Source organism: Amphiura filiformis, chromosome 12, assembly GCF_039555335.1.
Source record: "Amphiura filiformis chromosome 12, Afil_fr2py, whole genome shotgun sequence".
NCBI classification, from domain to species: domain Eukaryota; kingdom Metazoa; phylum Echinodermata; class Ophiuroidea; order Amphilepidida; family Amphiuridae; genus Amphiura; species Amphiura filiformis.
In genome coordinates, this window is record NC_092639.1 from 61401521 (window position 1) to 61978236 (window position 576716).

Sequence of the window (576716 nt, forward strand, 5' to 3'; positions counted from 1 at the left end):
TGCAGGTGAAAGTTCGTCGTTACAAAATGCAGGTGAAAGTTCGTCGTTACAAAATGTAGGTGAAAGTTCGCGGCGCGTTCATCCAGAAAGTTAAATGCGGTTTAGGGGCTATTCAATAATAATGCCAGTGTACTTTACCGGGGTACTTTATCCTAGGCTGAATCCACGTGCAATCGGATAAGGGACGCACCATTTGATACTGATACTCGGGGGGGTAGGAAGTTGGGGTCGGATCATGGCCTATATATGGATGGACGGCTTTTCATCACAGTTACATACACTTTAAGTAAATATCTTTAAGAACAAATGAAAATAATGAGTCCAAAATAAAGACACCGACTACGTTATCTTATAATAAGTCTATTCTATACAAATAATTATATAAGCTTTATCATGTTTATAGGTATTCAAATGACTATCCGCTGATTAAATTCAAAACTATTTTAAGAAAATAAAGATAGTGCCTCTATCACTATCTATTTGTAAATTTGTGTTAGTTTATCTCCACTATTTGAACATTTTAATCATTATAACCATGCAAATTATATAACATTAAACACACGGCTTCCATGCCCTTTATAAAGAGAGGAAATGTCTGCTGCACGTTTATATTTTTCATATATAATGTTTGACACTTCCGTATTATATATTAATTATGCCAGGACCCCAGACAGAAGGAAGCAGGAAGTTTCAATTGAACAATATCATTTTGGTATCACTTTAGAAATAAATTCCATGATATTGTTGCAATTGAACTTCTTATCATAAATACGGCATCATGCCCATTATCACACATTCTTCTCTTCCGAAAAGGGTCCAATTTCAAAATTTAATACTGTTAATACACTGCTATTTGAAAGCATAAAAGACAAAAAAAGAGGGTGTATGTCCGATGAAGTTATACTGTAGGCCTATATAGCTACTTTTTAATAGTTTATGTTGACAAATCTGAATATTTTCAACGGGAAATCACCTGTATTTTATGTACTGACAGCGCAATTTACATCAGTTTGCATCATTTTAGAGCCTGGTAGCCGATTAGTCTGTCTTCTTTGGTATTTACCTAAAATACAACTTTGGTTCAGTTTATTTTTCAAACATCTCCCATACACCACATTACACAATTTTATGGTCACTGAACACTTTAGTTTGGATAGCTTTTGGCGTCAACATTGTTGCAAGTTCATTGAAAACGGAAAATATTCCACCTTGTTTGCTCCACTATATTAGCAAATTTTGGCAAAATTATGTTTATAACATGAGATTTTTCTATATTTTAAGTCTTGCAAGGTCTTGCGGCAATTATATTATAAGGTAAACATATGAGTTTAAAATAATAAAATAGATTTTTGATAATTATGAGAAATGTAAGAATATATTTAATTAACAATTTGGCTTGCAACAATAATAATATACTTTTATTTAAAGAGAGACAGGAAAGCAAAACGGAATGTTTTCTAGTATAGGTTATATAAGGAGATATAAAAATGTCAACTGAATAAATGGCATACTTTGGTTTCTCTCTCATTTTTACTTACTCGAGAAGTCTAGTCACGAATTTGCTCACCGATATTGACTATAGTGTGCAAATTCGAAGCTAGAGTTCTCGAGTAAATTTTACTATAGAAGAGTTTCACAATATTGTCTTTCATGCATTTTAGAATGCCAGTATGAAAACATCGTTGAAATTTATAATATGTCTCTGCTGGTCGATGCATGTTCCCATAGCAACATAATAAATCCATGGTTTATTACTGCCATCATTAGTCCATGAGTACAACAAACATGTATGCTAATTAAAACAAGTCATTTGTCCTCATCGCACTTGCCATGATCATGATAATAATATAAAATTGTGACATATGGACGAAATTGTTAAGCTTCTTTTATTATATGTTTTCAATACCGATAATGTATTTAAATTTTGATGGTTTCAACACATTGTGACCTTTGATTGATGGCACGATGTTTAAAATACATGATAATTGGTTTTGTGCAAATGACTCATTCTGCTTGCCATACATGCATGAATAAAATATAGGGTGCTCCAAATCCAATAGTTTCTTCGACTGGAACTTGTTCAAATGCATTCCAAATGTTGATACTTTAACTTCACAATACTGTTTACTATACCAACTGCAACTGATCTAATGGCATGCACAAATAAAAGTTCTGGTGCATTAAGCCTATCATGGCGGGTTCAGCCTACAGTTTACCAAATGTACGTTTTGTAGACACAGGTCCCTTGGCTGTGTTCTTGGTCATAGTCATGACGAGTTTACCCCCTTCAAGCTCCCTGGTAACGTCCATACCTTCCGCATCATCCAAATTCTTAATCACCTGCTTACTACCGTCCCAAGAAGGCATCATTTTCACTTTCTTCCCGACCATAGGATCCTCGGCGGTGAACTCTTCCCCATTTTGAATTTGACTTCTTGAGAGCGAAGAGCTGACTTGGTGAGGATGGTGAAATTATCACCATCTTGCGTGATCTCCAGTTGTGGTGATGCTTTACCTGCTGCTGTGCGCATTAACATGCCGATTCCCATTGCTTTAAGGAATTCATCAAAATGTTCATCATTTTTCTCTAGTTTCCACTTTCCATTGAAATCTGCAGCGGCCATTGTGGTCGTTGTTTAGTACAACTGATGAGATGTATTATACAAACTGGCTTTACTGCTTGAGAAGTGGGTGTGTCACTGGTTCCACGACCACCTTGCAGATACCCTGGATAAAATTGGTTCTCGTCTGATGTGTAAAAATATGTTACGTTGCACAAAATGCTTCACGTAAGATACAAATTCAGAATTCAGTCAATCAGTGTTTTCCACATGCAATACTCTACACAATCACAATAATGCACTATGCATACTCCAGTGCGCAGCCTATTCTGTAATATACAGTGTCCTTCACGACAAAGTGTGTGCAGCAGAATAGTCACTCAGATTGTGTTGACCTAAGCTGGTATTGCGTGGGCGTTATATATATTTAGGAACTGGTCACTTTTAAAACACATTTCGAATGCGACGAGGGAGGGGTCTAGGGACCGGTATATTTAATCCCCTATGATTTTATAGGCAGCCTATTTAAATACTTTGATGTGTTTCAAGAGTTTTTATTGTTTACATTTTACTCTCCCCGGATAATATAGTGCCTCTTGTGGAAAATGTTTTTCCTCCATGCAGACCCCCCGGAAAATAATGGCCTTGCTACTGTGTGCAACTGTGCATGGTAAATAATTATGTGTTTTTCACATCCCTCGCATTATGGCCATCACCCTGTGTACACGAATGGAACTACCTGTAAACTTATATAGCACCTTTCTGTGTGAAAGCTCAAACTTGATTTTCGTTGGCAAATCTATTGTGAACTTTCACCTACATTTTGAAATGACAGGACAAATGCCTTAATATGCCATGTATACTGGGGTGTCCCCAAAATAAGGTTACATGTAGATTTTTTAAAATAATCTTTTTCATGACTTAAAGGAGTATTTCGTGATCCTAGCATCCTCTATTTATGTCATTTTTCATTAGATATCCACGAAAAAAATCTATTCCCAAAATGTCAGTTGATTCCGATTTTGCGTTCGCGAGTTATGCATGATTATGTGTAGGCCTATTACACTGCTCCATAGACAATGCGTTGTAATTTCGTTCTGGTGCACCAGAACGAAATTCAAATTTCACGATATCTCTGCTAAACGAATTAATCTGCAAGAAATATTTTGTACATAAACATTATGTAGCCAGAGGTTTCTAGTGATATAAAAATCTCAACTTTTTTTGAGAAAAGTGGGGGGATCACGAAATGCCCTTTTAATGTAATAGGCCTACTATAGTTCATTACCACAGCCATCATGCTTTTGGAGGGGCATTTGAATAGGCTCGGAGAATAAAACTAGTTTAATTTTATTTCAAGAAGTTTAGTCAGAAATGCATATACTATTCTGCAGTATAACACAACAGCGATTTCAACTCTACAAAATCTAAACAAGGCCTATTAATGCAAAAGATTTTTGGGGATTATAAAAATATTATCCTGTTTTCCCAAATGAAACACAATTAAATCCTAATCCTTCAATTAGTTCTAATATGACAGTAAAAGTCCAATTTTAATATTTGCCATTTTTTGGAAATAAGGGCCAAAAAGATGTGTTTTAGTATGCTGTGACAACAAGCCCAAAGATTTATTCTAATTAGACTAATGTCAGGTATTGCATTCTTATTTTTGGAAAACTCATTTATTAATATCTTTTATAACCAATTATCAAAATTAACATAGAATATTAAATTTATGAGCAAACTCATACTCATAGCCTTTTACAAATTTTGAATGCTTAGATATGTGACTGAAATGGTCAAAAATTATGCAAAATTGCGTGTTTTTTGGCCCATTGCACCTGAAATTTCAGAACTATTCTAATTTGATTTTTTTCTAGAACTATTACTAAAGGCCTATATGTACAAATAAAATCTAAACTGAAACTGAAACTGATTAAGATTTAGCTATTTAGCTATGTGGGTAATATTTTTTTATCCAAAAAAATAGTGCTGTATTTGTCTGAAATGGGGATTACGATGGCGTGGTTAGTGGTATAACATTATTTTTAATACGAATGGTGTCTTGAGTGTCTTTATTTAAAGGGGAGCACATGTCACTGCTCACCTTCTCTTCCTACCTCATACACAATGTCTCCCTCTACGTCCGTATCACCCTGCAATTATGATCATTTTACAGTGAGGATAATCTTTTTGATTGGCCGTCCGGAGCAAGGAAAGTCTGCATTTCACTATAGGCCGCGAGTACATGTACAACATACGCAATAGGGCCTATGCTTAACCGATGTAGACTATGTAGAAGGGATACTAACGAAAATGGGCACCAGAAACATGGCGGATGGGGGTAATATGAGTTTTGGAGTGGGGGGGGGTGTGAAGATTTCCTACAATGTCATGTTTTGTCCCAAAATATACTGTGGATTTGTTTTGGGACAACACTGGTAAAAATGGTTTTTTTTACGGACGTTTGTTTAAAAATAGAAACTTTCTGTAAAAACGAAAAAACCGGGCAATTGCATATGGTAGCATGATATCTCCGTTCCATTTTTGCAAAAATTTCAAATACTAACAGTGCATGTCTGAGAAATTTCCTCATGCCCATCAAGTTACCACTTCCCGTCCCCTCTCTCACATTTTTCAAATATTGAATGAAACACAATATATAGTCTATAGTTAATTGAATACACAATTATATAGCTGTTTTGATCATAATTGTTTGTATAACAATTGCCAAAGCCAGTGAACGTTCCACAGTCATATGCACAGTTTATCCCTTACATACCATGCGTCTTGAATAGCTGTTACACCAACCCTGTGGTTAAGAGGCTAGGAAATAATTCCTAATATCTCATACCCTCGTTTGTATGCCTTTATCTAATCCTGCCCCGGGAATCCTGCTACCCACAACAAGGACTATTTAGCACAGTTAATCTTGAGTGAGACTTTTTAGCCTTTTTAAAGCATATTTGCAATTGGCTTACAGCCATCACATGCTGATAATAGTATACACATAACTGATTGGTTGATAAAAGCTATAGCAGGTAACTATATGGTCAGTATAATGAGCTATAATTTGTTTACTTAGTGATTTATGGCATATCATCTGTAGAAACCTATTCAGCAAGCTGCACTATGGGCGATTTAATTGAATATAACTACAGTGCACAAAATTAAGTCCATTCTCTATAGTTAATTGAATGTTTATTGACTCTTGTAATAACCCAGCAATGTGTACATATCCAATGTATAATATATTTTCTGTTACAAAATAATAATTGGTGTTCATGGGATATGAGACAAATATCCCTGACAAGACTATGTACATTATAGTGTAATGCGTTTGCTTTACGTGAAAAGGCATCTAGCATCTGTATAGAAAACTATACAACAAAATAATTTGACATGCTCCATAATGTTCCTGAAACACATTAATAGGCGATTTGCTTCCAGATAAAAAAACTTCTTTTAAAAAGGAACGGGGAGTCCAACGGGAAATAGCATCTGATTGGCTGATACAGTAGATAGTTTGATGTCATTTTCTTCGTATAAATATAGCCAAGTTTATTTCCTGTAGGTGGCGTAAAAACCTAAATGCAAAATGAGGTTTTTTGAAAATTGTTTTCCAGAGTCAAGATGCAAGTATCATTTATGCCTCAAATCACTTTTATTGTCAAATCAGTGCAGAATAGGTTAGTATATGAATATTGGAACTTAGACCAAAGTAGCTCAAAGAACTATACACCTGATCCGTGAACTTTGTCTTTTTAAAGACAAATTCTTGTTTAACATTTATTTTGGTGTTTAAGGGCTCGGTCACCCATCTTTGCACAGTATTTTTTTGTGGGACCTGAGAACACGGGATTTATTTTAGTGATACAGTGCACTACATGTATATGTAGACTTTATAAATCTAATGCTACGCATACTTAAAGTTTATGTAGATGGGATGAAAAGCCGACCATGATGTATCATTAATTCATTATAGATTTATATAAAGTTTACTTCGAGGACTGGTAAATGTCAAAAAATGTCACATTTTAATACTTTGCCATACTTGTATTGGGCCTATCGCGAATATCCAAAAATTCAAAATTATTTGATATCAGAAGGACATATTATATCTCGTATTCAGAATGCAATTTGGTGTCTCTGCTGCTGTGCTCTCAGGTCTCACAAAAAAATAATGTGCAAAGGTGGGTTACAGACAGTGGCGGCGCCACGGGGGGGCATGGGGGCAAATGCCCCCCAGTCAGAACCCTTGCCCCCCCCCCTATTCCCCCCCGGAAATACCCAATTTTGCGCAAAATTGTTGATTTTGCCCCCCCCCCCCTGAAATTCACTTTGCCCCCTAATGCCCCCCGAAAAAAAATTCCTGGTGCCGCCACTGGTTACAGAGCCCTTAAAAATCATCAACATTGTACCATTATCGTCTCATTTTAGTTAACTATGCTTATTTTGGATGTGACAAGATCCATGTTATCATGGTTATTGTGCTAAAGCAGCATCAATACCGAGATGCGAACCTGTAAACATCATTATCTTATTGTCTATATCAGGTGGTATCATTATCAGAATTCAATGATGTTTGAAATAATAATCGAGAACACATCATTGTGATCACGGCATATTGATGGTCCAGTAATATTGAAGACAGCATTGAAAAGACTAGATTGCGTATGACGTCCTGTCAACCAGACCAAAAATGCCGAACTGCGCAGGTCAGAAACCAATCACACCGCGCCTTTGCCCTGACGTCAGACGCAAGCTAGTCTTTTTAATTAGGTCTTCAATTATATATTCCTGCTAAAAACCCATTAACGTCACCTTTGTTGACAGATTATATAAAAGCTTGGTCGCCAGTCGCGCTCGGCGAATCGCCTGAAACGCTTCGTGTGTTAGATGGGGTCGACGGTTTATAGTTAACTGTAATTCGTCACTATATAGTGTTCATAATGATATTTACTCTGTTGACAGATTATATAAAAGCTTGGTCGCCACTTGGTCGCGCTCGGCGAATCACCTGGAACTCTTCACGTGTTAGGTAGGGTCGACGGTTTATAGTCAACTGTAATTCGTCACTCTATTGTGTTCATAACGATATTTATTACTCTGTTTTCATCTCTTCATCTGTATCATCATCACGGTAATCTTTTTGAGATGCACCATCATCGTCATCATCATCATCAACATCATCAAGTGTTCCTGTATCCGATCGCATACTCATTTGATCAAAGGCTGCAGTACACACAGCTTCTGTGTCCAACGTAGATGTTGCACTCCTTCCAGACATGGCCGAATGAATGCGATGCTTTGTCGCCCATATGTCTTCATCACCGTCTCTCGCTTCTTTATAAGATGCCAGTTCATTCTGGATCTTTTTCACCGCGTCAGCATTTCTACCAGCAAGTGTGTCAACGTCTGGGGCTACCGGTAATATATATGAGTTGCTTTTCTCCCCAGCATAAAATCTCGGTTGATTTAATTGGCGCTGTATCTCCGCTCGTGATAGAAGAGGTGGACTGAAGTAGTTTGCGGGGTTTTCCCAGTCTACTTGGTCTTTAGGTACTAAGAGCACTTCTTCAACTGCAGGTAGATGTGCTTGATCTTTAAACAGTTCATCGAAAAGATTCTTACGACCGGCGCGACCACCTTGCTTTTGAAGCAATTGTGTCCTTAAATCGGCAATATTGGCAAAAAATCCGATTCCATCAGGAATATTAAAGGCGCTAATACTACTTTTACGTAGTAATGCTGGTGGACCGTTATCACTAATTGCAGTTCTTACCCGATCATGAACCCGAGTGTCCCGTCTTAGTGATGGTACAGAGATATCACCTTGTTCAATTCGATGAAAGACTTCCAATGGAGATAGTTCTGGGTACATTCTACCGACCACATTCATTATGGCTAACTGTTCAGGACCCATACTCATTGGAAACGATTCAAGATTTCGAGAGCTAGCATCAACACGCCTGTACAGCTTCTCGCAATCGTAACAGTGCCTTGGACCAAGCACATCGCAGCATTCACGAGAAAGATCATTGATGCAATCACAAAGATCCTCATTGAAAAAACTTTCACTTCTAATACATGGTCTCTCGTTAAATTTCATAGCAGGGTGTGATCTTCGTCCACTATCCATGGGATGGCTATGTTCTGCCAAGTATTCACCCGGTATCGACCTAGGACCACGTGAGTGTTGTCTGTAAAGCATTGCACTTGAGATATGTTGTTGACGTAGTAATCTATGGGATTCTTCAGTGTCGACAATAGACACTACATCCACAGGTTTAACATGAAGATATTCCTCTGACACTGTCTCTTGATTGTCCATGTCATAATCAGTGTATCTAGAACTGCTCGCAACGCTTCGAGGTCGACTGGCAGTGGCAGAACTTCGCGGTGTATAAGATCTTCGTTGCCGCGACACCTGAGATCCATCTGGAGAAGGCAAAGTGGTTCTGGAGTATGGTCTTCGTCTCCTGTCATCACTCGCAGTCACAGGTGTTGGTGGTCGCGATGGCGGTAATGTTATACTCTCAGAGGAGGAAGAAGATCGAAGTCGCGAATCTGTTTTTGAGATCACCTTGTTAACTGGAGATCCTAATCTTGATATAGGTTTCGTTTCAGTACGTGAGTTTACATGTAGAATTGGAGATGTTTTGGGTCTGAAGGATCTGTCATTTGCAGAAGTATTCCGAAAGGGAATACTTGCTGACCGGTCAGCAGTATCCTTTACAATTGCAGTTTCGGTTAGCTTTGGAAAGTATCCGTGAAAAGGGCTATCGCGTCCTCTTGAACTTACAGTTCCATTGACTCTCCTGTTGCCCTCAAGTTCCTCGTGAGCCGACCTTGCTTTGCTGATAAAAAACAAACCGTTCTGGTCAACAGTGTTTCCAGTTATACTAGCTAGACTACTGGTTGCTTTTGCAATACCTTCCGGTGCGGATTGTTGAGTTGCTGGTTGTCTACATGGCCGGTGGTGCTGTTTCCGCAAAGTGGGGTCCAGACGAGACTGGGTACGAGGACTCACACTACCAGCAACTAACATTGTATATCGAAGTCAGCGCATTCTGCACGATATCTGGAAAGACTGGAATCTGAAATCATAAAATGATAAAAATTAATTGAAATTAATATAAATATATGAACACAGTGTTATGCCCTAATCTAAACCGTCTCCTAGAACTATCGACTATAAATCCGTAGTGTCCAGGCAAATTTTGAGGGGGGCACTTCAATAGTAAAGTGGCATGCACATGTGCGTCCGTAGCTTGTATATAGGTCATTCAGGGGAAAAATTAGGAGTGTTTCGGGTGCCAAGGGGGGGGGGGAGGGGGTTCTTTCGCGGCAGATGCTGAAACTGTTAGGTCTTTCGAGGTAAGATCCTAACTAAAATGGGGTCTTTTGAGGGCAAATGCTTACAAACGAAGAAAAGATCCAAATATGTTCTTTTGGAGCAGATTCTAACAATAGTCTTTTGGGTGCAGATTCAGTGTAACAGCATGATAAAAATGTTTTCCACAAATAAGGTATTGGGAGCATGGCCTTTGGGGGGGAAAACAAGAAAAATATGGGGTATTTGGGGAAGATCTTTGGGGAAAATATGGGGTCTTTGGGCAGTGGCGTGCGCAGCACCGGCATTGAAAGTGGGGGGGGGGGGGGGTGTTCAGTTCCCCCGCATGGAGTCTGATTTAGGTGTGTAAGGTGCGGTTTTAGCGTTTCCCCCGAATGACCAACAAAAGTGGGGGGCCATGCCCCCCCCCCCCCTTTGCGCACGCCACTGCATGTCTTTGGGGACAAACTGGCAATGGGGTCTATGGTAGTCTTGCCAGCAAGACTTCAGTCTTTATCATAAACATAATGACATCTACGGACCTGAGTATGCTGAGTTATAGTTATAGTTACTAGAACTAGGTCTATGGGAGAACACATAATAATCTATGTGATGCGATCAAGCAAAATCAGTCGGAACTCGGAAATATTAAATTTTCAGTTTCTTATAGGATAGTAAAAAGGATTTACAAGGCTGAATTTGGCAGAAAAACCCATCAAATTTGAACAACCAGTTCCAAAGATATACGCAATTAGAGAGTTTCCAAAACAGGAGGAAACAAAAGAAAAGTTATCCTGTGTTTGGCTATATCTCAAAATCAATATTTCCGAGTTCCGACTGATTTTGCTTGATCGCATCACATATAATAATGCACATCTATCGTATCTGTAACTTGTCCACGGCAGATTCCCATGGATTGTACTGTGAAGTCCATGAGTAATGTGCCCTTAATTTTGTTTTGTTTGAACTTGCTGTGACACTAGACCCATCCTTGAACATGACCTGTGACAGTAATGGTTTAATGTATTTAGTCGCTTGGTTGAACAAGAATATATGTACACCTGTCAAAACAATACAACAAAACAATACATATATTAGTATATAACATGAGATTCTTCTCTGACATTCACTTTATGAACAGACAATTATTTAGGCATACAAAAAGTAAATTTGTCACAAAATACACCTGATTTTTTAAAATCTAAAAATACAGTAAATACTGCATACTGTACAAAATACAATAATAAATAAATTTGATAATTATTATAGGCCTATTGTGTAAACCTTCCCGTAAATACCATGTTTAAAAATATACAAATCAGTACATAGCTCAACCATTAAGCGCACATCATTTTCCGGTTCGCCCTAGGGGTGTTGAACTGTACCAAGAAGAAGAAGAAGAAGAAGAAGATACCTCATTTTGTTACATGTCCCATCTCTTATGTCCATAAATGATATGAGCGTGTATTTTCTCTGTTCCATCTGTGCTTCCATCTACAGTTCTGTCATCACTATTAATTATTATTAATTGAATTCTAATTGGTATTTACAAGTAAACAAATAACTTTGTTTAGTAAACGTCCATTACAAGGCTTTATTTAAACAAGTGTGTCAATTTCTCGTTTACAGATCTTATTACTCCTACTAATTCTTTTGTATATGCTGACCCTTCACCCACGATAATCAAATATATCGACTAACGGATCGATTCACCAGGACAACGGCAGACATGTACTTTTAGCATTGTTCAGTTCCACACCACTCCACGCCATACATAAATTCTGCCAGTCACATTTCCCCAATATGAAAAGTAAAATTTTAATTTTAATTTTACTTCATTAAAGTTTGGCGGAGGCGGGATTCGAACTCACGGCGGCGGACCACTGAAAACATAATGTCGTAAGTTCTACTAAGTAAAAGTTAGTAAAAACGATGTCTCGTTCTACTAATCAATGATTTGTACGGCATGACAAGCGATGCTATATATTGGTTAGGCATGCTTAACTAACGTGCCTTACCAACGAAATGATTAGTACGGCATGGGTTTTACGAATTTCAAACCTGCCGTAGGCCTACTAAGCTAAAGGATCGTAAAAACGATGTCTCATCCTACTAATATTGGTTAGTTGGACAGGCTCAACTGACTAATATTGGTTAGTTGGACAGGCTCAACAAAGATTAGAACTCGTTTGACTGGCGGAACGAATCAGTTGTACAAATGTGATGTACGATGGTTGTGAAGGTGGAAAAGTATGCATACAGGTAATATTTCAAGTTATTTCTCTCAAAATGAGCACTAGATATTGTATTGATGGTGTAAGCTTCTTTTCTGTATGATCAGAAATGCTGTGCACATGTACATTGTGGTCGTAGAGACTAAAAGTCATAACTGCGTCACATCGCATGTAAGCTTATACATGTAGCTTTAAGCTTACATGCGATGTGACACAGCATCGTGACTTTTAGTCTTTACGACCACAATGTACATGTGGCACAGCATTTCTGATCATACAGAAAAGAAGCTTACCATCAATACAATATCTAGTGCTCATTTTGAAAGAAATACCTGAAATATTACCTGTTAGCATAGTTTTCACCTTCAAGTTTGTCGCTGCACAACCGCTACTCGGTCAGTCGTCTGCAAGCGTGGTCGAGTGCAGAACACATGATCGAAACAGCGGGAATGTTTAAAACATCGTAAAACCACCAGAGCTTTGTAAAACCAAATGGTACAACGAGTTCGTAAATGCTGCGATGACAGGGTTTACGAATTATCGATGCTGTACTAAATGTTGCATTGTCGTAGAACTTCCAAATCCAATTGGTAGGACCCACTCAACAACTATTATTCCTTCATTTACGAGTCTTGCATACGTCCGCTTAGTTACATATATCGTAAGACATCGTAAAAATTGGTAGAATGCGCTCAAGCAGTTTATTTTACTAATTTAAATTAGTAGAACACAACGAAAAACAAGCTTTTGTTTTCAGTGACTGCTTTGGACACACTATGAACCCAGCGCCTTAGACCACTCGGCCACTTGTCTTGTTGGAATTCATTTGAAACTTATTTGAATATATAATCGCAACTTCAACATAGGCCAACCACGTGACAAGCACATTGAAGGCAGAACGTACCTTATTTTGGAATTTTATTTGCCTAAAAAAACATTTATATGTATTATTAGCGCTCAATTGTAGTTAATTGCGTGTTTTATACAAAAAAATCCAACAATAAACATGATAACTGGGCGTCTATGGACAATACATTATATCGATTTGACACGTGCTTGTGTCTCAGTACATACTATAGAGGAAAACCTACCATTTTCTTGTATATACACGTTCGATGTTTTGATCAAGTATGTGAATATTCGACATTAGACCCAAAATGTTTTTTTCAGGAAATAAAAGATTAGATTACCATAAAAGCGAAACAGTAATCTTTGGTTGGGTCTAATGTAATATTCACATAGCAGCAGTGGCGTACCGTGGCCACCCCAACCCCGGGGTTTTGCCGCCCCTACTTTGACCCCGGGGGCTGGCGCCCCCAAAGCCCCCCCCCCCCCCAAAAAATACGCGCCTGCATAGGATTTCAACGTTTTTTCTATCCTCATTCTTGCTCAATTAAAAAAATAGTTTGGCGCATATAAAATTGAAATAAAATTCTCTGCCTCTTACATCAAATGTGCCACAATTGGGTATCACGAATCGTTATATATGATGTGCAGTTAATATTCATATTTTCTTTTATACAGAGGATGCTTCAGTTTTGACAAGAAAAATATTTTCTTGAAAACCCTCTCACTCGGTTGAGGTAACCACGCTTCCCTAGAATGTGCAATAAATTAGCATTAAAATTTTTCTTATTCTAACAGCAAGCGTTTCTAGAATGTATTATGGCGAAATGTGGTGTAGTTCAGTTCAGACTCAATTATGGTGATGCACATGCGTGTTTACTCAGAGGTGAAAATATCAACACTATAATGGCCTATAATTAAGGGCTCGGATAGCGATGTTTGCACAGGACGTATTTTTGTGGGGACCTGAGAGCACATCAGACACACCAAATTAGATTCTGAATACGACATGTACGAGGAATGTCTTTCTGATATTTAGCATAATCATTTTTGATTTTTTGAAATTCGCGATAATAATACAAATTTGATTGCAACTTAGGGGCTGGCCCCGGGGATCTGGCATTTTCTTGGGGGGGGGGTCCTAAAGTCAGCATCAATAAAATCGCGACCCCTATTTCGGCAACAACAATTGGAGCAGCCCCCCCCAAATTGCTATGATAGCTTAGGTTCATTTAGAGTTAGACAGAGTCAGGGGTAGGGTTAGGGTGTTCGGAATAGCGGTTTTTTGTCTCACCTGTGATGCGTTGTTCATTTTCGGTCGGTGTTGGGGGCCGGGGGTGTGTGTGTAGGGGGTGTTGGGGAGGGGGTATGCGGCGCGGTGGAGGAGTGTGAGATGGATTTGTAGTTATGAGAGCTAAATAAACTACTCCATGGAGAGTGAGTCCGATTATCTTGACAAATGTATTTGCACGAGTCGAGTACTACATTATACGCCATATAGGCCTACTTCGAGTAGGCCTACATTTTAATAATATCAACATTTATATCATAGGAATTTATAGTTCTGTAGGGGAAAGTGGGGTAATCCCGGGCACCTTTCGTTAAGGCTACACAGGTACAAGATTAAATAAAGCTCATCAGTGAAAATCATATCAATGCAAAGTAGGAGTAATGTTCTAACTAGTAACCAGTTTTTAATAACTCAACATCTATAGTTAATAAGTTATAATTAAAAAACAAAATGGAAAAAAATGATGGGGTAATGCCGGACACGGGGTAATCCCGGACACATGATTGTTGCTAAGAGGGAAAGTGGAGTAGGATGATAATCCCCTGAATGTACTATTAGGTACTTCTGCTACCTGTAGCATACAACTATGGGGGCTATTGTTGTTGTCTATATTTTCGAAATAACAAGTGTCCGGCATTACCCCATCTGTATAGAGACGCATGTGTGTCCGGGATTACCCCTTACGGTCTCGATTTATTTTTTCAGTGCTTGTTCTACTAATCCATTTTAAGATACCAGAATTCATACATCCAGCTAACAATCAGGTATCAAACATAATTTTCATCCATACTTAATCTGTGTCCCTTGTCGCATTAACTGTCACCCAGCTAATAAATCACTTTTCAGATAAAAAGTCAAAAATGACAATTTCTGTTTTTTCGTAATTTTCACAAAGAAAGACGAGACCCAAAGCGCTGGTAGTAGTACACGTGAGGTACACCTTGAGGTAGCTAATACCCTAAGGTAATAGTGCCACCCTTCTCCGTTTAGCTGCAATCGACGTGTCCGGGATTCCCCACAGTCCGGCATTACCCCACTTTCCCCTAACTTAAATGAAATTCTGAAGGAGGTCGATCGGTGACGCGTTAATTTCTAACCAGATTGAGATTGATGTTTCATTGTAGGCCCAAGGCTCAGTAACCGAAACCTTCCCCCCTTTTTGGAGACAACTATTTTTGTCTGCAAAAAATATCGATCCTGGGGTAACGGTGAGGACTCTTTTTTTTTCAAAATGGGGATTTCTTTTAGAATACCCTACCACTGTAGATTTTCAATGGGGGTCTTTTATGAACGACCCATACACATATACTGTGAATGTAAAAAATGGTAGGGTATTCTAAATAGCCCAAAATGGCTGCCAAAATCCCAATGCATGGCATTTTAGCAATTTGAAGTCATTGTTAGATTTTTTCTTTGCAAATGAAAATCAATGCTAGAGGGAGTTTTTTTAATGGCCGCCAAAATGCCATTAATGTACTTAACATAGCCATTTTCAAGTTTTTACCATAGTGTGTGATTTCGCTTGTCGCTTTCAGCAACAGGTTCCATAGTAAGTCACCGTTGCGTTTCGCACAACAATTGAAAGTTGCCCTTTGATGCGAGTATTGAAAGCTTTCCCCCATGGTAATTGTTGCTTTATTAAACCATGCATAAAACAAGATTTTTCTATAGTTTTACCCATATCTATCTTAGTGTTAATGCCGAAGAGGTATCCCGTATCTTCGGATTTATACCAATTTTCAGCCTCTAGAAACCAGGTCTTCTTCAAAGCTACGTCTTCGACCAAAACCAGTCGCTGGAATTAATAGTTACAGGATAATATGGCGTAATTTCACTTATTTTTCATGTGGAATTGGAAAAATCACTCAAATTGAGAGTGCTGTTGACGAACCTACACTGTTAGGACAGTTGGGTAAAGTTTTGCCCAGGTAAAGTTGGCGCTGGGTGCTATATGAACAGCCCTCTTTCTGGCCAATGTTGTGCAAAATTTACCCAACTATATCCCCATAACAGCTTACGAGGTTTTTCTGCAACATGAAGAACTCGATTATAGGTTTATACACATTTGGCTGTTTAGTGATTCTGATATTACAGGTAAGACGTAGAATGCAAATGCAGGTATAACCAGGCCCGTACGCGGGATTTTTTTTTTGGGGGTGGGTGCTGATTTTGAAAAAGTAGACTTTTTGCCAAAGGGGGGATTTCCCCCTAATTTGGACCTTTTTTGACCAAAAAACCGTAAAAAACCTGATTTTTTGGCTCGTTACGCTCGCAACGAGGACTTTTTGTATACTTTTTCAAATTTGGGGAGGTGCGGTCGCACCCCCGCACCCCCCTGCGTACGGGCCTGGGTATAACATAACTATTAACATGCATTTCGCTTTGCCTTTATCCTTGTTTTCAAAATGGTTAACGACTTTTGTGAAGCGATTCTTGCTTGGCTAAGTTGACTTAAAGGCATATTCAGTGATTAAAGTGTAAAAAAATATGTATAAACAGAAAATTGCCTAAAAGTGAAGGATAAGTCATTAAAATTGTCATTTTAAAATGAAATATCTGGCAAAAAACGAGAAAAACAGCAATACTGTCCAAGAAGCCGCGTTCAAATACATGAACAAGGCCTATATAATAATTTCTTTACTTCTCATATTCAGTGATTTGCTCATTGAGAAACTCACAAAAATTCAGTTTTTGCATCTTTGTTAGTAGTAGCATAGATGTGCGTGTGTGTTGCTTATCTTCGAGTTTGAGTCTCGAGTCAAATTTTCGAGTCTCGAGTTTCGAGTCTCATATTTCGAGTTTCGAGTTTTATATTTCGAGTTTCGAGTCTCATATTTCGAGTTTCGAGTCTCATATTTCGAGTTTCGAGTTAAATTTTCGAGTTTCGAGTCTTATATTTCGAGTTACATTTTTCGAGTTTAGAGTCTTATATTTCGAGTTTCGAGTCTCATATTTCGAGTTTCGAGTTAACCTTTCTGAGTTTCGAGTCCTTGGAGTTTTGAGTCTCATATTTTGAGTTTTGAGCCTCATATTTTGAGTTTCGAGTCTTATATTTCGAGTTTCGAGTGTCAAATTTCGAGTTTCAAGTTTATATATCGAGTTTCGAGTCTCAAATTTCGAGTATCGAGTGTCAAATTTTCAAGTTTTGACTTTATAATATCGAGTTTCCAGTAATACAAAAAAGTATTTAAACAAACAAAACAAGCAATCACAAAACATATACACAGACATACATATTAACACACATATTCACAAAAACGTGCATTTACACGATAATGAAATTCAAATTCAAACGGACTCAAATGAAACGGTTTAAATGATGATAATAATAATAATAAAATTGTATAGGCCTCGTCTCTCTTAGATTTCAAATGCCAACCAAATTACTTCATGCTCTGCCCAGAACTAGAACAAAATAGGGTATAAATTGTCAAGATTGGGCGATATTGTAGCAACAATTATTGATCTTAGAATTAAGAATAACAATATTCGTGGAGTTATAATCGAGACTCGAAATTTAGACCCAATTTCGAGTCTCGTCATTTTAAAGAAAACTGACCTTTTCTAACGGACAAATGACATTCAAAACCCACTCATATTATTTCTTGGTCAAAATACTATAAAATGGGTGAGAAATAGCTAATTAAATTCTGCCTCCTAGAGAGTTATAATCAAGACTCGAAATTTAGACCCAATTTCCAGTCTCGTCATTTTACAGAAACCTGCGCCTGCAAGAGGTTGAGCCGAAAGCCGTGTATTAAAGACAAAATAGGACATTTCACATGAAAATGTAATTTCTCTACTTAGTGAGTGAGTGTGTGAGTGTGTGAGTGAGTGAGTGAGTGAGTGAGTGAGCGAGTGAGCGAGTGAGTGAGTGAGTGAGTGAGTGAGTGAGTGAGTGAGTGAGTGAGTGAGTGAGTGAGTGAGTGAGTAAGTAAGTAAGTAAGTAAGTAAGTAAGTAAGCAAGCAAGCAAGCATGCAAGCAAGCAAGTAAAAGCAATCAATCAAGCAAGCAAGCAAGCAAGCAGGCATATAAGTTTAAAGGAGGATTTCGTGATCCTAGCATCCTCTTTTTATGACATTTCTCAGTAGATATCCACGAAAAAAGCTTATTTCCAAAATTTCAGTTGATTCCGATTTTGCGTTTGCGAGTTATGCATGATTATGTGTATTACACTGCTCCTTAGACAATGTGTTGTAATTTCGTTCTGGTGCACCAGAACGAAATTCAAATTTAACGATATTTTTGCTAAACGAATTAATCTGCAAGAAATATTTGGTACATAAACATTATGTAGCCAGAGGTATCCAGTGGTGTAGAAATCTCAACATTTTTTGGGAAAAGTGGGGGGATGAGGCTGTGGATCACGAAATGCCCCTTTAATATAGGCTGAGACCATTTCATGGTTCAGCACCGACCAGATACACCGACCAGATGGTTTATTCAACTCAAATTCAGTCGCACCGCGGCACAGTGGCCCAAGCTATTTTAGGACTAGGCCTACTTTACACAATTGCCAATATGCAATATCTTCACTTGCAGACCTTAGTTTTTATTGAAATAAAGAATTAAAAACAAATAAAACTCAATACAATCAATAGGTGACATGTTTGCTTAATACTATTTTCTAAATTGTTTAATTTTTTTCACAACCTGTATGCATAAAACGCCATACAGTACTTTTACATTTGACCAGGCACGGACAATATATTTGCGATAGTACTATTGTACACCATACATTTGAACCCGGAGTTTGAAAAACGGTCACAGCTAGCAGTCACGTCCAGGGTTGTGTGAATGCACTCTAAATAAAAAAAAAATAGTACAAATTACTCAATGTTAAGTAAATAAGGAACAGAGCAACAAACTATAGTCAAAAGGAACTCAATATTGAGAACAATTTATATCGACATTAGTATTAATCGACACTGGTTTAAGGGATCTAAAATGAGCGTTTATTGCGTTTCGACAGTATTTTTTGTGGGACATGAGAGCACCTCAGACCTATCGAATTGCATTCTGAATACGAAGCATGGGTTTCTGATATCAAATAATTTTCATTTTTTGAAAATTACAATATAATACAAATTTTATGACAAATTATAAAAATTTGATATTTTTCAAATTTTGATATATAACAGTCCTCGAAGTAAATTATATAAATCTAATGATATATTCTTAAAGTGTATGTAGCAGGAAGGAAAAGCCGACGGTCAATTGAAAATTTTGACCTTTCATATTGAAGATATGGATTTTTTCCCAAAAATACCTAATTTTTTTTGTGTGTTTTGGGAAAAAAATCCATATCTTCAATACGAAAGGTCAAAATTTTCAATTGATCGTCGGCTTTTCATCCCACCTACATACACTTTAAGTATAAATCATCAGATTTACACAGTTTACTTCAAGTACTGTTAAATATTAAAAATATCAATTTTTAATTATTTGCCATAAAATGTGTATTAAATTGCGAATTTCAAAAAATAAAAATTATTTGATATCAGAACGACATTCTTCGTATTCAGAATGCAATTCGATATGTCTGATGTGCTCTAATGTCCCAAAATAAATACTGTCCAAACGTTCATACCCCAGCCCTTAATTCACTCATTTTGTTGCTCTATGTCCCCTTTTTACCTGACAGTTGAGTAGGCCCATATGCAGTGAGTGAAGGGACAAAACAGCGTAGCTTATGTAGCACAATAGATTACCCTATACGTTGTGTTCAAAATGGGCTCTATTCAAATGGCTCTACCTACCTTACGAAGTGACTCAATTTTTAAAAGTAATATTTTCCTGAAAGACAAACAAACAAGCAAGTAAACGAACGAAAAGAAATATATTGGTGAGTGGTGACCAGTGAATTTTCGAAATACTGGACCGCGAAACTATCAATTTTGTTCTTCCCATTTTCAGAAGTAGTGCCACTTGTGAACTTGCTTGCACAAGCCTACATACCTGGTACAAATTTTTACATTATTATGTTTTAATGGATCCAAGTGTGTGAAAATATTGGATCCAACACATAATAATGATAAAATTGGATGCTTTACGCCCAATATTCATTGGTCTCGCTATGAGTTGTAAAATATTGGACGAGACGTAGCTCGACCAATAAATATGGGCTCAACCGATCCAATTGTATATCAAAATCTTCTTTTTTTTTTCTTTTTTCGATATTTTGATTTCCGAAATGTAAAAACACTGCAGATCGGGACGGAAAGCCTTTAGCGACATTATTTGGTGATGTGAAATCTTGTCGATTTTTTTTTATGACTAGCACTACATTTGGTACCTAGTTTATTTAATGTAATATTATTAATTACATGTAGGTCTATTATTACTTTTACCAAGTCTAAGCCCAATTGACCAACAGCATGATAGCGACACTGTTTGATCCCGAGTGGCACTATAATATGAACTTTGACCATAACCTCGGTTTGATGACCTTTGACCTCGGATGACAATGACCTTATTTTTTTGACATGTTCCATTGATTTTGTGCATGCTCTCCTTATATGGAATTCTTTCACCGAGTGTAAGCCGAATTGGGCGGCGAAGTAGTAGCCCCGATCATGCCCGATGACTGTTGATCAATTGACTTCTTTGAAGCACCAATTTTTGAAAATTTGACCATTCCTGAAAACTTGCTGATCATATTCCGTGTTTGCCTATCCCAAACAAAAGTACAGACATGACATTGCCTGTGTATATGCCTACACATGCCACACTCGTGTGCACGTGAAATACATTTTATAACACCAATTATCATGGACCTGCAACAATCTATTATCTATGGCGATTTGACCCTGAATGTGGCCGATTCCACCAAATTTCATGAACCTGTGACAATCTAGCCTGAATCCTTCCAGGCCCAGAATTGCGGCGCCTTTTATTACCCACAATCCTTTACGTTGCCTTCAGCACAACCCGATGACCGTGCGTAGATGTTGAAGGACTGGAGGATTTAGTCTAGTGACAATCTGTGGTGCTGTGACCTCGGATGACCCAGAATGACCCCAAAATGACCTTGACATTTTTTGGTCTCGCATCAGTGGTCAATTCCACTCAATTTCATGAACCTGCGACAATCTTGACCCCAGATTACCCCAAATGACCCCAAAATGACCTTGACAATGCTGGTACCACATGACCCCAAAGTGACCTTGAAATTTTTTTTGTCTTGCATCAGTGGTCGTTTCCACAAAATTTCATGTACCAGCGAGTCTTTGGCGATTCAACTCCGGCCCCGGATGACCCCAAAATGACCTTGACATTTTTTGTCTCGCTTCGTTAGCTATATCCACCCACCAATCGTATAATTATGTTAGTTACCTGGTAAATGGTGTTAATAAGAGAGACTGGCCATGGCAAGGGAGTAAGAGAGAAGCATATCAATTTGTAAGCGCTCTCTTAGCAAAGTCACAGTTCATTGAATTTACAACCGTATGACAAAACAGACGAAAATAGTAACTTTTTGCACAAGATTTGCAATTTTAAGAGAAATGGCCATTGCTCATTCTTTTTCATTTAATGAAATAAAATTTGACGCGAAGTGTTCGAAAATTTGGACTTTCATCGCTGGGGGGGGGGGGGCAGAATCGATGCTGAATTGGTGCCCTTCCCTGTTAATTGACTGCATGACGCGTATCTCTGCTGCATAGATTACCAGAAGGCCTTTGACACCGTGTGGCAAGATGGACTATGGGCAGCAATGAAGCACCTAGGTTACCCGGACAAGATAGTTCGACTCTTACAGGCTTTGTATGGCACATCGAAAAGTGCAGTGAGGGTGGACAAAGATATCACAGAGTGGTTCAGGACTGCCACAGGATCAGGAGTAAGGCAAGGTTGCATCCTATCGCCACAGTTATTCAGCATACTACTGGAATTAGTCATCAGTTTAGCAATCCAGGACCTGGACACTGGCATCAAAATCCAAGGCAAAACCCTCAACAATCTGCGGTTTGCCGATGACATTGTTTTAATGGCAGATTCAGAGGATGACCCCAAAATGACCTTGACATTTTTTGTCTCGCTTCGTTAGCTATATCCACCCACCAATCGTATAATTATGTTAGTTACCTGGTAAATGGTGTTAATAAGAGAGACTGGCCATGGCAAGGGAGTAAGAGAGAAGCATATCAATTTGTAAGCGCTCTCTTAGCAAAGTCACAGTTCATTGAATTTACAACCGTATGACAAAACAGACGAAAATAGTAACTATCGCCACAGTTATTCAACATACTACTGGAATTAGCCCGGGGGGCCTCTTAGAAAATATTTGTACGGGGGTGCTAAAAGTAGACTTCAGATTGTTGACCATCTCTATACCTGCGTAGTGCAAAAAAGCACCCGATTACTATACCTCGCTTGTATCACTAACCAACCCATCTCTATACCATTTTTACTGCAATGGTGACCCATCATTATATCATCAATATACCAAAAAACTTACAACAGCCCATCTCAATACCATCACAGAAATAAGGGGTCATTAATATACCCGAAACAATTTCAAAACCACCCCATTGGTATACCAAAACCGATGAAAATGCACCTCAAAACCTTTGAGCATCCCCGTACACCATTTCTTAGGGAGAGGCCCCCCCGGGGGAATTAGTCATCAGTTTAGCAATCCAGGACCTGGACACTGGCATCAAAATCCAAGGCAAAACCCTCAACAATCTGCGGTTTGCCGATGACATTGTTTTAATGGCAGATTCAGAGGAAGATCTTCAATCACTTGTAACTCTAGTCCACACTCAAAGCAAGAAATTTGGCCTCACTCTAAATAAGGGGAAAACTGAAGTTCAGATCATCAACAAAGTCAGCCACCCATTAACCATCTTCATAGAAAGCGACCAACTGAAGCAAGTCCAAACCTTCACCTACCTGGGAGGAGTTATCACAGAGAATTCAACCAGTACGGAAGACATCAAACGGAGGATTGGACTGGCAATGGAAAGCATGCGGAAGTTAACCACAATATGGAAGTCAAAAGAAATTAGTATCAACACAAAAATGGAACTCTACCAGGTGCTAATCTGGTCAATAGCAACATATGGGGCAGAAGCTTGGACGCTCAAGAAAGAGAAGAGATTGCTGGTGTTCGAGATGTCTTGTTTAAGGTGGATAATGGGAGTCTCCAGAAGAGATAGGCTACGGAACACATCAATAAGAGAGGCAACAAGCAGCCAGGTCACAATACTAGACAAAATCAAAGCCAAACAACTGTTCTACTTTGGACACATCGTACGGATGCCAAAGGACAGATACCCTAAATATGCCCTTGAAGGTAGAATACCTGGACACAGGCCTAGAGGTAGACCCCAAAGCGCTGGCTTGACAACATAAAAAGCAGCTGCCAAGAACTTGGGATTACATCAATCTACAATGCAAGGAGTATGGTCACAAACAGAGGCATATGGACTTCCATGGTGAAACGGCTGCTAGCTCCAAGGTTCCCAGGATCCGAGGGAGGAAAGCAATAAGTCCACGTAAGTCCAAGTCCTGCCCCCGTATGACAAAACAGGCTAAAATAGTAACTTTTTGCACAAGAAGAGAATTGGCCATTGCTCATTCTAGTGACGCAAGTGTATGGACATTTCAACAATATAAGGTTTTGACTTTTAAAACCTACATTTTGGTCAAAAAATGTGCTTGGATAGGTAGTTTTCAACAGATTTACCACATTCACCTTGCTATAACGTTGAATTGCGTTATCTGTTGACCTTGTGACGAAAAGTGTTTTTGGGGGAAGTGTTAGCTTTCGTTTGATATAAAATAAAATCTGAGTGGATGAAGGGAACACTTGAGGTTTCGACAAAAACCAATGAAAGAGGTCCGTTTTTCAGCTAGAAGCTCCACAGCTCTCACACTGCTATGCACTCAACCGTGTAGTGTAATCAAACACTGTGGTGGAAACATTCACTGCTTGTTGTTCTCTGCTTGGAAGATCTTGGAAGAAAATGTGTGCTCAGGTGTATCGAGGTGGAAACTGTGCGCATGATGGTTTATAAGAGAATCGTTTTTGTATAGAAACCTTTCCATATGACCCCAGGATTGGGTCCCCGCAGTGGCGTAGCTATAGGGCTTGTGGCGCCCCACAGTGACATCGCCCCGATATCTTCATGGTAGAAATCGCCATGGTAGGTTGAATCCACAGCCACGTACCCATGGCCATTTTATTCGGACCTTATGAGATGCATAATTAGCGAAGTGACCTGACTAAGGCTACTGACAATAGACGGTGTAATTGATTTCTCGCTGTGTGAGTAAGCTTGTATACGACATTGCGGTCAATGGTTATACTGTCTCCACTTGAGTGAGTGCCGCTATAGCCTGCTGCGCTCTGGAGTCCATACAGGACCAACGCAATATAAAATTAGAGTTTTGGTCAAATTTTGAGTTCAAAGCGCACGGCCAATTTTCAAAGCGCACGCTAACGACTATCATATCTGTTCAACACGTATTTTCAAGTGTATGAGACCACATCTGGTTTCTTGAGAAAAAATCATTTACGGAGATATTCATCATTTTCTAACCCAGTATCCGAAGATTTTCGTCTGATATCAAAATCGTGCATAGCAATTCACGTGTATCGATCCCGTGTATTCATTTTAATGTCTCTGCTGCACCAAATAATTATTAGCCAGGCGATGTCGGTGTGCGCCCAGGGCTAAGAAAACATAATGACGCCCACCCATTTTAAAAACAATTACACGCGTGGAGCGCGCGAAAATCTGCATAAATTGGGCCTACCACTAATTAATTTTGGTTACGATGAAGTTGAACATTGGTCTTAAATTGATCTTTCAAATGATTTTATGCTGAAATGCACGCGAAGTGCGCGAAAATTTGGACTTTTATCGCTTGGGGGGGGGGGGGAAGAATCGATGCTGAATTGGTGCCCTTCCCTGACCCCGTATGACAAAACAGGCGAAAATAGTAACTTTTTGCACAATATTTACAATTTAAAGAGAATTGGCCATTGCTCATTCTACAATGTTCTAGTGACGCTAGTGTATGAACATTTCGACAATATAAGTTTACTTTTTCATTTATTGACATGAAATTTGACAAATATTGTAAGGAGCACTTGAGGTTTTGACTTTTAAAACCTACAGTTTGGTCAAAAAATGTGCTTGGATAGGTAGTTTTCAACAGATTTACCACATTCGCCTTGGTATAACGTTGAATTGCGTTATCTGTTGACCTTGTGACGAAAAGTGTTTTTGGGCGGGTGCGGCGTGCCGCACCCGCCCTGTATTCTCTGACTATTGACCTACTTTCTCACATGCCGCAGTGTTGAGAAAATATTCGTGCCGGTTATATCCCAAACACCCACAGAGGTGATAGTTTACGGCGAGTTTTGTAATTATTACTTGATTTTGATATGTAAGTAATACGATAAAGTCATCATAGGCAGTAATGTGTTTGTATTAAAAGAAATAACAAAAATAATTATTTTAGTAATAGAAATACTATTTGGAAATTGCAGCAAGATTTGCAGATGTTTTTATTTGAACAGTACCAGTTCACCAGTTTTGCTAGTTTTCCTAATCTTTGGGCTAAATTAATAGCATCGTGAAGGTCATATATATCATTTTATACTGATAGCTTCGGCATGTACTTAAATACAGCTTGTATGTGCATTGTGTTCAGTGTGTACATAGGCTATTTACTTTTCAAATCTTGTGACAAATAGTGCTTGCTAATGCTTGTATAAGGTATTATAGACAAATTATTAAAATGCATGTGCACCAGTAGAAATGGCCCAGGTTGAATAAAATAAATAAACATATGAATGAATATTTTATTCCCTGGATTATTTTTGTTGGGACAAAATAATGATATAGTTTGACGCTTTGAAATACAGTTATGTTAATCATAATAAAGTTACAAAGTTAAAAAATAATATCGAAATATTGTAAAATCAAACTTTTCCCCTCATAAGTTGTATCAAAACAACATATTGAGGAAATTGATATGACTCACCAGAGAAGATGAGCAGAAGTCTTTCTATCTGATGATAAAAAAACACCTCTAGGTATGATTACGAAAATGTTTTAAATAAAGTTAAATGACAAATGAAATTTTTGCATTTAATCACAGATTAAGATTGGCAAGGCGATAAAACTTTCTTGGTCATATAGTCTATTGGCTGGTTTCAAGTGGTTGTTATTTTCCACTGGCATTATTGATTTATGGATTGAATTGGTTTCAACATATGTTCAATGGGTTTTCAAATCATTCTTATGTTTGCTGTTGAGAAGTGAAGTCATACATGTATCTACCTAGTGTTCCAAATTTTTTAAACTATTGTAGGCCTACACTGCCTGATTAATTTTCTTTGTTGGAAGTTGATGGAAACTAACTTATTATTGGAGTGACCATATTCTACCATGGAATAGAAATTTAAAGGAGATCAAATAGTAGAAGTACAGGTAAATAATCTGTTGGGTAAATCATGAACTTATATAAATCATTTGTTTCATATTTGGATTTATTAGTCGCTTTGAAGATTCTCAGAGAATTATGAAAGATGCTGGGCCTATTTAGCATCTACAAATCTATAATTTGGCATTAGAGAAGATTGAGATCCTGCAAGTATAAATAGACCGGTCTAGAAACATAGATTATTGTGAACATTCATTAAGTTTGTTGTTTTAATATTTATTATAAGAATTTATCTTTTTAGTATGATATTGGAAAGAGCTAAGTGTGAAGCAATAAGCATCAGTATTCGAGACTACATGTAATAGCCACAGCAGTTGAGATTTATTAACGCTACATGTAACAGGTCCAGAGTAGGTAATAAAGAAACACCAAAACATTGGTAAGTTTGAAATGACAATATGTTATATGTTGTCATAATTTATTTGTCCTAGTATTTAGTTTAACATCAGGCAGTGTACGGCAGGTTTTCGAGTAAAGGTGATATATTATTACAGCACATTTGATTTTAATTTTCATTCTCTAAAAACACAATTTTAATAAGAATAGATGATGGCTTAAGGACCCATTGGTTATAAAAAAATGGGAGCTAGTGTTAATTTCATTTTGTCAGGAAGTCAGAGATTTAAAAGGAAGAAGGGCAACACGAGATGGTACAGGAGCATCGATTGATTGCAGACTATCACATGAAAGTATTGCATTAAATGAAACTAAGTATATGCCTATTTATAGTATTAAGATGAAAATTTTGCCTGTATGAGGGGATGTGATGGTAAGAGGGGGTTTAATGATTTAATTACCTGGTTGATGATGCTGGTCATAGTAGATACCAATATAGCAGCATCACAGATAGAAATGATACAATAATCGCATCAGGTTAGCTTCTGGCAGCGAAGCACAGATTTGTGCATTGCATTAGACAAATTTTTCTTAATTCATATTAACACGTAATCATGGTGTATTATTGAAGTTATGTGAAACCCCTCCATTAAATATATTAATATTACAATTAGACATGATCATCTGTCCTATAGGTCATGACAAGTGTCAGTATAAGAGAGATGTAGAGAATATGTATCAATAATTTTTTTTATTTATTATGGATTTCATTTTGATAATCGCAGTTGATGTGTTCAGACCAGTGACTATTTGGTGCAACACCAAACAAGCCAATATAGGAAAAGTGTGGTAAAAACAAAGTTGTATATAACTTGAAATTATATAGGTAAATGGTTCAATTATATAAAAAAAAAACCATGATTAATATAGTAAGGCCCTAAAATCAGTCAAACGGAGGTACACAGGTTGAAAGCAAAAAACAAGTTGATTATTGGGGATAGGTAGATAGATTGCTATTAGGGAATTGGTATCAGTCTATATAAGCCTACAGCTTGAATAACAAAGGAAGTTTCTTTCAGCTTGTAATTTATTGCAAGAATATACAGTTACACAATAGACTACTCCATAGGATTTGCAATTATATAGGTAAATGGTTCAATTATATAAAAAACATGATTAATATAGTAAGGTACACATGTTGAAATCTAAAAACAAGTCGATTATTGGGGATTGGTGGATAGATAGCTATTAATTGGTATCAGTCTATATATATAGCTTGAATAACAAAGGAAGTTTCTTGCAGCTTGTAATTTATTGCAAGAAGGTACAGTTAACTTTTTATAACTGTTAAACTACGAGCTTTGAGTGGAATGGTATGTAGAAAACTGTGAAAACTTGACATGAACAGCGCAGATTATGGTCATCACAAATAATCAATTTTGCTGTTGGTATAGAATAATCAATATATTGGTTTAAGTTAAGTGTTATCATCAGATGGAAAGGACATAAACTTGTCAGAAAGCATTATTCTATGGCATGGATATCATGTGTTCAATAAAAGCTAAAAAGAATTACTAATAAGATTTTAAGACATCAATTTATAGTACTATTTTAAGTGAGCTACATAATTGTTGTTATCAAGGGGCAAGATAGTTGTTATTTAGTAGTCACTGCCTCCCTGCTACACATTCCAAAGGTTTAAAAACAATAATTATCAATGTGTAATTAAATAGGATATACACTACTAGGTGAAGAAGTACTTGGCACACAATATTATTAAAATAATTAAGCGGACATCATCAATAGTTAATACATCGATCTTCATCATGTTCATTGAACTAAGCAAGCTGTCAGATAGGCCTATCTCAAATGGGTATATATTAATGCTTGAAACCTTGATGGAGACCAAGCTTTAGAGTTGTTGCTAATTAATGCTGATCAATAACTCAATATGATTTAAGAAGATGATGATTGGGCATTTATCAAGGAAAATTATAAAGCTTAGGCCTTTATTTAATTATAACAGGCTTACATTAAGGTTACAAATTATCAAATAACTTTGCTTGGGAAAACATACATAGAGTTTCAGTTTCAGTTTTATTTACCAATTGAGTCAAATAAATCACAACAAACGGTATTACAATGGAGGGATGGCCAAAAAAGAGCACAAGGCTCGTACAAGTTTAGTCACCCTGAAAGAAATTTAATACTTAAATACTATATACGTGCAAAGACGAGAGACATTATGAAACGACAAAGCTACAACGTGCAAAGCGAGACAGGACAACACAGATGAGACAGAAAAAAATGTTGGCAATGACGATATAATCATGATAATAAAAAGATGATTACGAGACTCAAAGTCACAACATGATCTATAAGTAAACCCCAAGCAATCTAATTACAACTCATATTATGATACAAGATAATCTTTATACAGGTTTCATTCTAAAACATTTAACAGTGTTACAGTTACGAATATTGAGATCAATAACATTCCAACTTAATGGTCCCTGTCTTTTAATAGTGTTATTTGCAAGGTCTATACAATTCAGCTGACCTGGTTCCATAAGAATGGAAGGTATTACTCTTCTTAAAATAATCAGTGAAAATATTTGGGAGTAAACCACTTTTGAACTTATCATAAAGAGGGAAATTTGATGTTTGTGAATATCATAAACTGTATGTGTATTTTAATCTCTTAAACAAAGGTTGTGTGTGTGCAAGGTAATGTGAGTTGGTGCATAAACGGACAATTTTCTTTTGTTTGAGATGAATAGATGATGCTAGAGGAGAGTGTATAACATAGTATTATCCAATGCAGTTAGATCAACATAAAAGTTAAAACATTAGCATATTTTATTGGTGTGAGATACGCGTGTGGAGCTTCAGATTTCGGAGCTTCAGAGTTGCTTTTTGAGGGATCACTATATAGGAAAGAGTTAATATAGACCTTCCATCTTTGGATTGCAAGGATTAGCACACATGTTGGTATGGGCATACCTCCACATTGTGAAATTAACTGTAGGGAACATAGTTAATCATAAATGGTCATTATTTTCAAAGCATGTACCATTTTCCTTCATGAAATATATCAGCCTCAGGAAATGAATTTTAGGATACCAGTAAACTATAAAGAAGAGTTAAATTTAGCCCAAAATGATGGGATTTGATTTTGAAATAATCAGCATGTAGCTGTGATCATGAACTTAGGCTATCAGAATATGTAATTTATAGCTTTACAAGTAGATTTGGCTAAAGAAATTTATCAGCCTTGTGAAGGTTTATGGCTGTTGGGAAGGTACAAATTATACATGGTATATGAAGTAGGAAGGTTTAGTAATTCCCTTAACTTAGCACCACTATTCGTCTGTATACACAAATCAAACTGGAAAGTTATTAAGATCATCTTAAATATGGAGAGCTCATATAAAAAATGGATATAAAGCTACTGGTGAGCTATAACTTCTCACTCTTTAAGGGTAGACGAGGTATTGTTGGTAGAAAAAAAAAAAAAAAAAAAATCGAATTTTATTGTCTGGATCAATGTATTGTTGAAAATTGACACCTTGATGTTTTGCAAAGGTTCAGTCTACAAATCGTATACTTTGCAAACTTGCTTAATTTATTGTTGTTAATGAGTTATGTACGTTTTACAAAAGTGTTGTTGTTTCAGCCCTCTTCACAACGTAACTCAAGAACCGCACCATCTATAAAAGTATATCAGTGATATTTTATTTCTCCTACACACTCACTATGAATTGAGCAATGCAGTTTTTGCCAAAGCTCACTACCATTCGTAAGATGCTGTGAACTACCAAATCAGAAAGTTTAATGATTAAGAACCTTAACTCGCTCTTCCTTTCTCTATGTGGTATTGTAATTTGAAATGGTAACATCGATTGCATTTTAATAATGTTATTTTCTTCCATGTACAGGTTAAGACTGAAATATGTTATTGTTCAGCAAACAGGATGGAAAGAATGTTATCAGAGTGAAAGATTTCCAAGGCAACACCAGTAACAAAATAGAGTATACGCATAAGTTGGCAATGATGATAATTCAACAACATTACAGGTCGGTCTGGTGCATAGGCCTTTCTGAGGTGGAATATATGAAAGATTTAATAATAAGAAGGATCAAATATAAAAGGATATATTCAGAACATGTGATTTATAGTGATATAGTAATGGGAATTATCACAGTAAATTGCTTTAAAAAATGTTGAAGGATAACAGAAAAGACGTAAAATTAATGAAAAGTATCAACCTTATGCGGATATTTGGATGTTATGAATAGTTATGAAAAGAACATCTATGATGTTGGAAATATTGGTTATCAATTTATTATTGGAATTAACAATTATCAGATAGCCGTAAAAAATGTTGAACATAATAAAAGGTAAATATTGATATTGTTTAATTTATAGCATATATTATATAGCTATAAATGAAAGATTCACCCTCATGAAGGGATTGGGCAGAATATATACTGCATTTCATGTTAAAATGTCCATATTATGCTGATTTACGTGCTAAACTATTCTCAAATGTTTCAGAGATTTATGATATTAATAACATGTCTGATAATGATATATTTTTGCTGCTAATGGGATTTCAGGATTATGATGCTATTTCTTTAGTTATAAAGTTTGTTAAAAATGCATTTGAATCCCGAGTTACAGTAGACATCTGATGTACATGTTTCTCAATGTTATACAGTATGTAAAGTGAATGTTGTAATGTTTTATACTACCATTATTATATCCTTGTATTGATGTATATGTGTTTTGACTATACCTATATGTGTGGTGCATGTCAATAAAGAACTGATCTGAACTGAACTGTAGGCCTAATTCATATAGGCTTTTTGATGAAACAAAATAACAGTTAGAAGTCCTATTAGTTTATCCCTTAGAAATTATAAGATTATGTGATACAGTTGGAGCATGGAATATCTACTTTATCAATGGTTGGAAGCAGTAATAGCTCGAAACAGGTTCTGGGATGTTGAAAGTCTAGTCTAGTTTAGTATTTAACTGGAATACAGTATCGATGAATAAGAGGGAACTTGCAGTTATTATGTCTCGGGTAGGCTATCAGGATTAAAACATGTTTGAGGTATGTCAAATGGTGCGTCAGTAGGAATAGGAAGAATTGAGGATATTATTGTTTGGTTTTAGGCGCTGTATAAATTGAAGTTGTTGTTGTTAATTTATTATACTGTATGTGTATGTATTCGGTAGTGAAGATCATTGGGATTGTCTTGTTTGGTGTTGTTGGGCCAAAACTATTGCATAGTCTTGGTTGGGTGTGAAAGTTGAAAGTGGGGAAGTTAAAGTCAAATTTTGGCTGGATCAATACTCCCTAAAAAATTGGCTTATAATTTTGAGCCAAAAGTTGATAAATAAAATAACATTGTAATTCAATTCACTCAGCAATTGAAATTCTACTTATGATGAGATGATTAGAAATTAAACAGCATACATAAGTGGCAAACTATATAGTTTGAGTTTTATTTGTTTTCTGTGTCCGAGTACAATCTTAAATAAAGTTAAATGACAAATGAAATTTTTGCATTTAATCACAGATTAAGATTGGCAAGGCGATAAAACTTTCTTGGTCATATAGTCTATTGGCTGGTTTCAAGTGGTTGTTATTTTCCACTGGCATTATTGATTTATGGATTGAATTGGTTTCAACATATGTTCAATGGGTTTTCAAATCATTCTTATGTTTGCTGTTGAGAAGTGAAGTCATACATGTATCTACCTAGTGTTCCAAATTTTTAACCCACCCTTCCCTCCCATAGCATATGTATAAGCAGAGAAGATATAATTAATCCATTACATCTTCTTTGGTATAAGTTTATTAGTAGGAGATTATATAGTAGATTTTGTTATAAAAAGGCAATCAACAGTAATGATAGTGAAGTTATAGGTATAACAAGTCATGGTATTTCGCTTAAGAAATTAAAGTCCGTTTAATGAGATTGCCTCTTTTAATTTACTTTCACTTCATAAAGATTTGAATATAGAATATATATAGAATATGGCTGTTGTAAATACATCTTATACTTGATAGCCATTAAGTATATTGGCCCAAGAAATATGCTTGCCTTATTTGGTATTTGGCTGTAAAATTATTATTATTATTATTATTATTATTATTATTATTATTATTATTATTATTATTATTATTATTATTATTATTATTATTATTATTATTATTATTATTATTATTATTATTATTATTATTATTATTATTATCATTATTATTATTATTCAGTTAAAACATTTTGAGAGTATTGGGCTAAAGAAAGATATCAGTCATACAAATGTTATTGATTGTTATACAAATGTTATTGATCGTTGCGAATATATAAGGGATAAGCATATAATGGAGAAATTTAACTAAAGAATATTATCAGCATTAAGAAACTAAGTGGTAGCTGAGAGTGAGAAATGTTATAAACATACTTTTGATTTCTCAATATACCTACCATTATATTTTGAAGGTATTTAACTGATGAGGAGCTATTCAATTGTAGCCGGACAATTGAATATTTAAAATCATACTTACCTTATGAAGGTATTTGAAGACTTGGCTATTTAGAAATATACGAAAGTATGATGGTATTTATGGTTTGTATTGATTGATAGCCGCCTTAGGCAGGTATTTGGCGGCTAAAGTATAATAGCCTTATGCAGGTATTTGACTATTTAAAGATATACCAAAGTATGATGGTATTATTGTTTGTATTGTTTAATAGCAGCCTTAAGCAGGTATTTGGCTGCTCAAGTATTATAGCCTTAGGCAGGTATTTGGCTATTTAGAGATATACCAAATTATGATGGTATTAATTGTTTGTATTGTTTGATAGCAGCCTTAAGCAGATATTTGGCTGCTAAAGGATAATAGCATTATGAAGATATTTGGCTATGCAGAAATATACCAAAGTATGATGGTATTTTTTGATATGGTTGTTTGTGTAATTGTTTGCTTGTTTTATAGCAGCCTTATTTGGCTGCTTAAGTATAATAGTCTTATGAAGGGATTTAGCTATTTAGAAATGTAACAAAGTATGTTGGTATTTTTTAGTTGTGCTTGTTTGTTTGCTTTATAGCAGCCTTATGTAGGAATTTGGCTGCTAAAAATATCATAGCCTTATGTAGGTATTTGGCTGATTAGAAATATCCCAGAGTATGAGAGTATTTTGTTTGCTCGTTTTATAGCAGCTTTTGTAGATATTTGGTTGTTGAAAGTAGTTGGCTGTTGAGATATATAATAGAGTATGATGGAAAATTATTAGCTTATCTTATCGGTTTGTTTAATTGTTTAGGATTTGGCTGTTAAATTATATATATATAAATTATATATCTGCTTATGGTGGTATTTAGCTTTCAAGTGGATTTAGCTAAGGAAAATCATCAGCCTTATGTACGTATTTGCCTGATGAGAAAATATCACTAAGTAGATTTGAAACGAGGAAAATATTTTCCCTGGTTGGGTGTGGAATAAATACATCAGCCTTATGATCGTATTTGGTTGAGAGGGTGTGAAAGTTGAAAGTGGGGAAGTTAAAGTCAAATTTTGGCTGGATCAATACTCCCTAAAAAATTGGCTTATAATTTTGAGCCAAAAGTTGATAAATAAAATAACATTGTAATTCAATTCACTCAGCAATTGAAATTCTACTTATGATGAGATGATTAGAAATTAAACAGCATACATAAGTGGCAAACTATATAGTTTGAGTTTTATTTGTTTTCTGTGTCCGAGTACAATCTTAAATAACTATTATCTACAAAAGTTTTATAACAATGTTTTATATAAAATATTAACATAAAACGTCTTCTGTTATGATGTGAAGGGTTAATATAAAAACAGGGAAAATATGTTCCAACTGACCAGCAGAGAACAAAGGATAAGCAATAGATAAGATTAAAATCAAGGAAAATATGACACAACCTCCAATGGGGCAATAACAAACGTATAAACGTATAAAGTTAAAAATTCTTTTAACTTTGTTTATACGTTTTGTGTTATTCCCCCATTAGAAATCGATGTTGTGTCATATTTTCCCTGTTTTTAATTGTGAACTTGACTTACTCATTCTTTCATTTCTCTTGACAATTTTTCATTTGCCCGCCCTATTCCTTTTAAAGGAATTTTTATTGGGGGAAGTGTTAGCTTTTGTTTGATGTAAAATAAAATCTGATTGGATGAAGGGAACACTTGAGGTTTCGACAAAACCATTGAAAGAGGCCCATTTTTTCAGCTAGAAGCTCCACAGCTCTCACATTGCTATACACTCAACCGTGTAGTGTAATCAAAGACTATGTGGTGGAAACATTCACTGCTTGTTCTCTGCTTGGAAGATCTTGGAAGAAAATGTGTGCTTAGGTGTATCGAGGTGGAAACTGTGCGCATGATGGTTTATAAGAGAATCGTTAGTGTATAGAAACCTTTCCATATGACCCCAGAATTGGGTCCCCTTGTGGCGCCCAGGGTTAAGGATATATTATGACGCCCCACCCCCATTTTTAAAACAATTACGCGCGTGGAGCGCGAGAAAATTTGCACAAATTGGGCCTACCACTAATTATTTTGGTTACGATGACGTTGAATATTGGTCTTAAATTAATCTTTCAAATGATTTTGTGCTGAAATGCGCGCGAAGTGCAAGAAAATTTGGACTTTCATCGCTGGGGGTGAGGGGTGGGGGCGCAGAATCGATGCTGAATTGGTGCCCTTCCCTGCCCCCCCCCACCCGTCGCTACGCCACTGGGTCCCCGGGGTAGTAATACACTATTCACTTACAAATGAAATGCAACCTTGGTCTGGCTCGGACCAAGTCGCATCTACCAACCAAATTATTTTGAGGCCATACGACCTGTCAGTTCCGAGAATAAGGGCTTGAAATGGTGTGTGTGTGTGTGGGTGGGGGGGGGCGATCCTTCGGCCTGAATTGTCAAAAAAACAAAAACAAAACAAACATCGGTAGTATATTGCCGAAAGGGCGCACACCACTAAATAATCGCCCATTGAAATACGTGTAGAAACACCAGTTTTATTTGATCGTTTTGAGGCCTTTTCGGCGCTTTTTGAGAAATTTAATGATAACCAGTTGATTGCAAATCGATGAAAGTTTAACATATGTTTCAATGTATGGGTAGTCTGCCACCTCGTTTTCCCGGTAGGAGCCACTAAACAGCGCCCTCACTGTCTTTGACATGCTCTCAAGACTGCAAACCTGTTTTTGCCCATTTTTTAATACGCGGACCTATTTTCTCGATAATTGTAAAAATGCGACTTTTTTGGTGATTTCAAATTCATGCACAGGCTTTACACTTTCATTTAAGCTACAATTCGCTTCTTTTTCTGATTATGGGGTTGACCCATAATTTTCATGTCAAAAAAGGGGGGGGGGGCTGAATTTTTGTGTGTGCATCAGCCCCCCCTACACTCATAGAAATTGTTCGTTGGCATTACTCAGTAAGTTGATGTAAGTCGTTGCGTCAACTTTCCGAGTAATGCCAACGCGTACAATTTGAGTAACGCTGACTCGATATCATTATGTTGGTCGCACTCATTTGCACTTACTTTATTGAGCTGTTACAACTCAGAAAATGAAACTAGCCTAGGTTAGCATACAAAATTTTGCACTGATTACAAAAATAAATATTTGTATACTGCTAATTGTGCAGAAAATGATCCAATTTGAATTAAGTAACAAAGTACCAAATTGGAATAACTTAAAACAATAAGTACCAGTAACTTAATATGAACGAGTTACATCAACTTACATGTTGAGTTACAATAACTCAACTAATTGGTTCTTTGAACCTTGTTTATTTTTCTAAGTTCCCTGAACTTGAATTCAGAAGTTGGCATTACTTAAAAAGTTGACGCAACGACTTACATCAACTTTTAAGTAATGCCAACAAAGTTGATTAGTTGACGGAACTTTTGAGCTTTTTCAGCATTTTTAAGTTCGAATAACTAAAATGAATTTTGTTTTGGCAACTTTTACACTATTTTTGAGTTGTCCAAACTTACTCCTTTTGAGTCATTTCTATGAGTGTAACACGTGTTTGTGAACGGTCCCTAGTCATATAAATATTATTGTTTTATGATCATTAAAGCCTTAATGTACGATTTCCGTCAAATTTTGTTATTCTTTATTCAAAATGTTTAAATAATATTAGTAATAACTGCCGGGAAGGGTCGATGCTGCCCATTTTAATTTGAAATAACAAGGTATAGTGAAAGAAACCCCACTGGTTATTTTGGCCAATTTTATGGGAGGACATAATATCATAATTTTTAAGATTATGATAATAATTATGTCGAACTTTGCTCTGTTGACCTATAAAGACAACAAATTTGGCCGATTCCATTTAGGTTCAAGTTGGGACATGTGTAAACATTACAAATATGCAAAAAAAAATCAAGTTTGAAAAAATTAACCAATTTCATATTATAAGATCGTACATTATGGCTTTAATTAAATGCTTTCCGTGATAATTTCGCCTTCATCATTTCTTATTTATCACTGAAAAATGAGCTAACTATGGCATAGTTATTTGTCAATAAAAGTTTGATTGATTGATTATTGCCCCCCCCCCCAACTCAATACAAAAATTGACAACCATGAGAGTTACCAAATAGCGCGGAAAAGGGGCAATTTTTTTACCAGTAGCGAGGACCGCGAAATTGGGAAAATAGGGGTATTTAATTCGGACAGGACGCAAAATTTGACCGTGAAATCAGCAAAATAGGGGGTATTTAATTTGCACTGTCCGCGAAATTTGGATAAAAGGGGTATTTGGGAAAATCCGGTAATTTTATGTCAATATTTAGTGTCATTGAAAAGGGGTGTTGGAAATTCTGGTCATTGAAACCACAAAAAAGGGGTTGTTTTTGGCCAAATTTCGTCCTCGAAGGGGGGGGGGGGGTAAAAAATGAAAAATCATTGCAAAGGGGGTCCTTAAAAGATTTGGTAACTCTCATGGTTGCCAACTTTTGTCTTGAGTTGGGGGCCGGGTTATTGCCCGGATTATTGGACGAAATCTCAACTTTTTACTGTCATATAAATATTATTGTTTTATGATCTTTAATTGAATGCTTTATTTGTGATAAACATCCGTGATAATTTCGCGTTATTTATCACTGAAAATCGACTATGAGCTAACTATGGCATAGTCATTTGTCAATAAAAGTTTGATTGATTGATTATTGGAGGAACTCTCACAACTTTTAAACAAACTAATGTTGTACGGGCTACGGGCTTAAAAACAACCACGGGCTATTTATAGGTATTTGCCGGAGTTTGTGAAATCTGGTGAAATTTATAAAATTTTCCAATAATATTCCTAATAATAGGTCGCTAAGGACGTGGTAAGTATACATTTGTGAACTCGTATTTAGGTTGTAACAACGTTGTTACCATATATAATGTTATAATGACATTGTTTCGCATCATTCGACGTCATCATATAATTTTAAATTAAATTTATTTTTCAACATGTTCAAGTTTTGAATTGATCGAAAAATCTATCTTATATGGCAGCACACCACTAAATCCTTCCGCATTTGGTGTAACCTTTGATAGTCCCGGTAAACATAGGTCGGTAGTGCAAACAAGTGGGTGTCCCTTGGGAGCAAGATGAGTAGCCATGATTGTTTATTATAATTAAATTAAAAGATATGCAATTGGTAAATGTTCAGAATATCACAAAATGGTGCATCTTGATCTGGTTAAAAAGTTTGGCTCCCAAAACTAATCCGCGTACGGACATGGTAAGGAGGCATTCGTGCAAGCTGAAAATAAGGGTGGCGCTGTTCAAGTCCCCGTAGCTTAAAAGTTAGTCTCAACTTGTGTCAAACAACCCATTTTAAATTAAATTTTAATCTTTATTTAAGACATTGGTGCTACCAAAATATGAAAAATGGTTTTACATGGGGTAGAAAAACAAACTTACTTTCATGTATATTTACACGTATTTCAATGGGAGTTTATTTAGTGGTGTGCGCCCCTCGAAGACTCATTTTTTTAGGCTATGGGCATGATTGATACCTGATTTTAAGTGCCAAAAAGTTGAGATTTTTGCCTGAAACTTTTCTATTTGCAAAGAAAAAATGTCTGTTTTCTGTTGCCGTCTACAAATACGCGATTTCGTTCTTAAACGCACACGACATTGTCTTCAAAACAAAGGTTCCCATCGAATTGACAATTTAAGACCGTGCTATAGAAATGAGCTATTTTGGCCTTAACATCATAGGAGTGGTCACTTTTGATTATCCCGGCGCAGAAAAAGTGAAACATCTTTGAAATTATTTTGATGCAAAATGTAATTATAAGAATAAAACTCGTATGTTAACGCTTTTAAAATAATCACTGACAATTTAATTGGGTCGCAATAGACTTTGAAAGTCAATGCATGCTTTTTTTCGTAATACACGCCCAAAATGCCGGTATTTTAAAGATTTTGTCAAATATTCAATTCCCAAGAGAGAAATATATCAAACAATTTGAATGATGGGTTTTCTTAATTTTAGATCTTGCCACAATAATACACACAACTTGGAAAATGAACATTTTAAAGTGCCAAAATGACGCTCCATCTACCCATACCCCCAAACTTTAGAACATAGGCCTTTGGCATATCCGTATATACTGCATGATAAAGAGCGGGGGCGGAATGCTCACATACTGTTTGTCCACCATGTCATATTTATGATTGTGAATATTTTTGAAAGAAATCAATCACTTTTCTGATATCAATGGGAATATAAATACAGTTTAACATGGCCTACTATGTTGCTCTGGCCCTAGAATTCTAAAAAGGGCAAAAAGTAGTACATTTTTCACTAGGTGCGAACTTGTTTGAAGCGCTGTTTTATAACTTTGGAGCGACTAGCAATAAAAAGAAATGACACTTTTTTAAGATGTTTAACACTGATTCCAAAAATAAAGAAAAACAAAAATATTTTGTTCTTAGAAGGCAGCACACCACTAAATCCTTCCGCATTTGGTGTAACCTTTGATAGTCCCGGTAAACATAGGTCGGTAGTGCAAACAAGTGGGTGTCCCTTGGGAGCAAGATGAGTAGCCATGATTGTTTATTATAATTAAATTAAAAGATATGCAATTGGTAAATGTTCAGAATATCACAAAATGGTGCATCTTGATCTGGTTAAAAGTTTGGCTCCCAAAACTAATCCAGCGTGACGGACATGGTAAGGAGGCATTCGTGCAAGCTGAAAATAAGGGTGGCGCTGTTCAAGTCCCCGTAGCTTAAAAGTTAGTCTCAACTTGTGTCAAAAACCCATTTTAAATTAAATTTGAATCTTTATTTAAGACATTAGTGCTAACAAAATATGAAAAATGGTTTTACCTGGGGTAGGAAAACAAACTTACTTTCATGTATATTTACACGTATTTCAATGGGAGTTTATTTAGTGGTGTGCGCCCTTCGAAGACTCATTTTTTTAGGCTATGGGCATGATTGATACCTGATTTTAAGTGCCAAAAAGTTGAGATTTTTGCCTGAAACTTTTCTATTTGCAAAGAAAAAATGTCTGTTTTCTGTTGCCGTCTACAAATCGCTGATTTCATTCTTAAACGCATTACGACATTGTCTTCAAAACAAAGGTTCCCATCGAATTGACAATTTAAGACCGTGCTATAGAAATGAGCTATTTTGGCCTTAACATCATAGGAGTGGTCACTTTTGATTATCCCGGCAGAAAAAAGTGAAACATCTTTGAAATTATTTTGATGCAAAATGTAATTATAAGAATAAAACTCGTATGTTAACGCTTTTTAAAATAATCACTGACAATTTAATTGGGTCGCAATAGACTTTGAAAGTCAATGCATGCTTTTTTTTTTTTTTTTTTCTCCCAAAATGCCGGTATTTTAAAGATTTTGTCAAATATTCAATTCCCAAGAGAGAAATATATCAAACAATTTGAATGATGGGTTTTCTTAATTTTAGATCTTGCCACAATAATACACACAACTTGGAAAATGAACATTTTAAAGTGCCAAAATGACTTGCCAGCTACACATACCACCAAACTTTAGAACATAGGCCTTTGGCATATCCGTATATACTGCATGATAAAGAGCGGGGCGGAATGCTCACATACTGTTTGTCCACCATGTCATATTTATGATTGTGAATATTTTTGAAAGAAATCAATCACTTTTCTGATATCAATGGGAATATAAATACAGTTTAACATGGCCTACTATGTTGCTCTGGCCCTAGAATTCTAAAAAGGGCAAAAAGTAGTACATTTTTCACTAGGTGCGAACTTGTTTGAAGCGCTGTTTTATAACTTTGGAGCGACTAGCAATAAAAAGAAATGACACTTTTTTAAGATGTTTAACACTGATTCCAAAAATAAAGAAAAACAAAAATATTTTGTTCTTAGAAGGCAGCACACCACTAAATCCTTCCGCATTTGGTGTAACCTTTGATAGTCCCGGTAAACATAGGTCGGTAGTGCAAACAAGTGGGTGTCCCTTGGGAGCAAGATGAGTAGCCATGATTGTTTATTATAATTAAATTAAAAGATATGCAATTGGTAAATGTTCAGAATATCACAAAATGGTGCATCTTGATCTGGTTAAAAAGTTTGGCTCCCAAAACTAATCCGTCTGCACGGACATGGTAAGGAGGCATTCGTGCAAGCTGAAAATAAGGGTGGCGCTGTTCAAGTCCCCGTAGCTTAAAAGTTAGTCTCAACTTGTGTCAAAAAACCCATTTTAAATTAAATTTGAATCTTTATTTAAGACATTGGTGCTACCAAAATATGAAAAATGGTTTTACATGGGGTAGAAAAACAAACTTACTTTCATGTATATTTACACGTATTTCAATGGGAGTTTATTTAGTGGTGTGCGCCCATATGCACGAGGTGGGCGCACACCACTAAATAATCTTCCCATTGAAACGCGTGTAAAAACACCGGGTTTCTTTGCTCATTTTGAGGCCTTTTGGGCTCGTCTTAAAATTTTATGATGACCAGTCGATTGCAAATCGATGAAAGTTTAACATATGTTTCAATGTATGGGGTTCTTCCATCTCGTTTTCCGCTAGGAGGCCGCTAACAGCGCCTCACTGTTTTTTTGACATGCTCTCAAGACTGCAAACCCAATTCTGCCATTTTTAATTCATGGACCTATTTTCTGAATGATTTTAAAATGCGACTTTTTTATGCGACTCAAATTTATGTATAGGCTTTACACTTTTATTTAAGCTATAATTCGCCACTCTTTCTGATTAATAAGTCTAAAGACCAGCCCAAAATACCTCAAAAAGTTTCTGTTTTTTACCGAACTCATTAGGGTTACACAAATGGCGCATTGATTTAGTGGTGTGCCCCTTCAAGGAATAATGATGTTCATAAAATCGAATTTTCAGTGTTATATTTTTCTTAAAATATAAAATATTTTGAGTAAAACGCTCAAGGTTTGAGTGCTCTGTGACATCCACATCAAGAGAAATGTCCTATCAAAGATACATGGTGCATTCCAAAAATGTGCACATTTTCAACATTTTGACCATTTGTGCTTATTTCCATAGATTTGCATTAAATACCAATTCTCAACATATAGTTTTTGACCGTTTATCTGCTAAAAACCGCTTTAAAATGAAAAGAAATTAGGTTTCATAATGGCAAAGGTCTATATATTAATGATTTTACAACAATCACCCCCCTATAAAATAATTCAGATTTGAGAGGTTTAAAGACTTGTGCCGATTTGTCACCTTATGACAATTTTGCTTCAAATCTGTGAAATCTTAGTTTTCTCACAATTTTGACAGTTTCTTGAACTTTGAAGGCCTCTGAGAGAATAAACTTAGCGCGACTTGCATCTAAAACGCATTAAATATATTCACTAACATAAAAAATAACTATTTAAATCAAGAAACTGCAATTTAATCGAAAGCCAACTTCAATTTTGGCTGAATCTCTCAGGAGCACGATTTTACGCCTAGGCCCTTCGAAGGGCGCACACCACTAAATAATCTTCCCATTGAAACGCGTGTAAAAACACCGGGTTTCTTTGCTCATTTTGAGGCCTTTTGGGCTCGTCTTAAAAATTTTATGATGACCAGTCGATTGCAAATCGATGAAAGTTTAACATATGTTTCAATGTATGGGGTTCTTCCATCTCGTTTTCCGCTTAGGAGGCCGCGAACAGCGCCTCACTGTTTTTGACATGCTCTCAAGACTGCAAACCCGATTCTGCCATTTTTTAATTTGCGGACCTATTTTCTCAATAATTATAAAATTGCGGCTTTTTTTGCGACTCAAATTTATGTATAGGCTTTACACTTTTATTTAAGCTATAATTCGCCACTCTTTCTGATTAATAAGTCTAAAGACCAGCCCAAAATACCTCAAAAAGTTTCTGTTTTTTACCGAACTCATTAGGGTTACACAAATGGCGCATTGATTTAGTGGTGTGCCCCTTCAAGGAATAATGATGTTCATAAAATCGAATTTTCAGTGTTATATTTTTCTTAAAATATAAAATATTTTGAGTAAAACGCTCAAGGTTTGAGTGCTCTGTGACATCCACATCAAGAGAAATGTCCTATCAAAGATACATGGTGCATTCCAAAAATGTGCACATTTTCAACATTTTGACCATTTGTGCTTATTTCCATAGATTTGCATTAAATACCAATTCTCAACATATAGTTTTTGACCGTTTATCTGCTAAAAACCGCTTTAAAATGAAAAGAAACTAGGTTTCATAATGGCAAAGGTCTATATATTAATGATTTTACAACAATCACCCCCCCCCCTATAAAATAATTCAGATTTGAGAGGTTTAAAGACTAGTGCCGATTTGTCACCTTACGACAATTTTGCTTCAAATCTGTGAAATCTTAGTTTTCTCACAATTTTTGACAGTTTCTTTAACTTTGAAGGCCTCTGAGAGAATAAACTTAGCGCGACTTGCATCTAAAACGCATTAAATATATTCACTAACATAAAAAATAACTATTTAAATCAAAAAACTGCAATTTAATCGAAAGCCAACTTCAATTTTGGCTGAATCTCTCAGGAGCACGATTTTACGCCTAGGCCCTTCAAGGCGCGCACCACTAAATAATCTTCCCATTGAAACGCAGTGTAAAAACACCGGGTTTCTTTGCTCATTTTGAGGCCTTTTGGGCTCGTCTTAAAATTTTATGATGACCAGTCGATTGCAAATCGATGAAAGTTTAACATATGTTTCAATGTATGGGGTTCTTCCATCTCGTTTTTCCGCTAGGAGGCCGCGAACAGCGCCCTCACTGTTTTTGACATGCTCTCAAGACTGCAAACCCGATTCTGCCATTTTTTAATTCGCGGACCTATTTTCTGAATGATTTTAAAAATGCGACTTTTTTGGCGACTCAAATTTATGTATAGGCTTTACACTTTTATTTAAGCTATAATTCGCCACTCTTTCTGATTAATAAGTCTAAAGACCAGCCCAAAATACCTCAAAAAGTTTCTGTTTTTTACCGGAACTCATTAGGGTTACACAAATGGCGCATTGATTTAGTGGTGTGCCCCTTCAAGGAATAATGATGTTCATAAAATCGAATTTTCAGTGTTATATTTTTCTTAAAATATAAAATATTTTGAGTAAAACGCTCAAGGTTTGAGTGCTCTGTGACATCCACATCAAGAGAAATGTCCTATCAAAGATACATGGTGCATTCCAAAAATGTGCACATTTTCAACATTTTGACCATTTGTGCTTATTTCCATAGATTTGCATTAAATACCAATTCTCAACATATAGTTTTTGACCGTTTATCTGCTAAAAACCGCTTTAAAATGAAAAGAAACTAGGTTTCATAATGGCAAAGGTCTATATATTAATGATTTTACAACAATCACCCCCCTATAAAATAATTCAGATTTGAGAGGTTTAAAGACTTGTGCCGATTTGTCACCTTATGACAATTTTGCTTCAAATCTGTGAAATCTTAGTTTTCTCACAATTTTTGACAGTTTCTTTAACTTTGAAGGCCTCTGAGAGAATAAACTTAGCGCGACTTGCATCTAAAACGCATTAAATATATTCACTAACATAAAAAATAACTATTTAAATCAAAAACTGCAATTTAATCGAAAGCCAACTTCAATTTTGGCTGAATCTCTCAGAGCACGATTTTACGCCTAGGCCCTTCGAGGGCGCACACCACTAAATAATCTTCCCATTGAAACGCGTGTAAAAACACCGGTTTCTTTGCTCATTTTGAGGCCTTTTGGGCTCGTTTAAAAATTTTTATGATGACCAGTCGATTGCAAATCGATGAAAGTTTAACATATGTTTCAATGTATGGGGGTTCTTCCATCTCGTTTTCCCGCTAGGAGGCCGCGAACAGCGCCCTCACTGTTTTTGACATGCTCTCAAGACTGCAAACCCGATTCTGCCATTTTTTAATTCGCGGACCTATTTTCTGAATGATTTTCAAAATGCGACTTTTTTGGCGACTCAAATTTATGTATAGGCTTTACACTTTTATTTAAGCTATAATTCGCCACTCTTTCTGATTAATAAGTCTAAAGACCAGCCCAAAATACCTCAAAAAGTTTCTGTTTTTTACCGGAACTCATTAGGGTTACACAAATGGCGCATTGATTTAGTGGTGTGCCCCCAGGTCACCGCTGTTCATTTCGCGCTGTAGCGACAATTCAGTTACAGCGGCGAGACTTATCTATAAACGCGCAGTCGCTTTTACTATCACGAGGCGCGTGTAACATGGCGATGTCCATGTAACCAAGAGTCGAAGAGAGCAGACAAAAAGCTGCAAAGCTGGGGTTTCCGTCATATTGATAGCATTCATTCAGTATGCTGAAAAGAAGACATTTCGAGCAACTATTGGTGTATTTAATTTCGTTGTAGGGATAAAAATTTCATAAATATGCTCGCTCTAATTTGCGCCAAGTCCGTGCATCCGTCATTGCGCGATGTACAGGATCGCTACACGTTAGTCGGTAGTCTCCGTACGGAGTGATTTTGATTTTTGTGGCCAAGTTTTTACTACCTTGCGGGGTTTACATTTCATATTTATTTGAATTAAATAAAAATTTAACATATAAACAAGCTTATCTATAAGCTGAAATCACGGTAGCAGATTATTTAAGTTCTCAAATGAGCGTGTACAATTGTGCGTTATTTAGGGAGTGTTTATAAAATACTTTGGTGGGGATGGGTGAAAAAACTGGCGCTTGGGACACATAAAAAATATTGTTTGATCCCTTTTATATGGTCTAAATACTTTTGATTGCCCTTTTTAGGGTCTACATTTTTTGACCCCCCCTCATGTTTATATAAAGACAAAAAATAACAAACGTTTATATAAAAAAAATCTAGGCCCACTAAACTTACTTTTATTCCATATATTATTCATATGACAGGTTGGCCTATCTAGATACAAATGTGTAAATACTTAGCCTAGGCCTACTTGATTGACTAAAATTAGCTTTGTTAGTAGTTTCGTTTTTTTTTCAAACTGTGCTAGAGGAAAGGAGGCCCCTTTTTTAAATGTGAAAGGATAAAATGTGAAAGGATAAACCCCCTAGAGTATGCCTACCATGAAAAGTCTTGGAAATGATTCCATGTTTCCTAATAAACTTTTTCCTAATAAGTATTTCAAAGTCTAAAAAAATTAGAACATTCTGACAAATCCCAGAAATTGAGGAGGTAGGGAACGAGAACCATGACATTAATTTTATATGGCATTAGGGGGCTGGAGGGGGTCCCAAATTAAAAAGTCGGCAGCAATAAAATAGCGACCCCCTATTTCGCAACAAAAAAATTTTATGACCCCAATGTAGGCCCTACCCGCGCCCCCACCACCGATAGACCTACACTTTAGGCTAAAATTGTATTGAAATCAGTCTTTTTGAATAATAAACATCGCAGTTGTGACTTTATTGGTCATTAACAATTTACCCCCCTCGCAGTGGCGGCGCTTACGGGAGGGGCATTTCCAATATTTTTCTTGTCCCCCCAGTTTGCCGCCTCTCCCCCACTTTTATATTAGGCCTACCCCAAAATTACGTAAATTTCCACTTTTGTGTCACTTTTGCGCTAGATTTGTCGATTTTCCCCCTGACATTCACTTTGTCCGGAAATAATTCCTTGTGCCGCCACTTCCCCCCTATTTTTCTTTCCAAAAATTTATGACCCCAGTATATTTGGGACCCCCCCCTCTTCTGAAGAAAAAAACCAGCCCCTGAAATTGTTGTAGTGTAATGAAAAGACATGTTTAGAAGTTCTTGGTTTATCATAAACACATTGCAAAAACTTTGAGAAAGCCTGGACGATAGGCCTAGGCCTACATGTTATTGTTATAGTGCCCTAATGTATACGTAGGCCTATACGTGCATATTCGTGCAGGCCTATGTCTTTATATTTTAAAATGATAGTGAAATGTAATAATATCAATGTGTGTATGCACTTTGCAGCCCGATATGCAGTGTAAAGATGCATTCAGTTTTGTTTATACGGTATACTATTTAATTGACATTTTGCATGTAGGCCTACATGATGTATCCCTAGACGCAGACTAAAGACCCATTCAGTGATCACTGCATGAAAAAATTAAAATTGTTTGTAAATTGCTTTAAAAAAAAGTGAAGGACAAGTCATTCAAATTGTGATTTAGTACTTTTGAAATGAAGCGGTTGGCAAAAACCGAATAAAACAGCAAAAAGGTACACCAGTGGCGTAGCCAACACTTTTCAGAGGGTGTGCAGGAGGTGGGGAGGCAACTTTCAAGGGGGGGCAAACTTTGACAAAAATAAAAAAAAATGGGTAATGCTTTACTTTTTTTAAATATCAGGACAGCTAGTATCCCAGAGGGACAGGAGGAAGCTCCACCCCCACCCCCGCCTGGCTGGGCCACTTAAACGTGCTCAGAAATTTTACATTAAAGACACCATACCTGAAAACCTCTCTCCCTCAGTCATTAATTTGTGAAAATCTTCTGGACGAGAGCCTCTTTTTTTTTACCTTTTAAGTTGCGTTTTATGTTGCGTTTTGGAAAAAAAAAAAACTGTCAGGAAAGTTTTCTGGTCATTTAAAGCCAATAAATGAGATCAAACGAATGAAAACCGACTTTCTATCTTGGCTGCTTAGACCCTATAAAATTATGAAATTAATGTTTTAAAATTGGTTCTCGTCCCCTCCCTCCTCAATTTCAGGGATTTGTCAGATTTTGTTTTTTAGATTTTTCACCAATTTTTAGACTGGGATACTTTAAGAAAACTATACATAAAAAATAAGTTTAGGCCTATTTATAGAGAACACGGATCACTTACAATTATACTTTTTGTGGTAGGTCTACTCTATAGGGGGTTAGCCCTTCCATTAAAAAAAAAATATATATTCATGAACTTCCTCTGGACGAGAACCAAAACATTATTTTTTACGGCCTTAAACTATCATGTATGGTCACGCATGATTTAAGCATTGCTTTCTCGGATTGCTTTGTTTTAAAATTATGGATTGTTCTGAATCCAATTTAGCTGTTTAGGCCTACTTTCAGCGCTTTCGAAATAAGGCGCGTCCTTAAATCAAATACCCGTGAAAGCAAATTTCCTACGGTACGGGTCCGCGTGACTCGTAAAAATTGAACCACGCAAAAAGCAGAAAATCTAGTTTTTTCTAGTTTTGTTGTTTCACATAATACGTACAGCTCACTGAGTACACTTTCATTTATTTAGTTTCCCATCAAGTTTTAACCCGGATCACCGTAGCCAATTCTCTCTCTTGAAATTTCAAAGGCAAGGGTCCAAGTCGGACCCTTGAAAATTGGTGAGGACCCTTGAAATTTCAAAGGCAAGGGTCCGGAGAACCCTTGGAATTTTGTTCTTATTTCGAGGCCTGCCTACTTTGGACATGTGTAAACGTTCTTAGGCCTATCATGATTAGGCCTATGAAAAAAAAAATCAGTTTTGTTAAATGACCAAACTCCTTTTCAAATACCGGTATCGTACATTTTTATCACAGGCTTCGGAAGATGTTAAATAACTTTTTTATTTAATTCCGCCAGGCATCATCATGCCGAAAATTATGACATCCGCATGCATGGCATGATGACTTTAGGCCTAGTAGGCGAAAATAGAAATTAAAAAAAAAAGATGCTACCAGTTGAAAATTCTTTAGGCCTAGATCCTAACTAGTAATTCAGGAGGTCAAGCCAAGATACAAGAAAGAAAACAACAATGACAGCTCCAAAAAGTATACCATTGTCACAATCAAACAAACCATCATGCATTGTCATCCATGACCATGACCCGATTGAGTCAAAACAAAGTCATGAGCAAAGATAAGAAAACAAGTCGAGGTTTACTTCCGCAGAGGCTTGCATATCCTCATTCCAGAGGTAGGCCTACTAGAATGATCAAATGTGACCATGGTATTTCCCCGGGCATTTCAAATAATATTACTTCACTTGATTGGAAAACTGCTTATTAATAATATTCCACAGCTTTTTATATCCCGATCATGCAATGAATTTAGGCCTATAGGCCTACTTCTTGACTTTCCGCGATCTTTCCAAGAAAGCAGTTGGCAAACAAACTTTTCATTTAAGAGTTCCACTTGATAAAGAGCATGTTTACTGCAATGAAATGTGTTTTATGGTTCAGCTTTTCTGTCATAGCAAACTCCCAAGCAAAAACGTGAACGTGTTATTATGCCAGTGATCACTCCGTATTTACCGTGACGGTCACGCTGCATTTTGCAAAAATACACATGTGCGCGTCTAGTCTGAGGTTTGCAACATCGGGCCAGACAGCTAGAGAATCTTCTGTGATTGGCTGCAGGGCCGGGTATTCGGCTGCACCCACACCCCCAGATGTGGTACATAACATAACTCGTCAAGTATGTACATGGCTAGCATGTAGCATCAACAATAATAAAAACAATCAATAATAAATACTGGGATCAGTGATGACGGTAGGTTTAGCTTTTTAGGCATGAACGCAGGGGTTAACAGTGTAGGCCTACATTGCGTGCATTGTGACTTATGAGGCCTAAGGATCTACGACTCGTGCAAGAAAATAAAATCTGCTACCGGGGTTTCGTAAACTGTATAGTGAAGTTAAAAGGGTGTTTTTAATAAAAACGTCAAAATTTCTTTCGGCTAAACCACGCCAATGGTAAATATAAAGCGATAAATATTGTGGTTTTGTGTAAAAATATCAAAAAAATCAACAAAATACGTCTTTTAAAAAAGAATATTAGATATCAGAAAGTTTATTAAGTAAAAGTAAAAAAGCCTCCAAACTTCAATAATTAAATCAACATTGTTATTGATAAAAATATATATAGACGGTAAAACGCAATCTCGAGGCGAATTCCTGTTATGAGGTATGATCCGATCGCCTGAGTGACTGTCAGCGGCACTTTTCGCAAAAAATAACAATCAGTTTAAGCGCGGGAAAATAATAAGCGGATGTGACGTAACGCGTGAACTCAGTTACGGGTCAAGAACAGCGGTGGAGGTATTAAGTGTTCTATAAAATAACTCATATGGTCGCATGTCATAAGTTGGGTATGCAAAAAGGGTGGAGGGATTACACTTTTTTGAAAATTGCGATACAAATTTGATTGGCTTTCCATAACCCCATATCCTACAGCAGTGGTTGATACCTCATTTTAAGCCGAATTTTATACTCTTTCAGTCTACTGAAGCATATAATTATACATTATTCAGTAAAAAAATCACATCAATTGAAATGAAAAATGCCAGGGGTGGAGGAGCAGGCGGATGTGGAGCAGGCGGATGCGGGAGTGTGCAATAGGGCCTATGTGACAATTCACACGTCAGCATGTCAAAACTACTGGTTACTTTTTCAAATCAAGTGAGGGTTTGATGTACTGACAGCTTTGAATGTTGAATTTGTACAACTAAAACAATTACTGACTACTTAAGGTGGCACTACACCCCCTGATAAATTTTGGGACTAATTTTGCATTTTTCTCAAAAAGTAACTACACACTGGTAACAAAAGTTATATGTATATTATAAAGGCAAGGAATCCAATTACTTCACTGAAATTTCAGTGATTCAAGACAAGGGGTTCATTATATATGTTAAGAAATGAGGTACATTCTAGCGGTACCTCTTTTCTTATCATAAAAAACGTACCGCTTGTCTTGAGTCACTGAAATTCTAGTGTAGTAACTGGATTCCTTATCCCTATAATATACATAACTTTTGTTACCAGTGAGATATTATTTTTGAGAAAATGTAAAATAATCACAAATTTATCAAGGGTGTAGTACCACCTTAAAGGGTTATATGTTTTTTTTTCATTTTTAATGAAATCCTAGTTGAATTTCAGTATTTGTAGCAATATGCTAATGTACATTTCTCTTCTTGCTATTCATTTCCTCAATAATAGAATAACCATCTCGCTAATTACTCGTAAAAAGGACATTGACCTTCACAATGTAATTACCATGCGTACAATTATTTCAAATAGTTCATTTGAAGTATTGATGTATTGAGAACATATCCTCCAAATCTGATGACATTCTTGCATAAAATAAAAATGTTACAGTCATTTTTGTAATTGAGGTCCGATTTGAGAAAAACGCATTTGAAAATTGAGATTTACATAGATGCCTGTGTATTAATTAATTAGTAATTAAGCATTATCTCAAAAATTAAGCATGTGCTAAGGTTAAAAATGGTGTTAATTATTAGAGGTTGTCCATATATACAACATATCCAAAAATACATTTTTTGTCATTTTTGACCATGTAATGGAAATTGTACCCAACTTATGACATGCGACCATATATTAATATTCATATATATTCATGTAATATTTAAATAAGCAATACATATTCATTAGGAGCAACTAAATACACTTAATAACATGGTTCTGCAATAAAACTACAGAATAAAGCGGCAATGTTTAGCTGCTACCTCCAGAAAATACGGAATTCAACTTGTTAGTTTGTATGCAGACACAAGTTCCAGGTATGACGAATTTACTAGCTCACACAGGGCTCGAAATAAGGGGAGTCCAAGGGCCCTCGGCCCTCGAAAATCAGTGAGGGCCCACAAAAGACACATCCGGCGGGCCCAAATGATGGCCCGCAAAATTTATGCCAATTTGCTCACTTTTTTGTGGGGTTCATAGGTTAAAACCAATGGCCCAAATTCATTCAAGTATAGTAAATTCAGCACCTTTTGGCAACAAAATAAGTTTATGGTACAAATGCCATTTTGAAGCAAAAATGTTGAAATATGGTGCAAAAAGGGAATAAATTTGTACGAAGCGCGAAAAATTTTGCACTTTGGGGGCTAACATGGACACATATGAGGCTAATTTGGTCAGGAACCCACATACAGGCGTCAACATTGGGGGGGATGATTGTATGGACCATGCCCCCGACAAAATATTGGGGGGATAAATCCCCCCACCCCCCCCGGGATCTACGCCTATGAAGAAATCCAAAGTTAAAGCATCAAGAAGTATACCTGGTATTTATCAGTTTCACCACAGAGATGAATATAGACCAGGTACTAAGACTACTAACTGAAATAATCCAATGAGGTTTGCCAACCCAGGGAATGTTGAACCCACCCAAATGATGAGACCAATTAAATCTCAACTTTCACTACTCCCTATACCATTCATGTTCTTCGGCTAGCCCAATTTCCCTAGTCCATGTAGAAAAGACCCACTAGATAGCATAATGCCTTTTTGGATTGACTAGATTCCCATAAATGAAAATTTATCAATATATCACCCCGGTATATCACTAGACGAACATGATATTCATAACCTCATGAATATACGCAAAGCCAGTGATCCATTCAAATGAAATTGATTGCCTGATCGCGCACTTATTGTGCGGTCATAAATAACTCACAGTGACTCCTGGAACACACCAAGATGCACTACAATGACTTCTGCGCCCGCTTGCGTGTATACGCTAAGCGTAATGGCAACGCACACGCCCGTGCGTTGCAGTCGCGCTTCTGTGATTGGTAGCTGTGATTGGCGTTAATGTCAAGTTCGCCTTTTTTTGTAGGGTAGGTTTAACAATAATTAAAATTTATTCATAACCTCATTAATAAACGCGATGCGTGCGATCCAATCATATTTTATTATTTGCGAAAAAACGCGAACGCAAATCGAGGTCATTAATATCTCACAATTGACCGCAAAATGCGTAATTGTTCCAATGTTGCACACAATTGACTTCTGCGTGCGCGGTATTGTGCGTCCAACAAACTGCGCGCGCGCTGGCTGCCGTATTTGGATTGCGCGCTACCATATTTGCACAGATTGTGATCGCACTTTTGTTATTGGTCGTTCTGTTTTAGCCTGATCGATTTTTGGCAAGGGAAGATGTAAAAATCATCTATTTTATAAACTTTTGAGCAAAATTTTGTGTTATTTTGTAAGGTGAAGAGATTAAAGTGACGGTTATGAATGAGGTTAATAACTTTGCATCGGTAATATATCGGGCATTGTGAAAAATCTAAACATTTTGCTTTGGACCTCGGAATATCCCTCGGGGCTACGCCCTCGGGATATTCCTCGGTTCCAAAGGCAAAATGTTTAGATTTTCACAATGCCTCCAAATAACCGATCGCAGTTATTAACCTCTAAACAGCGTTTTCTGGCATAAAATAACATAAAATGCCATTTTGATTTATTCAAAATATCAGATACGACGGTAATGAATGACAATTATAACTTTGCACCATCTATTTTGAGTTCTTTGTGTGAAATTGTTGGGTATTGTTTTGGGCCTCAGTATATTTCATCGGGCGCTAGCGCCCTCGGAAAAATACCTCGGCCCAAAATAAAACCCTCCAATTTTCCACAATGACCTCAAAATAGATGGTGCGCAGTTATTATTGTCTATTCATAACCTCATTAATAAACGCGATGCGTGCGATCCAATCATATTTTATTATTTGCGAAAACGCGAACGCAAATCGAGGTCATTAATATCTCACAATTGACCGCAAAATGCGTAATTGTTCCAATGTCGCACACAATTGACTTCTGCGTGCGCCGTATTGTGCAGGTCCAACGAACTGCGCGGGCTGCCGTATATGGATTGCGCGCTACCATATTTGCACAGATTCTGATACGCACTTTTGTTATTGGTCGTTTTGTTTTAGCCTGATCGATTTTGGGAAAGGGAAGATGTAAAAATTGTTTATTTTTACAAACTTTTGAGGAAACTTTTGTGTTATTTTGTAAAGTTAAAAGATCAAAGTGAGCGGTTATGAATGAGGTTAATAACTTTGCATCGGTTATATAGTCGGGCATTGTGAAAATCTAAACATTTTGCTTTGGACCTCGGAATATTCCTCGGTTCCAAAGGCAAAATGTTTAGATTTTTCACAATGCCCTCCAAATAACCGATGCGCAGTTATTAACCTCTAAATACAAACTTGTATCCCGTCTGAGCCGTCTCCTGTCTCTAGTGTCTATTTTTACTTTGTTTACAATGTACAGTTACGTACAACTTATCAAAATGACGCACTTGTCAGTTGCTACATGTGTCTCTTATTACATAAAGCTAGGAATAAATCATCTGAAGTGACGGAGACTCCAAAACATCTCCAAGTCACATGTTTTTTTGGGAATGTTCTCTCATTGTAACTGGGTGGTATAAATACCATGCTTTCAAAAGCCAACATGAGGGACGTGCAATATACACAAGATTATATTGTCTCCTTCAACGATAGGATTTTTGATTGGATCAAAACAAATGGGTTGAGTTGAGATGAACTAGTTCACAGCTGGTTTCTATTGGTCCTGACATTCATCGTTCCAAACAAACCATAACCATATGCAGTCTGGGCCCAAGACTACGAATTGCATTGCCACGGAAAAGTCTTAACTCTCATTTTGTCAACAAGTCTTGTGCCTTGTGTCTTGAGAAGAGGTGATGGATTTTGACACTTAATTACTCATAGCACCCCCACAGTTTATTTCAGAAAATAGAAGATCAGATTACCATAAAAATGAACCAGTAATCTTTAGTGGGGTTCTATGGAATTTTTATTGAAGTAAAACCATCTTTTCAGTCTTCATTTTCACTAAATTGAAAAAAAAAATTGCCATATTTAAAATAATAATAAATGTGCCTGCTAAACCAAATCAAAATGTGTAACATGATTGAGTATCACAAATCGTTACACTGCTGTCAGTACTGTATTTATAAAGCTGATTATTTTATTTCCTGTCATTTTACAGCCATCGGAATGTGTAGAACCTGTAGAAAGCTTAGGTACAGTCGATGTACACACATGGGGGTTCACATTGACATGGCAACCTCCTACAACGGGTGTCACTCCAACTTGTTACGAGGTAAGTCATTCCTTCGATATATATGTAGTTCAGTCTCCACTTTGGTCAATGTCGTTAAAAATTAATTCTTACATCTGAAACGATTCCAATCGGAAGTTGTTGGCATTCATCTCGCAACTCCCGTAGTTTCCATAGACACCAATGATTACAATAAAAATTGGTAAGTTTTTGGTGATTCTGGCTGAACATTTTTGGCAACCCTGGTTAGGGGCTGTGCAAAAATGTTCTGTCCCCTGGAGGTAGACAAATTTTAAAATAACCTGCCAGAAAATGGTTGACCCCCCTTCTTAGTATGCCAAAAAACCTTGCCCTACCCTCACCCAGTCCCCCATCTCAGCCTGCCAAAAAATCCTTTTTCCCATGTCAAAATGGAGGAAGAGCACATGAATAAAAATCAACCTACTGACCCTCCAAATGTTTGTTTCTTGAGGGCAAACAAACAATTTTTTTTGTCTAATTTATTGCCCCTCTCCTCTGTTATTGTCATAAAATTCATTTCACATTTATTGTAAGAAAATAACATTTATAAACATAAATCCTTATTTCAGGTAACTGTTGAAGAAAATGGAGTCAAAGTAGATGGAGTCAGCCCTATCAAACTAGGCAACACCCTCCAAACAGTCATAAGGGATTTATCCTGTGGAGGAATATACACAGTCTGTGTGATATCACTAGTTGAGGCTAATGGTGAACGCAGCACAGAAATATGTCTAAGCTCTGTGGCTACATTAGGTATGTATTTAGATATGAAAAAATAAAAGTTCAGATTGACCAAACTTCTAGAGTGACCGATATTAAAAATATTATAAACATATGCAAAATTATGTGTTGTGACTGTGCAGATACACCCTGAAATGTAGGCGGGGCATGCACATCAACCAGCACATCAATTCAAAATGGTGCTAATATATCTATAGTATTCAGCAAATAACGAAATTCCATCAGCGGTATCCGTCTGCTGTTTCTGATTATTGTGTAAAAAGAACTAGGTCACGCAATGCTACGCAGCTTGACCAGTGAATGAGGTGCCAATGTGATCGTGATGTGATCAGCCCTCGAATTAACCCACGGCACCCATGGCATTTTGCCGTGGGTGCCCATCCCCACTGCCGTAATGCCCTCAAAATATGTCCTTTACCCAAGGCAGTCACTTGCCATGCCCTCTAATGAAGTTGCCGTCGGTGCCCCAGTCCTGCCCCTTCATTATAAAAATCATCTATCTATGTTTGTGTGTGTTTTCTTCACTTTTGAGAAATTGCCTTGGTGCCCTTCTGAAATTTTCAACAGTTGCCATGATGCCCTCTTGAAATATTACAAACTGCTGTGCTGCCTTGCCTTTTCAGTGAAAATCCAAGGCAATTATCAACTTGCCCTAAAAAAAGTTGCTGTGCCCCTTCAGATCCTTAATTCGAGGGCTGGATGTGATTCAATTTGCCAATCAGAATCCCACTTCTGTGTTTACGCCATAAACAACACCAAATCGGTAGACCGCTGAAGAACCTTGCTGAAAACTATAGTTAATTTTATCCATGCATATGTGATGCGATCAAGCAAAATCAGTCAGAACTCGGACATATTAAATTTTCAGTTTCTTATAGGATAGTAAAAAGCATTTACAAAGCTGCATTTTGCAGAAAACCCCCATTGAAATTGAACAACCTGTTCCAAAGATATGAGTTATTAAAGAGTTTCCAAAACAACAGGAAACAAAAGGAAATAGTTCCTTTGTTTGGCTATATCTCAAAATCAATATTTCGGAGTTCCGACTGATTTTGCTTGATTGCATCACATTATTGGTTTTCCTGTCATACTCTTTTCTTCTCATTACCAGCTTCATGACTCCCAATGTTTTTTATATTGCGATTTTGTTCATTTTCAGATTGCATGGGTTTTGCTATTAATATGCGGAATGAAAATGAATTAGATCTGATGAATGGCAACAACATCCCACTGGAAACTGTAACATATCAGCAGATCGATGAAATCACTGGCAATCCAACTGGAATTATAGGCAGTGTATCACTATCTACACAAAACCTTACTATTACGGGCTTGACCCCAGGGACACTCTACCAAATCAGATTTGTCTATGATGCTGGCAGTAATGAAGTAGAAATTCGGGCACGAACAGGTAAGCTTGAAGCACGGTGGCCCAATGGTTAGGGCGCGAGCTTCATGATCGGAAGGTTGCGGGTTCGAGCCCCACCACGGCCAGTGTGTTGCGTCTTTGAGCAAGATAGCTTAATTCCCCATTGCTTCACTCCACCCAGGTGTAAAATGGGGAGCTGCTGGGGGTAATCACAATCTAAGTCGCTGAGAGTACATGCGCATCAGTTGCGGACTTGGTGAAGCGGAAATGATTCTGATATATCCTAATGGCAGCGGAATAATTGTTGAAGTGTGCTGATAATTAGGCCATGCCTAGCTGAAGCGCACGTTAAATCAAACAACATTTATTTATTTTATTTATTTAATATGTATGATGTATAGATTTCAGTTGGAATAGCCCCTGGGAATAGCCATGAGTTTCTAAACATGTAGGCAGTCCATATTCAAATACAAGGCCCTCTAGTCTTACTGTACATCATTATCATCATATGTAAATCCTCTTTGTATCTTTTTCCTCTCTGTACTAGACCCAAGAAAACCTGACAATGTGGTATTTGTTACCAGAGAGCCTTTTGAACCCTGTGCCATTACAGCTACATTCAGTATTGGTCATCCACAACCAAATCCTGATACCCCGGGAATTGAAGCTGGAGTCTATGACTACTTTATTTTAACATACACGGGAACCACAAGTGAGATATCAAACTCTTACAAAGTTGATCCCGGTTTGAGTCCAGCAACATCTGAGCTGTCATTTCCATCTGGTTATGAAAGTTACCATATAGAGGTCTACTCAGTGGCTGGTATAGGGGCTCACTTAACTTATAGTGTTATAACAAGTTTAGAAACAGCATTTATGCCGGGTAAGTTTAATACTGATGATGATAATAGTGATGATGGTATAAACATAGATGGTAGTGATGATGATGATTTTTTGAAAATGATGATATTGATGATGATGAGATGATGATGATGAGATGATGATGATGATATGTCCATACAAATAATGCAGTGTGACCTTAGTGTGTTTGCTCCCAACATTCAGCTAGCTATATATTTTACCTACAGGTAAATTAAGTAATTCTTGGCCAAACTCGAACATTAGGAACGCCAGTGGCTCCGCGATAAACACACGCGCAGATAGCGCGGTACAAAAGAAAGCATACACGCACCTTACATTGTGTACAAGAAATACTTAATTTACCTGTAATGGGTGTTGGGAAGTGTAAAAATCATCATCTGACTCTCAATAGGCTATTTCAGTTGAAACCCATACAACGTCTATATGAGACATAACCTTACACAAGGTGTGTAGATGTCAAATTCAGGCAACCTCATTAGAATTTGCACTCCTGACATGGAAGATTAAGGTCATGTCTTCAATAGAGGATGTATGTATTTCAACTGGAATATTCCAATCAAGCTGTTATCCTGTTAGTCAGTGAATACCACTGCCTATTACAGAAAAATACAGCACTTATTTTTAGAGATTAAAAAAATATTATGAAGTCCTTTCAAATGAAACATAGCTCATTATTTTACTTGGAAAAAGAGCCAAACACATGCATTTTCGGCATGTTTTCTGACAATCGAGTCACAAAAATCAAAGACTTGGGAAAAGTCTAAGCTTTCAAAATCTTAAGTATATGCTGATAAATATTAAAATTGGATTTTTTTTGCTAGTTAGGATTTAGCTATGTTTCATTTGGCAAAACAGGATAATATTTTTTAATCCCATAAAATTAGTTCTGTATTTTTCTGGAATATGGAGTAAGTTGGGCCAGACTTATCAAATTTGCATCACATTATTGCTGGTGTCCATATGTACTTTTATGTAGGCTGCCATTTTTGAATACGGAATTGTGGTCAGAGTTAATTTCTCATAATACTGCCTGTGCTGTCTTACAGTGGCAGCACCGCATATGGTGCTGCTGGGGGTGTTTTTCGGGGGATGGCAAAAATGTGAAAATATAACTAGAAATGTCTAATTTAATTGGAATTTTCCATGATTTTGTATTGACTGTGGGGGAAAGTTCACAACTTTGTGTGTGTGGTGATGTCACTTGTTCCCCTATGCAGAGATGCCACTTTTCGGGTTTTAGCCTGAATTCAGGTTTTTGTGAGTCCAAATTCCTGTGTTTTTATTTATTTTCAGCCTGTGTGGAGGCTTTTTGGCCTGCACAATATGCTTTTTCAGGTTTTTCTCACCAGTTTCTGTTTTTTAAGTGAAACTGAGTGGCATCTCTGCCTTTGTAATGCATCAAAACTGTAAAATATACATTCATTGCAGACATGTAGCATCATGCTGTAGTATACATATACATCCCATACTATAACAGTAGATTTTTCTTATTTCTAGTCCAAGAAACAGTACTCACTGTGGACGTTTTGGAGTCTACCAGACGCCTTTTTCTACACTATTGTAAATGTTGTGACGATCTTCTGTTTACCACTGATGCTGGTGGTTGCTTAGCAACATTGTTGCCAGTTCTATTTCCAAGAAGATCGTCAAACACGTGACTGAGATTGTATTGCCGCTCATCTTTGTTCATGATGGTCTTTTGCTAATTTCTATAGTGTAGAAAAAGGCATCTGGTAGACTCCGAAACATCTACAGTGAGTACTGTTTCTTGGACTAGAAATCAGAATAATCTACGATTATGTTTCATAACAGTCCTGATGAACATGCGCATAATTGGGGGGGGGGGCTTTTGGGGCGCGAGCCCCCCAGGTAACACTAGCTTAACTTGTGAATATCTTACACCAAGGATACACCAAAAACTGAAAGTATTTGCATGTATTTCTTCAATTAAAAATGTATACTTACAGTGCAAATAAAGCTAATACCAGAATTGACAACACCAAGCAGTATAGCATTGATTGTGGTGGCGCCATCGCACTATGCATTGCCTGGGAGTCAACTGATGATCACATGGGAGTCTATAACCACAGGAGCTGGTAGCAGTCAAATATTCCCCAGAGGAGCAATTTCTACCTACCAAATATCTAACATGGGTCCAAGGGACCTTCATACTGTCACTCTGCTAGAATTTGTAAATGAGACCGAGAATGAAACTATTGACATCGTTACTGCTAGACCAAGTAAGTTCTAATGATAATAATAATAAATGGTTCTTTTAAGCAAGTTCTGTGCTTTAACATGTTAAAGTCAATATACAGTGAAGGGCAGGGCCCCAATGATTTTTATGGCCCGGGGGCTTGAAAAAAAAGTTTATTTCCCGAGAAGCAAGCTAAATTTCCCACAATTTATAGCATGTTTTTATACAATAAAGATACAATTCCCCCCCCCCCCCCAATACCAGAATTTCCCTCCTAACACCAACATTTCCTTGGAAGGAGCTTCCCAAATTGCCCACTAGCCATGTTCATGATAGAAAATTCTTGTGACCCACTGCAAAATTTGCCTTTTTCCACACAATTTGATTTGATTTTTTGGGCAATTAACTTATTTCATGTCAAATTTTAGCAACATGTGTGGTTTACTATCTTATATTCTGCCATGTCGCTCATGACAATGAAATGAGAATCTTTATTACACTACTCAAAAATATAATTACAGGATCACACTTTTTTTTATCCACTCGGCTTTCTCAAGAAGGTAGTGTCCATGTGTGATACACACATGATCACAGACGGTGTATCTTGTAGTAGGCATGTCCACTAAAAATTGAAGTACTTTTAAATTGATTCAGATTTTACTTATTGGCTGGGAATTGATGAAAGAAACATTTTGGCGTTTAAATAATTTTAATCGGACGTTTCATTCCAGAGATACAATGTATGGCCTTTCGAGTGTCACGCTTTTATATATGGCTGCTAGAACATGTTAAAAAGTTTAAGTCCAAAATGGAATACTAACAGAAAGTACAATTTTAAGGTGCTTTTTCTTAATGTATTTATTAACTAGCGTTATCTGGAACATTATATTTGCTTATAACCACATGAAATAAGATCATCCTGAAAATTGAAACGATTTTGTTGACATACAACAAAAAATATAAGACCTCAAAACCCATGGTTTGTTTGGTGGAACCTCAAGTATGATCATAATTTATATGGCTGCCATGGAAAATATCTCCATAGAGGAGCTGAACAATAAGTGCCTTTTTTCAAATGAATAGCGGCAGTCTTAAACATTGTTCATCTTTTAATGTCAGCACATTTTATCTTCAAAAATGATTATATTTCATCATGATATAAGTTTGGTAACATTAATATAAGTTTGGTAACATTAATCACTACCAATTTTAAGAAATTTGCTCCAACTCAAAGGTTATCTTTACTACATTGAGCAATATACTGTGTGTGCATGGAAGCCATGATGTAGCCTATCTAAAATGGACATGGTGGTCAGGAGTGCATAATTTGAGATGGGTTTCGGCAGGCTTAAACATTCTTTAATTTCTTAACATCCTGTACATTTTGTCTTCAAAAATAGTTACATTTTATGACTATATAAGTTTGCTTGTCTGATTCACTCCAAATTCTGAGATAATTGCGTTTGAACACCTGATGCACGGACTGGTGTCACTTCAACTTGTTGTAGTTCTCATCTCATTAAATTTTTCATTAAAAAAGTTGATCTCTTCATGAAGGAAGGTCCTCTCTATTTACTGACCAATCAGGAAAAAGTTTGGTTAATGTTTTCTGATGGAATCAGGAATTTCTTGAAACACCCTGATATAGGCCTACATTTGGATCAAAACAAGTATGTACGCCATTTAACAGGCCTGGGGTTTCTTGTATTGATCAGTTTCTCCATAGACAATACGTGTGTGAGTGCACGTACACAGTAAATGAAAAATCGTTCTAGTGGAAACTGTATTGACAGTGGGCATCTCTACTTGTAGGGGGCAGTCACTTTGTGCCGCATCATGCATGCTAGATGTACTGCCTTTGATCGCAAATGTATCACACATGAAGGAAGCCAAATGGACTAAAGCATAGTTCAAAATCAGCATTAAGATTCTAAGATCAGAGCGTCATTTTAATCAGCAATATTCAGGCAACTTCACCGAAAATGTTTGAAATTTGGGCGAAAATCAGGCTTTTTTATTAATTTTTGAAAATTGAGCATTTTTTTGACCATTTTTGGTGCAAATTTCTCATAGCTGGTCAAAATAAAAAAAACAAATGGTTCCTAGATATTTTCATGTAGTTTTTAAAAATTAATACAAAAATTTTGCCTAAGAATTTTTTTGTTACGTTGACCAAAAAAATTTGGGCTAAAACAAATTCCAGTTTTTTTGGATTATCTCCAAAAGGAGCATTTTGACCCAAATTTGACCTCACAGATGAATTCATCAAGTCTTTGCCATTCTAAAAATGTTACTTTTATATTCTTTAGACCAACAATTTAGCAGTTATGAGGCCCAAAAGTTTCCATAATTCCAGGGTTAAGACCACCCTTAACATGTGCCGGAGTCTAGCACAGGTCATCCAAAGTTCCGGATTCTAAGGCAAAGTTCAATTTAATAGTTACTCATCGTATATAAATTCACATGGTTTATCCTGTTATGATGTTGCCAGGATGGGTTGGTCAGCTGTCATACTGTGAAAAAGAAGCCAACCGGGCAGTGTTCGAAATATGCCTCAAAAAGTTCCAGGTCAGCCGGGCTTGACCTTAAAAAGTTACCGGCCAGCCGGGCTGGCAACTAGATGCCAGCCAGAAAAGTTACCGGCCAGGCCAAAGAGTTACAGGCCAATGGCCGGCTGACCGGCCCTATTTCGAACGCTGCAACCGGGAACATGCACACATTCATTTAAAAAATAGCATTAAATTAGTATTTAATCACCCCGGCGGCCCTTGTGCACTGGAAAACCTTAATTCTTTTATGTAAAAGAAATGAAAATACAAAAAGCACAGATCCATCTGTGCACATGTAAAATGGGTACAGACATTTGTCTCAAATAATAATGAATTTTAAGAAACATACGGGATGTAATGAGCCATTGACCTGGTTATGTGACGCCATGATAGCAGGCTTTATTAGTAATTTTATATACCTTATATACCGTATTGTCATAATACCAATATTGGTGATAATATATAATAAGTAATATTTAGCACATCTTTAAAAAAAGCGCAGTGATTTATAGTGCGCTATGCGCAGGCACAATGCCTAGACATTGATCCACAAGCCTCAGCACACTTTACAGGTTGTCGCTGATCACTACGGCCCCACATCATTCCATAAACCATTTTTAAATGTTAAAACAACCACACAAGGACTTCGCAGCTTCAAGAGCGCACACACTGGATTATTCCAAATGGCGGCTACTCTCTTGTGGAAGTCACATACACTCCGTCTCCGTTTAGCCCCATGCTCATGCATACACCCAAGATGAGAACCAGAGATGTTTTACCCTTGTGGATTTGGATCCCGCCCAGACTTACTGTATTTTCTTGACCCCCCTGCGGTGCCTTAGTAGAGAGGATTGTGAAGGGGGACTAGGGACAGGGGAATTACAAGCTAACTCAATTTTTCACGTGAGCATACTATACCACTGCCAGGGTTCGAACCAGCAACCTCTCGCACCATAGTCGAACGCCTTATCGATTGAGCTAACTTGACTGCTGCAAGTTAGCTCAATCCATATGCACAAACGAATACTGATATTTATGTTATTCAGGATTGCCCTCTCAAGAATAGGTACTCTGTGCTCACATCCTAATTATTATTCAATTATGCAGGCTTATTTTTAGGAGACTGATTAAGGGGAGGCAGTGCCTAGCACTGCCGAGGAGCTGAATGTTACCTTACCAGCACCTTTTGGTGCTGGGTTTCCCATGGGTGTTTTTTTTCCCAATGGGTGCTCCGTCTGTCAGCTCAGGTCTGGAAACCTGCTACTGGAAACCTGTATCCAGTACAATCTGCTCAGTACAACCTGCTTAGGGTCGAGCTGTCGGCGACTGAACCGGCTCCCCCCACCAGTTTCCTTGGATACTGGTGAGGAGAGTGGCTGAACACCCGGTTGAAACGAAATACAAGATTCATCTTAAGGGCGTCGGCTCTGGAGAGCCAACGGTGGCCATTCAGCAAGTCCATAATGCAGAAGGACCCGGTCACCCACTGCATTTACTTTTGGCCAAGATAGTTTATATGAAAGGTCAAAATCAATGTAGAAACCCGGCATCCAATGGTGGGACCCGCAGGCCAGACAATGCATCAATGGCTACTGGAGAAGAGGAGCATGTTGTTCCGACTAGGCACAGCTGTAATGACGCAGAGTGTACTGCCGACAATCCTGAGCATGAAAGGAGCAGCATGAACCTGAGAAAACATCAAGTCATAGGAACATGGAATGTTCAAGGTATGACTGCTGGGAAGCTAGAGATCGTTACAAAAAGAATGGAAGAGCAACACATTTGTGTACTGGGCATCTCAGAAACATGGTGGCTCAACCTGACCAAGGTTATCTTGACCTGACCAAGATTATCTTGACCTGACCAAGATGATCTTGACCTAACCACGATTATCTTAACCTGACCAAGATGATCTTGACCTGACCACGATTATCTTGACCTGTCCACATTATTACATGGTGATATAATTAACAGTTGACCAGACTTTGAACAAAAGAAATACAATCGATAATAGAACAAAAGAAGAGGGCTAGATGTATCGCATGATAAATAAAAAAGTTTCTACTCTGCAGGTTATTCTACAGTATAGTTTTCAGCATTTATAATAACTTTTGACAATAATTATTTCTTTGTCTGTTTTAGCACCAAATGGAATTTCAACAAGTGACATCACCACAGAAATTACAGAAACAACAATTGAACTGTGCTGGATTATTCCAAATGGCGGCTACTCTCTTGTGGAAGTCACATACACTCCGTCTCCGTTTAGCCCCCATGCTCATGCATACACCCAAGATGAGAACCAGAGATGTTTTACCCTTGTGGGTTTGGATCCCGCCCAGACTTACTGTATTTTCTTGACCCCCCTGCGGTGCCTTAGTAGAGGGGATTGTGAAGGGGGACTAGGGACAGATTGCACTGATGACAATGGAGTACGAGGAGCATTTGCATCGGTTTCGGCTACTACATGTAAGTATTCTACTGCAGCGATTAATCTTGCAGTTTTCTTTGAAATTGGCATGGCTTCAATGGTATGGCTTCAAAATGCCTTCAGTCAGGTCCAGTCAAAAGTTTTAATGTGAACCAATTTGAAAAAAATTATGTTAAGCCCCCCAAAAATGTTTGTCTCAAAGCTTGCGCGGGCATTTGTAAAATCGTGCGATTTGAAAAATAAAAATGAGGGGGGAATATGAAGGTGGATTTCAAGATATTTTCCGATTTTTCACCTCAAAATACCATAAAAATACCAAATCGGGAATAAAAAAATTAAAATCTCATTTCGCATTTGTTTTCAAACCACTTGTGAGCTTTGAGACAAACCTTTTTTTGCCTAATGTTAATAACAGCATTGCTTGACATTCAACTCTTTTTTTTTTGCAATTGGATTTTGTGGCTAGGGACCAAGTTAACAACTCATTGGTGCATTTAACTTTTCAAGCAAACTTTTTACACAGACTAGGCCACTGCAACATATTAAATAATGACTTTTGGGTATAACCAGCATATTCAGACCTGGGTACCTAGCTTAGGGATGGACAGGTGTATAGTTAAGCCAAGAAAAAAATGGTGTGCTTGCCCTCCAGTGATTTTGGGGTGGGTGGGTCGGTCGGAAAAATATGCTTTTTTAATTATTTTATTAATGACTCACTACTGTATAGGCAATGAACATTGGTCATTTGGAAAGATAAATACTTCACTTCAGACCTTCAATACATAAGATACACCATAGACTTCTCTGTAGTCGCGGCTTACCCAACATAAATACTATTATAGTCTTCAAATACTCTTCGAATAATATTTGAAGGGTATTATACTGGTTTTATACCATTCAACACCATTCAAGCTGAAATACTATTCGATTCATTTATCTCGAATAGTGTTGAATAGTATTATGTACTAGTTGAATGGTATTATAGTATTCAATATACCCTTGCCCAACATGAACATGATGAATGCTATTACAGTCTTCAAATACTCTTCAAATACCATTCAGGAAGTAGAAATGATTATAGGTCATGGCCAGGTCAAACTATTTCAAATCTAAAATGGCAGTTATGAGTGGAAGTGCACTGGCTGCATGCTTATAGAGGAAATATTGGGATTTTCCATCATTTTGGGTATTGTACATTGTATGTACATGTTTAAATGGTTTGTGTGAACTTGTAATGTGCTGTGATCATCAGGTAAGTCATTTGGACCTTCAGCTGTGCACAAAAAAGGGGTAAAAATGTAAGCTTATAGTATATACATATATGTATTCCACATACATTTCCAATTTTGCAGTTTGCACATGTATACAAAACCATGGTCCTTGTTGTTGTTTTCATACAGTCAAGCATGCAAATGTAAGGTCTTGCAGTCATTCATTTGATTGATAATTGAAGTATAGTGTTATTGCTAGAAAATTAAATGTGAGAATAATAATAAGAATGTGATCTGATCATGGAGGTAGTAGAGAAGGAGAAAGCTCGCACACATTCTATTGTACAATCATAATTGCCGCCCTTTGAGGTTTCCAGATCAACGTTTTGATTATGTAACACGATTATCACTTATAATCTTTTGTGTTGTATACATGCATGGTCGCACACTTGTGTGCGCTATAAATATGATGAAACAGCATAAGTCATTCTAACTTGATGAAAATGATGCACATTATGCTTTACATCTCTTTTATTGGCTAGTTTAAAAGAGGGCTAAAGACGCGGTTTATTTTGAAACCTCGGGGGAGGAACAATTGTTAAAAGTTTTGGGTAAACAAATAAAATCGGACCAACCCGGGCAGTACCGGGCAACACTGAGATACATCTCGTTTGATGGGAGTATAATTCAACTCATCAATGCGCAATTTATTTTAATAAGATCTTCGTATTTTTAAAACAGTGGTTAAAACAATTTTACCCGTCCTTAAAATGTGTGCGAACTGCACTATTCCATAATAAACTGTTTAGAAACATTCTGGAACAACATGTTTCAACATATTAATCGTAAAAAAACATCATGTATTAAATGAAATATGAATATTCAAGTTCAACAGCTAAGTAAATGTATGCGCATCCATAATACATGTTTTTGCTTACGTGATTTACTTGTTACTAAATATGAACCCCCATGAGACGGAGTCATTCCAGAAATTATCGGCGATGATCATTAGATCAAAGGTATATCTGTCTCTATTGTGTATACAATAGGATTCACGTAATGAGCTTAACGCGAGCTCACTCCTTCTCTACTACCTTCATGATCTGATGCAACATAAATATCCATGTTATTCAAGGGATGACATTTACATGCATGTATTCGCACCTGTCAATTGCAATCCCCATCCCCCGGGACCCGGCAATAGCAGGGACTTAGCAGCCGGGGACCACTTATTTGGTCGCCACACTACCGGGACATAGCCGGGACTTACGGGGATCAATGTAATACGCATAGAAAGGGCCGGGGATCTACCCAGGATGTTATTGAAAAGAACTCGACTGTGCAGGGTCGTAAGTGGGGGAAACGCTGATCTGTACCCATTTACCTGGGCATTTCACCTGGGGGAATCTATAGGTTCTTTGATATTATTATTTGAGTCTCATGTAATTCATGCATGTTTTGTGATCTATTCCGGTGGTTGCTCCGGGATCATGGGGCAGGGACTAGTTGCCTGGGGATGTACAAGAAAATATTGGCTGCCCCCCCCTCCCCCTAGTTGCCTGGGGATGTACAAGAAAATATTGGCTGCCCCGCCATGACTTAGCTGGGCAGTTTCCAAAATTGCGTCCCCACTAGCCCTGGGAGGCAGGGATCCGCAAATAACAGCTGCATTAACCCTAACTGAATTATAAGCAGGGGCTTTTTGGTGAGGGGAAAGGAAATTTAGTAAGAAAGGAGAGAAAATTTTTTTATCAGGTGCGGTTTTGAATCACGGACCTCTTGGGTGCTGCAGACAAGCGCGCGACAGGGATCACTAATTGCCACAGGAGTTTACCTTGGCCGGCCAAGCTTTTCGTGCCCCGGGCCCAGGCCGTGTATGTGTGCTCGCGTGATGATGGGATTGCATCACATGACATGTGCTTTTATTTTTGCTGTAGGTATAAGCATGAAAATTTCCATTGTAAAGATAGAGATCCTGATCAGTAGAGCACATGCAAAACCTGTATGTTGATTCTTATCACGTTATATGCTTGGAAAGAGTCAAGATATTTAAATTGTGCACTTTACTGATCAGGTTTAATTGTTTTGTTGACAGCTACACATGATGCATACAGAAAGTAGGACTATTCAAGTACACTTAAGAGTGAAAAGGATGAGGTAGAGAAGAATTAAATTGGCCATCTAGCTCAATTAATTCAATTTGTGCTGTTGTATTCATTGATTGTATAGTTGTGACCCCTAAAAGATCCATGTTGGGAATGCCCTGGCTGATGTGGTAGCCTTCATTAATCTTCAGATCTACACATTCAACTGCCTGCAACAATCTTCAATCAAAATCCTTATGAATACTATTCATATAGTCTTCGGATACTATTCATCGTATAGTCTTCGAATACTATTCAGTATAGCCTTCAAATAGTCTTCAACTCATTTACATATTTCGGCTCTATAGAAGACTATGCGAGGACTATGCGAAGACTAAATAGTATTCGAAGACTATTCTATAATATTCTAATACTATTTGCTGTATTCAACTGCATTGTAATGATTTGAAGGCTATTATATGTATAGCATTCAAACAGCATTCAAAGGCTATAATATGAAAGACTATGTGAAGGTTATTTGAAGGGTATGTATTTAGGTAAGCATAAAACACTGATTTGTATTAATATGTGTGCAATTGATAGATTTTCACATCTGATATTTTCAGTCACCATACTCCCTCTGTTTGTTAGCTTCCCAAGTTTCAGTTTCAGTTTCAGTTTTATTTACCAATTGAATCATATTTCAAAACAAACGGTATTACAATGGAGGGATCACCAAAAAAGAGCACAAGGCTCGTACAAGTTTGGCCACCCTGAGAGAAATTTTTAAGAGAACTACTAATACTTAAATACTACGTGTAAAGACGAGAGACATTATGAAGCGACAAAACTACAATGTGCAAAGCGAGACAGGACAGCACAGGTGAGACAGACAAATATGTTGGCAATACGATATAATCAAGATAATAAAAGATGGTTACAAGACTCAAAGTCACGAGAATCATTGATTGGAAATCAACATGATCTATAAATAAAACCCCGAACAATCTAATTACAACTCATATTGGGATACAAGATAATCTTTATACAGGTTACTAAAACATTTAATGGTGTTACAGTTACGAATATTGAGATCAATATTAATGGGCCCTGTCTTTTAATTGTGTTATTTGCAAGATCTGTTCTGAAGTTGCGAGGTCTATACAATTCAGCTGACCTGGTTCCATAAGAATGGAAGGTATTACTCTTCTTAAAATAATCAGTGAAAATATAAAATATAAACTACTTTTGAACTTATACATAAAGAGGGAAATTTGATGTTTGTGAATATCATAAACGGTTAGTGTATTTAATCTCTTAAACAAAGGTTGTGTGTGTGCAAGGTAATGTGAGTTGGTGCATAAACGGACAATTTTCTTTTGTTTGAGATGAATAGATTGTAAATTACAATTATTCTTGTCGGCCCAAATAATATTACAATATTGAATATGTGGTAAAACCAAACTAGAATAAAGAGAAAATAATGTTGAGCCAGAAAGTATGTGTTTAAGACGATAAAGAATACCTGAATATTTCGAAACAATATTTGTAATATAAGTGTTATGTTGATGCCATGTTAGAGAATCATCAAGAATTATCCCGAGAAATTTTGTGTGAGAGACCCTTGAGATAGGTTTGTTTTCAATATTGATTGAAATAGTGTCAGGATCACGTAATGCGTAAAGTTGTGTTTGTTTTAAATAACATATATGTGGTCTTTTTAATATTAAGGAAAGTTTGTTTACTTTAAGCCATGTGGAAATTTTTGCAAGTTCAATATTAGCTGAATGTATAAGGTGATGGAGATTTTTATGTGAAGCCAATAAATTAGTGTCATCAGCATAAATGACAAATGAGAAAAATTTACTTGAGAACACAATGTCATTTATATATAAAATGAATAATAAGGGTCCTAAGATCGAGCCCTGTGGAACTCCACAACTTGTATTCAAATGAATTGAGTTACGATGATTAAAGTTAACAAACTGGGATCTATCAGTAAGGTAACTCCTGAACCAATCGAAGGCATTCCCACGAATACCGTAGTGAGCGAGTTTTGAGAACAGAATATCATGGTTAACCGTGTCGAATGCCTTCGAGAGGTCCAGGAAGATACCAAGGGAGTTATGAAGTTAAATTGTGAGTTATGAAGTAGATTAAATCGGGAAATAAAATTGTACAACCTCTTGTGGACCAGACGCTCAAGAATTTTTGAAAAAGCAGGAAGAACTGAAATTGGTCTATAATTGGAAGAATCGTGGCGATCACCATCTTTAAAAATGGGAACAACTTTAGCGATCTTGAGTTGGTGGGGAACAAAACCAGAAGACAGGGATAAATTAAAAATATGGACAAGTGGGGTTGCGATTGAGGTGCTGACTGCTTTAATAACCTCGGGTTTGATTTCATCATGACCACAGCTTGCTCCAGGCTTCAGTGCCATACAGAGATTGACTACTTCATCGAAGTTGGTGGGTGAAAGAAAGAGTGAGTTAACAGGAGAATGAGCATTAATTAAAAATTCACGAAAATCAGTATTTGGTAGTTGAATTTTGCCAGCTAATTTAGACCCAATATTAACAAAATATGAATTGAAATGATCTGCAATATGCTGAGAATCCGAAGTTGAAACGTTATTGATGTTAAACATAGTTGGAAGATCAGACCTATGTTGGCGACCGAGAATAGAATTTAAAATATTCCATGTTCGTTTCGAGTTATTTTTACAATTCTCTAGTTTCTCAGCATAGTAGTCTTTTTTGGAAGACCTAATGATAGAAGTTAGTCGATTGCGAGATTCCAAGTGGACTACTTACTTTGACTTGCGGTTAACATTTTTAACACATGACTCTATGGAGAGTTAGGCCAATTTCTGGCCTAACTAAAATTGGCCATGATATAATGCATCTTTAAATGGATCTGGCATGTGATTGGTTGCCCAGATCACGCTATTGTTTAAATCCTCCAAGCATGTGCCCTTACCATTAACTACATCGTACCCAACAATCTATGGAAGTTGCGGCACCGTTTGTGGTGGCGCAAAAGTTAAACTCTCAGTAATGCATGGATGTACATTTTAGCGCGTCGTATACTACCATGCTTAGTACTTGCGGTTGATAAACAAGTATGATTGACAGTTTCTTTTAGAGACCAAAGTCCCGGGGTAAAGTTCTACTTAGAAGTCAAAGTACATAGTCGGATTTTATTACTCTGGCTTTCGCGATCAATATACTGGCAGAATTGTTTAGTTTGAAGTGAGCCATTATAATTATGCAAGATATTTTGCATTCAATAACTTTTATTGTCACTAATCATCTAATTATATAAACTCTTTATGACCCATTTTACTATTGAACACTTTAATTTTAACATGTTTAAGGGATCTGAAATGAGTGTTTTGAACGTTTGGACAGTATTTATTGTGGGACATTAGAGCACATCAGACATATCGAATTGCATTCTGAAAACGAAGCATGTCCTTCTGATATCAAATAATTTTGATTTTTTGAAATTCGCAATGTAATACACATTTTATGACATATTATTAAAATTTGATATTTTTGATATTTAACAGTACTCGAAGTAAATTTTGTAAATCTAATGACGTATTCTTAAGCTGTATGTAGCTGGGAGGAAAAGCCGACGATCAATTGAAAATTTTGACCTTTCAAATTGAAGTTATGGATTTTTTTCCCAAAAAGACCTATTTTCTTTTTGTGTTTTGGGGAAAAAATCCATATCTTCAATACGAAAGCTCAAAATTTTCAATTGATCGTCGGCTTTTCATCCCACCTACATACACTTTAAGTATAAATCATCAGATTTATAAAGTTTACTCAGTACTGTTAAATATCAAAAATATCAATTTTTAATCATTTGCCATAAAATGTGTATTACATTGTGAATTTGATATCAGAAGGACATTCTTCGTATTCAGAATGCAATTCGATATATGTTTGATGTGCTCTAATGTCCCACAATAAATACTGTCCAAACATTCATACCACACCCCTTAATAAGCATCAGTATCATTTTGTGTTCAACGGAATGCGTTCATCTTGATTAATTAATAATAATATATTTTTTATCAAAATTCGACTATGGCATAGTCTAGATACACCACAGAAATTGATTTAATTAGAACGATTGCATACTTACAGGCATAAGTTTATTGGAAACATTGATGCATGAATGGATAGTTATAAATGTTATAATGAGTTTACAGTAATGATTTTTTTCTCAAAAATTTGTTTAAAATTAAACTTTTATTGTTAGTTAGGACTAACTAAAGGATCAGGATTTAGCTATGTTTCATTTACAAAACAAACTAATATTTTATTAATTCCAAAAAATTAGTAGGCCTACTGTATTTTTCCAGAATCAGAAGTCAATATTTGCAGTGACAATGTGTACATCGATGATGCCATATTCTGGGTTAACTTTGGGAACGCATTCGTATTATCCCGTAAAGGTGGAATTACATGTACATTAGGCACGACCAGTCGACCATGGATCTTAGAAATCTTATTCGCACTGCCCTCTATAACAAGTTATTGAATATTGTACCGTTAGTTATTGATTTTTCCCCAATTCTGACCCATCTATTGTTAACCCGGCCATGACCTTTATTAAAAATTGATACAGCATCTCCTCACTATATATCCACAGTGCATAGGCGTGCACGCATCGTGCCATATTAATAACGAAACATCAGCGTGCACCGCTGAGCAAAGTTTAATCCATTACTTCTTGTACTGTATGAAACTCATTAACCCATGTGTCATATACTGCCTCTAGCTATAATGACAGCCTGGTGATCTGGTCAACTCATTGACAGATACTAACCTCAGGAAGGAATTCAATTTTTGATCAAATCACTTCAGGTAGTGAAACGTAATGTAAATTTGTCACTGTTCTTTAACATGATTTTTCTCTCCCCTGCAGTGGCTGGTGTTGCGGGACATTGCAACATAAAAGAGGTTACTCGCACAACTGTCAGCATCTCTTACAATGAAGCTCCTGATGCATCCTTGTACACACTAGAGATATTCAGCAATAATATCCAAGTTGGACCGGATGAGAATAGAGCATCCGATTATGAACGATTGTACACATTTACTGGTCTGTCGCCAGCTACACAGTATGAAATTCGAGTGACACTGACTGGTGGAAACTACCCTCAACAAACTTGCTCCGTTTTCACAAGTAAGATACTAAATTACCATATTTTCTCTAATTTACGCCTCGATCCAATCTAGTAAACACTCCCCCATTTTTGTTTCAACCAAACTGTTCCATAAATGCTGTTAAAATACCATACAACCTACATACTGCATTTTTGAATATTGATTGCTGATTGCACAGTTGCATACCACAGTTCCAGGATCTGTGTGCATACTAACCATGGCGACCTGTTTATTTCTTAACCCTATGGGCACTATACTGGCCAAATTATCAGTCTCTAAGAGCTACTTTGATTGGTTACAAAGAGGACTATAATTATGTTTTTAGCCAACAGAGATATGGTAAGAAGAGTAAGTAGGTCTGACAGGGGACAAAGCTTAAAGTATCAAGAGATCTAAAAACTCTATTTTGATTGGTTACTCAGATGATTATATCATGTAATTAACCAATCAGGGGCTCAGTAAGAAAGGCATTACATTAGTGCCCATGGGGTTAAATCACTATGTGTAAGAATTAAGACAAATCGCTCCGCCGGAGAGGCTTGTGGAAGTTGTTGTTCATTCATATGTAAATGAGTGTTTTGCGAGAATCCAAATGTTTTAGCTTTCACTACCACAGATTTCTAGTCCTGTAAAACAACAAAGTATTTGCTGATGAATTGATAAAGCACATACTGGAAAGCAGGACATTTTTGTGAGGTTTTTTATTTTTACCTTTAAGGGATCGGATAGCAACATTTTCACATATTTTTTGTGGGACCTAAGAGCGCATCAGATATCGATTTGCATTCGGAATATGAGGAATGTCCTTCTGATATCAAATAATTTGGATTTTTTTTTTTTTTTGATATAATACAAATTTTATGGCAATTTATTATAATTTGATATTTGATATTTTATATATTTAACAGTCCTCAAAACAAAATTTATAAATCTAATTCTTTGAATTTTTATAATTATGCCCTCCCTTTTTGGGATTGAGCACTTTGTTCAAAAGTTGTTAATTCTAATGATATGTATTTAAATTGTATGTAGCTGGGATGAAAAGCCAACCATTATTTTAATATTTTGACCTTTTGTATTGAAGATATTTTCCCCCCAAAAGACCTGCATTCTTTTGGAGTTTTGGGGAAAAATTCTGGATCTTCAATACGAAAGGTCAAAATTTTCTTATGATGGATGGCTTTTCATCCCAGCTACATACACTCTAAGTACATATCATCAGATTTATACAATATACTATGAGGACTGTTTAAATTTCATAAATATCAATTTTGAATTATTTGCCATAAAATGTGTATAATATCACAAATTTCAAAAAATCAATTTGAAGTGGAATAGCCCATTGTCTTTTGAAATTGGAATTAACAAAATAACTTTTTTTATAGTCTCAAATTGCTAGTAATAAGTATTGCAGTATGAAATTTGCTTTCTTTTCTTGTGAAGGATTATAAGAGTTAATGCTAAACCCAAACAATATCTTATTCTTATTTTTGAGTGTGTATATGTGTTTCCTCAGCTCCCAACGCCCCCGGAACACCAGTTTTGGTGTACGCATTCCAGGATGGATTTCGTGTCAATTGGATCGGCTCAGCTGGGGCTACACATTATGAAGTCACTGCAACAGGTAGGTATCAACTGCATTACAAATTTATTGTAGGATGCTTTTGGGACACATTGAACTCTTGACCTATCAGGCTTGCAAGTAACTACTTGCGAGCTTACAGTTGACGGCTATACATGTAAGATATCTTAATGCGCTACTTTTGAATGCAAAGCCTGTGTGAACAAGACTTAAAAGTAACTCGCAAGTACATATGATCTTATTTTGACCATAATAGGACTGGATTGGCCTATCCTATTGTGATTGTGCATAATTTACCTTTGAAGGACACTGAGCTTACTTGGGCCAAAAAAAAAAAAAATTGTTTGTTTGTCCATAGAGGCTTATGAAACAGTTGGGTCGGTAGGTCGGATTTTTTATTTTTTATTTTTTACAGATATTGCACTTGAAACTGACAATTTGAAGACTGGTAAATGAGTCAAAACACACAGCACTTTACTGGTTAACTCTTGAGATGGTTCTGCATGTTATACTGTTCATTTTCTTTGCATTTTCTTTCTTTAAATTTATACTAACCACTGTTTTATAAGATGTCCCATCGATGCCCAAAAAAAATTATAATAATAAAAAAAAGAAAGAAAAAAAGACACGGTCGGGACCAGGGTACACGGTCGGTCGGACGTGGCCTTATGAGTGAACTTATAAGTTAGGCATGTGTGGACACCTACTCGCATGTACATGTAGTAATTTAATGGCTAGGTCAAAAATAAGTTACTTTCAAGAGTAGGTTACTATCTAAGCACACCTGATGTTAAAAGGCCGAAATATCTAAAGTTTATATACAGCCTGTCTCAAAAAAAATTGTGCAAGTGAAAAGCGCCCTCTCTGGCAATTAGGAAATACCGTTGCGAAATAATGCTTACACCAACGTCAAGGGTGTAGTCTTAGCTCTCAAATGCCGTTTGTTCTGTTCAATTTTCTTGTTTTAATCTCGAGATATGTTTAGTTAAAGACGAAAGGGTAAAATCACAATTGTGCCACTTTTACTATGGAAGAGAGCTTTACATATAACAGTGATAGCATCAAGCTTATCAAGAGTTCCTTCATAAAATCAAAAGAATACACAATACAAAAAGTTTTTGACTGTTTTTACTGTTTTATCATGATGCAGGAATGATGATTCCCTTTTTCCACTTAAAAGAAATTACAAGATAAATAAATATTTCACATTCTGTTGTAAAAATGGATTTCACATTCTGCATGTGCATGTCAATGATTTTATCATGGTAAATACTGTTCTCTAAGTCACTTAAGACATGTTAAAAGACAAGCAAATATTGCGCACTTATACATGTTATAGGTTAATGAACGCATATTACTTGTTGGGAGAGATATTAGACAAACTAATGCATGCGTGCTGATGTTGATGCGTCTAATGCGTGCTTCCCGAAAGGGGGAGTGCATTAGACGCATCAACATCAGCTATCATTGATTTACATGTACAGCTCTCTTCCCTAGTAAAAGTGGCACAATTGTGATTTTACCCTTTCATTATTAAATAGGCATATCTTGAAATTGGAACAAGCAAATTGAACAGAACAAACGGCATTTGAGAGCTAAGATTGCGCCCGTGACATTGATGTAAGCATTATGTCACAACAGTATTTTCTAATTGCCAAAGAGGGCGTTTTTCACTTGCACAATTTTTTTTGAGACAGGCTGTATCTACCTCGAGTCACTGGCACTAGCTTTGAAGTTCAGCGTGTGCTGCGTCGGCTTAGCCTGGTTTCTTGCGTGTACATATGTGGCACGTTGATCGCGTGCGTAAATGTATGTATAACATAAATAGTCACTCGATAGTCGTTTCACAGTGCTCAATACCAATTTTTAACAAGGTAGAGCTAATTTAATAAAACAATTTTGGCTAAATAATATTCAGCATTTAGTAACTAGTAGTTTCACGCCTCACGGCGATCGTCAGACTATTGCTCTGTTGTTGTTATGATCCTTGATTACGGAACCGAAAAAATATACGCAAAGTAGGCCTACGCGGATAGGCCGACGCATAAAGACGCGTGGATATGAAACATACGCAAAGTCGACCCACGCGGGATAGGCCTCACGCTAAATAGATGTAAATTTCGCGAAAATTTAATGGCACCGCAAATCAAAAATCAAAACAACAACTTAATTGCGCCTACTTCTTTTTTTTCTTGCGTGGCGACATTTTGAGATAAGTTCGGATTTTTTGTTTAGGAGGGTTTCTTCTGACATTTTTAGAATATAAAGTTTTTCTTCTAGACAAAGATTGCATTGACCGGATTCTCGTATCATAGTGTTTGATTGCTTAACTATTTCCCAGATGATTTCATAATTGGAATTAGGCCTACTTCTTTTAAGGTTCCAAACATGTTTTGAAAGTTCAGTTTCCTTTTCATATTTCTCGTGTCTGAAGGACTTCGTATGGTTACGGAATCGATCTTTGAACGGTCCTCCTGAAAGTCCTATGTACATGTATACTTTAGATTCCACATCAGATGTTACAGTAGCCTTGTACACTATTGCTTCAATCAAGCATTCTCCACGGAGGGGACAATTTGCTTTGATTCTACAGTTGCATTTCCTTGCGGTTTCGGTTTGTTTATGAGTCCTTATTTTGATGACCTTATTATTGTGTGACTTGATTATTGACCTCATATTTTTTTTGTATCTGTAGCTAACCTTGGTATTATGGCGATTAAATATCTTGTGCAACTTGTGCCCTCGGGTAATGTGCTTGTTTATCAGTTTGATGAATGTTCCGCCGACATTTGTTTTTACGTTCTTGCTGTAAGGCGGTTAAACCATATTATCTTCCTTGAGCGGTTCTTCTTCTTTCTCGTTTTCCTGTTGTCTTCTTTGTTGCTGCTGAATTTGATGGATCCGTCGTATCCGCTGGATTTCAGTGCTTCGTTGTAGCATGGTGCAGCTTTTTCAAATGTTCTTTGGTTCGATGATAGCCTGTTGATTCTCTTTTCTATGGCGGCAGGGATGTGCTTGATGATTTGTGGAGGATGGTTGGACTGTTTGTTAATGTACATTAGCTCATTATTTGGTTTCTTGTACGGTTGGTGCACGCCGGTTGCCAAGTTCATGTTTATGTCGAGGTAGTTCACTGATTTCAGGTTTGTCTCCACAGTTATTTTGAGGTTCAGAGACTGAAATATACGTATGATTTTTTTACGTTTACGTTCTGCTTGAGGGCCTGAGTGGTTCTTTAACACTGCAAGCCCATCGTCTCTGTATAATCCTACCTGATGTGCATCGAGCTCTTTCTCGATTTTGGTGAGAATATAAAGGCCTACTAGTTTGCATACTTCGGCCCCGTCATATGCCCCCATGGGCACGTCGAATGCGTTATCAGTGTCACGTTTTACCCATGGGTTGCCCAGCTAAACATGCTACTTTCGCTCCGCTGCAACATATGTTCAAGGATTTTACACCAACCTCCCTCCCCCATGTTACAAAGAAATTTATGCCACCGCCACACACACCCACACACTTATGAAGTCCTGCACCGTCATCACTGATCAAAGGGGCCCGTGCGTTCACATTGCCCCCGGGCCCGTAATGGCTCTCGGCGGCACTGTGCAAAAGCATGATAATGCTAATAAATGGTACAAGTGGGCGACAGTCTGAACAAAGACAAAATCTGACAGTTGATATGAATGCAAGTTAAAAATAGATGTTATAATATTTTGCAGTAAACCTTTGACGAGACTGTATTTTAAGCGTACATCACATATTAACTGCGTTGAACTTAAGACGTGCACTTGTCTCTTGATTAGTTGCTGAGGCTGAATTCATGAATGAACATTGCGCCGTACATGTTGTTAGCTCTGGGTTTGCAGTAGTATGTGCTCGTCAAAGGTTTACTGCAAAATATTTTTATACCTTTATTGTCTCACAAGCAATTTTATCAAATTTGGCAAGCATGCTCACAATAAGAATCAACACTTGGGATTGCCATCAACACTTACAGACCAAGTTATTTTCAATATTTCCATGAATAATTATAATTATTTATACTTCATGATTATTGGGCTATTGCAGTTGATATCCATACACCCCCTGGAAAACATGACCTTAATCTTCCACACAGGGAGTGTAATTTCAAATTGGGCTACCTTGAAATTTACACCCCTTTGTAGGAGATTCAGTTCATGTCTTCCATAGGGGGTGCAGGGATTTCACCTGGAATTGCCCCTTTGGTGGAGCATGTAAACTATTTTGTACCAAAAATATCCCCCTTTGATTTTAACTACTCTTTGCAGATCCTAATAGTCTCCTTCGTTTAGTGTCAAAGAGGGTTGCACACCCAATAACAGAAGTTGACATTACTGGCTTGGCAGAGTTAACAGAGTACGATGTCACTGTGACAGCTGGGGTTGAAGAAGCTGACTCAAGATTGGTCACATTCAGTGATCCAAGTGCTGTTGTAGCCATGACAACAGGTAAGGGATGTCACTGTGACAACTCTGGCTGAAGTAGCTGACTCAGGTTTGGTCACATTTAGTGATCCAAGTGCCGCTGTAGCCATGACAACAGGTAAGAGATGTCACTGTGACAGCTCTAGCTGAGATACAGGCAAAATAGGAAGCAGAAAATAGTATCTTTTCCCAATACTCTAATGTATGATAAACTGGACCATTCTCCTTTAAAGCAATTACTTGATATTTTTGTGTATATAGGTGCTCAAATTATTAGAATTACCGGATATACCTCAACTTCAATCTCGTTATCGGGGCTTGGGTCCAGCAATATTTTGGATTATTCTCCATCTAGCACCGCTTCAAATGGTAAAGCCTCACCTATCACCTTAGCTGGCTCAACTGAGATATTGCCAGGTTTATTCCCAGGCAGATTGTACAAAATCATACTGACAAGAGATATCGGTGCACAACATCTAATCATCGATAAAGTTTTCCAGAATACATGTAAGTATTATATATGTAGCAGGTATTTGAAAACAATTTTAATGATATCATGAAATGGTAATACCTATAATTCATAGAATTAAAGATTTTTGACATTTTTGGAACAAACATATTTATGGAACAAACCAAAACATTCAATCATTTCTATCATAATGAGCCTGATGCATCATAATTTGTTCCAGATTATGTGGAATGGTAATACCCTAAATTCCCTTGATGTTTCAGCCCTCTTTACAACATAACTCAAGAACCACTGGATCTATTAAAGTATATCTGTGATATTTGAATTCTTCTACACACTCGCTATGAAATGATCAATGCAATTTTTGCCAATGTTCACTACCATTCACAAGATGCTATGAACTACCAAATCGCAACAGTTTAAAATAGTTGCTAACCTTATGTCTTTTTTTGCAGTGCCACAGAAGCCAACTATTATCAAGGCCTATCAAGGTGTCATAGGTTACCATGACCAGACCACTTTTGCCGTCGTTGTAAACGGACCCGACCCAACGTTGTCAGAATTTGATGCTATTACCATTGAGTACTTGCTGGCAGATGGTTTCAAGCCACAGATACAAAGATTTGATAACCTGCAAGCAAGTGATCTGCCTCTCACTGTCATATTTGATGGCTTAACTGCTGGTGAATTTTATACATTTTCTGTAAGAGCATACAGCGGTGAGGAGTCAAGTGAACAAGCCTCAGGAAATATTACACTAGGTATGTACAAAGCAGGAAAAAATAAAGATAATGCAGGAAAAAATCAGAGCTGATGCAGGTATTGGAGCTAAAGCAGGAAAAAATCAAACACAAATTTAACATTTTTGTTTGTATGTGTCAATTTTCGATACAGATTTTCCAAATTTAGTAAGAATCAGAGAATCAATTATTGATTGCTGATTGTCATAAATTCATAACCTTATAGCCTCTGTATTTGGACATTGCATGATTGCACAAAAGTGAAATGTGATGATTATGAATTAATGACTTTGCATCAGTAATTTTTCGGGTATTGTGAAATATCTAAACATTGTGCTTTGGACCTTGGAATACCTCACTTCCAGAGCACAATATTTTGATATTTCACAATACCCTCAAAACAACTGATGCACTGCCATTAAACTCTAATTCATACATACGCCCTATAAAACAGCATACGTGATTGGTTGATAGCAGGACATAAACAATGTTAATACCTGGTTTTCTGGTTGTAAACAAACCACGCTGGAACTCATGGATGCTCATGAGTATGGTATACGTACATACTTGTGTGCTATTTACGAGCGATGTATGCAATTTTCGCACACATCCAAATACAATGAGCAAGTAATAAAGTTGTGCTCAATTGGTGATGGAAAAATTTGTAGATTTGTAGACCCTAAGGCCCAAACTGGTCTTGAAAATTTTGGCTTATTTCTAATACTAAAAATTAAATGAACATTAGATACTATATACAATACGATACTTGAAGTTGTGTGAATTGGGCTATTCCAGTTGAAATCCATACACCCCTATGAATGACATGACCTTAATTTCTCAAATAGGGGGTGTATATTTAAAATGGGAGTCGCCCATTTAGGTATAACCCCATTTGAAATTTAATACACTCTGTGTTTGGAGGTTTTGAAATTTACACTCTTTGTGTGAAAGATTATGTCTTCCATAGGGGCTGTATGAATTTCTTCTGGAATAGCCCATTGATAAGGGTCCAATTATTTGTGCAGGCAGTAAAAAATAACACGTTCTGGAAGATGAAAACATTGTTGGATGGGAAATGGGAAATGGGAATTGGAACATGCATTGTGGGTGTTTAAAGGAGCACATGCTGTACTTGGATCTAGAGCAGCAGTTCTCAAACTTTTTCACAAGGGACCAAATTTTTGTTGTGTGGGACCCACAAACTATTATATTATGGTATATACCCGCAGATAACCTGGGTGGAGGATGAGTGAGAGAAACGTTTGAGTCGTCCAGCTTATTAACTAACACTAACTTTCACTTCAGCTTAGCTTGACCTGAAATTACTTCAACTTGTTCAAAAGTTGCTTACTGCTAAATCCCCAGGGCTAAATTGCCTGTAGCATGAGTTGATTCAGGTACAAAATGCAACTTTAGAAAATGCAATTTATAGTTGAGTTAAATTTTCCTTTACATTTATACTGCCACCTTCATGATTTTCTATGGTAAGGGTTTTGCTTGTGACTCTTTTTCAAATAGCCTACAACCCCAAAGATGTCATGACTCTTTGGCAACCACTGGTGTAGAGAATAAAAAAGTCACTCACAGGGAAATTTCCAAGTGTGATTGTACACTTGTTCACTCCCTATGAGATATTATGAATCGTTTGAGTATGCATGTTGTCAAAAATTGTAACCGCTTCTCCTGGGCTCTTATGAGAGATACGGGAGTGAATGTGACTAGTATCATCTTTTTCAATATGTAGAATGGGAGTAACATGCAGGAGTGGAGACAATTGTGATTTGATTGGTAGCTAAAGCATTTCCCACCCTGATGTGGCAGTGACATTGGTGTGCATTTCATTGGGTGCAGCTACAAATCGCTTGTGTTCGCTCAAAGCACTGGCATACACACAGACGTGCTTAAAGACGCCGCATAGATGCGTGTGTGCAGAACGACTGCCTGAACACTTTGACGTCACTGCCAAATCAGGGTGGAAAATGGTATACTTGAGTGAGTGTGAAGGATCACTTTTTCTTAATTTTTACGGGAGTTAAAAGGATTAGAACTAACTTTTTTGACATTTTTATGTTCAGTTTGATTTTCAAATTAAGCCTATACTTAAGGTGTACTCTTTGTTATTATACTTCTTGTGTTTTTGTCCTCAGCTTGTGCCAGTGGTGGCTACATCAGTCTCCTTCGTCATACCTCCACAAGCATTGAAATCACGTTTTGCAGTACTAATAATGCGGCTACTGGATATACCGTATCACTTCGTGATCAGGACAACAACATAGTGGCTGGCAGTTTCCAATCGTTGTCAATCAATGATGCCCGTAGGGTCACCTTTGTGAATTTGAATCCTGGTAGTCTTTACAAAGTTGAGGTGATCACACTAGGCTTGAGCCCAGAAACGAAATTACAGAGAAATACTCGCACATGTAAGTATTTTCCGGTCACAGGGACATTATATTTTTGAAAGGACCATGCTATACATATGATAAATAAATTAATAAATGAGCTACAAATGTTGCTATAACCTAATTTGAGGCCATTTTAGGACTAAAATGGTCATTAAAAAGGTAACGTAATTGAGCACCCTAGATCTAAAAGGGAGTTAAGTGGAATCTTTCAACACATTGTGTTTATCTCAAAAGGAGGTAAGTGGGCTTGACCTCCTTAGATTAGCAGGACTTGAAAATAGCAAACACAACCAAATTACACAAATTTTAACTAATTAAACCTTTTTTTTAAAGATAATCAGTAATACAAGAAATTAATCATGCATCCATGTCATTTCATCACAAAAATTGTGAAAATTGTGAAATTCACTCAATATAAGGCCAAAAAACATGTTTGTTTCCTGTAGCAGGTCCAAAAGTCAAATGCAAAATGCATTTTTTTAAATCCATGTCTTGAAATGGAAAAAAATACCCTTTCCGCTGCAAATTGGAATGGGAATTTACAGTGGGTTTCTCCGACACAAAAAAAATCCTATTTATGACCTCCTTTCAACCTGCAGTAGTTTTTCACTATGCTCGTTTGTTGTGTAATGTGTAAATGTTTACTCCAGTAGTGTTTTATATTATTTTTTTGTGATTGTTCCGTTTTATTTCTTTTTTTTCTTTGAAAGTGAAAAAAATTCAAATGCGCACAATAAGCCGTCGAAAACAAAATGCGTGCGCGCTACAGGAAACAAACTTGTTTTTTTTTGTTGGCCTAAATGCCACTTTTTTGTGTGCTAAAAAGTCTGAAATGAGGCAGAAAACATGTTGAAGATTTCATAATCTTATGTTTCCTATTATAGTGCCTGGAGAGCCAACTGGACTGATGAGGCCAATGAGTCCACCAGTTGGAACATCAGCTGATGGTGTGTATTTAGCATGGATGGCTGGAGCCGGAGCAATTTGTTACCGCATCACCTACCTAGAGTGCGGACAACTCTATGAATATGGCTCGGTGTGTGATACCTCTGTAATGATTGGCGACTTGAAATTAAACTCAGATTATTTGTTTCTTGTGTATTCATTTGCAAGTAGTGCTGAAGCATATGCTGAAAGTTCGCCTGCAACTATCGATGTACATACTGGTAAGGAAAAAGAGTCAAACTATGGTTCTTTGTGATAGAGGGAGGGAATAGAACTTGTTATAGTTTGGGATGTAAGAGGGCTTAGTTTGCATCCCTCTGGGATTTAAAGACACTTATTTTTTTAGGGTGTCTAAGGTTGTCTTTTACCAGATCTGACAGGTTCCCAAAATTAAAAAAAGTGGTTTGAAGCCATGTAAGGGTCAAGTAGAGGTCAACACAGGGGTCAAAATTTCAAACTTGGTCAAATTTGGTTAAACACAACGAAAGTGTTCCTCTCGTCTCAATGATTCAGAAAAAGTACCGTTTAAGGTTGGTCTGAACCCTGGAATTATGGAAACTTTCGGGCCTCATAACTGCCCAATTGTTGGTGTAAAGTATATAAAAGTATACATATTTAGAATGGCAAAGACTTGATAAGTTCATCTGTGAGGGCAAATTTGGCCCAAAATAACAGTTTTTGGCCCACTTCTTTTTTTTTAAATTAATTTTTAAAAACTAGATACAAATATCTAGGAGCTGTTTTTTTATTTTTTTGAATTTTGACCAACTTCACCAAAAATATTTGAAATTTGGGCTTTTTTATGATTTTTTTGAAAATCCAGCATTTTTTGACAATTTTTATGCCTCCAACGAAGGTATTATGTTTCCTGGTTGTCCGTCCTTCCGTCCGTCTGTCTGTCTGTCCGTCCGTCCGTCTGTCCGTCTGAGCTTGCAAGTGCAATTTCTCGGAACTGGTAAGGCGTATAGTGATGCAATTTGGTGGAGGGGTGGCAATTGGTGGCCTCCAAATTTTAGCAGGTTTACGTCGCAAAATATGGTAATTAAGAACCTAATTGCACAGATTATCTGGAGATCTGTACGAGGCACAGTGATGAAACTTGGTGGAGAATTGCACAGTCAGAGGTTCTTGGCCTGATTTGCTTTTCAGCGCAAAATGTGCGTAATCGCAAAGTCATTGTGAGGTCATTTGGGGTCATCCAGGGTCAAATTGCCATATATTGTTGCAGGTTCATGAAATTTGGTGGGAACGACTACTGTAGGAAGAAAAAAAATGTCAAGGTCATTTTGGGGTCATCCAAGGTCATCCAAGGTCAAATCGCCATAGATCGTAGCAGGTTCATGAAATTTTGTGGGGACGACCACTGAAATGAGGCAAAAATGTCAAGGTCATTTTGGGGTCATTCGGGGTCATCTGGGGTCAAATCACCATAGACTGCTGCAGGTTCCTTAGTGAGGCAAATAATGTGAAGGTCATTTTGGGGTCAAGTGAAATTGCACCGGTTAAAATGATGGGCGTCAAGGTTGAGGCATTGCGGGCGACGCTTTGCGTCGAGAACTGTGCCGGTCGAGAACCGCGCAATTCTAGTTCTCGCAGTTGGTCGAAATTAAAAAAAAATGAAAAAACGTCTCCTAGATATTTTTATCTAGTTTTTATCTAGTTTTTTAAAATTAATTTAAAAAAATTTTGGCCCAAGAATTTTTTTGTTACGTTTTACGATGCCAAAAAAACGTTTTTTGGGATTTTGGGCCAAAAATGAGCATTTTGGCCCAAATTTGACCTCACAGATGAACTTATCAAGTCTTTGCCATTCTAAATATGTATACTTTTATATACTTTACACCAACAATTGGGCAGTTATGAGGCCCGAAAGTTTCCATAATTCCAGGGTTCAGACCAACCTTAAACGGTACTTTTTCTGAATCATTGAGACGAGAGGAACACTTTGGTTGTGTTTAACCAAATTTGACCAAGTTTGAAATTTTGACCCCTGTGTTGACCTCTACTTGACCCTTACATGGCTTCAAACCACTTTTTCCATAATTCCAGGGTTCAGACCAACCTTAACCTACCTATTCATGAGTTATAAGCAAAATGGTCAAAGTTGGGGGTGGTCAGTTTTTAGGGCCACAAAGGGGTCAAAAATGAAAAAAATGCTTCAATTCAACCAAAATGGTCTCAAATTTGCTTCTCATGTAAAAACAAGTCAAATAAGGAATATAGTTTGCACTGTCTATAATGCTTCTTTCCTGACCAAATTCAGTAATGAAGGTGCAGCCTATTGATCATGACCATGACCTATTTCGCTATGTTTTCTAGGTAACAAATTATCCTAGATGGTGATAATTATTCCTTATCATATTTGTTTTTACATGACGAGCGATTTTAAACAAATTTCATTGAAATCAGAGTGTTTTTCATTATTGACCCTGGTGTGACCAAAAAAAAAAAAGACCTAACTTTTGACCTATTTGCTTAAAACTGATTGCTATAATTATGTCGCAGATAGGTCAAACTATACTTTTTCTAACTCATTGATACAAGAGAAATACTTGGTTTATTATATTCAAGTTTGACATTTTTTTTTTATTGTCATGATCATTGTGTAATAAAGACAAATTTATTTAAAGATGGCAAAGTAAACTGCATTTCGCGAATTCTCAATTGATCTTTGTCGAACTAATCCTTCATAACCTTTATACCGACTCCCGACAGACAAAGCGTGTCATGTTGCGTCGCGTCTATGCACTGACGCGATGCCTACATGTTTTTTTAACATTTGCAGTTCAGAGTATTATTGCCGCTACTGTGGCATGTATCAGCCAACGACAAGCATTGATTGTATCCGTTTGTATACAATTGGCATGCGCCACACCGCTCAGCGACTGCTCAGCATGAAAGTATGAAGCAACGCTTGTTAGAAACGAACAAACAAACTAAAGACAGGGTTAATGCATGAGGTGCTGTTCGCACCTAAAAACATTCTGGAATTTGAAAGTTGATATAAAAATGTTATTCATAACAAGATATTACAATAAAAAAAGTTGGTAACATAAATAATTAAATAATTGCAGTATTAGATTTCTTCCTCACATTATATATATTCTCATCAATGTTTCATTTCTTCTTGATTAATTTTATTGTTGTATTTGTAGCTGTATCAGGTTTGCCACTTGGACAGGTTACCAGCAATTCAATTCAGGTGTTGTGGCATCCAAGGTCTTTTGCAGTCAGCTATCTAGTATATTATTCCCCTGAACTGGGAACATCACAGAGTCCAGAATCTACCACGCAAACACAACATACAGTGACAGGTCTTCCTCAAGGACGTTTCTTCTGCATACATGTTACAACCACTGTATCTGGAGACACCAATCAAATTGGAAGAATTTGTGCATATACTTGTAAGTAGTATTCCTGCATTACATGTAATTACCAATGAACTTCTAACTTGGTAGGGTGATAGAGTGTGTTGTATAGTTTGCTTCATGTTATTTGCAAAGTGGGAAATTTTAAACATTGTTTTGTATTGTATCTTTAAAAATAATGATAAGTACATAAAAGTATACATTTTCAGAAAGGAAATGATACAAGGAATCCAAGCATTGAAGATTTCTGCAAAAAATTATCAGTTTCTGAGAAAAGTGCCATTTTGTTTTTGTTTTCCATGCAAATTTTTTTCGGTTCACCATAACAACTTAATATCAAAATTGAGGAAAATTGCATATTTGTGTTCTGAAGACACAGATCTAGAAAGTGTTTTCTCAAATTTTTTCTTCGTTTTAAAAATATACCTTAAAATATCCCAAATTTTTGACCCATATTTTTAAAACGGTATAGTATAGTAATTTTTTTTAGTATTGTCCCACCCCAAATTTTGAACATTTTTCACCTAAAAAAGGGATGAGTCAGTACGGTATTTTTTTTGTCACTCTCTCTTTATCCAAATACTAGTACTTTAAAATTTTGCAATTTAAAAAGAACCATTATTATTATTATTTTTGCTGCTTGTAATTTTCGCAACATTTTTTGAACGATCTATAGGAAAAGTGAAAATTTGGGAGCATGAAAATTTTCACTCACAAAATTCTCAAAATTTTCATGCATGTGAAGTTCAATTCATGCTTTACATAACTATTTCATAATTTTGTAGAAGACTCAACTGCTTATATTGTTAAATATGTGTACAAAGCATGATTTCTCAACAAAAGTGACCCCAAAGTAGCTAAAAATCTTATTTGAGCTCTTTGTACTGCACTCAATTTGAATGAAATAAAGGAATTAAGGAGTTGCCAGCTTGTAAACAAAATTGCTGAAGGAAATGTTTCTAGACTTTTTCCATTCAATGACCACCCATCTACTGGTATTACATTCACTTTGAATTATTTCTCTGATGTTTATTATTAGTACCTGTACAACCTGGTAACATCAATGAGCTGTGCACTACAGAACCAGAAAAATGCAGTGATGATTGTGTGACAGTAGAGTGGGATTCTCCTGTTGGGGGCAACTACCATGGATATCACATTGAGTGGAAACGGACCATCGATGCCAACCCTTGCCCAACATGTTGGGACACAGTAGGGCGGTATACGATGATGAGGGAGTACAAAATCTGTAATCTGGAACCAAACACTGCATACGAAGTGTCTGTATTTACTTACATTGGCCACGGTTTGCACAATGCATTTAGTGCACCAGAAGTTGGTGGAGGAAGCACTGTTACTGCAACCACAGGTATAAAAACAAATCCCACTTCATCCCATTTACATGGGCATTACCTAGAGAAGATTTATAGGCGATCCCATGATACTAGCTAGTGAAACATCCGGGTACTTGAGAACCAGTTTACTAGAAATTTCAATTGAATGAACAACAGCATGGTGATTCTTTGCGTACACTGTGTGATGAACGCCCGCATGTGAGTAACATGGAAGTGAATCAAACCTTGCCAACTCACTCATGATTGGTTAGTATTTTCATTATTGTATCCATGGTCGTGCGTTCGCATTGTACTTTGAAATACGCGACATATGAAATCGCGTACATGCGCTGGCAGCTGTGTCCATTAAATTGGAATTTTTACTTTTAGTATTCCGTTTTCTTGTCCTTTCAGACTTTTATTCCTCATTCAAATGTGGGTTGATAGTAACAAAAAAGAGCTCATTTGAACAGGGTACTGATGTTCTTTTCAGGGATCATCTTAAAATGCCTATCGACCTAAGTTTTGGACATATTTTGAGTGTTTGAAAATTGCGTCTTTGGAACGGGAATCAACAGTGAAGAATTGCTGTGATTACTAGACTGGTTCTCAAGTACCGGATGTTTCAGTAGCATCATGGGACTGCTTATAAATCTTCTCTGGGCATTACCTGCCAATGTATTGGCCTATACCAATTATTTTTTATTGTGTGATGTGCCCTGAGTAATTTAATTTGAATAATTTATCTTTGTTTATTTCATGAGTGATGACATGGCATCATACGATGCTACACAGCGTGACAGGGGGAGTGTGGACAACAAGTTTATTTTCTCTCTTTTTTTTTTTACAAAAAAGTCTTGTCAAAGTACCTTACTATATTTAGCACTCAACTGGCTAATTTACTGAATTTATATTGTCACTCACAGATCCAGCACCAACTGCACCCTATCTGGTCTTGGATGAATACTCCGATGTCATCATCTGCTTCAGCTGGTCTGTGGCTACAACTAATGACAATTCAGTACCTACTTACGCGATTGAGATCAAAGAAGCGATCACTGACCAAAATGTCCAGACCATCATGGGAGCACACTTCAACCAATACTGTGTTGGCAACCTGGATTCTGCCTCACTTTATGAGGTTACAGTTCAGCCGTCCTCAGCATCTGGTGTTACTTATACACCAATAACTGTGGCAACAAGTAAGTGTGGGATTTTGAAATATAGTAGGAAACAAACACAAGATCAATTGTTTAAAGCTCAACCATAGCATGGCAATGGACTAGATTTTTCAATAGCAGGTAATTTACAGATTTTGGGATCCAATCCACACAGTGTCGACAGTGTCTAAATAAATACTTTTTCCCTGAAATGAATCATGTCCTAACACTCCGTTGGTGAGCGATTGTTATTTCACTAATAAGAGACCTCGCCTTTCTGAACGCAAGAAAAGGAGTCCTATCTGATTGGCTAGAAACCGATCGCTCAGTGACGATTGTACAAACTCATGTATTCAATTCCATTTAAATCAATATTCTATTATTGACGCAGATAAAGAAAGTTTTATAGCTATTCACTGTGCTGTATTGTATTGTGATTTAATATTCTATAGCCAGAGCACAGCGTGGTCTTAGCTGAATGGGCTTTCATTACGTTCTTTTCATAAATAATATTCTCAAACAGTTTAATATATCACAATTTTTACACACAATTTAAAATCTTTACGCTGAAAATGCAGTAAAATATGTCTACACCAAACAGCTATCCCCGCTTATTAGTGTATTGCATTTCCAGTTAGTGTATTGGAAACAAATCCTGCGTTTTACCTGACAGTAACAAATCAAATTTTCTTGTAATAGCAACACCATAATGGGGTACAGAGGAAGCACATATTGCATAAACGTGTATGAATGGAAACGCTGCGGTATCTCATATCGTGTAATTGATATGCTTAACCTGAGTCGCTCGGCCTATCTCGAACAAAATCGCCATGTCTAGCTTTTGAAGAAAGAGTGGACTCCCCGTACTATCACAGCAATTTTTGACACGAAGATATAGGATGATGACGCTGTGATCCATGACTAAACCATTTTGCAACCACCTAAATTCAAACCTTTTGTGTTTTGGCCATGTGTTTGGCCAAGACTGTGCCTTCATTAGCAGGGGAAACAAGCCAGAATTCAAAGATTCCTTAAAGGCGTTATCAGGAGACCATGCCCGGGGTCCACACAAAGCAGTAAAAATACATATATTTTTGAGAACATCCTATAGGTGAAGGATATTATCATTGGGTGTTTTTCATATGAAAAGAATTGGCAAAAAGGAAGAAAATGGCAGTGTTGATAAATATTAAGCTTAATTCACCTACACGTAGCTGCAAATATCCGCAGATGAAAAGATAAAGTAAAGATGAAAATTATGTATATTTAATTTGCCCTACAAACCTAATGACCTCTTCAAGAATACAGAGGGTTACACATACGGGTGCAAGGTTTGTAGCACACTGTTCTTAGTGTCAAGTTCGGAAGTGATATAGGTGAATATTTTGCTGGTCACAATATCGAATTGCTAGCATAAAGTTAATCGCGTAGAGTGTTACACGCACCCATACAAGGGCGGTTTGTTGGCAGGGTTGTAGCACAACCACAAAAAAGCATTGACATCAATTGAGGTGACCCAAATAATATTATGAAGTGTACAACAAACAATGCCAATGTGTGATAACCACAGAGGTCGGTATACACAAGAGTCGCATAAGTTTACATGTTCACGTAACCTCCTTCAACTCATTTGCATAGAACTGGATACCAGAATCGTATTCTGATTTGTCGTGCCTTCTAACCTGTTCTAATTAGCATACTTTTGGATACCTCCATATTTGGTATTACCTAATTAATTATTTATACCTCTATGTTGTTTACATAGTGACGTCATTAGAGCTGGTCACTTCAGTCAAACATCCGACGAACTAACGTTTGCAGTTTTCTTTTAATTACTGTTATATCGTGAAATACCATATAGCTGAGGTGTTAGTCCAATATGCATAGGAAAATATTTCTGGCGATGACCCATGTTCCCATTGGCTAAATAAGCTGTATTTTCGCTGGAAAGGGGCCGGACGAGTCGGCCATTTTGTTTACAAAAGGCATGTTCTTCTCCAGCGTTACCGGAAGTGGCAGCACCAGAACAAATGACGTCATTTCTGGATTTCAGCCGGAATGGTTACGTTCACTGCCGTGCATCAGTATAGGCATCAGCGTATCTAGGTTTTACTAAAGTAAAACATCTTTGGTGATAACCCACTGACTACCTTATCTACGCCAGATTCCTTCAATATATGGCCGTTTCCCTGCAATCATAATCATTTTGTAGTCAGTTCTAACCAACAACAAAAATTACCACTTACTTTTCAGAACCAAGTGTACCATTTACACTGCATGTTTCAGTGTTTAGTACCGCTAAGAAACGACGCAAACGAGCATCCACCGCTAACCCTGATATCACCATTACCATCAGCTGGACACCCCCGGAACAAATTGACTTTGACTTTTATGTTGTGTCATGGCAACCATCTACCCAAGCACCAGTGATGCTGCCAAATGACGCCACATCGTATACGTTAACAGGACTACAGCCTGACACTCTGTACACAATTTCGATGTACACAACTAAACACCTTAATAATGGCCAGGTGGTACAGAGTGAGACGATACATGTAACTTCTAGAACACGTAAGTTGAATGGGTTATCCCATTTGAAATCTATACACCCCCGACGTCCCCGTATGAAAGACATGACCTTAATCTCAGAACACAGGGCGTGTGAATTTCAAATTGGGTTATCTGAATGGGTGACTACATTTGAAATCTACACCTCCTGTGTGGGAGATTAAGGTCATGTCTTCCATAGGATTTCAACTGGAATAGCCTGATGACTATTGAGGGTTTAACATTTTAATACCCTTCAGGGGAGCATGGGGGCTCCGACTTATAATCGGAAGGTTGCAGGTTCTAGCCCGGTGACACCATCGTGTTGTGCCCTTGAGTAAGGCACTTTATTTCGATTACTCTTCTCCACCCAGGTGAGTTATGTACGTCATCCACCAGTGGAGCTCCTGCGCCCCTCCGCAGAACTTCCGGTAGTGGATGTTCTGCGCTCGGGGGCGCAGAACATCCACTATCGGAGTTGATGCGCCCGGCGCAGTCCCTTATATGTAACGGTGGATCATTGCTGCGCTCGGGCGCAGAACATCCACTGTCGGAGTTACTGCGCTCGGTAGTAAAATAATAGATTTTCGTATTATAATAACGGTGGATCATTTCTGCGCTCGGGCGCAGAACATCCACTGTCGGAGTTCATGCGCCCGGGCGCAGTCCCTTATATGTAACGGTGGATCATTGCTGCGCTCGGGCGCAGAGAATCCACTGTCGGAGTTGCTGCGCTCGGAAGTAAAATAATAGATTTTCGTATTATAATAACGGTGGATCATTTCTGCCCTCGGGCGCAGAACATCCACTGTCGGAGTTCATGTGCCCGGGCGCAGTCCCTTATATGTAACGGTGGATCATTGCTGCGCTCGGGCGCAGAACATCCACTGTTGGAGTAACTGCGCCGGAAGCAATATAATACATTTTCTTATTATAATACTGGTGGATCATTTCTGCGCTCGGGGGGGGCGCAGAACATCCACTGTCGGAGTTGATGCGCTCGGAAGCAAAATAATACATTTTCTTATTAGGCCTATATTAATAAATATACATGCGTGTAATAACTAGTATTAGGCCTATTATAACTCCAAATTGAAAGCAAAATAATACATTTTCTTATTGAAATTACGGCGGATCATTGCTGCGCTCGGGCATGAAAATCCACTGTCGGAGCTTCTGCGCCGGAAGTCAAATAAATTATTTTCTTATTTTATTAATAAAATATAATTATGCATGCGTATAATAACTAAACTCCGAGAAGTTTATTGCTATTAGTATAACCGAATTGACAGCAAAATAATAGATTTTCTTATTATAATAACGGTGGATCATTGCTGCGCTCGGCGCAGAGAATCCACTAATCGGAGTTGATGCTGAGCGGAAGCAAAATAATACATTTTCTTATCAGGCCTATATTAATAAATATGCATGCGTATAATAACTAGTATTAGGCCTTTTATAATAGGCATGTGTATAATAACTATAACTCCAAATTGACAGCAAAATAATGCATTTTCTTATTGAAATTACGGCGGATCATAATATTGCTGCGCTCGGGCGCAGAAAATCCACTGTCGGAGCTTCTGCGCCGGAAGTCAAATAAATTATTTTCTTATTTTATTAATAAAATACAATATGCATGCGTATAATAACTAATATTTTCTTATTATATTAATAAAAATAATCAAAATAATAGATTTTCTTATTATAATAACGGTGGATCATTGCTGCGCTCGGGCAGAACATCCACTGTCGGAGTTGATGCGCCCGGCGCAGTCCCTTATATGTAACGGTGGATCATTGCTGCGCTCGGGCGCAGAACATCCACTGTTGGAGTAACTGCGCCGGAAGCAAAATAATGGATTTTCTTATTAAAATAACGGTGGATCATTTCTGCGTTCGAGCGCAGAGAATCCACTGTCGGAGTTGATGCGCTCGGAAGCACAATAAATTATTTTCTTATTATATTAATAATATATTTTTTATCATTTGTAATAGCTCTACGGAGAAGTTTATTTCTATTAGGCCTATGCATGCGTATAATAATAACTATAACTCCGAGAAGTTTATTGATATTTACTATATATTAGGTCTGCGCCGGAAGCAAAATAATGGATTTTCTTATTAAAATAACGGTGGATCATTGCTGCGTTCGAGCGCAAAGAATCCACTGTCGGAGTTGATGCGCTCGGAAGCTAAATAAATTATTTTCTTATTATATTAATAATATATTTTTTATTGTAATAGCTCTACGGAGAAGTTTATTACTTTTAGGCCTATGCATGCGTATAATAATAACTATAACTCCGAGAAGTTTATTGATATTTACTATTATTTTAGGTCTATATAATGCGCTCCCAAGCTCAGATTATAATAAAACTTATTATATTAGCGCTACGGAGAAGTTTATTACTATTAGGTCTATTTTTTTAATAGGTCTTACAAGTTTCATTTCTTTACTGTTGTCTTTCTTCTTCATTCTTTTTCTTCATCTTTTTTTTTTTTCGTTCACGCTTTCCTTGTCGGTTCTTCTCATGTAACCGCAAATAATTCCTATTCAAATATAATTCTGATTGACACATGACCACTTGCAATTCGGCCTTTGATATCAACATGATCAAACGAGAGATCCTATTTTACTCTTTATTGAAATTATGCGTTCAAAATCAATGTATTTCCACATATATCACCATAAACATTTTCCAAATATATCGGGCCACATTCCTTTAAATTACTTATATGAAAATTGATAGTAATACCGTGTATAACATTTCATTTGTATCATTTTTTTTTATAGGAACAAATATTAATATATTAGTAAACGCTAATAACGCCGATAAATTGTTTGAATTGCATATCACCAGGTTCTAAGTTTATTGCAATACGGAAGTCTTATTCTGGCCGTATCCATGTTATTTAAACTAAATGGCAAAAGAAACAAGCGGACAAACGTCATGTAAACATTAATTAATTAATTAATTAATTAATTAATTAATATTAATTAATTAATCAAAAATGTATTTATTTATTTTATTATTTATTTATTTAACGAGCGATGCGTTCAAAACAACAACATACATAATTATATACAAAAAAAGGAATAAAACACAATTAAATGTAGAATGCACAATTATGTCACAAAAACAATTAAAGGAGGATTTCGTGATCCTAGCATCCTCTTTTATGAAATTTTTCAATAGATATCCACGAAAGTAGGTTATTCCCAAAATTTAAGTTGATTCCGAGTTTGCGTTTGTGATTTCCTTATTCGTGTATATATCGTAGGCCTTGGTGTAGCCTAGATACCGGCGACATGAAACCACGTTTATCGGTTCCTTTAATCTATAACCACAAAATGACGGTAGCATAATTATCCTCATTGATATTGTTCTGTATTGTTCTGAATGTTTTGTGTGCCGTGGATTTAAATTTGACATTGATCTTCGGTTATTGCTCATTTTGGACCCCTCCGCTTGTTTGGGAATCCAATGGATTACACCTACTTATCTGTTGACTAACAAAGGCGAATTGCAAGTGGTCATGTGTCAATCAGAATTATATTTGAATAGGAATTATCTGAGATAGCAATTACGGTTACATGAAAAGTACCGACAAGGAAACGTGAACGGGAAAAAAAGGGAAAGAAAAAAAAGACAAAAGAAAAAAAGAATGAAGATGAAAGACAGAAAATAAATGTAAAATGAGAAAAAAAAACATATTATATTATATTATATTAGACTATAGACTCTTTTTTTTTTACTTCCGAGCGCAGTTACTCCAACAGTGGATGTTCTGCGCCCGAGCGCAGCAATGATCCACCGTTACATATAAGGGACTGCGCCCGGGCGCATGGCAACTCCGACAGTGGATGTTCTGCGCCCGAGCGCATGAATGATCCACCGTTATGATAATAAGAAAATCTATTATTTTGCTTCCGAGCGCATCAACTCCGACAGTGGCTGTTCTGCCCCCGAGCGCAGCAATGATCCACCGTTATTATAAAAAGAAAATCTATTATTTTGCTGTCAATTCGGTTATACTAATAGCAATACACTTCTCGGAGTTTAGTTATTATACGCATGCATATTATATTTTATTAACATAATAAGAAAATAGCGTTTATGATTTCCTTATTCGCCTATATATCGTAGGCCTTGGTGTAGCCTAGATACCGCGACATGAAACCACGTTTATCGGTTCCTTTAATCTCTAACCACAAAATGACGGCGCATAATTATCCTCTGCCGAGGATTTAAAATTGACATTGATCTTCGCTTATGCTAATTTTTGTACTATACTCCGCTTGTTTGGGAATCCAATGGATTACATCTGTTGACTAACAAAGGCCGAATTGCAAGTGGTCATATGTCAATCAGAATTATATTTGAATAGGAATTATCTGAGAAAGCATTTGCGGTTACATGAAAAGTACCGACAAGGAAACGTGAACGGAAAGGAAAGAAAAAAAAAAAAAAAAAAAAAGACAAAAGAAGAAAAGAATGAAGATGAAAGAAAACAGAAAATAAATGTAAAATGAGAAAAAAACCCAAAACAAAACAAAAAAACATATTATATTATATTAGACTCTAGACTTTTTTTTTTTTTTTTTTTCGAGCGCAGTTACTCCAAAAAAAACCAAACAGTGGATGTTCTGCGCCCGAGCGCAGCAATGATCCACCGTTATTATAATAAGAAAATCTATTATTTTGCTGTCAGTTATTATACGCATGCATAATTATATTTTATTAATAAAATAAGAAAATAATTTATTTGACTTCCGGCGCAGAAGCTCCGACAGTGGATTTTCTGCGCCGGAGCGCAGCAATGATCCACCAGTTTCTTCCTGCTAAGGACCCATTTCAAGTCAACTTGGGTTCAGACAGGCAATTTCTTTTCCTTTAAGGGGGTACTACACCCCTGTGGTAAATTTTTGACTATTTTTGCATTTTTCTCAAAAAATAATAACACACTGGTAAAAAAAAGTTATGTATATTATTGGGGCAAGGAATCCAATTATTACACTGAAATTTCAATGACTCAATTAAGACAAGCGGTGTAGTAATTGGATTCCTTGCCCCTGTAATATACATTAATTTTGTTACCAGTGTGTTATTAGTTTTTGAGAAAAATGCAAAAATAGACACAAATTTATCGAGGGGTGTAGTACCCCCTTAATTTTTGTACTAAGGCCATAATTTTGTATGTAGGACTATATTCATTGTGTTATAATTTTGTTTATATAATAATGTATATTTGTTGTTTTTGAACGCACCGCTGGTTAGGCGTGTGCCACTGATACAAAAGTGTATGTTCCAATGAATAAATAAAATAAATATACTAATAGCAATAAACTTCTCGGAGTTAAGTTATTATACGCATGCATATTATATTTTATTAACATGATAAGAAAATAGCGTTTGTGATTTCCTTGATTCGCCTATATATCGTAGGCCTTGGTGTAGCCTAGATGCGGCGACATGAAACCACGTTTATCGGTTCCTTTAATCTCTAACCACAAAATGACGGCGCATAATTATCCTCTGCCGTGGATTTAAAATTGACATTGATCTTCGCTTATGCTAATTTTTGGACCCCTCCGCTTGTTTGGGAATCCAATGGATTACACCTACTTATCTGTTGACTAACAAAGGCCGAATTGCAAATGGTCATGTGTCAATCAGAATTATATTTGAATAGGAATTATCTGAAATAGCATTTGCGGTTACATGAAAAGTACAGACAAGGAAACGTGAACGGCAAAAAAAGGAAAGAAAAAAAAAGACAAAAGAATCTTACTATAAATAGGGAATGTTGTGGGTTTGTGAACGGAAAAGCTCAGTCAGTTTCGATCCAAATGTCGCCAAATTCATACGGGAGATCGAGAAATATACGGGAACGTGCTTAAAATTTATTTGGTTGAAAACGGTCAAGAATTGGCCTCAAAATTAGTAAAAATATGGGTAAAAACGGGTTTTTGTTATGAAAATCGGTTGGCAGCCTACGGCGTCACTGCAGCTGGCCGGCAGCGCTGTCGGGTGCCACGCGCGTAATCGCGACTACGCCAATCTTGCTAGCGTTCACGGCGCAGAGCCACACGACTTGCGAGCCAGAGACCAGTGGACATGATAATACGCAAAGGAAAGAAACTAATCAGGAAATGTAAGAAAAACAGAAGCTAAAATAATGAGAACATAATTTTTTTTTAAACATGGAAATGGGAAATCAGAAGCAGCAAATAAAAAAGAAGCTAAAAGGGAAATGTAAGAAAGAACAGATTTAGAAAATAATGGGAATGGGGTTTAAATAAATAAATAACATGGAAACGGAAAATCACAAGCTAAGCAGCAAATTTTTTTTTAATGGGAACAAAATAGCCCCATGTAGAAGAAACTGAAAAGAAAGGAAAAAAAGGAAATGTAAGAAGAGACAGATTTATATAAATAAAATGTACCTGTTCGATGATTCTACCTGTTCAGTAATTTTTCCTGTTATAGTGAACGCTCCCATTTACTCATCTAGCGGGGACCCGCGCGAAGCGCGGGTATCCCACTAGTATATATAGATGAAAGAAAACAGAAAATAAATGTAAAATGAGAAAAAAAAACCAAAGCAAAACTAAAAAACATATTATATTATATTAGACTCTAGACTCTTTTTTTTTTACTTCCGAGCGCAGTTACTCCAACAGTGGATGTTCTGCGCCCGGCGCAGCAATGATCCACCGTTACATATAAGGGACTGCGCCCGGGCGCATCAACTCCGACAGTGGATGTTCTGCGCCCGAGCGCAGCAATGATCCACCGTTATTATAATAAGAAAATCTATTATTTTGATTATTTTTTATTAATATAATAAGAAAATATTAGTTATTATACGCATGCATATTGTATTTTATTAATAAAATAAGAAAATAATTTATTTGACTTCCGAGCGCAGAAGCTCCGACAGTGGATTTTCTGCGCCCGAGCGCAGCAATGATCCGCCGTAATTTCAATAAGAAAATGCATTATTTTGCTGTCAATTTGGAGTTATATAGTTATTATAATAGGCCTAATACTAGTTATTATACGCATGGATATTTATTAATATAGGCCTAATAAGAAAATCTATTATTTTACTTCGGCGCAGTTACTCCGACAGTGGATGTTCTGCCCCGAGCGCAGAAATGATCCACCGTTACATATAAGGGACTGCGCCGGGCGCATCAACTCCGATAGTGGATGTTCTGCGCCCGAGCGCAGAAATGATCCACCATTATTATAATAAGAAAATATATTATTTGCTGTCAATTCGGTTATACTAATAGCAATAAACTTCTCGGAGTTTAGTTATTATACGCATGCATATTATTTTTTATTAATATAATAAGAAAATATTAGTTATTATACGCATGCATATTGTATAGGCCTAATAAGAAAATGTATTATTTTGCTTCCGAGCGCATCAACTCCGACAGTGGATGTTCTGCGCCCGAGCGCAGAAATGATCCACCGTTATTATCATACGAAAATCTATTATTTTGCGTCCGGGCGCAGTAACTCCGACAGTGGATTCTCTGCGCCCGAGCGCAGCAATGATCCACCGTTACATATAAGGGACTGCGCCCGGGCGCATCAACTCCGACAGTGGATGTTCTGCGCCCGGCGCAGAAAATGATCCACCGTTATTATAATACGAAAATCTATTATTTTACTTCCGGCGCAGTAACTCCGACAGTGGATGTTCTGCGCCCGAGCGCAGCAATGATCCACCGTTACATATAAGGGACTGCGCCCGGGCGCATCAACTCCGATAGTGGATGTTCTGCGCCCGAGCGCAGAAATGATCCACCGTTATTATAAGAAGATCTATTATTTTGCTTCCGAGCGCAGTAACTCCGACAGTGGATTCTCTGCGCCCCCGAGCGCAGAACATCCACTACCGGAAGTTCTGCGGAGGGGCGCAGGAGCTCCACTGGTGGATGACGTACATACATGCCCAGGTGTATAAATGGGTACCGGCATTCTTAAATGCTGGGAAGGTAACATACTCGATGTAGAGGAGGTGTGGCGACCCCCCCCCACCACAGCAACATTTCATGGTGGAGTCCGGCCTAATCGCTAACAAAAGAAAGATAGCCACTCCATCCTGTAAAATACAGGTTCGACTCCTTTACCTTCCAGACATATATTGCTTGAGTGCCAAATGTATATTTCCAGTTTTGTAAGTTTTTCTTTACATATTAGAGTTGGTCAAAGGCCAAATGTCAGTAGTTGATAGATTTGGCCCATGTGCCACCTGTTGAGCTTGAAGAAAGTTAAAACAAATATAATAAGCTCCAAATTAATAGCAGGAAATCAAAGGTTGCATCCAAAGGATATGTATAACAGTTTCACACAAATGCAGATGTATTTCCAAGAGGGACAAGTCACACATCATACAATTGGGGGGGGGTTGGAAGCAAACTGGGATAAAAAAATACGAGAAAAGCTTTCTTTCTATCTTCTATCCACATGAATTCGGAGGGGGGGGGTTAGTAAATGGCTGCTTCCAAGAACATTATTGACCAGAATGTACTTCACATTACAGTGACACCCAGCAACCAGGGATGTCCTTGTTTCTTTCCCCCACCAGTATATTGCAAAAAATATAAAAGTGCATAAATAAGGCCTTGTTTTGTTTTAGAAGTTGATGAGGGCGCATCAATTGTGAAAAATCTGAACATTGTGCTAGGTCGGTAGGACCTCATAATATCCTTCATGGGAAAACAACTGATTCAAAGTCATTAACCTCATTCATATCATCACTTTTAAATTTGTTTTTAGTTCTATTATCATATTTTTTTTAAAACAAAATGTAATTTTAACTTTCATTTTCCCATAAAACAATTGAATAGCTGATCCCTGAGTGTCCAATTACAAAGCGCTTAATCTGGTGATGTTCAAATATGGTAGTTCTGTGCACATAAATTGCTCTTTCTGGTAGGATGCGCTCGTGTGAAAGTCATTTTAGTGCATATTACCATACCATTCACATGTGGTTGTTTATTAGTGAGCTTTTGCATTTTGTTAAATAAATTAGTTTATTAGGTCTGATGCATTATGTATGTTCATGAGGTTATAAATTGCTGTTGTAGGGTCAGGTCTGGGTTTGATCATAACACTTCAAGAGGGTCCATGATTTAACACAGAGTTTCAGATTGTTGGAATAGCTTCAAGTTGAAAGTCCTTGGAAATGTCTAAGTCCTCTTTTACAAGTATGGGTGTGTGTGTTGGGGGTATGCATCAGGGGTGTGAGAGGTTCAGCTGATTTCCTCCATTTTTGTTGCCAAAATTTATGAGTTTTCAGCCCATATTTGGCGTTTTTACCCTGATTTTACGCTGTTTTTCAGTGTTTTTAGTAATTTTCCTCGTTTTTGGTCTGTGGCCTCTCACACCCCTGATGCATGCCTCACAGAAATACTTTTTTTATGCCCAGAACAATCTCTCCATTGGAATCAATTTAGGAACAACATTTCCTTTTTGTAACATTTAGGTCTCTTTGTGCATGTCTTGCAAATGATCATTCCAATACCTATGTCATCTCTTTACAGAACCTCTTGGTGAACTTGTACTTTACACTGATACTACTAGCACCGATCTCTATGTGGAGTGGGGTGGAGTGACATCACAAACCCTGTCTGGATACCATCTGGTGCTTATCTGCCCGCTACCTCCTGCTACATCTACTGTGACAGAAAGCCAAACTGTTGGATTTACAGATTTGCTGGTATTTGAGTTCACCAATCTGGAGCCAGGTAGTGAGTGCCGTCTGTCAATTGATGCAGTTGGGACAGTCTTGACTAGCACATGTGATATTGTTATTGGTGAGTTTGTGCAAGTGGTTCAATGATAGAGATGTAACTTTTCTGGATATTGGCGGATAAGGGGCTGTAATAAAAATATGGATATGTAAAAAATATTTTTTTAATTAAATTTCCAGAATTTATACTACTACAGCATAAAAAGAGCAAAGTCAATTGTTTAGGGAGGGTGATACCATGTAGCGTATTCAGATTGTAATTCATGGCTTTAAATACTTCAAAATCAGTCAGATTGATTTCCTCTTTTGTGCTGTTGACCTGTGCCTAAAACACTAGAAATTGAAACCACTTCTACTCTTCTTAAGACTTACACGAGGCAATTTTCCAAGCAATTGCCTGTTGCACACACCTTGCAAAAAGATTGCTCCGTGTATTTTGGATTTGCAAGGAATTAATCCCCCAAGCATCAGGTAAATTAATCCCCCGAGCAACAGGCAAACAAGTAGAGACATGCTCTACTTTCAAGGTTGTTGCATGCAATCTAATCTCCTTCAGCCAATCAGCTGAATGAACACCGGCTGGCCACTGCATTCATTTGGGAATGTGTAGGGACCAGCTTGATTCACCATCCACAACATGATAAATGTGTGCACATGCAACATTATAATACACTTGTAGGCCTATGTTGTTGTTGGTGGTGGTGTTTCCCCCTTTTGATCTTAGTTTTCCTTAGCCTTTTCATTATGGAAAATTATATAGATATACAGGAGAGGATGGCAATCTTTTGCTCTCAGGACAACACATGAGCCATTTTGATATTATTACGAAAATCATTAACCACTACTTATTAAGTTTTGTGTATATCCCAAACCTATGGCCACGCTCAAGTAATTGCAAGGCCGAACATTGCTTCGTCTATTTTGATCAATTGCACAGCTTCATGGTCAGTGAGCACATAATCTCACCCACTAAGTAATGGGCCTTGCAATGGAAATTGCCTCGTGTACACCCACCTTTACATGTATATTGAGTTTGATCTGATTAGACTTTCTTTAGTGGTGATCTTGAAGGGGGAAGCAGAGATAAAACAAATTTGATATGACAGCTCATTATAAAAGTAATAAAGTTTGGAAGCCGCCATTACCCTGCCATCGCGTAGGCCTGGAACACTACCGCGATTTCTACCGGCTATATCGCATCCGTGCTCCGCATTCAAGTCGTGAAAATAACCTTGTAAAATTGCGGCTTGCTGCATCCACGGATAGACTTTTTCAAGCCTGCTACATGTACAGTGCATTTTTTGTCAAATGTTGAACAGCTTTATTAATACTTTTAATTATATTTTTAGGGCATCCATGAACTTGTAATCCCGCTATCCGGGCTAATATTTATACAAGAAAACTACTGTTTCAATCACGAAAATTAACCTAAATTTCGCGCCTTCACGTAAGACTTGGTGATAGTCTATTCAGATATCATTGTAAAGATCGAGGTGATTGAACCCTGATGATTGACAGTTAGGAACATGTACTGTACGCGATGCTGAACGCGTAGCCATGGTAGCCGGGTGCTAAAGGGGGTGCTAAAAGCCCCAATGGCGGCCTCCATGCGTGTACCGGGGGTGCTAAACTGGAACCAAAACAACAGCGGAAATTGTTTCTTAAATTGACATAGGAAAAGAACAGGGGGGATCAGCAAAATTTACTGTCAACCCTCTGGGGGAAGGTGCACACAATTATGTGGTATATAAGGAGATGCGCTGCTCCAGTGGGGTAGCTTGTTCATGAGAAATCCTTAGATTGGGTTCTAATTTTGTGCTTGCTGAAAATCCATGGATATATGGATTTGAAAAAAAGAGCCAAAAACTTTCCCAAATGCAACATTTTCAGGGGCTCATGTTTTGAAAAATTAGTCTACAATTGGAGCAAAGTCCTTAGAAATAGGTACTTTTAGGGGATATACATGTAGTAGACTACCCCGTAGTCCACTTGCCCATTGTGCATACTCTGGATATTGTATTTAAGCTTAAAACTCTGATTTAATTAATGTGTGCACAATTGATAGATTTTCACATCTGATCTTTTCAGTCACCTTACTCCCTCTCTTTGTTAGCTTCCCAAGTAGACTCTATGGAGAGTTAGGCCAATTTCTGGCCTAACTAAAATTGGCCATGATGTAATGCATCTTTAAATGGATCTGCCTTGTGATTGGTCACCCATATCTCGCTATGGTTTAAATCTTCTGGGCCCGCGCCATTACCATTAACTACACCGTACACAACTGTCTGTGGTATTTGCGGCGCTTTTGTGTTGACGCTGAAGTTAATCTCTCATCAAACATCTGGTGCGTACTTGTGGTTAATGGACTGATGAACAAGTATGCTTGACAGTATGTTTTTAGAGAGCAAAGTCCAGGGGGTAAAGTTCTGCTTACAATTCAAAGTCCATAGTCGAATTTTCGGAGTTCGCTATCAATAAACTGGTAGATTCCAAAATCAGAATTGTTCAGTATTAAAGTGAGCCATTATAATTATGCAAGATAATGTTGCATTCAATTACTTTTATTGTCACTAATCATCTGATATTTTTAACTCTTTATGACCATTTTACTATTGAATACTTTAATTTTAATAAACATCAGTATAATTTTGAGTTCAACGAAATGGGTTCATCATGACTAATAATAACATATTTCTATGGCATAGTCTAGGGATATAGAGGTATGGGGGTTGAGGCTTGATGAGCTGCACTCCCCTATTCAAAACAAATGTTAATATCTCCAGGCTGGTAAGTCAATGTCTAAGGGCACAATTCTTAAACTCCAATTTTGATATACATAATGACCTGTATTGGGTACAAAATATCATACACTACAGAACAAGGTTACATTTTGAGTTAATACAGGTGAATGGAGGTTAATGAATTATGTCTTAAGGATGCTGCTGTTTTTGTCATATGACATAATACTTGTTCCCTTCCTCAGAGCCACTACCGCCACAGGAGGTAACTTGCACTGATGTCACACGTTCTTCATTCATCATCGAATGGACAGAACCTGCAAGTGGTTTATATGATGGGTACATCATTGAATACACACCGCCTGAAGGACAGCCGATGATCATTCCACCACAGAGCGCAGCGGCGACAAGACGAGTTGAAGTCGCCAGTCTTAATCCAGGGATGGAGTACATTGTATGCGTTGCAACATATTCAGTTAGAACAACTGAGAGGAGTGAATGTGCTTTTAAATCTGTAACTACAGGTGAGCAAAATTCACATTTACATTTTTATCAAAGAGGCCTGTCCAGACTCCAGACTCTGTATAGCTCTTTGCTTATAATTATAATACTGTAGGAAATTTAAAATACTGGATTGTCATTTATGGGGACTGAAAATAGTATCTAATAATTGGCTTCCAAAGCATAGTTGTACACATGTAGGACTTACCATATGTAATTGTCAGGTGTAAGTGAAATAATAATGTTATGAGTCTCAATAAAATACAGTCTATTACCTCCACGACCCATTATTCAAAATCGCGCACTTTGATTTGTTGAAACACGTCACATGAAAGGCCATTAATTAGCAATAAAGTGGCCAGGGCAACAAACTTTATGTTCTTCTAGCATCACAGCGCACAGCAAAGCACGATGCATTCTACGCAAAGCATTACGCTTGGTTACGCGTTCTGCAATACTCGCTATCACTTACGCTTTGGCTACGTGCAGGCGCTCCGCCTTGAGGTAAACAACTTGAAATATTTGGGCAAAAAATGTGATATGTTCACTTTAAATCGCACTATTTTGTGGTAATAGAATAGAAATAAAGGGTGCAGCATTATCCTTTACCGCATAAATAATGTGTCCTTGGCAGTAAAACATTAAAATAATGGGTTCGGCTGCGCCTCACCCATTATTTACATTTTTACTGCCTCAGACACATTATTTGTGCGTAAAGGATAATGCATTACCCTTTATTTCTTAAGTATTTTCTTGAATAGTCGCCCCCTTCAATTAAACACCCCATTTACCACTTTTTTAACCAAGATGTTTCAAAATGCTGATATTTCTATGCTATATTGTGTAGTAAGCTTACCAAGGTGCACACATGGTCGCTAATGGCGTCGGTAATTGGCAAAAGTCTAGTTGTAAACCCGGAAGTGAATCAAAAGTCCATTATTCCTAAGTTCATAGTTCATCATTTCAGCGTGAGTTTGAAGCTTACCTAATGATTCTAATGGGAATTATCATTCTAAAAATGACCTCTAATATACACCCCCCCCTTTTAGAAAATGCAATGCCCTCGGGGGCAACTATTTGAGGAAATACGGCAAACTTTTAGACAAGTCATGTGAAATTAAAAGCCTCAAAGCGAAACAAAAATTCTATAGCAGTGCTGTTTTTCATCTTGATTTCTGTGTCTCACCTATAGTTGCACTTACTCCAAACACGCCGCAGATAGTAGTACGTCGCTGCGAAACAACTTCCCTCCAGTTCACATGGGGTGATGCTTCCGACGTTGCTGGCTTTATCGGTTATATCGTAAGTATAGCGCCAGATCATGGAATGCTGAGTGGCAGTATCACATCACGTCAATTGACTTATGAGGAACTTCAGCCTGGGACAACGTATGTAATATGTGTGCAAGTGGATGCAACTACGGATCTGGTGGAGAAAGAAACAACACAGACCAGTAAGTATGATCATGGAATTAAGTTTTGATACAATAAGCTATTCCAGTTGAAATACATTCACCTCTGATGGAAGATATGACCTTAATGTACACACATTGAGTGTAGATTTCAAATGGAGTCACCCCAGAGAAGATTTTCAGGTGGTCCCATAATACTAGTGAAACATCCGGTTACTTGAGAACCAGTCCATAGAAATTTCAATTGAATGAATACAAGCGTGTCGTACACTGTGTGAATGAACGCCTGTGTGTGCGTAACGCGAAAGTGAATCCAACCTTGCGAACTCACTTATAATAGTATTTTCATTATTGTATCCATGGTCGTGCGTTTGCGTTGTACTTTGAAATACGCGTTAAGCTATCCCAGTCGGATTGCGTACAGCTGTTGGCAGATGTCAATTGGAATTTTTACTTCTATTTCTTGTACTTTTCGACCGTTATTTCTCATTCAAAAGTGGGTCGATAGTAACCAAAATAAGCTCATTTGAACAGGGTACCAATTAATGTAATGTTCAGAGATCATCTAAAACACTTATCGACTCAAGTTTTGGACATATTTTGAGTATTTGACATTTCAACTTTGGAACGGGAATCAAGAGTAAAGAATGGTGTGATTACTAAACTGGTTCTCAAGTACCCGGATGTTTCAGTAGTACCATGGGACTGCTTATAAATCTTCTCTGGAGTCACCCATTCAGGTAATCCTATTTGGAATACACACTCCCTGTTTGTTAGATTAAGGTTTTAACCTTAAAACTTAAAAAACTTAAAAGTCTTCCAAAGAGGGTGTATGGTTTTCAACTGGAATAGCCCAATTAACGAAAAATGGGAGAAAATGGGTGAATGACACAGCATTTTTTGCTCTTTCATGCACTTTTTATCCCATTCAAATCGTACATTTGATATAAAGGTACCATTGATTTCACTTTGACATTTAACGTGTAACAAAAATGTAAAATTGTTTAAATAATAACATGTACATATTTTAAGGGCTCGGATAGCAACATTCACACAGTATTTTTTTTCTGGAACATGAGAGCACATCAGACATATTGAATTGCATTCTGAATACTAGGGATGTCCTGATATCAAATAATTTTGATTTAAAAAAAAAAAATTTGCAATATACAGGGTGATTTAAAATGAACTGTACCCAACTTCAAAATTTAAAATAAAATACTTACCGACATTTATATAATTTGTGTTTGTAAGCTGTAACAGGATAGTATGTTTTCTATTATTGGTGAAAAAATCATGTCTTTACCTCTAATGGTTTTGAAGAAAAGTACAATCTTAGGAAACACACCAATAACGATGTTGCACATAGAGGAGTATTTTATTCAAACTATCTGTTCTACAGCATTTTGCTCACTCAACTGCCTTCAGACACTTTCAGCTCAACATAAATTGCGCATGTTTATTTAAAAATGAAAATAAGATGAATTGATAAATCAATACAATTATAATGAAATACTTACCGACATTTATATAATTTTATATTGCAAGCTGTAATATGGTAGTAGGCTATGTTTCCTATTATTGGTGAAAATATCAGGTCTCAATTACAAGTGCATGGATATTGCACCAGCCCCATTTCTATTTGAATTCAAATTTCCCTCTACAATTTCAAGTCAACGGTTCCTTTGTTCTACATGTATTATTTAACATTGTAATCTTTGCAAACCTGACATTGTAATTGAATATCAATATTATTGATTTAATAATGTGAAATAAAATTTGCCTTGGTTTTGCTGTAAATGTACGTAGTCATGGTAGTTGCATTTTGTTACTGCGGTAGAGAACACGAATAAACTTAGTTCCGTGTGTTGGTCTAAAAATGGGATAATAACTTGAAAATGCGATATCTTCTGACTAAAACAACTTATTATCTAAATTCAAAATTTCTACTACAGCACACTTATCACTAATTTCTGTGATAGTTTTTTGATATGTAAAATCTCCGAAAATATATTTAATAAAATTGGGTGAAGTTGGGTACAGTTCATTTTAAATCACCCTGTAATACAAATTTTATGACAAATTATTAAAAATTGATATTTTGATATTTAACAGTCTTCAAAGTAAATTTTTTTAAATTTAATGATATGTACTTAAAGTGTATGTAGCTGGGAGGAAAGGCCGATGATCATTTAAAAATTTTGACCTTTTGTATTGAAGGTACATATTTGTTTGTGTATCTTCAATATGATAGGTCAAAAGTTTTAAATGATCGTTGGCTTTTCCTCTCAGCTACATACACCTCAAGTCAATTTTACTTCGAGGACTGTTAAATATCCAAAATTTTAAAAATATCAAATTTTAATAATTTGCCATAAAATTTGTATTATATTGCGAATTTTTAAAAAATATCAAAATTATTTGATATGAGAAGGCCATTCCTCATATTCAGATTGCAATTCAATATGTCTGATGTGCTCTCATGTTCCAGAAAAATACTGTGCAAACATTGCTATCTGATCCCTTAAGCCTATGAATGCTGTAGATAATATTTTTTAATTCAGGTGAATGAGGTGATTTAATTTTTTTATAAATCCATGGACAAAATTCATTTTGCATATGCAAATTAGCATTTAGAATTAGACTCTACATGAGATTTTGACCATGGAGCATATCTTGGTAACAAAATATGATAGAAAGATCATATTTGCAGAATTTATGCTCATCAGAACCATTTTACAGAATCCTTTTTTGCTGTCAATTTTTTAAATATAGATTTTCAAAATTGAATTTTTCAAGCATATTTATCAAAAATATGCAAAGTATACATACCTCTTTTTGGTATTTCAAGTTGCTTCATTCTATATTATTTAATTTGTACATTTTGTGTAAATTTTTAATATTTATGTTAGTGCATATATGAGGGCTTTCTTGAAAAGCAGTGCTTATCACTGAAATTGTTTTACCTTCAATAAAGAAAGTTTCTATCTGGTGACTTTCAAACATTAACCTTTTCTCAATATATTAAGTTGATTTTTATTTTGTCTTTCCTTGTTCAGGGCCGCTACCCCCAACCAATGTCCAGGTAGCAAGTACATCAGCTGTGTCGCTTACCACTACCTGGAGTCTATCAACTCAAGCATCCTGTGATTCTTACAAGATAACAGTAAACAATGATGACACAGGGGCACCGTTTGCTATTGAAGTAGTCGGCAATAACATCGGAACATACTTGACTACGGGGCTTGTCCCATCAACCTTTTATGATGTTTGTGTGACTTGCAGTACAGGCCCAAAGTCTAGTGACCCAGCGTGTGTACTCCAGCAAACAAGTAACTTTGATTTTTTTAATATGATTATTTGATTGATTGCATTATATTCTGTAAATTGATATTAAATCTGTTAAACAGTGTTGAAACCTATGGCTATGCACTCGTTGTTTTACTTAAAATAATGATGTCGCCCGTGTTATATGAGACGATAGATGCACTCCAGCGGCTAAAAACAATACCTTTATTCTCTAAATACTAAGTATTGGTATTTTTTATTCTAAACAAAATTAGTTTGGTGATTGAAAATAAAAGTAGAGGAGTAGCAAAATATGGTAATAAAAGATAGAATAAAATACATTCTTTCATCTCTTATGTATGTTATAAGGCCCATGCAGCAACTTTCTGCACACAATATTTGTCTAAGTGCACCAACAATCGTATATAGGCCGAATTGATTACAAGATATTATGTCTATTGTTTTAAAACATGTAAATAACATGCTCAGAAAGTGTAAATTGCTATCCCTGGTGGCTACAGCTAGCGCTGTACCTTGCCAAATTTGAAAACCATGCGATAATTCATTCAATCTATCTTTATTCTGGTAAGCTCTTTCAATACATAAGTACTGATCTCCCAAGAGGTCCAGAATAGAAAATATCAATATATAATTAGACAATAATTAAACAATCAAAATGCAAAGAATACTATAATACAAATGAGGATATGAAAATAATACAGTAATGTATATACACAGGCATGAAAATAAGATGAAAATAATAGGAACTACATCATTACCATTATTACTAAATATATACACAGTATTGTTAAACAGCAATAGCATTTTTGAACTCATACATACTCATGGCCATAAAGTTTGAATGAATGTTCAGTGGAAGATTATTCCAGAGTACAGCAGCTCTGTAATTGAAAGTTCTTTTACCAGCAAAAATATTCCACATAGGAACAATCAGAGCATTATGAGTTTGACTTCGAGTACTAGTATTTCAGGAATCACAGAACTGGACATGTTTGTACTCATTTTAATGCATTTTTCATGCTGATTCCAAATATGGTCATGAAAATGTTAAATTTTTGAATTTATAAAGAAAATTTTGAACTTGTCATCTGCAGTCGACATCTGCATAAGACAAAAACATATAAAAGTACAGACATATTTTTATTGTATCTCCATTTTGATATCTGATTTTGGTTTGATCAGATTGATTTCATGTTTTCCTTTTGTCCATTTCAGTAGCACATAATTATATGCTTGTTCCAGAAATGCAAAAATCTTAATTTTGATAAATGTTATGGTGTTCTAATTCAGCAAATTGCTGAATAGGTCTTTACATTATATTACTAAAGCCATATTGTAACATTTGCAGAGGAGAATGCCCTCAATATTTTTCAAAATTCTGTTTTTTGACACGATTGTAATGTACTTTTTACTTAAAAGTAAACTGCACGTTGGCGCAGCAGTATGGGCTCTGCCTTGTAATCAGTGGATTGCGAGTTCGAACCCCGGCAATGCCATCGTGTTGTGCTCTTGGGCAAGGCACTTTACCTTACTTGCCTCTCTCTACCCAGGGGTGAAATGGGGAGCTGTTATGAATATTGTCCAATGAGCACCGCCCATAGGTATGAGCATGCTTTGGGCATTGTATGGCAGCTGACATATTCTACAGCGGAATAAATGTAAAGCACTTTGGTACATGTACACATGTACATGCGCTGTATAAATACCAACATTTTTTATTTTATTTAACATTTACCCTACAAAAATCAAGACTTTAGGTGCTGTAGTTTTGAATATTGCAATGGAAATATTAGTTGAACTCGTAAGTGATGTTCATAACACAGTATGTATACATGTACATGGCATGCGGGACAGTGGTGTACTGTAGCACAACCAATGGAGTGTCACACATTGGTGTCATTGGCACTGGTATGAAATTCCAATTTTCTTTGCTTGACCTCAGTTGTTCAGCTCAAAATAAAAGTGGACATATCTGACAGTAAAAGCTAACATTTTCTGGAAAAGAAATTAATCTATTTTATTATGGAAATGTTATAATAGGGCTTTAATTTAATGCTTTGTGTGCTGGCCATATACTTCAACATAAAAAGTTTTGAAAGATTTCTTCAAATATCAAGAGCTAGTATTTCAAGAATCACAGAACTGGACATGTTTGTACTCATTTTAATGCATTTTTCATGCTGATTCCAAATATGGTCATGAAAATGTTAAATTCTGAAATTTTTGAATTTTTAAAGAAAATTTTGAACTTGTCATCTGCAGTCGACACCCATGTGGAGAGGGTTAAGAAGGCGGCACCATAGCAGGGCTAAAGACAAAAAGGGGAGACAAGACACAAATACTATATGCGGGGGTTGAATGTATGCCACAGAGAATAATAAAGTTAACAGAAAGGACCACATGCCTGTGGTGATTTATATATAGTCTGTATCTCTACCTCGAGTCACTGGCACTAGCTTTGAAGTTCAGTGTGTGCTGCGTTGACTTAGCATAGTTTCTTGCATGTACATGTGCAGCACGTTAATTGTGCATGTAAAAGTACGTACACGTAGCAAGTAACGCTGAGCCAACGCAGAACACGCCAAACTTCAAAGCTAGTATTTTGGCAATATCTAAACGTTTGACTTAAAAACTTACCTCAGTGATGCTTCATTTAGATGCTATGATGGACCAAAAATGGTTAAAAGGGGTCAAAAATGAACTTGCCAAAAATTGTGATTTAGGAAAATACAGCAGATTTTAGGTCCAATTTTGAAGATTATTCCATAAATATATAACCCGGTGACTTGTGACGTTTGGTCAAGTTAGAAAATGAGAAGGGGCGTCCAACTGCAGCAGATTGACATTTTGTGATTTTTTTTTAGCCAAATGTGGAAAATGAATTAAAATAATTGAAAACAAAGGCTTGGGAAATTTATTGCATACCACATTTGTTGAATTTTAATCACAAGCAAGATAAGTTAAAATTTCGTCCCCATGACATACCAATATGGGGGGGGGGATTATGCACTGGTTTTTTCGGAGTCTAATCTCTTTTGAAGAGTTTCTGAAATCCTTCCAATGAGTTTCAAGTATTTTCTTCTGGTTTTTGTTTTTAGAAATATAAACTTTTTTTGAAACATTTTGCTATTTCTGTATGACAGGTGCTGTGCCGGTGGGAGATATTATTGTGTTAAGTATCTCAGTTACAAGCTTTGAGATCGTATGGGGACGTGCAAACATCGATTCTGATTACATCGTTCAGTTGTTCCAAGGAAATCAAGGAAGCGAAATCCAGATAGCTATAGATTATGGTAGCGAAAGCTACACATTTACAGGATTGGTGGCTGCTACAGTTTACAGGGTGCTTATTTTACAGCAGTCCAATGCAGGCGTTGAGTATGCAAGTGAATATGTGAGAACATGTGAGTGAAAATGGTCTATTACAGTTGAAACCCATACAGGGGCAGGGGGGCATGTGCCCTGGGTGCCACCTTAAGGGGAGGGGGTGCCAAATTGACCAATTCAGCATCGATTCTGTGCCCCTCCAAAGTAATATTTCCTCACAACTACTCATGAATGACAGTCTCATCCTCCACTTTAGCTCTTTTTGGCTCTTTTTCTAAGAAATTCGTAAAATAGTGAACCTTTTCTATTATCTGCAGTTAGTACCAAATGAATGATTAGGACTGAGCTATGCATCATTTGGCAGAAATTGATAATATTTTTTTAATCCAACAAAATTTGTGCTGTATTTTTCTGGAATGGGGAGTAATGAGTATTCAGTACATATACTGATATTTTTGTGTATATTTGCCGGTTTGTTTTCAGATCCAAGTCCTGTTTCATCAGTTTCTGTAACTAATATCATGCCAACAACTGCGACCGTCTCATGGGTTGATGACGAAATTTGTGACTTCTATGTAATCAATATAATATGCTTGTGCCCAAATCAAGAACCAGTTAGTACACATAGAGGCAATGTTTATCCGGGAGAAAATCTGGAATTCCAGGATACAGAACTCATACCTGGTTGCCCCTATCAGTATGTTATATTCAAAGTTTTAAGCCAAACAAGTCAGTTTACACAACAGAGTAGTTCTACTATTAGTGATGAATTTCAGGCTGGTAAGTACATCACATTTGTAATAATAAAAGTTAGAAATAAAGATATTAGTCCACATCTGATATTGCAGCCCATGATTAATTAGTAGCATGCACAGAGGTCTATTAATAAACTAGAGGCAATCCACTGTACATTAGCATAATTTTGGATACCAGGATCGTATTCTGATTCTTTGAACCTTCTAATTAGCATAATTTTGGATACCTCCATATTTGGTATTACCTAATTAATTATTAATACCTCTATGTTGTTTACACGTCATTACAGCTGTCACTTAATCAGTACGAAACATGACGAACGTTATTTGCACGTTTCTTTCCATTACTGTTATATTGTGAAATACCATATAGCTGATGTATTAGTTATGATAGGAAAATATTTCTGCCGATGACCCCATGTTCACATTTTTTCCTGGGATGATGTGACCTTTTGAGGTCATTTTGTAGGCTTGCTTACCAGTCGTTTTTGTTATCCTACAGTTTGCACATTAAAAAGTGAACTTCTAGGTACATGGTGCAAAAATTCTTACCGTACAATTTTTGGTTTATTAATATTCATGTTTTAGCTGGGCTGGTTAAGTTTATGGCCATGCATCAGTATATGCATCACCATATCTAGCTTTACTAAAAGATCTTTGGTAGCACGAAAAAGGGAGGTTGATTCATCTGGTGCCTTCATCGGAGAAAAGGAATCTCGGAAAATAGCTGACATTGTCACTAACTTCATGAGGCAAATAGCAACTTTTTAGAATGTTTCAAAATGCACAAAGAATTAAATTTTGACAGACAAGACCATACCAAAGTCATTAAGAAGAAGGATTTTCTATCAGTGTGTCCTAACATGACCAAAAGCAAATAAAGCTACAGCAGCAAAAAACTGTGAGCGCAAATATTTCACGTTATGCGATTGGGTCATCATGCAAAAGCACATGGTCACGGAAAGCATGTCTGGCCAAGGTAATCCCCCATGGCAAGGTATGGCCCTTCCTGTGTCTAGCACGGGGGTTCAGAACCACACACAAGATAATGAACATTTTCTTCATCTTCTTCCTTCCTTCTTTCCTTGCCCTCTGCCAAAAAGTCTTAGCGGAGTTAGGGTTAACAACCATGGCCTATAATTTGGTTCATCTTAAGTTTGGTAGTGACGTATGTGCGTATTTCGCTCGCCGCAGTACCGAATCGCGCACGTAAAGTTAAACGCGCTGAGTGTACACGCACGCGTACAGTGGCGTTAGTCGGCACGCTTGTGGTGCAAATGCGAAAAAGCATTGACGTCACTACCGAACTTAAGGTGAACCAAATTATATATGGATCAGAGACATGGTCCAGATATGGAACAGAAATTGATAAACAGTCCAGACGGCTATTGAAAGAAAAATGCTACATCATGACAAAGTGAGACACATCAAAATAAGACAAGTAACTCACATCAAAGACATTGTAGAGAAGATTAAAGAAATGAAATGGAGAAGAACATAAGACAACAGACCACCAAGATAGTAACAGAATGGCAACCATGTATTGGAAAAAAGAAGACAGAAAACGAGATGGAGAGAGGATATGACTACCTACATGGAAGCAAGAACAGCAGAAGACAGAAACAGATAGAATATTCTGGATGAGGGCTTCACAAAGCAGTGGATGATATAGCCTGATGAGCTGAGGGGAGGTGATGTGGAGGCAGGAGAGAGAGAAAGAGAGGGAAAGAATGACAGACCAACATAGCAAGCTACTTGAGATAACAGGTGGTTGAAGCAGTTGAAAAAAATGCAATGATTATAGTGCACAATGCCTAGACATTGATCTACAAGCCTCAGCACACTGTACAGGTTGTCGCTGACCATATTTTCGTAAACCATTTAAATAACAACTCGGGGATTTGCTGTTGAGAAGCGCACACCAAGACATTCCACAATTGACCTTTGCAGCCAGTATCAGCTCTCCGAGTTTCGTACGGGTTACTTACAACAAGACAATTAGTATTAAGGGGAATTTCAAGCTAACTCAATTTTTCTGCAAGAGTGTACTAACGGCTGTCCCTTAGATTGACGCGAGCGTCCTGTTAATGAGTGACATACGTGGAGCTTTGTGTGTCCTTCAAGGGTGCCAATCTGCGTGTACCAATGTTTGGACCTATAATCAGCCAATCAGATTATCGGTCTGTAGCTATGATTGTCAGATGATTGATTCAGCCAATCAGAACCCCACTTCTGTATTTATATGCTCTGCACGCCCTCAAATGTAAACAACTGCCGTTCTTCTCCGACAAAAACTGTAAACCACCACCAGGGTTCAAACTTGCAACCTCTCGCACCATAGTCGAAAGCCTTATCAAGTTTTTCAATGATCTAGATCTTAACTTATGACATTTCATTGCATCTGGATGATATTAATATAAAGTTACTGATTTTAAGGTAGTTTTGGTTAACTTAAAAGGGCATTTTGTGATCCACAGCATCATCTGGATATCCCCCCACTTTCTCAAAAAAAGTTGAAATTTTTATACCACTGGAAACCTCTGGCTACATAACATTTATGTACAAAAAATTTCTTGGAGATTAATTTGTTCAGCAAAATTATTGTGAAATTTGAATTATGTTCTGGTACACCAGAACGAAATTAGAACAGATTGTCTATGGAGGAGTGTAATATGCATAATCATGCACAACTCGCAAACGCAAAATCGGAATCAACTGAAATTTTTGGAATAAGCTTTTTTCCTGGATATCTACTGAAAATTGTCATAAAAGAGGATGCTAGGATCACAAAATACTCCTTTAATTAATCAGAAATGTATACATCAGGACAAATTTATGGAGGAAACCTTGAACATGGTGAATAAATACAGTACTTTTCTTTTTTTTTTCTCAACAGCTCTGGTTCCAGCTAATACAGTTCTTGGTCGTGTCTGCACAAAGACTACCCTCATTATTGTGTGGTCTGAGGTAGCCGGCGCAAACAGCTACTCCATCTACGTCGGTGATAACCCACCTATCTCTGTGGCTGCTGATCCTGGACGTGACACAGTAGAAATAGAAATTGATTCACTTGATCCTGGAACTCTGTATGCGATACGGGTACAGCTCATTGGTTTGACAGGGAATGTGGATGAAATAGAACTACGAACAAGTAAGAAGTGTGGGCAATCTTATTTTTAGACCACCCACGCTATGTAAGGACTAATTAACCTTGATGCAAAATTTTATAATGATAAATTAGTAAGTTTACCCTTATAGCTTGGGCAGTCTAAAAGAAATGATTGCTGTATCATGTAAATCAGTGGTTCCCAACCAGGGGGTCATAACTGGATGTGCGACATAAGACTCACAAGTGATCCAACTTTCAAGTAATGGAGTCGCTTTCAAAGAAAGGTTTGGAACCCATTAAAGCATTTAATACAATGACTTTGTAGCCATCTCATTCAGATCATTCATCAGTCATTCATTGGTCGATGAAGGCACAGTTGTTGAAGTTGATGATGTCTCTTTCTCCATCCTTCAACATACTTTTCCTTTCGCTTCTGCTCCACTGTTTTTCCAGCAGTGCCATCTCATTCAGATAAGGCTATAATATAAAGCAATATTGTAACATTTACTGAGAATAATACTCTCAATTCTTGTTCAAAATTCGGATTTTTTACATGATCGTAATGTACTTTAATGAACCGTCCAAAAATTGTGGTATTTGTGACAGAATTTTTTAATACAATTATGGAACACTAGATTTAAGGTGGTACTACACCCTTTGATAAATTTGTGACTATTTTTGCATTTTCCTCACAAAATAATATTAACACACTGGTAACAAAAGTTATGTATATTTATAGGGGCAAGAAATCCAGTTACTACACTGGAATTTCATCGACTCAAGACAAGTGGTACGTTATTTATGATAACAAAAGAGGTACCGATATAGTGTACCTCATTTCTTAACACATATAATGAACCACTTGCCGTGAATCACTGAAATCTCAGTGAAGTAATTGGATTCATTGCCCCTATAATATACATAAAATTTGTTACCAGTGTGTAGTTATTTTTTGGGAGAAATGCAAAATTAGTCACAAAATTTATCAGGGGTGTAGTACCACCTTAATTCATTAGTTGAACTTGTGTATGAATGGATTCGCACACATTGTCATGGATTTCTTGGCCTGCATGTGTTAAGTTATTTACCAATTCAAACATTTGCAGTGCCTTCCAGGGTTTTGCAATAAGCTATTCCAGAAAATAATTGCTCCCTCCCAAGAAAACATGTAATGCCCAAGTAATTTTAGCCTGTGTTCTCCATGGGAATTCCCAAGAAAACAGTCATTTAGCAGTTGGAATTGCCAAAAATGTATCGTGTCCATTTCAAATGACTAAAGAAGATATTTCAATTTCAGTTTTTCAATGGAATTTTCCCCAATCTGGGGAATTCCTATTTTTTTCACTGAAATACTGGTCTAGGAATTCCCGAGTTTTTAAAGTAAAAAAATGATTGGGGGGGTGCAGTTAATTTCTGGAATAACCCAATGTGGTGAGGGCAGAGTTTATATTAATTTTTATATACCTCATATATTGATTCCTGTCATCTGATTGGTTAAAAGTGCAGTCATTGAATTAGCTATGCCCTCCTTTTTAAGAATTACATAAAAACTGAACTATTCCCTGGGCAAGAATCTTTTAAAAAGACTATTCCCCGGGAATGGTAATTTTCACATCATCGGTGTGCGTCCCGATCAAACTCTACGCACGCGATGGCATGTTCGCATTACACACACAATGCTGACACGCTGCCTGCCAGTTGCGGTGAAGCGAATGGTTCATAACAAAAGATTTTTTTTTAAATTTTTCCATGGCCTATAAGCAATAAAATAGACCTTTTAACCAATCAGATGACAGAAATCTACATTAATGAGGTATATAAAACACAAATTGACTGCTTTATTCGGGCCATGGTTAAAATTATAGGCCCGCGGTGATCTGATCACTTGGGGTCTATAATTTTAACCATGTCCCTCGTAGCAGTCAATATTTGTATAGTATGTGTGTTGTGACTGTTGTCTCTGTTTCTTACAGTACCTAATGAAATTCTAAATCTGCAATCCTCTGGAGTGACAGCCAGTAGCATTAATCTCAGCTGGAATAATCCAATTCAAGGCTTGCACGACGGCTTTATTGTTAACTACAGTCCTCCAGATGGACAAACGCAGAATGGTGAAATTGTTCCCCAAGGTGCTACGTCGTTCTCCTTCATCGGTTTGTCGCCAGCAGTCACATATGACCTTTGCGTGTCTACTTTCTCTGGGCCCGATGATGCTACAAGAAAGATCAGTGATCCTGTCTGCCATGAAGAAACAACTGGTATGTTGCTATATTAGGTGTTACAAAGGCACAAATTGTGTGATTTTGGGTGTATTTTCCAATATTTTTTTTCAAAATGCACCAACAAATATGGGTGCTTTGTGCTTTTCATGACCCTAATTTTATTTTTTTCCCTCCCAAAATCAGAATGTTTACATTGGAGCAATTTCAATGCAGTTCAATTCATTTTTTGAGAAAAATCCATGCCTAAAAACATTTTTAACATATTTTTCTCACATCCATGTCAAAAGGATGCACTTTTCAGCTTTTAATATAGCTTCACATGATATAATTATGTGAGTAACCAATCAAAATAGAGCTTTTTGATCTTTCAGTAATTTTAAGCTTAACGCCCTTCAGCCATAGTGACTATTCATATCATATCTCTGATTGGCTTAATACATGGTATAGCCTTCTTTGTAACCAATCAAATTAGTTGTTAGACCAGTCTGCTCCCTATGTACAAGTAAATAACACAGCAGATGCAACCATGAGTCGTAGAAGTAGTAGTATGGTCATAGATTCCTCTTTTCTACAGGAGATCCAAAAGTCACAAATTGACAAATAAAAGTACATAGCTGCTTGCTGGTAAGTCATAGATAGGCAGTTTAGTGTTTAGGTAGTTAATGTCACAGATAGGCTTAATGTAGTTCTATTCAAGAAGACCATACACACCCAAAGCACACAGTGATGATGAAATTCCATTAAAAAGTTTTTGTTTTTTATGAATAAGAAACAAGAGTTGCAAGCAAATTCCAGACTATGTCTGCAAGACATGCTAACACACTTACACTTACACTTAGATTTGATGGCTTAAGGTTAGCAACAACTTTAAACTGTTGCGATTTGGTAGTTCACAGCATCTTGCGAATGGTAGTGAGCTTTGGCAAAAATTGCATTGCTCAATTCATAGCGAGCTTGTGGAAGAATCTAAATATCATAGATATACTTTTGTAGGTCCTGTGGTTCTTGAGTTATGTTGTAAAAAGGACTGAAACAACAACACTTTTGTAAAACGTAGATAACAAATTAGCAGCAATAAATTAAGCAAGTTTTCAAAGTATACGATTTGTAGAATGAACTTTTACAAAAGATCAAAGTGTTATTTTTCAATAATATATTGATTTAGATAATGAAAATCGATTTTTCGGTTGCTTCGACCAACCATACCTCGACTACCCTTAAAATTATAGGTTCAAGCCTTTTAGTTCCCCATATCCATTCTTGTTCCAAAACTTTGCCCTTGAATTGGTTTGTTGTCTTGACATTCACCACATCTTCAGGAAGCTTATTCCAGGTGTCAATCATCCTCTGGGAGAAGAAAAACTTCCTTCTTGAAGAGTTTGTAGTTGTGTCCCCTGGTGCCTGTATTGTGTGACATGGTGAAGAGCTCCTCTGGTTTGATATCTTCAAGTCCATTCACACAGATACTACAATCCAGGATAAAATGTGTTGGATCACCCAAGCTTCAAATGACCTCACAGTCACCATGGAATTCACTTATGAAACATGTTGATATGTAATGTAGAACTTTAACCAATACCTGTCCCCCAGTCCCTCTTGAATGACAAAGCACATGCTCAAAGTGATCCAACAATTTTGTCCCGGATTGTAGGTATCAAAACAGTTGTCAAAATTTTCTCTTTTCAAAATTCCTTTCATATTTTTAATGAATTACTATTTAAAAATAGTAAAAAACATTAAGGGCTGGGGTATGAGCGTTTGGACAGTATTTATTGTGGGACATTAGAGCACATCAGACATATCGATTGCATTCTGAATACGAAGAATGTCATTCTGATATCAAATAATTTTGATTTTTGAAATTCGCAATTTAATGCACATTTTATGGCAAATCATTAAAAATTTTTGATATTTAACAGTACTTGAAGTAAACTTTATAAATCTGATGATTTATACTTAAAGTGTATGTATAGGTGGGATGAAAAGCCGACGATCAATTGAAAATTTTGACCTTTTGTATTGAAGATATGGATTTTTTTCCCAAAACACCAAATAAAATTAGGTCTTTTTGGGAAAAAAATCTTCAATATGAAAGGTCAAAATTTTCAATTGACCATTGGCTTTCCTCCCTGCTACACACACTTTAAGAATATATCATTAGATTTATATAGTTTACTTCGAGGACTGTTATATATCACAAATTTGAAAAATATCAATTTTTTATAATTTGTCCTAAAATTTGTATTATATTGTGATTTTCAAAAAATGAAAATTATTTGATATCAGAAAGACATGCTTCGTATTCAGAATGCAATTCGATAGGTCTGAGGTGCTCTCATGTCCCACAAAAAATACTGTCAAAATGCAATAAACGCTCATTTTAGATCCCTTAAGGAATCTGAAGCAGTACAAATTTGTAATCTTTATTCTTGTGTAATATTATAACTTCTAAATTGATAAATATTCTGTTCATGCTAAGAATATTATTATATTCAACTAGCGGACACCCGTCTTTCGCGATCAGGGTCTTTCGCGGTTGGTAAATTTTGTTATATTTTGTGTACATGTAAATGTTTTATTAAATGTGATTAATGGTATGAGAGGAGATTATCATTTAGAACTTAGAATTATAATATTTAGTATCTTTTCCATATAAATCAATGGCTTGAAATTGCAATTAGATCATGATCGAAGCAAGTCTTCTTGCCACCATATCATATCCACCGTGACTCTGTGAGAAGTCTTGCCCCTGTGGGATGCTGGCCGCTCTGCTATTTAAGATTTTTATGCATTTGTTTCTACAGTACTTTTTAGCCCATTTTGGACAAATTTGTTGTATCTTTTAGCTCATTTTTTTATCATTTTCATCCAAGTTTGTTCCCCACCTTGAAATGTACTTTGCTGCCCCCGCCTCCTGCAAAAGTCCTGGCTACATCACTGAGCAGATGAACACAATTTTATTCACATCCCTCTTGGCCCCTGTGGCCTGCTGGCTGATCTGATATTTTAGATTTCTATGCATTTGTTGTACTTTTTATTTGTTAGCCCATTTTGGATAAATTTGTCGTACTCTTATAGTCCATTTGTGACAATCCCCCCCATGAAATTTGCCTTGCCCCCCCTCTCTCTCTCCTCCTCTCTCTGAAAAAGTCCTGGCTACACCACTGTGCAGCTGAAACAATTTTATTCACATTTCCTTACACTCTATTTCATATAAAGTTATGATTTTTTTTTGGCAACCCTGATTAATTTGTCCTTCATAAGTTTCACTTACAAACTAATTCAATAAACAAACACTCTACTGTTGACTATAGGTTCTCCATAAAAACACATGCTAATGTTGATAAATTAGTTGAATAAACAATAGATGTTAATTGAGTTTCTACTGTGTTTGAGACTACAGGCATACTTCTACTGTGTCATGTAATAGTTGAGACTACAGGCATAATATCCTCACACCGATGACAGGATCTTCTCTGGTCAACATTAGTGTATTGTGTTGGCCTGAAAAGTTTTAGCATGGAGGTGCTCTGGTAGTGGCTTTGAAACTAATTAACATAATTTGACACCCTTAACGTAAACAAAAACAAAATTGGACGTTTTATTGGGGTGCGGGACAACTTTACTCTCATAGCGCAAAAAATCCGTTTTCGAAATAATGTAAAACGTAGAAGTTTTTAGCCTTACAAAGTCGCCAAACTCAGTAATTTATTATAGATGTTTATACACTCCTCCAGATATCGACGATTGCGCAGCTTCACCATGTTTAAATGGGGGTACATGTACAGATGGGATCAATGACTACATGTGTGCATGTGTAATGGGTTATGAAGGAGCTAACTGTGAGACAAGTAAGTATTTACCAATATGAAGTTCATACAATTGTGTTATAATATTTTAATCATCAACTTTCAGTCCCGTTTATTTGCTTCTTTTTCAGGCAATATGTGGTATATTAAACCAAGAACGTTCACAACACAGGTCCAAACCAATCAAATCTGTTGTTAAAAAGATATGAAAGATGTTAATTTAGTAAAAACTTTTAGAAATTCATTAAAACAGTAAGAAATCAAAGGTGTTTTTCTTGTATACTATAATAATTTCTAAATTAAGAAATGTTCTGTCTCTGCTAAGAATGGTATTAGATTAAATACTTACACACTCCTCCAGATATCGACGATTGCGCAGCTTCACCATGTATGAATGGGGGTGCATGTACAGACGAGATCAATGGCTACACGTGTGCATGTGTAACGGGTTATGAAGGAGATAACTGTGAGACAAGTAAGTATTCACAAATATGAAGTTCACACAATTATGTTTAAATATTTTAATCATCAACACCAGTCCCATTTATTTGCTTCTTTCTCATGCAATATGTGGTATATTAAACCAGTTAACAACTCAGGTCCAAACCAGTCCCAGATCTGTTTTTTAAAAAGATATGAAAGATGCTAATTTAGTAAAAACGTTTAGAAATTCTTTAAAAGCAGTAAGAAATTGATGTTGTTTTTCTTGTATAATAAGTCCAATATTGATGGAAGGCTTAGTAGCAAATACATTTTCTAAATTTTGCAAACAATCAGGGGGGCACGTTCCCCCACACTGAAATCCTTTACACGCTTTGTTGAGCACGATCAGCGATCCAGGCAAAAAATTTGTTTTAGTGTAAACAAAATAATAGGTAAATAGATCGAATATTACAAAGATATGCACACACAGACGTATTGTAGTTGACTGCTGCTTGTCAATATGCTGTGCATGATCACAATGATATGAAGTATAATAAATATGCATTGTGTATATCTTTATTATTTTCTCAGTAGTGCTGATGTTCCTCGTATTCATTTCAAATTATGTGACATTTAGTAATGCCTGTTGTGGTAATAAATCTCTATTATTACAGGGCCACCATTAGATGATTCACTAAAAATGTATGTTGGAGATAAGGATGGATTAGACCCACCTATGCCTGTAGGAGTAGAAGTAGGTCCTACTTATGAAGTCACTGTAGGTGACAGCTTGATATTCACTTGCTATAGTCAAGATGCTTTCCCTGATGTTGATATCACTTGGGACCTAGATGGTACAGTTCTGACTGGTGCTGAGACTGATAGCCTAATTGCTACAGATAATCTGTGGGACACCATCAACACACTGGATCCGCCTTTTATGGCTGCTCAAGGGGAATGCGGTAATATTTTGACCTGTACATCAAACCATGCAGAGACAGGGACTACTCAAACAGCTTCAACAGAGCTTAGAGTTGTGGGTAAGTTATGAGCAGGACTCTCTCTCCTCCTTCCCCCCCATTAGTCACTACCTGGCCATGAATGTACTGTAGACAAACCACATTAAAAACATCAGCATATTTGTTTGTTTTACCAGCTGGTCCATGTTGGACACATGTTTGGGTCCTGATTGGATAAGGCTCAAACAAATTGATCAAGCTAAGCTAAAAAGATTATTAAATTGATGGCCGCTCATAGCAAATCAACTGCACACCCATATAATCGGTTGAGAAATAAGACATTGAAAATTCTTATTTCATGCACCAATACAAATGCTGTTGGTTTGTTGACTTTCTACTTCCCATTTTAAGACTGGTATTACATGATCAGTGACTAGAGTTAGAGTTTGTTGGACAATTGATCTTAGAAATGTATAGACAAATCCAACGAGCCAAGTGATGGTTAGAATTCAGTCGGCCATTACTGGGTCCCGTCTGCACCAAACTGGTGTTGTTACTGCCGAATTGGGTGGATTAAATCCGCTTAAAAATCGATGATGAATTGTATTGTGTTGTAAACTTTCATCATTCTTTTGCCTATGTGTAACATGGGTGATGGAATGCAGTTTAATATCCCCCGCCAAGGCCACATCATTTCACATTTTAGGTGGGATAGACCTAAGGGGGACCCAGCTATGGCTGCCATTGAGGTGTAGGAATGCGTGAAAATGGAAATTAGTAAAAAGAAGCCAACAAATCTCATTTATAGTACCATAGGTCTTGTTGTCTTTAAGTTAAAACCAATAATAATTATGTTAAAACAAACTTTTTAGGTATTTTCCCCAGCCCAAGAAAAAACATGCACACAGGTTGGAAATTACACCCCTTGTTAAACAATGGAATCTCCTTTATAGAACCCATACCATTCCTTTAGGACTTTCAGCTTTAACTGTCTCAATATTTGAGTGAATACTCCCAAGTCATGGTCCCCTCCGACCCTCCTTAAAGGTGGCCATGATTAATGTCACACAATTTGTAATTTAACCATACTACCAGTAACACCAATTTCTTTTTGACAAATGTAAAACCTTGAAGGGGAGCGAAAGTAGGGAAGTGTACTACCTGAATAACGTTCCTGGTTGAATTCATGAAATTCTTTATTTTATAAACCTTTTCAGTTCCACCAACTGCAGGAACAGTTAGCCTTGAATTGAATCCATCTCTTAATCCTGACCAAGATGGGGATGATACTGATGCTGCTGCCATCCTGATTGAAGGCTTGCCATACAGATTTGACTGTGAAGTAACTGATGTGGATCCTGATGTGGATGTTGTGTGGAATGTGAAGAATGAAGCCGGCACTACAATCAACACTGAAACAGATGACAATACCCCAAATGCATTATTAGACTGTACTACAAATACATACACAGAGACATATGACTTGCTAGCTGAGAGAGTAACACATGCAGGTCTGCAGTGTGGTTCCATCTGCTGCGTAGCTGGAGGGATAACAAAAACAATTACTTTCCAAATTTGGAGTAAGCTGGCTTTTTTTAATGTTTTTATTTATGTGCTCATTACAAATGCATTAATTGGTAACATTTTTTCAGGTAATTGTTGGAAATATGTTTATAACCGTAAAAAGAATTAGAGAAAATAATGACCTTCAAGTATTTATATACACCCACATTCAGAGAAATTATAATTACAATGAGGCAATTAAGAGGGAAATGTGGAATGTATTTAATATGCTGTATGCATAAAACATTGGAAATAATCTGATATAAAGGGCGTTGGCTCTTATTAAAGTGATTTCTTGTTACGCAAATGAGACAGTTTAGGCTCTGTAGCTTTCACACTGAGGTTTGGAGGCCTGCCTTTTGTTATTTTTCTATTTCATGTGCTCAAGGACATTTTTTTTAGATGAATGAGCATGAATAGAATCTTTTGCACAACTATATGGTGGAAGAAAATATCACATGAGTTGAAATGTAATGGATCAATAAATTTGCCATCACTGAAAGAAAGATCATCTAAACAAATTTTGGTGAAGCAAGAATTACAAAGCCCATTTGAGTAGTGATGAAAAGAATAAATTTAGCCAGTATCAGTACAATCATAGTGAAATTTAAGAGAACATTGTGAACAATTCACTGAGTTGCATACAAATACCTTCTTAAAACATTCTCCACAGGTGGAGGTTTTCTGTGAATTTTTGACACTTATACATTCATTTTCAGAAACATTACTTAAAGTATTGACACTTGTATATAAAGTAATATTATTAGAATTGATATTACTATTAGAAACATAATAATATTAATCCAAGAAAGGTTGAAACCATGGACATGGTAAAGTGCTCAACCAAGAAGGGAGCTTAATACATGATAAAACTTAGATGACCCTGCTACATTAGTTTTACAGAACTGTTTCGTAAGGGCCGTAGCCCTCACTGTACTCCTCAGAAACTTTGTGCAGAAAACTATTAGAAACATCTATCAGAGTCTTTAGACCCATCATTATTTTGAGTCTATCTAGATCTGTGTCATAAGAATGCAAAGCCAATAGATTGTTCGTGAAATTGGGTGAAAACTTACTGAAATCTTCCAACCACCCAAAAAGGAGTTCTTCTGTTTTTACAAACAGCAAAAGCTGGATGACCGCCTAGTAATATTATAAATTCCTAGATCTAACTTTTCAACATTGTACTTTGAACTCACACCCTTCTGAAATATGGCGCCTTATATTGTCTAGAGTTGGGATATTCAACTCTGTATTATTATTATTATTATTATTATTATTGATGGTGTTGTTTTTTCAGAACCTCCTACAGTACCTGGAGGAAATGAAGGAGGAGGAAATGGAATACAACTTAGCTACAGGCTAGATTCCCTACCAACCAACACCCCCTGGACTGACATAGACCACAATGAAAACATAAACCTTGATGTCAATACAGATTACGAATTTCGATGTATAATATATGACATCAGTCCCGATGGTTCAAATGCGGGAGTTTGTCCAGCCACCTCGAATGTTGCACTGGATATCCTTGACATTGACTTTTATATCAACACAAATAGCGTTAGCCCAGGTATCCTTGATGACGGTGATGCAAATGCTAATGAACCAGCGACAGCTAATGCTAATGGTGTCACCTTTGATCTGACTGACACACTTACACACACAGTTCTTGGTACACATGACTGTCCTACATACATCACTTGTCGTGTGGCTGTTAATTCTACTCTTGTTGGGCTTGGAGTGCCAGCTGATCTTCCATTTACTGCTGCTCGTATTGCACTTAAAAGTGAGTATGATGTTCCTTTAACAAGATTCATGAACAACAGTGTTATGGGCGATTTGCATCAAGCAACATGTAATTATTAAAACTTGTTTAATATGTGCAACAACATGCATCCTAGGGTAAAAAACCAAGAGCATAAAAATTACCCCTTTACTAGGAAAAAAACAACAAGTGAATTCAAGCATAACATGTAGAGAGCAGCTCTGCAAATGATATTTGTTATCTAAGAAAATATAATTAGTAAGATAATTATATTTTAAAAATGTATGACTTGCCAGATATAAATTCATCAATGGTTCAGTGGAAGTGCAGAAGTCCTAATATATGTGATTCAGCTTTGAAAGCATTTTACAAGCTATGATATTTTGAATGCAATATTTTTTTCCTTTTTTCAACTTGGTGCATAATTTTAGGTATATTTCAAATTAAAATTTTTAGACCTTTTCCTAAGTGGATCATATCATATTTAGATTCGTAATATTTTTGAGAGTAAAAAATGAAATGAAATAATAGAAAGTAAAACAAGAACTGAGCTAGAGAGGTTGTTATACAGTCCAACTTCTTTTAACCGGGCATGATGGGACCAAGTGTTGGCCGGATAAGTGAAAAATGGACATGTGATGTGATCAAGCAAAATCAGTCGAAAGTTGGAAATATTGATTTTGGGGTATAGCCAAACAAAGAAAATATTTCCTTTTGTTTCCTATTGTTTTGGAAACTCTTAAATGTTCATATCTTTTGAACTGGTTGTCCAATTTGAATGAGATTTTTTGCAAAATGTAGCTTTACAAATGCTTTGTGCAATCCTATTATAGAAAATGAAAATTGAATATGTCTGACACAAAGTTATCTTTGATGGTGCTATAAGTATGTTGCACAGATTATTTCATTGTCAAAAACATCACATATCACTTGTGCAATATTACTCAGATCCATCACTTTCTTGATAATGAAACACATAACCATTTTAAAGAAATAAAATAGATTTATAGCACCTTTTTCCAGATCTTTTGTAAGATCCAAAGCATTGTAATTTCACTGCCATGGTGAATCATCACAATCAGATTGCATCAACTAGGCCGGTTGTAGAAGAACCAGGCGCAAACCTATCTGCACTTAGAAACATCCTCCAATTATCTGTGCAACTCCCAAAATTCAATTGGGTGAAGAAAGTTCTTGATAACCAAACAACTAATCACCAATTTTTGATGTTGTTTGATCTCTTGTGCTGTTACGTTTGGACTATGGGAATTAATGCAACAAACATCACGAAATGTCAGTGCTTGCAAAAACTTGAGTGTAAAAATTAATCTTCTCTGCTTCTAAGTACGACATGCCAGCCAGTATTTGCAAGAACTTCACTGGTGCCCTGTGATATGGACCACATTATCTCATTGAATCAATTTCATTGTACAACCAAACCCGACTTGACTTGCTTTCTGAAACGGACACTACACGTCGCTCGGTACAAAAATGCAACCCTAAAAGGCTGAAATCAGCTTTCGACAAGAGTTTTTCTCTCACTGCACCTGCACTTAGGAACTCACTTCCATCTGAACTCCATTCTGCTGTTTCTCTGCCACGTATTAAGAAAGGTCTCAAAACCTTCCTGTTCCCACAATAATCTGGCTGCTTTGTTTCAGTTTGCCGTTTTATTTTGCCTTTCAAATGTTTTGTTTTCCATCTTGGCCCTGTGGTCTTTATGAAATGGCACTGTATAAATGCCTTGTATGTGTGTATGTTTGTAGGTAGATGGTGGATGTGTGTAGGGGTGCATGTATGGTTGCCTTTATGTTAATATAAGCAGATGACCCACAATCAAGGAAAATAATGTTGGCACACTTTGGCTCACTAACTGTAAATCGCTACCCCTCTCCACCAATTCAAAGTTGATGAAAGCAATTTTGACATCAAGCTTTCCAGTCTCCTCCAACATTGGTTGAGAGGGAAGGGGCAGGAAAGGGAAAGGGACAGGTTTGTGCTTCTCATCAAACATTGTTATACTAATTCCACTGAACATGCAGAGCGGCAATGAAGAGTTCCAACATGTTATTGTCAAAGTGTGCCAACTATTTTTTCCTTGATTGCAGTAGAAGATGCATCTTATGACCCTTTCAAATTTCATTTCAAAATTTTACATTTCTTCTTCTCACTCTAAATATTATCAGCTACTCCTGGTCAGTTCTTAACCCAAGTTCTGACTAGTGATGAAATCTGTATAGTCTTTGGACCAATCAGTGGCGTGACCGATTATGTCATCAGCATCACACCGCCGGACAGTGTAAACAACTTGGCTATGTTTGATGCAAACACTGGATATTGTCACTGCTTCCCAGGCCTTCAGCCGGCAACTGTGTATACCATTGTGGTAACATCTCAAAATGCCGGACAGGGGACTGGTCAACAGACATTTGATATACAAGTTCGAACAGGTGAAAATTTAATCTTTAATTCTGGTTTGGATACGTGTATGGCTAGATATTAGTGCTGTTGTTGATATGATTTTTTCATGTTGATATGTCAGAATAATTGCATCCCCATCCATGTCAACATAAGCTCATGGGCTGGGAGTGTCATTAGCTCACATTATCACAAAATGAAAGGATAACTTTTCCTAAATAAAAGGAATATAGCAGCACATATTACGCTATTCCAGTTGAAATCCATACACCCCCTATGGAAAACATGATCATAATCTACCATACAGTGAGTGTGAGTTTCAAATGGGGATACCTGAAAAGGCAGGGATTTTCCATTTGGTCTAATATCCATTTCGTCTACTTCCATTTCGTCTAAACCCATTAGGTCTATATCCACTACATCCAATAATCATTTAGTCCTTCAACCATTTGGTCTGATAACCATTTGGTCCGATAACCATTTTGTCTAATAACCAAGAAGTCTAAAACCATTTAGTCTAAAAACTATTTAGTCTAATACCCATTTGGTCTATAAACCATTTAGTCTTACAAGCATTTAGTTTATTAATAAATAGACGAAATGGTATTAGACTAACTGGTTATTAGACCATACGTGTATTAGACCTAACAGTTATTAGACCAAACGGTTATTAGACCAAATGGTTATTAAAGAAATATTAGACCAAATGGGTATTAGACTATATGGTTAGTAAACATACCGGTTATGAGACCAAACAATATTAGATTAAATGGACATTAGACTATATGATTATTAGACTAAGAGGCAACTAGCCTTTTTGGTAATAGAGATTAAACGTGAATTAGACGAAATGGTATTAGACCAAATGGCAATAGACCCAATAGGCTGCTGAAACTTGGTAAGTGTTTGTAATTTAGGGATTCAATCATGTTTCACCGTTGTTCATCACCGTTTAACAACGCGATCCATGCGGCGCGTCGTCTGCGTGGTTTACTTGAGGGCAGCTTAAAGAAGCTAAATATCGTATAATTCACGATTATTTTACAAGGAATGTCAGTTAATCATTGCCACTCAGCCTGACAAAAATTTCGATGATTTCTCTTTTGATATCAGCAATAAAACTACAGAATAAAACGGCAATGTTTAGCCGCTACCTGAAAAATACTGAATTCAACTTGTAAGCTGGCATACGCACAAAGGTTCCAGGCATGATGAATTTTACGCGCTCTCGCGTAACGCGTAGTCTCGCTCGCGTTCGCGTATACGCTACAGTAAAAGTGTGGGTTCATCACGGTTTAACAACGGTTCGCTCCTGTACAAAGGTATAGGAAGAGTTGTTGAATATAAGATCACAAGTGAATGATAAACCAACATTTCTAACTAAGACTTTGTGATTCACCTTATTTTTTATTGATATCATTCTTGTGAGTCCATTGATTATTTTTACGAAACAATTTTGAGGTTTGTTACTATCATCATCAACTTGTTAAGTAACCGAGGGTACTATTGCGAAAATGCTTACATCTCCAACACACTTTGAAAAATTATTATACTTGGTTCTCTGGGTTGATAAGATGAACAATTTGTTAAAAACTTTACCCAGAGCAGCCAGCGCACATGAAAATTGAAATAAAAATCCACAAAAAATAAGTGCTTCTGGCAGTTTTTGAACTTTCACTAATGCAACGCTCTAATCAACGGAGCCACAGAGACACACTCTAGAAGAGCTGACAATTGAAATTTATAGACCACTTGACATGTGACGTCATTGCCCGGCAGTATGCGCGCGAATTATGGCAATTTCCATTGTTCTTTGCCCTGCAGTGTGCGTACCCATCGTAGTTTACTCAGGGCATGTGCATTTTAAATTGCCCACCACATTTCATTTAGTACAAGAAAGCCATTGAACAGTGTAGCGGTCCATTCGAGCATATCGATAGACGAGTCCCTCGCCTTTGTTCATAAACAATGATGTCAAATGGTCTATAGGTATTAGGTTTGAATGATGCTTGTCACATTCCTAGCAGAATGCATCAGATCTGTATATTTATAATAAATAATGAAGTCACAAAGGGATGAAAATTATTATACATTCAAACTTAATAGATTTCCATCTTCCACTTTAATTTTCTCCAGCGTGCCTTTGTGGCTCAGTTGGTTAGAGCGTTGTGCTTGTAAACGAAGGTTGATGGTTCAAATCCGTCAATATACACTGTTGTAGTGTTTGTTTGTCAATCTCAATGTGTGCTGGCTGCTCTGGGTAATGGTTAATAAACTTGTTCATCCGAATTAACTTTGTTGCAACGTTGTCATGCCAATTTTATTGTGACAAGCTCGTCACTTTTGCTGTTATCTTTAACTCACAATTACTCCCCTTAGTGGTAGAAACAACTATAACACTCATCATGCAGATAAAAAAATTCGAGCCAGGTATACCAACTTGGTGTGGGGAACAAGACAAAGACAAAGACAAGATAAAAACGGATGCAGTATGTAAACCATGATGGTGAACACTGTTACTGCACTAGTAAAAATCCAAAACCACAGGGATAGTAGACAAAGTTAATCAAAAATACAACCAATGTTTTGAGCAGATAAACTGCCATTACTCAAGGACTAACAACAAAAAGTATATACAGCAAATAATTGAATCTAGTTACAAGGGGATAGCAAGCATAAAAATTAATCAAATCATAATAATTAAACCAAGGTAGCAAGCAAAATATCATGGAACCAAAAATATAGCATCTCTACAGAAAGTGAGCTGGCTTGCTACTGATCATCATGCAGTTGATATTCATATAGATCAAACCAACACATGCCTTGGGTATAACTCCTATAACTTATAACACTGAAAATTGCACCTTCGGTTGCTGTTTTTAAACAGCATATGAAAAAAGATCTCCTTGGAAAATATCTGCCAAGTGATTCGAATTTCCATCATATTTCTATTGGTCTATATCATATTTTGCTATCATGTCAGCATTTGTTGTTTACGGTATTTAACTCATTTCAGATCCAAGTTGCCCCGGTGCTATCACTATAGAAGCTTGTCAGACAGATAGTTTCACACAGATATGCGTAAGCTGGGAGGATGCACCAGACACCAATGCTGGAGACCCGGCATTTGATTACTACATTGTATACTACACTGACTCTGATGGTATGTATGGCTTGAGAAGCATGTTTAAGGAATTTGTTTGTTGGTGACATAGTATGTACATGTAATGTGTGTGATCTAGTTTTATGAAACTAAATGTGTGTAATTTATTGGATATATTATAAAAGAATGTGCCTTGTATATGACTTGTGTATTTATGTACAGTATTTTTTAATCAATCAGGTGTATTTGTCATTAAGCTTATCTGTATTTTCTAAAGGTTGGGTTTCCTTTTTTTTGTGTTCTGAGCCTCAGTCCGTTTAGGGCCAGTTGCGGAGTGCTGCATGATCTGACTTTTGGAATAACTTCGCTTTTGTTTTGATACTTGTTTTTAACATGTTTAAATAATCATGCAATTTCGTTTTAGCCATTACTAGTTTTGTGATATTTAATTTCTCTGTGTTTGACATTCATATATGTTTTGGTTCAAGGTATTATATAGTGCCACTACTTGTACTATACTTGATTGGACTTGCATAGTGACTCAGGGTGGTGGAGTGGTCTGAGTTTTGCCGGTACTTTGTATTAATTTTGCTCTGTCTTCATTTCCTCCCAGCTTGGTTCCCCGGTTGGTTCCTCAATGAGTTGTTAACTATAAAAGAGTAAATTTTCACTACACATTGTTTTTACATTCCAAGCAACTTAAGTAACTTATATTTATTACAGGAAGCCACTTAAGGCTCTGGGGGGGGCACTATAGTGTCAAGAGGGGGTATCAGGCGCATCCGAGGACTCTCAAAAGCACCCTAAACAAGTATTTCCAAGACTGAAATTTTCCCCTAAACAAGTATAAGTTGCACGATTTGCTACCCTAAACAAGTAGTTGTCTTTTCCCCAACCCTAAACAAGTAATTGATGCCATTATTACCCCTAAACAAGTAAACACACAGAACCCAGGCAGCGAGTGGCATGATAGGGCTAGCAATTTGTGGCAAGCCGTCTGAATTTTGAGCCATACAAGTTTACGTGGTGCTAAAGCTTACCTCAAAGTTCATGCAGTATGTCCAATATTTTCAAGATTTTTGGGCCAATAATTTCACCTTTTTGGATCACAGGTCCAACCCTTTTTATTGAAATATTGTAGAATTTATTCTTTGGGATTGGGATGTACCCATTTCTCCACATATCCAAGAGAATTTTGAACTGCAAGTCCAACACAAATTACGACCATGGCGATTGCAAACCACACATTGAAGTTGGAAGAAGATGGCAAACACGGCCAGTTTAGCTTAGTTTATTTCCTAATTTCGTCTCGATTTAAAACATCCTAGAGCATAAATTATCATACTGGATTTAGTGGTAAACCCAACCAAAATCCTGGACCTCATTGATTTATATTTTATAAAAAGCCAAAATAGTTCCAAATTATTCAATCGTTGTGTTTGTAAATACCCCGGTAAAATTTCACACATGTCAAAAGTTCATTGACACAGCTTGTTTACAAACCTAGAAGTTCGTGGTTACTTTGTTGCTCCTTTAGACCATGTTCCGATCAACCAAATTTTCTGGGCTGGAAGCCACCAAGAGTATGAATATTAATGAGCTTAAAGAGGTTCGGCCAATCGAAAATCCTCTTATATTTTTCCTCATAATTTATTGACTCCACAGTTAAGAAAAAACATGCTGATTGGTTGTATATTCTGAACAAGTTGTGACCTCGTCCGGGGACCTCGTTTTTAGTATGCTAGCTGGGCCAGCTATAGGGATCTGTCATCTCTGACAGCTAAAAGATGGCTTTTAACTGCTTTTGGGGTGTAGGAAGAAGACACTTTCCTTTCACTTTTCATGAATGAAGGAGAAAGCACAAAATCCCAACCTTGGCAAAACTACCCTAAGTACGTAAGAGCTCCAAAGACATACCCTTTTACACCAATTTTACATGAATTTGATACCCTATTCACGTTACGCACGTAACGTACCCTAGTCTGAAAAATACCCTTTTTACATGAATTTACGGACGCGCCTGATACCCCCCTTCACCATTACAGTGCCCCCCCCGGCTTAAGGCCATTGCCTGCCCTTTTTAGGTTTTGGCCTTGGTGCCTGCAGATCTTTGTCAACTTCAAGGCATTCTTCATCACTTGTTGGCCTTGGTGCCCTTCTTTGTCTTTACCTAGTGCCCCCCCCCAAATTAAAATTAAATGCCTGCCGAGCATACATGAGCATTAACACATTTAGTGATAAACAATCACGCTGATCGACTGATTCAATGGTCTTGGCAACAAGACGATCGCCAATCACCGACACATACCCGGACCATGGAAGTACTACATACACTGCAAAATTCCTGGCGGCAGAGTGACTACATCGCACTGGATCTCTGCAGTCACCACTGCCGTCACACCATAATAACCTAACTTATGGTGGCCGACGGAGTCACTACAAGAGAGTGACTACATCGGAAACAAGGCAGTAGGGTACTATGCAGCAGTGTCATCACGCAGTGACTACAACTGCTAGCCTCCGATGTGTTATCTCCTCGATGCCGCTTCGGCGACTCATGATGTACACCACTGACTAGATTCCGACAGTGGTCCACATCTTGTAGTCACATCAAAGTGACTTCCGTGGCCAGTGCCCCCATGCGTTGCCTGCTGGGTACCCAGTCGGCGAACGCCAAGGTGACTACGCTGCCAAAGGTCATTGACCGAACCCTGTTATGAGTTCGAACACTCTGGTGACGCTCGCGTATATCTACAAACGACGCGCCGATGATGACAAATACGCGCCGATGATGACAAATACGCCGTATCATGCTTGTTTACTGCTTGTATACGCCATGAATGGAACTTGAGTTGGTTTTATAATTGATTGATTGATGCTGCATGCTGTACAGTGCATGGGTGTGTGGCCGTACTGCCGTCTTTGTTTTTATCGTGCTTTTACATTCTTTATCATTTATATTTCAACTTTTGATTAATTTTGTTTCATTTATTTATTGTTCTCTTTTATATATTTTTAATTATTTTCGTGCTGCCTGTTTAATAATATCGTCAACTGTGTGTGTTTTATTTGCAGTTCTTGTTTTTGGTTTATTTGTTTGTTTCATTTCAAACATTTTTATTTTGTTTATTTGTTTGCTTGTTTTCCTACAAAACTTATATCATTGCTTTAGATGACATGTTTTGCTATTAAAAAAGGCCTATTTTTTCATATTTTGCATGATAACGTTATATAGGCCTATTGAAACTTTTTTTATATTTAAAACGAATTGTGTTTTTAAATGTTTTAAAAGAGATATTAATTTTGAGCCGAAGTTCGCAAAGTATGCCTATTATAGGCCTAGCATTTTCAATTTATACATTTTGATTTGCCAAAACTTTTTCTGTTATATTTAATATTGATTTATAGGCCTAGCATGCATTTGTTTTACTTCTTGTCACTTTCCTGAAAGGTCTACTGCAAATTTATACTTTTACTGCCGTAAGTTTATGCAAAACTTTGGCTTGTGCTATTTTCTTTTTCCGTTTTTCAAAATGGTGTTTTTATAGGCCTATATTAGTTTGATTTGTTTTTCATGTTGATTTTTTTTTTTTACGTTATCAAATTATACCTATAAATCGGTGTCACATCAATATAGGCCTATTGCAATGTTTGTTTGAAATTGTCTTATTTTTTATCACGCAAATATTAATGCTTGTTATGAATTATTATTGTTATAATTATTTATTTATTTTACACATTTAATATTTTAATTCATCAATAGGCCTACATGCTTCTTATATTCCTACTTTTAACTTCTTTATTTGCAATTTTTCTCAAGTTGTTTTCTTTCAAGTGGTTCTTTGTTTCTTCCATTCTTCGTTCATTGGTTTCTTCCTATTTATTTATTTCTTAACTTTTTATTTATTTAGTTATTCAAATAGGCCTAACCACCAATTAACAAAAATGTATTTTATTCATCATAATTTAGTTTATTGAATTATAGCCCTACTTTGTTTACTGATCATGTTTATTTCTTTTACTAACAAATTTATTTTATTCATCTAAAATTTCCCTTATTTTTAAAGTCCAGTTTGCAATTTCCCCTCCCTCATCCCCTAAAAAAAGCAAGAAATAAAGAATATTATTTGAATAAATCAAGAGAATATAAAAAATATGGCAATAAAAGCAAAACTGGCAACCCAAAACGCTGGTACTGAGCACCCAGGCCCAGTCGCGTAGTCACACCGGTGTCACTCTCCTGCGAAGTCACCGCGCCGCGAAGTCACTCTGTCCGAGGTGTAGTTTCCGATGGAGTGACATTGTGGTGACATCGGCGTCACACAGATGAGAATCTTGCAGTGTATCTACTTTACTGTGAAAATAGCAACTTACATACAAATATATTCCTTTTGGGACAATTTAAATCATAATGCATGATTGTAAAATTTCATGTTGATTTAAATTAAAATCTAGTCAACTGGACTTACTATTTATTGACTGGCGACGTTTCACATCCTATCCTGGATGCTTCCTCAAGCCGCCTGATTTTTCGGGCGGCGATTGGTCAGTGACCCGTGATGGGGTCACAGAACTGAGACGCGAGGATCTTTTGGATAGCAGAACTCTAGGCCCCCGCCAAGTTTTGGTGCAGACCTCCTCCTCTGTTCAGAGATGGCTCCTCCCGCTTCACATAAACAGCCTCTTTCACACCTCTTTCAAACCACCGCGATATGACAACGTCCTTGTTATCGAATGTGTGGTTGGTACTGTTGAGATGTGAGTATACAGCCGAGTCTCCACAACCGGATGCGCTTGCTCTTCTATGCTGATACATGCGCTTAGCCAGCGGTTGCTTATTTTCCCCTATATACAAGTCCTTGCACCCATTGTCTGTACATGGGATAGCATAGACAAGGTTATTCTGTTTGTCTTTCGGGACTTTGTCCTTAGGGTGAACAAGTTTTTGCCTCAGTGTGTTGGTGGGTTTAAAGGAGACAGGGATTTGGTATCCTCTAAAAACTCTCCAAGAAAATTCGGGCTCAGATGTGGTGGATGGTCACATATATGAAACCTAGCCAGTCAGTGCACTGTGTAACATGTGTCACGATGACCGATTAATGGCCTTTGACCCCTTATCTGTGTTTTTTTGGAGAGAATGGGCTATTCCAGTTGTAATTTATGTTCCCTTTGGATGATATGACCTTAATATCCCACACCTAGGGTGTGAATTTCAAATGGGGTTACCTGAATGTGTAACTCCATGTTAAATCTACACTCCTTGTGTAGGAGATTAAGGTCATGTCTTCCATAGGGGTATATGGATTTCAACTGGAACAGCCCAATGTGACAAAACCTTCACAGAGCAGAGATCTGAGAGTGATGATGCATCATAGTAGGCTTACTATTGCCAATGTTATTGCACAACAAAAATATACTCCTAAGTCTTTGAAACATTTTGTCCTGAAGATGTGAAAGCTATTTATGATGAACATGTTTTGAGCATAATGAATATAAAATTCATTAAAAGCACATCTATTAGAGGTTATCCGTGTTCTATAAGCTGCATATCCTATCAGCGACTGCTATACCTTAATTGTTTAGGACTTTCAAAAGAAGTACCTGCATGTGTAACCATAACTGTTTCAAAATAGCCCGCCAAAGTCATGCAGGTAACTCCGAGGTCGTGTATTGAATTCCTTTGAATGAGGAATACTACGGGAATCAGCGTCTTTTGTTAGTCACACATGAGTCAAGTGGATAACCTCTATATATTTTACTGTTTCTCGTTGCTTTTTTATACAGGTAACACTGTTGAAGCAGGCAGAGTGTTCTATGGTGAAGAACCATATCAAGTGATTGACGGTCTCTTCCCTGACGAGCAGTATGTTATTGAAGTAGTCACTGTACTAGATCCACTGTCACCCTTCCCTGAGCAGAGATGTGAGGGTGATGCTGAAGTAGGCCAAACAGGTAACAACATCTATGGGTCACTCCATATCATATCAAGGAGGCCCCACCTGACCCCCTCAGATTTGCTTTATATTTTACTCATATGTTGTACCTTAATACCCTGTAAAAATATTAAAAACCTGCAAGTTTGAGATCTGTAGCTCTTACGGATTTTCTGTGGCAGCCATTTAAGTTGGAGTATAGTAGGGGGTCTAAATTTGAACCCAAAAGTTGCCCTTTAAATAAATTTCACAAAAAGAGAGAGAGGTCTGAAACCTTGTATACACACTAACTGCATGCCCAATTTGTCAAAAAGTAAAAAAAAAATCTGTAATTGCGCGTTGTGTCACAGGGTCATTAAATAACGCAAGAAAAATGTAATGTTTTGTAAACTGGCAAGTTTAGCCCCCCTAAATTCACATTTTTTGTCAGATTAATTATTTTATGTTGTCACTGATGCTATATATAGGATGAATATAATGCATATCCAAAAAATTGAGCTCACAATTCATTTACATTTCGAACAGCGCCCTCACGGAGATGAAATTTATTGCAAATTCAACATATTCAGGGGGCACAAAGTCGATGTGGTCCCCCTTCAAAATTTATAAAACATCACTTTTGTATGACTACTAGTCTTAAATTACAACTTTGCTAAGTCCCAGTAATTGTATAGGTTGACTTCATATAAAACGACAAGCCCAAAGTTGACCATTTTCTTATGATTGCATGCACTGCAAATATGCTGAATTTGGAAGGCTTAAAAGTCCAATTGGCCCCAATATTGAAAATAAAATGGAAATAAAAGTAACTAGGGCCAATAACTACGCATCTAGTTATTTATTTTCAATATTGTGGCCATTTTGACTTTTAAGCCTTCCAGTGGCTTAAAATGTATGTACTATAATTGTGAAATAAATAAAATAATATCCTTCATTTTCGCACATCCAAGGTTTTCACTTTTATTTGTGTTATTTTCTAGAAACGCCTGACCCAGGAGAGATTGTTTGTCTTGATGTGACCCTCACCTCATTTTATTTCACTTGGGGTGATGCATCCAGCAGCTACAGCGATTTCCTTAACTACTTTGTTCAAGTGACGGATAGTAAAGGGACAATACAAAGCGGTACCGTCAACATGAACGATAGATTAGCAACATTCAGCAGCCTCACTCCCGGTGAAGAATATTGCATCACAGTGCAGATTCTCCTAGAGTTCTCAACGGATGTAACGAATGTGTTCTGCAAACAAACAAGTAAGACCTGGTTTGATATCAATTCCTATGTGGTGATTTTAAAACTCAAACGCTTTTGTTTGGGGATGCATTTTGGTCAAGATATTTGTTGCCCGACCTGTATTTAGCTATATGACCACTGCCAGGGCCGGATTTACCTTTTTTGGGGTCCTGGACCAGGCCAAAATTCGGAGCTCCAAACTCATGTTCACTCAGACCATTTTAGCCCAAAATTAAGGTGAATTTTGCTATGCAAAGGGCCTGTGTGCACGAAAGCGCACAAAATTGTTCAATTTTAGCATATTTTGGTCCAAAACATTGTGTTTTCAGGCTAAAAAGAAACATGCCACATTGGGGGCTCTGGGCCCAGGCCCATGCCCAATGGTAAATCCGGCCCTGGCCACTGCAGGTTAATAAATTTATCATTTTTCACAAAAGTATCAAAGTGTTTGAAGTGAGAAAATTGAAAGGATCGTTTCTTCTTCTTCTTCTTCCTTATAAGTGCCTCCCTCATATGTATGAGTATTATCGCACTGCGTACAGACAAGCTGTACTTATTTTTTACTCTGGAACCTAGAGTAGATGAGTGTATTTTGAAGTACAGTCAACAGTTTATCTGAAATTTGTCAATGCTTTTTAAGGTTTTTCCCCAAAGATTATAAAAAAGTACATGCTAATTGTCACAAAGTTGCAAATTAAAGCAAAATTAATAAAATAATATAGTACACTCATTTCACGCATCCAAATTTTTCACTTGTGTTATTTTCTAGAAACGCTTGACCCAGGAGAGATCATTTGTCTTGATGTGACCACCACCTCATTTCTATTCACTTGGGGCGATGCATCCAGCAGCTATAATGATTTCCTCAACTACATTGTCCAAGTGAGGGATAGTCAAGGGATAATACAAAGCGGTGCCGTCAACATGAACGATAGATTAGCAACATTCAGCGGCCTCACTCCCGGTGAAGAATATTGCATCACAGTGAGCATTCTCCTGGAGTTCTCAACGAATGCGACGCGTGTGTTCTGCAAACAAACAAGTAAGACCCACTATGATGTCAATTCCTATATGTGGTGATTTGATATGTCAAAGTCAAACACTTTTGTCATTCACACTGAAATCTATCAATATTTTTTGTAAAAAATGTATATATTTATTACAAGTTACAAAGCTGAAAATGAAGACAAAATTGATCAAATAATATAGTACCCCTCATTTTCACACATCAAGTATTTCACTTTCTTTGTGTTATTTTCCAGGAACGCCTGATCCAGGAGAAATTGTTTGTCTTGATGTGACCACCACGTCATTTCAATTCACTTGGGGTGATGCATCCAGCAGCTATAATGATTTCCTCAACTATTTTGTCCAAGTGAGGGATAGTCAAGGGATAATACGAAGTGGCACCGTCAACTTGAACGAGAGATTAGCAACATTCAACAGCCTCACTCCCGGTGAAGAATATTGCATCACGGTGCGTATTCTCCTGCAGTCCTCAAATGATGTGACGCGTGTGGACTGCAAACGAACAAGTAAGACCCAGTTTGATTTCAATTCCTATGTGGTGATTTGATAAGTCAAAGTAAAACACTTCTGTTGTTCACACTGCAAATGATATTTTTGAAGACTATTTGCATTTGAAATGTACCTTGCAGTTGCATTTCACACATTTGTTTTGAACAAGCATTTTGGCATGTTTTATATTTTTGTACAAGAACAATGTGCATTTGTACATGAATTTAGGACAACTCGTTTTGATGGCAAGATGGCAGAGCTGTATTGATTTGAATTCATCAACCACCTAATATACCTTGGCCTGCCCTGATCTATGTTGATACTGTTACAAGTCGATTGACTCAAGGCTAAAATCACCTTTTGGCGAATTCACACAAATAAACAACAAAAATACACTGTTTGATTAAGATAACAGAATCAAAGTCTTTAATTGAAAGTAAAATATGCTTGATACGTGACAACAAATGCACATACAATGTAATCAAATATAATCACTCTTTTAACTAGTTACTACTTAGCTCGCAGTCTTCTTGGTGATCATAGAGATCTTGCAATGTTCTGGATGACTTATATCCTTATTCACTTGTCCATTGTACACATTTTTATATCCTTGCGTATAAAATCCTCACACAAACATTTATCTCCTTGCGCTGCTTTCTCCAAACATTTATCTCCTTGTGCTGCTTTATCCAAAAATGGTGCTTCTTTCACCAATCACTCTTTCTCCAGGAAACAGGCTGCTTTCTGCATTGCTCCACTGTATTTGACAGATGTGTTGTTTTATAAACCAGACTCCAGCAAGTCTCTCAAAATCTCCTTTGTTGCTGTATTAAAATAGCACATTATTGGCTATGTAAACTGGTTCAAATGTACCTCCTTTTGAAGCACAACTATGATCAAAACCTAGAGAGTTAACAACCTCTCATGATATTCTGCCAAGAGCAAACTCAAGCTCTCACATTTTTATTCTCCAGAAAACCCATGATCTATTAATAGACCAATCTGCCACATTACAACACTTCCTGTGGGTATTCCCCGTGATGTCATATCTACTATATTATCAGGGATTCCCCTAATGGTGCAATGCACTGAACATTGAGCAATATGGGAATCCCCTATGATATTAATAACTCTGATTAAATTTGTTTACTGTACCCAAAGGGATTTCCCCTAAAACATGCCATGACACACAAACTCTGGCATGATTACTTCCAAGGGGTTGCCCCAAGACTCATATTTCTCATGACATACTTTCAGCTTGTAACCAAAGTTAAATAATTAAATTAAATTACTCAGGGCACATCACAATACCCTTACGCAAGATGTTGGACTTGAAACTTCCAAGACAGGGATGTAAGACAGAAGTCATAGAGGGCCAAATAGGTTATTCTAGTTGAAATCCATACACCCCCTATGGAAGACATTACCTTAATGCGGGCACAGTGGCTCAGTGGTTACGGCCTTGGACTCATAATCCGAGAGCTTGCTCGACGTGCGTGGGTTCGATTCCCCGTCCCACCACCGTGTTGCGCCCTTGGGCAAGGCGCTTTGCCTCTCTTGCCTCACCCCACCCAGGTGCAATGGGAAGCTGTTAGGGGTAGTCACAGTCGTTGTACTGATGGACCCTGCGCCACTTGTAGGCTGCAAACGTGGTTCCGACATATTCTAATGACGGCGGAATAAATGTAAAGCGCTTTGAGGCTGTTTACGGCATAAAGCGCTATATAAATATCTACATTTATTTTTTGTATTTTTTATTTTAATCTGACAGGGAGAGTGAATTTCAAATGGGGGTATGGTTGACTACATTTGAAATCCATACCCCCTGCGTGGTTGATTAAGGCTATGTCTTCCATAGGGGGTGTGTCAATATCAACTGGAAAGCCCATTGAAACTGGGAGCAATTAACACTTGGGTCTACATTACCAAGGGCAAGCCTGTCATTTCATTTTGCATGAGGGAAACAGTAGAATGTAATCGAGTGTCATAAATAAGTGAATTGTGTGAAATAATGAAATTTCTATGGATCAAATCAACTTGTGCGGAGAAAGGCAAATTTCATGGAGCAACCTGAAAATCACTACCCCCTGATGATGACATCACCCACTAAATAGACATGCATACACATTTGTGTCTATGTATGAATGTATTTATTTTAGGTATGTGTGTATTGTGAACACAGATTTATCAAAACAATCATCTTTCTTTCCAGGACCCAATGCACCATCTAATCTTCAGTGCAGTTCCATTTTGTCAACCTCACTCCGTTTCACATGGAGTGCTCCAAGCGGCTCTTTTGACAACTATCTTATCACCTACGCACCAAGCAATGGTTCACCTGCTTCACCTATTTCTGTGCAACCAAGTGATCCAAGAGACATAGAGCTAACCAACTTACTGCCGAATACAAACTATACTATTTCTATAGTGACCGTTGTGGGCCAAGGTGCAGCCAGTGTCCTAAGTGATCCATTGGAGCGATCTTGTCAGACAAGTAAGAATAATGAAAAAACAACTTAAAGCCTTAATGTACGATCTTTTAAAATTTTTAGATTTTTCTTTTTTTCTTCTAAAATGATAATATGCAATCATTATGAAAGTTCCCAATACATTTGAACGCGAAAAACATTGGGAATTTGCAAAGAAACAACATCATAAACTTCACCTCTATCACTCGAAACATCTCGCACGATTTGGATTAGGACAGCGAGTGCGGCCTCAGAATTAGTCTCCTACGCGGCCAGTTTGGTTACGCTCTCTCCACATGTGGAGGGAGCGTAACCAAGCTAGTTTTGTAGGAGACTACGGTTTGCGACCGTGGCCGACATAAAGTCATAATCTAAAAAATTATGACTTTATGTCGGACCAACAGAAAATCGTCCCGTTTTACTACAAATAGGACGAATTTGACAGTTTGCTCATAGATTTAAATTAGAACATGTGTAAGTATTACAAATATGCCAAAAAATCGGTTTTGAAAAAAATAAAGGTAAATTCTGAAAAAAGATCGTACATTATGACTTTAAAATCACAAGATCCAATTTGGTATCCTGCTGAAGATCATTTCTTCCATACTCTGTAGTCATTTGGAATTCTCAATCCAGCACATAGTTTCAAACCAGGATTTGTAAAGCTTCAAGCAGGACTGTTTTGTGCCAACTCATCAATGTTACTTAACTTGATAACTGTTATGTCTAGATTAGCCTAGACAACAATAACCTAAGTGCCAACTCATCAATGTTACTTAACTTGATAACTGTTATGTCTAGATTAGTCTAGACAACAATAACCAAATTCAAATAAGGTGATGACATTTTGTGTGAATATGTTTTGTAGTAAGCTCACTCTCATGCTAAATACAATCCCAAGTAGAAGTATAATTTCAATTTTGATCCCAGTAGGGGCACTAACAGACAATATGATACATGTGACATGCCAAAAATAAAAAAAGATAGCAACTGCAGCTAAGGAGTAAACATCCACCAAAGATAACCAAATTAAGAAATAATAATTACCAAGCAGTAATCATTTTGTAATTGTTATTCTCCACAGGCGTTGCCCAGCCCGCTGACATCATCATCCAAGATATCACTGAAACCTGTGTGACATTCACTTGGGGTGAAATCAACCTGGCATTTGATAACTATGTACTTTATGTCTTTGATGAGGAACAGAATGGAAACATTGACACTCAAGTCAGTACAAATGTTGATGATATAACGTCATGTGTACTCACTCCTGGCAAGCTGTATACCATTATATTAGAGACAAACCCAATAGTATCAGTGTCAGGAAGAAAATCTTTCATTGCAAGTGAGTAAACAGACTTGGACCCTAAAGTAAAAATAATTAAATATGGGCATAAAAAATAGTGCCTTAATTATTATATGTTCCAGCTACAGTAACACCTAGTGCCGTCACACTGGACAAATTCCATTCACGTCAGAGGAGGTTTGTGTGTATGAATGCAATGAAGCAAATAAACATGTAATCAATACAGCTTTGATTTGCTAGGAATTGAACTGGGCACCCCTGTCATATCAATTTCTTCAAAAGTGATTGAGATGTCATCGAAGCTGGAGCAAATAATAGAACATTTATCAATGTGCTTTAAATTTATTCCGCTTTCACTGGGATAAATCGCATCATTTGGCTCCCATCAATAATTGCACCACTTTGACTATCCGTTGCTGCTCCCAATTTTACACATAGGTGTAGTGGTATAAATAAGAAAAAGTGTCTTGCCCAAGGATATTAAATTCCATTTGCTTTAGTAAAGCCAAAGATAATCTTACTTTCATGTTTGTTATTCAGAACCAAATCCAGCACAAAATATTCAGTGTGCCGGATCAACTGTAACCTCTGTCACAGTTACATGGCAGGCACCTGCTAGCAGTGGAGGATTGCCAGCAGTCTTTGATGTCTACAAAATATACATTAGACAAGGCACAGGACCAAGAAATCTGGTAAGACCAAAGAGATTAAATCCAAAGAGTACCGACTCCAAATTGCCCATTATGTAATGCTATGGTCACTTATGGAGGGCAATAGTGTACCTCCGGTTGTTTTTTGGTAAAAGCCCAAAATCGAACAATAGTTTGTGTCTTTAAGTTTGAGTGTTACAAAGGTTTACATACTCAGCGCTTAGTGCATATTTTTGGCACAATGTGTTATATACCGAGCACAAACAACAGCACACTTTGAATCAAAGTCTGCTGGATGCATAACGAAATTATTTGGCAGTACTTGATCTCTGTCAACTTAAAAGCCTTTTCTATCTCGTCATGCAATATTCCAGGATGTGTATTTGTGGAGGGTGTCTGCCTTTCGTCTTTTTCGTCAAAAAAACATAGAGGTGCACATAGGCTTGTAGATGGAGTTCTACATTATTCAGTTTCAATATTTTTTTTTGAATAGTAATTATTTATGTAAAATTTCTCCTCATTAGGTTGCCACTATACCAAATGATGGTTCAGCACTGGCATATCCAATAGTGGGTCTTCTGTCCTCAAGTGATTATACTGTTTCCATAGAAACATGTTCAACTGAAAATGACCCGAATGGAGCAGGACAGATCACATCTACAAGCAGCTCACCACCGCCATCTGCCATGTGCTCTACAGGTAATGCTCAGTTGCAGCAAGTGATCGGTAACATTGCTAAAGTTTTATATAGGCTTATAATGCGGAAAAATTGTGTATTGATATAGAATGGCATGCACATAGTTGAGCGTGATGCTAACGCTAGTTGTGTGTTGCGTAATGAGTTACTGTCGCACGCTTATGTGAATTTACGCAAGCGTGAGTTTGGATTTTATTAACGCTTGCAGTTACAAGAGCCGAGTAATTTCCGCCGTAAGTAAGCCGAACAAACTTCAGTGATCAAATGCCGGTAGCGGTAATCCCTGTCTAGATTCAGGTTCGATAGGCTCCAAAGTACAAAGCTCCAAAGTGAAAGATGTAATAGATCCTCTTAGCACAACTGACTGTGTCTATGAAATACCAATGCGCTAACTGTAATAACTCCCATGTCGTTGAGTCAAGACGGGTGTCAAAAACCAAAGCTAATTACACCCAGCAATCCCGCATACACTCGGCTAGTGAGCAGTCCAAGTCAACAATAACAAACCTTGCAGTTAAACAAAACCATGTCATCAGTTGGGACAATGCCACAATTGTATACACAAGGAGTGTGATATTAATGCTAGACATACACGTATCAAAGAATCCATTTTGATCAGAAGACAAGGACCAAACATCATGACCAGAGACAAAGCGATTCACTTAGCACTACAGTTGGGATATATCCAACCAGAAGTAAGGATCAACAACCATCATTTTGATGATGCTTATTGTCCATGATTGGTGAAACCGTCAATAGTGAGTGAGTAACAGTTTCACTGTTATATACAATAACATAATACACTAGACTGAAATTCGTCCTTATTTCTATTCAAATTTGCCAGTATCCATTGATCCTTTGGAGATTTTGGTGCAGGAGGTCGGAACTCGCAGCATTCTGGCAGTCTTTGGAGCCTCATCAGGTAATGCTGATCCTAATGGCAAATATAGGTACTACATTGATACGGCAGAAGATACATTTGTAGCAAGAGTAAGTGTTTAGTTTCACTGATTATGTACCAGCATTCATAAAATCTTTCAGCTGTTACAGCTGCATGTCCTGTGTAGCAGGAGCAGCATTGTCATTGTCATTTACCTCTAATTTCTAAATTTGCACATGGTTGTTGTGTAGGCGATCAGGCCATGGTTTTTGTTAGTTCCACCATGTGAGCAGATTGGCCTATTGCTCTATAAAATGGATGTGAACAAGACTGGCATGAGCATATAAAATAGGGGTCAGTATTTTAAATCAATAAAGGCATTAAATGCATGCACATAGAGAGGTAAGAGTTAATACATGCACAGATAAAGAGCTGCATGCATGTGCATGGTAAATCGAACCCTGGCAACAACTTCATCAATATTTATTATCTGAATGCCTGGTTTCAAACCATTCCGCACTAAAAAAAGAATAATTCTGTATCTTTTCACAGGGAGAAACTCTAGATGTTGCAGATGCAGATATTTTCTTTGACTACCAGTTTGACAATTTGATACCAGGAACTGTTTTTACTATCACCTTGTCAGTAGAACTGGTAGATGGTCAGGATGACATATCAATGATACAAGTCCTTACATGTGAGTAGACACTATGGGTCACTATGATGGTCAGGATAATATCAGATCATCAACAAGTCCTTACATGTGAGTAGACACTATGCACCACTATGATGGTCAGGATGACATCAGATCATCAATACAAGTCCTTACATGTGAGTAGACACTATGGGTCACTATGATGGTCAGGATGACATCAGATCATCAATACAAGTCCTTACATGTGAGTAGACACTATGCACCACTATGATGGTCAGGATGACATGAGATCATCAATACAAGTCCTTACATGTGAGTAGACACTATGGGCCACTATGATGGTCAGGATGACATCAGATCATCAATACAAGTCCTTACATGTGAGTAGACACTATGATGGTCGGGATGACATCAGATCATCAATACAAGTCCTTACATGTGAGTAGACACTATGGGCCACTGTGATGGTCAGGATGACATCAGATCATCAATACAAGTCCTTACATGTGAGTAGACACTATGGGTCACTATGATGGTCAGGATGACATCAGATCATCAATACAAGTCCTTACATGTGAGTAGACACTATGGGTCACTATGATGGTCAGGATGACATCAGATCATCAATACAAGTCCTTACATGTGAGTAGACACTATGGGCCACTATGATGGTCAGGATGACATCAGATCATCAATTCAAGTCCTTACATGTGAGTAGACACTATGATGGTCGGGATGACATCAGATCATCAATACAAGTCCTTACATGTGAGTAGACACTATGGGCCACTATGATGGTCAGGGTGACATCAGATCATCAATAGAAGTCCTTACATGTGAGTAGACACTATGGGCCACTATGATGGTCAGGATGACATCAGATCATCAATACAAGTCCTTACATGTGAGTAGACACTATGGGCCACTATGATGGTCAGGATGACATCAGATCATCAATACAAGTCCTTACATGTGAGTAGACACTATGGGCCACTATGATGTTCAGGATGATATCAGATCATCAATACAAGTCCTTACATGTGAGTAGACACTATGGGCCACTATGATGGTCAGGGTGACATCAGATCATCAATACAAGTCCTTACGTGTGAGTAGACACTATGGGCCACTATGATGGTCAGGATGACATCAGATCATCAACAAGTCCTTACATGTGAGTAGACACTATGGGCCACTATGATGGTCAGGATGACATCAGATCATCAATACAAGTCCTTACATGTGAGTAGACACTATGGGCCACTATGATGTTCAGGATGATATCAGATCATCAATACAAGTCCTTACATGTGAGTAGACACTATGGGCCACTATGATGGTCAGGATGACATCAGATCATCAATTCAAGTCCTTACATGTGAGTAGACACTATGATGGTCAGGATGACATCAGATCATCAATACAAGTCCTTACATGTGAGTAGACACTATGGGCCACTATGGTGGTCAGGAGGACATCAGATCATCAATACAAGTCCTTACATGTGAGTAGACACTATGGGCCACTATGATGGTCAGGATGACATCAGATCATCAATACAAGTCCTTACATGTGAGTAGACACTATGGGTCACTATGATGGTCAGGGTGACATCAGATCATCAATAGAAGTCCTTACATGTGAGTAGACACTATGGGTCACTATGATGGTCAGGATGACATCAGATCATCAATACAAGTCCTTACATGTGAGTAGACACTATGGGTCACTATGATGGTCAGGAGGACATCAGATCATCAATACAAGTCCTTACATGTGAGTAGACACTATGGGTCACTATGATGGTCAGGATGACATCAGATCATCAATACAAGTCCTTACATGTGAGTAGACACTATGGGCCACTATGATGGTCAGGATGATATCAGATCATCAATACAAGTCCTTACATGTGAGTAGACACTATGGGCCACTATGATGGTCAGGATGACATCAGATCATCAATACAAGTCCTTACATGTGAGTAGACACTATGGGCCACTATGATGGTCAGGATGACATCAGATCATCAATACAAGTCCTTACATGTGAGTAGACACTATGGGTCACTATGATGGTCAGGGTGACATCAGATCATCAATAGAAGTCCTTACATGTGAGTAGACACTATGGGTCACTATGATGGTCAGGATGACATCAGATCATCAATACAAGTCCTTACATGTGAGTAGACACTATGGGTCACTATGATGGTCAGGAGGACATCAGATCATCAATACAAGTCCTTACATGTGAGTAGACACTATGGGTCACTATGATGGTCAGGATGACATCAGATCATCAATACAAGTCCTTACATGTGAGTAGACACTATGGGCCACTATGATGGTCAGGATGACATCAGATCATCAATTCAAGTCCTTACATGTGAGTAGACACTGGGCCACTATGATGGTCAGGATGACATCAGATCATCAATACAAGTCCTTACATGTGAGTAGACACTATGGGCCACTATGATGGTCAGGATGACATCAGATCATCAATACAAGTCCTTACATGTGAGTAGACACTATGGGTCACTATGATGGTCAGGATGACATCAGATCATCAATACAAGTCCTTACATATGAGTAGACACTATGGGTCACTATGATGGTCAGGATGACATCAGATCATCAATACAAGTCCTTACATGTGAGTAGACACTATGGGCCACTATGATGGTCAGGATGATATCAGATCATCAATACAAGTCCTTACATGTGAGTAGACACTATGGGCCACTATGATGGTCAGGATGACATCAGATCATCAATACAAGTCCTTACATGTGAGTAAACACTATGGGCCACTATGGTGGTCAGGATGACATCAGATCATCAATACAAGTCCTTACATGTGATTAGACACCCCATAGCGAGACAAAAAGTTTTGGTCATTTTTGGGGTCATCTGGGGTCAATTTGCCATAGATTGTCATAGGTTCATTTCATTTTGCACTTTAACAGTACTGTATTTGATCTAAATTGGGCTATTCCATTTGAACCTTAATCTCCCACACAGGGAGTGTGAATTTCAAATGGAGTCACTCATTCGGGTAAATCTATTTGAAATATTTATTTTAATAAAAAAATAATTATCCAACTGATTCTGCATTCCTTGTGTTGTTTATTGTAAAGTTCAAGTGCATTATGAACACATATTTTTACTATCTTTGTTATTTTAATTTATAGGCCCAGAGCCTCCAGCAATCTTAGAGCAGACGAACAATGATGCAGTTACAGCCGCCTTTTCATGGCCTTTACCATTTGGACAGTACACCAATTTTGAAGTGACCTTTGAGCGACCTGGCCAGGATCCCGAGATGGAAACTACCGAGGATCCTGAGATCAACTTTGAGCATTTGTTTCCTGATACCGAGTACACAGTGACTGTAAGGACCGTCCGTGTTTGGGAAAAAGAGGGAGTCACAAAGAAGAGTGATCCTGTTTCACTTACAATAGAAACAAGTATGTCTATATGCATGGTGTATGAAGGTGGAAATTAGGGTGATTCTGAGAAAAGAAAGTTTTGATTTTTAACGGGCCAACCTCTCATTTTTGTCTCGCCTGAAAGGAGAAGACTATATAATCACTTTTTCAGCTGTATGTATGTTGGGAGTTGGGGGTGTTTGTTTGTATGTGACAAAGTGTTTTTTTGATTGAATGGTCTCATGTACTGCAACCAATGTTGGGTTATAGTTTCACTATGGGTACATACATATAGTGGTGGTATCAAAGGTCAACGAGCTCATTTGAGGAAACCAACTTGGCAAATTGGATGAAAGTTATAAATCTGGTCTCATATAAACAATTCAAATCTAACTGCAACCAAAACTTGGGTGATAATTGCACTATAGGAACTTTCCTGTTATGGTGGTCATCACACACTGAGCTCTGATGTTAACATTGGATGATGTGAGGAAACAAAATGTTGTTGGTTTTTTGTGTGTGTATTTTTTAAGTTTCAGATTTAATTAAAAACCAGTTTGCAGGTAAACAGTACATGGTTAAAAATATCAATATTACACATTCAAAATATGAATTATTTGTATTTGTTTCTATTTTCAGTCGATTTGTCTGCTCTGCAGATAGTTATTCAAGATTTTGGCACAGATTTCATCAATATTGTGTTTGGTGAGGGCATTCAGGATGCGGTGTATGAAATTTTCATTGACCCAGGTAAGTGAGTGAATTTGGAATTTGATTTGTCCAAATGCGTCATGTGAAAGGCCTTTAATTTGAAACAATGTGCCCTGAAATGCATCTAGAATGCAGTTAAGCATGCACATACTACTGAGAAGATTACGCAAGGATATGGGGGGGGGGGGAGAACAGAAAATCTTTGTGCTTACATTTGTTGTTTGGTTTATCATGTCTGCTTGTGTGCACAGTGATTTTCATCACTTATTCCAGTGCACTTTTGTATTCCCATTGATCCCTGTTGTTTTTTCAGGTTTAACACATCTGAGTGCCTTGAAATTATAAATTTTTGGCTATCAAACTTTACCTACTTCTGTGCCTACATTTGTTTTTTTGTCCCCACTTGAGTACCGTCTATTTTGTAATTGTTCCCCCATGTCAAATTGGTATAGCTTGCTGTTTTTCTTTCTAAAAGTGGCACATTTGTTTCATATTAAATAACATAAGTTAGGGTATTTTCAATTGATTCATGTCTGAAAATGGTTTATTGGGCTATTCCAGTTAAAATCCATACACCCTATGGAACACATATCCTTAATCTTCCACACAGGTAGTGTGAATTTCAAATGGGTCACCCATTTGTTGAGAATATGGTCATGTCTTCCATAGGGATGTTTGGATTTAAACTGAATACCCCAGTTTACTCTTTTCTGTTACTTGTTAAAATGGTCTAATCCTTTGAAAGTCCACGCTCCCTCTGGGAAGATTTTGGAAATATCTTCCAAAGGGGAGTACAAATTTTAAATGGATCAGCACGTTTCCTAACTATATTTGAAACTCATCCTCCCTCTGTGGAGGATTCGGTTGAATTGTTCTCAGAGGGTTTGTGAAATTCAAATGGAGCTGCCTAGCACATTCATTCCATTTGAAATTCATTCTTCCCCTACAGAAGATATTTCCAAAATCTTCCACAAGGGTAGTGGGGATTTTAAATTTTGAGGATGATTAAAAGTATGCGTACACACCCCAGACACGCACGTTCACAGTGAAACAAACAAAACTTAACCTGTAACATTAACTTCACTTTTTTCTCATTGTGTCAGGCAACTGCCCATGTGGTTGGAGGGAATTTGGTGATTCTTGTTACTACATCGCACACACCAGTAGATTAACATATGCTGATGCACAGGACTATTGTGAAAACAAAGATGGCAATTTAGTGAGCATAATCAGCCAAGCGGAACAGGACTTCCTTGCTGGTGAGTAAATGATCCTTGTAAATGCATTATAAAAGTAGGAATAATGAACTTTAGGATAAGTGAAGGATAAAAATATGATGCCGGTGTTGTTGGCAGGAACATGGTGTGATATATATTCCAATGGCAGTGGAATATATGTGGAGCATCTTGAACAAATTAAAAAGGCACTATATAAATGCCAACTCTTTTTCATGTTGTTCTATTTTCCCCCATGACAGGTTGCACAGATCCTGACACTAGTGACTTTGGTTTCTGGCTTGGACTGAATGACATAGCTAATGAAGGAGTATTTATGTATGGTTGATATGTAGTATATAACTTGCATCATGTTTTTGTATTGTTACTCCATGACAGGTTGCACAGAGAATGATCCTGACACTAGCGACTTTGGTTTCTGGCTTGGACTGAATGATATAGCTAATGAAGGAACATTTGTTTTTGAGGATGGATCTACAGTAAGTAGATATATTAATATTATTTTGCTCATGCGGTACCTGACTTAGCGTCGATTCCCTGAGGCAACATGCCATGTTTCCGCGGTATAGTCTATCCCTGGTAAAGATGTTAACATGATTTCAGATAAATAGCGCCATCATTGTTCAACTTTTCTTTAAAATGACTCAGTTTTACATGCTATCAAACAACCGTGGTGATAGGCTGATATTTTTTTGGGAGATGATCCAGGCTGGGATAGTTAATCTATAGTGTAGACTGATATTCAGTGAGCTGATCCAGGCTGGGATAGTTAATCTATAGTGTAGGCTGATATTCAGTGAGCTGATCCAGGCTGGGATAGTTAATCTATAGTGTAGGCTGATATTCAGTGAGCTGATCCAGGCTGGGATAGTTAATCTATAGTGTAGGCTGATATTCAGTGAGCTGATCCAGGCTGGGATAGTTAATCTATAGTGTAGGCTGATATTCAGTGAGCTGATCCAGGCTGGGATAGTTAATCTATAGTATAGGCTGATATTCAGTGAGCTGATCCAGGCTGGTATAGTTAATCTATAGTATAGGCTGATATTCAGTGAGCTGATCCAGGCTGGGATAGTTAATCTATAGTGTAGGCTGATATTCAGTGAGCTGATCCAGGCTGGGATAGTTAATCTATAGTGTAGGCTGATATTCAGGGAGCTGATCCAGGCTGGTATAGTTAATCTAGTGTAGGCTGATTAGGGTAATGCACCTGTTTGCTGTCTGTTTATAACAGTTCTCTTCTTATTTCAACACCATCAGTTTGATGTTGGGTATATTGGTAACTGGGCTACTGGACAACCTGACAATGGAGGCACTGGTGGTAATGAAGATTGCGCAATCATGTGGCAGATACCAAGTCAAGAAAATAACTGGGGTGATGTGAGCTGCAGCCAAGAACAGGCTTTTATCTGCAAGAAACAGAAAGGTAATTCATTATTTACCTGGGATGGGGTGAGTGAATAGTGTGTGTTAGTGGTCTGGTGGGCAAGAGGGTGTGCAAGCAAGCGAGTGTGTATATCTAATCTCCTTGAATGCAGACATTTTTATGAAACTTGACATCCCACCAAACTGAGACATTTTTGCCACCATTTTCTGTTTTCTGCATTTTAGTATGTGAATAAGCTACAAAAAAAACCCCATCTATAAGAGATAAGTTCGTCCTGGTTGATTTGTTTAAACTCATTGAAAATTGTATATAATTTGCATAAAATGTGTGTAAAGCTTCGATTTCCAATGGCCCCTGTTAAGTGATCAAAATCAGGAAAAACATGTCCGCATTCATTGGTCCAGTACAGACTCCCTGTTTAGTGGTGAATACCTGGTGAAATTATGCATGGCTTATTATGCACAAGTTTGAGCTAGTGGGTCAGTTGACCAGGTAAGGTAGTGAGTAAATGAGCAAGTTAATGGTGTGGAAAAGCCATGGAAAAATTAAATTGCCCAAATTTATGCAAAAAATTATATCTTCTTTACCTTACTATTGGAAATATTTGGCACTGAAACATGTATTTATGAGAGTAAAACAAAATTTACGAATAATTTGTAGCATAAAGAAGTTTTTGATAAAAAACAAATGATAAAATTATACATGATTTAGGCGTGGCAAATTCTATGGGATTGAAAGTCATGGAATATCATGTAAAGTGTTATTTGAAAATATGCAAAAATCCTGCCGATATCATCAATTTTGTTATTGTTTTCTCACCCCTTCTCTTGCAGCGAATCCTGGTGTAAATTACCCAGTCCAGCCATCAGCGACGGCAGCACACGCCTTCACACAGCTGGTACCAGGACAGTGTTATACTATTACTGTGGATGCAGATGAGTATGCCGCTCAAAGTGAACAACAACGTACAGGTAGGAAAGGATGAATCAAATGTTTTTACTGTTTTTATCATTTGTTTTTGTTTTTTTTGTCCCTGCTAGATCCATTGATTATATATTTTTATCTCTCTGTTTGGTATATTGTTGGTTAGTATGGTGTACAGTGGTTATCATCATTTGTCCATTTGTGTACATTTGTATTTATGTTTGTTTTTCTTTGGACCCTTCTGTGGGCTTTGAAATTAACATACTTTGACCTTGTGCAAAAATGCAACGTTTTAATGACTGAAAATTTTAGAAGGTCCTGTTTTTGGCTTTATGATGTGGTACAGCCAGTATTTAACATCATCAGATCCAATAATCAGATCTTGCATACTACTCAAATCTGTAGGTTTTGTGATCTTTGGGACAGCAGGTGAAGTTACTTCAACATTTTAGGCCCAATCAAAAAAAAGTTGTTCTTCCTTGGGACCGTGTATAAACAAACAAAATAATGTCAGTTCAACCAACATTGAATCATTTATTTTGAACCTGGTACATTCCCTAGGTATTATTATACGATTCTTTGTTTCTTGTTTCGCTTGCTTTTACTATTTTGCCGGTTTTGCCAATAAAAAGTGATTAAACAGAGTTGCTGAATTTGATTTTCATGGGTTTTTTTTTCAGACCCTGATCTAGTCAGTGGTATAACTCTAGAGGAGGTATCCCCAGCTTATGCACGCCTATCATGGACGCTACCTAACGGCATACATGATGGCTTTTATGTTAGCTATGGAGTCAAGGATAGTGGTGAATATCCAACTGATTATCCATACAGGCTACTCAAAGGTGTTAAAGGGGTGCAACTGTGGGTATGTATACTGTATTATCACTGATTAACAACCCCTCTCCAACCCCTACCACTTTCTTCAATTGAAATGTAGCTAAAATATCATTTTTTTTGCAGTGATAGATCTATACGCATCATTTTAATATAAATCCAAACTTGATTGGTGGAACTTGTTATCAGTGGTCTTTCAAACTGATCTGTGCTTGTATAGCCACAAGAACTTCCGTAAAACATCACATTACCCCTCTGTAACCTTCATTGGCTTCACTTCACTTGTGTATCAAAATCAAAATTTGTTTAAATACTTAAATTTTAATTAACATATTCTTCATGGAAATGCACCACTTAAACTTTATCTGTATATGGGACACAATCTGATCCATGGGGCCAATGGCAGCAAATTTTAAACTGAACGAAATTGTCAAAAATGCCTCGTTTGGCCCCATTGAGCAGATTGTGTCACATACACGCAATCAATCATGCTTATGAATATCTTCATCTCACAATGTTGTAAATCAGCCTTCAATACAAATAAAATCTATGTGTTGCATCTCAACTCTGTTATCCCTGTTATTTCTGTAAAAGTAATAACTTTTGCATGTTTAATTTGTCAAATTTTTTCAATTTTGGACTACATTGCTTGTTCTGAAATTTTGAGTTTTCCTACATAGACCTATGCATAAAAGATCATATTCACTCATTTTTATTTTTACAGAAGTTATGTTGAGCGTCAAAAGCGCAAACATTATGTTTGGCCAAAATGTTTAGTTTGACAGTACCTTCATGGGATTTTTGTTTTACAGGACCTTGAGCCAGGCACAGAATATGTTGTCATCGTTTATACTGTAGCAAGTTATGGAGATTGTGATGAACTGACTAGCTTAGCTCAAGAATTTGAATTTAGTACAAGTAAGTATTTTGCATTTTTCTGAAGAATGGGTGTAGAAATATACATCTATCCTTCTTTCTTCCCATTGTGACCTGGGGACAAATGATGTTTTTTTATTTTTATTTTACTGCTAAAAGCAGACGGGTACACAAATAGCAATGCTAATCTTAAAGGCCCATTCAGTGATACCAGTGAGAGTGTAAAAATCAAGATTTGGCAAAAAATGATGAAGACAGTAGTATTGACAAAAGTTGAAGTCCCATTCAAATACAAATTTTAAATGTTATTTCTAATAAATTTTTTGTGTGTCAGTAAACAAAGTTTGTTGTACAGGGTGAGTCAAAAAAAGTGCAATAGAGAAAAGAATCCATTTTTATTTAAGAACCGATTTGAAACTTTTAGGTTTTAAAACATTTTATAAATGATAGATCCATTAGTGACCTTGTGTGAAAAAACCAAGGAATTAGCATTTACCGTTTTGTTTTTATGACACATTTTATAGCGATACCCAATTTTAATATCTGTCCAAGAAACATCTAAAATTTGAATGTCAGCCCACTCTGTGTAAGGTAGATTTGGAACAACTGCTATTTTATTAACCTCATTGGTATCAAAATAAAATGGAGCACCCAAATTGTTATTTTCCTTGGTCTTGTTTAAGGAAAAGAAACATTATTTATTGTTATTTTCATTTTACCTTTACTTTAAAGATGTTTATTCTCTATCAAAAACATACACATTTGTAGGCGGATTTTTGCAAATGTCGAAATGAAATGCTGCAAAATTGAAGTGGAGTGAATTATAAAATATCCAGTAAGTTGGACATATTGGGATTAAAAAAACTGGAGTTGAAGTCGAGTGAGGTATGAAGGTATTAAAGTAATGTTAGAAAGTTAGTTTGAACAGAAAACAGGCAAAAATCAACCTTATTTATGTTAAAGTCAGTTTCAGAGCTGGTGCCTTTATCGTGCATTGTGTGCTCTCATTCAAAATACATGTACCTCGTGGACAAATAATGAAATTGGGTATCGTAGCAAAAGGACTCATAAAAATTAAACGGTAGATGTGATTGACTTCATTTTTTCACAACAGATGCGTATTGAGTGTGGCATTTATAGAAACTTTCAATAATTGGAAAGTTCAACGTGGTTCTTACATAAATATCGATTCTTTGCTCTATTGCACTTTTTTTGACTCACCCTGTACATTGTATCTGATCCAGAAAATGCACACACTTGTAGAAATGTACATCTATATTTCTTTTTGCCCATTGTGTCCTGGGGTCAAAAGGTTTTTTTTTTTAAATTTTGATTTTACTGCTAAAAGCAGAAGGGTACCCAAATAGCAAAGGCAACAGCGTTTGCTGAAACGTACACAAGTAAGTGCATTTTCTGGATCAGATACAACAAACTTTGTTTACTGAGTTTACTCCACATATCTTGAGGAATGAATGAAATAAAATATGAATGAATGAATGAAAATTTGTTCAACTGTATATTTTTGTGTGTTTTATACCCAGTGCAATTTTGCATAAATATTTAAATCAATTATTGTACTTGTGTGTATTTTTATATTGTAAGAATTATTGTATGTAATTTTGGCCTATGGGCCACAATGTGGGAATGAAATAATATCCATTGTTTATTATCTCTCATTTCAGTTGATAAGCAACCTGGAACTGTCTACCTGAAAGACAAAGACACTGATAGTATCACTGTTACATGGGGAGAGGCAACAAGTACACAGACTCTGGATGGATACCAATTATTTCTTTGTCCTGATAGTTGTGATGATGTAAGTATAGCACAAAGACTCTGACAGTGTTAAATAAATTGTTAAATAAACTTAAATTAGACTTAAAATGTCGATAAACAATAACGAAATCCTGGTGATACCTATGCTTATTTCCCCTACCCAATAATAATATGCCCCTTGCTCATTTAAGAGCAAAGCAAAGATGCAATTAAGTTTAAAGTTATGGACACACTTTTTTTCTTGGACTTAATTTGAATTATTCACAGAATAATAAATGTTTGTTGCGAAATAATTAAACTTTACTTTCACAAAACTTTTAAAGTAATAAAGACAAGTATGAGAGTATACATCTAAGTTATTGATAGCACATTTTGTTTTAGACACTGGTCCGATTTACAATGCAGCACATCGTTGCATTCAGTTACAAGGGCTCATTGCATCAGAAAAGATGCAGTATTGGAAGTTGCACTTTGGTCCATTCAACTCTCACTAAGCATGCAGAATATAATCTACAGTAGGTCAGGCCTACTATATCTTTTCTTGCATGATGAGCCATCATGACCAAACACACTTTGGATCTGTTGTGTCAAATAAAATGTGCAACCTATAACCTTGAGTTTTGTAAGAATTCATTATATTCATTCTAAAAAGTCTTTGGGAACTTAGGAATTTTGGACCCTTTATCTAAACTTTGCTTTCTCTGAATCCATAGCCTATTGTATTTGGACCAGACATAACTAAATATACTTTTGATGGTCTGGTGCCTGGCAGAGAGTACTCCATGAGATTCCAAGTCTTACGTACAGGTGGCAACAATGATGCTATGCAACTAATTGTTACCAGGACATGTAAGTATCTCCTGTATACACCCCATACCCCACACACACCCCATCCCCACCCCTACATACAGGTGGTAACAATGATGCTATGCAACTAACTGTTACCAGGACATGTAAGTATCTCCTGTATACACCCCATACCCCCCACACACCCCATCCCCACCCCTACATACAGGTGGTAACAATGATGCTATGCAACTAATTGTTACCAGGACATGTAAGTATCTCCTGTATACACCCCATACCCCACACACACCCCATCCCCACCCCTACATACAGGTGGTAACAATGATGCTATGCAACTAATTGTTACCAGGACATGTAAGTATCTCCTGTATACACCCCATACCCCACACACACCCCATCCCCACCCTTACATACAGGTGGTAACAATGATGATATGCAACTAATTGTTACCAGGACATGTAAGTATCTCCCGCACACACACCCACACCCCACACACACCCCATCCCCACCCCTACATACAGGTGGTAACAATGATGATATGCAACTAATTGTTACCAGGACATGTAAGTATCTCCTGTATACACCCCATACCCCACACACACCCCATCCCCACCCCTACATACAGGTGGTAACAATGATGCTATGCAACTAATTGTTACCAGGACATGTAAGTATCTCCTGTATACACCCCATACCCCACACACACCCCATCCCCACCCCTACATACAGGTGGTAACAATGATGCTATGCAACTAATTGTTACCAGGACATGTAAGTATCTCCTGTATACACCCCATACCCCACACACACCCCATCCCCACCCCTACATACAGGTGGTAACAATGATGATATGCAACTAATTGTTACCAGGACATGTAAGTATCTCCCTTTACACACACCCACACCCCACACACACCCCATCCCCACCCCTACATACAGGTGGTAACAATGATGATATGCAACTAATTGTTACCAGGACATGTAAGTATCTCCTGTATACACCCCATACCCCACACACACCCCATCCCCACCCCTGCATACAGGTGGTAACAATGATGCTATGCAACTAATTGTTGCCAGGACATGTAAGTATCTCCTGTATACACCCCATACCCCACACACACCCCATCCCCACCCCCACATACAGGTGGTAACAATGATGCTATGCAACTAATTGTTACCAGGACATGTAAGTATCTCCTGTATACACCTCACACCCCACACACACACCCCATCCCCACCCCTACATACAGGTGGTAACAATGATGCTATGCAACTAATTGTTACCAGGACATGTAAGTATCTCCTGTATACACCTCACACCCCACACACACACCCCATCCCCACCCCTACATACAGGTGGCAACAATGATGATATGCAACTAATTGTTACCAGGACATGTAAGTATCTCCTGTATACACCCCATACCCCACACACACCCCATCCCCACCCCTACATACAGGTGGTAACAATGATGCTATGCAACTAATTGTTACCAGGATATCTCCTGTACACACACATTGGTCCCACAATTAAGGTGTAGACAAAGACACACACCAACACACACCCTACCCCCACACACCCCGCCCTACCCCTACATACAGGTGGTAACACCCCCGTACACACACACCCTTCCCCTACACACAGGTGGTAACAATGATGCTATGCAACTGATTGTTACCAGTATTTCCCCTACAAAATAAATGATAGGAATTCTTGTTTTTACTATCCTCTATATAGTCTATAGTAAAAACACAACTTTTATTCTAATTCCTAGTCTGTTTAACCTGAGACCATAAGTGCCTGTCAAAACTCGCTTTATTCTAAAATGAATGACACATGTTTGCAATTTCACTTGTCTGTACTGCGGTCGCGTTTACGCTAGGCTTGTGCCTGCAATGCACTATGTGTGTGTATCTAGACAAGTGTATTAGATGACAACTAAGAATGTCTTTAGAAGGCAGATGCTAGTGTCAATTTATTCCCTGTTTTTGATTAGATTCACTTATTAGTAGAACAAAAATGATCTCCTCTGAACATTCATTTATAATTACTTTATTTTATCTCAACTCTTTTACATTTAGCGCCACTGAGTGTCCAAAACTTTGAAGCAGAGAGTTTCCCTAACCTAATCATGTTCACCTGGGAAGCGCCCCCTGGTGGCGACTATGACCAATATGTGCTATGGTATTCCACCTGTAACTGTCTGCAACCAGGCGAGAATGACTTGCAGTATGAGGTGATTGATAGCTACGCATTGACATACTATCTGTGGGTGGATGTACCAAATACCATTGTGTTTGCTTCCTTATCGACGAGATCACAAGTAGAATGTCCAAGTGAGCCAAGTGATAGTATCCCTGCCTTCATTTATGGCACAGAAACAGGTTAGTTGAGTCTAATATATTGCCTAATGCTGTTAAAAGTATTAAACAGTCATGTGTACTGATAATATACCATTAATATGCAAAAGAAAAAATGCTGTAGATTTACAATTACAGTCATTATGTCATTTTATTTGGGTAAAAATACATCAAATTTAGTCTCGATAATATACTAAATTTAGTGAAGTCTTAGCAATAGGTTAATTAATTCAATGAAATCTAGACAATGTGCTAAATTCAATGAAGTATAAACAATAGGCTAAATTTTAAGTCTTGAAAATCCTATGGGATTGTTGTGATTGATTTAAAACTTATGATGGGCTTAGGATGTATGATTAGTTTAGGACCTAGGAACTCTTTGGGAAATCAAACCCAGTTCTAATAAGGGGAGATTGGCCAGATGTAAAGATGTAATGATGGATTTAAAAAAAAAATTAATTAAATGTGTCACGATCAAGGAAAATGAGTCAGATGTCGCTAATATTGATTTTGAGATATTGGCAAAGAAAGTGTTAAAATTCTTTTGTTTTATATTGTTTTCAGCGATTGATAAATTGACGTAACTTCACAAAGAAAAGTTGTATCAACGTGCAGTTTCTGAAAGCTCTAAATGTCTTCTTTAGAAACATATGTAAAACTTATTTTCGACCAGGGTCAATATGTGACTCATGCCCCTTGATCATGTCACAAATGAGAATATATTGCATACTGCATTAAAAAGTAACCCTTTTTTTTCTTGCAGCGGATTTAAATTTGGCACCTTTGGAAATCTTCATCATCAGAAAAGGTACCAACTCAATACTGCTATCCTGGGGACAAGTTGCAGGCGAGAATGTTTTATACACATTATCTTGGTACCCGGAATCAGATGATTCAAATCTTAAGGAACGAATCACCAAGAACACAAGATGGCTGATCCAAGGACTTGCTGCAAGCACTTCCTATTACATTAATGTGGAGTATGCCAACTTACAATCACCCAATGATGGATTGTTCACAACCAGTAAGTACAAATGTATAATCAATATGGCTTCCAAAAGAAAAAAGTAGATCAACCCAATCTTTATCTGAACCAAGATTATCGTCTTACTGCAGATTTCAGAAAATTGCTGAACTGATTTTTAAAAATAATATTTTTTATTGAAGGCTATTCAATGGGAAACATTGGACTATTCCATTTTAAATTTGCTATTCCCTGTGGAAGATTTAAGACATGTCCTTCACACAGGGAGTAGGTTTTCACATAGAATTGGTTGGGGTTAATTATTTTGAAACTGATACTCCCTCTGTATGACTTCACCTATATTTTCCACAAATGGAAGTTACCCAATGTGCTATTCCGGTTTAAATCCATACACCCCCTATGGAAGATATGACCTTATTCTGCCATACAGGGAATGTAGATTTCAAATATAGACATATGGCAGTCCCTGCCATTTGGGTAACCCCATTTGAAATTTATACCCCAGTATGGAAGATTAAGGTCACATCTTTCATAGGGGATGTGTGGATTTCAACTAGAACAGCCCACTGAGTCACTCACCTTAATGTATTCATTTTGTTTGTTTAATTTTGCCAGCAATTTCGCCCCCAACGGGCCTTCCTGCAAATCCAGATTACATCACACCAACCAGTGCATTATTGGAGTGGAATGTAGATGGTACCGGCTTGACTGACAGCTATCTGGTGTACTATGAACCATGGAATGAGCTTCAATATAAATGTGCTGCACATATAGTAGTATGTATTTATATTGCTTCACTATTTAAGCTGTGTATTTCTAACAAATAAAAAAGGCTACGCCCTGTGCGGCATTGGCATTTGTTACCCCTTTTTCCTTTTGTTCTTAATATGGGAAACCTCAAAACTTTTTCCCTAGGATAAACTTGACTTTTAATACCTATGTTTGTGGGATGTTGCCCTTAGCAGTGTGATTTGTTTTTAAAGTTGAAAATGGTTTTATGCCCTATTCAGAATATCTTTTTGTCTGTTTTTCTTCACTTTCGTCCCATTTTTCTTTCTGCGAAAGGAAAACATCAAAGGCATCAGATTAATAGCAACTTGCGGGCTGCTCAGACAAGTCTACATGTCAATACACAGGTTTTTGTGGATATATGGATGTGCATATGTCTGCTGTTATTCTCACAATTCCTGGCTTTGCACACCTTTCAAACTTTCTCTTTCTCCCTCCCTCTCTCCCTTCCTCCTTCCCTCCTCTCTTCCTCCCTCCCTCCCTCACTCCCTTCCTTCCTCCCTCCCCTCCGCCAGTCCTCTCCCTCCCTCCCTCCCTCCCTCCCTCCTCCCTCCCTCCGTCCCTCCCATCTTCCATCCTCCCCATCTTGCTCTCTTCTGCTCACTTGCTCAATGAAATTGCTCAATTGAACTATTTTGATTTGCTACTTTCTAAAGATCACTGAAAATGTAAAACTGAATATGTATATTATTTGTATTTAGTACTTTGAGGATGGCCTTTTTACAGAAGAGACAGAGGCTAAATTGACCTACCTGGTCCCCGGCGTACAATACAGAGCAAGGGTGTTTGGTCAGAATAAAGTTCCTGCAGTGGAGACATTTGTTACAGGTAAGGCTAAAACAATGTTAGGCTTATATTGTAGGGTTAGGGCTTAGGATTAGAACTAAATGGCTTCACCATAAGTTTGGTAGTGACATAGTTGCACACTTCCCTAGTTACAGTATCATATCTAGTCTGCAGAGCGTATAAAACTGCATACAAAAGTGGTATACTTGCAGTGCAACCATATAAAAGCACCAAGGTCACCGGGCAAGGTCACTACCAAACTTGAAGGGAAACAAAGTATAGTACTAGGATTAAGAGATTATAATTAGTGTTATGGTTCAGCTGACAATCACTATTCTTAATGCTTTGCATGCTGGCCATAGGTTTCAACAGGAAAAGTCCCAAGTTTGCAGATATTTTCTCAAAATTTTGAGAGCTTTGACTGTTTTATTAATTATAAATATATTGTGATTTCTTCAACAGATTCCATTCCATATGGTGAATGCCAAACTGTTGGCGTATACTCCACATGCATTGTGGCAGTCTGGGATTCAGTCATAGCCCCTACCGATGTGTACGGGTACCGTCGCACTGTCAGAGTCGATGCAACCGATGAAGTCCATGGCGTGCAAGATTTTACACCATCAGATCATCCATACGTGACATTTGGGAACTTATGGCCTGGGACACAATACGAGGTGTGCTGTGAAGTGCTCCAAATCAATATTCCAGTCCCAGCGGAGAATTGCATCCCACAAGTAACAGGTATTAACTACCTAATTCTTCTTCCTTCTTAGTAAAGCGGGGGCTCAATTTTAATTTTGGTAGGGGTGTGCAGTGCTCTAAGTGCTGAACTATGGGAACAAAAAACGGATTTTCAGACAATATAGAGGCTTCTGAACTGAAATTTTTCCATATTTGTTGGTCTAGTGAACACAAAGTGGGATAAATTATAGGCTGTGGAGCTAAGAAATACATATATTTTCCAGATTTGATCTGTACAGCCAAATTTTTGTAGTTTTACTCATAGTGAAGCTAAATAATGGACTGCAATTGCACATACCTGCATGTATCACCTTAACATAAGAGTGTCCCCCTCCCCCAGGAGTTAACCCTATAAGCTCTGTACTGCCATTCTTACATGCCCCTAATTGGTTAATTACATGATATATAATCATCTGAATAACCAATCAAAATAGAGCTTTAGATTTTCAGCACTTTTAATCTGATACATTTCTTACCATATCTGTGATTGGCTCATTACATGCTATATCTCTCTTTGTAACCAATCAAAATAGTTCTTAGAAGCTGATAATTTGCCAGGTAGTGCCCATGGTGATGAAGGGATCATCAAAGATTTTCTGTAAAAAATAGTTTGTGTAACTGCTCCACTAGACAATCAACAATCATAAATACAACAATTTGGTCACAATATCTCATGTATACCTCCCCATTCCAGAAAAAATACAGCACTAATTTTTGGGGATTAAAAAAAATATTATCTAGTTCTGCCAAGAGAAACATAGCTCAATTTTAATCATTCATTTAGTACTTACTGAAGATAAAAAAGTTCATTATTTTACTTATTTCTTGAAAAAAAACCCCAAAACATGCATTTTTGGCATGTTTTCTAACAGTAGAGTCATAAAAATCAAAGTCTAAGCATTCTTCACTTTTTTGTTGTTAATTAATTAAATGATTGGTTATAAGAATGAAAATGTCTTTTCCAAAAATTAGAATACATAAATTTAAAATTAGATTTCATACAAGTCTTTAGACATGATTGACCCTAAAAATGCATGTTTTCAGTCCTTAATTCTTAAATTTGGCCAAATAGTGAAATTTAACTTGCATTGCCAGTTAGTACTAAACAAGTAATCAGGATTGAGCTGTGTTTCATTTAGCAGAAATTAGTCCCCAGCGCTGACTGCTAGTGTGCATACATTAATAGGTCAATTTGGTCACAATGTCTCATGTCTAGTTCATAAAACATTACAAGCCCAAGAAGAATATGACAGCTCATTTGTGTCATATGAATTCATTATTTATTTATTCATGTATTAATTCATTTATTCATTCATTTACCTTTTTATGTTTATTTAATTTTTTTTTTAGCTTGCTGATCAATTTTTTTTTGTATGTTCAATTTTATTAGCACCACAAGGTCCATTCATCGTGTTCATCCAGGACGAAGATCTCCAGGGGTTCTGTGTTTACTGGGACGGACCTCTCACAAACTTCGACAACTATGTGATCAAAATCATAAACGAAGACGGCATTACTGTCTATCCACCTGTAGGAGTTGCCACGTTACCCGCAGGAGATCCTCAATACGAAGCGTTACCACCGGAACATACATACCAGTGTATCGACTCCTTATTGCCGGGTAATACGTACACGGTTACAGTTGGCACGTGGGTAGATGGAATTCCCGAACCGCAGTTTAGTGATAGATTTGAAATAGAAGCAACCACAGGTAAGTTTGTCAAAATCAAATCAAAACTTTATTTCCAAATTCATAACATACAGGTGAGTTTCAAATCATTGTAATTTCAGCAAAGTGATGAATACCATATTGCTATAAACCATCCCTATAGTTAATCTCATCTCAAGGTAAGAGTATCATTATATTGGATTTTGCAGTGACAGACTCCAATCAGTGCATTTTGTACGGTTACTTGGCCAGCGTATGGACAAATCTGCCACTGCAAAATTCAACATGGTGTTACTCCTAACTTGAGACGAGATGGACTATATATGAGGTGCCTTACAAGATTTGCCTGAGCATGGGTGGCAACCACGGCTTTGCACTACCAAAAGTGTGATCAAATCCCCTTCCAGAGTCACTCAGAATAGTACTAATAGATGATTTATAGTTATCTGGGATTGTTAAGGCCTAAAAAAAATAATGTTTGGTTTCCGGTATCCCGACCGACCGTGTAAAAGCCTGCCGACTCAAGTAATTTTATCCAATTTTAATATGAAAAAGTGGAACAAAAGTATTGTCCATATGTGACATGATCCAGGTCGTAGGAAATAATTTTAGAAATTGAGGCCAAAAAAAACATGTTACTTGACTTACTTGATTTTAGCAAAACCATTTATCGTCGTTTCGTTCATTTAAAAAAATTGATACAAAAATGACTATTGCTTGGCTATAATATCTGATCAAATATTTAATCAAATTTGTTGCTGAAACCTTGTGTGTTTTTTTGCCCTAGGTGTGTCGGTTTTCCAGTTCCATGGACTAATTTTGCTCAAATTGTCATATGTCAAAAATGCAAATTGATAATTACGCAATTTTTTGCATCAACACTTTCCAAAGACGATACACTTTGTGAATGTATAAGCATTATGACCATTAAGTGTTAATACTGTTGAGAAAAAATGGGTCAAAGTTGGGTGGATTTTACTGTGTCACCCTGTACATGTAGTTTTTAGCACATTGGAGTCTGTTATATTGAAAACTTTTATTTACAGATCAGTAAATCTGTTTTTATAAGTCATCTGACCGACCCTCATATTTTTGTCTCATACAAACAAAGAAAGCGATGATTTATAGTGCACTCTGCACAGGCATAAACCCACAAGCCTCAGCACACTATGCAGGAATTTGCTGACCACTGACCCAATATACGCACCATACAAAAGATTTAACAACAAAACAATGGACTTGCAGTTAAGAAGCGCACACCAAAATTGAATAGATACAGAACTGACCTGCATGAATAAATCATTGCATTCTGGGTCAGGAATTTTTTTTCGAGGGGGGGGTATTGGGGGGCAAAGTGAATTTCAGGGGGGCAAAATTGCCGCAAAAAATGGAAATTTACGTGATTTTGGGGGTTTTGCCTCAAAAGTGGGAGGGCAAACTGGGGGGCAAGAAAATATTTTCCCCCTTGCCCCCTCAGAAGGCCGCCACTGGTCAGGAGCCTGAGTTTCTCATATGGGAAAATGAGACAATAAGCAGGTCCTTGCTCCCAGGGGAATTTCAAGTTAGTTCAATTATTAGAACAAATAGGAATTGTGCCGTGGATCAAACTCGCATTGACACATACACACCAATGCACCGGAGTGACAGTTGAATGCTTTACCACTTGTGCTGTCAGTTTATATCTTACCAATTGAGCTAACTTGATTCCTTGACTGACAATTGTTTTTAATACATAATTGTAACAACAATAAAAAATTATTTTCTTTTTATCAATACTCACAGAGATCCTGAATCCGTTAAAAATACTTATAGAAACTCAAGAGAAAAATGAGCTGACTATTCAATGGGGGTCTATTGATGAAGCTGGTGTTGAGAATCCTCAATATACAGTAGAATGGTACGAAAAAGGCTACACTGGTCTACCAGACACTTTTGGAACTACGGATACGCGTTACACTATTACTGGGCTTGAGGCAGGTAAAGGGCACAATATCAGAGTACTATATCTGGACGAGGAGTCGGAAAACAGCGGGTTTTTCTATACCAGTGAGTATTATGATAATTTATATTTATAGGTTAATAACTGCATATTACTTGTTCAGAGAGAAATTTGACAAAATAATGCACACACGCCGATATTTTGATGCATCTAATGTGTAAGTCCCACTAGAATCTATGAATGAAATGTATAAAGCAAATATATACTGCCTCCATTCGAGTGTCTGGTTTAAAACGATGGTCCCACAGTGACTATGGTCTATGACTATAATCCTGCAGTAATAGTACTATTTGGCTCATTTTAGGCCTATAGTTTTAACCAGAACCTCTCATGGCAATATGTATATTATGCACAGCCAAGTGATTAATATCATCAGCTAAAATCACAACAAATTTGAGGAATGGATTATGTGCTTCAGGTTTATGACAAAATGTAAATCACAACAAATTGAGGAGTGGATTATGTGCTTCTGATTTATGACAAAAAGTAAAGGACCTATAACTGAACCTTGAGGAATGCCCAAAGACAATTTCACTTTATTTAACATGAAATTAAAGGAATCGAAAAATTCAGGACTAAGAGGGATTGGACCCATAACACTTGATTACAGTTGAGATCTTATACCACTGCACTACCTGAGTTCACAGGTGGCATACAGGTAATCAGTCCTGTACATAATTCAGAACTAAGACTGGATTAAACCCCGGTCACTTGATTACAGGCGAGATCTTATGCCAATGCACTACCTGAGTTCACAGGTGGCATACAGGTAATCAGTCCTGTACATAATTCAGAACTAAGACTGGATTAAACCCCGGTCACTTGATTACAGTTGAGATCTTATGCCAATGCACTACCTGAGTTCACAGGTGGCATACAGGTAATCAGTCCTGTACATAATTCAGAACTAAGACTGGATTAAACCCCGGTCACTTGATTACAGGCGAGATCTTATACCACTGCTGTTCACAGTTGGTACTCTTGTAATTTCACCTAGTCATGATTGACTAGTCTCTCACTGTGCCTTATTTTAGCAGCCAGTTATAAATTAAATAATGAAGAAAGGATATGCGAGCATCAGAAAATAAAATGCATTATAGTGTGTGGCAAAAAACACTTTTTTACTCAGATTGACTTTGAACTCTTGGAGAATTTACTGGGGTACATACTACTACTGTGCTGAAATATCAGTAAGATTGAGTTCCAAGTCGATCTGAGAAAAAAAGTATTTTTCGCAAGCCCAATAAGAAATTTTGAATTGAAATCTATGATGGTGTATGCAATTGATATTATATTGTAATAACATTCATAAAAAACCTTAAAATTGTTTCACAACCTTTTGTGTTTTCTAAATCAAATAGTTCCATGTCCACCTGAAAATCTTGTAGCAATCAACAACGCCAACTTCCCCAGATCTGGAACGCAATTCTCCCTCTCCTGGGATCCACCTACTGATGGCGTATATGAGGGTTTCCGTATTTCGGTCACTGATCCAGACAGCAGCACCAACGAGAAACTGGAAGTTGTCGTTGTAGCAGCAGATACGCTTAGCTATACAGTGGTTGGGTTAAATGTGAATCAAGTGTATATATTCTGTGTTGAAACCATTGTTGGATTTGATGTGTTACCAAATGATACATCGAGTGAGGCGGTATCAATTGAAGGTTCAACAGGTGAGTATGTATGTATAGGTATAGTCATAATCCTTCAGAGATTGCCACTGAGTCAGTATGTATGTACAGGTATTTTCATAATCCTTCAGAGATTGCCACTGAGTCAGTATTATGTACAGGTATTGTCATAATCCTTCAGAGATTGCCACTGAGTCAGTATGTATGTACAGGTATTTTCATAATCCTTCAGAGATTGCCACTGAGTCAGTATGTATGTATAGGTATTGTCATAATCCTTCAGAGATTGCCACTGAGTCAGTATGTATGTACAGTTATTTTCATAATCCTTCAGAGATTGCCACTGAGTCAGTATGTATGTACAGGTATTTTCATAATCCTTCAGAGATTGCCACTGAGTCAGTATGTATGTACAGGTATTGTCATAATCCTTCAGAGATTGCCACTGAGTCAGTATGTATGTACAGGTATAGTCATAATCCTTCAGAGATTGCCACTGAGTCAGTATGTATGTACAGGTATTGTCATAATCCTTCAGAGATTGCCACTGAGTCAGTATGTATGTACAGGTATAGTCATAATCCTTCAGAGATTCCCACTGAGTCAGTATGTATGTACAGGTATTTTCATAATCCTTCAGAGATTGCCACTGAGTCAGTATGTATGTACAGGTATTTTCATAATCCTTCAGAGATTGCCACTGAGTCAGTATGTATGTACAGGTATTGTCATGATCCTTCAGAGATTGCCACTGAGTCAGTATTATGTACAGGTATTGTCATAATCCTTCAGAGATTGCCACTGAGTCAGTATTATGTACAGGTATTGTCATAATCCTTCAGAGATTGCCACTGAGTCAGTATGTATGTACAGGTATTGTCATAATCCTTCAGAGATTGCCACTGAGTCAGTATGTATGTATAGGTATTGTCATAATCCTTCAGAGATTGCCACTGAGTCAGTATGTATGTACAGGTATTTTCATAATCCTTCAGAGATTGCCACTGAGTCAGTATGTATGTACAGGTATTGTCATAATCCTTCAGAGATTGCCACTGAGTCAGTATGTATGTACAGGTATTGTCATAATCCTTCAGAGATTGCCACTGAGTCCAGTATGTATGTACAGGTATTGTCATAATTCTTCAGAGATTGCCACTGAGTCAGTATTATGTACAGGTATTTTCATAATCCTTCAGAGATTGCCACTGAGTCAGTATTATGTACAGGTATTCTCATAATCCTTCAGAGATTGCCACTGAGTCCAGTATGTATGTACAGGTATTGTCATAATCCTTCAGAGATTGCCACTGAGTCAGTATTATGTACAGGTACTAGTATTGTCATAATCCTTCAGAGATTGCCACTGAGTCAGTATGTATGTACAGGTATTGTGATAATCCTTCAGAGATTGCCACTGAGTCAGTATGTATGTACAGGTATTTTCATAATCCTTCAGAGATTGCCACTGAGTCAGTATGTATGTACAGGTATTGTCATAATCCTTCAGAGATTGCCACTGAGTCAGTATGTATGTACAGGTATTGTCATAATCCTTCAGAGATTGCCACTGAGTCAGTATGTATGTACAGGTATAGTCATAATCCTTCAGAGATTCCCACTGAGTCAGTATGTATGTACAGGTATTTTCATAATCCTTCAGAGATTGCCACTGAGTCAGTATGTATGTACAGGTATTTTCATAATCCTTCAGAGATTGCCACTGAGTCAGTATGTATGTACAGGTATTGTCATAATCCTTCAGAGATTGCCACTGAGTCAGTATTATGTACAGGTATTGTCATAATCCTTCAGAGATTGCCACTGAGTCAGTATTATGTACAGGTACTAGTATTGTCATAATCCTTCAGAGATTGCCACTGAGTCAGTATTATGTACAGGTATTGTCATAATCCTTCAGAGATTGCCACTGAGTCAGTATGTATGTATAGGTATTGTCATAATCCTTCAGAGATTGCCACTGAGTCAGTATGTATGTACAGGTATAGTCATAATCCTTCAGAGATTGCCACTGAGTCAGTATTATGTACAGGTATTGTCATAATCCTTCAGAGATTGCCACTGAGTCAGTATGTATGTACAGGTATTGTCATAATCCTTCAGAGATTGCCACTGAGTCAGTATGTATGTACAGGTATTGTCATAATCCTTCAGAGATTGCCACTGAGTCAGTATGTATGTACAGGTATAGTCATAATCCTTCAGAGATTGCCACTGAGTCAGTATGTATGTACAGGTATTTTCATAATCCTTCAGAGATTGCCACTGAGTCAGTATGTATGTACAGGTATTGTCATAATCCTTCAGAGATTGCCACTGAGTCAGTATGTATGTACAGGTATTGTCATAATCCTTCAGAGATTGCCACTGAGTCAGTATGTATGTACAGGTATTTTCATAATCCTTCAGAGATTGCCACTGAGTCAGTATGTATGTACAGGTATTGTCATAATCCTTCAGAGATTGCCACTGAGTCAGTATTGTGTACAGGTATTGTCATAATCCTTCAGAGATTGCCACTGAGTTAGTATGTATGTACAGGTATTGTCATAATCCTTCAGAGATTGCCACTGAGTCAGTATGTATAGGTATTGTCATAATCCTTCAGAGATTGCCACTGAGTCCAGTATGTATGTACAGGTATTGTCATAATTCTTCAGAGATTGCCACTGAGTCAGTATTATGTACAGGTATTCTCATAATCCTTCAGAGATTGCCACTGAGTCCAGTATGTATGTACAGGTATTGTCATAATCCTTCAGAGATTGCCACTGAGTCAGTATTATGTACAGGTACTAGTATTGTCATAATCCTTCAGAGATTGCCACTGAGTCGGTATGTATGTACAGGTATTGTCATAATCCTTCAGAGATTCCCACTGAGTCAGTATGTATATACAGGTATTTTCACAATCCTTCAGAGATTGCCACTGAGTCCAGTATGTATGTATGTACAGGTATTGTCATAATCCTTCAGAGATTGCCACTGAGTCGGTATTATGTACAGGTATTTTCATAATCCTTCAGAGATTGCCACTGAGTCAGTATTATGTACAGGTATTTTCATAATCCTTCAGAGATTGCCACTGAGTCAGTATTATGTACAGGTATTTTCATAATCCTTCAGAGATTGCCACTGAGTCAGTATTATGTACAGGTATTTTCATAATCCTTCAGAGATTGCCACTGAGTCGGTATTATGTACAGGTATTTTCATAATCCTTCAGAGATTGCCACTGAGTCGGTATTATGTACAGGTATTTTCATAATCCTTCAGAGATTGCCAGTGAGCTGGTTATCTTGATTGGTAGGATGAGCAGGGTGAAATCATATTGAGTTTTTTATTTACAGCTTTGTTCCTATTTAGAAATGGGTTTCCAATGTTGTCATAAAAAAGACACAAACATGGCTTGATGTATCTTTGCATACTGGAGATGTGCATTACATGTGCAAAAAGGTACAATATCTGTGTAATGGGCTAATCTGTTTGAAGTCCACACTCCCTTTGTGAAAGGGTTTGGAAATATCTTCCACTTGTGAGTATGAATTTGAAATGGAATTAGCAAATTAACCAAATCTATTTGAAACTCACCCTCCCTCTGTTGAAGATTTGGGTTAAATCTTTCTCAGATGGTATATGAAATTCAAATGGAGCTACAATATACCTAATGTATTCATTCCATTTGAAATCCATATACTTCCCATGTTACAGATATTTCCAAAATCTTCCACAGAGGTAGTGTGGATTTTAAATGGAATAGTCCATCCAGAGGGAAAATAGGTTTGTGGACAAGATATGTTACCAAGTTAGTCAATTGGTTGTCATTTTAGGACAAAGACTGTTCCTTACTTTTTTATGAAAATTAGAGCAGCTTTGACTTTTGACCCCTGTAGAACAAGAAAATAAACCATTTTGTGTCATATAGCTATAGATCACACAATCTTTACTACATCTCTGTGATTCATGGGACCTGACAAATAGTTTGAAATGTAATTTGATTAAAAGAAAATTGTGCCCACCCCGGTACAATCCTGTGGGGTCAATTTGGATATTTTGTTGAGTTGGCAACTTTTTACTCAAAAATGCCAAACTCATTCTTTAATTTTGAAATTAAGTGAAATAGTCTGTGCCAATATACTGAAGTATTTATTTGAAAATCCATACACCCCCTATGGAAGACATGACCTTAAGTCTCCTACACAGGATGTGTAGATTTCAAATGGAGTCAACAATTCAGGTAGCCCAATTTGAAATTCACACTCACTATGGGGAAGATTAAGATCATATCTTCCATAGGGGGTGTATAGATTACAACTGGAATAGCCCATTTGTTTGTCTGAAGCCTAGTTGCAGCACAATTTGTTTTACTGAAATCATTCAATGACTGCTTATTATTTATTTCGATTTCAGATGACCTAGGACCATTAGTTATCGAAATCAGTGGTCGTGATATGGATCATTTCCTCGTCAGTTGGGGCCCCATCGACAACCCATCAGAACAGGAGACGCAATATGTTATCACAGCTAAGACAGAAGCTGGAGCTATTGCTGCTTCTGATCTTGTATCAATTGGTAGGTCACATTGTTATTATTCGGGGAGGGGGGCATTCATATACTATTATGTGTTACCATAAATGAAATTGTTTCATTCATGTTTTTTAAGTCATTGTTGTTGATGTTTTTGTTGTTGTTGATCATGTACAAGTCAGTAGTTTTAGTAGATATTCTTTTTGTTTCTCACATTGTTGGTTTTAATACTGCTGTTATTGTCTAAATTCTATTGGACTTATCTTATATGACATGTCTATAAAACAAATTCTTTGTCTAAAAATTGCTCTTTTATAAGTTACTTATTCTATTTAATTTTTGTTTTCAGGTGAACCTACAAATAGCCTTCTCTTTCCATTAAATTCTGGTATCAAGTATAACATACAAGTCAAGATTGGAGACAGAGAATCAGATGTCGTTTGCATGTACACAAGTAAGCCATTTCTTAAATTCCTTTCTATGTTTCCTCTTTTAATTTTAGTATACGTCACTATGGAAAACACGCAAAACGCAATACCTTAGCCTTGTGTTGTACAAGTCTAGAAATTTACTCACATTTTAGATGTACGTTTCATCTTCCGTGCGGAAGATTTCATCAGTACTAAGCTGATACAGATGCTGCACCACCTCTGGTCCTCCTACTCTCATTTCTGGACCTGTACAACACAATCTGGTATTAAAAAAATATATATATGACATGCAATGTTTTTCATTTTAGCTGATATTTCATAGTCTGGTTACTATTATAAAATGTGTATAAAAAGTGGCGTATAGTCAATATGCCACTATGGAAAACGATATGCTAAATTTAATTAATTATTAATTAGGTAATTTTGACTGCTTAGCAAAATGAAAAAGAATTTGTTAAAAACATGTGATGCGATCCAGCAAAATGAGTCTGATGTCGATCAAAATCAAAATTCATAATAACATAGATATGACTATTTTAGTGTTGCTCAGAACCATACAATACAAAGGATGTTGAGTACTATTATTAGCTATATCTCAAGAGCAATATTCCATACTTCCTACTCATTTTGCTTTATCACATCACATATGTGCTCAATTTTTAAAATGACCAATAATCGCAATATGCCACTATGGAATGAAGCCGATAAATTAATAAATTTGTGATATGCTGCCATGGCGAGTCTCTTGTCTTTACAAAACCATTTATGTGAATGGTGCCTTCGAGTCATCTCTTTATAGCTTGCTGTTGTAGTTATACTTGTTCATTATTATTTTGCAATATCCAGTTCTCAATCCACCAGGGGTGATATTCCTCAACCGAGCGACATCATCCACACTTGACATTGGCTGGGGACCTGCAGAGAACTCTGTCGGCGAATATGAGATCACCTACAGTAACGGAGGAACGTTCGGCCCATTCAGCAGAAGCCCTCAGGATCGCCAGTTGGAACTGGAAGGTCTGAGTCCAGGAACCAAGTATGAGTTTAGTGTGGTTAATACAGTTGGTGAAGGTGTTCTGAAAACTGATAGCGAACCGTCTACTGCTAGCTTTACTACAAGTAAGTATAAATTACTCACAAAGTCAGAAAAATGCAGTAATAATCCATGAATACTACCTACTGATTGGTCAGAAGAAGACTATTATGATTTATTGAGCCAACCAACAACATGGTAAGAATGGTGGGCTATTAAGGATTGAGCTTAAATTTTTAGAAGCTGTATTTTACTTGGTCACACAGATGAACATATTGCATAATTAACCAATCAGAAACACTGTAAGAAAGGCAATTGTTCTCTGGGAGTTAGTCTGATTTGAAATATAGCTCAATCCTAATCCTATATAGTTTGGCCTTACTGATGAAATATAGCTCAATCCTAATCCTATATAGTTTGGCCTTACTGATGAAATATAGCTCAATCCTAATCCTATATAGTTTGGCCTAACTGATGAAATATAGCTCAATCCTAATCCTATATAGTTTGGCCTTACTGATGAAATATAGCTCAATCCTAATCCTATATAGTTTGGCCTAACTGATGAAATATAGCTCAATCCTAATTCTACATAGTTTGGCCTTAATGATGAAATATAGCTCAATCCTAATCCTATATAGTTTGGCCTAACTGATGAAATATAGCTCAATCCTAATCCTATATAGTTTGGCCTAACTGATGAAATATAAGCTCAATCCTAATCCTATATAGTTTGGACTAACTGATGAAATATAGCTCAATCCTAATCCTATATAGTTTGGACTAACTGATGACATATAGCTCAATCCTAATCCTATATAGTTTGGACTAACTGATGAAATATAGCTCAATCCTAATCCTATATAGTTTGGCCTTACTGATGAAATATAGCTCAATCTTTGAGGGCCTGCTTGAAAAGCAGTGCTTGTCACTGAAGCAGTATTACCCTCAATAAAGAAAGAATAAATAAATAAATAATAATAAATCCTAATCCTATATAGTTTGGACTAACTGATGAAATATAGCTCAATCCTAATCCTATATAGTTTGGCCTAACTGATGAAATATAGCTCAATCCTAATCTTATATAGTTTGGCCTTACTGATGAAATATAGCTCAATCCTAATCCTACATAGTTTGGCTTAACTGATGAAATATAGCTCAATCCTAATCCTACATAGTTTGGCTTAACTGATGAAATATAGCTCAATCCTAATCCTATATAGTTTGGCCTAACTGATGAAATATAGCTCAATCCTAATCCTATATAGTTTGGCCTAACTGATGAAATATAGCTCAATCCTAATCCTATATAAACACCTCAAATAAAGAAAGTCCGCAGTCATGTAACCTGCCCTACACCAAAACCTGATCTTGTTATGACAATTTGATTGATGAGGTCGTGTGCAGAATCTTGTTAGCTGCAAATGTAAATAAATAAATAAATTTGATACCAAATTTGCTACCGAAAACTCTAAATTCAGAGATTGATACCAGTATATGAAATTTGGTGCATTTTCAAAAGTTGCAAATTAAAAACGGACCACGCGGACCTGTAGAGGTGAATGGCAGAGCGCGACCATTGACATAGCCCGAAACAACCGCTAGGTCATATCGATCGCATCGTGCCCTAGTAAATTTATTCATCAGTTTAAAGCACTGTAGCAATCCATGCGTTTTAAGTTAACAATTGAATAAAGCGCGCACTTGGGATAGTCGACAGGGGCCCATCGTGGGCAGGCAAGCTTGACCATATTGCCACGCTAAGCAATTTCGACTGCGGCTATCGCTTTGATTTGCAACTTTTGAATTTGCACCAAATGCCATAAACTGGTATCAATCTTTGTCACTTTTGAGTGTTTGGTAGCAAATGTGGTATCAAATTGCAGCTAACAAGATTCTGCATACGACCCTATCAATCAAATGGTCATAACAAGATCAGGTTTTGGTGTAGGACGGGTTACATGACTGCGGACTTTCTTTATTTGAGCAGTTTAGTTTGGCCTAACTGATGAAATATAGCTTAATCCTAATCCTTCATAGTTTGGCCTAAATGATGAAATATAGCTCAATCCTAATCCTATATAGTTTGGACTAACTGATGACATATAGCTCAATCCTAAATAGTTTGGCCTAACTGGAAATAGAAGTCACTACTTATTTAGTGTGTGATATTTGCATGCTTGGACAATTATTAAAATTACAAGGATCTGATTACTATGCTGATCATAGAAATAAAGAAGTAGAATCCAAACTTTCCTGTAGAGCTGTATTGTAACTATGCGTGAATCTGAAAATCTCATCTGATTGATGCATTGCGATATAGGTGCTAGGATGAAATAGGGATTTCCATTTGTCCTATGGACGCAATAAGTAGACCAAACACAACTATTGCCGGAGCTGGATCTTTACCATCCGAATCTTTTATTTCCTTTCATTTACACAGTTGATCAAGTGTCAACTGTGTTCTTCATACTTAATTTAATATCACATATCACCTCAGACAGCTATATCATCTGAGAGTATACACAGTTGACAGGAAATCAACTGTCTATATTATCTTCATACTTTTAATATCACTTCAGACAGCTATATCATCTGATATTTTAAATAGATATAAATTCAAATTCATTAGCGCCTCAGACAGCTATATCATCTGGCTTAAATTCAAATTCATTAGCGCCTCAGACAGCTATATCATCTGGCTTAAATTCAAATTCATTAGCGCCTCAGACAGCTATATCATCTGGCTTAAATTCAAATTCATTAGCGCCTCAGACAGCTATATCATCTGGCTTATTCTTTAAAAGCAATATATATCAATCATTGAAATCATATATGTATCAGACAGCAATATCATCTGATACCCTTTTTACGCAATCAGACAGCTATATCATCTGATGCCATTTATGGTCCTGAAGTGAGACGACCCACTTCAAATCCCAAACAGCATATTTGGCTTGGACCTAATCATTACTCATTTCCGAATTAGGACAACCCCATTCAATTTCCAAACAGCCTAATTTGGAATTGACATTAAATATTAAGTATGTGAAAACATTCCCAATGACTTGCTCAAATGCAGCAATGTATCTCCATTTTGATTCATATATTGGACAAAATGGTAAAAAGCAAAAGAAACAATGCCATTTAATATCATATTTTTTATAAAGGGAGTGGTGGGTGGGTTTTAAAATTTTCCTGACCTCTTCGGATGGTATCGAAACAGCTTATGAATTTTCCCGGCAACAATTTCTGAGAAAACAGCCACGCCCCAGAACCGCTGCCTATGATTGGCTACTGGCACGCGACTCGACACAGGCATGGATGCACAACAGGTGTCGGACTGATGTCACAACACGCATGGCACCACCTTTTATTGATCTACAGGACAATGAAACCCTTTTCAACAAAACCCAGGGCTTATTACGCCAATGACAATTTTGGTTTTGATTGAAGTTTGCTCAATCAAAACCCGATTAACCTCATTTATTTGGCTCAAACCTAAAAGGGTACATATCTGATAGTGAAAACTGACATTTTGTGAAAAAAATTTAAAAAACCTGTTTTTATGAAAATGTTACAATATTGCTATTAAAATGTCTCTTCATATCTAGGGAGTGCTATTCTTACCATACTGGCAACTAATTCCCCTATGGACACTGTCAATGTACAATGGACAGAGGAAGTTGGTGACTTTGATACGTACCTGCTGCGTGTCATCGACACCGATCAGGGAAGCACCCAGGAGATCGTACACACCATAGCCCCTAACATTGGCAACGGAGATGTACTAGCAATCAACAATCTTATACCAGGCACATTATATCATCTAGAGTTGTATACTAAGAATGATGAGGTGGAGGAATTGTCGGATATTGAAGAGGTTATCACGGGTAGGTATTTTACCACATTGAGTTTTCAGTACCACGGATGGAATTTTTACACTGAAAATCCCACTGAAAAAAATTAAAACAAAAGAGAAAAAAAGGGAAACTGAATTTGGTTTTAGGGGTGTTTCATTGTATTTTTTAGTAATATATCAAGTAGCTATTGTCTGCTATAATGAAGACAGTAATATCCATAAAAATTCTTTTCAGTGTGATTAAATCCATTTCAGTGGGATTATAATGAATGGCCCAAAACAATGATTTTCAGAGGTGTTTCAGTCCATTTCTAAGTGTGGTTGGACAATGGACATTTCTATTGAGTTGATTTCAGATTGAGTGTGATTTTGAATATTTTACTTTCATAGTTACATTCCTCTGTACACAAATTTATAAGACAAAACAACAAATCAGCTAATTATAGTAAACGTCACCACTTGGGTGGCAAAGAATGTGCTATTCCAGTTGAACTCCATACACCCACTATGGAAGACATGACCTTAATTTTACACATAGGGAATGTGAATTTCAACATGTGAGGTATACACTCCCTGTGAAAAGAATAAGGTCTTCCATAACAGTTAAAATCCATAAACTGCCTATGGAAGACATGACCTTAATCATCCACACAAGGGATGTCGATTTCAAATGGAATCACCCATTCAGGTAATATCATTTGAAACTCCCTGTGTGGAAGATTTGAGGTTATGTTTTCCATAGGGAGTTTATGGATTACAACTGGAATAGTTCATTGATTCAATTCATTATAGTTTTACGCTATGTAGTCATATTAGGAAATGAATGAATACAGCATGAATGGCATTCCTGCTTCTCAACCATGGTTATGCGTCCACATGAAATGGCACATTGCATATTTGGCTCTAACTTTTGGTTCATATCAAATTTGATTGACCATTTATAAATTAGTGTTTGAAGTGCAGAATCCATCCAAGTGTATAATTGGTATTGGCCTCAATGTTTCAAACAAACTTGATAAAATTGGCATTCATTGGTGCCTGAGGGTTATTTAGAATATGCTGAGCAAATGGAAAGAAATAAGTGCTGACATTTGAAGTTGTCTGTAAAAAGTGAGTTCTGTACAGATGACTGTGTTTTTTTAAATCTGCCATCTTAGTCCATAGTTGGATAAAAACTGCATGTTGTGTTGTGTTGTTGCATGACCCCAGATTCACACAACATGAATGGGGAGGGTGTTATGAATGGGTTAATATCAACTTTGCCACTTCAGTATGGGTGTTGGGATGTATTGGTATACCCTTTGGAATCTTTTCAGCCCATTCTTTTTGATTTCAAAATTTATAAGACCCTACATAGGTAGGGGGTGTGTGTGAGAAAAAGGGAGTGTAATGTATACAATTACATGTGTGTGTGGGGGGGGGGGGGGTTGTGTGGGTAGGTGTGTGTTGTGTTGTGTTGTGTTTTTCGAATTAATTTCCATTGTTTTTACAATCAGGCCCAGCACCGCCTCAAAATCTTCAGCTTACCAGTAACACTTTCAGCACCCTCAACCTACAATGGGATGCTCCATTGCAAGGTGGATGGGATGGATTTGAGGTCAGCTATGATTACGTCATTCCCTTCAACTCGCCTATTGGCCTTACACCCAGTCCTACCAACATCCTAGAAACGGCCATCGCATTGGAAGGACTGCTTCCTAGCAAAGAATTCATGGTGCAAGTGCGTACCTTCAGACAATTAGGTGTCGAAATACGCTACAGCGGTTACATTGAGATGAATTTTTCTACATGTAAGTTTCTTTAGCCCAAATTATTGCTTGCTTGTCTTAGCCCGATTTGTCATATTCCTACCTTCAGTACTTGTTGATGTACAGTTGATTGATTGATAAATATTCATTAATATTAGTAGCTTTATTTATTATCTTCTTGGAGTTTGAAACAGTTCTAACATGTACAAAATATATTCATTTCCAGTGGAGGCTGACGAGGGCAAACTTATCATCAGAAACGTCACTGAGACTACGATTGACCTTCTGTGGACCCCAATCTCAGGAGCTGAACGGTACAATATCCAGCTGTGTAATATCAACAATAATGATGTGATTGTATATTCCGAATCTTTCACGGGTAACACTGCCTTGTTGGAAGATCTTGTGTCTGGTGCTGTATATAAAGTACAATTCATAGCTATCAATATCGATGGTGGCGACACCCAAGTCCAAGCTACAAGTGAGTAGACAGTTTTCAATTGTGCCAACTCCCGATATTTGCATTGTCCTTGTTTTTAATCACCATGCATTGCACCAGTTTTTTTCAGTAATTTTTCACCAAATAATATCTCTACTATAATCTGGATGAGATGTGGATGAACTACATGTAGCAATTTTAAGACTGTAATCTTGGAAGTAAGCTTGGGGGCTGTCATTTTCTTCAGAATGGGGGTTATAGAATTATTAAGGGCTGGTGACTCAACATTTTTGCACACTGCACACACATCATTTTAACTTACTATCACAATGTGTGCACAATCTTTAGTTATATAATGCCAAATTTGTGCAAACATGAACCTTCTTTTGCCTTTCAATCAAATTTGTGATGCACTCTGCACACTTTCTTCACACTCACATTTTTGCACACTCCGTGTCTTAGTTCCGACAATGACTAATTTGTGGAAGGGGGGAGGGGTCATCAAAATTTTTAGGGGGGTTATAAAAAATTGACTCCAGTCAACGACATATTCATCCCCTTCTGAAGAAAATGACACCCTAAAGCTATATTGTAGCATTTCCATAAAAAATAGAATTGTATTTCTACGTTACGCCTTTTGATCCTGCACCACCATGTACGTGTTCTGAACATCACCTAGTGGCATTTGACTAATACTTAGATTGTATTAATTAAACATGTTGTTCAGACGGTTTATTTCGAAATCTCGGATTTTGTCAAAACTACAGCACCTAAAGTCTCAATTTTTCCAGCATATGTTGGTTTAATAATATACATTACAATCGTGTAAAAAACAGAATTTTGACAAATATTGTGGGCGGCGTCCTCAGGAAATGTTACAAAAGTTACTACGTGCCCGTCATTTTCACCAGTCAGTAATGGCAGCAAAAGTCCTTGAGAGTAACTTTTGTGAATGCAGTCATTAGTATTTCACACACCAATTATTGCATTATGCAAGTTCTGTGATTATTTTCTCTCACACTGAACTTATTCTCATAATGAGTATTGAGGATGGCAATGACAGTTTCTTAAATCTGATTCAAGATTTTGATCACCTATCTTCAAGGTGAGAGATTAAAGTCTTTGCGTCTGAGCCAGTCTTCTGTATCTGAACGTAACCTTGACTAAATGTCAATATGTCACCGATTATCATCTTGTTTGATTTCAGTTCCACCTCCAGTGGATGGTCTGACCCGCATCCAGAGATCCATAGACTCCATAACGCTAGGCTGGAATGGACTAGACGGTGGCAGTGAGGGTGAGGCAACAGGATTTATTGTGCGGTACTCCCCAAGACCTGATGGTGCCCTGCCATATCAGGAGATACCTAACCCTTCTGGGGAAAATACTGAGGTGAGTGAGCTTAGGGAATGGTCATATAAAATGCAAAGGGCTAGAAGCTTTAGGATATATGTGGTACACCCCCAGACCTGATGGTGCCCTACAATATCAGGAGATACCTAACCCTGCTGAAGAAAATACAGAGGTGAGTGGACTTCGGGAATGGTGATATGAAATACAAAGGGCTTGAAGCTTTAGGATGTATGTGGTACTCCCCCAGACCTGATGGTGCCCGCCATATCAGGAGATACCTAACCCAGCTGGGGAGAATACTGAGATGAGTAGACTTAGGGAATGGTCATATGAAATGCAAAGGGCTAGAAGCTTAAGGATATATGTGGTACACCCCCAGACCTGATGGTGCCCTACAATATCAGGAGATACCTAAACCTGCTGAAGAAAATACAGAGGTGAGTGGACTTAGGGAATGGTCATATGAAATGCAAAGGGCTTGAAGCTTTAGGATATATGTGGTACTCCCCCAGACCTGATGGTGCCCTACAATATCAGGAGATACCTAAACCTGCTGAAGAAAATACAGAGGTGAGTGGACTTAGGGAATGGTCATATGAAATACAAAGGGCTTGAAGCTTTAGGATATATGTGGTACTCCCCCAGACCTGATGGTGCCCGCCATATCAGGAGATACCTAACCCAGCTGGGGAGAATACTGAGATGAGTAGACTTAGGGAATGGTCATATGAAATGCAAAGGGCTTGAAGCTTTAGGATATATGTGGTACTCCCCCAGACCTGATGGTGCCCTACAATATCAGGAGATACCTAAACCTGCTGAAGAAAATACAGAGGTGAGTGGACTTAGGGAATGGTCATATGAAATACAAATGGCTTGAAGCTTTAGGATTTATTGTGTGGTACTTCCCCAGACCTGATGGTGCCCCGCCATATCAGGAGATACCTAACCCAGCTGGGGAGAATACTGAGATGAGTAGACTTAGGGAATGGTCATATGAAATGCAAAGGGCTTGAAACTTTAGAATATATGTGGTACTCCCCTGGATCTGATGGTACCTCAGCATGTCAGGAGATATCTAGCCCTACAAGGGAAAATACGAGAGGTGGGTGGACTTAGGGAATGGTGAATGGTCATAAGACATGCTAGGACTTAAAGCTTTGGGGATTATTGTGTGGTACTCTTTCAGACCTGATGGTGCCCTACCATATAATGAGATACCTATAACCCTTATGCTAAGGTGAGTGACTTAGGGAATGGTCATAAGAAATACAAGTTGCAGCTTGAAGGTTTGTTTGTGTGATACTCCGCCAGACCTGACGCTGCCCATACCTAACTCTGTTGGAGAAAGTACTTAGGTGGGGGGACTAAGTGAATGGTCAGATGAACTAGAGTTTCAAGATGTATTGTGTGGTATTAAATAAGTACAACATGGTATAGTAGGAATTAGTGTAAAATTTTGTGTCAGGAAATAGTCTCAATCGTCCAACATGAAGGAACCAATATTTTTTACTACTTACCCAATATAAACCATGTTGTATTTGGTTTGTTATGCATCAGATATATTTAAAATATTTGATAGGACCAAATCGTAAGCTTACCTAGTCCTCAATCATTACTGCATGCATGGAGCAAGAAGTGTCATTCAGCACCAAAATACCCAATATAAACCATGTTGTATTTGGTTTGTTATGCATCAGATATATTTAAAATATTTGATAGGACCAAATCGTAAGCTTACCTAGTCCTCAATCATTACTGCATGCATGGAGCAAGAAGTGTCATTCAGCACAATTCACAACCAATATTAGCAGTTAATTACCCATCTGAGACACCATTATCATCTGAGACACCATTTTGAACAATGGACTGCAAGAGTCATAGAGTGCAAAGTCTGTAAATAGCAAACATTCTTAATTTTGAACTGTCTCATGTAGGGATGATAAGGGATGAGATACCCTCGCATGGAGGGAGAAAATCAAATTACTGCGCAATTTCCCAATTAAATGACAGGATTACCTAATGAGTATTTATGAGGTATAATAATACTTCAAATCCGATTGTGTCCCTTCATATGCCTTAATTCTGCTGGAGAAAATTCTGAGGTGAGTGAATTTAGGGATTGGTCATATGAAATGCAATGGGGATGTATTTTATGGTATTCACCAAAAGCTTATTTGTTTGTACCTCTAGAAAATGGACCCTGCTGGATCAACCATTCAGGAGATTGGGCTTAGAGAAATGTCATATAGAATACAAGGGGTGACAGTATGAAAATTTGCACATATAGATTTCTTTTTGAAAATTTTTGTATGCAATAAATTATGGAATATCTTTTATCCTTTGCCAGGTTACCATTACACTCAACAACCTGCTGATAGACCAGCAGTATGACTTCACCATCGTGACATACACAGAGTTCACAGGTATCGACGATGGAGTCGTACATCGAGAGCTTAGTGACAAGTTTGAGTATTCCGTCACCACACGTAAGTTACATGGATAGGCACAATTTGTAGGTGTAGAATATTGTTGTAGCAGTTTGTGAATCAAATTGAGTCTGAACATATTGAATTGTCAGGCATGAGAACCTAAATAGTGTACTTCAAGCATTTATAAGTAAAGGTCCAAAATCAAGTGACTTGGAAGAATATTACAAATGCTTTGTGCACATAGCGCATGTTATCACTCCAATATAGACCACTTGACATTATTGTTTATCAACAAAAGGCTAGGGATTGGTCTATCGATATGCTCAAATGAACCGCTTCATTGTTCAATGGCTTTCTTGTACTATATGAAATGTGGTGGGAGATTTAAAATGCATGTGCCCTGAGCAAACTACGATGCGTACGCACACTGCAGGCTAAGAATAATGGAAAGTGCCATAATTTGTGTGCATACTGCAGGGCAATAACGTCACATGTCAAGTGATCTATATTGATACAGGCTACAAACAACAAAACAATTCAAGTCTACCTGGTGTATTGGGTTATTCCAGTTGTAATCCATAAACCCCCTGTGTGGAAGACATGACCTTAATCTCACCATGGAAATAGTAGATGAGAAGGAATCACAACGGAATCGGTCGCCTATGGCTAATCCTTCTTATCTATTCTTCATTACAAAAGAAGAGGACTCAACAAATCCCCTTTTGAGGACACTCATATTGCCGCCATCGGCGTGATTTGGTAGCATAACTGAACATTCATAGCGATAAATCTTTGCGCACAAACAAATTGTGAACCGGTTGTTGTGACCTTAGTTGATAAAGCATACTTTTAACGGTCATTTAGACTGAATTCTACAAACATTTGCAACAAGTTTCTGCATTTTTGGATGCAAAGAAGTCAAACCAATACAAATATTGGCAAATGTGATCAAAACACGTTGTATTTTCGACTAAAGACACTTTTAAAAAAGTTTTACATTTCGAAAGGATAATCGTATTTTCGTTGACCCCAAATTTAATTAAAATGTAAAGGTATAAAACAAGTTGTTCCGATTGTTTCCGAAAAATGGGAACAGATTATATCATAGGACAAACGGAAAATCAATTCCATCAAATTGCCTTCATATGCGCCCCAGACCGCCCACATAGGTAAATTTGCCCCTAAATGTTTCAAATATATGACTTTCTACTTCCGATTTTGTTAATAAATCCTTCCCACAAGGCATTATATTAAGCTATGTTATCCCATCTGTCCCATAATGCATTCATATTTCCCGCCCTTTCCTGCTCTCAAGGCCGCATTTAGTCCATAAGCATTGGTCGCTTGACTGCAGCCTTAGAATTGAAAATGTCATGTCATACAAATGTTACGTCACCGATGACCATCGTGTTGTGATATAATCCCGAAGATTATGATATAACAATAGCGGTTGAAGTATATAGAAACGTCAATTTACATGTCGGCAATGTGTTTGGAACTTTGATGATGGTTAGTTGTGGTTCCTTCTCATCTACTATTTCCATGATCTCACACACAGGGGATGTAGATTTCAAATGGAGTCACCCATTCAAGTAACCCCATTTGAAACTCCCTGTGTGGAACATTAATGGCATGTCTTCCCTAGATATTGTATGGCTTTCAACTGGAATAGCCCATTATGCAATCTAGAGGTACACTATATGTGACGTGTCATGTCAAAAGCAGACACTTTTGGGCAGGTTATCAATTTTGAGGTTTTTACATATCTTAAATAAAGAGATATAATTTGCTCCACAATGCCGTTTTCACCAATGAAATTAGACATTCCTAAGTGAAGATATTGAGTTTGTAAGTTATGGTATTATAAAACTGGAAATTGAGATATCGGCCTTTAAAAAAATATTATTGACAATATTGAGAGTAGGAATTACCTTGGAAAATGTCTCAAAAAATACAAGATGCCAGTTATATTCCAGTCTGAAACTATCAGACAATATTTTAAACATTAATAACATCACAAATTCGCAAAAAACCCAAATTGTGAAAAAAATCAGCCTGGGCAGTTTTTTGGCTATTTCTCCATTTACGATCCTGCCCAAAAGTGTCTGGTTTTGACATGACACGTCACATATATTCAAATTGATCTAAGAACTAAGAAAAAAGCTTATTTTTATAACCAGTCAGTCTGACCAGACACACACTTTTGATGGGACCAGGCTCAAGCAAATTCCTCAAGCCAGGATTTAAATCCACTAAGGATGCTTGCCTGTGTGGAGAGAAATGAAAGAAAAGGCTGTCTAGAGGAACATTGGATAGGGAGAGGGTGGCGCAATGGTTAGGGACTTTAGGGTACTTGCCTTTAGTGCATGAGGTCCCGGGTTCAATTCGCGGCGGTGGCGATTTGCTGGGATATTGACTTGGAAAAAAAAAGTCTGAAATTAATTGGCAACCTTTGTAGATTAAATTCAGACTTCCGCTCTCCCCATGGTTCATTTAGAATTGGATAAATGAATCATGAAAGTACTCTGTCCTTCGGAGGGGACGTTAAGCCGTCGGTCCCGTGTGCAGAGAGCCATACCTGTGCATGTATCTCGCAGCCAGTTTTGAAAACCCCTGACTGTCCCCAACCCGTCCCAGTGTTCAAATGGACCCCAATGGAAATAAGCTTCAATAGAGGCTTTCTTGGGTTATCCAGGGTTGTCAAAACCTGAACAAATCAAATTAAAAAAAATCTCAACTATTGCCTTAAATAAGCATACCTGCCAACTGTCTCTATTTTTACTGAAACAAAAAGCATAAAAGAGCCATTTGACCATGTGTCCCTATTTTGGTAAAAATATGACTATAGTAATGTATACACCAATCCAACAATCCAACTTGGCCATTACTGTGGTGTCCCTAACGTAAAACTGCGGTGTCCTAAGGCCGGGGGTTCCATCAATTACTTGTTAGTGTACCATACAAAATTGTACACAACAGTGATTTTTAATACACGATCATGAATTGATTGAACAAATTAAATCTCCCGCACTGGTACAGCTGTGGTTCCGTCAATAGAGGGCTAAATACAGTAAAGGCTTGTCGGATTGGTGTGTAGGAAATTCAGAAATGTCCCTATTTTTTAGGTTTTAGGGTTGGCAGGTATGATGGTTTTTTTGTCTCGCCTCAAAGTAGGAGATTATATAATCACTTTTCCAGCTGTATGGCTGTATATATGTATGGATGGTACGCACAATATGGCACTCGCAGAGGTTATTAATATTTACTTTCGAACAATTATGCATTTTGCGGTCAATTGTGAGATATTTTATGACCTTGATTTGCGTTCACGTTTTCACAAATAACTAAATGTGATTGGATCGCACACATCTCGTTTATTAATGAGGTTATGAATAATTAATATACCTGCAAAGAATTCAGGCTACTACAAGTTTAACAAACTATAAATCATCTTTTTCTAAAATTATTTTCAGATGACCTGAACCCTGCCCAAGTTCAAATCACTGATGTTTACAAGGACTATGTTTGCTTCAAATGGGGCGGCACAAATTCTGATGTTGCTACGCATTTCGAGCTGAGTATAACAGATGTCGACAATGCTGTGCCTCAAGTCCAACGATTTGACATCGATGTTGCCACATTGGAGTACTGCTTCAGAAATCTACAACCTGGAACACTGTACGATCTGGAAGTCAATGTCTTGGGAGCTCAAGAACTTGGAACAGAACGATTTAGGACCAGTAAGTTTGTGGGATGATAATAATTTCAAGTTGATTGGGATTTTTACTACCGTATAATTAAATGATTAAAACTAGTAAAACAAATACATCTGCCACAATATCTCCATGGGCACTACTACCTTTCTGACAGTGCCCTTGATTGGTTAATTACATGATATAATCATCTGAGTAACCAATCAAAATAGATATTTTAAATATCTTAGCAATTTTAAGTTCAATCCCTTCAGTCCTACTGACTATTCTTACCATGTCTTTGATTGGCTCATAGCCCTCTTTGTAAACAACCAAAAGTTTGGGCGCTGAATTTTTACCACACTTGTGTGTGTGTCAGAGTCTCAAATATTGGGGCTAAAGATAATATTTTTCTAGGCTTTATTTTTGTTAAAAATAATAGATTGATCGATTTCTAATTTCTAGGTGAATTCTAATCGCTTGATTAGATTGATTATTGGAGATCAATTGATCAATAATTTGTGATTCCAATGTGAGTACTCATACAGGAAGTAGCTGGGTGCGCAGGGTACCTCTGGAAGTGTCAGCAATAGGAATCTGGTAGTGTAGTGCTGATGTAGACACAATATGCTATGTGTAGGCTTACCATTGAAGAAACATGGCTTATATACTCGGATCCAATTTGCATGTTATTGTCCATTCAAAATCCACAGATGCTTGTCGCCCACAAAATCTGAGAGAAGTGGTCTCATTCCAGTGCTCAATAACCATTGCATGGGACCCCGCAGACGGCCAAGCTGATGTATATAGAGTATACTACAGAAAGACTGACCCACCCGGTCAAGATCCTGTACTGGCAGTTAACGTCTATCCTGGCCAGGCATTGACATACACCTTAAAGAGTTTGGATGCAGAGACTGGTTATGAGTTCCGTGTGGAGACTGTTGCCGGGGGCGAACTGCAAGAAGTCAGTGATGCAGCAGTTACTGTGGTGTACACAGGTGTGTACATGTACATGCATCAAAGTTTATTTGAAGTTTTTAAAAATTCTTTAATAAAAATATCACTTGATTTTTCCCAAGCAAACTAGGGATAATTATTGTTGTATCTTTTATGCAACTGTTTGAAAATTATCAAGATCTGAAGCACAACAACTATTGAGCTGTGTATTCTTCTATAACAAAATCCATTATATATGTATTTTTGGATACATATTTTGGAAAAAAACACTTTGAAAAACATTAATAAGAGACCTTATGACATCACTTTGATACGCCAGAACTGCAATAACATTGAGGGTGTTACATTGTTGATTTTGATTGTAAGAAATGAATTTCATACTATTGAACCCATGACATCATAGATTTAATCTAACATTTAGTACTTTTGGCTTATTGACCAAATCATTGGTCATGGGATCCAAAGGTTGCCGGTTCAAATTTAGCTGAGTGCCTATTTTAATTGTTAGGAAGTTGTATTAATGTGTGTTTTTTTCTTTCATCTTCATGTGTGCCAACATTTTAAGTTTAATTTTCCCCAACCTTTTAATTCCAGACATTGAGACGCTACTGGTAACCCAATTAGGCAACACCTTAAATGTTTCTTGGCCATCCATTGATGCTGATTTCCTTTTGTATGAGCTGCACCACTCTCCAGAGAATGGTGATCGTCCGTCATCAATTTTTGTGCCCAGCACTGCCCAGCGTATTGTGCAACTGACTGGTTTAACATCTGGACAGCAGTACAATTTGGTGTTGAATATTGTTTCTGCAGATGGGGAGAGAGGTTTGATTACAAAAACATGTTATACCTTGCGTAAGTATACTTTAAAGTCATTTTTATATTAACAGGCGGCTGATCCCTCTAAAACAAGGAAAAATGTAATAATTTTGGATGATATTTTTGGCAATTTTGAGTAAACATTTGCTCAAATTATGTTAAAGAAAGTATATCACAAATAGCGTGCTAATATTTGCCCATGTCTTGGAAGCTTTAAAATGAATGCAATGAATACTATACATGTAGTTCAATTTGGGCCGTAGAATTTTTGGTATTACCCTTAAAGCCTCAAAGTCATGGTCATTTGGTTGGTTTACAAGTGACAAATATTGAATGCACCTTGAAGTTATGCATGGTCTAGTGAAACCAATTTGTTAATGGTTTAATCATTATTTCTCTTTTCCTCCACCACCAGAACCACCTGCAATTCCAATTGATATGCTCACAGTCACCCCATTAACTGATCAAGCACAAACTGTCGTCATCGCTTTTGACATTCCATCTGACATGTTGTCTAATGCCATCGTTGAAGCTGTGCATATTCTGGCAACACCTGCTACTGCAGGTGCTGGAACTGGCAACCCTGTAGAGCTAGAGTACATTGTGCCATTTGAGGCATGCCCAGAGATTCTTTTGACTGGGCTGTGTCCTGATACCTTTTATGTGATAACAATATACACGCTGTCAGGAACAAGCTTGAGTGAGCCGGTGACTACCTCTCTAACAACGCGTAAGTACTTGAGAATGGACAACTTAAAATGCTGGTGGGCTAGTTGCAAACCTGGCAAATTGTCCAATTTAGGCCAGCGGGCAAGTAGAAGTGTATAACATATCCTCGGACAAGATAGATTTTTGTGAATTCCACTATATGCACACTACACAATAATGGGACCTGGCACAAGTCCATGGCAGCCACTATGGATGTCCAGGGAAGGTGAATTTCAAAACTATACTCATGAGGAATGATTATTTAAAATTTGTTCACTGATGTAAAGTGTTAATCACAATTCTACCAACAAATGCTTTAAAAAAAGTTTTACCGACATTTTGGGGTATTTTTGTAAAAAAAAAACCAATTCGATTTCTCCAAGACAATGCGCACCGTAAACCAAACACAATCGGCAGGTTTATACATGCTTTTTTTTTGCTTTAATATGGCCTACTATTTTGATTGCATGGCTGTTACAGCTCCAGCACCTGCAGGTCAGATCTCATTTGGAGAATACACAGCAACCTCCATAGAAGTATACTGGGCTGATGCTGAAGATGTAGACTATACAGTAACAATTTCATACGAGACCTCATCTGGAACATCACAGGTTAAAGAGCAGGTCACAGTGCCTTCTAGTGATGCTAGGGTGAGTAGGGGAGGAATTGGAAAAGTGTTGGAGTGAGTTGAAAATGAGGCATATTGGATTCGATCAAAACGGTTCAGTAAAGATCTTATTTTGGGTTACTGCTTTTAGAGCATGGGGAGGGGGGGGTACTCAAGTTTGGGTAGGAATTTGAAAGTGGACTGCTTGGAATTTGAAAGCGTCCCCATCTATATACCAAGTAATTGGGACCCGTCATGCCAGAAGTCAAAATTTTAGGCCAAATATAATGCAAATTAGCAAAGTTTTTACATTTTCCTGAAATTTAAGGACAATTAAGTTTAGCTTTAAGTTAAGCAAAAACGGGCCATTTTTCTGAAAAAATTACCCATCCATATATCAAAATTGGTCTAGAAAAGGGAGTCATTGATAAACCAAATGTGGCCCATTTTGTGACTTTTGGTGATTTGCACTGAGTAATCCCTCCACCAATGGGTAGAGCACATACCAAGGTAGCAGATCATAATACAAATACCAAGATAAATCAATGTTCTTACAAAAGAAATGTTACATCAGAACATGATAGCTAACATGTGTCTACTCTTGATTCAATCTCTCATGGATTTGACTGACTTGTATCTTATTGTTACCAGACCTATACCTTCATGAATCTGACCCCAGGGACCTTGTACACTGTCACAGTATCAGCTTCAAGTTCCAGTTCATACTTGGACAAGAAGTCACTCAGGACACGTAAGTAATTTGCATTTCTATTCTGATAATGAGCTAATTTTTATATTTTGTGCTGAAATTAGCCATCTGTCTGTCCACATGCTGTATCTCTTGAGTAGGTGAATTTGGATATTAGTTCGTAATAGGCAAGAATTACTGGTGTTTGTCACTGCACGAGTTAATAAAGTCAGAAGCAATTCACAAAAGTGCACGCCAGTCACACGATACGTAAAGCGCAGTTTGCGTAGGTGCTGCGTTCAGTTGTATGTACGCCATTCCATATCAATCCATTTTATTATAAGTCCTACCTATTACAAGCTGATCAGAGTATGGGATAGGTATTGATTTTGTAATGTGATTAAGAAATTTAGAACATATTTAGAAAACTTGAGTTCACCTTTAAAATTTAAAATGTGATTTCAATCACTTTTTTTTTATCACACAGGTCCAATATCTTTCTTTGGTTTCTTGAGGGCATCGCACATTGGTCATGATAGCATCATACTATCCTGGCCATCTGCTACAGGAGTGGATGGTTACGAGGTAAGGGTTAACACAGTACTGTCCCTTTGGCAATTGATTAACCATTTACATTGGATATGATACTATTACTATCCATGCATGCTGTTTGTGATGCTTATATCAGAATATTCTAATAGTTGTCCGACAGAGAACACCGCAGAGAAAAGAATGTACCCTTCCCAGAATCCTTTGCAATATGATATATCACCTATAATCACAAGTAATCCAAAATACAGTATCAAACACAAACATGACCATGCAAGCACCACGGAGCAATTCACCAGTTGGAGTTCTTATTGTCTTACTGTAGACAAACTTTGAGTTTTATTCTCCCTATCACAGACTGTTAGAGTTGTTGCCACTTAATGCAAACTCACCCTACACCGCAACTGCAAACAATGTTTATACTATTTTGTCAACCACCCAGGAGGTATGTGTGACCACAGTGCCTTTGTGTCCACTGTTTCTCATGAGCGTTTCCTTGATATTTACAAAGGCACACAAAGTGCGGTTTGTGACATGTTTTCTTGTCATTTCCACATTCATAATTGATGACAAAAAGTTGATTTCCTTCTATTGTCTTTAGGTTTGTTACTACAACGCCAAAGATCAAGAGTCCAAATCCTATGATGTACATGTCTCTTTTACCGACTCCACCATAGAATCTCTGCTTCCTGAAACCGCTTACATCTTTAGCGTGGCATCATTCATTGGCGAGGGCGCTGAAAGATCGACGAGTCAGAAGCTTGCACTTGTTGTAGAAACAGGTGATTGTAAAGAATGAAAAATTATTGTCCTATTTTGGGTTATTAGGACTGTTAATCTTTGACATGTTACCCAGGTAGTAAGGCTGTATAGATCAGTTTGAAGTCGGATCAAATCAAATTTCACCTTTTTATATTTCTAACAACTTGATTTCAATGAACACCCCATGTTTCTATCATCTATAATTGTTAGAAAATTATTTGAAGTTTATTTATTACAAAAACAAAGGAATTACATAGGAAATACTGAAACATTTTCCCTTTATCTGCAAACTAAAATGTCTGACTTCCAAATGATTTTGCATGATCACATCACATAAACGTGGGAAATGTTTTACACAGTTTTCCCAGTTGAGTGAGATATGCCAAACATAATTAATAACTCTAAAGGTGTGTCTCTAAAGGTTGTCAAAATGTAGAGCTTAATACATAGATTATGAAGCTTAACATATCTCATTTTGTCAAAAATTGGTAATTCGCTGGTATGTCTTCCGAGCGACGATATGTTGGACAGGGACAGGTTATAGTAAATTGTTATTCAGCAAAAATGGGCTATTCCAGTTGAAATCCATACACCCCCTATGGAATACATGACCTTAATCTTCCATACAGGGAGTGTGAATTTGTAATGGGGTTACCTGAATGGATGACTCCATTTAAAATCTACACCCCCTGTGTTGAAGATTAAGGTCATGTCTTTGATAGGGGGTATATGGGTTTCAACTGGAATAGCCCAATCATAACAATATGCAATAGACCCTATTTAATAAACCAACCCGTATGGAATAACCATTTAAATGGCAGCCATATTGGAGGACAGTTCTAAGATAGCTTAAAATGACTGATGGACAGGTCTCTAGATTTATTTCACAACCATTAATACCTGCCACTTGCTTATTTGTATTATAATATATGTGACTCTGTCATGAGTGAAGTAGTATTGAATACCCTCTATAACATTATATTTTGTTGCTAATTTTCTTATTCTAATTTACAGACACAGACCCAATGGTCCCCCCACCAAGAAATGTGTTGGTCAGCAGCTTTGGTCCTCACAATGCAACTCTTCAATGGGATGCACCAAGTAGAGATGATTATGATTATTTCTTGGTAGAATACCGTCCTGATGATACCGGGGTGCCAGATAGTCCAATTTTGTTATCTCACAATCAATTTGTGGTAACAATATCTAACCTCATACCCTATACTGATTACGTATTTATGGTGCATAGTCTGCGTGGCAAAGCTGGACTTGATGAGACTTTGAGTGTGGCTGTGTCAGTCACTGAAACAACAGGTTGGTACTGTCAACTCATTGCCAGCATTTTATTTCATTTTGGTTTTGTTTCTCTTAAAAAATGTCCTACATTTCTTTCTTTATCCTTTCTTTTTTCTCAATTTTATCTTCCTTTCCTTTCCTTTTGTTATGTTACGTTGCGTTACAATACATTACATTACATTTTCTGTCCTGTTCTGTTCTGTCAGTTGGCTGGGCAACTTACCTTTAAGTGAATTTTTACTATTTTTCTGTTCTTTTTTTCAGCTCCATTTCCATTTATTATGCAGACTCTAGAAGTCACAGATACCACGATTCAGATCACATGGGGTCCCCATGAATCCCCGGCATTGGCCCGCTATGAAGTCAGCTACGTACCTGATGAGGGTTTCATCACCGATCCTGTTGTTGAAGCTGATGAGATCCGACTGGCTCGTCTCCATAGCCTTAGACTTGATGCACCTTACCGGATTACCGTCAGCGCTGTGGGCGCGGTCGGTGAAGTATTGAATGTTGCAATTGCAACTGTGAACACATGTGAGTAATATGGCTGCCAATTAATTATTGATTATCAGTAGTTAAGCTTTTAAACCAAAAAGTTTTGCTTGACCAGGCAGGCTTCCTCTGGGGTGACAACACAAGCTTGCTTTCAAAGGGGCTGTGAAGGGGGACATTCTATTTCAGTCATAGAGTATGTGGCTTGGACCTCTGGTTTTACTTGACTTGTGTTGATTACCCTAGTCATTTTGGGGCACTTTTCCGCCCCAGTTGATGATTCCATCATGCCGCAAATTTTTTATGATATTAAAAAAAAACATTAGAAACAATCAAATCCTAAGATAACAAATGTATAAGAGGCTGTGCAATAATTATCTGTGGTCTAAGTTCAAAATGGCTTGCCAAAAATGCCTGCCCCCCTCTCCTCTCAATACCAGCTAAATTATCAGCCTATTTAATTGGTTACATAGAGCAGTATATCATTCATAAAGCCAATCAGAGACATGGTAAAAACAGTTGGTAGGGCTGAAAGGATTTAGCTTAAAAGTGCTGAGAGTTTTGAAAGCTTTATTTTGATTGGTTATTTGGATAATTATATCATGTAATTAACCAATCTCTGTATAATGAAAGGCCAAAATGCTCATGAGTTTATAGAGCAAAAATTCTCATAATATGAAAAATTTTATGCCTCCGCAAGGCATACTGTTTTTACAATGTCTGGATGTTATGATAATGAGCTAATTTTATATTTTGGCACTACATTTAGCCCTCCATCCATCCGGATGCTGGATAGGTGAATAGACTTCAGATATTCTAGAATAGGTATGCTATGGTTAGATTATGATAAACATGTTTGCGACAAAAAATTCCAATAATTGTTTCTTTCAAAGTTTGTTTTGGGTCTAACTTGTATATTTGTTATTATGATAATGAGCTAATGTTCATATTTTCAACAAAAAAAATTCAAAAATAATTTCTTTCAAATGTTTTCTTACGAATGTTTTACAACAACATGCATGAATGTGGAGGCATTGTGGTCGCCACTTGCATCAAAAACCACACAAGCTGAGAACCACAAAATTCTACTTTAAGGAACATGTGCAGCATTTTCTGAAGCAAGTGCATTTTTTCTGTTTTTCAGTGAAACTTCAGGTACAATCCTTCAAAGCAATCCAGGAGACTACAAACTCAGTTTTCTTGTACTGGCCACCAGCTGTTGACCAATTACCAAATGGTCAACAGCAAATCATTGAAGATGTTAAAGGCTACTACCTATATGTGCGAAGTTACTCGGATTACCGTGGTGCAGGTGACGTGATCGCAATAGAGTTCAGCCCTCAATCTGCTTGTCCGAGTATTACGCTGAGAGGATTATATCCAGGACGTAAATATCACATATCGCTGGTTGCTGTGGATGATGACGATAATGCAATCACTTCTCCAGCAAGTATTGTTGTTGAGACATGTAAGTGGATGCATCGAGTTGTATTTATTTTTTCATCAAGAGGCAGTATAAATTATGCATACTCTATCAGCAGTTTTTTTGTGTAAAAAGTGTACTGTGTCAACTTGAAATCCATACACCCCCTATGGAAAACATTACCTTAATTTTCCACACAGGAAGAGTGAATTTCAAATGGGTTACCCTGAATGGGTGACTCCATTTGGAATCTACACCCATTTGTGGGAGACTAAGGTCATGCCTTCCATAGTGGTGTATGGATTTCAACTGGAATAACTCATATTCTGCAAGTGATAAGGCAGAAGAAACAGGGTGGAAGAGGACCTTGTGAGAATAATTTCATGTTTTAATCAATTTTGGAGGCATCTCGGCAAAAGTAAAAAATTAATATCTTTTGGAATCATTTTACAAGAGCAAAATTAAAACCATGCAATTTACTGTAGACACCTATATGTTGTACCGATAGTAAACATATTTTGCAGATGGCAGTTTCAGATAATTATGCATAGATTGTAATATCAATTATCTGTCTCTCTTTATTAAGCCAATTTCAGAGGCATAATGACCAGGGGGACAGGAGGAGCAAGGTATCCCTCCTAGCTCGAAATACCGGGAAAAAATTAACCAAAAGCTGTAATGTGCATCTTCCGTTGGCCTGGTTTTACTATTTTGACCCATTTCAGCTTTAAAGCCTCATGTATATTTGTCCCGGTAAAGTCATTTTAGAAGCAGGTCAATGTTGAAAGTTTGCCCTCCTTGGCTCATAAAGGGCCGCCGGTATGCCCTAGCCTATTTTACTCCACTACAGAAGGAAGATCTCTTCATCAATATTCCATTCACTCTGTAACAATTATATAGTTTATGTGTCTCTCTGTTATATTGTAACTACACTAACTCAATTAATGGTGTTCTTTTTGGACAGTGCCACGTGGTTATCTGGATGACCTTCATGTTGTCTATGTAGACACCAACACCATTGAGGTTACCTGGAACCCACCTTTAGGATTCTTCAGCAACTATCTGCTGCAGTACAGTCCAGCGGGTCTAACCCCAACATTCCGTATCTTTGACAATGCACAAGAGAGAAGATGGGAGCTTGAAGGTCTGACACCTGGACAGTTGTACACCATACAGCTTACTGTTCAAAGTATTGACAACACTGAATTGTACACTTCAACATTGCGTCAGTTTACCAGTAAGTTATGTAAATTGGAATAAAATGTTCTTAAACAAATCCAAATCAAGGTGATGTTGGCATACCTCAATGATGTTTTGTGCTGTAACACAGCACTTTCTCAAATTGAATGATCAGCTTTGACCTATGTCATCGGCTGCTGTCAGTAACTGATCATATATGTGCGGAAGGAAGTAGTTACCAGTAGAAGACACATAAAGGAATCAATATTCATAAGAAAGAGGAGCAGGCTAATACACCCAACAGGGATTGTGGTAAGCTACTTCCTTCTGCACACATAATATGATCAGTTACTGACATCACCATCTATGGCAGCTACCAATAGGAAGCAGCCGGCAAAAATGTCTTTTTTTTTTATTTGTTTAAAAACATTTTACATAATTTTAATGGACAATCCTGATGAATCTATTGCAGGTTATGTAAATTTGCAGTGATAAAAAAACCCATGTAGACAAAGCAGTTTCCAAGGCTAATGGCGTGATTGGCTTCCTGCATCGTAATTTGGGCTCAGCACCTAAGAAAGTGAAACTTCAGGCTTATAAGACTCTGGTTCACCCGCACATCAAGTTTTGCAGTAACATTTGGGATCCCCACACGAAATGTAACATCCAAAAGGTTTTAGCTGTGCAAAGACCTGCTGCTCGATTCATACCTAGACCAATAAATATTTGGCATAAAGCATCCAATTTTATCATTATTATGTGTTGGATCCATTATTTTCACACACTTGGATTCATCAAAACATAATAATGGTTGAACAGGGATTAATTGTTAGAGAGAAGTGGTAAAAATGTTATCCTTTAGTGTCTAAAGTTGAGAGCAACACCATGTTGGATTTTCAAATAGTGCATGTTAACCTAATCCTACTGGGTGTAGACATACATGTAGAAGGGTGATCTGTCCATCCACTGGCAATTCAACTGCGTAAATGCTCTGATATGAATCTGCCACTGTGAGATCCAATATGGCATTAACATTCAACTTGAGACAAAACACACTATAACATGTGCATGATTACCAAACATCATGCCACACACAGGGTTGCCACAAGTGTGGGTCGTCCTTGGGGTGTATGGATTTCAACTGTATGGCTAGTAAATAAGAATATTGTAATAAAATGCATTTATATTTATCTTATTCTTCAGTTCCTGCATCACCTACTGATCTCGTTTTCAGTCGCACTACCGATACTGGTTTCGATGTTGCATGGCCAGCTGTGTTTCAAGGTCGCAGCGAGTTCTTCGGTTTCTGTATCCACCCAGATCCACAGGTTTGTGATATGGAGTGGAAAATTAAGAGATATATAGGGTGATCAAAGTGCACAAAGGTGTGTTTCTCTTATACTGGTGAACCAAAGATACATACAAACTATCCCTTTGTATTGTACTGTATAGAGGGCGATGTTATCAAATTATTTGCAGTACAGTGTGTTTTACTCATACTGATGAACCAAAGATAACTTTAAACCATCCCTTTGTATTGTACTGTAGAGGGTGAAGTTATCAAATTATTTGCAGTACAGTGTGTTTTTCTCAAACTGACAAACCAAAGATAACTTTAAACTGTCCCTTTGTATTGCACTGACTGTAGAGGGCGATGTTATCAAATTAGTTGCAGTACAGTGTGTTTTACTCATACTGATGAACCAAAGATAACTTTAAACCATCCCTTTGTATTGTACTGTAGAGGGTGAAGTTATCAAATTATTTGCAGTACAGTGTGTTTTTCTCAAACTGACAAACCAAAGATAACTTTAAACTGTCCTTTGTATTGCACTGACTGTAGAGGGCGATGTTATCAAATTAGTTGCAGTACAGTGTGTTTTACTCATACTGATGAACCAAAGATAACTTTAAACCATCCCTTTGTATTGTACTGTAGAGGGTGAAGTTATCAAATTATTTGCAGTACAGTGTGTTTTTCTCAAACTGACAAACCAAAGATAACTTTAAACTGTCCCTTTGTATTGCACTGACTGTAGAGGCGATGTTATCAAATTAGTTGCAGTACAGTGTGTTTTACTCATACTGATGAACCAAAGATAACTTTAAACCATCCCTTTGTATTGTACTGTAGGGGTGAAGTTATCAAATTATTTGCAGTACAGTGTGTTTTTCTCAAACTGACAAACCAAAGATAACTTTAAACTGTCCCTTTGTATTGTACTGACTGTAGAGGCTATGTTGCAGTACAAAGCCATTTTTAGCCATGGTTACTACTATAGTTTACTGACCTTTTAACATGATCTTCTTTGACTTTGAAGGTATCATCAGACTATTATGTACCATATTCCCTGTAATTAATGCCCGGGGTCGTAACATTTTTAAAAAGAGGTGTTTATTAGAAGTGCATTTTCAATGAAAAAAACTCGCAAAATATGACTTCCGGAACTCGCAAAATAAAGTGGGAACGTGTTAACAAAAAATCTGTTAATACAAAATTGCTGATAACACAAAATGTTTTTTGAGTTCCAAGCCTATACTTTGTACATTATATTGACCTGATAACACAAAATCATGTTAACATAAATTAAAGTCCAAGGCCCTGACAATTTTGTGTTAACACAGCTCCACTGTAGTAACTGTACTACAAAATTAGATCTGCAAGTGCATTTTTATGCAATAATGTGATTTATTTAGCTAAATATATGTACATTCCACTATAATGTGGTGATGAATTGGATGGAAATGTAAGTTAGAATAGGATTTATCCATGAAATTTTGCGCTCATGACATAACAGTTTATTTACATGCTATGGCATGCAATCTTGTGCATTTCAATCACTTTTTCTTTGAAAAAGATGGGGGCATTCATAAGATTCGTTAGTTAGAAAGAATACGGTATTTAGCATAGCATATTATAGCTTTATTTAGGCTTTGCTTTCCTTAACACTTTTGCCTTTAAAACGTAAAATAGCTGCAGTGTTGTCGAAGCAGAAACACTCATATTAATATTTTCTGAAGCATAATTAACTCCTCTAGCTTCTTTTCAACATGTCTCTTGGATGAAAGATTGACATGCTTTTGCTCTATTACTTATACTGATCAATGTTGTTGGCCTGAAGTTTTTGATTTGGATGAGATGTCCCCACATAACAATCCGTGTTGGATTAATGTGATTTTGTTGTTTACTTAGTTCAAGCTGAGAGGCTTTAGGTTTTATTGTGCAAAATTGTTGCTTGACAAAATGATTACAATAACCTACAATCAACGAAAATAGTCTTGGAACGCTTGCGTGTAAATAACGGAAAACTGTCACCCCCTCTCCCCCGTGCAATGTTGAGAAATACCAAAGTCTTCAGCGGTTCCCAATGTGTTCCAACATTGATTGATGGGGAGAGGGAAGGGTAAATCATTGTTGTAGATGTCATGCTTGTTCCCAGGCAAAATATACGTCATTTCCATGATCATATGAAATTCTGCACGAATTTCGACAGAGTGTACCAAGCGTTCCAAGGACTTTTTTTCAGAGATTGTCTCTGCCGAATGCAAAATATTTCATCTAAATTTCGTTTTGTCTCATAACTCAAAAGCGGAATGTCGATGAGCTTCTCATTGCACACGATTTGAGAGTGGATTATATGCTTTGGAATCATAACAAAATTGTTGATAAAGAAATTGGTTTCTTTAGGAAGTGGTCACTGCAATCACCCCCTATGCTAAAATACACACATTTCGCAATTATAGCTCTAAACTGCTCTAAAATGTCGTTTTGTCCCATAACTCAAAAACAGAATGTTGTATGATCTTCATATTTCACAGGATTTGGAAGTAGACCATGTACTTAGGAATCATAATACAATTGTTGATAAAGAAATTGGTTGGTTCAGGAAGTGGATACTGAAACACCCCATACCCTAACATACACGCATTTAATGAAATTTTTATGCTATATCTCAAAACCGAGAAATCGTATCACGGCTCTAAGCTGCATGATTCCGAGTTGTTTAATTTATTTTTGAAATTAATATTTAAAGTTCACCTTCATATCACTTGTCAGATAGGTGAACGAGCGTTACAAAACAGAAAAATGAGTTTTAATTAAATACTAAAACCGCATGTACGTTAAGATTGTAAGGAAGTCAATAATAAACTACGACTATCTTCAGTAGATAGCATTAACTTGTTTTTGACATGATGTAACAACTATCTTCAGCAGATTTGTGCTTCACATTTTTGTGTATGGGGTGTGTGTATAATGTGGGGTGTGTGCGTGCAGGTGTTGGGCGTGGATGTATGTGGGGTAGGGCGGAGGGGGTTTGTAGGACTATTATAAGATCACATTTAAATCGGAAAGTATTTCATTTGGGGCTTTTGGGAAAGAAAGAAAGAAATAATTAAATTAATTAATCAAACAGAGAAAGAAAGGAAGAAAGAAAGGCAGAAAAAATAAATCAAAAATGTATACTTCATGTATTTATAATAAACAAATATTTTCACCAGGTTCACCGTCGCAAATAATAAATGAAACAGAAAAAGTAATACCGCCGAAATCGAACCCAGGACCTCATGTTTACAAGACCTATGCCTTAACCACTCGGCCACGTGAGCTTCGTGATTAAGCTGCTTGCAATTTGAACCTATAAGCGGTCACTTCAACCTTTTTCCACATTCATGTTTTTATTTATTTCAAATGTCTTTCGTTCGTTCATTCATTCATTCATTCATTCATTCATTCATTCATTCATTCATTTTTCTTTCCTTCTTTCTTTCTTTTTTCTTTCTTTCCTTTTTCTTTCTTTCTTTCTTTCTTTCTTTCTTTCTTTCTTTCTTTCTTTCTTTCTTTCTTTCTTTCTTTCTTTCTTTCTTTCTATATTTTTAATACAAAGAAAGAAAAAAGAAGCATTGAAAATAATGAATGCATAATTTAGCAATGATTCACGCAATTAAAACACGAATAGTCAAAGGGTGTAAAGTGTAAACCCATAATGGTAATCTGTAATGGTAAACTGCTGCATTGAATAGCGTGCATACTGAGCAGTTTGCCCTGCATTGATATTAATATATACGTATAGATATTTATTTCAATTCAAAATGGCAAACTGTTAACAAATGTCATAAATGCGAGCAATTTGTCATTACTTTTGTATTCAAACATTCTCAATTGGTATAGCCAATGTAAACGAACGTCATGCTCCATGAGATGCGGCCTAAAAACCATAAAATGTCGATTTTGGACCATTTTGTCATTATGGTAAACTGATCCACTTTGCCATTTGCACTATGCAGCTTTACACTTTCCCGATACCTGACTACTATAAAAGACCAAAACTGATTACTTCGATTGCGAAATGGCAGCGTGGGCATAGCAACGGCTTAGTCCTTCGACTGGTAATCTTTTGACTATTGATTGATGCGAATGGTTCGAGTCCCCGTGGTGGTCGATTTTTTTCTTTAAGTGTATTCAATTGTTGTTTTCTTTTTTCTTTTTTTTTCCTCATCGCAAAAGCGTATTTTATTATAAATACTATTCAGAAATGAGTTGTTTCAAATTGTTACATCACAATCTTTCTGATTCGTTCGGATAAGCCTATACTCAGCAAACTCAAGTTTTACAGAAAACATTTACATGTTGGGCTATATTATAAAGGGTACAGAACGTTTTAATAAAATTCAAAAACATTTTGGAAAACATATTGCAAAACATTGTAATTATTTTTTTAAAACTATATTTTGTAGTGTTTTTGAATTATGAGACAAAAACGAGATTTTAGTCATAATTACGAAATGTGTGTAATTTAGCATAGGAGGTGTTTTCAGTGACCATTCCCTAAATAATCCAACATCTTTATCAACAATTTTATTGTGATTCAAAGGGATATTATATACTCCCAAATCTTGTGCAATATGAAGCTCATACAACATTTTGTTTTTAAGTTATGGGACAAAAATGACATTTTAGAGCAGTTTAGAGCCATAATTACGAAACGTGTATTGTTTAGCATAGGGGATGGTTTCAGTGACCACTCCCTAAATAAACCAATATTTTTATTAACAATTTTGTTATGATTTCAAAGCATATAATCCACTCTCAAATCGTGTGCAATATGAAGCTCATACGACATTCCGTTTTTGAGTTATGACACAAAAACGAAATTTAGATGAAATATTTTGCATTCGGTAGAGACAATCAACGAAAATAGTCTTGGAACGCTTGCGTGTAAATAACGGAAAACTGTCACCCCCTCTCCCCCGTGCAATGTTGAGAAATACCAAAGTCTTCAGCGGTTCCCAATGTGTTCCAACATTGATTGATGGGGAGAGGGAAGGGTAAATCATTGTTGTAGATGTCATGCTTGTTCCCAGGCAAAATATACGTCATTTCCATGATCATATGAAATTCTGCACGGAATTTCGACAGAGTGTACCAAGCGTTCCAAGGACTTTTTTCGTAGATTGTAGCTAATAGAATAGATGAATGGAGTAGATCAAAAGGAGTAAGTGTGATGATCGTACAACCTTCAGGAACCAGTTTGTTACATATTTTGTCCAGTGATGCCAACGCCGCGCCTTAGGCGCACAATTGGGCTACTTGGTTATCACTTGCCGCTACTCAAAAAAGCATGCCGCTACTTGCCTAAAATTGGGCTACTTTTGCCAGTGTCAGGCCGCGGCAGTAATTTGATGTATTTTCCTTTCAATTTAGCCGATTTATAAAGGTTTTGAGTCTCTAAAGCTCCAAATTTCAATTACAATGGGTTTTGTGACCAATATTGATCGGTCAGTAAGTTCCCAGTAAGTACCGGAAGTTTTAAAGTCAAGTGCTTTTCCGCCCAATTGGGTGATTTGCGTTCTAAATTCGGGTAAATCCGCCCAAATATCCGGTATTGGGCGCTTTTTTAGGAAGCTTAAAAATTGGGCTACTTGAGAATCCTTTACCCCGGCCTGGCGAGTCAATGTGCCGCGCCTTGGTGCTGAAAAGTTTTGGCAACACTGATTTTGTCTCCTGATTTAGCAGTTTGATATCATTCTGTTTCTGTTACTGAGCTGGCACATGAAATATCAAACAGCCAGCCATACAGAAAAAATGTGTTCAGAAAAATAACACCCAAAGCTAATTATATTGTACATTATTCTGCTTCATAATCCCGAACCCTGTTCAAAACATTCATGGGGACAGGGCATTTTTCAATTGCTTCACCACGTCTCTGGAATACTCTGCCAACCCACATCTTTATAACACAGTTTAAAAGTTCTTAAAACTCATTTAATGAAAGAAGCATTTTACTGATGTGCATCACCATATTTTTGTTCACCTATTGATTGTTGTTCATGTGTAGATTAAGTTGTAATGTAAATTAATTTTTATTATGTAGTTTAAGCTTATCTCTGTATCGTGCCTTGAGCCCCATTGATTTGGTGGAGATGTGCGCATTATAAATTCACATTATTATTATTATATTATTATTCATAATTATAACAACTAATAATAATAATTTAACTGGTTCATTATTTCAAACTGCAGGCAATTAATGTGGAATTTGTGTACAATGCATTGAATTATGAAGTGGGTGGCTTATACCCCACCACCACCTATCTTGTATCGGTCTTTAATGAGGTTGAAGATGAATTAGGAAATCGAGTATGGAGTCCGCCTATCACAGAATATCAAGAAACAAGTAAGTAGTTGGTGTCGTTTATTCAAATTCAAATCATTTTGTAACAGTCTTCAATGAGGTTGAAGATGAACTTGGAAATCGTGTATGGAGTCCGCTATTACAGAATACCAAGAAACAAGTAAGTACTGTGTGTTGTTTATTCAAATTCAAATATTGCAATGGTTTACAATCAGGTAATAGATGAATTTGGAAATTGAGTATAGAGTCAGCCTCATAATATCAGGAAACAAGTTAATCATTTTGGCCACCAGTCATAATTTACCCTGTTTTGATAAAGTTTTGTTTATGATGGATGTTGCACCTCAAGATTACCTATTTGAAAGCTTATTCAAATGTTGAACATTTTGCCAAATTTTTACTTATCTGTGATGTACCATTCCATTGGGCTATTTAACAGTTGAAGTCTACACAACCCCTATGGAAGACACAACCTTAATCTTCCATACAGGGAGTGTGAATTTCAAATGTGGGTACCTGACTCCATTGGAAATTTTATACACTCTGTGTAGGAGATTAAGGTCATGTCTTCTGCAGGGGTGTATGGATTTCAACTGGAATAGCCCATTGCTTGTCATATTGATTTATGTTGTTGCAGAGAAGTTGAAATAATTTATATTTTTAATATCATTTTAGCTTTTTTGTTGTTGCAGATAAATTGAAATTAATAAATAATTACATTTTTAATATCATTTCAGGTGTTGGTGAGCCTGGTGTACCCATAGTGGTCAATTTTGACGAGATGTCTGTAAGAGTCAGCTGGGTTCAAGTTGAAGGTGCAACAAGGTTGGTATGAGACTAATTCATTCCGTAATAAAACTGAACATTTTGTGGGTTTGATAGTATATAGTATCATGATGCCTGCATTTCTTGTATAAGAAATGTCTGTTTTAAATGAAATGTCTTGACATAATTAGGACAATAGTACTCACATTAATCTGATGATTTACTTCATGTTAATATGCAACAGATACTATGTCCGTAGAAACCAGGTAGATGGTACCGATGCAGCCTCAGAGTCTGTCAATGCCGGTCTTGGTTTGACAGTAGAATACAGATTCACCGGTTTACAACCAGGAGAGGAATATTTCTTCTATGTCAATCCTGATTCAGCCGAGTACCAGGAGGAGTATGTTAAACAGAGAACGAGTGAGTAGCGTTGTGGGGAGGGGGTTATGCTCACTTAGTATAACTACTGTATACAGTACAAATTGACCATTATGGGGAAGTGCTGCAAATACATGGGTCCAATTTTCTTGGAAAGTTTGTAATATAGATTCATTGAGGCATATACCTACCCAAACCAAACTAAATACCCCCTCCAGTATCAAGTCAAAGAAATGAAAAGGAAGACTTAAGAATTCTGCATACTTTGTATCCCTCCCTTAAGTAGAGTCACCCACCCAGGTAACCTTATTTAAAATTTGCACTCCATCTGTGGAAGATTAAGGTCTTCCATGTCTTCCATGGGAGGGGGGGGGGGTTATAGCTCAATTAGCACCCACTGTGGTTTGTCTAATTTAAACCTATTTAAATACCCCTTGTTTGTGCCCATTTAGCATGCAATTGGGTTAAAAAATGTTAATTAAATTATTTTTTGGTTGGGACCTTAATTTGTTCATGTTTTTATTATTGTGATTTTGTTTTGAATGAAAAATGTCCATTTTGAATTACAGAATATCAAACAGTTTAAGCGCACACTTGAAATGACTTTGTTAAGCAGGCGCTAGTCAGAAAAGATATTTCTTCCCTGTATTGATTTGCTATTACAATGCAACATGGGTAATTTCTCCCTTCTCAGGTGGGTACATCACCTCTCAGACACCCCTCTACATTGTGTAAATGCCACGCGATGGCCGCTTTGCCGCCATTATTTACATTTTCTAAATCTGCCACTGGCTGGCTCCCTGCTTTCAAAATCGTTCCTCCGCAGCTGCTCCCCTTGGCGCTAGTCGGGTCAAATATGGTACATGTATGAATGAAACTTATCAAAGAGTTTATCTCAAGCGATGAAGAAAGTGGAATAACCAACCCATGTGTTTTATTATGTCACTTACAGAGCCGTTATCACCACTGTTTGTACGCATGGAGTATGATGCTGATAACCCATCGGAGCGTATCATCACATGGCAACCTCCAGTTGCTGGCCGAGTTGACCGCTATGAGATCGTCTACAGTCCACCTATTGGAACACCACCCCCACCGATCTACATCCCTGGTACCAGTGTTTTCCTTAGGCAGGTTATTACGGGGCTAAATCCAGCTCAGACATATCAATTTTTTGTCAGAGCAGAGGCTGGAATTGGACCAGATGAGATTCGAACCCGTAGCGATCCTGCTGTTAATATACCAGGTAGGGGGTTTTAACATTTGGAGGTGTGATTTGGTCAACAGAAGCCAAATGCTATTATACTCATGGCCTACAGTTTGACGGGCTACAGTAATCGGAGGGCCTTATAACATTGTGGATTAATATCAATATATTTATTTTGTGAATTGTCTTGTGACATAAGCATCATAAGTCCTAAAGTCCTAAACTTTGTTATCGTTCTTTAACATGTAAAATATAGACCATACAGGTCAACTACTTCACTCTTAGTGTAGGTCTACATTTCGGTGTAGTGGTAAAAGCCTAAAGCCTAACAATTCCTGTCGATTACGAGCTAATCAAAGTATAGGTAACGGAATGATTTATGCAATCTGTATGATTTAGTGTTGATAAAGCCTTCTAACCCCATGGGCACTACCTCCAGCTAATTTCAACTACTTTAATTGGTTACAAAGAGGGCTATATCATGTATTGAGCCAATCAGAGATATGGTAAGAATAGTCAGTAGGGTTGAATAGACTGCTGCCCTCATTCGTCAACTCTCTGGGTTAACGAATGAGAAAACTACTTGAAAAAAAAAAGTAACAGACTTTAATAACTGGGCAGTTGTGTCTAAATTGACCTTTTGACCAAGTTTGTTGTTTTTAGAACTTCAGAATGCGATCTTGTCACAACAGTCAGTCACATTATGGGGCACAACAAAAGTCTCATTGAATATTTTCAGAAGTCCGTCACGCTATGAACTGTAAGTTAATCGGTCATCACTACGAAGCATAACACAGTACATATGCTCAGTGTAAATGGTTGATTGGAATTAGTCTAAGGGTTGAAGTGGATGAACCTTAAAATTGCTGCGAGTTCTAAAAGCACTATTCTGATTGGTTACTCAGATGATTATTATCATTTAACTAACAGAGCAGGGGCACTATAAGAAAGGCAGTAGTGCCCATGAGGTTAAACAATCAAGTAAATGGTCAGGGCTGGGAAGAGTGGGGAATTTGGGAAGCTCCATGCTGGAAAATTAGGCATTTGGAAGAAAATTTGAAATCCATACACCTTTTATGGAAAACATGACCTTGATTTTCCACACAGGGAGTGTGAATTTCAAATGGGGTTACCTGAATGGGTGACTCCATTTGAAATCTACACCCCTGTGTGGGAGACTAAGGTCATGTCTTCCATAGGGGTGTTTTTATTTCACCTGGAATAACCAAATGTTGCTATCTTTGTGGTAAATATTATCTATATTTTTAGATCAAGAAACCAGAATACTAGCAGTAGAAAATTACGGACACTACGCCATTGATGTAGTCTGGTGGCCCGATCTACCTGGAGATTTTGAATCCTATGTGATTTCATATGAACCGTACGATGAACACAAGCCAAACGTCCGTCCGTCCCCAGTTGAGATTGGCCGGGAATACGGCATCACATCTTTGAACATATACGGCTTGGTTCCGGGAGAAGAGTACACTATATACTTGCAGACCAAGACAAGATTGCAAGTTAGCCCCATTATCCAGCACGTGACACAGACTACAAGTAAGAAAAACATAAAATACATTTGTGCTGCCTTCTGTTACATGTTGGAATCTTTTGTTGATTTCTCCAACATTGATGGATTTGGACTTGGACACAATGATGTAAATTGACATTTGTGATGTCAACAGGTGTGAGGCCAATGGTCGTCTTAGAATCACTTCAGTTCATACATTTATTTCTTTTACGAACCACTAAAGCCTCTTTATGGGTAATTCATGATTTTGTTTCCACTTACTTTTATTTAATTATTTTTTTATTTATTTTTTTAAAACTTAAAAGCTGCAAAAGTTGTTCAAGTCCCAGGGTCCAGCTATGTGGTTTTAGAACCGCACTTCTGGTGGGGACACATTTTACACAATGTATAATTTACTAATCTACTTATTTGGTTTTTTTTATTATTGTTTATCATTTACATAATTATGTAAATGCCAAAAAAAATTTTTTTTTAAAAATATCATTTTACCACCCACAGTACCCTTGCCTATTGACGAAATCCATGTTGACCTGGTCACAGCTTCCTCATTCGTCTTTAGCTGGGATGATGCTGCTGGTATCAAAGACCAATACCAAGTCTTCTTTGAGCCCATCGCCGATGAAAACAACCCGACTCCCGCACTAGGAAGTCTTCCAGCTGAGACATTCCATCCAGCGATGGGTGGATTCATAAGCGTGGAGGTGACGGATTTGGAAGCGGCACAGGAATATCATATTTCCGTGGTAACCAGGAGCAACAATGAGTTCAGTTACAAAACTAGTGTCATAGCTACAACACGTATGTTTGAGATATTTTGTTTTTAAAACTTCCATTGACCTTTTATATTTACACCTATTCTTGCTTATTGCAAGCTTCTCAACTGGTTAAAGAAATTAAGGTCTCTTTGTTATGATTTCAAATAAAATTTCCAATGATTCAATGTATTTAGAAATAAGTTTCACCCCATTTTCCCCCGAATCAGATCAAAAAGTCACTGGAAATTGCACTATTTTTGGGCAGAAATATTAACTTTCCTCCTCAAATTTCTACCCACAACGATTCCTAGTGTTACCTCTGGTATTGATAAATATGCTTGTTCTGAATAGAATATGATGCACGGATCGTTTCTAGTAAATTTATCATATACTTTGTGGCTCTGCTAAATATTATTCCACTCTTTGGCCCATCTTGCCTAATTTATGAAACTAAGTTTTGTAAATTTTCTCTCTTTTGCAGGACCTTTCCCACCCAACTTTGTTGAGATTCTAGACACCACAACCAACTCTGCTCTTATCCAGTGGTATGATGGTGAAGTAGGCAACCTAGGAATCAGCCGATATCAGATAGAGATTGTACCAAGGGATAGCACAAGGCTTGCAGGTATTTGTGCAATTTTGAAAAAAAAAATTGATGTTACTCTTTGTTGCCAAAACGGGGAATATCATGAAGTCGTACTTTCAGCTACGTCATGAGATGCAGTTATTATACTTTTTCAATAACCTACAATAGTGTCTCTGTGTATTAACATTTATTATCTGTGATTGAATTTAACACATCAAGACTATTCATGAGGTTATGAATAGTCTTTAAACACTTCGTATTTATAACCATGTAAATCTTTTTCTTTTATAGTTATTGATGCTAACAGTGAAAGGAACACCTATCGCATCACTGGCTTGACAGCAGGAAGACCTTACCAAGCACTTATTCAATCAATTGTGGTTGATTTGAATGGTAACGATTTGGAGAGTCTACCAGTATCAGTAGCCTTTGTTACCAGTAAGTAGCTTAATATTGCAATTACAAGTTGGTTATCAAGACTTAATGATTTCATCTTGTTGAAGTAATAAGTCTGATCGGTAGAAGTTAAATACAGCCAATTAGTGATGGGCGATACATGAAATCAAATGAGGGACACATTACACAACATTCATTTATTGAGTGATCCACAAAGAATGGGCTATTCCAGTAGAAATCCACACACCCTCTATGGATTTCAACTGGAATAGCCCAATGGATCGCTTTATTAGCCGGTAAGGCAACTGAAAAAGCTGCTCTAACATCATGCCAAACAAATACCATTATTATGCATCAAAATGGCATATTTTGTCTATTTTTTGATAGTTTTCTATTGGTGATTTTTACCTGTGAGCGTTTTTGATATGTTCTAATTTGTAGAAGTTAATAAAATGACTTCAAAAGGGTGTAAAAATAAAACTTATTATCTGAATATTCTTATGCAGAGATTGACCTTCCTCGAGTTGAGCCAGGTATAAGCTGAATGACATTTCTACCAGGTCCAATCAATGTAAATCGCTGGATAGCAACAATAACCATTCTAATTTGGCTCCTTCCTGTAGCACTCCTAATCATTATTGTATATTCTCTTGTCTTCCAGTACCGCTACCACCAATTGGCGAAGGGCAGCCTGCCATCAATTCCACTTCCATCACTATCCGCTGGCAGTCTGGAGGTGGAGACTTGACCTCCTATTCCTTAGAGTACTCCCCTGTTCCTGAGAACCCATCGGTTCAGTCACCAATCATTGTCTACCCGAGAACTAACTTGGAGCTGACTATCAGCGGACTGTCGGCAAGTACAGTGTATACGTTTGAGCTCAAGGCTATCTCAAAGGTGACCATACAAGACAGTCAGACAGGGTCATTTGATGTGATTAAGGAAAGCCAGACATACACTGTCTTCTATACCACATGTAAGTCATATGGGGGTAAAAGAGGGTGAGAGGTCTGAAGAGTGACTGTACAAGACAGTCAGACAGGATCATTTGATTTGACTAAAGAGAGCCAGACATACACAGTCTTCTATACCACATGTAAGTCATATGGGGGTAAAAGAGGGTGGGAGGTCTCAAGAGTGACTGTACAAGACAGTCAGACTGGATCATTTGATTTGACTAAAGAGAGCCTGACATACACAGTATTCTATACCATATGTAAGTCATATATATCAGGGTAAAAGAGTCTGACATACCACATGTAAGAGGCACAAAGGTGGCTGGGAGATCCATCAGTTTGTGGAAGTTTTTTTTTTAAATTTAATTTTTAATTTTATTCATTTTTTTTTAATTTGCAGCATTATTTTTTTAATTCACACTGCAATGTGAAAGCAAAACTAAGATTTGATTTAAAACATAAATATATCCTAAGGAACTGAAATATTTTAGTCCAGACTCAACATGTCTAATGGTTCTTGCAGTGTGAGTCAAAATATTAAAACAGGTGATTGTTTATAGGAACTTTTCAGCATGAAGTCGTAATCTACAAGCCCTATAAATGAATATCAGTTTAAAAATTTTATAATGACTCGGCTATCTGAAGATCTTTAGCATCAATGGCTGAATCACATGAACCTCTTCCAGAAAACATATACAGTAAATATTTGCCTAATGGCGCATATAGTCTTCCATAACTGGAATATTAGGTGCACTAAAAGTGCTCTCAAATAAGGGCACAGACCCTTAATTCTTGTTGAAATTTTCAGAGGAGGGAGCTCTCTATTACTACTTACATTAACTCTCAGGCAAAGGAGCTCATGTATGTCATTAGGCAAATCTTAGTAGAAGCAGGGGCTATTTTAACGTGCCTCACTGTCACGTTCGTGCAATGAGATAAAAGTGTTGATGAAGTAGTGTGCGTTTCAAAAATAAAAAAATCGAAATTTTTACCTGAATGTGACCGTAAGAAAGGCTCTACCATTGTTTACTATTAAAGCATATCTACACGGATTGTTAATTGTCACTGTACGAATATTTTATCTCGACACGTACGTGACAGTGAGGCACGTTAAAATAGCCCCTGAGTAGAAGACAGTTGTATAACAGCTAGTGATTCATCTTATTCAACTTGAAATGCCACAGCCAAAGAAATGCAGTCGATAATTTTTCTTACAAAGTAAAGAAGGCTTATTTTTAAAATTCAGAACAGACTCATCTGTAACTTGCTTTCTTCCATATTTGCCTGTAGTGCCAAACCCAGTACGGAATTTGAGAGTGACCAGTACAACGTCCACCTCAGTAGGCCTTGCCTGGGAAGCACCAGAGGGACCAGTCGACCAATATCATCTCTTCGTCTCCCATGTAGGCAGACCACAGCCTAGCCGTCCAATCAGCATCAACACTAATGTACCTCTTGTGTATGATGTGACAGACTTGAATCCATACACTGACTATAACTTCCAGATTGTCAATGTTGTTGATGGTGTGCAGAGCGCTGCTGCTACGGTGACGGTATTAACTGGAGAGGATGGTAAGAAATTATTGATGATTCACTTGAACGGTGATCAAAATAACTCAAATAAGCAAAAGAGCTGTTGTTTAAAAGACAATTTTTAGATTTTTGCATCATAACAATGGCTTTTTTCAACAGAAGTAAGCAAACTATGATTACATTTTTAGCAGTTTCACCATTGATCCATTTATAAAGGAGGAAAAGAAAAAGTGATCCTGTCCAGGAATTGAACCCAGGACCTCTGGTTTACGAGACCAGCGCCTTTTCCACTTGGCCACAGGAGCTTCATGATTAGGCAGACTGGGAATTAAACCTGCAAGCTGTCACTCAACCGCTCCCTTTTTCATGAAAGACTTCACATAAATCACTTTTCCTAATTCATCCTTTAATAATGTGTCTATGGCAAAACTGATAAAAAAATTCATCATAGTAAATTTTAATCAGCTTTGATTTGATATATAAGGCCAGTCAAAATGTGACTTAAAGCAGCCTTTACATCTAGATTTTGAAAGCGAGTGGGCAATCACTTGCTAGCTTGATGCTATCAGCGAGCTGTTAACAGCATTGTTGTGAGTGATAGTTTGTACTGCATATCTCATGAAGGCAGCTGGCCTACTCAACAATCACAAAACACTGTAACTCATAACTGTCGTTCATTCTTATTTCAATGTATAATGAACTTTTAAATGTAAAGGTATGCATGAAAAGTGCATTTCAACTTTTTCTAGACATGAAAAAAGGGAGGACACAAACAGGCTTCAGAACTTAACCTGTGACCACATTTCTGTTTCAAGTCTGTTGGCAATAATATAATTATCATCACAGATTTGACAAGTTTTATGTAAAATATTAATGGATCATAGGCACACTCTAAACTGGCATTGCAATGTTGATTATAATTTGATTATTATTTGATTATATATGATTTTTTATTGATTATTCATTGATATTTTATTACAATTTTACCCTAGTTCCTGGTGCACCAGGAGGTCTCTTAGTCACACAACTGAGTCCAAATAGTATCCATGTGGAGTGGGAGCCAACAGAGAGTCCCAATGGAGAGCTACAAGGATATGTGTTGGTTGTCTCCAAACGGGATTTGTCCAGTCCGGTAAGATTAATATTTATCACAATGCGTGTTGTAAAAATTTATTTATGTTATCTTATTATTACTAGAAAGTATTTATTTCTGAAAAGGACATGATCTTAAATTAGATTAATTTCCCAGTAAACACAAAACATTTTGCAGAAAATATGTCGTGTTATATAAAGGGTATAAAATGTTTTGATAACATCCAGAAAACATTTTTGAAAACCTGTAGCATTTTTTCATATCAAACATTTTAAAAATGTTTTCATGACCTTTATGTAACCTGACAATAAAATGTTATTAAAACGTTTGACCAAAACCAAAACGTGTTTATAACATTTGTGTGAGTGAGGATTGACCTGAAAATTATGGAAAAAATCACTATTTGAATAATGTTTTGCAAAAAAAATACACAAAATTGGTCCCTAGTTTGCGCTTGATCACCAAAATTTATTGGGTATAACATTAACTTTTATGCAAAGTTAAACATTTAATAGAGGATTTGGTTTGAATTCCAGTTAGTCCTAAATTAAGGCTAAGGATTGAACTGCTTATTTAACAAAACCAGTGAGGTAGAACCAAAGAGTACAAAGAGTACCGATTCTGATATGTTTGTGTGTCGCTCACAGAGGGCAAATAGTACATCTCCGGATTATTTTGCCATGCGATCGGTAAACTTTGATTGCTTGTTTGTGTTCTACATCTTAAGGCGTTGTACCAAATAACTTGTGTTACTTGCACAAATCTTTATAACGCTAATGTGTACAGAAGCAAATTTTCATTCAATTTAGGGCTCTTGCTGAAAATTGCCGAAGGTACACTAATTGCCTTCCATAAATAAATGCCATAATAGACATTGCATTTTCCATTTTTAGAGAAAAACTCTCTTACTAAAAATGGTCCACCAAATTGCAAATGTCAAAAAGTTAGGCAATTTAGACCTAAGTTATATAGCTATGCATATGAATTTTTAAAATAACATTTTTAAAACTTTCAATTTTTTCTGGTTCAAAAATCAGGGAAACATTGTAAGTGAGGAGATAGAGCTACCACTTAACCAATTGTGGTACCAGTTTGATGACCTTGCAGTCGGTTACGAGTACACATTCACAGTAGTGGTTGTGAATAACGTTGGTACGGGGGCACCATATCATCTTGGACTATTTGTACAACTTCGTGAAACAGGTAATTATCTGAGTTTGCTTTGGGTGTGTTTATCATGAAACTATGTAATTCCTCTGTCATATATGGCAATATCTTTACGTTTGTGTTCCGGTTATGGTTAATAATCCAAATAGAACATGGTGACATTGCTGCAAAACCAGATTTCAAGGAGCCACTCATTCTGTCTTAACCACCCTACAACTGTAACCACCAATTCATGTGTATGCACTCACACACGCACCCCATCAATCAATCAATTTATTTATTTATTTATTTATTTATTTATTTATTTATTTATTTATTTATTTATTTATTTATTTATTTATTTATTTATTTATTTATTTATTCTTTCTTTAACCAGGGTAGCCCCTTCAGTATCTGGAACTGATCTCCAAGGGAACCCTAAGTAACAATATCAACAATTTACAATAACAAAATTTATATAAATTTTGTATAAATATGTGTATAAATACAGTATTTACATTGTACATCAGGTCAATACATTATACAGTAATATTAACATTGTGCATGTTAGTTAGGCAATCCAATTGAAATATATAAAAGACACAAAGTTGATAATCACAATTCAGAAATACAGTTTTTAAAAGTATGAAGAGTCATTGAAGGAAAGTTTCCACGGATATCCTGAGGAAGGCTATTTCAAGCATAACATGATATGTAGTGAAAAGTTCTTTTACCAGGATGTATGTTCAATTTTGGAATGACAAGAGAAAAGGCCAATGAGTTTCCCAAAAGACCTAAATTTTAGGTCTTTTATGAAAATTCAAGTATATCTTCAATACAAAAGATCAACATTTTCATATGATGGACGGCTTTTCCTCCCAGCTACATACACTTTAAGTACATATAATTAGATTTATAAAGTTTACTTCGAGGACTGTTAAATGTAAAAAATAAATTTTAATAATTTGCCATAAAATTTGAATTACATATATATCGCGAATTTCAAAAAATCAAAATTATTTGATATCAGATGGACATTACTCGTATTCAGAATGCAATTTGGTGTGTCTGATGTGCTCTCAGGTCCCACAAAAATACTGTTCAAATATCGCTATCCGAGCCCTTAAACACAATAAACATGAAACTAACCAGGAAAGTGTGGAAATAGTCTGGCCTGCAAATATCTACATTTCTAGCACACTATTTCCAAACCACAAGGCCTTGGCACACTTAGGGATACACCATTTGACTTCCAGAGGAGGCTGGAAGTTGAGGTCAAGGCAATTTGGGTTTTTCCGCAGCCACAGGCAGTGAAGTTTTGTATTGGGCAGGTGTTTTTTCCCTTTATTTTCCATTATTGGTATACACAATTAAAATAAGTGTACGGGACCTTTGGACATCCAACAGATCGATTTGAACATGCCATTGGTCTGGAGAGGAGGCATTTCTGTAAAGATCTGTAGTGCAAATCTGCCTGTTTAGAGAATGTGTACTCATATGTTGCTTTCAAAAGACTTGATTCTGGATTCTTGTCCAAGTATTTAATGGCATTCTACCATAAAATGCCTATTGCAAATGCAGTTGCATACTAGAATGCTCCACTGACATATATAAAATATTAATAAACTTTCATACTTCTCGGACCTAAAGATTATAAATGTTTATACACATGAATGATGTTATATTCATACTTGCATCTACCGCCATCGCCCGATGCTAGCCTTTTGAACATGCTTCTTGCGCGGAGTGTGTAAATGAAACAAATTAGGTGTGAAGCATGCACGAAAGGTTAACATCCTTATACGTCTGCAGTTGCCCATATGTGTTAGTATGAACTTTCATTTGATATTCTAAATACCATTCTGAACCAAGCACATGCACTGAAATCCAACCTTTAACCTCTTTTCAAGCAAATATAGTTTAAAGGTCCCGTAAATGTATTATAGGTGGGTCTTTTTTTTTTTTTTGGGCGAAAATCGCGAAGCGATTTTCGACCCATATTGCGCTGGGTTTTGTTCTACTTACTTCTTCACGGCGTTTCAGAATAAAAAATGAAATATTAGTGTGCTGTCTATGTAATCAGGAAACTACAGAGGCGATAGTGTCCATTTAAATTTGTCATTACTACCTCATGTTGATATTCAAACAGTGCTATAAAGTTGTCTTACCAAGGAATATGTTTGTATTAAAAGAAATAATTGTTTTACAACTTCCATGAACTAGCATTACTTTTATGCAAATCAGAAAATTGCAACAGATATTTTTCATTTCTCTCAGACTGAGCAGTATTGCCAGATTATACGTACAGTTGGGCTAGCCTCATTATAGTTTTATTGATACTGGCAAAATACTTGCTTGCATGTGCTTGTTGTTTTACCATAGCGTATAGAATATGTTAATGATACTTGGCCTTCACTTGGCTCTGCTGATGTAACATCAGTAACGCCCTCACTCAGGCTTGCTGGTTTAACGAGAATCCTTTAATCGGTGTAAATGAATAAGTGGAGCTAAAAGGCGCAAGGTACCATTCGAAGTAAATTATTATACATGTACCGTGCCAATTGGACTTTCTGAAGGGGGGGTTAAGATGAGCTGTAAATCTGTGTATATACTAGATAGAGAGACCTGATACTGCTAATAGGCCTAATATCTGGGTAAACGTGGAAGTTAACTAAAGAACGCCATTTATATTATGACACATTTAAAGCTAAAGACAAAAATGACATGTGAAAATGTTATTCTGATGGCATTTATTGTTAGAACACGGAGATAAAATAGCATTGAATTGTTAGAAGTTTATGCACTTCTCACAACACACGCATCATGGTCATCATGATATCAGGTAAATTACATTTGATCACGCACTAAAAACTTCACACTGTGGAAAGGACATTTACAACCATGCATGACTCATAGATGGATTGATATGAATATTTAGTAGGTACCGAGATTACCCAATCAGCGCACAATGCCAGTAATTGATCACGCAGCAAGTACCATCATGATAATGCACTACTGTTACGTCATGCGTGATTTTCATTGATAGAGCACGGTGATTTCCGGTAAATGATAGACACCTAAATATGGTAATTTTGCAAACATCTATTGATTTTATTGGTTGAAATTGCACACGTGTTGTTTTGTTTACATGGCCTTTAAAATGAGACCGGTTCACAAAATATTTGAGTACGGGTAAGGTATATAGCGGGTTCATTTAAAATATTGGTTCCCAGTGTTGCACAGTGGCTAGGTGACCGTGTTATGGCTATCAGGCGGCGGATGACATGATCGAGCCGGCAACTCGTAAAACCGCCCGGCCGTATGGCATTTTCCATATACTAGGTTAGTTTTGTGGGGTTCATTATCGAACCCCAACGGTTTTAGCTTGTATTTATATTATTTATCAACATAGGCCTATTTGTTTGTGATATTTCAAGCGTTTTAAAATTTCAAAATAATCCCATTCAATTACACGGTTGACGATGAAAATTTACTGAATTTAGGGACTGCACGTCATACACCACCTGATGGTTATGTAATTACCAGTTGCTCGGGGTTAATATCAGTTGGAAGATGAGTTAGGGGCTGTGCAATAATTATTTTCCCCCCCGGGGGGGTAAAATTTCCAAACGGCCCGCCAAAAATCGCTTGCCTCCCCCCCTCTCGGCCTGCCAAAAATCGCTTGCCCCCCCCTCTCGGCCCGCCAAAAAATCCTTGCCCCCCCACACATGCCAAATTTTTGGGATCCCAATTTTCAAACCTTAAATGGTCTAGATATATGTTATGAAAAGAAGTTTCAGGAAAATTTGCATATTAAAGCGCTTCCGCACTGTTTTCCTAAGCCTTTTAGAGCGTTTTATTTAAAAGGCGCCCCATGAATGTGTGCCAAAAATCGCTTGCCCCCCCCCTCTCGGCTGGCCAAAATTGCTTGCCCCCCTTTCAGCTCGCCAAAATTTCTTGCCCCCCCCCAATTTTACCCTCCCCAGGGCTCATAATTATTGCACAGCCCCTTAGTAAAATAGTAATATTGCACAGTAATAAATTATAAAATACACCTAGTTTTGAGAAGCTGAAGGGTAGAGGTAAAATCTGAATGTGGTGCTGAAGATATACGATAGAGCTAAGTGTGTTAAATCGGGTGAAGTTTTTTGGGTCCCTATACGTGCTCTGTGTGTTGCTGTGTGAGTGGGCCAAACATGGCTGAGGCAATTAGTGGAAGATGTCCACCTAGTTTTCGTAACACTTGACTTTCATTTACCTGTGTTTTCATTGGTCAATAATCTAATGACATTCATATTTTGTTATGGATATGACTGATGCACATAAACTTATTTACATAATAATGTCAACGTAATAACTACTGTGTTATGATGGTGCTTTTATGTTATCTCGATCTTTATAAGATTCTTTTTCCAGTAGGCCTATTATTAAAATTACAAAACTACATTGCATGTGTCTGTAGTAATTATTTGTGTTTCTTTTGAACCACCCTTTTGACAACAATTGCCTATCAAGAATTATGCAGTGTGTTTTTACTACATGCCCTACTTGTCATTTGACAAACGTACAAACATGCTTATTATGAACAATCCCATTTATAAAAACAGTTCGAATAAAATAACTACACCTTTATCTTGGCACTTCCTCAGTGGCTCGCCCTATTCCTTTTTAAAGGAATTTTTATTTAATTGTGGGCAAAAGATTTTTTGTTTGTTTTAGTGATAGTGGACAAATTGTTGGTTTCTTTTTTTACTCATGTAGTGGGTGTATTTGTTTCCTTCAAAACTTCCAGCCTCTCTGCCCTCGGAAATCTAATTGTGCATCCCTTAATACGATGATGTTGATCCATGAATTTTTTGTTGGAAGAATTTTTTTTGTATTAATATAGGGTCCACAATTTATAATTTCCCCCTAATACTTTTTAAAATAAATCAAAAAATATTTTATGAAATGCAAATGTGTAAAAAGGTATGGTAGCCTTATTTTTTTTACACATATGGACCAAATTATAACATCACACTTCTTTGTGTTCAGTCACAATGATTCATGATTTTGTAAAAAAGAGACTGTTTTAAACAGTGTTGCATCTGAGTCCATAGGATTCAACTCTCAAACAATACAGTATACTAGGTCTATTCATGTGTTTGATACAGAAAGCCTGACTGCTATGGACTCAGGTGCAACTTTTATAACGGCCTATTTTCTTACACAAGTAACCATTGTGACTGAACACAATGATAGGCTATACATAACTACCTTTTTGTATTCATTTCATTAAATTTTTTTTTTTTAAAGTATTAGGGGGAACTTATAACTTGTGGACCCTATATATCCAGAAAGAGATTTTCGTTCAGTTTGCTCTATATTTCTCCCTCTTTGAATGCCATTTTGTTTAGAAACAGAAAATGCACGGAGCCCATATTAATGACTCATTAAGGGCTCTGGTATGAGCGTTCGGACAGTATTTTTGTATGACATGAGAGCACATCAGACATATCGTCGGGTGCATCACATACTGGTCTATCTTGAATTTTTGACTTTTCTGAGAAAATTGGTATATAGTTCTTTTTTACGAAGCTCTTCTAATTCAACAAATTACAGACCTCAATTTTTCCTAAATAATTAGTTATAAAATATTAAATTTGAACTATCTATGATTTTTACAAAATACAGTTTTCACATACTGATCTATCTCGAAAAACACGCATTTATAGAAAATCTCAATTGAAAATCTGCGTATTAAGTTTACCTTTCTATAATTTTTTTCTTCTTTTTTGTAGACAGCTGTCTTTATTAAAAGTTTCTTAATACATAGTACTGTCACTTAATCAGTGACCTTAAATACATTAACGCAGCATTTTATTTATTAATATTAGTGACATAGTCATTTCAAGAGAGTTATAAGAGGATTGAAAAACAAGCAACAAAAAAAATAAGGGAAAAGAGCAACAGAATGAGCGAATAGAGCTAACTGCTGATTATTTTGTACTCAAATTGAGTAGAAAACAAAAAACAAACAATCAACAATGAGCTCCACCCGACCCACCCCGCCGACCCCCTCCCCCACACATTGAGCATGTTGAGCATATTTTACTTTCTTTACTATGGATTAAAAATACACAGGAATGAAAAATTATATCATAACATTAATAGTTGCCAGGATTGCCACTCATTATTAAACTTTTGTAACTTTAGGCTACATACTGCTTGGTATTTCAAAACATTATAATAACATTTAAGTTCCCTTTTAAAACATCTAAGTTTGGTCGCTTTCTCTGTCATCTTTACTCTATACAAATGTAATTTTGCAATAGTCAAAATCAATGTTAGAATTAAATCATATTTAGATCCAAAAAGAATTAACTGAGGGGTCATAGCTAGATCTATACTGATCTTGTCTTTTATCCAGTCTTTGAGATCTTCCCAAAAATTTCTAGAAAAAGGGCAATCCACAAAGAGATGCTTGATTGTTTCTGGATTTATCTTACAAAACGTACATAAGTCATCATCACTTATGTTCATTTTTAACAACAATGTATTTGTGCCTATGATACTCTGATTAATTCTGTATTGAAACCATCTCAGTTTAATATCAGTGGAAAATTTGAAATTTAAGGTACATATTTTTTCCAATCATCATTCTCCATTCCAAATTCCATTTGCCACTTTGACTTACTCATTGTATTCTTCATCTTTGATTCAATAGAAATATCATAGAACATTTTGCACCCTTTTCGTTGCTTAAAAAGTAGTTCCATATTATACGGCTGAAAAGGGAGGCTAGTTTGGAGCCTATAGTACCATTGTAATTAAAATTTGACTGAATTGCCCTAATAATACCATTGTATTCTAAGAAATTGGTCTTCACTTTATAAAGTTTTGTAAATTCGACAATCGACAAAAAGGACCCGCTTGCATTTAAGAGATCATTTATAAACAGCACACCTCTTTTTTTCCAATGGGCATAACAAACTGATTTACCACCAATCGTTATTTTATCGTTCCACCACAAATATTGTTTTGCAATACGGTTGAAATCCAGATTATTATTATTTACAATGTTTATAAGTGAGGACCAAGAAAACAGAGTATCATACCAGAACTTATTATCTATCATGTTTTTCATGTCATTAAGACGATACATACCAAGGCAACAAATATCATCACTTATTACATTAAAACAAAGACGAAATAGCTTAACCCATTTTTGATCACCACAGGCAACCCTCCGAATCCAGTTTACCTTTAAAGCATTTATATGCATTTCTACATTTGGCATCTTTACTCCACCATTCTCATAATTTTGCACAAATTGTATTCTTTTAACTCGATCTGGCTTGCCGCTCCAAATATATTTATATATCTCATCATTTACCGCTTTGATAAATTCCTTGCTTGGGTTTGGTAGCATTTGAGCAATATAACTTATTTTTGGCAAAGCCAATGATTTCACAACTACAACCCGTCCCAACACCGTTAAATTTCTTTTTTTCCAACTTGATAACAGTTTTCGTATCAAATGAAGTGCTTTATCATAATTATCATTTACCATTTGAGCAAGGTTTGTACTAAATGAAGAAATGCCTAGAAACTCAAAGCTACCATTGAAATTCCATTGTATTTTTAAATTTTTACTAATTATAGTATTTCTGAATTTCTGAGACCCAATCCATACTGCAACCGCTTTATCAATATTAATTTTCAAACCAGACATCTCATAAAATGATTGCAATGTTTTAAAGGCACTTTCCAGTGATTTTTCTGTACCATCAAGAATTAATGTAGTGTCATCTGCATACTGTGCAATTTTAAAATTCAAATCATTGATGCAAATTCCTGTTATATCCTTATTTTGTCTAATCATTGTAGATAATACCTCCGCACATAAAACGAAGATATATGGCGACAGAGGATCGCCTTGTCTACAACTGCGCTGAATTTGGAACGGTTTAGATATATTTCCATTTATGATTACGGAAGAAGATGCGTTCTTATACAAAGCCATAAACCATCTGCAAATGTCTGATCCGAAATTAAATACCCTTAAAGTTTCAAGAATAAAATCATGCGAAACCGTGTCAAAAGCTTTTTCAAAATCTATTAGTAAAAGCATCCCCGAATTTCATTAACCTCTGTATAACTTAACAAATCATAAATAAGGCGAATACTTTCACCAATGAATCTATTTGGGACAAAACCTGTTTGATCTTCTGAAATTAAATATGGCAAAACCGATTTTATACGGTTTGCAATACATGCAGAGGCCAATTTATAAGAAACATTTAGAAGCGAAATAGGCCTCCAGTTTTTAAGAACTGACGGGTTTATCTCCTTTGGCAGAAGAGTAACGTGACCCTTTTTTGAACTTGAGTAAGAGACCCAATTCTAAAACCTTCATTTAAAGATCGGAGGAGAAAACAAGATATTTCCAACCAGAAGCATTTGTAAAATTCTGCTGTAAACCCATCAGGTCCGGGTGTCTTGTTGTTTTTCATGTTTTTCAAAGCATATGTGAGCTCAGAAAGAGTAATTTCACCCTCTAACGTATTTGATTGCATTTATGTTAATTTGTTTATGGACGATAATCATCAATTTTAACATTATTATTTCCACCTTTTTCTTTATACAGATTTTCATAAAAAGATACTACCTCCTTTTCAATCTCATCTTGAGATGTTACTTCTGTGTTGTTACCTCTCACAATTCTAACCATTTGTTTGTTTACAAAGTTTCTTTTTTCAAGATTAAGAAAATATTTGGTGGGTTTCTCTCCCTCCTATCCATCGGACCTTTGTTCGAATAAAACATCCTTTAATCTTTCTACTACGAATATCCTCAAGTTCATGTTTAGCATTATCTAACTCATTCTTTAAAATGTCAACATTAGGGCTGTTTTTCAATGATGCCTCCTCATATGACGTATTTAAGTTTTCTATTAATTTGTCAAGTACTTCTTCAGACTTGTCCATCTCTCTCTTTCTTTTTGAGGAGTATGCTATAGTAGCGCCTCTGATTTCCAAAAGCAGTGTTTCAAAAAACAGTTGGTCATTAATAGTTAGTTCTAACTCATTTGGATCAATATTGTTTATATTTTCTCTGTCATACGGCGAAGCAGCATAGATTTGTTTTACTTTAGTTATCGAATCCTTAACTACTTTTACATATTCATCATCTTCAATTAAATCGTTATTCAACTTCCACGAACCTCGTCCCCTTTGTATATTATTACTCTTACTACCATGGAATGGTCAGTCCTATATCCTGGTAGAATGTCTGTTTGACCAATTATATTCAAAATTTCAGAAGAAATCAAGAAAAAATCCAGCCTAGCTTGTTTTATGGGATTGTTTCTTCTCCAGGTAAAACGTTTTATATCTGGGTTCATAATTCTCCAAGGGTCACACAGACTCAAATCTTCTTTTATTTTTAAAACAGCTTCTTTTGCCTTTGGATTATTAATATTCAAATAATTAAATGTATCTAAATTTTGATCCTGGACTAAGTTAAAATCACCACATACAATACAATGTGGGTTACCAACGCTTTTCGATAACATTTTTAACACGATTATAAAAATCTGGATTATCCTCATTTGGACCATACAGACAAACTATCGTGATATCCATTGACATCATCGTAATATCAAGTACAATCCAATTACCTGTTTGATCCCGCTGAATATTACGCACTTTGAAGTCAAAATTGTTATTCATTAACACTGCCACGCCTCTGGCATTTGTCTTATAACCTGCTGTATAACATTCATATCCCCATTCTGATCTGATCATATTTTCCCATTTCTGGTCCCAGTGTACATCCTGAAGGCAATAAATTGAACATTTCTTTTTCCTTAAATAATTTAAAACATCTCTTCTCTTAGATTTATCACTCAATCCTCTACAGTTTACAGAACATATATTATACAGTTTACAGAACATATATTTATAGTACTATCCATATTCTTTAACCATGTAAACATGTTTAACAGAAACCTTCATTTGGTTTTTGATTACAACATACATAACTTGATTCACAGCTGTCTTTTTATGAAAAATATAATACATACCACACACAAAACTATATAAAAGAAGAAAAAACAAAGTTGCAAAAACAAAAAAGCAAGAAAGAGAAAAAAAATCCAACCACCGAGCCCACCAAGAAGATAAATTTTGGGGAAAAATTATGATTTTTACCTTCAAAGATTTATAAATCATCAAGCATGTCAAAAACTTTTTGTCACATATTAATTTCCACTGTATGTTTTACTATTCATAAATGTGCAAGCAAGCAAATAAATGATACAAAACATTTTTATACAATGAATTCTCAAAGCAACTTGTTGTTTCATTTATACTGATATTTTTTTAATATCAGAGATGCATTTTTTTACTGTTAACGAGAACTTTAAGGGGGATTTTCACACCTCCTTGATATTTAAATTTTTTCTGTTCAATTGTTCATAATTGCATTTAAATCGTTCACATTTTGGAGTTTATAACCTTTCATGTATTTTAGTGCTAAAGTCAGTCAATTTATGCAGATTTACACCTTCAAAGATTTATAAATCACCAAGCATGTCAGAAACTTTTTGTCACAGATTAATTTCCACCTTATGTTTTACTATTCATAAATGTGCAAGCAAGCAAATAAGTGATACAAAACATTTTTATACAATAATTTCTCAAAGCAACTTGTTGATCCATTTATACTGATATTTTTTTTTTTTATATCAGAGATGCACCTTTTTACTGTTAACGAGAACATATGAGGGGGATTTTCACACCTTGATATTTTAGATTTGATCTGTTCAACTGTTCATATTATATATTGCATTTAAATCGTTCACGTTTTGGAGTTTATAACATTTCATGTATTTTAGTGCTAAAGTCAGTCAATTTATGCAGATTTACATATTTCACCCATGGCCCCTGTCGATGTTCCTTGGCTTTGTGTTCCATGATGACTTCTGTGCCTATGACTTTGATTCTTGTTACTCTGCCTTCTCTTCTTAGTTTCTTCGCTTCTGCTACCAACATTCCTCTCTTTCGCTTCATTTCTGCGGGTAGATCAGTATATACCATCACTGGTTTCCGCCCAGGTACATAGTCTCTGTTTTTTGCTAGTTCCAGGATCCAGTCCCTATCTCCAATGGCACCGAACCTACGATAATGGGATCCGGGCCTTTTCTTTGACCACCATAATTTCGCCGGGCAAGCGATGGGCATTGACAATAAAGATACTATATACATCTGCCTGTGGTACATTAAAGTCTGTGATCAGGAAATCTCTCACCACTTCATAAATAGTTTTATCCTTATTTTCTTCCGCTCCATAAAACAGAAGGTTAGTTTTCCTGTCGTGGATTTCGTTGAGTAAGAGTTTTTTCTCAATGTCCTGCTTTAGTTCTGTAAGCTTTTTGTCTATATTTGGAACTGTTTAATGTGCTAGCTCATTTGTTTGTTCTGAGTCCCTTGTAACCTTTTCTTCTAGGTTCCGTGATCGTTTCTTGATTCGCTGAAACAGATTCATTTAGTTTGTTTACTTGTGTCTGTAGTTTATCCATTCGCTTATTCAGCGTGCTCTCTAAGCGTAACATAATAGTCTTTAGTTCGGCGTTGGACACGGTATCGGGTCCATCCTTTGTATTGCCCGCCATGTTGTTACTCACGTACTGTGTACTACCTGGTTCCTGTCTTCGCTGGTTTTGTATCTCCGTTGAGTCAAATTTTGATGTCCTGTGTTTCAACTGATGCGGCTTTCCACTTCGAAGATTATATGTACAATTTAGAATGTTTTTGTTCCCCTGCATACTATTTTTTTCAAATTTATGTAGGCTCGGTGGCCGAGAAAAAATTATACACGTCCGGCCATGATGGAATCCGGGTTGCCAGTCTTACCTTTCTATAATTTAATTAGATTATGGATTTTCATGAATGTGGTTTTAAATTAAAGCATATACTTAACAGATTTATTTAAGTGGAATCTTTAATTATATTTACGTATGCAATATTGCTTAAAACTACACGTAAGTTGTAGTTCTGTATGTGAAATAGTTAATTTCCGATATCGTATTTAAAGTGCATTACATACTGGTCTATCTCGATAAGCTTCGAGATAGACCAGTATGTGATGCGCCTAAAGTCACGCCACCGTCATGAACTCGAGATAGCCCACAAGATAGACCAGTATGTGATGCACTTTAAATACGATATAGGGAAATTAACTATTTCACATACAGAACTACAACTTTAGTGTAGTTTTAAGCAATATTGCATACGTAAATATAATTCAAGATTCCACTTAAAGGCCCATATAAAATTAACAGATGTGGAAATAGGAGTATAAACTGACCAGTAGATACCACTTGTAGTCCTACTAATTCATGACATATTGGATGGCCTAGGGGAAAGTTAGCCCATATTAGCAAGACTATCCTTGCCTTCAAGGTGAAACAAACCTACTCATGTTACCCTCTGGCCATGGGCTGGCCTGGTGTCAGATCTTACCCAGGGAAAGATGACATTCCAATATATGCCTTTAAATAAATCTTCAAGTATATGATTTAATTTAAAACCACTTTCATGAAAATCCATAGTCTTATTAAATAATAGAAAAGTAAACTTAATACGAAGATTTTCAATTGCGATTTTCTCGAAATGCGTGTTTTTCGAGATAGACCAGTATGTGATGCGTCCGACGATATAGTATTGCATTCTGAATACGAAGATTTTTGGAAATTAGCGATATAATGCAAATTTTATAAAAAATTTCATATTTTTGAGCAGTCCTCGAAGTAAACTTCAATAAATCCAATGCTATGTACTTAAAGTGTATGTAGCTGGGATGAAAAACCGACAATCAAATTGAAAATTTTGACCTTTTATATTGAAGATATACATTTTCCCATTTTTTTGGGTGTTTTGGGGAACAAAAACCATATCTTCAATATCAAAGGTCAAAATTCTCAATTGATCGTTGGCTTTTCATCCCAGCTACATGCACTTTAAGTACATATCATTAGATTGATAAAGTTTACTTTGAGGACTTTTAAATATCAAAAATATGATTTTTAATAATTTGCCATAAAATGTGTTTTTATCACGAATTTCAAAAATCAAAATTATTTGATATCAGAAGAACATTCTTCGTATTCAGAATGCAATTCGATATGTCTGATGTGCTCTCATATCCCACAGAAAATACTGTCCAAATGCTCATACCCCACCCCTTAAAGGGGAATTTTGTGATCCTATCTTTTTATGACATTTTTCAGTAGATATCCACGAAAAAAGCTTATTCCCAAAATTTCAGTTGATTTCGATTTTGCGTTTGCGAGTTATGCATGATTATGTGTATTACACTGCTCTATAGGCCAGTGTTGTAATTTCGTTCTGGTATATACCAGAACAAAATTCAAATTTGACGATATTTTTGCTAAACAAATTAATCTGCAAGAAATTTTTGGTACATAAACATTATGTATCCAGAGGTTTCCAGTGGTATAAAAATCTCAACTTTTTTGAGAAAAGTGGGGGGATGAGGCTGTGGATCACGAAATGCCCTTTTAAGGACAAGAATTAATCTCACAATCGTACAGCTGCTAAGTGAACCCAGTATTTTATCTTTCTGATATGCTACAATCAATGCTACTCAAATCTCCATTTTGGGTCTATATTCCCAGTTTTTGTTTTGTTTTGAAAATGCTGTTACTTACTGCACTGAAGAAAGTATGAAGGGAAAAAGATCATTCTCTGTGGAATATTTTAACCTGGCTGTCACAGTATTCTACTACAAACAACTCCATGCCATCTTGTGACAGTGCAATTCCTATGGGGTTATTAACCTGTGTGGTAACACAACCTATGTAATGTCCTTTACTTGTATATCTGAATATACCTGCTGGGTCACCTAATGCTGAGTTGACTACAAAGATTTCTCCCTGTCTGCAACAAACATAACCAGGGGACCATATCTTTACTTCAGGGGGAGCCTGTACTTCCCTTACATTGGATCCAGAATAGTCCATTATCTCTATATAGTTATCATCATTATCAGATGTAGAATCTACATCATCATCATCATCAGATGATGATGATAAATAATTATAAGAACAAACAATTTCCTCTTCACATGTAGCTGCAAAATGGAACATTTGTGTCTTTGTTGCAATTTTGGAGATGAGGGACCCATCCGCATAGTGGATAGATATAGTGTCATTGTATAACCCTGCTATGATTTGATCTTTGGCATTGATAGCTACTGAATGTACAGTTGAAGCATCATTGCATGTGTTAGTGACAGGTACACATGACAGAAGGTTACCCTCACTGGTGTAAAATCTCAGACCTTCATAATTTTCTCCACTTGAAACAATAAACCTACCATCGTTAGAAACTGTCACATCTGTTATTTTGGTAAAATCATCCATAAAGGAACATTTGACTTGACCATCTCTTGAAAATACCCTGACACCTTTTTCATAACTTGTAACAGCAATATCTCCCTCATGATTTACAGCAATTCCTTGGGGTTCTTTCATTCCACTTGTAGGGAATTGACCAGTAAGTCTCCATCTCTCCCTTTTTAACAAATACCCAATGGGTGGGTCTTCAATTGGAATGCTCTCAAATGCCAGATAACCTAAGGACTTATCAGCTGTTACTGGTTTTGCCAAAGACATCTCATTCAGTTTCGTGGACAAGGAGGAATACTTGTAGGTAGTTAAGAAATCAGAATTCAGAGTGGTGAGATCTGATGCCTGCTTTTCAGCTTCTTCCATTTTATCTACTTCTGACTTGAGTACTTTGTTTTTATCTTCTATCTCTTTGACCCTATCCTTCTGTATTTCTTGTATCTTGAATAATTTCTTATCAAATACTTGGGTTATGTGATCTATGTACTGCTCCTTACATTTTACAGTTTCAGTTTGTGTATATTCCACATACTTATTCAAGGTACCTAGTACTACATCAATGTCCTTAATAGCATCTTGAAACTTCTCTTTGTTGTCAGCACACTTCTTCTTCAACCCAGTGATCAAATCTAATTGCTTCTTGGCTGCTTCCTTCAATGTCACCCTCCCATGCTCAATGGGACACGTCTTGAGACTGACACAATCCATGCAGACTTGTTTGTCTTCTGTCTCACAGTAATACCTTACCTGCTCACCATGTACCTCACAGACTCTACCGTCAGTGGTGACTTGACCTGACTGGAATTCATCAGTGGTTACAATGTGGTGATCTTTTGTGAAGGCATTGTGACTACTCAGACATTGTTGACAAATAGACTTGTTACAGTCTATGCAGTGAAACTCTGCTTTCTTTCCACAAACATGACATGGGGTATCTGTAGACTGTAGAATGAAAATTTTGAAAGTGATAAGAAATACAGAAAGGTTTAAAGGTCATGCATGTAAGAAAGAGTGTCAGATTAGATTACAATTTTAATTTATTTTCGGTAAAAGTGTCTTACCTTCTTGTCCATGGTATCTTGTAGATTCTGCACAAGGAAATGTCCTGGAAATCCTCTGATTCCTTCTTTAGGTACAGGTGCTGACTTCTTACAAGCAGGGCAGATCACTTGAGTCTTGTCTTGGCTATCTTGATACCACGTCTCCAGACATTCAAAGCAGAAGCCATGTAGGCAAGGTAGACCGATCGGATCTTTCAGCTCTGCTGAGCATATGTAGCAAGATAGAATGTCCATCTTGATCTTCTGAAAAACAGCTGCTTCGTTCATCTAATTTTCTGTAGTATCCTCTTTACTGAATATGTAAGAAATCAATAGATATTATGGTTAATTTTGTCATTACTAGTCAGCAAAATACTCCATTACAAAAAAGAACTCCATTAGAAAAGCTTCTTGAGTCCTGCTGAATATGTGTGTAAAAATCGTATGTTTGGAGGCCAAATTGCAAAGAGCAAGTAGCTAAACATTAAATAGTATGGCATTTTTTAGGTTTTTACATTGAGAATATAAATGCTTAGAAGTTTAGGCGTGTTTAAAATTTAAACACACTCATCCCTGCATGTTGCAGTAGCAGAGATATATGATGCAGAGATACATGCAAGAACAGTTGTTTTTGGAATTAAAAATTTACATTGACCACTAACTTCATAATATATTTTTAATTTGAAAAAAAGTTTTAAAGTCATCTATTTAACAAATGCATGATGTTAAAGAGTTTGACACCAGTGTTTAAGCATATACACACATTTCAGAAGAGTTTTTCAATATGTTTAATAAGGACAGTTTTTGCAGTGTGCTTGTCTCGATATAACATGCTTGATTGTGTTGAACAAGTATTATGTTTGCTGGCATAATGTACTATTAAACCAATACATCCATTCAGAGTGATAAACCATGTCCTTGCTTTCACCATGATTGTTCATATTTAAAGCATTTAATATACATTTTCATCTACTTACTACTTTTGATCAACAAGATGTTCATTCTATAGGTATAAAGAAACAGCAGTTTGCTTCAATCATGCAATACTATTTTGCATTGTAGCTGCAGTGGTGCACTGCCCTATTCTAATAACTTCCTGGATTTTCCAAGAGGTTATGACCCAGTGGCGCTGCAATACTGATTGTATAACATATTATTTTCATGATACATTTTTTTACATGTACCCACTCATGTACTTTCAAGTTTGCGTCAACCTTTTTAATTTTAATTGCAAGCAAATACATGTTAAATATTTCTATGATGGAAACCAACATTTTCTAATTTTTTGAAATCAGTGGAGTTTGTGAAAATATGATCAAGCAAATTAAGAATTATAATTTGACAGTTTGCTTGCTACAATGCAAACCAGTCCATATGTAAACATTTCAATAACAATCATAATCGTAAGTGAATTAATCAGTTTAACTGTTCGCTACTTCAGTTGATAATTGAAATATAATTTTCTGTAAATTGTAAACAAAAATTTTTTGGACTGACAAATGTACATTATGCGGTTGTTAGAACTTTGAGGAACATAATGCACAAGGTGCAAGGTTTTTTTTCTGATCATATCTACAATCTTGGAAAAAAAGGTTGGCACACTTTGCCTGTCTTTCGATATATCTCTGCCCCAGCTCCCCCAATTCAATGCTGGAGGTTTCCTTAATCATTACACACATACTTTTTAATCACAACTATGAATAGGTGTATTTGTAGGAATTAATACTTAGAATAATTGACACTTAGAATCTTAATTTTGAACCTCAAAGATTGCAATTTAGGTTACATTCTCTGGTTACAAAGCATTACTTGGGAGAATTGTGTGATTAATACTTTTAATAAGTGACAAGAATTTAAAATTCTTCAGAAGCTCATACTCTGAGACATAACCTAGACTGTTAAAATAGTTTTTTATACATGATTAAAAAGTGATTTTACAGTACACCATTATAAATGCTAACAGCAATTTGCTACCTTTAGGGTCTGTACAAAAACACTTTGACCCCGGCTGGACCCCAATCTCCATTTTAGCTGTGTATGGTGTTTTGAAAATTGTGTTGACTAAATACATTAAGGGAAGGGGTGTGAACTTTTGGACAGTATTTATTGTGGGACATTAGAGCACATATCGGGACATATCGAATTGCATTCTGAATACGAAGAATGTCCTTCTGATATCAAATAATTTTGATTTTTGAAATTTGCAATGTAATACACATTTTATGGCAAATCATTAAAAATTGATATTTTTGATATTTAACAGTACTTGAAGTAAACTGATGAATTTATACTTAAAGTGTATGTAGGTGGGATGAAAAGCCGACGATCAATTGAAAATTTTGACCTTTCGTATTGAAGATATGGATTCTTTTACCCAAAACACCAAAAAAATAGGTCTTTTTGGGAAAAAAATCCATATCTTCAATATAAAAGGTCAAAATTTTCAATTGATCGTCGGCTTTTCCTCCCAGCTACATACACTTTAATAATATATCATTAGATTTATTAAATTTATTTCGAGGACTGTTATATATCAAAAATTTGAAAAATATCAAATTTTAATAATTTGTCACAAAATGTCTTTAAATCCAGACAAGTGCAAGGTTATGAGATTGTCCAGGAGAGTTGGTGTTAATAGATCCACTCCACAGTACACCTTACTTAACAAACCCTTAGGTGTAGTTCATAGTTATAAATATCTCGGCATTATGATTTCTTCAAATATGAAATGGGGGGACCATGTTAAATCAGTCACTTCAAGAACCTCGCTTTTTGGGATTTATTAGGCGACTGGTCCGCTGCAATGATCCAGATATTTTGGTCAAATTATATACCTCCTCTGTCAGTCAATTCTTGAATATGGTATCCCAGCCTGGCTTCCACATCAAAGTGGACACTTAAAATCCTTGGAAAAAATACAGGGACGCCTGGCACGTGCCTGTATTCCAGCACCCAGGGAGAGCTTGAGTATGGTGTACGCCTTGAAAAACTAGGTCTGATGTCTGTGTGCAATAGATACAATTATCTTGCTATTTCTTTTATTGCCAAGTGTTTTTACTGCAAGCATGATATTGATCCTTTGGAGTATATTTCCATCAATACTCGTCATAGTAATTCTCTTAAGTTCTCCCATTCTTATGCTAGAACCGATAGTTTTAAATACACTGTCTTCAATCGCTTTTCCAGTTTATTTTGATCAACTTCCTCCATCTCTCAAAGACCAATTCTTGTTTAGTATATTTAATTTCCTGGACAATCTCAAAAACATTTCAAAACAATTAGCTGGAATTCAAAATAGTTTTTAGTTGGGCTTAGGCTTATTTTTTATCTAAAGGTTGTGCTTACATTGTATTATCATGCCTCATCTTATGTTGGAGAATGTAGGTAGATTCATCCTTTGCCCTGTTCCCCTGTGCTGATTGTATGTGTTCTTGTGGGAATCAATTAGGTTTAGCCACTTTGAAAGTGACTTTGTCACTATCTGGCTATCCCTGCCAGGGGTTCTCTTGTCCTTTGTTTAAATTGTTCCTGGTTAAGGCATGCCATCTCTCTATTTTCTCCAACATGGGTCAATTCAATTTCAATTTCTTGCTTTATGACCTTCCATGGCTTACATTTTTATATCTTTGCATGTGTAATTTATATATTTATGTGTAATTTTGATATTGTGCAATATTTTATATGTATATGTGTCTTTTTGCTGGCAAATAAAATGATATGATATATATGATATATAAAATTTGTATTATATCGTGAATTTCAAAAAATGAAAATTATTTGATATCAGAAAGACATGCTTCGTATTCAAAATGCAATTCGATACATCTGAGGTGCTCTCATGTCCCACAAAAAATACTGTCGAAACACCATAAACGCTCATTCTAGATCCCTTAAGGAAATGCAAAGAAAGTAATGTCATGTATTATGGTTTCCTTTACTCATTACTTATCATTTCTTTTCTTTATTTTTTCATTGTACAGCACCACCACACACTGGGCAAGCTCCGTACCGAACACCAGATACTGAAAGGAAAGGAGCTTACTCCCTCTCAATCACCTTGCGTGAGGATTTCTTCCTGCCCATATTTGGTCGTGTGGCTAACTACTCCATAATGGTAGCAGAGGAACCTAACCCAAGTAAGTACAAATGAGCATTCATATCTTCATTATACAAACAAGATACTTTTTTAACCAATCTTTAAAATACAAGGCACAGGAGTCAACTGATTGAGCTAACGCGATTGCTGTCAAACTTGACTGAATAAGGAATAAGGAGCCTGGGGAGGTGTCTAAAAAACAACAGTTTTACAAAATGCTTTTTTCCTTATCTATTAGGAAAAGATGAGATCTCACTAAGTCAGGTTGGTGAGCCACCTCAAACTTATCATGTCAGTTCAAGCCAACACGTATGGCCGGGTTACCAGGCGTCGCCTCCCGGGTACAACCCATTTGTCAGAGATATTGCCAAACGTCAAGTTGGCGGCAACCAGGGACAAGACTCGCAGGCTGAGTTTATTATTGGTACTGAAGAAGACTGCCCTGATGATCAGTTGTATTACTGCAATGGATGGCTGAAATCTTACACATACTATCGGTAAGCTTAACTTCTTGAAATAATTGTCAGCATTTTTTGTGCACAAAATCGTTTTGTTAAATTCATGATATAACCAGGAATAATTTTTTTATCAAGAGGAAGGTTACATTTACATTCCATCACTTAGCAATAACGGTGAATAATTGTTTTCAAGAGTGATGTATGTCTGGTAAAGTTTGCACTTATACTAATCACAAATGATTGGGGTTGTTGCCTTTTGTAGAGGATAATTTCATTAAAATGTTTAAGTGCTACAAAGTACAATTTTATGACATCCAAGCTTTTTTATGCAAAAACAAGTATAAAGTGAGCGTTATGCACCACCTTTTCACGTTGGAAATGAATATATTCAACTGCATTGATAAGACTGACAATCACAATGTTCTCTTTATATCCCAGTGTGGCTATACGTGCCTATGGTCTTGATGGCAACTACACAGATACACCATGGTCAGAACCTTTGTCCACAGGTAAGGGAATTTGGAAAGTATTTGTTAAATATTGAAACAAAGTTGAAAGAGTTTGCCTTACCTTAAAAGTCATGTATATGAGTAACTCATCTAATTTGGTTGGATGGGTTAGACATAGGATCATTACCACTATCTACCAGTTCATTTATTCTGAAGTCTTAGTTGTGTTTGAGAGAAGGCTGTTCTCCCCTCACACATCCACCTCCACCAACTTGACCCCCCCACCCGAACCTCCTAAAGGCTTAAGTGAATCCTAATGAAGATGTCAGTGTAATGCTGAAAATAATCAGAAAGCGAAAGTTTTGAAATTGTTTGGTTTATATTATTTCAGTGAGATAACCTTTCTGTGAGGTTTCATGATGATCTTTTGCATACAAATCATGTCTGGGTTATTTCAGTGCTGGTTTCATATTGTTGTTAATTTTCTGTATTCCAGATATCAGTATTTTGAATTGTGACCATATTACAATCATAATAAAGTTTTACCTCATTTTCTTTTCCAGGTTTCGATGTGTTATGGTTTGTGTATGCCTTAGTAGCTGTCATTGGCTTTGTTGTGTTGTGTTTCTTCATTTTTCTATGTGTGTGTTGTGGTGGGTAGGTCATGAAATAAAATAATATTTAAATTAAAAAAATTTAAGATATAATAAGTAGCTATACAGTAACTGTATTTCATTATTTATGGTAATGACCATAATGATAACAATATTATATAAACTGCTCAAATAAAGAAAGTCCGCAGTCATGTAACCCGTACTACACCAAAACCTGATCGTGTTATGAACATTTAATTGATAAAGTTGTGTGCAGAATCTTGTTAGCTCCAACTTGATACCAAATTTGCCACCAAAAACTCTAAATTCAGAGAGATTGAGACCAGTATATGAAATTTGGTGCATTTTCAAAAGTTGCAAATTAAAAATGGACCACGCGGAGCTGTAGAGGTGAATGGCACAGTGCGACCATTGACATAGCCTGAAACAACCGCTAGGTCATATCGATCGCATTGTGCCCTAGTATTCATCAATAAAGCACTGTAGCAATCCATGCGTTTTAAATTAACAATTGAATAAAGCGCGCACTTGGGATAGTCGACATGGGTTCATCGTGGGCAAGCAAGCTTGACCACATTGCCACGCTTAAGCAATTTCAACCGCGTTATCGCTTTTGATTTGCAACTTTTAAAAATGCACCAAATGCCATAAACTGGTATCAATCTTTGTCACTTTTGAGTGTTTGGTATCAAATTTGGTATCAAATTAGAGCTAACAACATTCTGCACACAACCGTATCAATCAAATTTTCATAACAAGATCAGGTTTTGGTGTAGGACGGGTTACATGACTGCGGACTTTCTTTATTTGAGCAGTTTATATGAGGAATATGATGAATATAACTGCAGTAAAGATAGCTCAATCAATAAGGTGTTAGACTGTGATGCATTGGTTTGTGGTGTGCAGGTATGAGCCACCACTGTCACACAAGTTTTTTACATAACAAAATCCAGCTAGTGTGAAATTCCCCTGGACAAGAAAGTAACAGCTTATTGTCTCTGTTTACCTGAAAAAAGTGACTTTCAGATAAATATAAGTCATTTAATGGTTGGGAATCTTTTGTGTGAACAAAGTAACATAAATAGTTATTCTTTTTACCCCTTGGGCACTACTGCCTTTCTTACAGTGTCCCTGATTGGTTAATTACATGATATAATCATCTCAGTAACCAATCAAAATAGAACTTTTAGATCTCGGCGATTTTACACTTTTCCCCTTCATTCTTCCTGAATATTCTTACCACATCTCTGATTGGCTCAATACATGATATAGGTATCTTTCTAACCAATCAAGATACGTCGTAGATATTAGAGACTGGTAATTTGAACTTCCATTGTAGTTGTAGGAAAGAGTCTGTGGACTCCTTCCTTGGGCCCCAAGTTTCAGAGACTATAACTACCCCAAGGCCCTGCCTTCAGATTAATTTTAATCATATGTGTACTCCCTATTTTTTTCACAGATGTGGCAGACCTGGTGAGAATGATTTCTTTGAGGACAGCAAAAAAGACAAGCATATGCTGAAGATTAAAAATATCAGCAGCAGAACATCGCCTATGGAGTCCAAACACAAGAAAAACTTCACCAATTATTACCAAGCGCCCTTACATCGTGCACCCTGGCGTCGCGCACCCACGGAGCGATCGTATCAAACTCCGGCTCCAAAGCACCATTCTCCTTCCTCTAGAGCAGAGCCTCATAAACCAACGGCTAAGTCACATGTTTATGCCTCTCCAGCATCACAGTGGAGCAAGTAAGTTCTGGTTGCTTGATGATGCTGAAAATCACCAGAACACAAAATTGTCTGATTGAGCAAATCACGGATAGTGCCTTTAGAGAAATGGGGGTCTTGCATGTAACTACTATTTAGTAGTTCTGGGCAAAATGGTCTTCAAGAACTAATTTGGGACTTGGAAGCTATTTAGAGAATTTAATCATAGGAAAAATGTAATGGTCTTTTGCAGTCATAGAAATAAAACAAAAATATATTGACCCTCAACAATATAATGTGCCCAAACTCAATTATATAATAGAGACATAATAAATGATGATTTTAGGATTTTAATGTTATGCTGGTCCACATTTTGTGACACTTTTTTAGATGTCATACTCACGATTTTTTAAACTATTATAACAGTAAAAATATGCTTCATTCATTCATTCATTCATGTTTTATTCATGTTTTATTCATATATCTCAAAGAACATGTACAATCAATTAATAGTATTGGCTACAAGCATCAAACTAAACCAATATAAAAAGCAAACAGTATGTGTTTTTATATATACAATTTTCAACAAATGCGTTGCTTTGAAAGCAATTGTTGGCAGAATTGTGAGATCAGGGATATCCCTGGTGAGATTAAGCCTTTAAATTAGTGAAAATATCTTTTAAATTAGTGAAAATATCTTTTATTGTTTTCTCATCATAGCCTGTTACAATAATCATACATACCACACTTATTCTTGTTTTCAGGCCTATCTATGTTGATCAGTTTGGTGAGCACATGAGAATGATGAATGCAAGGGGTGGAATACGCTACACAGAAGAGCTCAATGTAAGTTAAAAAATTGTATCTGTATTTTTAACAAATTCATTTGGGATATTTATTCCCTTTGTGTTTATTAGTTATTGAAGTAAGCACTTAAGTTTTAAGTTCAATTTGCGACTTCAAAAATATTTTGTGTATGCAAGGTCCTAACACAATTAAATTTCTATTTTCCTGTCAAATGCTTGGTGAAGAAGAGAGTGACAATACTAGCTTTGGTTCAACTCCAGTTTGGTAGTGAATTATAAAGGTTTGTGCGCAGTTGCGTGCAATCGTATCAACAAGCCGTGCTCGCTCTGAAGGGATTAATTTAATACTGCATTTAGAGAAAACCCGACTGTATTCAATAAATTATTATTCTTTCTTTGATGAAAGTTTACGGAATCAAAATCTACAAGTGTACTAATTAAAGGAAGGTGTCCGATATATTAGGAAAATGGAATTCTTTAAAACTTATGTATAGAGGGCCCATAGCAAAAATATTTCCTTTTCAAGCATTCATGCAAAAAGAACATTTAAATGTTCCTTGTAAATGTGACTAATTCAGTATGGAATTACTGACATACATCGTTATACTGGTAGTCCACAGTATTTCATTACTGATTATCATGTAATAAATTGATGTCATATAAAAGATCCTATTTTTCTCATTAACATATTGAAATTACGAGTTCCAAATCAGTGTTTTTCCAAAGATATCATCAAATAACTGTTGAATAGACTCGAACGTGGTATACCACGGTCAAGACTAATTGGACAGCTTTTAGATGATTTCTTCGGAAATATACCAATTTGGAACACCTAATTTCAATATGTTAATGGGAAAAATAAGAGTTTTCACCTGATACCAAAATCTTTTTGATTGGGTCAAGTGGGTGATCAGGCTATCAATCGGGTCACCCACCTTTAAATCTACAGTGATGATCATGTTTGGAACACATATATTCCTTAAAATTCACTTTATATATACTAACAGTATGATTTCTGAACTAATGCTTCAGAGAAGAACAGATGCAGAAAAATCCTGCCATGTAATATATACTAACACTATGATTCCTCTTTGTCATACATAGAAACTGAATGATATTGGTGCCAATTTGCCATGCAATGCTGCCTCCAATGCTCCAGAGAAGAACAGATACAGAAATATCCTCCATGTAATACATACTAACACTATGATTCCTCTTTGTCATGCATAGAAACTGAATGATATTGGTGCCAACTTGCCATGCAATGCTGCCTCCAATGCTCCAGAGAAGAACAGATACAGAAATATCCTGCCATGTAAGTGTGGTAATGTAAATCAGGCTGGGTGTGAGTGAAAAAACTTCTTATGGGTGCACACCTTAAAATGCTCACCCACACATTTGAATTTTTTCTCTGGTGATAGGTAAAATCCTTTTACCCTCGCAAGTTTTCTCCACTGCCCCTATCACCATATTTTGTTATTTGCTCTCTTTTCATTCTGTACATATTTTGATGAAATAAACTCGTATAATTTGTAACTAACATGTAGCTCATAATCCTTGTTCCCCTGCCAGATGATACTAATCGTGTTTGTTTGCATGATCCACCGGATGGCTTGGACTACATTAATGCCAGCTATGTAGATGTGAGTACAATTTTAATCAAAATTAAATTCAACAAATAATATCACTGCTATCGACCGCTGTTTATTTATTAACACGACAATTTTTTATGCCATATTTTGCAACAACATCCTCAATTTACATAGGAGATAGCATTATCTTAAATGACGAGTTGTTCCATGCAATAATAATGATATCTCAGGCAATGGAGACGTGTCAGATTACCTGTAAAACCATGTTTTTTACATCCACTCTTTATGACCATTTTTGACTGTTTAAGAAATTAATTTCAAGCTGTAAATTAGCCTAACCTTTTTTTGTTTGTATTTTCAGGGTCACCATGGCAAAAATGAATACATAGTAACCCAGGGTCCATTGCCTAATACTATTGAAGACTTCTGGGAGATGGTTTGGGAAAATGAAATTCCTACCATCATAATGAACACCAATCTAGTGGAGAATGGAAGGGTAAGAAAGCTGATAAATCCTTGCTCTATTTGACTTGATGTGACTCATAACTTCTGTCGTGACACATAACTTGACTCCTGACGCGTCTCATAACTTTACTTTTGACTTGCATTTAATTTCAGACTTGATTCATAACTTGACTTGTAGCTTGACTAATGATGTGAAGTTGACTTTTGACTTGACTCATAACTTGATTCATAACTTGACCAATGATGTGATTCATAACTTAATTCTTGACTTGACTTGTAACTTGATTCATAACTTCATGGCTTATGAGATAGTCTAAGTTGTCACTATGGAAAACCTTAGGGAGATGTGTGTGGCAACAAAGTGCCAATCTGTAGCAAACACATGGAGGGTTAAGAAAACAGGATGGCTTGGTACTCAATAACTTAACTTTAACAAATAACTTGCTAAATAACTAGACCTAACAATATGGAGGAGATCTGGGATGAGATTCCTGTAAGCATTGTAAACATTAATATGGAAAGTTACTCATATGAGCTCAAGACATCCAGAACTTATAGGGGGTCAGTAGATAGGACATAGGGCTAATGTAGATGAAATTCACACACCCCCTATGAAAGACATGACCTTAGATTTCAAACGGAGTCATTCACGCAGGTAATCCTATTTGATATCAACACTTCTTGTGTTAGTCATGTCTTCCGTAGGGGGTGTATGGCTTTAACTGGATTAGCCCATTTAGGTATAGGACATTTCCTGTGTGAGCATAAAAACTGAATATGAAACCATAGTATTGAATACCAGAGCACTCTACCATCATATATACGCTAGCCCTTTTCTATTCACAGATTATCCATTGTATTTCTTTTGTTTAAGGTTCATGCCCACACCATTACCTAGAGTAATGGAGGTGGCTAACTGCCCAGAGACCATTATCAACACATAGCTCAAGATAACGGTCTCGGGCTGCGAGCTAAACAAAAGGAATACCATGGACATTCTAGAAACACTATGGAAAGGATCACAACATACATGTAGAATCTGAGTTCAAGTTACTAGTCTCAGGTAGACTTAGAAAACAAATGCATTTACAGCTCAATTTAAATGCAAATGTTACATGGCAAGAGAAAATTATAGAGGGCTACTGCAGTCCGTATAACATTAACAATACTATTTTATAGAACACCACTGGTGCTCAATTAATAAAGATAGTTAAATTTATGCAAATTAAAATTTAATTAGCATAACGAGGTAATACTCATAAATGAAAAGTAATCGCTTTAGTTGAATGTATACTCAGTACATGTATATAAACTTTCCATTAGTTTCTAGAAGGGAATCTGTCTTTATCCTTGCCCAACCCAAAAACGCTCAACGGTCCATGCTAATTAGCTACTAGGCAAGAACCCCGGATACTACCCGACCAGGAGCTTTCAGAACTAACCTGCGGCACGGGGTGACACTAAATTCACGGTTATTCTATTACGCACGCAAACCTATGACAAATCCCGCTGGTTTGCTTGGTAGAAAATGAGTCCAGTTATCGATCGGTTATGGATATTAGCATGTTCGACCCCTTGATTATGTTAATTACGGTTGACAAATAAAGCCGCCATTCAGTTTGCGAACTTTGTCTGTTCAATGCGAGTACCAAGCTTGAAAGTGCGCCTCCTCTGAGAGCTGAGACCACTGACCTCCACTGACCTCGTTTGTTTTTGTTTCCTCGTGTGATGATAAATATCATTCAATCTATAGTTATCGGACGTACACGTTGTATTACCGCCCTAAGCAGTTTGTTTTTAAAAACAAGTAAATAATCATTACTCGCCGTTCTATTTGATCTTGTGCATTTCCCAAATCACGTAATAAATTGAAACACCCTCAATTGAGCTGAGGCCACTGATTATGTAATCACCCGAGTGTTTTGAATTTTGATTTATACACTACAGCGTGTGAGCCGGTTAGTAATATTAATGAAGTGACACACTGATGCACGGCGCTTATAGCACTTGTACATGTCACTTGCTCAATACGTATAGGCCTACTCATAGTATTTAAAATCTATGGCCTACTAGAAGAGTTTAGGTCTATCAAAAGAATGATTGAATGATTTTGGAGATTCACGCAGGTAATCCTATTTGATATCAACACTTCTTGTGTTAGTCATGTCTTCCGTAGGGGGTGTATGGCTTTAACTGGATTAGCCCATTTAGGTATAGGACATTTCCTGTGTGAGCATAAAAACTGAATATGAAACCATAGTATTGAATACCAGAGCACTCTACCATCATATATACGTCTAGCCCTTTTCTATTCACAGATTATCCATTGTATTTCTTTTGTTTAAGGTTCGCTGCCCACACCATTACCTAGAGTAATGGAGGTGGCTAGCTGCCCAGAGACCATTATCAACACAATAGCTCAAGATAACGGTCTCGGGCTGCGAGCTAAACAAAAGGAATACCATGGACATTCTAGAAACACTATGGAAAGGATCACAACATACATGTAGAATCTGAGTTCGTTATTAGTCTCAGGTAGACTTAGAAAACAAATGCATTTACAGCTCAATTTAAATGCAAATGTTACATGGCAAGAGAAAATTATAGAGGGCTACTGCAGTCCGTATAACATTAATAATACTATTTTATAGAACACCACTGGTGCTCAATTAATAAAGATAGTTAAATTTATGCAAATTAAAATTTAATTAGCATAACGAGGTAATACTCATAAATGAAAAGTAATCGTTTCGTTGAATGTATACTCAGTACATGTATATAAACTTTCCATTAGTTTCTAGAAGGGAATCTGTCTTTATCCTTGCCCAACCCAAAAACGCTCAACGGTCCATGCTAATTAGCTACTAGGCAAGAACCCCGGGATACTACCCGACCAGGGGAGCTTCGCAACTAACCTGCGGCACGGGGGTGACACTAAATTCACGGTTATTCTATTACGCACGCAAACCTATGACAAATCCCGCTGGTTTGCTTGGTAGAAAATGAGTCCAGTTATCGATCGGTTATGGATATTAGCATGTTCGACCCCTTGATTATGTTAATTACGGTTGACAAATAAAGCCGCCATTCAGTTTGCGAACTTTGTCTGTTCAATGCGAGTACCAAGCTTGAAAGTGCGCTCCCTCTGAGTGCTGAGACCACTGACCTCCACTGACCTCGTTTGTTTTTGTTTCCTCGTGTGATGATAAATATCATTCAATCTATAGTTATCGGACGTACACGTTGTATTACCGCCCTAAGCAGTTTGTTTTTAAAAACAAGTAAATAATCATTACTCGCCGCTCTATTTGATCTTGTGCATTTCCCAAATCACGTAATAAATTGAAACACCCTCAATTGAGCTGAGGCCACTGATTATGTAATCACCCGAGTGTTTTGAATTTTGATTTATACACTACAGCGTGTGAGCCGGTTAGTAATATTAATGAAGTGACACACTGATGCACGGCGCTTTATAGCACTTGTACATGTCACTTGCTCAATACGTATAGGCCTACTCATAGTATTTAAAATCTATGGCCTACTAGAAGAGTTTAGGTCTATCAAAAGAATGATTGAATGATTTTGGAGATTATCCCCGGAGATTATCAAGGGCTGTGTAATAATTCTGAGCCGGGGGGGTTGCACATAGGCCCTATTCATGGTAGGCCTACGCCTATTAAATAAAATGCTCTAAAAGGCTTAGGATAACAGTACGCTACCGGGGTAAAATTTCGAATGGCCCGCCAAATATCGTACCCCCTCTCAGCCTGCCAAAAATCGCTTGCACCCCCCCTCTCGGTCCGCTAAAATTTTAGCCCCCCCTCTTGCACATGCCAATGATTTGCGGGTATCATGCGGTATGGCTTATTATGTTATAGCGCCTTGGCGAGCAGGAAAATTTGCATATTAAAGCGTTTCCGTACTGTTTTTCGAAGTCTTTTTAGAGCGTTTTATTTAAAACGCACCCATGGATGTGTGCCAAAATCGCTTTCCCCCTCTCGCTGGCCAAAATTGCTTGTCCTCCCCTTGCGGCTCGCCAAAAAATTCTTGCCCCCCAATTTTACCCTCCCCCAGGGATCATAACTATTGCACAGCCCCTAATGATTTCAAAAGAGAAATAGGCCTACAGCAATTTTATGAAAACAAAACAAATATACAGATCGATAGCCGTAAACGAAATGGGACATCTATTGCATTGATTTTTCTTGCATAACTTTTATTTATTCATCTAATAATTAATTAGTTAATTAATTAATGAATGTATGAATTAATTACTTAATAAATTAATAAATTAATAAATTAATTAATAAATTAATAAATAAATAAATATAATTAATTAATTAATTAATTAATTTATTTATTTATTTATTTATTTATTTATTTATTCATTTATTCATTTATTCATTTATTCATTTATTTATTTATTTATTTGCTTGTTTATTTATTTATTTAATTTAGGCCTATTGTAGTAACTCAGCTCTTAATAACATTTCACGTACTCACTTGCAACGGCTCAACGAATTAATTGATACATCAATTCTTCAAGTTATCAATCAATCAAACAATAACAATATTAATAATTATATAATAGTCAATTTCGATCAATAGACTTATCAAACCATCAAACAATGAAACAATGAACTGATCGACCAATCAAGTTGTCGATCAACTTTAATTTTATGACTTGTGATGACGTGAGACTAAATGACTGACAGATTGACTGATTGATATGTTGATGTATGGGTTGATTGATTGATGAATTGATTGATTGATTGATTGATTGATTGATGATTGTTGGAATAAAGTGTGAAGGTATAACAGGTAAATGAATGAATGCAAGAGTAATTGAGAGGAGGGAGTTGATTGGTTGATTGATTTACTGACCATATATTATTTCACACAATATTATTTTGTAAGATGGATGATTACTGAATCTGTCATTATGGTAAAATAGACAGTGGTGACGGTAGATTTCTTGGCATTGGTGGATGAATTAATTTTTCTGAAATAAATGCGAGCAATAAATTGCCATTTTGAAATTAAAGTGAGACAGGTGTCAAGAGAAATCAAAAAATCATCATTATATCAATGTGTTTTTCATTATTAGACACATTAACATAATGCACTTTTGATAATACATTAAACAAACTTTCAAAAGTTATGCAAATCGGATAAAAACATTTAAAAACAACGTTTTTTTTTTTTTTTTTTTCAACGCTTTTTTTACACATTTCATTTTTTTCACCATATTTCACCTGAAATAAAATGTAGCTCCAAAAGTATACCCACCATAAAAGGCCTTAAACTTTGCATATATTGTCTTTAGACTATTTTCTACTAAGTCCCACCTACAATCAAATTAATCTTTCTGGGACAATTATAAAAATATTTGGTCAAATTTACAAAATTTTAATAATTTAAATAATATTGTTCATGATATAATTAATTGGGTTGTTTTGTCATCAGAATGAGATTAATTTTAAGTGAGTGAGTGATGAAGTGAGTATAAATGTTAGTGATTAATAATAAATAAATAAATTAATAAATTAATTAATTAATTAAGTAAGTAAGTAATTAATAATAATATAAATAATAAATTATAGTACACACAAGTTATTGTAATATATTTTTTTCCAATAGAGGCATAACATTCTGTTTCAAAATATTTATTTAAATTTATTTGATTATTTTCTAACTTAAATATTTTCTTTAGAGCAAAGACAAATATTTTCCCTTTTCTCTAGTAGAGCTGTCTCCAATTTGAGCCCAAAATAAAACTCTGCTTCTTTTATTATTGATTTAATTTCACGATTTATTCCATTGAGCAATATCAAGGATTAAAATCACACGCTCACAGCAGATAGTTACTTGGCGTAGTGGTCGACGCTGTGCCTTTCAACCGAGAGGTACCGAGATCGATTCCGCCTCCGCCTACTATTTTGTTCAAGACTGGAAAGAATGAAGCTTATTTGACTTTACAACACTAAATTATTCATGGCTTACCCTACCTGGTGGTGTAAAGTGCTACTGGTAAACATGAATATGAATTTATAACACAATGGCTAATTTAAATAAGAATGCGGCCTCATGCTAATTAGGGAGTGCCTCTTCCTATCAATTATTCCATGCCTGCGGTACTCATTACAAGTCAAGAGGCTGGGAGTGCAAAGCCTTACTGTGACCTACCCATAATGGGGAGCACCATTGGACACACGTTACTAGGTGTTTCAAATATCTGGTTAATCACATTTTTCTAAAATATAAATTTCATGGTGTTGAAACCCTAGAACAAACGTTGACAACTCTTTGCATTATTCACTAATCATTTGAATAACAACGGTCACGGGGTGAATACACTCCAGCGGATTAAAAACCTACCAAACCACTTCAAATACAAATGTAAATTGAGATCAATAACTATTATTGATTTGATAATGCTGGCGTCTGAGGTGTTAGTGTTTTTAATTCAAGAAAGTACAGTTTGGCATTAAACTTATTTTTAAACAATTATATATACATATTTTGATGCAAACAATTTAATTTTGCTACCACAGATATGTAAGATAAGCGGTTCAAAACAGACCATTACCAGAAATAATGGGTGTGTTGTTCATGACTGGCTCAATGTTAGTTGGTTTGAGGTTTCGACCCCTATCGGGGTCTCAACCTCAAACCAACTAACATTGAGCCAGTCATGAACAACATGCCCATTATTTCTGATAATGGTCTGTTTCTCACCCTTTATCTACTACATAGTGCAATAGAAGCTTAAAATTCTTCTTTTGAAATTGATGTCATCTCCCTAGACTTAAATTTAAAACTCTTTTAGCCACAAACAAAAATGTACTTGTGTTTCATCAATCTTTATACTACCAATTATTTGTTAAAATGTGTACATGATATTTTTCAAACTTTCAGGTCAAATGTGAGAAATACTGGCCAGACAGTGGTGAAGCTCAATATGGCCGAATGACGGTCAAACTAATCAGTGAATCAGACACTCAAGAATGGACGGTTAGGACATTTGAAATCTCCGAGGTGAGTACAATTTGTTTTTAATTGATAAAGACAGACATAGCTAAAATAAATATCTAAACTTTTCATCTGAACTTACTATTTATGCTGGTTAACAGTGTAATTATTTATTTTACTTCTATTTGGATGATTCAGAATATTCACAAATATATAGTTAAGATTGTACTCGGACACAGAAAACAAATAAAACTCAAACTATTAGTTTGCCACTTATGAATGCTGTTTAATTTCTTATCATCTCATCATAAGTAGAATTTCAATTTCTGAGTGAATTGAATTACAATGTTATTTTATATATCAACTTTTGGCTGAAAAAATAAAAGCCAATTTGTTAGGGGAGTATTGATCCAGACAAAATTTGACTTTAACTTCCCCACTTTCAACTTTCACACCCTATCAACCAAAGACGTTCATAAGGCTGATGTATTTATTCCACACCCAACCAGGGCAAATATTTTCATTTCAAATCCACTAAATGATATTTTCTCATCAGGCAAATACGAACATAAGGCTGATGATTTTCCTTAGCTAAATCCACTTGAAAGCTAAATACCATCATAAGCAGATATATAATTTAACAGCCAAATTCTAAACAATTAAACAAACCATCATACTTTGTTATATTTCTAAATAGCCATATACTTAAAGCAGCCAAATAAGGCTGCTATCAAACAAACAAACAATTACACAAACAATCATATCAAAAAATACCATCATACTTTGATATATTTCTACTTAGCCAAATATCTTCATAATGCTATTATACTTTAGCAGCCAAATATATGCTTAAGGCTGATATCAAACAATACAAACAATTAATACCATCAAACTCTGGTATATCTCTAAATAGCCAAATACCTGCCTAAGGCTAATATACTTTAACAATCAAATACCTGCTAAAGGCTGCTATCAAACAATACAAACAATAATACCATCATACTTTGGTATATCTTTAAATAGTCAAATACCTGCATAAGGCTATAATACTTTAGCCGCCAAATACCTGCCTAAGGCTGCAATCAATCAATACAAACCATTAATACCATCATACTTTGGTATATTTCTAAATAGCCAAATTCTCAAATACCTTCATAAGGTAAGTATAATCATAGATATTCAATTCAATTGTACGGCTACAATTGAATATCTCCTCATCAGTTAAATATCTTCATAAAATTATGGTAGGTATATTGAAAAATTAAAAGTATGGTTATAATTTTTCTCACTCTCAGCTACCACTTTGTTTGATAATGCTGATGATATTCTTTAGTTAAATCCCTCCATTTATTTAGGAATTTAATTATATGCTTATCCCTTATATATTCGCAACAATCAATAACATTTGTATAACTGGTATCTTTCTTTAGCCCAATACTCTCAAAATGTTTTAACTGAATAATAATAATAATAATAATTTTACAGCCAAATACCAAATACGGCTGGCATATGTCTTATGCCAATACTTACGGCTATCAAGTATAAGTTGTGTATTCATAACAAAATTTATAACTAAATCTACTATAAATACCTATTCTCCTACTAATAAACCTATACATATACTATGGGAGGGAAGGGTGGGTTAAAAATTTGGAACACTAGTCAGATATGACTTCACTACTCAACAGCACACATAAGAATGATTTGAAAACCCATTGAAACCAATTCAATCAATCAATCAATCAATAATGCCAGTGGAAAATAACAGGCACTTAAACCAGCCAATTGATTACATGGACCAAGAAAGTTTTATCGCCTTGCCAATCTTAATCTGTGATTAAATGCAAAAATTTTTTCACACAATAATTTTTCTTTTGTTCCATATTATTTGCTTGCTTTTATTTTTGTTTTGTTATTTATTATATAGTGTATCATCACACACGCTGTGATATCTATGAAACAGCGTGTCATAAATAATTTGTATGTATGTATGTATGTATGTATATTTGATCCTTCTTCTTATTAAATCTTCACTATATTCCACCTCAGAAAGGCCTATGCACCAGACCGACCTGTAATGTTGTTGAATTATCAGCATCGCCAACTTATGTGCATATACTCTATGGTGTTGCCTTGTAAAAGCTTGGAAATCATTCACTCTGATACATCGCATTGATAGACTTTTAAGTTTAAAACATTCTTTCCATCCAGTTTGCTGAACTGTAACATATTTCAGACGTAACCTGTACATGGAAGAAAATACCATGATTAAAATGCAATCAATGTTATCATTTCAAATTACAATAGCACATAGAGAGAGGAAGAGAGAGTTAAGGTTATTAATTATTTATTAATTATTAAACTGTTGTGATTTGGTAGTTCCCAGTATCTTCTGAATGCTTGTGAACTTTGGCAAAAACTGCATTGCTCAATTCATAGCGAGCATGTATGATAATTAAAATATCACAGATATACTTTTATAGGTGCTACGGTTCTTGAGTTACGCTTGTGAAGATGGCTGAAACAACAACAGTTTTGTAAAACGATATAAACTCATTGACAACAATAAATTAAGCCAGTTTTGCAAAGTATACGATTTGAAGTCTGAACTTTTACAAAACATCAAGGTGTTAATTTTCAATAATATATTGATCTAGCTGATAAAATTCGATTTTTAGGTTGCTTCGACCAACAATACCTTGTCTACCCTTAAAGAGAGAGAAGTTAAAGCTCACCAGTACTGTCGCCTTTGGAGCTTTATAATTATATTCCTTTTTGATACAAACTCTCCATATTTAAGATGATCTTAATAACTTTCCAGTTTGCTTTGTGAATACAGACGAATAGTGGTGATAAGTTAAGGGAATTACTAAATCTTGCTATATCTTATACAGCCATAAACCTTCACAAGGCTGATAAATTTCTTTAGCCAAATCTATTTGTAAAGCTATAAATTACATATTCTAATAGTCTAAGTTCATGATCACAGTTACATGCTGGTTATTTCAAAATCAAATCCCATCATTTTGGGCTGAAATTTCTTTATAGCTGACTGATATCCTAAAATCAATTCTTGAGGCTGATATATTTCATGAAGGAAAATAGTACATGGTATGATTAACTATGCTCCCAGTCAACCAACACTGAGTTAATTTCACAATGTGGAGGTATGCCCGTATTAACATATGTGCTAATCATTTATGTCTTATTTATTATGCAATCCAAAGATGGCAGATCTATATTAACTCTTTCCTATATAGTGATCCCCCAAAAAGCAACTAAATCTGAAGCTCCACACGGGTATCTCAAGCGTCAATAAAATATGCTAATGTTTTAACTTTTATGATGATCTAAACGCATTGGGTAATACTATGTTATACACTTTCCTTTAGCATCATCTCACCTCTATGTATGTTTTTCCCAAGCAAAGTTATTAAATAATTTGTAACCTTAATGTAAGCCTATCATAATTAGTTAAAAGGCCTAAGCTTTATAATTTTCCTTGATAAATGCCCAATCATCATCTGCTTAAATCATATTGAGTTATTGATCAGCATTAAATAGCAACAACTCTAAAGCTTGGTCTCCATCAAGGTTTCAAGCATTAATATATACCCATTTGAGATAGGTCTATCTGACAATATGCTTAGTTCAATGAGGATCAATGTATTAACTATTGATGATTTCCGCTTAATTATTTTAATAATATTGTGTGCCAATTATTTCTTCACCTAGTCGTGTATATCCTATTTAATTACACATTGATAATTATTGTTTTTAAACATTTGAAATGTGTAGCAAGGAGGCAGTGACTACTAAATAACAACTACATGTAACTTGCCCTTGATAACAACAATAATGTAACTCACTTAAAATTATACTATAAATTGATGTCTTAAAATCTTATTAGTAATTCTTTTTAGCTTTTATTCAACACATCATATCCATGCCATAGAATAATGCTTTTTGACAAGTTTATGTCTTTTCCAACTGATGATAACACTTAACTTAAACCAATATATTGATTATTCTATACTAACAGCAAAATTGATTATTCTTGATGACCATAATCTGTGCTGTTCATGTCCAGTTTTCACAGTTTTCTACATACCCTTCCACTCAAAGCTAGTATTTTAACAGTTATAAAAAGTTAACTGTACATTCTTGCAATAAATTACAAGCTGCAAGAAACTTCCTTTGTTATTCAAGCTATATATAGACTGATACCAAATAATAGCTATCTATCCATCTATCCCCAATAATCGTATTGTAGTTTAGGGCCTTAATATATTAATTATGTTTTTTACATAATGAAACCATTTACCTATATAATTTCAAACCCTATGGAGTAGTCTAGTGTGTAACTGTACATTCTTGCAATAAATTACAAAAGCTGCAAGAAACTTTTTTTTAAGCTATATATAGACTGATACCAATTACCTAATAGCTATATCTATCTATCTATCCCCAATAATTGACTTGTTTTTTGTTTGTTTTTTATTTCAAACTGTGTACCTCTGTTTGACTGATTTTAGGGCCTTACTATATTAATCATGTGTTTTATATAATTAAACCATTTACCTATATAATTTCAAGTTTATAAAACCGTGTTTTTACCACACTTTTTCAATATTGGCTTGTTTGGTGTTGCCCCAAATAGTCACTGGTCTTAAGGAAATCCATAATAAATTTTAAAAAAAATGTATTGATACGTAGTCTCTACATCTCTCTTATATATACTGACACTTGTCATGACCTATTATAGGGACAGATGATCCTGTCTAATTGTAATATTAATATAGTTAATGGAGGGGTTTCACATAACTTCAATCATAAACCATGATTACGTGACGTGTTAATATGAATTAAGAAAAATTATCTAATGAAATGCATAAATCTGTGATTCGCTGTAAGAAGCTAACCTGATGTGATTATTGTATCATTTATATCTGTGATGCTGCTATATTGGTAACTACTATGACCAGCATCATCAACCAGGTAATTAAATCATTAAACCCCCTCTTACCATCACATCCCCTCATACAGGTGAAATTTTCATCTTAATACTATAATACTTAGTTTCCTTTAATGCAATACTTTCATGTGATAGTCTGCAATCAATCGATGCTCATGCACCATCTTGTTTTGCCCTTCTTCCTTTTAAATCTCTAACTTTTTGACAAAATGAAATTAACAGCTCCCAATGTTTTTAACCAATGGGTCCTTAGCCATCATTTATTCTTATTAAAATTGTGTTTTTAGAGAATGAAAATTAAAATCAAATAAGCTGTAATAATATAACACCTTTACTCGAAAACCTGCCGTACACTGCCTGATGTTAAACTAAATACTAGGACAAATAAATTATGACAACATATAACATATTGTCATTTCAAACTTACCAATGTTTTGTTGTTTCTTTATTACCTACTCAACTGATGTGGCTATTATATGTAGTCTCGAATACTGATGCTTATTGCTTCACACATAGCTCTTGCCAATATCATACTAAAAAGATAAATTCTTATAATAAATATTAAAACAACAAACTTAATGAATGTTCACAATAATCTATGTTTCTAGACCGGTCTATTTATACTTACTTGCAGCATCTCAATCTTTTCCAATGTCAAATTATAGATTTGTAGATGCTAAATGAGCCCAGCATCTTTCATAATTCTCTGAGAATCTTCAAAGCACGTAATAAATCCAAATATGAAACAAATGATTTCTATGTTCATGATTTACCCAACAGATTATTTACCTGTACTTCTACTATTTGATCTCCTTTAAATTTATATTCCTTGGTAGAATATGGTCACTCCAATAATAAATTAGTTTCCATCAACTTCCAACAAAGAAATTTATCCAGGCAGTGTATGCCTACAGTAGTTAAAAATTTGGAACACTAGTCAGATATGACTTCACTACTCAACAGCACACATAAGAATGATTTGAAAACCCATTGAAACCAATTCAATCAATCAATCAATCAATAATGCCAGTGGAAAATAACAGGCACTTAAACCAGCCAATTGATTACATGGACCAAGAAAGTTTTATCGCCTTGCCAATCTTAATCTGTGATTAAATGCAAAAATTTCATTTGTCATTTAACTTTATATAAAGACAGACTTGAGACTTCCAGCAGATTTCAGCTATTTTTTTTCCATTTTCAGCCTAAATTTGACCCGCTGTACCTTAAATTTAAGGTAAAAAGCTTTAAATTTCATATTTTTCAGCTTGTTTTTTTAAAGCTCTGTTTCAGGTCTGTTATTTTCTCATTGAGTGCAAGTTTCAGTGATAGCACTTTTCAGGAAATTTCCTAATTTCAGGTAATTGCTCTACCCTTTCTGTGCAAATGGATAGGGAAAAGTGCATTATCGGGAATTATCAGGAAATTTTGACAGCACCAAGTGGCATCTCTGAATGTGCAGGTTTCATCATAAGGCCTAAAAAATAATTTGTATTGCTCTTTTCATGCCCAAAAATCTGAAAGTAGGGTTGCATTTTCTTTTCATATTTGGATTTTCATATAATTGGTATAAAATTCTGGACAGTGCATGATCTGAGGTGTACTGTTCTGAACCCAGGCTACTTTTTATATGTTATAATGCACACCGTCCATCGTATGGCCCTCTTAAACAATACGCGTATTGCACGGAATAAAGTGTAGTATCAACACATCCCTCAATAGCCTCATATTGAGCATGTTATGTAAGATTTGCAAGATGTTTTGCATCTTTGTAATTTCTACTGACACTGTACTGATATATTAAAAAAAACAAGCCTGATAAACCTTGTTAATCATTGTTTTCCATTGTATTTTGTGGTTAACTTGCATTTTTTAATATTGTATGTGGCAAAATATATATTTTTAAATTGACATACCAACCCTGACTTTGGAGCTTTAAGGACAATGCAAACTTTTTAGGCCTAAGATACGTCCAATCTTAACACAAGTTTTGCATTAAATGGTCAGTTTCCTCCCAGCTACATACACTTCACGTACATATCATTAGATTTATAAAGTTTAATTTGTGGACTGTTAAATGTCAATTTTTAATAATTTGCCATAAAATTTGTATTATATCGCGGATTTAACAAAAAATCCAACTTATTTGATATCAGAAGGACATTCTTCATTTTCAGAATGCAATTTGATATGTCTGATGTACTTTCAGGTCCCACAAAAAATACTGTGCAAAGGTGGGTGACCAAGCCCTTAATAAGTTGATTTAGTTTGTTCAGTTTTAAAATCAAAATCTGCCACTTACATCAACAAGTGTTACCGTTGCTGCAAAAAACAAAGCTGCATTTTATTTGTATAAATAGACATGTAAATTGCATCATCAATAAAAGTGAAACAATTATGTTGAATTAGTTTCTTTAGTCATAAAATGAAAATTGCAACTTGTATCAATAAATCATACTGTTGGTACAAATAAATGTGCTTACTTATGATGAAAAATGATTCTGAAAAAGTAACTTTCCTTGTTTGTTTCTTGTCATCAGGATGGAGAATCCAAAGGTCACGTACGCATCTTCCAATATCGAAATTGGCCAGACCATGGTGCCCCACAGGATCCACGCTCTGTGCTGAAATTTGTGCAGACAGTGCGCTCCCAGCATCCTCGCAGATCTGGACCAGGAATAGTTGTGCACTGCAGGTGGGTAATATGTGATGTACAATTCTGTAAAAATCAAATCAAATTATTCCAAAATTACATGTCCCATTCACTCGGGCGGACATCCGGGAACATTGTCCCCTTTGTCCCCTTTGCACAAGCGCGTGCATAGCAACCAGCTCGAGAAAGTGGAACTGCACATGCGCACACAGGTTTTACAAGGCTACTTCCCCTTTGTGACGTCAGCCCGACCAAGAGAATAGATTTAATTTTAAGTGGTATTTCCATAATTATTTATAAGCATGCCACCGAAGAACTGTTACTTTGATGACAGACAGAACAGAATTTACATGGATAAGTTTTAACCTTGACCTATTTCCTTTTGAATCAAAAGTGGGATGGCCTCTAAGGTATTTCTCCAAATATATCACAGGAATTATATAGTTATTGAACAATATTTTTGTATAATTAAGCTAGATTTGATCCAATGTAAGAGGTTTATTGAAATTCCTTTTTCCAGACGTATGCTCATCCTTTCAATATTTGTCGGCTGGACATGGCTTGATTAATGTTGCATGATGTTGCTGACCATCGGCAGATTTTTTGAGCAGCCAATTGTTTATAATAAAATATGCTTACCTGGTAAAAGGGATTTTGATAAACTTTATCTTTTGAAGGCATGTTCATGTACATGTCACTTCAGATTAAGATGATGCATGGTCAGTGGATTGAAATTATTTTGAAAATGTACCATGGATTCATTTGTCTGTTTGTCCCAACCAAACAGCGTTTGGAAAGGGGATTATAAAATAAGTTCCGATGTATGTCGGGTTGTGTGTGTGTGTGGTTGTATTTGCACAAAATGTTAACCCTTGCCCAAAAAATGTTAACCCTTGGCTTTTTCAAAAATTTCTCCCACATGCTTTGATAGAACTTGGACATTCATTCATTCATATTTTATTCATTCATTCATATTTTATTTCCATAAAAATCAAAGACATTACATAAAAAATAATTTATAAACACGGTACATATGGAGGAAAAGGCTGGAAGACCAAAAAGGTCTGAAAGTTAGCCTTTCCTGAAATCAAATGAAATTAACAAAATAAATCAACATCACATAACATAACCAAAAGACAAGGGAAGGGGGGTGCTCACGGAAAAGATTAATTATATATAGAGATCAGTTTTGTTTTGAATTGATTATGCGAAATGTTTAACAGATTTTGAAGCTTTCAGATGTTTATCTAAAGAATTCCAAAGAATGGGACCTCTTGTACGTATGGCATGATCAGAAAAGACTTTCTTATTTTTGGTTAGATTTAGGTCATTTACATATCGTGTCTTGTAGTTATGTATGTCAGAACGTTTGGTAAAATAATTATCAAATGAACAGGGCAGCTCATTTATAGAGTGCCTGTACATGAATGTACCTAATTCCAGTGCATACATATCTTCAACTTTTAATATGTTATAATTAGCAAACAATGGCGCTGTGTGGTCTCTATAGTGAACGTCTTGCCACCGTTCTAATAGCCCATTTTTGAATTTTTACAATTTTATTTAAGTAAGTTTTACATGTATTTCCCCATAAAAGTACTCCATAATTTAAATAAGGCAATATTAACGTACAATAAAGTGTAAATAAAATACGACTTGGAACAAAATGTTTCAATTTATTCATGACACCAACATTTCTTGAAATTGTTCTAGATACGCAATCTATGTGACATTTCCAAGTGAGACATTCATCTATTAGTACACCAAGGAATTTAGTTTGAGGCACTCTTTCTAAAGTCGTGTGATCTAGTGTGATTTGCAGGTCTTGATTCATCGATGTCATTTTGGGTGTGCCAAGTATCATGTAATTTGTTTTGGTAGCATTAATTGACAATTTATTAGCTTTAAACCAATTGCTTACTTCATTTAACTCTTCATTAACAAGGTTTGTCTGGCGGTCTCACGCTTTTATGGGAGTATAAAATGGTGGTATCGTCTGCAAAAAGGACGAATTCGAGTACTTTAGATGCATTAGTTATATCATTGACATAGAGTATAAATAGAAGTGGCCCCAGTATGGATCCTTGCCCCTTAGGTACATTTTTTCATTTTTTTAGGAACCATCAAAGCATCTTAAAGGGGTATTGAGGTTTTGTTTCCCCATTTTTTTGTTGAAGCTGTGAAAGTTTTTAAGCCCCAGGGTCCAGCCTTGTGGTTTGAGAACTCCCTTCTGGTGGGGACACCTTTTACACACATAATCTACTTATTATTGTTTTCCACTATTTATCCCATAGTGCTGGAGTAGGCAGATCAGGTACCTTTGTAGCCATTGATATCTTACTGCAACAGCTAGCTGCCGGTCACAGTGAGACACTTGACGTCTTTGGTGTATGCGCCAAGTTAAGGAGGCAACGACGATACATGGTCCAAAGTGAGGCAAGTACTTCAATGTTGCATGTTCTCTGTGTCTGTTTTGATAAGGGTGTTCCTTTGTCCACAATCAGTAACAACACCAGGGATTGATTTCACAAAGAGTTACGATGCATCATATAAAGTCCTAAATCCATTATAAGTCTCACACCTGTTGTAACTCTTGCATAAAGGATTGACATGTTACGATGGGGTTGGACATGAATGGTGGGTTAATATGGTGCTTTGTAAATGGTAGTGAAATCCAACCCTAATTAGAAAGAAGCAGGGACAAAATTGGGGTAACAAATATAAAGAATGCCAAGGCAGCCTGTCATCGTCTAGTCAAGGACAAAATTCTCTCTTCTCAGATTTGCCACCGTGGTCATTTCCAGTTTTCTTTGTGTGTGTGTGAATTTGTTTAAAGAGAGAGAGGTATTTCCTCATAAAAAGAGCAAACAATTTTTTGAGAGGGGTTACCCCTTTAACCACTGAGATAGCTTGTTCCCCGGAGCCATGGCAAACATGCATGGCCATGTCGATTTGCAGGTAATAGCTTAAAACAGTCACACGTGTTACACACATGGGATAGGCTCTTGATCAATGTTTTGCATGTTTCTTCTCACAGGAGCAGTACAAGTTTGTTCATCGTGCCGTGCAGGTGTATATGCAACAACAAGCCAATTATGAGGTGATGATGGACGGTGGTAGCAACTGGGCTATGGGATCGTCTGCTAGCGGAGCAGGGCCTATGGCATGTAAGTGTATATAAGTTGGTTCACCTCAAGTTCGGTAGTGACGTATGTGTGTATTTCGCTTGCAGCAGTATCGAATTGCACACACAAGTTAAACTCGCAGGGTGTACATGCACGCGTACAGGGGCGGTTTACTAGCACCTGTGTGGTGCAACCACGATAATGCATTGACGTCAATACCAAATTTGAGGTTAACCAAATTATAGAGATGTTGGCGTAAAGGCCCAGAGGGGGGTACTTGAGTTTGGTTTGGTTAGTGATGTGCTGAAAGAAACTGTAAGGGACCCATATTTAATAAATGTTTGAAAAGACACAGATTTTTGACCAAATTTAAACCAATTTACACAATTTTTTACAAAATTTCATGGTTTATTCTTCAAATTTGGGCACCAGTTATATGCAATTGGTATTTTATCAAAAAATGACCCATATTTGTACCAAAATTGACCTAAAGGGAGTCATTGTTATACCAGAGGCCCACAAGTGAGCCACATTTGCAGCACATTGCAGTGTGGTCATTTGTACTGAGTACCCATCTGTGTAGTGTAATGTGTTTATTCCAGAGTGGTTGCAGTACAGTTAAAACTGTTACAATATGGTCCACAATAATGTGACAGTTCAGTATTAACTCTCACATTATTGTGGACCATATTGCCACTAACTAAGTGTTATAAGTGTTTTGTGTGTAATATTTTCTTATTCACTGTGTCGTATGAAGTATAAATATTTGGTATTGGTTGATGTCAGAGCAGTGCTATTAAACAGGCGATTCCTAGCATAAGTAATTGCATTCATCACATAGTGATGTATCATAATGTAAAATGCATTTTAGAGAAAATTTCAGTTTCTTACAAAATAGTAAAAATCATTTACAAAGCTGCATTTTGCAGAACCTCATTTGAATTTGAACAACCAGTTCCAAAGATATGAGCAATTACGGAGTTTCCAAAACAATAGGAAAGAAAAGGAAATATTACCTTTGTTTGGCTATATCTCAAAATCAATATTTGCGAGTTCCGACTGATTTTGCTTGATCGCATCACATATGGTCCACAATAATGCTACAATATTAACTGTCACATTATTGTGGACCATATTGCCTCTAAGCATTATAAGTATTTTGTGTGTCATATTTGCTTATGCACTGCATGGATGAAGTATAAATATTTGGTATTGGTTGATGTCAGAGCAGTGCTATTAAACAGGTGATTCCTTAGCATAATTAACTGCATTCATCACATAGTGATGTATATTAAGGAAAACTGTCAAGTGCATTTTAGAGAAAAGTTTAAAAAATACTGATTTGTAATGAGACTGTGTTGTGTTTCAGAGTAATTTCAAATTCATTGTATGAAAAGGTTGTTCCTAAGTGTTCAAAACACCCTCTTGTACTGTTTTTACATGGAATTTTAGCTTTTAAATGGGTAAAATATGATATGTCACTATATGAAACAGAAAAATGCTGTAAACATAAGGGAAAAGTGTATCCCATAGTGGCGCATAGTATATGCTTCTACTTTCTACTTTTTTACCATTCGCCAATCCATTTGTAAATCTTGAAGGAATATAGTAGAGATCAAGACCATTGCTGAAGCACGCAACAAGATAGCACTATCAAGATGTGAACCAGCAACCTTTGATCATGAGTGATTGCTTGTACTCCTGTGCAACTGTACACATACAGGCGTACAAGCATAGAGGTTATCCGTGTTCTATAAGTTGCATATCCTATCAGCGACTAATATACCTTATTTAGGACATTCAAAAGAAGTACCTGCATGTACAACCATGACTGTTTCAAAATAGCCCACCAAAGTCATGCAAGTAACTCCGAGGTCGTGCATTGAATTGGTTTGAACTCTAGTACTTCCATGGTTTGAATGGGGAATACTACGGGAACCAGCGCCTTTTGTTAGAAGTCACACTTGAGTAAAGTGGATAACCTCTATTGCACAGGAAGGAGACATCAAGCTTTTGGGTACTCCTAATTGTCAATTTTGATGTTGTTGTTAATTTGTGTGTAGTGATACCTTAAGTCCCAATTTTGTTGTTACACAGCGAATTTGCAAATTCGCTGTGTTCTGTCTTTTGCCAATTCTTACACAGCCGTGACGTTAGTCACGGCTGTGTCTTTTTTCTTACAGGTTCTTCTTTCTTTCTTCTTCTTCTTCTTTCTTCTGTCAACCATTACATTTGCTCTAGCACTCACATGCTTACATCGATTTTGACCTAACTTGGTCACAATGATCATTGACCGTGCCCCTACATGTCACATGAAACTTGTGGGGTCAAAGGTCATGTAGGGGTCACAGGAGTCAAAAACGTGATTTAAACTAAAAATGCATCTTCTCCCACAACTTACGTTGGACAGTGACCCCATGTGCACTAGGGTGGGCCAAAAAAACACTTTTTCCTCGGATCGACTTGGAACTCTCGGAGAATTTTACTAGGGTACATACTATTGTGCTAAAATATCAGTAAGATCGGAGCATGTTTCGCCCAGGCAGTAGATTTTCACGAAATCCCTACTTATTTGCCATTTCTTACTGTATAACTCTATATAGAGAAATCGGTAGAAACAACCTGGGAAAAGTAGGCATTGAGATGACATCATAGCCAATATTAAACAATTTGGGTTGTTTGTTTAGACCCTCCAGAACATCACCAAATAGCAAGCAGTCTCCAATTGGTTACCATTATATTTTGCTAGAGACCTGTATTTAGTTAAATATTGATGATATTTGAGTTGCTAAATTAAGGGTAGGGGTAGCATTATGGAGCATTTCCCGGTTCTACTGAGTCAAATTTCACAATCTTGGTCTTGTTGGGTAGATATGAACTGCAAAAGTACAAACAATACATGAGATACCAATTTAGAGCAGCTCTGACATGACCAGGGGTTAAAGGGTCATGTGACGCCTGATTTGTAGTAATTTTCAAGGCTGTGTGACCTTTTGACCTCTGGTCAAAACATGGATAACCGAAAATCATATATCATTTATTTTTGGCAATGCTGCAGTTCATATCTATGCAACAATACCGCATTTGGGAAATTTGACTGAGTAGAACTGGGGAAATTCTCCATAATGCTACCCCTACCCCTTAATATAGCAACTCAAATATCATTAATATTTGACTTACATGCATGTCTTTAGCAAAAATAATGGTAACCAACTGGAGACGGCTTGCTATTTGGTGAACTTCTAGAGGGTCCAAACAAACTACCCAAAGTGTTTAATATTGGTTAGGATGGCATCTGAATGCCTACTTTTCCCAGATTGTTTCTACTGATTTCTCTATATAGAGTTATATACAGTAAGAAATAGCAAAAAAGTAGGGATTTTGTGAAAATCTACTGCCTGGGCGAAACATGCTCCGATATTACTGATATTTTAGCACAATACTAGTATGTACCCCAGTAAAATTCTCCGAGAGTTCCAAGTCGATCCGAGAAAAAAAGTGTTTTTTGGCCCACCCTAACGTGCACACATGCATTGTTATTACCCAGTGTCTATGTGGTGTACACAGATTTGGGGTCAAAGGTCATTAAGGGGTCACTTCCGTATAAAACGAAAAACCTTCAAAAATTTTATTAGCTAAGTAAAACATAGCACAGTAATGGTATGTTCACAATATGATCTGCAGTCACCCAATGTATATGTGGTATTTTTTTATTTGGGGTCAAAGCTCATTGAGGGGTCACTTCCGGTATAAAAAGAAATACCTTGAAAATGCATCTTCTTCCACAAATTATGTGGGACAGAGACGCCACTTGCACACATGCATTGTTATTACCCAGTGTCTATGGGGTGTACACAGATTTGGGGTCAAAGGTCATTAAGGGGTCACTTCCGGTATAAAACGAAATACCTTCAAAAATTTTTATTAGCTAAGTAAAACATTGGATAGTAACGGTATGTTCATACATGATCTGCAGTCACCCAATGTATATGTGGTATTTTTTATTTGGGGTCAAATCTCATTAAGAGGTCACTTCCGGTATAAAACGAAATACCTTTAAAATGCATCTTCCACAGATTCTGTAGGACAGTGACGCCACTTGCACACATGCATTGTTATTACCCAGTGTCTATGGGGTGTACACATATTTGGGGTCAAAGGTCATTAAGGGGTCACTTCCGGTATAAAACGAAAAACCTTCAATTTTTTTATTTGCTAAGAAAAACATAGGACAGTAACGGTATGTTCACACATGAATTGTGGTTACCCAATTCATATGTGGTATTTTTTTATTTGGGGTCAAATGTCATTAAGGGGTCACTTCCGGTCTGAGACGAAAAACCTTCAAAATGCCCCTTCTGCCACAAGTAACATAGCAAAGTGGTGCCACGTGCACCCATGCATTGACATCAGCCAATGTCTTTGGGAGTTTTCATATATTTTGCGGTCAAAGGTCATTAGGGGTCACAATTAACACGGCTGTGTTCGTGGGTTAGACCACAGCTAAGTCTAGTTCTTCTTTCTTACAAGCCGACGACGAACGTCGGCTTGTTCTGTCTCTTCCCAATTCTTCTTTCTTCTGGCAACCTCGTGACATTTTGCGTAACTTGCCACGTTTCGCCCTAGCTCTCTTATGCTTCGACAGATTTCAACCATACTTGAGCCAAATGACCACTGGACTAGGCCAAACCTTCCATTTGACTTTGACCTTGCTGTGACCTTTGACCTAGCTATAATGGTCAAAAATGTGATTTCACAAAAAATGCTACTCCTTCCACAAATTTCATGCGATGAGAACATGGTTATATCATGTGACTCGACTTTAGTCGGTGTCTATAGGGTGTGCTCAGATAAGGGGTCAAAGGTCATTAAGGGGTCATTTCCGTTAAGGTCTAAAAATATTCAAAAATTCACTGTCTTTACAAATTACGTAGCAGAGAGTCGCCATTAGCACACATGCATTGCTACTAGCCAGGGTCTTTAGGATGCCTACAGTTTTGGGGTCAAAGGTCATTAAGGGGTTACTTCCGGTCAAAAACCAAAATTATCAAAATGTTCAAAACATTTTTATCTCAAAATGTAAACAGACCAGAATAATATAACCAACATACATGAATTAGTGTTCCCTGATGTATGCATGGTATTTTTTTTTATTTTGGGGTCAAAGGTCATTAAGGGGTCACTTCCTGTTTTTAGCTGAATAACTTCAAGAATTTTTATCTCAAGAACTGAACATGTTAGAATTTTTTAATTAAAATTGGAACAATGCATTATGTCGGTGTACATAAGGTTTTTTTTCATTGAGGTCAAAGGTCATTAAGGGGGTCAAAAGGTCAATCAAAAATTTAAAAAAAATCAAAATCCATGTTTAAGTTCCGATTAAGCTGAAATTCACCAGGAATATTTCTTACTAGCGGGAGACCCGCGCTTCGCGCGGGTCCCCGCTAGTTGAGTAAACGGGAGCGGTTAGTACACGGGAGTGGTTAGTAAACATGATAAACGGTGATGATGATAGTCATGGTGTCTTGGTGTAGATTATTCATCCAGTATAGTAATGACCATGTTAGCTTGATAATCATATGTTAGCTCCTGTCATATTAAAGAAGCTAAATAACTTTAAGTGAATATCCAGACCTGTGATAATGTTGTTACTCACTCAATCCTCAGATTTCTTTGAAACAGCTCGTGACAAAATGGTTGATATTAATTTTATCCCAACAAACATAAAACATTAATGTGAAAGAGGTTGCCAGAAAACGTTTCAATTTCGGGTTATAATGGTATAAGCAACATGTTTAAAAGTTGCAGCAAAACATTTTAAGCGAGCCCGTGTTAATAGCTAGGCCTACATTATAGCCAGGATTTATTTGCGGGGGTCGCAGAATTTCCAAAATGTGGACTTTCAAGTTCCACTAAAGTGGGCTCACCCACTCCCCTATCATTTAATCTTTTCGGGCTATACTGAACAGTTGAACGACTCTGTTGGCTATATATTTTAACATTCCATCTGAAAAGTTATTTATTTTGCAAATCTGTCACCCAATAACCCCCCCCCCTTTTCATCAGCTTACACCCAGTGATCCCCCCGAAATGGCTTCAAGACCTTTGCTTTGACCCAGTTTCCAATTCTGAGGGGACACAGCCGGCTGCACGGCGCCCGACACAATGGTGCTTCGTGGTCATTCAAAAGGTGGTGGCAAAAACTTCCGAGTGTGCCCCCCCTTCCCAAATTCCTGGATCCGCCACTGTCTCAGAGAATCAGTCAGTCACTTACACACCCACCCCAACATACATAGGCATACGCACGGTAAGCCAACATTAAATGCGTCCATACCATGCGCCGCATAGCGCGTGAAACCATGGTGCCGTAGTACGCCAGCAGGTGCGTGACTCGCCACTTACCGCAGCGTGTTGGACACCGCTTGCATTTTGACGCGTTTGCTGTCATGACCTGACCCATAAGGTTATTGACCTCAATGGCCTAGCAACCGAACGTTTTTTTTGTTATTTCCATAGTGACTGAATAGTTTTGCAAAAATGAACGTCAGATGGTTTAATGGCAATATGTACCCGATCAATGTACGAATAAATCAAAGCTGAAAGTGAAAGCATCTCGGAGACTGCTTCTGGACAAGATTTAGCGACTTTCTTTTATTTATATAGATGACATCCTAAGCACAACGCAAGAGCAGTTGACCCCATCCGTAACCCAGGGGTCAAGTTATAGGGGTCAAATTGCGGCTTGTATTCAGCGTCTGTTGACTCTAGTTCTTTCTTCTTTCTGGCAACCAGCTCTAGCTCCGCAAGGCATTGGCAGATTTCAAGCATACTTGACCCAAATGACCATTGGGCTAGTGCAAAACTTGCATATGACTTTGACCTGGCTGTGACCTTTGACCTAGCTACAATGGTCAAAAACATGATTTTTTTTGCTTTTTCCTAGCAAAACGTGACATTTTGCGTGATTTGCCACGTTTCGCCCTAGCTCTGCTATGCTTTGACCGATTTTGATCATACTTGGTCACAAACACCACTGACCATTGAACTCCATTTGACCTTTGACCTGCTCACAATGGCTAAAATGCGATTCTTACTATAAAATGTATCTTCTTCCACAAATAACATGTGATGGTGACATGCTTAGGTCATGTGACTTGACTTTGGTCGGTGTCTATAGGGTGTTCACAGATAAGGGGTCAAAGGTCATTAAGGGGTCATTTCCGGTCTGAAAGCTAAAAATATTCAAAAATCACTGTTTTTACAAATTACATAGCAGAGTGTTGCCATTAGCACACATGCATTGCTACCAACCAGGGTCTTTAAGGTATCTACAGTTTTGGGGTCAAAGGTCATTAAGGGGTCGCTTCCGGTCAAAAACCAAAAATCATCAAATATTTTTATTTTTTTAATCTCAAAACGTAGAGTGACTTTAACTTCATATATGCATTAGTGTTACTCGATGTATTCGCGGTATTTTTATTTTTTTGGTCAAAGGTCATTTAGACGTCATTTCCGGTTTTAAGCTAAATAACTTCAAGAATTTTTATCTCCATAACTAAGCATAGTAGATTTTAAAAATTTAAACTGTAACAATGCATTTTCTCGGTGTAGATGAGGTTTTTTTAATATTGGGGTCAAAGGTCATTAAGGAGGTCAAAACGTCAAACTTGCAAAAAAATGTTTAAAATTGGCCCAATCGAGCTCAAATTCAACAGGAACGATTCTTACGACATTCTAAACATGTTAAAATTATTTATTACCCCAAAGGTCAATGTTTACTTTAGGGTCAAAAGGTCAAAATATGGTTTGCAGATAGCTATTCGCTGTGTACCCAGATTCTATTGACTCTAGTTGTCTTTTGCTTTACAGATAGCAATGCAGGCACATCTATTGATGGGTATCTTTAGACACCTTGATGGGAATCTGTCGACACCTTGGGTGATTCTCCCTTCATAAAATGGACTTATAATCACAGTGAACTGTATGTCACATCATATGGCAGTATGGGATGTAACCACAATAATGAACGAGGACAGAAGTTTCTAAATTGAATGTGAAAGTTACAAACATTGGAAATTAGCTGATGACTAGTCTTTATCGCAGTCAGTCAAGATTCTACCTATCTGGCTGCAAGATGAATCAAGTATTGCTGACGGCTAGTATTGCTGAAGGCTAATTGCTTGCTACCATTAATGTGTGGACATTCACACATAGGATTATGTATTAATATTTAATATTAGTAGGTGAAATAAATAAATGTTTAGTATATTTTTAAAGTAAACTTATACAGTTTTATTTTTGTAAAATGTATACCAAATTATCATCAGTACTATTATATAAAACACAGTACTATAAACATGTAATCAGTATTCAAATGATTTAATGGAAATTTAGGTTCTGTAATGATATTTGTATTGGTTTTGCCTAATTGTAATTGTTAGTCCCCACAGCAGCAGATAGGTGTATCCCATCATGCTCTGCAGTACCACAGTAGAACTGCACATGCCATAGAAAGTGTACACAAAATCCCTCACTTAAACTTTCAATTACTCGCTTATATCAGGGAAGTTAAGACTTTTGTTTGAAAAAATATGATCTCCAAAGTATTGTGAAACTATTCATAGCTCTCAATATCTAAGCCGCTCTTATTTATATTTTGTATGTATTTGCTATGGAGCAAGCAGATGCATGATGGGATACGCCCTTCAGCTGCTGTGGTTAGTCCCATAGATAAAAGAATGCGGTACAATTCTGGTTTACTCTTCACACCCTGTGTTTTAGGGTTATGGTAATGTTTATATGGTTAGAGTTAGGGTTATAATTAGGTTGGGTTACGGTTAGGGTTATACTTAGGGTGGGTTAGGATTGGGGTTATACTTGTGTGCAGGGTAGTTCAGAATTATTACAAAAATGCAAGCAGCATAACACATATATCACGGTGTGTGACTCAGAAGTGACGTAATAGAGAACTTATAGCCTAAATTATCAAATTCAAAGAAGCAAATGTACTTTAATGTAAACTGTATGATATTTGGTGCTGTAACAAATGTGATTGTTTGATGGATTGATCAATTGGACGATCATCAAATGATTGAGATATCGATCAATCAATGATACCTACTTAGTCTTACTTCTGAGCACTAAGTCATGTTTTGAACATGAAACATTTTCAAATGTCAATTCAAATCACATAATGAGCCTTTTTATCTTTTCGGTTTCTGGAAGTCTATTGTTCAGACACAAAAACTTCATGATAAGGATTGCATATCAATGCATCATTGCTTCACTGTATATGTGTTTTATGATTGTAACGTAAGATGGTAGCGTAAGATTTTAGATTAAGTATCATTAAGTCATTTCTTGTATGTCATCGCTTTGACCTGTTTGATAAGGCGCTTAATAAGTGTCATTTTATTATCATATAGAGGTGGGTGGTACTGAATTATAAGGATGGTGTGAATCGGACTCATATCTGACACTGGTAGTTGAAGTGGTTAAACACCCTCTCAATCTTGTCTGTCATCGTAATGATTATACTTTCATTAAAATTATTATATTCAAATTAAAAACCTGTGATGTTACTCTGGTCCACATTAATGTGACACTTAAGGCTTCAGACCCCTCTATCCCATGCTCACCTGCTCAGTCTGTCAGCGTTACTGGTTTCTCTCTATTTCTTTGTCACCTTTTATAATTACGAAGCTTTCTTAATACTAATTGGATACATTTTCACCCCTTCCTCTGCAATCTCAAGTTCTCCTCGCCCAGGGGCTATTTTAACGTGTCTCACTGTCACGTTCGTGCCGAGATAAAATATTCGTGCAGTGACAATTAACAATCCGTGTAGATATGCTTTAATAGTAGACAATGGTATAGCCTTTCTTACGGTCACATTCAGGTAAAAATGTCAATTTTTATTTTTGAAACGCACTCTACTTTATGAACACTTTTATCTCATTGCACGAACGTGACAGTGAGATACGTTAAAATAGCCCCTGTCCTCGCCTCTCACTCTCTTTCCCTCACTCTGCTCTGTGATTTGCTGACTTTATCAGTATTATGTTAAATGACAGAGAGGAAAAACACATTTAAAATAAACTGGAGTCTGGCATTCTAGACCAAAGCAAATACCAAGTTATGAATTGCTATTGTTTCGAATCAAATCAATTACCTTCACTTGAATTCAATTCTTTTTGTGTTGCATGACATTATCATGATTATCAAACCGTGATTTGGAAGGTGCATTTGTCGACATTTGGATATTTCATCCCCCATTTCATTCCCATAGAGAATCATGATGACAGACTTTTCGGTGATTTGACGCACAACATGCCCACTACTTGGTAATCTTGGTTATAGTTTGTTCGGATTATAATTGGCAAAAAAAATGAGACTCCTAACATCGTGTATTGAACTTTGATAGGAGCAGTATCAATTATTGCCAAGCTGAACAAACTGAAGTATATTATTTCAATGTCGCTCCTGTGTAGCCAAGAGTACCTATATGGAGCAGTGTAATACACTTAACTCGCAAACGCAAAATCGGAATCAACTGAAATTTTGAGAATAAGCTTTTTTCGTGGATATTTACTGAAAAATGTTATAAAAACAAAATGTTAGAATCACGAATCCTTTAAGATTTTATGAGCTGGAAATGAACAAACCATTGTCGCATTGTCGAAACATTTGTTGGCACCCAATATAGGCCTATTGGAACACTTGGATACAGCCGAGGATTATTGGATGCCAAAAAGTTTATATGTTAACATGGTTAAGGTCAAAGTTGAACAATCTCCGTTTGGAAATTTTACCCCCAGGCTCATGATTATTGCACAACCCTATAGGCTAGTTAAAAAATTACCAAATGGATTCTATTGCAATTAGTGGTGGGTTATCCCCATAGACCCACATTTCTTAATTTGACTAGCCTACTAATAGATGAACAAAGTTCAACTGCTTGTTTCAATGCTTGTGTGATAAAGGGTGGGCATGATCATGATGATAGCGTGTACATGTGAACATCTGTTGATGTTTAATCGTTTAATAGATTGTGATTAAATGGATCATATCTGTCAAAATTTTCATTGATAAGGGGCTGTGCAATAAATTTCCAAATGGCTCGCCAAAAATCGCTTGCCCCCCTCGCCCGCCAAAAATCGCTTGCCCCCCTCTCGGCCCGCCAAAAATCTTTGCCCCCCTTTGAACATGCCAAATTTTTGGGATCCCAATTTGCAAACCTTAAATGGTCTATATGTATGTTATGAAAGCAGCGAGCAGGAAAAATTTGCATATTTAAGCGCTTCCAACTGTTTTCCTAAGCCTTTTAGAGCGTTTTATTAAAAAGGCGCCCCATGAATGTGTGCCAAAAATCGCTTGCACCCCTCCCGGCTTGCCAAAAATTGCTTGCCCCCCCCTTTCGGCTCGCCAAAAATATCTTGCCCCCCAATTTTACCCTCCCCCAGGGCTCATAATTATTGCACAGCCCCTAATGATATCTCTATTTCAACAGACATGTCGGGTTATGTCTATCATGACGCATGCATCCGGTACCAAAATGTTAGAAACAATGATTATTTTTAATTTTGAAATTGTGAAAATTCATCACTAACGTGGTGGGTAGTATCGGTGGAGGTATTCGTTGATGGTTGCTCCTGAGTACTTGGCAAACACTGGCAACGTGAAGAAGATGAGGGTGTTCTGATACATATTTATATAGAATGCAAGTATACTGACTTTTTTGTCCATCTCTTATACGGTACTTGACCTGCATATGGTTGTTTCAGGCCCATAATCAGTTTTTATGATGTAATCTTCGATGTAATTCATTACATAATTCCGTCATAATCCACATATGCGTTTAGACTAAACTTAATAACTGAATATATATTACATGTTTCAAAATAAGATCAGGTGTCATAGTTTATGGAAGTCGTGGTTTATTCGCCGTAGAAGTGGTGATGCAACAGGATTAATTACCATAGCAATCAGGCATGAGAATTTTTCTGGCCAAGCAAAAATTCCTGCTTTTTTGTTGTCCAAATATCCACATTTTTATTTATTTTCAGCCCGTTTTGGAGAATTTTTGCCACATTTTACGCACTTTTTCCTGCTTTTTCAGAATGTTCTTGCTTTGTCATGGAAATCTATTCTCATTCCTGAGCAATAGGTGAAAACAATTTTTGCCCTCTTCCCCTCTTTCTTCTCATTCCCTCCAAGACTTCTCATAGGGGAAGCTGCCCCCTTGGTTACGCCACTGTTTCTATGCCAAACTGCTTCTTAAAATAAAATTAGCTTGAAATATAGTTAAAAAACTTTTATAGGCCTATACTATACTTATACATGTTACATATACGTAGCGATTACCATTAGGTCTATATAGTATTATATACTTGTGAAGAGATTCATCAGGTTTGTAGATAATTAAATTTCGATGTTTTCATGTTTTGACACTGACCAGACAGTTTCGTATGTCTTGGACGACATATTTCCTCAGAGTGGTTGGTATCCCATCATCGATCGGCCTATCTTGAACAACTTGAAATCGCCATGCGTGGCTGTTCAAGAACTAGTGGATTCGTCCTACTATCATGGCAATTTCTGAAACGAAGATATAGGGATGATGACGCTGTGCGACACAGGGAGGGTAGATTTCACCCATTCAGCTAACTTCATTTGAAATTCATGCTCCCTGAAGGTCATGTCTTCCATAGAGTGTATCAATTTCAACTGGAATAGCCCAATATAAGCTGTATCAAAAGGTACCCATCAATTTTATTGTTAATTGAAAAGCCTGTCTCTACCTTGTTATTTCAACTCAAAGTGGACAGAAAGTAAACCATTCCCGATCATTTTTACTATTGTCTGTCCAAATAACTTAGACACCCGGTTTTTATGATATATTTCGAAAAGTTTTTACTTTGGCAAAAAGTCATGAAAGAAAAGTTGCTAAACACGGTCAGACCTAACAGAATTTATTAGTAAAGCGATGAAAAAATATTCATCCTTGTCTACTTTTATTCAATTTTGACCGATTTACAGCAAGATATCTGGGTCCAGCCGAATATTCCTAATGACTTGAAACTTTTGATGGGATAATCTATTTACAGTAAGGGGTGTTTGAACATAACATTGTAATCATGCATATTGATCAGTGATGCCACCCTTTTTTCTTTGATCCTTTTACTAATTCACAATAATGGCGGTCTACTCAAATGCATTCAACAAAAGCATGTTTGCAATCTACCGCGAGAGGTCGTCTCACACGCATAACAAATACACTACGATCAAATAGGTTGATGACAATATTTGATTGAATGGACTGCACTGTGCCATGATTTCGGTGAAGGACCTTTGGTTCAAATCCTTTGTTTGGAGCCAATCAATAATTTCATGCACAACCTCTATAACTCAAAAGATGTCAGTTGGTGCATTATAACAAATGATAGGGCAAGTTACTATGCGTCTGGAGTGTATTGTGAATTATACTCCTCACCAATAACATCAGAACATTCATAGGGCATACAATTTGTATTTTCTTGGAATTGGACCAAGCCAAAAGCATGCATAGAACAAGATTCATATACCGCGCCGAATTGTTGTAATTGGTTGAGGGACACTGAGTTAATACACTAAGAATAAATATGCCAATTAGAAACACTGTCTGCATTATATGAACTGAATTATATTTTCTTTTTTTATAAAATGTTTTTGGTGAGGAGTATAATTAATTTACTATTCATCCATTCACTATCCAAAATCACAATACCTACAAATCTGTATAATGAGACCTTCCAAAATAGTGGTACCCAACTTCTACCGGATTATTTTTAAAGTGTTGAGAACAAGAAATGTCTTTAAAAAGACAATACCTCCAAGATACCAATAGGCACCTTTTGTTATTAGTTAAGGAAACACTTGTAACGCTATTGGATATAGATTTTTGTCTGATTGAAATATGTGAGCCCATTCTCTCCTGATTACAAGACTGAACATTTTATTTTAATCGGATATTCGGTTACCAAAATATGGCCTGTCAAAATGGCTTTCTTTTATTTTTGTTATGCAATGTTGTCAGGTAGCCCTTATTTTCTAATTATATATGCAAGAATTATACAAAGTAAAATGTTCAAATCGGCTACAAAATAAGATATAGGCCTAAAACCCATGGTTGCCTTTGGCAAATTTCCATTTGGATAATTAATTAGGGCCCTAATCAACTTTTCTAATAAGTGGCCCTGATTAATTATGCAAATTGAAATTTGCCAAAACGCAACCGTAATTTTGTAGTATAGTGTGTGTTCTACCCATGTAGGCCTACCATGCCTCAGTGCCATAGCTCTTTTAATTGTATCTGATTATCTGAAATCTTTACTTTGCATAATTCATGCATGTAATTAGAAAATGATCTGGCAACTGGACTTGTCAAAAATATAGAAAATAAAAAGAAAGTTGTTGCCAATTTTTTGTTTTGGTTTCGCGCCATTTTGACAGGCCATATCTCAAGAACCGAATGTAATCTACAGGGCATGAGCTTTAACATACTATAGTATTATTTAAATAGAAAGAATTTTGTGAATTAGCCAATAGGGCCACGGTCACCTGAAGCCATCTTGCAATCTTGCAGATAATTCTGATGTATGAAATAAGACATTCAAACTTTCAGATATGAAGAGTTCCAGATGCAGGCAGCCGTTTCTGTTTTTTAAATATAGGCCTAAGTTGTATCAAGAGTCATTTCTTGTTTACAATTGTAACGTTTCAGAGTAACAAATTTTCGTATCAGATTCTTTTATGCTTGTTTATTATATTTTGTATTCAGGACTAAAATAATATTAATATTATTATATTTAGGGGGGGGGGTCTTTTCATAGGCCATTACTTTTTTGTATGTGTACCGTAATTGAATAAAAAATCAAAAACATTATTGTTTTGTTTTCTTTCCTTCATTTGTGCTTTGTTTTGCATCGAAAGGGCCAATATCAACACCTTGTTTGTAAGAAGTATTGTGTGGGAAAGATGATTCTTGCATTTTATTTTTATTTTTATCACAAACAAAAAGCAAATTTCTCAGTCATAGTCTTGAAACGGTCATGGGTATGCATACAAAAATATTGCAACAGTACTCAGTAGAATGTAAAAAACTGACATACATACCACCAACATGACCAACCACGCATGGGAATTGGGGAAGCAAATACTTTAAAACGTATATTTGAACAGCAATGAAGCCGGCCATAGGCGCGGCTAGGCGTATCATAGTTGAACACGGCACAGCACATACATCTCGTATGCAGAGAAATCAAATAGCTAGCCGGTCTTTTCAATCCCATCATTTCAACCTATTATTATGATGTAGACACGCATGCACGATGATTGCGGCCTAGTCGAGCCTAGCATGCATGCCAGTCGGCCTGCTGACTCACCGCGTATTAAATGGCACAAAAATACCTCAAATTTTGCACAAAACAATCCATGTCAAATTATCACATCCAAAGTGTCGCCATGAACGTCAGCTTCAACTTCTCCAGCCAAAGTTTTTGCATTGATAATCAGGTTTCATGTAATCATGAAATTAAACCTTGTTTAATGTGTATTCCCATTGCCACACACAGCATAACGGTTGTCCGACTTGATTTCTACGATATTGCTGATGTGATGAGGCTACAACCCATAATTAAATACCGAATTAAAATTACTAGTTTGCGTCTGACGTCATGACAAAGGCGCGCCGTGATTGGTTGCTGACCTGCGCAGTATGGCATTTTCTAGGTGAGGTAATTCGAAAATAAACAGTATTAGATACTCTTGAAATATCCAGCATGTATACGGTAGTTTAGCTATGTTACCCAATTTTCAAATTTTTATCAAACTGGGTCGAATTATATATCAAATTAATCCTTGGAACAAGCGAAATTAAGTGGTACAAAGCTTTTTTTCATAGGTGCTTCCTATAAGTAGTTATGGCTTCTACAATGTCCTAAAGTCACAGGACATGTCTCCGGCAAAAAATGGTCATGTCCCTCAGCATTGTAGGAGACTCAAAATACCTCATTAATCCACTTAATTAATTTGATATGCATATTTATAAGTTTATAATAACTACCAGTTCCAAATAAGCTTGATTCAATCTGTAATATGATAAATAAAATAAGAGTACCAATATTATATCAATATCTATTGCTAATAACGATAAACAGAAAAAGTTGGCAAAGCATGATGGGAAGGCTACAAAATAAATCCACAATACGCTGCAAACGATTGAAGCCACGCGCCGATGCTTCAAGTATCCCATGATCCCCCGCGCAATTTCCGAGTTTTCACTATGCCGCTGAATACGTCGGGGAAACCCCCATCATTGTGGCGATTCATCTATGTTTACAAACATGGTATTCACAATTCCACCAGCATTCAATAGCACCGACAAAATGACACTTTTCATACATAAAAAGGTCCAAAGAATTCATTTAAACTTATTTAAGACGTGTTGCCTAATGTTGCATAGGTGTAAATCGACATGAAAGTAGCGAAAAATGCGATATTTTCCTCTTCGGTCGCAGAAAAATTGCTAAAACTTTCATATGACATCTTACTTTTTCGGGCAAACGGAAGTAAAGACATAGTTTGACCTTTCTGACTCATAAAATGCATATTCATTAGGTACAGAGCATGCTCAGTGTGAGTTATAAGCCCATTTTGATAACAGGAAAATGGGGTAATCGCTGATTTCCAACCGCCGCACAGTGGGCCAGGTCAAAGTCAAAGTGTGCCAAAACCCTACTTTCGATGTTCGAATTTTTTTTATGCGATTTGGAAAGATAATGAACCTAATAATATTTTCTGAAAATATTTCGTCGCTGGTTTGTTCTTAAATGTGGTATTTTTTATATTAAACACGCGAAATTGCCACAATCTGCTTCATATTAGAAAAATCATGATTTGGGGGTAAAATTCTATCATTTTGTTTTGACATTTTTAATTCATCTGTGCTTTCACAGCTATTTGAGAAACTATTTGTAGAATATAACAATAGGATATGAAGAATGTGAAAACCTTCAGGGAATTAAATATTTTGGCTTAAACGTCCTCGAAACTAAGGAAAAGTTAGATTTTAACAAATTTGATCTCGAAAGATTAGATTCCCGTCGATTCCCGCCGTAAAACTTATACAGGCACCTTCAGAAAAGATAAATCTTTGTGATGGTACCAAATTCAGCTGCAGCTTTCTGCAGTCTTCTGCAGTGGAGTCAGTTTTATGAGGCCCTGTGCCAGTAAAAGTGGCCACAAAATCGTAAATTCAGGTGAAAAGAGATGTACCGCGCTGTAGCGTGTACAAACATCTGCACCGAGTTCTATTTATAGACTGATGCTGGGAGACAAACACAACCGCCGTATAGAGATGGATTTGGATAAAGTTTAACAAACTTTTAAATACATTAGTAGGCCTAGAATTTAATATTTAATTCGCAGATTTAATATTTAATTCACCGATTTGTTATTTAATTCACCGATTTAATATTAAATCTGCGAATTAAATATCAAATTTGCGAATTTTAAATTTATAATTAATCAATTCACAGATTTAATATTAAATTGGCAGATTTAAAATTTATTTTGCGAATGTTATAAATTCGAAATTTTATTTTAATTCTTGAATTTAATATTTAATTCGCAGATCTAATATTCATATATCTTAATATTATATTAGCATTTGAATTCGCAGATTTAATATTTAATTCGCACAAATTGAATATTTAATTCGCAAATATTAAATGTGTAGATGTAATATATAATTCGCAGATTAAATATCAAATCTGCGAATTTAATATTAAATTCAAGAATTAAATATAAAATGTAAATTAAATATCAAATCTGCGAATTAAATATAAAATCCGCGAATTTAATCTAAATTTCGCGAATTAAATTTCAAATCTGTGAATTCAATATTTTATCTGTGAATTTAATATTGAATAAATTAAATATTAAATCTACGAATTTAATAAATAATAAATAAGTTGCATCATCAGGGGTGGGGGTCGCCCATTGACATGGTATACGTATATGACTTGCCTTTTGGGGTGCTTTTTCGCCAATTTTTGTAAAGCGATGGGTGGGTTTTCACCACAGACGAACGCGCCCAGTATGTCATTGTGTATTTTGAGAAACATGTTGGGAAAAGTACCCAATTTGGGCAAAATTGGTTGATTTTTCAAGGAAATTGGTATACAGTAATGGGTTGAAAATTAGGGCCAAAATTACGTTTAAGATAATGGCGACGTTTTGGAGTTGGGCAGGAAGAATCACGTACAAATTTTGTGAGAGAAACCTCCCCCAACATCTAGTCTGGCTGGTTGTTTGTTTGCTTGCTTATATTAAACAATTAAAATGTATTAGAAAATGCCGTCTGTTAATTTTGCAGTCCATATAATCTTGAATATGCTATTTGCTAATACTTTTCCAACCGGACATTTGAATTACTGTTGTAAGAGTAATTAGCCAATGACGGTTCGGTATTTTAATGACGCCACATGCTTTAGAAAATGGCTCTATTGGATTCCGCAGACCTTAAAACCACCGATTTGAAAGTTTTTATAATAATTCTTACACAGGCATTTGAATAACTGTGGGAGGACTAATTGACCAATCACATACCAGCATATTAATGACGTCATACGCTTTCCAAAATGTCATCACTGAATTTCGCACCCCTTGGAACCCCTATTTTGCTTTTTCAATAAAAATTTTAACATATTTCATTTGAAATACAGTTGTAAAAATGATCGACCAATCACAGTTCAGCATTTTGATGACGTCATACATTTTTGAAAATGCCTCCATTGAATTCTGCAGCCTCAAAAACCCCTTATACAGTCATTTTACCGTGTTTTTATGCGTTTGATTGTCCGTTTATAATTTTGGCACACTTTGAGGCGATTCTGGTCCACTGTGCGCCGGAGCGACTTATGAATAATTAATTAAATGACGTATATACAAGCGTTCTAGGTATTCTGTGCAGTATTAAAATACCGAGAGACACCAGTTAGACCATGGGACAAGGCTTGCTAAGTGCTTCAGAAAGTAGTTTTCGTTCTCCCTTTCTGGGTAGAGGAAGTTTGTTTATTTGTTTGTTATTTTATATCATTTTGTTTATGTTTACTTGTTTGTTTCTTTTTTTAAATTTTGTTGACTTGTTTGTTTAAACGTTTCTTTATTTATTTGTTTATAAGTTTGTTTATAAGTTTCTTAATTGTTTATTTATTTGTTAATCATATTGTTTATTTGTTTGTTTATAAGTTTGTTAATCTATTTGTTTGTTTGCTTATTTATTATTTATCTTTTGTTAATGACTTTGTGTATTTGTCTGTATTTTGTTTGTTTATCAGTTTGTTTATTTGTTTGTTTATAAGTTTGTTGTTAATTTGTTTGTTTATTTGTTTACCTTTTTGTCAATTATATTGTTTATTTATTTGTTTGTTAATTATTTTACTCACTCAAGCACTCGCTCACTTTTTATAATTTTGTTTATTTGTTTATTATTTTATGTTAATTATTATGTTTATCTTTTATAAGTTTGTTAATTGTTTATTTATTTTTTGTTAATCATGTTGTTTGTTTGTTTGTTAATTTATTTGTTTGTTTGCTTGTTTGTTTATCTTTAGTTAATGGCTTTGTTTATTTGTCTGTATTTTGTTTGTTTGTTTATACGTTTGTTTACTTGTTTGTTTAAACACGATTTTATTAATTTGTTTATAAGTTTGTTTATTTATGAGTTTATTAATTTGTTTATTTATTTGTTTATTTTTTGTTAATGATAATGTTTGCTTGTTTGTTTATAAGTGTGTTTGTTTTTTTGCTTGTTTGTTTATGTTTTGTTAATGATTTTGTTTATTTGTTTGTATGTTTATAAGTTTGTTTATTTATTTGTTTTAAGTTTGCTTATTTGTTGTTTACAAATTTATTGTTAATTTGTTTATTTATTTGTTTATTTATTTTTGTTAATTATATTGTTGATTTGTTTGTTATAAGTTTGTTTATTTGTTTGTTTTATGATGTTAATTATTTTGTTTATTTGTTTGTTTTTTATAACTTTATTAATTTGTTTATTTATATGTTTATTTTTGTTAATCATATTGTTTGTTGTTAATTTGTTTGTTTATCTTTTTGTTAATTAAATTGTTTATTTGTTTGTTTATAAATTTGTTTATTTGTTTGTTATTTTATGTTAATTATTTTGTTTATCTGTTTATTTTTTATAAGTTTGTTTATTTGTTTATTTATTTATTTGTTTATAGTTACTTCGGAGTGGTGTAAATCGTTTTTATTTAATAGATTAATTGATCAATCAATCAATCAATCAATCAATCAATCATTACTTCAGCAATCGCTCACACACTCACCCAATCAAAAACTTAATTAATAATCAATTAATCAAGGAGGCTCTATAACACCAAGCAATCAATCAACGCAATCGATAAATCACTAAATCAATGAACAAATCAATAAATCGATTGATCCACAATCAATCTTCAATAATTGATAATTAAATAATCATTTACTCATTCATTCACTCACTCATTCACTCACACACTCATTACTTATTCATCTCCGTTAGTCACTCCTTTTATCTCAAGTACTTGATCACTTGACTAACTCACTAAATCGATCACTCACTAATATATTGTGTGAGAATTGATTCGAAGAAAGATTGAATTCGGAGTGATTGAGTAAGACGGGAATTGAGAGGGTGAGCGAAATACAGGTGAATGACTGAGTGGGTGAAGGGGTGGGTGAGTGGGGGAGTGAGTGAGTGAGTGATTGAGTGAGTAAATGAAGTATGCTGATGCTGATGAGGTAGGCTGCTGAGTATTGAATGATTGGATGGTTTGATTAGCTGATGATTGGTTGATAAAATTATTGAAATGTTGATTGATTGGCTGAGTGAGTAATTGAATGAGTATTTACTGGATTGTTGATTGGTTGCTTGACATGATCGAGTGAATGAACAAGGTATACAGATCAGTGAGCAAGTGAGTATTAATAATTGAATGATCGGATGACGATTGCTTGATTGAATGATTAAAATTTTGATTGAACAGGTGGGTGAGTAAATGAGTGAGCGAGTAATTTATCTTGATCATGTATTAAAGTTATGGTGGATTTGATTGAATTGATTGGTCGATTGATTGCTTCATTGATTGGTTCATTGATTGATTTGCTTGATTTGTTGATTGCTTGATGATTTAATTGCGTGATTGTTTAATTGCTTGATTGTGTAAATGAGCGAGAGTGGTGAGTTAATAAGTGAGTGATGAGTGACTGATCCTCGGAGTATATAGTCGAGCGCACCAAGTGTGAACTTGTGGTGAGTAAGTTTGTGGAATGAGCTAGTGAATGAGCAAGAGAGTATTAAGAGGTAAGTGAGTGAGTGAGGGAGGGAATGATAGTGGATTGATTGATTGATTGAGTGAGTGAGTGAGCGAGTGAGTGTGGGGGTGGGGGTGTGAGTGAATGAGTGAGATAGTGAGTGAGTTAGTGAGTGAGTGATGGTAGAGTGATTGATTGAGTGATTGATTGAGTGATTGATTGAGTGAGTGACTGATCGAGGAGTGAGTGTGCGAGTGAGTGGTGAGTGAGTACATATGTGGTGAGTGAGTGAGTGAGTGAGTGAGTACTATCTTTTATGTGTAACAATAGTGAGTGAGTGATTGATTGATTGATTGAGTGAGTGGGTGAGTGAATGAATGATAGTGGAGTGATTGATTGTTTGAGTCAGTAAGTGGGGTGAGTGAGTGAGTGAGTGAGTTATAGTGAGTGAGTTAGTGATTGAGTGATGGTAGAGTGATTGATTGAGTGATTGAGTGAGTGATTGATTGAGTGAGTGACTGAGTGAGTGACTGATCGAGGAGTGAGTGGTGAGTGAGTGCAAATGTGGTGAGTGAGTGAGTGAGTACTATCTTTTATGTGTAATAATAGTGAGTGAGTGATTGAGTGAGTGAGTGAATGATAGTGGAGTGATTGATTGATTGAGTCAGTGAGTGGGGTGAGTGAGTGTGTGAGTGGTGAGTGAGTGAGTTAGTGAGTAAGTGAGTTAGTGAGTGAGTTAGTGAGTGAGTGATGGTAGAGTGATTGATTGAGTGATTGATTGATTGAGTGATTGATTGAATGAGTGAGTGACTGAATGAGGAGTGAGTGTGCGAGTGAGTGGTGAGTGAGTGAGTACTATCTTTTATGTGTAATAATAGTGATTGAGTGATTGATTTATTGATTGATTAAGTGAGTGAGTGAGTGAGTGAGTGAGTGAGTGAGTGGGTGATTGATTGTTGAGTGAGTGAGTGAGTGGGTGTGTGAGTGAGTGGGGGTGAGTGAGTTAGTGAAGAGTGAGTAAGAGTGATGGATGAGTCGTGCAATATGTTTGCTTGTTTCACAGATGTGATTTTATAATTGATTGATCGATTTATTAATTGAATTATTCAATGACTTCTTGATTACTGTTGGTGCCAATTTAGGCTTTTAAGCATTTTTGTGAGGTGCGCCCTTAATTCAGTAAGCGATCTAAATTTAGCTCATCTCTGGACTTGCGCAGAAGTCGTGTAAACAATCAGACAGACAAAATGGCGGATATTAACCCGTGGTAATTACAATTTGTTCTACCACTGAATACACAAAATCACTAAAATCAGACTAAATAGATATCGTACAGTATTGTGAATAATCAACGAGTATTAAAGAGATATTAAAGAATTGGTTTGTAAGTGAAAACTGTGTTTGGTGCGTATGTTCAACGAATCTCAGGTTACATTCTGCAAAGTAGGGATCGATCTGTCTCAAATAGGCCAAGAGTTCGTTCGTCAGGGCGAAGTTTTGGTAAAACCCCTACATTAAGTAGAACAAATCATAAGTGTTCTAAAGTTGAACAAAGGTTTATGACATGCTATAAGGTTCATAAGTTGAACCATTGTCATAAAATAGAACAGGTATTGCCGTAGAGTCGCAAATTGGCGAGATTTATGGCAAATAAACAAGGTTCTATTTATAGAGCAGTGCAGTGTCGAGTGACAACACACAGTGCAGCTCGCCTGTGTGTGTATACTGTATTGCAAGCCTTTCTGTGATATCAATCAGGGCTGTACAGCAATCGGTACATGTACATGTGTATAGCAAATAAGCTTATAGAAATACAGTACGTCTGTAAGCAAGCTAAAGTTATTTCAGGGCTATTCACATGACAGTGCATCAGTATAGCATACACGCTAAAATAAATAAATCGGGGCTAAAACAGTCATGTAACCGTGTTTCTCATGTCTGTTCGGCAAGTATATTTAAATGAAAATTGAAGCTCTACAGTGCATCTCGTGTCTGTTCAGAAAGCATATTGAGGCTCTACAGTGTTTTGTGTGCGTAAACTCTGTATAGCAAATAATTATTTGTGCAAGCTTACTTGAGCAAAAATTAGATTCGGTATGCATCTCGCATCTGCATAGCACGCCGCAAATTTACGCGTAACAAAGCATACATACGTGCAGACATACTCCTATTGATTTTAGGATTTTAAGGCAAATATACGCGCACAACATACGCTTTCTTGATTTCGAGCATAAATCAAGGCTTTTCGCTAAAAATATTTGCGTGTTTGACGAAAATAGGCCTACATCGGTAGGATTCGCACAAACTGTGTACAATAAATCGCAATCGCATAAGAATCGTGTGTAAATAAATGCCGCATTATAAGCCACACCCATAGCATGTGTGTCAAAGCTACAATTGAGGAGCTTATTTAAGCAAAATTAAGTTTGGTGCTTTTCGCATATTATAAATTGCACCTGCATAGCACGCCGCAAATTTATGCGTAATAATAAGATGCGCCCTTTCTTGATTTTAGGGCGGTAACGAATCAAGGCATACATACACGCATACAAAATATATACTGATTTAGGGTGCATGCAATAGTTATACCCCTTTCTTGATTTAAGGGCTTATATTCGAATCAAGGCATACTTACATGCAATACTTACCCCTTTCTTGATTTAAGGGCGAACTCGAATCAAGGCCAATATACATGCATGACATACTCTTTCTTGATTTCAGAATAAATCAAGGCTTTTTGGCAAAAATACTAGCGTGCTTTAGCGAAATTAAATTCGTGTCGAAATTGTGTGTAAACAAACATTGCATAATAAGCCAAGCGTATCGCAAGTGTCTAAAAGCTACGACTGAGGGCTCCCTTCATCCAACAAATAGATTGATATAAAGTTGAGGCACAAAGGAGAGTAATAAAATGAGCAATAAAAGTACAAGTTCTTCTGCTCACAGGAGTAGCAAAAGGTCATCCAGAATTTCACTATCGAAAAGCACAGAGTATGCCCTTCTTGAGGCAGCCACCCGAAAAGCAGAGCTGCAATGCCGCGCTGAGGCACTCAAATTAAAACAGTCTCTGGAAAAAGAAGAGTTTGAGTTGCAGGCTAAAGCAAGATACCTAAAGCAAGCTCTGGAAAAAGAAGAGTTTGAGTTACAGACTAGAGCAAAAGACTTGCAACAAAAGAGGGAGCTGCTAGCCATGGAGACAGAAATAAATGTCGAGGAAGCAAAAATAGCTACATTAGAGAAATACGATGACTAATCAAAGAGCAGAAGTAGCAGGACATTATCGGAAGATATTCCACCAATTCTAATTAGTGACAAAATTTCAGTGAGTCGCTTGGTTAGAAGATACCAAAGAAATTCAAGGCGCTACAGGCCCAAATCCATGGGAAAGTCCTAGTGACAATACAACAAAACAGGAAATTGCAAACAAGCAAATTGACATGATCTCTGAGACGCACTGTGACGTACAGCAACCAAAGAAACAGTTGTCTACCAGTAGTCTAGCGGAAATTGACACCTCACCTCAAAATGTCGCTGGTCAATTGCCGTCAACAGCAATGCCAGTGAATATGGGAAAGTGGTCAACTATTAGTCCAGTGCAAATCGGCATGCTACCACAAAATGACACCAGTCAATTGTTGTCTACACCAGCGCCGGTGGATATGGGAATATTGTCAACTAGTAGTCAAGTACAAACCAGCATCACACCACAAAATGACGTCAGTCAATTGCCGTCAACAACAGTGCCGGTGGATGTGGGAAAGTTGTCAATTAGTAGCCCATTGCTAATCAGTATACCACCACAAAATGACATAGGTCAATTGTCAGCCATAGCAGCACCGGTGAATACAGACAGAGATCAGTCAAAAGAGATTAAAACTCCAGCCAGACAATTCAGTCCAGACAATGACATGAAACAACAGCCTACAAATCCATCCGTATTCATGAATTCGAGCATGGGTCAAGCTCAACCTACGAGTATGACACAGCCTACCATGGCAACACAGATGCAAAACATAGAGAGTTTGCAACAAAAGGAACCAGCTGGCAGTGACCTCAGCAGGTTAACACAACTGCTCATCACACAACAAGTTAGAGCACAACTGCCAGCGCAGAAGATCCAAGTATTTAGCGGTGATCCATTGAAATTTACCACATTCATGAAAGCCTTTGAATACGGAGTAGAGGACAAAATTTTAGATGGCAGAGACAGAATTAATTACTTATGGCAATACACCGCAGGTGAACCAAAGAGCCTAGTGAACAGCTGCTTGTATTACACAGACGCCAATGAAGGATATATCAAGGCAAAGCAGCTACTTACCAAACGGTTTGGAGACAGTCACAAGATTGCACAAGCTGTTTTGAAGAAAGCAAAGGAATGGCCAGATGTCAAGGAACAGGCTAGTTGCCTTAATGAATTTTCATTATTCCTGCTAGAATGCCATAATATGATGCAAGCTAACAGTCCCTTGAAAGAACTGGACAACACCAGTAGCCTGCAGCTGTTGGTTGGTAAACTACCGTATAGGCTTAAGAACTTATGGAGAGCCAAGGTATATGATATACAGGAAGAGAAAATGAGAACCGTTGGTTTCAAAGACTTGGTCGACTTCGTGAGTCGCCATGCACAGATTGTCGCAAATCCAGCCTTTGGTACGATTAGCAGCGACACCAAGAGTAATAGCAGAAATCAACAGTATGACAACAAACCAAAGCCAAGGACTTCAAGTTTTGTCACCGGTACCCATAGTGAAGAGAAATCGCCTCAAAAACAGTGTCTTCACTGTGATACTTCAACACATACACTGGAAGTATGCAGGGTGGTCCAGAAGAAACCATACGATGAAAGGGTGGCTACTCTGCGGAAACTGGGCGTGTGTTTTGGCTGTGTCAAGAAAGCATCTCACATGATCAGAGACTGCACAAAAAGAGTTCAATGCATCACCTGCAAAGGCAGACATCCAACTGTTTTGCACCGTGAAAGAGGCAAAAGAGACCCCCAGAAGTCTGAAGTAGAGGCATCAACCACATGTGGTTTGACTGGGGCAGGATGCATGGCATCAGTATTATCGGTGGTGCCGGTAACCGTACTGTCAAGGGACACAGGTAGAGAAGTCAAGACATATGCTCTGCTGGATAGCAAGAGCACTGCTGTATTCTGCTCTAAGAATCTTAAGAGTAAATTGGCTATGAAAGGAACAAAGACAAAGATCAAGGTCCGAACTATCAATGGAGACAAAGATGTCGACACATACAAGTTATCAGGTTTGGAGGTAACAGATGCTGATGGTAAAATCAACATTGAATTACCTGTTGTTTATACCCAGGACTCCATACCAGTCAAGGTGGAAGATATGGTCTCCAAAGAAGATCTGACTCCATGGCCATACTTGCAAGATATAACAGTACCTGAGTCGCTGAAAGGGCAGAGAGTCGATCTGCTCATTGGGAATAATGTCCCAAGAGCATTGGAACCGCTAGAAGTCATCCAGAGTCAACACAACGGTCCATACGCATGTAGATCAGCATTAGGCTGGGAGATACATGGGCTTACAAAGTCAAGAGCTACATCAACAACAACAAGTATGGCTTCTGTACATAGAATCTCTGTTGAGGACTTACATAATGAGTTGGCCGACCCGTACAACCATGATATTAATGAGCGGACGATAGAAGACAGACCGCAAAATTCAATAGGTGACAACATGGTGGTGAAGTCGATTCATTTAAAGGATGGCAACTGTCAGATGAAGCTGCCACTTAGTAACCAGGAAGTTACATTCCCAAACAACAAGTCAGAAAGTAAAATCTCACACCTGAAGAGAAAATGCCAAAGAAAACCACAGGTCAGGGAAGAATATAACAGAGCCATAAGAGAAGGTTCTTCACCCACACAATGGCAACATGTTGACAAAGCACAGAACCCGGCTGCAGATGAATGCTCGCGGGCTCAAACAGTAAATCTTAGTCTCAGCAACAGTAGATGGCCTAGAGATCCTGAATTTCTATGGCAGAAGAAGACTGAAAAGCCAAGTCAACCATGTAACAGTGATGAGAAGCAACTGGATAATAATCCAGAAGTCAAGGCATCCATTAACGCCATTCAAGTAGAGAAACATGAAGATCCTATTGACAAACTACTGCGACATTATTCCAAGTGGAATTCCTTGAAGAGAGCGGTCGCATACCTACTGAGACTCAGAAGAATGCTGCTGCAAAAGGCTAAAAGGAAAAACAATGCAGCTGCCAAATGTGACAAAGAAGAAACCCAACCTAGACAACTCTTGGAACCAACTCAAGAGTCCCACCTGTCGGCGGAGAATCTCCAGGAAGCAGAAGAAGCAATTGTTCGCTACATCCAGCAAGGAGCATTTGCTAAGGAGATCAGCGCTCTGAAAGCTACACCAGATCAGAAGATTTCCTGCAAGAAGAGACAGAAAGTAGGTTCCTTAGACAACCTGGATCCTATGATACATGACGGATACTACGAAGTTGGTGGAAGATTCCGCAGCACTCATATGTCAGATCTTGTGAAGCATCCAATGATTCTGCCAAAGAACCACCATGTTTCAAACCTGATTATAAGGCACACCCATGAACACGTCAACCATCAGGGCAAAAACAATGTCTTAACAGAACTGAGGCAAAGATTCTGGATAATCAATGCCAGTGCAGCGGTGAGAAAATTGGTGAAGCAGTGTGTAACATGTCACGAATACCAAACTAGAAATGTCCAACAGAGGTGCCAGAAGTGGTTGTGTCCCCAAAGAAATTTACAACCAAGTGATGTGGTGTTAATAGTTGACAACCAGGCACCACACAAATCATGGACCCCAGGCTGCGTTCAAGAAATACATCTAGACAAGAATGGACATGTGCGCAGCACCAAGATCAAGACACAAACAACTGAACTTATGAGACCAGTCACAAAACTTTGTGTACTGCTTGAGCAAGATAGCCCATTGCAAGGGCCCAAGGACCTGAACTAAAAAGACATGGCGAGCCCCCGGCGCCTAATCTGGGACACCAACTGGAAGTTTACTTTTAGTTGATGGGGGTACTGGAAACCCCAAGTCAGACGAAAAACAACACTGACTTTAAGGGCCTTGAGCCCATCCAGCCATCCAGTCATCATTGTGATAAGATACCAGTGTGAGAGCATGCAGACACTACCTGTACCAGATACCTACCAGTGTGGGGTGAATGTGTACCTACCAGTGTGAACCTACCAGTGTGGGGTGAGTGTGAACCTACCAGGGTGAACCTACCAGTGTGGGGTGAGTGTGAACCTACCAGTGTGAACTACGAGAACCATGAAGACATGCAGATGTTGGAGCCGTGGAAGTTTCGACTGCTGATCAACATGGTGCAGGTTTGCAGACAGCAGTCTACCATGTTGACTGGTGTGGCGAGCAAAGTGAACTTCAAACCTTTATTTATAACCACTGAGGAAGTTTCCAGCACCTAGGATTTGCACTGTGAAAATGCTGACAAATGTGGTAAAATGATAATTTGCCAGGTGAAGTGAAATCCTGATATGCAGCCGCCCTTGTTGGGTTTCCTTAGGATGTCAAAAGGGATTGTTTTGTTCTGAGTTAGGCCTTTTTGTCATATTTCATTTGCCCATGGCATAGCATATCATATTTCATTTTACTTTGCAATAAATCACTTAAAATTTGAGGTTGTGGACAATTTCAGCAGCTTCAGAACTACTGGTACATGATAACATGTACATAGCCACTGATCAACTTGGACATTTGCTTGAATGGCTGGTTACAAACATTGGAAATGAGAGACAGTAAATGCATCATCTTAGAACCAGTTTTTGTGAAATTTGGTTTTATAGCTCATTGGATTGAGCCTGCTACTTGCAAAAATTGCCACACATCACATGTCAGCACGCGTAGTAAAATTCACACAGTGCTCCAGTCACCAGATTGAACTGTTTACATGTATTGAACATTTGGATGGACATTAGAAATCTACAAATAAGTTGTATAAAGACAGCTTTAAATTTCAGCCTACTGATATTTATGATTGAGAAATTGTTGAGTTTAAATTAGTCCAAATTTGGACAATTCTATCAGAGTTCAACTAAACTAATCTTTTTTGGTTTAAATTGAGCTTCACAGTGTGATATGGTAAACATTTGGGTTTCATTTCAGGCAAAATTAATTGTCAAATCTTCTGTGCATTTTGCACTGTTTTTGTTTGTGAAATGTTTCATTTTTCTGTGGAGAGTTTACTGAATCACACACTGAAGTATCTTTATCAGAACAATCAGGATTTAGAAATCTAGCTTCATATTCTGGTTTACTCCGGTCTTTGAACTAGATCATTTTATTCATCATTTTTAGGATCAGCGTGATTATAATTAACAGATCATGTTGGTAATGCTTGTTATTGCCTCATTAGACTAGAAGTGCCTCAAGGTTTTATAACATTTCCCATGTGCACTTGAGGCTTGAGTAAAGTTTTAATTTACATGTATATTTACATGTGGCTTCTCCATGCGACTTGGTATATCTGCTGGGCTCTTATTTGCCCTGCCAATTGTTTCATCCCAATTGCTCAGTGCATTTGGCACTGTTCTTGTTTTGGTCATTGTTTTTGAGTATTTACCAGATCACATGGTGAAGTGCTTTGTTTACAAATAAGTAAAGTCAACAGTTTGCACAAAATATTGTGCTTTTGAGGTTTGGCTATAATTAGCCTAAGGTATTTTTCAATTGTTCAGTTTTAAATTTAAACCTGCTCAAAGGACCAAGTTATAGAGTTGGATGATTTTGATATCATCATCATCATATGAACTGTGAAAGGACACTATATAGTATAACTGCTTACAATGCAGCTTTCAAAGTAGCGATGCTACTCACTGGTCTTTAAAGAACCAGAACAGTCTATGAAAGAAGGACAACTTGACACATAGCAGAGTTAATCTTCATGATAAGTTTCTTTATTGTGCATTCACCTGCATACAGATGTTTGCTATTTACATGAAGTGTTGTAAAAATATGTTTATGCGTTATATTTAGCAATCCGCCAGATCACATTTTAGTTTTGGTCACTTCGTTTTACATTGTTTGATATTTTGGAGTGAATTTACAAGGTGTCCGTTTCTAAATTGGGCACTCAATTGTTGTCAGTCAATTTAGGAGTAATTGAAAGCGCAGCGCTCAATTAGGGGCGGAATGTTGGTGCCAATTTAGGCTTTTAAGCATTTTTGTGAGGTGCGCCTTAATTCAGTAAGCGATCTAAATTTAGCTCATCTCTGGACTTATGCAGAAGTCGTGTAAACAATCAGACAGACAAAATGGCGGATATTAACCCGTGGTAATTACAATTTGTTCTACCACTGAATACACAAAATCACTAAAATCAGACTAAATAGATATCGTACAGTATTGTGAATAATCAACGAGTATTAAAGAGATATTAAAGAATTGGTTTGTAAGTGAAAACTGTGTTTGGTGCGTATGTTCAACGAATCTCAGGTTACATTCTGCAAAGTAGGGATCGATCTGTCTCAAATAGGCCAAGAGTTCGTTCGTCAGGGCGAAGTTTTGGTAAAACCCCTACAATTACTCGCTTGCATGCTTGCTTGATTCAAATAGTTCGAGATGTGATAGGTGATTAAACAAAAATAAATAAATAAATAAATAAGTAGATAAATAATAAATTAATTAATACACGCACAAACAAATAAATACAAAATGTATATACATAAGTACCATAAGTATAGGCCTATGCCCTATAAATAAAATTAATTAATTAATTAATTAATAGATTAGTAAATTAATTAATAATTAAATAATTAATTAATTGATAAATAAATTTATTAATAAATAAATTAATATAAATAAATAAATAATTAATTAATTAATTAATTAATTAATTAATTAATTAATTAATTAATTAATTAATTAATTAATTAATTAATTAATTAATTAATTAAATAAATAAATGAATGTCGGTCTAGGCCCTATAATTAATCAAATAAATAGATAAAAGTTTACTCCTGCAGACCATCATTGATCGTAGATTTAGACATGCAATACAACAGAGTATCGGCCTGATTGCAATATTGTCAGAAACACCACCGAGCACAACATCCACACATCCGCACTGTGTTTGATAATCTGTGTAATGAAGACAATGGTGTTGCTGATTTACATCATAATGGCGAATTGATCACAGACAGTATTGCTAAAGCGGAAATCTTGAACCAACAATTTGCCAGCGTTTTTACAACCGAGAACACAGACACGTTACCCGATCTAGGTGATTGTCCTTATGAACCTATCTCTCCGCTGATCATTTCCAATGAGGGAGTTCTGAAACAGCTGAAAGAACTGATAGACTATGGGACATGGGCATTTATCTTTCACTTCCGTAGTCCACTCTTGGGCAGAACATAAAAACATAACAAATCAAGAGTAAATATATGTCTGAATTAATATCCAAAAAGTTCCCACGTTTTACTTTACTCATTTAGGAGTTATTTGGGGTTACAAATGTGTTTTTTCGTGATTTATTTCCATTGTTGCACAAAAATTTCAAATATTAAAATAGCTGTAACTTTAAAAATAAATTGAGTAGAAATTTCATTTCTATTGTAGATGTTACATGTCATATGGATTTCCAACACTGGTGAATAAAAATGTCATAGCACAACTCTAAAATATAAAAAAATGGCAAAAACCATATTTTTGTGCTATTTTGGCCATTTTTGACCTAAAAATGTAATTTTTGCATGGAAAAAAAAATAAATATATATTTTCTTGATTTAAAAAATATGTCATTATATCAACCTAGTTATTCTGAACAAAAAAGTTAATGATGGTGAATGTCTGTGACCTATAGTTTGTGATCTATGGCCCTTTCAAATTCACATATGGACTAAAATAGCATGTTTTTGTCAATTTTTCCAATATTAGGCTGAAAATGGTACTTTTTGTAATTTTAACAACATTTTCAGTGTTTGGAAAGTGGGAACTTCACATATATTATGGATATATTATAGTACTTTCATTTTAAGCTAGTTGTAGATCCACTGGTAGCTCGGTTTCCATGGCAGAAGCAATTATATCGTCAATTTTACTACTTTCAATGCAGCAAAATCATTTTAGTCATCATTTTACTGCATTGAAAGTAGATAAATTGCTGCTACCACGGTAGTGGGCATACTAGTGGATCTTGAAATAGCTTAACATTAAAGTACAATTACATGTTCATATTATTAAGTGAAGTTCCCACTTTCCAAAAACTAATAAGTTGGTTAAAATGGCCATAAAGGACCATTTTTATGGCGTAATATTGGAAATATTGAACAAAAACATGCTATTTTAGTCCATATATGAATTTGAAAGGGCCATAGATCAAAAACTATAGGTCACAGACATTCACCATCATTAACTTTTTTGTTCAGAATAACTAGGTTGATATAATGACATATTTTTTAAATCAATAAAATTTATATTTATTTTTCCCCATGCAAAAATTACATTTTTAGCTCAAAAATGGCAGAAATAGCACAAAAGTATGGTTTTTGCCATTTTTTTTATATTTTAGAGTTGTGCTGTGACATTTTTATTCACCAGTGTTAGACATCCATGTAATATGTAACATCTACAATAGAAAGGAAATTTCTACTCAATTTATTTTGAAAGTTACAGCTATTTTAATATTTGACATTTTTGGGAAAAAATAGAAAAAAATCACGAAAAACACATTTTAACCCCAAATAACTCCTAAATTACACAGTAACGTGCAACTTTTGAAAGTGGGAAATGTTATATTATTGATCAGTGATATAATAGCTATATTTTCATGTATAAACCATCCTCTACCCAGAAAGGGAGAACGAAAACTACTTTCTGAAGCACTTAGCAAGCCTTGTCCCATGGTCTATGAATGGTGCAAAAGCGCAAGGACCTGACGAGATACCCCCCTGGTTCTTGAAGTTGATGGCTGTGGATATTGCGCCGTACTTAACTGACATCTTTCAAGTATCTGTCAACACTGGTAGAGTCTCTGCATTGTGGAAGCAAGCTAATGTCACCCCAGTCTTTAAAAAAGGCAAGAGAGGAGAGGCTGCAAACTACCGCCCTGTATCATTAACTGTTGTTGTCAGCAAGATCTTAGAACACATCATTTCAAGCCACATCATGAAGTATGCTGAAGCAAATGCTATCCTCAGTAATAACCAACATGGTTTTAGAGCACGCAGGTCAACAGAAACTCAGCTTATTTTGACTGTAAATGATATTAGTAAACATCTTGAGAATGGCAAGTTGGTGGACATGTCGATATTAGACTTCACAAAAGCATTCGACAAGGTGCCCCATAGAAGACTCATTCACAAACTTTGTCACTATGGAAAGTCTGGACAGATTGCCAATTGGATCGAAGATTTCCTCAGTGAGAGAACTCAACGGGTGATGGTTGAAGGAAAATGCTCCAAGTTGGCTCCAGTTCTTTCAGGTGTGCCACAAGGGACGGTACTTGGTCCGATCGCATTTTTGTTCTACATTAACCATGTTAACGATTTAGCTGCCAACATTTCATCGCAAGTTCGCCTGTTTGCAGACGATTGTCTGTTATACACTGCCACAACTGCTGATGAAGTCTCTCAGTCACTCCAAGAAGATCTTGTAAAACTTGAGAAATGGCAAAATGACTGGCTCATGTCATTTAACCCCAGCAAATGTGTCACAATGACAATAGGTACCAGAAATCCACCTAAGCATATTTACAGTTTCTGTGGTGAGCAGCTACAATCTGTCGATTCTCACCGCTACCTGGGGGTATGTTTCAATAACACCTTAACCTGGAATGATCATGTCCGGGAAGTATGTAAGAAAGCACAAAGAGTGCTAGGCTTAGTTCGCCGCAACTTGTGGGGATGTAACGTCCATGTCAAATCTACGGCATATTCCACCCTCATCAGACCATTGCTGGAGTACGCAGCTAGTGTGTGGGACACTCCAATCCAATCAAACAACAACCAGCTTAATAGAGTACAACGGCAAGCAGCACGTTTCTGTAAAAATAACTACAGCAGAGCCCGCAGCAGAGAGGAGGGTACTGTTACAAAAATCTTGGCTGAACTAGAGTGGCAACCATTAGAGACCCGACGAAAGATCAAGAAAGTATCCATGCTTTACAAGATCCGGCATGGGCTTGTCGACATTTCACTTGGAAGTCACCTTGTTCACCAAACCAGAGAAACCAGGGGGCACAACAAAAAGTTCCGCCAGATCCGTTACAAAACCAGACGCTATGGGGATACATTTTTCCATCTACCATCCCTATATGGAACAACTTGTCTACAGCAACTGTAAATGCCGCTACCATTGAAGCCTTCAAGATCCAAGTCAACAAAGAATTATGCAACTAAAAATTTTTTCAATTTAACCTGCACGTCCATCCAAGTCATGCTCTTTTAGTCAAGGTTGGCGATGTTGCCTCTACAAGAGGAGATTCTGCTGACGACGACAGATACAGATACAGATACTCTAAAACCTGTTACGTACGTCATCAGATTAATTATTCATGAAGTCGGTCCGGCGGTTGGAAATCAGCGATTACCGGAAAATGGCGACTTCCATTGCAAAATAATGTGAACATCGGAAATTTTTGTCTCCAAAAAAGGAGCTGGTGCTTAAAAATTGTGGATTATTTTGGGAAAATTCTTCATCAGAAGCAATTTTACAGACATTTCTTACATGGAAATGGATCATTTTGCTGAAAAAAGGAACAAATAGTAAGTAGAACTTTCAAGTGAAAAAAAATGATTTTGTGTGTGCGGAGAATAGGAAATGTGTTAATATAAGTGTGTGTACCGTAACATAGCTATATAGTTCATGACTTGTTTTCAATTGATTTACATACTATTTGGATTTTATGTTGAATTGTGGTGCGTCAGAAAACTGATGGGTATCAATCAATATCATTTTGATACAGCTTGTACCAACAGATACTACTGGTCTTTTTATGCTCGGTATACAGTGGTTATATATAATACTGTATCTTTTATACTTTGGATTGAGTTCCAAAACAGCTGCTCTACTTCCAGAGTAAAAAAAAACCAGTATTTGTTATCTTATTTATAGATACCGTTTTTGATTGCGGTAGCATTATAGAACATAACATAACATTAAATGGCACTTCGTGATAGCCTCCTTCACATGCTCCAAAATAAGTTGAGATTTTTATGCCACGGGCAGAAACCTAGGCCTACATGATGAATGTGTGCATAACTCTTGCAGATTCGGTCTTTAACAACGACATTGTCCAATGTGTATAAATTCTGTCTTTCTACAGAAAGAAATTACAACAGAGTAACCTATCATGGGACAATATAATATAATTTGTGCTTGACTTGACTTACTTGACTTAGCTGTATGAGACGATCTGTCCCTTTGCCTCAAGCCTCCTCTCAGTTCTGTCCGCTGCTAGGCCTATATGTCTCTGCTTCCTGTGAAGTCACTCCCAGGTCCCTCTGAATTTGGTCCTTCCATCTGTACTGATTGCTGGATGTCCTGATGGCTTTTCTTTCTTGCTGAAGTCATTTATGTAGGCTCGGTAGGGAAGCCGATATTGAGGCAACCCGATGAGATACCCAGCCCATTTCAAAAATGTCAAACGTCTCCGGCAAATAACATCATTGCTGGAGCTTGTGATGTTGAGACTCGGTATGATGGAATTGTTGCGGATTTTGTCAAGGATGGAAATTCCAAACTTGTCCCAACGCATCTCATTTCAAAAACATCCTATGGCGATCTGATTCACGTAACGCCCAGGATTCTGTCTGACCCATAGATGGCAATAGGGAGGATAAGCGACTGGTATAGGCCTATCCTTACTTTTTAAGGATCTGGTCAGACCAGATGGTATTTTGCAATCTACCATATGCCCAGGCTGCCAACTTTGTGTGACGTATAATATCCTCTTCTATTGAGGGCACACTAGGGATCTTGTGGGATCGACCTATTTATTTACTTTCTCAATGGGCATTCGGCTCAGTATGATATCTCTAGGATCATCAGGCATGATCTTGTATTTTGTTGGGTTAATTTTCATTTCCCAGCTGCTTTTATGATTTTTCCAATTCATTAGTGGAGATTTGCAGGTACCCAAAATCCATATCCATGAGTCTAGTGTCATCTACATAATGGATGTTGTTATAGCCAAAATATTATATTCTCGATCATGAGAGCCAACTTGGGTAAGCACAGTCATTTGTGCCGAGCGTACTACGCAAATACCGGCGCTTACGGCGCAAACACAGCTTTTGAGAATTGACCAATCACACGGTCGTTGCTAGGTAAGGTCAAGGTTCGGTCATGCAATCAATCAATATTTTATTAACATTCACCAAACAAACTGGTATAGTTAATATTTACAAATACAAATATTTACAATTGAAATTGTAATATTAAAGTTACAAGTAGGCCTACAAATATTTACAATTATAAAAGAAATATAAATTAGTCTTATTAATAATAATAGACAATATTAATAGTGGCGCTCAAGTCCACGTTGCATTGAGCCTATAGAATGAAAATATGACAGGGGGTCGCTGCTCTAAGCCCAAATGGGAACTTTGTTATTATCTATAAGTCCATGTTCGTTCGTGAATCAAAAGCTGATTTGACGAATTTGGTTATTGGAGTAATACTGTCAAAATCACTTGCACTCATTATAAGTTTGAAAATGTCAGTGTCTACCATACCATCTATATCATACATTTCATGTATTGTAGATAATAAATCTTGGCGAGGGTTGGTATAGAAAGGACATATCATTACAAAATGAAATTCATCCTCCACCTTATTTAAATTACAAAGTGTACAAATTCTATTCTCTGGATTAATTTTTGGAGAGAAGTGACGCCCTTTTCGATCATGAGATTATGTGCGCTTATTCTTAATTTACAGAATGCAGCCCTGGAAGATCTTTTAGCGATAATAACATAATTTTCTGTACTGAAAGAATTTTTGAATGTACAATATGTTCTGAGTTTAGGACTAAAATTATTAATATGATTAACCCAAAGATTGTTATAGACGATTTGAAGTTTAGATACAATAATTTCATTAAAATTGGAAGCGGTGATCGTATTTGGTTTAGGCCTATCCCAAATATCAATCCTATTGATAAGGCTAAATATATTTTTTATACTTGTCGACCATGTGAAATTATTAGTACACACTAACTTTCTGTTATCTACAAGTGCTTGAATTACAAGAGAATCATTACCATTCATACATTTTTCGTTTAGCTTCCACCAGTATTTTACAGATAAAGAAAGCATAGTTATGAGCAGTGGAAAACTACCTAATTCGCCTCTTAACTGCATTGTTAGTGGATTTTTATGAACTCCGAGTATAATTATGCAAACCTTAATGTGAATAGATTCACTTGGAAGTTTATCACATGTTGTAAGAAAGTTTGAGTCGTTCAGTTTGTTTAACAAATATGGTGCCCAAACCTCACATCCATAGCTAAGGATTGGTTGGGTGAGGGTCTGAAATAATTTCATGCTACATTTGTAGGAGTCACTTATAAAATTATCCCTAATTTTATAATATGCTTTCATTACAATAATTTCATTAAAATTGGAAGCGGTGATCGTATTTGGTTTAGGCCTATCCCAAATATCAATCCTATTGATAAGGCTAAATATATTTTTTATACCTGTCGACCATGTGAAATTATTAGTACACACTAACTTTCTGTTATCTACAAGTGCTTGAATTACAAGAGAATCATTACCATTCATACATTTTTCGTTTAGCTTCCACCAGTATTTTACAGATAAAGAAAGCATAGTTATGAGCAGTGGAAAACTACCTAATTCGCCTCTTAACTGCATTGTTAGTGGATTTTTTATGAACTCCGAGTATAATTATGCAAACCTTAATGTGAATAGATTCACTTGGAAGTTTATCACATGTTGTAAGAAAGTTTGAGTCGTTCAGTTTGTTTAACAAATATGGTGCCCAAACCTCACATCCATAGCTAAGGATTGGTTGGGTGAGGGTCTGAAATAATTTCATGCTACATTTGTAAGAGTCACTTATAAAATTATCCCTAATTTTATAATATGCTTTCATTGCTTTGTCTTTAAGTCTAATCATTGCTTTTGTAAATGAACCAGATGGTACAAAAATGATACCCAAATAGCAATATTCATTAGTTATGTTGATGTTACAATTACCATAATTAAATTTACAACCTTTCAAAACATGACCACCTTTATTGAATATCATGACATTTGATTTGTCAATGTTAACCAACAGTTTCCACTTTCTGCAATAATTGTGCAATTTATCAAGGGCATGTTGAAGGCCATTTGCACTTTCAGATAAAATGATTAGATCATCAGCATACATGAGACAACTGAGAGATGAGTTGTTAAGACTCACTGGAGCGCAATTAGCATCAAATATTTTTGGAAGATCGCTAAGAAAAATATTGATAGAAAATTGGGCTAAGGACACAGCCTTGTTTCACGTCGACTGTGGTGTTAAACGCATCAGTAAGTTTGTTGTCACATTTTACAGCGAAAGAAACAGATGTATACATGTTCTTAATTATTTGAAAAAAGTTGCCGCCAATACCCGTTTGGCTTAATTGATATAAAAGAGCATTTCGCCAGATGGTATCAAAGGCGGCAGAAAAATCAATAAAACATACATATAAATAAGATTTACCAGCACGATGAATATATTTATTAATAAGTGTTTTGAGAACTAAAATGTGGTCACTGGTTCGAGAGCCCTTTCTAAAACCAATTTGATTATGTGGAATTATAGTTTCCTTAGCACAAAAGACATTTAAACGGTTATATAACACTAAACAAAATAAATTACTCGATACAGCGATTCCTCTGTAATTTTTTGGCTGATTTTTGTCGCCTTTTTTGTGAAGTACTGTTATTTTGCTAAGTCTCCAGGAAGAGGGAAAAATTCCCTGCCTAAAAATTGAATTAAAAAGACAGGTTAAAGATGGTGCAAGAACTGATATACCCTCTTTGAACATTTCGTTATAAATACCGTCAACTCCAACTGCCTTTCCTTTTTTTAGAGTTGAGATTGCTTCTTTGACTTCGTTGATGGTAATAATAGCATTAATGTTATTTACATCATTAGTAATAGTAGAATCAATATTATTTACATCATTTTCATTAAAATTTGACACAAAATTATTTATATAATCTTCAAATAGTGTATCATTATGAGAAACATTTCTATTCATGAGAGTCAGAAAGTGTTCCCACCACTGTTTAGGTGTGATAGGATTCTGGGATGAAGACTTTTTGGTAGTGCATTTAAACCTTCATAAACTTTCCAAAATCCCTGCGGATCATTAGTTTCTAATTTGTCAAGCGTCCGAAAAATGTTATCTCTAAAAAGTTTCTTATATTGTTGACATAATTTACGGTAATCATGCACTAAAAAAAGATTATGTGGCTGACGTTTAATAGAACGAGATATCGATTTGATTTTACGATACATAGATTTACAATCTTGATCATACCACTTATTTTTGGAACGTTTTTTGCGGGTAGTAGGCCTACTCTTCTTCTTTAAACCCGCTTTAGTTCCGACACACTCAAGTAAATCATAAAAATCATCAATACAATTCTCAACTGAGTTTTCCGTCCCGTTTTCCGTGTTGGATGATTGTTCCAAATAAAAACGGTCAATTTTTGACTTTATATCAGGCTGTTTCAAAGCCCAGCGCCATTGTTTACCTGATGTAATAGACCAGATAAAGTGATCAGGGGGATCATTAAGTATGCAAGTGTCATCATTAGCAAAAATGGTTTTATACTCGCACCAGCCTGTTTTTAAGGTGCATGAGATCCCCGGGATGAGATCATGCAATGGATGGAATAAGGAATCAGTTCATGGACTTTGAAATATTCAATATCGTTGAAAAGATCAGTATTCGCTACTTGCACGGTTCCGCCATTATGCACTATGTGCGGGAGAGCCTCGAACTGGCAGCATACATGAAAGGAAGAATTATGTAACCTTACACAGAACGTTATGACTAGTTCAATTCCCATTCATGTATGCTGCCAGTTCGAGGCTCTCCCCGCACATAGTGCATAATGGCGGAACCGTGCAAGTAGCGAATGGCATAACAAGTAATCAATTAAGCTAGGGTTACCCCAGTGATTATAACATGTATAGTTGCCACATAAATCTCCGAGTTTACGACCATTTACAATTCGTAGACCACTACCTTTACACATGTCTAAAAGAAGTTTACCATGTGTGTCGATCATTTTAGTATACAAAATGCAGGTCGCGCGATCGTGATATTCTATGAAAAGTACGCTGACGCAGAAGGTACATCCCAGCAAACACAAAAACGTTATAAAAACATTTTAAATAAGTTATATTTTGGCTTTTGGTTTGGGTAAAAACGTTTTAATAACATTAAAATGTCGGGTTATATAAGGTCATGATAACGTTTTAAAACGTTTTGTATGAAAACACACTACAACAATATTTTTTAAATCTTTTCAAAAAATGTTGTTGTAAACTATTTTTGCAAACATTTTTACCAAATATTGTGTCAATACTTAAATAACATTATGTTAAAATATTTGATCCCAGCAAACACAGAAATGTTCTTAAAATGTTTTTTTCAAAACCTTTTAATAACATTTAAATGTCGGGTTATATAAAGGTCATGGAAACGTTTTTAAAACGTTATTGAAAATATTTTGGGCAAACATTTTTCACAAAATATTTTTTCAACCCCAAAATAACATTCTGTTTAGAATGTTTTGTATCAAGTTTTCAAGAATGTTTTTAGAATGTTATTAAAACGTTTTTATACCCTTTATATAACCCGACATTTAAACGTTTTCTTTAAAAACATTTTTGTTTGCTGAGCAGTAGATTATCAAAACATGTTTTTTAAGGTTATGAAAACGTTTTATACTCTTAATATACCCTTTATATAACCCGACATTTAAACGTTTTCTGACAACCTTTTATAACGTTTTGCGAATGATGTCGAAAACGTTTTGTGTTTGCTGGGATCCTCTCATGATCGAGAAATTGTTATTTTGGCTATAATGCACATATCACACCAGAGCCTAGATTGTGGATGTCCTTCATAACAAACACCAGATATAGCCCTGTCTTACACCAACAAAGACTTTAAACCAATCAGTGATCTTTCAATTTACTACGACTGAACATTTGGTTTTCTCGTACATTCTTGCAATGAGGTTCACCAGTTCATTGTGTACTCCAACTGATCGCAGACATTTCCAAAGGGCCTCCCTCCATGCTGCTTTGGAGTCTACGAAGTTCCAGTGTATTAGTATGAATTTGTGGTATGATTTGGCGGACTATGAATAGCATCTGAATTGCATCTGGGACTCCTGAACCCATATTGTTCCTCTCTCAGATGGTTATCCACAGTCTGTTGTATCCTGCTAAGAACCATCCAATAGAAAACTTTTCCCGGGATTAACAGGAAATTAATAGCTCTGTAGTTAGGTCCAGTTTGTTGCCACTTTTTGTACACATGGGTTATAGGACCATTACTTCATCGGGATTTCTTCTTCAGCCCAAGCTTCCTGCTTTCAACACTCCTGCCAACCACAAGCTTTGTTGTTTTTAAGCTTCTTGATGGCCTCTTCAACTTCATCTATAGAAAAGGGCAAACTTGCTGTAGCGGGATTAATAGGATCCGGGATGGAGTTAAGTATATTACTATCACTGAGGAATTCTGCATTCAGATGTTTACTGAAGTATTCCTCTCAGAACTTCATTCTTCTTGAGCTGTTTTCACTGAACCTTTACCTTTGGCTGCAGGTTGAACTTTGGCTTATCACCTGCTAGCTTGGTACCTTTCTTCCATATCTTTAATATCTTTTTCAAGAGTCTTTCTTTTACGCTGCTTCGCTTGATATTTGACCGCATTAATAATGTTCGGCCTCCGATAACGGTTCTTGTTTGAGCTGAGGGGTTGTTTAACATCAAGACTGCCCACCCCCATCCCCGTGAGAGGTCTTGCACCCCCTCATTCCCCCCTCCCCTGTGGGATGCTGGCCGCCCTGATATTAGCCCATGTTTGACCATTTTAGTCAAAGATATCCCCCTTAAAAGTTGGCTTTGCCCACCCTCCGAAGAAGTGCTGGCTATGCCACTGGTTGGAGTTGCGCATCATGCAGCCAATTCACCACCCAATTTGTGCGATTATTTTTAACTCTCAAATTAAATTTCCGAAGCAACTGATTTTTTAGAAATAAATTTTTGTCGTGAATATTTAGAGGTACTATAGAATCAGGAAATGCCCCTTTAAATCAATGTGATAAACACTATTGCAGATTTCGTTAATAATATATACCAATACAAACAGGCCTAAAATTTAATGTAAATAATATTCTTATATTAACCTTTGTTCGGAAATCTTTATTTTTCAGGTATTTTCAGATATTACGTTATAAACGAAACCTGATGACACCAGCAAAGACGCCTTCGCGCGGGACTCAATCAAAAACAATCATGGCGGCATTCAAAGATCGTCTGCTTACCATTTGTGTGTGTTTGATATTGTGTGTCACACCCATGCGCTCGCTGCAAACCAACTTAAACTTCAGTGATTCGTTGACTCTTCATGATAATTCAAGCATTCCGCTGACCCTTTACGGTAGGCATGAAGTATATAAACGGACGTTTCATAATGAAACATTAGTCTCGATCTCGGTTAGAAACTGCATCGGCACTGGCACCTATGAAATATCTTGGGTAATACGATACATGGACTGTGATATTAAGAGCGACACATGGTACATGGATCGCCTTATGGAAGATGAGACGCGTTTCTGGTATTACTCTAGCGCGTTTCCTGTGACACAGACTTGTGGAGAAAAGGCCACTCCTCTTCGGGATGAGTCTAGTGAAGAATGGTTCGTTATACCGTCAATCACACCTCAGTCTCCTCATGTGGCAAATTCCAAAAGGAATGCAATGGAAGACTCTGTCTCCCACACAACAACAAATGTTACATTTGGGCTAGCAAAGAACAAAGTAACACGCGTTATCCGAAATGGCAACTACATATTGAATATTTACGCAAACACTTACTCAAAGAACATATCTCAAGTTGACATTGAAGTTGAGTTTCAATCTGCAAATGGCTTTCCATCAAGATATCCAGACTCGGTGTTGCTATTCTATGATGGAATGTGCTGTGTGTACATTTTAGAAACAATCGTATGGTTCGTTCTTATTGCCTGCAACTGGAAGAACTTACTACGAATTCACCATCTGATGAGTTTGGTGCTCTTTGTCAGTGTGTTAGACAGCATCTTCGACGCCATCCACCACGACATTATGAACAGATGGGACGTCAACAACGCTGTTCTTATTATGAGGATGATTTTCTTAAAGTTCGTTTTGTCTCTGCGTTTACTTTTTATGATATTATTTAGTCTTGGCGACGGAGTTACAAAACTCAAACTCAGCACACGTTTGTGTAAAGTCGTGTCAGCAGCAACCCTCATACTTTTCATCTTTGCATCTTGCACAGCAGTAGGCTTTAAGTTTATAGTAACCGACTCTAACATGACCGCCAGTATAATTGTAGGAATAGGGGCCCTACTCACTCTCATATTCGGACTTGTGTTGGTTGTATGGATCTTTGTCAATTTGGTAAGAACAATAAGGCTTCTTTACAAACAACACGATTCCGGAAAAATGATTTTATACGTCTGCGTGCTGATCGGGATTGTTCTTTATGGGGCCACCAACATTGCTGCAATAGTATGGCAAGTCAAGACTCTCATAAACTCAAATACTTGCTTGCATGTGGTGGGAATCCTAAACGTCAACGGTGCCTTCTTGTCTGTTGCATATTCTGAATTCCTACTTTTTGTCATCGTAAACGACCAACTTCCAGCAATCTCGTGTTCTTACGTTATAAAGTAATCAACAACACATCAGAAGAAGCTGACGCAGCCGACGAAAATACTTTTGAACACCACGAATTAGAAACAATCGATGAGCCTAAATAGTGCTGCACGCTACACCATCCTACGCTATATATAAAATCGCCTAGGCCTAGCACAATTTCCCTAAAATGAAATTTTCAAAAAAGAAATTTAGTTTGGCAAAGGAGGGCCTCGAACCCATGCCACACCTTGCCGCTATCATGGCTATCGAACTAATGTCAGTATTATACATGTAGTACTAAAGCGCTAGACCATTCGAACCCATTCATAAGTAGACATCTTGAAATATGAAGCTATATAGCCTATTTAACTCCAACAAGCTCCAAAATGATACCGGGCATCCGGGGGGGGGTGGTGTACGGGGATACTCAAAGGTTTTGAGGTGAATTTGCATCGTTTTTGGTATACCAATGGGGTGGTTTTGAAGTTGCTCGGGTATATTAATGACCCATTATTTCTGTGATGGTATTGAGATGGGCTGTTGTAAGTTTTTTCTTTTATGCATTTTGTTTGTAAATAATATGTATATGTATACTGACAGGTGTTCATTGTTTATCTTTTTGACGCCGGTATCATGAAGTATCTTTATGTGTTGTGTTTTTCGAAATGTTTAAGTAGGTATTTTTTGCAAGTAGGATTAAGGTTAAATACAATTGATTTTTCAAGGCTTGATTCCAGAGGGGCGTAAGTTAATAATGGAAACAGCCATGCAGAAAAGAATGAACTCAATTCAAGCGTACTTAGTGTATCAATCTGAACTAGGGCCACGGACAAACCGCGGCTCGTTAGTCATCCTATATGTTGCAGGGATAGGGAGGGGGCGACCATGATAGGACCATATGGGCTGATGGGTGGGGGTGGTTGATTGTGGGCAGCCGTTTTCGGTAATTTTCCTATGCATTTTCTATATTTTCAATTTTTAAAATTATCCTGGATGAGATCCGTCGTGAAATAAATCAATGATTCTATAGGCTATAATAGGCCTATTTATACCCTGATTATGCAATATATACAACAATAACTACAACAACAACAATAACAAAACCAACAACCAAGTTAATCTAATTTGTAAAAATATATTCATAGGCGCGCCTATTAGACTAGTATAGGCCTAAAAATTCCTGAATTATATAATGAAAAAAAAAACCAGGCAAAACAATCAATCACTGCAGTCAGAAAGAAAGAAACGAACAAGAAAAAAAGTAAAAAATGAGAGAAAAATAAACTAAACTAAATGGAATGGACCACATAGGGACTTGAACACGTACCAAAGTTTTCCAGCTCAAAACTATAGTATTATATAGTCCGGTGTGAGTCCAGCGCGCTAAACGATTGAGCCACGGAGGGACATATGAAAATGATTGAAATCAAACTGACTATTATGGAATAGTGCATAACAGGTATCGAGGTATCGATGGCGAAAACCTCGTTTTTTTGCAAAAGTAGCTTAAATTCGGAGTGAAATTCAAATGGTAAAGTAAGCGACAGATATTTGAGAAATAATGTAGGCAGTTAGATATCAAAACTAACGTTACACAATCCAGATATCGATAATGTAACAAAACAGTGTTTTATGGTACAAAATTCTCGAAAATTGTTCCCAAAAACGGGCTAATAAAATTTAATCGGTACTGTATTTGGTTCTTCACCATGGCAACATTATTTCTTTGGTCGATTTGTAGTACAATACAAAAAAGGAGAAAACAATCACTCGGCGTGGTTTTATACGGGCGCACATTTGAAAAAAATTGCATGGAACGCGTTTTTGATTTGTTTGCGTAAAAAGTATTTAAACGAAGGATTTTCAATTGGATTCTAAAAATTTGTATAAACACACAAAAATAATGTAAAGATACATCCATGCACCAACATTTGACTCACTGCGATATTTGATTGCTGAGAAACAACTTCATACGTCTTTTACACATTTCTTCGTGTAAACTTAATGATGACTTGTGTGTCAAAGCCTTTATGGAAGCACACTGATGACAGCACTTATTTACATTGAAATAAATAGGGTCACTTAGTGACCATATAGACTTTTTACTCGACGTAAAATATTTGTTGTAACATATCTACGTTATTTAATCTAGTCCCATTCTATTTCCAGTAATGTTAAAGTTCTAACGAATATTTGATGGTCAGCATAGGTCTTTTTAATTGAATCTTCTTTGCACTGTTACCAAGGTAACAAATCACCTGAGATTAGCAAACTATTCTTTTTAAAAATGTTTTTACAAGCAAGACACTATGAGACCTTTTTTAAATGAAAATCAAAAATTTGTTGTCCCCCTATGGAATTCAAATATTGACATTTGAGCTTTCCTCCTATAACTCAAGCAAATGTACATCGGAGATAAGTCAAACTACACTTCTTCTGAATCCTTATAACAAGAGGAGTACATTGGTATTGGTTTTAACAACGCTTGACCAAATTTCACTCCTGCATAAGCGGCCATTTTGATTTATGCTAATTAGGAACTGTTCCACAACTTGGATTTTCCGGGACTTATGTTTTTATGTGAGCTTTTGAGAGATGGACCATGTGAAATGGATAATGTTGCAATTAGTGGTGGGCATTTTTTAAATTTGACTAGCATATAGTTTTTTACTATGTCCGAATATCTAATGAGTATTTCAATACAAAACTTAAAATTCACTACTTGTCTATTTTTTGTTTTAAGAACTGTTTAGTTAGTTTGACATTTCCAATCATATGATTAAAATTATAGATTGGAAATGTTTGTTAATAAAAATGCCAGTAAATAGTAAGAAAAGTTATTCCAAAATTTTGCACAAAAACTTTATTTCCTATACAGGGTGTATCAAAATTACGCATACAGTTCGTAAAATGCCAATAGATTAAAATGTCCTTATGCAGACCTTGATGAAGTAACTTACATAAGCAGGACAGACCTCTCATAAGATGTGGTGTGAATGTTATGTTGAGGAGAGCTGATATCTGCATAAGACTTTGCGAAACTGCATTTTCACTCGGCCCACAAAAATTGCTACTTAGTTCTTATTAATGGTCATACACCAGTAATTTTAGTTGTGAGAGGACAAGATGTTAATTCAGCTATCAACTCGAAGTATTTTGACAAAATACCTCATACTCTTTAACCCAGTGGCATTTTTGAACTATATACTTTATTTTGATACACCGTGACCCTGTACTATAGGGTGCACAACGTATAAGTTCCCCCCTAAATATTGTTTTTAATGAATCGAAAAATATTTGACGACATGCAAAGGTGTAAAAAGGTATGGGTTTACACATATGGCCCAAATTATAGCGTCACACTTCATTGGTTCATTATGTCAAAAAAGATACCGTTTTAAACAGTTAATAGTTGCACCTGAGCCCATAGGAGTCAACTCTCAAACAATACAGTAGGCCCGGTCTATTCATGTGTTTGTTAAAGAAAACCTGATTGCTATGGACTCAGGTGCAACTTTTAAAATGGCCTCTTTTCTTACAAAATTAACCATTGTGACTGACCGCAATGACGTGTGACGCTATAAATTGGTCCACATGTGTAAAACAAATAAGGCTATACATCCCTTTGTACAATTCGCAGAATACTTTGGACTTATTTTAAAAAGTATTAGGGGGAAATTATAAGTTGTGGACCCTATATGTCCTGTAATTGATTCATGTGCCAATCTATACCTTTCGCCTTGTTTCCGCTATTGGAATTAAACATTTCAAATCATTGCTCTTATTAGTATAAAATAAACTTTATTCATACCACATATCCAATAGGATATTTCACTACATATTGCTGCAAATAGATTTACACTATAAAGAAAGACAGAGGTAAAAAGACTTATCGCGTCTGACGTCTCTGTCAATTACGATCCTTGATTGGTTAATAGCGCGTAAAAGGAAGGCCGATTTATCAGGTGCCGATCGGAGAAAAGGAAAAGCATAAAATGGCGAAAAATTACATACTTTTTCAAGGCAAAAAGCAACTTTTCTAGGCATTGTTGACATGGTGCCTTCGGGAGAGAAAGTTTCCAAGTATAAAGACCTAACTTTTGAGATGGTTTGTATGTTTGAAGGTGCAAAATTAACAATAAGGGGGTTATACCGCCGCTCAGCAAGTCATCATCACGACACTGGTAAACAAACCGTGCTCAAGTTTGATTGACAGATGACGTCAGACGCGCTAAAGTCTTTTTTATCTCTGTCTTTCATTATATCAATTTATAAAACAACTGCTCTGTTAATAATCTTATCTCCAGGAATAGAGATAAGAATTCAACACATTGGCCCTTTTTATATTTTCAAGTTTGGTTGCTGTTTTGGATATCATTATTATTTGTTAGCCTGGTATTCGTTGTAAACACTTTTATTCTGTCTGTCTTTTGTTGCTTATTAAAAATGTGAAGAAAGTATATCTTTGTTTTTTGTTTTGTAGGTTATGTAAATTTCTGACACAGAAAGAAGTGTCAAAATGTACGGCTTCAATTGATTTGTGTTAGGTGTATAGTTACTCTTGGCTATAGACCTTTTCAGGAGCCGATCGGTAAATTCCGGAAATCATCGGAAAATCTGACAGTTGATTGACCAATCACGTTCGTAGATTTATTTTGTTCATTTTTAATCTCGTTTGTGTACCGATGAACGATATACCAGCATTATCATTATGTGAGCGTCCGCCTGTTATTAGCTGTATTGGTAACGAGGTTACCGTTGCCCGGTTTGTTTGATTTGATCAAGATGGCGTACATCGGAATTAAAGACGCGTTTGCCACCGCACAATTCCCACCTCCCCTATTTAAATTTGGCATTACATCAATAATAGAGTATTTTATACAGTCGAGGGGGGAATATAGATCCATCAAGGAAAGTAGCTTCGAACTGTTCAAGTGCGGTCACGTAAAGGTAAGTGTGGCCGGCAGGTGAGTGAAACTTGTAAGCTTACTTAAAATTCATTGAATTACTGGCATTCATGCATTCGCATGTACATGTTCGACTGTCATTGACTATCCTTCCATACTTCTACCCCTGTCACATGGACATGTGATTTATTTACAAACTTGCTCTTCCATGAGGTGAACATTAAAAAAAAATGCCTATATACGGGAGCGACATTGAAATAATATACTTCAGTTTGTTCAGCTTATGATTGCAATAATTGATACTGCTCCTATCAAAGTCCAACTGCGTGCACGCAATTCTATATCAATACACGATGTTAGGAGTCTCATTTTTTGCCAATTATAATCCGAACAAACTATAACCAAGATTACCAAGTAGTGGGCATGTTGTGCGTCAAATCCCCGAAAAGTCTGTCATCATGATTCTCTATCATGGGAATGAAATGGGGGATGAAATATCCAAATGTCGACAAATGCAGCTTCCAAATCACGGTTTGATAATCATGATAATGTCATGCAACACAAAAAGAATTGAATTCAAATGAAGGTAATTGATTTAATTCGAACAATAGCAATTCATAACTTGGTATTTGCTTTGGTCTAGAATGCCATACTCCAGTTTATTTTAAATGTGTTTTTCCTCTCTGTCATTTAACATAATACTGATAAAGTCAGCAAATCACAGAGCAGAGTGAGGGAAAGAGAGTGAGAGGCGAGTAGAACTTGAGATTGCAGAGGAAGGCGTGAAAATACATCCAATTAGTATTAAGAAAGCTTCGTAATTAAAAAAAGGTGACAAAGAAATAGAGAGAAACTAGTAACGCTGACAGACTTGAGCAGGTGAGCATGGGAGAGAGGGGTCTGAAGCCTTAAGTGTCATAATGTGGACCAGAGTAACATCAGGTTTTTAATTTGAATATAATAATTTTAATAAAAGTATAATCATTACGATGACAGACATGATTGAGAGGGTGTTTAACCACTTCAACTACCAGTGTCAGATATGAGTCCGATTCACAGCATCCTTATAATTCAGTACCACCCACCTCTATATGATAATAAAATGACTTATTAAGCATGTTAAGCGCCTTATTAAACAGGTCAAAGCGCTGACATACAAGAAATGACTTAATGATACTATCTTAATCTAAAATCTTACGCTACCATCTTACGTTACAATCATAAAACACATATACAGTGAAGCAATGATGCATTGATACGCAATCCTTATCGTGAAGTTTTTCTGTCTGAACAATAGACTTCCAGAAGATAAAAAGACTCATTATGTGATTTGAATTGACATTTGAAAATGTTTCATGTTCAAAACATGACTTAGTGCTCAGAAGTAAGACTAAGTAGGTATCATTGATTGATCGATATCTCAATCATTTGATGATCGTCCAATTGATCAATCCATCAAACAATCACATTTGTTACGTACAGCACCAAATATCATACAGTTTACATTAAAGTACATTTGCTTCTTTGAATTTGATCATTTAGGCTATAAGTTCTCTAAGTCACTTCTGAGTCACACACCGTGATATATGTGTTATGCTGCTTGCATTTTTGGAATAATTCTGAAATACCCTGCACACATGTATAACCCCAATCCTAACCCACCCTAATTATAACCCTAACCGTAACCCAACCTAATTATAACCCTAAACCTAACCATATAAACATTACCCTAACCCTAAAACACAGGGTGTGCAGAGTAAACCAGAATTGTACCACATTCTTTTATCTATGGGACTTGCAATTACAATTAGGCAAAACCAATACAAATATCATTACAGAACCAGACCTAAATTTCCATTAAATCATTTGAATACAGATTACATGTTTATAGTACTGTGTTTTATATAATAGTACTGATGATAATTTGGTATACATTTTTACAAAAATAAAACTGTATAAGTTAAAATTAAAAATATACTAAACATTTATTTATTTCACCTACTAATAATAATACATGAGTGAATGTCCACACATTAATGGTAGCAAGCAATTAGCCTTCAGCAATACTAGCCGTCAGCAATACTTGATTCATCAGCCAGATAGGTAGAATCTTGACTGACTGTGATCATGGTGATAAAGACTAATCATCAGTTAAGTTCCAATGTTTGTAACTTTCACATTTAATTTAGAAACTTCTGTTTTCGTTCATTATATTATGGTTACATCCCATACTGCCATATGATGTTACATAGAGTTCACTGTGATTATAAGTCCATTTTATGAAGGGAGAATCACCCAAGGTGTCGACAGATTCCCATCAAGGTGTCTAAAGATACTCATCAATAGACGTGCCTGCATTGCTATCTGTAAAGCAAAACACAAAAACAAAATTAGGACTTAAGGTATCACTACACACAAATTAACAACAACAACAAAATTGACAATTAGGAGTACCCAAAAGCTTGAAGTCTTCTTCCTGTGTGATGCTTGTACGCCTGTATATGTACAGTTGCACAGGAGTACAAGCAATCACTCATGATCAAAGGTTGCTGGTTCACACCTTCATAGTGCTATCTTGTTGCGTGCTTCAGCAATGGTCTTGATCTCTACTATGCTCCTTTAAGATTTACAAATGGATTGGCGAATGGTAATAAAGTAGAAGCATATACTATGCGCCACTATGGGATACACTTTTCCCTTATGTTTACGGCATTTTTCTGTTTCATATAGTGACATATTATATTTTACCCATTTAAAAGCTAAAATTCGAAGTAAAAACAGTACAAGAGGGTGTTTTGAACACTTAGGAACAACCTTTTCATATAATGAATATGAAATTACTGTGAAAACACTACACAGCCTCATTACAAATCAGTATTTTTTAAACTTTTCTCTAAAATGCACTTTACAGTTTTCCTTAATATACATCACTATGTGATGAATGCAATTAATTATGCTAAGGAATCACCTGTTTAATAGCACTGCTCTGACATCAACCAATACCAAATATTTATACTTCATCCATGCAGTGCATAAGCAAATATGACACACAAAATACTTATACTGCTTAGTGGCAATATGGTCCACAATAATGTGACAGTTAATATTGTAGCATTATTGTGGACCATATTGTAAGTTTTAACTGTATTGCAACCGCTCTGGAATAAACACATTGCACTACAAAGATGGGTACTCAGTAAAAATGACCACACTGCAACGTGCCGCAAATGTGGCTCACTTGTGGGCCTGTGGTATAACAATGACTCCCTTTAGGTCAATTTTGGTACAAATGTGACCGTAAATTCCTCCCCGGTCAATTTTGTTTTATTTCGTGTTTAAAAAATAAACATCATAAACTTAAAAATGGTATATCATTTGACTTCAAACGATATCCAGAAGTGGGGTTATGGTTTGTTAAACTTTGCTCCTTCAACAAAATTATAGCTTTTTACGTTTTTACATGTGTCTCTTTTTCCACATTGCTGGCATAATTGGCGGTCATTTCAAATCATCCCCAAGTCAACGAGGTTTAAGAAAGTTCTCTCATTGTTAATTGTTGGTTATGCATACCTGTACAAAATACAATGCCTGGTAATCCACCACTTGAACAGGATTTAGCAAAAGCAAACAAAGACCAGAGCTATTAAAAGTTCTATAGCCGGCCATCTAAGGTAGAAGCTTATTATCCACTTCAACAATAGGATTATTGATTAGTTTTTGACTATCAAAATAAGACGGATGTCGGGCCAGCTTAAGTTATCGATGAATACGACCTTCGTACACATTTTACACCGTAACACAAAATACAATTTAGGGAATTTACGGCTCGTTTGTGCTGCCGGGTCACAAATATGGGTCATTTTTCGATAAAATACCCCAATTTTATATAACTGGTGCCCAAATTTGAAGAATAAACAAAAATGAAATTTTGTAAAAAATTGTGTAAATTGGTTTAAATTTGGTCAAAAATCTCTGTCTTGATTTAAATATGGGTCCCCTTACAGTTTCTTTCAGCACATCCCTACCCAAACCAAACTCAAGTACCCCCTCTTGGTCTTTATGCCTACATCTCTATACACTTACATGCCGTAGGCCCTGCTCCACTAGCAGATGTGCCCATAGCCCAGTTACTACCACCGTCCATCATCACCTCATAATTGGCTTGCTGTTGCATATACACCTGCACGGCTCGATGAACAAACTTGTACTGCTCCTGTAAGAATAAACACGCAAAACATTGATCAAGCGACTATCCCAGGTGTGTAACATGTGTGACTGTTTTAAGCTATTACATGCAAATCGACATGGCCCATGCATGTTCGCCATGGTTCCGGGAAACAAGCTATCGCAGGGGTTAAAGGGGTAATCATCCCCTGCGATAAATATTGTTTGCTCTTTTTATGAGGAAATACCTCACTTTCTTCAAAAAATATTCACACACAAAAAAGAAAAATTTGGTTCCCTTCTAGATTTAAATAATTTCAGTTATGGCGCCATTTCTGAAAAGTTCCATCTCTGTTTAAGGAAATGGCCACGGAATACCGTAAGTGGCAAATCTGAGAAGGGAGAATTTTGTCCTTGTTATGACTAGAGGATGACAGTCTCCAAGAAGGGCTACCTTGGCTTTTTTTTAATTTTTCACCATAATATTACCTGAAAATGTTTTCCCGCAAAGAGCAGTGTGGTCCCTGCTCCTTTCTAATTAGGATTGGATTTCACTACCATTTACAACGCACCATATTAACCCACCATTCATGTCCAACCCCATCGTAACATGTCAATCCTATATGGAGGAGTTACAACAGGTGTTATAATGGATTTAGGACTTTATATGATGCATCGTAACTCTTTGTGAAATCAATCCCTGGTGTTGTTACTGATTGTGGACAAAGGAACACCCTTATCAAAACAGACACAGAGAACATGCAATATTGAAGTACTTGCCTCACTTTGGACCATGTATCGTCGTTGCCTCCTTAACTTGGCGCATACACCAAAGACATCAAGTGTCTCACTGTTACCGGCAGCTAGCTGGTGCAGTAAGATATCAATGGCTACAAAGGTACCTGATCTGCCTACTCCAGCACTATGGGATAAATAATGGCATAAAACTATCAGTAACGTTACGAGGTGCTTAATATTATGTCAAAACCTCAATGCTGGACCCTGGGACTTGAACAAAGTTCAATTGCAGCTTTAAAAAATAAAGAAATAAAAATTGAGTGAAACAAAACCTGAATACCCCTTTAAGAGGCTTTATTGGTTCCTATAAAAAGTTTCCCAAGGGTCATTGTGTCCAAGTCCCATTGAAATCAATCAAATCATGTTTGAGAAATTAACAAAAGACAGCAAGGGTTAACACTTTTTTGGACAAGGTTTAACATTTTGTGCACATACACACACCTAAACCCACAGACATACATCACAGCTCATTTTATAGTCCCCTTTCAATATTTGAGGAAGCATAATCCTATGAGTTGCATGAATATGCTTTCTAAAGAAAAAGCTTATCAAATCCTTTTTACCAGGTAAGCATAATAGTAAGTCTGTAGCACATTATCACAGTGCATTTGGCTGCTCATAAAATCTGCCAATGGTCAGCAACAGCATGCAACATTAATCAAGCCATGTCCAGCAGACAAATATTGAAAGGATGAGCATACGCCTGGAAAAAGGAATTTCAAATGACCTCTTACGTTGGATCTGCATTGGCTTCATTACAACAAAAGAGAAATAATGTCCCTTTACTATTTTATTCCCCTAAGTGATAGATTTGGAGAAATACCTTAAGATCAGTGGCATGTGTAAATATAATTATGGAAATACCAATTAAATTCTACAGGACATGCCTGTTTATCTTTTTAATATCGTATCACTAAATCATATATTACATATCATGGGACATGGAATTGTTCTACAAATTTTGGAAAATTTTGATTTGACAATTTCACATACAAGTTTCCCAAAAACCAACAGTTGATATCTCACCTGCAGTGCACAACTATTCCTGGTCCAGATCTGCGAGGATGCTGGGCGCGCAAGACTGTCTGCAGGAATTTCAGCACAGAGCTTGGATCCTGTGGGGCACCTTGGTCTGGCCAATTACGATATTGGAAGATGCGTACGTGACCTTTGGATTCTCCATCCTGATGACATGAAACAAACGAAGGAAGTGACTTTTCCACAATCATTTTTCATTATACAAGTAAGTATATTTATTTGTAGCAACAGTATGATTTATTGATACAATTTTCACATTATACAAGTAAAATGCAGCTTTTTTTTTTTTTTTTGCAGCAACTGTAACAATGTAAATGCAATTTTTGATCTTGAAACTAAAGAACTAAATCAACTTATTAAGGGCTTGGTCACCCACCATTGCATATTATTCTTTGTGGGACCTGAAAGTACATCAGACGCATCAAATTGCATTCTGAATATGAAGAATGTCTTTCTGATATCAAATAATTTGAATATTTTTAAATCTGCGGCAAATTATGGCAAAACAATGATGTGTTAAGATTAGGCAGACAAAAAGTTTGCATTGCCCTTAAAGCTCTGAAGTCAGGGTTGGTATGTTGGTTTCAAAAATATGTAATTTGCCACATACAATATAAAAAATGCAAGTTAACCACCAAATACAATGGAAAACAATGATTTAACAAGGTTTGTCATGCAAAAAGTAGCCTGGGTTGGGAACAGTATCCTCAGATCATGCACAGTCTAGAATTTTATACCAAATATATGAAAATCCAAATATGAAAACAAAATGCAACCCTATTTTTTATGATTTTTGGGCATGAAAAGGGCAATAAAAATTGTTGTTTAGGCCTTATGATGAAACCTGCACCTTTCAGAGATGCCACTTGAAAATTCGTGATAATGCACTTTTTCCTACCCATTTGCACATGAAAATTCTCTGATACTTGCACTCAATGAGAAAATAACAGACCTGAAATATTTAAGGTACAACAGGCGGAATTTAGGCTGAAAATGGGAAAAACTGCTGAAATCTGCTGAATTTTCGGGTCTGTTAACCAGCATAAATAGTAAGTTCAGATTGAAAGTTGAAATATTTATTTTAGCTTTGTCTGTCTGTAGCAGTTAAAAACAAACTGTACTCACCTTGGAGAGTTCAAATGTCCTGACCGTCCATTCTTGAGTGTCTGATTCACTGATTAGTTTGACTGTCATTCGGCCATATTGGGCTTCACCGCTGTCTGGCCAGTACTTCTCACATTTGACCTAAAAGTTTGATAAACATGTACAAATTTTAACAAATTGGTAATATAAAGATTGATGAAACACAAATACGTTTGTTTGTGGCTAAAAGTGTTTTACACCCAAGTCTAGGGAGATAGTGTTGAGGACACTATTTTAGAAGAAGAATTTTAAATTTCTAGCCCAAAGCACACCTTTATTAATTTTCTTAGTTTGCGCTATATGATGGTAGTTATTTGGCAAATTATGTGATCAACTTAAGTTATTGAGTACCAAGCCATTCTGTTTTCTTAACCATCCATGTTTGCTAGAAATTGGCATACATAACACAAAATAGCAAGTTACAAGTCAACAGTTAAGTTATGAGTCACATCATTAGTCAAGTTATGAATCAAGTTATGAGTCAAGTCAAAAGTAAAGTTCACATCATTTATAGCCAAGCTACAAGTAAAGTTATAAGCCACATCAGGAGTCACGTTATGAGTCACGTCAGGAGTCAAGTTATGAGTCACATCAAAAGTCAAGCTAAGAGTCACGTCAGGAGTCAAGACTAGTCAGGAGTCAAGTTATGAGTCAAATAGAGCAAGGATTTATAAACTTTCTTACCCTTCCATTCTCCACTAAATTAGTGTTCATTATGATGGTAGGAATTTCATTTTCCCACACCATCTCCCAGAAGTCTTCAACGGTATTAGGCAATGGACCCTGGGCTACTATGTACTCATTGTTGCCATGGTGACCCTGAAAATACAAACAAAATAAGGTTAGGCTAATTTACAGCTTCAAATTAATTTCTTAAACAGTTGTTTTTCCTCTAATTTCATTGGTCCTTGTCCATGTTATATGAGACAAAAGAGCACAGCAAGGTATGTATTGAATTGCGTGTATCTTTTACTTTGCCCGTAACATGACATGCGCGCAGTGATTTGGCATGGCAACACAGTGCAATATTTTGTGAACGTATCTGAAGGACTCAATGGATTCACCTATTTCGTGCACAGGAGTGACTGGTTGAACTTGGTAAAAATGGTCATAAAGAGCGGATGTAAAAAATGGTTTTACAGGTAATCCAGGCTGTATCAAAATGATTGGTACCCATCAGTTTCCAGTGATATGGATATGACTGCCACATGAACATGCAACATAGGTTCCACATAATTTGTTGATTCATGTTGTAAACAGTAATATAACTGTAAAGTATGGTTATTTCAAGAAGACCATATGTTGCATTTGGAAGAAGCAGGCTTTTCAATAATCATCAAAATTGATGGGTACTAATCATTTTGATACAGTCCGTCTGACATGTCTCCAACCCAGGAGATAACATTATATTTTGTGTGATACAACTCGGCATTTAAGATAATGATATCTCTTATGTTTTATCAGGCGATAGAGACATGGCTGAGCAGATTGAGGATATTGTTACAAAATATGGCATAAAAAATTGTTGCATTAATAAATAGACAGCGCTCGATAGCCAATGATAGCAGTGATATTATTTGTTGAATTTAATTTTGATTAAAATTGTACTCACATCTACATAGCTGGCATTAATGTAGTCCAAGCCATCCGGTGGATCATGCAAACAAACACGATTAGTATCATCTGATGGGGGAACAAGAAGGATTTTGAGTTACATGTTAGTTACAAGTCGTACGAGTTTATTTCAGCAAAATATGTACAGAAGAAAAGAGAGCAAATGTGACCGTACAGCGAATGAGCCGTAAATGTCCTCAATTGTATTCTGAGTTACAGTGTAAAATGGGCATGAAGGTCATATTCATAGGTATTTCAATTTGGTGCTACGTGTATCTCATTAAATGAGGTACACGTAGCACCAAATTGAGGTACCTATGAATACGACTCTTCATGCCCATTTTACACTGTAACTCAGAATACAATTGAGGACATTTACGGCTCATTCGTGCTGTACGGTCACAAATAACAAAATATGATAGGGGCAGTGGAGAAAACTCGTGAGGATGGTGAAGGGATTTTACCTATCACCAGAGAAAACAAAATTTAATACAGAAAATAAACTTTCTAAATGGGTTGGTGAGCATTTTAAGGTGTGCACCCATAAGAAGTTTTTTTCACTCACACCCAGCCTGATTTACATTATCACACTCACATGGCAAGATATTCCTGTATCTGTTCTTCTCTGGAGCATTGGAGGCAGCATTGCATGGCAAGTTGGCACCAATATCATTCAGTTTCTATGTATGACAAAGAGGAATCATAGTGTTAGTATATATTACATGGCAGGACATTTCTGTATCTGTTCTTCTCTGGAGCATTGGAGTCAGCATTGCAATGCAAGTTGGCACCGATATCATTAAGTTCAAGAGAAATCGTAGTGTTAGTATATAGACCAATGAAAGTGAATTTTAAGGAATATAATTGTTAAGAACAGAGTTGATGGCACATTCAAATTAAGCCACCTTTATGATGTATTGATTTCTGGTGATGACAGTGCTACTTCAATCAATACCAACAAGAAGTCAACTGGCAACCCAAGCAGATCAGTGCATCATCTGGCTGATGAAAAGAGCAGACCTTAGCTCTTGAAACGTCCCATACAGTAAGTGTTTCAATTGGACTTGCAAAGAAGAAATCTTTAATTAATAATTGTTAAGGGTTGTGATATATTTATTACTTTATTTATTTTAACAGTAATTTCATTTCTATTGTGTTCTAAACATTATCATCACTGTAGATTTAAAGGTGACCCGATCGATAGCCTTATCACCCACTTTACCTTTACCCAATTAAAATGCAGATTTTGGTATCAGGTAAAAACTCATATTTTTTCATTAACATATTGAAATTAGGTGTTCCAAATTGGTATTTATTATTTCTGAAGAAATCATCTAAAACGGTCAAAAATTAGTCTTGACTGTGGTATACCACGTTCGAGTCTATTCATCTAAAACGGTCAAATTAGTCTTGACTGTGGTATACCACGTTCGAGTCTCTTCATCTAAAACGGTCAAATTAGTCTTGACTGTGGTATACCACGTTCGAGTCTATTCATCTAAAACGGTCAAATTAGTCTTGACTGTGGTATACCACGTTCGAGTCTATTCATCTAAAACGGTCAAATTAGTCTTGACTGTGGTATACCACGTTCGAGTCTATTCATCTAAAACAGTCAAATTAGTCTTGACTGTGGTATACCACGTTCGAGTCTATTCATCTAAAACGGTCAAATTAGTCTTGACTGTGGTATACCACGTTCGAGTCTATTCATCTAAAACGGTCAAATTAGTCTTGACTGTGGTATACCACGTTCGAGTATATTCATCTAAAACGGTCAAATTAGTCTTGACTGTGGTATACCACGTTCGAGTCTATTCATCTAAAACGGTCAAATTAGTCTTGACTGTGGTATACCACGTTCGAGTCTATTCATCTAAAACGGTCAAATTAGTCTTGACTGTGGTATACCACGTTCGAGTCTTGACTGTGGTATACCACGTTCGAGTCTTGACTGTGGTATACCACGTTCGAGCCTATTCAACAGTTTGAGTCTATTCATCAGTTTTTTGATGATTTCTTCAGAAATACACTGATTTGGAACTCAGTGATTTGTGGACTACCAGTATAACGATGTGTAATTCCATACTGAATTAGTCACATTTACAAGGAACATTTACATGTCTTTTTTGCATGAATGCTTGAAAGGGAATTATTCTTATTAGGGGCCCTCTATACATAAGTTTTAAAGAATTCCATTTTCCTAATATATCAGACACCTTCCTTTAATTAGTAAACTTGAAGATTTTGATTCTGTAAACTTTCATCAAAGAAGGAATAATAAATGATTGAATAGTCCGGGTTTCGCTGGATCCCGAGCTGGATGCAGTATCAAAGCGCACATGTAAATTAATCCCTCCAGAGCGAACATGGCTTGTTGACACGACTGCACGCAACTGCGCACAAACCTTTATAATTTACTACCGAACTAGAGTTGAACCAAAGCTAGTATAGTCACTCTTCACCAAGCATTTGACAGGAGAATAGAAATTTTAATTGTGTTAGGACCTTGCATACACAAATTAATTTTGAAGTCGAAAATTTACTTCAAAAACTAATAAACACAAAAGGAATAAATATCCCAAATGAATTTGTTCAAAATACGGATACAATTTTCTTATACTTTTACTTACATTGAGCTCTTCTGTGTAGCGTATTCCACCCCTTGCATTCATCATTCTCATGTGCTCACCAAACTGATCAACATAGATAGGCCTGAAAACAAGAATAAGTGTGGTATGTATGATTATAACAGGCTAGGATGAGAAGACAATAAAAGATATTTTCACTAATTTAAAGGCTTAATCTCACCAGGGATATCCCTGATCTCACAATTTTGCCAACAATTGCTTTTAAAGCAATGCATTTGTTGAAAATTGTATATATATATATATATATATAGTGTGAGAGATTTGGTCTTGGCTTTTTACGACTTGGTTCATCCATTAGAAATATTATATAAGTAAGAAATTTGAATAGCGACAACGTAGCTGAGTAACATTAACTTTAATTCCAAGCTTTAAGCCCTCAGGGCTTCATCAGAGCATAGGCAAACTGTTAAATGAAAAAACAGTTTAACAGTTTGCCTATGCCTTTGATGAAGCCCTGAGGCTAAAGCTTGGAATTAAAGTTAATGTTACTCAGCTACGCTATCGCTATTCAAATTTCTACGCCTATATATATATATATATATATTATTTATAAAAGAAGTAAAAATATCACAGACAGCTATATAGTGCTCGATACCAATAAATGGTAGAGCTATTTTAAAAATATAGACATAGATATTAATACATTTCACAACACTGTGTTTCACGCCAAAGCGAAAAAAAAAAAGGATGATCGCTTTGGCGTGAAACACAGTGTTGTGAAATGTATTAATATCTGTGTCTATATTTTTATATATTATATATATATATATATATAAAAATACATATTGTTTTGTTTTTATATTTTATATTAACTTGTAGCCAATACTATTATTTGATTATTGTTGATTGTATATATTCTTTGAGATATATGAATAAAACATGAATGAATGAATGAATGAATGAATGAATGAATGAATGAATGAAGCATATTTATACTGTTATATTAGTTTAAAAAATTGTAAGTATCCCAGCAAACACAAAACGTTTTCGACATAATTCGCAAAAAGTTATAAAAGGTTGTCAGAAAACGTTTAAATGTCGGGTTATATAAAGGGTGCATTAATGGTATAAAACGTTTTCATAACATTAAATAACATTTGTTGGTAATTTACTGCACAGCAAACACAAATGTTTTACAGAAAACATTTAAATGTCGGGTTATATAAAGGGTATAAAAACGTTTTAATACCATTCCAAAAACATTTTTGAAAACTTGGTAAAAATCATTCTAAACAGAATGTTATTTTGGGGTTGAAAAATATTTTCACGACCTTTATATGACCCGACATTTAAATGTTATTAAAACGTTTTGTAAAAAACATTTTAAGAACATTTCTGTGTTTTCTGGGTGCAAATATTTTAACATAATGTTATTTAAGTGTTTACAAAATATTTGGCCAAAATGTTTGCAAAAATAGTTTACAATGATATTTCAAAAACATTTTAAAAATATTGTTGTAGTGTGTTTTCATACAAAACGTTTTAAAACGATTTCATGACCTTTATATAACCCGACATTTTAATGTTATTAAAACGTTTTTACCTAAACCAAAACCCAAAATATAACTTATTTAAAACGTTTTAAAAACGTTTTTGTGTTTGCTGGGATGACATCTAAAAAAGTGTCACAAAATGTGGACCAGCGTAACATCAAAATCCTAAAATTATCATTTGTTATGTCTCTATTATATAATTGAGTTTGGGCATATTAAATTGATGAGAGCCAATATATTTTTACATCTATGGGCCCATCGGGCCCTTGTAAATTTTTTCTTATTTCTATGAATGCAAATGACCTTTATATTTTTTCCTAGTAATCAATTCTCTAATTAGCTTACAAGTTCCAAATCAGTTCTTGAAGACCAGTTCTTACTCTAGTTCAATTCTTTAAGACCCTCCGCCTGTTTTTTGCCAAGAACAAGTTACATGCAAGACCACCATTTCTCTCCAAAGCAGTTCCTTAAATAAAGATTCTATCAATGATTTGCTTAATCAGACAATTTTGTGTTCTGGTGATTTTCAGCACTACTATTCAATTTTCACTTTCTTAATTTTTTAATGTAAGCAACCAGAACTTACTTGCTCCACATCTAACAAAGTGTCACAAAATGTGGACCAGCGTAACATCAAAATCCTAAAACTATCATTTATTACGTCTCTATTATATAATTGAGTTTGGGCACATTGAATTGATGAGGGCTAATACATTTTCACATCTAAGAGTGTGTCTTGCCCTTGCAAAGTTTGTCTTATTTCTGTGACTGCAAAAGACCATTATTTTTTTGCCTGGGAATCAGTTCTCTAAATAGCTTAGAAGTTCCAATTCAGTTCTTTAAGACCCATTTTTTCCCAGGAACTAAAATCAACAAAATTAATAGTTGGCACACCTTGACAATATATTGCAACTCTTCATTGCCACTCTGATAACTCAGTGGAATTAGTATAACTATGTTTGAAAAGTACAAACCTTCTCCTTTCCCCTTCCCTCCCCCATTTCCCCTCAATCAATATTGGGGAGACTGGAGAGCCCAATAGGAAAAAGTGCTTTCATCAACATTGAACTAGGGGAGAGTGGTGGCGATTGGTTGGCATACATTTAGTATGCCAACATTAATATCCTTAAATAAAGATTGTATCAGTGATTTGCCCAATCAGACAATTTGTGTTCTGGTGATTTTCAGCATTACTCTCTGATTTTTAGTTTCTTAATTTCATGATATAACCAACCAGAACTTACTTGCTCCACTGCGACGTCGGAGAGGCATAAACATGTAACTTAGCTGTTGGTTTATGAGGCTCAGCTCTAGAGGAAGGAGGTTGGTGCTTTGATTCTGGAGTTTGATACGATTGCTCCATGGGTGCACGACGCCAGGGTGCGCGATGCGATGGTGCTTGGCAGTAATTGGTGAAGTCTTTCTTGTGTTTGGACGCCATAGGCGATGTTCTGCTGATATTTTTAATCATCAGCATATGCTTGTCTTTTTTACTGTCCTCAAAGAAATCATTCTCACCTGGGCTGCCACATCTGGGAGAAAATATAAATAAATAATAAATAAATTTAGGATTTATATAGCGCCTTTTTCCAGCTAGATCTTTAAGGATTCAAAACGCTGTAATTTTGCTGCCATGGTGGATCATCACAATCAGATCGCATCATCTAGGCCAGTTGCAGCCGAACGTGGTGCAGACCTATCCGCACTTAATTGTAACATCCACCAAAATAAGAATACAAATATGATTCAAATTAATCTGAAGGCATAGCCTGGGGGTAGTGAGGAATCCACAGACTTTGCCTGTAACTACAAGGGAAGTCAATTTTGGGTGTTAGTCGTTAGTGCCAATCCCAGACAGGTTGGCCTGCACCAAGAGGTTATTTCCTCTCAGGCTCCAGTCTATCCAAAATTACTTCAAAGCACAAAGTGAGCCTACAGCTATAATGTTTTTAACCCAATGGGTAGTGGGTACTACTGGCCAAATTACCAGTGGTTACAACGATGCCTATATCATGTATTGAACCAATCAGAGATGTTGAAAGTAAAGTCCAAAAGGCAGAAAGGTTAAAGGTAAAAAGGTTGCCTTTTGGATGACTATTTATGTTATCTTTTATTCACACAAACTTGTTGAAACAAAAGATTTCAAACCATCATATGACTTAGATTTATCTGAGTCACTTTTTTTCGAGTAAACAGAGACTATAAGCAGGATTTTTTTGGTGTAAAAGACTTGTGTGACAGATCACCGCCAGTAGCATAGCCAGCGGTGGGGCAGGGGGGAGAGTGCCCCCCCCCTGAAAAAAGTTAAAGAAAAAAGTGCCCCACTTACAAAAAAAATGCAAGAGAAAATTAGGAGGGCAAAGGAGAAAAAAAAAAGGGTAGTGATCCCCTTTTCTACCAAAATTCAGCCCAATCATGGGCCAAAATAGTGTTAAATAAAAAAAAACATTGTAGAATTAAAGCCCTTTCCATCCTGATAATAGGCGAAAATAATGTAAAATACCAATTTATTTTGCGCTACGTCTTTTTGGAAGCTCGAAGACATACAGACACATGTATTGTATGATGCAACTGTAATTTGTTTTTCATCCGTGCCCCCGAAATTTTATTTTGTCTCCTCTGACCAAAAAAGCTGGCTACGCCCCTGATTACCACAAACCAATGCACCACCTTATTGATTGAGCTATCTTGACTGCAGTTATATTCATTATATTCCTCATATATTATAATTATTATCATCATGATCATTACCATAAATATTGATATAAAGCACATTTACTCTATAGTTACATATTATATTTAAATTTTTTTAAATTTGAATATTATTTTTTTTTTTCATGACCTACCTTCCACAGCACACACATAGAAAAATGATGAAACACAGCACAACAAAGACAATAACAGCTACCAAGGCATACACAAACCATAACACATCGAAACCTGGAAAAGAAAATGAGGTTGAAAATTATATAATGATTTTAGTATGGTCACAATTCAAAATACTGTATCTGGAAATAATACCAAATATTAACAACAATATGAAACAACCACTGAAATAACCATGACATGATTTTTTACATGCAAAGGACCATCATGCAACGTCGCAGTTATCTCACTGAAATAACATATATCAAACAATTTCAAAACTTTCTCTTTCTTTTACTTTGAGTCAAATAAGCCTTTAGGATGTTCGGGTTTTGTGTTGAGTTGGTGGAGGTGGATGCGTGAGGGAAGAATAACATTCTCTCAAATGCTTCAGGCTTCAGGATAAATAAACTGGTAGATAGTTGCAATGATCCTATGTCCGATCCGTCCAACCAAATTATAGTTTGATCTGCTCGTAATCAGCGGGAATTGTTAGGTTTTTACTACTACACCTAAAAGTAGACCCATGTTATGAGTGATATATAGTTCACCTGTCTGGTTTATATTATGTGTGTTAAAGAAAATAGACAACGTATAGGACTTACATGAATAATTTGTGATGCTTCTGGAGAGATTTAACAAAACAATTCTCGAAATACAAAATGTAAATATTAATCCGCGATGTTATAAGGCCCGCTGATTATGAGCTGATTAAACTATATATATGAATTATTTTAAGGTAAGGCAAACTACTCTTTCAACTTGTTTTAGTATTTAACAAATACCTTCCAAAATTCACTTACCTGTGGACAAAGGTTCTGACCATGGTGTATCTGTGTAGTTGCCATCAAGACCATAGGCACGAATAGCCACACTGGAATGTAAAGAGAATGTTGTCATGGTCAGTCTTATCATCCTCAATTGTATATCAATGCAGTTGAATATATTCATTTCTAATGTGAAATGGTGGCGCATAAAGCAAAATTTATACTTGTTTTTGTATTTTTAAAAAGCTACCCTTGGATGTCATAAAATTTTACTTTGTAGCACTTTAAACATTGCCCTCTGCAAGGGTAACAACCACAATCATTTGTGATTAGTGTAAGTACAAACTTTACCAGCTATCCGTCACTCTTGAAAACAATTATCCACCGTTATTGATAAGTGATGTAGTGTATAAGTAACTTTTCTTTTGCATTAGAGAATGAATTTGTAGAAAACCTTCTGATAATTATAAACACTCGCTGAGCAGCAAGACCTTCCTTCTAAGCTTTTAATCCGATAAGCTGATTATCTAGACTATTTGTTTTCATGAATTGGAAGACATTCTTTGATGTATTACTGAGCTCAATCATCTGAAATTACTGGAGCGTGAGCCGCCCAGGCTGGTGGCTCAGCATAGTATTTTATTAACAGAAGGTTTTCTCCAAATTCATTTCCTAATGGATTGCATTAGTCCTGGTTATCTTATGAATTTAACAAAACTATTTTGCAACAAAATTATTATGTTTCTTTCTGATCTTTCAATAACCAGCATGCTAACACAGGTTTAATAAAAGTGTGGCTTAGGAAATAAATTGATCTTGCTCAGGATCAAAGTGTGTCTCCATACAGCTTGACCCAAACCAACTGACCATTATGCTAACCATGGTACAAGAGATTTCCTGAAAGTTTTATGCTCAAGAAGTGCTGACAAGTATTTCAAGAAATTAAGCTTACCGGTAGTATGTGTAAGATTTCAGCCATCCATTGCAGTAATAGAACTGATCATCAGGGCAGTCTTCTTCAGTACCGATAACAAACTCAGCCTGCAAGTCTTGTCCCTGGCCGCCGCCAACTTGACGCTTGGCAATATCTTTGATAAATGGATTGTACCCGGGAGGCGACGCCTGGTAACTCGGCCATACATGTTGGGTTGAACTGACATGATAGGTTTGAGGTGGCTCACCAACCTGACTTAGTGAGATCTCATCTTTTCCTAATAGATAAGGAAAAAGGCATTTTGTAAAACTGTTGTTTTTTAGACACCTCCCCAGGCTCCTTATTCCTTATTCAGTCAAGTTTGACAGCAATCGCGTTAGCTCAATCAGTTGACTCTGGTGCTTTGTATTTTAAAGATTGGTTTAAAAAGTAGCTTGTTTGTATAATGAATATATGAATACTCATTTGTACTTACTTGGATTAGGTTCCTCTGCTACCAGTATGGAGTAGTTAGCCACACGACCAAATATGGGCAGGAAGAAATCCTCACGCAAGGTGATTGAGATGGAGTAAGCTTCATTCCTTTCAGTATCTGGTGTTCGGTATGGAGCTTGTCCAGTGTGTGGTGGTGCTGTGAAAAGAAAAAAGAAAGAAAAGAAATGATAAGTAATGAGTTATGTAATGGGGTGTGTGGGGGGTGTAGGGTGGGGGTGTGGGGTGGGCTTGCCCAGTATGTGGTGGTGCTGTACAATGAAGAAAGAAAGGATATGGTAAGCACTTCTGTGGGCCTTGGAACTGGTAAATTTTGGCTATCGAACTTTGCCTACTTCTTCTGCCTACATTTGCTGTTTTGTCCCCCTGCATACTGTCTAGTCTGCATTTTACTTGTTTCCCCACATCAAGTTGGTGTACCTTGCTTTTTTCTTTCCTGTTGTTCTTATTCAAGGTATCCTCTTGTATCATTTATTGATCCTTGATGTGTTTTGTGTCCTCGTCCGTTGGATTCACCAATACCTACTTGATACGGTAAGCATTGAATTATGTAACTGGATTGTGTGTAGGGGTGTATGTGGGGGTGGTGTTGTAGGGGTGCGTGCATGTATGTTTTGTATTGTGTGATTGCCAAGACCTGTGGCTTGTAATGTTTAGTAGGTATTTTTATTTTCCAGGCACAGTTCTTGCTGGCATCATTGGCCTTTTGACTGCTCATCCATAATTGTTGCCATTTTTATGATTTTGTAATTTAATTATAGAAATAAAGTTTGATTGATTGATTGATTTTGTGGAAGAGTTTATGAGTGCATACACCTGCATTGGTGGTTATAGTTATAGGGTGGATAAGAAGAATAAGTGGCTCTTTGAAATCTGGTTTAGAATCAATGTCATCATGTTATATTTGGATGATTAACCATAATCTGCGCACAACATGTAGAAAAATAAAATTTTAATGATATGCGCACCCAAAAGCAAACTCGGATAATTACCTGTTTCACGAAGTTGTACAAATAGTCCAAGATGATATGGCGCCCCCAAACCAACGTTATTCACGACTACTACGGCGAATGTGTACTCGTAACCGACTGAAAGGTCATCAAACTGGTACCACAATTGGTCAAGTGGTAGCTCTATCTCCTCACTTACATTGTTTCTCTGGTTTTTGAAGCAGAAAGAAGTTTTAAAGACATTTTTTTCAAAATTTATTTTTAGAAATTCTTCATAGATATACATAGATAATTCTAGTGCCGATTCAAGGAAAGTTCACCCCTTTGATTTGTTTTGGATTAAAAAGTATTTTTTTTGTCCAAAAGATTATAACCAAAGAGTACCAAATCAACATCGCCCTGTGTGTAACACTATGGTAAGTCCGCCATTCATGGAGGGCAATAGTGTACCTTCAGCGTTTTTCAGCTAGAGCCTGCAATTGAATGATAATTTGCTTCTGTCTTTGATTTGATTTGATTTGAGTTTATTCAGAAATAAATACTTTCTAGTAATAAGTACTTTCTAGTAATACGACATCACATTTTTGCACATAATAATAAATGAAATAAATAACAATCTTACCCGACTGGACAAATCCTGTCTAGTGATAACCAACACATATCCTTGTAGCTCTCCATTGGGGCTCTCTGGTGGCTCCCACTCCACATGGATACTATTTGGACTCAGTTGTGTGACTAAGAGACCTCCTGGTGCACCAGGAACTAGGGTAAAATTGTAATAACATATCAAATCAATAATCAAAATCAAATATAATCAAAAATAACCGACTTACAATCAACCTTGCAATGCCAATTTAGAATGTGCCTTTGGTCCATTAAATATTTTACACAAAACTTGTCAAATCTGTGATGATCATATTATTGAATTTGTGCCAATTCACTTGATACACAATGTGCTTACAGGTTTTAACCCCGGGGTTTTAACCTGTAAGAAGCACAGGTTTTAACCTGCAAGCACATTCTGTATCAAGTGTGTTGGCACAAACAGAGAGTCCTCAAGTCTGTTTGTGTCCTCCATTTTTCATGACTAGAAAAGATTGAAATGCACTTTACATGCACACACACACAAGGCAGTTTTATTCTTACAGTGTTTTGTAATTGTTGAATAGGCCTAGATACCTGCTATCTTCACGAGATATCCAGTAAAACTTATTACTCACAACAATGCTGTTAACAGCTTGCTGATAGCATCAGGCTAGCGAGTGATTGACCAATTGCCATCAAAATCTATATGCAAAGGCTGCCTTAAGTCACATTTTGATGGCCTTAAATATCAAATCAAAGCTGATTAAAAGTTTACTACAGTGATTTTTTTATCGATTTTGTCATCGGGCGATTATTCAGCTGATTATTAATAAAAATTAGGACAAGAGATGTATGGGATGTCTTGCACAAAAGAGGTGGGGTTGAGTGAACGCTTACAGGTTGAATGCCCTCCTGTGGCCAAATGGTTAAGGCGCTGGTCTTGTAAACCAGAGATTCTGGGTTCAATTCCCAGGCAAGATCACTTCTTCTATTCCTCCTTTATAATGGGCCGACGGCAAATCTGATAAAAGGTTAATCATAGTTTGCCTATTTCTATTGAAAAAAGGCCATTGTTATGATGCAATGATCTATGAATTGCCTTTTTAAACCACAGTTCAAATTATGACTAATTAGGCCATATTTGGTCACCGTTCAAGTGAACCATCAATAATTTCTTACCATCTTCTCCAGTTCGTGCCGTCACCGTAGCAGCAAGACTCTGCACACCATCAACAACATTGACAATCTGGAAGTGATAGTCACTGTATGGATTCAAGCCTGTCACATCATACACAAGAGGTACATTAGGGTTGATGCTGATTGGACGGCTAGGCTGTGGTCCGCCTACATTGGAGATGAAGAGATGATATTGGTCTACTGGTCCCTCTGGTGCTTCCCAGGCAAGGCCTACTGAGGTAGACGTTGTTCCAGTCACTCTCAAATTGAGTACTGGGTTTGGCACTACATGCAAATATGGAAGAAAACAAGTTACAGATGAGTCTGTTCTGAATTTTAAAAATAAGCCATCTTTACTTTGTAAGATAAATTATCGACTGCATTTCTTTGGCTGTGGCATTTCAAGTTGAATAAGATGAATCTACTGTTTGCTACTATTACCATAAAGATTTGCCTAATGGCATACATGGACTCCTTTACCAATGTTTACATGAGAGTAAATTTCATGTATAAATAGACAGCTTCCTCCACTGAAAATTCCAACAATTAATATTCCAGTTATGTCACGGAAGACTATATGTGCCATTAGACAAATCTTTACTGTATAGGCCTATGTTTTCTGGAAGTGGTTCATGTGATTCAGCCATTGATGCTAAAGATTTCAGGTATAAGCCAAGTAATTATAGATAAAAACTGATATCTATTTATTGTAGTTCTATAGGGCTTGTAGATTATGACTTCAGGCTGAAAAGTTCCTATAAACAATCACTGTTTGATATTTTGACTCACACTGCAATAACCATGACATGTTGAGCCTAGGCTAAAATTCCTAGGATATATTTATGTTCTAAATCTTACGTTTTGTTTTCATATTGCAATGTGAATTCAAAAAATAATACTGTGATTAAAAAAGAAAAGAAAAAAAAAACTTCCACAAACTGATGGATCTCCCAGCCACCTTTGTGACCCTTACATGTGGTATGACAGGCTCTCTTTAATCAAATCAAATGATCCAGCACCTTTGTTCCATAACCATTAGGGTATAGGACATTTTTTGTTTTTGATATAGCCCCCGAATGAAATGTATTTAATTATGTTTGTACTCACTCAGGTAGCATTGTGTGTAAATCTTACATCCGAACTAGAGGCTATTCTTTTTAATGGGCATTTTAGTGTCTAAAATGGCCCAAAATGAGGGTTTTTCAATATTGCCGTCCATTTCTAATCGTCACCCCCATAGGCTTTACATGTCAAATAAAAAGGCTCGTAAAAATTTAATAGCCTCTAGTTCGGATGTAAAATTCACACCAAATGCTTTTTGAATGATTACAAAGATAATTAAATACTTTTCATTCGGGGGCTATGTGGAAAAAAATTTTATGTATTCCTTGTACTTATGACATTTCACAATAAAATGTCCATTTGGAAACAAAGGTGCCAGTCTGCCTTGCATGGTCAATCTTGAGGCTTCCCACCTTCTTTTACCCTTATATGACTTACATGTGGTATAGAAGACAGTGTATGTCAGGCACTCTTTAATCAAATCAAAAGATCCAGTCTGACTGTCTTGTACAGTCACTCTTGAGACCTCCCACCCTCTTTGTACCCTTATGACTTACATGTGGTATAGAAGACTGTGTATGTCTGGCTTTCCTTAATCACATCAAATGATCCTGTCTGACTGTCTTGTATGGTCACCCTTGAGATAGCCTTGAGCTCAAACGTATACAATGTACTTGCCGACAGTCCGCTGATGGTCAGCTCCAAGTTTGAACTCGGGTAGACAATGATTGGTGACTGAACCAATGGGTTCTCAGGAATAGGGGAGTACTCTAAGGAAAAGGAGGTCAAGTCTCCGCCTCCAGACTGCCAGCGGATTGTGATGGAAGTGGAATTGATGGTAGGTTGCCCTTTGCCAATTGGTGGTAGCGGTACTGGAATATAAGCAGACAAGAGAATATATAATAATGATTAGGAGTGCTACAGAAAAGACCCAGGTTAGAATGGTTATTGTCACTAGGAAATTTCAATGATTTGACCTGGTAGAAATGTTATTTTTGAAGTGATTTTTATTAACTTCTACAAATCAGGACATATCAAAAAGCTTCAAAAACTCTCACAGGTAAAAAGCACCAATAACACTGTCAAAGAATAGATTAAACATACCATTTTGATGCATTAATTAGAAATTTAATGACGTATTTCTGCCTCACTTGGTATTTGTTAATAATGTATTTCTAGCTATACAAACTAATAAAGCAATCCATTGGGCTATAACCCATACGCCCCCTATTGAAAACATGACCTTAGTCTCCCACACAGGGGGTGTCGATTTCAAATATGATCCACCTATTCTGGTAACCCTACTTGAAATTCAAACTCCATATGTGGGAGATTAAGGTCATAGGGGGGTATGGATTTCAACTGGAATAGCCCATTCTTTGTGGATCACTCAATAAATGCCTGTTGTGTAATGTGTCCCTCATTTGATTTCATGTATCCCCCATCACTAATTGGCTGTATTTAACTTCTACCGATTAGAGTCTGGTAAAATGGACATCAGACTTATTATCTTCAACAAGATCAAATCCTTAAATTTGAGAATTGATAACCAACTTGTAATTGCAATATTTAGCTACTACTTACCAGTGACAAACGCTACTGATACCGGTAGACTCTCCAAATCATTACCATTCGCATCAACCACAATTGATTGAATGAGTGCTTGGTAAGGTCTTCCTGCTGTCAAGCCAGTGATACGATAGGTGTTGCTTTCACTGTCAGCAGCAATAACTATAAAAGAAAAATATGTTATAAAGCATATTCATAACCTAATAGAATAAATGAAAAGATGCGATGTGTTTAATCCAATAATAAATATAATAACAGATGTTATAAATAACAGATATAATAAATGTTACAAACACCGATGCAATTACAGGTTTATATTGAAAAAGTATAATGACTATGTCTTGTGACCGCGTTGTGTGACGTGTTATGCATTCGACATGTTCGAACATCACATGATTGCCCGTCAGCTGTATTTCCCTAAGCAGATACAGTTAAAAAATGTATTTTGTTTTCAAATTTGAAAGGAGAAAATGTGACGTAAATTGAATTAAAAAAGTGAAAAGTGACAGTTATGAATATGGTTAACGACTCTGCATCAGTTCTTTTTCAGGTATTGTGAAAATATCTAAACGTCGTGCTTTGGACCTTGGAATATCCCTCATAATATCACACCCTTCCATAGCACAATGTTTAGATATGTCACAATACCCTGAACAACTGATGCACAATTATTAACCTCTAACCTGTAAATCTTTGAAATAATTTGCCTACAAATCTCTCAAACTCTTTTCTGTGACACAGTGGGATCTTCCAGTTGAAATCTATACAACCGCTATGGAAGACATAATCTTAATCTCGTGCACAGGGAGTGTGAATTTCAAATGGAATCACCCATTCAGTCAACCACTTGAAATTCACACTCCCTGTGTGGAAGATTAAGATCATGTCTCCCATAAGGGGAGCATATGGATTTCAGCTGGAATGACCCAATTCTTGTATACCCATTGGCAGAGTGGTGCATGCACTTGTCTATATGATGCCTGTACAAACCAGTGAAGTCAATATCTGGGAGATATTTATTTAGTCCAGAAAAACAATAGTCTGGACCTCAATAGCCCCTTGCGTAATGCTATGGTGAATTCGCCCTATACATTGTCTTTCAAAGAGACCAAATAAGTGTTACTGTTATTTTGTTTAAACTTGAGTGTTATTGGCACAAGGCATTACATTGAGAATGCAAACAGACACATACTTGAAATGGAAGTTTGCCAGCCAGATGGCAAAATTAATGTATGCTATTTTTCTCTAAATGATCAGACCAGGAATGGTATTAGGTCGTCTGAAAATTATGTTCCCTAGCGGGGTCCAGGCAGGGGGATACGAAGACCCACAATGTATTTCAAAATACGTTTTAGCAACAACAAATAGCACCAGATTTTTGTTTCAAAATTGCACAAATTTTGAAAACTGGCATCTCTGCTTCATACAAGATTGGCAGACTCCAGACTCTTATCTAATCTCATTATTATAAATAAAGTTAGAGATGAAAAACGCAGTTCGCATCTAACGATCACAACCCCACAGCCTGTGGTGATTTGTTAGTCATAAAACGAAGGTTGAATCATCGGATGCTTTCTTTGGAGAAAATGAATCGCAGAAAATGGCAAATGATGTTGCTACTTTTACCAGGCAAAAAGCAACTATTACAGACATGGTGTCTTCAAGAAAGATAGAAGCAGAGTTGGTATGATGTCTAGTCTGCACTTACCTGCAAGTCTTGTGCTATCCCTTGGTACAATCTCTATCTGATATCGGCTGATTCCTAGGTTACCTACTTCACCATCGTACCACTGGATAAGAGCAGAGTTGGTTGTGGTGTCTAGAATCTCAATAAAGTTGGGTGGGAAAGGTCCTGGGAAGTAGAGAAAATTTACAAAACTTAAGTTTCATATATTAGGCATGAGAGACCAATGAGTGTGAAAGAATACAACTTGGAATAATATTTAACAGGTCCACAAGGCACAAAGTATATGGGAAATACACTAGATATAAATTTATTTAACAGGTCTACACGGGGGTCTACAAGGCACAAAGTATATGGGAAATACACTAGATATAAATTTATTTAACAGGTCTACAAGGCACAAAGTATATGGGAAATACACTAGATATAAATTTATTTAACAGGTCTACAAGGCACAAAGTATATGGGAAATACACTAGATATAAATTTATTTAACAGGTCTGCAAGGCACAAGGTATATGGGAAATACACTAGATATAAATTTATTTAACAGGTCTACAAGGCACAAAGTATATGGGAAATACACTAGATATAAATTTATTTAACAGGTCTACAAGGCACAAAGTATATGGGAAATACACTAGATATAAATTTATTTAACAGGTCTACAAGGCACAAAGTATATGGGAAATACACTAGATATAAATTTATTTAACAGGTCTACAAGGCACAAAGTATATGGGAAATACACTAGATATAAATTTATTTAACAGGTCTGCAAGGCACAAAGTATATGGGAAATACACTAGATATAAATTTATTTAACAGGTCTGCAAGGCACAAGGTATATGGGAAATTTACTAGGTATAAATTTGATGATCAGTGGATCATATTCTATTCAGAACAAACACCTTTATCAATACCAGAGGTAGCACTAGGAATTGTTGGGGGAAGTGAAATTTGAGGGGGAATGTTAATCTTTTTGCCCAAAATAGTGCAATTTTCAGTGGCTTTTTGTTCTGACTCGGGGAAATGGGTTGGGGATGAAATTTTACTTGAAGTCATCACAAAGAATCCTTTCTTAAACTCAACAACCAATTAAGAATTACTTAATTGTAATAGGCAAGAATAGGTGTAAGGGTAAAAGGTCAATTGAAGTTTGTAAAAACAAAATATCTAAAACATACTTGTTGTAGCTATGACACTTGTTCTGGAACTGGACTCATTGTTGCTCCAGGTTACCACGGCAATACGATATTCCTGTGCCGGTTCCAAATCCGTCACCTCCACGCTTGTCAATCCACCCGTTGCTGGATGGAATGTCTCAGATGGAAGACTTCCCATTGCAGGAGCAGGGTTGTTTTCATCGGCGATGGGCTCAAAGAAGACTTGGTATTGGTCTTTGATACCATAAGCATCGTCCCAGCTAAAGACGAATGAGGAAGCTGTGACCAGGTCAACATGGATTTCGTCAATGGGCAAGGGTACTGTGGGTGGTAAAATGAAACAAAATGGATGTTATGTTATTAATTTGCTTTCATATGCAAAACAAAATGTGTGAAAAATGTGTTACCAGAAGGGCGGTTCTTGAAGCACAATGCTGGACCCTGGGGCTTGAATAACTTTTGCAGCTCTAAAGTTTAAAAAAAGTAAATAAATAAAAATTAATGGAAACAAAACCCCCAATAGCCCTTTAAAAGTGAAAAAAAGAAGAATATATTTGCAAGATGACCTCATGTGATCCCTAGATGACCTTTGACCTCGCACTTGTTGACATCACACCAATCAATTTACCCAAGAGTCATTGTGTCCAAGTCCCATTGAAATCCACCAAAGTATGTGGGAGAAATCAACAAAAGAAGCCAAGGATTTTTGGCCAAGGATTGGCATTTTCTGCACATGCATACTTACACACACCACCAAATACAGACATAGGAGCTGATTTTATAGTCCCTTTGCAAACTTTGTTTGGCGGGGATAATTAGCAAAACTAGCAAATATGAAAGTATTAATTAAGAATTTGAATTCATCATGTAGACATAATTCTTTCAAAATACAACTTTGTGAAGTAAAAGTTTTTGATTTTGTCAAGCTTTGCCACAACCTAGATCTTATGAGCAGATGAAATGCCTTGTGTGTTTTGTCTTAATATTTGCAATTTTATGTAAAGAGAACCTTTTTTGAAAGACCCCTGCCATTTGTTTATGGATTGCCCAGTTTATAATTGCAGGTCATCAATGCTAAAACTATTTAGTCTGAATAAAAATCAACCTAGCTCATTACTAAAAAAATACCGCTAACTGCACCTGGTTTTCCAAATTTTTCTGCTTTTGATTTGAAGTGGTGTCCATTCAAAAAGATACTACATGTACAAATAAATGTAAAATAAGTATCACTCATAATAAATATAACAGAAGGCAGCACAAATGTATAGAAAAAGCTGGCCTGTGTAATATATAACAGAATGCAGCACAAATGTGTAGATAAAAGCTGCCTTATGTTATAATAAATATAACAGAAGGCAGCACAAAATGTGTTGAAAAAGCTGGCCTGTGTCATAATAGATATAACAGAAGGCAGCACAAATGTATAGAAAAAGCTGGCCTGTGTAATATATAACAGAATGCAGCACAAAATGTGTAGATAAAAGCTGCCCTGTGTCATAATAGATATAACAGAAGGCAGCACAAATGTATAGAAAAAGCTGGCCTGTGTAATATATAACAGAATGCAGCACAAATGTGTAGGTTAAAGAAGGCCGAGGTCAGAAGAAATATAACAGAAGGCAGCACAAAATGTGTTGAAAAAAAAGCTGCCCTGTGTCATAATAAATATAACAGAAGGCAGCACAAATGTATAGAAAAAGCTGGCCTGTGTAATATATAACAGAATGCAGCACAAAATGTGTAGATAAAAGCTGCCCTGTGTCATAATAAATATAACAGAAGGCAGCACAAATGTATAGAAAAAGCTGGCCTGTGTAATATATAACAGAATGCAGCACAAAATGTGGAGATAAAAGCTGCCGTATGTTATAATAAATATAACAGAAGGCAGCACAAAATGTGTTGAAAAAAGCTGCCCTGTGTCATAATAGATATAACAGAAGGCAGCACAAATGTATAGAAAAAGCTGGCCTGTGTAATATATAACAGAATGCAGCACAAAATGTGTAGATAAAAGCTGCCCTGTGTCATAATAAATATAACAGAAGGCAGCACAAATGTATAGAAAAAGCTGGCCTGTGTAATATATAACAGAAGGCAGCACAAAATGTGTAGATAAAAGCTGCCTTATGTTATAATAAATATAACAGAAGGCAGCACAAAATGTGTTGAAAAAAGCTGCCCTGTGTCATAATAGATATAACAGAAGGCAGCACAAATGTATAGAAAAAGCTGGCCTGTGTAATATATAACAGAATGCAGCACAAAATGTGTAGATAAAAGCTGCCCTGTGTCATAATAAATATAACAGAAGGCAGCACAAATGTATAGAAAAAGCTGGCCTGTGTAATATATAACAGAATGCAGCACAAAATGTGTAGATAAAAGCTGCCTTATGTTATAATAAATATAACAGAAGGCAGCACAAAATGTGTTGAAAAAAGCTGCCCTGTGTCATAATAGATATAACAGAAGGCAGCACAAATGTATAGAAAAAGCTGGCCTGTGTAATATATAACAGAATGCAGCACAAAATGTGTAGATAAAAGCTGCCCTGTGTCATAATAAATATAACAGAAGGCAGCACAAATGTATAGAAAAAGCTGGCCTGTGTAATATATAACAGAAGGCAGCACAAAATGTGTAGATAAAAGCTGCCTGTGTCATAATAAATATAACAGAAGGCAGCACAAATGTATAGAAAAAGCTGGCCTGTGTAATATATAACAGAAGGCAGCACAAAATGTACATTATGTTTTTCTTACTTGTAGTCTGTGTCACTTGCTGGATAATAGGGCTAACTTGCAATCTTGTCTTGGTCTGCAAGTATATAGTGTACTCTTCTCCTGGAACCAAGCCGTATATGTTCAAAGATGTAATGCCATATTCCTGGCCAATCTCTACTGGTGACGGACGAACGTTTGGCTTGTATTCATCGTACGGTTCATATGAAATCACATAGGATTCAAAATCTCCAGGTAGATCGGGCCAGGCTACTTCGATGGCATAGTGTCCATAATTTTCTACTGTTAGTTTTCTGTTTTCTTCATCTAAAATATATATAGATGATAAAGAAGAGAAGTAATTGATTGGGGAATTCTCTGATTCACACAGCATTATAAATAACCTCGTTTGTGGGGGTGCTATTGAGAGGTCCCTTCCGTGATAAGAAAAGCTATTAAAGGTAAATAAATCCTGCATTCAAAACTGCCTACAACAGAAGTAAAACATTTGCGGTCCAGCCAAAATTATCACGAAGATAGCAACATTGGGCTGTTCCAGATAAAATCCATTCATGTCTTATATGGAAGCCATGACTTAAACTCCCTCACAGGGGGTGTAAATTTCAAATAATTACAAACACCCATTCAGGTAACACCATTTGAAATTCACACTCCCTGTGTTGAAGATTAAGGTCATGTCTTCTATAGGGGGTGTATGGATTTCAACTGGAATAGCACATTTCCCACCATTTTTATGTATTTCTTAATTTGGCAAGTAATTTTATTTCCCATACCTTCCCAGCCAAGATGCTTGCTCCAGCTTACTGGTGCCACAATGCCTATAACTGTCATTGAATGGGGAATTCTCCAGCCAAGCTGGGGATGCTGTATTTAGGTATGGGCCCTAAATTCCCCAAAAAGTTAAAAATCTCATACAAATTGTATAAATTATCACCTAGGCCCTACACAGACTGTGTAATACATTTGATTTCTGTTGACAAAATCACACCTCCAAATGCTAAAATCCACCTACCCGGTATATTATCAATAGCAGGATCGCTACGGGTTCTAATCTCATCCGGTCCAATACCAGCCTCTGCTGTGATGATAAATTGATAAATCTGAGCTGGATCCAGCCCCGTAATGACCTGCCTGAGGAAAACACCTGAACCAGGGACGTAGATCGGTGGGGGCGGTGTTCCGATAGGTGGGCTGTAGACAATCTCATATCGGTCAACACGGCCAGCACCTGGAGGTTGCCATGTAATGATACGCTCCGATGGGTTATCAGCATCGTACTCCGTGCGTACAAACAGTGGTGATAATGGTTCTGTTAAAGATATAAAAAACAAACAGATATTTATTCCAATTTCTTCATTGCTTGAGATTCTTTGATAATTTTCATTCATACATGTACCATAGTTTTCAATCATTTTGAAAGTGGAGGGGCCAGTCAGTGGTGGATGAACAAAATGTAAATAATGGCCGTTAAGCAGCAATCACGGCATGCTTGTGTGATATGGGGGGGCTGAGGGCGGATATGCCCTTACAAAGGAAATGTAAGATATCTTTTCTGGCTAGTCATTTTTAGGAGGAGCTTAAATTGTTTGATATTCTGTACATCAAAATGGGCATTTTTCATTCAAAACAAAATCACAATAATAAAAACATGAACTCTAAATATGGTTAACAAAGGTCGCTGCCAAAAATAACTTAATTAACATTTTTAAACCCAATTGTATGCTAAATAGGTTAAAGTTATATATACAAACCACAGGGGAATGTTAATTGGGCTATTCCATACATACACACTTAATGACCTTAATCTTCCACACAGACAATGTGAATTTCAAATAGGGTTACCTGGATGGGCAACTCCACTTGAAATTTACACCTCCTGTGTATGGATTCAGACTCAGATGTAACCGGAAGGAATAATTAGTTTGGTTTGGGTAGGGTTGTACATCACAGACTCTGAAAGTGGACCCATATTTATATTAACTTTCCAAGAAAATTTGATCCATTTTTATGCATTTGGCTTAGATTATTGGCCAAATTTAACAATAAAAAATACATTTGGACTGATGCAATGGGTTATTGTTTTGAAACATTTGAACAAATGATCAATTTTATACCAAAATGTAAAATAAAAAAGGGCCATTGTTAGACCAGACACCCGACGTTACTCACTTGTTCTCTGTTTAACATACTCCTCCTGGTACTCAGCTGAATCAGGATTGACATAGAAGAAATACTCTTGTCCTGGTTGTAAACCGGTGAATGTGTACTCTACTGTCAAACCAAGACCGGCATTGACAGACTCTGAGGCTACATCGAACCATCTACCTGGTTTCTCTGGACGTAGTATCTGTTGGATATTAACATGGAGTATATCATAAGATTAATATGAGTACTAATAATTGTCCTAAATATACATCCAACTTTTCAGGATATAACCTGGTGTACCACCGCTGCTAGGTACCGAATTGCCGGCAGCAAATCTGTAGGTAGCCCATTGCCGAGTACAACCTGGTGGCCTCGTCAATGGGCAGCCCGTTGCTGAGATAAGGCCAACCATGATTGAGAATCTGGATATGTAGTTGTAAACCAGTGAATGTGTACTCTACTGTTAACCCAATATACTGTACAAGAAAATTAGGCATTTTATGCTATCAAACCCACAATAAATGATCAGTTTTATTCAGATGAATTAGTCTCATACCAACCTTGTTGCATCTTCAACTCGTACCCAGCTGACTCGTACAGATGTCTCATCAAAACTGATCACTATGGGTACACCAGGCTCACCAACAGCTGAAATGATATTAATTATGTAATTATTTGTTAATTTCAATTTCTCTGCAGCAACAAAAAACAATATGACGAGCAATTGAATATTCCAGTTGAAATCCATACACATAATTCACACTTCCATAGGGGTTAACAGGCTTCAACTGGAATAGCCCAATGGAAGAAAATGCTTAATGCTCTGCATGTTGGCCATAGGCTTCAAAATAAGAGTTTTAAGATATATTCTCAAAATATCACAAGCTATCTTAAGAGTCACTGAACCAATGCTAGGCTTGTTTGTACTCCTTTTTGAGCATTTTCATGCTGATTCTAAATATGATCATAACATTTACAATTCTGAAATATTTGAATGTTTAAAAAAAATTTGAAACTTGTCGTCTGCAGTCGAGAGAGTTAAGGGTACCCATCTAGTAGTTTAATCTTACGGGTTCCCAACATTAAGGTGTTATGCTGTTTATTACATATTTCTTATACTCAGGTCTCTTTTTTTCCATACTCGGAGCACTGTTTTTATATTTTACCTTGAAGAGTTCCAAATGTGACCTTGGACCATTTTGCTTGTAAACTCAAAAATGGTAGTTGTACTAAATTATATAAATTCTATTCATAAATCATAAATACATCAAAAATGGTACGTAACAGACAGGTAAAAATATACTTTAACTAATTGATCATAATTTCAGGAGGAGAAATTTGGTGAAATCTTCAATATTTAAGTAAGTTTAATCTCTGTATGTACTTTGACACTGCATCTCAAATTGTCCAATTCTGACAGAGAGCCAGTAAAATTATCCTTCAAATAGGAGAGCAATATTCATCATACACAGAACTTCAGACAACAAAACAGAATAAATATGACTGATAGCCGGATGCATAATTTTTTTTCTGCAACCATAACAGGACGCAAAATTTTATTAAATCCTAACCCTAACACTTACCCTAACCCTAGCACTTACCCTAACCCTAACTCTAACCCGAACCCTAACCCTTTCCTATGTGTTCCTATGGGTTATAACATTTTTGCGTCCTGTTATGGTTGCAGAAAAAATTAAGCTAGCCGGATTAAGTTACTTGTTTCCTGATGTGGTGTGATCAAGCAAAATCAGTCTGAAATCTGACATATTCAAGTTTCAGGTTTTAGGATTGTAAAAAGCATTTGCAAAGTTATTTTGCAGAAAACCCCATTGAAATTGGACAACTATTTATAAAGCTATGGCAGTTAAAGAGTTTCTAAACCAATATAGCAGATCACATGGACATCCAGGCTTACGTCATTCTTGTTTCCAAATTCCAAAAAACCTGATTGAAAACCGTTACAAGATGATATGAATTTGAATAAACAATACCATACCAAGTACTTACTTGTTTCTTGGTAGGCTGAGATAGGCGGACTCCATATTCGGTTTCCAAATTCGTCTTCAACCTCATTGAAGACCGATACAAGATAGGTGGTGGTTGGGTACAAGCCACCCACTTCATAATTCAATGCATTGTACACAAATTCCACATTAATTGCCTGCAGTATGAAATAACGAACCAGTTAGATTATTATTATTAGTTGTAATAAATGTAGCAGACATATAGTAAACAACACAATTGGATTTGGGTGTTATTGTACTGCAAATAATTAGATAACATCGCCCTCTACATTCAGTATAACCCCAAGGGCTCGGTTACATTTATCTTTGGTCCATTCGTATGAGAAACACACCTTTGTATACTTTGATCACCCTATATGCATCTCTTAATTTTCGAATTCCCCATATTACATACCTGTGGATCTGGATGGATACAGAGACCAAAGTAATTGCTGCGACCTTGAAACATGGCTGGCCATGCTACATCGAAACCAGTTTCGGTAGTACGACTGAAAACAAGATCGGTAGGTGAAGCTGGAACTGAAGAATAAGATAAATATAAATGCATTTTATTACAATATTCCTATTTACTAGCCACCTAACAAAGAAGTACCACAATCCATACAGCCCTTATGGCCTTAATCTTCCACACTTGTGGCAACCCTGTGTGTGGCATGATGTTTGGTAATCATGCACATGTTATAGTGTGTTTTGTCTCAAGTTGAATGTTAATGCCATATTGGATCTCACAGTGGCAGATTCATATCAGAGCGTTTACGCAGTTGAATTGCCAGTGGATGGACAGATCACCCTTCTACATGTATGTCTACCCCCAATGGGATTAGGTTAGCGTACACGATTCAACTCTGCCATTGCAAAATCCAACATGGCGTTACTCTCAACTTGAGACAAGACACACCATAGGATGAAATTGTTACTATTTCACTCTAATAATCCCAGTTCAACATTTTTAGTTAAGGGACACATTTTTAGTTAATTAGTGGAGCATAATTTTTTCTTTGACAATTTTCTATTTCTACAAAAATATCTGTAAAAAACAAATGATAAAGAGACAAATTTTACCAAACCAAAGTTGTTTGGTTTGATCGACGCTGATTCAATGCTTATAATAAATGAGATATCAACATGCAATGATTCATATATAATCACAATTAACTACTTCCTTCCGAACATATATGATCAATTATTGACAGCGCCATCTACGTCAGCAACCAATATGAAGCAAACAATGAGAAAGGTCAAAGCTGATCATTCAATTTAAGTGTTACAGCACAAAACATCATTGAGGTATGCCAACATCACCTTGATTTGGATTTGTTTAAAAGGGCATTTCGTGATCCACAGCATCATCCCCCCACTTTTCTCAAAAAAAGTTGAGATTTTTATATCACTGGATACCTCTGGCTACATAATGTTTATGTACAAAATATTTCTTGCAGATTATTTCGTTTAGCAAAGATATCGTGAAATTACAACACATTGTCTATGGAGCAGTGTAATACACATAATCATGCATAACTCGCAAACGCAAAATCGGAATCAACTGAAATTTTGGGAATAAGCTTTTTTTCGTAAACATCTACTGAAAAATGTCATAAAAAGAGGATGCTAGGATCACAAAATACTCCTTTAAGAACATTTTATACAAATTTACATAACTTACTGGTAAACTGACGCAATGTTGAAGTGTACAATTCAGTGTTGTCAATACTTTGAACAGTAAGCTGTATGGTGTACAACTGTCCAGGTGTCAGACCTTCAAGCACCCATCTTCTCTCTTCTGCGTTGTCAAAGATACGGAATGTTGGTGTCAGACCTGCTGGACTGTACTGGAGCAGATAGTTGCTGAAGAATCCTAAAGGTGGGTTCCAGGTAACCTCAATGGTGTTGCTGTCTACGTAGACAACATGCAGGTCATCCAGATAACCAGGTGGCACTGTCCAAAAAGAACACCATTAATTGAGTTAGTGTAGTTACAATATAACAGAGGGATTCACAAACTGATTGTGAATGGAATATTGATGGAGAGGCTTTCCTTCTGTAGAGGAATCAAATTTGCCAGGGGCATGGCCCTCGAGCCAAGGAGGGCAAAATTTCAAAATTGTCCTGCTGATCTGCTACTAAAATGACTCTACCGGGACAAATGTGTATGAGGTTTTAATGCTGAAATGGGTCAAAATAGTAAAACCAGGCCAACGGAAGATGCACATTACAGCTTTTGGTCAATTTTCCTGGTATTTTGAGCCAGGAGGAATAACTTCCTGCCCCCTGTCCTGCCCATGCCATACACCCATATGGAAGGCACAACCTTAGTCTTCCACACCATGGGTGTAGATTTCAAATAGAGTCACCCATTCAGGTAAACCCATTTGAAATTCACACTCCCTGTGTGGAAAATTAAGCTAATGTTTATCATAGGGGGTGTATGGTTTTCAACTTGAGTAGCCTAAAGTTGACCCACTAAACTTTTACAAAATTCAGATATTTGATGATTATTTTAACATTTTTGATTTGGCAAACTGCTGATAGAACTCTTTAAGTATGCATAATTTATACTGCCCCTTGATAAAAAAAATAATAACAACTCAATGCATCCACTTACATGTCTCAACAACAATACTTGCTGGAGAAGTGATTGCATTATCGTCATCATCCACAGCAACCAGCGATACGTGATATTTACGTCCTGGATATAATCCTCTCAGCGTGATACTTGGGCAAGCAGATTGAGGGCTAAACTCTTTTGTGATCACATCACCTGCACCTTGGTAATCCGAGTAACTTCGCACATATAGATAGTAGCCTTCAACATCTTTGATGATTTGCTGTTGGCCATTTGGTAATTGGTCAACAGCTGGTGGCCAGTACAAGAAAACTGAGTTTGTAGTCTCCTGGATTGCTTTGAAGGATTGTACCTGAAGTTTCACTGAAAGACAGAACAAATGCAGTTGCTCAACAGATTATGCTGCACAACATGTAACTTAAAGGAGCATTTTGTGGTTCTCGGCTTGTGTGGTTTTCGATGAAAAGCAACAACCACAATGCCTCCACGTTGATGCATGTTGCTGTAAAACATTTGTAAGAAAACAAACATTTGAAAAAATATGAAAATTATCTCATTATTCATTCATTCATTCATTTATTATTTTCACTCATCAAATTACAAAAAGCTAGAATACATACAAAATCATAATATAAGTGAGAGTGAAGGAATAAAATATCCAATTTGGTCATATAAACCAGATACAATAAGGCTTAATAGTAACTTTGCATAAGATGTTTTTGTGTCAGTTCCTGCAGAACTGACACCTTTAGTACAGGTTTGACGATCACGTGACAATTCGAATCATCATATCGAAATATCACGTGCTCTGTAAAAATATCAATATCGATATCGATACTATTCATCAATTCAGCCCCAAACCAAATCGCCCACATGCCAATTCGAACCCTGTATATTGATGTACAAAAAAAGTTGGCCAAATTTAACTATTTCGTGATTTTGTTTTTACACCAAATCTGTATATTTAGATGAATTGATGTCTTGCATTCGGTCACAAACCAATTCGTTATACTTTGTGCAATAACCCTCTATCTTTTAAACCAAATATCCTAAAGTGTCGTGTGATATGTCGAACTTTTCCTCTGGTCATAAAGAACAAAACAAGTCAAAATCAGTAAACCAGTTTAAGTTACAAATAAAGAAAAGTCTAATAAAAAATTACATCTAATATTTAGGGATTATTTAATGACCTCACCCATCCCCCCCCATCTCCACTCCAACTATCAATTTCTTGTGTGGACTGTGGAATGTCTATATGAAATGTTATAAATATTTATATTTGTTCTTTCTTTGCATGTTCTTCTCCTCTTTCTTTTTTCTTTTATTTGTTAACTTTGTGTAATTGTATGTTGTAACTTAAGGCAGTGTAAGGGGGTGCTAATAAAGAAAAGTCTAATAAAAAATTACATCTAATATTTAGGGATTATTTAATGACCTCACCCATCCCCCCCCCCCATCTCCACTCCAACTATCAATTTCTTGTGTGGACTGTGGAATGTCTAAATGAAATGTTATAAATATTTATATTGGTTCTTTCTTTGCATGTTCTTCTCTTTCTTTTTTCTTTTATTTGTTAACTTTGTGTAATTGTATGTTGTAACTTAAAGCAGTGTAAGGGGGTGCTCGCTTCAGGCCTTTGGGCCTTTTGAACATCTCCTCATTCAAATGTTGTGTCTTTTATATTTTGTATGTTGATTTGAATGAAAATAAAATGATTATGTATGATGATGATGAAGTACATCATTTCCTACAGAGTCGTGAGATATGTCAAACTTTTCCCTTGGTCATAAGGAACAAAAAAAAGTCAGTGGTCGCATATCTGTATATATAGGATCATTGGTTAATAAGATATAGTCACTTTTTTTTAATTTTTAACCAAATATCTTAGAGAGTCGTGCCATATGTCAAAAGGAACAGAAAAGTCAGTGGTCGCATATCTGTAGGATCATCGGTTAATGAGATATAGTCACTTTTTTGTACGTTGTGCACTTAACCCCCTTGTTTTTTACTTCTGGATATCGTTTGAAGTCAAATGATTTTTCATTTTAAAGCTTATGATATATTTTCTAAACACGAAATAAAACAAAATTGACCGCGAGCCGTCTTTACAGCTGTTTCGTGATGGACGGCCACATATATTCATTAACATATTAAATCGTTTATCCCTTTTGGTCAATATCGAATTGGTTTGTGGCTGACTTAGCTTGGGGCCGAATACATGAATTGGCATATGGCCAAGTCAACTGTGGACGAATTGGTTTGGCCGAGTTCCATGCTGATACCATACCAGGAAGTGCCGAAAAATTACGTACTTTTACAAGGCAAAAAGCAACTTTTCTAGGCATTGTTGACATGGTGCCTTCGCCCAAAAAAGTTTCCTACTATAAAGACCTAACTTTTGAGATGGTTTGTATGTTTGAAGGTGCAAAATTAACAGTAAGCTTAAAATAAGGCCCGGTTTACCGACGGGTTTTGCAAGTCATCATCAACGACTGACAGATGACGTCAGACACTTATCTCTGTCTTGATAATATCGACATGGACTATATGTGATGGACTGGAAACTTAAATCTTGATAGTAATACGCTGTTTTACTTATATCTGGTGGCAGCAGCATTTTTCTACAGTCACGTGATACTGGCGCCGGCGGATAATACACGGGGGGAACTGACGGTGTCCACATCCTTTTCTTTCTTTCTTTTTCAGTTTTTTGTATTTTATTAGTACTTGGAGCTGGTGGGGGAGAGAAAGCATTAAAATACATTCAGGAAAAAATACAACTCGAACCAAAGATGAAGGCTTCATTTCAAAATCAAAATTACAAAAAAAAAAAAAAAAAAACCACCAGACAATGAGCAGGTTCAAAGACCCACAGAAGGAAGATGACAAAACAGAGTCCTGACCCTATCCGAATCCTATTTTGACCTTTACACAAATAAACCACCAGCCCCCTTCTTCATCACATACAATATTTTTTATATAAAAACATCCAGCATGTCCAGTGTTAATTAAACAAAAATCTGTTTGTATTGGAGTTGCAAGGGCTGATATCGAATGATGAAATTCGCCATCTTCCTCCTGTGAAAAAAATTGAAGAATAGAAGGCTGACGTTGCGCCAAAACACGCAGGCCTATGTAGCCTAAGTGTATAATTAGGCCTATTTAATGATAAAATTAACTATCACTAAATGTTCTTGTCAGTGCTGCAGTGCAAAACTTCTCTTTAACATTACATTAAAATAATAGTTTTAAATTGGAACTGACACCAATTTTTTTCAGGAATACTTGTTTAAATACATGGGGGAATTGATTAATCGGTGATGAACTTTTAATGCTGTTATCATAATAACAAAATATACAAGTTAGACTCCCAAAAAACTTATCAAAATTAAGCTTTCGAAACTCTCAGCACTTTTACGCTGAATCCTTTCAGCCCTACCAACTATAGTCTTGCCATATCTCTGATTGGCTTTATATATGATATACCCCTCTACCCCTCTATGTAACCAATCAAAGAGGCCGATAATTTAGCTGGTATTGCAAGGTGAGAGGGCAAGCATTTTTTGGCAGGCCATTTTGAACTTACACCATCCGGGGTGGGAGATAATTATTGCATAGCCTCTTATACATTTGTTATGTGAGGATCTGATTATTTCTGATGCAGTTTTTTTAAATATCATAAAATCATCAGAAAAATGAAAAATGCCCCACAGTAATAAAATGACTAGGGTAATCAACATAAGTCAAGATAAACCAGAGGTCCAAGCCACATACTCTGGGACTGAAATAGAATGTCTCCCTTCACAGCCCCTTTGAAAGCAAACTTGTGTTGTCATCCCCATAGGAAGCCTGGCTGGTAAAACAAATGTTAAAGCGCCCCACTTTTTGTTTTGGCTTAAAAAAGGAATAAATGTTTTCAGCTTAACTACTGATAATCAACAATTAATTGGCAGCCATGTTACTCACATGTGTACACAGTTGCAATTGTAACATTTAAAACTTCATCAACCATTCCTAGTGCGCTGACGGTAATCCGGTAAGGTGCATCAGGTCTGAGGCTATGGAGACGAGCCACTCGAGTCTCACCCGCTTCAACGATAGGATCGGTGATGAAGCCCTCCTGAGGTATGTAGCTGACTTCGTAGCGAGCCAATGCTGGGGATTCATGGGGACCCCATGTGATCTGAATCGTGGTATCTGTGACTTCTACAGTCTGGATGATAAATGGAAATGGAGCTGAAAAAAAGAACAGAAAAAAAAATCACTTAAAGGTAAGTGACCCAGCCAGCTGACAGAACAGAAAATATAATGTAACATAACGTAACATAACGTAATGCAACGAAATGAAATGAAAGGAAAGGAAGATAAAATTGATAAAAAGGAGAAAGAAAGAAAAGAATGACATTTTTAAAAGAAGCAACAAAAAAATGAAATAAAATGTACCAACCTGTTGTTTCAGCGACTGACACAGCCTCACTCAAAGTCTCATCAAGTCCAGCTCTACCACGCAGACTAGACACAGTATACAGGGTAAATACGTAATCAGTATAGGGTACTAGGTTAGAGATTGTTACCACAAATTGATTGCGAGGTAACAGAATGGGACTATCTGGCACCCCAGCATCATTTGGAAAGTACTCTACAAGGAAGTAGTCATAATCATCTCTATTTGGTGCATCCCATTGAAGAGTTGCATTGTGAGGACCAAAGCCGCCGACCAATACATTTCTTGGTGGCGGGACCATTGGGTCTGTGTCTGTAAATCAGAATATGAAAATTAGCAACAAAATATAATGTTATAGAGGGTATTCAATACTACTACAGTCATGACAGAGTCATCATCATTTACATAAAATTCTGTCCTCCGTAAGGTATCACAGGCATTATAATACAATAAAGCAAGGTATGAATGGTTGTGGAATAAATCTAGAGACCTGTCCCTCTGTCATCTTAAGCTATCTTAGAACCTCTGCCTACAATTTCATTTGTTATTCCATTTGGATTGGTTTTTTGCATGGTCTATTGCATATTGTTATGATTGGGCTCTTCCAGTTGAAACCCATATACCCCCTATCAAAGACATGACCTTAATCTCCAACACAGGGAGTCGTCCATTCAGGTAACCCCATTACAAATTCACACTCCCTGTGTGGAAGATTAAGGTCATGTATTCCATAAGGGGTGTATGGATTTCAACTGGAATAGCCCATTTTAGCTGAATAACAATTTACTATAACCTGTCCCTGTCCAACATATCGTCGCTCGGAAGACATACCAGCAAATTACCAATTTTTGACAAAATGAGATATGTTAAGCTTCATAATCTATGTATTAAGCTCTACATTTTGACAACCTTTAGATACACACCTTTAGAGTTATTAATTAATTAGGTCTGGTATATCTCACTCAACTGGGAAAACTGTGTAAAACATTTCCCATGTTTATGTGATGTGATCATGCAAAATCATTTGGAAGTTAGTTTGCAGACATAGGGGAAATTTTTTTAGTGTTTCCTACGTAATTCCTTTGTTGTAATAATTAAACTTCAAATAATGTTCTAACAATAGATGATAGAAACATGGAGTTTTCAATGAAATCAAGCTAATAAATTCCTACTGTTAGAAATATAAAAAGGTGAAATTTGATTTGTCCAACTTCAAACTGATCTAAACAGCCTTACTACCTGGGTAACATGTCAAATATTAACAGTCCTAATAACCCAAAACAGGACAAAAATGTTTCATTCTTTACAATCACCTGTTTCTACAACAAGTGCGAGCTTCTGACTCGTCGATCTATCAGCGCCGTCGCCAATGAATGATGCCACGCTAAAGATGTAAGCGGTTTCAGGAAGCAGAGATTCAATGGTGGAGTCGGTAAAAGAGACATGTACATCGTAGGATTTGGACTCTTGATCTTTGGCGTCGTAGTAACAAACCTAAAGACAATATAGAAGGAAATCAACTTTTTGTCGCCAATTATGAATGTGGAAATGACAAGACAACACATCACAAACCGCACTTTGTGTGCCTTTGTAAATATCAAGTAAACACTCATAAGAAACAGTAGACACAAAGGCACTGTGGTCACATACCTCCTGGGTGGTTGACAAAATAGTATAAACATTGTTTGCAGTTGCGGTGTAGGGTGAGTTTGCATTAAGTGGCAACAACTCTAACAGTCTGTGATAGGGAGAATAAAACTCAAAGTTTGTCCACAGTAAGACGATAAGAACTCCAACTGGTGAATTGCTCTCTGGTACTTGCATGGTCATGTTTGTGTTTGATACTGTATTTTGGATTATTTGTGATTGTATGTGATATATCATGTTGCAAAGGATTCTGGAAAGGGTACGTTCTTTTCTCTGTGGTGTTCTCTATCAGACAACTATTAGAATATTCTGATATAAGCATCAAGAATGCCATGCATGGATAGTAATAGTATCATATCCAATGTAAATGGCTAATCAATTGCCAAAGGGACAGTGCTGTGTTAACCCTTACCTCATAACCATCCACTCCTGTAGCAGATGGCCAGGATAGTATGATGCTATCATGACCAATGTCTGATGCCCTCAAGAAACCAAAGAAAGATATTGGACCTGTGTGGCAAAAATAAATTTAAAAAAATGATTGAAATCACATTTTAAATTTTATAGATGAACTCAAGTTTTCTAAATATGTTCTAAATTTCTTAATCACATTACAAAATCAATACCTATCCTATACTCTGATCAGCTTGTAATAGACGGGACTCAAAATAAAATGGATTGATATGGAATGTCGTACACTCAACTGAACACATCACCAACGAAAACTGCGCTTTAAGTATCGTGTGACTGGCATGCGCTTTTGTGAATTGTTTATGACTTTATTGACTCGTGCAGTGCCAAACACCAGTAATTCTTGCCTATTACGAACTGATCATAGTACAGAATATCCAAATTCACCTACTCAAGAGATACAGCATGTGGACAGACAGATGGTTAATTTCAGCACAAAATATCAAAAGTAGCTCATTATCAGAATAGAAATGCAAATTACTTACGTGTCCTGAGTGACTTCTTGTCCAAGTATGAACTGGAACTTGAAGCTGATACTGTGACAGTGTACAAGGTCCCTGGGGTCAGATTCATGAAGGTATAGGTCTGGTAACAATAAGATACAAGTCAGTCAAATCCATGAGAGATTGAATCAAGAGTAGACACATGTTAGCTATCATGTTCTGATGTAACATTTCTTTTGTAAGAACATTGATTTATCTTGGTATTTGTATTATGATCTGCTACCTTGGTATGTGCTCTACCCAGTGGTGGAGGGATTACTCAGTGCAAATGACCAAAAGTCACATGGGCCACATTTGGTTTATCAATGACTCCCTTTTCTAGGCCAATTTTGATATATGGATGGGTAATTTTTTTCAGAAAAATGGCCCACTTTGGCTTAACTTAATAAAGCTAAACTTAATTTCCCAAAGATTTCAGGAAAATGTAAACAATGCCAATTTGCATTAAATTTAGCCAATTACTTGGTATATGGATGGGCCACTTCAAATTCCAAGCGGTCCACTTTCAAATTCCAACCCAAACTTGAGTAGCCCCCTCCCCATGCTCTACAAGCAGTAACCCAAAATACGACCTTTACTGAACCCTTTTGATCGAATCCAATGACTCATTTACCCCTCACTCCAACACTTTTCCAATTCCTCCCCTTACTCACCCTAGCATCATTAGAAGGCACTGTGACCTGATCCATAACTTCTAATGTTCCGGATGAGGTCTGGTATGAAATCGTTACTGTATAGTCTACATCATCAGCATCATCCCAGAATACTTCTATGGAGGTTGCTGTGTATTTTCCAAATGAGATCTGACCTGCAGGTGCTGGAGCTGTAATAGCAAAGTAGTAGGTCATATTAAGGCAAAAAAAAAACAACAATGGCATGTATCAAACCTGCCGATTGCATTTGGTTTACGGTGCGCATTGCCTTGGAGAAATTGTTTTTTTTTTAAATAAAAATACCCCAAAATATGGGTAAAACATTTTTTAAAGTATTTGTTGGTAGAGTTGTGATTAACACTTTACATCAGTGAACAAATTTTAAATAATCATTCCTCATGAGTAGTTTTGAAATTCACCTTCCCTGGACATCCATAATGGCTGCCATGTACTTATTTCAGGTCCCATATATTATTGTGTAGTGTGCATATAGTGGGATTCACAAAAATATATCTTGTCCGTAGGATGTGTTATAAACTTCTACTTACCTGCTTGCCTATGAAGTGGACAATTTGCCAGGTTTGCAACAAGCCTACCAGCATTTGAAGTTGTCCATTCTTTAGTACTTACGTGTTGTTAGGGAGGTAGTCACCGGCTCACTCAAGCTTGTTCCTGACAGCGTGTATATCGTAATCACATAAAAGGTATCAGGACACAGCCCAGTCAAAAGAATCTCTGGGCATGCCTCAAATGGCACAATGTATTCTAGCTCTACAGGGTTGCCAGTTCCAGCACCTGCAGTAGCAGGTGTTGCCAGAATATGCACAGCTTCAACGATGGCATTAGACAACATGTCAGATGGAATGTCAAAAGCGATGACGATAGTTTGTGCTTGATCAGTTAATGGGGTGACTGTGAGTGTGTCAATTGGAATTGCAGGTGGTTCTGATGGTGGAGGAAAAGAGAAATAATGATTAAGCCATTAAAAATTGGTTTCACTAGACCATGTAAATTTTGCTTGGCAAAAGCAATTTTTTCACTAGATTACTCATAAACTTGTTAATGTTTATGTACAAGAACCAAAAGGAGCTGGCAATAGAAATGTGTGCCTCATGCATAACTAAAAGGCTGTGCAGTTCATCCAGTAGAACATGCAGAAGTTCAATATTTGTCACTTCTAAACCGACCAGATGACCCTGATTTTGAAGCTTTAAGGGTAATACAAAAAATTGAAGGCCCAATGTTTCATACAAATTGAACTACATGTATAGTATTGATTGTATTCGTTTTAAGGCTTCCAGGGTATGGGCAAATAAGTTAGCACATTATTTGTGATATACTTTCTTCAACACAATTTGAGCAAATGTCTACTCAAAATTGCCAAAAATATCATCCCAAATTATTACATTTTTCCTTGTTTTAGAGGGATCAGCTGCCTGTTAATATAAGAATGACTTTAAAGTATACTTACGCAAGGTGTAACATGTTTTTGCAATCAAACCTCTCTCCCCATCTGCAGAAACAATATTCAACACCAAATTGTACTGCTGTCCAGCTGTTAAACCAGTCAATTGCACAATACGCTGGGTGGTGCTGGGCACAAAAATTGATGACGGACGATCACCATTCTCTGGAGAGTGGTGCAGCTCATACAAAAGGAAATCAGCATCAATGGATGGCCAAGAAACATTTAAGGTGTTGTCTAATTGGGTTACCAGTAGTGTCTCAATGTCTGGAATTAAAAGGTTGGGGGAAAATTAAACATAAAATGTTTGTCTCTCCCCAGAGTGGTTGGCATACATAAAGATGAAAGAAAAAAAAACACATTAATACAACTTCTTTCTAACAATTAAAATAGGCACTCAGCTAAATTGGAACCAGCAACCTTTGGATCACATGACCAACGATTTGGTCACTAAGCCAAAAGTACTAAGCATTGAAAGTGATAGATTAAATCTATGATGTTGTGGAATTCATTTCTTACAATCAGAATCAACAATGTAACACCCTCAATGTTATTGCAGTTCTGGTTTATCAAAGTGATGTCAAGTGGTCTCTTATTAGTGTTCTTTAAAGTGGCCTTTTTTCAAAATTGCAAGCATGTTGGTGCAAAGATACACATACAGCTCAATAGTTTTTGTGCTTCAGTTCTGGAGAATTTAAGTTGCATAAAAGATACAACAATAATTATCCCTGGTTTGCTTGGAAAAAATCTTAAAATCAAGTGATAATTCTATCAAACAATAAATACATTAAAAACTTCACAATAAACTTTGATGCATGAACATGTACGCACCTGTGTACACCACAGTAACTGCTGCATCACTGACTTCTTGCAGTTCGCCCCCGGCAACAGTCTCCACACGGAACTCATAACCAGTCTCTGCATCCAAACTCTCTAAGGTGTATGTCAACGCCTGGCCAGGATAGACGTTAACTGCAAGTACAAGATCTTGACCTGGTGGGTCAGTCTTCCTGTAGTATACTCTATATGCATCAGCTTGGCCGTCTGCGGGGTCCCATGCAATGGTTATTGAGCACTGGAATGAAACCACTTCTCTCAGATTTTGTGGGAGACAAGCATCTGTGGATTTGAAATAAAAAAGGGAAGATTAGGTATTAGTGAAAACTGAATTAAGGATCTGAGTATATGAACCACGTTTCTTGGGATGTCTTCAAGGTTAGGCCTATACATAGCATCTTAGCGCCAACCCATCAGCACTATACATACACTACTAGATACACACATTGCTGCCACTTCCAGAGGAACACTGATACTCACATCAGAATCACATAATACAGTACACACTGGCACTGGATTTTACTCTAGTGTATACGTAGCCATAAAGTAGCTGGGCAGCAGTGATCCTCTGGGATCGGCAGCAATAGGAATCTGGGAGTGTAGTAATAAAATAAACATTTTTTCTATAATTTTTCTATATTTCTTTCATTTTTTATTATCCTCTTCTGTAAATACAATGGACAAAAAACTTCTTCAGAGAGTAAAGCTAATGTTCAGAGCTGCCAATTCAAACACATGTTTAAATTTTTAGTATATTTTTCTTAAATACAGATTAGAATTCACCTTCTCAATAAATTTTATAATTAATCTGATCAATTGTATCATTCAGCGATACCAAATGAAAATTATTGATCAATCAATTTCCAATAATCTAATCAAGCGATTAGAAGTCACCTTCCTAATTAATCAATCAATCGCAATACTGTTTCAAAAATTGACAAAAGTTTGACAATAAAAATTATTGATCAATCAATTTCCAATAACACTGGCCAACAAAATTTAACTTTTTTTCTGGTGACTTGGACTTAAGAGTTGTCTTTAACTAATTTGGGGTCGCTGATTTCAAATATGGCATCAGTTTTTCCCTATCAGGTCAAGTTTTTTTTCTATGACAAATGGTGAAATTTCATGAATTACTATTTAGAACACATATGTTTAATAAGCAAGGACAGGATGAGTTATACTTGTTGCATTTGTCTTAAAAATATTGTACATTAAGTGGAATTGGACTGATAAATACAGCTTAATAGCAGACAATCATACCTTCCCATGATGCTTTGCACCACATAATGGAGCTCTGAAACACATGGAATCTTGTCTGCTTTTAATTGTTATACAATCAGATTTCAAAACATCAATTAGAAAACTTACAGGTATACAAAATATTATGCTCTGGTTCAGAATGACTAGAATAAGGCATTGGGTTCATGTGATTTAGTAACTTTATGGACCCGGGCAATACACCATCTCATATAAGCGGGGGTATACCATAGAGTGAAAATTTGACGTGATATGCAAAAACTAATGCTATATTTGAAATCAGCGACCCAAATTACCTAAAAACAACTCTCAAACCAAAGTCACCAAAAACTGTGTTGGGCTTTCACCTTCCCAATAAATCGATCAATCTATTATTTTTAACAAAAATAAAGCCTAGATAAATATTTTCTTTAGCCCAAGATTTGTGACTCTGCCACACACACTTGTGTGGTAAAATTTCAGTAGCCAAACTTTTGATTGTTTTTGCAGAGAGCTATCAGGTATTAAGATAATCAGAGACATGGTAAGAATAGTCAGTAGGACTGAAGGGATTAAACTAATAATTGCTAAGATGTTTAAAAGCTCTATTCTGATTGGTTACTCAGATGATGATATCATGTAATTAACCAATCATGGGCACTGTAAGAAAGGCATTAGTACCCATAGGGATATTGTGACAGATGTGTTAGTTTTATTAGTTTTAATCACTTAATTATAGCCATAATCACAACCAACTTGAAAGTATTATCATCCCACAAACTTACTGGTCCTAAATCGTTCTGTTCCAAGTTCTTGAGCTCCCAAGACAATGACTTCTAGATCGTACAGTGTTCCAGGTTGTAGATTTCTAAAGCAGTACTCCAATGTGGCAACATTGATGTCAAATCGTTGGACTTGAGGCACAGCATTGTCAACATCTATTATACTCAGCTCAAAATGCGTAGCAACATCAGAATCTGTGCCGCCCCATCTGAAGCAAACGTAGTCCTTGTAAACTTCAGTGATTTGAACTTGGGCAGGGTTCAGGTCATCTGAAAATAATTGTAGAAAATGGTGATTTATAGTTTCTTTAACCTGGAGTAGCCTGAATTATATACATGTAGGTATATTTATCAATTGATAAATTATTAACTGCGTACTAATTGCTATGCAGTAGTACTACAAACAAAGCCATTCTCGAACCACAAGTCTCGCCTGCTTTTGCAACCACCTGCTTTCACTATTTCTAGGGATGGCGGTCCTCTGAGGACATAGGAATAAACAACAGGCATAGTATTTGTTTTCATTTTCAGCCTATTTTACAAGTTGACTATACATGACCTTTGACCTCAGTGTGTGACCTTGAACACGACCATTACATTAAAGTTCCTATAGTGTAGCTATGGTCAAAGTTTGGTTGCAATTGCATTTGAAATGTTTATATTCATATTCATTCATATTCATATTTAATTTCCATAAAAATCAAAGACATTACAAACAATACATATATAAACACGGTATATATGGAGGAAAAGGCTGGAAGACCAAAAAGGTCTGAAAGTTAGCCTTTCCCTGAAATCAAATGAAATTAACAAAATAAATCAACATTACATAACATAACCAAAAGACAAGGGAAGGGGGGGGGTGTGCTCACAGAAAAGATTAATTATATTTAGAGATCAGTTTGTTTTGAATTGATTACGGAAATGTTTAACAGATTTTGAAGCTTTCAGATTTTTATCTAAAGAATTCCAAAGAATGGGACCTCTTGTACGTATGGCATGATCAGAAAAGACTTTTTTGGTTAGATTTAGGTCATTTACAAATCGTGTCTTGTAGTTATGTATGCCAGAACGTTTGGTAAAATAATTATCAAATGAACAGGGCAGCTCATTTATAGAGTGCCTGAACATGAATGTACCTAATTCCAGTGTGTACATATCTTCAACTTTTAATATGTTATAATTAGCAAACAATGGCACTGTGTGGTCTCTATAGTGAACGTTTGCCACCGTTCTAATAGCCCATTTTTGATTTTTTACAATTTTATTTAAGTAAGTTTTACATGTATTTCCCCATAAAAGTACTCCATAATTCAAATAAGGCCATATTAACGTACAGTAAAGTGTAAATAAAATACGACTTGGAACAAAATGTTTCAATTTATTCATGACACCGACATTTCTTGAAATTGTTCTAGATACGCAATCTATGTGACATTTCCAAGTGAGACATTCGTCTATTAGTACACCAAGGAATTTACTTTGATGCACTCTTTCTAAAGCCGTGTGATCTAGTGTGATTTGCAGGTCCTGATTCATTGATGTCATTTTGGGTGTGCCAAGTATTATGTAATTTGTTTTGGTAGCATTAATTGACAATTTATTAGCTTTAAACAAATTGCTTACTTCTTTTAACTCTTCATTAACAAGGTTTGTCTGGCGTTCTACGTTTTTATGGGAGTATAAAATGGTAGTATCGTCTGCAAAAAGGACGAATTCGAGTACTTTAGATGCATTAGTTATATCATTAACATAGAGTATAAATAGAAGTGGCCCCAGGATTGATCCTTGTGGAACACCACATATAATATCGTGTGATTCTGATTCATAAGAATTATAATAAACATATTGTTTTCTGTTACTTAGATAATTTCTGAACCATTCTAACACAATACCACGAAAGCCATAGTGTTCTAATTTATGTAAGAGTATGTTATGATCGATTGTATCAAAGGCTTTTGATAAGTCCAGAAATATTCCAATAGTTGTTTCGTTTCTTTCAACTGCTGCAGTAACTTTGTCTACCATTTGCTCTATAGCCATAAAGGTGGAATGTTTTGACCGAAAAGCCAAATTGTTTGGGGTTAAGGATTTGCTTATTGTCAATGTAATCCGTACATCTGTTAAAAACCAACCTTTCAAGAATTTTTGAAAAACACGGTAGGAGAGAAACTGGACGATAGTTTGAGAATGCCTCAGCATCATCTTTTTTGTATAATGGTATGACTTTTGCTATTTTTAATTTATCAGGAACAATCCCAGTAGATATAGACAAATTAAATACGGTATCATATTAAGAGGTTTGGCAATTTCATTACACACTTTTTTAATGATTAGATTGCCAATATTGTCATGGCCTCCACCTTTGTTTATGTCGAATTTATCAATTATTTTTACAATATTATCAATTATTTTTGATAAAGTTGACCTTTGACCTCTATATGTGACATTTGATACCACCAATACATGTGTGTACCCTTAGTGCAGCTATGGTCCAAGTTTAATATAAAATTGGTTCAATGGAGCTCATATTTATTGGTCAAGCTATGAGTTATGAAATATTAGACAAGACATAGCTCTAGTTGAGTCCATTATTTTAAAGCTCATAGCAAGACCAATAAATATCGGGTGTAAAGCATCCAATTTTATCATTGTTATGCTTTGGATCAATATTTTCACACAATTGGATAAATCAAAACATAATAATGGTTGCAATAGGATTTGAACTATGCACTTGAGAGTATTCAATCAAACCTTCAAACAAAAATGAATGTGTCACATACAGCCATCCATACATACAGCCATCTATCACTGAAAAAGTGATTATATAGTTTCCTACTTTCAGGCGAGACAAAAAGATCAATAACATATTTTGGGCAATAGTTGAGATCCAATGTCCCTCTAGACAGTCTGTACCGGGGCATGGAATAAGAATGTCAAATTTCTTTCTTTTCTCGTAACACAGGCCAGCATCCTTATAGTGGCTTTAAAGCCTGGCTTGGACAATTTGCTTGACCCTGGTCCCATCAAAACGCAACTGTGTGTCTGGCCAGACCCACTAGTTGAAACAAGTTCTTATATCATCTTGAAGATAGTATACTTCCAGATTGCATAATGGGCTATTCCAGTTGAAAGCCATACAATATCTAGGGAAGACATCAATACATCAATTTGATTTATGTGTTGTTTTATTCAACACCTGCAAATAGTGCCTGTCCGTATGTAACTTACGTGTTGTGACCGAATACTTAAACTCGTCGCTAAGCTCTCGACGTACGACTCCATCGTCGATACCTGTGTACTCTGTGTATGCCACGATTGTGAAGACATACTGCTGGTCTATCAGCAGGTTGGTGAGGGTAATGGTAACCTGGCAAAGGATAAAAGATATTCCATAATTTGTTGTATACAAAATGTTTCAAAAAGACATTTTAATACTAACTGTATCTAACTAACTGAAAAGTTCCATTCTTGAGAGGTACAGACAATAAGCTCTTGGTGAATTACCACAAAATACATCCCCATTGCATTTCATATGACCAATCCCTAAGTTCACTTACCTCAGAATTTTCTCCAGCAGAATTAAGGCATATGGAGGGACACTATCGGGTTGGAGGTATTATTATACCTTAGGTAATATATTCCTTAGGTAATCCTGTCACTTAATTGGTCAATTAATTGTGCCATCACTCGTGTGCAGTATTTTGATTATCCCCCTGCATGCAAGCAAAGGCTCTAATGTGGAGGATAACTATCGCATCTTTTATATTGCATCCCTTATTGTCCCTATATTATGAGACAGTTCAAAATTAAGAATGTTTGCTATTGAACTTTGCACTCTATGAATCTTGCAATCTGTTGTTCAAAATGGCATCTCAGCTGACAGCAGGTTTGCTGATATTATGGAATGGTAATTGACTGCTAATATTAGTTGTGAACAGTTCCTAGGCCTAAACAATGATTATTTATAGATCAATGTGAATTTTATTAACATTTTGCTAAATTACACTTCTTGGTGACATGGTGAGGCACCATCAGTTCTGGGGGAGACACACACAATAAATCCTAAACTTCAAGCCCTTTACATTTCATATCAACATTCTCTAAGTCCACTCACCTCAGTATTTTCCCCAGCAGGTTTAGGTATCTCCTGATATGGCGGGACACCATCGGATCTGGAGTAGTACCACATATATATATCCTAAAGCTTCAAGCCCTTTGCATTTTATATGAACATTCTAAGTTCACTCACCTCAGTATTTTCCCCAGTAGGGTTAGGTATCTCCTGATATGGCGGGCCACCATCAGGTCTTGGGGAGTACCGCACAATAAATCCTGTTGCCTCACCCTCACTGCCACCATCTAGTCCATTCCAGCCTAGCGTTATGGAGTCTATGGATCTCTGGATGCGGGTCAGACCATCCACTGGAGGTGGAACTGAAATCAAACAAGATGATAACCAGTGACATATTGACATTTAGTCATGGTTCCGTTCAGATACAGAAGACCTCAGATGCAATGACTTTAATCTCTCACTTTGCAGATAGGTGCATGGTCTAAATCTTGAATCAGATTTAAGAAAAAGTCAATGCCATCCTTATTAATGAGAATAAGTTCTGTGTGAGAGAAAATAATCACTGAACCTGCATAATGTAATATTAATTGGTGTGTGAAATGCTAATGACTGCATTCACAAAAGGAACTCTAAAGGACTTTTGATGACATCTGACGTAAAGCCATATTGTAACATTTCCTGAGGAGGATGCCTGCAATATTGGTCAAAATTCTGTTTTTTACAAAATTGTAATGTATATTTGTAAACCAACATATGCTGGAAAAATTGAGACTTTAGGTGCTGTAGTTTTGACAAAATCCGAGATTCCGAGTTAATACAATCAAAATATTAGTCAAACGCCACTACGCTGATCTTCAGAACACTATACGTACATGGCGGTGCGGGGATCAAAAGGCGTAACATAGAAATACTATTTTTATGGAAATATAGCTTTAGGGTGTCATTTTCTTCGGAAGGGGGTCATGAATATGTCGTTGACTGGGAGTCAATCTTTTATAACCCCCTATCGTTTGCTCTTTTTTTTTATGACACCCCTATCTTGGTTCGAATTTTTTCTGACACGCCTCTTCCACAAATTATTCATTGCCGGAACTAAGGCGCGGAGTATGCAAAAACTTGAGTGTGAAGAAAGTGTTCAGAGTACATCACAAATTTAAGTGACAGGTGAAAAAGGTGCGTGAAGCACATAAAAATTTGCCATTATATAACTAAATAGTGTGCACACATTGTGATTGTAAGTTAAAATAATGCGTGTGTAGCGTGCACAAATTTTGAGTCACCAGCCCTTAATAATTTTATAACCCCCCCTATTTTTGGTCTAAAAATTATATGACTCCCCCTTCCGAAGAAAATGACAGCCCCCTTAACAAGTGCAAGCTTATACTTCCAAGATTACAGTCTTAAAAATGCTAGTTCGTCCACATCTCATCCAGATTATAGTAGAGATATTGTTTGGTGAAAAATTACTGAGAAAAACTGATGCAATGCATGGTGATTAAAAACAAGGACAATGCAAAACTCAGGAATTGAAAACTGTCTACTCACTTGTAGCTTGGACTTGGGTGTCGCCACCATCGATATTGATAGCTATGAATTGTACTTTATATACAGCACCAGACACAAGATCTTCCAACAAGGCAGTGTTACCCATGAAAGAATTGGGATATACAATCACATTATTATTGTTGATATTACGCAGCTGGATATTGTACCGTTCAGCTCCTGAGATTGGGGTCCACAGAACGTCAATCGTTGTCTCAGTGACGTTTCTGATGATAAGTTTGCCCTCGGCACCCTCCACTGGAAATGAATATATTTGGTACATGTCAGAACTGTTTCAAACTCCAAGAAGATAATAAATAAAGTTACTAATATTAATGAATATTTATCAACCAATCTCATATAAACAGAAAAGCAAAAGTAATACTATTCGTGTACATTAACAAGTACTGAAAGTACGAATATAACAAATCCGAGATGCCTGAGAGTGATGCACCACATTATAACTAGCAATTATATATAAATATTATGCATAACACTTTTTAAGAGTATGGATAAGTTTAATAGGCCATATTGATATTTCAAAATCAGCTGCAAATTTCATCTTCTTTCATAATTTTATGACATTTATAAACAATTCTGAATTCTTGCTCATTCAGTCCAGCTTTTTTATAATTCTTAAAAAAGGTCATAGCCAAAACATGCATATGCCTCAATGTGTACATTGTGACATTTCTACACTGTACTGCTTAACTGCCTTAAAACTTTTCAGGATATCAAAAAATTCTTTTTCAAAATTACAGAATTAGGGTCGGTCGGGCTAGGACAAGCAAGCAATATTTTGGGCCGAAGAGACTTACATGTAGAAAAATTCATCTCAATGTATTCGCTGTAGCGTATTTCGACACCTAATTGTCTGAAGGTACGCACTCGCACCATGAATTCTTTGCTAGGAAGCAGTCCTTCTAATGCGATGGCCGTTTCTAGGATGTTGGTAGGACTGGGTGTAAGGCCAATAGGCGAGTTGAAGGGAATGACGTAATCATAGCTGATCTCAAATCCATCCCATCCACCTTGCAATGGAGCATCCCATTGTAGGTTGAGGGTGCTGAAAGTGTTACTGGTAAGCTGAAGCTTTTGAGGTGGTGCTGGGTCTGTTGCATGTAAAAAAAAAATTAATTCGAATAACACAACACAACACACCCCTTCTCACACCCCACCTCACATGCATGTAATTGTATACACTCCCTCTCTCTCACATACACACCCTACCTAAGTAGGGTCTTATAAATTTTGAAATCAGAAAGGCTGGGCTGGAAAGACTCCAAAGGGTATACCAATACATCCCAACAGCCATACTGAAAGTTGTTAACCCATTCATAACACAGCACCTCCCCCCATTTGTGTTTCATGAATCTGGGGTCCTGCAACAACACAACACACCGTTTTTTTATCCAACTGGGGACTAAGATGGCAGATCAAAAAAACAACAACACAATCATCTTTAGAACTCACTTTTCACAGACAACTTCAAATGTCAGCACTTATATCTTTCCATTTGCACAGCATATTCTAAATAGCCCTCAGACACCAATGAATGCCAATATTCTCAAGTTTGTTTGAAACATTGAGGCCATTACCAATTATACACTGGGATGGATTCTGCACTTCATACACTATATGATTGGTCAATCAAATTTGATATGAACCACCAAGTAGAGTCAAATAAGCAATGTGCCATTTTAGATTTGCACATAATTGCATTCCATAACCAGGAATGCCAACTCCCGCCACGCCACGCTGTATTCATTCGTTTCCTAATATGAGAACATAGAGTAAAACTCTAATGAATTCAATCAATGAGCTATTCCAGTTGTAATCCTTACAACCCCTATGGAAGGCATAACCTCAAATCTTCCACACTGGGAGTTTCAAATATATTACCTGAATGAGTGATTCCATTTGAAATCGACACCCGTTGTGTGGGAGATTAAGGTCATGTCTTCCATAGGGAGTTTATGGATTTTAACTGTTATGGAAGACCTTATTATTTTCACAGGGAGTGTATACATGTTGAAATTCACATTCCCTATGTGGAAGATTAAGATCATGTCTTCCATAGTGGGTGTATGGAGTTCAACTGGAATAGCACATTCATTGCCACCCAAGTGGTGACGTTTTACTATAATTAGCTGATTTGTTGTTTGGTCTTTTAAACTTGTGTACAGAGAAATGTAACAATGAAAGTAAAATATTCAAAATCACACTCAATTTGAAATAAACTCAATAGAAAAGACCATTGTCCAACCACACTTAGAAATGGACTGAAACAATCATTGTTTTGGGCCATTCATTAATCCCACTGAAATGGATTTAATCACACTGAAAGGGATTTTTATGGATATTACTGTCTTCATTATAGCAGACAATAGGTACTTGATATATATTACTAAAAAAACAATGAAACACACCTAAAACAAATTTCACTTTCACTTTTTTTCTCTTTTGTTTTAGGTTTTTTCAGTGTGAAAAATTCCATCCATCGTAATGAAAACTCAATGTTGCAAAATACCTACCCGTGATAATCTCTTCAATATCTGACAATTCCTCCACCTCGTCATTCTTAGTATACAACTCTAGACGATATAATGTGCCTGGTATAAGATTGTTGATTGCTAGTACATCTCCACTACCAACGTCAGGGGCAGTGGTGCGTACGATCTCCTGGGTGCTTCCCTGATTGGTGTCGATGACATGCAGCAGGTACGTATCAAAGTTGCCAACTTCCTCTGTCCATTGTACATTGACAGTGTCCATAGGGGAATCAGTAGCCAGTATGGTAAGAACAGCACTCCCTAGAGATGACGAGAAAGTTTAACAGCAATATTGTAACATTTTTGATTTTTTTTTCTTAAAATGTCAGATATGTAGTAATCAGATCCTTGTAATTTTAATAATTGTCCCAGCACACAAATATCACACACTAAATAAGTATGTTTTTGGCCCCCTTTCCTAAAATTTGGCCAAACATAAAAAATTGACTTCTATATCCAGTTAGGTCAAACTATTTAGGATTGAGCTATATGTCATCAGTTAGGCCAAACTATGTAGAATTAGGATTGAGCTATATGTCATCAGTTAGGCCAAACTATAGAGGGTTAGGATTGAGCTATATTTCATCAGTTAGGCGAAACTATAGAGGATTAGGCTTGAGCTATATTTCAAATCAGACTAACCCCCAGAGAACTATTGCCTTTCTTACAGCATTTCTTATTGGTTAATTATGCAATATGTTCATCTGTGTGACCAATGAAAATACAGCTTCTAAAATTTTAAGCTCAATCCTTATTAGCCCTACCACCATTCTTACTTACCATGTTGCTGATTGGCTCAACAAATCATAAAAGTCTTCATCTAACCAATCAGTAGGTAGTATTCATGGATTATTACTGCATTTTTCTAACTTTGTGTGTAATTTAAACTTACTTGTAGTAAAGCTAGCAGTAGACGGTTCACTATCAGTCTTCAGATCTCCTTCGCCAATTGTATTAACAACACTAAACTCATACTCTGTGCCTGGGCTCAGATCTTCCAGTTGCAAACGCCGATCCTGAGGGCTTCTGCTGAACGGGCCGAACGTTCCTCCGTTGCTGTAGGTGATCTCATATTCACTGACAGAGTTTTCTGCAGGTCCCCAGCCAATGTCAAGTGTGGATGATGTCGCTCGGTTGAGGAATATATCCCCTGGTGGATTGAGAACTAGATATCGCAAAATAATAATGAACTAGAAGGCTATATATTTGTACACAAATACGGCTATACCCGCATGTTGTCGGTGTACCCAAACTTACAGTCCTTATTTGCTGAGGACTTAAAATAAAGAAATTGTAAAAAGTCGCCCAATTGGGCAGAAAATGTGTAAAAAGTGAAAGTCCAAGTCACAAGCTTTAATTGAATGTAGGTTGCACTGTCGTAACACTTAAAATAAAGAAATTGTACAAAGTCCCCTCCCAGGGGAGTCGTCTCTCTTACTCTCCATAGGTTGCTGTTGTCAGTATCTCTTACTCACAGTGAGGCTATGCAATATGATTAGGGGAAACTTATGTAAATTAAATGGAACAGCCATTTCAGAGGGAGTATGTAAATTAAATGGAACAGCCTTTTTGGGGCCATTTCAGAGGGAGTATGTAAATTAAATGGAACAGCCAATGGGTATGTAATTTAACTGGAACAGCCTTAACGCTTCACGCTGGTATTTCCAATTGTGATATAATACGATCAGTCTGTTTAGTCCTACGTGTGTGTGGGGTGGATGGGTGTGTGGGTGTTAGTAACAATATAATTCACAGGTGCTATCTGTGTACATATTTTGAGCCCGGAAGCTGCTTTCTTTGATGAGAAACGGCACGCCCTTTGTTTTAACATTTGGGGCCCTGGGGCCCATAATATTTGACTTATGAGGCCCATGTACATAATTATGTTGAAATATAATTCTCTAGTGCTATCAGTAGAGTCAAGCTGGCCACCGTAGCTACTTTATTTACTGAGTAATGGCCGGCCCTATGTTTTAGCGTTTGGGGCCCTGGGGCCAATATTATGTGATATATGGGGCTCATATGTACATATAACAATGTAATTCTCAGGTGCAATCTGTGTACAAACTCTGAGCCATAAAGCTGCTTTATATGATGAGAAACGGCCGGCCCTTTGCTTTAACATTTGGGGCCCTGGGGCCCAATATATATGACTTATGGGGCTCATGTACATATGTTAAAGTATGATTCCAAAGTGCTATCAGTAGACTCAAGCTGGGCATTGTAGCTGCTTTATTTAATGAGTAACGGCCGGCCCTATGTTTTAGCGTTTGGGGCCCTGGGGCCAATATTATGTGATATATGGGGCTCATATGTACATATAACAATGTACTTCTCAGGTGCAATCTGTGTACAAACTCTGAGCCATAAAGCTGCTTTATATGATGAGAAACTGCCGGCCCTTTGTTTTTTAACATTTGGGGCCCTGGGGCCCAATATATATGACTTATGGGGCTCATGTACATATGTTAAAGTATGATTCTCAAGTGCTATCAGTAGACTCAAGCTGGGCATTGTAGCTGGGCATTGTAGCTGCTTTATTTACTGAGTAACGGCCGGCCCTACGTTTTAGCATTGGGGCCCTGGGGCCCATATTATGTGACACATGGGGGTTATATATACATATGACAATATAATACTAAAAGACCTGTCTGTGTACCAAATCTGAACCCTGTAGCTACTTTATTTGCTGAGAAACGGCCGGCCCTTTGTTTTAACATTAGGGCCCCTGGGGCCCCCAGCCTTGCACATCTGGGGCCAAAATGGGCAAAAGGCACATCTACATTTGATGAGAAACGGCATGGTTTGTGTTTTTACATTCGGGCCCCTGGGGCCCGTGACCTTTGACCTCTGGGGCCAAGATGGGCAAAAGGCACTTCTACGGGTAGGGCCCATAAGTGTACCACATATGGGCCCTGGGGCCCTTGTAGTTTTAGCGATAGCCTTGACAGAATGATGTGTTTGATAGGAGAAGGAGAAGGAGAAGGAGAAGGAGGAGAAGAAACCATAGGATGGCAATATACCCGTCCATGCTTCGCATGCGGGTATAACAAGTGTAACTACAACATCAAGCTATAAAGAGATGACTCGGAAGGCACCAAAAAATTCACATAAATGGTTTTGTAAAGACAAGAAAGAGACTTGCCATGGCAGCATAAAACAAATTTATGAATTTGTCGGCTTCATTCCATAGTGGCGTATTGCATTTTTGGTAATTTTGAAAATTGAGCACATATAATTTTAACGAATTCTCTTTCATTTTGCTAAGCAGTCAAAATTAGATAATTAATAATTAATTAAATTTGGCGTATCGTTTTCCATAGTGGCAAATTGATTATACGCCACTTTTTTATAATAGTAAACAGACTATGAAATATCAGCTAAAATGAAAAGCTTATTACTGATAAAATCTTCCGCACGGAAGATGAAACGTCTAAAACGTGAGTAAATTTCTGGACTTGTACAACACAAGGCTAGGGTATTACGTTTTGCGTGTTTTCCATAGTGACGTATACTAATATTAAAAGAGGAAACATAGAAAGGAATTTAAGAAATGGCTTACTTGTGTACATGCAAACAACATCTGATTCTCTGTCTTCAATCTGGACTTGTATGTTATACTTGATACCAGAATTTAATGGAAAGAGAAGGCTATTTGTAGGTTCACCTGAAAACAAAAATTAAATAGAATTAGAAACTTATAAAAGAGCAATTTTTAGACAAAGAATTTGTTTTAGACATGTCATATAAGATAAGTCCAATAGAATTTAGACAAAAACAGCAGCATTAACACCAACCATGTGAGAAACAATAAGAATATCAACTAAAACTATTGACTTGTGCATGATCAACAACAACAAAAACATCAACAACAATGACTTATAAAAACATGAATGAAACAATGTTATTCATGGCAACACATAATAGTATATGAGTACCCCCCCAAGAATAATAACAATGCGACCTACCAATTGATACAAGATCAGAAGCAGCAATAGCTCCAGCTTCTGTCTTAGCTGTGATAACATATTGCGTCTCCTGTTCTGATGGGTTGTTGATGGCGCCCCAGCTGACGAGGAAACGATCCATATCACGACCACTGATTTCAATAACTAATGGTCCTAGGTCGTCTGCAATGGAAATAAATAATAAGCAGTCATTGAATATTGAATGATTTCAGTAAATAAAATTGCCTCCACATAATGTGCTACCACTAGGCTTTAAACAAATGGACTATTCCAGTTGTAATCTATACACCCTATGGAAGACATGACCTTAAATTCAAATTGTGCTATCTAAATGGTGACTCCATTTGAAATCTACACTCCCTGTGTGGGAGATGTGTTCCACAGGGGGTGTAGGGATTTTAACAGGAATTGCCAAATAAATACGTAAATTGGCACAGACTATTTCACATAATGTATCTATCTAGATGAGTTTGGCATTTTTGAGTAAAAGTTGGCAACTCAACAAAATACCCAAATTGACCCCACATAATTGTACCAGCGTGGGGCACAATTGTTTTTTAATCCAATTACATTTCAAACTATTTGTCTGGTCCCATGAATCACAGAGATGTTAAGTTTGTGCAACCTACAGTTATTGTTTACAGTCTTTTTATGACAGCATTGTTGAACCATTTCTAAATAGGAACAAAGCTGTAAATAAAAAACTCAATATGATTTCACCTTGCTCATCCTACCAATCAAGATAACCAGTTCAGTGGCAATCTCTGAAGGATTATGACAATACATGTACATACATAAGATAATCTCTGAAGGATTATGACAATACCGGTACATGATACTCACCTGTTGATCCTTGAATTGGTACCGGTTCACTTGATGTATCATTTGGTAACATATCAAATCCAACAATGGTTTCAACACAGAATGTATATGCTTGATTCACATTTAACCCAACCACTGTATAGCTAAGCGTGTCTTCTGGCACAACAACAGCTTCCACTTTCTCGTTGGTGCTGCTGTCCGGATCAGTGACCGAAATACGGAAACCCTCATATGCGCCATCAGTAGGTGGATCCCAGGATAGCGAGAATCGCGTTCCTGATCTGGGGAAGTTGGCGTTGTTAATTGCTGCAAGGTTTTCAGGTGGACATGGAACTATTTGATTTAGAAGACACAAAACGTTGTGAATCAATTTAAGGTTTTTTATGAATATTATTACAACACCATAGATTTCAATTCATTAAGCACATAATTCACTCCTCAATTTGTTATGATGTACTTTTTGTCATAACATGAAGCACATAATACACTACTTAATTTGTTAGGATTTACGTTTTGTAAAAAAGCACATAATCCACTTCTCAATAATAATTTATTTACTTTTTGTAATAAACCTGCAGCATAATTCACTCATCAATTTGTTATGATTTACTTTTTGTCATAAACCTGAACCACATAAACAAATTTCGTTTGATTTTACCAGACGATATTAATCACTTGGCTGTGCATAATATACATATTGCCATGACAGGTTCTGGTTAAAGCTATAGGCCTAACATAGTTGTAAATCACAGTCACTGCCGGATCATAATTTTAAACCAGACACTCGAATGGAGGCAGTATGTATTTGCTTTATACACTTCATTTATAGATTCTTTGTTCATAGATTGGTTAAAAGATGTACCTATCTAGCTGGACTTAAGCATTAGATGCATCAAAATCTCAGCGTGTGTGCATTATTTTGTCCAATTTCTCTCTCAACAAGCAATAAGCAGTTATTAACTTGTAAATATAAATTATCATAATACTCACCAGTATAGAAAAATCCGCTGTTTTCTGATTCCTGGTCCATATATAGCACACTGATGAAGTACCCATTACCTGCCTCAAGCCCAGTAATAATGTAGCGTGTATTTGTAGTTCCAAAAGTGTCTGGTAGACCGGTGGAACCTTGTTTGTACCATGATACTGTATATTGAGGATTCCCAACGCCAGGTTCATCAATAGCCCCCCATTGAAGAGGTAGCTCATTTTTCTCTTGAGTTTCTATAAGTATTTTTAACGGATTCAGGCTCTCTATGAGTATTGATAAAAAGAAACGCCATTTTTTATTGTGGTTACAATTAGGCATTAAAAAAACTACGGTATTATCAGTCAAGTTACCTAAATTAGTAAGGCATTCAACTGTCACTCCTGTGCATTGGTGTGTACGTGGCAATGTGAGTTTGAGCCACAGCGCAATTCCTATTTGTTCTCATGTAATAATTGAGCTAACTAGTGGCCTGGGCAAGAGCTTTAGGTAAACCAACTATGGGTAAACCTGTATTATCCGTCAATTTCTCCGAATTATGTTGAACAAAACTCATTAAATTCTAATAAAAATAAAAATAATGGTGTCAATTGTGCACTGATTAGAGTCATGTGGTATCAATGTAAAATCTAAAATGGCGTTACTCTCAACTTGAGATGAGACATCTATAGGGATGGTTTATAGTAATATGGTATTCATTAGTTTGCTGAATTAACAATGATTTGAAACTCACCTGTATGTTGTGAATTTGGAAATAAAGTTTTGATTTGATTTTGACAAACTTACCTGTGGTCGCTTCTATTTCAAATCTATCACTAAACTGCGGCTCGGGAACTCCATCTACCCACGTGCCAACTTTAACCGTGTATGTATTCCCCGGCAATAAGGAGTCGATACACTGGTATGTATGTTCCGGTGGTAACGCTTCATATTGAGGATCTCCCGCGGGTAACGTGGCAACTCCTACAGGTGGATAGACGACAACGCCGTCTTCATTTTGGATTTTGATCACATAGTTGTCGAAGTTTGTGAGAGGTCCGTCCCAGTAAACACAGAACCCCCGGAGATCTTCATCCCGGATGGACACGGTGAATGTACCTTGTGGTGCTAATAAGATTGAACAAACACACACAAAATAGATCAACAAGCTAACAAAAAACAGAACTTAAATAAGACAAATGAATGAATAAATGAATGAATTAATACATGAATAAATAAATAAATAAATAAATAATGAACTATTATGACACAAATGAGCTGTTAATTTCAGAACTGTGTGCAGTGGTCAAGGTCCCCTTTTCAGGTTCTCTGTCAGTTCAGAAGACCCACATTTGGGAATCATGCTCTACTTATTTAGCTTCATTATGAGTAAAACTCCTAAAATTCAACTCCACAGCTCAAATCTGGAAAATATATACATTTCGTAGGTCCAAAGCCTATGATTTGTATTCACTAGACCAACAAATATGTAGAAATCTCAGTTCAGAAGCCACTGTACACCTCTACCAAAATTAAAAATGAGTGTCCCCCCCCTTAACTAAGAAGGAAGAAAAATTTGGTAGTTAATACCTGTTACTTGTGGGATGCAAGTCTCCACTGGTATTGGAATATTGATTTGAAGCACTTCACAGCACACCTCGTATTGTGTCCCAGGCCATAAGTTCCCAAATGTCACGTATGGATGATCTGATGGTGTGAACTCTTGCACGCCGTGGACTTCATCGGTTGCATCGACTCTGACAGTGCGACGGTACCCGTACACATTGGTAGGGGCTATGACTGAATCCCAGACTGCCACAATGCATGTGGAGTATACGCCAACAGTTTGGCATTCGCCAAATGGAATGGAATCTGTTGAAGAAATCACAATACATTCATATATTGATAATTAATAAATCAAAGCTCTCGAATTTTTGAGAAAACATCTGCAAACTTGGGACTTTTCCTGTTGAAACCTATGGCCAGCGTGTAAAGAATTGTGATTGTCAGCTGAACCATAACTTTAATCATAATCTCTTAATCCTAACACTATACTTTGTTTCCCTTCAAGTTTGGTAGTGACCTTGCCCGGTGACCTCAGTGCTTTTGAGGTTTGAGGTTGCACTGTAAGTATACTACATATGTATGCAGTTTTATACGCTCTGCAGACTAGATGTACAGGGAAGTGAGCACCTATGTCATTACCAAACTTAAGGTGAAGCAAAGTATAGTTCTAATCGTAAGCCCTAACCCTAAAATATAAGCCGAATATTACTTTAGCCTTACCTGTAACAAATGTCTCCACTGCAGGATCTTTATTCTGACCAAACACCCTTGCTCTGTATTGCACGCCGGGGTCCAAGTAGGTCAATTTAGCCTCTGTCTCTTCTGTAAAAAGGCCATCCTCAAAGTACTAATATAATACAAATAATATAAATATTCAGTTTTACATTTTAGTGATCTTTTGAAAGTAGCAAAGCAAAATAGTTCATTGAACAATCACACTTTAAACACAAATCACACTGCTTTATAAGGGCAACAGCCCACAAACATAGGTATTAAAAGTCAATTTTATCCTAGAGAAAAGGTTTTGAGGTTTTCCCATGTTAAGAACAAAAGGAAAAAGGGGTAACAAATCCCTAAAAAGAAGGAATTCTTAGATGGCACAGGGCGTAGCCTTTTTTATTTGTTAAAAATACACTGCTTAAATAGTGAAGCAATATAAATACATACTACTATCTGTGCAGCACATTTATATTGAAGCTCATTCCATGGTTCATAGTACACTAGATAGCTGTCAGTCAAGCCGGTACCATCTACATTCCATTCCAATAATGCACTGGTTGGTGTGATGAAATCTGGATTTGCAGGAAGGCCCATTGGGGGAGAAATCGCTGGCAATATTAAACAAACAAAATGAATACATTAAGGTGAGTGACTCAATGGGCTGTTCTAGTTGAAATCCATACATCCCTTATGAAAGATGTGACCTTAATCTCCCACACAGGGGGTGTAAATTTTAAATGGGGTTACCCAAATGGCGGATGTCTATATTTGATATTTACACTCCCTGTGTGGGTGGCCATGACTTCCACAGGGATGTATATGGATTTCACCTGGCAAATTTCAATTGGAATAGTCCAATGTATCCCATGGAAAGCCTTCAATAAAAAAAATATTATTTTTAAAAATCAGTTCAGCAATTTTTCTGAAATCTGCAGTAGGACAATTATTAGAGATTTGGTTGATCTACTTTTTCCTTATGGAAGCCATATTGATGTATACATTTGTACTTACTGGTTGTGAACAATCCATCATTGGACGATTGTAAATTGGCATACTCCACATTGATGTAATAGGAAGCGTTTGCAGCAAGTCCTTGGATCAACCATCTTGTGTTCTTGGTGATTCGTTCCTTAAGATTTGACTCATCCGATTCCGGGTACCAAGATAATGTGTATAAAACATTCTCGCCTGCAACTTGTCCCCAGGATAGCAGTATTGAGTCGCTACCTTTTCTGATAATGAAGATTTCCAAAGGTGCCAAAATTAAATTAGCTGCAAGAAAAAAAAAGGTTTTTTTAATGCAGTATGCGATGCATTCTCATTTAATTAAGTCTTACGAAATAAACTATACATCGAATCAACAACAACAACAAAACCCAAAACAACAACAAAGAAAGTCCATCATTACATCTTTACATCTGGACAATCTCCCCTTGAACTGGGTTTGATTTCCCAAAGATCCTGTAGGTCCTAAACTTTTTTTTTAAAACTAATCATACATGAGCCAATCATGAGTTTCTAATCCATCACAACAATCCCATAGGATTTTTAAGACTTCATTCAAGTTAGCCTATTGTTAAGACTTCATTAAATTTAGCCCATTGTCTAGGCTTCATTGAATTTAACCTATTGCTAAGACTTCACTTAATTTAGCTTATTGTTAAGACTAAATTTTATGTATTTTTCCAAAATAAACTGACATAATGGCTATAATTGTAAATCTACAACATTTTTTCTTTTACACACTAATGATATATCACCAGCACACATGACTGTTTTGCACTTTAGGAGCATTAGGCAATATATTAGATTCGACTAACCTGCTTCTGTGCCATAAATGAAGGCAGGGATACTATCACTTGGCTCACTTGGACATTCTACTTGTGATCTCGCTGACAAGGAAGCAAACACAATGGTATTTGGTACATCCACCCACAGATAGTATGTCAATGCGTAGCTATCAATCACCTCATATTGCAAGTCATTCTCGCCTGGTTGCAGACAGTTACAGGTGGAATACCAAAGCACATATTGGTCATAATCGCCACCAGGGGGCGCTTCCCAGGTGAACATGATTAGATTAGGGAAACTCTCTGCTTCAAAGTTTTGGACACCCAGTGGTGCTATGTATAAAATAGTTGAGATAAAATTATGTGATATAAATGAACATTCAGAGGAGATCATTTTTGTTCTACTAATAAGTGAATCTAATTAAAAACAGGGAATAAATTAACACTAGCACCTGCCTTCTGAGGACCACTTGTCGAGATACACACACATAGTGTGGATATCCAATGGAACCAGTACCTTACCCAATCTGTGACAAACACTAGAGGCCATGATTCCAGATTCCAGCTACCTGCAATCTTTCTTCCAGAGAACAGCCAAGGACTGGAACCTTCTTCAGACAGATCCAGCCATCTCGCCATCCCTCAATGCTTTCAAGTCTGAAAACATCGCACTGTACATATTTTGCACTGGTGTTTTTGAAGTTGTGTTCCTAATCCTTTGTACATGCGCAACTTGACGGGTGCCTATCATCATGCATTTGATGTTACACTTACCGATGAAGAAAAAGTGCATTGCAGGCACAGGCCTAGCGTAAACGCGACCCCAGTACAGACAAGTGAAATTGCAAACATGTTTCATTCATTTTAGAATAAGGCAAGTTTTGATAACCATGACAGGCACTTATGGTTTCAGGTAAAACAGACTAGGAATTAGAATAAAAAATAGGAATTTGAGTTTTTACTATAGAGGATAGTAAAAACAAGAATCCCTATCATTTATTCTGTAGGGAACAATCAGTTGCATAGCGTCATTGTTACCACCTGCATGTAGGGGAAAGGTGTGTGTGTGTGGGAGGGGGTGGGTTGTTACCACCTGTATGTAGGGGTCGGGTGGGGTGTGTGGGGGTAGGTTGGGGTGTGTGGGTGTGTGTCTTTGTCTACACCTTAATTGTGGGACCAATGTGTGTGTACGGGCGATACTTACATGTCCTGGTAGCAATTAGTTGCATAACATCATTGTTACCACCTGTATGTAGGGGTGGGGATGGGGTGTGTGTGGGGTGTGTACGGGAGATACTTACATGTCCTGGTAACAATTAGTTGCATAGCATCATTGTTACCACCTGTATGTAGGGGTGGGGATGGGGTGTGTGTGGGGTGTGGGGTGTGTGCGGGAGATACTTACATGTCCTGGTAACAATTAGTTGCATAGCATCATTGTTACCACCTGTATGTAGGGGTGGGGATGGGGTGTGTGTGTGGGGTGTGGGGTGTGTGCGGGAGATACTTACATGTCCTGGTAACAATTAGTTGCATAGCATCATTGTTACCACCTGTATGTAGGGGTGGGGATGGGGTGTGTGTGGGGTGTGGGGTGTATACAGGAGATACTTACATGTCCTGGTAACAATTAGTTGCATAGCATCATTGTTACCACCTGTATGTAGGGGTGGGGATGGGGTGTGTGTGGGGTGTGGGGTGTATACAGGAGATACTTATGTCCTGGTAACAATTAGTTGCATAGCATCATTGTTACCACCTGTATGTAGGGGTGGGGATGGGGTGTGTGTGGGGTGTGGGGGTGTGTACGGGAGATACTTACTTGTCCTGGTAAGAATTAGTTGCATAGCATCATTGTTACCACCTGTATGTAGGGGTGGGGATGGGGTGTGTGTGGGGTGTGGGGTGTGTACGGGAGATACTTACATGTCCTGGTAACAATTAGTTGCATAGCATCATTGTTGCCACCTGTACGTAAGACTTGGAATCTGATGGAGTACTCTCTGCCAGGCACCAGGCCATCAAACATATATTTAGTTATGTCTGGTCCAAATACAATAGGCTATGGATTCAGAGAAAACGTAATTTAGATAAAGGGTCCAAAATTCCTAAGTCCCCAGAGACTTTTTAGAATGAATAGAATAGTTTCTTACAAAACTCAAAGTTATAGGTTGCACATTTTATTTGACACAACAGATCCAAAGTGTGTTTGGTCTTGATGGCTCATCATGCAAGAAAAGATGTAGTAGGCCTGACCTACTGTAGAGTATATTCTGCATGCTTAGTGAGAGTTGAATGGACCAAAGGGCAACTTTCAATACTGCATCTTTTCTGATGCAATGAGCCCTTGTAACTGAATGCAATGATGTGCTGCATTGTAAATTGGACCGGTGTCTAAAACAAAATGTGTTATCAATAACTCAATATACTCTCATACTTGTCTTTATAACTTTATTAGTTTTGTGAAAGTAAAGTTTAAATATTTCTCAACAAACATTTATTATTCTGTGAATAATTCAAATTAAGTCCAATAAAAGAAAAAAAGTGTGTCCATAACTTTAAACTTAATTGCATCTTTGCTTTGCTCTTAAATGAGCAAGGGGCATATTATTATTGGGTAGGGGAAATAAGCATAGGTATCACCAGGATTTCATTATTGTTTATCGACATTTTAAGTCTAATTTAAGTTCATTTAACACTGTCAGAGTCTTTGTGCTATACTTACATCATCACAACTATCAGGACAAAGGAATAATTGGTATCCAACCAGAGTATTTGTATTTGTTGCCATGCCCCATGTAACAGTGATACTATCAGTGTCTTTGTCTTTCAGGTAGACAGTTCCAGGTTGCAGATCAACTGAATTGAGAGAGAATAAACAAACAAATGAGGACACTTTGATTTTTTTATTGATATTATTTTATTGCCAAATCATGGCCCGTAGGCCACATCACATACAATAATTCTTACAGTATAAAAATACACACAAAAACAATAATTGATTTAAATATTTATGCAAAATTGCACTGGGTATAAAACACACACAAATATACAGTTGGACATATTCCTCAGGATAGGTGGAGTAAACTCAGTAAACAAAGTTTGTTGTATCTGATCCAGAAATGCACTTACTTTTATATGTTTCAGCAAACACTGTTGCCTTTGTCAACACTTCATGATGAACGATTGCTACTGTCAACCGACTGAATGGGCCTTTAAAATTAGCATTGCTATTTGGGTACCCTTCTGCTTTTAACAGTAAAATCAAAATTTAAAAAAAAAAACTTTTGACCCCAGGACACAATGGGCAAAAAGAAAGAAAGATGTACATTTCTACAAGTGTGTGCATTTTCTGGATCAGATACAATGTACAACAAACTTTGTTTACTGACACACCCAAAATTTATTAGAAATAACATTTAAAATTTGTATTTGAATGGGACTTCAACTTTTGTCAATACTACTGTCTTCATCATTTTTTGCCAAATCTTGATTTTTACACTCTCACTGGTATCACTGAATGGGCCTTTAAGATTAGCATTGCTATTTGTGTACCCGTCTGCTTTTAGCAGTAAAATAAAAATAAAAAAACACCATTTGTCCCCAGGTCACAATGGGACGAAAGAAAGATAGATGTATATCTATACACCCATTCCATTCATCAGAAAAAATGCAAAATACTTACTTGTACTAAATTCAAATTCTTGAGCTAAGCTAGTCAGTTCATCGCAATCTCCATAACTTGCTACAGTATAAATGATTATAACATAGTCTGTGTCAGGCTCAAGGTCCTGTGAAACAAAAAACCCATGAAGGTACTGTCAAACTAAAAATGTTGGCCAAACATTAATGTTTGCGCTTTTGATACTCAACACAACTGTGAAAATAAAAATGTGTGAATATGATCTTTTATGCATAGGTCTATGTATGAAAACTCAAAATTACATAACAAGCAATGTAGTCCAAAATCGGTGAAACTTGACAAATTGAACATGCAAAAGTTAACACTTTTACACAAATAACAGGGATAACAAAGTTGAGATGCAACACATAGATTTGATTTGTATTGAAGGCTGATCTACAACATTCTGAGATGAAGGTATTCATAAGCATGATTGCGTGTATGTGACCCAATCTAGGTAGGACTATCCAGCCAGCATAATTCAGAGAGAAAGACCACTGGTAACAAGTTCCACTAATCAGGTCTGGGTTTATTTTAAAATGATGTGTCTAGATCTATCAATGAAAAAAAAAAGGTATTTCAGCATTTTAGCAACATTTCAATTGGACAAAATGGCAGGGATTGGAGAGGGGTGTTAATTAGCGATAATACAGTACACATACCCACAGTTTCACCCCTTCAACACCTTTGAGTAGCCTGTATGGATAATGAGTTGGATCTTCTCCACTATCCTTGACTACATAGCTGACATAAAAGCCATCATGTATGCCGTTAGGTAGCGTCCATGATAGGCGTGCATAAGCTGGAGATACCTCCTCTAGAGTTATACCACTGACTAGATCAGGGTCTGAAAAAAACCCCATGGAAATCAAATTCATACATACATACATACATAAACAACATTTAATAGGGCGCCTTTCCAACTTGATCAAAGCGCCGTAAAAACAAAGCAATAACAAAAACAGAGTCAATATGATGGATAAAAATGAGACTTCAACACCTTCTTGAAACTAGGCAGTGTGCATGCGTCCCTGATGGTTCTTGGGAGGCTGTTCCAGAGTGTGGGTGCCGAAACATAAAATGATTTATCTCCAATGCGATTTTTCCCGACATGAGCGGTGAGAAGAGTAGTATCAGAAGAAGAACGTGTCATAGGTCCTGTAGCAGGTTTGAGTTTATGAGTGAGAAAGTTTGTGAGATAAACTGGTGCATTACCCTGAAGACATTTAAAAACATACATGCATATCTTGAATTTGATGCGCTCCATATGGGCAGCCAGTGTAGAGTGTCCAGGAGAGGTGATGGGCTATCACGTCTGTCAGCACAGAAAATAAGTTTAGCGGCTTTGTTTAGGAGAGATTGTAAACGGTCCAGGTCCTTTGATTTGGCTCCATACAGGAGTGCATTGCCATAGTCCAGGCGTGACAGAATGAGACAGCGAACGACATGATGTTTGTGTCCTGATCAAGATATTTAGCGATGCGACGGAAATTCAGCAACTCTGTTTAATCAATTTTTATTGGCAAAACTGGCAAAATAGTAAAAGCAAGCGAAACAAGAAACAAAGAATCGTATAATAATACCTAGGGAATGTACCAGGTTGAACTGACATTATTTTGTTTATACACGGTCCCAAGGAAGAACAACTTTTTTTTTGATTGGGCCTAAAATGTTGAAGTAACTTCACCTGCTGTCACAAAGATCACAAAACCTACAGATTTGAGTAGTATGCAAGATCTGATTATTGGATCTGATGATGTTAAATACTGGCTGTACCACATCATAAAGCCAAAAACAGGACCTTCTAAAATTTTCAGTCATTAAAACTTTGCATTTTTGCACAAGGTCAAAGTATGTTAATTTCAAAGCCCACAGAAGGGTCCAAAAAGAAAAACAAACATAAATACAAATGTACACAAATGAACAAATGATGATAACCACTGCACACCATACTAACCAACAATATATCAAACAGAGAGATGAAAATAATCAATGGTTCAAGCTAGCACAAAAAAATGATAAAAACAGCAAAAACATCTGATTCATCATTTCCTACCTGTACGTTGTTGTTCACTTTGAGCGGAATACTCATCTGAATCCACAGTAATAGTATAACACTGTCCTGGTACCAGCTGGGTGAAGGCGTGTCCTGCCGTCGCTGATGGCTGTACTGGGTAATTCACACCAGGATTCGCTGCAAGAGAAGGGGTGAGAAAACAATATAACAAAAGTGATGATATCGGCAGGATTTTTGCATAATTTCAAATAACAGTTTACTATGATATTCCATGACTTTCAATCCCATAGAATTTGCCATGCCTAAATCATGTATAATTTTATCATTTGTTTTTTATGAAAAACTTCTTTATGCTACAAATTATTCGTAAATTTTGTTTTACTCTCATAAATACATGTTTTAGTGCCAAATATTTCCAATAGTAAGGTAAAGAAGATATTATTTTTTTCATAAATTTGGGCAATTAAATTTTTCCATGGCTTTTCCACACCACTAACTTGTTCATTTACTCACTACCTTACCTGGTTAACTGACTAACTGACCCACTAGCTCAAACATGTGCACAATTAAGCCATGCATAATGTCATAAACCCACCCCTACAGGTATTCACCACTAAACAGAGAGTCTATACGGGACCATTGAATGCGGACAAGTTTTTTCCTGATTTTGATCACTTAACAGGGTACGTTGGAAATCGAAACTTTACACACATTTTATGCAAATTATACACAATTTCAACCAGGACCGACTTTCATATCTCTTATAGATGAGGGTTTTTTTTGTAGCTTATTCACATACTAGACTGCCGAAAACAGTACGCGGTAGCAAAAATGTCTCAGTTTGGTGGGATGTCAAGTTTCATAAAAATGTCTGCATTCAAGGAGATTAGATATACACACTCGCTTGCTTGCACACCCTCTTGCCCACCAAACCACTAACACACACACGCTATTCACTCACCCCATCCCAGGTAAACAATGAATTACCTTTCTGTTTCTTGCAGATAAAAGCCTGTTCTTGGCTGCAGCTCACATCACCCCAGTTATTTTCTTGACTTGGTATCTGCCACATGATTGCACAATCCTCATTACCACCTCCATTGTCAGGTTGTCCAGTAGCCCAGTTACCATTATAATTGTCAATGAACTGATGGTGTTAAAATAAGAAAAAAGCTGTCAAAAATAGACTGCAAACAGGTGTCTTACCCTAATCAACCTATACTATAGATTAACTATCACAGCCTGGATCAGCTCCCTGAATATCAGATGGCAAACAGGTGCATTACCCTAATCAGCCTACACTATAGATTAACTATCACAGCCTGGATCAGCTCCCTGAATATCAGATGCCAAACAGGTGCATTACCCTAATCAGCCTACACTATAGATTAACTATCACAGCCTGGATCAGCTCCCTGAATATCAGATGCCAAACAGGTGCATTACCCTAATCAGCCTACACTATAGATTAACTATCACAGCCTGGATCAGCTGGCTGCATATCAGATGCCAAACAGGTGCATTACCCTAATCAGCCTACACTATAGATTAACTATCACAGCCTGGATCAGCTCCCTGAATATCAGCCTATACTATAGATTAACTATCACAGCCTGGATCAGCTCCCTGAATATCAGATGGCACACAGGTACACTATATAGATTAACTATCACAGCCTGGATCAGCTCCCTGAATATCAGCCTATACTATAGATTAACTATCACAGCCTGGATCAGCTCACTGAATATCAGCCTACACTATAGATTAACTATCACAGCCTGGATCAGCTCACTGAATATCAGATGCCAAACAGGTGCATTACCCTAATCAGCCTATACTATAGATTAACTATCCCAGCCTGGATCAGCTCACTGAATATCAGATGCCAAACAGGTGCATTACCCTAATCAGCCTACACTATAGATTAACTATCACAGCCTGGATCAGCTCCCTGAATATCAGATGCCAAACAGGTGCATTACCCTAATCAGCCTACACTATAGATTAACTATCACAGCCTGGATCAGCTCCCTGAATATCAGATGCCAAACAGGTGCATTACCCTAATTAGCCTACACTATAGATTAACTATCACAGCCTGGATCAGCTCCCTGAATATCAGATGGCAAACAGGTGTCTTACCCTAATCAACCTATACTATAGATTAACTATCACAGCCTGGATCAGCTCACTGAATATCAGATGCCAAACAGGTGCATTACCCTAATCAGCCTATACTATAGATTAACTATCCCAGCCTGGATCAGCTCACTGAATATCAGATGCCAAACAGGTGCATTACCCTAATCAGCCTACACTATAGATTAACTATCACAGCCTGGATCAGCTCACTGAATATCAGATGCCAAACAGGTGCATTACCCTAATCAGCCTACACTATAGATTAACTATCACAGCCTGGATCAGCTCACTGAATATCAGATGCCAAACAGGTGCATTACCCTAATCAGCCTATACTATAGATTAACTATCCCAGCCTGGATCAGCTCACTGAATATCAGATGCCAAACAGGTGCATTACCCTAATCAGCCTACACTATAGATTAACTATCCCAGCCTGGATCAGCTCACTGAATATCAGATGCCAAACAGGTGCATTACCCTAATCAGCCTATACTATAGATTAACTATCACAGCCTGGATCAGCTCCCTGAATATCAGCCTACACTATAGATTAACTATCACAGCCTGGATCAGCTCACTGAATATCAGCCTACACTATAGATTAACTATCCCAACATGGATCAGCTCACTGAATATCAGCCTATACTATAGATTAACTATACCAGCCTGGATCAGCTCACTGAATATCAGCCTACACTATAGATTAACTATACCAGCCTGGATCAGCTCACTGAATATCAGCCTATACTATAGATTAACTATACCAGCCTGGATCAGCTCACTGAATATCAGCCTATACTATAGATTAACTATCCCAGCCTGGATCAGCTCCCTGAATATCAGCCTTCACTATAGATTAACTATACCAGCCTGGATCAGCTCCCTGAATATCAGCCTATACTATAGATTAACTATACCAGCCTGGATCAGCTCACTGAATATCAGCCTACACTATAGATTAACTATACCAGCCTGGATCAGCTCACTGAATATCAGCCTTCACTATAGATTAACTATCCCAGCCTGGATCAGCTCACTGAATATCAGCCTACACTATAGATTAACTATACTAGCCTGGATCAGCTCACTGAATATCAGCCTATACTATAGATTAACTATCCCAGCCTGGATCAGCTCACTGAATATCAGCCTACACTATAGATTAACTATCACAGCCTGGATCAGCTCCCTGAATATCAGCCTACACTATAGATTAACTATCACAGCCTGGATCAGCTCCCTGAATATCAGCCTACACTATAGATTAACTATCCCAACCTGGATCAGCTCACTGAATATCAGCCTACACTATAGATTAACTATCCCAACCTGGATCAGCTCCCTGAATATCAGCCTACACTATAGATTAACTATCACAGCCTGGATCAGCTCCCTGAATATCAGCCTACACTATAGATTAACTATCCCAGCCTGGATCAGCCCCCTGAATATCAGCCTACACTATAGATTAACTATACCAGCCTGGATCAGCTCACTGAATATCAGCCTACACTATAGATTAACTATCACAGCCTGGATCAGCTCCCTGAATATCAGCCTACACTATAGATTAACTATCACAGCCTGGATCAGCTCCCTGAATATCAGCCTACACTATAGATTAACTATACCAGCCTGGATCAGCTCACTGAATATCAGCCTACACTATAGATTAACTATCCCAGCCTGGATCAGCTCCCTGAATATCAGCCTATACTATAGATTAACTATACCAGCCTGGATCAGCTCCCTGAATATCAGCCTATACTATAGATTAACTATCCCAGCCTGGATCAGCTCCCTGAATATCAGCCTACACTATAGATTAACTATACCAGCCTGGATCAGCTCCCTGAATATCAGCCTACACTATAGATTAACTATACCAGCCTGGATCAGCTCACTGAATATCAGCCTACACTATAGATTAACTATCCCAGCCTGGATCAGCTAATATCAGCCTATACTATAGATTAACTATACCAGCCTGGATCAGCTCCCTGAATATCAGCCTATACTATAGATTAACTATCCCAGCCTGGATCAGCTCCCTGAATATCAGCCTACACTATAGATTAACTATACCAGCCTGAAGCAGCTGCCTGAATATCAGCCTACACTATAAATTAACTATCCCAGCCTGGATCAGCTCCCTGAATATCAGCCTACACTATAGATTAACTATCCCAGCCTGGATCAGCTCCCTGAATATCAGCCTACACTATAGATTAACTATCCCAGCCTGGATCAGCTCACTGAATATCAGCCTACACTATAGATTAACTATCACAGCCTGGATCAGCTCCCTGAATATCAGCCTACACTATAGATTAACTATACCAGCCTGGATCCCTGAATATCAGCCTACACTATAGATTAACTATCACAGCCTGGATCAGCTCCCTGAATATCAGCCTACACTATAGATTAACTATACCAGCCTGGATCAGCTCACTGAATATCAGCCTACACTATAAATTAACTATCCCAGCCTGGATCACCCTAATCAGCCTACACTATAGATTAACTATCACAGCCTGGATCAGCTCCCTGAATATCAGCCTACACTATAGATTAACTATACCAGCCTGGATCAGCTCCCTGAATATCAGCCTACACTATAGATTAACTATCACAGCCTGGATCAGCTCCCTGAATATCAGCCTACACTATAGATTAACTATCACAGCCTGGATCAGCTCCCTGAATATCAGCCTACACTATAGATTAACTATCCAGCCTGGATCAGCTCCCTGAATATCAGCCTACACTATAGATTAACTATCACAGCCTGGATCAGCTCTGAATATCAGCCTACACTATAGATTAACTATCACAGCCTGGATCAGCTCCCTGAATATCAGCCTACACTATATATTAACTATACCAGCCTGGATCAGCTCACTGAATATCAGCCTACACTATAAATTAACTATCCCAGCCTGGATCAGCTCCCTGAATATCAGCCTACACTATAGATTAACTATACCAGCCTGGATCAGCTCCCTGAATATCAGCCTACACTATAGATTAACTATACCAGCCTGGATCCCTGAATATCAGCCTACACTATAGATTAACTATCACAGCCTGGATCAGCTCCCTGAATATCAGCCTACACTATAGATTAACTATACCAGCCTGGATCAGCTCACTGAATATCAGCCTACACTATAGATTAACTATACCAGCCTGGATCAGCTCCTGAATATCAGCCTATACTATAGATTAACTATACCAGCCTGGATCAGCTCCTGAATATCAGCCTATACTATAGATTAACTATACCAGCCTGGATCAGCTCACTGAATATCAGCCTATACTATAGATTAACTATCACAGCCTGGATCAGCTTCCTGAATATCAGCCTACACTATAGATTAACTATACCAGCCTGGATCAGCTCACTGAATATCAGCCTACACTATAAATTAACTATCCCAGCCTGGATCAGCTCCCTGAATATCAGCCTACACTATAGATTAACTATACCAGCCTGGATCAGCTCCCTGAATATCAGCCTACACTATAGATTAACTATACCAGCCTGGATCAGCTCCCTGAATATCAGCCTACACTATAGATTAACTATCACAGCCTGGATCAGCTCCCTGAATATCAGCCTACACTATAGATTAACTATACCAGCCTGGATCAGCTCACTGAATATCAGCCTACACTATAGATTAACTATACCAGCCTGGATCAGCTCCCTGAATATCAGCCTATACTATAGATTAACTATACCAGCCTGGATCAGCTCCCTGAATATCAGCCTATACTATAGATTAACTATACCAGCCTGGATCAGCTCACTGAATATCAGCCTATACTATAGATTAACTATCCCAGCCTGGATCAGCTTCCTGAATATCAGCCTTCACTATAGATTAACTATACCAGCCTGGATCAGCTCCCTGAATATCAGCCTATACTATAGATTAACTATACCAGCCTGGATCAGCTCACTGAATATCAGCCTACACTATAGATTAACTATACCAGCCTGGATCAGCTCACTGAATATCAGCCTTCACTATAGATTAACTATCCCAGCCTGGATCAGCTCACTGAATATCAGCCTACACTATAGATTAACTATACTAGCCTGGATCAGCTCACTGAATATCAGCCTATACTATAGATTAACTATCCCAGCCTGGATCAGCTCACTGAATATCAGCCTACACTATAGATTAACTATACCAGCCTGGATCAGCTCACTGAATATCAGCCTACACTATAAATTAACTATACCAGCCTGGATCAGCTCCCTGAATATCAGCCTATACTATAGATTAACTATACCAGCCTGGATCAGCTCACTGAATATCAGCCTATACTATAGATTAACTATCCCAGCCTGGATCAGCTCCCTGAATATCAGCCTTCACTATAGATTAACTATACCAGCCTGGATCAGCTCTCTGAATATCAGCCTATACTATAGATTAACTATACCAGCCTGGATCAGCTCACTGAATATCAGCCTACACTATAGATTAACTATACCAGCCTGGATCAGCTCACTGAATATCAGCCTTCACTATAGATTAACTATCCCAGCCTGGATCAGCTCACTGAATATCAGCCTACACTATAGATTAACTATACTAGCCTGGATCAGCTCACTGAATATCAGCCTATACTATAGATTAACTATCCCAGCCTGGATCAGCTCACTGAATATCAGCCTACACTATAGATTAACTATCCCAGCCTGGATCAGCTCACTGAATATCAGCCTACACTATAGATTAACTATCCCAGCCTGGATCAGCTCACTGAATATCAGCCTACACTATAGATTAACTATCCCAGCCTGGATCAGCTCACTGAATATCAGCCTACACTATAGATTAACTATCCCAACCTGGATCAGCTCCCTGAATATCAGCCTATACTATAGATTAACTATCCCAGCCTGGATCAGCTCACTGAATATCAGCCTACACTATAGATTAACTATACCAGCCTGGATCAGCTCACTGAATATCAGCCTACACTATAGATTAACTATACCAGCCTGGATCAGCTCACTGAATATCAGCCTTCACTATAGATTAACTATCCCAGCCTGGATCAGCTCACTGAATATCAGCCTACACTATAGATTAACTATACCAGCCTGGATCAGCTCACTGAATATCAGCCTACACTATAGATTAAATATCACAGCCTGGATCAGCTCCTGAATATCAGCCTACACTATAGATTAACTATCCCAGCCTGGATCAGCTCCCTGAATATCAGCCTACACTATAGATTAACTATCCCAGCCTGGATCAGCTCACTGAATATCAGCCTATACTATAGATTAACTATACCAGCCTGGATCAGCTCACTGAATATCAGCCTACACTATAGATTAACTATCCCAGCCTGGATCAGCTCACTGAATATCAGCCTACACTATAGATTAACTATACCAGCCTGGATCAGCTCACTGAATATCAGCCTACACTATAGATTAACTATCCCAGCCTGGATCAGCTCACTGAATATCAGCCTACACTATAGATTAACTATCCCAACCTGGATCAGCTCCCTGACTATCAGCCTATACTATAGATTAACTATCCCAGCCTGGATCAGCTCACTGAATATCAGCCTACACTATAGATTAACTATACCAGCCTGGATCAGCTCCCTGAATATCAGCCTACACTATAGATTAACTATACCAGCCTGGATCAGCTCACTGAATATCAGCCTTCACTATAGATTAACTATCCCAGCCTGGATCAGCTCACTGAATATCAGCCTACACTATAGATTAACTATACCAGCCTGGATCAGCTCACTGAATATCAGCCTACACTATAGATTAAATATCACAGCCTGGATCAGCTCCCTGAATATCAGCCTACACTATAGATTAACTATCCCAGCCTGGATCAGCTCCCTGAATATCAGCCTACACTATAGATTAACTATCCCAGCCTGGATCAGCTCACTGAATATCAGCCTATACTATAGATTAACTATACCAGCCTGGATCAGCTCACTGAATATCAGCCTACACTATAGATTAACTATCCGAGCCTGGATCAGCTCCCTGAATATCAGCCTTCACTATAAATTAACTATACCAGCCTGGATCAGCTCCCTGAATATCAGCCTATACTATAGATTAACGATACCAGCCTGGATCAGCTCACTGAATATCAGCCTTCACTATAGATTAACTATACCAGCCTGGATCAGCTCACTGAATATCAGCCTATACTATAGATTAACTATACCAGCCTGGATCAGCTCCCTGAATATCAGCCTACACTATAGATTAACTATACCAGCCTGGATCAGCTCCCTGAATATCAGCCTACACTATAAATTAACTATCCCAGCCTGGATCAGCTCCCTGAATATCAGCCTATACTATAGATTAACTATCCCAGCCTGGATCAGCTCACTGAATATCAGCCTACACTATAGATTAACTATCCCAGCCTGGATCAGCTCCCTGAATATCAGCCTATACTATAGATTAACTATACCAGCCTGGATCAGCTCACTGAATATCAGCCTACACTATAGATTAACTATCCCAGCCTGGATCAGCTCACTGAATATCAGCCTACACTATAGATTAACTATCCCAGCCTGGATCAGCTCACTGAATATCAGCCTACACTATAGATTAACTATCCCAGCCTGGATCAGCTAACTGAATATCAGCCTACACTATAGATTAACTATCCCAGCCTGGATCAGCTCCCTGAATATCAGCCTACCACGAGGGCTGCAACTTGAGCAAACTACGGATTAAGCAAACTTGACTGCTCAAGTTGTTTTTAGCTAACTCAAGTTTTGTCTTTTTCTATTTTAACAAGAGAGAAGCTGCATGCAAGTGCAGGGCTATTCCACTTGAAAGCTGCGCTCCCCTGTGGAAGATTTAAGAAAATTTTTCCACAGAGGGAGTATGTTTTTCAATTATACAGTAATTGGCTAAGGTTAATTATTTTGAAATCATACTACTTCTGTATTATGGCTTTACCAATACATAGTATCTTCAATAACTGGAGTGAGTATATTAAATGAAAGTTACCCAATTGTCTATTGTACTTTAAACCCATACTCCCTCTGGACGACTTTAGCTAAATTTTCCACAGGGAAGTGTGGAATAGCACATTAAATGTATCTCAATATTGATTTCTCAATTTGATTTCCACAACATACAACTCATTTTGCTTGTGATCGCAGCTCAATTCAAACACCTGCTTTAGATGGGGGCACCTATAGCTGATCAACAAGCCTTATGCTAAACAGACTCATCAGGTTAGATCTTTAAAATAAACAGACTTTTCTTTTGAGTATAGCCATAATATTTACTCACAATTAATGGCTTTGCCTATCATGGACCATCTTCAGGATAACGATGGTTGATCTTTACTTCCAGTTGGCTGTCTTATAAACCAGGGGAGGATCGTATATATGACTTAGGAAGTGGGCCAGCCAACCAGAATCAACCATCATCATCATCATTCTGACGATGCCTCGGTGAAACTGTCAATCGTGAGTAAAGTTTTGGTTGTGTGCCAAAGCAATTGCTTTAGTTCAAGGCTCTTCCTGTTTACTTAACATTTCATCAAATTAATATAGCTATCTTTGTGTAGATTATTCATCCAGTAGTTCAAAATATTATTTTGTAAATTAAATCAAATACTGGAACTAGATTTGCACCTCACTTCGCTATGTTGCATCAGACTTCATCAGGCATCTGATTGAGGATGATGTGACGTCAGATGTTGTGACGTGAGATGGTGAGGAATAAACCCCCAAGAGATAACCAGTGCAATTTAGTGTATGGCAATTACTTGTGCTGCCCAACACAGGCCCCAAAGTTCCAACAAAGCTCAAAAATCCGTTATGTAAAACCACTGCAGCAAGAAAATTGAACACTTTCAATCCTGAAGAAGCTGTTATCCTCAATAAGGAGGAGACTGAGGTGTTTTGAAAGAGGAGTCAGAGAATCCGTATGGGAGAGAGTGGAGGAGCCGGCTATAAACAAGAAAGGGGGACTTTGTTTCCAGTTGTCACATACACATGGGACCCGGCATTTTAGACATTCCTCGCTGTCTGACGTCACAATATCTGACGTCACATCATCATCAATCAGTTGCCTGATGAAGTCCGATATTTTTGGACGCAATGTATCAAAGTGAGTTGCAAATCTAATTCTAGTATTTCATTTACAAAATAATATTAATATTGCTACTTACTGTAGATCCATCCTCAAAGACATATGTTCCTTCATTAGCTATGTCATTCAGTCCAAGCCAGAAACCAAAATCGCTGGTGTCAGGATCGTTCTCTGTGCAACCTGTCATGGGGTAAACATACAAAAACATTATGCAAGTTATGTACTACATATCAATCATATATAAATGCTCCTTCATTAGTTATGTCATTCAGTCCAAGCCAGAAACCAAAGTCACTAGTGTCAGGATCTGTGCAACCTGTCATATGGGGAAAAATAGAATAACATTTATATAGTGCCTTTTTAATTTGTTCAAAACTCTTCACATATATTCCACTGCCATTACAATATATATATCACACCATGTTCCTGCAAATAACACCGGCATCATATTTTTATCCATCACTATTCCTACTTTTACATGCATTTACAATGATCATTTACTCACCAGCAAGAAAGTCCTGTTCCTCTTGGCTAATTATGCTCACTAAATTGCCATCTTTGTTTTCACAATAGTTCTGTGCATCAGCATAAGTTAATCTATCGGTGTGTGCTATGTAGTAACAAGAATCACCAAATTCCCTCCAACCACATGGGCAGTTGCCTGACACAATGAGAAGAAAAAGTTAATGTTACAGGTTAAGTTTTGTTTGTTTCACTGTGAATGTGTGTGTCTGGGGTGTGTACGCATACTTTTAATCATCCTCAAAATTTAAAATCCCCACTACCCTTGTGGAAGATGTTGGAAATATCTTCCACAGGGGAAGTATGAATTTCAAATGGAATGAACATTTGAATTTCACAAACCCTCTGAGAACGATTCAACCCTGAATCTTCCACAGAGGGAGGGTGAGTTTCAAATATAGTTAGGAAATGTGCCAATCCATTTAAAATTTGTACTCCCCTTTGGAAGATATTTCCAAAATCTTGAACAGGGAGTGTGGACTTTAAAAGGAACAGCCCATTTTAACAAGTAACAGAAAAAATTTAACTGCAATAGAGTTTTGAAAATGGCACAAATAAATGGGCTATTCCAGTTTAAATCCATACACCCCTATGGAAGACATGACCATATTCTCCACACAGGTGGTATAGATTTCAAATGGAGTCACCCATTTGAAATTCACAATCCCTGCGTGGAAGATTAAGGACATGTGTTCCATAATGGTGTGTGGATTTCAACTTTTCCCAATAAAGCATAATTTTCAGACATGAATCAATTGAAAATACCCTAACTTGTGTTATTTAATATAAAATAAACGTGCCACTTCTAGAAAGAAAAAAATTATGTCAATTTGATGTGGGGAAATAAGTAACATACAGACTAGCAGAGGGGACAAAAAAAAACAAATGTAAGGACAGAAGTAGGTAAAGTTCGGTAGCTAAAAAAATTACCATTTTCAAGATGCGTTAAACCTGAAAAAACAACAGGGATCAATGGGAATACAAAAGTGCACTGGAACAAGTGATGAAAAATACTGTGCACATAAGCAGATATGATAGAGCAAACAACAAAATAGGCACAAAGATTTTCGTGGAATGCTCATTATGTGCACGCTTTACTGTGTTCTAGACGCAATCAGTGCACATTATTTCAAATATATGTCTTTCACATGGCTCGAATTTGAATAATGGACGGTGGAGGTAATAACATTCCATATTCACTCACTTACCAGGGTCAATGGAGACTCCATACACTGCATCCTGCATGGTCTCACCAAAGACAATATTGATGAAATCTGTGCCAAAATCTTGAATAACTATTTGCAGAGCAGACAAATCAACTGAAAATAGACAAAAATATAATACACATAACTCATATAAAGGCTATAAAGCATTTCTTGTAATGTGTAATATTGATATTTTTAACTTTGCCCAACCATGTACTGTTGAGCTGCAAACTGGATTTTAATGTTATCTGAATCTTAGATTTAAAAAAAAACAACAACAACCCAACAACATTTTGTTTCCTCACATCATCAAATGTCAAAAGTTAACCTCAGAGCTCAGTATGTGACCACTATTACATAAAATTTCCCATAGTGCAACTACGACCCAAGGTTGCAATTGGATTTGAACTGTTTATATGAGACCAGATTTTTAAATGTCATCATATTTCCCAAGTTGACCTCAAATGATTGTTGACCTTCATATGTGACGTCTGACACCACCACTATATAGTTTGTGACTTCTCTCTAGTCCAAAACATGCGCGTATCCATGAATTCTTATACCCGGGGGAGCAAATTAGGTGGGTGTTTTTTGCATACAATAATGGCCGCGATGCAGGGGGGTGTCTGAGGGGGGATGTGCCCCCTCAGAAGTGAGAGACTTTTGCCAAATGAAGATCTACTTTAAGCCATTTGGTGAACCATTTTGGCACTATTAATGTGTAAAAGTTTAGTTTGAAAAAGCCGAAAATTTGTGAAATGACGGCCCAATTGAAGCCATTCGTGGACAAGTTTTCAATGTTATTATATTGTAGACCTATAAATTATTGCTTTATAACTTTTAAAAAATGAAGGCTTATTTGGTGGGTGATTTTGACACTAGGCCTATTATTGAGTGCAATTTTAGTTTGAAAAGGAACATGGGGGGGCTATTTAGCAGTGGCAGATCTAGAGCAGTCAGAAGGGGGGGGCAAAATATAGCCATCATGAGGGGGGATTTTGAAGTGAGAAACTTTTGGAAAATGAATACCCAATTGAAGCCATTTGGTGGACCATTTTGTCACTATTATTGTGTAACTTAGTTTGAAAAAGCCGAAAAAAATAAATTTTTCAAAATGACAGGCAGGCCATTTATATTGAAGCCACTATTTGCACTGTTATTGTATAAATTATTGGTTTAAACATCAAGTGCTGGGAATGAAATGCAGAAGCAAAAAGGGGCAGTTGTTTATATTATGCATTATGCAGGGTGATGTTCCCCCTCAAAATTTTGCAAAATGAAGGTCCAATTGAAGTCATTTGGTGCATATAATTTTTACATATATCATTGCTTTTTAAAACAAAAAATGGTTCGAATGTTACACTGACACTTTAAAGGCCTAATATTCGCAAATAAAGCATGCATGGGCCTACATGCAATTTAATCTTTTCTCTTCTCTTTCTCTCCTTTCCTTTCTTTTCTTTTTTTTTTTTTTTTTTTTTTTGGGGGCGCGAGGAGGAAGGGGATCAGGGGCCAGCCGCCCCCTAATCCGTGCCTGCATTACGCAAAATAATAGTGTTTTGCTTCTATTGCTTTAAAATCACATGCAGTAGGCCTATTATGCTGAAAAATACGGTAACATAATGTATGTTCAAGATCGATCTTACTTCCCCCCCCCCTCTTTCTCTCCTCTCTCTCTCTCTCTCTCTTCTCCTCCCCTCCCTCTCTCTCCTCCTCCCCTCCCTCTCTCCTCTCTTTCTCCTTTCTCTTCTCTTCCCTCTTTCTCCCTCTCCTTTTTTACCGGGCGCCCTTGCCCCTCCCCTGGATACGCAGCTACCTGCAAAGGGTCGCTAGTCGGAAAACCAAATTAAGTTTGCTAACCCGAAAGTTCTCTAGTCCGAATATAGAATAAGGGTTAGGGTTCGGGTTTGGATTAGAGTTAGGGTTAGGGTTAGCGAGCCTTATTCTATATTCAGACTAGAGAACCTTATTTATTATTCGGACTAGCGAACCTTCGGACTAGAGAACCGGATATTTGGACTAGCAAATATTTTTCAAAATTCGGACTAGCGAATGGTAAATTACGTGTTCGAACTAGCAAACCTTCGGACTAAGGAGCCTTCGGACTCGGGAACCTTTGGACTAGAGAGATGACACCATATGTATGTAACCATAGTGAAGCTATGACCCAAGTTTCGTTGCAGTACATGAGACCATTCAATCAAAACCAATATCAATCAAACCAATATGTCGCATACAGACAAAAATTGGTTGGTCCGTTAAAAATCAAAACTTTCTTTTCTCAGAATCAGCCTAATTTCCACCTTCATACACCATGCATAAAGACATACTTGTTTCTATGGTAAGTGAAACAGGATCGCTCTTCTTTGTGACTCCCTCTTTTTCCCAAACACGGACGGTCCTCACAGTCACTGTGTACTCGGTGTCAGGAAACAAATGCTCAAAGGTGATCTCAGGATCCTCTGTAGTTTCCCTCTCTGGATCCTGGCCAGGTCGCTCAAAGGTCACTTCAAAATAAGTGTACTGCCCAAATGGTAAAGGCCATGAAAAGGCAGCTGTAACTGCATCATTGTTCGTCTGCTCTATGATTACTGGAGGCTCAGGGTCTATGAATTGGAGTAACAAAGTCATTGAAAATATGTGATTATAATGGACTTGAATTTTGTAATAAACAACACAAGGAATTCAAAATCAGTCGAGGCACTAACATGCATATTCAATTTAAAAAAAACCTGAAAATAATAAAAATAAATAAAAATACTTGTACACACGCATACGATGATATTTGAATGAGTTGCAATAGCATCACACATCACTAAATGAAGTCAAATTTGCAGATGATTTGATTTAGCTCGTCCGACCAATAGCTGTCTAGGTGTCCCTGTTAAATACACCTGTACAACTATATTCCATCAAATGTCTGAATAAAATTACCTTTCATTTCTGATACGCTGTATTGTGACTGTATATATGTATCAATTTCTTCCCATTTGTAACATATTTTAGTAAGGTGCCCCCTCCCAACTGATTGACTTAAGCAAAAAGCAAATTTGGTCAAATACATTACTATCCAAGTAGACATATTCATGAATTTAATTTCTTGTGTTTGCCTATTTTGAACTATTTCACTTATTTTTATATTTATAATTCAATGCTTCCTTCACTGATAAACAAAAAGAATATATTTGTGTGGTTTTTTTTCCCAGGCCACACGAAAAATACAAAAATAAATGTAGCTTTTCCAGTATGTCATTGGAGATGAAGTCGTTTTGACCCATAGTGTTAGAGGCAACACAAAAAACATACAATTAAATTTAGTGCAAAACTTTCCAGTTTGGCAGTACCCTATGAAGTCGTTGTGGCCCATAGTGTCTACTTACATGTAAGGATTTGTACATAGTGTCTACTCACATGTAATGACGTGTATTGATGATCTGATGTCTAGCTCCTGACCATCACAGTGGTCCATATTCATTAGTGTGTACTCACATGTAAGGACTTGTATTGATGATCTGATGTCATCCTGGCCATCATAGTGTCTACTCACATGTAAGGACTTGTTTTGATGATCTGATGTCCTCCTGACCATCATAGTGGCCCATAGTGTCTACTCACACGTAAGGACTTGTATTGATGATCTGATGTCATCCTGACCATCATAGTGGCCCATAGTGTCTACTCACATGTAAGGACTTGTATTGATGATCTGATGTCCTCCTGACCATCATAGTGGCCCATAGTGTCTACTCACATGTAAGGACTTGTATTGATGATCTGTTGTCATCCTGATCATCATAGTGGCCCATAGTGTCTACTCACATGTAAGGACTTGTATTGATGATCTGATGTCATCCTGACCATCATAGTGGCCCATAGTGTCTACTCACACGTAAGGATTTGTATTGATGATCTGATGTCATCCTGATCATCATAGTGGCCCATAGTGTCTACTCACATGTAAGGACTTGTATTGATAATCTGATGTCATCTTGACCATCATAGTGGTGCATTGTGTCTACTCACATGTAAGGCCTCGTATTGATGATCTGATGTCATCCTGACCATCATAGTGGCCCATAGTGTCTACTCACATGTAAGGACTTGAATTGATGATCTGATGTCATCCTGACCATCATAGTGGCCCATAGTGTCTACTCACATGTAAGGACTTGTATTGATGATCTGATGTCATCCTGACCATCATAGTGGCCCATAGTGTCTACTCACATGTAAGGACTTGTATTGATGATCTGATGTCATCCTGACCATCATAGTGGCCCATAGTGTCTACTCACATGTAAGGACTTGAATTGATGATCTGATGTCATCGTGACCATCATAGTGGCCCATAGTGTCTACTCACATGTAAGGACTTGAATTGATGATCTGATGTCATCCTGACCATCAGAGTGGCCCATAGTGTCTACTCACATGTAAGGATTTGAATTGATGATATGATGTCCTCCTGACCATCATAGTGGCCCATAGTATCTATTCACAAGTAAGGACTTGTATTAATGATCTGATGTCATCCTGACCATCATAGTGGCCCATAGTGTCTACTCACATGTAAGGACTTGAATTGATGATCTGATGTCATCCTGACCATCATAGTGGCCCATAGTGTCTACTCACATGTAAGGACTTGAATTGATGATCTGATGTCATCCTGACCATCAGAGTGGCCCATAGTGTCTACTCACATGTAAGGACTTGAATTGATGATATGATGTCCTCCTGACCATCATAGTGGCCCATAGTATCTATTCACAAGTAAGGACTTGTATTAATGATCTCATGTCATCCTGACCATCATAGTGGCCCATAGTGTCTACTCACATGTAAGGACTTGTATTGATGATCTCATGTCATCCTGACCATCTACTGGTTCTTCCAGTTCTACTAACAGGGTGATAGTAAAAACAGTTCCTGGTATCAAATTGTCATATAGGTATTCAAAGAAAAAATCTGCATCTGCAACATCTAGAGTTCCTCCCTGTGAAAAGATAATAAAAGAAATATTCTTTTTTCTAGTTTGGAAATGTCTGAAATCAGACATCTAGATAATATTAATGAAGTTGTTACCAGGGTTTGATTTATTACGTGCATGTGTGCAACCTTTTTGTAACCTTTTCGTCTGTGCATGTAATGATGAAGATGACGACAATGATAATGACAATGAAGATGGACATGAATAATGATGTTATCAATGACAATGGAGATGATGATGTTAAAGTCGCCAATGATGATGACTGGATGACAGTGATGGTGACGATGTCGACAACCATGCTGACTACAATAATGACAATGGCAATGCTGCTCCTGTTGGTGCTACCATCCCCACAGGACATGCAGCTGCAATGATGCTGGTACATAATCAATGAAACTAAACACTTACTCTTGCTACAAATGTATCTTCTGCCGTATCAATGTAGTACCTATATCTGCCATCAGGATCAGCATTATCTGGTGATGCTCCAAATACTGCCAGAATGCTACGAGTTCCTACCTCCTGTGCAAGAATTCCCAAAGAATCAATGGATACTGGCAAATTGGAATAGAAATAACAAGGACAAATTTGAGTCTAGTGTATTGTGTAAATTGTATATAACAGTGAAAAAATTTCTTTTGAACCAAACCAAACCTGATGCTTACTATTGACGGTTTCATTGTCGATAGATATCCCCAGACTGATAGTTGCTGACCCTTACTTCTTGTTGGACATATACCGACTGTAGGGTGTATTTCAGCCAGGACAGGATCATACACATGACTTATATAGGTAGTGGGTCCCCTGTCTCTGGTCATGATGTTGGGCCATTGTCTTCTGATCAAAATGGATTCTTTGATACGTGTATGTCTAGCATTATAGTATCACAGACAGGGTCGGATCCAGGAATTTTTGATAAAGGGGACGCCTTTTGGTCGACGACAAAAAAAATGTGTTAAAGGGTTTCCCCCATCGAAAACTCAACGGTTTTGGCCCATTGTTTGCTGTTCATGGACGAATTGGCTCCTTTTTAAAAAAAATTTCTTACAATTTTTGTATTTCTAAGTTACCAGCGCCCTTTGCTAGTAAAAAAATAGAGGGGGCGCGTGCCGGCTGCACCCCCCCTAAATCTGCCCCTGACAGACCTTGTATATAGAATTCTGGCATTGTCAGAATTTGGTTTTGTTTAACTGCAAGGTTTGTTGTGGTTGACTAGGACTGCTCACTAGCGAGTGTTTGTGGGTTTGCTGCATGTAATTAGCTTTGGTTTTTTGATACCCTGGTCGTTTTCTTCTTTTGATCTTTAAGATGTGTCTCAAATTTGCGCCACATCTCAAAGACATAGGGGTGATTACGGTTAGCGCATGGGGTTTCATAGACGCAGTCCTGATTACTTTGATGTACCTGAATCTAAAGAGGGCTCTTCCATAAGTATTGTTCTATCGTTACTGGCATTTGATCACTAGCAATAATATTTCACTGTTGATTGCTGCAACTGCTAGTATGATAAGCATTACCTGTAGACTATGCCACGAAAAACCGACTATGGACTTTCACTTTTAAGCAAAACTTTACCCTCTGTTTACCCCGGGACTTCGTTCTCTAAAACACACTGGCAATCATACTTGTTTATCAATAAAATCTAACCACAATTCTAAGCATGGTGGTACAATACGCGCTAGATGCGTACGTTCATCCGCCAGCACAAAAGCGCCCATTCCCTAGATAGTTGTGTACCATGTATAGTTAATGGTACCAGTGCGTGTCGGGAGGATTTAAACAATAACGAGATCTGGGCGACCAATCACAAGCCAGATTCATTTAAAGATGCATTACATCATGACCAATTTTAGTTAGGCCAGAAATTGGCCTAACTCTCCATAGAGTCCCGTGTTAAAAATGTTAACTGCAATCCAAAGTCAGTAGTCCACTTGGGAAGCTAACAAACAGAGCCTCAGAGGGCGTACGGTGACTGAAAAGATCAGTTGTGAAAATCTATCAATTGTGCACACATTAATTAAATCAGAGTTTTAAGCTTTAATAGCCAGAGTATGCACAATTGGCAAGTGGACTACGGAGAAGTTTACATTACCTGTAGAACATATGGCAGATGGCGGTGGTGAGCTGCTTGTAGATGTGATCTGTCCTGCTCCATTAGGGTCATTTTCAGTAGAACACGTATCTATGGTAACAGTATAATCACTTGAGGTCAGTAGATCCATTATCAGATACTGCAGTGGTGAAGCATCATTTGGTATAGTGGCAACCTAATGAGGAATAATTTTTGGAGGAATTAGTGAAGATCTTGGAAATGGAATAGTTCCTTTATGGTCTTCTAGATACATGTAGAGAATAGAATGAATAATAGACCTGTTCTCCTATATTTTAAAAAAGCCATTCATTTACGGTGGATACATTTGAATGTCAGACATTAGCTTTGTGGGCCACATTCAAATCATGTGCCGAGATAAGATTGTGCAATATCCTGAAAAAGTGTATCATTGGATAGAAGGGTAAAAGGCTTATAAGTTGATCAAGAATTTAAGTTATCAAGACCTTTAAAATAAAAGTGTATACTGCCAGATAATTTCGCTATACGCCTGGCAAATTTTGATTCAAACTCTGTTATTGTTTGCATTTTGCTTATAACCCATTGTGCCAAATATGTGCATTAAGTGCTGATTGCCCAAACCTTTGTAAAACTTAAGCTTGAAGATGCAAATTATTGCTTGATTGAAAAACAACAACCAAAAACACCTCCATAAGCGACCATAGCATTACACATAGGATGGGACAATTTGGAGTCGGTATTCTTTGGGTATAAATAATCTCCTTGGTCTTACCAGATTTCTTGGTCCTTTGCCTTGTCTGGTGTAGATTTTGTAGACATCAAAGACTGCTCCTCCACTGCTAGCAGGTGCTTGCCATGTGACTGTGACAGAGGTTACAGTTGATCCTGCGCACTGGAAATTTTGCGCTGGATTTGGTTCTGAATAGCAAACAAGAAAGAAAGTAAGCTTATCTTTGGCTTTACTAAAACAAATGGAATTCGGGCCAACATGTTGTATCCTTGGGAAAGATACCATATCTTGCTTATCCTGCTCCAACCATGTGTTACCATATAATCAAAGTGAAGCCGTTATTGTTGACAGCCATGATGTGATATATCCATGTGGCACCTGGATAAATTTAAAGCACTTTAATAATTGTTCAAATTAAGGGCACTATATAAATGCCTAGGTCTACTCCCAATTCTAGGAAAATACGGTACTCATCTTTTTAAAGAAATATTGTCCTGTTTTCCCAAATGAAACATTGCTAACTCATAATCCTTTAGTCAGTTAGTTAATAGTCAGGCAATAAAAGCTAAATTCCAATGTTTGATGTTTGATCTGTATAAATATCAGTAATTCCATAAGGAGTTAGTCACATTTACAAGAAACATTTACATTTTCCAAATATATCAGGTTACTTTCCTTTAATTTGGCAAAACTATCCAATTAAAAAAAGTGTTGTATGTTTCTGGAATAGAAAATAAGTCTGTTTACTCACTTGCAATGAAAGATTTTCTTGCTGACACTGATACTATTGGGTTTGTCTCTAATATAATGGTATACAGCTTGCCAGGAGTGAGTACACAAGACGTTATATCATCAACATTTGTACTGACTTGAGTGTCAATGTTTTCATTCTGTTCCTCATCAAAGACATGAAGTACATAGTTATCAAATGTCAGGTTGATTTCACCCCAAGTGAATGTCACACAGGTTTCAGTGATATCTTGGATGATGATGTCAGCGGGCTGGGCAAGACCTATGGAGAATAACAATTACAAAATTTATGATGATTACTATTTGGTAATTATTTTTTTAAATTTGGGTAACATTGAATGTTTACTATACTTTGGCTGTGGTTTTTTGTTTTGTTTTTTGCAAATCCCCCCATTTCTTGAAGCTGGATTGTGTCACATGTGTTTAACTTTATTCTTGGTATTTCATATTTTTTCAAATTACCTACAGAGTATTTCTTCCATACAGAGTTCTTTTTTTTTATCTTTCCACAGTGTACACCAGGTACACTATGTGTTTATTTTATCAACAGGTTACAGCATAAATGATATATACATAGTAAACAAAATGATAAAATTATGATATGTATAAAAATCAATGCATTTGTACTCAATAATCCGGTATAATAATATTATTATAATTATTATACACAATGGTGTTCCAACGTTTGTGCCATTCATTTAACCTACTACTAGTATATGACAAGCTTTTTTCTACCTTAGTAATCTTCTTAAGCCGCCTAATAAAGTAACAGGTATTTAAAGAACCCTGTTTGCACTTCACATCATAAATGATTTTTTTTTCTATGAAGAACAAGTAAGTTGAACTTGGACGAATCTGGGTTAAGAATACCTAACAGAACACTTTTCATGTCCAGGTAAACCTGTTTTTTTAAGATTTGGGTTTGAACATCATTCCAGAAATTACATACAACATTATATTTCCAAAAAAAGATGCTGTATAGTCTCAACTTCATGTTTACAAAAGTGATCTTCAGTACGAGACCAAGTTGAATCTTGGGACTTTAATTTGTTTTATTATTCTTACTTGTCTGACAAGATCGCTCCAACGGACCACTCATGACTTGGCCTGCAACGGTCACTATAGAAATATCATAGTTTGTATTAGGCAGTAGGTTGGTCAGCGTTACGTCTCTTGCATCGGTTGGTTGCTTGGAAATAGGTGACGCAGGCGAACCATTGCTTGGTGTGTAGGTGATTTGGTAGTTATCAAAAGAGCCACTTGGAGCGCTCCATGTGAAACGGAGTGACGTTGATGAAAGGGAACTGCACTGAAGATTACTTGGTGCATTGGGTCCTAAAAAGATAGATGATAGTTTTGATAAATTTGTATAGGTGCAGAATACATACAACCATACCTGAAATAAATGCATCCATACATACACACAGACATATGTCTATTCAGTCATCAGGGCCCAACAAGGCATTAGCCATGATTTGAAAGTTGGGCATCCAATCCAGTCCGGGATTCTTGAAGAGCGCCGCCAACGTATAAAATCCGGCTAGTCCCCAAACCAGGAAGTAAACAAGCTTAAACAAAATTGCACCCATCGAAGGTCGTATTTGCGAAAACACATCATAAAGTGCCTTTTCAGAGGCTCATAATATGGTTTGTAACATTCAACATGGATTATATGGATTTCAACTGGAATTGCCCAAATGTAAACATATATCTCTTTTATTTTGATGCTGTAAAATTTATGTGCTAATCCCTGGCACTTTCTGTGCAATTCCCTCTAACTATACAATTCTACATGCAACTCCCCTGTAAAAGTTATCACTTTTTCCAAGCAATCCATGTAATTTACCATTTTCCATCCAAAATTGGCCATCTTTTCTATATTGGGCCCTGGTCATCACCTGTCTCACCATTTCACAAAATACATTTATATATATATATAGAGTCGTAGATATTAAGTAAAAACAGTACCAATTTGTTGTATAAAACACACAATGGTTTAATAAACACAAAACGTTTCTGACCAATGGTCCTTTATCAAGTGATGCCAAATATTTGAAACGAAACAAAACAAAACAATACATCATGTGCGTTGTTAAGCAGACCAAATACATTTGAGTTTACAAAATGAAAAGAATGAAAATTAAAAATTACAACTCACTGCATCTCAGCACTGTCGATCGGACATCTTGATTGCTATCGATAACGTCAATCATGTATTCCGCTCCAGGATTGAGATTATAGAATGGATATGTTGCTGTTGTCATTTGTAGATTAGTTGGGACAAAATCTGTTTGAATTGAAGGCCTGTCCTGGTCTGGTGGATAGATGAACAGCAGGTAATAGTTGCCCGAGTCTTGTCCACTGTCGTCCCATTGGATGGTTATCTCACAAGCTGTCGGTGATGTATTTGTTACATCACGTACAATGATGACATCTTGCGGGACTGGATCTGAAGGGATGAAGAAGGGCAACAATATTTACAGTGAGGAATTATTGAAAACTAACGTATTGTCACGATTCTCTGATTTCATTTCCTTGACTTCAACTCAAATTTCTTGGCCACATATACTGCGTCTTACAGATGACGAGCCTGTGAAAGAATATGCTCTTTATATTCCACCAGATGGGAAGACGAAACTAGGATGACCGCGCACACGGTACTTGCAGTATGTCCAGCACCTCCTGGGAGATACTGAAGGGATGCTGCAACCAAACAAAATGCTTTGCTAACAGGACCCCAACAGTTGGAGAAAGCTTGTAGTTGCCTGTACGCAGCCATCTAATGATGATGATTCATGGGAACCTTAGATTTAACTCATAATCATCTTTAGTGTTTTTTTAAACAAATTAATTGATAAGTAATACTAGAATGAATGGAATTCCAACAGTGGTATATTACTTACAATTATTATGGACAAGTATAATGAATGAATGAATGAATGAATGAATGAATGAATGAATGAATGAATGAATGATATCTTTAGGCAAAAAAAATTTTAATTGGAGTAAACTCAAACTACCCTGTTTAATGCTTTGCGTGCAAGCCATATGCATCAACATAAAAAGTCCAAGTTTTGAGATATTTTCTCAAAATATCAAGAACTATCATAAGAACCACTGAACTAATACTAGGTTTGTTTGTACTCAATCTGATGTATTTTTCATGCTGATTCCAAATATGGTCATGAAAATGTACAATTCTGAAATTGTTGAATTAAAAAAAAATTGAAACTTGTCATCTGCAGTCGACACTTGTGTGGAGAGAATTAAAGAAACTTACTTGTGAAGACACAATCACACGCAGGCTCACTTGATTTCGTTCCACTCTTGCTCGTAACACACACTTCGTACTTGGTAAATGCCATGAGATTTTCAAGAGTAATAGTTGGTACTGCACTTTTGTCAACTCTCAAGGGCAGTGTTTCACCAGCTCCAAGACCATCTGCTGGGTCAAAGGTCACTTCAAAGAAGTCGTAATCACCTACAGGCACATCCCAATCAAAGGTGAGGCTGTATGCGCTACTTGCAGTTCTGGCAAAGTTTTCAGGTGGGGCAGGTGCTGAAGGCGAATAGAAAATAAGAGATTCTTACTTGGCATCTAAGTGAAAGTTTTGGGATGTTCCAGTTGAAATCCATACATCCCCTTTGGAAGATATGGAATTAATCTCCCACAAAGGGGGTATAGATTTCAAATGGAGTTACCCATTCAGGTAACGGTAATAATAATAAATATTAACGAAGATGAAGATGACGACGATGGAGACGGAGATGAAAAAATCTTTCACAAATACTCACCAGTAGTTTGAACTATGCGATCCAGTTCTAAAGTGCCAGCACCAGTCCTACCTCTCAAAATGAGAGTGTATGATCTGCCCGGAGTCAGACCGGTAAATACAGCGAGACGACTGTTACGAGTGAACGTCTGCGGTGTTCCAAGGGGCAGGTATTGTAGCTGGAAGTCTATTATTGTATTGCCGTTAAAACTACTTTGATCCGTCCAGCTCACGGTAAGAGTGTCAGTGTCACAGTTATTGATGGTAAGTTTACCTGCTTCACCGATACCTGTGAACGACAAAATGAAATGTGTGTTAGGTAAAACTGACAAAGGAAAATATTTATGTATATACAAGCATTGCTATTTGAAGGAGCTAGGATGAGAGATCCTATTTTTCTCATCAACATATTGAAATTAGGAGCTAAATCGGTGCACTTCCGAAGATATCATCAAAAACCTGTCAAATTAGTCTCAAACGTGGTATACCACAGTTCGGACTAATTCAACAGTTTTTTTAATGATTTCTTCAGATATATACCGATTTGGAACACCTATATGTTAATGAGAAAAAAATGAGCTTTGACCTGATACCAAAATATGCATTTTGATGGGGTAAAGTGGGGGATGAGGCAGTCAACTTTCGAAATGGGGTGCAAAAGTGCATCCTAAGATAAAAGAATTAATTCAAACACTGACAATGTATGAATAATACAGACCTGAATCTGACCATTTGTGAAAAAAAGAGGAAAATGTATGAATAATAATAAGTTGGATAACCACCAGAGAAGACATCCTACACTTCCCATAATGCATTTCTCCCAATTAATTCGCCGGAAGTTTTTATTTATTTAATTTATTTAATGACATCTTTAACGAGGGTAAACCCTGATCAGTGCAAGCACTGCTTTCCACAGGGGCCCTTGATACAATAAAACATATAAACAAATGATTTACAAAGAAATAAATGTAAAATACACTTAGAAAGTCATTGCACCAATTGTAAATACAAGATATAAAACAAATAAATATTATAAAATTACAAACTACATAATATATACAGTGTAATACCATAAAATATTTAAAAGATTAAAGCACATGAGACTATAAATAGGATAGACTAGTTAGGTTTGTAAAATGTGCTCCTTGAGCGACTTTTTAAAATTAATAATATTGCTAATTTGTTTTAAATGGTCAGGGAGGTTATTCCATGCTGTTGTTCCAGAGTACCTGAAGGAACGTTTACCAGTTTCAGTATGAACAGAAGAATGGAAAACATTTTTATTTGCAACAAATCTAGTGTTGTATGAGTGAATGTTTATTTGTGAGTGAATGTTGTCCCTCAGGTACTCAGGAGCCACATTATTAATACATTTATACATAAGAATAATTCTAAAATAATCAGGCCGCTTCTGTTTACCAAACCAACAAGGTCTTAATTCATTCCAGTACCTTACTAACAAAGAATATTAAAGGGCCCCACACTAACTGAAAATCTTGTTATCTGTGCAAATGATGAACAAAATAATTGTGACGTGTCATGTCAAAAGGAGACACTTTTGGGCAGGATCGTAAATGGAGAAATAGCCAAAAATCTGCCCGGGGGTGATATTTTCACAATTTGAGTTTGTTGCGAATTTGTGATGTTATTAATGTTAAAAATATTGTCTGATAGTTTCAGATCGGAATATAACTGGCATCTTTTATTTTTTGAGACATGTTTCAAGGTAATTCCTACTCTCAACATTGTCAATAATATTTTTAAAGGCCAATATCTCAATTTCCAATTTTATAGTGCCATAACTTACGAACTCAATATCTTCGCTTAGGAATGTCCGATTTCATTGGGGAAAACGGCGTTGTGGAGCAAAATATCTCTATATTTAAGATATGTAAAAACCTCAAAATTGACAACCTGCCCAAAAGTGTCTCCTTTTGACATGATACGTCACATATGACCCTTCACTGTGTAACCCCTACTACTAGAAATCTCACCTGTGCTCACTGTGGTTGCCGATGCACTGCTCGTACGCATGTTGCCATTGTAGCCAACGAAGGTACGGACACGCACCGTGTATTCTATATTTGGCGTCAAACCGGTCAAGGTTATCGAAGTCTGATCTTTTGGAAGCTCTGTTCCAGATTCTATCTGGCCATTATCAGGGTCGTATTCTATTATGTATCCATCAAAAGAACCTGTGTCAGGTGCTTCCCAAACGACACGGAAATTGTTGTCCATAACATTGGCGACCTGAAGACTCGTACTGGGAGGGCTTGATGGAGCTGAAATTAAATAACATAGTTTTCATAGATATTGAAACATGAACAAGTAGTGGCTGCGTAGGTTTGAAAAATGATCAATAATAAAGTCCAAGAGAAATAGTTGGTGTCAAACCACATAATATTAATTTATTTGCATAGCAAAAATAAAACATGAATTTTCGGTCATAGACCTTTGTCATGTGTGAAGACCTTTTGAGTGCCGGAAAACAAAGGAACGAAACAAAACAAACAATTGAAATTTGAGTTACTCTCACTACACACATACACAAATCTGCCTGCTTGCCTGTTATTTTTCTTAAACAGGCATTTCCTGATTTTAGCATTCTCTTTTTAGGATAGGATATAGTTCTTCATCTTCATGAATTTACTTCAATAGATATCCACACAAAAAACTTATTTCCAAAAATGTCAGTTGATATATGGACATTGAATTAGCAAGTTTTGCAGAATTACAAAGCTCCATTCTGATTGGTGATTAAAATGAAGATATCATGTAATTGACCAATAAAGAGGCATAATTGCATGTATCACATTGCACCAAAGGCCACTGTAATTTCAGTCTGCTGACAGACAGGAACACAAATTGGACGATATATCTTTGTCAAATAACCAAATCTTCAAGAAAGCTTATGCACACAAACATTTATTATTATAGTCTTAGGTTTCTGATGCAGACTTTGTCGTATAAAATTTTAACCCCATGAGAACTACCTGCCGATCTAACATTGCCTCTGATTGGTCAATTACATGATATCTTAATTCATTTTAATCACCAATCAGAATGGAGCTTTGCAAATAATTCACCCCATTTTGTTTGCGTGGTGAAATTATTCTAACAATGTTGCTGATTGGTCCAATTGATAATGAAAACTTCTTTTTGGCCAATCGGCAGGTAGTTCTCATGGGGTTAAATGCAAGTGGTCAATCACTCGCTAGCATGATGCTAGGCGAGTGGTCGTATCACTCTCTAGGTCTAAAGGATAATTCATATACCAATATATAGGACTTGAGCACTGTTGACACCCTATCTTTCGTTTTCAGGAGTTCAGGGATTTAGGCAAAGTTATTACGATAAATCGAATACATTGAAAGTGCTGAAACTTCAATGTAGTTCAATTTTGGGTAATTCGCTGCGAGCGATATGTATTGTCTATGGAGAGTGAAAAACCGCTCACTTGAAATTGAGTTTGGGGGAGCGGTGGCAAGGCCTGCTAATGGTACAAATTCTTTTTTGGAGTAAGTGAAGGGATGAGGTTATGGATCACAAAGTGCCATTTAAATGGCTGTTGGTAGTCTAAATTATATTTATGCTGTTACTATTGGGCAAAAAAAAAAAGATTAATAAATAGACTTGCTCACCTGCTCTGAACAGTACATTATCTCTTTCCTGCCTAGGTGAGACTGTGTAGAGTCTTACAGTATAAAAAGAACTAGGCTCTGGAAGGTTGAGGTTTTCTCTGTATATGTAGTTTGCACTGTTCTGTCTAGTCACTGTTTTGGTCTGATCATTTATAACAACGCCATTCTGCTCAAGTTCCAAGCGGTAGTTAGAATTGCTAGACGGGACATTTGTCCAATCCACGGTAATAAAGTTGTCACTGGAAAAGATGATATCAAGAAGTTCCGCTCCTAAAGAAAAAAAAAGGGTCAGTCATCATTATCATAAATTACTGAGTTTGGCGAATTGGTAATGCTAAAACTTTTACAGTTTACATTATTTTGGAAAACAGATTTTTGTGATGCAAAGAATAAGATTGTCCTTGTCCTTATAACATTTCGTGTAAAACTTGCCAACAATCAAATCCTAACTCTATGAATTTACAAACTGCGAAAGACGGGTGATCTCCTAGTTTTACATAATTAAATAAATATGTGCATTTTTTCCTTGGTTATTTATGTGTTTAATTGTTTTTTGTACAAAAGAAAAAAAATGTGAAAATTTCAAGAGTCTTTGGAGAATAGATTCATCAAGTTTGTTCTCCAAATCAAATACCAATATTTGCTTGAAAAAAGCAGTAAGTTTTTCCTTGCTTATATTTTGTCAATCTCAATGTAGGACTTCATCAGATCTGAATATCTGACCCACTTTCCCAGGAAACTAACTTCCTGTTGTCTGTAGTCTCTTTTGCAGACTTCAAAAGTAGATCATATACATGACTAGGGAAATAAGTGCCTTGTGACTTAGGAAATAAGTGCCTTCCTCTCTATTCATGGTCTTTGTCCCCCACTTTCTGATCTCCATCACTATCCATAGTTCTCTAGACTTTCTAACATGCTCCCTGTCAAGTATGTTAGTGTTGTCTTAATTGGCAACATGATTTGCCCTTGCATCATGATCTGATATGGCTGACTTAATTTGTTCTTGTTCTGATGCCTTGTGTTCTACCGAGTGAACTTTTCTCATTTGCTTTCTTAACTTCTGCTTGATTTTCCGCAAGCATAATCCCAAACATATGAGTGGTCCGACCAACATAACTGAGATCGCAGTTTTGGTAGCCGATCTCATAAATACAATTGACTGTAAAAGTTTGTCTCTCTTGTCTTGGGAAAGTGGATCAAAATTTGTTATTTGGTTGTCCAGATTTTTTGTTTTTGTCATTTTTTATTATTTGAAAATTCCAGTAAATTGCATGCATAAACAAAACATTTGAGGAAAAACATTTTAAAAGCACATGTAAAGATAATACTGACCTAAAATAAAAAAAAAAATAAAAAAATAGAGGTGGATTTTTGGCCTGAAAAGTACTTACTTGTTAACACATTAACCGTTCTTGGCACACTGACGGTAGCGGAACTTCCGCAGCCACTTTTTGTGCGTACATAGATGACATACCCAGTGCTAGGGTCTAAGCCATCAATAAGGAATGTAGTTGTCGGTGAATATACAGTTCCTGCTTGGATTTCAAGAGCGCTCCCTACGGTACTATAACTGATACAATATCCAGTGTAGTCATTGGAGGCAGGTGACCAAGACACCTCAATGCTACTTGATGTGGATTCGATAACACGGAGTGTTCCAGGTTGAGTTGGTTCTGTTTTGAAGAAGAAAATACGAAATGAAATTCATTTAAGATTGGAGTTTCATAAATGTTGATGATTTTAATGTACAGTGGTCTTCTCCTTGGGAATGAAACATTAAAACCAAAGTGTATATAGCTATATCTCAAGTTCAGTGTTGAGTAGCCAGTATATTGTATCTGTGTCAACATATCCAGGCTCTGGGCTACATTTAGTGGGTGATAGAACAGGAACTCAGAGATGACATATGGTTGGCAGGCTGTCAACTGCTCTGCTCCACAATCAGGCCCAACTCCAGTGTGTAGTCTGTTAAGCTTCATCCATATTCATTGGGAGAGGTCAGAGGTCAAACAGCTTGTATCTGGTGTTGAGATATAGCTGGATGACTTCCACTCCTGTGACCACTTGATAGCTATTCAGTGTGCCTTTGTTTCAACTAGATGGATGGATGGACATTAGACGTCCTTTTCCTATGTGGAGCATAGACTTCTGCTGATAGCCTGTTGGAGGAGGTTTTCTGAGTTTACATTATAGTCATAATGCAACTGTGTTAGAGACTAGTAGTTATTTAGAATCTATGCTCAAACAGTCATACACTGAATCCTAGTGTCAAATCCTGCGATACACACCTGTTGCTATGGGCTATTCCATTTAAAATTCACACTACCCCTGTGGAAGATTTTGGAAATATCTTCCATAGTAGGAGTATGAATATCAAATGAAATGAACACATTAGCAGATCCATTTCAAACTCTCCCTCCCTCAGTGGAAGATTCAGGTTGAATCTTTCTCAGAGGGTGTATAAATTCAAATGGAGTTGCCTAATGTGTTCATTCCATTTGAAATTCATATACTCCCCCTGTAGAAGATATTTTCAAGATCTTCCACTGGGATAGTATGGGTTTTAAATGGAATAGCCCAATCACCACATACATGGATTCAGCATTATGTGAAATTTCCAAAGATCCAAATGTTTATCCATGCATTGAGATAAGCTATTCCAGTTGAATCAACTCATACACCCACATGGAAGACATGACCTTAATGCTCTCCGTGCTAGCCATGCGCTTCAGTGGAAAGTTTAAGTTTTAAAATATTTTCTCAAAATATCAAGAGCTATCTTATGGACTACTGAACCAATAATAGGCTTGTTTGTACTCATTTTAATGCATTTTTCATGCTGATTCCATATATGGTCATGAAAATTTAAATTTCTGAAATTTTTGAATTTTTAAAAAAATTTTGAAACATGTCGTCTGCAGTCGACACCCGCGTGAAGAGAGTTAAACGTCCACACAGGGGGTATAGATTTCAAACAGAATCATCCATTGTGGAAGATTAAGATCATGTCTTCCATATGGGGTGTATGGATTTCAACTGTAATAGCCGACTCTATTCTTGTACTTACTTGTTCTTTGAATTGCTGTTAACACTGTCGTTGTCCCAGCAAACGCCACCGAGATATGGTACTCGCGCCCTGGTATCAACGCTTGCCCTGGTATGTCGCCTATTGTATACACAGGCGTTGGTGTTGTACCCACTGGTATAGTTTGGACAATGGCGGTGCTGCCATCAAGGCGTAACAAACTGACGATATATTGTTGCACATCAGGATCATTAGGTTTAGCCCACAGAATCTCAATAGTAGTTGTGGTGCAGTCACTGATAATCAGAACGCCCTCAGCTGCTGGCACTGTGTAGAGAAAAGGGATGTGTTACATACAGACCGTGTATCAATAGGCAATGTATGCTGTGAATTCTCGCATATTCATGAGGGCCAATCGTTCGATTGTGCCATGTCTAACAATCACGCCAGCATTGCATACCTTCACGTATATGCGATAGAGCGTTGTGTGCCTTCGCGATAGACCGTAAAAATACGCGGTAAGTGGGTAGCAAGTTTGCCTGTCGCATTTCATGGAACAATTGGCCCTCATTATCTGGTGATGCTGAGATTTTGACTGCGGTCTGTTATCTTTTTTGTCCATTTGCTATCTTTCCTATTTCCTACTATAGTATGTTCAGTTTATATCTAGAGTTCTTGTCATTTTAAGGCAAACTAATGATGTACAAAAAAAACCTCACATACTATCTTAGACACTTACCTGTAATGTTCTATAACACAATGAATTTGGCTCCAATTAGGTGTAAGTTGGGACATGTGTAAACATTACAAATACAACAGGTTTGAAAAAAGATTACCAAACTCATTTTAAAAGATCATACATTATGGCTTTAATTAAGTTGTCTGCATATATCTGTACCTCTATTTGTATAGCAATCTTCTAAATTCAAGCTTTCAGCCTGTAATCTGGACTTTTTGGTTTGAATTCTTCACTCTCTCCCTGGAAGATTAAGCTAAGATTTAGCTACAGTCTTCCACAGAGGGAGTATGGGTTTCACATAGAATAGACAATAATGGGTAATTACAAACTTCCATTTGAAAAAAATCACTCCAGTTGTGGAAGATATAAGTACAGCCATATACAGGGAAGTATATGTGGGTTTCAAAATAATTAATCTAAGCTAATTCCATTTGAAAAACATACCCCCTCTGTGGAAGACTTTTCTTAAATCTGGTGTATGGCTAAATTCAAATAAATACAGCCATCGATATAGAAAAAAAAAAGACTCACAAGTTGTTTCTGTGTACTCTGATGGCAGACTTCTCAGTTCATTTCCATTGGTGCCGACCACCGTTTCCACCTCAATATCATATGTAGTACCGGGGAAAAGCAAATCGATGGTGAACACCTGATCGGCTGTTTCACCAGCAAGATTGCGACTTCCAGATGGGTCAATATAGAAAATAGCATAACGGTCAAAAGAACCGGGAGCTGGGACAAAGCTGATGTCAATGGATGTGGATGTTTTCGATACTGTGGATATCGTACCTGGTTTCCCTGGGTCTGAAAATATAAACACATGAAGATATTAGAAAGACTTATAATGACTGAACTCAAGTGATTCAACTCAAATCAGGACTAAACTCAACACTTTAGGGAACATGACTCGACTCAAGTCTCAAATCCTAAATGAATTGGACTACAACTATAAGAATTGGACTACAACTATAAGACTTAAATCTCAAATCCTTGACACAAGACTCGAGCCCTAGATGACTTGACTCAAGATTGGTGTTTGGAGTTAGCGTTAGAGTTTAATACTCACCTGATACGATATAAAGGTCTTTACCCCACATAACCAGGGGCATAGCCATGGGCTGGGGTTGCCCCCATCACCAAAGGCCAAAAAGGTCCACTTTGCACGCATTGTGGGTGAAAAAAAGGAGAGGGTACAAAGTGACTTCTTTGTTCATCTTCTCTCCTTTTTTGTTTCTTCTTTCCCTTCCGATAGCAAAGAAACCACAGGCACGGTTAGGGTTAAAATTGGGAGTTGAATGATGAAGTTAACATTTGTAAGAAGTCCCCCACTATCCGAGTCCTTAAATAAAACGAAATCCTTACTTGTTATCTGTGTAGTGGAGAAATCCTGCTGACCTCCGCCAGAGTTTGCTACAACCTGTATAGTATACTCAGTCCCCTGTGCCAATCCTGTGAATGTAAACTCAAGTGGATCACCTTCCACAAATGTTTCTTGATTGCTGTCTGCATGAGGTGGCTGGATGGATAGGAAATACACTGTTGCTCCTGTGATAGGCGCCCACAGTGCCGTGATCGAGGTGTCGTCAAAATCACGCACAAAGATTTCCCCAGTGGGTATTGGATCTGAAAGTTTAAAAAAATACTTGATATATAACTTTTTTTTGTAAAGTGCATTGACATGATTTGGGCTTGTATCAGGCTTATACTTATATATAAATGATAATTATTATGCATTTTATTATTTTTATTATAATTTGTATTTGTATTAGCTTAGAATGTATATTTGGGTAAAATTGCATTTTCATATGATAAGTATTTGTTGTTATGGAGTAATGTCTTTCTGTTCAAATGTATGCCATTATTATGGTAAAATTTCAATATATTTTGTAAATGTTATGGTACCTTATTTGATTATGCAAAATTATGCAAAGGTATTCAAATCTATGCTAAATTAGGATGACCCAATATCTGAATTTGCATAAATTTATTTGCATAATATTAATTATTCATATTCCAATAGTTCATTCTTCCCACTACGGATGATTCTAATATGATTAATACGATTACGATTATTAACCTTTATTGTTTGGAAATTGAAACTGGCCCACAAAAAAAAGAATTGTGCATCCCAGGCCTATTCCATGGGGTTTATCAATCATCCATTCACTAGGTGTGTACACAGGCTGTCAGTGATTGCCAAATGGGTGTGGCTTAACTATTGCTAACAAGCAGCAGATTGTGTGGGTGGAGCTTAATAATGTTGCTGATAATCAGCAGCCAATCAGCAGTACTTGTGTGATTTAGTCATATGAGGGTGCACTCACCTGTTCTTGCTGGGCATGTCACGGGCTACTTGTGGTAGCGCTGTCACCAGTGCCACTAACTGTCACCACAGTGAATAGGTAATCGGTTGCTGGATATAGATTTGTCACATCAAGCTCTGTGGTGTCTCTGTCAAATAAAATTGATTCAAATCATATCTCAAATCAAGTCCCAAGTCATCAGGTCTGAACTCAATAGAAAAAAATGCACAAATATAAAAATATGCGATTAAATGCAGATTATACCTCCACGCAAGTGTCCAGTGGCGTGTCCAGGGGGGCTTTGAGTGCTGAAGCCCCCCCCCACGCACTTTGTTAAAAAATCATGCAAAATCAGCCGCTTTTTAGCCATTAAGCCCCCGCATAACTCTGAAAGGCCCTCTGAGCCCCCCGAGGAAAAGATCCTGGACACGCCGGTGGTGTCGACTGTAGACGGCATGTTCCTAATTTTCTTTTAAAAAGTTTTTACATTTTCATGACCATATTTTGAATTAGCATGACAAATAAATTAAAATGAATACAAGTCCAATATTGGTTCATTGGTTCTTGAGATAGCTGTTGATATTTTTGAGACAATATTTCAAAATTTGGACTTTGTATATTGAAACCAGCATGCAATGCATTAAGATTTTCATACATTTATTTATCCTACCTATTAGTAGCACCTGCTTCATATTGAGACAAACCTCCAGGCTCTGTGTAGGTCACTCTGTAAAGGCCAAACTGTCCCGCTGCTTCGTTCCATGAGAGACGAAGACCCACTGGTGTGATGCTGCCAGAGACGATTTGACAGACACCAGGTGGAGCAAGAGGTTCTAAATAATGCAAAGAATTAGTGACAGAATAAATATATGTACAGTCATCAACACCCCACTGACTAACCAACCCTACATACAATCACACCTCTGTGTCTATCATACCGGTGTGTGCTCACCGCCAACCGCGGACTTTGTGTATTGATATCCAACCGCGGACGCATGTATGATGTTTTCATTGCCTAACCATGGACTAAAATGACAGATTTTTTTGTGTATGATACAAAACTGAATTTCACCCATCAACTGCTGAACCTATGTTTAAACGTATGGTCCGCAGTTTTGAGCAAGTATTACTCACAGGCATTTAGAATGCATTTGCGGTCTATTGCAGCACTTTCAAACTGCCATATTTTATGTGTATGAGATGCAATTTTACCTAGCAATTGCGGATGGTATATTCAATGCACGATCTCATTATACATGCAATTGTGGTCATTTGCAGACCTCCAAAACCGAGGATGGTCCCCCCTTGCATAGTGGTCCACGGTTTAAATGTGAAATATCATGTGCATGTCCTCGTTTATATGCGCCAAAATCAAGCACTTACTTGTTCGTTGATTTTCAGTAAGAAGCAGGTTGTTAGCATCGCCCTCAGTTACCACATTGACACTCAATGTGTATTCCACTCCAGGTTCTAGGCCAGGATACGTTGCCATACGACGCTGTAGATCCAGTACAGGCTGCTCCGATGGTTGAGAACCATCCACTGATGTCACTTGTACGTTGTACAATAAGAAGTCTTGCAAGAAATCGGCGTTACCCCACGTGAACCGAATCGTAAATTCGGTTACTTCCAGCACTACGATTTCTCCCGGCATAAGCGTTTCTGAAAATACAAAGACGATGAATGTATAAATTCAGTTGATATTTCAAAAATTGAATACATAATAATCCAGATTAAGCTGAAATTTTATAGTAAGAAAATTATAGATTTTACGGGCATTTTCCATTTGAAATCCACACTCACCTTTGGAAGATATAGCTAAATTCTTCCACAGAGGTCATATGTGTACATCCATATCAAAACGATGCACTTGTCGGCTGCTACATGTGTCTCATTTCACAAAATAGCTAGAAATAAATACCAGACTCATATCAAGTGTAAGTCACTTCAAATCATCCCCAAGTCAAATTGTATAAGAAATATTTTCTGTATTCCTAAACCATGTGACTTGGGATGATTTGAAGTGACCTCCACTTCGGAGATGAGTCTGGTATTTATTCTTAGCTATTATGTGAAATGAGACACATGTAGCAGCCGACAAGTGCATCGTTTTGATATGGATGTACACATATGAGTTTTGAATAGAATAGGCAATTTTATTTCCATTTGAAATACTCCAGTTGTGGGGCGCTATAGTTAACACCCTATACACAGATAATAATTAATAATTAAGGGGTACTACACCCTGCCCAATTTTAGGCCTATTTTTGCATTTTCTCAACAAATTAAGCGTGTTGGTGACAAGTAAGATATGTATATTATAGGGGCAAGGGCTACAACTACTGCACTGGAAATTTTATTTCAGCACAGACAACAGTTGTGGAGTTACAGCCAAAAATGAGGGAAACCAATATTTGACCAATAAATCAATAACTACTTGTCTTGAGTTGCTTAATTTTCAGTGCAGTAGTTGTAGTCCTTGCCCCTATAATATACATATCTTACTTGTCACCAATGCACTATAATTTTTGAGAAAAAAGCAAAAATAGGCACAAATTTGGCCAGGGGTGTAGTACCCCCTTAACCCTAGCTAACTGTGTGCCCACATTTTTGAAGTTGTTGACATGAGATAGTGTGCACAGTGGTATCCCTTTCTGTAAATAACAGCTGAAAATTGAGCGCATAACCATGCGCAATACTCTAGGCAGAATGTCCTACACTTTATCACAATTTGGATGCTTTGGGATTCATTATCATGATTTTTGGATGGCAATTGGACCAATCAAGTAACATGTACTTGACAAAAGTGACATGATCTGGTCCATGGGGGCCACAGACGGCATTTTTGAAAATTGAGTTACTGTAATTATTACATTATACATACAATAGGCTATCATTTACCGAAAAAACCAAAGGTCTAGCAAACTTGGTTCTAAAGTTATGAAGTTTTTTTTATCTATTTTTTTTATGTATTTTATTGTTTTTTATTCCATATTTTTACCTTTATCTCAGTTTCAAATTTGCCACCTTTGGCCCCCATGGACCAGATCATGTCACATATGTACTCTTGTATCTCTTAAACCGTATTCGTCCGAGTATAGTCCCACGTTCGAGTATAGTCCCACCCCCCATTCTTCGAAAAATTCCAGAAATTGTAAAAAAAAAATTTTTTTGTTATTTATTTTTTCGGTTTTGGAGTGTCCCTGGACCTAGACCTAAATGCTTGTGTTTTTAATATGAAAATTGATATTTTGTTTTCATGTCATACTCTATTAATGATATCAAAATGCATTGAATTTGATTTTTTGTTGTTGAAATTTGAGTATAATCCCACCCCCCATTTGTGAAAAAAGTTCACTTAAAAACGGGTGGGACTATACTCGGAACAATACGGTAATTTAAAAATGACCTTTGAAATAGCCCAGTAAGTGCATAATTAGAAAGGGGAAAGGGCATTAGATGCATCAACATCAGTGCAAGTGCATTATTTTGTCTAATTTCTCTCCAAACAATTAATACGCATTTATTACCCCATTTCATAAACATGTGATTTTTGCTGTTTTCATAACAAAATTATCACTAAAAGTGTTGGAAAATACAAGCAAATATAAATGCATCAACCCGCAAGAAAAATGAACACGTCTGAAAGCACTGCGTGTAGTATGCGCCCGTGCATATATACACAATCAATGCATGATTTGGATTTTTCTAATGCTTGCTCTGATTGGTTCTCGCAATCTAGTGTATGAATTGAATTTTATACACCATCTGAAAAAGATTCAACCTGAATTTCCCATATACGGTGGGTGAGTTTCAAATAGAGTTGGTTAATGTGCTAATTCCATTTGAAATTCATACTCCATCTGTGAAAGACATTTCCAAAATCTTTCCCCACATGGAGTGTGGATTTTAATGGAATAGACCAGGCTTCCTCAAATAGATTTGTTGAAGCGCCACATGAAATTTAAAAAAAACTGCAAAGCGCCACTCAATGGCTGCTTGAATTGCGAAGTCAGAGGGGTTTCCCCTGTAAAGCTATCGATTTTTTTAATTTGAGGTGCAAATGACGCCATTTGGTGCAACATTTTGTACTATTTAGCCTGTCTTTACAAGGATAACATGGGAATCGCATTGTTTATTTATTTATTTTTAAATCTAAACGGCGCCATGCATACTCGAGGCTCCACGGCGCGCATGTGGCCATGCGCCTTGCTATTTGCGAGCCCTGGAATAGACCATTAGAATATCCCTTATTATAATATTAGAATATCCCTTTTCATTTTATTGGGTCAGTTGCAGTGATGCCAATGTCGTGCCTTAGGCACACAATTGGGCTACTTGGCGATCACTTGCCGCTACTCAAAAAGACTGTGCTGCAACTTGCCTAAATAAAATTGGGCTACTTTGTAAGAATCAGGTTGCGCAGTTGTTTGATGTATTTCAATTTAGCCCATTTATAAAGGTTTTGAGTCTCTGAAGCTCATAATTGTAATTACAATGGGTTGTGTAACCATATTGATCGGTATGGAATTTCCCATTAAGTACTGCACGTTTTTAAAGTCAAGTGCTTTTCCACCCAATTGGGTGATTTGAGTTCAAAATCCGAGTAAATCCGCCCAAATATCCAGTATTGGGCGCTTTTTTTGGAAAATGAAAAATTGGGCTACTTGAGACTCATTTACCACAGCCTGTTGAGTCAATGTGCCGCTCGTTGGCACCGAAAAGTTTCGGCAACACTGGTCAGTTGCAGTATATTATAATGAGTGCTAAGAGGATGATAAATCATGATAAAATGCACAATACATACCGGTTGGTGCATCTGTACAAACAGCCTCACTCTGCTGAGCCAGTGGGGCTTGTCCTACGATAGTCACCACACATGCTACATACGTAGTATCCGGTAACAGTCCTAAGAAGGTGGCCCTCAAATCAGCATCATTGGCATCAACAAAGACGGAATCGATAGGCGCCGAATCCTGCTGCTGTCGATAGGAGACTCTGTATTGGTCAAAGCCAGTGGTACCGGTAGGTGGGTTCCATTGTACCACAACAGATGTTGCTGTGCTCTCACTAAAAAGGTTTTGTATGTTTTGTGGTGGAAGTGGTTCTGTCAAATATATATGAATAACAAGAATTATGATGTGCAATAAAATCCCCTCTCCCCTTTGCCATGCAATGGACTATTCAATTTAAAATCCACACTACCCCTGTGGAAGATTTTAGAAATATCCGCCACAGGGTGAGTACTATGAATTTCAAATTGAATAAGTGCATTAGGCAGTTCCATTTGAATTTCATACACACTCTGAGAAAGATTCAACCTGAATCTTTTCCCTGAGGAAAAGGAAGTTTCAAATGGAGCTACTAATGTGTTAATTCCATTTGAAATTCATACTCCCTCTGTGGATTTTAAATGGAATAGCCCATTGCAGTTTCCTGTGAATCTGAACTCAATCCAGTCCTGTAATACCTTGAAATGACCTCGTAAATTGTTGGTACATTCATTTCCATATACTTCCTTGAAAATGCACCAATCTTTACTTATTTGACCTTAGATGATCTTGACATTTCACCCTTAACCTTTTTGGAATGAAATGCTTAGCAAATCTACCAAGTGTTATGAAAATATTAGTCTTTACATGAAATGACACGTGTTCAAAAAATGTTGGCACATAATGGTGGTCATTCCCACCAAGCTTTAGCACTGATCCATGCCTTCTTTAGCTATACCAGTGGCGTACCGTGGCCGCCCCAAACCCGGGGGGGCTGAAGAAAATTACATTTTGCCGCCCCTTCCTCAACAGCCCGAAAAGGTTGACCCAATTTTTTTTTGGTTGTTTGAAAAAGTGAAGAGCAAAAAAAAAAAAAAAAGGATTTCAGGTGCTAGCGCCCTAAAAGTAATACATTTTAATGTATAGTACAATTTTTTCAAAATTTTTTATGCTTTATCAAATTTTTCCGCCCTTTTTAATTACTAATTCTTTTTGCTGCCCCCTTCGTTTTTGCCGCCCTTCTTTTTCCGCCGCCCTTCATTTTCGCGCCTCCTGCTTTTTTACCCGGGGCTAAGCGCCCCCAAGCCCCCTCCAAAATACGCGCATGTATACCACTTCAGAAGGAAGTCCCTCCACCTCCCCATATAAATCCTTATCATAATTACTATACCTCCCCTCTCCTCTTCAAATCCCCTTTTTAACTTACTGGTAATAAAGTCAGCTGTATCTATCGGTGTATTCTGAGCATTAGTGGCCACCGTCAATGTATAAGGCATTCCAGGAGTCAAGCCATCAAATCTGTGCAGTCTCTCGCTATCTTCGGGTATAACATTGATCTGATTGCCTGGGTTGTTACTCAGTATGTAGTTGTTAAAGTTTACACGTGTTACAGCTCCCCAGCTAAATTCAACAAAATCTGTGCCAATTCTTGGATGATCACCTCCGCTTGTCCAGCTGGGGCTGTAGATGAACACACACATGCAAAATTGATCGTAAATAACTTGTATATCATGCAGTTCGAGGGGGCACTCATAATTCACGGATGTCTCTGATATCAAATATTCTTGAAGCGTCATATTTCAGAGACGTCTCATAAATCATATACTCTCTAGTTTCAAAACCCAGTCGCAAACGATATTAGTAATTTTGGTGAACGTGCCAGCGCAGTGGGAATAATTTTATGAGTAGGCCTTATCAGGGTTGTAACTAACCCAAGTCGAGTGCCTGCTAATTTTATTATCCAATTCATGAATTAGAGCGCAGGCTCGGGTACTGTTGGGATTTTTTTACTTCAAAATATTTGATTTTGGCCATTGCAATCTGAGTGTGTTCTGGGACTATTTGTCAGAATTTGCACAGATGACAGATAGATATATAATTTTGCACAGTTAGATATTTGCTAAACATAGGAAAGCTTATTCTGATACACTCAGCTTTGTTCCGATGTGCTGCATCAACTGCCCAGCTGTCAACAAAGGTCGACGTATGTGAAATCACCAACCCGTCTTTGAAATCAGAGATGTCCGTGAATTACGAGTGCCCCTGAACTGATTATATATAGCTGTGTATAACTGGCCATTTTGTAGGGGTCAATTTGTTGCGCTTTTCTGGTTGAAATCCATATATCCCCTATGGAAGACAGGACCTTAATCTCTCACATAAGGGGTGCAGATTTCAAATGGAGTCACTCATACAGGTAACCCCATTTGAAATTCACACTCCTTGTGTGGAAGATTAAGGTCATATCTTCCATAGGGAGTGTGTGGATTTCAACTGGAATAGCCCATAGCTAGAAACCACAAAAGTGTTTGTAATTGCGTAACTTACCTGTTATGCAGTGCATAAATAATACCACTAGAAACTGTAGGTATGACACCCCATCTACTAAATTATACACCTGAAATTTGCTTTAAATTTTAGCATAAAGTGTCATAATAGTACCAGGGTCAGATTATCAGTGGTTACCCCATGAGAACTACCTGCCTATTGATCAAAAAGAAGTTTTCATTATCAATTGGACCAATCTGCAACATTGTTAGAATAATTTCACCACACAAAACAATTGGAAAGAATGATTTGCAAAGCTCCATTCTGATTGGTGATTAAAATGAAGATATCATGTAATTGACCAATCAGAGAGAATGTTAGATCGGCAGGTAGTGCTCAGGGGTTAACTATGATTTCTGGCACTTTGGGAAACTAATGAAGTTTAGGTATTGAGGTTTCCAAAAGTTACCATGGAATTATAATTGGATATATTTTCTAATTTTCTGCCTCTTTTCTTTTCTAAGATGAGGGGATTATTATTGGACATAGAACTCCAATCGGAAGATTACGTTAATTCCAGAAATATGGAATGGTGACAAAAAAAAAAACCCTCTTTTTACACACCTGTAGTGAATGTTGCAGTGCTTGGTTCGCTGGTAGTCTCTCCAAGACCGACACCCGCTACACTAACCACACGGAAATTGTAATCGGTATCATCCAACAGATTGGTGATCATTACCAATGGTTGGTTTGTATCTTCCACCCTGACTGGTGACTCCGGTTGGCCATCGTTGGGTGTATAGTACACCAGGTAGTAATCCAAGTAGCCAATAGGCCTGTTAAATGCGATGGTGATGGTCGATGCCATACTGCCAGTTTGCAATAGTGGTAAGGGTGTGGGGGGAACTGTTGTAGAGTAAAAAAACATTTGATAAGCTGTATGTTTGGTTTCAAGAGTGTATGATCACAATGGACTATTCCATTTAAGATCCACACTCTTCCTGTGGAAGATTTTGGAAATATCTTCCACAGAGGGAGTATGAATTTTAAACGGAATGAACACATTAAGCAGTTCCATTTGAACTTCATACACCCTCTGAGAATGATTCAACCTGTATCTTCCACTAAAGGAGGTGAGTTTCAAATGGAGCTGCTAATGTGCTAATTCCATTTGAAATTCATATTCCCCTGTGGAAGATATTTCCAAAATCTTCTACAGGGGGAGTGTGGATCTTAAATGGAATAGCCCAATTTGTTAGTCTGTTTGTTTAAGGGATCAGATCATTTTTGTAGGTCATGAGAGCACATCAGACATAAGAATGTCCTTCTGATATCAAGTAATTTTAATTTTTTGAAATTGGCAATATAAAACACATTTTATGGCAAAGTATTAAAAATTGAAATTGTTTTTAATTTTTCATATCTAACAATCCTCGAAGTAAAATTTGCAAAAAAACAACAAACGTCTATAAACTCAATAATAAGGATCTGCAAGAATAACTTAGTACAAGGAACTTATACGATGTCCTCATTCACAAACTGATACTATCTGTCCATCGTATAAGACTGTTACCGCACGGTAGCTGGTTGAAGGAATATTACACAGTCAAGAATAGGCTCCATCATTTTTTTTGTTCTGAGCCCTCCCAGTCTCCCAAAACATCAAAACATCAAAAGCGTTGCACATTTACTTACTTAAGACTGTCCTTTTTCATATAACGCAGACAAAGTAGGGCCAAGCTACCTAGAAATGGTCAAATTTTGGCAAGAAATATCTCTGTGTAATCCTATGTAAGTCCCATATCACATCGTTATCGGCGATCATGATTTTTTTTTTCTGAAGTTTGGCTGGTACCCACTAGCGTCATGCATGTGACATGACACAGCTAAAATAATCGACCGGAAATAGGGGATCATTAAAACGTCAACAAATTTCAAAACACAGAAAGTAGTAAACTTAATGGCGAGCGGTCCGAATTTTGAGCCATACAAGTTTACGTGGTGAACTAAGAATAACTGTTCACTTCTAACAAGGAGTTGACATGCAATAATCGTATTTAAAATACCACAGCTAAATACAACGGAAACTTGGGTTACATAAGAGAATTGATCTGTATAATACAAAAACCCAGCGATGTGATGGGTTCTCAATTAACATAACCAATTAAAACTTTTCATAACATCTTACTCAAATTCAAAATTAGATTTAAAAAAAATTTCTTCTTTCATTTTATTTAAACTTCTTTCATTTTATTTAAACTATCATGTAGTTTTTTATGGTATTAACAAAGACCGTCTCACCACCAGATTTTCCTCTGATCCTTTGTTACTGGTAAATCAGCTTTCTAAAACTGAATGCCACAAGATGGGGCTTTTTTCAGCATATGATACCCATTTGGAACCAGCTCCCTAGTATTATCAGATCTACAAATTCTGTTGCTTCATTTAAGCAACAAGTTTTGGAGTTTTACCAGTCCAAATTTGCTCGCACCTTTGATGCAACTTGTGTTTGTACTTGGACCTCTTTTTGTAATTGTCTAAATTGCAGGCAAACATAACTTCAAGCTGCATTTGCCCCCCTCTAATTTATTTTTCCCTTCCCTTCTTGATTTGGTGGGGCGGTCTTAGAGGTGCTTGGTACCTGTTCGCTCCAGCCATTCACTGGACTTTGTAAAACAAATTTTGTTCCTTTCGTGATATTGTGTAATTTTTGATGTAACTTATGTGCAATACTATATATATATTTTTTTTGTAATTCTGTGCCAGTAATTAATTAATTAATTAATTAATAAATAAATAAATAAATAAATAAATAAATAAATAAATAAATAAATAAATAAATAAATAAATAAATAAATAAATAAATAAATAAATAAATAAATAAATAAATAAATAAATAAATAAATAAATAAATAAATAAATAAATAAATAAAGAAAGAAAGAAAAAAGAAAGAAAAAAAAAAAAAAAAAAATAAAAAATAAAAATAAAATCAATAAATAAATCATCTAAATATCATCTTAATCAATAATCTTTTACACTCCACATACTTGTTCTTTGAGTGATAGACATCAGTTCCGGGTAGTCATCCATAGATCCATGGACTGGCCTGACTGCGATATTATACAGTCTACCTGGCATCAATCCCGTCAGCATTCCCTGGGCAGTAGTCGCATCTGGTTTAGCTTCCTGGTAGATTCCGTTAGGCTGGATCGCATCAACCAACCAAACAGAAACAAAGTAACCAAGCGCATCTGGTATCTCCGCCCATAAGATCTCTATGCTGTTGGTTGTGACACGCTGTACAGCAATCACATTGTCAGGAACTGGGTCTGAATACAAGATTTGGGATTTGTTATAAAATAGAAACTGAATAATGAAGAAGGAGGCGGCCTATATGCTTCACCCTAGCAGGGCGTAAGACAATGCGAGACACAAATTAATATATGTGTGGATCGGAAATAAACGATGCAAGCCTGAGAAATTATGATTTAAATGACATGTTTGGGGCTTGTTAATTGAATTATTACCTGTTAGGCCTACTTCAGCATTAGCATCACCCTCACATCTCTGCTCAGGGAAGGGTGATTGTGGATCTATTACAGTGTCTACTTCAATAAGATACTGTTCATCGGGGAAGAGACTGCCGATTTCTTGACATGGTTGTTCACCATAGAACACTCTGCCTGCTTCAACAGTGTTACCTGTGTAATAAATCAATGAGAAACAGTCAAATATATCAGATGTATATAGAAAGATTTAAACTCTTGATCTCAATACAAATATATTCACCTCTGTAATTTTCAGTTGTTGCTACTACCGCCTTCTTCAGCAGACTGACCCGATCGAGCACACTTGAAGTGTGACGTAATAATCGGGTCATAGACCTTTTGCAACTTGTAGCGCCCTCAGAGATGTTCAGGGCCAACCAACCATCTCTGAACAAGGCCAACAACCAAACAAAAAAGTAAGTATACTTGTGTGGGTTTTTTTTCACTGTACCTGCCTGCCACGAACAGTCTACTTTTACAGCATACATCCAATAAATAAAAAAAACACATACATTATACCCTATATCATAAAAATGTTTCAAAACATTCTTTAAAAGACATACCATTAGGGTTGGTTGAGTACACTATGTAGTAGTCAAATCCCTGCTCCCCAGCATTGGTGTCTGGTGCATCCTCCCAGCATATGCATATCTGGGTGATACTATCTGTCTGACAAGCTTGTATAGCAATAGCCCCAGCGCAACTTGGATCTGAAATGAGTTGAATACAAGGAATGATATTAACCCCTGGACGCTATTGGTCATCTAACAGCATTTCTGATTGGTTAACCAATTTCCAATTATGACTAGGTTTTCAACTATTTATGGTCAAACTTGCATTTGCATATGATCTTATTACCGGTAATACCCTCCTTGATTGGTTCAAAATTGGACACAATATTCATTTTGGCCAATCGACAGGTAGTTCTCATGGGGTTAATTACACATTTGGTGCAACATTACCCAAGGGGGCTAAAGAGTGTCCCCTGACAAAAATGAAAGAGAAAATCAGAAAGGCAAGGAAAAAGGAAAGGGGAAAGGAGAAAAGGGGAAAAAAGGCAGAAGCACCCCAAAAGCTCCCGGAGCATCTCTTGTGTGTGTGCGACCCGTTTGTTTCACACCAAAATTCACCAAAAGAGTATAAAAAAGTGTTTGAATCACAAAGCCTTTAAAGTCTCTCTAAGAAAATGGTACACATATATGGTCGAATCCAACGAAAAGTGTACATGGCATGTTCAGGGCCATTATTTAACAATTGGCTTTCGTTTTTGTATTGTGTTTATTCCCTTGATCATACGCTTATGCGCCATATATAATAAGACCCCTTCTGTGAAAAACTTAGACACAGAGACCCAAAAACATGCTATTTTGACCCATTTTTTCAAAATATTTCTTAAAGTATTTTTTAAAACATCTACATCAGTTATGAAAAGCAGTCATTGGATTGAATCTAAATTGATTTCCTGAAAGGTGTGTATTCAAAGATTGCCTGTTCAATTGTTCACATATTTGTACATAATTATGAATTTTTTGTGATAATTTTTTGAGTGGTATTTTTTTACATTACCTACTAATACAATTTTTCATAGCACTAGATATACCTTTAAAGAATGGAAATCACTAATAAATGTGTGATTGATACAAGCTTTGATATGTCCAATACTGAAATGCATTGCATTCAGACATCTTTATTATTGTGTTTAGCTGCCAGAAATTCTAAATGGCACAAAGGTAGGTTTGGTAAAAATATGCATTACCTCCGAATACATGTTAAAAGCTCTGTCGTTTCCACAAACTGAGAGAATAGTAAATTATATTTATGCAATAGGTGCAGGGTGATACACTCTTAAATACTATCAAGTTTCAATAGCCTGCATTGAACTTTTTCTGAAATATTAACAAAATAAGTAAGTATTCGTAGGTAGCTTTCGGTAGCCGAATGTTGCCTACAAATACAATTTGACATCATGACCCTTGATTGTGAAATACCGCCAAGTCCGCCATTCATGCCAATGCCCATATTGGTACATAAAGAAGCCCTGTACGTTCGCTATCAAATCATATGTCAATGAAAGTTGCAAATTCACATACATGCCTGCCATGCAAAACTGAATACAGCTTTTAAAATTGTTGAAAAATATGTACTGAAATAGACAACGGTCTGCTCATTTGAAAGAAAAATCAGATTCGAAGAAGATTAGAAGGGGATAAATAGTTGGATTTGTCAGCTGTCATGTTTGCTTCATTTTAAACGTTTACAGACCTTCTGGTTTCTGAGTAATTTGTGTCCAAATTGATTTATTCGAAGGTAGCTTTTGACGTTTTCGCTAAGGTTACCTACGAATACCATGGACAAAAACGACTGTTCTCATTGTCTCATGATCTAGACAACACAGTGATGGACCCTGGTATAAAGCTAATTGTAGCTTACGTCTTGTGCCCTCAAACGAAAGGCCACAAGACGTAACTAACTCCAAGATGGATTTCACAAGTCTGTAATAACGGTTTTAAGCAATTTGTGTGCAATTAAGCAAATTAAAGGAACTTAAGACTGGGGGTCTGGATCAATTCAGCAATGTGCGGACAAAGCCAAAAATAAAGGTTCATGGAATTTGCCTAAATCTTGTGATAGGAAAGGTATTTGGGTCTAATGATTTTGTAACTTGATCAAAAATTCGAAAATCCCTTGTTGCCATGGTAACGGTTCTTTGAAGATTGCCACAGGGAAAGTACATTTTTTCAATTTTACAGTTCGAAAAAGACACATTTGTCTAGCTAGCACTAATGAAATTGCTAGATGTATGTAACAATTTGAATTGTTGCTGATAAATACCTATGTATTAGACGTTACAAAAATAGTATTGCCAGTTTTCTCACCCATCTAGAATATTGTGTAATATGCAATGCAAAATCCCTCTTTTTTGCAATTTTTTTCATTAGTAAAAGTGGTATAACTTTGAAATTCAATAACTCTCAAGAAGAAGTTTGCTGATTAAAGTCAGGGGTTGGATGAGAATGACTATGAATGGGGATGATCAACCAACCAATAAAAAAATTGGGGTCTTTACCCCATAACGAAGTTTTACTTTGAAGAAAGTTCGCTATTTTCGATAAAAATTAGCTAATTACATGGCACTTTCACAGTATAAAAAATCCTTTATTGGCTTGTGATTTGCAAATAACATACCCAGAATAGTTCATTGACCCATCATAACAATTGGTTATCATTTATTTAAGTAATTTTCACTTAGTAAACTGCCACTAAACCCTCCCCCATCCATCTGAATTAAAGTATGAAAAATGTGCAAAGTTGGGCGCAAAATGGTTACCATGGGCATTAATTTCTTGGTGGTGGTTATCTGTCATTTACAATCTCTACTTATTTATTTATTTATTTATTCTTTCTTTATTGAGGGTAATACTGCTTCAGTGACAAACACTGCTTTTCAAGCAGGCCCTCATTGTACATGTTATAGCAACAAAATATATTACAATACACAATATTTACAAAAAAGCATACAGTATAATGTATTTACAATATGTACTAGTATTACAAATAAGTATAATGGTATCATCAACTACAAGATAATTATAAATACCATGATTCAAAATACAGAAATACAATAATTATATTTATACAAAAATCAAGCAAGCAAATGAACAAAATGTAGATAAAGACAGGTTTAAATTTCTTTAATTTTTGACTGAAATTGGCCTAAAGTCATATTTTCCATCTGAGCTCTTACTGTCGGTGGCAAAGAATTCCATGCATAGGCTGCCCTAACGTGAAAAGTACGTTGACCTGAATTTGATTTAAATTTTGGAACAATCAATGTATTAGAAGTATGATTTCTAGTAATATGATTATGGTTATCATGAACAAAATCAAATTGAGAAGATAAGTAAGATGGATATTCATTCTTTAAACATTTGAAAACAGTCATTAATAGAGTATTATGCCATCTTTGATCAAGTTTAACCCACTGCAAAGTATTCATTAAATCATTAGTTGGTGTCCTTATATCTGCTGAGAGAATTATTCTAGCTAAATTATTATGAAGTACCTGAAGCCTATTTTGGTACTCTACACTAAAATTTGACCAGACCATGCTGCCATAATCAAAGTGGGGAATAACAAGAGCATTGGATAACATTACAGTGGTTTTGTATGGAAGGAAATATTTTATACGTTTTATTATGCCAGTTCTTTTGGAAATAGTTTTACTAACATTATCAACATGAGCTGACCAAGACATCTTGCTATCAAATTTTACACCTAGATATTTAAACTCATCTACTCTTTCAATATCATTGTTGTTATATAATAAATGTACATTGTTGAACTTTTCAAGCATTTTGTTTGTACCAAAGATCATAAACTTAGTCTTTTCAACATTTAAAGTGAGTTTGTTTACTTTGAACCATTCAGCTACCCTACTTAGACATGACTCCATTTGAATTTTAAGATCAGATTCATTTTTAGCTTTACACATTAAAGAGGTATCATCAGCATACATTACAGTTTTACATTCAGACACAGCATTAGGTAAACAGTTAACAAAAATGATAAACAGTAAAGGACCTAAAATTGAGCCCTGAGGAATACCAATATCAATTGGCCTAAAGTCAGAAAAAGTTGAGTTAACATTAACAGTTTGTTCTCTGTTGTTTAAGTATGATTTAAACCATAATAATTCATCCCCATATACCCCATATTGTTTAAGTTTCCTAATCAGAATATCATGATTGACAGTATCAAATGCTTTTTTTAAGTCTATAAATAAAACGCCTGTAGCATAACCTGTATCCATATTCTTTAAAATGTAATCTTGAACATCAAGAAGGGTTGTTGTTGTGGAATGATTCGGACGAAATCCTGATTGAGCATTTGATAACAGTCCTACATTACTCATATATTCATATAATTGATCATGAACAGCTCTTTCAATGATCTTTGATACAATTGGTAATACAGAGATAGGTCTATAGTTACTAACATTAGTTTTATCACCCGATTTAAATATTGGAGTTACTTTAGCCTTCTTCCATGCATCAGGAAAAGTAGACCCATTCAAAGACAGGTTGCAAATATGAACAAGGCATTTTGAGATGAAAGGCGCAGCCAACTTTAATAACCTTACATTGAATGGATCTAATCCTGATGATTTACAATTTTGCATTTTACTTATTTGTTTAAGAACAAATTCATTAGATATTGCTCTAAAACTAAATTTGTTTACACTATGATTTTGATGAGAACATAAAGTATTACAAGTGCATACATAATTATCATTGTTATTATTAAATTTACTCCCAAGTTCATTACCTATTGAAGTGAAAAACTCATTGAACTCATTTGCCATATCCTTTTTGTTACCTGAGTAATTACCATTCTTTTTAACAACTGCTGAAGGTATACTTGATGTTTTGTTTGGTATAATTTTCTTAATTGTTTTCCAAAGATTTTTACTATTATTTATGTTGCTACTTATAGCCTCGTTACAATAACTCTTTTTCAGTGAATATTTCATATTGTTTACTTTATTTCTAAGAGACTTTGCTTTACTCCAATCTTCAGCATTATTTGTCTTATGTGCTTTTGAAAAATAGTAGTCCCTATCTTTACTTAGTCTCAAAAATTCACTGTTCACCCATTCAGGTAAACACCCTTTAACTTTCTTTTCCTTAAATGGTGCATGCTTGTCACAGGCAGCATTGAATGAAGACTGCCATTCATTAAGTGCTTCATTGACATCATTGTGTGATCCGAAGGAAATCACATTTGTTTTCCGACCAGGTGCATGTTTGTTCGCGCCGAACAGGCCTAACTAGCTGGTTGTATATTCTATAATTTTCCTGGTGTGTTAACTGTGCTTACATCTAGACACCAGTTTGATTTTTTTGAACGGGACCCTAATTTAATGAGAAAAAAAGCGCCGAAAAAAATAAATTCGCACTGCACACAATTGCGCATAATTAGCCCAAATCTGGCATTTTCCTGTCCAAATACACCTACTTTTGAGCGTTGGTGCATGAGTGCGGCATGATTGGGTGCGATAATTTAACGTGAAATTCAATGAACGAGGTTACTATTCGCGTATACTACACACCATGTGGATTTGACTAACAAGCACGGTGGTTGAACTGCGCCTATGACTATGTTGTTCATTCCGTCTATGATATTGTCATTCCGTCTATGATAATTATTTTCTTACCGAAAGAAATTCATTTTTAGGAGAACTTGCGTGTGTCAAGGTTAAACTTTACCGCTTCTACTTTACATAAATATTATATAATAACATGCAGTAGGTTTTGCAATTTTACTTCGTTTGTGTAGGCCCTATAGCATTTCAAATAATAAACCCGCTTATATTGACAAAACTTCCCATCATGCATGTTAAATTGACATATCTTCCCATCAGCCTCTATTTAGGAGATGACTAATCATGAGTCATATATAGAGTTGAGCGAATTGATAGGGAATCGATAGCGAATCGATGAACTTGAACAGTTACGTAACATTGCAGCATCTTCAATATCATTTGGCGATGGGGTTTTTTTGGGTTCTTGTTTTGCCCACACCTATATTTCAAGTGTTTTCAAGTGGCGTCGGGTCTAAACAAGCGTCCCTCTTTGTCACAGCTGATCGAATTCTCCAAGTTGACGGATGCGAAAAAAATCATCTCCACGAAATCATCTTTATCATCTCCAAGAAATCATCTTTAAATTATAGTTCTTCTGATCATCTTCATTCTGCAATCATCTAAACGCAAGATGGACAAAGTATGATATTCTTCAATTTTGTTATGATTTATTGATAAGTATAATTATGATTTATTGATAAGTATAATTATACTATGGAAATTTATTGACGGTAGCTATTGGGACTTTTAAGCTTGATGTGTTTTGTAGCTTTTTGTGATCAGTTGTGGTTTACGTTCATCAGTTGTGGCCTGTTTTATAATAGGCAAAAATTCATTATGATAGCTATACCGTATTTTTCCAAACTTAAATATACTTCTTGATAAATTTTACTAATATTTAATGATTTTGGTATACATTTTAGTTGAAGAATTTTGAAGGAACTGCAATGCAATTTCGCGAAAACATTTTCGGTTAATTTAAATGTAAGTTCGTCTACCTTTTTCTGTTCGGCATGACATGGTCTATTTAGCAATGTTTTCGGGTTCATTTTAATCAATATTTCGGTCATTTAGCAATGTTTTCGGGTTCATTTTGGTCAATGTCAATGTTTGTCTAGCTTTGTGCGGGCTTGACTTCATTTTATAGTCCTAACGGCCCGCCTAACGTGTTCAGAATCCTATAAACGGCACGTATATGCAACTCGTTTTATCTGTGTCTTGACGGTAGCTATCTGAGAGACCGTTTGTAACGGTTCATCTGATCAAAAAGGAATTAAGTTTTGTAGTGAAAGACAAAATGTCGCTACGCTATCAATGACTGCTTGGATATGAAGCGCTTGCGATCAAGGCGAATGTCGTGACACAGTCGATTTGATCAGAAATAATTTCTTCGTTAGAATACGTTTTGGTATGGGTAGGTAATCATGATATTTTTAGAAGGAGAATTAAGGAACCGATCGATACAAGATAAACGATCCAAATCGTTGGCTTTATTTACCTTAAATTTTACGAATTCTGCACCCGGCTCCATGAATGATCATGATGATAAATCTCGTAATTTTTTCAATTACAAACGCAGAATAATAATTATTGCGATAGACCAACAACATCATGAACAAACATTACATGATTATGGCCATGTCATGCTAATTTTGTCATATAAAAGTACAAACTTTTTGTATTATTTTTGTATTGCATTTGGATTTGCACTTGCAGTTCCTTGCAATGGTGCAGGTATATGGAAACCTTGCGGTGGAAATATGATGGCAATGATCGTAATATTTATCATTGTTTATTAGTAATAATGATCATTGATGATAACGTTCCCATCATGTAACGTCAATATGCCTCTTCAATTCTAATGTATACTTTGGTTTTACTAATTATAATACCATGCATGCATGGACTCTGCTTATGTTGATCGTCACTTTGCGAAAGCTCATGCTCGAAACCGGGTTGCACACATCACGGTCATGTTTATGTGCCCTGTTAGGGTTTGGAAACTTAGGATAATCGGGTGGCCCAAAAATTATGTACAACATGTTGATGCTCGCTCGCACACGTCATGGTTATCGATTCTAATTCTATAATTCCCAAAAATTATGTACAACATGTTCGATGCTCGCTCGCACACGTCATGTTTATGTGCCCTGTTAGGGTTTGATATAAACTTAGGATAATCGGGTGGCCCAAAAATTATGTACAACATGTTTGATGCTTGCTAGCACACGTCATGGTTATCGATTCTATAAATCCCAAAAATTATGTACAACATGTTTGATGCTCGCTCGCACACGTCATGGTTATCGATCGTCAAAATTTACCCCTTGCAACAGCTGCTTATGTTGATCGTCACTTTGCGAAAGCTCATGCTCGAAACTAGTTTGCACACATCACGGTCGGTCATGTTTATGTGCCCTGTTAGGGTTGGGTAACTTTGGATAATCGGGTGGCCCAAAAATTATGTACAACATGTTGATGCTCACTCGCACACGTCATGGTTATCGATGCTATAAATTTTCCATCTGCAACAGCTGCAGCTGCTTATGTTGATCGTCACTTTGCAAAAGCTGATGCTTGAAACTGGGTTGCACACATGACGATCATGTTTATGTGCCCTGTTAGGGTTTGGTAACTTGGGATAATCGGGTGGCATGTGCCAAATGAACACATTTCAAACGGTAGGTCTCTACGCGCATGAGTAACAAGGGGGGGGGGTGTCTGACCCAATTTTTAATAGGCCGGTTCTCGGTAACGACAAGGAGTATAGACCTACCGCTTGAAATGTGTTCATTGGGCACATAGGGCTATGATATAAGTGATTTTAAATAAAACCTGAGAGGGTGACCAGCCAACCCATTTGGTGATTTGAGATGGACTGACCCAGTAAAATGACTGTCTCTCCGCGAACCAAAAGACCAACACCAACACAAGAGACAAGATAGTTTGTCAAATACCATTTTTATTTTATTTTATTTTTCATACAGGTTCTGTGATATGCAACCGTGAAGTTCCACACCTGTGGCAACACCAAACACCAACATATAAATCACTACTGTAGTCTGGAGGATTACCAAAGGTACGGTATTTAAAATCGCTTTATCCATTTCAAAATGGAGCTTTTTGAATCTGAAGAAAATTCTTTTATTTTTCTCATAAATCCCAGTGAAATTTTAAGTCTGAAATACTTACGGTTCTATGTCCATTGTGATTCTGTGAAACACATTTTTGCTTCTTAATATTAAAACCACTACTGCTAGTGAAATTTATCTTTTTCAAAAGTCAAAACTTAAAGGAAGGGACATGGTAAAATATTTTGTATTCTTATACAATGTACATATTGAGGCTTTACAAAAAAATGTACCATTAAAATTATTGTTTCCAAATTTTGAGTTGCTTGTTCGTGCAGTTTTGATGAGAAGCAATGCCTGACAGGATATGCAGATTATGAACTAAACGAAATTTATCTCAGGCGATAAATTTTAGTATTACTTTACTAATTTTAATGAGTAAAATATGAGCTTTATGCCAATACCAAAAATCTCAGTTTTGATATAAAAATTAAGGGGAAAAAAGGGGGAGGGGTTAAGTTAAGACAGTACTCTACATGTAATGTACATGTATGTTTGTATCCTTCTCTGGCGGACTCTAAACAAGTGATGTGGAAATACCAGGCTAACCATAGACCCTTGATGATTATGAATTTCTCGCTGACACAAAATATTTTTTCAGTTGTTTTGGAAAATGGCCAGATGTGTAAGTGGCAATAAAATATTAATTTTGTTAAATTTTTAAGTTAAACTAATTCGTAATTTTATGTACAATTTTCTTTCAGTTGCTGCTGAAATGGGACCCAAGCTCTGCAAACGGAAACTACAATGGAACATGATGATAGAATACATTTATCAGCCCAGCAAAACAATGACGAAGATAGACATGCAAAAAGCAAAAAACAAATGCCTCCAATTGATGACAAATCATGAAAAACATAAATTTAAAGACTGCTTTTCTCACAGTCTTAATTGTGGAAAATGGATTCATCAGATTCAGAACTTTTCATTAGGGATACCATTTTTTAATAAGGAATATGAGTGACAAACTTTAAGACTATTTTTCCCCCAATCATGAAAATATGGGTACATGTTAACATGTATATCATGCAGATTGGGGCCACAATGTCGAGTTAAAAACATGAAAATGTAAATAAAATAATTAAGAAACTCCCACATAAATACATATGTAAGAGTGTTCTGGACCACCTATTGTCAATGCTGTTTATCGCAAATGCATTTTAAGATGTGTAGATATGAGGGGTCAGACTCCAGCCCCAGTCATGAAACTTATATTCAGAAAGATTTTATTTAAATGGTTAATTTGAATAAACCAAGATGTCATGTATACTTGCATGTAAACATACTTGTGTTACCAATACTTTGATAAGCTCCATATGTGGTAAGCTTATAATTATAAGCTTACTGGTATATGGTATGGAACCTCCTTAAGCACAGTACTTTAAATATGCTTTTTCAGTATGCTTTAAATGCACTTTTCTAGTCATTGTGCTTTATTTGTACTTTAAAGGTACTTTATTGTCGTTCCGAATGTCGCACATTGCAATGTTGTTTAGAAAGTACATTTAAAGCACAGTGCTTTAAATATACTTGTTTTGGTATAAAGTATAATTAAAGCACAGTACTTTAAATATGCTTCTTTGGTATAAAATACAATTAAAGCACAGTACTTTAAATGTGCTTTTTTCAGTATGTGCTTCAAATGTACTTTTCTGGTCATTGTGACTTATTTGTACTTTAAAGGTACTTATTGTCGTTACAAATGTCGCACATTGAATGTTGTTTAGAAAGCATATTTAAAGCACAGTGCTTTAAAAATACTTGTTTTGGTATAAAGTATAATTAAAGCACAGTACTTTAAATATGCTTGTTTGGTTATAAAGTACAATTACAGTACAGTACTTTAAATGTGCGTTTTTTCAGTATGCTTTACATGTACTTTTCTGGCCATTGTGCTTTATTTGTACTTTAAATGTACTTTATTGTCATTCCAAATGTCACACATTGAATGTTGTTTAGAAAGCATATTTAAAGTAGGCCTACAGTGCTTAAATATGCTTGTTTTGGTCCAGGGTCGATATGTCCTTTAAATAACCCAACATTAAAACAATTTATGCCAAACTTTTCCAACCTTTCTAAAATAATAGTTCTGAAACTACAGTTTGTCCACTCTGAAGTACAAAGTGACAAAGCGCGCATACACAGCATGTAAACAGCACTGCGCCTATGCTGCAGCTATGTCTGCCTTCAGCCTTCAAAGTCAGCACAATGTAAAAGGTCCGCATCAATACTATGTACTTCAAACTAGACAGACAGTATATACCCAGCAAACACAAAAACGCTTTTAAATAAGTTATATTTTGGCTTTTGGTTTAGGTAAAAACGTTTTAATAACATTAAAATGTCGGGTTATATAAAGGTCATGATAACGCTTTAAAATGTTTTGTATGAAAACACATTACAACAATATTTCTAAATGTTTTCAAAAAATGTTATTGTAAACTATTTTTGCCAAATATTGTGTCAATACTTAAATAACATTTATGTTAAAATATTTGAATCCAGCAAACACAGAAATGTTCTTAAAATGTTTTTTTCAAAACCTTTTAATAACATTTAAATGTCGGGTTATATAAAGGTCATGAAAACGTTATTGAAAATATTTTGGGCAAACATTTTTCGCAAAATATTTTTTCAACCCCAAAATAACATTCTGTTTAGAATGTTTTGTATCAAGTTTTCAAGAATGTTTTCGGAATGTTATTAAAACGTTTTTATACCCTTTATATAACCCGACATTTAAACATTTCTTGTAAAACATTTTTATTTGCTGAGCAGTAGATTATCAAAAAATGTTTTTTAAGGTTATGAAAACATTTTATACTCTTAATATACCCTTTATATAACCCGACATTTAAACGTTTTCTGACAACCTTTTGCGAATGATGTCGAAAACGTTTTGTGTTTGCTGGGTACATATTCAAAACAAAGGCCTTAAAGCTACAATGTACGACAACCACCCATTCCCAATTGGGTGTCAAACAATCCAAAAATTACCTCACAAATCAATGTGACACATATAAAAACATACCTCAAGGCCATCGTACATTCTAGCTTTAATACACTGTTCATAAATTAAATAATACTCTGTGCAATTATGTTAACTTTTGTAACGTCATTCCAGAACAAATAAATTTATATGCTTAAACTAATATTTCCAACTTCAGATTCTTTATTTTGTCTCATCTTATTTATCCCTTTTAAGAAACAATAGTAACACATATTAACATCAACAAGTCAACTTCATATTAACAATTACATAACATTCTAAACACACATTCAACATATAATACAAACCTTCACAAAAAAACTCAACCTGCAAACAGAACAAACATTCTCTAAATTATAATCAACAACTACTCAGTATTTTATCAACAATTATACATTCCATACATGTGTTCATGCATATCAAAAGCATGCACTTGAGGGCTCATACATATATCTCTCATTTCAAATAATAGCCATGAATAAAAACCAGACACATTTCAATAAAAAGGTCACTTCAAATCATCCACAAGTCACATAGTTTAGAAATACAAAACATTCCTTAAGGGAAGGGGTATGTACGTTTCGACAGTATTTATTGTGGGACATTAGAGTACATCAGACATATCGAATTGCATTCTGAATACGAAGAATGTCCTTCTGATGTCAAATAATTTTGATTTTTTGAAATTCGCAATGTAATACACATTTTATGGCAAATCATTTAAAAATTGATGTTTTTGATATTGAAATTTTATACATCTGATGATTTATAATTGAAGCTTATGTAGGTGGAATAAAAAGCCGATAATCAATTGAAAATTTTGACTTTTCAGATTGAAGATATGGATTTTCCCCCAAAACACCAACAAAAATTAGGTCTTTTGGGGGAAAAATCCATTTCTTCAATATTAAGAAAGGTAAAAATCAAACTTTAATAATTTGTCATAACATTTGTAATATCATAACTTTCATAAAATATAAATTATTCGATATCAGAAAGACATTCTTCGTATTCAGAATGCAATTCAATAGGTCTGATGTGATCTCATGTCCCACAAAAATGCTGTCGAAACGCCATTCCAGTTCCCTTAACCATGTCACTTAACCATCATTTGAAGTGACCTCCACATGCTATGAGTCTAGTATTCATTCCAAACTATTATGAAATAAAAAAATATACAACCATCAAGTGCAACCTTTTCATATGGATGTACACAAATAACAACAAACCCATCTATACATAGTTGCCACCCCAATATCCAATCCTATTTATAAAATGTCCATTTCTACATTCCATAACATAAACAACACAACACATACAACTCTTACACCTCAAAATCAATCCATAATACACATTACACACACTCGGATCACACAAGGTTCTGAACAGAAACTCAACATACAACCCAAAATACACATCAAAAACCAGTAATCAGGATCACACAAGGTTCCCAATTACCACCAACCAACCTGAACCACAAACCGCAAATGCCGAAAACCGCGAAACCCGAGAACCGCTCTAGTTTATATTATGAATTCTACCCCAATCAATATTTTTGATTGTATCAATATAATCTACTTCATTAAAGTTTTTGAAACATCTGGATCTTACAATTTTTGGTGGAAGTTTCTCAACTTATTACATTTTCTTACAGCATATATTAATGAATGATCACTAAGACCTAAACTATGAACACCAGATGAGATAATAAGTTCTGGTTTTGATACAAATATTAAGTCAATTTTTGTTTTACTAGTTTCAGTTATTCTTGTATAATCTGTTATAATTTGTTTCATATTAGAATTGTTTGCCAACCTTGTCACTTTTCTTAAATTACCAATTTTAACCTGATCTAAATTAAAGTCTCCTAAAATATATACATCATCATATAAATTGTTACATTTCTTAAATATATCATCAAGATTATCAAGAAAATCAACAGTACAGTCTGGTGGGCGATAAATACTGCCAACTAAAATAGGCTTTGTGTTGGTTAAATTAAGTTCAATAAAAATACCTTCAATATCATTATCATATATATCCTCATTTTGTTTTGACAAAATACTGTTTTTAACATAACATAAAACTCCACCCCGTATTTTACCATTTTGTCTATCAAGTCTATAAGTACTATAACCATCTATTTCTACTTCTGAGTCATCAACATCCTTATCTAACCAAGTCTCATTAATACATAACGCATCAATAGCATTGTCATTCAAAAGGAAATTAACCTCATCAACTTTGTGGATTAAACCCTGGATATTTAAATGAGCTATTTTAAGGCCCTTCCTAATCTTACACTTTAAATCAATAAAGCCCTCATTAAGAGGAAGTTCATCATTAGCAAATTTGTGAAAACAATTCTTGCAATACCAATTATTATTTAGCTTAACATCATTATCATCAACACATCTAAGGTGAAAATCAAGTGTACAATTATTACAAGTTACATAAAGATCATTTTTTTAAATTTTTCTTACACACTCACCACAAAAATCATTTTCAGTTTTCTTGCAAATTTTGACATTCTTTACAGTTTTTAAAGTTTCAGTTCTTTTTTTACCGGTACTAATTTTATCTTTTACCTTACAACACTTGTTTGTACACTCATTGTTGTCACATGTTGTGACACTAGTAATTTCTTCATCATCAAGATTTCCATTGTCTGTATCATTGGCATAAACATCATGAGAAATTTCATTTTCCATAGCAGAAGTACTGATTGAAACATCATTATTACTACTACATGTAATAGCACTAGTTATATGTACAGATTTCTTTACAACAGCATTAACATGTTTAGTGTCATCATTCATATTATTTACAATATTTATATCATTTGTTATATTATTTACATGAACATTGTTATTACTAGGTATATTGTGGGAACAATTGTAATTTACAGAAGTACTTTCAGGATAAATATCTGCTTTTTCAAAACATAATCTACTTGTATCATCCCTATTACCTTGGTCAATAACATCAACAACACTTGAATGAGAATGAATGAATGGGTGATGAGAGGGAGTGACTTCATGAGCACAATAGGTGACACTTGAGACATGATGATGGAGCTAGGAATGAGAGCAAAAAGTAGGAAGTCACCACGGTACTTTCCATGGAAACTTTTACCAAACCGACAAAGTCTCCACGGAAGAAAAATCAAGAAGCACAAAGTCACCACGGATATCGATCGTGAAGGACGCTATGGTGTCTTTTAAAATGTCCACGGAAACTATTACCAAACAGGCAAAGTCACCACGCTGATCGATCGCTATTTGCATAACAATGAAACAGGAAACGGGGGTGCTGGATGAGCTGACCTTTGACTGTTGTCACAAGCAAGCTTAATCAAGTTAATTAGTCGGGTGGTGGAGGAAGTGGAGGAGCTCTGTGTAATTCCAATGGGAAGTTGGTGTGCATAAAGAATTTCTGCACTTTGGTGCATCTAACTTAGTACAACTGCATTTTCATAGTGTTAATCTTAATTTTAAACTAATTAAGGATTTAACAAGCTTTTAATTTATGCAGTGGAATATGTGTGTCATGCAATTCCGTGGGGTTTAAACAACTTTTAAGGCATAAAAAGGAAAACTCAAGACTGTAACATGTACGGTATAAAATAAATTGCATGATTTATTATAAGATTGTTTTTGTTTGATGTTCAAAGTACTTAATAAAATAAGAAATTAGAAAAAAAAACCTTAGAAAATCAATATTATTTGATATCAGAAGAATTCAATTTGATATGTCTGATGTTCTCTCATGTCACACAAAAAATATTGTCAAAACGTTCATACCAGAGCACTTAATGTAAAATTTCCTTTTAGTCGCCCTTATCAACCGGCAAAATCCATGCAGAAATTCACTGAGGTGACGCACCTCACTGTACTACGTTTCTTATTCAGATTTCAATAAAGGAATACATACTTATTAAAATTGTGCTTGTCCCCAAAGATGTTTCTATCTAGATTTCGTGAAATTCAAACTAAAACTAAAACTGGCATTACTTTTATACATATAAATATCTAATTCACATATAGGGTGTTCAAAAAAATCTGGCATGAGTAATGGGTCCGGGGACATTGAAATTGGGACCCGAGTACATGGGTACTACAAGTCTGCCTTGAAGTAAACTTTATATTAAATCTAATGATATGTACTTAAAGTGTATGTAGCTTGGATGAAAAGTCGACCAAGCCGATCAATTGAAAATTGTGAACTTTCAAATATACATTTTTTCCTAAAAGACCTATTTTTTGTGTTTTTGGAAAAAAAATCCATATCTTCAATACGTGATGTCATAATTTTCAATTGATTGTCTGCTTTTCATCCCAGCTACATACACTTAAAAGTACATATCATAATCATTAGCTTTATAAAGTTTACTTTAAAATCCTGTGTTCTACACAGTGCATTTATCTAATTCCAATCCTGAGGGTGGTGTAACTCAAAGCTCATACGTATTGGTCTGTGTGAGAAGGTTTTCTAACTTAGACTTTTATCTTCACACTGCCATCACTAACAACGCGATATAAATGCGATATAATTTTTGAGAAAAATGCAAAAATAGGCACAAAGTTGGCCAGGGTGTAGTACCCCTTAAGCATTTCAGTCCAAAGTAAATATGCGATAGCACAAAATTTAATACAACATTTAAAACATGCTCCAAATTCACTAAAAACATATCAAAATCTTCGTCTGGGCCTAAAGATCACAAAAATGTAAGTAACAATATCTGTGCACATAGAACATAATAATAGTTACTAAGTTATGAAGCTCAGCATGTCTAAGATTAGACTATGCCATAGTCGATTTTTGATTAATAAAAATGTTATTAATCATGATGAACGCATTCAGTTGAACTCGAAATTATACTGATATTTAGTACATCAAAATACTAGTATAAAATGGTTATGAAAAAGTTTAGGCTATATAATTATATTTGTGACAGTAAAAGTAAAGTATAGGCCCTACGATGCTTATATTATTGAATGCAACATATCATAATGGCATAATTATAATGACACTTCAATACTGAACAATTCTAATTTTAGAATCTGCCAGTTTATTATCCGAAAAACTTGGGAAGCTATTACAAACAGAGGGCGACGGTGACTGAAAAGATCAGTTGTGAAAATCTATCAATTGTGCACTCATTAATTAAATCAGAGTTTTAAGCTTAAATGTAATAGCCAGAGTATGCACAATTGGCAAGTGGACTACGGAGAAGTCTAGTCTAAGATCAATTCAATTTGCATGTTGTACAGGCCGGTTGAAAAATTAAAGTTGCTCCGTTTTTTGTTAAGTGGGGCAAACTGTTCCTCAAGTTCAAGTGATTCAGGGAAAGAATAGTTACTATGTAAAGTTCAGAAGAGAGATGATAAATAAATATCTAATCCTATTGAATCCAACATTATTTAACTCTTTGCCGTGTAACATACTAACTACTGTCTGTTCAATTAGCTTAGATTCTTGAATTTTTAAGATATTTGAAAAATAAAAAAATGCTGCCAAAGTCATCAAAGAAAAGTGTTAGCACAGCCTTAGACCCAACGTGATTTATACTTTTCAAATTCCCAAGTTCAATTTAAAACACGAGTTCTTTTCAATTTTGCCTCATTTTAGGCAGTTACTTGGGTCCACCCAATGGGTTCGCGACCTTTTTACAAATCGAGTGGGACGGTCCATTCTCAACTTAGGGCATAGACCCTATCCAATATAGCAAAACAACCTGTTCACCAATCTGTCCTGTCATTTCAATAGAGGCCTTGCATGTGACGTATCATCCCGTAAATATGGCGGACTACTCAAATGCATACAACAAAAGCATGATTGCAATCTACCGTGACAGTTCGTCTCACACACATAACCCTGTACTACGATCAAATAGGTTGATGACAACATTTGATTGAATGAACTGCACTCCGCCATAACTACGGTGAAGGACACCGGTTCAAATCCTTTGTTTGGAGCCAGTCGATAAAATGATGCAGGGCCTCTATTGATACCGTTCCGGTTATTGGATAGGTTCTATAAGCTTCTATAGGTGATGATGGTCCACCGTTTTTTGTTACACGAAATTATATGGCGCGATTACGTTTTATGCATAACATTATTCTGAGCATTATTTTTCCTAAACATTTTTTTCCATCTTATTTCAACTGGTTTACAATGTAAATTGAGTTTTGTTTAATACCATCATTCCTTCCCAAGAATATCAGCATTCGCTTGACATTTTCAGATACAGTGACCATGGTAGGTATAATACCTACCATGCAGTGACTTTTCAAAAATTGCTTTCTGTAACCTGATTATTTTGAATAATATTTTCTTGTACAAAAGTTCTTTTGTCCTTCTCATAGTTTGTATTCAACAAACAAAACGAAATAACTAATTGAAAATAAATGTGTAGTTTTATAATAGGCCTAAATGCCTACACCTTCTCAGATCCATTCGCAAAATAAATTCGCAAAGTAAATAAATAAATAAATAAATAAATAAATAAATAAATAAATAAATAAGTAAGTAAGTAAATAAATAAATAAATAAATAAATAAATAAATAAATAAATAAATAAATAAATAAATAAATAAATAAATAAATAAATAAATAAATAAATAAATAAATACGCAAGGCATGTATTTATATAAGCTGTGTCTATTTTAGAAAACTTACATGTAGTTCATAAATAATAAGGTAATGTTTCAACAGTAGGATTTCAACACAAATCTGAAATAGGCCTACTGACAATTATACAGGGTGTCCCAAAATAAAGAGGCCCCTCATTGCGCCATCTTTTTCGCCTATTTCTGAAAAGTTGATCAAATATATTTTAATCCAAAACAATTATTTCAATCGGCTCACAACTTTTGAAGATATGCCCTTTTAAAGACAAGTACCCGTTTTTCACTCTGTCCACGGAGAGCAAACAGAGTGGTTGGAATGGCTCATGCTGTGGAGTGGCCTGCAAGATCACCAGACCTTTCAAAATAAGAAGCCCTCTTTTATTGCTTGCAAAGTATATATTAAAAATAACAGGGAAACTGAGTATTACAAAGATAAAAAAAAGGGTAAACTTTCTGCTCATTATAAAAAGTGGAGATTTGACCTTTAATTTTGTTTTTTGTGTATGTACTGGGCTGTGTTGAAGACAATGTTAAATTACATGTATTTGGTAAAGTAGACTTTTATATGATGTAACATTTTTATATTGATGCTGCATTTGTGATTTTTCTTGTGTGATTTTTATTGATTCTTGTGATTTTGAAAATATATAATGAAAATAAAAGCACAGGGCACTTTTGTGTCTTGTGGGAAAGATAAAAAAGATCACCAGACCTTACACCACTTGATTTCTTCATTTGTGGCAAATTCCAAGATCTTTGCAAACGTATTACTGCTATATTCACAAGTATCCGGCGCACAAGGTTGGTACGCAACGTAATTGATGCAATGAGGATTAGGGCTGAAACCTGTATTCGTCAAGGAGGCAGCCAGGTGGAGGGCAGAGCAGCACAGTAAACTCACTTCAAAAGACAAACTAAAGAGCCCTTTTCAGGGCTACCTTTTATTCCAAAAAGAGAAATGACTTATGTTGTCAATAAAAAGAAAGCAAGAAAGAATAAAGTAGGAACGTAAGAGACATAATAAAACAAAAAGGCATAAAATAACCGAGAAAAACATAAGTAACTGCAAGTATAGCAAAAGAAGTCCCATCCCACATCAATTTCGCCCAAATTAATGACACTAAAATCCATAACCCATAAGCCCACCGGTAAAGCCCATTCCCTAAAATAAAGTTATTATTTTATAAAGTTATCATCGAGGAATGTTTTATATTCATGCATGGTATATGCACTTTTCAATGTTTGAAGTAGCCAAACCTCCTCCGTGGACAGAGTGAAAACAGATACATTTCTTGAAAAGGGCATATCTTCAAAAGTTATGAGCCGATTGAAATAATTGTTTCGGTTTATTAAAGCTAACGGGTAAAGGCTTCTTTACATACCAACATATACTTGATCAACTTTTCTGAAATAGGAGAAAGAGAGGGCTCAATGAGGGGCTTTTTTTTTTTTTAGGGACACCCTGTAGCTATTTTGCTGGACAATTCTTGATGCGGATGGTCGAATAAATACTATCTCAGCGCATTGTGACATATCGTCCGGCGTCCCCATTGCTCTAAATGGATTGATTCAAAAAAGTTTATGGTACCCGACGTTCTACGGCTTGTTTTGAAAATATCGCGGGAAAAGACCAAAATTGAAAAGAAATCGGGTTTTAAATTGAACTTTAGAATTTGAAAAGTATAAATCACGTTAGGTCTAAGGCTGTGCTAACACTTTTCTTTGATGACTTTGACCGCAAATTTTGTATTTTTTTTCAAATATCTTAAAAATTCAAGAATCTAAGCTAATTGAACAGACAGTAGACATGGTAGATAGTGCAAACTTTTCATTTTCTGAAGCCTCTAAGCTAGATGAACAATAAATATTTGTCTTGATTTTTACTAAAGTTGGAGCAACTTTGGACCCATTCACAACAAGCAATTCGAACTTGGACCTTTTGTGTCCCAACTGTAGATTGTATGCGCACAAACATTTCTGTGATCCTTGGGATGGATGAATAATTTGACATCTTGGAAAGTGTTCTTGGTATCAAATTTGCCCCCCTATATACTATCCTATTGGGTCTTTTTGAGGGTCACAGTCTCAAAATTCTGCCTGGCAGACAATTGAATCAAATTCAGTATACCCAATTTAAAAAAAAAAAATAAGCTGGTTGTCAACTTTAACGCAAACTTGCTGGTTGGAACACGGTCTAGTAGGCCAATCAAATTAAGATGAGTAAGGGGTTAACCCATCACTAATTGCAACAGAATCCATTTAATCACCATTCATTTCAAAAAACATTATTATTAAAGAAGTCCCGAAAATCCAAGTAGTGGAACAGTACCTAATTTGCATAAATCCAAAATGGCTGCTTATACAGGGGTGGAATTTCAAAGTTGATCAAATCCTGTTACTTGCTGTTAAAGTAAATTCACACCAAACCTCAATCCTTTGTGCATCCTTTTAAGGTTGGTCTGAACCCTGGAATTATGGAAACTTTTGGGCCTCATAACAGGGCTGTCAACTTTTGGAATTGCTTACGTGAGACAGAGACGCACCGGGATTTGGCGACTCAATGTTCATTTTGACCCATTATTATTTGAGCCTAGTACACTACCCAACAAACACACTTTTACAAAAAACGTTAAAATGTCCGGTTTTATAAAGGGTATAAAATCGCTTAAATAACACTCAAAACATTTTTGAAAACTTGATGCAAACATTCTAAACAAAATACTATTTTAAAGTGTCGATTTTGCACAAATATTTGCCCAAAATATATTGCGTATGCGTATACCGTACTATATATATAGGCCTTGCATAGCCTAAACATTGATTATGCGTATAATTATTTCACTATTATAAACGGTATTTTTTTTTCCTACTTAACTTAACAGTTTCATATATCATGATAGGCCTATGCCTACATATTGAGGTTGTATATTCCATTATCAAGTCATGTTAGGTTCATTAATGGGTTTTTTTCTAATGATTTAGTAATGTCCACATCTCACTTTGTATTACATTTTCATGTCATAATTTGTATTATTATATATTCATATTATATTATATTATATTATATTATATTATATTATATTATATTATATTATATTATATATTATATTATATTATATTATATTATATTATATTATATTATATTATATATTATATTTTATAGTATTATCATTATTCTTATTATATGTCTATTATAGCCTATGGAGGATAAAGTGGTCGGTGGTCACAATCAAGAAAGTGTGACGTGATTCAGTATGCAAATTTTATATAAACAATAGCAACAATCATTCATTCTGTTAACACTAGAGGTAGTGTAAATGGCGATTTATATGTTCCAAAGTGCAATACAAATTATGGTAAAAGCTCTTTCCAATACAAAGGTAGCGCTTTATGGAATGTTATTTCAAAGATATTCGCCAAGTCAACTCACTAATGCAATTCAAAAAGAAACTCAAAGAAGACCTGAAATTGTAGCACAACTAATTCTGCAGCTCATACATGTCAAATGTTTTTACATACTTCGTGTTTCTCTTTCAATTATTGTTAATTACAAAAACTTGGTTTTCATGCTGTATAATATTTATATAAGGTATTTTAATGCTGTGTAATGTTTATGTAAGCTCAATTTCTTATGGTTTTTAATAATGTATATTCTACGTGTATTTAATGCTTTTATATGTTTGTCTCAGGGCCCTACTGAAAATCAACATTGTAATATTTGTTGAGTAGGTTACCCTGCTTAAATATGGTTAATAAATAAATAAATAAATAAACAATAGGAGGATATAATTCGATTATCAATAATATATATTGTTTGGTTCATATCTACTGATATAAGAGCTTTTAACTATAGAGTATCATGATTTGAAGTGGTCGGAAACCAGGAAATTTGATCAACTTGACCAAGGTAATCAGCTCATAATGCAAATGCCGCACTATATGCATAAACAATAGCAACAATAGCGGGGGTATAATTCTATTATCAATAATATTCAATAATATTGTTTGGTTCATATCTACTGAAATAAAAACTTATGACTAAATAATAGAGGATAATTATTTGAAGTGGTCGGAATCCAGGAAGTATGATCAACTTGACCAATGTGATCGGCTCATATGCAAATATCCTATTGCCCTATTGTACACGCAAACAATGGGAACAATTGGGGGATATAATTCGATGAAGATAATTAGGCCTATATGATATGATAATATGCAAAATATAGGATAGGATTTTACGATATCTAATTATTAAAATATGCACTGCATACATTAATAGAAAATAATGATTTACAATATCTTGGTGTAGATTATTCATCTAGCAGTTCAAAACATTATTTTATAATTATATTCAATCTAGGCCTGGGCCTATATAGTAATAATACTGGAACTAAAATTTGCAACTCGCTTTGCTACATTGCTTCCGATCAGATGCCTGATGAAATCCGAAGTTTTCGGACGCAACACGAGCAAAGTGAGTTGCAAATTTTATAGTTCCAGTATGGCAGTATTAGATTGAATTGATAAAATAATGATTTACAATCTTATAAAGATTATAAGATGTGTATCTTTAATGAATGAAGGAGTGAATGAATGAATTGTTGAATGAATGAATCTGAGACGAATATATGAATGAATGTATTGTTGAACGAGCGGATGGATGAATGAATGAATGAACTTATATATGAATGATAGACTATCACCACACCACCACCCAAAAAACCCAAACACCCCCCCCCACACACACACACACACATACCACCACCACCAAACACTAACAACATTATAAACAGCAATGATAAAATATAATGTATAATTATCGTCGCACAAAACAGTAGTTTCGAGGATTCGAATAGTGCAACCAGCATTACGATTTTCAACAAGCGTTTCAACGCGACTGGATTGATAGACTACCGTGGCTACTTTTACAAAAATAGGGAAGTCACCATGTCTACTTTTACCAAAATGACAAAGTCGCCATGGGTGTAAAATAATGTAAAGTGAGCTCAAACTCTATTTTTCTGAATTCTGCGCTCAAAATCAAAAGCTATAAATTAGGCCTTATACATTGAAGATATAGTTGATGAACGTGGGGTCTGCAGGTATACATGTGTGGGGTGTGTGGGTTTTTGTTGTTAGTGTGAATATACGCTTTACATGCTTACTCCAAAAAAGTTGAGACCATTGCCTACCGTACCACCAGAAACCCTCATCGGTGCTATCTACTGTAGATAGCAAGCTACACAATCTTACATACGCTATCTCAGTAGAGATGGTATTAATTATGTATCATGCTGTGTTCCATATAGAAAATTATAATATATACGAGTGTGTATAATTATGCCCTTATAGTCCCAGTATCTACAGCATGCAGTTCAATTGCGGTACCTCTTCAGGTTCGTATATAATCTATAGGTCTTTTGGTGCCAATGCAAGTTGATCGCTAATCTTAAGGGGCACTTCAGATAATCAACATCATCATCCCCATCATCATCTTGCTCCAAGGCCATAAGATGGTATATAGCCAGTTTTAATTATGTATGACATGGTATGTACTATCATGCTTTTTAATATAGAAACTTAGGCTATAAATGCGAGTGTATAGGCCCTAGACCCAGCAGTGTTCACGTCACAGCATGCATTTTAAGTGTTCAATTGCGGTATAGGCCTACCACTCTAGTCTAAGTTCACTAAATGATTTATAGGTCTTTTGGTGTCAAGTTAATAGCCAATCTTAAAGGGGCACTTCGTAATCACTGGCATCATCCCCACCCGTCTTGCTCCACAAAACTATAAATTTTATATTATACCATCAGAAATCTAGGAGTCATAGTTTTGTGCATGGGCTCGTTTAGCATAGTCATGACAGTACTTTGAGTACAACTTTGTAAACAAGCGATCTGCTAGACACTAGGCATACAGTCATGATAATACGGTGCTATCAACTGCATGCGGTATGATAATATTAATCATTAGGCCTACAAAGCGGTTTAATAGCCATATTTGGCGTTCTCAGCCGGGCGCGATTACCTGGCTGATGGTGACTGTACCCACTAAGTTTCATGCCCAATATGACATTTTTTACTAATTTGACCTCAGAGACCCCTGGTGACCCCAAAATGACCTTCCAGAAATTTGGCTCTAAATGTTGACTGTAGCCTATAGGGCCTACCCACCAAGTTCCATGCCCATACAACAGTTTTTATTAATTTGACCTCAGATGACCCCTGGGTGACCTTCCAAAAAATGGGCTTTAAATGTTGACTGTACCTACCAAGTTTCATATCCACACGACACTTTTAGTAATTTGACCTGAGATGACCACTGGGAGGTGGCCCGGGGTCAGATGACTTAGTGAACATAAACTTCTTCTTGCCAGTACAGAATTACGACTTAACGAACATAAACTTCTTCTTGCCAGGACAGAACTACACCCACCCAAAAAATCTAAATGATTTGATCATAAGGATATTCTTCGTATGCAGAATGCAATTTGGTGTGTCTGATGGCCCCCCAAAAACACCATACAAACGTTCCAATTAGCTCCAATTCCTTAAGCCTATTTCAATATTATATAGGCCATATGGCCCTACTTTATACTGAGTCGGTTTATACTTTTTTTATATAGTCTTGTCATGCTATATATCTCGCATCTTAGGTAGGCCTATAATATTAGGCGAATTATAGCAATAACCGATTCGTCACGAAGACAAAGCATGAGGATAATTATAATTAAGTATAGGCCTCTCATTTATATTGTGTGCAATGTAAACGACAGGAGGATAAAATTCGATTGTAAATATAATATATATTGTTCGCTTCATATCTACTCAAATAAGAGTAGGCCTACAAAATGTATATCCCTTTCAAGTTGAAAAATCAGTTTAGGCCTATACATGAATTAACTTTACAATTTTTGTCAATTATGTGTTACTATTTATCTTCAGGCCCGGCTTATCTACGGCCCTGCTTCAGACAATTTTTTTAATAACACATTATTTTTTTGAATGTTGAAGACTATAATGAGCAACCAGTATTAATACGATTTTAATACGTTTTAAGCGACTGGGTCAATAGACTACCGTGTCTACTTTTACAAAAATGACAAAGTCACCACGGCGTAAAATAAGCCTGTAAAATAAAATGGACTTGTTATACCGCCCTCATACACGTGATCACTCTCGTGGCGACTTAGCTATTTCTGTAGGAGTTTCCATGGCGTCTTTGCCATTTCTGTTCTATATTCCGTGGAAGCTTTTATGGAGACTATGTCATTTTAGTTAAATTTACTACCTGGATGATGAGGTGAATGAATAGAATTTACATTTTGGCTATTGATGTTATTATTAGAATTATTTACAATAGTCATAGATGAAGAAGATGTGTTAAACAATGGATAAATCCTAAACAATGGATAAATCGATTATTATAACTATTGAAACCAAATAAAACACATTATATTTCAGTTGGTCACTACTCTGGAGTAGGCTAGGGGTTTCCATGTATAATAATCATTTCTACTTCTTATTTAGGCCTATATTCACTACTGGACTCATTGATTGACTTTATCTGAAATACCTCACCAATAATCTAAATATGGTTTAAACATAATGAGAATGTGATAATTTCGTGGATTTATAATATTTAAGTCCTTTTTACCAGTTGTTTCTACCTTATCTGGGGTTTATAGCAACAACAGCAACTGACATACCAAGTAACATTTTTCTTTGTTTTATACAATGTTATCTATAAATTTAGTTCTAAGACTGCATGATACTGAAAACAAATCTCAAATGTAAGAAAGATCAAACATTGTACAAAACAATAGAAAATGTTTATAAAAACATGGGGACTGGACAATGCACTTGAATTATTGTTTTTAAAATTCAATGTCACAGGCCTATTCGTGGTATATAATCTTTAGGGCCAATTCATGACCTAATCATATCTCTGATTCAGGAAGAATGCATTGCTGTCCGCTTGTATTTCCTCTTATCTTGGCTAGAAGGCTTTTTAATTTTGATGTTTGTAATTTTGTCATATTTTCCTGACTGAATGTGAGCTACTAGCGTCAATGCTTCAATGCTTTATGTATGTCGATGTACATGTTTTCTTGGGTAACTGAATAGCGTTTGCAATATACCTCTTGAATCCACCGTAGCTAGTAGATTCATCTACTGAAGCTAAAGCTTCACATACTTATACTATTGTTGATTGTTGTTCTCGTAGAATTTGTGAACACTGTTGATTGTACTGGGTTAGTACTAGTAGCTGCCTGATGTTAAAAGCAGCACATAGTTCATGATGTTGATGATTTTCAAATGTTTCTTGGTTAACATTTTCTGATGTTGAATTCCCTGAAGATCCATCTGCTGGAGATGAAACTTTACATGCTTCCTGAGGGCTAGGCTTAAAACTTCCAAACGGCGTGCCAAAAGAATTGCTTGCCCTTCCGCCTGCCAACAAATCTCCCCCGCACATTTACATGACATATGTTTGAGTTCCCAATTTGCAAACCTTATAATAATGGTCTAGATGTATAATGCAAGCGTAGTGAGCAAAGAATTTTGCATATTTGAACATTTCTGCACTGTTTTTCTAAGCCCTTATCAGAACGTGTCTGTAGTATAGTCTGCCCCGTAAATGTGCTCCAATGTCCATTGCCACCACCTAGCTTGCAGTGGCAAACAAAAATCTGGGCAAATCAGATGTGTCGTTTACCGGTATATTGTCAGTACATGATGCAGTCATGTCTACAGTAGAATTCATCTCGACCTTTGCAGGACTTAAACCCCATTAAAAGCTATTAAACCAAGATAACACTCATTGAAACAGCTCAACTGATTAAATCGGATCTTATCTGGTTGTGCACATGTGTCTGTTTTATATGTGCGGTATCGCTATGAGGTGCTATAATACAGCTTCAGTTGGGTAACTGATTATAAAGGAAACGCAAAGGAAACAATGGTATGTGGACCTTTGTTCACTTAAATGAGACAATGGCCTGCTTTTTGTTAACCAGCATTCTTGAAAATGAGCAACATAATGATTGTTGACTTAACACGGTTTGGAAATAATTTCTTCATATTTTTGGTGTTATCTGTCGTTTACATATCCTTCCTAAAACACAAAAGTGCGACTATTTCCAAACACCTAAATTAGCTAAAAATTTAGGACATGTTACAAAACTATATTTTCTAGAATTTCATAGAATAGTTTAAATGTAGCTTGTACCGCTTTTTTTTTGTGGCATCCTTCAGAACGGAGCGGTCCGTTACCAATATAGCTCAATATTTTCGGTCAAATCTCCATTCAATTAACACGGGAGTTGGCTAGCTATGAGCTAGCTATGCTTTGCCCTCACTCATATTCTACTGAAAGTGCGACTATTTCTGAACATCTAACCTAGCTGTAATTTTAGGTCATGTTAGAGAAATATATTTGCTAGAAGTTTGGAGAATAGTTTAAATATTGGCGGTTATTTTTCACACAGTGATGTTAACTAGGCAAATGCAATATACTTCTAACATACACTATTTGTAAAGGTCGCGCGTCAATGGTGAGAGCATTGTGTATTGTGTATAGGAAAACGGACAGTAACTGCAGTATGACCCTATGAGCTCCTTTGCGACGGCTAGGAACCATGGTATAGGTTCATGTGCTAGACTCCTCACCCCTTTGACCTGCCAAAAATTGTTCCCCCCTTTTTGGGGGTTGCCAAAAATTCTTGGACACCCCCCATATTTACCCTTCCTACAGGGCTTATCAATTATCATTATTGCACAGCCCCTGATTGGTGTTCTCGTAAAGTTGGTGAACTCTGTTGTTTGTACCGGGTAGCTAGCTGTCTGATGCTAAAAGCAACCTGGCTTCCAAGCGCTGTCCTCTATCTGTATTTGAATAGCGCTGCGATCTGTCTAATCTGCTTAACATGCTTAAAAGGTCTGTATGGATAATATAGCTTGTTTGTACCATTTAAAACTGAGACTCAAATTTAAGAAGTCACTTAATCTTTTCATCAATAGAAATATATTCAATAATTATTTCATTACGGTTATTTAAACACAATCCTTTTAAGCGAAATTTGTCTTTTTTGCCATAAATTCCCCTTAAAAAATACACATTTTTTCAAAAACTTGGTACTTTTAAAAAGCCAGAACTTCTTTAGAAGTTGAGACCCCAATTTTTTGAAACTATATATCTGTCAGCAAGGGTTCACTCTAGCTATGCCACCATACAATTACAAAATATCAACTTCTTCTTTACAGTTACACCCCTTCAATGTTGGGGTAAAATGACATTTACAATTTTTGCCCAAAAATGTGTTTTTTCTACTTAAAATTAAAGGATCTTTTAAAAGAGTGACAAGCTTTTTCTTCATTTGCAAGGCCTACCAAAGCATGCTCCTATCTGAAGAAAAAATTAAAAATTATATCACATCTTATATATTTGTGGCATTCGACCAAACTTTGCCCTTTTTCAAAAATGAAAATTGTAAATTTTGGTCATTTTCGACTAAAATTTGTTTGTCCGTTACCATGCCAACAGGCCAAATGCAACTTTTAAATGTCATTTTAAAATGTCCCCCTAAACCCTTTCCATGCTAAAAGGATCAAGGATTTCTATTTTTTTGAGTTTGTCCACATATTTAAAATTTTGCTTGACGGTAACAGACCCCTAGTCTTAAGTGCCTTTGTTTCTTACTTCAATCCTCATTCAACCGCTGTGAACTGACATTAGTAATACATGATAGGGTCTCTAGTATCAATAAACGCACAAAGAAAATAATACATTCAAAGTGCTTTATAAAATGAAGATTTGATTGCGATATCCACCAAAAGTCCAATTCTTACCTACAAATACTGAAATGTTACTTACGAATACAGCATAAAACATGACATATGCAAAACATAACACAGGCATGCATGCATACACACGCAATGCACTTATATGTCACATATCCACGGCTGTCGACATGTATTTATGTTGACTGAACCAATATAAATTTGGAGATGTTGACAAAAATGATGGGTTAACTAGTAAAAAATCCCAGTATTGCACAGTATTTAAATTACATATTTGACAGTGCTTATTCATTTGGACAAATGATTGGGATAGTATATCAAATGCAAGGTTTAGATAATGCTTGCAAAGTACATACAAGATATTGGGCTATTTCATTTCAAATCCACACTACCCCTATGGAAGATTTAGCTAAAGTCTTCCACAGAGGGAGTATAGGTTTCAAATAGAATAAACAACTGGATAACTTCCATTAGAAATACTCAGTCCAGTTGTGGAAGATATAGGTAAAACCATAATACAGGGGGAGTATGATTTTTAAAATGAACAACTCTGGCCATTTACATTTGAAAACCTTACTCCTCCTGTGGAAGGTATTTCCAAAATCTTCCACAGGGCTAGTGTGGATTTCAACTGGAATAGCCCATTTAATAAAATCATGATGGATTTCTTTTATTTGATTTGATTTGATTTGGAGCACTCCCCCTGCCAACAAATTTATGTTGACATTATGTTGACATCCGGATGCAATTATTCGACATAACAACAAGACAAAAATCATATCAACATGAGAAAAATCATGCGACAACAGCACTAATATCCACTCACACACACACCTAACCCAACAAGAATTAAATATTAAAATTCTCACCTGTTCGAACTTGTGTTGTATATGTCTGTTGTCCAGCGCCCTGTCCGACACTTTGTGATGTTACCGTAATTGTATACACAGTATTTGGTTGAAGGGGTGTGAATAGGTGACTATATCCAGTGTTGGCATTGAACACAGCAAAGCTGTTACTGGCATCATCTGGTGAGATGCTGATGACATAATCGGCCACGCCATTGATTGGTCCAAAGACAACGCCAATTTCATTATTAGCCAGGAATTGGACAAAGATTCGACCAGGAGGAATGGTGGCTGATGAAATTTAAAAAGAGAAAGAAGGTGGTGAAATGTAAGATTTTGAAAGGGTTACAAGCTCTATATATATATAGCTACTTCCCATTCCAGAAACATACAGCACTCATTTTTTTGGATTAAAAAAACATTATCAAGTTCTTTTGCCAAATGAAACATAGCTCAATCCTAATCATTCATTTAGTCTTAACTGGAAATAAATGAAAAGGTTCACTATTTTACTAATTTCTTGAAAAAGAGCCAAAACATGCATTTACGGCATGTTTTCTGACAACCGAGTCACAAAAATCAAAGACTTGGAACAAGTCTTAGCATTCAAAATCTTGAGTATATGCCAAAATGTTGCTCTAATTTTCACTTTTTTGTGTTACTTTAATTAAATGGTTGGTTATTAAGAATGAAACGTCTTTTCCAAAAATCAGAATGCATAAACTGAAATAAGTCTGAGCACAAGTCTTTGGGCTTGATTGTCACAGCATACGAAAAAACACCCTAAATATGCATGCTTGTGGCCCTAATTTCCAAAAATTGGCAAAATATTAAAATTTGACTTTTATTGCTAGTTAGGACTAATTAAAGGATTAGGATTTAGCTATGTTTTATTTGGCAAAACAAGATAATATTTTTATAATTCCAAAAAATTAGTGCTGTATTTTTCTGGAATAATGAGTAGGTCTCATCTGCTGTTATCTGTTTATATCAACTTAAAGGTAACCTCTCTATTGTGTTGCAAAACAATATTCTACAAACAATCAAATAAGATATCTATTATTCCCATATCAAATCAGATCTGAAACTTGACCTTCAGTGAAAAAAGCTAAAATGCTCAAAAATGCTGAAAAACAGTGTGAAAGTTGGGTAACACATCTCAAATTAGGCTAAAAATAAAAGAAAACATGTTAATTTGATCAACATAAAAAGTTGGAAAATCTGATCAGCTCTTTAATTGGCGGGACTCATAATATTGTGGATTAATATAGAATAGCATGACAAACAGCTAGGCGTATGACCTACACAAATTGCTCTTTGCGTATTGCTTGACTGACGCACACTTTGTGTGAATTTATGCAGGCGCATATTGGAACTTAATTGATGCGCCAAGTATAACAAAAACAAATAATTCTCACCTATTACCTATAGACCTCTAAATCATTTGCCTATCCCAAAATGTTCCTACCAGGTAGGGAATCCTGCAATTATGTTCAGTTACTGTGAGGTTATCAGAGATTAATTTCTTTTACTGTGAAGCAGACTCTGCTTCAAGCAGTACAAAAAATATACCGTATACGTCCGAGTATAGTCCCACGTTCGAGTATAGTCCCACCTCCCATTTTTCAAAAAAATTTCACAATTGGGGTGGGATTATACTCAATTTCAAAAAAAAAAAAATTGGACCTAAACCTAGATGCTAGGATCATTCATGGTTGACCTAAAAAAAAGAAGACATGAATACAAATTATCAATTTTCATATTAAAAACACAAAACATCTTGAAAGTTTTTTTTTATTTCAACCATGAATGATCCTAGCATCTAGGTTTAGGTCCAGGGACACTCCAAAACCAAAAAAAAAAAAAAAAATTTTTTTTTAAATTTGAGTATAATCCCACCCCCAATTGTGAAACATTTTCACCTAAAAAACGGGTGGGACTATACTCGGACCAATACAGTAATTGTAGAATTCTTTCTCGCCCCCATACACTGCTTAGCACATGCAGATATATGTAGTGAATGAACAGTGTCGTGTGGCTCATAAAGTCACGTAAAGCTGATAGTGCTGTGTACAGGAAGAGTCAAACCCTGTGCATGTTAAGTGTCAGAGCTATTCAAAAAGAGAAGGGGGACCATCCTCGGTTCAACATGAATTCTGCTATTTGAATGCACGCAAAGTGCAAAAAATTGTACAATTTTGCCCAAAAGCATGCTGTTATTGGGATTAAAAGATGCATAGGGCAATTTTGGGGCCCCCAAATTTTGGAGGCCCTGGACCCGGGCCCCATCTGGCCCAATGGTAAATCCGGCCCTGCTCTAAATTATCAGCCATTATTTAATTTTTCGCTTTTGTGCTTGTGGCCCTGAATCCTCTGGCCCACACACTTCGTCCACCCTGTCCCCCCTTGCTGCGCCCCTGTCCAAGATGAGCCAAAAGAATCTCATCTTGATGGCAAACCTCAATAAGGCCTAAAAAAATTGTTTGATTGGCGCAACATTAAAAAAATTAGGGTAGGTAGGTAGGCCTAAAACACAAGCTACAGTACTTTGGTCACGTGAGCAAGAGGCAGTGCAGGAAACCTTGCTAGAACCCTGTTGCAAGGAAAAACACAAGGTAACCGAGGCAGAGGACGTCCATGTACATCATGGGAATCAAACATCAAATCCTGGACGGAAATGACCACATACACTGCGACCCAAGCCACACAAGACAGATGCAAATGGAGGCTCATCACAAGACTGGCTGCAACCCACCCCCATGATGAGGATGGTACCTGAGGTGAGGTGAGGTAGGTAGGGATTTTTTAAAAACTTTTAAAACTGTAAATTGCATTTGATAAAGGCCTTGTAACTTTTTTCTTCTTTTTTTTAAATTTAATTTATTTCCTTTTTTTTAAATTTATTTATTTATTTTTTGTGCAAAAAAACAAACAAAAAAGAATAGGGTCGGGCATAATTTTAGGGTCGGTCGGGTTACGCCAATCAAACATTTTTTTTAGGCATAAAAAAAAAAAAAAAAGTATAGCTCAAAAGTTGACATCCAGTTGTAGAGCTTGAGTTTTTGTACCCAATACATTCAAAGGTCATTCTATGCATGTAGAAGTCTATTAGGGTTGATGAACTGTGTACTGACAGATGAGACACTTTGAGCCCAACGATCTCATCTCAGATGGCAAAGTTCAATAACCTCCATTCAAAAAGAATAGCTCAAAAGTTGACCTCCAGTTGTGGAGCTTGAGTTTTTGTACCCAATACATTCAAAGGTCATTCTATGCATGTAGAAGTCTATTAGGGTTGATGAACTGTGTACTGACAGATGAGACACTTTGAGCCCAACGATCTCATCTCAGATGGCAAAGTTCAATAACCTCCATTCAAAAAGAATAGCTCAAAAGTTGACCTCCAGTTGTGGAGCTTGAGTTTTTGTACCCAATACATTCAAAGGTCATTCTATGCATGTAGAAGTCTATTGGGGTTGATGAAGTGTATACTGACAGATAGGTATGTTTGAGATCCTGCCGTCTGATGTAACCTGCTCTAATGCTGGTTTCATACTTTCCTGCCGCTTGCCACTTTGAAGATGATTTTACTTCACTTCGCAGTCTCACCAGAAATGCTAGCGGTGACCAGCAGCAAGCTGATATATCGATCACTCCACCGCTTTGCCGTGGCGGCAGCACTGCTGGGAGTTGAATTCAAATCAACTTGGAGCGGTGCCGCTCTGACGTATGAGAACAAAATACAATTTTGGAGCGGTGCTGAGCGGCAAGTTTCAGAGTCATACCGCTGCCGCTCAGCTCAAAGTGATGGATTTTGCAACAGGATTCCTGTGGCATAGAGCATGCGCAGTTGTGTCCAGTTGTGACCTTTTGACGGAGTTTGTCCAAATTGACCTTTTGACCAAGCGCCGCTAGTCAGTCGCGCTACAGCGCACAACCAAAGTCGCATTGAATAGTCTTGAGAAGTCCGTCACGATATGGACTGTAAGTTAATCAGTCGTCACTACAAAGCATAACATAGTACATACGAAGTGTAGATGGCTGATTGGAATTAGTCTAGAGGAGACCGTGCATATCTGGACCCAAGAAGAAATAATAAATTAACTTTAATTAATTAATCTCTAACCAAAACTGCTGAAATCAAATTGATGCCGGTCTTAGTGAAAAGGTGGGTACAGGGAGATGCTGCAGATTTGGGGTGCATTTTCAGCCTTTTCAGTATAACTTAGTTTGCAATTTTTAGAAAACTGGTTTTGATATGGAGTGGTTTTTTTTTCAAAACGTGCAAATTATTCCATCAAAAATTGGGCAAAGTGACAGTAGTTTGATTTGTTTGGGTTTTGACAACTTTGGATAACCCAAGAAAGCCTCTATTGAAGCTTATTTCCAATGGGGTCCATTTGATTTTATTTATTTAATAAACTCAACTTATTTCACAAACAGAATGATTTTGACAATATTGCCAGTGCAAATTCTGAGCAATTCATTATCCGATACAAAGTTTAATTTTTTTATTTATTATCCTAGTTTTGACAAACCTGGATAAGCCAAGAAAGCCTCTACTGAAGCTTATTTCCATTGGGTCCATTTGGACACTGGGATGCGTTGGGAACAGTCAGGGATTAACACCCTACTCTTTTACTTAAACTGGCTGCAAGATACATGTACAGGTATGGCTCTCTGTACACACAACCAACGGCATAACACCCTCTCCTAAGGATGGAGTACGTTCATGATTCATTTACCCATTTCTAAATAAACCATGGGGAGAGTGGAAGTCTGAATTTAGTATACAGAGGTTGCCAATTAATTTCAGAAATTTTTTCCCACAGTCAATTTCCTAGCAAATCTCCACCGCCAGGAATTGAACCCAGGATCTCATGCACTAAAAGCAAGTACCCTAACCATTAGGTCACAATCTCCCACAAGAACAGAAATAATTAAAAATGAGTATTTTTGATTCTTTTTGTCAAATTTGGTATTTTAACGTTACCTCCAAAGGACAGAGTACTTTCATGATTCATTTACCCAGGATCTCATGCAGGGTCTCTTTTTTGTCAAATTTGGAATTTTTGGGGTTATGGTTTTGGAACCCCACCTGCACATCCCTACCCAAATGAAAATTGAGAACCTCGAAAGGGAGAGCAAGATCACCGGACAGGTATCATGAAATTTGATTTTCTGAGGTAGCATAATTCCTCCAAAAAAAACAGCAACCTTTTGATTGGTTACACAGATGATCATATCCTGTAATTAACCAATCAGAGGCACTGTAAGAAAACAGCAATGTTGCCAGTGTGGTTCAATCACTCACTTGTGCTTCCAATTGTCACAGCTGGCGTGCTGACGGAAAGATCACCAGTTTGGTCCGATCCTGCAACCGCATACACAGAGAAGCTGTACAGAGTACCTGGATTAAGACCCGTAACTCTAAACGTGTTAACGGTACCATCCACGTTTCCAGCTAGTATTGGTGTATCTGTACTGCCGACACTATAGAAAATGTCATATGAATTTAAATCGTTCTGCGCTGAATTCCAAGTTAGAAGGATGGAAACCGCAGTTGCGCCAGATGCTCTGAGTGAAGTCGGAGGCGATGGTTCTGTAAGGAGAAAACGAGGTATTGAAATGTGTCATCATGCATGCAGAATTTGTCTCAAAAACTACACAAATAGGGACTTCAACCCAGAGAAGATATCTTTCACTTCCCATAATGCATTTCTCCCATTTCAGTATTCTGATAATGAAAACAACAGGAGACTGTACAAATGGAAGTGGCTTTTGATGAAATGTATCATGTTGCAAAGGATTCTGGGAAGGGTAAGATATCTCCTTTGATTTCAAGCATTACATTACAATAATGTCAGTAGTGTGTATGTCAGTTAAGGGATGGGGCATGAACATTTGGACAGTATTTTTGTGGGACATGAGAGCACATCAGACATATCAAATTGCATTCTGAATACGAAGAATGTCCTTCTGATATCAAATAATTTTGATTTTTTGAAATTAGCGATATATAATACAAATTTTATAGCAAATGATTAAAAATTGATATTTAACAGTCCTGAAAAAGTAAACTTTATAAATCTAATGATATGTAAAGTGTATGTAGCTGGGATGAAAAGCTGACGATCAAATGAAAATTTTGACCTTTTGCATTGAATATATGAATTTTCCCCCCAAAACGCACACAAAAAAAATTAGTTGCATTCTGCCGATGATATTATTAATCCATTTTGTGTGGAAACGTTAACAATATTGCTTGAACTTACTAGTGCGGTATTGCTGTGTATTTGCCAGTGCATCTCCACTTGCAGGCAAACAGAGTACAGTAATGGTATATCGTGCACCTGGCGTGAGCCCGCTGAATGTTGCAGTACGTGATTGGACATTAGATTGAATGACTCCTTGTGGGTCAAGTGACACCTGGTAGTTTATGTATTTTTGAGAAATTTGAAATTTTTGAGAAATTTGAAATTTTTGAGAAATTTGCGTCGGCATTCAGAGTACAGTAATGGTATATCGTGCACCTGGCGTGAGCCCGCTGAATGTTGCAGTACGTGATTGGACGTGATTGGTCAAGTGACACCTGGTAGTTTATGTATTTTTGAGAAATTTGAAATTTTTGAGAAATTTGAAATTTTTGAGAAATTTGCGTCGGCATTCAGAGTACAGTAATGGTATATCGTGCACCTGGCGTGAGCCCGCTGAATGTTGCAGTACGTGATTGGACATTAGATTGAATGACTCCTTGTGGGTCAAGTGACACCTGGTAGTTTATGTAGTTTTGTCCACCATCACCCCAGCTGATGCTGATACTATTTAGTGTTGATCCTAAAACAACAATCTCACATGGTCCAGGCGACACTGAAAAAAGAAAGCAATTTTATTACAAATTCAAGTCTTTAATTTGATTCCAGAATAAATATCTGGTAAATGTTTATTACTCAGGCAACAAAGAAAAAAAATCCTGTTTTACAGGTAGACAGACTTTTAAAGTATGGTTAATTGGTAAGGATTTTTTTCTGGAGGCTAACTAAAATAACCCTAAAACAACAACAAAAGCTTAAGAAATGTGGCAAAAATTTGATGATTTTTTTTTTCAAACATATTTGGAAAATGTTATGATTTTTTTCTTTAATCTGAAGTCAAAATTAACAAAATTTGGCTAAAATGGCTGATTTTATAGCAAAATTAATAAAAAAAGTCTACCAAAATACAAAATTGTTGTCCTGGTCCATTAGGGTCATTTTCAGTAGAACAAGTTTCTATGGTAACAGTATAATCACTTGAGGGCAGTAGTCCCATTATCTCATACTGCAGTGGTGAACCATCATTTGGTATAGTTGCAACCTAATGAGGAGTAATTGTATATAATTAACTACTAAATTTAAATTCTCTTTGTGAAAAATAATGAAGATCTTGGAAACAGAATAGTTCCTTTAGGCGACAAAAAACACCTGTTCTACGGGCGGACAGACCTTTCAAGTAGGGTCAGTCGGTCAGGCTTTTTTTTTTTGAGAAATAACCCAAAAATCACCAAAATATGTAAATATTATATTTTGCGATTTGGGAAAATACCAAAAAATTTTTGAGAAATTTGTGTCGGCATTCAGAGTACAGTAATGGTATATCGTGCACCTGGCGTGAGCCCGCTGAATGTTGCAGTACGTGATTGGACATTAGATTGAATGACTCCTTGGGGTCAAGTGACACCTGGTAGTTTATGTAGTTTTGTCCACCATCACCCCAGCTGATGCTGATACTATTTAGTGTTGATCCTAAAACAACAATCTCACATGGTCCAGACGACAATGAAAAAAAAGAAAGCAATTTTATTACAAATTCAAGTCTTTAATTTGATTCCAGAATAAATATCTGGTAAATGTTTATTACTCAGGCAACAAAGAAAAAAAATCCTGTTTTACAGGTAGACAGACTTTTAAAGTATGGTTAATTGGTAAGGATTTTTTTTTTCTGGAGGCTAACTAAAATAACCCTAAAACAACAACAAAAGCTTAAGAAATGTGGCAAAAATTTGATGATTTTTTTTTTCAAACATATTTGGAAAATGTTATGATTTTTTTCTTCAATCTGAAGTCAAAATTAACAAAATTTGGCTAAAAATGGCTGATTTTATAGCAAAATTAATAAAAAAAGTCTACCAAAATACAAAATTGTTGTTAGTTACACATGCACAGGATGCATTGTTGAAAATTAATAGAATTATGAAAGCATTAATTACCCCCCACAAAAAAAAAATAAATAAATAAAAAATAAAATCAATCAATCAATCAATCAATCAATCAATCAATCAATAAATAAATAAATAAATAAATAAATAAATAAATAAATAAATAAATAAATTTAAAAAAGTCAAATCACTGCTTACTAGCCAAAGTTTTACTGTCCCTTAACCCCTGGACACTACTGGTCATCTACCAGCATTTCTGATTGGTTGATAACTTGAAATGCTCATTTCAACTGCCAATTATGACTAGGCTTTAAACTATTTATGGTCAAACTTGCAATTGCAGATGATCTTATTAATACCCTCCTTGATTGGTTCAAAATTTGACAAAATATTCATTTTGGCCAATTGGCAGGTAGTTCTCATGGGGTTAATTGAGCATTACCTGTAGAGCATGTGTCAGATGGCGGTGGTGGGTTGCTTGTAGATGTGATCAGTCCTGGTCCATTAGGGTCATTTTCAGTAGAACAAGTTTCTATGGTAACAGTATAATCACTTGAGGGCAGTAGTCCCATTATCTCATACTGCAGTGGTGAACCATCATTTGGTATAGTTGCAACCTAATGAGGAGTAATTGTATATAATTAACTACTAAATTTAAATTCTCTTTGTGAAAAATAATGAAGATCTTGGAAACAGAATAGTTCCTTTAGGCGACAAAAAAACACCTGTTCTACGGGCGGACAGACCTTTCAAGTAGGGTCAGTCGGTCAGGCTTTTTTTTTTTTTAAATAACCCAAAAAATCACCAAAATATGTAAATATTATATTTTGCGATTTGGGAAAATACCAAAAAATTTTTGAGAAATTTGCGTCGGCATTCATTTGTACAGGAAATTTTTTTTCCCAATTTGTTAAAATCTGGGTCGGTCGGGCCTGTAGAACAGGGTTTTCTTTTTTCGTCGCCTTATGGTCATCTAGATACATAATAGAGAACAGAATGAATAACAGACATGTTGCTAAAATCCACATTCCAGAGAGTACAGGTAATGTTCTCATATCCGCATTTGAATGTCAGACTTATCCAAATTATTCCAAATTTTCATAAAACATTCAAAAATTTCAGAATTCTACAATTTCATGACCATATTTGAAATCAGCAAGAAAATTGTATTAAAATGAGTACAAACAAGCCTAGTATTGGTTCAGTGGTTCTTGAGATAGCTCTTGATATTTTGAGAACACAAAGCATTAATTTGCAGATAATATTCAAACTATGCGCAGAGATAAGTGTGTGCGTTACCCTGGATTAATGCATGATGGGATATAAGGGTCAAATGTTTGTGAGTTGAATTCAAAACCTTTAAAATTGTATTACAGAGGTCTTTGCTATATACATGTATATGAACATTCTATTGCAAAACAGTGGTCATTTATAACAACCCTTGTTCTTCAATTTAGAGGTGCAATTGATTGGGAATCTGTATGTGTGTTTCTCTCTCTCTCTTTCAGGGAAGTTTTAATATTGTTAATTTATTTTTATATTGTGATATTGATTCCATTTTTTTTCTGCATACCTTAATGAAATTTAAAAAAAAAATAAATGCAGTAAAATTTCTAACCAAAAAAGAAAAGTGTGTGCCCTACTGGAAACAAGCATGACATTTTGTTGAGCCTTACCCAATGAGGTAGAACCAAAGAGTACTGACTCCGCTCATGGATAGCAAATAGTTGGGATAATTTCGCTATCTGCCAAGCAGACGATGGTGGCCGACGTCATTTTAATGCAGCAACAGCCAATATCGTAAGCAAAACAAAATATGACGGCAATACTGCCTGGACGTTGGACGCAATTATTTTTCCCCGAGCAGAGGTGTGTTTTTAGCTCTATACACCAATCCGAGAAGCGTTTACTGTATTTGGCCCTCTCTTGACGGCAACACAGATGTACCAGAGCGGGAGGTTTAATTCGTAATTCAATACTCATGATTGTGTATTGAATATCACTGTTGTGTACAATTCCGGGTACAATTCTGTATAGCACACAATAAATAATGGTTGGAACCCCCGACCTCGGGACACCGCAGTTTAACATCGGGGACACCGCAGTAATGGCGAAGTCGGATAGGTGTATTGGCCCCGTTACAGAAAAAAAGTGCACAAAACATATTTCCTAGTGCAATATATACATTTTCACATGAAAATAAATGATTTTGGATTCAAAATGAATGTGAAGAAAATAATTACCTGCATTGGGGATGGGGCTTGAACTCGGACTGCATGGGTGGCAGGAAAGCCTGCAGACCAGTACACAACGTATAGCTATTGTGTGCAGGTGTGAATTTTTTTGTATTGTATCATAACATTTCATACAAAAATTCAAAAAACAGTACTTATAATGAGGTTCACTGTCAAACCTCAACGGATTTAGACTGATAAAATATTGCTTGATAACATACATACACTTTTGGAATTATTTGAGACATTTTTTGTGTTTACGTGTAAAACCAATGACGACGCCAAAATTCAGTCGATCTTGGCCCGCCTGCTGCCCAGCAGATTTAGATTCAAATTGTGTTTGCATGTTGTGCCAAATATGCGCTCTCAGCGCTCAGTGCACAAACCTTTGTAACATCTAAGCTTAAAGATGCAAATTATCGCTCAATTTTGGGTTTTTGCCAAAAAAAAACCCTGAAGTACACTATCCAAATTATTCCAAATTTTCATAAAACATTCAAAAATTTCAGAATTCTACAATTTCATGACCATATTTGAAATCAGCAAGAAAATTGTATTAAAATGAGTACAAACAAGCCTAGTATTGGTTCAGTGGTTCTTGAGATAGCTCTTGATATTTTGAGAACAAAGCATTAATTTGCAGATAATATTCAAACTTTGCGCAGAGATAAGTGTGTACCCTGGACTAATGCATGATGGGATATAAGGGTCAAATGTTTGTGAGTTGAATTCAAAACCTTTAAAATTGTATTACAGAGGTCTTTGCTATATACATGTATATGAACATTCTATTGCAAAACAGTGGTCATTTATAACAACCCTTGTTCTTCAATTTAGAGGTGCAATTGATTGGGAATCTGTATGTGTGTTTCTCTCTCTCTCTCCTTTCAGGGAAGTTTTAATATTGTTAATTTATTTTTATATTGTGATATTGATTCCATTTTTTTTCTGCATACCTTAATGAAAATTAAAAAAAAATTAAATGCAGTAAAATTTCTAACCAAAAAATAAAAGTGTGTGGCCTACTGGAAACAAGCATGACATTTTGTTGAGCCTTACCCAATGAGGTAGAACCAAAGAGTACTGACTCCGCTCATGGATAGCAAATAGTTGGGATAATTTCGCTATCTGCCAAGCAGACGATGGTGGCTGACGTCATTTTAATGCAGCAACAGCCAATATCGTAAGCAAAACAAAATATGACGGCAATACTGCCTGGACGTTGGACGCAATTATTTTTCCCCTAGCAGAGGTGTGTTTTTTAGCTCTATTGGCCCGTTACAGAAAAAAAAAGTGCACAAAACATATTTCCTAGTGCGATATATACATTTTCACATGAAAATAAATGATTTTGGATTCAAAATGAATGTGAAGAAAATAATTACCTGCATTGGGGATGGGGATTGAACTCGGACTGCATGGGTGGCAGGAAAGCCTGCAGACCAGTACACCACGATAGCTATTGTGTGCAGGTGTGAATTTTTTGTATTGTATCATAACATTTCATACAAAAATTCAAAAAACAGTACTTATAATGAGGTTCACTGTCAAACCTCAACGGATTTAGACTGATAAAATATTGCTTGATAACATACATACACTTTTGGAATTATTTGAGACATTTTTGTGTTTACGTGTAAAACCAATGACGACGTCAAAATTCAGTCGATCTTGGCTGGCCCCCCTGCTGCTCAGCAGATTTAGATTCAAATTGTGTTTGCATGTTGTGCCAAATATGCGCTCTCAGCGCTCAGTGCACAAACCTTTGTAACATCTAAGCTTAAAGATGCAAATTATCGCTCAATTTTGGGTTTTCGCCAAAAAAAACCCCCTGAAGTACACTATTTGCCCTTCATAAGCAACCATAGTGTTATACACAGGGCGAGAATTTGGAGTAGGTACTCTTTGGGTTTAATCTCCTTGGCCTTACCAGATTCCTTGGTCCTGTGCCTTGACTGGTGTAGATTTTGTAGACATCAAAAACTGCTCCTCCACTGCTAGCAGGTGGCTGCCATGTAACTGTGACAGAGGTGACAGTACTAGTACTTAATCCTGCACACTGGATACTTTGTATTGGATTTGGTTCTGAATTAAAAAACAACAACAAACTAGAGCGGTTCTCGGGTTGCGCGGTTTTCGGGTTGCGCGGTTTTCGGCATACGCGGTTGGTGTGTAAGGTTGTTGGGTGATGGTATGGTAGTGGTTGTATTTAAATGTGAGTTTCTTTTCAGAACCCTGTATGGGCGAAGCCTGGATGGTGGATGGGGAGTGTGGGGTGATTAAAGAAGGAAATAATATGGAAATGTAATAGGCCGCATGCTGTGTAATGTTTATGTTTTACAAGATGCCCAGAGCACGGGTTGGGATATGGAAAATCCCCTCATGGTGTCGAGTTCACAACAGGTGTTGGTATTGCTTTACCAAAACAACCCGAGCCGTGTGTTGGAAGATTTTGTATGTTTAGACAGTTTTCTAGCAATGTTGACTGTACCCACCAAGTTTCATGGCCATACGACAGATGTTAGTAATTTGACCTCAGATGACCCATGAGTGACCTTGGATTACCCCCAAAATGACCTTCCAAAATTTGACTCTTAATGTTGACTGTACTCACCAAATTTCATGCTGTTATGACAGTTTTTAATTTGACCTCAGATGACCCCTGGGTGACCTCGGATGACACCGAAATGACCTTCCAATAACTTGACTCTAAATGTTGAATATACACACCAAGTTTCGTGCCCATATAACAGTTTTAGTAATTTGACCTCAGATGCCCCTGGGTGACCTCGGATGACCCCGAAATGACCTTCCAAAAATTGACTCTAAGTGTTGACTATACCCACCAAGTTTCGTGCCCATATGACAGTTTTTAGTAATTTGACCTCAGATGAACTCTGTGTGACCGTGGATGACCCCAAAATCTATTCAGCTCTGTAAGAACATCAACTACAACTGACCAAGTTTAGGCGATACACCATGTTGTTAAAACCCTGTAGACTATGGCATCATCGCACATGTTGACTTCCAAACTTCATCACAACATAAACTTCAAAATGATCCATTCATACTGTCCCATTTATTGACACCTTCGGTTTGTATCAATTGCCAGTGAGCAAAATACACGTGCTCTGTTCACTATACACAGCAAGGTATAGGAAGCTATGTGCACGGTATTACAACCTCTACCTTGCTGCATTTTATTTGCAGTTCTGACATCTGGCCTGCCCAGTTTAACCAACCAGGTCAGACCCATTGGAGCGGGCTAGACAGGGATGACAGAAAGCTGTGTCGTCATAAATTAAATTAAATGTATTACTTTTGGTAAACAAGGGTTGTCTGAGAAGAAAAAAAATGTGGAAAGGTGAAAAGCAAAATGAAAAAAAGAGAAGAAAAACAGAAGGGGGAAATGGGGAGGAACGGGAGGGAAGCTATAATTTCCTTACTCCATGCTCAAAATTAAATGTTGAAATTAAAGTTTTCATTTTTCGTTGGAAAGGGTGTGCCCGAGTGATTGCGTATTAAAACAAACGTTAACAAACAAAAACAAAATTCCCTAAATTGTTATGCCAAAATAAAAAAAATTATCTTGTACATTTTTGGCTCTATGTAAAGTTTGGAAGGATTTTGTTTCTCAAAAAGAAAAAAAATCTGGTAACAAAAATTTTTTTCATATTAGACTTTAAAAAATCTATTTTTTTTTCAATTGAGCACAATCTGGCAGTTCATGTTGTTGTTGCAAACTGTGCGCGCAGTAATAAAACAATAATTTGTTTTAAATATTTTGTTTTTCTGATGACTTGCAGTTAATGTAAGATTTCTATTTGTGTGGCTATAGTGTAAATGATGATGATGACGACGATGATGATGATGATGATGAGGATGATGATAATGACGACGATGATGATGATGATGATGATGATGATGATGATGATGATGATGGTGTAGATGATGATGATGATGATGATGATGATGATGGGTGTTGTTGTTGTTGTTGTTGTTGTTGTTGTTGTTGATGATGATGATGATGATGGTGATGTTGTTGTTGTTGATGTTGATGATGATGATGATGATGATGGTGAAGGTGATGTTGTTGTTGTTGTTGTTGTTGTTGTTGTTGTTGTTGATGATGATGATGATGATGATGATGATGATGATGATGATGATGATGATGATGAGTCGTGATGGTGACGATGATGGCAGTGATGAAGGATTTAATTTAGTAATAAATTTTCAACCCCCCCTCCCGCACCCACCCAGTCAATGTTGTTTTGATACTGAGACAGGAACGGACAATTGGTCTAGTATTGGCTCCAACATTGCTTTGGGGGAGGGGGTTGTGCAATATGAAACATTAATGTTTGCCACTCATGTTACTTGTAATGTTTAAACAAAGAGCACGCTTTCTATGGTATCACTCACAGTAACCTGCTTACTTCTCATGTATGTTTTTGCTTAACACGTGTGCTATAAGCCATCATCTCCAAATACACAGTTCAGTGACCTCGAGGCCTCCATTCAACAAGAAAGTAAACCTGCTGTTATAGAGGATGAGGCCCACGTGCAAAAGCAAAATCGACTTTTACAATGTTTATTGAAGAGATAAAATATGCATAATCTTAGTTTGCGAGAAGATAAGAGGTCAAATTTTTCCATGTTAAAAATAGAATTACATGCTAGGCATGTTTGTTCCTCTTTGTCGTTTGTGTATTAGATATCATCATCATCATCATCATCATCATCATCATCATTACCTGACTACTAGCCACAACCCCATACCAAGGAAAATAAAATATCAATTTTGCTGCAAGCCCTCAGAGAAAATTAATATACAAATATTTAAAATCATGTTTTATTACAACGTATCTAATAGTAATAGGAATTTACACACAACCATGACAACTGCTAAATTAAGCTGAAATGAAAAAAATATAGACTATAAAAAAGTCTATAATGAAAATAAATGTTGTTTGGTGTCATAATGAATCAAAAGATGTATGTTTTATACAGTAAATGAAGTAAAAATTATGATGCGCAGTGATTATGCCATCCTATTAAATTTCTAATCTTAATATGTGATAGCCGATTTATTGCTCAACCGCACTAAGTATTTAGTTTTGTTTAGTTGTGTCGTTAAAATACCCAAACAATTAAGTTTCCGACGATACAGTTCTTTCAGGGACACCCTGTATATAGCATGTTTGTACTACAGTATCGATTTTATTGAAGGTCACTGGTAAACAAACACTTGATAGTCTGTGCCTCGGGCCAGACTGTATGTAACTATCATGATGTTTGTTCGGATCGCCCCACATAAATTGGATGTGTAGGAGACTAGGTCTGTGCAAATAAATGAGCGTTTCCAAAAAGCAACACAAAAGCAAACAAAAAATACACCCATTGCCCGCTATTTACTGCACGAAATGAACGACTCTAATCAGGTACCGCATTAAATGAACGACTCTAATCAGCTGCGGCAATTCCACAATCATGCACAATGGTGCATAGGCCTATCTTATACACGTATTCTTATTCGTGCATTTGACGGACTTGGTTTGTTTTTGTTAAATATCTCCTCTCCTGAACACATATTATTATAGAAAATCTATCTACTTCTTCATTCGCTTACATACTATATACCCTGCAACTTTCAATCTACACAGTGGCTAGATAACCCCTTAAACGTGCGAACAAATATTGCAAAACAAAATTAAAGTATGGCTCTCCGCCTATGGCTCCGCCCATACAAAAAAACACAGTAATTTATAGCCAGGATCAGCTCCTCGAGTTTGGTACAGGTTACAACAAGATAATTCGCAGTAAGTTCCTTGCTTAGGGGAATTTCAAGCCAACTCAATTTTTACACAAGAGCGTGCTAACCACCAGCGGGGTTTGACCCCCCACAAACCTCTCGCACCATAGTTAAACGCCTTATCAATTGAGTTAACTTGACTGCATAGCAAACAAGAAGGAATGTAAGATTATTTTTGGCCTTACTGAAACAAAAGGTGAGCAAGTTAGTGTGGCTATGTTCTCGTTTTAGGTTACAGCATTCAACTCATGGTCACATGCGAGGGTGGGTTCGAACCCTGTAATGGTTAAAATGTTGTATCCTTGGGCAAGACACTTTATCACGCTTATCTCACTCAACCCATGTGTAAAATTGGGAGTTGTTACTGAATAGTCATAATGGTATCATTATTATTGGTAGCCAAATGAAATGATATATCCCTGTGGAAGTGGAATAAATTTGAAGCGCTTTGATACTGTAAAGCGTAATATTTTCACGATATTAATTTTTCACGATTTGAACTATTCAGAGCATGGGAAAACAGTGGCATGATCGAAGGGAATTATATAAATAAACATAATCTTTCACCAGGTTCGCCATCGCAAATAATAAAGGAGATAAGTAGGAAAAGTGATCCCACCTTGGTTCCAAACCCAGGACCATAATTAGGTTTACAAGACATGTACCTTAACCACTCGGCCACAGGAGCTTCATGATTAGGCTGGCTGAAATTCAAACCCCATGGGCTATTTGCGGGGAGGAGATAAGTTTAAGTGACTGCTTATGGGTTCGAATTTTATATCCACAAAAATAAAAACCTCACGAAACTTTGCCGCTATATAGTAACTGCTCTAATCAAGGCGCTGCATATATGTCCAAGTCTACTCACTTGCAATAAAAGATTTTCTTCCCGATACCGATGTTTCTGGGGTAGTCTGCAGTAGAATGGTATACAGCTTGCCAGGAGTGAGTCCACAGAGGTTGTAATAACAACATTGTCATGGACTTGAGTGTCCACATTTGAATTATCTTCCTCATCCAAGGTTTGAAGCAGATAGTTATCAAATGTCAGGTTGATTTCACCCCAAGTGAATGTCACACAGATGTCAGTAATTTCGCGGATGATGATCTCACCGGGCTGGGCAATGTCTGTGGAGAATGAAAATTACAAAATTTATTGATGACTACTACTTTGAATACGCTGAATAAAGATGGTGTGATGATGTTGTAAGCTACGTTGCTGCTAAATCAAGACTCTGTACAGGGTAATGTCAAATATGACAAGTCTAACACACTGCTACTTATTATTTCTCAATTTTGATATCTTTGTGTGTATGTACAATACGGGCGCACAGACTTTTGCCAGACTTTCTTACATTAGAGTGAAAATGTCTTGCAATAAACGGACATTATAAAATATTTGTAACTATTAGTAACCACCGCATCCCTAAGTCGATCATTGAAGGAAGTCATGTTGTAACATGAAAACTACTACCATGAGAGGACATAATCAAGGTATGCATTTGGCAGTGTATAATTTCTGATGTTATTTTCACTATACATAAAGTGCATCATAGGTAGCTCATTTTTGGGTGATGTCACCGCCATTATCGGTCGGAAGAGGCGTCTAACTTTGGATTTATGCGGAGTTTCCAGAGGTTTCGAATTAGGCAAAAAGGTCAATAAGCATCATGGCCACCACTGAAAGAAACCCGATGGAAATCAATGCAGTTTTTGGCAAGTTATACATACTTAAGAAATAAAGGGTATAATGCATTATCCTTTACACCCAAATAATGTGTCAGAGGCAGTAAAAACATAAATAATGGGTGAGGCGCAGGATTACATTGACATTGCAGTAAGTATATCTCATATAAACTCTGTGCGCCTGTATTGACATAGCTGTGACATAGCTGTGGTTCCCATTTTTTTAACTATACCTCCATTTCTTGAAGTTGGCCAACTCATAACTGCATGCAAAATAGCTCAAAACCTTTCACAGCTAGATCAACATGTCTTATATCATTTTGAGTAGTGATAGAAAATTATCATATTCTATTATTTACACAAATCATGCTATTTTGTCAAAATAAACATTTTGTTGCAACTTTCATTTATCATTTCATGTTAAATTTTAATTTTACACATCTTGAAATCAAAATATTAACATTCTAAAAATTTCAGTTGACCCTGCCATTCCCCCCCCCAAATAAATCTGTGAAACAAGGAAACTAAATTCTCATTTTCACCATTTCTTTGTGCAAGAATTGATAGAAACCCATCCATATCTAATGTACATCTATTTGTTTAAAAACTTTATTTGAATTTGTTTATTAATGTCAAGGTGAATCTAGACAGAAATAACAAATTACATTATAATATAATTATAATAATATAATAATAGGTAATATTGACAGATTGGCACAAAGATAGCTATTAAAGTCCTGCTTGAAGCTTTATGAATTCTGGTTTGAATCTAAATGTGCGGTAGAGCATTCCAAATTACCTACAGAGTATTTCTTCCATACAGAGTTCTTTTTTTTTATCTTTCCACAGTGTACACCAGGTACACTATGTGTTTATTTTATCAACAGGTTACAGCATAAATGATATATACATAGTAAACAAAATGATAAAATTATGATATGTATAAAAATCAATGCATTTGTACTCAATAATCCGTATAATAATATTATTATAATTATTATACACAATGGTGTTCAACGTTTGTGCCATTCATTTAACCTACTACTAGTATATGACAAGCTTTTTTCTACCTTAGTAATCTTCTTAAGCCGCCTAATAAAGTAACAGGTATTTAAAGAACCCTGTTTGCACTTCACATCATCAATGAATTTTTTTTCTATGAAGAACAAGTAAGTTGAACTTGGACGAATCTGGGTTAAGAATACCTAACAGAACACTTTTCATGTCCAGGTAAACCTGTTTTTTAAGATTTGGGTTTGAACATCATTCCAGAAATTACATACAACATTATATTTCCAAAAAAAGATGCTGTATAGTCTCAACTTCATGTTTACAAAAGTTCAGTACGAGACCAAGTTGAATCTTGGGACTTTAATTTGTTTTATTATTCTTACTTGTCTGACAAGATCGCTCCAACGGACCACTCATGACTTGGCCTGCAACGGTCACTATAGAAATATCATAGTTTGTATTAGGCAGTAGGTTGGTCAGCGTTACGTCTCTTGCATCGGTTGGTTGCTTGGAAATAGGTGACACAGGCGAACCATTGCTTGGTGTGTAGGTGATTTGGTAGTTGTCAAAAGAGCCACTTGGAGCGCTCCATGTGAAACGGAGTGACGTTGATGAAAGGGAACTGCACTGAAGATTACTTGGTGCATTGGGTCATAAAAAGATAGATGATAGTTTTGATAAATTTGTATAGGTGCAGAATACATACAACCATACCTGAAATAAATGCATCCATACATACACACAGACATATGTCTATTCAGTCATCAACAGGGCCCAACAAGGCATTAGCCATGATTTGAAAGTAGGGCATCCATTCCAGTCCGGGATTCTTGAAGAGCGCTGCCAACGTATAAAATCCGGCTAGTCCCCAAACCAGGAAGTAAACAAGCTTAAACAAAATTGCACCCATCGAAGGTCGATTTGCGAAAACGCATCATAAAGTGCCTTTTCAGAGGCTCCTAACATGGTTTGTAACATTCAACATGGATTATATGGATTTCAACTGGAATTGCCCAAATGTAAACATATATCTCTTTTATTTTGATGCTGTAAAATTTATGTGCTAATCCCTGGCACTTTCTGTGCAATTCCCTCTAACTATACAATTCTACATGCAACTCCCCTGCAAAAGTTATCACTTTTCAAGCAATCCATGTGATTTACCATTTTCCATCCAAAATTGGCTATCTTTTCTATATTGGGCCCTGGTCATCACCTGTCTCACCATTTCACAAAATACATATATATATATATATATAGAGTCGTAAATATTAAGTAAAAACAGTACCAATTTGTTGTATAAAACACACAATGGTTTAATAAACACAAAACGTTTCTGACCAATGGTCCTTTATCAAGTGATGCCAAATATTTGAAACGAAACAAAACAAAACAATAAATCATGTGCGTTGTTAAGCAGACCAAATACATTTGAGTTTACAAAATGAAAAGAATGAAAATTAAAAATTACAACTCACTGCATCTCAGCACTGTCGATCGGACATCTTGATTGCTATCGATAACGTCAATCATGTATTCCGCTCCAGGATTGAGATTATAGAATGGATATGTTGCTGTTGTCATTTGTAGATTAGTTGGGACAAAATCTGTTTGAATTGAAGGCCTGTCCTGGTCTGGTGGATAGATGAACAGCAGGTAATAGTTGCCCGAGTCTTGTCCACTGTCATCCCATTGGATGGTTATCTCGCAAGCTGTCTGTGATGTATTTGTTACATCACGTACAATGATGACATCTTGCGGGACTGGATCTGAAGGGATGAAGAAGGGCAACAATATTTACAGTGAGGAATTATTGAAAACTAACGTATTGTCACGATTCTCTGATTTCATTTCCTTGACTTCAACTCAAATTTCTTGGCCACATATACTGCGCCTTACAGATGACGAGCCTGTGAAAGAATATGCTCTTTATATTCCACCAGATGGGAAGACGAAACTAGGATGACCGCGCACACGGTACTTGCAGTATGTCCAGCACCTACTAGGAGATACTGAAGGGATGCTGCAACCAAACAAAATGCTTTGCTAACAGGACCCCAACAGTTGCAGAAAGCTTGTAGTTGCCTGTACGCAGCCATCTGATGATGATGATGATGATTACTTCAGGAGTTGAATGGACACATGAGGGCATTTGGCTATTCCATTTAAAATCCACACTACCCCTGTGGAAGATTTAGCTAAAGTCTTTCACAGAGGGAGTATGAGTTTCAAACAGAATAGACATTTGGGTAACTTCCATTTTAATTACTCACTCCAGTTGTGGAAGATATAGGTAAAGCTATAATACAGGGGGAGTATGGATTTCAAAATGATTAACCCTGACCAATTACATTTGAAAAACAAACTCCCTCTATGGAAGATATTTCCAAAATCTTCCACAGGGGTAGTGTGGATTTCAACTGGAATAGCCCATATGTAGGCTACTTTGTCGATAAGCTGAGATACCAAAACTACATTGTGCCAATGTGCAGTAATTGGCCCTTTTATAATACTTTATACACAAGGCCTTTGGAATAGATGTGTGACATTTTGTAGGCACTGTGTATTACAGTTATTGGAGGGTTGCTGGTTATAGCATCGCTGTTGCCCAAGTATTTTTTCAAATTCACAGAAACTTTCAAACAACCTAGAAATGCATGTATTCTTTTTTCATGATTGTGAGGTTCATAGGAAAATCGTCATTGTCAATGCGTAAACCGCCACTAAGTACTTTAAACCAGTCAAACATTGCAGTGTTGGTATGCGTATCAATTGCCAAGGAATTCATAATATATCAAAAGGCTGCAATGTTTATTTAATAAACTCAACATATTTCACAAACAGAATGATTTTAACAATATTGCTGGTGCAAATTCTAAGCAATTCATTATCCGATACAAAGTTTAATTTGTTTTAATTAATTTTGGTTTTGACAACCCTAGATAGCCAACAGCCTCTTCTGAAGCTTATTTCCATTGGGGTCCATTTGAACACGGAACAGTTTGGGAATAGTCAAGGGTTAATACCCTACTCTTTTCAAAACTGGCTGTGAGATCATGTACAGGTATGTCTTTCTGTATACGGGACCGGCGGCTTAACATCCCCTCAGAAGGATGGAATACTTTCATGATTCATTTACCAGATTCTAAATTAATTATGGGGAGAGTGGAAGTCTAAATTTAATCTACAGAGTTGCCAATTAATTTCAGACATTTCTTTCCCCAAGTCAATATTCCAGCAAATCTCCGCTGCCAGGAATTGAACCCAGGACCTCATGCACTAAAAGCAAGTACCCTAACCATTAGGCCATGCTCTCCCTTGATGATGGTAAAACATACTTAAACATGGTAAAGTATGGTAACGCTTCCACAAATCCCTTTAGTATATTTTATCCCAGGCAGATTTAACATACCTGTTGCTTGACAACGTATGACAGGGTTCTTATTGGTCTGTTCTGCAAATTTTCCTGTTCTTGACAAGACTGCATCCACTTGGAAACAGTATTCAGTGTCAGGTTGCAGGAAATTCACAGTGAACTGACGTGGCTCGTTCACATTCACGTTGGTCCAAGGATTCAGCGAGCCGTCTGGTTCCCTAACCTGGATGCGGTAGAAGTCCAGCTTGTCAGCTGATGGTGACAACCATGTGAGACCTACTGTTGTTGGGGTCACAGAACCAGACTGGATGTTCACATCCTGTGGATCATCTGGACCTGTGAGAATATGGATATATCGTATGTACTTTTTGCCCTTGAACATGGATGAAGCAAACCATTCAATAAAAAGTCTACACCTACAAAGCTTTATCCATATTCAAGGGCCAAAAGTGCATATGAGATGCTTCCTGCGTGTACTTTTGGTCATTGAACATGGATGAAGCCACCTCTTCAATATAAAGTCTACATCTGCAAGGCTTTATCCATGTTCAAGGGCCAAAAGTGCATGTGAGGTTTTTCCCACCCAGTGACGATATGTAATTCAAAAATATTGTCACATAGTTAAAAATGCTTTTATTTTCATGTATATGCTACTTTGTGCTGCTTATTTCTAATGAGTCTGAGTAATTTTAAGTGTAAGATGTACATGATTTTTTACTCATTCTAACCATAATTGATTTTTATTCTAACCCTATGGTTTAGTTGGAGGCGTACTCAGTGTTGCACAGCCCTGACCCGATAGGAAGCCCCAGGGTGTATGGTTTTGTAAGGCAAGGCAGGGTTACGGTTATATAAATTATTAATGGTTTTAAACTTCAATCCTGAATCAGGCATTTTTTAAATTTCTATATACAATTAATGCAGCATAATTTGTGTAATGTACTTCATAGATGGTTTGCTTATTTTGATTTTTTAGCCTTCATCAAGCCATTATTAATTATGACCAAAGTTAATTTATACTATAATTGAACTTTGACAAAAGCAATTTTTCGATCACCTTCACTTTCTTGACCATATGAAGTCAACAAATTCACCAGTCCCATGACACTAAATATGTGACGTGTCATGTCAAAAGGAGACACTTTTGGGCAGGTTATCAATTTTGAGGTTTTTACATATCTTAAATAAAGAGATATTTTGCCCCACAATGCCGTTTTCCCCAATGAAATTGGACATTCCTAAGCGAAGATATTAAGTTCGTAAGTTATGGTCTTATAAAATTGGAAATTGAGATATCGGCCTTTAAAAATATTATTGACAATGTTGAGAGTAGGAAATACCTTGAAAAATGTCTCAAAAATACAAGATGCCAGTTAAATTCGGTCTGAAACTATCAGACAATATTTTAAACATTAACAACATCACAAATTTGCATCAAACCCAAATTGAGAAAAAATCATCCCCGGGCAGATTTTTGGCTTTTTCTCCATTTACGATCGTGCCCAAAAGTGTCTCCTTTTGACATGACACGTCACATATATGTTGTGATCCACTCCCCGAACAAAAACCCTCACATGTGAAGTAATAAAAACTATACAAGCAAATTGCATGTACTTACATGTTCTAATATCTTTACAGAATGTCAGGTCCTGCTGATTGCTATTATAAATCACAAGCACACAAATTTCATACTCTGTACCCGGCTGCAAATTATTATAGGATTGTTTCAAGACATCACCAGCTTGAATGGAGGTCTGTTGAGGCTGGACGAACTGCCCTCCTACAATGCTGAGAATATACTGTTGGGCATCGGATACAGGCCCCCATAGAACACTTGCTGAACTTGTGCCAACTAATTCGCAGTACAGTGTACGAGGTTGAATTTGTGCTGCAAATAAATCAAACAATAATTAACAAAAATAATTCATGAAAATGAATCACATGTGAGGTTTGACTTTTAACTTTTATTCTTTTCATCCTTCCTCCCTCCCTCCCTCCTTTTTCTTTCTTTCCTTCCTTCCCTTCTTTCCTTCTTTCTTTAACAAGGGTAGCTCCTTCAGTAACTGGTACTGATCTCCAAGGGGACCCTGAGTAACAATTTACCAGCATGTAGACTGATATTGGACTCAGTCATATACTGACATACCGTATTTCGTCAAATAAACGCCCCCGGGGGCGTTACATTTTCCCAAAGGGGGCGTTTATTCAAGGTCAATTTTAGAACGATAATTCCGTTAAAATCATTAGGTAAACTTAAAACTCACGCTAAAATGACGAACTATGAACTAGAAACACTGACTTCTGGTCACTTCCAGGTTTCCAATCCAGATTTTCGCCAATTATTGACGCTATTATCGACCATGTGGACAACTTGGTAAGCTTACTACACAAGATAGCATGGAAATATTGGCATTTTTTAAACATCTTGGTTGAAAAAAGTGGTGGGGCGTTTTTTTTGTGGGGGACGACTATTTGACGAAATACGGTAAGCTTAAAAAGTTACCTTTTCAGAGTCAGAGCAAAGACGTAGCTTTTGATTCCCTCACAACATCTTCATTCAGCGTAGTGGTTACACCTCCCTCCCTCCTTTTTCTTTCTTTCTTTCTTTCTTTCTTTCTTTCTTTCTTTCCTTCTTTCCTTCTTTCCTTCTTTCCTTCTTTCTTTCCTTCCTTCCTTCCTTCCTTCCTTCCTTCCTCCCTCCCTCCCTTCCTTCCTTTCTTTCTTGCTTAATTGCTTGCTTGCTTTCTTGCTAGACTTGAACGACAACTACGGCAGCAACGTAATTTTACCAACCCGCGCACTACCACTGTTTAATATTCTCAAATAAAGTTCGAGCATGTGATTCTTAGATAAGATCGAGCATTGCTAACACCCACCAATTATAACATCATCCTTACTTTTCTTTATTTATAAGTTTCTTTATTTAAAAAGAACGTCTGGGCATATATCGTTTTAAAAAATAGTTTATTTATAGACATAAACTATACTAAAAAAAGCCACGAACATGATTAAGGGACAATAATAAATAACCTAGAAATAAAATCACAAAATATCTTCAAAAAAGATTACATAATAAAATAAATGTGCTTTATATGAACAAACATTTTATACGGGTTAATCTTACGACTTTAAATATTTCGACATACAAGATGTATCAAAATGATTGATATCAGTTTTCATAAAGGATGAGTCTAACACAATAAAATTCAACATCAGATCCAAATTGAAAGCAAATACTTCTGATATTGGACTCCGTCATATACTGACATAAGCTTAAAAAGTTACCTTTTCAGAGTCAGAGCAAAGACGTAGCTTGCGATTCCATCACAACATCTTCATTCAGCGTAGTGTATACACTCCTCTGGTTACCAGGTGACCAAAGGAGTGTAACCGGTGGGTGGTCAAGTGATCAGTTCGGACAATGTAGAAGTTATCAGTAGGGAGGATAACTTCTGGAATCAAAAGATCAGAGAAGCCTTAGAGATCAAGACCCAAGACCTACACTCAACAGGGATGCCGGATATGACCTGCTCGCCATCTACGATGATCTGCTGACACTTGACCACCACCTGACCACCCGGTCGGAGGAGTGTAACCACTACGCTGAATGAAGATGCCGTCATGGCGTTGCAAGCTATGTCTTTGCTCTACTCAGACTGTTGAAAATGTACTTTTTAAGCTTATAAATGTACAATTTCATATACATGTATATAACAAAAGTTAATACAATTTAAAAAAAACATGCATGGAAGCAAAAGTTACATAGTTACATCATTTTAAGGTAAATCTTATCTAAAGATTTACTTTGTACCTCAGTTCAAGTAAAAATTACATTATAATACAGTAATAATATTATAACATTATACATGTTTGACAATCAAATAGAAAGATAAAAGATAAAAGACACAAAGTTGTATAAAGTTGTTGAAATTGATCAAATCTAATCATAATTGTGGCTGGACGCGGCGAATGAGCCGTACACTCGGCAAACTTCATTTCGAGCTACAGGTGAAAATATAAGCAAATCTCGTATTTTGGCGAAGTTGAGATTTTTGCAGATTTTAAATGTTTAAGCTTTCTTCTAAACACATACAAAGTTTTATTTTAAAGAAATAAGTGGAAACATGAAATAATCTACATTTTCTGAGGCCCATCTGATGAATGGTCATTATGCTTCCCTAACTTTGAACGCGTTTTTTCTCGGTTTCGCTGCTTTTGATTCATGACAACCTATAATAAGCCATAACTTCTCTTCTGATTGTCATATGAAGTTCATTGAGGTGTCATTTTAATCCCTGAAACATGCTCTTTGCAAATATGCAAAAAAGTAAAAATTACCAGAGGGGGACTTTACGGCTTATTCGAGGTGTCCAGGCACAATTCTGAAATACAATTTTTTTAAAGTATGAATAATAAATATACTACAGATTACAAGTTCAAATTGGGCTATTCCAGTTGAAATTGATCATTCCCTATGGAAGACATGACCTTAATCTCCAACACAGGGGGTGTAGATTTCTAATGGATTCACCCATTCAGATAACCCCATTTGAAATTCATACTCACTGAGGGTGTATGAATTTTAACTGGAATAGCCCATTGCAGATTGTGAGTGGATTCTCTTTTTTCAGAAGCTATCAGCATATTCACCCATTCAGGTAACCCCATTCAAAATTCACATCCCCTCTGTTGAGATTAAGATGTCTTCCACAGGGGAAGTATGCATTACAACCGGAATAGCCCATCACATTTACAGGTGGAAGATGAAGATCCTAGTATTGTAGCCCCTTGCCCAGGTACACCATTGCCAAGTATCAGACTGGTACACACAGAGTACCTACACAGTACCAATGCTGCTACTGCCAGTACAGGACCCACCAGCAGTGGTACTACACTAGTACTGCACAGTACCAGCCAAGTACCTCAGCAACTTTTCAAAGACTACTGACATATTCTGATGTGATGGGTCACATATCATCATTCAACTCTTATAGGTACAGAACCCTTATCTGTTACATCTAGAATTAACCATTGCAACCAGGATCAGCTGCCCAAGTTAGTGTGTACATACCTGTTCTTCCATCAACGGTTCTTGGAGCGCTGCCAACTTCGTCGCCCCCAGTACCACTCAGTGTCTCAACTTGTATGGTGTATAGTGTATTAGGGTCAAGACCTGCAAATAGTATATACAATAGATGGAGGATGAAATAACAGTTAGAAAGTGCAAGAACAATATAGAACTTGTGCACAGTGATTGTGGATATAAGGCAACAAAAAAAAATGTTGTGTTGCACTCACAAGTCAAAAAAACGGGAGGGTCGGACGGTCGGGATTTAAAAAAAAAATTTTTAGACACATTTTCATCGATTTCTACCGTGTGCCACGGCCCATTTGGCCCGGCCGCTACCCGCACGTGTTTCAGTTCAAAATTCGCTAAACCATCTACGCTATCAGCTTCCACCCTTTCTCCATATATTTCTTGCAAGGTTTTCGTCAAAGATATAGCTTTGACAAAGCTAAATATGGTTTTAGAACCAGCAGTTGCAGTCATACATACCGCGAAATCCATGGTAACGGTACATGTACCATAAACAACACAAATTGACCTTTTCGGTAAATCCCATAAGCCTTTGCGAAGTTCACCTGAGAACTCGCTCATTTTATACGTCACGCCGCTTCTTGCCGATATATGCGCACATCTATTATCGAACATCGTTACTGCGCATTGCAAGTCGCTGTGACGTAAAATGACGAGTTTGCGTCACGCCGCTCTGCGCCGATATGCGCACATCATTTATCGAACATCGTTACTGCGCATTGCAAGTCGCTGTGACGTAAAATGACGAGTTCTCAGATGTACTCGCAAAGGCTTATGGGATTTACCGAAAAGGTCAATTCCAAAACACAACGATTGACCTCCCGGTGACCTCATACCGTGCGAGATGCATCACATACTTTTTAATTTTGAAAATATATTTATGAACACTTGGAAGCGGTAAATACCGTATAAATCATTTTATTAATATTTTTATTCATCAATAAACATTTCAAGAATATTTTAGTGTATTTGGAGTGAAAATATTACATATTTATTTATTTTTTCTTGAATTTTGATTTGATAAATTAATGAATATACGGACTGACAAAATAGTACGCTTTTTTAATATTCCGATAGACATTTTTAATTTTAGAAATATATTCATGAATATTTGAAAGCGTAAAAGCGGTAAAATACCATATAAATCTTTTCATCAATATTTGTAATTTATCAAAAAACATTTACAAAATATTGTAGTGTATTTTGAGTGTTATTTATTTTCTTCTTGAATTTTGATTTGATAAATTAATGAATATACGGACTAACAAAATATTACGCTTAATATTCCGATAGGCTTTAACACAGACTGGCTTGCACGTGGCGTGCAAAGTTCGTGATCGAGAATTCAAGCAAGTGACAAGAGACTAGCTATGTACACAAAACAAGTCAGATTCATCGATGTTCATTTTAAATTCGATCCACCGAGTCGGCAATGGTGGAAAAAAACGGGGAAAAACACGTTTATATGAAAAATATGAGAAAAAGTGTATATAAAAATAAAAAATAAAAATAAAAATGCCGGTCGGGAATTTTCACAATTTACGACCGGGCGCGTGAGGGCAACACAACAATTTTTTTTTTGCCTAATAATACTGTATAAGTTTAATATTTTCGCTGGGTTAAGTTTTTTATGCGATTTTATCAATTTGTGTTTCCAAATAGGCCTATATTCACATTTAGTACTTTTTGGCTGGATTAGAATTCACAGCTGCCAATTCGACTGCAAAAAGAACAAAAATTAAACCCTGTGAAAATTTCCTGCTATACACGTCACTTAATATGGGTAATGGGCTATTCCAAGTCCACACTACCCCCAGTCCAGTCCAACCTGTGGAAGATTTTGGATATATCTTCCACAAGGGGAGTATGAATTTCAAATGGAACTAGCACATTAACCAACTCTTATTTGATACTACTCATCCTCCCTCTGTGGAAGATTCAGTTTGAATCTTTCTCAGAAGCTGCCTAATGTGTTCATACTCCTCCGTGGAAGATATTTCTAACATCTTCCAAATAAATAAAACTAAGATGCAAGCTGCAACAGGTGTTTTTTGCTTTGTTTTTAAAGGAGAGTGTATCAGTTTTTTTGAAAGAGATACACAGACCTGCCAACCAACCAAAGTCAGAAAGAGGGATATTGAGGCCAAAACTTTGTACATGTACACAAACCAGGTACCGACAAATTCAAAGACTTCAGGTGTGCAATACTTTCAGAATTCAGGGAAGGTTTTGCAGGTCTAAATTTATCACAATAGACTAAAGAGAATGCTACATTGTGTATAACAATTAAAATTGAAATTGAAATTTGCATCATTTTCTGCTGTTCTGAAATTTAAATTTGCCATCACTGAAATTTTCAGAAAGGCTGAGAAAGCAGGACTGTCCCTCTCTTTCACTTTGGAAAACCCTGAATGATGGACAGTCCTCAAAATGAGGGACAGTTGGCAGGTCTGGATATGTGTAAGCAAACTACCGTATATCTTTTGAAAAATGTTATTTACATGAAAATATCTTCTTGCTTTTCTGGATTTCTCCAATAAAAAAAAATCAAAATGAAAAATTTGTATCCCAAAAGGAAATATGTTTGACCTACAGAAACATTTTATATAGCTTTGTTTCACTTGTAATTTTGTTTAACCCCATGAGAAAAGAAGTTTTCATTATCAATTGGACCAATCAGCAACATTGTTAGAATGATTTCACCACACAAAAAAAATTGGGGTGAATTATTTGCAAAGCTCCATTCTGATTGGTGATTAAAGTGGAGATATCATGTAATTGACCAATCAGAGGCAATGTTATATCGGCAGGTTGTGCTCAGGGGGTTAAGATTTGAGTTATCTTTCAAGTAAGAAAGCACACAATTTGGTGTATACATTACAGGGAGCGATTATTAGCTTTATTAGCTGTTCTTTTGTTATAAAGAAGAATTCATATTGAGGCCTACCATTAAAACAATGCGCTTCCAAATTTTGAGCTGTATTGCTCCAGCGGTTTTGATATGAGAAGCAAAAATATTGCCCCATAAGATAGTCCATACATTTCAAGTGTGGGTACAACAATTATCATGTTTTTGTTCACATCATCTCTGGCGTTCAATTTTTTTCTTCTGACACCAGCTTTGAAGAAGAAAAATGGGGGATATGAGGCTGTCGATCAGGTCAAGGACCTTTTAATCATCTTATACAAAGGATATACCCAGATTTGTGTCTTAATTGGGCTATTCCATTGAAAATTTACACCACCCCTGGGGAGGATTTTCAAAATATCTTCTATAGGGGGAGTATGAATTTCAAATGGAATGAACAGATTTGACAACTCCATTTGAATGTCATACACCTTTTGAGAAAGATTCAACCTGAATCTTCCACTGAGGGAGGGTAAGTGGAGCTGCTGATAGCCTGCTGATGTGTTCATTTCATTTAAAACTCTTCCTCCCCTTGTGGAAGATATTTCCAAAATCTTCCACAGGGGTGGTGTGGATTTTAAATGGAATAGCCCATCTTACTTGGGATCTCTGAAGTGACAGGTCCTGTCATGCTGCTACTGATATCTTCATGTGGAATAAAGCTGGTAGCGCCATCTGCTCTATACGAGATTCTGAACTGTCCATAGACATCAGATGGTGGAGTGATAGAGACGGTGAGTGACACAGGAGTAGTTTGCGCTGTGAGTATCTGTACGCCGGCAGGCAGATTTGGAACTGTTGAAAAAAATGGATACGATAGGTATTAGGGTAAACATTTAATAAGATATCATAAACATTATAATAAGTATCATTAGATACATACTCCCCATTCTAAAAATACAGCACTATACTTGGTTTCAGAGAAGAACGACAGTCCTTTGTTCATATTGATGTGAGCACCCTGTTAATGAGTGACATACGCAGAGCTTTGTATTCCCTTCAAGCGTGCTGATCTGCGCCGATCGATGTAATCAGCCAATCAGATTATCGGACTGCTGTTCTTCTCTGCTGCAAACTGTAATGTTTTTTATTAAAAAAACATTATCCTGTTTTAATCCTGTTTTTTTATCAAATGAAACACATCCCAATCCTACAATTAGTTGGAACTAACTAGCAATCAAAATGAAATTGAGGTATTTGGCAACTTTTTGGGAAAAAGGACAAACACCTATATTTTTGTATGTTTTCAAACAATTGTAGTCATAATATTCAAAGACTTGGGATAAGCCTAAGCATTCAGTATCTTGAGCATAATAAAAGAGAAAATGTATTTTGCTAAAAATTTAAATGCATAGACTTATAATAGACTTCGTGCAAGTCTTTAGGCTTGATTGTCACAGCATACAAAAACATTAATGTAATAGGACTGAGTTATGATTTATTTGGCAAAACAGGATAACAATTTTGTTTGTTAATTAAAAAAAAATAGTACTCTATTTGACTGGAATTGGAAGTACTGTATTCATTCCACAGCCCATGCCCCTATAATTAAGCGCCCATGCAGCAACTTTACTACAAATGATCCTTCATCAACAAGTGCAGGATCCAACTATATACAAGGAGCCTTCATCAGCATGGGTTGGATACATGTATCAAACACAGAACCATCTATAAACACATAAAATCAATAGTTTAGGCCATTTTTTATGCATGCTATTATATTAGCAATATCCAAAATGACTCTATTAAGCCCACTGGGTGGTTAATGAAACAATACAGTACGTCTTATTTGATTTATCAAGTGGTGTCGTTCAACTACAATGGGCTACTAAAATATCATTGACAGTGTGAATAACAAAGTGTTTGACTTGGACTTATGCCAATGCCGCGCCTTAGGCGCACAATTAGGCTACTTGGCTATCACTTGCCGCTACTCAAAAAAGCATGCCGCTACTTGTCTAAAATTGGGCTACTTTTGCCAGTGTCAGGCCGTGGCAGTAATTTGATGTATTTTCCTTTCAATTTAGCTGATTTATAAAGGTTTTGAGTCTCTAAAGCTGCATATTGCAATTACAATGGGTTTTTTGACCAATTATTGATCGGTCAGTAACTTCCCAGTAAGTACCGGAAGTTTTAAAGTCAAGTGCTTTTCCGCCCAATTGGGTGAAGCTTAAAAATTGGGCTACTTGAGAATCCTTTACCACGGCCTGGCGAAGTCAATGCACCGCGCCTTGGTGCTGAAAAGTTTTGGCAACACTGATCAAAGCAGGTCTTACTTGTTCGCTTGCAGTCAGTTTCAGTCACATCATTTGAGAACTCCAGAAGGATGCGCACCGTGATGCAATATTCTTCACCGGGAGTGAGGCCGATGAATGTTGCTAAGCGATTGTTCACATCGACGGTACCGATTCGTATCAGTTGATCTTCTGTCACTTGAACCAAGTAGCTGATGAAATCACCATAGCTGCCAGATGCATCACCCCAAGTGAAATATAATGAGGTGGTAGTCACATCGAGACAAACAATCTCTCCTGGATTAGGCGTTTCTAGAAAATAATACAAATAAAGCAAAAAACTTGGATGAGTGAAAATGAAAGGCATATTATTTGTTTTGTCTCAATTTTCAATTTTATGACAATCAAAATGTAATCTTTGGGGGGAAAAAACTAGCTGTGAAATAGTTAAGTGAAAACAATTAATTTCATCCATTCATCTAAGCGTTGCAGGTCAACACCCATTCTCTTGGTTGGGCTGACGTCACGAAGGGGAAATAGCTTTTAAAACCAGTGTGCGCATGTGCAGTTCCCCTTTCTCGAGCTGGTTGCTATGCGCGCGCTTGTGCAAAGGGGACGACGGGGACAATATTCCCGGATGTTCGACCAAGTGAATAGCTACTTCTGGTCTGATGACCAATTTCCCGCTACCATCAAACCCAACATCAGTCGCTATTAAATACCAGTGGATGCTGCTTGCAGGCCACCAACCTCCACAACATGCAAGCCATGAACTTTTGTTTGAAATTCACTTTTCTCAATAATTAATTTGTTCTTATAAAGGATGTTAAATTGTAGTGGCCAAATAGAACAGACTACAGACCAGAAGACCATAAACAATGGTCAGACAACAAATATCTCACACACCATCACCCACTGAGGAAGGAACCAGTTGGTTCTGAAATATTTGGGAAAATAACCTGGTGAGTGCAGTTGAATGTGTTAATCTATCTACTTCTTAACAAATATCTTGGCACACATGCATTCCCTGGATAATGTGAACCATGGCCAGGAGAGTATCCTCGCTTTGTTTTATGATTCAGTTGTGGCAAGTGTCTGGCGTTATTGTTTACTTTGTTGGGGAGGGAACATTACCATAGGGGACAGACAGAGGGTGGAAAGGGTAATTAAAGAAACTAGTAGAATCATAGGCTCACCACGACAGGATTTCGAGACAGTGTACACTGATCTTTTGTTGAAGAAGCTCACCGATGTGATGGAGGATCCCCAACATCCACTCCACCATCGCTTGTCATATCATCATAACTCAAAAACTGGTCGTATGCAACTGCCGCGTGCAAATACAGACAGATACCTGAACTCATTTGTCCCTCAAGCTATTTTGTATCATAACTCCAAGTATCGTCGTTAATTTATGTGTTCATTCCATTTCTAGGGAGTGCCTTTGAATTTCATTGTGCTTATAATACCTGTTTTTGTATTATGCTTGTTCTCTAATGTATTTTATTATGATCTCATGTGCATGTAATTTCCAGAAATGGATTAATAAAGTTTAACTTGACTTGAAATGGACACTCAAAATGAAACATTCTGACAAAAAATAAATAGTATGTTTCCGAGCATAGGGTTATTCCAGTTGAAATCCACACTCCCCTGTGGAAAATATTGGAAACATCTTCCACAGGGGGAGTATGTTTTTCAAATGTAACTGGTCAAGGTTAATCATTTTGAAAATCATATTCCCCCTGTTTTATAGCTTTACCTATGTCTTCCACAACTGGAGTGAGTATTTCAAATGGATCATCCTATTGTCTATTGTATTCAAAAATCATACTCCCTCTGTGGAGGACTTCCACATGGGTAGTGTGGATTTTAAATGGAATAACATTCATTCATTCATTCATTCATTCATTCATTCATTTATTCATTTCCACAATTCACATAAAATACAAATATTTTGAACCCATTGCATTTCTTTCATTCCCCCTCCCTCCCCAGCTCAAACTCAGACAAATGGGCTATTCATCTGAAATCCATACACCCTTCTATGGAAGACATGAGTTGATCTACCACACAGATGTGTAAATTTCTTTCAAATAGAGTTACCCATTTAGGTAACCCCATTCAAAATTCACACTCCTGTGTGGGAGATTAAGGTCATGTCTTCCATAGGGGTGTATGGATTTCAACTGAATAGACCAATAAGCTTGAGATGCCCAAACTTTCATTTTCAACTTTCAACATAATGAAACTTTTTCCATAATTTAAAATAATTTAAAAGTTTAATCACACAATTTGTCCGACAAATGCTTTTCAAACATATTGTTACACATGTGTTTGTAAAAAAAAAGAACATTATGAAAAAAACAAAAACAAATTGACCAGCTCTGAGACATACTTCATTTTCCCCCCGAAAACAGAAAGTAAAAAGACCTGGGTATTAGTAACGACATGAAGCCTTCAAAACATATTCTTGGAATTTGTAAACATGCAAATCAGAGGATTGGAATGATTAAAAGATGTTTTAGCAACTTCACTGAGGAAAAAGTCCTCACATTATACACGCCTATCATTAGACCCATCTTGAATACGCCTGGTCATATGGAATCCGAGAACTAAACAAGATATTGACAGATTACAAAAGGTGCAGAAGAGGTGTCTGCGACTCTGTCCGCTGGAAATTTACCTCCCTACATCAGAACTAAGAAGACAGGAAAGTGACTTAATCGAGACCTTCAAATACATGACAGGAAGGTACAAGACACCTGCTGATAAGTTCTTTCAACTCCCCCATAAAGAAGGCTTGAGAGGTCACTCCCACAAATTTTTTAAGCAGGAGGCAAGGACAGAAGTCGCTAAGCAGTTTTTTGGAAATAGAGTCATAAATGATTGGAACTCACTACCACAAGAGATTGTTACTGCACCAAGTATTGCTACTTTTAGAGAGAAATTGAGGGCTCTTCTGTCTGGAACTAGGAGTCTATCTACCAAGTAACCAAGTAAGTAAGTAAGTAAGTAAGAAAAAAATAAAACTTTGTAATACCTGTGCTACATTTGAGTCCATTAGTTAATGGGACAGGATCACTTCTTTCTTGAAATGCTCCTGTGCCAGCTACAGTAGCCACAAATATAGTGTACTCTGTCGCAGGGAACAAACCAGCAATGACATCTTGAGTTGCACTTGCTGGCAGTAGAGGACGGTCGTTTCTTGGGCCATTGTCGATGTTGTAATATACTGCAAATCCATCCACCTCCGAGGTAGCCGTGTTTGGCGAGTTCCACAAAATGCCGACAGACGTAGGTGTTAGGATGTCTTGATTGGATATACACTGTATGGATGTAGGTGGCAGTGGTTCTAAAACAAAAACAGAAAAATGTGTACAGTTTTTAGACTGACTAGAGTGAGTGAATTGACCTTTAACTTCACAAAGTATATCAAGGGAAGGGTGTTCCATGTTAACACTCTCCTTCTATTAAATGACCCGTCCATCGTTTTCAAAGAAAAAGTGAACAAAATGCAGTGTATACAATGTGGTTGAAAAGATAAAACTTGCACAATTAATTTGATACCAAATACATACTACACACATATTACACACAAACCCATACTTTTTTTTTTACTTTTAAAGCTGTAAATTGCATTTGATATGGCAAAAAAATCAAAGATGTTTGCTTGCCCTCATCCGACCAACCCTAATTTTGGAAATCAGAAAAAGTGTTTTTTTCTATTTACTGTACAAAAGAATACCGAATTCCTATTTTTGGAAATTCCTGAAAAAGGGTTTTTTTCTTCAAATTTTTGCATTCTGAAGATGTAAAAAAAAATGTATTTTAGAGCTTATGTTCAACATTTTAGTTCATACTTTTCAAATGTGTTTTATTTTGTCTGTTGGATAACACTTGGTTATGAGCATTCAAAATGGCAGCGCAACGATTGGGACACCCTATACCTTACAACATATTCAAAACTAATAAAATACTGTAAAACAAGTTAATTTCGCGAGCAATTTAATTTCGCGAGCACCTCAGATTCGCGAAATTAAATTGCCGCGAAATTACATTTGTGAAAATACGCTTGTAACTGGTGCCAAATTTGACAACCCTACGTCAACATATTAAATCTTGAATATTACTAAATTAGCTTAAGGGATCTAAAATGAGCGTTTATTATGCTTTACAGTATTTTTTGTAGACATGAGAGCACCTCAGACCTATCGAATTGCATTCTGAATACTGAAGCATGTCTTTCTGATATCAAATAATTTTCATTTTTGAAAATCACAATATAATACAAATTTTATGACAAATTATAAAATTTGATATTTTTCAAATTTTTGATATATAACAGTCCTCAAGTAAATTATATAAATCTAATGATATATTCTTAAAGTGAATGTAGCAGGGAGGAAAAGCCGACGGTCAATCGAAAATGTTGACCTTTCATATTGAAGATATGGATTTTTTTCCCAAAAAGACCTATTTTTTGTGTGTGTTTTGGGAAAAAAAATCCATATCTTCAATACGAAAGGTCAAAATTTTCATTTGATCATCGGCTTTTCATCCCACCTACATACACTTTAAGTATAAATCATATATATTTATAAAGTTTACTTCAAGTACTGTTAAATATCAAAAATATCAATTTTAATGATTTGCCATAAAATGTGTATTAAATTGCGAATTTCAAAAATCAAAATTATTTGATATCAGAATGACATTCTTCGATTCAGAATGCAATTCGATATGTCTGATGTGCTCTGATGTCCCAAAATAAATACTGTCCAAACGTTCATACCCCAGCCCTTAAATTTAACTATAAAATCGTAATATTATGACATTTACCTTTTAACATCATTAACATACTTCGTTTATCATAACAAGGATCATAAAAATTCCAAAAACTTTCACGTACATCTTGCTGGCCTGGGGGATTGATTTGCTGATCCGAACAGCACATGCATCCCAAATTTTGACCTGGCATAGGGCATAATAATTAATATTAATATTTCCTCACTTTCTTTCTTTTTTCCCTTTTCAGTATTGTTATTTTGTTTTAATATTTGTGATAAACGACCCCCCTCCCCAGTCCCCACAACATACTTGCCTAGGATCTGAGCAAGACTTAATTTAATTATCCCAACCTCGCCATTCCTCGCCCTTTTTTATAGGCTACCTCGCCTTTCCTTGTCCTTTCTCGCCACAATTCGCCTTTTCTCACCGAAAATGGGTACTTTCTCGCCTTTGTGGGTTCCTAGTGTATAGAAGGGTACCAATAATTTCTGGAATAACCCAATATTATTCATCAACCCCAAACAGGAAATAAACACAAAATTAAATGAACAAAAAATTCAAATTGCATTGGAGTTTTTGCGATACCTATGAAGCCATTATTTTGCCTTATCTTCAATCTTCATATTATTTATAATTGGACTTTTTTTAAATTATTATCCCCCTGAGCACTACCTGCCGATCTAACATTACCTCTAATTGGGATATTTTCACTTTAATCACCAATGAAGCTTTGCAAATAATTCACCCAAATGTTTTTGCGTGGTGAAATTATTCTAACAATGTTGCTGATTGGGCCAATTGATAATGAAAACTTGTTTTTGGCCAATCGGCAGGTAGTTCTCATGGTGTTTAAGTACAATTTTCACTTACTTGTTCGCAATGATAATGATTGCGGTGTAAATCCAGCAGCATCAGTACTACACGCAATGGTGTACATGCGGCCTGGGAACAAATTTGAAAATGTCACTTCTTGTACCGGATCATCCTCCTGCACAACTGCTTGTTGAGTGCCATCTTGAGGGCTGATGTTGAAAATATAGATGTTAAAATTTTGGTTGGTCACCGCACCCCATGTAAATGAGACAGAGCTCTGTTGACTTTATGGTCCGTTGTAACACTACACGGATGATAATCTGGCATGGGTTTGCACTCGCTGTAAAGATATTAAATCAAACATGAATTTACATACATGCATACACACCCCAAAACCACACCTCCATACAAAAAAAAACACTCCTCTACACATATACATTAGCAGCCCCTGTGGGAGGGATCAAAGAGCTCCCACATTTGGGTTTTAAAACACAAAATCACTGAAAATTGCACTGTTTTGGGTAAAATTTGCTCACACACCCAGATTTCACTTTACTTCTCCTGGAAACAATTCCAGGTGCTGCCATTGTACATACATAGGGCAAATTCCATTTGAAATCCATACACCCCCTTATTCTTCCACACGGGGAGTGAGAATTTCAATTGGGGTTACCTAAATGGGTGACCCCATTTGAAATCTGCACTCCCTGTGAGGGAGATTAATAATAAGGTTATATCTTCCATTTTTCTAGGGGGTGTATGGATTTCATGTGGAATAGCCTACATAGAGAAAAGGTGTAATTTCAATAAGATCATGGTGCTACCAGAGATGGAAAAATAGAAAACATGAAAGAAATATAATTAACACAGCAAACAAAAACAATGCTAGCCAGATTATTTTAGGAACACATGAATCTTGAAACTCTTCTTGAAAATAGAAAATGTAGCAGGACACCATATACCAGGTTGTACAGTTATGCCAAAGCAAACCTCTTGTCAAAAGCAGATTTCAGTTAATATTAGTACAGATAAAAATGCTGGAATCATACTAAAGAAAACTAGAATTTTGCAGTTCTCGGCTTGTGTGGTTCTCAACACAAAGCGCCAAACACAATAACGTCATGTTGACTGGCATTATTGTAAAAATATGCTAATTGGCTTTTATCATCAAAATGAGTATACCCAAAAAAGTAGCCAGAGTTTCTAGCCGTGGCCTACCTATCCTAAAATATAAAGTCAGAGTTCAGTTTTTGCCAGCAAAAACCTGCTTTTGCCAGCAAGGGTGGCAAAACCCTGTTTTTGCCTGGTTTAAACTGGCAAAAAAAAGGCACACATATCATGCGCATATTTTTGGGGGGGGCTTTGGGGGCGCCAGCCCCCCAGGGTAAAAGCAGGGGGCGGCCGAAGAAGAATGGGTGGCAAAAACGAATGGGCGACAAAAAGAATTAGTAAATAAAAAGGGCGGAAATTTTGAATAAATGGTACTGTACATCAAAATGTGTTGCTTTTAGGGCGCTAGCGCCTGAAACCCCCTTTTTTTTTTTTTTTTTTTGCTCTTCACTTTTTCAAACGACCGAGAAAAAATTGGGGCAACCTTTTCGGGCTGTTGAGGAAGGGGCGACAAAATTGAATTTTCTTCAGCCCCCCGGGGTTGGGGCGGCCACGGTACGCCACTGCATATAGTCACTCAAATATTACAAAGTAACACAGAAAGCTCCTAAACAGTAACACAAAACTTTTAATGAATCATTCAACATAAAATTTAAAAACTTCAAAATTCAAACTTAAAATGAAAAAGTTTTGAATTTGATATACGACACATTTTGGTTAAATGCACTTGAGCAATAAAAATGCATGCCTTTAATTTATTTAATATGGCACTTATAATTACAAAACCTGGCCTTGTGACGCTCAGGAAATTATTTTTGTAACTTTATAATTTGTTTTGAGATGAAAAAACTGAACTATAAATCATTTTTTTTAGTTTTTGCCATTTTGCCAGCAAAAACTGTTTTTGCTAAGCGAAGTTAAAACCGCAGTTTTTTCCACTTGCGGCAAAAACCTGCGAACCCTGTCTGAAGTCAATCTGCCTAAGCATTCAACAGATGCAGCATCCAGACATATGGAGGGTGAATTTCAGCTCATTTTAGCTCATTATCATAATTACAAATTAGACCCCAAAAAAGTAGTCAAGAGTTTCTGGTTAAGGCCTACTTATCCTAGAAATATGAAGTTCATCCAGCTATCCATGCAAGAGATACAGCATCTACACCATTCCAGAAAAATACAGCACTTTTTTTATTTTAGATTTAAAAAAAAATTATTTGCTAAATGAAACTGGCATGAAAGCTAAATTTCACTATTTAATCGAATTTATGAATTAAGGGCCAAAAACATGCATTTTTTGGGTGTTTTTCACATCATGTGACAGTCAAGAGTAAAGACTTGTAAAGACCAGCGCATGGGCAGTTTGTTCGACGCCAATACGGCGCTCATGGAGGTTACTAATATTTACTTTTCAACAATTACGCATTTTGCGGTCAATTGTGAGATATTAATGACCTCCAGTTGCGTTCAGCGATTTCACAAATAACTAAAATGTGATTGGATCTCACGCATTGCGCTTATTAATGAGGTTATGAATTACCTGTAGTAAATGTTCTTGTCCGTGCATCGCTGGATGGGGCATCTGCTCCTTCACCTGAGACTGCCTGTACTGTCACTGTGTATTGTTTGCTTGGTAGCAGGTTCTCCAGGCGCAACTGTAAAGGTGTTGTAGTTGCATCGACAAAGCTTGGTGAGGGCGTACGTCCATCGGTCGGCGTATACGAAACTCTGTAGGATGAGACCACACCAGAAGAAGGTGACCAGGTTACCAGCGCACTTGTTGCAGTGATGGAACCAACATTGATTGATGATGGTGTACACGGCACTAAAATGATACAAAATATGGAAATATTTTACAAATCAGTACAATGCTGTTCAAGGTCACAGAAACAATAGGATGATGTTTTGAGTTCTACACACAGGGCCATGACACCTGTATTCACTCCTTGTAAACATGGGGGAAGTCAATACAGGGAGTAATGGGCTATTCCCTTTAAAATCCACACTACCCCTGTGGAAGATTTTAGAAATATCTAGAACAGGGGGAGTATGGATTTCAAATGGAATGAACATTAGCAGCTCCATTTGTAACTCACCCTCCTCAGTGAAAGATTCAGGTTGAATCTTTCTCAGAGGGTGTATGAAGTTCAAATGGAGCTGCTTAATGTGCTCATTCCATTTAAAATTCATACTCCCCCTGTTTTATGGTTTGTGGCAGATATTCTTCCACAGGGGTAGTGTGGATTTTAAATGGAATAGCCCAATATATGAGTGAAGTCAGTTCTTTGGTGTATGATTGACAGTTGCTATGCAATTGAAAAGTTTTAGCCTATAATTATGTGTGTACTGCTTGCTTCTGACTAAAACGGTTTATCCTGTAAGTTTTGATTGGCAGTTGCTAGGGTTTAAAAGCATTAATCCCGCTCACTATTAATATGCATGAATTTCACTACACATACATTTTAAGCTAAAAAGCACCCAATATATGTATGTTAAGGATTGAGACTATTCACCAGGATAGCAGACAAGAAATATCACTGGTGAAAATGCAGCTTATTTAGCCGATTTCAAAATGACGTAATCGGTATCAAACCAACAGCTCAGCTATTTGGTATTTCACAATATGACAATAAGGCGACGAAAAAAAGAACTCCTGTTCTACGGGCGGACGGACCTTTCTAGTAGGGTTGGTCGGCCGGCCTTTTTTTTTTTTTTGGAAATGACCCAAAAAATCACCAAAATCTGTAAATAATTTGCAATTTGAGAAAATACAAAAACAAGAGCACCAATGGCGCTGTGGCTCTGTGCTTTATGGTGACAGTGAAAGTCGAATGTGCAACAGGTGAAATCATTTGAGTATATGTGACATATTACATTCAATGGGTACGTCTGGTCAATTGGTAGCTATCTCATTTGCAGAGCATACAATGATACATCAATCAATTTTGGGAATTAATATTTAGCCACATGGATCGAAACGGGTGGAATTGGATGGAAAAGGGTCCAAATGGGTCTAAACTAATCAAAATGTATCAAAATAGGCCTATGTCAAGAATAGTGTTAGTCTGAATAAGAATTTGGCTCTAATTGGTGACTACCCACCAAGTTTCAGACTAAATACAACAGTCAGAGATGTCACAAGCTGACCGAAAAAAATCCTGAACTTGCTAAGCATAGCGAGCAGAACTCTTGCCCAGCACGGCCGGGGGGTCCCCTTAAGGGTCCCCGGTGGGGTCCAGATGGTTTTTGCACATTTAGCACCACAGGAAAGGCCATTTCAGAGGGTAACAAGGCGGTTCTCAAACCACGAGTCTCGCCTGCTTTTGCGACCCCCTGCTTTTGCGATAACTTTTGGTAGAGGTAAATGAATTTGGCGGTTATCGGATGGGCACGATTATCTGGCTGATGGTAACTGTACCCACCAAGTTTCATGCCCATGCAACAGTTTTTACTAATATGACCTCAGATGACCCCTGGTGGCCCTGAAATGACCTTCTAAAAATTTGGCTCTAAATGTTGACTGTACCCCCCCGTGCTAAGTTTCATGCCCATATGACAGTTTTTTCTAATTTGACCTCAGATGACCCCTGGTGGCCTCAAAATGACCTTCCAAAAATTTGGCTCTAAATGTTGACTGTACCCACCAAGTTTCATGCCCATACGACAGTTTTTACTAATTTGACCTCAGATGACCCCTGGTGACTCGAAATGACCTTCTAAATATTTGGTTTTAAATGTTGACTGTACCCACCAAGTTTCATGCATATACGACAGTTTTTACTAATTTGACCTCAGATGACCCCTGGTGACCCCGAAATGACCTTCCAAAAATTTGGCTTTAAATGTTGACTATACCCACCAAGTTTCATGCCCATCCGACAGTTTTTACTAATTTGACCTCAGATGACCCCGAAATGACCTTCCAAAAATTTGGCTTTAAATGTTGACTGTACCCACCAAGTTTCATGCCCATACGACAGTTTTTACTAATTTGACCTCAGATGACTTCTGGTGACCCCAAAATGACCATCCAAAATTTGGCTTTAAATGGCCGGGGTTCAGGGGCCCACCTTACAAATTTGCAATCAAATTTGGCAATACCAAAGAACTATTTCATCAAAGTAATAAATCAAAACAGAAAGATGCTTCCTTTATGAGTTATCACTCATTGAACGTGCTACTTTGCTATACTTTACATGGAAAGCGACTATCTTAAAGTTGTCATATTTCCTTAATTACATGACCGATCAAGCTGTTATTTGGTTATATGATGCACAATTAAAAATTAATTATTAAAAGGTTTGGTGACCTCCGTTGACCTTTTATGTGACCTTTGACCTCACGAAATTGGATAAAATATGTTGCGCTGAAAATCTAATCAGGTCGAGAACCTCTGGCCACGCAACTCCCCACCAAGTTACGTCACTGTACCCCATACAGATCTCCAGATAATCTGTTCACAAGGTATTTTGCTTATTACGCATATATTATGCAAATTAGGTACTTAATTACCATATTTTACGCTCAAAATCTAATCAGGTCGAGAACCTCTGGCCCCGCTTACTCCTCACCAAGTTACGCCACTGTACCCCCATACGGATATCCAGATAATCTGTTCACAAGGTATTTTGCTTATTACGCATATATTATGCAAATTAGGTACTTAATTACCATATTTTATGCTCAAAATCTAATCAGGTCGAGAACCTCTGGCCCCGCTACTCCTCACCAAGTTACGTCACTGTACCCCATACGGATCTCCAGATAAGGTGTTCACAAGGGTTTTTTGCTTGATATGCATCAAATACGCATTTAAAATTATGCAAATTAGGTACTTAATTAGCATATTTTGCGCTGAAAATCTAATCAGGTCGAGAACATCTGGCCACGCTTACTCCCCACCAAGTTACGCCACTGTACCCATGGCCCATACGGATCTCCAGATAAGCTGTTCGCAAGGGTTTTTTTGCTTGATACGCATCAAATACACATAAATTATGCAAATTAGGTACTTAATTAGCATATTTTGCGCTGATAATCTAATCAGGTCGAGAACATCTGGCCACGCTACTTTCCACCAAGTTACGTCACTACCCCATACGGATCTCCAGATAATCTGTTCACAAGGTATTTTGCTTATTACGTATAAATTATGCAAATTAGGTACTTAATTACCATATTTTGCGCTGACTGAACCTACCAAGTTTCATGCCCATATGACAGTTTTTACTAATTTGACCTCAGATGACCCCGAAATGACCTTCCAAAAATTTGATTCCTAATGTCGACTGTATCCACCAAGTTTCACGCCCATCCAGTAGTTTTTACTAATTTGACCTCAGATGACCTCTGGTGACCCCGAAATGACCTTCCGAAAATTTGGCTATAAATGTTGACTGTACCTACCAAATTTCATGCCCATAGGCCTACTAGTTGTTATTAGTTTCCGAAAGCAGCCATCGGTTCAAATAATTGATCTTTGTAACTTTTTTCTGATCAGGGAATACTATTAAAAAAAAGTGATTTCCCCACCCCCTGCTGTCATTGATTGCTTGCCATTCCTTTTGATTTCTCTCAAAATTTAGCTCATGATTAATATTGCACAGCCTATAGTAAAAAATGAAACTTTGCAACTTGCAATCAATGATTTCTGAAACCACTAATTTCAGTCACATTTGAATTCAATTATTATTATTATTATTATTATTATGTACATTATTATGTTCATTATCCAACATTATTTTGACCTTTTCTATTACTCCCACCGGTAACTGGACATTTCATCCCCTCGCATTTTCATCCCCTGGACATTTCATCCCCTGGACATTTCATCCCCTCATGTTAAAACGCTATTGTAGCGTTATTTGAGCGTGACAGTAAAAAGATTGCATATGAATATAATAATTGTTTAGGATCTTTAGAAGGAAATAATAGAGAGCTTGCGAAATGACGTTACTTTAACTTTAACTTTAACGTCTAGAGGATTATAGAGGATTATGTATTCAAAACCAAGGTGGTTTTGAATACATAATCCTCTCTAATCCTCTAGACGTTAAAGTTAAAGTTAAAGTAACGTCATTTCGCAAGCTCTCTATTATAAGGAAAATAAATCTTTATTTAAAATTAGTCTTATTTATCCAATGTATGCACCGTGTTCTGTACGAGCTATCACCAGCTGATCACACGTATAAAAATCGATCGATGTTGAATGGCAAAAGTGCAATGAATTTACTTATTGAACAGTGCGTGTAGGCCCCTACACGGATGATTCTAATTCAGTATTACGCCTATTATTATTATTAAAAGTATTATTATTTTGTTATTATACTTTGTTTATTTGTTGTTGTTGATATTAGCCTGGACTATTTAACTTAGCTAAAGTGTATTTCTTCTCTTTCTTCCTGTTATTTATGTATTTATTGTGTATTGTTTATAGGTTGTTTATTTATTTATAATTATTATAATTTATGTATTTATTATTTATTTTGTTTGTTTATTTATTTATTATTATTTACTTAGTTGTTCATCTAACAAAATTAGTAGGCCTACATTTTTATGGAAACCATGTAGGCCTATCTGTTTATGTTATGTCATGTGGATAGTATGTTAATAAGATAGTGATAAAAGATAATAGCATCAAATATGTCTGCATATAGGCCCAAGGGAAGGTTCGTGGCAATATTTTTGTATTGTCCACTTGATGAGGTGATTAGATTTAGTGCAATGTCATGTTATACAATAGGAACAATAGCCGTCAGCCGAATGGTTAGGCCTACAGGAAGTTGAACTCTTTCATTCAGTGGAATCTATACATATATATAACTATATTGCCAGTTTTAGTTGCCCAATTGGGCGACTTTTGACTTTCGTCCCGCGACAAACAAAGTGCTCACTCGATTTCGTGACATTTTGGCTACTTTGAAAATCTCACCCGCGAAATCCATTAAATATTGGGCGATTTTTGAAAAGCCGACTTCATAATTGTTAAATTGGATATTCTGTCATAGTCAATGGTCCTTCAAAACAAAACCTCCAAACAACTAATTCAAATAAAAAGAAAACATTCTGTGGTTAGTGTGCATCCAAGTATGACAATGGGAAACAAATTAAAGTCAATACACGCGCAGGGACATAACTGATATAAGGGCTTAATCCCCATGATTATCCTTAGAATATTCCCATATCAATTCTCACAAGTGGCTTAAGACGACAAAAGTGTTAAGCGGGGGTCCAAGTTTCTCTTTTCATGTAGGTTCACTTGGGTTTATTAAAAATAACATAACAACATGTCGTTCCATGGCTCTGGCGAGTGGGGCAGTGGCTGAAAATAGGTTAGTCTACATTACCAGCCGTTATCTATTTTTTTTTTTTTTTTTTTTGAAAATCAACTAATTTTACAAAAATGCATGATGTAGGCCTACGAAAGAGGTTTTTTTGGGTTAATTAAAAATATCACTAACTACATGACATTATACATTGGCACGGAGGGGGTGGGCGATGAAAATAGAAAATAGCTTAGACTACATTACCAGTCGTTATCCACGGACCCGGTAGGGAGTTCTGGGTTGATTGATTGAAAGTTGACTGAACTTAAAACTCATGGTTATAAAAAAAATTGTATAGAAAGGAATGGTAGGCCTATACTATTTTTGATTTTGATCATCAGCAAGAAAGTATACAAAGTGCTCCCGCGATTTCGCGACATTTTGGCTACTTTAAAAATCTCACCCGCGAAATCCATTAAATATTGGGCGATTTTTGAAAAGCCGACTTCATGTTAAATTATTGGATATTCTGTCATAGTCAATGGTCCTTCAAAACAAACCCTCCAAACAACTAATTCAAATAAAAAGAAAACATTTTGTGGTTAGTGTGCATCCAAGTATGACAATGGGAAACAAATTAAAGTCGATACACGCGCAGGGAGATAACTGATATAAGGGCTTAATCCCCATGATTATCCTTTGAATATTCCCATATCAATTCTCACAAGTGGCTTAAGGCTAGCTTCAGACTCCGTATTATACGTGCATAATATTGTATGTACAATACTTTTCGTGACGCAAAAAGTATTACACGTGCAATAAATATACGTGCCACGACGAGTTGAATCAGATTAAATAACGCGCTATAACCCTGACGGTTCATTGTTTGCTAAATCCAAGCGAGGTCACCAGAAAATCTATGCAAGAGAAATTTCTACTGCTGCTGATGAAAAATCCTAGAGTGCGTTTGGAGGTTTTTTCTGCACTTTACCAGTAGCCCTAATAAATTCATAAAACAATAAAAATCAAATAAAGATTTAGGGCAAATGTTTTTACTCACTGCTCATCTGATCCACTTTCCCAGGAAACTAAATACCGATACTCCTTAGTTTTTCCCTGACTTTCCAGACATAATTATGAGTAAACATCAAATTTAATGTTTACAAAACAATCAAATATATATACATTCTTTTGCATTTTGTACATAAATATTGATATCAATAATGTAGGCCTACAAACATTAAAAAAGGGGGCTTAAGAGTATGTCTATTTTTAATCATATACTAATTCCGCCATGCCCAAACATATCTTATTATGAAATCGTGTAATGGAACCCAAATTCCAATCAAAAATAAAAACAAATTTGTTATCAAATACACTAGGCCTATACATTGTATTATAGGAATTTAATAGATGCCAAAACTTTAAAAATTAACAAAAATATCAGTATCAATAAAATCAGAACCAGAATAAATACAAAGGCCTACAAATAATACTTTAAACTTTCTAAATCAATATATGACTAAATATCAGTATAAATGAATCTCTAAATCAATTAATCAATCAGTTATCAATAAATCAATCAATAAATAAATCAATCAATCAATCAATCAATCAATCAATCAATCAATAAATAAATACATAAATAAATAAATAAATCAATAAATAAATAAATAAATAAATAAATAAATAAATAAATAAATAAATAAATAAATAAATAGGCCTAAATAGATAAATCTATAAATAAATAAATAAGATCTGAATGTGCCATTTATATTATTATTACAATTTTAATATTATTAATATTCGTATTAATACGACGTATTATTAACTTTAAAAAGGTGCCCATTGATTATATAATAATTCAAGTACAGTTGAATCATGGTAGGTATTATGATACCTAGGGCCTACCATGGTTGAATACAAGAAGACATTAAAAGATGTTCATCATTCCGTGCACTCACTAAATTTAGAACTCTTAGAAATTTGGCAACTCTGTATCAATTAAGCAACCAATGATTGTAGCGAAATATATATTTTCCCGGTACATACTATTTATTGTACGTGTAATACTTTCTGACGTCACGAGAAGTATTGTACATACAATATTGTACGTACGATACGGAGTCTGAAGCGCGCTTAAGACGACAAAAGTGCCAAGCAGGGGGCCAAGTTTCTCTTTTCATGTAGGTTTCACTTGGGTTTATTAAAAATAACATAACAACATGTCGTTCCACCATGGCTCTGGGGAGTGGGGCAGTGGCTGAACATAGGTTAGTCTACATTACCAGTCGTTATCTATTTTTTTTTTTTTTTTTTGAAAATTAACTAATTTGACAAAAATGCATGATGTAGGCCTACGAAAGAGGTTGTTTTGGGGTTAATTAAAAATATCACTAACTACATGTACATGACATTATACATTGGCACGGGGGCGATGAAAATAGAAAATAGCTTAGACTACATTACCAGTCGTTATCCACGGACCCGGGAGGGTGTTCTGGGTTGATTGATTGAAAGTTGACTGAACTTAAAACTCATGGTTATAAAAAAAATTGTATAGAAAGGAATGGCAGGCCTATACTATTTTTGATTTTGATCAGCAAAAAAGTATACAAAGTGCTCCCACGATTTTTTATAACCCGGTCTTTAGGGGCCATGGATTGTAATCCATACAGATGCAGAGTGGAAACTCTGTCGGGAATCACGTAGTTACAACTTTAAAGTTTCCGGGGAGGGGGGCACTCTAATAGTAAAATGACATGCATGTGCGGTAAACCCCCAAAATCAGTTCTTTCTGCAGTTTTTTGAGCCATATTCTAAAACTTGGTTGCCGATCTTATAACAGTAGGCCTATAGAGTGTCCCCACAAAATGGTCTTGGGAGCAAAAATGGCTTTTTGGGTGAAAACAAGAAAAATTGGATCTTTGGAGGTGGTGAAGGGATCTTTGGAGGAAAGCAAGAAAAATAAATGGGCAAAAACAGGAGAAAAAGAAAAAATATAATGCAGATATTTATTATCAGTTGAACTGATGGAATTCCAGTATTTTATGTATTATAGTACTCCTTAGTCTTTACCGTTTAGTATTAATTTAATTCTCCTACAAGTATAAGTTCTAACTATCCTTGTACTTTACTACTTTTAGCCGGGACTTTTAGAACCTTTTAATCGCACCTTATCAGTGGTTATATTACAGATTCCCGAATCGAATGATAGTTATGTAGATTCCATTGATTAATAGTACACCAGTCAATGATTGAAAGAATTCAACTTCCTGTAACCATTCGGCTATTGTTCCTATTGTATAACATGACATTGCGCTAATTACCTCATCAAGTGGACAATACAAAAATATTGCCATGATCCTTCCATATGCAAACATATTTATCAATATACAATAAACAGATAAATAGTATTAAAAATGTACTTATTTTGTTAGATGAACAACTTTTAAGTAAATAATAATTAAATAAATAAAATAAATAAATAAATAAATAAATAAATAAATAAATAAATAAATAAATAAATAAATAAATAAATAAATAAATAAATAAATAAATAAATAAACAAACAAACAAACAAACAATACATAATAAATACATAAATAACAGGAAAAAAGAGAATACACTTAACATAACATAACAATAATTAGTCTGAGCTATCAACAAAAAACCCACAGTAAATAATAATAATAATAATGATAATAATAATAATATGCCTAATAATATTAAATTTTGTTTATCTTTTAACCTAGTCTCATCTCAGCTGGTTCTGAGTTTTATCTGGGTATCAGTTGTATATTTTTGATATAGTTGAAATGTATTTGTGCAATTAATCTTTGTAGTTTTGGTGTTTTTAATATATTGTAAAGCGCATTGAGATTTTGTATGTAATGGGCTATATAAGAAATAAATATTATTATTATTATTATTATTATTTTAAACAATAATAGTAATTATAATGATAGCAATACTCACAGTAATAACAAAAGATATGTGCGTATGCACTGTTCAATTTAGGTAAATTCATTGAATGTATAAACTATTAACTATTAGTCTATTATAGGCCCTGCTCCCATTCAACATTGATCGATTATTATATGTGTGATCAGCTGGTGATAGCTCATACAGAACACGGTGCATACATTGGATAAATAAGATGATTAATTTCCTTATATTAGTTCCTTCTAAGTTCAAGATTCTAAACAATTATTATATTCATATGCATTCTTGATTCACTGTCATGACTGTCACGCTCAAAGAAGCGTTTTAACACGAGGGGATGAAATGTCCAGGGGATGAAGTGTCCAGGGGATGAAGTGTCCAGGGGATGAAGTGTCCAGGGGATGAAGTGTCCAGTATTCCTGCCACCCACCCCCACCGACCTTGTGAATTATTCATTCATAACTGTGACGACCTTGAGACCATCCAATCAGAACAGATCAGAATCGATCAATACGCCATAGGTCATGACCTCCTGATTGTAAACATAAAACAAGCCAAAATCATGGCGAGATCGGGGACCATCGACGTAACATCGATCAAATAAACCTTGGTCTTGAATTTCTTAAGAAGTCCTGGCCTAAAAACCATGTTGTTTTTCAAGAGAAAACATATCAATCTTTGATATTCTGAAGTATAAAATTGTTGTGCAAAGTGGAACATCATTTATTTAGACTGTTTTTGCTATGGAAAAATACGGAAATTGTTCAATATTGCGAAGTGGGGTAAAGTAAAATCTCATTGAAAATATAATTTTCCCTCAGAATCATGTCCAGAATATGATTAAATTGACTTTTTAAAACTATATTCTAACAAAACTACAATGAGTGTGATGAAATACTGAACATTTTTCATGACTTTCTGTCCGTGTTTTGCACAAAAATTGAGGTCACAAAAATATGTGCACTTGCGCAAGGAAAAATAGTCCACTAGGAAATTCATTTACCCGATTCATTAGTTCAGATTTATTCAAGATTCAGACATGTTCTTGACCATTTTTTGACATTCCTCAACTATTTCTTTATTTAAATTGTAAAGAAATAGTTAAGAAAAGTTATGAAATAGTAAATAACTTCTGAATCTGAACTGAATCTTAAGAAATTACCCTCCGTTGGTTTCCGTCACTTTTACGCAACTTGAATTATACAGACCAAAATAATCTCTAGCACACACAGGGTACCACAAAACAACTCGTTCATCGTGGCTTTTTTACCAAAAAATCATATTTTATCGACAGTATTTGAAATCTACCTGGAGTGCAATCGATTAAATAATAAATAAGCAAAATTTAGAAACAAATTTCAAGACCAAATATCAAACAGACAAACATCCTTAGCATAAAAACCAACGCCTGAATTGGCTCTCTAATTGTTACGATCAGTTAGGCCCTTTTAGCTTCGCTCAGAGCCAAAAATTGTGTTCCTGACATTTTCGAAATTTGAGTCGGCATTCAATTGTACAGGAACAATTTTCCCAATTTGTTCAAAATCTGGGTCGGTTGGGCCCGTAGATCAGGTTTTCTTTTTACGTTAAGCCTAATGGAAAGAAAAATGCAAATGTTTGTCATTTTTCAGCACACATTTTTTTTGAGAAATTGACAAAGTGCACAAAGTAGACACCAATCTCTTACACAAGACATAACACTTGCTTGATTGCACATAAGTAAATGTGATAAAATGGTCAATAGGTGACTGCTTCATTTGAGCAAATGAGTGGTTTGTCCTATAGTATATTATTACTCTTGAATCCTTGGTACACATAACTAATTATTTGAATCCACTCACAAGTATTGCAATTTGTGAAATATGTCAACTATACCAAAACAATTTACTTTTGACAAAACAACAAATATTAAAGGGACATTTTGGGATCCATAGCCTTATCCTCCACTTTTTTCAAAAAGTTTTCCCCAGCCAAACCATGTAAAACAACATGGACCAGATGAAAAGCAGTGACCCACCTGTGCTGATGCCTTAGGTCAAAGGTCACTCACCTGTACGTTGCTGAGTCTGAAGCACTGCTGTGACACCAATGGCAGCCACCTCAGCTGTGTAAAGTCTACCGCAAACCAAATTTCTGAAGGTGAAATCGTTGAAGGCTGCGTCGTCATCTCTCATTACAAATGTACCTGATGATGTAGGTTTATTTTGTGCTGTAGGCCAAATCAGCACGGTGTATTGTGTAGCGCCATCGATGTTGGCCCACAGAATTTCAATGTCGTTGGTATTGAAATCCCGCACAAAAGGGTGTTGGGTGGCACATCAACTGAAACAAACAAAAACATGGTAAAATTGATCAAAATTCATGATGTATTTTCATTATTGGTTAATTTTTAGGTACATGTGCCAATAATGTTGGTACATTATGAACCGTATGAATTTCAGCTTGAAGTGTATGCAGTGGCTTGCCCACCTTTAATCCCCTGAGCTGATCACCTGCTGATCTAACATTGCCTCTGATTGGTCAATTACATGATATCTTCATTTAAATCACTAATCAGAATGGAGCTTTGCAAATAATTCATCCCAATTTTTTTGCGTGGTGAAATCATTCTAACAATGTTGCTGATTGGTCCAATTGATAATGAAAACTTCTTTTCAGCCAATCAGCAGGTAGTTCCACTGACATGAAATAAACCTACAGGCTATGAATTCTAAGGTGAGCTACAAAGACTACTATCTGTCCAATTAACTTAGAGACCCTGTTTTTATGATTTATTTCGAAAAGTTTTCAATTTGGCAAAATATCATGAAAGAAAAGTGTTAACATTTGCTGAGACCTAACAGGATTTTTGTGTTTCCAAAGCATCGAGGGAGAGTTTACCAGAAATTCTATTGAAATTGGAAGGATTTTCTCAACACTTTAAAACTAATCCGGTGGAAGTTGGGTACCATTATTTTGGAAGGTCTCATTATACAGATTTGTAGGTATGGTGATTTTGGATAGTGATTGGCCTTGGGTGAATAATTATACTCCTCACCAAAAACATTTGTTCAATATAATCCAGTTCATAAAATGCATACAGTGTTTCTTATTGGCATATTTATTCTTAGTGTATTAACTCAGTGATCCCAGCTGTCCATCAGCCAATTACAACAATTCCAGCTAATTTGGCGCGGTATTTGAATCTTCTTCTGTGCATGCTTGTACGTGGCTTGGCCAATTCTATAATGAATACAAATTGTATGCCCAATAAATGTTCTGATGTTATTGGTGAGGGGTATAATCCACAATACACTCCAGACGCATAGTAAATTGCCCAATCATTTGTTATAATGCACCAACTGTGACATCTTTTGAGTTATTGTGAATAGTAAAATCTTTTGAAGTAAAAAACGAGATCCAAAATTTTAAAAAGCGAGAAAAGCGAGATTTTCCCCCGAAAAATGGCACAAGAAGCTTTAAAAACGCCCGAAAATACGAAAAATAAATAAATAAATAAATAAAAAATATTGCCTGCCCTCTATTGTTCAGATTAGGTCAGTTTAAATTGTACATGTAAACAGAGCTGCCGATGCCGGCGTGAGTCGAAGAAAAAGTGACAAAAATTTGACCTTGAATTATGTTTTATAGTCAAAATATTCCAGTAATACAATAAATATAATGATATTTGGCCTAAACTTGAACTCATTTGCAATGAAATGTCATTTTTTATTAAGTAATGCATGGCTTTTGCACTTGCAATGTGGTTGCAATGCTGTTGAATTCTGTAGACTTTTCCGATGGAGAAGTTCATTTCGTGGAATTCGGTGAACTTTTCTGGCATAAAGCAACATTTTTATAGTAAGTATACTGCTTGGGAACTTTCTTAAAAAGCGAGATAATTGGTTAATAGCGAGAATCGCGGCGTGAAAAGCGAGATCTCGTTTTTTGCCGAGCCTTAATGATAAGAAACAAAAAAAAAAGGGTGGTATCACTGATGTTCAAACACCCCTTACTGTAAATAGATTATGCCATCAAAAGTTTCAAGTCATTAGGAATATTCGCCTGGACCCAGATTTCTTGCTGTAAATCGGTCAAAATTGAATAAAAGTAGACAAGGAAAAATATTTTTTCATCGCTTTACTAAAAATTTCTGTTAGGTCTGACAGTGTTTGGCAACTTTTCTTTCATGACTTTTTGCCAAAGTGAAAACTTTTCGAAATAAATCATAAAAACCGGGTCTCTAAGTTAATTGGACAGACAGTCATCTCCACAAGGCAGAGGGGAGCATGACATAATGGTGTTTGCACTCAAATTTTCAGACAAATAAAGCTGACACACAAGAGGAATGATTTGGGGTTTTTTTTATAAAGGAGATCCCAAGTCCTGATCTGAGGGATGACTTTCATTTTTATATATTATTGGCTTTGATTCAAGAACCACAAGACCTAAGGAAATATAAATATGACTATTAGCTTACTTGACTTCCTATCAATATAATCAGGAGGCTTAAAGGCATTCCTACAATGCACTATGATTGGGAAATATAACCTAATTTTAAAGGCAAAGTCGCCATTGCCACACACACAAAATGGTAATTTTAAAACTGCAGCCAGCGAGCTAATAGTTGAGACTTATAACTTATATTTGACTTTCTTACAGGAAACATTCATATTGTCCCACTGCATTAATTTTATTCATAAGTCTCAATGTTTTGAATGTTAAATAAAAGGATGAAAACACCAGATATTTACACACGATCCCAATGCAAGGTATGGTCAACTGTTACACATGTGTACAAAAGCCAGACATACCAAGGTCAGAAACCCCATTGGGTTATGGGAATGTCTTTAAACATCAATGTCTTTAAACATCCTCTGCAATATAATGTATTAATAGTAGAAGTACACTTTTTTGGGGGGTTAAACTAGCAAAATATCGCTTCTGCCTTCCTACTCCCCTTAAATCACTCCAAAAAAACCTCACCTGGAATTGTTCAACCTCTTATGATATTCAAATTAAATCGCTCGCCTGATGTGTTTAGCTCACCTGCAATGGGCTATTCCAGGTGAAATCCATATACCCCCTATGGAAGACATGACCTTAATATCCCACACAGGGAAGGGGCATGTAGATTTCAAATGGAGTCACTCATTCAGGTAACCCTATTTGAAATTCACACTCCCTGTGTAGTAGAATCCACACTACCTTTGTCTTCTCCATACAAGGTGTATGGATTTCAATTGGAATAGTGCATTATGAAAGTCAATGCCTTAATCTATGAGTGTTACTCATTATTATTACTCATCTATGAGTATTACTCATTGAGTAATGAGGAACTCACCTGTTGTGACTTCCAAGGAACTAACAGCACAGCTAGATTGTCTGGGGAAATTGCCAGTAGCTGCTAGTACAGCCTCTACTTCAACTGTGTATGTGGTAGATGGATCTAGCTTCTCAAGCCTGTATTGCAGGTCTTCGCCGGTCGTCACTTGAGCTGCAGATATGCGTGCACCTGTGTCGGGATCCCGATAGAACACCTCATAGTAATCAAATGGGAATCCAGGTGCAGCGGCCCAGGAGATTTCAACAGATGTTGATGATGTGGTGCCAGACAGAGACACTTGTCCTACATTTGGTGGATCTGTTGAGACAGGAATGGAGGGAAGAAATATTCCACACTAGTGAATTTCATTTGGTCTTGGCCATATATGTCATACCTGACAGAAAAGTGTGACAACCTTGTGTGTAGTTGTGCACAAATTCATTGGTTTGAAAGCAAGAAGAGGTGATTTTTTTTTTTACCCAGTATATCATTTTCAACCAGGGCTTGGTACCCAGGGGGTACTCAGTACAAATAACTATACAGAATCTCTGGTATACCAATGGCCCCTTTTGTAAGTCAATTAAGGTATAAAATGTGTAATATAAAAAAAAATTTTGAATAAATACCCCCAATTTCCCCAAGCTAGAGCCCAAATTACAATTTGTTTAGAAATGTTGTTGAAATTTTGCCAGATTGCCCCAAAATTTAGGCATACGTTATAAGAATGGGTCAAATTTTCCTGAAAAAATTGGTATAATAATGGGACCCTTTTCAATTTCTCTGAGACACGTCTACATTCAAACCACTTAAGTACACTCCCCTCGCCCACTCCGGGATTAGTATAACTAAAACTACTTATGTAAGACTAATATACATGTATTGTAAGTGTTATGAAACATCAAACAAGATTATTATGTCATGGATTTCTTTTGTTTTAATGATGGACCTACTTGTTCTAACTTCAATCTGTGATGATGGGTTTAATCCTCCCAGACAAGTCAGGGCGATCATATACTCTGTCCCACTGGTCAAATCATTATAGGTATGTTCCAATACATCTTGTGGTTGTAAGTTGATGTTAGCGGCTCCTGAGTTTGGAGGTGGGGTAAGGATCAGGAGGTAACCACTTGCTGTGCTTTGTGGTCCAAAAAGGACTGTGACGCTATCACAGTCAACTTGACGGATAAACATCCGACATGCTTGGATTGCACCTGTAAAGAACAAAGAGAATTGTCATTTCATTAGTGAAGCCAGTAATTTTGTGACCTACACACACACACACCCACATGAGGATACTACTCCTGATTCTAGAAAAATACAGAACTATTTCAAGGATTAGGATTTAGCAATGTTTCATTTGGCAAAACAGGATAATATTTTTCTAATCCACAAAAATTAGTGCTGTATTTTTCTGGAATCAATAGTAGACATTTAAACAAGCCATTACAATAATCATATTGAGCCAATGTTTATCCTCACTTGTTCTTTGAGAAATTGAACGAATAAGATAGCTTCCATCTACTTGTCCTGCACTGTCTCCCACAGCAACATCTATGCGGTACAATTGACCAGGTATGAGCCCTGAAATAAGGTACTCCGCATAGTCATTGTTGGTGTTTCCATTTACACTGTTCTGGAACGAGGTCGGACGTGTCTGGTCTGCCCGCCAATACCAAATCAAGTAACGTGGATTGGTCAAACCGTCTACTTCTGCCCACAGAATTCGGATTTCAGTTGTAGTGAAGCTCTGGACTATTACCTCATTGAATGGGATTGAAGCTGAAACAAAAATCAATATAATAGGATTAAAATTCAAAGACTATGCTTTGTTCAGATTTCATTCTTCTTAATATCTATGAATTTTTTTACAAACTATCAAATCAATTTTTTCTACTGGGCAAATTGTGTTCCAATTTGTCATTTTGATCACAATTTTGTTGTTGATAGCAATATAAATGTATGAATATTGGTATGATATACAAGACAAGTGGCAATAAGTTTTTTGTCTAGGAGAATTTTGAGTTGAACTCAATTTTATCAAGAGAGCACACTATAACAGCAATGCTAGGGCTTCAACTTGTCTCTCATGGATAAGAGTCTAGCGCCTCATTGATCAAGCTATCAGTAATAATGGTACATGCAGGAGTGTGTTTGGTGGGAAAATCTTGGACATTATTTTCACTAACGTATATCCTCGAACAGTGCTGCATTTTCCAAAAGGAGGGCATTTATTAAAGGTCATTTTTAGAACGATAATTCACATTAAAATCATTAGGTAAGCTTACAGCTCAAGCTGAAATGACGAACTAAAGTTAATTTCTTATTTCTTCCATGGTCTGGGCTGTGCGCCAAGCGTACACGAGCGTAAACACAGAAATGATAAACAATCACACTGATTGGCTAATCAACGGTCTTGCACCAGCACATACATGGACACCAGAAGAAATAAGAAATTAACTTTATGAACTTAGGAACGATGACTTCCAGTTCACTGCCGAGTTTACGATCAGACTTTCACCAACTACCGATGCCATTAGCGATTGTGTTTGCACCTTGGTAAGTTTACAATAGCATGGAAATATCAGCATTTTTGAAACATCTTGGTTGAAAAAAAATTGTGGGGGACGTTTAATAGAAGGGGGGCGACTATTTGAGGATACAGTGTATATATTCAAAGGTAATGAAAACAAATATATGAAAGTACATGTATCTATTTTTGGAAAGGAAATGCTGTCAGGAATTCAACTGTACTAGCGGTCACCCATGCTTCACGGTCATAATCTTTAGGGGACACAGCCTTTCGGCAGTTGGTAAATTGTACTGATATGTTGGGTTTGTAAATGTTCTATTTAATGTGATTAGTTTCTTTTTTGAGATGATTTAGAAATACAATAGCAAGGTGGATTGTTAAGTACACATCATGAATCAGAAAGATGCAATCAAAGTCTTCATAGGTGTAGATGACACTACTCAGAATAAGATGAAATTACTCATGAAAAGTTCCTCAACAGCCCCTCAAGAATAATTCAGAAGTCAATTAATCATTGTCATTGTGTAATTGATGGGTGTATAAACAATGACCACTCACTCCAGTACCAACCAATATCATTATCATTATGTAAATGAGAGAATGGCCACTTTAATACTCAAACTCAATGGGTCATTTGCCCTCTCACTATGGACCACAATGGCCTCATCCCAATGGCATAGTTTAATAACCTCAATGAAACAATCATAGTGCAAAATTTGACCTCAAGTTGCAGATATGAGTTTTTGTACCCAGTTTTTCAAAGGTCATTCAATGAATGTGCAAATGTTTGGGGTGATTTAAATGTCAAGACATGTTTTATGTTAGGTATCTCCAGTGATTATTTTCTTGATGTTTATAATATTGATGTTGACTGTTTGTTAAGTATTTTTGACTCAGCATGTAAATCATTTTTAAAAAGAGCCTGGGCCATACGTAATAATTGTATAAAGTAAGTCGACGATCTCTTTATTTTATCCTTTACATGTTTAATACTCGGCTCTTCATTCTGTAATTTCACGTATATTATAGTTTGTTTTCTGTGTACAGTCCCACTCGATCTGTCGGACACCGCTGCGATACCTACTCGATCGTAAATCGTTCACTATGCGTATCGCCTCACTCAACCCAGTGACTTTAACGTAGCGCTGTTGCGCCTGGGCATCCGCAGCATCCCGCCCGGCCGGGTGTCTAGAGTTCGATTTTGGGCTTTCACTGTTTTAAATACTGTTTTAGTTGTTTAATTTTCTCTTGTTCCTTTTACATCTTTATGTTTTTCTATATTTTGTTTGTAAAATTGTACATGAACGCACCGTCATGTAGACGAGTGCCGCTGTTTCACAAGCGTTGTTCAAATAAAATTATTATTATTATTATAGAATTGTGCCCTGATAGATGAGTATCTTGTGGATCCTAGTGTCCTGAGTAAATGTTTACATAACTGATTTGGTGACTCTGTGTGACAACAGGTGTAAATGAGATGTTTGTTCATAGTCAGGGTTGCCAAACCAACAATTTGATAGCTCAATTGGGTGACTTTTGAAATGTTCCCCGCAATTTTTACATTTTTCCTGTCCCATATAATGGTTAAGGAAAAGAAATTGAGCTAGTTGTCAGCATTGGCTGCCGTGACTTCCGATAGTTTCCTAGAAAACCAATGGTTTTATAAGAGAAAAATTGGACAATGTCCAGATGATTTGGCCCCGCGAATCTGACTGAAATTTTTTGGCAACCCTGAGTCTGGATCTCCAAAAAGGATATTGAATGCCTAGGGTATAATAATAGTTAATTCAGTGACCGGAGTACTGGACTACACAGCTGAGGCTTCTCGGACAGATGACTTTATTGTAGAGTATTCATGATATTGTGACTGTTTCCTCATTGTTTACTCAGTGCTTAGCTCGCAGGGAGATTTCAGTGCTTTTGAAACCAATTAACTTAAAATTTGACCCCCTTAACGTAAACAAAAAGTGACGTTTTATTGGGGTGCGCACAACTTTGTTCTTCGCATCGCAAAAGTCTGTTTTCCGAAATAATGTAAACTGTAAAAGTTTTTAGCCTTACCAATTCGCCAGTTACAGTAATTTATTATAGATGTTCAAAATACGGACAAAAATTATCCATTTATGATTTATGAAAATGGTCCAAATAATACAAACTACATATTATTAATCTAGAAAAAAAATCCTCGTTACTACTATTTACTATTTTAATTATATCCACCAATTTGTTTTATGACAAAAAATATCATCAAATATAAAAATTTGAGAAAGTAGAGTAACTAGAACGTATACTAGATGGTGGTTCAAAAATATTGGTGGGAAAATCCTTGTTTTTTCTTAATTTGTATTTTTGTCAACATTTCTTTTACATACATACATAAAGATATTTATAAAGCGCCTTTAAAATTTATCAAAGCGCTGAACAAGGAGAGAAATATATATAAATATATATTATACTTTCTTATACTTGTCTTTGATACCACTTGAAGAGATTAAAAATTAAGTCCAAACATTTCCTGCCAAATGTAATTCTGCATGCCCATGAAGGTGGTACTACACCCCCTGATAAAATGTGTGACTAATTTTGCATTTTTCTCAAAAAATAACTACACAATGGTAACAAAAATTCTGTATATTATAGGGGCAAGGAATCCAATTACATTTTTTTGTACTTCACTGAAATTTCAGTGATTCAATACAAGTGGTTCATTATAGGTCTATATGTTAAGAAATGAGGTACATTCTAGTGGTACCTCTTTTCTTATCATAATTAACATACCGCTTGTATTTAGTCACTGAAATTCCAGTGTAGTAACTGGATGTTTTGTCCCTATAATGTACATAACTTTTGTTACCAGTGTGTTACTATTTTTTGAGAAAAATGCAAAAATAGTCACAAATTTATCAAGAGGTGTAGTACCACCTTAATTGCTTCCTACTAGACAACAACTCCTGTGGGATATTAATTTTCAAATCCCTCTAATCAATCCAATTCAACTTTATTTCATTCAATTAAAAAAACATACAAAGATCAAAAGCATCAAACAATCAAATGAGCAGGCATGGGTGTCAATCCTGGGGGACAGGGACAGGGGGATGTGTCTCTTCCCCATCTTTTGGCAAAATTACCAATTTTTTGTTCTTTTCAGCCACTTTTTAACAATTTTGACCAAGTGCCCCCCCCCCCCCCGCATTTCAAGCGGGATTGGCGCTAATGTGAGCAGGTATCCAACCAACATTAGGCCTACACTGTTTAGGTAATAAATCATATTTTAAATAAAATAGACTAATCTTTAGTTAACTGTTAGATCGGGCACAAAAACCACATTTATAACAAAACAAACACCACGCCATACGGTACTTCATATAATATCTACTATCAATGCAATGGAATTTTCATTTCTTTTCAAAGGCGAATTTATCAAATACAGGGTGAGTCAAAAAAAGTGCAATAGAGTAAAGAATCCATTTTTATTTAAGAACCGAGTTGAACCTTTTATGTTTTAAAACATTTTATAATCAACATATCCATTAGTGATCTTGTGTGAAAAAATCAAGGAATTAGCATTTACCGTTTTGTTTTTATGACACATTTTATAACGATACCCACTTTTAATGTTTGTCCAAGAGACATCTAAAATTTGAATGTCAGCCCACTCTGTGTAAGGTAGATTTGGAACCACTGCCATTTTCTTAACCTCATTGGCATTGAAATAAAATAACACACCCAAAGTGTTATTGCCCTTGGTCTTGTTTAAGGAGAAGAAACATTATTTGTTGTTATTTTCATTTTCCCTTCCCTTTATTCTCTATCAAAACCATATACATTAGGTCTACATGTCCTTAAAAGTTTTCAATGCATGCTTTTTCCAGCTATTTTCAGCTGTGACAGCTAGTTGCCATGGCAATTGCCATGGGCATAGTGGTCCACCTGTCATCATAACCAACTGGACCTGGGTCACCATACTATATGTCCTCTGGCAATTCAGTGCTTAGGTTACTTTCAACCACTATTCCAGGCTATTTTTATAATGGGGTTTGCACCAAGCTATGTTCACTACAAGTTTCACTTTGTTCTAGACTCTGGTTATCATTGTTATATGTTTCTGTTGGTATTTCAAATTGATTCTTTGCATTATTTTCATATAATCACATGAGGAAAATTTATGAAGTGAAAATAAGTAAAAATAAAATAGGATAAAATATCAGTGTCTATGGTCAGGCAGACAAAAAATGCCCTGGGCAGTCTATTAACTCCTTGCATGCTCAAGAATTCATCAAGATTCAACATTAACCAAGGTAAAATTGTTACTACTGCATACAGAATAAAGGTTTAGAAAATATTATTAAGAGAAAGAACTATCTTAAAAAGAAAATATTAAAAGAAAGAATAACTATCTAAATAAGAAATTGACCTCTGCATATTGAATAACAATGTTGAACTTTACCACATAGGCCTACTGAGTGTATACCACTGAGTTGCACAGAGGTCCAGGGAAGAAGGGAAAGGGTTATTTCTCATGGTTTGGTTGGAGCTAAGAGCCCTCCTGCTGACAATGGTATGTGAAAATAAGACCAGGGAAAGAAGATTTATTGCCCTCGCTTTTCTCTAATCGAGGGTAATTTTCCTCAAGTTCTTTAAGGACCCGTCCAGCTGATGAAATTTCTAGGCGGGTTTTTCAAATGTCGAAATGAAATGCGCGCAAATTGAAGTGGAGTGAATTTCAAAATATGTAGTAAGTTGGACATATTGGGATTTAAAAAATCTGGAGTTGGGGTCGAGTGAGGTATGAAGGACTTAAAGTAATGTTAGAAAGTTTGTTTGAACAGAAAAAGAAATAAAAATAACGCAAAAATCAACCTTATTTAAGTTAAAGTCAGTTTCAGAGCTGGTGCATTTATCGTGCATTGTGTGCTCCCATTCAAAATACTTCGTGGACAAATAATGAAATTGGGTATCGCAGCAAAAGGACTCATAAAAATTAAACGGTAAAAGCGAGTAACTTCATTTTTTCACAGAAGGTGACTATCGAGTGTGGCATTTATAGAAACTTTCAATAATGGAAAAGTTCAACTTGGTTCTTTCAAAAATATCGATTCTTTACTCTATTGCACTTTTTTTGACTCACCCTGTAACATGTACATGTACTTCAAGCATTGTCTAAAATTGAATGCGAATATGTACATATAATGATGTACGTTTACAATATCTCAATATCTCATTGAGCGTGAGACTCACGCATTCGGGGACTTTATCAGGTGTCAGGTCTATTGCCATTTGGTCTAATACCATTTGGTCTAATACCCATTTTATCTACAGACTTGACATTTAGTATGGAATATTTTCTCGGAAAATTTGAGGACTGGGCTGGAATTTCGGACTATATGCAAAATTGTTCTGTTATTATCAAATGTATAGGGGTTTGAGGTGATATATTTCCTAAACTTTGTCAGCAATTGACATTTATCACATTTGAAATTCACTTGCAATGTACACATTGTTGAACATGGGAGGAGCTTAAATTATGGCTCTTAAAAGTGGTACGTACTCAGAAAGTTTAAATGACCCCCCTGGGGTCAAATGTTATAAACTTACGGTATAAAAACAACTGCGTGGATTTCTTGTTGTCCAATGAACTCACGCTGCTTCTTTGTGTACAGACATTTGGCCCTGGGGCATTCAAACTTTCTGAGTGCGTACCACTTTTAAGAGCCATATTTTTTAAAGCTCCTCCCACTTTCAAAACTGGTAAATTACAAATGCATTTCAGTTCTGATGAACACTTATTGGTATTAAGGTTCAGTAAACATCACCTTAAACCTCAATAAATTTGATAATAACAGAATAATGTTGCTCAAATTCAGAAATTTTACCCCCACAAAATTCCAATTCAGTCTCCTTTATGAGCGCCATAATGTAAACTAATGGAATTTGGAAAGCACATTTTCTGTCAAAAAATTATGTTACACCATCCCCCAACACACCCTGATTAATATTTAGTCCGTGCGATTTATGCAGACCCCTTCCAGGCCAGTCTTGGAATTTTTCAAAAAAAATATTCCGTACTAAATATCAAGTCTGTATATACAAATGGTCTGGTACCAGAAAGGCAAATTACCACATCTAATAATACGTCATTTGCATAGAGTTGGAATACTACATGTATTATAGGCCTGTTATAATCCCTTTTTATGAAACACAGCGAGCAGAGGCGCCCCGGCCTATGACCTCATCTTGTGTAGTAGCATCATTGCGCCTACATAGCCTCACACATGCTATAAGACCAATCGGACCAATCGGTTAGTAGACCAATTAATTAGTAGACTAAATGCTTGTTAGACCAAATGGTTTGTATACCAAAAGGGTAGTAGTCCAAATGGCTATTAGACGTAATGGTTATAGACCAGATGAGTATTAGACCAGATGGGTATTAGACCAAATGATTCAATGGAACAAATGGTTTTAGACTTTTTGGTTCACAAACCGTTCACAAACACTTGTTAAGGGGGGCTGATGCAAAAAAAAGGGGGGGGGGCTGAAACATTTTGATCCTCCTAGGGAGGGGGCCTGAAAAAATTAACCACACATTTTCATGGAAATTGAGTTTCTATGGGGTTGACCCATAATTTTCATGTCAAAAGGGGGGGGGCTGAAATTTTTGAGGTCTGTAAAGGGGGGGCCCCAAAAATTTTTCGCGATGAAATGTTTTTGCATCCGCCCCAACAAGTGTTTGTTAACGGTCCCTTAGACTATTGGGTTTGGGTCGAAATGGTAAATAGGACCAAATGGTTATTGTACCAAATGGTAATGGGACCAAGTGGATGTAGTAAAATCTAACAAATTCTCACACATCATCAAATTTAATTTAGGGATTCATTCATGAAAACCACGCTTATACCAGAACATTTTGTTATACTATACTATTTCTTCATCATATACCATTATTCCTCTAACTGAAATCCTCATGCAGATCAGCCAGTCCTAAACGCTGGGCCATATCGCCGTTGTTTAGTCTCAAACAATCAAGTGCTCCTAGGTAGCGCGTATGTATGTAGGCATATATGAATGTAAATTATTTACCAAATACAGCCAAAAATGGGATATTTGGACATTAAAAAGTCACTTCTAGTTAAAAACTTGCACTCAGTTGTTATTAATAATCTACATACTGATGTTATATAATATTTTCTTTCTGAATAATACAGATTGTAAATAGTATTAGACAATATTAATATGCTCATTTTGATCTTGTTGATTTACGAACTAATGCAAAATCCAATATTTCAAAGACCCCTCATAATAAATTGGAAAAAGATACCACAATACAGAAAGCATTTTTCTTTATGCAAATGATGGGAAATGTTCATCTAGAAAGGTCATATCAAACTCAGCCTGAATAAAGGCAATAATTTAAGTTAGAAATTAGGTAAAATTTGCATTATTTCTCATTTTTGACATTTTGAAAATATTGCTATTTTGAGTTTATGAAAAATCCACCTTAATGAAATTGCTGGCCTCTGCAAATTTGTGAGGAGATTCACCAATATGTATTTTCAATACCAATTTTCAATACCAATGGAGTTTCCTACAATATTTCCTGGCATTGCGACGAAAAACTGCTTTTTAAAACATATTTTAGTTGATTTCGGAGCGATTTTTAGGGGGTGGTCATATTTTTTAAGGGGGGGGGGCAGAGAATTTTTTAGTGTCGTGATTGGAAAGTGTTATCAAAAACTATCAATGCCCCAAAATATCATTGATGGTGGCCGACCTTCATCTTTCACGTCTGCAGGAAATTAGAAATATGCCACTTGATTATTCAAAATATTGTGTTTTGATGAATACCTGGAAGAAATCAAACACTTTTCAAGTACACTTAAAGCCTTAATGTACAACACAGTGTACTTTCATTTTGGAATAATGTTAGTCCATTTTGTTTTAAAACTTGAAAGTAAATTCACATTGTGTGCTAAATATGATTTTGCATATCCGAACCATTATCCATTCAAAAGGAGCACCCCCTCCCTTAAGCTATATGATTAGGGTTTGGTCTAAGGTTAGGAACTGATATATATATATATATATATAGGATTAGGGTTTGCCTGTGAAGGGTATGTTAGGGTTAGGGTTGGGATTTGGATTAGGGTTAGGATTAGGGCGAGAATTACGGTTAGTGTTATGGCCCAGGTCTAGGGTTTAGGGTACCGTATGGGAGAACTGGGATCTGCAATTACCTCGGATAAAATACAGTTGTTTTTAACAACAATTGATGTGATTGGTGTGTGTGGGGGGGGGTGTATCTGTACAGGTACATGTTAATATGGCTAATGTGAATATAAGCCAGCCTGTGATGAAGAATGTGGTCTTTATAGTACAAGGACAAATTGGCTCAATGCCACAGGCTTATGCATACCAATGTATTATAGATCTACATATGAGACATTTTTGGTGGATTTGCTTTCCATTGCAAAATTGCATTTAATGCAAAGGACCATCACCTACCTGACTAAAAACAACTACATTGACAAATACATTCAGTGAGGCTTCATGGAGAACGTATCCGGCTGTGCAGAATACAGAGGCACTAACCGAGATGCTCCAGGACAACATGGCTTCATCTCCAAAATGCGTATGGCACTGTACCACACAACTTGATTCAGTTCGCATTGGAATGGCATCATGTCCCAGATAACCTTTGAATAATACTACGATGAGATTTACATTCGTGTAAAGACAAAGGATTGGACAACAGACTGGATGCACTGTAGTATTGTTGTGTTCCAAGGGTGTCCACTATCCTGCATCCTATCTTTGGCTGTCTTCAACTTAGGTCTTGACCTGCTTGATAAATACAGCCACCTTGGGTACCGTGTGAGCAACACAACCCCCGAATCCTCTGTTAAAGCTTACGCAGATGATTTCACACTGATTGCCAAAAGCCCTGAAGATTGACAGAAGTTGATCAACATAGTCAGGTGGACCACGCACCATGAAAGGCCAAACCAATCAAATGCCGATCGCATGCATCCCAAACAGAATACAAAGACGAAAAAACTCTACTGTATACGACCCTAAGTTAACAATTGATGAATGAGAGATTGCTAGAATGCACAGTCAGTCGATGAGATTTCTAGGCATGTTAATCTTTGAAGACTTGAAAGACCATGCCATCAGACAATCCGTGAAAGACAAACTGGCTCATATGCTTAAAACAACGGACATACCCAAACTGACATGGGACTTCACCGTCTATAGTTTCCCCAATTACGCCTCGAGAATCTGAAGGCTATCTGCACCAAACACTTGAAGCGATGGGCTGGAGTAAGCCGATGCACCGCCAACACCGCCCTGATCCGAGTAGATCACTTTTTCACCACTTTTGTAAAGTGCATGCAGGTCACTGACCAACTATCATCTCAACAAACACTCTATATAGATGGAAGCACTCAAGTTCAGTACAAGGACTGTTTCCGAAAGAAGGCAAAGCAAGTCGGATGGAATAGAGTCAAGGAAATAGAGCAGAGATAACGCCACCTGATACTAAATGAGATGTGCAGAGGACAGACAGATAGAGCAGGCCTTGGCTTTAGAAAGAAGATGTGGATGAACATGATATGCTTGTGTAATATATGGTGGTACTAAGCAGGGACAGTGGCTCAAGTGGGACTCCGCCATGCAAGTTGACACATTATGGAAGAAGCTGCTGTACGTGTGGACACCCGAGCTGTTGTTATTCTATATCAATGCCATACACAACCAACTGCCAACCCCCCCACGAACTTGAGAATATGGGGCAAGACCAATCTAGGATCCTGCCAGCTATGTCATCACAGCAACTGTACACTGTTCCATATCCTAAATGGCTGCAACTTCTCACTGCAAAGTGGTCGATACAACTGGCGTCATGACCAAACCTTAAAAGCCAGAGCATCTGGTGTGATGCCCTTCATCAATGAGGCTATCCAAAGGAAACATGGTATGCCAGACAATACAAATTACATCGCTACTATCGCATTCCGCACTGCAGATGGTACAGCCTATAGGAACCCAGCCTTGCCTCTTCCAAAGAAGAAATGTCCAAACACCCTACAAAGGGCTAACGACTGGGAAGTCCTAATGGACGATGAACACAAACAAATAGTGCTCCCTCCCCAAATAGCAGAGACAGCTAAACGTCCTGCCATTATCATCTATTCTAAAAGGACAAGAATAGTAATTACAATTTAACTCACTGTTCCAATGGAGGAGAACCTGTCCAATACATATGCCAGGGAAAAGTGCACATATCAAGACCTTGAAGCTGAGTGTGAGAATAGAGGTTGGTGCACCCACTAATTTTGATTACTTTTTTACTTTTTCTTTCTTCAAACTCCGCCCGTAAATGGGTTATAATATTAGTCCTACGACAAGGTTAAATATACGGAATGTCTTATTGTCTCTTACGAACAATCAAGGCATAAGTTTTTAATTTTTCTTAAATAGACTGCACAGAAGAAACATTAAACAAATCTCGGAAATATAAATGATGGTAGCTTAAAATGACAGCTCAAAAATCAGGCTGAAATATTCGATTGAATAAATTAATACTGATATATTGTCAAAAAAAATATCACATGTCTAATGAGGCTGCTTGATATTGATATACGAGGGGCAGTCAGTATGTTTTAAGAGTGGACTCGTGACGTCATATGTGGATTGTTTTCATGGCATTTCTCAATGATTACATAAACACTGTACCTTTGTCTTTCAAACAACACATGCAAAATTATATCACACACATGATTACGTAACAGCATTAGCATAAAATCAATGGTCTAGAGACACCTGGTGAAATTGAGTCGTTTTTGTTAAGGGAAATAAGAGGCTGAAATGAGGTATCGTTGTATTTTTTATATTTTCTCGGGCATTAAAGAATAGAGAATGCTGCCTTTTGGAACAGTAATGGAACACAAACCATGTTTGTTGGGCTGTAAAGGTTTTAGTTTGTTTAAAATGCATGGTCAAATATGTCTTATTTTTGACAAAAACAAGGCTTTTCTTTCTATACAAATCTTGATATTGCCAAAAATAGCAAACGTGGAAATTTAATTTTTTTGGCCAGTTCTGTTGACTAATCTCCAAAAATTAAAACGGAGTCTCCCTAGAAAATATTTGAATCCGTGATTAAAATATAACTGTTATTCTACCATTGTAACATTTATACAAAAAGTAGTGGTACATAGAGAGAGGCCATCGTTTTAATAAGAAATTTATTTTTAAAACTTTTCTGTTCATTTCAGGTTGAGATCATCTATAAAAATTCATATACATATTTAAATTAAAATTTTCATAGCATTTTGTAATATTTTAAGCCCTATTTACATGGAATTTTGCCATTTTCGTGCATTTCCACCATGTTGTATCGGTCATCCTACCTACGCATGCACAAAGAGATTATTGTTTGATTTGCACCAGTTATCATCGCACTGAGTACTAGCTCTCACACTTGACCAGTCATTATATTTTAGTATGTTTCATTTTGAAGATAATTAATGTCATTTGTAATAACTGCTCTTTCATTAACGCCATTTTTGCAGAATAATTTTGCTTCCATTCAAGCACTAAAGTGGTTGAAGTTTCCAGACGTCCCATTTCCACCACAGTTTAATGACAAGTCTCATATTTTACCAAATGCAAACTGAGGACCTACTGTTTATTCCTGCCAAAAACTAGCCTTATGCGCCTTGTACTTTTTCTGTTCTCGGACATTTTAAACATGTGTCTTTGCTGTAATTTAAAAGGCCCGCCTTTTTGCGTGATTTGGCAGTGTCCCTAGTATATTGATTTTATGCTAATGCTGTTACGTAATCATGTGTATGATATAATTTTTACATGTGTTGTTTGAAAGACAAAGGTACAGTGTTTATGTAATCATTGAGAAATGCCATGAAAACAATCCACATATGACGTCACAAGTCCACTCTTAAAACATACTGACTGCCCCTCGTAGATCTCTCAAAGTACCTGTTATAGTTGTTGGAAGGATCTGTTCCTGTATAAGTCACAATACGTTTTCCTTTTTCTTTCTCCAAACTCCGCACAAAAATGGGTTATAATTATTCTACGACAAGGTTAGATATCAGTTTATGGTTTCCTTTATAAGAATGGAATGTCTTATTATCTCTTACGAACAAGCAAGGCATAAGTTTTAAATTTTTCTTAAATACAGGGTGTCCCAGTTAACCTAATCAAATAAATTTTGTATGTGATACGCAACAAAATAGGCTATGCGCTACATTTTAAATATTTGATTCTGATGTCTATTTCTCGACTTACATTCAATCTTATTCGCTCGATTTTTTTTTCTAGGACACCCTGTAGAATGCACAGAAAAAACAAACCCGGAAACGTTAATGTTCATACGTTGAATGTTAATAACGATCCCGGATGTACTGTTAAAAATCATATCATATTACTTTGGTGTGCATCAAATAATGAGACTGCTTGACATGAAAACCAGTTTTTACTTTTGTCAACTATGACATCAAAAAATCTCTCAAAGTACCTGTTATAGTTACGGTGAACGATGCGAACATTGGTTGTTGGAAGGATCTGTTCCTGTATAAGTCACCGTAGTGGGGCCAATAGGAAAGAATCTCCAGGATTGTAATTTGATGTAAGTGTTATCGTAGCACCAGAATTATCACTTGCTGTGGGTGGAGTCCACGTCCACGACAGCTAATCGCTGATTAGGATCAGTGGTTTGAGATATAGGAGAAGGGGTACCGGAGATAACACAGTCTTCGGCATCTGTTGAAACAATCGAAATTTGGATAAACTATTGAAATGTTGAATACTATATAGGAAAATGTGGTACTATACAGAAAGTCAAGAGCTGTAGCTAGGATGTCGAGGTCAATAATAATCTTGAAAATATATTTTGCCGATTTCCTTTTACAAATTAAGCGTAATGCTAACCGTCCAGCGCATATTATTTTCCACAAGGTTCTATGCACACGTTTGACGTCGCGCGCCTATACGCAATGGTAAACGCATAAAAGGAACCTTGCAAAAGATTACATAATTGTTGCACATATTAACCCCTAAAAGAGTTTTGAGGTAGACACAATTCGTAAATATGGAAATGTTGTATGGTGTTGATACAGAAAAAATCTTTAGAATATGTCATATATACTAGTAGAAGGTATGATACAGGTACATGCCCATCTTGATTTTTTTTTTCTTTGGCCTAATAGATGATACAGTTGAAAACTTTATACATTAAGCAAGAAAATGGCTATCAGACTTGTTTTGGTGTTGCGAAAATATGATACTCATTATATTGTATTTTTTTTATATTATCAAAATCCGCACGTAAATGGGTAGTATTACTCTTACGACAATATATACGGTTATAATATCCGTTTATGGTTTCCTTTATAAGAATGGAATGTCTTATTGTCTCTTACGAACAATCAAGGCATAAGTTTTTATTTTTCTTAATAGATTGCACAGAAGAAATATTTAAACAAACCCCAAAACATAAAAGATCGATTGAATAAATTAATAATGATGTACTGTTAAAAAGTATGTCATATTACTTTGGTGTGCATCAAATAATGAGGCTGCTTGACATGTTTGGATGAAAAACCAGTTTTTACTTTTGTCAACTATGACATCACAAAATCTCTCAAAGTACCTGTTATAGTTACGGTGAACGATGCCGAACATTGGTTGTTGGAAGGATCTGTTCCTGTATAAGTCACCGTAGTGGAGCCAATAGTGAAAGAATCTCCAGGATTGTAATTTGACGTAAGTGTTATCGTAGCACCAGAATTATCACTTGCTGTGGGTGGAGTCCACGTCCACGACAGCTGTCGCTGATTAGGATCAGTGGTTTGAGATATAGGAGAAGGAATACCGGAGATAACACAGTCTTCGGTATCTGTTGAAACAATCAAAATTTGGATAAACTATTGAAATGTTGAATACTATATAGGAAAATGTGGTACTATACGGAAAGTCAAGAGCTGTAGCTAGGATGTCGGGGTCAATAATAATCTTGAAAATATATTTTGCCGATTTCCTTTTACAAATTAAGCGTAATGCTAACCGTCCAGCGCATATATTTTTCCACAAGGTTCTATGCACACGTTTGACGTCGCGCGCGTATACGCAATGGTAAACGCATAAAAGGAACCTTGCAAAAGATTACATAATTGTTGCACATATTAACCCCTAAAAGAGTTTTGAGGTAGACACAATTCGTAAATATGGAAATGTTGTATGGTGTTGATACAGAAAAAAATCTTTAGCATATGTCATATATACTAGTAGAAGGTATGATACAGGTACATGCCCATCTTGATTTTTTTCTTTGGCCTAATAGATGATACAGTTGAAAACTTTATACATTAAGCAAGAAAATGGCTATCAGACTTGTTTTGGTGTTGGGAAAATGTGATACTCATTATATTGTATTTTTTTTATATTATCAAAATCCGCACGTAAATGGGTAGTATTACTCTTACGACAATATATCACGGTTATAATATCCGTTTATGGTTTCCTTTATAAGAATGGAATGTCTTATTGTCTCTTACGAACAATCAAGGCATAAGTTTTTATTTTTCTTAATAGATTGCACAGAAGAAATATTTAAACAAAACCCCAAAACATAATAATAATAATGTACTGTTAAAAAGTATGTCATATTACTTTGGTGTGCATCAAATAATGAGGCTGCTTGACATGTTTGGCTGAAAAACCAGTTTTTTACTTTTGTCAACTATGACATCACAAAATCTCTCAAAGTACCTGTTATAGTTACGGTGAACGATGCCGAACATTGGTTGTTGGAAGGATCTGTTCCTGTATAAGTCACCGTAGTGGAGCCAATAGGGAAAGAATCTCCAGGATTGTAATTTGATGTAAGTGTTATCGTAGCACCAGAATTATCACTTGCTGTGGGTGGAGTCCACGTCACGACAGCTGTCGCTTGATTAGGATCAGTGGTTTGAGATATAGGAGAAGGAATACCGGAGATAACACAGTCTTCGGTATCTGTTGAAACAATCAAAATTTGGATAAACAATGAAATATGTGTCACTCAGAAAATGCGGTACTATACGGAAAATCAAGAACTGTAGCTAGAATGTCGAGGTCACTAATAATCTCAAGCAGGGTAATCAACCTGAACTAACTCGATATGAAAGGTCAAATGAGGTCATTCAGAGGCCACCGCCTGATGTTCGTGGCTCGTAAGCCACAATAGCTCTAGTTGCACAGCTGCCTTCAGGCGCTGTGCATTCTTTTTACCGCATTCTTAACGGCTCTGTCCTATATCATTTCTTTACACAGCCGTGACGTTAGTCACTGACCATGATTATACATGTTACATGAAACACGTGGGGGCAGGGGTCACACAGGGGTCATATAGGGGGTAAAAACCGTGATTTCAACAGTAAGGCAACTTGCAGACATGCATTGTTTTTACACAGTGTATTTAAATTGTACGCAGAATTGGGGTCAAATGTTGAGGTCACTAATAATCTTGAGCAGAGTAGTCAACCTGAATTTACCCGAGATCAAAGGTCAAACGAGGTCAATCAGAAGCCACCGCCTGATGTTCGTGGCACGTGAGCCACAGTAGCTCTAGCTGCACAGCCGCTTTCAGGCAACAAATTTGTATATACAAAATTTATAAGTACCAGTACCAAAAATACAAAACATCTTGATATTTTTTTCTTTTTCTTTTTTAGGTCAACCATGAATGATCCTAGGTCCAGGGACACTCCAAAACCGAAAAATAACTTTAAAAAAAGGTGTTTTTTTTTAATTTTATTATAATCTCACCCCCCAATTGTGAAAAATTTTCACCTAAAAACGGGTGGGACTATACTCGGACCAATACGGTACTTGAAATCTCGAATATCTTTTCCTGAAAAGTTAGTCAAATATTGTAGAAACTTTGTCCTGGTAAGGGGGGTGATAGAGTTACGCAATCTAATGTTCAGATATCGGTAGGCATGGTAGGCCTATATTTTTTAAGAGAATAGATGGGTATAGCTATATATTTTACCTTCATGCAAATTAATTGCTAAGTTTTAGGGAAAAAGAAGCTATGTTTTTGCTATGCAAAAATGCGATAGAGGTTGTAATATGGGTGGTTGTGAAGAAATTCCAACCAAATGGCCATTAATTCCAGATAGGAATAAAAGACACTTGAGTTTCTCTATTTTTGAGAAACTTATAGAAAGCTATCGTGGGACGCGTTTAGATTAATGGTGATCAAGACTTAGTTGATCTTTTATTAATCTCATCAGCTACATTTTGCTCAGCTTAATTTAAAAATCACCTAGTATTTTGGTATATTTGTTCACAGTAGAAACATGGATCTGCATACCTAATTAACTTAGGTCTAAAGTGCCTAACCTTTTGACATTTGCAGTTTGGTCCATTTTAGTGACAGAGTTTTTCTCTAAAATGGCAAATGCAATGTCTATTATGACATTGTGAAGGCCTATGCTAATATTTAGTGACAGAAATCATGTTCCACTATGAAAATTAAGCATGAGTGGTTTTGATTTCATTAAAATGGATGTCTTTTCTTTATTAGAAAAGAGTAGACCTATTACTAGGCCTACATATGATCATGATAATGAAAATCTAGTTGGTACAATAGTATAAAGTTTGTATTTGGTATAAACTGAGGAGTAGGCTCTATGATTTAAGTGCCTTCCTAGTGAATCATTAAGTAGGCCTTTATGATTATGCTACTTTTAGTCCATTTAATTAAATCCATTATGTTATGCTGCTTAGGCGCATTTTATATAATGGAGTAATTACTGGTCTCAGTAAAAAGCATAATGTTTGAAAAGGTCACAATAATGAAATCACGGACAGTTTAACCAAAAACTAGTGTCACGAAATGTCATAAACCCGTGCTATAAGAAAGAAAGAAGGAAAGACAGAAAGAAAAAAAGAATGAAAGAAAGAAAGAAAGAAAGAAAGAAAGAAAGAAAGAAAGAAAGAAAGAAAGAAAGAAAGAAAAGAAAGAAAGGCTGAGAGAAAGAAAGAATTAAGAAAGAGAGAAATAAGAAAGAAAGAAAGAAAGAGAAAAGAAAGAAAGAGAGAAATAAGAAGAAAGAAAGAAAGAAAGAAAGAAAGAGAGAAAGAAAGAAAGAAAGAAAGAAAGAAAGAAAGAAAGAAAGAGAGAAAGAAAGAAAGAAAAAAAGGAACGAAAGAAAGAAGCAAAGAAAGAGAGAAAGAATGTAGTATCCCTGTCAAGCAAAATTGCTTTGATTTTTGGGATATCTACAAATTTCAAATGTCTCCCTAATACAGAATATTCTGCATCAGAAATTGTTTTCATTAGCTAAGTTTATGACGAATTTTTTGTTTATATTGGCCAAGTCCTTTAGTGTTTTGGACTTCTTGGATTTTAAGAGTATTTTGGAATTTAAGTGACACTTTCTGGACTTAATTTTGTCCTTATTTTGTCTCTTAACACTCTTGTTTTGAAACTTTCTTTTATTTGCCATTTTACACTATCAAGTATCAAACTGTGGATATTTTGTTTGACTCAAGTAGCATTATGGTATTTATCGCATATTTGACACATAGATCTCTAAAAGAGCCAACTTTAGATTTTAAGTTGGCGTGCAGCATGCCTTTGGTTTCTCTTCTTGTCCTTCTTGGTCTTGGAAAACTTCTTCAGGATTGGCTTGGTGATTGGTTTGGTGATTGGCTTGGTGCTGCATGCCTTTGGTTTCTTCTTCTTGTCCTTCTTGGTCTTGGAAAACCTCTTCAGGATTGGTTTATTCGGCTTGGTGATTTCGCCGTTCTTCACAAGAACATCTTGGCTTAATCTGTCGGGGAGATTCTTTGCCTCTTTTCTATTTGGTTTGGTGGTCGAAGTCGCTGTCGTAACTACTACTGGTATAGCTGATGCTGAAGTCATGTTGACGGTCAGATGGCCAGTGATGCGATAAATTTATTATTGAGAGAGGAATGTGTCAATTCTCTAAGGTCGCGCTGTCTAAAATGTTGGCGTGAACATGCGTATACGCTGCGTAGTAGCAGTTGCGTACACCGCGTTTGCAAGTAGCCAAGTTTAATTAGACAGTTGCGGGCTGCTGAAATGACTGCATGGAGCCAAGACAGCAAGTTTTAGAGAGGCAAAATTCAATTGAAAGAGACGATCAAAACTGAGTGACGATCACCACCATAAGAGCATATACGCATGAGTATTTTAGAAGACATAATCTGATTTCATGCTTCCTATTTTTGGAGTATGGCAATCAGAATATAGATATAAGTAACCATGATTTAGGTGACTTTGCAAGGCTAAATTAATCCTCAGTCCTGTCTATTTGAGTTAATATGCCTTGATGTTTTAGGCGTATTGAGAATAAACAGGAAAGATGGATTTAGCCTATAAAGAAATGTTCATGATATTATGGTTTGTATGAACATATCTATTCTCTAACCTGAAATAGGTTAGGCCTAAAGACGGGTTTGTGATATCGAACGTATAGAGATTCCTTCGCTAATAACAGAGTCATCAGGAGAGAATACCAGCGCACTGTCTATCGGATGTCTTATGTCCAAAACGAAGGAGCATAAAACGGAGAAAAAGTGGTAAGGGGGGTGATAGAGTTACGCAATCTAATGTTCAGATATCGGTAGGCATGGTAGGCCTATATTTTTTAAGAGAATAGATGGGTATAGCTATATATTTTACCTTCATGCAAATTAATTGCTAAGTTTTAGGTAAAAAGAAGCTATGTTTTTGCTATGCAAAAAATGCGTATAGAGGTTGTAATATGGGTGGTTGTGAAGAAATTCCAACCAAATGGCCATTAATTCCGTATAGGAATAAAAGACACTTGAGTTTCTCTATTTTTGAGAAACTTATAGAAAGCTATCGTGGGGCGCGTTTCGATTAATGGTGATCAAGACTTAGTTGATCTTTTATTAATCTCATCAGCTACATTTTGCTCAGCTTAATTTAAAAATCACCTAGTATTTTGGTATATTTGTTCACAGTAGAAACATGGATCTGCATACCTAATTAACTTAGGTCTAAAGTGCCTAACCTTTTGACATTTGCAGTTTGGTCCATTTTTAGTGACAGAGTTTTTCTCTAAAAATGGCAAATGCAATGTCTATTATGACATTGTGAAGGCCTATGCTAATATTTAGTGACAGAAATCATGTTCCACTATGAAAATTAAGCATGAGTGGTTTTGATTTCATTAAAATGGATGTCTTTTCTTTATTAGAAAAGAGTAGACCTATTACTAGGCCTACATATGATCATGATAATGAAAATCTAGTTGGTACAATAGTATAAAGTTTGTATTTGGTATAAACTGAGGAGTAGGCTCTATGATTTAAGTGCCTTCCTAGTGAATCATTAAGTAGGCCTTTATGATTATGCTACTTTTAGTCCATTTAATTAAATCCATTATGTTGCGTTGCTTAGGCGCATTTTATATAATGGAGTAATTACTGGTCTCAGTAAAAAGCATAATGTTTGAAAAGGTCACAATAATGAAATCACGGACAGTTTAACCAAAAACTAGTGTCACGAAATGTCATAAACCCGTGCTATAAGAAAGAAAGAAGGAAAGACAGAAAGAAAAAAAGAATGAAAGAAAGAAAGAAAGAAAGAAAGAAAGAAAGAAAGAAAGAAAGAAAGAAAGAAAGAAAAGAAAGAAAGGCTGAGAGAAAGAAAGAATTAAGAAAGAGAGAAATAAGAAAGAAAGAAAGAAAGAGAAAAGAAAGAAAAGAAAGAAAAAAGAGAGAAAGAAAGAAAGAAAAAAGAAAAAAGAAAGAAAGAAAGAAAAAAGAAAGAAAGAAAGAAAGAGAGAAAGAAAGAAAGAAAAAAAGGAACGAAAGAAAGAAGCAAAAGAAAGAGAGAAAGACTGTAGTATCCCAGTCAAGCAAAATTGATTTGATTTTTGGGATATCTACAAATTTCAAATGTCTCCCTAATACAGAATATTCTGCATCAGAAATTGTTTTCATTAGCTAAGTTTATGACGAATTTTTTGTTTATATTGGCCAAGTCCTTTAGTGTTTTGGACTTCTTGGATTTTAAGAGTATTTTGGAATTTAAGTGACACTTTCTGGACTTAATTTTGTCCTTATTTTGTCTCTTAACACTCTTGTTTTGAAACTTTCTTTTATTTGCCATTTTACACTATCAAGTATCAAACTGTGGATATTTTGTTTGACTCAAGTAGCATTATGGTATTTATCGCATATTTGACACATAGATCTCTCTAAAAGAGCCAACTTTAGATTTTAAGTTGGCGTGCAGCATGCCTTTGGTTTCTCTTCTTGTCCTTCTTGGTCTTGGAAAACTTCTTCAGGATTGGCTTGGTGATTGGTTTGGTGATTGGCTTGGTGCTGCATGCCTTTGGTTTCTTCTTCTTGTCCTTCTTGGTCTTGGAAAACCTCTTCAGGATTGGTTTATTCGGCTTGGTGATTTCGCCGTTCTTCACAAGAACATCTTGGCTTAATCTGTCGGGGCGATTCTTTGCCTCTTTTCTATTTGGTTTGGTGGTCGAGTCGCTGTCGTAACTACTACTGGTATAGCTGATGCTGAAGTCATGTTGACGGTCAGATGGCCAGTGATGCGATAAATTTATTATTGAGAGAGGAATGTGTCAATTCTCTAAGGTCGCTGCTGTCTAAAATGTTGGCGTGAACATGCGTATACGCCATGCGTAGTAGCAGATTGCGTACACGCGCTTGCAAGTAGCCAAGTTTAATTAGACAGTTGCGGGCTGCTGAAATGACTGCATGGAGCCAAGACAGCAAGTTTTAGAGAGGCAAAATTCAATTGAAAGAGACGATCAAAACTGAGTGACGATCACCACCATAAGAGCATATACGCATGAGTATTTTAGAAGACATAATCTGATTTCATGCTTCCTATTTTTGGAGTATGGCAATCAGAATATAGATATAAGTAACCATGATTTAGGTGACTTTGCAAGGCTAAATTAATCCTCAGTCCTGTCTATTTGAGTTAATATGCCTTGATGTTTTAGGCGTATTGAGAATAAACAGGAAAGATGGATTTAGCCTATAAAGAAATGTTCATGATATTATGGTTTGTATGAACATATCTATTCTCTAACCTGAAATAGGTTAGGCCTAAAGACGGGTTTGTGATATCGAACGTATAGAGATTCCTTCGCTAATAACAGAGTCATCAGGAGAGAATACCAGCGCACTGTCTCATCGGATGTCTTATGTCCAAAACGAAGGAGCATAAAACGGAGAAAAAGTGGTAAGGGGGGTGATAGAGTTACGCAATCTAATGTTCAGATATCGGTAGGCATGGTAGGCCTATATTTTTTAAGAGAATAGATGGGTATAGCTATATATTTTACCTTCATGCAAATTAATTGCTAAGTTTTAGGTAAAAAGAAGCTATGTTTTTGCTATGCAAAAAATGCGTATAGAGGTTGTAATATGGGTGGTTGTGAAGAAATTCCAACCAAATGGCCATTAATTCAGATAGGAATAAAAGACACTTGAGTTTCTCTATTTTTGAGAAACTTATAGAAAGCTATCGTGGGGCGCGTTTCGATTAATGGTGATCAAGACTTAGTTGATCTTTTATTAATCTCATCAGCTACATTTTGCTCAGCTTAATTTAAAAATCACCTAGTATTTTGGTATATTTGTTCACAGTAGAAACATGGATCTGCATACCTAATTAACTTAGGTCTAAAGTGCCTAACCTTTTGACATTTGCAGTTTGGTCCATTTTTAGTGACAGAGTTTTTCTCTAAAAATGGCAAATGCAATGTCTATTATGACATTGTGAAGGCCTATGCTAATATTTAGTGACAGAAATCATGTTCCACTATGAAAATTAAGCATGAGTGGTTTTGATTTCATTAAAATGGATGTCTTTTCTTTATTAGAAAAGAGTAGACCTATTACTAGGCCTACATATGATCATGATAATGAAAATCTAGTTGGTACAATAGTATAAAGTTTGTATTTGGTATAAACTGAGGAGTAGGCTCTATGATTTAAGTGCCTTCCTAGTGAATCATTAAGTAGGCCTTTATGATTATGCTACTTTTAGTCCATTTAATTAAATCCATTATGTTGCGTTGCTTAGGCGCATTTTATATAATGGAGTAATTACTGGTCTCAGTAAAAAGCATAATGTTTGAAAAGGTCACAATAATGAAATCACGGACAGTTTAACCAAAAACTAGTGTCACGAAATGTCATAAACCCGTGCTATAAGAAAGAAAGAAGGAAAGACAGAAAGAAAAAAGAATGAAAGAAAGAAAGAAAGACAGAAAGAAAGAAAGAAAGAAAGAAAGAAAGAAAAGAAAGAAAGGCTGAGAGAAAGAAAGAATTAAGAAAGAGAGAAATAAGAAAGAAAGAAAGAAAGAGAAAAGAAAGAAAGAGAGAAATAAGAGAGAAAGAAAGAAAGAAAGAAAGAAAGAGAGAAAGAAAGAAAGAAAGAAAGAAAGAAAGAAAGAAAGAGAAAGAAAGAAAGAAAAAAAGGAACGAAAGAAAGAAGCAAAAGAAAGAGAGAAAGAATGTAGTATCCCTGTCAAGCAAAATTGCTTTGATTTTTGGGATATCTACAAATTTCAAATGTCTCCCTAATACAGAATATTCTGCATCAGAAATTGTTTTCATTAGCTAAGTTTATGACGAATTTTTTGTTTATATTGGCCAAGTCCTTTAGTGTTTTGGACTTCTTGGATTTTAAGAGTATTTTGGAATTTAAGTGACACTTTCTGGACTTAATTTTGTCCTTATTTTGTCTCTTAACACTCTTGTTTTGAAACTTTCTTTTATTTGCCATTTTACACTATCAAGTATCAAACTGTGGATATTTTGTTTGACTCAAGTAGCATTATGGTATTTATCGCATATTTGACACATAGATCTCTCTAAAAGAGCCAACTTTAGATTTTAAGTTGGCGTGCAGCATGCCTTTGGTTTCTCTTCTTGTCCTTCTTGGTCTTGGAAAACTTCTTCAGGATTGGCTTGGTGATTGGTTTGGTGATTGGCTTGGTGCTGCATGCCTTTGGTTTCTTCTTCTTGTCCTTCTTGGTCTTGGAAAACCTCTTCAGGATTGGTTTATTCGGCTTGGTGATTTCGCCGTTCTTCACAAGAACATCTTGGCTTAATCTGTCGGGGCGATTCTTTGCCTCTTTTCTATTTGGTTTGGTGGTCGAGTCGCTGTCGTAACTACTACTGGTATAGCTGATGCTGAAGTCATGTTGACGGTCAGATGGCCAGTGATGCGATAAATTTATTATTGAGAGAGGAATGTGTCAATTCTCTAAGGTCGCGCTGTCTGAAATGTTGGCGTGAACATGCGTATACGCTGCGTAGTAGCAGTTGCGTACACGCAGCGTTTGCAAGTAGCCAAGTTTAATTAGACAGTTGCGGGCTGCTGAAATGACTGCATGGAGCCAAGACAGCAAGTTTTAGAGAGGCAAAATTCAATTGAAAGAGACGATCAAAACTGAGTGACGATCACCACCATAAGAGCATATACGCATGAGTATTTTAGAAGACATAATCTGATTTCATGCTTCCTATTTTTGGAGTATGGCAATCAGAATATAGATATAAGTAACCATGATTTAGGTGACTTTGCAAGGCTAAATTAATCCTCAGTCCTGTCTATTTGAGTTAATATGCCTTGATGTTTTAGGCGTATTGAGAATAAACAGGAAAGATGGATTTAGCCTATAAAGAAATGTTCATGATATTATGGTTTGTATGAACATATCTATTCTCTAACCTGAAATAGGTTAGGCCTAAAGACGGGTTTGTGATATCGAACGTATAGAGATTCCTTCGCTAATAACAGAGTCATCAGGAGAGAATACCAGCGCACTGTCTATCGGATGTCTTATGTCCAAAACGAAGGAGCATAAAACGGAGAAAAAAGTGGTAAGGGGGTGATAGAGTTACGCAATCTAATGTTCAGATATCGGTAGGCATGGTAGGCCTATATTTTTAAGAGAATAGATGGGTATAGCTATATATTTTACCTTCATGCAAATTAATTGCTAAGTTTTAGGTAAAAGAAGCTATGTTTTTGCTATGCAAAAAATGCGTATAGAGGTTGTAATATGGGTGGTTGTGAAGAAATTCCAACCAAATGGCCATTAATTCCGTATAGGAATAAAAGACACTTGAGTTTCTCTATTTTTGAGAAACTTATAGAAAGCTATCGTGGGGACGCGCTTTAGATTAATGGTGATCAAGACTTAGTTGATCTTTTTATTAATCTCATCAGCTACATTTTGCTCAGCTTAATTTAAAAATCACCTAGTATTTTGGTATATTTGTTCACAGTAGAAACATGGATCTGCATACCTAATTAACTTAGGTCTAAAGTGCCTAACCTTTTGACATTTGCAGTTTGGTCCATTTTTAGTGACAGAGTTTTTCTCTAAAAATGGCAAATGCAATGTCTATTATGACATTGTGAAGGCCTATGCTAATATTTAGTGACAGAAATCATGTTCCACTATGAAAATTAAGCATGAGTGGTTTTGATTTCATTAAAATGGATGTCTTTTCTTTATTAGAAAAGAGTAGACCTATTACTAGGCCTACATATGATCATGATAATGAAAATCTAGTTGGTACAATAGTATAAAGTTTGTATTTGGTATAAACTGAGGAGTAGGCTCTATGATTTAAGTGCCTTCCTAGTGAATCATTAAGTAGGCCTTTATGATTATGCTACTTTTAGTCCATTTAATTAAATCCATTATGTTGCGTTGCTTAGGCGCATTTTATATAATGGAGTAATTACTGGTCTCAGTAAAAGCATAATGTTTGAAAAGGTCACAATAATGAAATCACGGACAGTTTAACCAAAAACTAGTGTCACGAAATGTCATAAACCCGTGCTATAAGAAAGAAAGAAAGAAAGACAAGAAATGAAAGAAAGAAAGAAAGAAAGAAAGAAAGAAAGAAAGAAAGAAAGAAAAGAAAGAAAGGCTGAGAGAAAGAAAGAATTAAGAAAGAGAGAAATAAGAAAGAAAGAAAGAAAGAGAAAAGAAAGAAAGAGAGAAATAAGAGAAAAGAAAGAGAGAAAGAAAGAAAGAAAGAGAAAAAGAAAGAAAGAAAGAAAGAAAGAAAGAAAGAAAGAGAGAAAGAAAGAAAGAAAAAAAGGAACGAAAGAAAGAAGCAAAAGAAAGAGAGAAAGAATGTAGTATCCCTGTCAAGCAAAATTGCTTTGATTTTTGGGATATCTACAAATTTCAAATGTCTCCCTAATACAGAATATTCTGCATCAGAAATTGTTTTCATTAGCTAAGTTTATGACGAATTTTTTGTTTATATTGGCCAAGTCCTTTAGTGTTTTGGACTTCTTGGATTTTAAGAGTATTTTGGAATTTAAGTGACACTTTCTGGACTTAATTTTGTCCTTATTTTGTCTCTTAACACTCTTGTTTTGAAACTTTCTTTTATTTGCCATTTTACACTATCAAGTATCAAACTGTGGATATTTTGTTTGACTCAAGTAGCATTATGGTATTTATCGCATATTTGACACATAGATCTCTCTAAAAGAGCCAACTTTAGATTTTAAGTTGGCGTGCAGCATGCCTTTGGTTTCTCTTCTTGTCCTTCTTGGTCTTGGAAAACTTCTTCAGGATTGGCTTGGTGATTGGTTTGGTGATTGGCTTGGTGCTGCATGCCTTTGGTTTCTTCTTCTTGTCCTTCTTGGTCTTGGAAAACCTCTTCAGGATTGGTTTATTCGGCTTGGTGATTTCGCCGTTCTTCACAAGAACATCTTGGCTTAATCTGTCGGGGCGATTCTTTGCCTCTTTTCTATTTGGTTTGGTGGTCGAAGTCGCTGTCGTAACTACTACTGGTATAGCTGATGCTGAAGTCATGTTGACGGTCAGATGGCCAGTGATGCGATAAATTTATTATTGAGAGAGAATGTGTCAATTCTCTAAGGTCGCTGCTGTCTAAAATGTTGGCGTGAACATGCGTATACGCTGCGTAGTAGCAGTTGCGTACACGCGTTTGCAAGAGGAAGCAGCTGTAAACACAGTGTACTTTCATTTTGGAATTATTTTAAGTCCATTTTGTTTTAAAACTTGAAAGTAAATTCACATTGTGTGGCAAATGTGATTTTGGATGTCCGAACCATTATCCATTCAAAAGGAGCACCTCCCCCTTAGGCTATATGATTAGGGTTTGATCTAAGGTTAGGAACTGATATATATGGTCATGTTTTTTGAGGTGGGACCCAATTGTGTCACATCTTGCAATTTGTCAAAAATGAACTCCTTTTTTGTATTTCTGATTATATTTCAAAAACTTTTCACCCAAACTAGTAAAAGTATACATTTTTAGAAAGCATATATTGTCATGATTGCAAATCTGTAAAGTTTGAGTGGATATACAGGGTGTACCAAAAATATACAGGGTGATTCCATTGAAAAATACAGAAACATTTTAATTTCTTTACCACTTGTATTGTATTTTAAATTGTTTAATTTATGTAAAATGTCCCTAAGTGCCATTAAATTTGGAAAATATATATCAATATAGTTTAAAGAATTGCTATAATATCAAATTTAAATATCCAATTCGTATAGGGTGTTCCAAAATCAATATACAGTGAATAATTAGTAACAAAGGTACATGTACATGTAGGCATATACATGCACAAATAACCTACATCAATCAACTTTTAACAATAATCAGAGATCAATATGTCATCAGATTAAATCCTTTGACTGTAATAATCTCCTTTGAGAAGATTTATTTTATATTTCAAATATAAAACAATATTGAAATTGATTTCATATGCATGCAAAATTTAAAGCCCATTTTATTGCATGACCCACATTCCACTTCATTAATTAAAAGCGTATTAAATCCTTAATTACTAAGTTTATTAAGATTAACTAGGCAATTATAGTTATAGAAAGTTAAAAAAATAAGATTAACATTATGCAAATGCATTTTCACTTCTACTAGGCAACAAAGTGCATAAATTTTATTAATGAACACCAACTTCCCATTGGAATTACACAGAGCTCCTCCGCTTCCGGCTCCTCCACTTCCGGCACCACCCCTGACTAATTAACTTAATTAAGCTGTTGTATTTAATTAATACATTTGTTTAATTATATTTGTTATTAATTTATTAGATTAATAATTTATCTTCAAAATAAGACCAAAACCATTTGTTCATGATGAATTTTAGCAAAAATATAGGAATAAGAAGACAAAATGATTTAGCAAAATGTGACAGCACCACCTTTTTTAGGGTCCCAGTTTAAAAAACATGACCATATATATATATATAGGATTAGGGTTTGCCTGTTAAGGGTATGTTAGGGTTAGGGTTGGGATTAGGATTAGGTTAAGGTTAGGATTAGGGTTAAGATTAGGGCTAGAATTACGGTTAGTGTTATGGCCCAGGTCTAGGGTTTAGGGTACCGTATGGGAGGACTGGGGCAGTGGCGTAACTGGGTGGAGGGCAGGGGGCAACATGCCCCGGGCGCTACCCTTATGTGGCGCCAAATTGACCAATTATGCATCGATTCTGCGCCCCTCCAAGCAATAAAAGTCAAAAATTTCGCGCATTTCAGCACAAAATCAATTAAAAGAACATTTTAATACCCATATTAGTTAGCGGTAGGCCTTATTTGTCCAAAATTTGTCCGCAATTGTTTCAAGAATTGGGGAGGGGCGCCAATTTTGTTTCTTGCCCCGGCGATACCAACCCTAGTTACGCCACTGGAATGGGGTCTGCAATTACCTCGGATAAAATACAGTTTGTTTGTTTTTAATTGATGTCAGGGGTGGGGTGTATCTGTACAGGTACATATTAATATGGCTATGTGAATATAAGCCTGTGATGAAGAATGTGGTCAAAAATATTCATTACCATTTTATACTATTTAAAGTAAAAGTTGATATACATCTGGTTAATTTCTTGCGAAGCGCGCGAAATTTGCAATTTTACACAATTCTATACCCAAATGGAGGATGTATCAAATTTGTGCGTGTTTAAAGGGTACTAAAGAAGAAAGAATATTTCTTTTTCTGTTTTTACTTGATAGTCAAGAAGCAAGCAAAATCCCTTGCATTGTTTGTGATTAAGGTCCAGAATTAGTTTTAATAACATAATCTGACCTCAAGGAATTGGACAAACTTGTGTGGCAAGAAATGCACCTTGCTCAGAAAATAATTATGGTCATACAGGGGTCAAATTTCACAATTGATCAGATTATGTTATAAACCACGCCATAACTATCATAATGATATAGACAAACAAAGTATGGTTTGACCACAGAGATCTACTATAAACTAGAGATGTACTTGTTCACGTAACCGCCTTTTGGACACCACGATCGTATTCTGATTCGCTGAACCTCCTAATTAGTATACTTTTGGATACCTCCATATTTGGTATTACGTAGTTAATTATTAATACCTCTACGTTGTTTACATTGTGACGTCATTAGAACTGGGAACATCCTACGAACGAACATTTGCACTTTTCTTTCAATTACTGTTATATTGTGAAATACCATATATATCTGACGTGTTAGTCCAATAAGATAGGAATAATGTTTCTGCAGATGACCCCAATAATCTGTATTTTCGTTGGAAAGGGGCCGATTTTTGTCCGCCATTTTTTTTTTGTTTGTTTTGCAAAATGCATGTTCTTTCGCCTGCGTTAAAAAGAATTAAACCCGAAGTGACAGCACCAGAACAAATAAGATAATTTTAGGATTTATGCTGGGATGGTTACGTTTACGGTAATACACTAGTATACGATCAAGTTCCTTGGATTTGACTGAGATGCACGGTTATCCAGTTATAAGCAAAAGGGTCAAAAGTCGCATTTTGAGCACCACATGGGTCAAACCTTAAAATCTCTCCGATTTCATAAAAATGGTCTGTAATTGCTAATTGTATGCTTTTTGATACCAACTCAAATAAAAATATATTTCACCATCTAGGATGTATCGCTACATAAGTAACCGTGAGAGGATTTGACCTTTAACCTTTTTGCGTATAACTCGAGAAATATGAGAACAAAATGTCTGCAAACTACCAATGAACCGTATTGACCTTGACTTATTTGGACAAATTACCTATGTAACTAAATGGTTCAAACTATTATTAAATTTAATTGCTCTTGCAAGACGCAACAATTTGTGGTTAAAATCGGAGCATTTGTTAGGTTTTGACCCTTATGGAGCCCTAAATGCGATCTGAATCTAACTTTCATCGCCAGGAAGGGACGCAGAATCAATACTGAATTTGTCAATTCGGTGCCCACCTATTATGAAAACCATACACTTTGCACTGGACTATGAGTTCATTGACAGGGGCAATTAATCCTGGTTGAAATTTAAATGCACGCGAAGCGTGCAGCGTTAATACCATGGCGCGAAGTCGTATTAGGCCTACGGGCGGATCCAGGGCCCACCTTAGGGCCCCTGGTATGGTGAGATAAAGGCCACGGCAGACGTCCAGGGGCGAAGCTGATGGCTATGAGCATTTTAATATAACAGCATATCATATCCGCATAATATCGTTATGAATTCGGCAGAGTGACGAATCGAGAAATTTGAGTAAATTGAGTTATTGTATGCTTATGATTATGTTTCAGGTGATAATAAAGCGCCGGTTACAGTGGAATGGTACCAAGATTTTCAAACGCCGTTTACTCAGAACAGCAATTTTGCGTATTCGGCACTCTGCCGTGTTCATATATATGTGGCATTATGCGCCTCACGTACTCATGTAAAGGTAAGCCTACACTGCCCAAGTGCTCTGGGTGTACCAACTCAGAACCATGAAGCTATAAGCTGTTATATTTAATTTAAATTACTTTGGTTTAACATTTTAGGCCCTGGGTAGAGGGCCGCAAATGTTTCAACAAAGGGCCAAGGGGGCCTATAATATTTTGACCTTTTGATCTCATTTACCCATGAGTATAGTTATTGAGAAACGGTTGGCTCTTTGGTTTGACATTTGGGCACCCGGGAACTCTTAATCTTGGATATCTGGTCCAAAATTGACAACATTCACATCTAGCGGAAAGGCCTTTAGGCCTAAGTGTAACACGGTCCACATGCGAGGTCGTTTGTAATTTTAGAGCCAGCGTTATGATACCTTTATATTCAACATTCGGTGCCCTGTGGCCCATACTAGATGACCTACTTGTATTTTGAAAATGTATATAATGCTCTAAGATTATTAGTGTACCAACTCGTAGTCCTGATTCTATAGAAACTGTATTCCCGAATATTAAATGTGGGCCCCTGGGCCCCTTGACCTTTGACCTCTTGTTGGGGCCAAAGCGGGCAAAATGAAACTTTTGGAAGGAGGAAACCCGGGGAGGAAAAGCAAAAGCAAAAGCAACCCACGAATCAACAGTGGGCATAACCTGAATGGCCTCTTATACAAAGCAGGGGGCCCTTTGACCAAAATAGCAAGGGGCCTTGTCAGCAACTGCTGACTTGCTGACAGCTTAAATCCGCCACTGCTCAAAGCCACAGGCTTATGCATACCAATGTATTATAGATCTACATATGAGAAATTTTTGGTGGATTTGCTTTCCATTGTAAAATTGCATTTTAAATTACCGCATTTTTTTAAATGCAACTTCCTACGCACAAAATGACGTTTAATTGACTCGCACCAATGATTGTGCCTATTTAGAAGATAAACTCATCATGCAGCTATAATGTACACTATCACTATCCTTGTCCATGTTATCAAATATATGGCTATATGCAGCTGTCAATTTCCAGCCCCCTCCCCCCCCCACTCATGGCCAGGGTGCCAGGGTGGCTGTTACTTATGCCAGGGCTAAATTTCAAAATGTTAAAACTCCCCGGCTAACTCTCGGCCAATTCCATTGAATAGGTTGGGCACAATCCCGCACATGGTCGTACTAACTGCCCGCTATTACCGGGTACACATGCTCTGTAGTGGGCCAGGGTTTTAATTGACAAATGCATTAATCACCAGCCTGAGATCTATAAGCTTAAAAGGGCATTTCGTGATCCACAGCATCATCCCCCCACTTTTCTCAAAAAAAGGTGAGATTTGTAAATCACTGGAAACATCTGGCTACATAATGTTTATATTCAAAATATTTCTTGCAGATTAATTCGTTTTGCAAAGATATCGTGAAATTGAATTTCGTTCTGGTATACCAGAAAGAAATTACAGCACATTGTCTATGGAGCAGTGTAACACACATTATCTTGCATAACACGCAAACGCAAAATCGGAATCAACTGAAATTTTGGGAATAAGCTTTTTACATGGATATCTGAAAAATGTTATAAAAAGAGGATGCTAGGATCACGAAATACTCCTTTAACTATACGGTACTGAACATACGGGGAGTAAGTCTACACCCCCAACCCATACAATCATAATTACTCACATCGCTATCATATAGACCTTAGAAGTCCATCATGAAATCTAACCGGCTTTCATAGCACCCTGATACATGTAACACAGTGTCAACACCCTATATTATAAATATTTTTTCCATACAGCCCCATACTCCGTTGGTAAGCGACGGGCGATTGGTATTTCACCGAACGAAAAGGAGTCCTATCTGATTGGCTAGAAATCGATAGCTAGATCGCTCACTGGTAAAGTACAAACTCAAAATGAATTCAATTCTATTTGTAACCTGCATGGAAATTAGCCTACATGGATAGCTGCCCTCTATCTGTGCTAATTTGCATAACAATCAATTTATTACTGGTGGTGTGCTCCTTGGGCAGTACCTCTATAGTCAGCACCAAGGACACACTTAACCACCATCTTCTCTCCCTTTGCAGGTATGTCAAAACAGCTTATTGTCTTTATTTTACTGCTTTTATTTGATTGCTTCAGAAAGTCAAGCTCATTTTTGGATATTACCATATCTAAGGTTTCATGATCTGGAATTTGGTGAAGATCGTAATAAGTTTCGGACTGATTTTTATTGTCTAAAAGTTCTTCAAAAGTTTTCCTATTCACAAAATTTCTTAAATTTGTGTGATGAGCTATTATTATGAAAACTATTCCTAAACATGATGATATCTGATTTTAAAGGTATTGAGTTAAGAGTATTACTTTGATGTTCATAATATTATTGTACTAACACCATTTAAGATTTGCATGTAATATTTTGAGAATTAATAGTTGATTTGATTCAACATGTTTAAGCTTCTGAATTATGAAACTTTCCTGTGCATTAAAAGATGTCCAGAGATTTTCTCAAAATTATTCACATTCATGTTTGTTATTCTTATTTTCTCCAAATTTTAGTATCTTTGATTTAACTCATAATTGAGTTACTATTTTGTGAACTATGTGCTTGAGCACAATATACATGCAGGTCACCCATTATGTCCATGATACTTTTATAGATAGAATCGGTGTATACTCGGTGTCACTCAGGGCAAATAAGGGCATTTAACAAAGTGTTCTAAAAGGCATGTGACATAAATATTTTGTTATTCTATCTAGGAATGAGAGTATCATACCTTGTACTTTTAAGTTTACTAACAGTATTTTAAGTTTTTGTAAAATTGACAAAGTGACTGAGTCATGTTAGTTTTATTTTTGCCATTCATTTTGTGTTACGCAGCTCAAGCGAAACCAGTCACTAATAGTATAAAATTAACTGATACTTGTATCACTTTAAGTTTAACCTGGCATTGAAGTGTACAGGGTGGAATACATAAACTATTTTCCTTAAAGAAAGTTAAGATAAGTCCTTTCAAACTATCTGGCCAATGTTTGGATAAGGACCATGTGCACTGATAAGAGACATGTTTGCTTTGTTTCTCTGCCTATCCATAGCCATGTGTGTATGTTTAGAGGTTTGTGTGAACAAAGGCACACCTCTTCACCTCAATGATTTTTATTGATTGAGTGCTATAAATAATGCACATCATTGTTTATTTGTTTTGGCGATGCACATTGTTTATCTTAATAATTTGTTTTGGCTATTTCCAAAATAATTATTGTTGATCTTAACTAATTTGATTTGGCTATTTCGAAATGATTTTATTCATGTTTTTGATCATAAAGTTCCTTTTGATTTGTATTTTTAAGAAGTTTGATGAAACATTATGTTTATCTATTCCATCATGTGGAAATTATCATTATCAACTTATCCTTAGTTTTGATAGTTATCTAGTTAGTATGATTTGATGTTTATTTTGGCGAAGTGTTTTATAAATGGGCCATAACCAGGATTAGCTTTATTATTGCTCATGCGTTAGTTATATTCCTGACTTTTGGTATACGTGCTTTAATTGTAAATTAAATCATTTCAAATACAGTTCATATTTTTACCAAATTTCGTCTTTAAGGGCAGTACCTCTATAGTCAGCACCAAGGACACACTTAACCACCATCTTCTCTCCCTTTGCAGGTTGTCCTTGGTACTGGTACCCTACATCAGCAAAATAAACCTACTACATGTATATGCCTATGAGTAAAACCTGGAGTGAAAAACTGAAAATAAAGCGTAGTGTACATGCATCTGAACAGTATTATTGGATTGAACTGACGTTTGATTATTATGGTTACAAGTACCCAGTACATTTTAAGTGCAACAACGCGAGAAAGTCCCATGGTTGAAATTTGGTAACATCTAAACAACAACAAGGCCACAAAATACCCGTTACATAATTGGCGCCCAACGTGGGGCTTTGCACATAATATATTTGTATTAGTCCAGGCCCTAGCTAGAACCCGGCCTACACCGGATAGGGCAGAGATTTTGACACTTGATTTGGGTTATTGGACCTTTGAGGTTAACGAATCACAGAGGTGCTTTTTACGAAAGCGGCTGCGAATTCGAGAAATCCAAGATGGCCGCGGCCATTTTGAAAATTTTAAATTTTAGTTTTCACTCAATATTCATGTGTGATACATCATTCTATAGGTTTTTGCATACAAGGAATCAATTTCTGACATTATTTTTATGATTGAAGGTCAGTATAACATGTTTACATTCAAAATGGCACCGAATGGTTGCCAAAAGATGGGGTTTTCATTAAAATGCATTTAGAATTCAATATTTTAACTTATTTGATGTTAAAAATAACCATGGGATGCTGATATTATGGTGACAACAAAGCATAAGTCGTCTATGTCATTTCTATCATCTCCTGGATATGTTTAAAAATCAAAATGGCTGCCAAAATGGCCGCCAAAATAGTCTTTTTTCTTTAAAATGTGTTACAGGAGTATTATAAAGTACCAGATTTACAATGAAATGGTGCCAAACATTGTGTTCTTTTGTATTCAAAGTATCCCTCTGGTAAAGGGGTAACAATATGACATCGGCATCAATTAATATTATCTCATATGGGCATGTAAACATTCAAAATGGCCGCGAAGATGGCTGCAAAACATGATTTTTTCATTAAAATGGTATTTAAAACAGCATTTTAATAGATGTTGTGTTAAATATTTCCATGGAACGCTGATATAATGTTAAAGGGATATTTCTATCCCAATTTCTTCCTGCTCATGTGTTTTTACATTCATAAAAGAATCTTAAATCCTAAATTTCATGCAAATCGGACATTCCGTTGGCGAATTATGGACTATAACATACCGTATATTTCAATGGTCCATAGGATTGTGTGTTATACTTTAGTTGGCGACAGAATAAAATTCAAAATCGAACATGTTGGCGGTTTCTCTGGAAAGGGAATATATTTGCAAGATTCCTCTTGCACATGATCATTATGCACCTAGTATATAAGGGGTCCCGTTGGTATGAGCATGCCGGCAGAATCATTTTACGACAGAATGTTAACCATATGCCATGAAGCTGAAAAAATGACATCTCCTGTAAAAAACTCATGAGTGGACACATGTGGTACCACTGTGATTCCTGTGCGGTTTTCTACCCAACAAAATCGCACAAAATGGCGACCCCCCAGTACAAAGAAAACGCCCTCTCCAACAAAATGGCGACCCACAGTAGGCCTACAAAGAAGACGCCCTCTCTAACAAGATCTAAAATCCACTCTTTTCGTTGGGAGCACCGCACAGTTTCTACACGCACTGTCTATTCCCCTCTATTCTTATTATTGAAACTTAAAAGGCCCTCTATTTATAACATATATTCCTATTGAAACTTCTTGATTAAAACGCCCTCTCTACTTATAGCTACTTATAATTCACAATTCCTTCTTTTCATAGCAGCACCACAGTCTGTACCCAACAGAATCGCACAAAATGGCGACCCCCAGCCCTAAATAGTCTGTGCGGTTTTGAACAAATCGCAAACCGCACAAGATGGCGGCGCCCACTGCAAACAAAACGCCTCCTATTCTTATTACTGAAACTTGTTTATTAAAACGCCTTCTCTATATTTTAAACGAAAATCCCTTGTTTTCTTAGCAGCAACACACTTATCAGATGTTTGTGCGGGCGGTTTTGAATCGCAAACCGCACAAGATGGCGGCGCCCACTGCAAACAAAACGCCCTCCTATTCTTATTACTGAAACTTGTTAATTAAAACGCCTCTTTATTATTAAATGAATATCCCTTCTTTTTGGCAGCACCACAGTTATAAAATAATTGTCTGTGCGGTTTGAAGAAATCGCAACCGCACAAGATGGCGGCGCCCACTGCAAACAAAACGCCCTCCTATTCTTATTACTGAAACTTGATAATTAAAACACCCTCTCTATTTTTATACGAAAATCCCTTCTTTTCTTAGCAGCATCACAGTTATCAAATTTTTGTCTGTGCGGTTTTGAAGAAATCGCAAACCGCACAAGATGGCGGCGCCCACTGCAAACAAAACGCCCTCCTATTCTTATTACTGAAACTTGTTAATTAAAACGCCTCTCTATTATTAAATGAATATCCCTTCTTTTTTTTGCGGCACAACAGTTATAAAATAATTGTCTGTGCGGTTTGAAGAAATCGCAAACCACACAAGATGGCGGCGCCCAAAACGCCCTCCTATTCTTATTCCTGAAACTTGTTAATTAAAACACCCTCTCTATTTTTAAACGTAAATCCCTTCTTTTCTTAGCAGCACCACAGTTATCAAATTTTTGTCTGTGCGGTTTTGAAGAAATCGCAAACCGCACAAGATGGCGGCGCCTACTGCAAACAAAACGCCCTCCTATTCTTATTACTGAAACTTGTTAATTAAAACGCCTCTCTATTATTAAATGAATACCCCTTCTTTTTGGCAGCACCACAGTTATAAAATAATTGTCTGTGCGGTTTGAAGAAATCGCAAACCGCACAAGATGGCGGCGACCACTGCAAAGAAAACCCTCCTATTTTTATTGGCAGCACCACAGCTGGCGGCGCCCAGTGATGAAACGAAACGCACTCTTTACTGAGGAAAAGGCCCTCTTTATTTGCAATTTTAGAAAATAATAATTGTCTGTGCGGTTTTGAAGACACCGCACACCGCACAAGATGGCGGCGCCCAGTGCAAACAAAACGCCCTCTCTATTCTTATTCTTAAACTGCTCAATTAAAAGGCCTTCTCTATTTATAATTGAAAATTCCTTCTTTTCATTGGCAGCACCACAGCTAATTGAAAATCCCTTCTTTTCATTGGCAGCACCACAGCTGGCGGCGCCCAGTGAAAACGAAATGCACTCTTTACTGAGGAAAAGGCCCTCTTTATTTGCAATTTTAGAAAATAATAATTGTCTGTGCGGTTTTGAAGGAACCGCACACCGCACAAGATGGCGGCGCCCAGTGAAAACGAAACGCCCTCTTTACTGAGGAAAGGCCCTCTTTATTTGCAATTTTAGAAAATAATTGTCTGTGCGGTTTTGAAGACACCGCACACCGCACAAGATGGCGGCGCCCAGTGAAAACGGAACGCCCTCTTTACTGCGGAAAATGCCCTCTTAATATTTGCAATTTTAGAAAATAATTGTCTGTGCGGTTTTGAAGAAACCGCACACCGCACAAGATGGCTGCGCCCAGTGCAAACAAAACGCCGTCTCTGTTATTATAACTGAAACTTGATAATGAAAAGGCCCTCTGCCTCTCTATTTATTATTGAAAATTACTGGTACATATACAATTTACGCCTAAATCTTCGGGCTATTCCCACTTGGTCCAATCCCATTTGGTCCAATCCCACTTAGTCCAATCCCATTTGGTCCAAATCCCACTTTGTCCAGACCCAGTTAGTCCTATCTCACTTAGTCCATGTCCCACTTAGTCCATGTCCCACTTAGCCATGTCCCACTTAGGTCATTCCCACTAGGGCCATGTCCCACTTAGGCCATGTCCCACTTAGGCCATGTCCCACTAGGTCCATGTCCCACTAGGGCCATGTCCCACTTAGGCCATGTCCCACTAGGTACATGTCCCACTAGGTCCATGTCCCACTAGGGCCATGTCCCACTTAGGCCATGTCCCACTAGGGCCATGTCCCACTTGGGCCATGTCCCACTTGGGCCATGTCCCACTTGGGCCATGTCCCACTAGGGCCATGTCCCACTAGGTCCATGTCCCACTTGGGCCATGTCCCACTAGGGCCATGTCCCACTTGATCCATATCCCACTAGGGCCATGTCCCACTTGGGCCATGTCCCACTTGAGCCATGTCCCACTAGGGCCATGTCCCACTAGGTCCATGTCCCACTTGGGCCATGTCCCACTAGGGCCATGTCCCACTTGATCCATATCCCACTAGGGCCATGTCCCACTATGGTTATAATATTTGTTTTTGGTCATTTTCAGTACTTGTTTTAGTTTTCATACTAGGGCCTATAGTTGTGAGGGGGGTGGGAGCTGATGCAAAAAGTGGGTCCTAAATATTTTAATCCGTCTGTAGAGGCTCATTAAAAAATCACCAAAATATTTTCTCGCAGAACATGAGTTTACACTATATTTTCTATGGGGTTGACATACATTTTCATGGCCAAAAGGGGGCCCTGAAAATAATTTTAGGTCCCCTAACAAGTGTTTGTGAACGGAAAGATAATCAATGTCTAAGTTCTTCTGTTCTTTGGTATAGGATCACAGTCGTCTAAGTATATCCAGTAATTGAGAATATAATGTAAGATTGGATAAAGTTGCACTAAGAGTGGGTCCCATGCATGACCATGCCATTTTTTTTAAAAAGGTGTTGTATTCAAGAACGAGACTAAAAGATTTCTAAAGTGTTCAGTTGGTGGTTTGTTCAGTTGGTGGTTTGTTAAAACATGTTATTAACCTGGAGTTTTCAAAGGCTTTGCATGCTATACCTATTGCTTCAGATTAATAATGTTTCAGTAGGCCTATAATATAGCTGTGCCAACTATTATTTCTAGTGAGATATTAGAGCGGGACTGGTTTGTTAGCCTCTAGTTTGTTTATGATGTCAGATGCATCGTTCACATAATTATATAGATTGTTTTGAGGTTATAAGTTTTAAGAAATAGTCATAACATGTGGATATTTTGGATGTATATCCATTATGACTAATAATTAGTAGAGCTTAGTAGGCTTATATAATAGGATGTGCATGGAAGAGTAAGTTATCTGGAGGTGGTTTATGGACTTCTGGTAAAAGGCATGTGTGGTTTGTTATATATGGGTCAAGAAAGGCCCATCTCCTTGATATATTTGGAGTTGTACATATATCTCGAGTGTGTTATGTACATGTTGAGCTTTGTCATGCATTTTTTGGGGTTTTGATGACTATATCGTGGATGTTATAGAGTTTATTGTAAAGAGCATTTCTTTCTTTTGTTGCAAGATTTGGTTGTGGTCATGTGAATCTTAGATGACAAATTTCATTTTTGGTTTTCAGAGTCTAATGGTAGGGGGCCTACCCTTTTTGATTTGAGTCTGAAAGGAGCAATTTTGTTTTTGTTTTTAGGCAACGAAAAAAGAAAACCCTGTTCTATGGGCCCGACCGACCCAGAGTTTGAACAAATTGGGAAAAAAATTTTACCTGTACAAATGAATGTCGACCCAAATTTCGAAATTTCAGGAACAAAAGTTTTTATTTGTATTTTCTCAAATTGCAAATTATTTACAAATTTTGGTGATTTTTTGGGGTCATTAAAAAAAAGAAGAAAAAAAAAAAGGCCGACCGACGTAGAACAGGGTATGTTTTTTTCGTCAACTTATCGTGCATGATAGAAAATACTCTTTGCAAAATTTTCTTGCAAAATTGGTGTGTGACGATGTGCGTTCACACAATTTGCAAACCTTTGCAAATGGTCTATATAATATAATGCAAACTATGCAAATTACATAGGCCTATGATAAAATGCCACTTTCGTATGATTATGCACATAATTATTACACAAGCCAAAGATCATCATTTATGGGTCATTTCTGTTCATAGTCTCCGGCATTATGTTGGCAAACAATCCCTTCTTCTCCTTCAGTCTCCATCTCCTTCCTTTGTCCTACTGATTCCTTCTCTTTTCCTTCCTCTGTCTATTCTTCACCCTTTTCATCCACCCTATTCTGCTCCTTCTACATCATCTCATATTTTTCCTTTCTGTTCTTCTAAACCTTTTCATCTTTTTATGTACATCTAGGCCTATGTACGGGTCCCAATGGGATATGGCCTAAGTGGGACATGGCCTAAGTGGGACATGGCCTAAGTGGGACATGGCCCTAGTGGGACATGGCCAAAGTGGGACATGGACCTAGTGGGACATGGCCCTAGTGGGACATGGACCTAGTGGGACATGGCCCTAGTGGGACATGGACCTAGTGGGACATGGCCCTAGTGGGACATGGACCTAGTGGGACATGGACTAAGTGGGACATGGCCCTAGTGGGACATGGACCAAGTGGGACATGGCCCTAGTGGGACATGGACCAAGTGGGACATGGCCCTAGTGGGATTGGCCAAAGTGGGATTGGACCAAATGGGATTGGACCAAGTGGGAACTGGACCAAGTGGGAATGGACCAAGTGGGATTGGACCAAATGGGATTGGACGAAGTGGGATTGGACCAAATGGGATTGGACCAAGTGGGAATAATCCAAATCTTCAAACAATGATAGAAACTAGTAATACGCTTTAAATCACAGATTCTGCAGAGTTTAGGGGTTTAATTAATTTCATACTAAGCTAAGGAACCCCGCGGTTTACCGACTTGCATGAACTTCAATGCCTGGAGCAGCATGTATATCAGTGTCAGCCCGGCCCGGGGTGCACGGTGCCCTGGGTAGATCATTTTCTAAATTTATGACCGACCTGCTTTATTGAGCGAAAATGGACTAGTCAAACGTTTAAACCACAGAACTTCACTTGAAGTTTTTGGAGGCATCGCATATGGTTAATAATAGTCAATTGATGATGAAAGAATTCTCAGTTTAACTTTTACAAATATGAGGATATTCATTCCCCGGGATTCATTCAAGTATTGCTGGCCTACATACAGCTGACATACTGAACTTTTCCACTGCCTGTTTATAACACTATTACCAGATGCTAGTAAGAGTTGACTACACTATAATTTGTTTTCATGCTTGCTTATCAGCCTATGCAGTTAATTTGTTTCCCAATTCTTTGTTGTGTTTTAGTATTTTTATGTCGTTGTTAGCACTGTGATGGCTATTTGAAATAAATGTAGGGCCTATACCATGCATGATGATCTATTGCAAATTTAGTAAATGTTTCTATCATTATTATACAGTGGTGTAGCATCAGGGGCACGGGGGCACGTGCCCCCCCCAATCGATTGCAAAATTTAGAAAATCCCATAGGAAAATTGCCAAAAAACGGCTTGTGCCCCCTATCAGATCCGTGGCCCAAATCATGGTCGGTGCCCCCCCAATCAGATAACCCACGCTACTATCATAAGAAGCTATATGGAGTGTCAGGGGATGTCTGAGTCTTCAGTCGTTTAAAAATTTTACAAAATGAGCGCCAAATGAATGTGTTTGGTAGACACTTTTTACACTATTATTATTTTTTCCCCAAAACACACACAAAAAAAAGGTCTTTTTGGGAAAAAAAATCCATATCTTCAATATAAAAGGTCAAAATTTTCAATTGATCGTCGGCTTTTCCTCCCAGCTACATACACTTTAAGAATATATCATTAGATTTATAAAATTTATTTCGAGGACTGTTATATATCAAAAATTTGAAAAATATCAAATTTTAATAATTTGTCATAAAATTTGTATTATATCGTGAATTTCAAAAATGAAAATTATTTGATATCAGAAAGACATGCTTCGTATTCAGAATGCAATTCGATCGGTCCGAGGTGCTATCATGTCCCACAAAAAATACTGTCGAAACGCCATAAACGCTCATTCTAGATCCCTTAAGAGTACACTATTGAATACTTAACATTCATGCGCGTGGAGCGCGCAAACATTTTGGAATGTACAAGCCTTCTCGTACATTTTACCCCGGACTTTGCCCTTCAATTTTTTTTATCCCCCCCCCCCTATTAAGGACCAATTTTTTTTGATTTTTTGATCCCCCCTTCTTAGGACCCAAAATGTTGACCCCCCACCATATTTCCCCCACCAAAGTATTTATGATACTGAACACTCCCTAGGGTCTCTCGGTGAATGCCTAGACACCGAAAAAGGGAGGTCTTTCAGAAAGAAGGCCCAAAAAAGGGGGTCCTTTCGTGAGACCGGGGAAAATCTTACCAAAGAAGTGGGTCATTCAGTGAGACTGGGAAAAATTTTGGGTCAAAATATAAAAGTTGATATAAAATTTTCAAAAATTTATCAAAATTTGAAGAAAAAATATTGAAAAATTGAAAAAACGGGGTCATTCAGACAAAAATTTAAAAGGAGGGGGTTTTTGGGTGAGAGGGAGTTCAGTAAAACAAAAAACTGTCATTGCGTGAGAGGGAGTTGAAAAGGGGGTCAATGTGGCCGCACATTCCCGTCCTAAATCTTTGCAACCGCATATGCTGCATTAAAGTACGCAATGCAATTTGAGGTCCAGGCTGAAACCTGTATTCGTCAAGGAGGCAACCCGGTAGAGGTCAGAGCAGCACAGTAAACTCACTTCAGAGGAAAGAAGCCAAGACAAGCCAAACAGCCCTTTCCAGGGCTACCTTTGATCCCCAAAAGAGGATTAATTTGTGGTATAGTTGGTGCAATAATTATGTGTACCCGGGGTAGTGAATTATAGGGGGGGGCAAAGATTTTTGGCAGGCCAAAAGGGGAGGGGCAAACATTTTTGGCAGGTCGAAAGGGGTGGGGGTCAAGCGATTTTGGCAGGTCGAAAGGGGGGGACAAGCAATTTTGGCATAGATATTTTGGGCACAGTTTCTATATTACGCCTAAAAGGTGTAGGAAAAGCGTTAGGAACACGGTCAAATATGCACAATTTCCTGCTCATGGCGCTTCGCAAATATATGACAAGACAATTTAAGGTTTTAAATTGGGTTCTCAAAAATCTTGCATGTGTAGGGGGGGGCAAAGATTTTTGGCACATCGAAGGGGGGGCAAAGGTGTTTTTTGTCACGTCGAGAGGGGGGCAAATATTTTTGGCACGACCAGGGGGGGCAGCGATATTTGGCAGACCATTTTGAGAATTCACCACCCGGCACCCCGCGGATGCACATAATTATTGCACCACCCCTTGTTTTGTGTTATGTTATTTAAGTGATAATGAATGACATATTACATCATAATTCTTAAAAACAATCTATTCACTATAGTTAGACAGGCCTACTGATTGTTGGTCTGTAGGCCTATCTGGAAGTAATGCAAATTATGGCGGTGTAGGTCCTAATGTTTTTGTGTGGGGGGTGTAGCATGGTCCTAATTACTAATACCAGTGTCATTTCATCAGATTTCACCTTTTTTGAGTAAAGACAAATTTTATAAAATACCTGGTAGGCCTATTGTAAGTTTTACATTATAGGCCTAACTGTTGTAGGCTATAGAATTTGATCTTTAATTCACTTTTTTTGTTCTCATTTATTACTAAGTTCATTTGTGTGCTTGTACAGTTTGTGTGCTCAGTATTTGTGTGTAGACATTGGGCAGTATTTCTTTTCTTTTTTAATTTTATTTTATTACAATTTTGTAAATGTACAAATGTTACGCTTGAAAGAGAAAATATTAATAGTTCTGTTTTGGACGATGCAATACTTATTATTTAAGTAACCACTTAACACTTCCCAATCTTGTCAAATACACATAGAATCAAAGGAAATAGTTTAATAATTGCTCATATTTTTCTTTCAATACAAAAATGTAGTCCAGACAATAGTGTCCCATTTTCCCTACACTATAATATGGAACGATTTATCATGACTTCATTTTTTATATTTATCTGCTTTACCAAATATTGGTTGACCCTTTTGGACATGTTAAAGTTGAAAGTATACGGAAGACAAATAACAAACTTTGTCTTGTGTGAATTACTTAATTTTTTGAAAAGTAGCAAAATGTGCTTAACGGTCTCATATTCCCTACATGTACCCTATAGGGTCTTGCAGTAGGCCTACCTTTAAAGGTGCCCACCTGGAGGACAGTCGAAGAACCCTTGTAACACCTTTTCTTTTCTAAGATTGTATTAACAGTTAGCAGCCTGCACAACCGATTCTTTTGTTTGGCAAGGCTCACTCAGTCATTTAATGAGGCAATACAAACGATCGAATTTGGTGTTGAAATGAGCTAAATTTTTAGTTACACCTTTTCGATGTAAAATTAATTTTCTCGGCCAAATGAAAAGCAATCATTTTCATTTTTTCAGTAAATGTCAGGAAAAATTGTAGTGCTTGATACTGTATTTTTTTCAAATTCTAGTGTTAAACTTAGGCGTGAAATTTAGTCATTTAGTGTAAGATTTTCGATTTTGATAGGCTTAAACTCTGTCCATGAGCCTTTTTTGGATCAACCTTTTAGCTTTTCAAAGTAAGATAGTTCGCTAATGAAGGATTTTTCCCAACTTTCTAACGCACATCACCGTGAGCGATATATCATAGTTTTGTCAGAATTTGCGTTTTCATTTCACTATTTTAACTGCCGGCTGACCATTTTTCAAAATCAACGAGTGAAATCTAAGGCTAATACTAGCATTGTGGATCGATATCCCTGGGTTTAATAGGAATACCGGCATGGCTACAGTGCTGCTAGAACTTCAATATAGCAAAGAAATTCCCAGGCCTATAGCGCTCCTACTGATCATGTTTAACCAGAACACTCAATTGGGGATTTGGGCTACCAAATCGCTGGTCGGGCAATTTGCTTTCAATGGAAAATTGACCTGGATAAACAACAAAGGAAATATCGACTATTTCTGTTGGTTGCTCTCGAGATAAAAGTACTGAGTTAGACATTTTCGGAGATGAAGGGAAAAAGGGTAAAATAAAAACGGAAATTCTAACAAAACTATAATATATAGACCCACACGATGTGCTTTACAGAGGTGGGAAATATATCTTTCTAGCAAACTATATTAGTTTGAGACGCTAAAAATGAATTCGTAAAAAGCTCAAGCGTGCGAACTGAAGGCCTATAAAAATCAAAAATATCACACTAAAAGACACAATTTGATGCTTAATTTTAACACCAGGATTTGTAAAAAAATGTATATCCAAGCACCAAGTTTTTAACTGACATTACTGAAGAAAAAAAAATATTGCTTTATATTTGACCGAGAAAATTAATTTCATAGCAAAAAGGTGTATCTCTGAATTGTGCTGATTTTAACATGTATCGATCGACTTTCAGCGCGACTAAGCATTTCTAAAGAATCGGTTGTGCAGGCTGCTAACTGTTAATTTTTGTAATTTTTTTGTTATCAAATCCAAGTGAATATTGGTAAAATGATGTCAAACATACCTTGATGACGTTTCGTGCTACATCGTAGCACTTTCTCAAATCGAGATATATAGAAAATTAAAAGAAAATTTGGTCAATTTTAATAATTGAAAGGAAAAGAATGCAGAATTAAGAATGCAGGAAAAAATACAAAAAATAATATTGAAATTTATACCTAAAAATAATATTGAAATAACATTGCACCTTACGATTTATTGGGGTGATTCAGAAATACAAAAGTTTTTATTTTTTGATGGGCCAACATCTAATTTTGTTCATTTTGGTGTAAAAATGTATCATGCAAAATTTCATAAAATTTAGATCAACTTTGGAGGGTGCGCCCGGCTTTGAAGTTTTGTATGCAAAGTCAATAGGGTTTTGGTGCAAAATTTTTCTCCAACAGTTTTTTCACACACACTAAACTAATGTGGATAAATTTCTTAGGTGTGTTAGATACACATGTTTCCTATGTATACCCATCGGAAATTTAAATCACCAAGTTCAAGATTGTCTATAATAATGGAAAAAGTACATTTACTGCCAAGGGAGTGAATCCTGTCAGTAGCACTGCTGATAGTTTAACTTCTTATACAGGGTGTAACAATAAAATGTGTACAATTTTAAAAATAGAATGACACAATTATGCCGCTTATTTTTTGGTTTGATATTTATCTGTCTATCAAGAAAAATCGATGGTATACAAGTAAAGATATGGCCAATTATGTAACCTAGTCTTAAAACCGCTTGGGCCACTTTTGTCTAAGTCTTACAAAAGTGACTGAATGGAGTTGAACCATGGACCAGTTAGGCGGTGCTTTTATGATAGGTAGTTTTATGGGGTATTCAAGTGGTAGAAATCATTACATAATAGAATATCTCCTTGAGTTTTTGAAAGTCACAACTAAGCACTGACATAACAACCTCATTTACTAGAAATCGTGGCTACAGCTCAACAACTTCAACCCTAATTCACGTTGGAAGAGCGTATTTTTATGGTTGTGACATTCGGTAGCACATGGAGTCAAGCAGAATAGCTCATTTTCCAAACTCACGTCTTCCATCAAGGCATACAATTGCATATAACTATGAGAAGTAGGTAGAATTTGTTAACAGAAATGCTGGCAATAGTGGGCACTTAATTTCAAAATGTAATTGTTTTGTATTATATGGATGCAAAATCTGTTCTCAGTTTTACCAATGCTATCTCAGGGATATGAGAAATTACTTTATTTATAAGATAATTTGAAAGAAATTTCATGACTTCATTTATAGATTTAAAAGAAATATCATATTATTATTAAGTTCATGTTAATTATATGAAGAAACACCACTTATAATTCTTTTGTGTCAGTTCTTTGATGTTTAATGCACGATAAGCATATCAACGCCGTTCAAACTTGATATGCGCAAACATGGCAAAAGTGGCCCAACACGTTTTCTGGACGATTTAATTAATCGGACATAACTTTTGAATCCAAGCTATAAAGAAACCAACTAAACGTCTTCTTTTAGCCACGATCTTACTGATTGTATTGCATATAACATTTGTAACATAACTCTTTTAGTTTTTTCCTGAGATGTCAAAATGCAATTGTACAAATTTTATTGTTACACCCTGTATAGTTAATGCAAAGGCAGATGAATAAACTCATGAATATTAACAAAGGCATATCTTGGGCAGAGGACTGGCCAAATGTTTTGGCTGTTCTGTCTACTGCTTTCCCACCATTGAAACAATTGAGATAAATTTTGAATTTTCTCCGCTTGTCAATATATTCATTTAATTTTTCTTACATATTTGTTTCATGAATACCTAAGACATCATGCTGACACTTTTATAGCATAGTTGGATAAGTTGATTATTACTTTCTGGTGGTTGATTGAAAATTACCAAAAATCCTCATAGACTTCACACACAAAAACTTCAAAGCCCGGCGCACCCTCTAAAAATTATTTGAATTTCATGAAATTTTGAACGGTGTATTTTTACACCAAAATGAACAATATTAGTGGTTGGATCGTTAAAAAATCAAAACTTTTGTATGTTTGAATCACCCTAGACTCACTATACACATTCTTCAGCAGGCTAATTATTTTTGATATTAAATTTTTCGTTACATAAGTTATGTCTATTTTCACGATGGTTTACTTCAAAGATTTCCATACAGTCAATGAACTTGCAGTTTACAAACACATCCATGCTATCAAACAGGGCAACTGAAGTTTATAAGCTTTTATAATGTACCAAGATCAAAGATCAAACTTAATTTTACACAAGAGGCAGTCACTGTGATTTTATTGCTCATATTCTATATTCTTCGCATAGCTTTACATCATACATGCATGTCATCATATTAAAATTAAATGTAGGATATTTATAATTGCAGCGAAGTGCACAATAAATGGGAGTTTGACTTGTTCACTTGTTAGGGGCTGTGCAATAATTATGAGCCGGGGGGGGGTAAAATTTCCAAACGGCTCGCCAAAAATGTCTTGCCTCCCCCCAATTTTACCCTACCTCCGGGCTCAAATTTAGCTAAATTTATTGCACAACCCCTTAATAGGACTCCAAGAATGAATTTGTTTTCTTATAGATATTGCGAGTTATTTGGTTTAAATAAAACTCTAAAAAGGCTTAAGAAAACAGTGACAGAAACGTCATAGTAGCGGCATAGTAGGCCTATGCTCGCATTATATCCCCAACAAACACAAAAAATAGTTTAATCATATTTTGGCCTTTGATTTTAATGATTGGATAAATAGGTCTAACGTGAGGGCCGCGCGCCCCATAACTTGGATTTTACCTCTTTTGGAACAAATAGGTGTGGGTTTTGCACGGTTAATAGTTTAATAAAAAACAAAGTGAAACAGATTACACCCGTCGCATTTAATTCTGGGCGATTTTCGAAAAACCCGTATAGGCCATATAGGCCTAGCTATGTTCCTTTAAACTGTAACACTGTGCATTGGTGTAATATAAATAACTCAATTTCGGGCAAAAGTGGGTTTAACTCTTCATGAGTTATGGGGGTGGTATTCAACTTTGGTACTCAACTTTAACGGGTAAAGCCTACCGGCGGAAGTAGGGTATAGGAGCATATCGGATCGGTATAAAATGATGTTCTAAAAAGGGGGTCATTGGGTATATCAAAATTAAAAAAGAGGGTCATTAGGTATGGTATAACAAAATTTTTAAAAGGGGATCTTTTGGTGTGAAATTTTGAAGGAAAAAAGGGCCATTGGATATAAAATTTCAAAAAAATTGAGCAAAATCAGGGCTGTCAACTCTCACGTATTGGTCGTGAGTCTCACGCATTCGGTCACTTTCTCACGGTCTCACGCCAAGGTAGTCTAATCTCACGCCTAGGTAGTAAACATTGGCGTAACTGGGATTTTTTACAGGGGGGGGGGGGCAAAAGCCTGTATGGGGCGGGCCCAAATCCACCAAACAAAAATGGGGGTAGGTGTGGGTGAGTGCGACCCGGGGTGTGATGCACCCCCCATCGAAAAAGAAAGTGTACTTTCAAAGAAAAGTATACACTTTCAAATAAATATCAAAGATAAATAAAAAACAAAGGAAATAAGTTTAAATTTGGCAATAGGCCTACAGTGGCCCAAGAGGGAAAATGTTTAACTGGGTTATTACTTTTTCAAAGAAATTGCGCACTCCACGAGAAAAATTTGCTTCTTTATTACTAATTTGGTCTTAATAGAAATGAATTTTGGCATAATTCTTGCTAAATTCTTGCTAATTTCTTGGTTAAAGTGCGTGCGAAGCGCGCTAAAAATGTCCAATTTCAGACAATTTTAGCCCAAAATGAAGCCTTGGTAAATTTTAGGTATAAAAGGCCAGTGCGCATAAGCGCATAAATTTTTGCAATGTGATCATATTTTGGTCCAAACATGGTGTTTTGGAGAACATACCATAGGCTATTTTAGGGGCTGGACCGACCCGCACCCATTTGGTCTAATGGTAAATCCGCCCTAAGTTTGAAATAGGTCAATGGTAAATGACTAAATCGGCCAATTTTGTGTTGATATTGAAAATGTTTGGTTGGGGCATGCAATTATATACAGCCTTCTTGACCACTTTTTTCGTCTTTTCTTTTTGGGTTGGCCCTTTTATTGTTTTATTTGTTTTAGTCAATATACTGCTCCTATGCTTTTGCATTTCAAAAGATTTATATTTCTTTGTCTTCAAGAAGTCACGTATATTGTCGAGTATATTGATAATAATCGCATGGCACTACATATATCGTGAGGCCTATGGATTCCTATTTTCTTTCCCTTCCCCCCCTCTTTTCCTCTCTCTCCTCCTTTCTCTTTTTGTCACTGCACTATGGGGGCGGGGCCCAATTAGACAGTTTTTGCCAGGCTTATTGATAATAATCGTATGGTATTGCATATCGTATGGATTCCCCATCCCTTTCCCCTCCTCTTCCTCCTCTTCCCCCTCTCCCTCTCTCTTTCTCCCCCCCCCCCCCCTCTCTCTCTCTCGCTCCTTTTTCCTCTTTTTTCCTTGCACTAGGGGCGGGGGCCCAAATAGCGCTAGGGGCGGGAGCTCAAATAGGCAATTTTTGCCAGGGGGGCGATCGCTCCTCCTGCCCCCCGGCAGCTACGCCACTGGTAGTAAATGTCTTGCAAAGAACTGTTAAATTAGTAAAATCTCACGTATTATATAAAAAAAATCTCTTTAAAGCAATGGTTCACATTACTCGTTGACTGCCGATAAAACGCCCAATAAAGACTTAGTCACCGGACCGCGCCGGCCAGTTAAAGTACATGCCCTATCACACAGTGGCGGCTGGTGGGTTATTTTTGTGGTGGGGCAAATTATGCGCGTAAGCGCCCAGCGACGCGCTTGCGCGAGCAGGGGGGTGTCTGAGGGGGGATGTGCCCCCCTCAGCTGTGGAAAAATTTTCAAAAATGACAGTCAAATGGTGCGATTTGGTGCACACTTTTTAGGTTAATTCACTATATTTGTTGAATAATAATGAAGAAACTCTTATTAAAATCTTGGATACTTCTTGGCTATTTAAATTTTCTTAATATTTTAAAAGGAAGATCAATGCACATGATTTTATTTACTCATGCAACTTCTTATTATGATGAATATGACAAACCCTGTATACAACCTTCAATTCTAAAGTATTCAATCATAAACCTCAGCATAAACTAAAACTTTGCATGGACTTGCACCAGTCTTTAAAGTTTTACTTATCCTGCCCCTAACCACATGCATGTGTGTAACAATTTGCGCTTTGCAGGAAAGATTTAGTTAAAGTCTAACAGCTCATCTGTTTTTTGTGTACAAAAGTATCAATGAGCACTGGTGACAAGCATCACAAGTTTGAGACATTTTAATGGTCATTTACCTTATATGGTGTGATGTCCACTGGTATAGGATTGATTGAGGCATTGAGCATCCAGCATCAGACACCCCCTGCCAGCTACTAGTAATTGGGAGACAGGCTTAATTGCCTACAGACTGAAAATACAGGGAGATCAAAATGGCTGCCTACCTGAGCAACACGGATGGTACATGGGCTGAGATAGTTGCAGATTTTATATCTAACATTTGCAATGTAAATGCAAGGATTCACCAGAAAGACTTAGCAGTTATTCAAGAACCTAGTGGAGGTGAAGTTATACGTTGGTATGAAACCATTCCAAGGAACTGTTAAGCTTAAGCTAGCTGTGCTGTGTTATTTGATTCTGTCATGACATGACTTTGAGTAGTGTACACGAAAACGCGAACTCATGAGCATGCATTAACTGGCTACAGAGTACAGACTAGTCTTCATGGAAACTCCCAACTACAGATCAAGACATGATATGGATAACAAATGACTCTAGATCATCTCATGCCACAGTGATGGCACTGCCAATGATAACATATTAATATTCTTACTATATGCTAGTATGCTATACATTATATGATTGTGTATGTGTATTATAACTTGTGAAGCAGGTTAACATGGTTAAAGCCCCACCTGATGATGTAATTAACCCCAAAATAAATGTTACTAGTGTTTTATTGTTCTGAAATAGTAACTACAGTGTACTGTGTTTACTTTGTGTGAACCTGGTAGTAAAGGGTATTCTGTCCCTAGGCCATCAGTAAGGTTGGTGTATACGTTGGTCATAACAGAATTGGGGGCTCACGTCCGAGAATGAATTAAGTAATTTGGAGCCCTACCAGAAACAGGGGCTCGTGTTCTGAGATATTGAATTAAAAATTACAGTACACTGTACGTAAAGAAATAAATACACTATAAAAATTGGGTTTAATCAGTATCATCATCATGGAGTTTAAACCAGAAGAATTCATTAAGGATGTAACATGGGAAAAGTTTGACCAGTTACGTAGACCTAAGTTAGTGTCATTAGGCCAATATTATGAATTGGATATGAAACAGCCAATGAGAAAGCAAGTAATTAAAAATGATCTCATAGATGTATTGGTTGGTAAGAATATTCTTGATGAAAAATATTTGGATAAGAAAATGGAAGTCCAAAGTTATGTTGGGGTGGATGTTGTAAAACTGAAACAACATGAAATTGAAATGCAGAAATTGAAAACTGCAGCACAAGAAAACATGGCAAAGTTAAAAATGGAGGAAGAAATTGAAATGCAGAAATTGAAAACTGCAGCACAAGAAAACATGGCAAAGTTAAAATGGAGAAAGAATTCAGGATGAAACAATTAGAAATGAAATGGTCACTTGAGCATGAGAAATTGAAACAAGAATTAGTATTCAAAGAGAGTACATTTGATGTCACTGAACATATCGAGTTGGTACCAAAATTCAATGGATGCGAAGTAGACAAATATCTCATACATTTCGAGGAAATTGCCAACAGTTTCTCCTGGCCAAAAGACCAATGGTGCTTATTACTTCAGAGTGTTTTGGTGGGTAAAGCTTATGAGGTATTTTATTGTTTACCTGATGCAGATTACCTTATGTTAAAGCAGGCCATCCTGAATAAGTATGCACTCATTTCACAGTACAACACAAGATTGGCAAAGCCATTTTCACACTCAAATTCCTATGAGGAATTAAGAAGCACACAACATGGAGAAAAAGTTTGGTCATCTGAGGTTCATGATACAAAAAGTACAAAAGTTCCCAGTGACCCTAGTAAACAAAAGGTTATCAATGAAAGTAAGCCTAAATCAGGGCCTTCTTGCTATCACTGCCATAAGGAAGGGCACCTGATGTCCCAATGTTGGAAACTTCATGAGAAACAAAATTGTTCATCTCCTGTAATGTGTGTAGACCCTGTGCAAATTAATGAGAGTCTCCCCAATGAAAACCAAAAAGTCCTACAAAAGGAATCTGACTCAATAGAAGTTAGTGAAATGGGTGAATCTTTGGTGAGTGAGGGAATTAGTGTGTCGTTATCAAATGACAAATCCGATCCAAAGCTCATAGAAATAATGAAGGATACAGCTTGTGGCAAGAGTGCAAATTTGGAAAGCACCTTGTCACTTTCAGTGATATCTTCCATTGGAGAGGATGTGCTGGTCCCTGTTATTGGGATGGATACTGTTAGTAATCCCCCTCACATAATTGAATTACAGACTGACTTGGTGTCAAAAACATGTAATGTGGGAGTACAAAAGGAACTGCCCATAGAAGCTGTGAACATACTCTTGGATAATGATTTTACTGAGGAAAAAGTACTACTTGATAAAGTGCCTGATCACATACATGTAGTTACTAAACCAGTGATTAAAACTGATAGGGATGAAGAAAATTATGTTTTCCCATCAGGTGTTGTTCCCAGATCCATGAGTTGTCAAGCAAACAAAGAAATTATGGAGCCCTTACAGAGTGCTCAAGAAAAACATGAAAGTCAGAAAAAGGAAAATGACTTAGTCCCAGACCTAGAGGACACTTCTCTTTCTGAAATACATGTATATGATCAGGATGAACAATCAAGACCTATTGTTATGGGGAAATCAGATCCCAATGTGTTCAATGTAAATACAAAATCTGAGAAACATAGGGACTGTGAACAGTACCCTAGTGACCATGAAAAACTGGTTAGTGAACAAGAGAAGGACCCAAAACTAGTAAACAGAGATCAAAGATCAACTACAGAGGAAACAAATGAGGTCCCTGTATGTTTGTACAAAGTAAATGAGGTTCTAGTGAGAAATTGCAGACCTCCAGATACAAAAGTTTATCAAGAATGGAGAGTCTATAATCAAGTAGTGGTGCATAGTACATGTAATGTAGTCATAAGTCTGACACATGAAAATCTCAAACAGAGTCAAGACAGAATGAGAACATGGTATGACAAGGAAGCTGAGAACAGAGTATTTAAACCAGGTGAAAAGGTCCTGACAACTACAACTGACTTGACATACCATGATCTTGATGTACATCATGTAGGTGATTCTGCACCCATAAAACAATATCACTACATGGTAAATCCACTCAAACAAGAGTATACCTTAGATGTCAAGCATGTTAAATGGAAAGACAAAACAGTGGTAACTGACACCCTATCCAGGGCAGCTTAAATTGTACATACATGTATAAACATTGTGTGAAACAAGAATTCCTTTTAAAAGGAAACACTGTGTACTTTTGAGTAAATCACATGTATTGAACATGTTCAAAGCTGAGTTTTCATGGCATTTAAATTTTGCTTTTAATTGTGCTATATAAAACTTTGAGTTTTGTTATCAAACAAAAATTGCTTTTAAAAAGAAAAGCAGTGACATGGTCATGAACCAATGTCAACATTTTATATTTTGTGTAGTGTTATACAGTCAAGGTGTTTGTTGGCAAAAAGTTCAGGTATAACAACTACAGGATAATATACTAAGTAATCAGTTATGAAGTAAAACACTAAAGAAAGTGTGAAGTTTTCATTACATGTAAACTTCTCTTTTAAGGGGGGAGGTGTGATGTCCACTGGTATAGGATTGATTGAGGCATTGAGCATCCAGCATCAGACACCCCCTGCCAGCTACTAGTAATTGGGAGACAGGCTTAATTGCCTACAGACTGAAAATACAGGGAGATCAAAATGGCTGCCTACCTGAGCAACACGGATGGTACATGGGCTGAGATAGTTGCAGATTTTTATATCTAACATTTGCAATGTAAATGCAAGGGATTCACCAGAAAGACTTAGCAGTTATTCAAGAACCTAGTGGAGGTAAAGTTATACGTTGGTATGAAACCATTCCAAGGAACTGTTAAGCTTAAGCTAGCTGTGCTGTGTTATTTGATTCTGTCATGACATGACTTTGAGTAGTGTACACGAAAACGCGAACTGCGAGCATGCATTAACTGGCTACAGAGTACAGACTAGTCTTCATGGAAACTCCCAACTACAGATCAAGACATGATATGGATAACAAATGACTCTAGATCATCTCATGCCACAGTGATGGCACTGCCAATGATAACATATTAATATTCTTACTATATGCTAGTATGCTATACATTATATGATTGTGTATGTGTATTATAACTTGTGAAGCAGGTTAACATGGTTAAAGCCCCACCTGATGATGTAATTAACCCCAAAATAAATGTTACTAGTGTTTTATTGTTCTGAAATAGTAACTACAGTGTACTGTGTTTACTTTGTGTGAACCTGGTAGTAAAGGGTATTCTGTCCCTAGGCCATCAGTAAGGTTGGTGTATACGTTGGTCATAACAATGGTAACTGGGCAGTCAAAGGTCAGCCCAGTGTGTACTTTCAGAGGCGCAGTGGTTTTCAATGAGACCCTAGCTTCTAAGCACATTTGCAGTGAGCATGAGGCTATTTTAATGGTATAAATAAAGTACATTTGGGGCATGCCCTGTTTGCGAGTTGCCATATTTTAAAACAGCTACTGTTGCCTTATTGAATAGAAAATCCCTGCTACAGATGGTTTTAATGCATTGTGAAGTGTGGTGTGATGTGTAAACATACTGTTATTTATGAAATAAAACAGGTGATGTATGGAACATTATTACAACTACTTAAATTTTATTTTTGATGGGATAAGGCCACAGGGTCACAGCCCCAAGTGCCCTAATGGACCAGCCGCCACTGCTATCACACCACTCCACACCATACATAAATTCTCCCAGTCACATTTCCCAAATATGAAATTAAAAAAATTCAAATTTTAATTTACTTCTTTTAAAGTTTGGCAGAGGCGGGGTTCGAACTCACGGCGCAACGCTTAGTACTCTATGAGCCTAGCGCCTTAGACCACTCGGCCACTTGTCTTCTTGTTATTCAGCTGAAACTTATTTAAAAATATAATCGCAACTTCAACATAGGCCTACCACGTGACAAGCAAAGGCAGAAAACGTATTATATTTGGGAATTTTATCTGCTTAAAACATTAATGTGTATTATAATAGAGCTACCATTATTTATATTGTTGAATTCTCAAGCGCATAGAGACAATTAATCGAAAGGTCCTCTGATACATACACAATACATAAAATCGATTTTGATCTTCGGCATTACTCGGTGACCTCCGATAAAACGCCTAATAACGCCGGTCAGTTTAAAAAATGCTTAAGTACATGCCCTATTGAGATAAGCAATCCTTTTGTGATATGTCCATTCATCCATATAATAATAGCAATCAGATTTTTGGATGGATGTTTTACACAGTGATTGGAGAAGAAGCTATGTAAATAATCAAAAGTACATGTCTACAAATTGACAAGGACAACTCCTTTTGTCAAAATTGTTTTCACCTATTGCTCAGTATGTTAATTAATCCGATTAAGTCGTAATTTACGCCAGCGTATGATATATCAGTACTAATATGTAGGCCCAAGGAGGTTAGATATAGAAAGAAGAGGAAATAGATTACGTATCGCATATTGGTCCTTTGTGCCTATTAGAGTTTCCGTCAAGGGGAGGAAGAAAAAAAGGAAGGAGGGGGGGGAAGGAGAGAGAGGAGAGGGAGACCGATGGAGTCACAGGGCTCTAAATTACATAGGCGTAGATCGGGGATAAATGCCACAATATTTTGCCAGGGGGATGGTCAATATAATCACCCCCCAATATTGACGCCTGTGTATTGGTTTGTGTCGAAATTAACCTCATATTTGGCCATTTTATAGCCACAAAATGCCATTTTTAGCGCTTTCTTGCCAATTTATTCCACTTTTGTCCCATATTTCACCAGTTTAGTTTCAATAGGCCTATGCTAAAATTTTCGCCAAGCATTTGTACCATAAGGTTCACTGTACTGGGTACTTTTAAAAAATCCTACCTAACCTAAACATAACTTTAACCCTTAGATTGGAGCTCTACTAGAAGTAAAAATATAGATAGTGAACTAATTTAGTATTTCTATATCTATGTGAGAATGATACAATAGAGGCCCTGCATGAAATTATTGATTGGCTCCAAACAAAGGTTTTCAACCGTGTCCTTCACCGTAGTTATGGCGGAGTGCAGTCCATTCAATCAAATGTTGTCATCAACCTATTTGATCGTAGTGCAGGATTATGTGTGTGAGACGAACTGTCACGGTAGATTGCAATCATGCTTTTGTTGAATGCATTTGAGTAGTCCGCTATATTTACGGGATGATACGTCGCATGCAAGGCCTCTATATGACATGATGAACATAGTCATTGATGCATCAGTTTTAAAATAGACTAGGCGGTTACCTATATTTGGCGGTTCTCGGCTGGGCGCGATTACCAGGCTGATGGTGACATGCCCATATGACAATTTTTACTAATTTGACCTCAGATGACCCCAGGGTGACATTGGATGACCCCAAAATGACCTAAACTTATAACTCTAAATGTTGACTGTACCTACCAAGTTTCATGCCCATATATGAGCTTTTACTAATTTGACCTCAGATGACCCGTGGTGACCTTGGATGACCCCAAAATGACCTTCAAAAAATGCTGCTTTAAATGTTGACTGTACCTACCAAGTTTCATGCCCATACGACACTTTTTAGTAATTTGACCTTAGATGACCCCTGGGAGGGGACCCCGTGGTCAGATGACTTAACGAACATAAACATCTTCTTGCCAGCACAGAACTATACACACCCACCGAGTTTGAGCCTGGATCGTACGACCTAGTTTCATGCCCATATGACAGTTTTTAGTCATTTGACCTCAAATGACCCCTGGGAGGGGGGGCCCGTGGTCGGATGACTTAACGAACATAGACATCTTCTTGCCAGGACAGAACTACACCCACCCACCGAGTTTGAGCCCCGTGAGGACCTAGTTTCATGCCCATATGACAGTTTTAGTCATTTGACCTCAAATGACCCCTGGGAGGGAGCTCCGGGTTCTGACGACTTAACTAACATAAACATCTTCTTGCCAGGACAGAACTACACCCACCCACCGAGTTTGAGTCCCGTGCGACCTAGTTTCATGCCCATATGACAGTTTTTAGTCATTTGACCTCAAATGACCCCTGGGAGGGGGCCCCGGGGTCGGATGACTTAACGAACATAAACATCTTCTTGCCAGGACAGAACGTCACCCACCCACCGAGTTTGAGCCCCGTGCGACCTAGTTTCATGCCCATATGACAGTTTTAGTCATTTGACCTCAAATGACCCCTGGGAAGGGGGCCCGGGGTCGGGTGACGTCACAAACAGAAAGTGCTTCTTGGCAGGACAGAACTACACCCACCCACGGAGCTGGATCCTCGTACGACCAAGTTTCATTCCCATATGACAGTCTTTAGTCATTTGACCTCAAATGACCCCTGGGAGGGGTGGACCGGGGTCGGATGACTTAACGAACATAAACTTCTTCTTGCCAGGACAGAGCTACACCCACCCACCTATTTTGAGCCCTGTACTACCTTTGATTTCCTCACATTAGCAGTCACAGACAAAAGCTAAATCTACAGAATATATCCATTACTCGTCGATACTCGAAAGAGCTCAAAATAAATAACTTAGAAAATTTTCTTGATGTCCTTTAACATGTTTTCATAGTTAACCATCGTTAGCCATGGAAATCTATCATGAGAACTGACCGGTGACTAAGTCTGATTTATTGGGACGTTTATCGGCAGTCAACGAGTAATGAATCCAGGATTAAATAGTATAAAAAATATGCACCAAAATGGCTTCCATTTGACATTCATTTTGCAAAATTTTCCAACAGGGGGTAATATCCTCCTCAGACACCCCCCCCCCCCCCTGAGTAGTGGATAAAACAAGTGGCCATTTTTGTTTCTACTTTCGACATTTTAGGCTTAAGCTATATATGCATGTGTAACACAATATAGGCCCCCTATAGGCCTACAATAATAGGAAAAACATGTCCACGAAAGGCTTAATGTATCGTCATTTCATAATCGCTTCAATTAGGTCTTCGTTTTGCAAAATTTACAAACTTCCGGGGGGGGGGGAACATCCCCCTCAGATACCCCCTGCGTAGTGAAAAAACAAGTGCCCATTTTTTTCTACTTTCGACACTTGCCAATGTAAGTTTAACACAATATTTTGGCCTACAATAACTTGTCCACGAAAGGTTTCATGGTCCGTCATTTCAGAAATTTTCGGCTTTGTCAAACTATAAAATTCTAACTAAAAATATTGTGCCAAAATGGACCACCAAATCATTTTGCAAAATTGTTCGACTTCTCAGGGAGGATATCCCCCTCAGACCCCCCGCAGTAATGAATTAACAAGTGCCCATTTTTTCTACTTTCGACATTTGACAATGTATGTTTAACGCAATTTATAGGTCTACAATAATAAGGAAAACGTGTCCACGAAAGGCTTCATGTTCCGACACAAATTCTTCAAAACCGCACAGACAACTATTTTCCAAATTCAAAATAGAGAGGGCCTTTTCCTTAGTAAAGAGGGCGTTTCGTGTTCACTGGGCGCCGCCATCTTGTGCGGTGTGCGGTGTCTTCAAAACCGCACAGACAATTATTTTCTAAAATTGCAAATAAAGAGGTCCTTTTCGTCAGTAAAGAGGGCGTTTAGTTTTCACTGGGCGCCGCCATCTTGTGCGGTGTCGCGGTGTCTTCAAAACCGCACAGCGATTTACTTTCTAAAATTGCAAATAAAGAGGGCTTTCTCCTCAGTAAAGAGGGCGTTTCGTGTTCACTGGGCGCCGCCATCTTGTGCGGTGTGCGGTGTCTTCAAAACCGCTGACAGCGATTTATTTTCTAAAATTGCAAATAAAGAGGTCTTTCTCTTCAGTAAAGAGGGCGTTTAGTGTTCACTGGGCGCCGCCATTTTGTGCGGTGTAAAAGGTGTCTTCAAAACCGCACAGCGATTTATTTTCTAAAGTTGCAAATAAAGAGGGCTTTTCCTCAGTAAAGAGGGCGTTTAAGTGTTCACTGGGCGCCGCAATCTTGTGCGGTGTCTTCAAAACCGCACAGCGATTTATTTTCTAAAATTGCAAATTAAGAGGGCTTTCTCTTCAGTAAAGAGGGCGTTTCGTGTTCACTGGGCGCCGCCATCTTGTGCGGTGTGCGGTGTCTTCAAAACCGCACAGCGATTTATTTTCTAAAAATGCAAATAAAGAGGGCTTTCTCTTCAGTAAAGAGGGCGTTTCGTGTTCACTGGGCGCCATCTTGTGCGGTGTGCGGTGTCTTCAAAACCGCTGCGATTTATTTTCTAAAATTGCAAATAAAGAGGGCTTTCTCTTCTGTAAAGAGGGCGTTTCGTGTTCACTGGGCGCCGCCATCTTGTGCGGTGTGCGGTGTCTTCAAAACCGCAC

General features: G+C 36.7%; 11 protein-coding genes and 1 long non-coding RNA gene across 13 annotated transcripts; 5 read left to right on the forward strand and 7 right to left on the reverse strand.

The window, feature by feature from the left end:
- Positions 1-6952: 6952 nt before the first annotated feature.
- On the reverse strand, positions 6953-11533 carry LOC140166542 (uncharacterized). Its single transcript, XM_072190027.1, has 2 exons — positions 11312-11533; positions 6953-9661 (listed from the first exon to the last, which is right to left on the reverse strand). The coding sequence occupies exon 2, from the start codon at positions 9610-9612 to the stop codon at positions 7666-7668; it is 1947 nt and encodes a 648-aa protein (XP_072046128.1). The 5' UTR covers positions 9613-9661; positions 11312-11533; the 3' UTR covers positions 6953-7665.
- Positions 11534-15966: 4433 nt separating this feature from the next.
- Positions 15967-81409, forward strand: LOC140166979 (tenascin-R-like). The gene is made up of 12 exons (XM_072190461.1): positions 15967-16362; positions 55354-55467; positions 56016-56199; positions 57347-57598; positions 58104-58439; positions 60406-60678; positions 65327-65653; positions 73855-74115; positions 75613-75720; positions 79971-80150; positions 80388-80633; positions 81051-81409. Exons 1-12 carry the CDS (start codon positions 16303-16305, stop codon positions 81407-81409), a joined length of 2700 nt encoding a protein of 899 aa, XP_072046562.1. The 5' UTR covers positions 15967-16302.
- A 5367-nt stretch (positions 81410-86776) lies between these two features.
- Positions 86777-272578, forward strand: LOC140166980 (uncharacterized). Its single transcript, XM_072190462.1, has 95 exons — positions 86777-86795; positions 87838-88086; positions 89090-89419; positions 90311-90586; positions 92798-93115; positions 102663-102935; positions 105855-106133; positions 107303-107563; positions 110581-110853; positions 113974-114234; positions 114641-114937; positions 117809-118063; positions 119995-120279; positions 123981-124094; positions 124414-124527; positions 125150-125515; positions 126652-127014; positions 128298-128786; positions 130952-131215; positions 134200-134346; positions 140071-140238; positions 141200-141472; positions 142222-142494; positions 142715-142987; positions 145183-145464; positions 146523-146783; positions 147285-147436; positions 147919-148093; positions 148936-149081; positions 149524-149668; positions 152823-153098; positions 153699-153809; positions 154874-155029; positions 155384-155484; positions 156266-156431; positions 157226-157363; positions 157997-158181; positions 158963-159068; positions 160709-160842; positions 161516-161651; positions 163695-163997; positions 164737-164997; positions 165574-165734; positions 166449-166575; positions 166996-167277; positions 168668-168988; positions 170729-170992; positions 172307-172618; positions 177008-177169; positions 177474-177578; positions 178402-178674; positions 182206-182484; positions 183950-184243; positions 184428-184682; positions 185848-186032; positions 188344-188482; positions 191899-192165; positions 192831-193118; positions 193672-193932; positions 194312-194626; positions 195085-195254; positions 195863-195962; positions 196387-196484; positions 197050-197230; positions 198225-198524; positions 198771-199040; positions 200143-200466; positions 201386-201658; positions 202804-202928; positions 209123-209276; positions 209972-210059; positions 210244-210422; positions 211333-211626; positions 212857-213144; positions 213617-213916; positions 214355-214498; positions 214751-214897; positions 215517-215831; positions 217102-217383; positions 218337-218476; positions 219475-219640; positions 239017-239172; positions 239371-239629; positions 240029-240099; positions 240603-240696; positions 242113-242403; positions 243126-243207; positions 244398-244482; positions 244740-244810; positions 245121-245255; positions 252146-252265; positions 259715-259869; positions 262122-262263; positions 262865-262994; positions 270822-272578. Exons 1-95 carry the CDS (start codon positions 86777-86779, stop codon positions 270857-270859), a joined length of 19911 nt encoding a protein of 6636 aa, XP_072046563.1. The 3' UTR covers positions 270860-272578.
- A 33250-nt stretch (positions 272579-305828) lies between these two features.
- On the forward strand, positions 305829-307643 carry LOC140165453 (transmembrane protein 87B-like). Its single transcript, XM_072188745.1, has one exon. It carries the CDS (start codon positions 305858-305860, stop codon positions 307280-307282), a length of 1425 nt encoding a protein of 474 aa, XP_072044846.1. The 5' UTR covers positions 305829-305857; the 3' UTR covers positions 307283-307643.
- A 4114-nt stretch (positions 307644-311757) lies between these two features.
- Positions 311758-343271, reverse strand: LOC140166982 (tyrosine-protein phosphatase 10D-like). Its single transcript, XM_072190463.1, has 25 exons — positions 343238-343271; positions 342061-342357; positions 341070-341354; positions 338326-338625; positions 337163-337306; positions 335470-335616; positions 334560-334757; positions 334324-334356; positions 332827-333108; positions 331685-331824; positions 331105-331270; positions 330096-330251; positions 329639-329897; positions 328723-328793; positions 327901-327994; positions 326299-326586; positions 323544-323625; positions 321506-321590; positions 320909-320979; positions 319981-320115; positions 319279-319398; positions 318142-318299; positions 317098-317239; positions 316237-316366; positions 311758-314517 (listed from the first exon to the last, which is right to left on the reverse strand). Exons 1-25 carry the CDS (start codon positions 343269-343271, stop codon positions 314480-314482), a joined length of 3855 nt encoding a protein of 1284 aa, XP_072046564.1. The 3' UTR covers positions 311758-314479.
- On the reverse strand, positions 338376-423830 carry LOC140166983 (tenascin-X-like). Its single transcript, XM_072190464.1, has 65 exons — positions 423761-423830; positions 422370-422669; positions 418946-419224; positions 418233-418395; positions 417613-417710; positions 416622-416882; positions 415791-416063; positions 414563-414847; positions 412887-413168; positions 411496-411765; positions 409849-410136; positions 407877-408143; positions 407362-407640; positions 406240-406530; positions 405147-405416; positions 404083-404343; positions 403374-403519; positions 402623-402797; positions 400939-401084; positions 400380-400536; positions 397871-398146; positions 395544-395654; positions 394319-394474; positions 393893-393993; positions 384510-384669; positions 383562-383699; positions 382168-382352; positions 381509-381614; positions 380549-380682; positions 379750-379885; positions 377854-378156; positions 377045-377305; positions 376481-376641; positions 376034-376160; positions 375338-375619; positions 374555-374875; positions 373771-374034; positions 372802-373113; positions 371959-372120; positions 371553-371657; positions 368883-369155; positions 367973-368251; positions 366257-366550; positions 365442-365696; positions 364074-364258; positions 363053-363191; positions 359825-360091; positions 357795-358082; positions 356970-357230; positions 356129-356443; positions 355499-355668; positions 354828-354927; positions 354284-354381; positions 353538-353718; positions 352228-352536; positions 351747-352016; positions 347820-348143; positions 346881-347153; positions 345612-345736; positions 345201-345354; positions 343754-343841; positions 343218-343395; positions 342061-342357; positions 341070-341354; positions 338376-338625 (listed from the first exon to the last, which is right to left on the reverse strand). The coding sequence occupies exons 1-62, from the start codon at positions 423828-423830 to the stop codon at positions 343356-343358; spliced, it is 13050 nt and encodes a 4349-aa protein (XP_072046565.1). The 3' UTR covers positions 338376-338625; positions 341070-341354; positions 342061-342357; positions 343218-343355.
- Positions 423825-467686, reverse strand: LOC140166984 (tenascin-R-like). Its single transcript, XM_072190466.1, has 10 exons — positions 467557-467686; positions 465594-465787; positions 465193-465346; positions 464232-464519; positions 458939-459208; positions 428934-429080; positions 428350-428523; positions 427870-428151; positions 425446-425727; positions 423825-424014 (listed from the first exon to the last, which is right to left on the reverse strand). Exons 1-10 carry the CDS (start codon positions 467684-467686, stop codon positions 423941-423943), a joined length of 1995 nt encoding a protein of 664 aa, XP_072046567.1. The 3' UTR covers positions 423825-423940.
- LOC140166543 (uncharacterized) lies at positions 434996-438910 on the forward strand. 2 transcript variants are annotated; one of them, XR_011860880.1, is made up of 3 exons: positions 434996-435152; positions 437500-437591; positions 438348-438910. It is a non-coding gene; the product is annotated as an uncharacterized lncRNA (long non-coding RNA). The 2 variants fall into 2 exon arrangements; XR_011860881.1 differs by lacking the exon at positions 434996-435152 and adding an exon at positions 435630-435926.
- Positions 467344-478504, reverse strand: LOC140166544 (uncharacterized). The gene is made up of 4 exons (XM_072190029.1): positions 478241-478504; positions 476029-476288; positions 471279-471433; positions 467344-467731 (listed from the first exon to the last, which is right to left on the reverse strand). The coding sequence occupies exons 1-3, from the start codon at positions 478272-478274 to the stop codon at positions 471395-471397; spliced, it is 333 nt and encodes a 110-aa protein (XP_072046130.1). The 5' UTR covers positions 478275-478504; the 3' UTR covers positions 467344-467731; positions 471279-471394.
- An 820-nt stretch (positions 478505-479324) lies between these two features.
- Positions 479325-497356, reverse strand: LOC140165545 (fibronectin-like). The gene is made up of 8 exons (XM_072188831.1): positions 497135-497356; positions 494517-494828; positions 491516-491785; positions 489840-490034; positions 486305-486406; positions 482852-483121; positions 481270-481569; positions 479325-479626 (listed from the first exon to the last, which is right to left on the reverse strand). Exons 1-8 carry the CDS (start codon positions 497199-497201, stop codon positions 479325-479327), a joined length of 1818 nt encoding a protein of 605 aa, XP_072044932.1. The 5' UTR covers positions 497202-497356.
- Positions 497357-497385: 29 nt separating this feature from the next.
- LOC140165546 (fibronectin-like) lies at positions 497386-517233 on the reverse strand. Its single transcript, XM_072188832.1, has 7 exons — positions 517218-517233; positions 516179-516478; positions 515650-515910; positions 514718-515017; positions 511445-511716; positions 499725-500009; positions 497386-497417 (listed from the first exon to the last, which is right to left on the reverse strand). Exons 1-5 carry the CDS (start codon positions 517231-517233, stop codon positions 511616-511618), a joined length of 978 nt encoding a protein of 325 aa, XP_072044933.1. The 3' UTR covers positions 497386-497417; positions 499725-500009; positions 511445-511615.
- A 9686-nt stretch (positions 517234-526919) lies between these two features.
- On the forward strand, positions 526920-527456 carry LOC140166985 (uncharacterized). Its single transcript, XM_072190467.1, has one exon. The coding sequence runs from the start codon at positions 526920-526922 to the stop codon at positions 527454-527456; it is 537 nt and encodes a 178-aa protein (XP_072046568.1).
- Positions 527457-576716: the final 49260 nt, after the last annotated feature.

Coding starts and splice junctions, on each gene's coding strand:
- LOC140166542 (XM_072190027.1), bottom strand. CDS start 9,612: ATGTTAGTTGCTGGTAGTGTGAGTCCTCGTACCCAGTCTCGTCTGGAC.
- LOC140166979 (XM_072190461.1), top strand. CDS start 16,303: ATGAAGAACTCGATTATAGGTTTATACACATTTGGCTGTTTAGTGATT. Junction 16,363..55,353: donor TAGTGATTCTGATATTACAG/GTAAGACGTAGA, acceptor GTCATTTTACAG/CCATCGGAATGTGTAGAACC. Junction 75,721..79,970: donor TTATGAAGTCACTGCAACAG/GTAGGTATCAAC, acceptor TACTCTTTGCAG/ATCCTAATAGTCTCCTTCGT.
- LOC140166980 (XM_072190462.1), top strand. Junction 186,033..188,343: donor CTTCTGGGGAAAATACTGAG/GTGAGTGAGCTT, acceptor ATCCTTTGCCAG/GTTACCATTACACTCAACAA. Junction 198,525..198,770: donor GTCAGTCACTGAAACAACAG/GTTGGTACTGTC, acceptor TCTTTTTTTCAG/CTCCATTTCCATTTATTATG.
- LOC140165453 (XM_072188745.1), top strand. CDS start 305,858: ATGGCGGCATTCAAAGATCGTCTGCTTACCATTTGTGTGTGTTTGATA.
- LOC140166982 (XM_072190463.1), bottom strand. CDS start 343,271: ATGTCAATCCTGATTCAGCTGAGTACCAGGAGGA. Junction 341,355..342,060: donor TGCTATTGATAATATACCGG/GTAGGTGGATTT, acceptor TATATATTTTAG/ATGAAGAAAACAGAAAACTA. Junction 321,591..323,543: donor GCTACACAGAAGAGCTCAAT/GTAAGTAAAAGT, acceptor TGTCATACATAG/AAACTGAATGATATTGGTGC.
- LOC140166983 (XM_072190464.1), bottom strand. CDS start 423,830: ATGCCTTATACATTGACGGTGGCCACTAATGCTCAGAATACACCGATA. Junction 357,231..357,794: donor AGTTACTGTGGTGTACACAG/GTGCGTACATGT, acceptor TTTTAATTCCAG/ACATTGAGACACTACTGGTA. Junction 343,396..343,753: donor CGAGTTGAAGATGCAACAAG/GTTGGTATGAGA, acceptor AATATCCAACAG/ATACTACGTCCAGAGAAACC.
- LOC140166984 (XM_072190466.1), bottom strand. CDS start 467,686: ATGGGACTACTGCCCTCAAGTGATTATACTGTTACCATAGAAACTTGT. Junction 429,081..458,938: donor TACAACACAAGTTCGAACAG/GTGAGAATTTTA, acceptor AACTCATTTCAG/ATCCAAGTTGCGCTGGGGCT. Junction 424,015..425,445: donor CACTGCAACATTCACTACAG/GTGTGTAAAAAG, acceptor GTTCATCTACAG/CCCCAGCTGGACAAGCGGAG.
- LOC140166544 (XM_072190029.1), bottom strand. CDS start 478,274: ATGAGTGGTCCGTTGGAGCGATCTTGTCAGACAA. Junction 476,289..478,240: donor GGAGCGATCTTGTCAGACAA/GTAAGAATAATA, acceptor CATTCTCCACAG/ACATTGCCCAGCCCGGTGAG. Junction 471,434..476,028: donor AAGAAAATCTTTTATTGCAA/GTGAGTAGACTT, acceptor TTTTTAATTCAG/AACCAAATCCAATACAAAGT.
- LOC140165545 (XM_072188831.1), bottom strand. CDS start 497,201: ATGTACACCATTGCGTGTAGTACTGATGCTGCTGGATTTACACCGCAA. Junction 491,786..494,516: donor TGGACTCAAATGTAGCACAG/GTATTACAAAGT, acceptor ATTATTTTCTAG/AAACGCCTAATCCAGGAGAG. Junction 481,570..482,851: donor CTGTAAAGATATTAGAACAT/GTAAGTACATGC, acceptor ATATTCTCACAG/GTCCAGATGATCCACAGGAT.
- LOC140165546 (XM_072188832.1), bottom strand. Junction 515,018..515,649: donor ACAGATTGAAGTTAGAACAA/GTAGGTCCATCA, acceptor CTGTCTCAACAG/ATCCACCAAATGTAGGACAA. Junction 511,717..514,717: donor TTCCTTGGAAGTCACAACAG/GTGAGTTCCTCA, acceptor TGTTTGTTTCAG/TTGATGTGCCACCCAACACC.
- LOC140166985 (XM_072190467.1), top strand. CDS start 526,920: ATGGAAGAAGCTGCTGTACGTGTGGACACCCGAGCTGTTGTTATTCTA.